This window comes from Carcharodon carcharias, chromosome 12 (assembly GCF_017639515.1).
Source record: "Carcharodon carcharias isolate sCarCar2 chromosome 12, sCarCar2.pri, whole genome shotgun sequence".
Classification (NCBI taxonomy): domain Eukaryota; kingdom Metazoa; phylum Chordata; class Chondrichthyes; order Lamniformes; family Lamnidae; genus Carcharodon; species Carcharodon carcharias.
Genome location: NC_054478.1, coordinates 79,034,357 through 79,611,072, shown reverse-complemented (window position 1 = coordinate 79,611,072; position 576,716 = coordinate 79,034,357). Strand labels below are relative to the sequence as shown.

The 576,716-nt window shown below is 41.7% G+C and overlaps 3 protein-coding genes and 1 long non-coding RNA gene across 5 annotated transcripts in view; 1 reads left to right on the top strand and 3 right to left on the bottom strand.

The window, feature by feature from the left end:
- The window catches only part of metap1d (methionyl aminopeptidase type 1D (mitochondrial)), a 180,581-nt gene extending 19,920 nt beyond the window's left edge, over positions 1-160,661 (bottom strand). For both annotated transcript variants that reach the window (XM_041200717.1, XM_041200718.1), the window contains exons 1-6: positions 160,590-160,661; positions 75,434-75,594; positions 74,167-74,316; positions 72,841-72,989; positions 70,315-70,357; positions 68,801-68,964 (exon numbers count right to left, since the gene is read on the bottom strand). In XM_041200717.1, coding sequence (XP_041056651.1) covers positions 68,801-68,964; positions 70,315-70,357; positions 72,841-72,989; positions 74,167-74,316; positions 75,434-75,594; positions 160,590-160,632 — 710 coding nt within the window. In that variant the 5' untranslated portion in view covers positions 160,633-160,661. The remainder of the gene's footprint in view (positions 1-68,800; positions 68,965-70,314; positions 70,358-72,840; positions 72,990-74,166; positions 74,317-75,433; positions 75,595-160,589) is intronic.
- Positions 160,662-300,351: 139,690 nt separating this feature from the next.
- On the bottom strand, positions 300,352-302,356 carry LOC121284783. Its single transcript, XR_005944542.1, has 3 exons — positions 302,218-302,356; positions 301,879-301,941; positions 300,352-300,480 (listed from the first exon to the last, which is right to left on the bottom strand). It is a non-coding gene; the product is annotated as an uncharacterized LOC121284783 (long non-coding RNA).
- Positions 302,357-302,789: 433 nt separating this feature from the next.
- slc25a12 (solute carrier family 25 member 12) lies at positions 302,790-450,188 on the top strand. Its single transcript, XM_041200800.1, has 18 exons — positions 302,790-302,854; positions 303,584-303,637; positions 316,943-317,085; positions 322,638-322,753; positions 337,682-337,821; positions 342,546-342,692; positions 363,507-363,645; positions 368,491-368,584; positions 378,991-379,075; positions 389,916-390,000; positions 397,535-397,693; positions 401,314-401,366; positions 407,249-407,329; positions 426,035-426,175; positions 429,784-429,922; positions 438,369-438,527; positions 438,637-438,727; positions 447,981-450,188. Exons 1-18 carry the CDS (start codon positions 302,843-302,845, stop codon positions 448,183-448,185), a joined length of 2,043 nt encoding a protein of 680 aa, XP_041056734.1. The 5' UTR covers positions 302,790-302,842; the 3' UTR covers positions 448,186-450,188.
- On the bottom strand, positions 450,131-547,197 carry LOC121284908 (cytoplasmic dynein 1 intermediate chain 2-like). Its single transcript, XM_041200801.1, has 16 exons — positions 547,115-547,197; positions 525,206-525,329; positions 522,226-522,337; positions 515,782-515,869; positions 496,598-496,713; positions 476,398-476,481; positions 470,886-471,048; positions 470,692-470,791; positions 466,946-467,071; positions 465,880-466,026; positions 465,560-465,673; positions 460,807-460,940; positions 455,761-455,905; positions 455,335-455,475; positions 454,991-455,116; positions 450,131-451,094 (listed from the first exon to the last, which is right to left on the bottom strand). The coding sequence occupies exons 2-16, from the start codon at positions 525,317-525,319 to the stop codon at positions 450,993-450,995; spliced, it is 1,812 nt and encodes a 603-aa protein (XP_041056735.1). The 5' UTR covers positions 525,320-525,329; positions 547,115-547,197; the 3' UTR covers positions 450,131-450,992.
- Between the last annotated feature and the right edge of the window lie 29,519 nt (positions 547,198-576,716).

The following is a 576,716-nucleotide window of genomic DNA, read 5'->3' as shown; positions in this document are numbered from 1 at the left end:
GGTCGGTGTGCCGGGTGGGCCCCACTTGCTGACGCATAAAATGACACGCGGTGACATCGGGCATGTGTCCCAAAGTCACCGTGTATCATTCCGATTTTCAGTTCGGCGGGCGTGCACTGGAGTCGACTGTGCGCCCGCCAAACTGTCAAAAGTCTATTAAGGCCATTTAAAAACTAATTAAAATAATTAACGGAGTTGCCATTAAGGTTGGCAGGCAAGTGAAGAGCCCAAGCGGCCTTCGCATTTATCATGAAACCTTATCCACGGGCGCGATGTGGCTTCATGAAGTGTTTATAAATTGAATAAAAATTATTTAAGTTCATTGACATGTCCCAGCTCATGTGACACTGTCACATGAGGGGACATGTCTTAAAATGTTTTTTTCTTTATTTAAATTTTTGATCATCAAACTAATCTCCCTGAAGCAGCTCTGTGCCTCAAGGAGATTTCTGCGCTTTTTCACGCGCATGCATGAAAGAGCACAGGCCCCGACTCAGCCTACTCTCCACACCCGCACAAAGAGCACTCAGCGCTTCCGGGTACACGTCACACTGGGTGGGCCTTAATTGGCCCTCCCACATAAAATGGCGGCGTGCAGCCAATTGCCGCCTACGCGATGGGGAGAAAATTCTCCCTTTATTTTTTTCTTTACCTCTCCTCTCAATTTATTGTAATTGGCCTGGTCTCACTTGAAGAATTCACCTGACATGCATGTGTATGGTCTTTTTTGTTCGATCATGTTATGTCTCCCTTGTCATCCAAGGAGCCCTAGCTTTGGTTCCCATAGCTTTTGCCATTGTTGGAATGTAAATAGTCTATTCTTGAAACAATTCCTCCTTAAAGATCACCCATTGCTCCATTAGTTTTTCCTGTTAGTCTTTGGTTCGATTTTACGCTGGCTAGATGGAAAGGGATCATGCCTGAATAAGGTCAGTGATCAGGAAAGTTAGCTGACACGTCATGAATTGGATGGGGAGAGGATTACAGAACCAACAGACAGTTCCATGGAAGAAATGATCTTTGAAAGGGCAAGGGCTGAAGATGGGGAAAACAGTAGCATGTTGAGGAGGTTCAATGTAAATGGGGAGCTTGGGGTGGTCAGGGTAGGGATGGAAGATGGCAGCTAAAGTCAATGTTCATATAGTGTCAATCTTAAGGAAATGCATTAGCTTTTTGCATTTGCTGTTTGAAGTGACGGTGGGATAGCTGGATGAAGGGGACTGAAGGAGGTAGTCCCTTTAATGCAATTGCCTGAAAATCTCCTCTGGTATTTTCACAGATGCATTCATCTGTTTAAAATTTGTGTATTAATGTTGCCACTAAAATAGTACAGATGAGCATTTCAAACAAATGCATCAAAATTAATGATTTGAAAATTGACAGCAAGATTCTCTTGCAATTTCAGAGCAACATACTGAATGAACTTGTGACTCTGTTTTAAGTATGCTAATAATAACCTGGATCACAAATAGACTTTAAAGTTTTGGGCAGTAATGAAAAGGTAATTAAAACCCAGGAAATTTTCCTAGGGAAATTTGTTAAGATAAGAGTCAGCCAAATTGGATATATATGGAATGAAATAAACATTCTACTATTTGGCAAGCTAATGGCAATTTTTTTTCTTAACTTTTTCATAGGATGTGGGCGCTGCTGGCATTTATTGCCAATCCCTAATTGCCCTTGAAATGAGTGGCTTGCTAGCCTATATCAGAGAGCACTAAAGAGTCAACTGCATTGCTGTGGTTCTAGAGTCACATGTAGGCGAAATGGGATAAGAATGGCAGATTTCCTTCCCTAAACAACATTAGTGAACCAGTTGGGTTTTTACGGCAATTGATGATAGTTGTCACCATTACTGAGACTAATTTTATATTCCAACTTTTTTTTTGATTAATTGGAGTTAAATTCCACCAGCTGCCATGGTGGGATTTGAATCCACACCCCTGGTCATCCTGGATTACCAGTCCAGTGACTTTATCACCACACCACTGTCTTCCTCAGAAATATAGCTAAAAAGCACTTCAGTAAGCCTAAAGTTCTGAGGAAATCTCAATACTTGTCACAGGTGCCAACTTTGGTTTTAGAAAAAAAAGTGAAAATATTACAGCCTCTTTAAAGTTAAATTATGAAAACAGGTTGCATAAACTTGATCTATGTCCCCTTGAGTTTAGATGGTTGAGGGGTGATCTCATAAACGCGTTTAAAATGATAAAGTGACTTGATAGGGCAGATAAAGTTAAACTATTTCCTCTGGGGGGAGGGGAAATCCTGGTCAAGGATGCATAATTTTAAAATTCAGGCCATTCAGGAGTCAAATTATGAAACTTTTTTCCACAAAAGGGTAGCAGAGATCTGGAACTCTCGACCTAAAAGACTGTTCTTCCTGAATCAAATAGCAAAGAAGGCTAAGAAGCTGAGCAGGGCTTGCAGGCCACAGTGAATAACTGAAGATTTTAATCAGGGGATTCTTAATGCTGTGGCATGGTTAGAAACCAATAGTACACTGTCTCATGATGTGATGAATACTTTTGCATATTCATGATATCAAGCGAATAGACCTTCATAAGATTAGAGGAGAACCTTGCACAGAAAATACCTGTTCTTAAGCATGTGGCTTTCTTTCAATAAAGTCTTCTCCTAAAGGCATTGATTCATCCACTGGTACCTTGCCCAAATGGCCTTCATTCAAATCTCATCTTCACAGTGAATGTTAGCAGACTATTCCTCATTGATACTACCAAAGCTCAGCCTAATCCCCATTTGCGATGTAGACAATTGCACATTTACAGTGGGGTACAGTGGGTAACTATCATTACAGAATACCTAGGTCTACTTCTGCTCCTTAATCCAAGTGCACTGAGGTGAGCTGTTAAACCACAACTGGCACCTTGTTCAGATCTACTAACATAGCAAAGTTTGGGAACAGCAGTCTGCAGTTATAAGACATAAAACATGAGAGGGGTAGAAAGAAAGAAGAGAAAAAACAAAAGAAAGTACAGAACTTATATTTACATCGCGCCTTCCATGAACTCAAGACATCCCAAAACACTTTATAACCAATGAAGTACTTTTGAAGTTCAGTCATGGTTGTCATGTGGAAAATGCAGGAACCAATTTGGACAGTTGGCTCCCACAAATGGTAATGAAGTAAATGATCTGATCATTTCTTTTAGTTCTTGGTTGAGGGATAAAGATAGCACCACAGCTATTGTTTGAATGGTGCCAAGGCTCTTTGATGTGCACCTGAGAACACAGAAAGAGCTTCATTTAACGCGTCACCTGAAAGACAGCACCTCTTAAATTGCAGCACACCCTTAGTACTGCACAGGAGTGTTAGCCTAATTTATGCACTCAAGACTCTGGAGTGATATGCATAACCTTCTCACACATAGATGATGCTACCAATGAGCACAAATATGAGCCAGTAAGATAAGGTCTTATCTTTTATAATATTTAGGATAGCATGTCAATCCAGATTAATAATTTAGGTTGTTGCTAGTTTTCACTATTTTGACAAAGGAAGCTTTTATATGTCAAAAACATTTAAGGAAATAGACATTTTTCTATGTGGCAACACTAATATAATTGGCTTGCAATTACTAGATATGTTACTATTTTAAAAATTACCTCAAAGACGTGGAATTATTTTAAATTTTACGTACTGATTACTTATGACTTGCATGATTTATCTACTACTGGGAAGTTATTCTTTATAATAAACAAACAAAGCAATTGAAAAAAAAATCCACACAATACATGTCAAGCAATAGCAAAAACTTTCAGTCAGATATGGCACACAAAATTGGTCTAACTCCAGCTTCAAGTGAGGGTAAAATACTGTACAAATTGATTGGTTTCCTAATCTCAAGCACAATAATAGGTGAAATTATGAATTTCAATTATTAATGCCACATTTTAGGTTTGGTTTTTTTTTACAGACAGACATTAATTAAAATTGGATTGAGGTGGATAATTCAGATCAGAAATATTATCAGCAATCAGGCAGAGCTAGCTTCACAATGTCTGTTCAGGCTGTATTTAAATTTAATTTCTTGATTTTAAAAAACGTTCATCCATCAAAGTTAACCAATTTGTATTTTTCACACTCTTAGCTAAAATGTAGAATGGCTCACAGCAATTAGCTTCTTTCCTTCGTTCATGGGATGTGGGCATCACTGGCACGGCTAGCATTTATTGCCCATCTCCAAATGCCATTGAGAAAGGTGTTGATGAGAACATAAGATTATAAGGAATAGGAAAAGGAGTAGGCTATTCAGCCAAATGAGCCTGCTCCTCCATTCAAAAGATCATGGCTAATCTAATTGTAGCCGTAACACCACTTTCCTGCCTGTCCCCATAACACTTGATTCACTCATAGATCAAAAATCTCTCTAACTTAGCCATGAATGTATTCATTGACCCAGTCTCCACTGATCTCTGGGGAAGAGAATTCCAAAGGCTAACGACCCTTTAAGAGAAAAAATTGCTCTGCAGCTGTCTTAAATAGGAGAGCTCTTATGTTTAAACTGTGCCCCATGGTCTAGACTCCCCCAGAGGAAGGGAAACACCCTTTCAGCATCTAGCCTTTCAAGCCCCCTCAGAATCTTATATGTTTCAATAAGATCATCTCTTATTCTTCTAAACTGCAGTGACTATTGGACCAACCTGTTCAACTTTTCCTTATAAGAAAACGCCTTCATCCCAGGAATCAGCCTAGTGAGCTTTCTCTGAATTGCTTCCAATGCTAGAGAATCTTTCCTTAGGTAAGGAGACCAAAACTGTAAACAGTGCTCTAGGTTAGTCTCACCAGTGCACTATACGGTTGAAGGCCAACATTCCATTTGCCTTCCTAATTACTTGCTGTACCTGCATATTAACTTTTTGTGATTCATACACAAGGTCATCAAGGTCCCTCTGCACTGCAGCATTCTGCAATCTCTCTCCATTTAAATAGTATTCTGCTTTTCCTACCAAAGTGGAAAGCTACATATTTTCCCAGATTATACTCCATTTGCCAAATTTTTGCCCACTCACTTGACCTATCTATATCCCTTTGCAGATTCTTTGCACCTTCCTCAGAACTTGCTTTCCTATCTTCATATCAACAACAAATTTGGCTACAATATAGTCGGTCCCTTCATCCAAGTCATCAATATAGATCATAATTTATACGACCAATAATCAATATAATCATTATTGAGATCGCAGCACTGATCCCTGCGGCACTCCACTAATTATAATTTTCCACTCTGAAAGTGATCTATTTATCCTTGACTCTGTCTCCTGTTAGTTAGCCAATCCTTGATCCATGCTAATATATCACCCCCAACACCATGAGCTCTTATCTTGTGCAGTAATCTTTTATGTGACACCTTATCATATGCCTCATGGAAATCCAAATACACACCTACTGGTACCCCTTTATCCACCCTGCTTATTAAAATTTGTCTAACACCATTTCCCTTTCATAAAACCAAGTTGATTTTGCTTGATTGCATCATGATTTTCTAAATGTTCTGCTACTACCCGCTTAATAACTGATTCTAGCATTTTTCCATTGACAGAATCACAGAATCAGAGAATTGTTACAGCATAGAAAGCGGCCATTCGGTCAGTTGTGTCTGTGCCTGCTCTCTGTAGGAGCAACTTACCTAGTGCCATTCCCCTGCCTTCTCTCCGTAGCCCTGCACATTCTTCCTTTTCAGATAACAATCCAATTCCCTCTTGAATGCTCAATTGAATTTGCCTCCACCAAATTCTCAGCCAGTGTATTCCAGATTCTAATCACTTGCTGCATGAAAAAGCTTTTCCTCTTGTTGCTTTTGCTTCTTTTGCCAATTATCTTAAATCTGTGCCCTCTTGTTTTCAATCCTTCCACCAATGGGAATATTTATTCCCTATCCACTGTGTCCAGACCCCTAATGATTTTGAGTATCTCTATCAAATTTCCGCTCAATCTTCTTTTCTCCAAGAAAAGCAGTCCAAACTTCTCCACTCTACTGACGTAACTGAAGTTCCTCATCCTTGGGGACCATTCTCGTGAATCTTTTCTGCACTCTGTTGAATGTCTTCACATCTTTCCTGAAGTGTCGCACCCAGAACTGGATGCAATACACAGTTGAGGCTGAACCAGTACTCAATACTGGTTTAACATAGCTTCCTTGGATACCATATGCTTTATTAACTGGTCTCATACCTATCCTGCCATTTTCCATGACTTATGCACATATCCACCCAGGTCCCTCTGTTCCTGCACCCCCTTTAGAATTGCACCCTTTGTTTTATATTGTCTCTCTGCATTCTTACTACCAAGATGAATCACTGCACACTTCTCCACATTGAATTTCATCTGCCAATTGTTCACCCATTCCACCAACATGTCTAGTTCTTTTGAAGTTCTACACTATGCTCCCTATAGTTCATAATGTTTCCAAGTTCATATCACCTGCAAATTAAAAAAATTGTGCTATGCACACCAAGGTTTAAGTCATTAATATATATTATGAAGAGCAAGAGTCCCAATACCAACCACTGCAGAACTCCACTACATACCTTCCTCCAGTCTGAAAAAAAATCCATTGATCACTACTCTCTGTTTCCTGTCACTTGGCGAATTTTGTATCCACTGTCCTTTTTATTCATAAGCCATAAATTTACCTACAAATCTGTTGTGCGGCACTATATCAAATCTGGAAGTCCATGTACGCCACATCAGCTGCATTACCTTCATCAACCCTTCCTGTTATCTCATCAAAAACTCCAGCAAGTTAGTTAAACATGATTTGTCCTTAACAATCGGTGCTGACTTTCTTAATTAACCTGCATTTCACAAAGTGACAATTAATTTGGTCCCAAATTATCATTTCTAGAAGCTTCCCCACTACTGGGGAACTGACTGGCCTGTAATTGCTGGACTTATCTTTATATCCTTTTTTGAACAAGGATGTAACATTTGCAATTTTCCAATCTACTGGCACAACCCCGGAGTTTAAGGAAGGTGAGAAAGTTATGGCCAGTACTCTCACTTCCCTCTGTATCCTTGGATGCATCCCAACGGGTCCTGGTGCCTTATCTACTTTAAATAGAGACAACCTATCCGTTGCCTCCTTATCAATTTTAAACCCTTCAAGTGTTTGAATTACCTCTTTTTTCACCATTAGCTGTTCAGGATCTTGTTCCTTGGTAAAGACAGACACAAAGTTTTAATTTAATGCCTCAACCACGCCCCCTGCCTCCATGCATAAATCCATTTTTCGGTCCTAACCAGTCCCACTCCTTTTACCACTCTTCTATTATTTATATGCCTATAGAAGACTTTTGGATTCCCTTTTATAACAGCTACTAGTCTCTTTTTGTACTCTCTCTTTGCTTTTCTTATGTGCTTTTTCACATCCCCTCTGAACCTTCTATATTCAGCCTGGTTCTCAGTTATATTATCTGCCTGACGTCTGTGATCAGCACACTTTTTGTTCTTCATCTTAATCTCTATCGCTTTTATCATCCAGGGAACTTGGGATTTGTTTGCTCTGCCTTTTCACCTCATGGGAATATACCTTGTCTGTGCTTGAGCTCTCTCTTCTCTAAAGGCAACTCATTGTTCAGTTACCATTTTGATGCCAAGCGTTGATTCCAATTGATCTGGGCCCCATCCATTCTCACCTATTGAGGTTCGATTCCTCCTCTCTTAATTATTCTTATGAAAATGATAGGCTAACTGCTCTGTAGTTTCTTATATTTCCCAGCATCTAGGGAATTTTGGAAGATTACAACCAATGCATCCATTATCTCTGTAGCCACTTCTTTTATGACCCTAGAATGCAGGCCATCAGATCCAGAGGACTTCTCAGTCTTTAGTCCCATTAGATTTCCTAGTACTTTTCTCTTGTATCACGTTTTGTTTGAAGTTCCTCCCTCCCTTTAGCCCCCTGCATTTTTACTATTCTTGGGATGCTTTTTGTTTCTTCTGCTGTGTAGACAGATACAAAATACTTGTTCAAAGTCTCTGGCATGCCTTGTTTTCCATTATTAATTCCACAGTCTCAACCTCTAAGAGGCCAATCTCACTTTAGCTATTCTTTTCCATTTTATATATTTGTAGAAGCTTTTACTGTCTGTTTTTATATTTGCTTGTTTTATCTTATGCACCAATTTCTCCCTCTTTTTAATTATTTTAGTCAATCTTTGCTGGTTTCTAAAATTTTCCTAATCTTCTGACCTACCACTAATCTTTGCAGCATTGTACGTGTTTTCTTTCAATGTGATACCGTTCTTAACTTCCTTAGTTAGCCACGGATGATGCATTCTTCTCATAGAGTCTTCCTTATGTTATGATCGTTGTAGGGGCCAATAATGTTCTTGTTTTACTGTCTGGAAATCTGAAAGCCCAGATATTTACCAAACGAATGAAGCCACAAGGTTCAATGTTTAAAACAGAATTTTCATGCACAGAGACTAAAGAACATGAATACTAATAACTACACTCTATTTTACATAGTCAGTTCATTAAAGATATTAAAAGTACTGTTATGGTACAGCCAATGGTAAATGCCGAGCTGCTCAAATCCCAAAGGGAAACTTGAAACAACTGCCACAACTTGGTTTGCAATTTGTAAAAATTTCGACGTGTGTGCCTGGAATTCAATAATAATAAGACCACCAAGTCTTATAGGTTTCTTACCAAACTAAATTAAACTTTTATTAATAGAAGAAATGATTTTAAATACATATATAGATCTACAAATTACTACTATGATAACTTCTAAATCCCCTAATTAATCTAACTTGCAGTTACATGTTCGTTAAGGCAACAGTAAGACACATAGACACAAGCCCGCTGGTGGCGGACGTGATAAATGGTGTGCAAATACAGTGTGACCTGCTTCACAATAGCGTGAAGGCAGGTAGCGATCATCCGCTCAGCCCGCCAACGGCGGGCCGTGTTTCCCACCATCAGTCAGTGGGGAGCTAATTGTAATACATCAGCATATAATTAAAAGGTCATCCCGTCAGGGTCTTGGAATCCTGCCGTATCATCCGTCCATGTCAGCAGGAAAGCACGCCAATGTGTTTCATGACAGCATGCAGGCGACCTGCACTTGGTGGCCTTCATTTTGGGGGAACTGAGGTGAGTGAGCAGCAGTGTTCTCCACAGCTCGCCTGTTGTTTACAGGCCGCGGGGCATCAGGGCAAGTGCTGGCCAGCCTCGCGACTGCTGAGAGGGTTGAATGTCCGGGGGCAAGTGCTGGCCAGCCTTGGAGGCAACTGCTGAGGGGGTGGGGAGTCGGAAGCAAGTGCTGACCAGCCTTGGAGATGACTGCTGAGGTGGGTGGGGTGTCCGGGCAAGTGCTGGCCAGCCTCTGAGGCGACTGTTGTTGGTAGGGGGGGGGGAGGGTCAAGTGCTGCCCTGGCACTGTTTCCTGTGCACAGGCATTCGAGGTGGGGGTCAGGGTAAGCAAGGGAAGTGGCCATACATTAGGGACACCTGTATAAACTGACCGTGCCTCTGCAATTGAGACAGATCAGACGCAGCATCAGTGAAATGACTGGGGTCGGGCTCCTAGCCTGCCCTCCCATGCAAGCAACACGGTGGCACCAAAAGGTCACCAAGCATTTCATATCTTACTCGCCTCCCGCCCCTACCCCTCTGGCACAGACTTCAGGTCCGCCACCACTTTATTGGACTGCAGAGCAGTTGGACTACACATGTTGTGTAATCTCCTCGCCAACGCTGGCCATGTAGCAGTCACTGCTGGAGGCACTCACAGCCCCTTGCAATCTCAGCATCCCGGTTTGGACCAGTGTCCCCCATGTCGCAGGTTGACAAGGCAGCCATGCAGCGAACTCATCTCTGGCCATCCGAAGGGTGACCAACACTTTCCAGCAACTGTTAAGGAGCGGTCACATAGGGCCAGGAAAGGTGCTAAGTACAGGCATGATAACCAGGTCTCCCTCTCTCTCTTTCATGCTGCAGGAGGACCATGTTAGAATCATGGATCCTGGTGACCTAGCTGTATGCCTGATGACCCACAGAGACTGTAGAAGATGAGGAGAGAGCAACTGAGACTCCTCGCTGCACAAAGGCAGCAGCAGCAACCTCATGAAGAAGGGGCAGCAGGGGCTCCAGCACATGCTGTCCAGGAACAACAGCGAGCCGTGGCTGTTCGGTGTCTAACGACACCCAGGGTCTATAGATGCCACTTGCCATTCTGGCAGATGACTGAGAACTAGTGTTGCCGATGACTGTGCATGGCTAGGGACCTGGCGGCTTATTGCTGGACTTGGTGTCAACAGGACATGGAGGGCATCCACTGCCAGTGGTTATGAAAGTGACCGTGGCGCTCAATTTCTATGCCAGGGATTCCTTTCAGGCCTCCACAGTGGACCTCTGTGGGATTTCACAATCTGCCACCCACAAATGAGATCATGGATGCCATCTTTTCCAAGGTACACAACTTTGTGCATTTTACCCGGGACAGCCAGGGTGCAAGGGCCATTGGTGCAGAGTGAGATTGAATCCACTCATGTGGCGCTCAAATTTCTGTCGCTATACTCGGTGGACTTCATCAACTGCAAGGGCACTCACTGAACATGCAGCTAGTATTCGACCACAAGAAATGCATCCTGCAAGTATGCGCATGGTTTCCAGAGTGTGTGTAGGATACCTACATCCTGAGTCACCCACAGATCCCTGCAATCTTCCAGGGTCCACAGAGGCTGCAGGGTTGGCTCCTTGGGGACAAGAGCTACCTGCAGAGGCTGTGGCTGATGACACCCGTGCAGCGGCCTCAGACTGCAGCAGAGCGACGCTATAATGAGGCTCATGCAGCAGCTCGCAGTTTGGCAGAGCAGACCATCGGGATGCTGAAGGTGCGGTTTCGGTGCTTGGACTAGTCTGGTGGAGCCCTGCAATACAGTCTGCAGAGGGTGTCATGCACAGTCGTCGTCTGCTACATCTTTTACAACCTGGCACTCCAACAGGGAGACAATTTGGCTGAGGAGGAGATGGAGGAACTGGAGGTCTCCTCAGATGAGGAGAACGCTGATGAGGATGAGGGCGAGGGGGTCCTCAGTGGTTATGATGACGGGGATGAGGCTCATGCACTGGCCAGATGAGGCAGGCGCGTTCGGGAAGCCCTCATAGCTGCCAGATTTGTGGAGGATGATGACGGCAGTGAGGTGTCCCTACAGATCCTCACATCGCAGTTGTGAACATTTGACTTCAGTCTGGCTTATGGCAATGACAATATCCTCTGTGTGAATGCTCCTGTCATGGAGATGCAGTGGAGGCCCTAATAGTCGCTCAATCACAGGGAGGATGACGACAACATGCAGTGAGGACAGTCCATAGATCTTCACATGACCTCTGAGAATGTCTGACTCTTGTCTGACTGAGGGCAGCCCGCTTACGCTCCATGATCAGGGCCATCTCAGAGATGTAGCCATGAAACTTTAGACACACCTGATGCTGTGTCCACCATCAGCACCTCAGCCCTTCAGGAGCTGGTGCACAGCATCACTGGTCGCAGATGCTGGTGTGATGGTGGCCAGCTGCTTAAAGGTGCTGAGAGCACACAGAGAGAACGAGAAAACTCTGTGCGCCTGCCCACTACATTCTGGCAGCAATAACCAGTACTACCGAGGTGCAGGCATCAGTAATGTTTCTAGGGAGTGTGAGGCTGGACCATCAGTGTCATCTGAAGGCTGCACAGGGAAGAGACCCTAGGTTGAGACAACTGACTTTTATCTTGTGCAGAAAGGTTTCACATCTGAGTGACAAGAACATTGCTCAACAGAACAAGGCAGAGAGACATTCTTAGGAGTTTATTGACAATAGTGAACAGTATATACAAGTGATCGATACCCATGTCAAAGCTTTGCAGCTATTTTTACTTAACTTTGCTCACCCTTCCACCACATCTTGGTACTGCCCAGACATCCACAGCAGAAGTGGAGGCAGCCTGCTGACTGTGACACCCTATCTGTGATGACTTTGGCGGGCGTCCTCTGGAGGGCCGAGACTTGGTGGGCCCCGGCCTGCTTTCAAGGTCCTGCTATGTGGCAGTGACACCCTCCTTGGCCTGTGAAGCTGGAGCTGTGGAGGTCACAGGAACGGGGAATCAGATGGGCCAGTCACTTGTAGAGTCACCTGGGTGAATGGCCCCAGAATATGCACCTGCTGATCCTCCTCCCTATGGGTGCCCGAGGGCCCCTGGTGACTCCGTGAGCAGAAGGGGTAGCTGGAGTGAGATCGAGCTGCACAGCACCCCTCTCACGTACACATTGTTGGAGGCCAACTATAGCATCAGCGATGGGGTTCAGCCCGTGTAGCAGTGCAAGAGTGACGTCCTGGACCAAGGTCTCCATGGTGGCCGCCATGCTGCCAGTGTTGACCTCCATGTGTTGCAATGCTGGCGATATCACCTCAGCCTGAAGGTGGACAGATTCCTCGATCGTGCCTTGCAATCTGAGGAGTGCAGTAGATATCCCTTCCTGATGTTCCCTAGCTTACCTTTGCAGCTCCAGCAACTGTGATATGACCGAGTCCAGAGGTTCGTCATCTGACTCAGACTCAGCAATGTTCTGGCCTGCAGCAGTCCCCCGGGTGCCGGGGACCTGGGAAGTCCCTGCCTCCACCTGCTGTGGATCAGAAAGTGCGATGTGCTCACCAGGTTGTGATCCCGAGGCTACTGTAAAGCTAGGTCCCACCGAGGTGTGTGTCGCTGCGCTGGTGGAGGGTGTGGGTGAGTACTGTGACGGGACTTCAAAGAGGGTGCCTCCAGGCTCCTCTTCAAAGGTTTCTTCAGGGATTGATTGGAGGCCCTGGGCCATGGAGTCTGTCAGCTGTTTGGCAGTTATTCCTGCGAAAGCATGGGGAGATAATTACTGCATGGCAGTGGCCTGTGAAAGAGGACACATCACTCACGGCATGTTTGTCTGATGAATATTGCACTGCCGGATCCTCACTTGTAGAGCAACGCTGATCTCACCGTCAGCCGAGGACTGATGCCGGTCATCGCAGGCCAGTCGAATGGCTCTGTTTTCGAATTCCGTCAGAACTTTGATCTCTGGCATCCCTCCACCTGATGCGACCTTTCCCTCCTGTTTTGTGCCAATTTGTCCTGCATGGATTGGGATGAGGAGAGTGTGTCAGAACGCCTGCCAGGCAGGGTGATAAGTATGCCTGGCCTGTGTGGGTGGTGAGTGGTCCCATGGACCACTTGCACAGTGAGGGGCCTGTGGATGTGTGATGGGTTTGTGAGTGTGAGAGTTGGGAGTAATGAAAAGAATGACTTACCCTGGCGGAACGGAGGAGATCATTCATCCTTTTGTGGCACTGGGTGGCTGTACTCCTCTGCAGGGCATTTGCGCTGACCACTGCCTCCCAAGCTGGATTAGTCACATTGCTGCCCATCCTACAGCGGTGGTGAGCTGGTGGCGATGAGTGCTTTGCTGGCGGCTGCCTTTTAAAGATGGCAGCTAGCGTGATGCAACAGTGGGGTGATGGTGGGTGGGCGATTGGGAGCCCGCCCAGCATGGAAACGGAGCGTTTCGCGGGAGTGAATAAATAATAAGGCAGGCTCAGGATGATACGACGTGAAAACCCGCCATTTTTGTCGGGTGTGTAGGATTCCATTTTATCTGCCCGCTCTGCACTTAGTGCAAATCTGGGAAAATTCCGCCCATAGATTTTAAAATACCCAGGCAAAGAAACATGATACCCTGAACAATCTAATTCAAAGTGAGCTTCCTTAACTTCAGTTCTTTGTAGACAGCAGCTTGAAGCTTAGATGCTGAAGGTGTTTCTCACTTGTTGGATCTTAGAATTCCCACCCTTACATACAACCTTCCGTCCTTTATACATATGTTTCCCTTTGAATGCAAATTCCCATTTTTTCACTATGTCTTTAAGAACATAAGAAATAGGAACAGGAGTAGACCATTCGGCCCCTCGTGCCAGCCCCGCCATTCAATAAGATCATGGCTGATCTTCTTGTGCTTCGATTTCCACATTCCTATCTAACCCCGATAACCTTTGATTCCCTTGCCTAACATGAATCAATCTACCACTGCCTTAAAAATATTCAATGACTCTGCCTCAACCACCTTCAGTGGCAGAGAATTCCAAGGTTGCACAACCCTCAGAAAAATTTTCTCATCTCTGTCCTGAAAGGACGTCTCCTAATTTTAAAACAGTTCTGGACTCACCACAAGAGGAAACATCCTTTTGACACCCACCTTGTCAAGGCCATTCAGGATCTTGTATGCTTCAATCAAATCACCCCTCACTCTTCTAACCTCCAGTGGAAAGAAGCCCAGACTGTCCAACCTTTCCTCATAAGACAACCCACTCATTCTGGATATCAATCTAGAAAACCTTCTTTGAACCGCCTCCAATGTATTTACATCCTTCCTCAAATAAGGAGACCAAAACTGCACACTATTCGAGGTGCGCTCTCACCATTGCCCTGTGTAACTGAAGCACAACATCCTTACTCTTATGTTCAATCCCTCTTGTAATAAAGGATAGCATTCCATTTGCCTTCTTAATTACTTGCTGCATATTAACTTTTTATGACTCATGCACTAGAACACCTAGATCCCTCTGCACCTCAGAATTATGCAGCTGTTCCCCATTTAAGTTATACTCTGCTTTTTTGTTCTTCCTGCCAAAGTGAAAACTTCACATTTTCCCACATTAAGCTCCATTTGCCAGATCTTTGCCCATTCAATCCTATCTATATCCACCTGCAACCTCTTCATGTCCTCTTCACAACATACTTTCTTACTTATGTGTCATCTGCAAATTTAGCTGCCATGTCTTCGCTCCCTGATCTAAGTCATTGATGTAAATCGTAAAAAGTTGAGGTCCCAGTATAGACCCCTGAGAGACTCCACTCATCACATCCTGACAATCAGAAAAAGACCCATTTTTGCAAACTCTCTGCTTTCTGCCAACCAGCAGACTTGCCATCCTGCAGCTCCATTAATTTGCTCAGTACCATTTCCCTAGTGACTTCAATTTCACCAAGTTCCTTTCTCCCGTTCACCTCTTGATTTGCAGCCATTACTGGAATGTTTTTTGTATACTCTATAGTGAACACAGAAGCAAAATATTTGTTCGTTTCTTCCACCATTTCCTTATTATCTACTACTAACTCCCCACTATCACTCTCTAGAGGACCAGCCCTCACTTTACTTACACTTTTCCTTTTTAAATACCTGTAGAAACTCTTGCTATCCATTTTTACATTTCTAGCTAGCTTCCTCGCATGCTCTAATTTCTTTCTCCTGATTAACCTTTTAGTCATTCTCTGCTGTTCTTTATATTCTGTCCAATCGCCAGTCCTGCCACTCATCTTTGCGGAGTTGTATGATCTTTCCTTAAGTTTGATACTTTCCTTAACAACTTTAGTTGGCCATGGATGGCTGGTCCTTCCTTTAGAATTTTTCTTTATTGTAGGAATGTAATTATTCAATATTCTGAAATATCCTGCAAATGTCTGCCACTGCTTCTCTATTCATCTATCCTCTAGCCTAGTTTCTCAGTTCACTTCAGCTAGTTCAGCTTTCATCCTCACATAGTTGCCCTTATTTAAGTTTAAGGTATGAGCCTTAGACCCACTCTTTCAAACTGGATGTAAAATTCAATCATACTGTGGTCACTGTGACCTAGGGGTGCCTTTACTCTGAGGTCATTAATTAATCCTGTCACATTACACAATACCAAGTCTAATATAACCTGCTCTCTGGTTGGTTCCAGAACATGGTGCTCTAAGAAACTATCTCGAAAGCATTCTCAGAACTCCCCATCCAGGCTACTACTGCCAATCTGATTTTTTCTGTTTACGTATAGTTTAATATCACCCATGATTATTGCTGTCCCTTTATCACAAGCACACATTTTCTTTTGAGTACCTTGTCCTACCTTGTGGCTACTGTTAGGGGGCCTGTAGACCACTCCCACTAATGACTTATTTCCTCTACTATTCCTCATCTCCACCCAAACTGATTCTACATCCTGATCTCCTGAACCAAGGTCATCTCTAACTACTGCACCAATGCCCTATTTGCTACCCCTCCACTTTTACCTAGATTCCTATTCTTCTTGAATGGCACGTACCCTTCAATATTAAGGAGCAGTCTTTGTCATCCTACAGCTACAAATCCGTAATTGCAGTCAGGTCATGTTTATTTACTTCAATGTGGGCCATCAATTCATTTACTTAGTTGTGAATGCCACGTGCATTCAGATAGAGAGCCTTCAGTTTTGTCTTTTTGTTACTTTTGTAACGTCTAGTCTTGACTGCTGACGTATTCTTAGGTTTTTTTCTCTCTGTCCCTTCCTGCCATTCTCTGCCCCTTATTTCTCATATTACTATTTTGCTCTCCTGTCTTGACTCTACACCTTGAATTGCTACCTCTACCCAAGCTTGATGCCTCACCCCTCTTGTTTAGTTTGGACTTTACATCTCTGATAATAAAAATCAATCAGTACCAATTTTACCAGTAATCTTTGGGAAACATAAACACACTGTTTCTTAACTTCTGCTGGTTAGGTGTAATATTTCACTCCCTCTTTTGAATTCAAGCTAGTTTAGTTTATTTAACAATGCAAATGTCCTTTTACACCTTACATTCTAAACTTCCCCCATGTTTATCTACTTAACATTTCAAACCTAGCTTATCTTCTAGTATATCAAAGCCTTCAGACCAGCTGCCTTCAATCACACACACGCCCAGGCACATACACCATTATTTTACAATAAATTACAATAACATTATTATATCTTCCTGACAAGTGCAATGAACACAGTTACATATATTCTAAACCAAACTACTTAATTCAGATTTTCTCCTACACACATACATCCCCCAAAAGCTCAAAAAAGCTCAAGTCAGATACTTAGCAGAATTGGAAAATTAAGCATTTGGTCTGAGTACTGTTTCAAAGCTTCAAATAAGGGTTAAGGTTTCTTGGGCCTTCTGCTTATTTCTGGACAGGTTGTCCCTTCAACTCTTCTCCAACAGTCCCACAGCCGTAGACCTGCAGTTCAACACAGGCGTTGCTAGTCTTAAGTCTAGCCACCTCGGATCAGAACTCTCATGGCTCTCATGTTCTTTAACTCTGGAGTCATGCATCTAGTAACTCACACTCCCTTCTCAGCTTGGCTATCCCAGAAGTCCAACTATTAGTGGATGCCTTCAGTTAAAACATGGTTTAAATCCTTTTAGCCAGCACATAGAATTTCAACTCGATTCGGCTTTAAAGAAACGCCCCCTGCAGCCAGCTTACTCAAAACTAAACTGCTTGAAAACAGAACCACCCACAGGAATCTATTGCCCCTTGTAATTAACTTCTTGTTTATTGTTTTTTAACTGTTGTTTATCTCCCTGGCAGCTTGGCCATATGATCAGTTACTGAAAGCAAGTTGCTCTTTAAAAGAACTTGCCTTCCAGAGAAACCTAGTTCTTAAAGTACCATCATCCAGCATTATCAATAGGTTTTGCTCCAAAAGCACATGGGTCAGAACACTTCCTCAAATAATATATCTTTGTTGAGAATTATGAAATATCTGCTTAAACATCTGCCCTGTTTCTCTACTTATAATGCCAAGAGTCTGTTTTCACATGTTTGCATGAGCCCCTTCCTGACTTCTTTTTAAAGTTGAAGAGCAGTCTGCCCTTTCGACCCTGTTCTCATTCTCTTTTGAGCTTGTTTCTCCTTCACTTTCTGCCCTATCACTAATAATCCATTTCCCATTGTTCTCCCACTTTCTGTCCTTTCTGGACCTCTGTACATTATTAGGAAAGGGTTTTCTTTGGTTGCAGATGTGTGTGTAAGCTTACAGGCGTCTGCCACTTTAGCAGTGTTTCTTACCCTTGTAATACTGTTTCTCAATATGGGATCTGATGTTAACTGTGACACTGTTTTTAAATTCTTCTGATAGAATTATCTCCCATAGGTTGTTGTAAGAGGGATCTAGTTTTAGAGATCTTACCCAGAGATCAAAAGCGATATAATTCTTTCTTTCAAATTTACTATAGACCGGTGCAGGACATTTTTCGGAGTTTCTAAATTTCTGATGGTATGCCTTGCTTACGAACTCATATGCGTTTAAAGTGCAAGTTCTCTATTGTTCATGGTCTAGAGAACTTTCTTCTGACAAGATGGAAGAAGCTTTGCAAGCTCTTCAAATTTATTCACTCTTCAAAAGTAGAGTCCAAGACTCTTGGGCCATTTTAACCTCTTAGCAATTTTCTCAAGCAAAATAAAGTAGGATTCAATTTCCTCTTCATTAAATTTCAGCACTAATCCAGAAAATCAAAACTTTGCTCTGAATCTGAATCAATATCCAAATTTTTAGGGGAACCCACATTATGCAATTTAAGTTTTGCCTTTTCCAGTTCAAACGGCCTGATCTATCTTTCCCACTGAATTTGCATTTCTCACTCCTCTTTTTGCATTTCCCTTTCCCATTCTCATTCCCTTACTTCTTTCTGCTTTTCCCCTTCGTATTTCTCTCTGCTGTTATAGCATTTGGAACTCTAATTCCATTTTTCCCATGGAAATTTCCTTATCCATTTGGATTCTAACTAACACTATTCTGTTTTTGCATCAATGCTTATTCCCTTTGTCTTCAATTCTACATCAAAATGATGAGCTAGCTTTTGGATTATTTCAGCCTTTCTTGCTTTAGGTTTTACTTCTACATTTTCCTACTTGACTACAGCTCTTTGGTCCTAAATACGTAATGATTTTAGTGCATACCTCACCCTGTTCTACAAGTTTTTAGCATTGAATGTGGCCATCTTAAATACTTAGCACAGTAGTACAAGAAAGCGAAAGCCTGTTGATTGATTTTTCCTTTTGCTTTTTCAGTTTCAGTCACCAATTTTACCTCCCGCTTCCAATTTAATTATTGTCCAATAATTTCAATCCTGGACCTGAGCCTCCAATGGACAGGAAGAAAGATGTGGCAAAGGAGGTTGGAATTCCCTGGCTTTTTCAGTCAAAATTGCAGTCGAGCTTCAGTAGTGAAGGTTATAATCCTGCAGCTAAAACAAATTAGCCCTTCTTCACAGCCTGAAATGACTTTCTTTTCAAGGTAAGGGTCTTTCTTTTTTTTGGGTGAGATCACTCCCTCTGAGGTGTCGATCCCAGACTAACCACTGGCCTGCCATTATGAATTAATAAGGCATTTCCTATCACAAGCCAGTTTCTGTCATGTGACAACTGAATCAATGTTTTCCATCCACACAATGGGTTGATGGCTAAGCAGTTTGTCACACAAAGGAAGATGTTTGCTATCTCTTCAACATTCCAGCTATGATTGACCTCCAAAATATCTTTGTTTGAAATTCCATCTTTATGGGGCCAGCAAGTCTGGCAGTCCCTGTCATTTTAAATCTCTTCCATTGAAATGATGAGGGGTAGTCAATCAGCTCCTGGCAAGGCCATTAGCATTTTAAGCAACTTTCCACAGATATGTTCAGGCACGTCTGTCACTGTCTGTACATAAACCACAAAAGAAGTCACCTGACTACCCTAGCATCTATTTTGTTAAATTGCCCACTTCATGCTGCTTTTAAAAACATAAACTGTTCATCTTCGTAATAAGTTTTACGGACATGTGACCCAACCGTGACAAGAGCTACTGCTTACATTCAGAAAGGCAACAGTATTTGGTATGCACGAGGCATGGGGGCCATGGCTGCAGTGCCTCTGGGTCTGCGATGTCTTCAGCAACAGAACAAAGGCTGCTGAGAAGGAAGCTTTGCAAAGAGAGGAGGAGGAAGAGGAAAACTCTCCCCAGAAGGCCACAATTATGACAGGATTTTGAAGAACACTTTCCCTACTTCCAACTGACCCAGAAGCAATGCCTAAGTCAACTTGGCTTCGACAAGGGGTTGGTGACAGAAATGTGCCACCGCCTTCATTTCCGGCAATGCACACATCCCATAAATGAATAAAAATAGATTTCTTCCTGAAAATGGGTTTTAATGCATTTGCCCACCTGGAATTCACTTCTCAAACAGAATGCAGAATCTGGTGATAATGTTAAATTTATATACAACCTTGGTTAGACCACAACTGGTGTACTGTTCACAGTTCTGTTCTTTTTACTACAAAAGGATATTAAAGCATTAGAACATGCAGAAAAGATTTACAAGGTTTTTTTTTACCAAAAATGACAGGGTGGAACTACCAGGGTAGTCAGGGTTCTTTTCTCTGGAAGACTTCCTGGAAAGAGGAGGAGGCCAGAATTCTTTAAATAATGAAGGGCTGCGATATATTGTTTCTACTTGTGGGTGAATCCAGTACAATGGGACATAAATATACTAACTGATCAAATAAAGAATTTAGAACTATTTTCTGTACACAGAGTAGAGAGAATGTGGAATTAACTACCAAAGTGGAGTGGTTGAAGCATATAGCGCTGGCATATTTCAAAGAAGATTTAAAGCATACCTAAGGGAATAGAGCGATTTGAGGGAAGGAGGGAGGAGGCAATTAGAATGGGAAGCAGCTCATGGCAAGGATAACAGCAGCATAGACATTTGTGCTGAAAGGCCTATTCTGCAATGTACATTGAATATAATTTAAGGTAATTCTCCTCTGTTGTCCAGTTCCCTGGAATAGTTTTTGTGCTGTTCCACCCCACTCAATAGCTTCCCAACAGTAGTATCTAGGAAGTTCTCCAAGAATCTATCCCCGGCCCCTTCCTCTTTATAACTTAATGTTGTCTCTCAGTAACATCTGCATGGCACAGAGTCAGCTTCTGTACAGATGCTCAGGACACCCAGCTGTATTTGCCCATCACTTCTCTTAACCTCACAAATACTTGTGTGCTGTCAGAAGGCCTGTCCATTGTCAACAGGAAAAAATCACATCTTCCTCCGTCATGGACACCAAAACATTCATTTGGCCAAATAGGAAGGATGCATTGCTGGATCTGGTGCTGGGGAGTGAGGGCCAAGTGGGCCAAATATCTGTGGGGGTACATTTGGGCAAGAGTGATCATCATAGCATAAGAATAGAGAAGGGCTAGAAACAACCTAAGCAGAAATTCTAAATTAAAAAGGGCTAATTTCAATGAAATGAGAGGGAATCTAGCCAGGATAAAATTGAATTAAAGCCTGATTGTAAACACGGCAAAGGAACAATGGGTGATATATTTGGAGGAGATGTTTTATTTAGGTAGAGGCTAGGTACATTCCAACAAGGGTGAGAGGTAGGGGAAGCAAAGCCAGGCTTACTGAATTTGATAAAATAAAGAAGAGGGTGCATGATGTATGTCAGGCTTCGAGCGAGGACTAGGCCAAAAACAATAAATTGGGAAGGGAAGTGAAGAGAGAAATAAGACTGGCAAAGAGAAAGTATTAAAATAGGACGGCTGTTCATATAAAAGGGAACCCAAAAATATTCTATTGGCATTTAAATAGTAAACGGTTAGTAGGAGGAGGGGTGGATCCTATTAGGGACAAAGAGGGTGATATATATTCAGAGACACAGGTCAAGTCTAGAATAAATAATGATTACTTTGTATCAGTGTTCACTAAGAAGAAGGAAGTTGATAAAATTTCTGTAGCAGCAGAGATGGTAGAGGTAATGGATGGGATCAAAATTCATAAAATGGCTGTCTATGCTTAATGTAGATAAGTGACCAGGTCCGAATGGCTTGCATTCCAAGTTGCTAATGGAAGTGGGAATGGAGATAATGGAAGATCTTCCAATCTTCCTTTAATACAGGGCAAGTGCCAGAGGATTGGCAAGTGGCAAATGCACCCTTATTCAAAAAACGGCGTAAGGACATTCCTAATGACAGGACAGTCAGTTTACCATCAGTGGTAGGTTAGATTTTACAAAAAATAATCAGGGAAAAAAATCTACAGAAACTTGGAGAGGTTTGTGTTAATTAAGGAGAGCCAGCACGGAATTGGAAAGGCAGCTCATGCTTGACTAATCTAATTAACGTTTTTGAGAGACAAGAATGTTGATGAAGGGAACGCAATGGAAATTGTCTATATGGATTTAAGAAAGCGTTTGACAAAGTAAGTCATAAAAGGTTGGTTAACAAAATGGGGACTCATGGAATAGGAGTGTCAGTTTAGATAAAGAATTGTCCTAAGGAGAGAAAACAGTGACTCACGATAAATGGTTGTTTTTCAGACTGGAGGATGGTAGACTGTGGGGTTTCCAAGGGTCCACTCCTTTATGAAAGTGACTTGGACATTTGAATACAGGATAAAAATTCAAAATTTGACGATGATACCAAACTTGGAGGTGAGGCTTACAGTGAGGATGATACCAGTTGACTGCACCAGATCATAGATAGGCTAGCAGAATGGGAAGACAAATGACAGATAGAATTTAATGCAGAGAAGTGTGAGGTGATGTATTTTGTCAGAAAGATTAGGGAGAGACAATATTGATTTACTGGCACTGTTTTAAAGAGTGTGCAGGGATAGAGGGTCCTGAGGGTTCGTGTGTGAAGGAGCCATAACATATTGAGAGAGTAATGAGCTAGAGTTTTTTTAATGCGTTCATTGGATGTGGACCCTGCTGGCTAGACCAGCATTTATTGCTCATCCCTAATTGCACTTGAGAAGATGGTGGTGTGCTGCCCACTTGAACTGCTGCAGTCCATGTGGTGTAGGTACACCCAGTGTGCTGTTAGGGAGGAGTTCCAGGATTTTGACCCAGTGACAGTGAAGAAACAATGATATAGTTCCAAGTCAGGATGATGAGTGACTTGGAGAGAAACTTCCAGGTAGTGGTGTTCCCCTGTGCCTGCTGCCCTTGTTCTTCTAGATGCTACTGGTTGTAGGTTTGGAAGGTGCTGTCTAAGAAGGTTTGGTGAGTTCCTGCAGTGCAACTTGTTGATGGCACACACTGCTGCCATTGTGTGTTGGTGGTGAGGAGGGAGTGAATGTTTGTGGATGGAGTGCCAATCAAGCAGGCTGTTTTGTCCTGGATGGTGTCAAGCTTCTTCAGTGTTGTTGGAGCTGCACTCATCCAGATATTGGGCGTAAAAGCTGGGAAGTTATGCTAAGCCTTAATGAAGCTGTTAGCCCACAACTAGAGCTGAATTTTCAGCTTGGCGGGCGGGCCCAGGAGCAGCCGAGAAACAGGCCCCTGACCCCGATCGTCCCACAACTGCGATTTCACGCTGACTGGCCAATTAAGGCCCGCCCAGCTTGAAAAGCGGCTTCCCTATGGTTGAGAAGGACCAGGCAGGGGCCTGTCGGCCACTGGGTCTAATGACAGCCCAGTGATTTGAAAATGGCACAAGTGGCCCCTTGAAGGCTGCTGGTGAAGAAACATACAGTCTGCATTGTGGAAATGGTATTTATGGACTCGTTAGTGGCTGAAGATGCCAGGTGGGAGGGCAGCTTGGGTGGGCACGGCCCCCCGCTTTTCAGACAAGTGCTCACCATGCTCCTGGAAGAGGTGGCTGCCAGGAAGGACACCCTTGTTCCAAGTGATGGAAGGAAGAGGCCACTGCACCTGACAAGGAAAGCCTGGGAGGAGGTGGCAGCCCAGGTCAGCAGCCATGACATTGTGCAGCACACAGGGGTGCAGTGCCGCAAGAGGTTCAATGACCTGCTGCACCCAGGAAGGGTGAGCACCGTGTTGGCATGGATCATTGTGGTGAAATGTTAGGACTGGCCGTACCGGCCCGTGGAGCTCAGGGGTGTTGAGAGTCTGAGTGCCAACTGTCAATGACGTCGGAGCTGGCCAAGAGGCTGAGCCCTGACAGTTTGGACTGATTGCCTTGTGGCTTGAGGACCAGACTTGGATGTGCCCTGCAAGGTGTTCCTCAGGTGGGGTCAGCCAGGCTGCAATGGCGCTGCAGGTAAAGAGTGCACTAATCAATGCTCCTCTGTCTTTTCAGAAGACGACAAGCTATAACCAATTGGAGAGATCACGGACAAGCTACTGCTGCTGACCAGGTTCGAGCAGGACACCCTAGAGCTGGAGAGCCAGCACACTGCCCATGCAACCAGTCGTGGAGAGGTAGGGGTGTCAGACGAAGGTAAGAGCACAGTGCACAGAAGTGAGAGTTTCGGATTGTGCAACCATTCTTGTGTAGTCTCTTATTTGATGGGAGCTTCAGCCCTGGAGTCGCCATTGATCATTGAAAGACAATGGCACCATGATGCAGATCTCAATTGGTATGCACACTGACAGAGTGATGACTTTAACTAATAGCATGTCCTTGTTCTTCCTTAGATTCGCCAGCACACACTCATTCTCAGGACCTAGAAGGGCCACCCCTGACGCCAGAGGACCGCCGGGCTTCAAGTGCACCTGTGTCTTTCCCGCACTCTGAGCCAGGCACCAGCGCAGATACCAGCACATCAATGGGCATTAGATAATTTACTATATTGTTGATGCACATTGGTGAGGGCACTTCACATTTGCTTGAGGTGCAGATGGAGGCAGAGAGTGCCCAGGGTGCCGGCAGTCAGAGAGAGGACTGCTGGAGACTAGGATGATGCTAGGTCGAAGGCAGATGATGAGCCTCTGGAGTCACCCACTAGGCGGCAGATGCTGGACATCCAGCGGGATGTGTGGGAGGATCTTGCGCAGATCCATGAGAGTATGCGTGCCATGGTCTTGGTTGTGGTAGAGTCCATGCGGAGCATGAACGCTGCATTGACCCTCATGGCCAAGCACACTGTCTCTTCCATTGAGACAGTGGTGACTCTCATGGAGAGGCAGCACTAGGGACAAAGTCACGGGTTTCTGGGGCTGCATTTGGACCAGCAAGCCCACACAGGCAATGACCCCACGTAGTCAGTGCCAGTGTGAGAGATGATGAGGCACCAGTATCCCAGTGAGGTGCCCGTCCATCAATGGTGAGCAGGGAGGTCCAGAGTGACCTGACATTTGCGCACGAGTTGCTTCTAATTTCTGTCAGCTCCTCTCAGGGCATGGCAGATGATGGCAGCAGTTCCTCCGCCCCTCTGCCAGTGACCGTGGCATCTGATGAGGTTGTGATGATTGGGGAAATGCCAGCCCTGGCACTGGCCGCTCCCTCCCAGGCGGGGCCAGCACAGGCTCCACTAGCCAGAGGACGACCGCCAAGGTCATCAAGGCCAACAACACACCTGAGTCAGCAGGCTGCCTCCAATGCCGCTGTCAGCAAGGGTGGGGGGGGGGTGGGGGGGGCACCAAGATGCAGCACTTGCAAACGTAAGTTTAAGGCACCATCAGCACAAAAGAGACTGTTCACGGTGATTTTCTGTTCAGTTATGTTTGGTTTATTTGTCTACTGGTGTGGACATCAACATCAGTAATGGTCATGTCAGTGTGATTTGAATGTGACAATAACATTAAATTTGCTTTTGTTGTGACGGCCTGAGTATGCTTTACCTTTTATTTTTGCTGCAGGGTACACCAGTGTGAAATGCCGGATGTGATTGGCACTAAACTTTGTTGCACAGGCACTGAGTGGACTTTGGGTTCACATGATAGGGGCATTTCAGACATCCTGGATAGAGGTGGCAGTCCTGGCATGAGGGGGGAGCAGATCTTTGGCAACCTAGCTGAGGAGCATTGGATCATGGCATCCCTGCCTCCCTGAAGAATACAGAGGTCGGTCTCCACGCCTTCAGTGTTCTCCTCACTGTGCTCATCTTCTAACTCACTACTGGATTCATCCTCTGTGACCTGTGCAGTTGCGTCAAGATCCTCTTTCTCCAAAGGGTTCCCCCTTGCCGGAGCCAGATTGTGAAGAGTGCAGCATGCAACCACTATCAGTGACACCCGCTCTGGGGAGAACTGTAGTACTCCCCCTAAATGGTCCAGGCACCGGAAGCGCATCTTCAGAAGACCTATGGTCCTCTCTATTACTGCCCTTGTGGAGGCATGACTGCTATTATAACGCTGCTCTTGGGTGGCAGAGAAGTGTCATAAACCACATTTTCAACAGAAAGCCCTTGTTACCCAGCAGCCATCCATCCAGCCAAGTTGGAGCACTGAAGAACCTCAGCACCTGGGAGTGTCTGAGGATGTAAGCGTCATGGGAGCTGCCTGGGTACCTTGTACAGACTTGCAGAATCTGTGTTGTGTGGTCACAAACTATCTGCACGTTCATGGAGTGAGATCCCTTCCTGTTGACAAAGGCACCCGGCTTACCCACTGACACCTTGATGGCCCCGTGTGTGCAGTCGATTGTACCCTAGATGTGGGGGAACCCAGCAGTTGCTGCAAACCCTCTGGCTCGTTTAGCCTGGCTGGCCTTGTCTCTACGGAAATGAATAAATGTCACAACCCGTCTGAACAGAGCTTTTGTCACCAGCTTGATGCAACTGTGGACAGCTTATTGGGATACTCGACACAGATACCCCATTGATCCCTGGAAAGAGCTGGATTTGTAGAAGTTGAGGGCCACTGTAGCCTTCAGAGCCACTGGCATGGGGTGTCCACCCACACAGTCGGAGGTGATCTCAGGCCCAATCATCTGAAAAAGGAGGTCACAGTCGCCCTGGAGAGGCGGAGCCTTCTTCGGCATTGCACCTCAGACATGTTGAGGTAGTTGCATCGCCGCCTGTAACCCCTGGCAGCAGGAGAGTGGCGTCTTCTTCGGCCCCTTCTGCCTTGGACTACCTGTGCCTGTGCCTCTCCTCCCAAAGGTCACTCCCCTGGAAGCTGCATAGGGACACCTGGCCTCCTCTCCCTTCTGCCCCTCTCTTCCTCCACAGGGGAGGTGCCACCAGCAGAGACCACAATTCGCAAAACCAGGATAAAAGAGGGCTGTCTGATACCTGGAAGGGTTCACATGGTCAAAACCTTTCGGGGGCCTTGGAGACACCAATGAGTCCTCAATGTAGCCTGGAAATGCTAACAATGAAGCCCTGAACAGAGATGAAACTGCCAAGCACCAATAAGCAACCAGCACCAAATTATCTTCAAAATTCCTCACTCCTCACAATGGCAATTCTGCAGACGATTTTTATCCCGCCCTTGGATGAGGTTTTGAAAAATGTCAGCGGCTGCCCACCTGCCCATTTTGCCCGTGTGATGAGTGCAAAATCGCATGGGCAACGTGAAATCTTGGTCAATTGCCTTTTTAATGGCCTTAAGTGGCCTTTTAATTGATGTCAAACGAAATATCGCATGAGTGCGGGATGATGTTGGGACGCTCGCCTGACGTCATCTCAAGCAACATCGCGCCTGCCTGATCAGCGTAAAATTCAGCCCCTAGAGTATTGTATCCAGTTCTGGTCACCATTCACAAGAACGCAAGAAACAGGAGCAGGAGCCTGCTCTGCCATTTGATAGGGCATGGCTGATCTGATTGTGGCCTCAATTCCACTTTCCTGTCTGTCCCACCATAACCCTTGACTCCCTTGTCAATCAACATATTCAATGATTCAGCCTCCACTGCTCTCTGGGGAGGAGAATTTCACAGACTAACAACCCCTGAGAGACAAAATTTCTCCTCATCTCAGTCCTAAATGAGGGACCCCAAATTTTTAAACTGTGTCTCATCGTTCTAGACTCTCCCACAAGGAGAAGCATCCTCTCAGCATCAACCCGGTCCAGTCCCCTCAGGATTTTATATGTTTCGCTTAGATCATCTCTCATTCTTCTGAACTCCAATGGGCATGGGCCCAACCTTCTCAACCTTTCCTCATAAGCTAACCCCTTCATCCTAGGAATCAGTCAAATGATCCTTCTCTGAACTGCTTCTAATGCAATCATATTATTGCTTAAGTAGGGAGACCAAAACTGTACCCAGTACTCCAGATATGATCTCACTAAGGCCCTGTATGTCTGTAGCCACACTTCCCTACGTATATACTTGATTCTCTTTACATTAAATACCAACATTCCATTTGCTCTCTGAAACGTGCTGAGGCTGTGTACTAACTTTTTGCATTCATCTACCAGGACACCCAGATTCCTTTGTACTGTAAAGTTCTGTAATCTCTCAACATTTAAATAATATACTGCTTTCCCATTCTTCCTGCCAAAGTGGACAAGTTCCCATTTTCCCACATTATACACTATCTGCAAAATTTTTGCCCACTCACTTTGAAGGCTCTATCTCCTCTTGATAATTTATTTTCCTACCTATGTTTGTGTCATCAGCAAATTTAGCTACCATTCATTCGGTCTCTTCATCCAAGTCATTAATATAGATTGTAAATAGCCGATGCCCCAGAACTGATCTCTGTAGCACTGCACTAGTTACAGCTGCCATCTCCTTACTTTCCATTATTAATTCCTCAGGCTCACTTTCTATAGGACCAATGTTCACTTTGTTAACTCTTTTCTTATTTAAATATCTATAGAAACTCTTACTATTGATCTTTATATTTCTAGCTAGCTTTCTCTTGTACTCTAATTTTTCCCTCCTTATTAATATTTTTGTCATTCTTTGGTGCTCTTTATATTCTGTCCAATCTTCTGACCTGCCACCCATCTTTGTGCAATAATATGCTTTTTCTTTAACTTTGATACTGTCTCTAACTTTTTTAGTTAACCACAGATGGTGGGTCCTCCCCTTGGAATTTTTCTTTTTCATTGGACTTAGATGAAGGACTGAAGGAATGGTTGCTAAATTTGCCGATGACACAAAGCTAGGTAAGAAAGTGAGTTGTGAAGAGGGCATAAAGAGGCTACAAAGGGACATAGATAGGTTAAGCGAGTAGGCAAAGATCTGGCAAATGGAGTATAACATAGGTAAATGTGAAATTGTCCATTTGGCAGGAAGAATAAAAAAGAAGCATATTATCTAAATGGAGAGAGATTGCAAAGTTCTGAGATTCAGAGGGATCTAGTGCATGAATCACAAAAGGCTAGCAAGCAAGTACAGCAAGTAATTAGGAAAGTTAACAGAATGTTATTGTTTATTGCAAGGGAACTTGGATACAAAAGTAGGGAGGTTATATTTCAATTGTACAGGGCACTAGTGAGACCACATCTGGAGTACTGTGTACAGTATTGGTTTCCTTGTGCAAGGAAGGATGTAAATGCTTTCGAAGCAGTTCAGAGGTTTACTAGACTAATATCAGGAATAGGGGGGTTGTCTTATGAGGAAAGGTTGGACAGGCTAGGCTTGTATCCAGTGGAGTTTAGAAGAGTAAGGGGCAACTTGATTGAAACCTTTAAGATTTTGAGAGATCATGACAGGGTGGATGTGGAGAGGATGTTTCCACTTGTGGCAGAATCTAGAACTAGGGGTCACTGCTGAAAAATAAGAGGTCACTCATTTAAGACAGAAGTGAGAATTTTTTCTCTCAGAGGGTCATGAGTCTTTGGAACTTTCTTCCTCAAAAGGCTGTGGAAGCGGAATTTTTGAATATTTCTAAGGCAGAGTTAGATAGATTCTTGATAAGCTAAGGAGTGAAAGGTTATTCTTTTAGGTGGAAATGTGAAGTTGAGGTTACAATCAGATCAGCCATGATCTTATTGAATGGTGCAGCAGGCTTGAGGGGCCGAGTGATCCACTCTGGCTCCTAATTTGAATGTTCCTATGTATCTATCTTCCAATACACTGAGAACTTTCCAGAGTCTATGGAACTTTGAAAGATCATATACAGTGCACCTACTATCTCTATAGCCACATCTTTTATGACCTTACAATGCAGGTCATCAGACCAGTGGACTTGCCAGCCTTTAATTCTAACAGTTTTTTCAGTATTTTCTCCCTAGCGATTGCAATTGTGATTGATTTGAGTTCCTCCTCCCCTTTTACCTCTTGATTTTCAAGTATTCTTGCGATTTTTTTTGAGTCTTCTAGTGAAGAGACACAAAACACCCGTTCAACACTTATGTAATTTCCTTCCCATTGTTATTCCCATTATTCATTATCCCATCATTCCCATTATTAATTCTCCAGTCTCACTCTCTGAGGGAACAATAATGAATTTAGTTACTCTTTTCCTTTTTAATTACTTGTAGAAACTCTATCAGTGTTTATGTTTTTAGCTAACTTTCTCTCTGACCCTAATTTCTCACTGCTTATGATTTTTTTAGTCATTCTTTGGCTTGTTTTGAAAATCTGTCCAGCCTTCTGACCCTACCACTTAACTTTTCCAATTTAATACTATCCTTAACTTTGGAAATTAGCTGTGGATGATACATCTTTCTCATAGTCTTTCTTTTTTAATGGAATATATCTTTTATCAGTGTTATGAAATATCTCAAGTGTCTGCTACTGAATCTCTACTGTCTTACCTTTTAACTTTTTTCCCAGTCCACCCGAGTCAACTCTGTTTTCATACTCTTGTAATTGACTTCATTTAAGTTTAAAACACTATTCTTAGACCCATTCTTCTCACCCTGAAACTGATTCTGAAATTCTACCATGTTATGGTCGCTGTTGTCTAGAGGACCCTTTACTACGAAGTAATTAATTAATCCTGTTTCACTGCACATTACCAGATCTAAAATCATCTCTTCCCTGGTTGGCATTAGAATGTATTGCTCTGAGAAATCATCCAGAATACATCCTATGAACTCATGTTCCAGGCTACCTTTGCCAATCTGATATGTCCAATTTATATATAAAATTAAAATCACCCATGATTAATGCAGCATCTTTCTTACAAACTCCCATTGCTTCTGCCTGCATACTGTCCTACAGTGTAGTTGTTAGGGGGCCTCTAAAATACTCCCACAAGTGATTTTTTACCTTTGCTATTTCTTATCTAAATTGATTCTGCTCCTTGATCTGCTGAACTAAGGTCACTATTTTACTAACGTTATCCTTAATTAACAAAGCTACCCCACCATCTTCTCCTAGCCTGCTGTCATTCCAAAATGTCAAATATCCTTGACTATTTAGGTCCCATCTTGGTCACCTTGCCACTCTGAAATGGCTATCAGGACTAATTTATCCTTTTTGTTACAAATGCTGCACACATTCAGATATTGAGCCTTTAATTTTGTCTTTTTACTGTTCTTCCAAACTCTGGTCTTATCTGTTGGTGCACTCTTAAGTTTGTATGCTCTGTCCCTTCCTGCCACGCTTTGGTTATCGTTACCCATATTGTTACCCTGTTCTATTTCCCTGTCCTTTTTCTTTCATGTACCATATATCCCCTCATGTGATTCCTTACCCAACTCTTTAGGAAGCATGTGATGATTCTTGAACAGGTGCAAAGGAGATTTACCAGAACAATTCCAGGGCTGAGGGATTTTAGTTACACGGTTAGAGTGGAGAAGCTGGGGTTGTTCTCCTTGGAGCAAAAGAGATTGGGGGTTGATTTGATAAAGGTGTACAAGATTCTACCATGTTCAGATAACGCAGACAAATAAAAGCTTGTTCAGTTTGAACCAGACCATGTGAAACCTTGGTACCTTGTTTAGTATAAATCTGAGTTTCAAATTCTGAGCCACTCAAGACCACTTATTTTATCACCTCTTGACTAGGCTTCTTCAATGTTCATGTACCTGCACAAAATTCAACTTGTTCAAATTTCCACTTCTTGCATTTTGCCCTGAGCTAAGGCTCATTAACCCATCATGCCTGTGCTTGCTAACCTATATTGACTTCAAGACGCCCAATCCATTAAATCCTCAACTCCATCTTCAACTCCCACCATGGCTCATCCCATCCTATCTCTGCAACCTCCACCAACCTTACATCCCCTCCAATACGCTCTGATTCTGGCTTTTATTGTGTGTCCCCTTTCTTCACTATGCCAATAGTGCCAATGCCTTCATACACCTTGGGCCTACTATTGGAACCCTTGCTAAATTCTTCAAACTCTTCTTTAAAAACATTTTTCAAAACCTATTTTTTAACAAAGATTTTATTTACTTCTTCTAATCTCTTGCACCAAGGCTCAATGTCCAGCTTTCTTCCTCTCACCATAAAGTACCTTCTGACATTTTCTACATTAAAGGTGATATATAATTCAAGTTGCTATTGTTATCAATTTTAAACCGCCCTTCTGAATCCTCAAATCTCACAGCAAACAAAATATTCATAGATCAAAACCAGTGAAAATTTTGAAGGGTTCAGCAGTTGCAACGGATTGCATGGTCTACCCCTACTCCTACCTATTTTGTTCTTGTATTTCAATCAAAAGCTTTAGACGATGGCCCAGATCTTCTGATGAATGGGTGTGCCTGCTGCTGACTGTGATTTAAATTGCTCACTTATGCTAATTTGCTCACTTTGCACCTTCCAGTTCCGGCTGCAGTTTGAATCCAGCGAAGAACTGAGTTGAGAGGCCAAGTGGCGACTGTATTCCCACTGAAGCCATGTTCCCCCTTTTCATCTTGAACTGAAGACACATCCGTTAAGGTCTATCTTCAGTTCATTGACTTACACTGTTTTTAAATATACCCATTAAACTCCGAAACTGCACAGCCTCAAACCCTGACAATGCTCACCCTCATTGCACCCCCTGATGATGTTCACGCCCTCCCTCACTCCCAATAATGTTCACTCCCCATCCCTGGCAATGTTCATCACTGTCATCTCCTGACAATGTTCACCCCCTGACATTGTTCATTCCCTCCCTCAACCCTTGAAAATGCTCACCTCTTCCCTCACCCCTCCCTAAAATGATCACCCCCCTCACCTCCAATATTGTTCGCCTCCTCCCTCAAACACCGACAATGCTCACCTCCTCCCTCAGACCCAGCCTCGACAATTCTCACCCCCTCCCTCACCCCCCTTCTTGACAATGCTGGGGATGGTGAACATGAACATTGTCTGGACCGGGAGTGAACGATGTCAGGATGGGGAGGGTGATCATTCAGGTTTCCTCTTGGCGCAGACATCTTCGTTCAGGAATTAGCCTCATAATCCTTGCCAGACCTCCCTACAATAGTTCTTCACATTCCCTTGAATATGGAGATTAAAATTGAAAACAGCACTCCAGATGTGGTCGCAATAAATATGGAAACAACTTCAATATTACAACTCTTGCTATATATATCCCAAGGGCAGAATTTTACGCCTAATGAGCAGGTGCACGCATGACCCGATTGGGCATAAAATAGCGCGAGAAAACATCGGGCGAGCGATCTGATGTCATTCCGCATCTGTGCAATCTTCAGGTTGGTGGGCACGCACAGTAGTCGGAGCCACTCTTGCGATCAATTAAGAGGCCACTTAAGATCATTAAAAACCCAACTTTATGTTGCTTGTGTGATTTTGTGCTTGTTGCATGGGCAAAATGGGCAGACAGGAACTCATATTTTGCTAAACCTTATCTAAGTCTGGGATAGAAAGGGCATTGCCGTTGCGTGCAATGAGGTGTTTCGGAGACAGCTTGCTGCTGGTTGGTTATTTGAACTTGACAGCTTCATCTCAATTTTGAGCTTCATTCTTAGCATTTCTAGGCTTTATTTCAGGACACTTTGGCGTCTCCAAGGCCCCTGGAGGATTTTGACTGTGTGGATCCTTCCAGGTATCAGACAGCTTTCTGTGACCCTGTTAATGGGGATTGTGGTCTCCACTGGTGGCAGATGGCGAGACAGCCAGGTGTCCCAATGCAGCTTCCAGGGGAGCAACCTGTGGGACGAGAGGCGCAGGCACAAGGGGTGCAGGGCCAGCAGGTAGTCCAAGGCAGAAGGGTCCATAGAAGACAGCACTATCCTGCTGCCAGGGTTTACAGGCGGCGATGCAGCTACCTCAATATGTCAGAGGTGAAGCGCCAAAGGAGGCTCCACCTCTCCAGGGAGACTGTGACCTCCATTTGTCAGATGATTGGGCCTGAGATCAGCTTCAATGTGTGGGTGTAAACCCCATGCCAGTGGCTCTGAAGGTCACAGCAGCCCTCAACAGTTAAGCCTCCGGCTCTTTCCAGAGGTCAGTGGGGAATCTTTGTGGAGAGTCCCAATCAGCTGTCCACAGTTGAGTCAAGCTGGTGACAGAGGCTCTCTTCAGGCAGGTAATATCATTTATTCATTTCCATATGGGCGAGGCCAGCCAGGCTGAGTGTGCCAGGGGGTTTGCAGCAATTGCTGGGTTCCCTGCGTCCAGGGTGCAATCGACTGCACACATGGCCATCAAGGCGCCAGCAGGTCAGCCAGGTGCCTTCGTCAACAGGAAGGGTTTCGTCCACTCAGTGAATGTCCAGATATTGTGTGACCACAGGAATCAGATTCTGCAAGTCTGTGCACGGTACCCTGGCAGCTCCCATAACGCTTATATCCTTAAACACTCCCAGGTACCGAGGATATTCAGTGCTCCAGCCCAACTGGATGGATGGCTGCTGGGTGACAAGGGCTATCCATTGAAAAGGCGGCTCATCACGCCCCTTCACCACCCAAGAACAGGGACAGAGCAGCGTTATAATAGGAGTCATGCCTCCACAAGGGCTGTGATAGAAAGGACCATAGGTCTTCTGAAGATGCACTTTCGATGCCTGGACCGTTCACGGGGAGCACTACAGTGCCCCCTAGAGCAGGTGTCACTGATAGTGGTTGCATGCTGTGCTCTCCACAATCTGGCACTGGCAAGGGGGGACCCACTGGAGGCAGAGGAACTTGACGCAGCACCACAGGCCACAGAGGATGAATCCATTAGTGAGTCAGAAGATGACCACAGTGAGGAGAACGCTGAGGGCGTGGAGGCAGACCTCTGTATCCTTCAGGGAGGCAGGGACACCTTGAGCAAATGCTCCTTCAGCTAGGCTGCCAAAGATCTGCTTTGGCAAGGCTGCCGCCTCCATCCCAGATGTTTGAAAGGGACCTTTCATTTGAACCCAAAGTGCATTCAGCGCCTGTGCAATAATGTTTAGAGCTACTCATGTCCTGCATTACACACTGGGGCACCTGCACTAAAAGAAATTACAAATGTGAAGCATACTCAGGCCATAAGGACAAAACCAAAATTTATCTCATTTTGACAATCCAAAAAAATTAACATCAGCTTTGCTGGTCTTAATTCCCAGACGGGAAACATGAACAAAACATTACACAACAGAAGATCATCCGTGATCAGTCCCTCTTCTGCTCATGGTGCCTTAAACTTATGTTCGCGAATGCTACGTCTTGTTGCCCCTCGCCCTCACTGGCAGTGGCATTGGAGGCAGCCTGCTGGCTCTGGTGTCTTGTTGGCCTTGATGACCTTGGTAGTCGTCCTCTGCCAGTGGAGCCTGTGCTGGCCCCGCCTGGGAGGGAGTGGCCAGTGCCACAGCTGCCATCTCCCCAGTCATCGCAGCCTCATTAGATGCCACGGTCACTGGCAGAGGGGCGGAGGAGTTGCTGCCGTCATCCAGAGTGCCCTGAGGAGCCCACAGAGACAACAAGCAGGTCATGTGCCAACGTGAGGTTACTCTGGACCTTCCTGCTTGCCATTGACGGATGGGCACCAAGATGGGATGCTGGGTGCCTCATCCATCTCCCACACTGGCATTGACTACCTGAGGTCATTGCCTGTAAGAGGGCTTGCGGGTCGCGAGTCCAAGCACAACCCAAGGAACCCCTGATTCTGTTCCTGGAGCTGCCTCTCCATGAGTGGTCACTCTCTCAGTGGAGGAGGCATTGCGCTTGGCCATGAGGGTCAACGCAGTGCTCATGCTCTTCATGGAATCCTACACAACAGAGACCATGGCACATTGACCCTCATGGGTCATCACCAGATCCTCCTGCACATCCCGCTGGACATTCAACAGCTCCTGCCTAATGGATGACTCCAGAGGCTCATCATCTGCCTTCGACCCAGCATCGTCCTGGTCTCCAGCAGTCCTCCGCTGTCCTGCCCTGGCCATTCTCTGCCTCCGCTTGCTCCTCAAGTGAATATGAAGCACCATCACCATACAGCTCCGACATTCTAGCCGAGGATCTAATGCCCACCGAGGTGCTGGTATTTGCGCTGGTGCCTGATTCAGAAAGTGGGTGGGATGCAGGTGCATGTGGAGCCTGGCGGACCTCTGGCATCAGGGGTGGATCTTTGGGATCCTGTGATTGAGCACGTGCTGGCGGTTCTAAGGGAGAACAACAACATGTCATTAGTTTAAGCGATCACACTGTCACTGTGCATGCTAGGCACCTTGGTGAGACAATTGAGATCTGCATCACGATGCCATCGCCTTTCAGTGATCAATGGGGGATCCAGTTTTGAGGCTTTCATCAATGATGAGACTACACACGAATGCTTGCACCATCCGAAACTTTTACCTCTGTGCATTGCACTCTTACCTTCGTCTGACACCACAGCCTCTCCCCGACTGGTTGACGGAGGTGCGTGGTGGCTCTCTAGCTCCAAGGCATCCTGCTCAAATCTGGATAGGATTAGGAGGTTTGGGGGCCGCTGCCCATCCACAGCCTTTCAATGTTGTTATGGATTGTCTTCTCCTGAAAGGACAGAGAAGCATTGATTAGTCCACTCTCTACCTGCAGCGCCATTGCAGCCTGGCCAACTCCATCAGAGGAACATTTTGCAGGGCACACCCAAGTCATGGCCCTCGAGCCACAAGGCATTCAGTCCAAGCAGCCAGGGCTTACCCACTTGGCCAGCTCTGGTGTCATTGACAGTTGGCACTCAGACTCTAACACCTCTGAGCTCCATGGGGAGACAGCCAGATCTTAACAATTCAACACGCTGATCCATGCCAACACGGTACTCACCCTTCCCGATCGTAGCAGGTCGTTTATCCTTTTGCGGCACTGCACCCATGTGTGTGTGTCTCATGGCTACTGACCTGCGCTGCCACCTCCTCCCAAGTTCTTTTTCTTAGGTGTGGTGGCCTCCTCCTTCCATCTCTGGGGACAAGGGTGTTCCACCTGGAAGCCACTTCCTCCAGGACAGCGAGGCACTTGTCCAAAAACCGGGGGGCCTCAGTGCCCACCCGACCTGCCTTTCCGCCTGGTTTTTCCAGCTGCACTTGATGCCATAACTTCAGTGTTCACAACGCAGAAGATACATTCTTCCCTGGCAGCCTTCAAGGAGCAGCCTGTGCCATTTTTAAACCGGCCACCAGGTCACCATTGGATCCGGCGGCCGACAAGCCCCGGCCCCCGCCCAACCCCTTCTGACCATTGGGAGGACATGTTTCACACTGGGTGGGCCTTATTTGGCCAGCCAACATGAAATAGCGGTCGGGGGCCGATCACGGGTGGCAGCCTGTTTCCTGACTGGTCGCAGGCCCGCCGATTGCACCCGTACGCCAAGGGTAAAGTTCAGGCCCAACAATTTATTTGTCTTTATTCAATATGCATGAACATAGAGCCAAAAATATGAACAACTTATCCATCAAAATGCCCACATATCCTCAACCAAAGATGTGAACTGACTGACCTCTGTTTCTCCACCGATGCTGTCTAAGCTGCCAGTATTTCCAGCATTTTCTGCTTTTGCCCAGAAATCTTTTCTGCTCTGCTAAATTTCATGAAAAGTTTTCTTTTACTTGTCTCCCTGACTATTGTGCTTTTATTGGCTTTAACTTTTGCATCATGCTTTGAGGTTAACCCCATCAATGATTGCAAATGTGAAACACAAAAGAAAAGGGAGTTCATAACATGTTCAAATAAACAAAAGTTTGTTACTGAGCCAATTTATACTTGTGTTCATCTTTTTCTTTAGCTCAAACACACTCATCTCTACTACAGAGACTGGAATTGAGATCTGATTGACCTGCCCAAGACCTTTAGCATCAGTACTGAAACGCTAGATTATTCTATACTCTAAGGCTGCTTGACAAAAACACTATTAAACTACCCATCTCCTGCAGACAAGGATGAATGCTCTCTGTAAACATATCTTTCTCTTCCAGTGGCTTGCACTTTTGTAAAGATTAACTCAGCATGCAAAGTCCAATACTGTTGTACGTTGTACCTATGAGGAAAAAGAAAATCACTCTAAACCTCATAGGTTGTCTCACAGGTCAGATTTTTTGACTATCTCCACTGGCAAATGTTCAGAATTTTTCTGTAAATGGCACTACTTGCTATATACTGAGAGCTCAGATGTTTGTGAACTATATTTTCCTGACAATCTCACAAACTTTATTTAGTAATGTCCCAGATTTTATTTGAGTGGTACACTTCCTGGTGTGCCCAGTTAGTTAGCCTTTTTCCTACAATACAAGAATTTTTTACCCTGCAAGTTGGTGAAAGTGCGAGCTGTCAGTAGAATACGGAGGACAATGGGGTATCTAGGACTTTGGTGAATAATGTGACCAACAGTCCATTTCCTTAACCAATGAAATTTAAGGCTTGGGAAAGGAACAGAGGAACAGCGAAGAAGGAAATGTGGTGATCAAAGTCAAATTAGATACAAAAAGAGAAAAGAACCACCAGCGTCATACTATGCTCCATTCACCACCCTTCACTCACCTGCCAGCATTTTCTATCAATCACGACTCATACCTAACATTCATAACCTACCTCATCTTCAAACACCTAACACAACAACAAACTTCATACTTAAATCTCTCAGCTTGCACAACTGTCCGTTATTCAACAATGATAAGCACATCACCATATGGAAATATGATGCAGCTGTAAAAGACACCTGACTCAAAGAAGGGCAGGACTGGGTATTAAATATTATTCAGGAAAGAAAGTAAAAGGTGGTTGGGGGTGGGGGGTGTGCGGTGGTGGTGTTGATTAAGGAGAACATTGCAGTGCTGGAGACAGAGGATGGCCCAGAGGGGTCAAGGACAACATCTATTTGGCTAGAGCTAAGGAGCAGAAAAGGTGCAATTACATCGGTCAGTGTAATCCATAAACCACCAACTAATGGGAAAGATATGGAGGATCAAATTTGCAAGGAAATTACAGAGAGGTGCAAAAATTATATAGTTATAATGGGAAACCTCAATTATCTGAACATAGACTGGGGTACTACTAGTGTACAGGGCAGAGAGGAGCAAGAGCTTCCAGAACGAGTCAGGAAAATTTTCTACAGCAGTATGTTTCCAGTCCAACGAGAAAGGAGACCCTGTTAGACCTTTTTATTGAAAATAGAGTCATAGTCATACAGGTCTACAGCACAGAAAAAGGCCCCTTGGCCCATCAAGTCTCCGCCAGTCAAACAAGTACCTAACTATTCTAATCCCATTTTCTGGCACTAGGCCCATAGGCTTGTATGATAGAGAGGTGGGCCAAGTGGATCAAACGTGAGTAGAAGAACATTTGGCAGGAAAAACTGTAACTGAACATTATGCTACCACTGGCACAGTCACGAAGGGGAAAGGTAGGGCAAACAAATCCAGCGTTCCTTGGATGACAAAAGAATTAGAGATTAAGATGAAGAGAAAGTGCGTTTATGACAGATGTCAGGTGGATCATATATCCAAGAACCAGGCTAAATATTGAGAGTTCAGAGAGTAAATGAAAAAGCAAATAAGAGGAGTTAAGACAGTGTATGAAAAGAGACCAGCAGCTAACATTAAAGGGAATCCCAAAGTTTTCTACAGGCATATAAATAGCAAAAAGGTGGTAAAAGGAGGAGTGGGGCCAATTAATGACAGAAAAGGGATTTATAAAAGGAGGCAAGAGGCATAGCTGAGGTATTAAATTAATACTTTGCAACTATCTTTATCAAGGAAAAAGATGCTGCCCAGGACATGACTTAAGGGGAGATAATTCAGACATTTGAAGGGTTTAAAATTGATAAGGAGGAGGTATTAGATAGGCTCTTTGTACTTAAAATTGACAAGGGCCAGGACCAGATGATATGCATCTAAGGATGAGAGAATTGAGTGTGGAAATTGCAGAGGCACTGGCCATAATTTTCCAGTCTTCCTCAGAATCAGGGGTGGTGCCAGAGGACTGGAGAATTGCAAATGTTACATGCTTGTTCAAATAAGGGTGTAAAGATAAACCCAGCAACTACAGGTCAGTCAATTTAACTTTGGTGGCGGGGAAGCTATTAGACACAATAATTCAGGGCAAAATTAATAGTCACCAGGGAAACAGTGGGTTAATTAAGGAAAGCCAACATGGATTTGTTAAGACCAAATCATGTTTAACTAACTTGCTGGAGTTTTTTGAGGAGATAACAGAAAGGGTTGATAAGGGCAATGCTGCAGATGTGGTTAACGTGGACTTCCAAAAGGAGTCTGATACAGTGCTGCACAACAGACTTGTAGCAAAGTTAGAGCTCATGGAATAAAAGGGGCAGTAGCAACATGGATACAGATTTGGCTGAGTGATGGGAAACAGAATAGTGGTTAATGGATGTTTTCCGACTAGAGAAAGGTTTGTAGTAGAGATCCCCGGGGTTGGTGATGGGACCCTTGCTTTTCCTGATAAATATTAATGACCTTGACCTTGGTGTACAGGGCACAATTTCAAAATATGCAGATGATACCAACGTGGAAGCATTGAACTATGAGGAGAATAGTGTAGACTTCAAAAGGACATAGACAGCTTAGTTGAATGGCAGATGAAATTTAATGCAGGGAAGTGGGAAGTGATTCATTTTGGTAGGAAGAACACAGAGAGAAAATATAAAATAAAGGGTGCAATTCTAAAGGGGGTGCAGGAGCAGAGAGACTTGGTGTATATGTGCATAAGTCACTGAAGGTGACAGGGCAGGTTTAGAAAATGGTTAATAAAGTCTACAGTATCCTAAACTTTATTAATAGAAGCATAGATTATAAGAGCAAGGAAGTTATGTTAAACTTGTAGGAAACACTGGTTTGGCCTCAGCTGGAGTATTGTGTACAGTTCTGGGCACCACACTTTAGGAAAAATATGGAGGCATTAGAGAGAGTGCAGAATAGATGCGTTAGGTTCCAGGCATGAGGAACTTGAGCTACGTGGATAGGTTGGAGAAGTTGGGACTGTCCCTTGGAGAGGAGAAAGTTGACAGGAGGTTTGACAGAGGTATTCAAAATCATGAGGGGACTGGACAGGGTAGATAGGGAGAAACTGTTCTCACTGGTGGGAGGATCAAGAACAAGAAGGCACAGATTTAAGGTAATTGGCAAAAGAAGCAATGGCAGCATGAGGAGAAACTTTGTCATGCAATGAGTGCTTGAGATCTGGAATGTGCTCCCTAACAGTGCTGTGGAGGCAAATCAAATTAGGCATTCAAGAGGTAGTTGGATTATTATCTGAAAAGGAAGAAATGTGCGGGGTTTTGGGGAGAAGGCGGGGAATGGCACTAGTTCATCACTCATTCAGAGAGCTGGTGTAGACATGACAGGCTAAATGATTGGGGGGAGGAGAAGAGGAAGGGGGGGTCGGCAGAAAGGGCATGGGGTAGCTCTCAGTTGGCCCACTCTTCTCTGTTGCTGGATCCCTTGATAAGGCACTGAGTGCCTTTGAACAAGGAAGGACACCTCCTCGCACCCCCCCCCCCCCCCCACCCCCCAACCAAACCCAGGCGACCATTAGCAGCCTGCAAGGGTTTGCTTGTGGTGCTCCCGAGTGGTGACAGGCCTGTCTGCTGCTGGGTTAATATCAGCTGTGGGATGAAGTCCATATGTGATTATTAATTGCCCATTTAAGGGCCTCAATTGGCAGAAGTCTGACCACTGGCCTTCCCACCCTGGACTTAATTTTGATGGGGGCAGAAAGGCAGCGTGGTGCTTGCACACCACCCTCCCATCTGATTAAATGCCCTCAGTGCCTCTAGACACGCCAGATGAGAGGTCATAAAATTCCCCCCAGTGTATTCCCAGGCATGAATGGTCTGCAGCCAGGAGTTGGGGAAAGGTAGCACAGGTGCCAGCACCCTGGAAGATGAAGTCACATACAAGTTCTGCTGCAGGGAACTCAGATGAGGAGTTTGTTTTGGGGGGGCGGGGGAGAGGGGGGAAGAGGAGGAATGGTGGGGGAACTTAAAGAAAAAATTGATGGCCAAGAATAATAAAATGTTTGATACATTTGCAAGCCTGCTAGAAAGCCTGTTGTCTCTGGCAAGAAGAATAAAGAAGTTTGGAACCAACTTGGCACAGAGCTTTATACAGAGCTTGCTGCCCATTCTTTCCAGCGTGGAAGTGGTAGCCAATTTTATGACAGCAACTGGAGACCCAACCATGATGCAGCATCTGATGGCTGATGTCTCAGCTTCCATTGCAGCACAAGCAGAAACCATCCAATCTCGGTGCTGCAGTTGAAGCTCAGGCTGAGGTCATGAAATCTCAGTGCTGCCACGGAGGCTTAGATTGCTGTCATCATGGCTGTAGATACCAATGCTCAAACAGGTGCAGGGTGTGACAGCAGTCTAACAAGCTGTGCTCCAACAGATAATTAGGATTGCTGAGGTGCCACCCCAGCTAAGTGACAGCAGCACTGTACGAGCTGGTGTCGCACAACAGCCACCCTCTGGTTTGACGTGTTGGTTTAAATACTGAGGGACCAGCAGATTCTTGCAGAATTAATGTATTGACTGCTGCCAATATAGCAGGTATTTACCTGCATGATGTGCTGAGCATGGTCTCACACCAACTGCGTGTTCAGTGGTTGTGGTTGCAATACATCTCCACATTTAACTGTGACACCCATGTGTGCAGTTAGCAGCACTGTGGGAAAGCCCAACGTTTTGCCAAAGCCAAGTTGTGCTCAGTCTGCATTTTTCTGGTTAGTAGGAAGACAAAGAACTCCCCTGTCAAAAAAGCATCAGTCGCCTCCCCAAAAGCATGAGTGGACGGAAAACGTAGGAGATGTTACAGTTACTGCCTGCTCCTGCCCCGAAGGTTCCCGACACAAATAAATTCACCTTCACAGCCACTGGCAGTGGTGTCCTTGCCCAGCTCTGAGGTTGTAGATCTGCATGCAAGAGGGGACAAGTGTGCGTGAAAATGTCGTTTGTAAAATGGAGTTGACATGCACACTGTTCCTGGCTTAGGCTAAGGTAAGGAAATTGCTCTTGGAAGGCCCAGGATAAGGTCTCCTGCTGAGAGTCAGCCATCACTTAGTTGGTAGCACTCTCACCTCTGAGTTCCAAGATTCCAGGTTCAAGTCCCAGTCCAGGGCTTGAACACAAAATCAAGGCGGACACACCAATGCTGAGAGGACGCTGTTGGCTTATCTTTCAGATAAGACATTAAATTGAGGCCTCAGCTGCCTTCTTGGATGGATATAAAAGATCCCATGGCACTATTTCAAAGAAGGCCTGACCAATATTTATTCCTTAATCAACATCACAAAATAACAGAATATCTGGTCATTATCACATTGCTGTTTGTGGAAGTTTGCTGTGTGCATACTGGCTGCCATGTTCCCTGCGCTACAACAGTGATTACACTTCAAAAAGTACTTAATTGTCTGTAAAGTGCTTTGAGATGTCCAGGGTTGTGGAAAAAAAAGCGATACAAATGCAAGACTTCCTTTCCTTCCTATGCCCCCACCACCTCCTCTTCCCTCTGAGAGCAGCTCGTCCCCTCCAGCGCAGCCTCTGCACCATTCCCTTCTCATCCTGCAGGCCAAGAGAGTTGGTAAAGTACAACGCCCATGACTTGGAGCAAGTGTTCTGATGTTGAAGTCAAAACCAAGACCTTCTCTACATGCAGTACCATTTCCCATCAACATTACCAACTTCAAAACATAGGAGCAGTAGGCCATTCAGCCAGTTGAGCCTGCTCTGCCATTCAAACAGATCATGATTGTTCATCTACCTCTACCCCATTTTCCCCACAATCCTCAAATCCCTTGAAGTCATTAGTATCCAGCAATCTATCAATTTCAGTATTGAACATGCTCAAAAATTGAGCTTCCACAGCCCTCTAGGGTAGAGAATTCCAAAGATTCGCCACCCTCTGAATGAAGAAATTCCTCCTCATCTCAGTCTTGAATGACCCACCCCTTATTCTGAGACTGTGTCCCTTGGTTCTAGACTCAAAGACCAGGGGAAACATCCTATCCACATCCGCTATGTAAGAATTTTGCAAGTTTCACTGGGCTCTGCAAACTAGCAAACACAGCTACAGACTCAGAGACAGCAAGTAAAGATTAATTAGGATTTAATTTAAGAGTGGTTGATGATATTTTTAAATAGCACTGGTAAGGTTCTTCCTGCTGCTGAACACATGTTCTGCTGCGTATGTTTAGGAGGGGGTATTAGGCTTGAATGACAAGGCTGAAAGTGGGACTGCTGATAGTGGCATACGCTGACTGATGTCATGATTTGCCTAGTTTTCACACAGTCCTAATGCACATGCTGCTGGCCTCCACAAAGTGATGTCTGGCATGTGCCACACTGGAAATGCGCATGCATGGCGCAGATACTACTTTGGAACCATACCCCTCACATCAACCTGACAATACTCATCCCCTCCCTCACCTCTTGACATTGTTCACCTCCTCCCAGCTCACCCTGCCTCAGCCACTCCAAACAATGCTTATTCCCCCGCCTGCACACCCCTGAACAATGTTGATTCTTTCAACATCAGCTAGACAGGAGCCAGGGATTCCAGAATCTGAATCAGGAGAGGGTGCAGATGAGGGGTAAGCATTGTCCAGAGGGGGCGAGGTGGTGTGCATTGTTGAGAGGTTAAACATTGTCGGGTGTGGGGGGGATCAACACTGCTGGGGAGACAGGTGAACACGGTCGGGAGGGAGTGAGCATTGTCAGGATCGAATGAACATTGCTGGAAAAGGGTAAGCATTGCAGGGAGGGGATAAACATTATCAGGAGAGGGTGAACATTGCTGGGAGGGGGTAAACATTGTCGGGGGCATGAGTGTAATTAGGAAGGGGTTGAGTGTTATTGGGAAGGGGTGAATGTTGTTGGAAGTAGGGGGTATGAACATTGTTGGGAGGGTGTGAACATTGTCATGGGCGGTAAGCTGTGTCAGAGGGGTGGTGAACATTATGTTAGGAAATAGAGATAGTTTAAGTAAATTATATTTGTATTTGTGGGTGTTAGGAATGAGTTTTAGCTTTAAAGTTTAAGTTTGATTTGTATTTCTGTATCTGTGTGTTAAGAAAGGTCAAATGGAGTTTTAGTTTCACTTTAAAAGGCTACTTGCATTTCTAACCAGGATTTTACAACTCCTATAAGATAAACACTCAAGAATAGAAAAACAGTGCTGTTACCTAGCAATAGGGGGCCAGGCAGGCAGGTTCCTCCCACAGACACACACACAAGAGAAGAAAGACAGCAGTTTGATTCGGAAGAAATCCAAGCTGTTGGAGTTCAACTTGTTTTGGAGTTGAAACTAGGGCCCAGAGAGACTGGACACTGGGAGAGGGAACAGCAGATTTCCCAAAAGAACAAAAAAGGTCCCAAGCAAAGAAATACCCCAAAAGTCCAGGGGAGTGGAAGAGGGGAAGTCCAAAGGAGACCTTGTAGTCAAAGGAAGGACAGGAACCTGGAAAAAGGTCTTGTCAAGCGAAGCTAAGAGTGAGGGGCAGAAAGGCCCCCAAGCTTCAGATTTAAAGTGAGAACAGCTTGTAAGAAGCAAAAAGGTTCAATGAGACAACTGAAGGTCTGTAACTCTTTGCTATGGGCATGTAAAGCAGTGGGTGTACTGTTGATGGCCGAGTTGGTGAGAAAGAGTGCATGGAAGACAGCTTGAATGCATGTAGAGACCCAGGGAAGAGGAACATCAGAAGGAGAGTTTGAAACCCTGAGAGAAAGTGTTGATTTGGGAGAAGATTCCAAAGCGAGTTCTTGGAGAGTGGAGATTGGAAACGCTCATGTGAAGGACGGAATTTAGTGAGACTGATTGGCTCATTGTGTGACAACCGTTTGGGGGGAGTTGAGATCCATAGCATCTGGTTGAGGTGGCATCTGTCACTGGAGGTCAGAGTGTGGTGTGTCTGACCACAGGGTGCCATAGGTTTACACGGACTGTGTACTTACTGTGTATGTTAAAGTTTAAGATAGCTTTTGTGACTTGCGTTATCCTTACAAATCTATATATATGTAAAGGTTTAGTTGTGTGAGAAGGAGTATTGTAATATAGTTCATCTTTTCTTGTTGAATAAATGTTTTATACTTATGTTAAAAGTTCATCAGCTAACACCTGGGTCTCTGTTCAGTAGCTGCTCTCCATGTATCTACACAAACAAATAAAAGTTAGGATCTATCAGGCTGGGTCCCATTCTGGGATCAGGCTTGTCTAGGGGTAACCTCAGCTGGGATCATAACAATTGCCAAGGCGGAGTGAGCTGTATTGGGGGTGCCGTTGTGTTGAGGCTTTGGCACTCCAGCTGATTTACTGTGAGCTGTGTTCCCCCTAAACACACAAAGCTTAGCAATGCTACAATTCAAAAAATACAACTCTCTACAGCATTGCTCCTCAGCTGTGCTCTGCTCCTCAGCAGGCTTTGCACCTGCTAGGAAAAGCTCTAGGTAAATCTATGTAAAAACCAGGGTAAGTAACGGGCAAGCATGCCGTGACTTCCTCAATGTCCTGGGATGCATCAGCAACTTGGGTTGAATAATTTGCTGATTCCCATATCAAGAGATCCAGGCCAATATTGTCATGTTTTAAGATCAAATTAATACTTCATCTTTTATATTTGGTAATGCAATAATACAATAATAATACAAAATAAGCTTCTGCAGGATAATTGAATGCTGAAGAGAGTTGTATTTTTTGAATTGTAACATTAAGCTTTGTGTGTTCAGGGGGGAACACATGCACAAACACCCAAAAGCAATCACAAATGCCAATGAATCATCATTTTCTCTTCCTGGAAAAAGGAAACGTTGAAATCTTGGAAGTTAAATATTGGTATTTTCTCCGGTTAGATAACTGAGACATCCAAGAGATTAAACATTGCAAGGTTTTACAGTTTACCAGTTCATTTCTGAGTCTCGTTTATTGTAAATGCCAAACTTTCAATATATTGACTTTTGAGCCAAGGTCAACTGAAAACAGACTGAAAGAGAAATAAATACAGAAGACAAGCAAAATTTGCCATTCCAGCCATTGCATTATTTTCCAAAGAATTTCTTGAGAAGATTTATTAATCTATTCCATATTTTTATTGTACTTCTATTGCGACAATGGCATATTTCAATTTCATTAAAAATAAATATTTTTTGGTTGAGCTATCTTATAAATCACTTGACTCTGTTCAGCATTCCACCAATCCAATGGGAGTGATATCAGCTCAATGGTGGTTAATAATTGTTAATCCTAAAGCTCACACAACTGAGCTCAGGTAACAAGCCACATTTATGGAAACTGATGTCAAGTGAGGTAAAGCAGTCGAGAGAAAAATGGTTCTATAAAATACCTCAAATTAAAAGTTTTCTTACCACTTTGTCCTACCATGAGCTTTATCTCAAAATCTCCCAAATACTATCTCACTTAAAGGATATTGGCTTTGTCCCATAATATAACTAACGTTGGTTGTTCTGCTGCAAGAATAATGGTCACTGCAAGTGTAGGAGAAAAATAAGAATTACTATATCGTTTGTTAATCGCTTATATTAGTAATTTTTAATAACTCCCATCCTTTTAAAATTAATAAAAATGAAAGGGTAACGGTTGCAACTAAATTGCCATGTATGCCAAAACTGAGATATCTGTGCACTTTTGATGTTTCTTAGTGGCCCTTTGTTGCTGTCTTATACACTTTAGAACATCTAAGTAAAAGCACCTAAGGAGAAGTTGGTTCACGTTGAGCTTCCCTCACTTGAAGTAACATCATAAATTTTTGTTTCATTGGCAATGTTTCAGGAATGCTGCCCACAGTCTTCTATTCGTACTTTTGATTTTGCTGTATCAGAATTCCATGTTTCCTCCAGTGAGTATTTTATGGAAAATATCTATTCGCTCAGACTGATGAGAGCCAGCAATTTCAAAGCTCAAAACACTAACATTGAGTAACTGAGAGACATTTGTAAGTGTATAGATATCTCCCTTCAAGAAAAATAAACCAGTGACTACTGCCTTATCTATTCCATACCCCCGAATCAAGTTTTTAAGATCAAGATTAGCCAACTAGTTTATTTGTGGAAGATATGCAGCAGAAGTGGTTCATAAAAAGTCACAGAATAGAGTACATGCAGCTTATGTTATGATTGATTGATTGGCACCCCCTTGTTTTGAAAAAATATTTGCTTAGAATTTTATAAAATTAACTGATTCTACAAATCAGCAATTTATTTCGAAGTCTTTGCTGACAGCTACTGTATATCAAAATTGTGCTGCATCCTTTTGCACACTAAGTGTGAGCAGTTACATAAATTACCTCTTATTTTCCCTCTATCATTCCTCTTTCTGTCAGGAACACAGCTCTTAGTTGGATTGTTTTCCCCTTATTAGTGATGTCAAAAGTGGCAAAACAATCTTCTGCTTATTGAATAAAAGGTTAAGCTTGCCCCTTGTGTTACAGGTGTTAAAGATTATAAATAACCAATTTCTGTTCTATAGATTCTGTGCATTTTCTGTAATAAAAGAAAAACTTATACCAAGGGATTTATACCTGTTTTAATTAGAAATATCTTACAGTTATGTTTGCTTATCTGATACTCAACTTTGAAGTATATTTGTATGAAATTATGTAGGGAAATACAAGCTATTATTTTAATTGATTATATTTTGTCACTGATATTCTATGCTATATTACAGCAAAGTCACTTGTTCCTGGACACAATGGCAGTTAGGACACTTGAAATCAATCAGTACAGTGCTAGCTTATGAGTTTGATGGTGAAATTGTTATTCTTTAAATCCTTTTATATTTGGTGGAATCTCTTGCTGTTACTCAGGTAGTTAGCTTTCTTTGATATACAGTCTTTGGAGTTTCCTTTTTCTGACCCTAATCACTTTCATCATCATTTTACTTAATCTATTTTGGGTAGATTTATGTTTACCACCTGCTGTGGAAGTGAAAATTATCTCAAGATATTGTGAGATTTTGCAAGCTACTGAAATAACTTAGTTACCAGTCCAACGTTGTCCAACTAATAGTACGCTCAAGGAAGGCAGTCTACCCTATCTTCAATAAAATAGTGGTACACTCTACCTCTGTAGAAGGATTTCTCTTGCATCTCTGCCATAGTCATGTTGCTGTTTAAGTTATAGCACACAAAATGTTTAAAGTGATTCATAATTTAAATCTTGTCAAGTTGAAAATCATTTGCCCTTATTTTGCTGCCAAAGTTTAACAACGAGTTTAAGACGCAAACTATTATTGTGTAAATCGTCCAGTAACATGTGGCGAAGAAAAAAATGCCGATGAATTGTGAATTGCCAAAAGTTGCTGGATGATTTAGCGCTGCAAAAAGGGCAGCTTTTGTCCATTGTCAATTAAACTTGCTACAGCAAGTTAAGATTACTACTTAATAGCGTAGGTAGCTTTTCAATTATGAGATTAATGTTCTTACTTTCTTTTCTGTCTTTTTAATTCAATCTTTCTTTCCCTCTCTTAATTTTTGAGGATATGGCATTTGATGATGCATTCACTGACCTTGACCACTTGTGTGAGGTCACCAAACTTCTTCCTGCAATGCATCCAGAAGTCTGGAGAGTTTGCTTGTCCCCTGTGGGTATAGGATGTCTCTCCTACAGTCAATCCGCACTAAGGCCTCCAGTGCTACATCAGAGAACACTGGAGCATGTTCTTTGCCCTGTTGCACTTTTTGCATTTTATTTCCTGATCAGAGACCCTTACCCAGTCACTTCCAGCACCTGCTGCAGCCAGAATGCACCTCCCCTTTAAGGAGGCTGTAGGCTGTCTTTAAGTAGTATGAGGCCAACTTTAAGTGGTGCTGGTGTCACATAAACCTGGAACCCCTGCTGAGATCTGTGGTCACTCAGCAGTGCATTTAGTGCTGGGCTGCATGCTACTTTCATTATAATGAGCAGGTAGCACAAAGTTTGTGTGCTGTTTTCATCGCAATAAAATAGTGCTAATTAATTGCGCATAGCGAGCCCTGTGCCTGTTTTTGATTCTTATCCAATTATTCACCCACGATCTATTATGCATTCACATCTTTCTAGGCAGCTCTACGAAAAAAAAAGATTTTATGAAATTTTTTTTGGATCTCAGTTCACCTGCGAAGCTGGTTTGATTTCAGTGATAGTATCTGATGAGCCCCAATTGTTTGCAAAAAACTCTACGCAGAAACTACCATCATGTAAGCTATTCTTCATTACTTACTATTTTGAATTGGTGGCTGTGCACAGTTGATTGGAACCTAAGTAAAGCAGAAATGAATGACCATTTCCCTGCTCTTTTCAATGATAACTGATCAGTCTCTAAGCAAAAATGTAAACAGCATATTTGCAGGTTAAGTGCAAAATGTTTGTTTGTTTACAATAATGATTTAATAATAATAACAGCATACCCTGAAATGTACTTTTTTCTCTGCTTAAAAATCTATGTGTACCACAGATTAATGTGACCATCCATTTGAATTACGTGATGTAAAATTGGATATGATAAATTATGAGGTTGTAGTAGGTGACTTGAAAATAGTGGATATTATCCTAATGCTTAGGGACCTGGAAAATTAAAAGCCTGTTAAATATAATACAGTTGGTGTATCTTTTATCCATAAATCCAAAAGCCAAACACATCCAAAAATCACACATTTTTTAAACCTGACTGACCTTTAGCATGGGAAGTCCCTGACCAGAGCCGACATGACTCGAGCCAACACAAACCTCACCAACCACCTTTAGAACAGGGAAGTCTAGTTGTTTGCCTTACCTTGTGCCTAGCTGCTGTGTTGTTTGCTTTTGACCCAAACCCTATCATGGCAATTAAGTTCAACCAAGAAAATTTTGTCCCTTGGACAAAGAACAAGGTCTGATCCAAATGGAATCAGCAAGTCTTTGGAAGTACAGGCATGAGTGCCAAGTCCAGCCTGCCAGAGGCTGCTTTCCCTTGCTTCACAAACTGTTTAACTTACCACTGAGGGACACAAAACATTTTCTCCAACTCCTTAGCTAGGTTTTAGCCAGGTTTCCACAAGTCATTACTTATTCATCCTAACTATACCCAATACGGTAGGGTACTTCACATCCGAAAATCGAAAGTATCTGAATACCGAAACGCAATCAGCCCCAGGGGTTTCAGATAAAGGATACTTAACCTGTATTGACAGTGACTAAAAAGTGTTCAACAGCATTTTGCAATAGCCTGGAATATACATCTAAAGGACAAAGAGGCCTAAAGTAGCTAATCTTGGTTTTGGAAATAAGAGGCCAACAAATCTTCAGAAATTCTATAAAATAATTAAGTTACCATATGATGAATGAAAAATGAATTACAATTTATTAGGATTTGGAGGCAATGGTAAAGTTTCACATGTGAGACGTTTGTGAACACAATATTATCCATAGAAACAATGATTAGTAAGTTAATTGATATTGAAAAATAGCTTGGCAATAGAAAGCAGAAGATGATGAATGAAAAAGGCTCTGTAAGGGTGAAGGGTGGAGCTCTGTAGCATTCCCTGGAAGTTTAGACTTTTATAATTGACATGGAACAGAGTACTTCCAGTACAATAATACCAAATTTGTTGAGAAACCCTAGCTATACAAACATGTGTTTAGTATTAACAGCATTTAAAGTGATTTGGCTCGATTAATTGGATAGGGCAAAGCAAAGCAGCTAGATTTTAGGAAGTACATATTTTGGAACAAGACATTTTGACAAAATAAATAAGTGCTACATTGGATAAATCTCACAGTAGCTGCTACTTCTTGGAAATCTCCCACCGAAGTATTAATCCAGTGCATTTAGCTTTAAAAATCAGCCATTAAAAAGCTCATTTGTTGTAAGTGGTCTCAGGCAAGAGAAAACTTGAAGCCTTTCTAGCCCACCCATTCACAGTATTCCCTTGGTGCACTTATTATAATCCTGAATGCCATTTGATGACAAGAACCTGTCTAGTTCCTTCTTGAAACCAATTGAAGTTTCTTGTTCCCTGCACCCACGTCAGTAATCTGTATTCCCCATACTTAAAACCCTCTTAGTAAAAAAGTCCCTCCTGCATTTCTTCTTGTTATCCTTAGTATGCAAATATGATCCCTTGTGCTCAAATTCTGTACATAAAAGAACAGCTTACTTGGATTCAATTTGTCCAAACCTTTCATAACTTTACATATTTATATCCCCTCAGTCTTTTCTTTTCAAGAGAGAAAATACTATTTTTCAACCTTTAGAAAAGTAAAATACTGTAGATGCTGGAAATCTGAAATAAAAACAAAATATGCTGGAAATGCTCAGCAGGTCAGGCAGCATCTATGGAGAGAAACACAGCTAACGTTTCAGGGTCAATGACCTAACATCAGAAAGGTCATGAACCTGAAATGTTAACTCTATTGCTCTCCACAGATGCTGTTTGCTGAGTATTTCCATTTTTTAGTTCTTATCTTTCAATCTTTCCTCATTCTTCATTCCCTAAATTTTAGGATCAACTGTGTAGCCCTTCTCTGTACCCCTCTAATATCTGAATATCCTTCTTGAAATAGGGAAACCAAAGCTGTACAGAGTAGTCCAGATGTGGTCTCACCAGGGCCAAATATAGATTCAAAATAACCTCTCTGGATTTATACACTATGGCCCTTGCTGTTCATCCCAATAATCTGTTAGGTTTTTTAAAATTGCCTGGAACATTGTGCTGATGGTTTTGTGGCCTCTCCATTAAAACCTGAAGATCTTGCTCCTGCTCTGATATCTCAGGTACATTTCCATTTAGCATATTATCCACATCAACCTACCTTTGTCAAATCTCATAACATAAGAACATCAGACCATAAGAAATAGGAACAGGAGTAGACCATTCGGCCCCTCGAGCCTGCTCCACCATTCAGTAAGATCATGGCTGATGATCTTATGTTTCGATTTCCACATTCCCATCTAGCCCCGATAAACTTGATTCCCTTGCCTAACAAGAATCTATCCACCTCTGATGAGAACATAAGGAACAGGAACAGGGGAACATAAGAATTAGGAACAGGTTATATGACAACATTACATTTCGGGGGATGGTAGTATATTGATAATATTGCTGGACTAGTAATCCAGATGTCCAGAATAATGTTCTGGAGGCATGAGTTCAAATCCCACTACAGCAGCTGGAGAATTTAAATTCAATAAATCTGGAATAAAAAGCAAGTCCCAATAATGATGATCATGGAACTACTAGATTGTACAAAAACCCATCTGGTTCACCTTCTGTTGTCCTTACCCAATCTGGTTTATTTTTGGCTCCAGGCCCACAGCAATGTGGTTGACTCATATCTGCTCTCTGAAACAGCCTAGCATGCCACTCAGTTGTATCAAACCACTGCAGAAAAATCAAATAAGAATTTAAAAACTGGACAGACCATATGGCTTCTGACAACTACACAATCCTTGTGGAGACAAAGTCCCACCTTCAAGCTGAGGACATTCTCCTTTGTGTTGTGTGGCATTATCATAGTGCTGAAGGTAAAAGATTTAGAATAGATCTAGCAGCTCAAAACAGGGCAACCACAAGGCCATCAGCAGCAGCAGAATTATATTCAATCACAGTCCATCATGCCCATACATCCCCACTCTACCATTGTCATCAAGCCAAGGAACCAACCTTGGTTCAATGACGAATGTAGGTGAGCATGCCATGAACAGCATCAGCCATATCTAAAAATGAGGTGCCAACCTGGTGAAACTACATCACAAGATTGCATGCATGCTAAACAGCATGTTATAAACAGCACTAAGCAATCCCGTACCCAATGGATCAGATCAAAGCTCTGCAGTCTTACCATATCCAGCCATGAATGATGTTGGACAATTAAACAACTAACTGGAGGAGGATGCTCCAATGCATGAGTGCAAAAGTCAAAGCTGAAGCATTTGCAATCACCTTCAGTCAAAAGTGCCAAGTAGATGATCCTTCTCTACCTCCTGCTAGTCTTTAGACAATTTGATTCACTCCATGTGATATCAATGGGCTGAACCCATTGGATTCAGTAATAGACAATATCCTGGCTATGGTACTGAAGACTTGTGCTCCAGAAATAGAAAAAAGAAACATTCCCTAACATGTCCCCTTCATGTGACAATGTCACATGAGATGGGACATGTTCATAATTTACAGATAAACTTTATTAAAATTTTAAAAAACCTGCATGAAACCTCATCCTGCCGGTGGATGAGGTTTCATGTTTTCTCTGTTTGCTGCCGGGGCTCCTGGCCTGCCTGCCAACCTTAAGGTTGGACAAGCAGGTCCTTTAATTGGGTAAATGATCCTGTCAATGACCTCAATTGGCCATTGACAGGTCGGCGGGCCCACAGCTGATTTTGCTGTGCCCCCGCCTTCCTGAAAATTTAAATGGGGCGGGATGATATCAAGGGTTCCGCCCAATGTCATCCCGCGTCATTTTACGCGTCGAGCGGGCCCCGTCCCCTGCTCGCCGACAGAAAAATTCTGCCCATATTCTTATAATCCCATAAATTGTACACTTTGTGAATTTGACCTAGCAAACTGGACCTAACAGCTTCTGTAAAGCATTCGATTTAGAAGCTGAATTTAATAGCTTTTTATTACCATTATATATTTCACATCTTGCACACTTCACTTGTAATCTGTAGAGTATATGGGGATTAAAGAATTGGAAATAATGGGGATCAGAAGATTCAGACCAACCGACACTACCTGCATTCAGAATAAATAATTGTGATATTGGTACACTAAACTGGTTTCAAACTCGAAAAGGAAAGCATGGGATAAAAATATTAAAATGGATATCCTCCCTCCCAGATCAAATGAAGATGAGTATACAGCAGGTGCACTCATTTACTGACCTCAGCTACCCTGGAGGTCTTCCCTCCAGACAAGGCCTTTGGTCATATCTGTTCTTTTCATCTACTTCCGCTCCCTATTGGAACCACAATAGTCCTTACTTACCAACACACCAGCCTCAGTATTCAACAGATCATCCTCCAACATTTCTGCCACTATCAGTATGATTTCACCACCAAACACACCTTCCCTTTTCAGCATTCCAAAGGGTCCATTCCCTCCATGATACCCTGCTCCACTCCTCAGTCATCCCTTTCCTATGGCACCTTTCCATGCAAGCGCAGGAGGTGTAGCATCTGCACTTTCACCTCCTCCCTTCTTACTATCCAAGGCCCCAAACACTCCTTCCTGTTGAAATAGTGATTTACTTGCACTCCTTTCAATTTAGCATACTGTATTTGCTGTTCGCAATGTGATCTCCTCCAGACTGCGGAGACCAAACATAGACTGGGTAAGTGATTTGCAAAATATCTCTGTTCAGCCGTAAGTGTGACCCTGAACTTCCAGTTGTCTGCCTTTTTAATTCACTCCCTCGCTCCCACTCTGTACTTGGCCTGCTGCAATATTCCAATGAAGCTCAAGGCAAGCTCAAGGAGCAGAACCCCATCTTTTGACTAGGCACTTTACAGCCTTTCGGACTCAATATTGAGTTCAACAATTTTAGATTGTAACCTTGGCCCCAATTGCTTTTCTTTGCTGGTTTAGTTTTTCTCTATGTTTCTCTCTCTTTTTTTGTTTCTGAATGGCAGATGTTCAGGGTCCTGTAATTCACACCTCCCTTAAACATATCTTCTGTTTCTTTCTTGTCCCATTTGGCTTGCACCATGAAACCTTTCATCAATTAATCTCTCCTGCCCTCCACTCTATCAAAAACCTCCCTTTTCAATCTTCTTCTCACCCTCCTCCTTTTACTTGCTCAAAACCTATTATGAACTTCTCCCAGTTCTGAATGTCACTGATCTGAAACTTTAACTTGGTTTCTCTCTCCACTGATGCTGTCAGTCCAGCCGAGTATTCCCAACATTTTCTGTTTTTAATGCAATCATTCACTCATGTTCTGTCAGGCAGAATATTGGTGGATTCAGTTTTAGGGCTACATTTCTGATAAGTGAACCAGGTCAGTAGAAGATGGGGGCAGTGTGGGTGAGGCTTGTGATTGTGTGAGAAAACTTAAAGGATTCTCAATTGATTAAGATTCTACTTGAAATAAAAAACAAAACACTGGAAAAACTCAGGAGGCCTGGCAGCATCTGTGGAGACAGAAACAGACTTACCATTTTTGAGTCCAAAATAATTATCTTTCGGAACTGAAGAAAAATAGAAATGTAATGGGTTTTGTGCTGATGAAAATGGAGAGATGGGGAGATGGTCAGGTGGAACAAAATGGAAGGTCAGTGATAGGTTAGAGGCCATTGGAGATTAAATACCAATGATGTCATGGAACAAAAGGCAAATGGAGTGGTAATGGTAGTAGTAAAGAAACAAAGCACTGGCCCAGAGTAGGTGCTAATAGCAGAATAAAGGAGAACTCTGTCTGAAAGCAAACACATGAAAACAAGATACAGACTGGCACCTAGGTGAAACAAAATGTAGGACAGAGTTCATGGTCAGAAGTTGTTGAACTCAATATTGAGTCCACAAGGCCATAAAATACCTAGCAGGAAGATGAGATGCTGTTCCTTCAGCTCACATTGGCCTTCGCTGGAACATTGCAGCAGGCCGGGGACAGAAATGTGAGTATTAGAGCAAGAGGGTGAATTCAAATGGCAGGCAACTGTAAGGATTGGGGTCATGGGTGCTGAAGTTTTCACCTTTTTAGTAGCACTACAATATTCTGCGATAAAATAGTATACTGTGACAGAAGCATAAAATGTATAAATAACAGCTATCATGAGAGTAATCGTTTGTTATATAGTTTATGCCAGTGAATACAAATTGTTAAGTTGACAGACTAGGATGAGTTTTTTTATGTTGTTCAGGTGGACAGATATTTTCCTTATCCAGGGAAAAATATTCACAGGACAGAATTTTTCAAGCATGCACCCGACCAGCTTAAGCATAAAATAGTGTGTGATGTCAGGGAGCTTTCTGTGAGCGCTCACCCACGCTGACTTCAGCGCTCGCCCTCATCCACCCGCATCCTGCAAGCACTAAGCCTTTCAGTGTGTGTTTCATACTGACTGGTCGTTAATTGGCCAGCCAGCATGAAATTGCGGTCAGGGGCTGATCGTAGTCAGCAGTCCGTGGTCCGTTCCCCGGCCACTCCCAGCGTGCCCACCAAACTAAAAATCTTGCCCATAGCAAACTTGGAAGCTGACCTTGAAGACTGCGGTCAGAGTCAGTAAGTCATGTTGGCAGCTTTGGACCAAGGCGCAATTAACAATTAGTCAAGTTCTAGTCATGGGAGACACAGTGGGAAAAGCTTTTTTCGCAAGTGCTACACCAACAACAGCTTCAGCAGCATGACAAATCAGTTGTAGGAAAAAGAGAAAGTTTTTAATCCTGTAAGTAACTAAGAAAAACAGGTCTTGGAAAAGAGAAAAACAAAAAAAAATCAGTAAATAAATACTTGTGTTTTAAGTCAATACCTCAATTTCATCCCGTGGGCTAGATCAAAACAACTAAAATGTAACTAATTGGGAAGAAGAGGTTTTGAGGAGGGAACTTCTAAAACAAGCATTGTAAATATTTTAACTGCGAGGCTTTATCTTTCAATATCATTAGATATATTATATAATACTTTCTCCTTGAGTCAGTGATATATTGCTTCATTAAATTTGCTGTATTATACCAATAGGCAAACCATTGTCTTGTTTAGACACTAGTGTAACTACAGTAAATCCAGAAACTGCATCAGGTACTAACCTATCCTTCAATAATACCATGGAAAATCTACATTGGGTGGAATTTAATGTAACTGACACGGATCCATCCTACCTTGCAGAACTGGCCAATCAGAGGCCAGTGGTTCTCCAGTCCCAGCAGCACCACCGAGAGCGGTGGCTATTGCTGGTAGGGCTCCAGGGATTTCACCAGAAATCATTGTGGGATCCAAGGTGAAGTAAGCGCAGTTGAGTAAGGGCATGATGTGTATCATGGGAGGGAAGGGGAGGGGTTTCGGAGGCAAGGACAAGGGGATGGCTTTCAGCGGTCACCTCCCTTCCAGATGTCGAGTCCCTCAATTGGGCACAAAATGGCTTTGAAAGAAGGACACCCCATCGAAGGCCACCAGCAAACCCAACAGAGTTCATTGGGCGGTCTTCATGGGGCACAGGAAAGCACTGCCACTTGTATGTAATCCCTAAGCCACCACTACATTCTAGTGGGCTCAGGGATCATTGGTATATATTGGCTCAATAATGAGCCTACTTGACATGATGTCATGAGGCGGCAAGCTTCCCCCACGGGCCCCTTCTGACCTCCAACTTAATCATGGTAGGTTTTCCCATTGCCGAGAGACTGATATGCGGCCTCTCCTGCAATTAACATGGCTCCCATGTTTCCCGCTGCAATGAGCTGCATTAAATCCAGCCCAACCTGCCTGCATCGCCAATTACCACCCCATCAGCCTACTCTCGGTCATCAGTAAAGTGATGGAAGGAGTCATCAACAGTACTATCAAGCAACACTTGATTAGCAATAACCTGCTCACTTACGCTCAGTTTGGGTTCTGCCAGGGTCATTCAACTTCAGACCTCATTACAGCCTTGGTTTGAACATGGGAAAAAGAGCTGAACTCCTGAGGTGAGGTGAGAGTGACTGCCCTCGACATCAAGGCAGCATTTGACCGAGTGTGGCACCAAGGAGCCCCAGAAAAATTGGAGTCAATGGGAATTGGGTGGAAATCTCTCCACTGGTTGGAGTTGTACCTAGCACAAAGGAAGATGGTTGTGGTTTTGGAGGTCAATCATCTCGGTTCCAGGAAATCACTGCAGGAGTTCCTCAGGGTAGTGTCCTCGGCCCAACCATCTTCAGCGGCTTCATCAATGATCTTCCTTCCATCATAAGGTCAGGAGTGGGGATGTTCACTGATGATTGCACAATATTCAGCACCATTCGTGGCTCCTCAGATAATGAAGCAGTCCATGTCCAAATGCAGCAAGACCTGGACAATAGCCAGGCTTGGGCTGACAAGTGTCAAGGAACATTCACAGAATCATAAAATCACACAGTGCAGAAGAGGCCCTTTGGTCCATCGAGTCTGCACCGACATGTGAGAAACACCTGACCTACCTCCTAATCCCATTTACCAGCACTTGGCCCATAGCCTTGAATGTTATGACATGCCAAGTGCTCATCCAGGTACTTTTTAAAGGATGTGAGGCAACCCAGCTCCACTGCCCTCACAGGCAGTGCATTCCAGACCGTCACCACCCTCTGGGTAAAAAGGTTTTTCCTCACATCCCCTCTAAACCTCCTGCCCCTCACCTTGAACTTATGTCCCCTTGTGACTGATCCTTCAACTAAGGGGAACAGCTGCTCCCTATCCACCCGTCCATGCCCCTCATAATCTTGTACAGGTCAGGTCACCCCTCAGTCTTCTCTGCTCCAACGAAAATAACCCAAGTCTATCCATTTTCCTACCAGAGTGGATAATTTCACATTTTGTGTCGGAGCATAGCTTTCATTATATGCATGCTGTGCGCATGCCATAGAGGGAGTGCAGTGAAGGTTGACTAGGCAGACACTGAGGATGGCAGGGCTGTCGTATGAGGAGAGATTGGTTCGACTGGGCCTGTATTCACGAGAGTTGAGAAGAATGAGAGGGGGTCTGATTGAAACGTAAACAATTCTAACAGGGATAGGCAGACCAGATGCAGGAAGGATGTTTCCCCTGGTTGGGGAGTCTGGAACCAGGGGCCATAGTCTCAGGATACAGGGCAGGCCATTTAGGACTGACATGAGGAAAAATTTCTTCAGTCAGAGGGTGGTCAACCTGTGGAATTCTCTACCACAGATGGCTGTGGAGGCCGGGTCACTGAGCATATTCAAGAAAGAAATTAAAAAATTTTTGGTTATTAGGTGCATCAAGGGGTATGGAAAGAAAACGGGAATATGTCTTTGAGATAGAGGATCAACCATGAACATACTGAATGGCGGATCAGGCTTGAATGGCCGAATGGCCCAGTCCTGCTCCTAGTTTCTATGTTCTATGTTTCTATGGCTTCCGCTATCCTCCCCATGGACACATCCATGTGCGCACATGTGGGCACCACTTCATCAGAGAGCAGGTGGATGGGCTTCTCAGTCTCACGTGTCACTCTGTTGAGCACCTCCAACACCTTTGCCTGATGTTGCTCAGCCTCTTGATGACTCTCCACCATGGGTTGGAAGGTCAATTCCAGAGGCTCATCATCACCACACTCAGACCCCTCAGAGCCTCTTCCCCAGCAGTTCTCCAAGAGCCAGAGAGCTCGGCTGACGCTTAAGTGTCTGTGCGGTAACCACAAGATTCTGAGAACATTCCAAAGCTAGCACTAATACCTACCGAGGTGTGTGTTTCTGAGCTGTTGGAGGGTACAAATGACTGCTGTGTTACCTCTAAAGGTGTGGAGCTCTCTTCTTCTGTTCTCTCCTGGCTCATCTCAGGGCTAGGACTGCTGGTGAGACCTGACAGGGCAACCTCCTCCTCCTCGGGCTTTGGTCTCTTCCTGGAAACACCTGTATACGAGAGAGGAGAGTGCAAGTGATAGCTTAGCTGCCTTCCGCATGGAGGCACATTTGACCCACAGGTTTGTATAGAATGGATGAATTTTTACTAGGTAGATGCCCAAGTCCAAGCTCCCCATCGCCAATGGAATGGTCCCGCTCGACTCCTGCAAGCTCAGATGCCCTCTCCTTGAATTCTGTCAGAGGCCTCAAAAATGGGCACCCAGCTCCCACATTCTCACACTTCCTGCAATTGTGACAGAGTTTCTCCTGCTCCAAGAAGAGGACATATTTCAGAGGGGTTGCCTGTTGCATGGAATGGACTATTGAAATTTGGCTCATTAATCATACCTCCACTCGAAAGATAGCCCACTTGTGTGTGGCAGGTCATCGCTGGTGTTAATTGTGCAGAAGGGTTGGGGACCACCTCCCTCCATAACATGCAAAGGGAAGGCTCAGACAAGTATGTGATTTGCAGAGGTTGCTGCTTCCCTCTGTGCCTAAGCCCCTCCCCCCAACCTCCTCCTATGCAGTGCTCCATGTCTGCTGAAGGGTGAGGGAGGCACAGTGATCATTCCACCACAGAGTGGATGCACTGCAGTGGGGCTGTGAGGCAGGACATGCCATTGCCACTGGCCCTTGCAACCTGACATATTGGAGCCTTTGTGGTTTTAGCAGCAATTTAACAAGACTTACCCTGGCGGAGCAAATAAGGTCATTCAACCTTTTCCGACACTGTATGGCTGACCTCTTGTGCGTCCCCTGGAGACTGACGGCATTAGCCACCTGAGCCCATGCAGCATTGGCCTCTTCCTCCCATCTGGCCGGTACAGCATCTGCTTTTGCACCTCTATATGGTCCAGAAGGACGCGCAGGGAGGCATCACTGAACTTTGGAGCTGGAACTGCAGATCCCCTTCCAGACATCTCAGTTTGCAAATTGACTGTGTGGATGTCTGGGCACTGTTTAAATATGGTCCCAGATATGACGGCAGAGCAAGCACCATCCAGCCCGTCATGCCACGAAGATGGTGCAAAACCGCCAGATGCATAATTAATGTCGCCGGGAGCAAAAGAAAAGGCAGGAATTCCCATCAACCTCCGCAGCTGAATTCACTCCCCATCCCCGCCACAGGACTTAGTCCCAGATGGGAGAGTTCCGCCCAAAGTGTTTGTTTAGTTTCTCTGCTATTTGCTTATTACCTGTTAGAAATTCTCCATTCTCTAAATGGTTCAACATATGTCTTTACTAAACCTTTTCCTTTTTACATTCCTATGGAAGCTTTTACAGTCCATTTTTATGTTCCTTGCTAGTCTAATTTCATATTCTATTTTCTCTTTCTTTATCAATTTCTTAGATCTCCTTTGTTGAATTCTAAAATGCTCCTATTCCTCAGGGTTACTACTTCTTTTGGCAACTTTATATGCCTCTTCCTTTGATCTATTAGAATCTTTAACTTCTCTTGTTGGCAACTTTTGGCACTTTTCTTGCTGGTTTTTTGTGTCTTAAAGGAATGCAAATTTGTTGCAAACCATGTGTTAATTCTTTAATTGCCAGCCATTGCCTGTCTACCATCATACCTCGTAATGTAGTTCCCCAATCTACCTCAGCCAACTTGCACCACGGCCAGGGGAAACATTTTTCCAACATCTGTACTATCAAGCCCTGTAAGAACTTTGTATATCTCATTATCACCTCTCATTCTTCTAAGCTCTAAAGAATACAAGCCCAATCTCTCCTCATAGGACAATTCCGCCATCCCAGGAATCAGTCTTGAACATTCATTGCACTCCCTCTATGGCAAGTATATCTTTCCTTAGGTGAGGAAACTAAAGCTGCACACAATACTCCAGGTGCAAATGCAGCAACAATTCTTTGCTCCTGTTCTCAAATCCTCTTGCAATAAAAGCCAACATACCATTTGCTCTTCTAATTTCTTGTTGCAACTGTGTGGTAGCTTTTAGAGACTTGTGTACAAGGGCATCCAGGTCCCTTTGGACATCAACATTTCCCAATATCACACCATTTAAGAAATAATCTGCATTTCTGTTTTTCCTACCAAAGTGGATAACTTCACATTTTTCCACATTATATTCCATCTGCCATGTTCTTGCCCACTCACTTAGCCTGTCTAAATCCCCTTGAAGCCTTTCAGCATCCTCCTCACAATTCACATTCCTAAAGTTTTGTGTCAGCAGCAAATTTAGAAATATTACATTTGGTTCCCACATCCAAATCATTGATATAGGCTGCTCTAGAAAACCATCTTGTATACATTCCAGGAATTCTCCCTCCACAGCATTTGTGCTAATTGGGTTTATCCAATATATGTAGATTGAAGTCCCCCATGATTACTGTATTACCCTTGTTACCTGCACTTCTAATTTTCAGATTTATATCATGCCCTACATTACCACCACTGTTTGGTGGCCTATAAACAACTCCTACCAGTGTTTGCTGCCCTTTGCTGTTTCTTAGCTCCACCCAAACTGATTCTACATCTTGATCTTCCGATCTAAGATCCTCTCTCATTAACATACAGATCTCATCCTATATGAACAGTGCTACCCCTCCTCCTTTTCTATTTTGCCTATCCTTCCTAAATGTCGATTACCCTTGAATATCAGTTCCCAATCTTGGTCACCCTGCAGCCATGTCTCTGTAATGGCAATTAGATCGCTTCTATTCGTGCCATCAATTCATCTACTTTATTGCGAATGCTGCATACATTCAGATAGAGTGCCTTTAATTCTCTCTTTCTGTTATTTTCACAACCACTCGCCTTATCTGTTGGCGCACTCTTAAGTTTGTATATTCTGTCCCTTCATGCCACATTCTGATTATCATTTCCCTTAATGTTACCTTGCTCTCTTGCCCTCTCTTCTCCCTTTAATTTATCACATCTTCCCTCACACGATCCCTCACCCTCACTATTTAGTTTAAAGCCCTCTCTACCGTAATATGGTCAGTTTGCTCATCCACCCTGCGGCCCCCAATTTTGTTCATACAGGCTGCAAAAACCTTGAACCTGTTGGACAATTGCAAAGGCTGAGGCTCCTCCACTTCTACCTTCTTGATCCCCTTGCCTGCCTGCCTTGCTCGCTACGTGCCTCACTCGCAGTCAAACCCTCCTGTCTCTGACCGTGGACCAATTCAGACATCCCTTCCGAAGGAGTATGACCGCTGCCTGGAACAGAAAGTGTCCAGGGAACTTTTTCCCTCCCTGATGCATTGCAGTGTCTGCAGCTCAGCCTCCAGCTCAATTACTCTGAGCCGAAGTTCCTCCAGCCACAAGCACTTACTGCAGATGTATTTGCCTTGGAACACACTGGTGTCCATGAACTCCCACATCCTGCAGCCACGCCACACCTGCCCTGCCATCTTTATAATGTTTAATTAATTAATTTTACTGACTAATTTAAATTGATGTCTCTAATCCTGCCTGTGCTTATGTTCTTATTATTTCAATAAATGTTCTACTTATCCAGGTTGAAATTCTCCAGAAAAGGTAAATAGGAAATATTCACTACTATTAGTAAACCTTCTGCTACTAGTAAAACCTTCCAATTATTAAAATACTCAACCAAGTTATGAAAGATAAACAAGAACAATATTCACCAACCAATCAACTATCTGTTTTACTGTGATGTCACGCTTGATTTTTCTCAGAACGTGCTCAGTTCGGTCTGGAGCCACAGATTGGACTGGACTGACTGCCTGTCTTGGGGTCCTGGATCCTCCTATCGCCACTCCTCTAGGTGCTGCTGACTGCCTGTCTCGGGGTCCTGGATCTTCCTCTCGCCACTCCCCTAGGCGCTGCTGACTGCCTGTCTCGGTGTCCTGGATCCTCCTCTCACCACTCCTCTAGGCGCTGCTGACTGCCTGTCTTGGGGTCCTGGATCCTCCTATCGCCACTCCTCTAGGCGCTGCTGACTGCCTGTCGCGGGGTCCTGGATCCTCCTCTCACCATTCCTCTAGGCGCTGCTGACTGCCTGTCTCGGGGTCTTTCTCTAATTGCAGCATGTGGCAAAATTCACTGATCATGTCCCTTGTAAAGTGCAACTTCTGCAAGTACTGCTTCTGGAACAACTGGGGGTAGGAGAACCTCACCATATGTTCTGGTGTCGGAGTACTGGCACCTAGGTGTCATGTACAGTCTGTATGATCTGGCATTGCTTCACTGCTTTTCCTTTATCTTTAAAAAAGGTAGAGAAATTTTTGTGGGAATGCATTCTGCAGTGGGGAGAGTTAGAAGCAGCGGGGATGTTTAGAAGAGAGGAGATAAAAAGCCCTGCCTTATAAAGAACAGAGCTGCAACAGCAATAAAAACACAATATAACAAAAATTACCAACATTAAGTATGGAATGGGTTTTCTGTAAATTCTTACAAAATACCTGCTAGTCTAATTAAATTCATGGCCACTTGGCAACCTTGGATATCTGTTTTACATGAACAAGTAGAAGGAAATAATTTGTATACAGTCACTACCCTGCATTTAAATATGTCCATCCTAAAACGGGCAAGTACTTTTCCTCTCCACTGTAAATACCAACAGAAAATAGTAAGGTGGGATCAGTCCCAAGGTGGAAAATCCAGGATAAAATGTTTGCAGTGTCTTACCTAATCTCTATATGAACTCATTTTAGGCTTATGTAGTCTTAAGAGGGGCACACAATTACAATGTAAAATAACACTATATGACAATTTGGAAACAAATGTAAGTGGCAATACACGGCACTTGCACCAATGTGGGATGAGTTACATCCATTGATGGCTGACTGACCTCTGTGCCCCAGTACATTTGCATAGAGGACACATTAAATTGAGAATATACTGGTGTGCTTAGAAATTGTAATTCAGCATTTAAGAAAATAAATTCTGGTTGAAGATTGCTGATGGAGCAGTAGGTAAGTAGTAAAGTGTTTGACTTACTTAGGTCAGTCAGATAGTTGGACTGGCTGCCTCATGAGTATTATTGCCACTTTTCAAGCGTGTTTCCCAGAAGAGCAGCTAGCAGAAGGGGCATGAGAAACATGCAGAGGCATAAGGATAAAATACACAACTTTAATGAGTTGGACCTGCAAATCCTCCTTGATTAAATAGAGCAGAGGTGGGACAGATTGTTGGGAATCCATGTTAAGGAGCCTACAAAAAATATTATTTGAGCCATTTGGAAAAAAGTGGCACAGGCATTGAATGTCAATTTTCACCCTCCAAGACTCCACCCAGGGCTCCAAGAGATATTAGGAGTTGGAGGGGGAGATGGATGGGGGGATTGGAGGGTGGGGGGGGCAGTGATGTGGCAGTGGTGAGACTAGGAGACAATGGAGAGCTGAGATCACAGTCAGCGGAGATGAGCAGCAGCTGGCAGCCACCAGGTGTCCACATAGTTTGAATATGGAGCGTACTGCCGCTTCTCTTGGTTCCATTTTCAGATACGTATACTTTAAATTCTTTCCTTTTAGTCAGCAGCCCACAGCAGTCCCTTTAAGGACCGCCTGTTACGTCACATGTGGACCTGGTTTCCTTGAACAAAGCCGGCACCAGTGCTGGCTGCCTCAGGGTAATCCAAATCATGCAGAGGGAACCTCAAACAGGCCTAACGCTCCTACTTTGCATATATAAAGAAAGTGTTTTAGGCATGGCCTCTGGACACTTTTTTTTTTGTTTGTACCAATATGGTGGGTGGCACATTTCCGGCTCATAATAGGCTTGTGCTTCCTGGCTGTCATATTCGAGGCTTAAACACAGAAAAACAGGGGCAGTGCCATCAAATGTTTGTTCATATTCATGGCACAAAACAGATAAGTCCTTATTTCTCTTAAGGCCCAGTAGGGTATTTTAAAGTCTGCCTCATTACCTAGCTGACTCCTTCGACCCCTGACTTAGCTACCATTGTGTGCCAATCTTCAGCAAATCTACTTCTACTCTCAATAATATGCTATGTTCCATTTCTCCCCAGGGTTTTACTCCATTTCCTCAGTTGAACAGAGACTGTGCTAAAACTATAAAAAACATTTCTGATGTATTTATAAAACTTCAATTATTTTTAAAAATCTTAGTGGTGACCTGCCATAATGGAGCTCACTGGTTAGGCCAGTCTGGGGGTTGTGGGGTTTGGTGCAAGAAAAGGCTATAGCTTCACAATGGTTTGGAAGAAATTATGCCTTCATAGATGATGTCACAGAGTAACATAGTGGGAAAGCATTAGGTTGCAGTGAAAAATTATGTTTTTGTTAAATATTCAATAATAAGTAATCTAAATATACAATGTCCTCATAAACTTTTTAAATTAATGTATCCTCAATTGTGCAATGGCTTTATAAAATATATTTGGATTCTGAAACAACAATTTTAAAAAGTGCTTACATTTTCCTTGCCCTTGAGATTACTATCTTGGTCAAATTTAGTTAAAAATAAGTGTGATAATAATTTTGTAAAATTTTTACAACAGTATATACCAGAACAAAAACAACTAACTGTGAAGGTATAGATAATAACTAGCTATTCCAATTGTTAGAAATACAGTAGGCAGTATTTTTTTTCATTTTGTTGCCTTTTTTCTTATTGAATAAATCAATACCATAATTTATTGCAAGAAGCCAAAGACAAAAACAAAAACAGCCACCCAGTATAAGCAAAAGCTATCTCATTATTTGTTACTTAAAAAAAACTAGGGCACATTTCACAATCAACTGAGACCAAATGCGTTTTTCTGAATAGAAAATTAACACACTTTCAAAGCAAGCGACTTGAAATAGAGAAGGTGCCAACTGCAGTTTGAGGATATCTGAATGTGGTATATGCTGGTTTATGGTAAAGAGTTAACTTGTAGACAAAAAGGGAAGGGAGGTCGGCACCCAGCAGCCACTTGAATGTGAGTTTTTTTTTTTGTTTCCCTTGATGCATACCGAGCTCTCCATTATTAGTCTTAATGATGGAAAATTGTAGTGTTGATACAAATCTTTTTTTTTAAAGCAATGGGCGGGAGCTCCATTTGTTAGTAAGTTCTTTGTGACTGAAAGCCATGGATTGTACATCTACTGCAGAAAAGGCTGGATGCTCTTTCCATAGCACAGCTAATTACTCCCACTGTGACCTTGCTGATCTGCAATGTCCCCCCCCTACATCTCATCTACACGCCTGCTTCTATGTGTGCATGGTGTCGGAGAATATGAAAAACCATATAATGAAAGCAGTTTCATGATGGATAAAAGGCTACTGGAGTTGCACTTGGTACAAAGGAGGTTCAATTATATGAGTAATTGTGATAATTTAGCCCATTCATAGACCCTTACTTGATCAAGAATGAGACTCACAAAGGAAAATTACTTTAACAGGAAAGTAGGGAGAGGGGGGATGAAGAGGTAAGGAGGGGGAGAGGGGGTGTAGAGAGAAAAACAAGATGGAACAAGAAAATAGATATACAGAGGGAAAGAGAACCAGACACAGTACAACAGAGATGTGATAAAAGCTGACATGCAGCTGTGTTACACAATTAAATTCAATTTTTTTTAAGCAATTGATGAATGCAACTACTGCAAATGTGCCTCAGTTAGCTATCATTTGTTGTTCTGTGACAGGAAAAGGATAATTACCTCTCAAAGTGAATCAAAAGACTGACATGCCCTTTAGACACAGTCATGAATGCAGAGCTCGATAGAATGCTTGAATAAGAATTCTGGAGCTTTCTTTTCCTTTATCACTGAACAAATTTTGTTAGATATAATGTAAGAACACCACCAGCAGATGCATTAAACCCTGGGAGCTCTAAGACACAAGTAGCTTTATCTTTTAACTCTTCCAATCTATAAAATAAAGCTGTATTTGCATTTAATTTCTGTTCTATCAGAGGATAGTTTTATATAGGCTAAATTTCTTTCTCACAGAGTGGTTTGATCTAGCAGATGCTGTGGCAGATTAAATTTTAATAACTGTAATAACATACACCCACTGTATGCTACCAAAACTCATATAAGACATTCATCTGTAACAACATGAAATTCTCAATCATACTGTTATTGGAACAAATGAAAATCAAATTAATGTAACTGATGCTGCTGTAAATTTTCTAGTGTTTTGGGATTAAAGATCAGACTAATGAAACAATTCTAAATGATTTTGTTTTAAATGATTTCCTATTTTGATATTTTTTTTTAAATTTTATGTCTGTAGCTGTAGCTGCTCTTCATTAAGTGGTAAGAATATAATATTCAGAAATTATATATTTTATACGTTTTATTCGACTTTACACAATACCCAGATGATTTTTCAAAGATTTTTTGGTGTAAAGTGGAGAAGCACAAAAATATACACACAAGCACTGAAAACTAAACAGCAGGTAAGTGCAAGGTACCTTATATACCTCCTACTCTTGCTATACAGACTGAGTCACTTTAGGTAATCTTCCTTGCTCAGGGAATAACATTATTGTCTGGCAGTTCAAATACTCCTATCAGACTGAAATGATGACCTCGTGTCATAAAACATGTTATCAACTTTATTCCACACCACCAATAACCTCTGTCCCATTAGATTTCCCCCAGGCCTGTCAGTACAAGACTTACCTGATTGTATTTCCAATTACATTCAGTGGTGCTCCTGGCCTACAAACAGCAATTGCTTCATTTCTGCATCTTCTGGCAACCTCCACCAGCTTTTGCCCAGGTTTATCCACATTTCCAACCAAGAATGTTTCAGAGGTGTCACCATGGTATCCATTGAAATACACCTTTCAACCAAAAATTAATTTTGAGCAAAAATAAGCTTCTATTAGTAATTTATTTTAAATTAACATTTAAGGATTCAGAAACACAATGATGGATTTAAACATGGCTCAAAATAATAACTTTCAAGAAGGAAGAAAGCACCAAAGATTGACATAGTCGGATTTAGTAGAGAGAGAAAATCAGCTATGTTATTCCTCATCTCTACACATTGCCCACTACTCTTTCCTCCCACCAATTCATGGAGGATCCAATTATGCTTTCATGATCAGTTCTCAACGATTTAAAGAAATATACAAAGCTTTTTCTTGTTTCACTGAATGAGAAATGATAAAAGTAGCACAGGTGTCAAATTATTTTCTATACATACATGCCTTATAGAACTATTTATTACACTTTGTATCGCGTCTTGATTTTTTTACATTGTTTTTTACTTCAGATAATTTAACCCAAGATGCTTCTATCCTAGGTGTTTATATCTGTAACAGTAAATGATAAATAATTGTGAAACAAAGGGAATCAATTAATTTTCGGTAGCGTAGATACATTAGCTGGATGCAAAACAACTGGATTCATATTTTCTTGGAATTTTAAAAATTAATTTTACAACATGCTGAAAATGAAAAAGGTAAGATGAAGTTATATAACATTAATACTTTCATCTAAGTGTTTAGTCTAACCTGAAGACAAATGCAACAAGGTCAAGTTAAGAAAATTGGAACTTTTTTGTTTATGTTTGAGTCCAACCTACAAATAATTACAATTGCATTACACTTGGAGCAGGATACCTCAATCAGGTTTTAATAAACGTGAAAGATATTGGTAGCAACAGTATTACTGTCCTAGGAGACTGACACATACAAGCTATGGCTGTCACTGAAGCCTATAATGACAGAGTATGATAATCACAGACCCCACTCAGAATCAGCAGGAACAGGAAGATCAAACTCCGCAGAGTGAAGGGAAAAATGCCAGGCTTCTGCACATTAGCTCATCTCTCACATTCATCCAAAGAAGCCTCCCAACACTGCAGTGCTCTGCATTAACTACACAGTGGATCAATAACAATTGCACCTTCTCAAGGGGACGACATGTAGCAGGATTGAGATGACATATCACTCTGCCTTGCATTGATCTTAGTGTATCTAACTTCATCCCCAAAATTCTAAGCAAACCTGGTTCAAACAGGAATAAACAAAAAGGAAGAGGCAGGGAAGCAGCTGTTCTTTTTTGACCAGAAGTGAATTACACGCCCATCTGTACATTTCGCATTCTCAATCCAGAGTTTTTCCTGTTGCTGCTGGGGATCAAAATGCCCCGATCAAAGTCTCATTAGTTTCAAATGAAATACTCACTGTGACATCAATATTGATAATGTCTCCATTCTGAAGGGGTCGACTAGAAAGATAAATATTAAGAAACTATAAGAGTAAGTTTCTTGAAAATCAGCATAATAGACAGATTAATGGTAGTAGATCAGAATAGCCTAGCAATTTACAACTAATAATTACATTAAATTATAGGAACACCACGTGATACAGAAACACAAACTCTGACTTTATTTTGTTACTTCATTAAAGCAACATTTTTTCCACGGCATGGCTATACATATTATTTGTATTAGGACTTCCAGTTCCGAAAAGTAGCCCGAATACATCATTCGTGCAAATACTGCAAAAACATAGAGATATTTAACAGTAAGCTTTAAGAAAATAATAGCACTGAAGAAAAAAGCACCGAGTTGAAATATTAAACATAAACATCTTTTCTGTGCTTTAGAGCATTGTGTTTTGGGTAAAGAATGAATGAAATGAAAGGAGTTAATAGAAAGTTAAGCAATCCTTCACAAACATTGATCTTCCTGATTATTCAGAGTCCCTTTCAGATTATTACAATACATTTCTGACACAGTAGAAACTATCAATAAGTTTATATTATATTCTATGCTGCTGGTGACAAAACACTGAGAATTGAGTAAAATTATAATTATGTGTTTCCTCCTCTCAAGCTGAACATAGCCCTGATGAATCCACTGAACATCCAATTTACATATATTAAAATCATATAAAGCTTCCAAAACTGAAAAAATTAGAAGCTAAAAATCAGCAACCACTATCAGTCTGTTGCCCTTACAATTGAGGTTCACAGTTCATATCAGCAATGAATAGACAGTGGTAGAGGACAAAATTCACAATTTATTTTATGACCACAGCTATGACATATGCATGAGGAAGATTTAAATTCTGCCAGGAAAGCAAACTTTATTTGAAGAATTACAATTAGAACATTTGGGCAGTAACAAAATATTTTCATGCTAATGTTGTCTTGATATGCTTCAGATCATTATTCCTGCCAGGTTTCTGGAATATTTTACCTAGTCATCAATAAATGTGAACAGATTTAATCAGTTTCAGACAGGCCAATAGAGAAGTCATTTATTTTAGGAAATAACCCTACAGTATAGCTGGGGATTTCTAAGCAATTCTACACTGCTCGCCAATTCATGGAAAACCACAGGAGGTCACAGTGAAATATATGAACAATGATAAACAGGAAAAGATCCTTTGCTCATCCAGTGTCACACAACTGCAATATCTTGTATTCATAATATATACTGTCACCAGACTGAAAGAATGTGATCTCCAGGGAAAGGGAGAGTTGCCAACTCTGGTTGAAAACATTCTTGGAGGTTTCATCACATGATTTCCTGTTACTATCTGCCCCACCCCATGCCACCCCCCACAAACCTGCTACTGGTCACCCAACACATCCATCCTCATGGCACATCACTTTCCCACTAAAGACTATGGTTCACTTACATAAAGTTTGTTTGTTTCATATCTTCACACACTTCTCTCCACTATTCCCAAAAGGGAGAATTGGAAGGATTATCAGGCTAATTATCAACCTGCTGAACTGCATCATTGACGCTCAGTCAATAGCCAACAAGTCCTGGAGCGGGAATTGAACCTGGAGCTTCAGGTTCAGAGACAGGGAGATTGAGTCACACGACCTCCTACTCAGACAAAATGAACTATTATTGAGGTGAGAGAGATGAAGAAAATGTAAATAAGTAAAGAAAAAAAATCCCAGAAGCCACTGAATGCATACAACAGGTGCAGTAGCACCTGAAAAGACAAACGAATGGTTAATGTTTAAGTGGAGAATTTTCACTCAAACATTTGGATGGTAACAAAATACTTTTCATGTTAAAGCTGCCATGTCATAAAGAATAAAAAGTCTCCATACATACTAATAACTTACTTTTTCTCTTTACAGATGCTGGCATATCTGTGATATATTTCCTGCAATTTTTCTTTTTATTTCTGATTTTCACTATTTACATATTTCCCTTTCCAGTAACAAAATGAAATACCATAATTTGCTGTGTATAAGTCAATCTGACATATAAGGAGACCCCACTTTTCCAGCCCCAAAAATCATGCTTTTGTATATACTTGGTGTAAGTTGATCCTCCTTTTCAGTCATGACATTCGCATTCGTTGTCATCCCCAATTTTTCATTCTACAAATACATGTTTTACTTACCAATAACTTATAACTGGGCACAAAGCATCAAACAGGTGCTATTGGCTGTGTTGCAAAGATGTGTGGGAGTTTAAGACACGCCTGCTCTTTGCATCGGATGCCGATGACATCTCAAGATAGCAATCACCCACACCCATGCTGGCGGTTCACTTTTACACTCGCTGTAGAAGCCGATTCCCATTTTTGGAGGGATGTTTTGAGGCTTCAAAGGTCAATTTATATGTCGATGGTTTTAAAGTTAATAAAGATGGGGAATATAATATTTAGATCTTAAGTGCTTTCAGAAATAGAAGTATAAGATTAATCAAATGGACAAATTACCATAAACTATACCTGTCAGGTATGCCATGACATACCACATTGTTCACAGAGGTACAAACAGACTTTGGAAAACCTCCATAACCCAGTGGCGATGGGTATGCATTATTTCTGATTGTTTCGTGATGCACAATGTAATCCAACTGCTCAGTTGTCATGCCAGCCTAAAAAATAAAAATAATGCAATGGAGGCAATGCTACTATCAATGTTCTATATTCTAAATGCGCCTTGAATTAGCTCACAAAGCCAGGAGAAATACTAAAACTGTTTAAGCCACAGCTTCTCTTTGCCCTGTTAAGTAGGTTTTATCATAAGTGGACTACTTTAAAGGAGGATACCACATACAGCAGGCCTTACTTATTACAGTAATAAACTCAATATCTTATCCTTCTCAGTTCTGTAGAAATTTGGACCTGCAAACTAATGTTGGCTTCAGTATGAAATTATGTAGAACCAATCAAAATTAAAGAATCCAAGCTTCATTATTATATGTGGTATAATGACAGTTATTATGACATTATAAAGTATTAAAACACATTAATTATATCACTATGGAATTGATACTAAAACTCAAACTAGACCACAGTATTGTGAAACCAGATATACTTAATCAGAATGCTGAATTTACAATTTTAGCTATGCTGCTTGTATGGTTTGGTGTAAGTATTTTTCCCCCTAAAGTTGTGACTTTCATTCAGTCTACCTGAAAATCTTTAGTTAAACAATCAGGTGAAGATAGTTTTTATATTATTGATATTTGAAAAACCAAATTAATTTCTACTTAAAAGTAGTGATTCGAACACAGTATCTGAACAAAATAATAAGACTGAAGGTGTGTGTTGTATGGTGTAATATGCCATCATTTGATTTTCCACTTAGGTTTGATTTATGCCTAAGTAATTATTGGGGTAGTAAAAGCTTAAAAATGTACATGAGTTCTGATTTGGCAACATCTATTTATCATTTCAAAGAAAAAAATAGGAACAGGCGCCAACGTTCTTTACAAAACTTTTAAAAAATGTATTCTTGCATTTATAATCAAATATCTGTAAGAGAAATGAAGGTGGTTAACATTTGATTTATTATAGTTAACATTTGATGTTCATCTAGAAACTACTGATATACTATTCCATTCTTAGTGAAGTCTGTACTTGTTTTGTAACTTGAAACCTTTCAAAATAATTTAACTGCAAATTAAAAGAAGCGTTAAAACATTAGAACAAGTTTGTTAAATCAAAATATCTAACTGCCATAATTAAAATAGTGATAGAGAAAGAGGCATGAAGACACAGGCAAAATTGTTAAAATGATTCTTTTCAGTTTTCAACAATAAACATTACCTTTAAATTCTTTCCAGCCAAGAGGAGGATCTGGCGAGCCAGCTGACAGGCTTGTCGAAGACCCTGAATCTGATCTTCATCTTTAATTTCGATGTGGTCTCCCCAGTCTGGTATAATGCCTGTCGTCACATAGTCTGGCTTCTTTATGTGCTTGAAAAAAAGATTGAAAATGAAGATGAGAAAACTGGAGCGTGACAATGGGATCATTTTCTCAAAAAGAGACTCCTGCTTCATGGCAGTTTGCCCTGAGTGTTACAGTGTCGACCCTTCCTGAGTCATCAGACAAACCCCAAGGCTGCTGCAATATTTCTTCAAATACCCTTTTGAACTTAACATTGCCAACTTCTAAGTTCTTAGGAACACTGTTAATTCAAAGGGCTAACACAAATAACAGTTTGCTGTTTTGTAGCCCCTGATCGAACAACTCTAATGTTGTAAACTCAGGGCTGAAATTACTGAGCTTTGTTTAAAAGGAACAGCTTATTTACCAACTAAAAAAAAAATGATGCAACCTTTATTAATTTTGATGAAGCACACAGCCTTCTCCAAATTTACATTTCCTTTCAGTGAAATGAATAATTCATCGTCAGTTTAATCTATAGAGTGCAAATACCTAAACATGAAAGCATGCTTTGGCTTTCTGGCACAAAGGCCCAAGTTTTACTGAAGACAGGGCCTTTCCTAAATGTGGATACTGCTTACTGTAAACATAATAAGAACTAAAGAAATATGCAAAATTCATAGAAATACAACTAAATATTTTAAAAAGTAGTTACAACACAGCTTTGATAGAATTATTCTTTTGTAATATGGTTTATATAAAATCTTAGTTTTAAGAGCTTATTGAACCACAAAGGTGTGTATATAATTATGCTCTGTATAATAAACATCGCCAGTAACAGCCTAATGTAGCAAAGATATACTTATTTTTTACCCAATAACTGCTTAAATTGTGTATTTCATTCATCTTAACATTAACATGCATCTGAATGAAATTTAATAATGAGTAAATTTTGATTCACTTTTGTACTCCACCATGTGCTTGTCTTTAAAACCATTAAATTATATAAACTTCACTACTCCTGCCTAATATCTGGGCTCTGTACTCTTTCTTGACCTTATCCACAATTACCTATTGAGTCTTCTTCATTATTTCTGCTTAATTTGTCACAGCTCCCATTTCACCTTAACCTCTCTTACAGGTAATCACAAAAATCAGCAGGGAGTCTTGTTGAAAGAATGATACTGTAAGTCAATGACAGTGTACCTTGGGTACAGGGTAAGATGGTCCAACAGTAGCCGGACGCACAACATGGTAGGAGCTGCATTGCCAAAAGATACATTTTATAAGCTGAACCCCAAATGGTTTGAGCTTGTGAGCAGTGGTGGATTGTGATGAGGAAGTTCTGCAGTAGGCAGTCACACATCCTGTGGAAACAAAGTAAGATTGCTTGTAATTGCCAATGGTTTTTCAATGTTTCTTCATCTAATTAAATCAAAATGGTATCTTTTAAAAAATGCATAACAATGAAAACTTCATAGATACTAAAACATTATACAACTATTTGTTTCTCAAGAGAAGTAACTCATAGCAATGAAAGTACAGAAACAGACCAATTAGTCCACTAGGTCAATGCTGGTGCTTATATTCCACACAAGCCAATCAAAGCTAATTTGTCCTATTAAATCAGATGGTTAACTAATTTAGCATTGTAAAATAATATGGAAGTCCTGCAACCTTTTAACTTATTTCAATGTTCTGGAATGAGCTGGCACTTTATTTACAAGAATAACTGAGTTTTCAATAAATTTGACTTAATATCCCTGTCTGTATTGTCATATTTTCTTGACCATGTACTTGCTAACTGATCTGTATGTGAACACTCCTGGAATCAGTTCCTGTTATTTTGTCTTCCTTTGTGCTTCATATTTTCATTAGACAAAAATGATCATTTAGATTTCTTTTTACTCCGTGAAAAAAGCCAATGTCATACACAATGTTTGTCAGCAAGCTTATTGCTCCAGACAGAATGGAATTCTAAGTGTTCTTTCCAGTTTGCTTTTATTACAAACAGCACAGATTTTTAAGTCTCCTGTTAAATACTGATTTATAAGATATAGGCCTGGAGTTTTCACTAGGCTGTGCTGTTTTGTCCCCCCAGTGCAATATGCTTAAAATTGACCAAACTAGTGAAAAGATGGAGGAAATTCAAGCACAAATTACATCCAGACCAAATCAAGTTTTAACTAGTTTAAAAAATATTGCACCAGAAACAGACTCCACCCAGAAAACTGGCCACATCTTGAGGAAAATGTTTCTCACAGTTCTCAGAAAGAAACGCACTTCTCAAAACTATACGAACTGTGGGTGTAATTTTGGCCCGGATCGCCATCTATACCCAAATCATAAAAACTACCCTAGTATGTTTTATTTGAAATATAGCTCAAAACATTTAGTGTGAAAATTAACATTTAGTTATAAAAACAAAAAACTGCGGATGCTGGAAATCCAAAACAAAAACAGAATTACCTGGAAAAACTCAGCAGGTCTGGCAGCATCGGCGGAGAAGAAAAGAGTTGACGTTTTGCAGCAATTCTGCTGAAGGGTCATGAGGACTCGAAACGTCAACCCGATTAACATTTAGTGCCCACATTTAGTGGCAAAGGACACTAGATTTAAAACACTTAAGCACCTGCCATATGATTCTGTGGCAGCCTTCGTCTTTCATTCAGCACATAGCTCTCCTCAGTGTAGAATAGTAAGAAAATAAACATCCAAAGTAACAGCTCAATATGCATAATGTGGAATAACAAATATGTGGTATTCTAACCATTCAACTGACAATTAACAAACTACTCATATCTAAACCCCTTCCATTGGATTTGTTTTCTAACTGCCTTTTACATACCAATTAATCTGTATAACCAAAACTCTATCATTGACGGCCTGTTGGTGTAAAACAACCAAATTGTATCCTAGCACTGCTGATGGACAAAAAGAGCAGCTGCCTCAAGCTTTTTAAAAAAAAACTTTAAAAATCTTCTTGTCCCCTGTCATTATTTTCACATATTTTCTTCTCTGATGGATCTCCTTATGTCATTAACCCACATCAGACCTAAAGAGCAAGAGCTGACCCACGCCCAGGCCTGAAAACAAAAATCCTTAAAATTGAATTCTAAAATCTGGTATTTTATTTTTAAGGAGCACATTATGCTATATATACCTATAGAATAAAACACCAAATACTTACTTTAATGTGTTATATGCTTTGTGCTATTCCAATTTTTGAAAAATATTTTAGCCCCAAACATCTTTAAATCAGAAACAGCAGGCCATGCTGCTCCATAACCTCTTTCTGTGTGCATACATTAAATGGCCATGGTAAAAGGATTTACTCAAATTTATTTATATTGATCAATGTAAAATGATGCTTCTGAAAGTCTCTGCCATCCATAGAATAAAACTATAATTCTAGAATTATAGAATAAAAGCAAAATACTGCGGATGCTGGAAATCTGAAACAAAAACAAGAAATGCTGGAAAAACTCAGCAGGTCTGGCAGCATCTGTGAAGAGAGAAACAGAGTTAACGTTTCGAGTCCATATGACACACAGACTCAAAATGTTAACTCTGTTTCTCTTTCCACAGATGCTGCTAGACCTGCTGAGTTTTTCCAGCATTTTCTAAAATTCTAGAATGTTGGTTTTTACTCAAGAGAAAGTTTAAACAAAACTTCTCCTGCTGACTGGCTCATTGACACTACACAATGGCTGGGTGCAAGTTATGCCTGTAATCCCATACACTGCAGAATTTCAGGTCTTAATTGTCTTTCTGTGGAAAGTAGTTGAGTACACGACAGACATTTCTTCACAGAGGGAACGCCAGAGGGGATAAAAAGTCACACTTACACGAGTTCTAGCTGGTAATTCAGAATGACATTGACAACGGCCTGGGAGCTGATCACACTTCCGCTTGGCACAGATGAAACACAGCACAGGGAGATTTTTTTTTTTTCCTGCCATAATATTCCAATAATGCCAGCATTCAATGAGTTTTATCACATGACAAGAGTTAGCAATCTAGGATGGAATCTTCTGCTCTCCCTGGTGGCGAACTTAGATGTGGGAAGGGCATTTAATTAGACAGGATGGTGGTATACTGGAACCCGGCTGCCTTCCTATCTCTGCTAGAAAGGTCCCTGGTTAACCTACCTGTCCCGCCGCCTATTGAGGCCTTTAAGTGGCCAATTAACGATCACAGGGCCTCATCCTGCCACCTCTGATATTAACCTATTGATAGGCGGGCCTGTTGACATGCACGACAGGCAAAACTGTGCAGCCAGCTTGTCACCTCCAAGTTGGGGGTGGGGGGGTTGCCTGAATCAAAAGCATTCAAATGCCTGATCGAGGGACTTGAATTGGAAACAAAATGGCTGCTAAGAGTCATTCCCTCTGTCCTTGCTGCTGACCCCTATACACCCTTGTCCCCACGGCATCCATCACACGAAATCCCCAACCACACACAGTACTTAGCTGTGCCCTGGGTCACTCAGCGATTTTGGGATTCCGGTAGTCGTTTTACATCATCAGCCACCACATTCCCTCTGGTGTTGCTGAGCACAAGAGCTGCCGGCCTATAATTGGCCAACAGCTCTTAGAGACTTCCACCTCCAGGGTCTTGATTCCAGGGTAAGGCCTGCTGAATGGCAACCAATCAGACAGTGCTGTGGCCAGTGGTGGGCCTTCTCGAAAAGAGGCAACACAGTTCTCTCCCCAGATCTACCGTCAGCAGATGAAACCCCTGACGCCTCAACAAGATTCAGCCCCGGTTACAATATGCTCTTTACTAGATTTTCCCTATTAGATGGTTGGTGAAGTGGATGCACTGTTGCATGAACTAGATGTGGGGAAGATTTGGCACTTGCACTACAAGATGACAGTGCACCATGCATGTGGCCAGGCTAAATGTTGTGTACAGTAATATGTCTGTAGGTTCCAGGAATTGATGAGGGCCAAAGCAGTATACGTTAAACAACGTGGCAAGGTAAGAGTACCTGTTCGATTTTTGGGTTCTTTTAAGCTTTTTACTGTTGTTATTTTTATCATTAATATTTCAGAATACTGCCCCAAGTGAGCCATCACTCTCTATGTCCTCGAGGTGTTTTAATTTGTTGATATCCAGATAAAATTCATGGCATGCTTGGGATAGCAAACAAAGAATCCTTTTCTAAATTACTTGCTCCATTGGTAATATCTCATGCTTCCCACATGATCCTCCATGATTTCATAAGTGGCAGAATGATATAACAGAGGACCAATTTTAACTTAATTAGACAGGAAACTCCCATGTTGTTGATGAGGTTAGATCCTGAACATTTTAACTCCCAGGCCTCGTTATCATCGAGTGACTGGTTGTCCTCCCGATTGTGTCAGATATTGGACACCCTGCCCATTTAGAGCTCACAATCTTTGACAAAACTCCCAACCCCTATTTAAAAAGCAAGTTTGCAACCCATGGTTGCATTTTTCATTTCTGCACTCTTGAGCACATCCAGATTACTACAATGAGTAGAAGGTCATTTTTGATGCCTCCCTGTGGTGGAGAAACTCAGGACAAGGAGGAAGCATCCATTTCCCAGAAAGCCATTATACAGGAAGTAAACAAAAGGCTCAGTTCCATCTGCATCCTCCCAGGACCTTTGGTATGCTGTGTGGTTTCATAGCAGTTTCTCAATCTGCATTGTCTGTAGGGCATTGATATAGAAATTATCTGAATGGTTTAACACTGGATAAAGGGAGTAATGAAGGAGGTACGAAGGACTATTAATGTAGATGGACTCTGTGTAAGTTCTCAGGGCATGAAAATGAACATATCAGCGGAATTAATTGATCTCTCACATTTCTTGCTGTGAGACGTTCAGGTGTTCTTCTGCAATGACTTGACTTACTAGACACGTTTCTACTTGAAACAGCTAACTTTATTACAGAGCTCTTTTAGAAGCTACATGCTCAAACCAGGTCCACGGCTACAAAGCTCCACTCCCCCTTGGATTACCCACGCTTAGGGCTCATTCGTCAAGAACAACCACGTGATGCCTAATAGGCAGTAGGAAAGGTTATACCTTCATTCATTACATTTTCTCCCCCTTTAGAATTTTAAATTTCCTGTTTACAAAGAACATTTTAATCCACAACATATACATTTATACAGGTCAGGCGATTAAAGAGAGAGGCCGGGATTTTCCATGCCCGCTGGTGTCGGGTATGTTTGGTGGTGTGAGCAGACAATATGGCAAGAAAGCCAAAAATCAGTTTCATGACGTTGTGAAACCAGTTTGCGATCGTCTGCTCCACCTGCTGATGGTGGATCACGTTCCCCAGCATCAGACTTCAGGAACCTCATTGCAATACATCAGTAAATCCTTATAAGGCCAGCCCACCGGACTCATCTCCCACCACTGGATCATCTGCCCACATTAGAGGGAAAACACGCCAACATGTTTCACAACAACATATATAATGCATGCACTTGGCAGGCTGCACTTCACTCAGGACTTCAAGATTTGTTTGCCTACTTTGCTTCGGTCAGCACTCGCAGTCATCAGCTCCAGGCTTCACAGACAGCACCACATCACTTTTAGTGGGGGATCATGGATAGGTCTCTACCTACCACACCAGCCATATGTGGGTGGCTTTTCAATGGCTGCAGGGCAAGGTCTTGCTTGAGGAAGGGGGTGAAGTGGCCTCAGGCAAGGGAAGAGGCTACAAGACAAGAGCTGTACTGGGGAAGCAGGGTATCCCAGGGTGTGTAGGGGGCACATGTTGATCAGTGCAAGTAGCCTCAAGATGCTGAGGGCTGAGGAGGCAGTCTCTAGAAGAGATGAGACCAGATGGACATTTGAGGGTATGCGTTTGAGAATAGGTGATGATGTTCCTTAAGCTGGCAGAGTGAGATGCCAGTGAACGTGTGATGGGCTTGAGTGTGTGAGTTTAGAGTGATGAGATGGTTGCCATACCCTGGTTGCACGAATGAAATCATTCATCCTCTGTCTGCATTAGATGTCCAACCTCTTCTGTGCAACAATGGCACTGATCACCACTGCCATTGCCTAATGTAGCTGTCCCTCCTGTGGCCAAAGCAGGGGTAAAGGACATCACAGCGTGCCTCCATGGCATCCTAAAGGTGCTCAAGGGCTGCAGTCTTCTTGCCTTTTGGAGCCATGTCTTCTTTGCTGCAGCACTGGACTAGAAACACTGAACCACAGTTGTATTTCAAATGTGATGCCTAGCGTGATGAAGCAGCGAGGTGATGGCATGGCGGGTGAATGAGAGGCCACCCGCCATGGAAACGCCGCGTTTTCTGGGAATGCATAAGTAATGCAGCGGGTTTGTGAAAACCCGCCATCGCAGTCAGCAGGTAAAGCATCGTTTTACTCGCCTGCAACCGCACTTAGTGCAAATCTGGGACAAATCCGCCCTAATTCTCTGAGGCAGTTTTCTAATCAGTTAGAGGTTTTCCCATTTGAGGTTCTCCCACTGAGTCAACATGATCAGGAACTGCAGCATCAGGTACATCATTAAAAAGTGGCAGCTCAGGATTAGGCAATTCAACAGAGGCATCAGGTATGCCTTTTCTAGGTCAATCTGTCACCTCAGGGATTAAAGATTTGACATCAGTACAGACAGAATAGCTGGTGGTAGGAATGTTTCTCTACCCCTTAGATGATTCACATGTTTTCAAACAATCTAGTCTCCCACTTCCAATTGGAATGAAAAGAGACCAGTTTCTGAGACATTATATCAAGAATACAACTAAGTCCATTTCTAAAATTCCACACAAAAACTGTATCTCCTACAATAAATCTTCCAGCTTTGCTATGAATAACATGATTCAATTTTTGATTACTCTGATTCTTCTCTACCTTCCTCTCTAAGTTTGGAAACACCAGACTTAACCTTGTACGTAGGCAGAGTTGAACCCATAGCTGCATGAAGACTCATGTGATAATTGAGAATAAAGAGGGGAAAGTAGAGTTTCTAGAGTACCTTCGGGTAACCTCTTCATTCCTTATTTGAAAGTTTGGACCTGCTCTTTCAGCTAACCCATTTGATGAGGGATGATATAGTGCTGTTTTAATTGTTTGACTCCATTTGATTTCCATGAGTCTCTGAAATTCGGAATTAGTAAGGGCTATACCGTTATCCGAAACAATGACTTCCAGTAGGCCATAACGCTAAACATTGGCGCAGCTTTTCAATAGTTGCACTTGATGTCGGTGATTTAACTTCATACACATCCATCCACTTAGAACGCGCATCGACAATTAATAAAAACATAGTGCCTAAAAATGGACCTACATAATCTATGTAGTATAACCCAGGGTCGACCAAGCCACTCCCACGGATGCAGTGGGACTTCCATTGTTGCTGACAGTGAAGACAGTGCTTGACCATGCTTTCAATGTCACTGTATATGCCTGGCCACCAGACATAGCTTCATGCAAGCATCTTCATCTTTGAAATGCCTGGATACGCACTGTGAAGCTCAGTCAAGAGTGGTTCCCTTCCTTGCGAAGGGACGCGACTCTTGATCCCAACAACAAGCTTCCATCTTGATAACTTAACTCTGTTTTACGGGCATGGAATGGTCTTATCTCTTCAGACACTGGTGAATTCGACCACCCTTGCAATACAAGGTCTCGGACTTTTGACAAAATTGGATCTCTGTTGGTCCATTTCCTTATTTGTTTTGCACACATAGGTGAAGAGTTCAAGAAAATCAGCACAAGCACAACTTCTTCTGGCACTGGAGCTTGTACAATGCTATCTGGTAACAGGAGATGACTGAGTGCAATATGCACGCCAGTACAGTGCATAAAGGTGTACTCATACGCAGAAAATATTAATTCCTAATGTTGAATTTTTGCTGAGGCTATTGGTGGAATGGCTTTATTCTCATTGAATAAACCCATTAATGGTTTATGGTCCAAACATTTGGTGAAATGTCGTCCATGCAAATACTGGTGGAATTTCTTCACTCCAAATATTACTGATAAACCTTCCTTTTCTAGTTGCAAATAAACCTTCTCGGCTGCAGAGAGGGTTCTGGAGACGTAGCCGATTGGCCTTTCGGAACCATCTTCCCTCCTGTTCCCTCCAGCTCCCACACATTAAGGAGACACATCACAGGTTAATATTAATTCTTTTGATGGGTAATAATGTACCAGTAGACATGATGAATGTAATAGCTTTATAAGTTTTACAAAGACTTCTTGTTGCGAATTCTATGACTAACGATGATTCTTTTTCAATAACATGTGCAATGGTGCTAACACTGTTGACAAGTCTGGCAAGAAGCGGCTATAATAATTAACTATGCCCAAAAAAAGACTTGCGTTCAGTGACACTGGAAGGAGAGGTCACCTCTTTGATTGCCCTGAATTTCTCCTCTACTGGATGTAACCCCATGTTATCCACCCGATAACCCAGGTAAGTGACTTTTGGTGCTTGGAATATACATTTCTCTCTGATCATACAGCAACTTCCAAAAATCTTCTTAAAACTTCTGTGTTGGCCAAACGTTAGGCTTCCGTTGACCGTGATCGGAACATCATCTATGTACACCACTATTTGGGGATGTCCTTGCAATAGGCTTTCCATGGTCCTTTAGAAGATTGCACATGCAGGTGATACTCCAAAGAGTAGGTGTGTGTTTTGTTACAGGCCCTTGTGCACACTGATGGTTACATACCCTCTAGATGTGCTATCCAATTCTAGCTGTTGGTGTTTATGGCTCATGTCCAGTTTGGCATAGGATTTGGCTCCAGCTAGCTTTGCGTACAAGTTGTCTAGCTTCGGGATAGGATATTAATCTAGTTTAGCTGCCTTGTTCACAGTCAATTTGTAGTCCCTACAAATGTGAATAGTTTGATCAGGTTGCATCGCAGGGACTTTGGGCACTGCTCATTCCGAAAACTGTACTGGCTGGATGATACCTAGCTTTTCAAAGGAGCACAATTCTGCATCTCCTTTAAGGCATAAGGCACAGGTCTGGCCTTAAAGAAAGGGGTGTTGCTTCCGAATCTAAATATATTTTTGCTTGCAAGTCTTTTAGCTTTCCCAATTCTTCACAAAATACACTGTCATATTTCCTTAACAGCTCAGGGATTCCTCCTGTTCTCATTTGAAATACTTCAGATCAGCTGAGCTTAATTGTTTGTAACCAGTCGTGGCCCAGAAGACTAGGTCCTTCACCTGTCACTATGATCACTGGAAGCTGGACTGTCTGTTGCCTATAGGACACAGGTACTGTGGCAATGCCCTTTACCTGTATGGACTCTCCAGTGTATATCTTCAGTTGAGCCCTGATTTGCTCCAGATTCAGTGGCTGGGTACCTTAATTTAGGTATTTAAATGTGTGCTCTCCTGCCTATTGTGGTTGAGGCTCCTGTATCTACCTCCTTGAGAACTATTGGTTCAGTTTTTACTGCTTTGACACTGCACATGGAATAGATATTGATATTGGTATCGGCAGCTTAGGATCTGTTATATTATTCACCTCAGTCATTTTGGCCTGCTGTCTTATGGGCTGAATCGATTTCGCCTTACATTGCTTTATTACGTGACCTTTCTTGTGGCAGTAATGGCATTCTGCCTCCTTGAATCTGCAGGTGTCTGGTACATGGTTACCCCCACATCTGTAATAGATTAACTTTGGAGTCGCTGCTGAAATGTTTCCACTAGCCCTTTTCATTTTTGCAGCAGCAGAAATCGTCTCTCGCTTCTCTGCTCTCTCTCCGGTTTTTGCACCACGCCTGGCAGTAGGTTCCCGCCTCAACTGAAGAATTGCGCCATGTTGCACATTCTGTAAAGTCTGCGAGTCTCTCACAGCACTTTCCATGGCTAGAGCTATTTCCATGGCGCACTTCAACTTGATGTTAACTTCAGCAAGTAAATGGCACGGAATGGCTTCATCGTGAACGCCACAAACTAACTGGTCCCACAACATGTCATTGAGTGTGTCTCCAAAGTCACAGTGTTCAGTGAACTGAACTTTGCTATATAAGTTGTGATGGACTCACCCCGGGGTCATTATTCTTGAGTTAAACTTAAACCTCTGCGTTATTAGTGATGGCTTCGGCTGAAAATGTGTCTTCATGAGGTCTACCAATTCGTTAAGATTTAGAATTGGGAGCGTTCGGGGCCGTCAGACTGCAGATGAGGTTATATGTCTTGCTACCACAGACACTCAAAAGAATTGCTTTCTGCTTTTCCTCCGCTGTTATTACGTTTGCCACGAAATAAAGCCAAGGCTCCAGTTTTCCATGGATGCATCATAAGGGTTGATTCATCCAAAGAATGGCATGATTGATGAGTATACTATTCTTTTTACCCTAAGAACTGATGTACTCACATTTACAAGGCGAGGTGCAGCGGTGGAGCTATTTTACTCTGGTCGCCATGTACTGGGCTGGTTTCTACTTGAAACAGATAACTTTATTACAGAGCTCTTTTAGAAGCTACATGCTTGAACCAGGTCCATGACTAGAAAGCTCTGCTGCTCAGATTACCCGCGCTTAGGACTTATTCGTCAAGAGCAATCACGTGACTCCTAATAGGCAGTAGGAAAGGTTATACCTTCAATCACTACACCTTCCTTCTACTGGTTCCTCATCTTCACTGTGCTTTCTTCATCCAATGAAGACAGCAGCTGCTCTGCCTCCTTCAACTGCAGGCCTCTGTGTATGATGAGACAGTGAAATATAAATTAAAGCACATGGGGCCAGGGGTAATATATTGGCATGGATTGAGAATTGGTTGACAGGCCGGAAACAGAGAGTGAGAATAAATGGGTCTTTTTCCAGATGGCAGGTGGTGACTAGGGGTGTACTTATCACTACAATATGAGACACTTTTCGTGGGACATATTGGAGGGAGTCGCAGGCATGTTGCAACACCTGAACCTCTGCTCAATAATTATTGAGCAGCAATTTGAAGAAAACAGCAATAATTTTAAATCCAGTGCATTAGAATACAAGAAGACAGTGTAGATTAGGGAGGAAGTAGAAATATAGAAACTAGGTGCAGGAGTAGGCCATTCGGCATTTTGAGCCTGCTCCACCATTCAATATGATCATGGCTGATCCTCTATCTCTACGCCATATTCCCGCTTTCTCTCCATATCCCTTGATGCCCTTAATACCCAAAAAATTATCAATTAATTTCTTCAATATACTCAGTGACCTGGCCTCCACAGCCTTCTGTGGTAGAGAATTCCACAGCTTGACCACCTTCTGAGTGAAGAAATTTTTCCTCATCTCAGTCCTAAATGGCCTGCCCCGTATCCTGAGACTGTGGCCCCTGGTTCCAGACTCCCCAACCATGGGAAACATCTTCCCTGCATCTAGTCTGTCTAGTCCTGTTAGAATTTTATATGTTTCAATCAGATCCCCAGTCATTCTTCTAAACTCTAGTGAATACATGCCCAGTCAAACTAATCTCTCCTCATATGACAGCCCTGTCATCCTCAGTATCAGCCTAGTGAACCTTCGCTGCACTCCCTCCATGGAAAGTGTATCCTTTCTTAGGCAGGGAGACCAAAACTGCATGCAATATTCCAGGTGTGGTTTCACCAAGGCCTTGTATAACTGCAGTAAGGCATTCCTGCTTCTGAACTCAAATCCTCTTGCAATGAAGGCAAACATATCATTTCCTAATTGCTTGCTGCACCTGCCTGTTTACTTTCATTGACTGGTGTACAAGGACATCCAGATCCCTTTGTACATCCACATTTCCCAATATATCACCATTTAAATAATACTCTGCCTTTCCGTTTTTCACACCAAAGTGTATAACTTCACATTTATCCACGTTATACTGCATCTGCCATGTGTTTGCCCACATACACAACTTGTCTAAAACACCCTGAAGCCTCCTTGCATCCTCCTCACAAACCCACCCAGTTTGTGTCATCAGCAAACTTGGAAATATTGCATTTGGTTTCCTCATCCAAGCCATTTATATATATCGTGAAAAGCTGGGGCCCAAGCACTGGTCCCTGCAGTAAACCACTAGTCACTGGCTGCCATCTGGAAAAAGACCCATTTATTCCCACTCTCTGCTTCTGGCCTGTCAAACAATTCTCAATCCACACCAGTATATTACCCCTGATCCCATGTATTTCAATTTTGCCCACTGCCCTCTTATGTGGGACCTTATCAAAAGCCTTCTTGAAATCCAAAAACACCACATCCACTGATTCCCCTTATCTATTCTACTAGTGACATCCTCAAAAAACTCCAGTAGATTAGTTAAGCATGATTTCCCTTTCATAAACCCATGCTGACTTTGTCTAATCCCATTAATGCTTTCCAAATGTTCTGTTACCACGTCTTTTTAATAGACTCTAGCGTTTTCCCCACTACTGATGTGAGGCTAACTGGTCTGTAATTTTCTGTTTTTTCTCTCCCTCCTTTTTTAAATAGTGGGCTGACATTTGCCACCTTCCAATCTGTAGGAACTGCTCCAGAACCTATAGAATTATGGAACATCACCACCAATGCAGCCAATATTTCTAGGGCCACTTCCTTTAGTACTCTGGGATGCAGATTAACAGGCCCTGGGGATTTTTCATCCTTTAACCCCATTAATTTCTCTAGCACCATTTTTTTTACTAACACTGATTTTCTTCAATTCCTCCCTCTCACTAGACCTTTGGTTCCCTAATATTTCTGGGAAATTATTTGTGTCCTTTTTTGTGAAGACAGAACCAAAATATGTGTTCAATTCTTCTGCCATTTCTTTAATCCCCATTATAATTTCCCCTATTTCTGACTATAAGGGGCCTACATTTGTCTTTGCTAATCTTTTTGTCTTCACGTATTTATAGAAGCTTTTACCATCAGTTTTTATGTTCCCTGCAAGTTTAATCTCATGCTCCATTTTCCCCTTCTTGATCAATCGTTTTGTCCACTTTTGCTGAATTCTAAACTGCTCCCAGTCTTCAGGCTTGCTGCTTTTTCTAGAAATTGCATATGTCTCCTCTTTGGATCTAATACTATCCCTAATTTCTTCTGCAATCCATGGTTGAGCCACCTTTCCTGTTTTATTTTTGGGCCAGACAGGAATGATTAATTATTGTAATTCATGCATATGTTCCTTAAATATTAGTCATTGCCTATTCACCATCAACGCTTTTGGTAAGGTTCCCCATCATTGCCAAGTCGCACCTCATATCCACTTGGTTCCCTTTTTTAGGTTCTGGGCCCTAGTTTCGGATTCAACCTCTTAATTTCAATTTATTAATAAACAATTCTATTATTTTATGGTCGCTCTTCCCTAAAGGACCCTGCACAATAAGATTGTTAATTAATCTTTTCTCACTACACAATACCCAGTCTAGGATAGCCTGCTCTCCAGTTGGTTTCTCAGCGTATTGGTCTAAAAAACTATCATGTACACACTCCAGGAAATCCTCCTCCACAGTGTTATTGCTATAATGGTTTGTCCAATCTATATGTAGATTAAAGTCACCCATGATTACAGTTGTACCCTTATTGCATGCACCTCTAATTTCCTGTTTAATCCCTTCCCTTACATCTCCGTTACTGTTCGGGGGTCTACAGGCAACCTCCATCAACGTTTTCTGTCCCTTGGTGTTTCTTATCTCCACCCAAACAGATTCCACATCATGATTTTCCGAGCCAATATCCTTCCTCGCTATTGCATTGATTTCCTCTTTGACTAACTGTGCTACCCCACCTCATTTCCCTATTTGCCTGTCCTTCCTAAATATTGAATACCCCTGGATGTTCAATTCCCATTCTTGGTCACCTTGCAGCCATGTCTCCGTAACTGCAACTATATCATAACCATTTATATCTATTTGCGCTATCTTATTGCGAATGCTCCGCACATTAACATACAATGTCTTTAGACTTGTCTTTTTAACCTTTTTAGTCATCTAGCTTTATTTTGCACTATGACCGCATTTGTTTTTATCCTTGTTTTTTCTGCCTTCCACTTTTGCTTCTTACTTTTCTGTCTTGCGTCTCTATCCTTGTTTCTACCTCCTCTGTCTTCCTGCTCAGGTTCCCATCCCCCTGCCATTTCAGTTTAAATCCTCCCCAACAGCACTAGCAAACACTCCCCCGAGGACATTGGTCCCGGTCCTGCCCAGATGCAATCCGTCTTGTCTGTACTGGTTCCACCTTCCCTGGAACTGGTCCCAATGTCCCAGGAATCTGAATCCCTCTCCTCTACATAATTTCTGCAGTCATGTATTCATCCAATATATCCTGTTATTTCTACTCTCGCGAGCACGTGGCACTGATGGTAATCCTAAGATCACTACCTTTGGGATCCTACTTTTTAATTTATGCCCTAATTCCCTATATTCAGCTTGTAGGACCTGATCCCTTTTTTTTCAGTTGGTACCAATATATACCACGACCACTGGTTGTTCGCCTTCCCCTTTTAGAATGCTCTGCAGTCTTTCCGAGACATCTCTGACCCTGGCACTAGGGAGGCAACACACCATCCTGGAGTCTCCTTTGTAGCCACAGAAAGGGTTGTCTGTTCCCTTTCTATTGAATCCCCTATCACTATAGCCCTGCCACTCTTCTTCCTCCCTTCTTGTGCAGCAGAGCCACCCATGGTGCCATGGACTTGACTCCTGCTGCTTTTCCCTGAGAAGTCATCTCCCCCAAAAGTATCCAAAAGGGTATATCTGTTAGAGAGGGGGACAGCCACAGGGTACTCCTCCACTACCTGCCTTAGTTTACTCTGCCTGGCGGTCAACCATCCCTTTTCTGCCTGTTCATTCTTTACCTGCGGTGTGACCACCTCACTGAATATGCTGTCCATGACAATCTCAGCATCGTGGTTCTCCACAGTGAATCCACCCGCAGATCCAGCTCTGAAATGTGGTTAGCCAGTAGCTGCAGCTGGGCACACTTCCTGCACACATGGTCGCCAGGGACACTGGAAGTGTCCATGACTTCCCACATAGCACAGAGGAGCATATCATGGGTGCGAGCTCTGCTACCATGACTTCCCTTTAGATTAAGTGGTAATGGGCAAACGAGACTTGGTATAGGATTGGATATGGTCAGCTGAGTTTTTGATGGAACTGGCCTGATTATCTTGAAAAACTTGAGTATAAGTGACATAAGTGTGGATAATGGTTTTGGCAGCAGTGGGGATAAGGTAGGGGTGGAAATGGTGGTTAGGGTGTGGGGTTTCAAATTCAATTTTGGGTTAAGCAGGACAGCAAAGTTTGACGTCCTTCAGTGAATGAGTAAAAGGTCTGTTCCCTAAAATGGGCAACTTAATGTGGCTACACAGATTTCAGGCTTCTGCTGTAGTATTGGAAGTTGCCTCCATTCTTATGTGCTTGAACTCTCTCCATCATACTTGATCTCTGCATACATTCCATTTGGGCATTTCATCATGGCATATTCGATTGATTTGCAAGCTTCAGCCAGCATAGGTTGTACTGGGGTTAGAAGGTTGGCCTTAATGTTGAGAATTTTCTTCAATCTTGGTACTTGTTCAGATTCTTGTTGATTCTGGAGAACACGGTCAACCATATCTTGCAAAATACGTGAGGCTTTGGATGCACTGTAAGCATTGGGGTCTAAGGCATCCAATAAATGTTTTGCTCCCGAATTCATTCTTAGATCATGCTTGATCAACCTGATGATGCATTTCAGATCATTAGCTGTACAGCAATATTCTGAAGCTTCTTCTGTTGGTCTTCTTCCCTGGTCATCTTGGACAGTTGGGTGAGAGCTGCCTCGACCTCCTGAATGGTCATTACACTTTTATGGGCTGGAGGGAAATTCTGATGCTCTTCAAAAAGTTGATCGGCCAGAAACTGCTCCATTTTGGTGACCATCATCAAAGGGCAGTATTTAAACAGGAAAAGGATAGATCCTTGGAAACTCTGGCAGTGATGGTGCAGGGGCACGAAGGATGGATCCAAGCAATAGTAATCTCAAATATATGGATGAAACAGGAGTGATGTAGGAGAATGGCATGATCGTATTATATGACCATATGATATTAAAAACATGGAGAGGTCAAGGTGGAGTAGAAGCAATAATGCACCCTGATTAGTTACATAGGGTATCAATAGTGACTTTGGTCAGGTTTGTCTTGTTGTTGCAGGCAAAGAACCAACCATACTGTAGAGAAGCATGAAAACCAGAAAAAGTAGCTGAGTGATCAGGTATTGTATAGGGAGAGTTTGAGGAAGCAGGAGGCAAGAGAAAAACTACAAAATGACTAGGGATTGGGGTAGGATAGATGGAGTTGATCAAGAACAGGGATGGGGAGATAGGTGGAAGAAATAGCCTAGGAAGGTTTAGGTGGTCTCAATGTCAGTGACAAAGAAATCCAAAAATTCCTCACATTTGGTTTTAGAAATGAGGCTGGAGGGCAGGAGTTTGTGTGGAAAAGAAACCATGGGTTTTCCTTAGCTTCTAGAATAATCCAGGAGTCTTGGGATGTTAGAAGCAACATGGGGATTTTACAACATTAAAGGTGCTGCGTAAACGTAAGCTGCTGTTGGCATAAGAGATTTTGCTGAGAAAAGAAAACTGGATCTGGTCATTCATAATCTTAAACAGATCAACTATTTTGAAGGGATTATGCAATGTTGGTTGTTCTAAAGTTATTTCACGTATCGATTAAAATGCTATTTTCGTATTGCTGAAAATAGGGACATGCTGTTGAAGACATGTCGTCTTGCACCCATCAGGAGAGAATCGCAAGAATTCCAAATTGCAAAAAGGAATAACAATTTATACACCATGGGAAAAGGGTGTTGATTGGTTGGCAAGTGGACTCTGATTGGTAGAGGCATTGCCATGGAGAATGCCTCCATTCACCATGGAAACAGTTATTTCCCCAAGCTTTTGTTTCTTTGAAAAAGGTGCAATGTCTGGACATATCTTTTCATTTGCAAAGGCAGGATCCTGCGTATGACTACATGTAGCTTCTAGCATGCGTAAGCTAGCCACCTTGTGAGCACGACTTATAATCTAAAATTGGTTGTTAATGTAATTCTTAGCACAATCAGGATTGTTTAGTAAGTGTGGTCCAATCACGGAACTACATCTAATGTTGGACACTATGTTCTGAGTTTTGCAATCATTGGCTGGTTGAGTATGGTCAGTACTCTGGCTATTGCAAACAGCCGAAGGGACATGCTGTTTGTTACAATTTACCAGGCATTGAGATGTATGGCCTGCATACCTGGCATCACACCAGCACTGAAACCTGGTGTCATCTTCCTCTAACATTGGTCATGCCCAGGTCTGCTGTAAATCTTTGCTGGGTTATCTACTTTGGACAGCAAAACACATATGGGTATAATTGTGGCTTTGTCCAGAGTATAATATAGGTGACGTAAGATCACTGCCCGGTTATCCAGTTCTCCTGATTTTTATTTCCTTCATTTGACTTCAATTGAAAGAAAACTGGGAGAGATGAATAACAGGCAGCTGATCATCCATTTTATTTTAATATTATTATTGTAAAAAGTCAAATTGACACCCATAATGCCTACAAAGCATGCCTCTGGCTACTTCTGGGCTCCCTGGCTGCTCTTTGCCAATTGGAAACTCCATGTTTACTTTTTGATGTATTCATCACACTTTTATCTACTTAGAAGTATTTACTCAGCAGATGAGTCCTTCAGAAAGTAATGAAGCAATTTCCAACAGCAAACAGCAGCCTGAGTGTCCAGGGATACTATGACAAAAGCCATGAGCGGAAAGGCTGGGAAGAGGAAGAAATAGGAAGGACTGAAGATGAGAGAAATATTATGGAGGGGTGGGGGTGAGGGACAACAGTGAGTGGAGGAGAAGAAAATAGAAAGGCTGATGGTAAGACAAAGAGCAAGGTTGAAGGAAACAAGAAGGGGACACAGACAAAAAGACGGGAAGAGGTCAGAATTAAAAGTGAACACTAACCCATGCCAACATGATGGTACTCAACCTTCCTGAGTACAGCATGTCATTGAAGCGCTCCTGGGTGCTGTGCCGGAAGCAATTCAATGACCTGCTGCGCTCAAGAGGGGTGAGTACCATGTTGACATGGGTCAGTGTGCAGATGTGTTAAGGTCTGGCCGTCCCCCTCAGGGGTGCTAGAGTCTGAGTGCCAACTGTCAATCACGCCAGAGCTACTGCTTGGACTGAGTGCCTTCCGGCTCAAGGGCCACGACTCGGATGTGCCCCGCCAGGTGCTCCTCAGCTGGGGTTGGCCAGGTTGCAATGGTGCTGCATGTACAGAGTGGACTAATCAATGCTCCTCTGTTGTTTAAGGAAAACAAGGCCTACACCAATAGAGAAACGTCACAAACTGGCGGAGGACCGCTAACCACCTAATCCATTCGAGGTATGAATAAGATGTCCAAGAGTTCGAGACCCAGCACGCCACATGGGCAACCGGGCATGGAGAGGCAGGGATGCCAGGCAGAGGTAAGAGTGCAGTGCACAGAGGTGAGAATTTTGGCTTGTACAACCATTCTAGTGTAGTATTTTCATTGAAGTGAGCTTTGAATCTGGAGTCCCCATTGATCACTGGAAGATGAGGGCACCATGATGCAGATCTCCGTTGCCTCAACAGGGTGCCAGGCATGCGCAGTGACAGTGTGATGATTTTAACTAATGACATTTCCTTCTTCTCCCTTTTAGGTTCACCAGCAGGCGTTCAATCTCCTGACCTCAAAGGGCCATCCCTGACACCGGAGGACCGCTGGGCGTCATTTTCACCTGCATCACATCCACTCTCGGAAGCAGGCACCAGCGCAGATACCAACACCTCGGTGAGCATTACAGCGGTGGCTAGTATCTTGGTGCACATTGGTGAGGGCACTTCACAATCACTTGAGGTGCAGGCGGAGGCAGAGAGTGCCCAGGGTGCCAGCAGAAGGTTGCCAGCTCAGTCGAAAGCTGATGATGAGGCTTATTAGCCAGCAGATGCTGGATGTCCAGCAAGATGTATGGCAGGATCTGGTGGAGATCCATGAGGGTGTGCATGCCATGGTCTCTGTAATGGAGGAGTCCATGTGGAGTGTGAGCACTGCGTTGACCATCATGGCTGAGCACATTGAGAGAGTGGCGACTCTCATGGGGATGCAGCCCCAGGGAAGAATGTGGGGTTGCGATTGGACCTGCAAGCCCTCACACAGGCACTGACCTCAGATGGTCAGTGTCAATGTGGTAGATGGGTGAGGCACCCAGTATCCCAGCTAGGTACCTGTCCATCAATGGTGTGTAGGGAGGTCCACAGTGACCTCAGGTTGGTGCACAAGCTGCCTGTAACTTCTGTGGGCTCCTCTCAGGTGCTCTTGATGACGGCAGCAGCACCTCCGCCCCTCCGCCAGTGACCGAGGCATCTGATGAGGCTGTGACGCCTGGGGAAACGCCAGCCATGGCACGGATCACTACCTCCCAGGTGGGGCCAGCACGGGCTTCACTGGCCAAAGGACGACCGTCAAGGCTATCAAGGCCAACAAGGCAGCAGAGTCAGCATGCTGTGTCCAATGCCGGTGCCAGCGAGGGGGAGCACCTAGACATAGCACTGGTGAATGTAAGTTAAAGGCAGCATGAGCACAAGAGGGACAGGTCACAGGTGATTTTACATTTATTTTTGTTTACTTTATGTCTGATGTTGAATGCTAGAAACGTTTCTGTTAAGATTACTGAACTGTCAGAATGACATAAAATGTGTTTTTGTCGTCATGGCCTGAGTATGCTTCACCTTTTTATTTCATTGGTGTGGGGTATGCCAGTATGTAATGCTGGACACAGGTGTCTCTGAACTTTATTGCACAGGCACTGAGTGTTCTTTGGGTTCAAATGAAAGGGTCCTTTCAGACATCCGGGATGGAGGAGGCAGTCCCGGCATGAGGTGGGAGCGGGTCTTTGGCAGCCTAGCCGAAAGAGCATTGGATCAAGGCGTCCCTGATGTCCCTGCCTCCTTGAAGATTACAGGGGTCTGCCTACACGCCCTTGGCATTCTCCTCACCAGTATCCTCTTCTGACTCACTACTGGATTCATCCTCTGTGGCCTGTGCAGCTGCCTCAAGATCCTCTTTCTCAAATGAGTCCCCTCATGCCAGGACGAGATTGTAGGGAACGCAGCATGCAACCACAATCAGTGATACCCGCTCTTGGGGGGTATTGTCGTGCTCCCCTTGAACAGTCCAGGCATCGGAAGCACATCTTGAAAAGACCTATGGTCCTCTCTACCACTGCCCTTGTGCAGGCATTATTCGTATTGTAATGTTTCTCTGCCTCTGTTCTTGGGTGGCGGAGAGGGGTCAACGGATAGCCCTCGTCACCCAGTAGCCATCCATCCAGTCAGGCTGGAGCACTGAAGAACCTCAGCACCTGGGAGTGTCTCAGGGATGTACGCGTCGAGAGCTGCCAGGGTACCGTTCTGAGTTGTGGACTCTGCATCCTGTGGTCACACACTATCTGCACATTCATGGAATGGAATCCCGTCCTGTTGACGAAGGCACCCGGTTGACCTGCTGGCACCTCGATGGCTACATGTGTGCAGTCAATTGCTCCCTGGATGCGGGGGAACCCAGAAATTGTTGCAAAGCCTCTGGATCACTCAGCCTGGCTGGCCTTGTCCATACAGTAAAGAATAAAGGTCAATACGCGCCTGAACAGAGCTTGTGTCACCAGCTTGATGCAACTGTGGACGGCTGATTGGGAGACTCTATGCAGATCCCCCACTGACCCCTGGAAAGAGCCAAAGTTCAGGGCTGCTGTGACCTTCAGAGCCACTGGCATGAGGTGTCCACCCACACAGTCAGAGCTGATCTCAGGCCCCATCATCTGGCAAATGGAGGTCATGCTCTCCCTTGAGAGGCGGAGCCTCATTCAGCATTGCACCTCAGACATATTGAGGCAGCTGCATTACAACCTGTAAACCCTGGCAGCAGGATAGTGGCATCTTCTACGGCCCCTTCCACTTTGGACCACCTCATGGCCCTGTGCCCCTTGTACCTGCACCTATCCTCCCACAGGTCCCTCCCCTGGAAGCTGCATAGGGACATGTGGCCTCCTCTCCCTTCTGCCCCTCTCTTCCTCCTTAGAGGAGGAGGTGCCTCCACTGGAGGCCATAATCCCCATTACTAGGGTAAGGGAAGGCTGTCTGATACCTGGAAGGTCCACACAGTCTGAATCCTCCAGTGGCCTGGCAGACAGCAATGAGTCCTGAAATGCAGCCTGAAAATGTTAAGAATGAAGCCTCTAACAGAGATGAAGCTGCCAACTGCCAATAAGCAACCAATCTCCAAAACTCCTCGCAACTCACATTGGCAATGCTGCTGACCCTTTTTATCCCGCCTCTGGATGAGGCTGGCTGCCCACCCATTTTTCCCATGCGACAAGCAGAAAATCGCAGGGCCAGGAAAAATCACAGTCAATTGGAATGTTAAATGCCTTAAGTGGCCACTTAATTAATGGCGGGTGCTGCTCTGGCACCTGCATGCGCCAGCGTGAAATGTCATTAAGTGCACAATGATGTCAGGATGCTCACCTGATGTCATTGCTCACTATTTTACTCCCATTCGGGTTGGGTGCCCGCCCGCCCACGGGACGAAAAATTCTGCCCCAAGTGTAGATCCCCTTTTTGGTTCCTAATCAGCCCTACTCCTATTCTTACTACCATTTTACTATTTATATGCCTGTCATAGACTTTTGGATTCCCTTTTAGCTGCCAGTCTCGTCTCATCTTCTTTCTTTGTCTCTCTTATTTCCTTTTTCGCTTTCCACTTTGCCTCTCATTTCCTGATATTATCAACTTGACATTTGTCAAACATACGCTTTTCAACTTCATCTTATTTCCTATATCTTTTATCAGCTAGGGAACTCTGGTTTTGTTTGCACTATCTTTCCCCTTCGTGGGAATGTACCTTGACTGTACACAAACCATATCCTCTTAAAAGGTGGATCATTGTTCTGTTATAATTTTGCCTGCCAATTTTTGAGTCCAATTTACCTGGGACAGATCCAAACTCACTCCACCGAAATAGGCCCTCCTCTAATTAAGCATTTTTACTCCAGATTGCTTCTTGTCTTTTTCCATAGTTAAGCAAAAACTTAGGTGGGAGAACCTAGAACTATGAGTTATTGTTTAAAAATAAGGGGTTGCCCATTTAAGACAGAGATGAGGAGAAATGTTTTCTCTCAGTGGGTAGAGAATCTTTGGAACTCCCTTCCACAAAAGGCAATAGAAACAGAGGGTAGAATTTTCCGTGCCCGCTGGGACACCGGGAACCTCAGTCTAATACATCTGCATGTCATTAGAAGCTCAGTTCACCAGATGATCCCCCTACGCTGGATCATTTGAGCACGTCAGCGTGATTGTACGCTGACGTGTTTCACAACTGTACATAAGCAATGAGCACCTGTACTTTGCTTGGGACTTTGAGGTCTGTTTGCTTACCTTGCCTCGGGCAGTGCCAGGCTTCGCAAACTGGCATCACATTACTTTTAGGGGGGCTCTGGGGCTGGTCTCTACCTACCAAACCATGCAAAGGTGAGGGGTGGCTTCTCAATGGCTGCAGGGCTGGCGCTTGCTTGGGGAAGGGGAAGAAGTGGCCTGGACGTGGTAAAATGTCCTTTTTCCCGCTGCTACTGCACTTAATGCAAATCTAGGACGATTCCACCTAGAGTCTTTGAATACTTTTAAGGCAGAGCTTGATAGATTATTGATAAACAAGGGTGTGAAAGGTTATCGGGAGTAGGTGGGAGGTTACAATTAGATCAGCCATGATCTTATTGAATGGCAGAGCAGGCTTGAGCAGCTGAGTGGCCTACTCCTGCTCGTATTTCGTATGTTTATATGTTATAATCCTATAATCACTGTTCACTAATATTTCACTATTGGTCTAGATCCATCTCTTTCTCAACAACTGGATCCAGTAATTCCTCTTCTTCATTGGGCCAGAAATAAACTGATCAAGAAAATTCTCCTCTGCACTTCCTCACAACTCCTCTCAGCATCCACCGTGCCCACTCACCCTCATCCTTACGCAATGTCAAGCCTCTCCCTCACAATCGACCTTACCAAATGCACTCCATTTATCAGATGAACACATACCATTACACTCATAACAGAATTACTTGGAAAAACTCAGCAGGTCTGGCAGCATCGGCAGAGAAGAAAAGAGTTGACGTGTTGAGTCCTCATGACCCTTCCACAGAACTGAGCGAATATAAGGAGAGGGGTGAAATATAAGCTGATTTAAGGTGGGGGGGGGGGGAGAGGGAAGATAAGTTGGGTGGGGGGGTGGTGTGGTTGTAGGGACAAGCAAGCAGTGATAGGAGCACATAATCAGCACATAATTGTTTAGATAATATCACTACCTTCAACACCTCTGTGTTCTTTTGTTCTTTTGTCTGTGACATCTTTTGATTATGTGCTCCTATCACTGCTTGCTTGGTCCCCCCCCTCACCTTAAACCAGCTTATATTTCACCCCTCTCCTTATATTCGCTCAGTTCTGTGGAAGGGTCATGAGGACTCGAAACGTCAACTCTTTTCTTCTCCGCCGATGCTGCTAGACCTGCTGAGTTTTTCCAGGTAATTCTGTTTTTGTTTTGGATTTCCAGCATCCGCAGTTTTTTGTTTTTATTTACCATTACACTCATGTCTCTTCTTTATCTCTTTACAGGAGAAGAGAGCACTGAACACCAAGGAAGGGGAAAGAACAAGAGGGGACCCTCCAAACATCTTGCAGCTGATAAGCAATAAGGAGATGACAGAGGAGATCAGTGGAGTTTCCGCATCCTTAGCCATTAGAGATGGGCACTCCCTGCTATCTGATGCTACAATTAAATACAATCTAACCACATGTCATATGGTAATCAGTCATTTTGACTTGATTTCAACAGCAAGAGAAATATGATCAGCTTCATAATGATAGCCAGCAACATATTTTTAACTTTCCAGTACTAACTTATGTCTTAACTCCCATAGAGAGTTTATCTCATGCAGCAGCAGTCATTGGGGGCCGCTGACCATTATTCCTCAGAACAGCAGAGCCCTTCTGAGAATACACCATCACAAGGTTCATGCAGGCCATGCATCAGCTCAGATACTCACATTTTGGTGGGAACAGTAAGGCAGATAGTTGGGCTTTCATCTCGTGACTCATCCTTCACAACTGAGCAAGAGCAGATGTTGGAAACAGGGACAAAAGTGGAGATTCCAATTCAGAGAGCACAGCCCTCACCAAGCTCTGTTCAGCTGGACATAGAAGCAGTACCTCGGGGGTGTCGACGAGGAGGAAAATCATTGAGCAGCTAAGCTGACAATACGCAATGCACTGACAGGTCTTTAAAGTGGAAATCACACAAATGCAGAGAGATTGGAGGAGTTCACCTTAAGGCATAAGGAGGTTGACATCACAGGTCAATGAGATGCAGTCTTCTTCCACAGATAGAGTGACCAGTGTCACAGGCCATCTTACACTTCAATCAAATGAGCGCACGCACACCTTCAATATCACCATGAAGACGCTAGATATCAACATGTCCTTCACTTTAAAGAGGTTGACAGATTCCTTAGCTTTGGCCCGACAGAGCTGCACTGATCAGCATACAAGTGTTCCCCAGCCCAGCAGTAGCAGTGAAGTGTAGCTTGGCCATGACACAGATGATGGCACTTGGGTCATGGGAGCGGGAACTCTATTCAAATGTGCTTTGATTTCTCATCCGCACTTCTCAGTTTGTACCTGACATGCTGCCTTCTCTCCTGATATCCGCATCTGCCCCTGCACAGGTGCAAGTAGAGCAGACTTTACAGGGCCCTCAGACTCCAAAATTTAGGGGACAGTGGTGAAGAGCTTTTCAACAGTCAGGGCAGGAATATGAGTAGCCTGCCTCTATCCCTGCTGAAGCTACACAGGTCACGCCATTTAGGAGTAGTACAAAAAGGATGAGTAAGGCTAGTTGTACAAAGATATGCACACGGGTGTTTGATAAAATGTTATTTTGATAACAGTTATGCAATCTGAATAAATAACAAAAAGTTATTTTCTTCCACCACTTTCCCATCATGTCCATTTTTGGATGGTAAATGGCCTTTTAACTTGCTTGATGATGAATGTGAGGACATGAAATTCATGGGGACAATTGGGGAATGTTCAAAGTATGGTTGGTTCATTGCAGGATTGCTTTCTGTCAGTGGCGTAATGGGGGAGGGAGAAGAGTGATCATTGCATTTTCTGGTGACATGGGTGTACTTGTGCATCCTAAGTGAATCGTGCATTTATAAAAGCAACCCTGGCATCCTGAGCAGCAATGTGCACAGCTAGGATTGCATTTTTATCACTCTCATCCTCTTCTCCATTCTGCCCCTCTAAATTGTCTGAGCTCTTTGCGTTGTTCTTCCTGCAGATTCAAACCTCACTGCTGTTGAGCAATATTATGCAGACAACTGCAAACCACGACCATTCTGGAGACCATGGTTGGTACGGACTGAGAAAACCTCCACATCTGTCCAGGCACCTGAAGCACATCATCAGCATAGTGATATTGAAATAATTGAGTGCTGTTGGGCTTCAGTGGTCAAGCTTCTGACAGGCATCATGAGCCAAGTTTGTTGTGGATATCCCTTGTTCCCTAGCAGCCACCCCATAGGTTTGCTTCCAGCTGTGAGGAGATCAGGGAGCTTGGTGAGCCTGAGGACGAAAGCATCATAGAAGCGGCACAGCAATCTTTCACACACCTGCACAAAGATCTTGTTGTGGTTACGCTCCAGTTCCATATTGATGGGAGTGGAAAGCCTTGCAATTGATGAATACTCCTGGTTGTTCTGGGGCGCCTGGATTGACCCATGCATGCAGTCAATGCTGCCTGTAACAGAGTAGCAAAGCCGAGGACCCACGCATTCTGACTGGCATCTACAATAGCAAAGGTGATAGAATTGCCAGCCTAGGCATGCAACCCATCAGTCACCCATCTTTTCCGTTTGTGTGCTGTCAACTAGGAGATCCTGCATCGACAGAGCCCTGGAAGAATCCAGACGCAAAAAAGTTGAGGGCAGTAAGGACTTTGCCAGCCGCAAATAATGCCTGACCAGTCAAGTCCAGCAGGTCTTTCTCTCGGAAGCAGAAAGTATCTATTACTAACTGACGTGACATCTTGAGCCTCCTGAGACACTAGTATTCAGACAGATCAAGAAAACTGAGCCTCTGCTTACACACCTGTTTCGTGGGTATTGCCTCCTGCAAGCTGTACTCCTTTGCTGGTTCCCTTTATGCTGTGCGGCTCCAGGCCTCAGCGCAGTTGGCTGTTGCAGATACTGTTGCTGGTCATCTTGGTCTTCATCTGAGATCCGATCTATGGCAGCATAAGTGGCACCCATCTGCTTGTGATTGAAAAAGACTGCTAAATTGTAAAAAGTAACCTCTCAGCAAAAGTGGAGTGATCAAAGGCTCTTCCACTAGCAGGTAAAAAAGCAGCAGAGAATGCTGAGTATTTATTGGCATCATGTCTGGGATTGCTTCAGCTCTCTCAGTTGTGTGTACCAGCCTTCATTTCAGTGGTCAGTTTCAGGAAGCCCAGGAAACCCATGGACCCATATGACTTACTCCAGTAGATATTTCTTATGCACATAATCGATGGCTCCTTGAACCATAGCGAATCCTGCAATCCTGGCAAAACCACTTGCCCGCTCCTCCTGCTTCTCTGGTTATAGAAGCTGTGAGGTCACCTTCCGAATGCAGCAAAAAACGGTGAATTGTGAGATGTTGGCAATGTTGCCTGTTCTAGCTCGGTAGGGTCCATTTCATAGAAATTGAGGATGATCGTGATCTTCACAGCCATTCTCAATAGACCATTGGTTCCCCATTATTCCCAGCATGTTTTTTGTGGCTTCTACTGTGAAGACAGATATAAAGTATTTATATAATGCTTCTGCCATTTCCTTATTCCCATTGTAATTTCACCTGTTTCTGCCTGTAATGGACCTGTGTTTACTTTTCACTAATCTCTTTCCATTTACATACCTATAGAAAGATTTTCAAAATTCTTTTACATCATCTGGTAGTCTACTCTTATTTTCTTTTATCTTTCCTTATCAATTTCTTAGTTCTCCTTTGCTGAATTCTAAAAACCTCAGGTTTACTACTCTTTTTGACAACATTATAAGCTTCTTCCTTCGATCTAATACTATCATTAGCTCCTTCTGTTAGCCACGGCTGGACCACTTTTCTCGTGGGTTTTTATAGCTTAAGGGAATATATATTTGTTGCAAATTAAGTAATAATTCTTTAAATTTGCTAGCCATTGCTTGCTGACTGTCATGTCCTCTAATGTAGTTTCCCAATATATCTCTGCCAACTTGTCCCTCATACCTACCACTTTGCTTTATTCAGATTTAAGGCCCTAGTTTCAGACTTAACTAAATCACTTTCAAATTCAGTATAAAATTTTACCATTTGATTGTTACTCTTCTCTAGAGGCCCCTTTATTGCAGCCTTACTAATTAATCCTGTCTTAATGCTCAATAGCCTGTTCCCTAGTTGGTTCCTCAACATACTGACCTAGAAAATATCTTGCATACATTTCCATGAACTTGTCCTCCAAATTATTACTGCAAATTTGGTTTTCTCAGTCTATATGAAAATGAAAGTCTTCCATGATTGCTGCTTTACCCTTATTACCTGTGCATCTAATTTCCTGATTTATTCTCTGGCCTACACTACAACGACTGTTACCGGGCCTTTAAACAACGCCCACCGATGTTTTCTGCCCTTTGCTGGGATTTTTTAGCTCCAACCAAACTGATTATACTTCCTAAACAAAAACAGAATTACCTGGAAAAACTCAGCAGGTCTGGCAGCATCAGCGGAGAAGAACAAAGTTGACGTTTCGAGTCCTCATGACCCTTCAACAGAATTGAGTAAAAGTAGGAGAGGGGTGAAATATAAGCTGGTTTAAGGTGGGGGGGGGGGGGGTGGTGGTTGTAGGGACAAGCAAGCAGTGATAGGAGCAGATAATCAAAAAATGTCACAGACAAAAGAACAAAGAGGTGTTGAAGGTGGTGATATTATCTAAAAGAATGTGCTAATTAAGAATGGATGGCAGGTCACGCAAGGTACAGCTCTAGTGGGGGTGGGGTGAAATAAGACTAACAGGGCATAAAAGGTATAGATTTAAAAGTAATGGAAATAGGTGGGAAAAGAAAAATCTATATAAATTATTGGAAAAAACAAAAGGGAGGAGGAAGAAACAGTTTCTTCCCCCTCCCTTTTGTTTTTTCCAATAATTTATATAGATTTTTCTTTTCCCACCTATTTCCATTACTTTTAAATCTATACCTTTTATGCCCTGTTAGTCTTATTTCACCCCACCCCCACTAGAGCTGTTACCTTGCCTGTCCTGCCATCCATTCTTAATTAGCACATTCTTTTAGATAATATCACCACCTTCAACACCTTTGTTCTTTTGTCTGTGACATCTTTTGATTATCTGCTCCTATCACTGCTTGCTTGTCCCTACAACCACAACCCCCCCACCTTAAACCAGCTTATATTTCACCCCTCTCCTATTTTTACTCAGTTCTGTTGAAGGATCATAAGGACTCAAAACGTGAACTTTGTTCTTCTCCGCCGATGCTGCCAGACCTGCTGAGTTTTTCCAGGTAATTCTGTTTTTGTTTTGGATTTCCAGCATCCGCAGTTTTTTGTTTTTATTTATGATTATACTTCCTGATTTTCTGAGTTAACATCCTTTTTCTCTACTGTTTTTACCTCATCTTTCATCATCAGAGCTAGCCCTCCTCCTTTTTTCATTTTACCCATCTCTTCTAAAAGTTCAGTTTCCTGGAATATTTAGTTCCCAACTTTGGTCACACTGCAACCAAGTCTTCGTAATGTTTGTTATAACTATTCATTTCTGTGCTATTAATCTAATTCATCTAATTTGCTGTAAATGCTTCACTCATTCAAATACAGTATCTTTAGATTTGACTTTTTCTAATTTTTCCTGATGTTACATTAGTCATTAAATGCCCTATTACATTAATTACTCTCACTGTCCCTTCCTGATTCACTCTGCTTATTTTTATCCAAAACTTTGCTTATTCCAGAGCCTTGACATTTCCTTTGCTGCTTTCGAATTTACCCTTTCCTGAATCCTATCATTCCCCCCCACCCCCCTTATTAGTATTTATCCCTGTCTATTGCCCCAAATTTGATTTCTCTGGACATGGATTCCTGCCTGGTTTAAATGAAACCCGTCCTAATTGAACAGCTCCCTCTTTCCCGAGTACTGGTGTCACTGGCTCATGAAACAAAATTCCTGTTTCTCACACCACTCCTTCAGCATGTATTTAACCTTCTACCCTCTTTGTCCCTATACCAATTGGCACGGGGCTCAGATAACACCCCAGAGATTATCTTTGAGGTTCTGCTTTCTAATTTAGATTCTAACTCCTCAAACTTTCCCAGCAGAGCATCATTCCTACTTCTATCTATGCAGTTGGTTCTTACAATGACTGTGACAACTGGATCCTCCATCCTTCCACTCCAAGTTCTTCTTCAGCCACGGGGAGATATCTTTAACTCTGGCATTGAACAGGCAACACAACCTGCGGCACTCCCATTTGTGACTGCAGAGAACATGACCTATTCCCATGACCATACTGTCCCCGCTTTCCTTTTCATTCCTCACACATGGTGCCATAGTCAATTTCCCCATCCACCCTGCAGTAATTGTTCTCATCCACACAGGTAGGATGTATATTGTATTTGTTGGTCAAAGTCAAGGGTCAAGGCTTCTCCATCAATATATCCTGGATTCCCATACCTGCCTGGCTCGCAGTCATACCCTCCTGTCCCTGACCAGCGACAATGTGTCTCTGGGGGTGCCACATATTAACAGAGAGATGTACTGGAATCATAAGGAGTACCAATCCCTTAATGTGCAGTTCGTGCCTGACTATACACAATGAATGCTGACACCAGGTGTTAGGTCATCTCAGATGAGGTGTCAGCTAAATGGTGAATAAGTTGGGGGTGATGACACAACCTTGTTTGACCCCTGTTTGACCATCCCCTACATCAGCCATGTAAATTGGGTGGCTCTGGCGTACAAGCAGCATTTCCCTTATCTCGGCAGCCACCTCCGCCAAGGGGCTACAATTGATGCCTTATTCAAGATGCGCCGTGTCTTTGACAACAGGGACCTCTGCGAGTCAACAAAGGTTCTGGTTTATAAGACCGCTATATTGAACAGCCTCCTCGATTGCAACAAAACCTCGACTGTCTACCAATGTCACATTAAGATCCTTAGTGCTTGCATTAAATCCTGGGGATCAAATCGGAGGACCACCAGACTAAAGTGAGCATCCTCCACGAAGCTGCGTCTATCAGCATTGCTCCTGTGGAGCCAACTCCGATTGATGGGCCATTGCGTCTGGATGCCTGAAAACCGCCTCCCTTGGCAGGTCCTCTTCTCACAGCTCTTCGTGGGCCAATGCTGACAGGGCGGCCAAAGGGAAAGGTATATGGATAAGCTCAAGATCGCTCTAAAGCATGGGGGCATTAACACCACTGATTGGGAGGAGAATGCTGCCAATTGCTCGGCATGGCACCACCTGGTCCACCAAGATGCAAGCCACTTTGAGGCTCAGCAACTTGACAGTGAGTTGGAATGGCAGCAGCAGAGGAAGGAAGAAAGACAACCCGGAGCTGTGATTTCCACTCCCCTGCGTAACAGCATGTCGCCACTGCAGAAGAACATGTGGATCCAGAATTGGGCTTCTCAGTCATCTGAAGTCTCACCAAGCCTGACGACATCATCCTCAATTTTGAGGGACTGCCACCGCCACAAACGATACACAATGAATCATTTCAATGAATGCCTGTAATCTTGGCACCAGAAGGATGAAGAGAGGGAGGAGGAGGAAGAGGTGATGGCAGCATCTGTGACCCCATTGTTTTAGACAGGCTATCCATGAGCAGATAGTCAGACTCAGATTTCTCTAAACTCCCATCTCCACATCACTGCTGCTCACAATTCCCCAATTTTACATCCCTCTGCTACAGAACATCAGAGAGCCTCCTGGCCAAAATCATGGATTTTTTTTATTCTTTCATGGGCTGTGAATTTCACTGGTAAGGCCAGCATTTGTTGAACATCCCTAATTTTCCTTGAAAGGTGGTGGTGAGCCACCTTCTTGAACTGTTGCAGTTCATGTGGTGTAAGTACAGCCACAGTGCTGTTCGGAAGGGAGTTCCAGGTTTTTGACTCAGCTGCAGTGAAGAAAAACTGATATAATTCCAAGTCAGGATGGTGTGAGGCTTGGAGGGGTGTTCCCTTGCAGCTCTTAGCCTTCTAGGTAGTTGCAGGTTTGGAAGGTGCTGTTGAAGGGGGCTTTGTGAAATGCCATTACATAACACCTTTATCCAATTACATTGCCAATTATACAAACCATAGAACCATAGAAAAGTTATGGCGCAGAAAGGGCTATTCAGCCCATCGCCTCTGAACCAGCCATAAAAAAAGAAAAAAGAAGCTAGCCTCTCATTTTTAATCCCGTTTTCCAGCACCAGGTGGAAGCTATGCAGGTTACAGCACTTTAGACGCATATCCAGGTGCCTTTTAAATGAGTTAAGGCTTCAGCCTCAATCACCAATTTAGGCAGTGAATTCCAAACGCCCACCACCCTCTGGGTAAAAAAGATTTTCCTCATGTTCCCTCTAATCCTACTACCAATCACTTTAAATTTATGCCCCCTGGTAATTGACCCCTCAGCTAGGGGAAACAGATCTTACCTGTCTACCCTATCTAGGTCCCTCATATTAGGTCACCTTCAGCCACCTCTGTTCTAAGAAAAACAGCTCTAGCCTATCCAATCTTTCTTCATAGCTGCAGTTTTCAAGTCCTGGTAAATCTCCTTGTCTTGTAAATCTCCTCTGTACTCTCTCCAAAGGAATTATGTCCTACCTGCAATATGGCGCCCAAAACTTCCAGCTTTTGCCTAACCAGTATTTTATACAGTTCCAGCATTACATCCCTACTTTTGTATTCAATACCTCATCCAGTAAAGCATTCCATATGCTTTCTTTACCACCTTATCCACCTGTCTCACCACCATCAGAGACCTGTGGACAGGCACTCCAAGGTCTCTCACTTCCTTAACTCCGCTCAATGCCCTCCCATTTATGGGGAAAAGGCAGGTAAGGGTCATCAGATCAGCCATGACCGCATTGAATGGCGGAGTAGGCTCGATGAGCTGAATGGCCTACTTCTGCTCCTATGTCTAATGGTCTTAAATACGACAAACAGCAAGGGCCCCAACACTGAACCCTGTGGAATAACACTGGAAATTGCTTTCCACTCGCAACTCACAAACAAAACTAAATTATTCACCCTTGTGCTTTCCCTTAGTATCTATCAGGTGCCTTTGCCTGGTCTAGTGCTCCTACACAGTATTTTCCCTGTGGCTGGAGCATGACTGTTTTTGGATTACACCATCTTGGCACATGCAGCAGCATTGTTGTCTAGCTGGCTGACAGACAACAGCAAATTCACTGATGGTTGACAGTGCTGGGAGCACTAATGCTGTCCTCCTGAGAGAGAGGACAGCAGGTTCTTACACCACTCACATAGGGCATTATCTCAGTAATCCTAGCAAACCACTGGACACAGGTTGATGGATTGTTGTGAGAGCCTGAAGCCCCTTTGAGCACTGATATCTACAGCCATGATGGTCTGTCGATGCACATAATATCTCAATGGGCATGCCCATCAGCACTCTTTTGTACGCTGTCCATCAAAACTTTCATCTGGGTTCTCTGCACCAGAGCTTGTATGTGACCTCACATTCCGGGGAGCTGTCACATGTGCAATCTTTTCTCTCTGCTCTGGTTGCAGCCCGTCATGCCTGGTGACTCACCACATGCTGAGCCCACCTCTATGCTTCTCTCAAAATTTTTCCCAATGCCAGTATTTGAGCTGGTGGCTGCAAGCATCAGTTTAAGAGGCATTGTTTCTTTTTTTTATTAATTTATGGGATGTGGGCATTGCTGGCTAGACCAGCATTTATTGTCCATCCCTAATAGCCCCTGAGAAGGTGGTCATGAGCTACTATCTTGGGTTGCAGTCCCTGGGGTGTAGGTACATCTACAGTGCTGTGATTTTGACCCAGCGATAGTGAAGGAACGGCGATATATTTCCAAGTCAGATGGTGAGTGGCTTGGAGGGGATCTTCCAGGAGGTGGTGTTCCCCATGCATCTGCTGCCCTTGTCCTTCTAGACAGTGGTGGTCGTGCATTCGGAAAGTACTGCCTAAGGAGCCTTGGTGAGCTTATGCAGTGGAGATGGTACACACTGCTGCCACTGTGGATGGGGTGAATGTTTGTGGGAGGGGTGCCACTCAAGTGAGCTGCTTTGTACTGGATGTTGTCAAGCTTATTGAGTGTTGTTGGAGCTGCACTCATCCAGGCAAGTGGAAAGTATTCCATCACACTCCTGACTTGTGCTTTGTAGATGGTGGACATGCTTTGGGGAGTTAGGACGTGAGTTACTCGCTGCAGGATTCCTAGCCTCTGGCCTGCTCTTGTAGCCACAGTATTTATATGGCTAGTCAGTTTCTGGTCAACGGTATACCCAAGATGTTGATAGTGGAGGAATTCAGTGATGGTAATGCCATCGAATGTCTGACATCTGCTCTTGCTTGGGCCCTTAATGAAGAGGCTGCACTGTCTGATCAGGCACCAGGTCTTGGTTACCTGAAAGCAAAAAATGTAGAAGAGGAGGGTTGGAGTGAGGGAAAGGTGGAGTTGGGTGGAAAGCAAGAAGTCCATGGTTATCAGGGCCTCTCCTCTTTCTGGACCCCTTAGCCCCCCATTCTCCTACACAATCATGCATGATATTTTTTCCCTTTTCATGATTCACCAATCAATACACCATAACAGAAAGGTATTAGTGAAATGATGATGCCCATTGTTGGCCATTTGGCTACAAGTATCGCCCAATATATAAACAGCATCAGTCATTAATATTAAGAGCAGCAACAATATTATGCAGTGTAAGTTTGTGTGCACCCTTTAAGTGATCCCACTACGACTATTAAACAAACCAGAGAGTGCATTCTTCTTTATCAGCAGCATGTAATATTGTCAATTTGACAGGAAAACATCAAATTGGTTATTTATAACACTGTGCAGAAGACAACAATGATCTTGGCGATTGCCTCAGCCCTCATTAACATGTTATGCACATTGCACCACGTGAACACAGTGAGATTAAATTCATGTTTGGGGGAAAGATTCAATACTTGGAACTCAGGTAAAACTGCTCAAGATCTTTTCCATTCTGTAGAATAATTAGAAGACTTCCTTCTGCCTGGGTGCATGATATTATTCAATATAATTATTTCATAAAAGGGGTGTGATTGGATTCTATTATATCAGTAATCTCACAGAGTAGAAAGATCAAATGGCTCCTGAGCAACAAAGTGGAATGAATGAGCAACATAGGTCTTCACTATGTCAATGAGAAGCACTGGAGTTCTCAGGTGTCTCTGTGCAACACAATTTTTAAGAGGCCAGAAGACAAAGACTGAATGGTTCATGATTGAATTTGTGTTTTCTTGAACAGCAAGTCTGACAACTCTGCTGATTGCTGCTTCTCACAACAATATATTCACAATATCTACTATGCAACATAATTTTATCACAATACTTCAATAACTCAAAAATTTCCAAAACACCAAGATAGAGTGGGATAATAGGTACATAGGCAAAAGGACAAAATTAAGTCAATGGAAAAGACTCGAGAATCATGTGCAGGATAAAACTAGTTACTGATTTACTATGAGCCCATTGTGCACTCCTGTGTTGGCAATTTCACCCCACAAAGCCTGTTCACAGTAAACTTCCATTAGCGACAAAATAAACAGAACTCCAGCCATGACTAACCCTCTGTTTGCAAGATAATTATGGATGACAAAGTCCATCTAACTCAGCTCATCTTATCCATCCAGAATGACATACGAACATATGTATTAGGAGCAGGAGTAAGCCATTCAGCCCCTTGAGCCTGTTGTGCCATTTGATAACATTTCCTACATTGTGCCAGCAACTACAACTCAAAAATATTTAATTGGCTGTAAAGTAATTTGATACATCATGAAAGGTGCTGTATAGATATAGGTTTTGTCTTTCTTTCATTACACCTGCATGCAGTAGGCAGGGTGACTGCAACAATGGTGAAAGTGGAAGTCCAATGCTGATTATCTCGGGATAATTAATCACAGAGCAATCAACTGATGTTAGGAAAGTGAATACAAAGAAATCACTGCATTTACAAAACAATTCAACTCTGTAGCTAATACAGCCTTACTATTTTGACTTCTCTGGCACCAACCCCCAATATACCATAAATCGCATCGGCTCCCTTTATGCTAATGGCACTATCCCCAGGACCTCCGATCAGACATCTACCAGCAGCTTAGGAAAAATGTACAGTAGATTGAATTGCTGATTTGAATTTTTCAGGAAAGAATGATTCAAGGTACATAAATTCAGTCCTACCTTAACTCAAGAACTGGATTGTTTCCCTTTCCCCCCAGACACTATCATACAAATTGTGTTGTACATTATAAATTTAATGGAAAAATGTAATTAATAAATAAGAAACTCCAACAGCTCCTAATCTCCCCCCCTCCCCTCCAACAGCCCTTCCGACCCCCGATCCACTCCTCCAACAGCCCCCTGACATCCCCCACCACCCCACCTTCCCCCACCCCTCCAACAACCCCTCGACCTACCACCCCAACCTAACTCCTCCACCTACCAATACCCTACTGACCTACCCATCAAATTACCCCCAACCGCTCCACAATCCCCAGACCTACAACCACCCCTTCAACACCCACCCCTAGCTACTCCTGCCCCTCCAACAACCTCTCTATCTACCTACCACTCATCTAACAGCCCTCAGGCCTCCCCCCACCCCTACAAAAGCCCCCAACCATCTCCCAGCCCCCTCCCCATGCATCCAATTGGCTCTAAAATAGAGATTTGACTTACAATTTTTCAACCAAGGACACTCTCAGTTGCTGCGTTGCTGCTGTTGACCTTTGGCCAGTTTCGTGGTTTTTCTGGCAGGGTTTTCAAAAAAAAAACTCAGAACCATGAAACTGCCTGAAGCTTGGAAACAGCAGTGCAGAAACTACGTGAAATTGATCTGACACTGACAGACCAGCTTTATAAAAGAATCGGAACCCAGCCTGGTGGTTCCGATTTTTTTTTAAAGTTGGTCCTTCAGGTCTGCAGCTCTGCCTCTGGTTGTTCAGGCTGGAGATCAACAAGATACTCGCTTTAGAGTAAGGAGCCTGATCCCCCAGTCCCGGGCCCCAGTGCTTGGCAATGTCTGCATCCCCTTCTCCTGGGCCCTGATAGTTACACCATCTGCACTTGCACTTCATGCCAGATAACGGGATGAGGGTGAAGTGGAACTTGAGAAGATGAACAAAGCAGGAAGACACCATTCACGATTCTTGGCAATACCAGTTGCCAATGGCCTGTCAGCCCAATAATTCTCGGCACTGTCTCCTCCAACAGGTTCAGGAAATACAGGCATGTCTGTTCCATATCAGTTTTCTGTTGCACCCTCCTGTTTTGCGCAACCTTGTCATATCAGAGAGGGAAAATTGTCACTGAGTGTTTTCCAATGCATTTGGCTGATGTGCTTGATATATCTGAATAGCTGGAAGCATATGGAAGCTGCGAGATGTGGGTGTGATGTTTGCAGCACTGCTGCTTTGTGACGGCAAGGTGGACTATCTGAATGTTAGGCGTGAATTTTGACTGCTGATGGATGTGCAATGGGGGTGTGGTATATTGAGAAGAGTTTGGTGGTGCATGGATAGTATCTGGAATCTGAAGTTACATTCACAGACCTCAAACACCAATGACCTATAACTGGCACTCCAGCGAGGTCCTTGCAGCAGATTCCTTGAATTGACCTTGTGGCTACCTGCTCTCATTCATTTTGTACTGTGTGCGGGGAGGGCCTCCAGCACCCCCCCCCAAAAGAATGACTACCTGTCTCCTCCTTTCCACCTCCTAAGACTAAAGGCTTTAGCATGCAGCAGAGAACCTGGGAGCTTTCTCTCTGGCATGTTGCTCCTTTAGTAGTCTTACTCCTTTTTTTAAATAGGCTTTCACAAGCAGTTCCACCAATTGCTGCCACCAGAATGCACCTTTCCTTTAAGAGATGCAGGCTACCTTTAGATAGTGCAGGCTATCTGTCATTGTACTAGCCATCAGCATACCTGGGCCCTTTGCAGGCACACATTGGCGTGTTTAGCACTGGTTGGCATGCCACAATCCTGATGGTGAGCAGGCAACATGAAGTTTGCAAGCTGCCTGTATCACCTCAACCATGCACAACATAATAGCGCATTGTAATCGCTCATTAATTTTTTAATCCTACAATCTCAATGCTCATAGTCACACATCGTATAAGTGTGCATTTTAAGCTTTTTGTGCATTTGTTGATAGAATAGTAAGAAAATAAACAAGTTTGTGAATTTTTTGTGATTGTTATGAGTGTTTTACTTCCTTGGTCAATGAATGGTGGTAGATCTTTATTAAGTAAGTATACATGTGAAGTACATTACCAGCATTGGTCTGAATGTATAGAAGTCCTTTTACTCTAAAATTAGAGTACGTGGCTAAAACAGCATCACCATGCCACACTGGTGCCCTGGCAGCAATTTTTGTTGGACAACAGTAATTTAGGAAAAGTGAAGGGAACAAAAAACAAAATAAATTGAAATATCTTGATTAACATAGATAGCATATTGTTGTCTATTCTATGTTACTTTAAAAGCAAGTGACCAGTACCAGATTTTTCTGAAAGGAATGAGTTCTAAAGGAGGGCCTCGTGGCATGTCCACAATCCACACTGCAAACGCCCATTCCCAGGAAATGTTGTTTTCTGGTGCCTTTCAGCATTTTGAAGGAAAGAACAACTGTATTATCTCATTCACTTCATTCAGCTGTTCACTTCCAATGCCATACCGAGTCTAAAAAAAATGCACTAATATATAAAATAACTTCACATAATTTAAAGTATTGTACTTTCATTAAAAAGGTTAAAAGAGCATAGTGGTTATGGCAAAGTACTAGCAACCTGTAAGCCAGTTCAAATCCCAAAATGACAATTGAGCTGGATCCACAAAAGCTGTTGGATTGCTGTAAAAACCCAATAGGTTCATTAATGCCATCCTAATGATGCTACCCTATTCAATCTGACCTACATATGATTCCTGTGCTGGACTTGCAATATTGTGGTAATCTGAGGTGCAATACACCTTTAAGAGAATGTGAGCAGATTGACCACGTGATTGTGTTACCCAATTGTTGTGTCGCACGGACTACATCACTAATCAGTAGTTTTAGAGTAAGGTTTGGTTTGTGAAGACACGGGTTAGTGTTCCGTTACTTATGTTAATGAACAGCATTGCTTCATCTTACAATGGTCTCTTCGTCTGCATCATCTTGATTACCAACTCACTCATCATGAGTGGCATCATCAGGCATGCAACCGTGTTCACTGAGCAAAGTGACCCAAAAGAAGGAACATAACAACTGGCGATGAGGGTGGGATTAACGAAGACACCATTCAAAAAAGGTTGTTGTCAGAAACTAATTTAGACTTCAGCAAGGCGTTGGGAGTTGGCGCTCACAATGGAAAGTGCAGTCAGGGATTCAGAAAGAATCAAGGGAACACAAAATAGTGTCATCCTTCGCATTTGGAGAGAAGCACCAGTTAGAAATGGCGCAAAAACACTGGATTCCACAGACAGGCAGGAAACACCCACTATTAACAGACCAGCAAAAAGCAATTGTTTAACAGAGAAAACTCACATTAGTTTGATGGCACAAATAGAACCAGACAGCCTGCAAAGGAACGACAATTTAAAAGAATCAGGTGTTTCTACTGCCATTGCAATGGGCACATTATGCAATATTGTAAAGACAGATTGAGACAAAATTTTAAACAAAAAGGTAGAAATCATGAAATCCACATAATAGAGGAACCAGAAAAAACAGAGTCAGGTATTTACTCACCATGCAACTTAAAAATGGGTAAAACAGCCAATCTACGTGACAGTGAAAATCAACGAGAAACCCATCTGAATGGAGGTGGATGCAGGATTATAGAGGAACATATGTTCAAATATCTGAATGGAGGAGACCACTCATTAAATCTGGAAAATTCAGATGCTAAATCAAAGACGTACACTGGTGAAGACATATGAGAAAGGGGTATATGCAAGGTTCCAGTACAGTATGGAAATCAGTCTGTTAATCTACCCCTAATAGTGGTAGCAGGGGAGAGTCCAAGTCTACTTGCTCGGAACTAGCTTAAGGAAATAAAGTTGGAGTGAACCGAGATTTTTCAACTTGGAATGAAAGATCTGCAAGAATTATTACAGAAATATGCCTCCATTTTCAGGGAGAAGCTTGGAAAGATTCAGAGGCTGCAAGCTAAAATCCACGTGGATCTTGAGACAACCCCCCCGTTTCATGAAGGCGAGGCCAGTATCCTATGCACTGTGAGTAAAAGTTGATGTCGAATTAGTCAGGCTGGAAAGGTTGGGCGTCTTACAACCTGTACAATTTTCAGCTCCCATAGCTCCAATACTAAAGCCTGACCAGAGTGTACGAACATGTGGGGACTACAACTTGACTGTTAACAAAGTGGCCAGACTAGACAGGCATACTATACTGAAAATTGATTAATTGTACTTCAAGCTGGCAGGGGGAACCGCATATAGGAAGTTCAATATGAGCCATGCTTACAAGCAAGTCAAACTAGAAAAGGCCTCTCGGGACTTGATAGCTATCAAGTATTGGGGTTATACCAATATACTAGGAGACCTTTCGGAGTCTCAATGGCTTGTGCCATTTTCCAACGGACCATGGAAAACTTACTTCAAGGACTGCCCCATGTTGTGGTTTATCTCAATGATAGTAACAGGACTAACTGATGAAGAACACCTGGCTAACCTGGAAGAGTTATTGGAGCATTTCTCACAAGTTGGAGTGTGTTTGAAAAGAGAAAAATGTATCTTGCAAGCAAAAAAGTGGTTACCTGGGTCATAGGGTCGACTCACAGGGCCTTCACCCAGTAGAAGAAAAGGTGAGAGCTATTCATGAGGCGCCAGCATCGAAAAACGCCACAGAACTCAAGTTTTTCTTGGGAATGATTAACTATAATGGCTCTTTTCTCCCAAATTTGTCAACTGTACTGGCTCCATTATACAGTTTGCTCAAGAAAAACCACAGCTGATCTTGGCAAGCTGCACAAGAGGCTTTTATGATGGTAAAGCAGTTGCTACACTCATTGACCCTGTTGGTACATTTCGACCAAAAAAAAGAATTAATTTTGACCCGCAATACATCCCCATACAAAGTAGGGGCAGTGCTCTCTCATGGGATGGCTTCGAATGGTCCATTGGTTATGTCTCAAAAACATTCAGTGTTGCAGAATGAAGATACTCACAAATAGAGAAAGAAGGCTTATCCATTATACTTGGCACTAAGAAGTTCACCAATACATCCATGGTCGTCACTTTACCATTGTATCCCACCACAAGCCACGACTAGGCTTGTTCGGCGAAGGCAAGGCAATACCCCCAGTTGGCTCTTCACGCATCCAAAGCTGGGCACTGATTCTAGATACTAACGAATATACTTTTATCCATCAGCCAGGAAGCCAGATTGCAAATGACAACGCACTGAGCCAATTACCTCTAAAAGACAGCAATGTTAATGTCCCAATTCCCCAAGAAATTGTCTTGTTATTAAACATTTTGGATTCGTCACCAATACATGCCAAACAAATAAGAGGGTGGAAAAACCTGGATCCAGTTTTGTCTCACATAAAGGAACAATTCTTACAGTAGTGGTCTAATGAGCCAAAGTTTGACAAAATGAAGTCCTATTTTAATAGAAGATATGAGCTCACCTCCCAGGATGGCATCTTGCTGTGAGATCATTGTGCCCCCGAGAGCAAGAAAGCCATTATTAACCAAATTGCATAGTGCTCACCCTGGTATCTCTAGAATGAAAAGGTTGGTACACAGCTACTTATGGTGGCCAGGGATGGATACAGAAATCAAAAACTTAGTCAAGAGCTGCAAAATTGCAAACAGGTACAGAAATTTCCCCCTTTGGCTCCAATGCATCCCTAGGAATGGCCATGATGGTCATGGGTCCGCCTCCATGTTGACTATGTGGGGCCCTTTTCTGGGAACAATGTTCCTCTAAATTATAGATGCTTACCAAGAACTTGTCTTGTTATTAAACATTTTGGATTCGTCGCCAGTACATGCCAAACAAATAAGAGGGTGGACAAACCCGGATCCAGTTTCGTCTCACGTAAGGGAACAATTCTTACAGTAATGGTCCAATGAGCTAATGTCTGATGAAATGAAGCCCTTTTTTAAAATGGATGCATGTATGTGAAGTGGATGCATGTATGTGAAGTAGGATCACCCACATCTGCCACCACCATAGACAGATTGCGTCTGAGTTTGGTGATACACAGGTTACTGAAGATAATAGTGTCTGATAATGTAACGGCATTCACCAGTAGGGAATTGCAAAGATTTGCAAGTCTCAATGGCATAACGCATGTTAAGATCTTGCCATCCCATCCTGCATCCAATGGGTTGGCCGAGCGGGCAGTCCAGACCTTCAAGTCTGGATGAAAAAACTGGATGGAGACTCTCTTGCAACTAAATTATCACGTTTCCTATTCAACTATAGGACTATGCCACATGACCACCGGTATTGCCCCCACAGAGTTATTGATGAAGAGACATGTCAGGACACATTTCAGTCTCATGGGGCCGAATTTGAGAGGGAGTGGGGGATGGTAGATGGGAGCCAGGAGGCCAGGAAAATGGACACGATTACCACAGTTGTGAAAGAAACTTCACTGTTGGAGACATAGTTTTTGAAAATAACTTTGGAGTTGGGCCCAAATGACTATCAGGCAAAGTTAGCACAGTGACAGGACCTCTTTCCTATCACATATTGGTTGAAGGTCAGATAATTAGGAGACACGTAGATCACCTCAGGAAAAAGGAAACAGACCTACAAGAAAGGATGCGCCATTCATTCCTGTTTGGGTCTACACCATATGTAGAAGGAACTCCCCTTGGTTTGTAGGTATCTGAGCCTGACAGAGTCGAAGAAACAAACTTACAGGTTCCTGATGGAGAGCCTAGTGGACAGATGACTCCTGAGAGGGAGGCCTTAGGTAAACCATCCGAAGCGGTAGAACTACAATGTTCTACACATTTGAAGAAGCCTCCAGAGAGGCTGAATTTGTAAATAGTTTATTTATGTAAATAGTTGATATATTGTAAAGATTATAAATTGTACCTTCAAGTAAAGGAGGAGGAATGTGGTAATCTGAGGTGCAATACACCTTTAAAAGAATGTGAGCAAATTGCCCATGTGATTGTGTTACCCGATTTCCGTATAGCACAGGCTACATTGTTGATCAGTGGTTTTAGAGCAGGGTTTGGTTCGAGAAGACACTTGTGTTAGTGCTCCATTACTTATGTTAATAAACAGCATATGCTTCATCTTACAATGGTCTCTTCGTCTGCATCATCTTGATTACCAACTTACTCATCAGTAGATAAGCATGCAACCATGTTCGCTGAGCAAAGTGTCTCGATAGAAGGAACATAAATATCCTCCCAAATTTAAGAACTATTGCTATGGTGACCAAATGCAGAAGAACAAATAAAAAAAAGCCTTGATTTAAAAAATGCATCCTTAACACAAAATTTGAAAGCAGGAAAATCTATTGCAGGTCAGATAAAGTCACAGAAATGAACACCCATTTAATGAATAACAAATGAGAAACTTTCCAAACATTTAATCTATCAAGCTTTTAACTTGCAGCAGTGCTATTTGAATATAAAATAACTATCAGTGAATACATGTATCACGCTTGAGGTTTTATTTTGCACTTTACTATGCTGCTGAATGAGTTATACAAATCAGCACTATTAACATAGTTCAAACACAAAATGCTTTGCTCAATTGCTGTTCAGCCATTTCCTTCCACAATGCACAATCTACAGTTAGATGAACAACTTTTCCACATTTATAATGAAAAGGTTACTTAGCTGCTTCAGAAGTATTAAAATATTGTCATTCTAAATGTGTTATGGGATGATACTGCTAACAAAATCAGTCCATAAATTCAATTTTATACAGCCATATATCCCAATTTTCAAGCAAATAGGAATTTTGATTTTACAAATATACCATCACAAAATTTACATAGGAAAAAATAGCATGTTAAACAGTGAATAAGTTCTTTGTCATTCTCCCTCCTGAAAAAATGAAATAGAGAACTTGGTTTTGGGGAAACAAGTGATGAAATCACAAATCTCATGAGAGTTTGGAAACAATGTGGGAAAATTCTGGTAACTGCCTACACACTTCCTTTCTGGGGAAGAAAAATCTTAATATTTCTGCGACTGTTCTGAAACCACATCTACACAGCCCATTTGATACATCAACATCATCAATCATCAGCGACAGCTGGTCATATACCATAATGCTTCGCAGTGAGCCTCAAATTGGAAAATCTAACATCTGGATGTAACAATTTACTGTTTGCAATATTTTTTCTCAAATGCATTTTTTCCTTAAATTTTGAAAACATGTTGCTGGAGAATGTAGAATCTCAATTTATCTTATTTGCTCGAGATTCATTTGTTCAAACTGTGTAACAAGAAAGATTTAATTACCCCAACCAATGAATAATGGAGTTGCTGAATAATTATAACGTATGTCGCCTTAGGGCAGAAGCAGAAACAGGTTTATCCAAGTAGAAAGCAAAGAGTTCCTGAAAATTTAACAAAAGCAAATGCATGTTGTTAATAAACTATATTGGGTGTAAATATATAGGCTACAGATTTCAGAGACAAATGACAAATGTGAAAAGTTTTTCATTTCATTAAATTATGAAAAAATAAATAGACCAAGTTTTCTATAATACAGCAGATGAATTAACAATTTATCTATACAGTTAACAACAAAGGTTTACATATTTTATGCTTCAACTGGATATCTAGGCATGTGTATTCAGAGTTAGGACTGGAGGCTACCTTAAACAACAGTGCATTGACACTGCAGTGTCTGCATACCCGTGCTGGTCACGCCATCATCAGCGTCTTTTCCAGGGGTTAACTGCTCCAGCAGCCAAATAAAATACAGAGACAAGCATGTAATTATGTAGACAGTCAAAGGGCATGTTCCATTTTGAAACCTATTTGCATGGTAAAATTTGCCCAATTTAGTATACCGGAAACAAGCAAGGAAAGGGTCTCATGTCCAATAACCTACAACCCAGATGCTTTGCACACTTTCTTTTGTGAAAGAAATATATTCACATTCAACCACTTGATGCAGTCTTATACTGATAAAAATTAAGTTATCCTTTTAATGGAGCTATAAAGTAAACCCTGAATTCTGGAAATCAAATATAAAGCAGTATTCCAATTAGAAAATTTGAAGATTGAATGTTAATGTAATTCTGCCAGATTCCCCTGTTTTTAAGTAAGCGTTAGTGAATTAATGTCAGCATTAAAACAGCAAACAGGAATGTAGTACAAGCCTGTTAACCACTCAAAAGTGAAGTCTGATGAGCAAAATTTCTAACCAGTGTGTCAAATACATTTTCTGCATTTTTATTCAATTGTTTACAACTTTAACTACTGAATTTTCTTTGCCCCTATTGAAAAAGATTACATCTATCTTTTCATAGAATCACATATACTCATGTACAATTGCATGATGCTGTTTCAATCTCAAGGTAGGAATGCTGTATGAATTTACAACAAACTAAATCACAACTGAGTTATTGCAGCCTTCTTCAATAGTGGAAAACAGTACGTTTTTTAATATGTATTCTTTCTAAGGGTGTGGGCATCACTGCTGAGGCCAGCATTTATTGCCCATCCCTAATTGCCCTTGAGATGATGGTGAGCCGCCTTCTTGGGCTGCTGCAGTCCATGTGGTTTAAGTGCCCACAATGCTGTTAAGAAGGGAATTTCAGACTTAAAGAATGGCAAGAGTTCCAAATCAGGATAGCGTGTGGATTGGAGGGGTACTAGCAGATGGCGGTGTATCTATGCATCTGCTACACTTGTCTCTCCAGGTGGTTGAGGTCATGGATTTGAAAGGCGCTGTTGAATGACCCTTGGTGAGTTGCTGCAGTGCATCTTGTAGATGGTACACGCTGCTGCCACTCTTCGTCAGTGGTGGAGGGAATGAATGTTTAAGGTGGTAGAGGGTGTGCGAATTAAGCGGGCTGCTTTGTCCTGGATGGTGTCAAGCTTCTTGACTGTTGTTGGAGCTGCACTCATCCAGGCCAGTGGAGAGTATTCCATCACACTCCTGAATTTGAGCCTTGTAGATAGTGAACAGGTTTGGGGAGTCAGAAAATGAGTTACATGCTGCTGGATTTCGAGCCCCTGACCTGCTCTTGTAGTAACAGTATATGGTTGGTCCAGTTCAGTTTCTGGTCAATGGTAACCCTGAGGATGTTGATACTGGGGGAATCAGTGGTGGTAATGCCATTGCATGTCAAGGGGAGATGGTTGGATTCTCTCTTGTTGGAGATAGTCACTGCCTGGCACTTGTGAGATGCAAATGTTACTGGCCATTTATCAGCCCAAGCTTGAATGTTGTCCAGCTCTTGCTGCACATGGACATGGACTGCTTCTGTATTGAGGAGTCGCAAATGGTGAACATTGTGAAACCATCAGCGAACATCCCCATTTCTGACCTTACAATGGAGGGAAGGTCATTGATGAAGCAGCTAAAAGCTGGTTGGGCACAGGACACTACCCTGAGGAACTCCTGCAGTGATATCCTGAGAATGAGACAATTGACCTCTAACAACTACAACCGTCTTCTTTTGTGCTAGGTATGACTCCAACCAGTGGATAGTTTTCCTCCTCGATCACCACTGACTTCAGATTTTCTAGGACTCCTTGATGCCGCACTTGGTCAAATGATGCCTTGATGTCAAGAGCAGTGATTCACTTCACCTCCTGAGTTCAACTCTTTTGCCTGTGTTTGAACCAAGGCTGTAATGACGTCAGGAGCTGAGTGATCCTGGCGGAATCAGCAGGTTACTGCTGAGCAAGTGCCACTTGATGGCACCGTCAACGACCCCTTCTGTCCCTTGATGGGTTGGGTTTGTCCTGCTTTTTGTGGACAGGACATACCTTGGCAATATTCCACATTGTCGGGTAGATGCCAGTGTTGGAACTGTACTGGAACAGCTTGGCTAAAGTTGCAGCTAGTCTGGAGCACAAGTCTTCAAGTCTATTACTGGAATGTTGTCAGAGCCCATAGCCTTTGCAGTATCCAGTGTCTTCAGCCGTTTCTTGATATCCTGCGGAGTGAATTGGATTGGCTGAAGACTGGCATCTGTGATGCTGGTGAGCTCAGGAAGAGGCTGAGATGATCATCTACTCAGTACTTCCGGCTGAGGATGGCTGCAAATTCTTCAGCCTTTCCTTTGTACTGATGTGCTGGGTTCCCCCATCATTCAGGAAAGTATATTTGTGGAGCCTCCTTTTCCAGTTAGTTGTTCAACTGTCCACCACCATTCATGATTGGATGTGGCAGAACTGCAGAGCTTAGATTTGACCTGTTGGTTGTGGGATCCTTTGCTGGTTCTCTTACCACCTGCCGCAGACAAGTCTAGTAGTTATGTCCTTTGTGACTCGACCATCTTGGTCTGTAGTGGTGCTACCAAGCCAATCTTGGTAATGGGCATTGAAATTCCCACCCAGAGTACATTCTGTCCCCATGTCACCCTCAGTGCTTCTTCCAATTGGTGTTCAACATGGAGAAGTACTGATTCATCAGCTAGGAGATAGAGGTAATCAGCAGTAGGTTTTCTAGCCTATGTTTGACCTGACGCCATGAAGTTCCATGGCCCAGAGTCAATGTTGAGGACATTGGATGCCAATATGCTTCCATCTCTGGTGGGTCTGCCCTATAGGTGGGACAGGACATACTCAGGGATGGCGATGGTGGTGTCTGGGACATTATCTGTAAAGCATGATTCCATGAAAATGACTATTTTAAGCTGTTGCTTGACTAGTCTGTGGGACAGCTCTCCCAATTTTGGCACAAGCCTCCAGATGTTAGTAAGGAGGGTATTTCAGGGTCAACAGGGCTGGGTTTCCTGTTGTTGTTTCTGGTGTCTAGGTCGATGCCAGATGGTCCATCCAGTTTCATTCCTTACCGGCTTTTCTATAGCAGTTTGATACAACTGAGTGGCTTTCTAGGACATTTCAGATGGCAGTTAAGAGTCAATAACATTGCTGTGGGTCTGGAGTCACATGTAGGCCAGCTGGACAAGGTAAAGATGACAGATTTCCTTCTGTAAAGTATGCTACTGAACCATTTGGGTTTTACAACAATGATTTCACGGTCTTCATTACTGATACTAGCTTTTAATTCCAGATTTATTAATTGAAATTTAAATTCCACCAGCTGATATGAACCTGTGTCCCAGAGCATTAGCCAGGGCCTCTGGACTACTAGACCAGCATGAAGTTTGAGTAAATTTCCCAGGATTCATGACTATCCTTAGTCATTGATTATTATACTTATAGGATTTGAAATTAATACTGGTTTGTTAAGATTGAGTCTGGTGCTCATTGTATGAATGTAACTGACCCATACACATTTGCTGTACAAACCTCTGAATATGAAACCTGAGTGCTAGTTCCAAATATATTCAAAATCTGGTTGTGGAGAAGGTACAGCAAGTACATATTTATTTATTCTGTTGGTGGATCAATAATTTCTGATCTCATCCTTCTGATTTCTACAGGCTCTATTTTGAGCTTATTTACTGTATGATATAGTATAAATAATTTGTTACAGTTTGAAATAAACTTTTCATTGAATTTTATTGGAAAGAAGTCCTGAAGCTGATTTATTACTGCCCATGTAACGCAAGCTCGGTTCCTTATTTTGTTTCCTTTTCTTTGCATGTTTTAGTTTTTCTCTAATTTTGCTTTCAGACAGTAACACACTTGTTCTAGGCACAACTTATTGTTTCTTTTCTTGTGTCATCATCATTCCCTTTGGCCAGGTAAGACTAACTCTTCTGTCATTCGATCTGTTCCGTCTCCCACCCTATCACAGATTAAATTTTGGAAATCCCATGTTGATTTTACAGAGGCAACAGGGGTCTTGCTGCCATGGACGAAAGTTGGTGGCAACCCCACTTCTGTGGACAGTGGGTCTCAGGGGCATATTTTTCCAGCAACAGCCAATGGCTGCTGCTCCTATTAAATATGGCAGGGGTGGTCACTATTGTGGCTGCATCTGGAGAATGAGGGCACATCAATGGCCCTGCGCCCTCAAAGTCAGATAAATGGGTGGGGAGTCTGGGGGCACTGGGGTCAGTCAGGCAAGGGGGGCGGGGGTTGCTGATTGATGCTAGGGTCTCTCCATGGTCAAAAAAGAGGGTATTTCACAGCCCCGAAGCCCGCTGGGCTCATGTTTCATTGAATGGTCTCCTAACACAGCAGAGGGTCCCCCATGCAGATGGTAAAATGCCAGTGCAAGTGGGAAGAGGCCCTTAATTAGTCACTTAGGTGGCTCAATTTGACCTCCGAGTGTCAGGGGGATGGAGTGTATCTGCTTCCTTTGCTGCCACTGGTAAAATGGCATGGCGGTGTAAAGACCTACCACCTTCCTGCGCTGTTTTGCTAGCCTCCCTGCCTCCCAGCCCGTACCTAAGGGCTGGTAAAATTCAGCCCCATAATTTATTAGTCTTTCAAGCAGTTAGCAAAATACTTTAACTCCACAACTCAAATCAAATATAATACAAATATTGGTCAGAAATTAACTGACAGCATTACTAGTGCAGTAACTATGCTCCCTAGAATTGAAACATGTCCTTTGCACACTGGGAACAGCACAGCAGTTGCCACTGAAAAAACTGGATCACAAATTCAATGTGTTGTATTTTTTAAACTCTGTTTTCAATAAAAGCACTTATGGAAGTCTTATGAGTCGAAATTTCAATGGAAAATGTAAATAAAAGAAAAAAGAAAATTGATTGTTATAGACTACTTGGCAGATTTTCATCACAAGCCTTCAGGTGATGAAGGCATAGGCTAGACCTCTACAGATGAGGGTGGAGGGGGATTTTGGGATCTAGATGCACTGCTCAACCCTAAACCCAGCTCTTCCCTCACATTTACACTATTATCAAGATGACTTCCTTCCATTTCAGAACACGAACTTCCTCCAAGCCTACCTCTCTGATTCTTAATGATTGGCAAGATGCTAAGGTTAATTGCAGCATCCCAGTTGAGATCAACTAATTTGGAATAGACTGGTAATGGAACTTGGGATTTTCTGATGAACTTAATGCCCCTTCTGTTCAAATATGCTTACCCAATGGTAGCCCTCTGACACAACAGTGAAATCTGAACTGTCACTATATTACCTGTCTGACAGAAAGTGCGGGGTGAACTGAAATTTCTTACAGAAAGCAATCAGTAAGACTGCCAAAGTTTTAAAGAAAGTGCAAAGAGGATTTACTAGAATGACATGAGGGACTTCAGTTATCTGGAGACTGGAAAAGCTCAGGTTGTCGTCTGCAGTGCTGAGAAGGTTAAAAGGAGATTTAATGGAGGCGTTTAACATTATGAGGGGTTTTGATAGAATAAAAAAGGAGAAACTGTCACCACTGGCAGGAAGCCTGCCATCAGAGGACCCAAATTTAAAATAATTAGCACAAGACCCAGAGATTGGGGAGAGATGAGGAGAATTTGTTTTACGTAGTGAGTTACGTTGATCTGGAAGGCAATGAACGAGTGGTGGAAACTTTGAAAAGGAAAATGGATATATATATTTGAAAAAGATAAAATTTTAGGGCTATGGGGAAACAGCAGAGGAGCCAGACTAACTGGATAGCTCTTTCAAAGAGCCAGCACAGGCAAGATAGGCTAAACGGCCTCCTGTGCACTATGATGCTATAAACAAGAATGAAGCCATTTCGTCAGTTGTCACCAAAACTCATGAACATCTGGTTCTGACTCCATCAGTCACATTGAATGCTTGCTGACATGGACTTACATAGAAATTACAGGAAATTTGGCCCAACCTGGCCATGCAGTTACTTATCCAGTTTAATCCTGATTAAAATTTTGGCTAAACTTCCGTTAACTCCACCTCACAGGATGCAAGAGTGCATTTAAGGTTGTAAAGAACCCAAGCAGTCCCAAAATACAGGAAGGATGACTGCCTAGGGGCACATCACAGCAATAATAACAACATTCAAGCACAAGCATTTGAGTCATTGCAATCATTTTCCTCCTTGTAGCCTTAACAGGAAGATGGCTCAGTGTCATTTCATTTTAAAGTAAAGGATATTTAATAAATGTGCAAGAGAGATTTTATTCCATAGATGAGAAAATAGAGTAATACAGGGAAAGTACCCTTGTCGCTGAGAATGAACAATCCTTGACAGATTTACAGACAATGCACAGTTCACAAGTTCCTCTTCATTAAACTTCAGCAAAAATAATGCAACCCTACTGCAAAATGTTTTCACAATGTTACTCAACATTTTTTGCCAGAATCAACTGCAATCACAAGCTGCAGACTTCCCCTGTTAATATACATTTTTATAAATCTTTCTTCATTTCCTCAGTTATTCAATTATGAGAGTCAAGTTAATTAGGCTGAAGCACATTCAAATATTCAGACCAATTTATTTTACAACTAAAATACAAGTACTTTACATATTTTTGGATTTTTAAAAAACCTGTCTTTTGTGGTTGTTATCTAATCAACACGGCTAAAATTAGACCAGGGTTGTAGGTAAAAAAGAGATTAGGAAATAAAGAAGAAAAATTTAACAAATAATCTCCAAACCCTATTAAAAAACGGCATCTCCCAGCTAAGCTGTAGATATTCATTCATCAATGATATTTTTGCTCCTTATGTGAATCCATTATTTTGATTCTTAAGACTCCTCCTGAACCACTCTACTGAGATAAGGTTATGGGTGCCTGTTCCCAAAGTGGTTCCATTCCTTTGGACCAACATAGCAGGCAATGCAGAGCCACCTAAACCAGGAAAAAAATCACTACCAGCTAAATATTACGCTAGCCAATAACAACTCTGCATTGCTCTAAATGACAATATTATGTAAGCATACACATCCAAGCTTTTAGATGACATTGTAAACAACATAAGTCATAACATAAACCTCATTAAAATACAAGACATTGCAATTATTAAAATCTGTTCTACTGGAAGAAGACAGTGTTGATTCATTCAAATGCAAATTAAATACATTTCTTTCAGAAAATAATGTTTTGGCATACAGTATTTGAGTAATTTGAAACACAACATGTGGTTAATTGTAGGATCCTTCAGTGGTACAGGTGATTTTAGACATATGGTTTCTAAAGCTCTCCATCAGTAGGAGCATTCCTCACCTCATGTCTGGGTTTCTTATAGATTAATTAACAGAAATTTACTTCTAGGTCAATTATTATGGTATCATGCAACTACCAAGATGGTAGAAGGCAAACTACGTGGACCCTTAGTTTTATTTAATCTAATAATTCCTATGTTCCGTTCAAATCTACTCCACTTGCCAAATTCCTGTAAAGCTTGATAGCTTGAATCAGTATTACTACATTTGTTATAATAAAATGATGACTGACTGTGTGGCTTTCGACTGGGACGGAACTGAATTATATCAGGATCCTTATGATTATTCCTACTCTATAACCCAACTTTATCTGAAAAATATAGATTCTTCATGTGCAATATCAAAGGAGATCAATTAGTAAGATATTAAAAGTCATGTGTATTTAACTATGATGCTGATCTAATCTTTGGCTGTTGATTACAAAATCACAAAATAGTTAATCTATAACAATATGCAATTTTTGTCTGTCCGGACTGTTTCGATTGGTCAGTTTAAGGGGTGCATTTGTTGGTTGAAATTTTAGCTCAGAGGGCAGGTGTGATTGGCAGGCCCGGAATTGGCAGGGAAAGGGACCGCCAACCACGATCAGCCCCCGATCACAATTTCACACTGGCTGACCAATCAACAGCCAGCCAGTGTGAAATGCATACTGAAAAGCTCAGCACTTCTGGGGTGGGGATGGAAAGAGGGTGGGCGATGATGCAACATGGGTGTGGGCGAGCGCTGAGAGAAAGCTCCTTGAAAGCAGAGCTGCCTCAGGCTGCTACAGACCCGAAAACCATTAAATAAAGTTTCAAGAAGCTGGAAAAATTGTCCAAGCATCAGGATCAGGCACCTGAAAATAGAGATAATAAAAATTCTGCCCACAGATTTTTATTTTAATTTTATTTCCTAAAGGAAACCTCATCCCGCCCTTGGATGAGGTTTCATGAAAAATGTAAAGACCACCTGGCCGATTCGCCCATCCACCAACCATAAGGTTGGATGGACCACGAAAAATCAGAGTCAATGGTTCCATTAATCGGCTTAATTGCCCTCTTAATTGTGCGTGTCCGCCAACCAAATATGTTTGAGATGCTCATCCAACGTCATCCCATGCAATTTCACATCTGATCAGGTCGGGCGCCGCCCGCCCAATCAATGTAAAATTCTGCCCTTAATTATTTTGCCTACCTGATTGTGTCCTTCAAACTTTGGTCTCCAAACTTAGTGGCACTGCTTCTTATTTACTTTATCTCTCTTTATTGGTTGCATTTCAAAAGGCACAATAAATACTTGAATACACAACAGCACCTATCCTTGGTTCCTCCAAATTTTTACCTACCAAATCTTCCACTTCCTTTCACTATCCTGAACCCAACTGTTCCACCATTGGCAGCCATTCCTGCCAACATATGTGGTTTCTGGTATTGCAAGAGAGTAAAGGTCAGGTCAGGTAAAGTAGGGTGTCGATGGAGGTAGAAGGGGAATCTGTTAAAGGGGTAATCCTATCAGTGAGGAATCTGTATTATTTAAAATAAACATTTAGTTAATCACTGCAAATCAACAGCCCCAACATTGATATTGTACATTACGTAGTATAAGACACCTCACCATGAGCAATGCCACTAGAATAGAAAAGAAACTGTATCAACATTTATTTCTCAAAATGAAAAATGTTACTTATTTGTGAAGGTTGGTAATATAACATTAATTTTGACCAAAATAGGCTACAATGTTTTTTGGTGAAATACAACATATGGGGTCAGTGTGGTGGTGCAGAGCAATTAGCATGTTGACGCTCAAGGTTACTTAGTGGAAATGGATGCTGAATTGAGCCTGCACTGCTTAGTTCCCATTCCAAGCCTCATTGAGCAAAACTAAACAAGCAACATCAGTGACATTTCCCAGGAGGAAGCAGGGAAGATCAGAGACTAAAGTCACACTGGGTTGGCTTCTAGCACCTCCTAGTGAGCCATTACAGAGGCATTATAAGTGTCTTGGGAGTAGGCTGCGTGCTCAGCATCTCAACGGCCACACATCAAGCTAAGTGGATGGAAAATGGTTAGTTTATAGGGAAAAAGTGGCATTTCTTCTTATAACTGTCAATGTTTCCTACCCTCTGTTATATACAACAAACACCTATGCTGTATCAGTATCTTTGTTTTTCACTCTTACCCTCTCTCCTTATGGCTCATATACTTCCTTATCTCATCTTTGTACCACACTAATTGCCTTACTCTTTGTTTGCACCCACTTGATTGTTAATTTATTTTTTCTATGTTTCTTACTCTTCTCATTGCATTTTACAAATGCTACTTTACTTCAAGTATGTATTTTACATAGAAACAGCAATATGAGGAACAAAATGTATGTGGTCAGAAGTGGGATTCTGGGTAGAGGACCAGAACTGTATAAAAGTTGTCCTGAAGGCTTAACGCATATAGAAAATTGGGGATTTGATCCAGGCTTCGATGTGATGCTGATTTGCACCCTGGGAACAGTGGATGTAACATCTCAATCCCAACTAGTGCTGAAGCACCCGAAATTACTGCAACAAAAACTGTAATAGGAAATGGAGGAAAAGGCCTAGAAATGAGAAGAGGCTAAGTGTAGATCAAGAAAGCAGTAGTGTCCAGAGAGGTGAGGAGGGATCTGTCCAGGACCGGGTTCAAAACTAAGGTAGGAGCAGAGTAAAGCAGTACCTGTGAGGTTTGAACTTGGATCCAATTTGAAGCCTATCAGAGTGTTTCCCTAGAGCATTTTCAAGAGGACACACAGGTTCAAATCAGCACCTGAACCAGGCCAGCTGAATTCTCTCCAAGAGCTGATCCTCCACTTTTAAGTTTTAGAAGCAAAGCTCATCAAATCATTTAACATGCTAATCTTTAAGTTGAGCTAACCTATTCATCTGCTTAAAATATATACATTTGGGTCTTTAGCCATACCTAAAACTTCAGCAGTGTATCTTGAAATGAGATGAGTGTTGGGATGGGGAGCTGACTTCGAGGCAGAGCACTTAAGGAATAAGGCAAATGAGCAAAACAAAGATGAAGCACTCCAGGTGGGCCGTAGAAAGAGCAGAGGCATGGCAATGTATTTAAAGTGCTTGACGTAAATGGTTAACAGAAATGAGTGGAAATGGATACGTACGAAAGTAGCAAAAACCGTTTCTAACATTCTCTGGCTTTTTGCCACATCATCTAGACACTGAAAGTGGAAAATCCATCATTACTCCTTAATTATTTTTTATTCCTTGTTTTCCTATGTCATACACTTATCTTCCCGATTTATACATTGCATTTGCCAGTATTAGATCTCATTTAGACTTGTCTGCCCAGTTGAAAACTGTAGTTCCTTCTACAAATCTAACTCTATCCAGTGCAGGTAATTTAAACTTTTATCACCAGATGAAAAATATGTGAAAATGAATATAGACAGGCTACTCTATATCTTTCCTGATTTTCGGTCAAAAGAAGAGATCACAGAGGTATAAAACAGATTGCCGGTTCACTATCATCATTTTTCATCCAGCAATAAATGCTAACATTGCCCCAATACATTTACTCTTCTTCCTATTTTAATGCTACTAGCAAATTTAGCAAAGTTTATGAAGGAATTTGGCTTCCAGGCTAACAGGCATAGGTCTTTCCCCAAAGTCTGCATATCTATAACTCTCTTTCTCAGACAGGCTAAGTGGCAAGGAAAGGATAGATCTAAAAAGTAATGTCAACCCACCTCACATTGAGTAGCTTGAAAGTGCATAAATAGATTCCTGTGAGTAAATTGTTCCAGCCATTTCCTTACTCACAGAAATGATGAACAGTATGTTCCAAGAGAAGAAAAGGGCTCAGCAAAAAAAGGTGAAAAATAAAAACAAATCAAACAAACTAAATGAGCATATACAAGGAAATGATAATAACTGTTTGCAAAAGACTTTGCAGTTCTTTCTTGTAGGTTTGTCAATAAAAGCTTTCTGAGCTTCATCCATGAGGCATATTGCCTCACTTCCCTCACTGCTGGAAGACCAACCTTTCACTTTCCCCACATACCAGAATTTACTTAATAGCTAGTCTATTCTTTAATCCTCATCAGCCCTACAACCCTCTGAGATCTTTGCTGTGCTCCAATTCTGGCCTCTTGTACACGCTGTGTTTTAATTGCTTCAACATTGGTGGCCATGTCTTCAGCTGCCTAGGCTCTAAGCTCTGGAATTCATTCCTTCAACCTCTTCTGTAAGACAGTCTTTAAAAAGCACCTCTTTGACTAACCTAAGATAAAAACAAAAAAACTGCGGATGCTGGAAATCCAAAACAAGAACAGAATTACCTGGAAAAACTCAGCAGGTCTGGCAGCATCGGCGGAGAAGAAAAGAGTTGACGTTTCGAGTCCTCATGACCCTTCGACAGAACTTGAGTTCGAGTCCAGTGGACTCGAACTCAAGTTCTGTCGAAGGGTCATGAGGACTCGAAACGTCAACTCTTTTCTTCTCTTTGACTAACCTGTTGGTCACCTGTGCCAATATTTCTTTATGTGGCTCTTTGTCTAATTTTGTTTGATAATACTCCCGTGAAGCACTTGGAATGTTCTGCTACAATAAAGTTGTTATATAAATGCAAGTTGTTGTTGTTGCACTCACACAAAAACAATATATACTCTAGGAATTATCATTTCCTAAACTCATTGTTTTACTCCTTTTTTCTTGACCATGTTCAATATTTTATGGAGATTTTCACATTTAATGCTTTTTTATATTGGGGATTTTTCAGCACCATATGTTATAGCTGTTATGATTAAGCGATGATTTTGATTCATAAAGCTACTGTTTCTTAGGGTTACCAATGAATTGCCTCTTAACTTCTGGCAAATAACATCATATTCACTTGTTATTACACCCTGCACCAACCACTGATACCAATAGTTTGTTGTCAGGTGAAATACCCAATTATATCTCACTGGATTCAGATTGGTAAACCAAATGGAAAAAATACATGCTATCTTCAGACTTGATCACACATCCTACAATACTGCTAATAACATATACATTACAGAACGCTCCTAGGCCCAAATGTCTTAGGCACATTCTGGGGATTCTAAATAGAGTAGTTAAAAGAACTTTAGAATAGGGAGACCATCAAACCATTCTCCCCACCCACTATCCACAAAGTGTTGTCAATCTCTTCTTAATTCCTTTGTGATTGGCCTTGTTATTGGTTGGCTAATTTTGTTGCCATGAAATGAAATCAATTTTTTGACCCACTGTCTGAAGAAAAATCTGAACTTTGACAGCCTAATCCTAGCAGTCACTTTTCCTTCATCATCAATGAATATGATTAGTCACTAGTTGTTGCTTCAGCTAGGTATAACTCTCATTTCTGAGCCATAAGGGCTTGAGTACAAAGGCGAGGCTGACATTTTGGTGTAGTACTGATGGAGTGCAGTATCCTCACAGCTGCTTCTTTTGAATGACATATTCAGCTGGAGTCATAATGCCAGTTCCTGTGAATGCATAAGATCTCTTACATTCATATGAAGCGCAGGACTTTCTCCCAGTTTCCTGGCTAGCATTCCCTACTTTATACAGCACCACCAAAAGCAGATTAGCTGATCATTCAACTTATTGATCTGGATTTTGTAGCGGTAATGGTAACGAAGCTGTCGGCAATTGCCATTATTACTCCACTGAAGCTGGAGAACAGCAATTTCGGGAGTTCACATATGTGCAGAGTAACACAGAAATCCAGAAGTTGCTGTCAGTGATTCTGCCAGATGGTGCACTGTTGTATCACCCCCAGACCACAGCCAATGGAAATCAGTTAAACTAATGAAACTTCCATTCTTTTGCTGTTCGTCTCGCTGTAAAATGCTTGAAAAAGTTACACATTGCTGAATGAGGTATAACTGGGTGTTTTAATGGTAAACTAACTTCATAATTGCTGCTAACCATTCTCACTGATCATGAAAAGCTAAATTTGTATTTGTGGAATGCCAAATTTCTTCATAATGATAAAAATCTATGCATTTTTTCACAAAAAAATTTTATTTTTAAAATTTTTTCTCTTAATCCAATCATAATCATTTATTATGCCATCTGAAAGCTTAAGTTAAAAGTGAAGGATGTCAAGAGTTTTTAACTTCATGGTTTGCTATGTGAGAATAATGTGATTGGCTAATTGCTTGCTAAGATCACTGCTGTTGCACACGAAGACAGCCATTTGATTTAACAAGATTTAAACTGTTGTCAGGAAAGGGGGAAACCATGCCACAGAAATTGCTAGATCTTTGTGGGCAACATTCTTTGCGGGAAAAGCTGACCACAAAATCTGAGCCTGCACTGCCATTCATGGGATCTTTTTGTATGCAAATTGGCTGTTCCATTTTTCTAGAAAGCAACAGTGATCACACTTCAAAAGTAATCCAGCGATTCTGAATAACTTTGAGGGATTTGGAGTAAACGATAGGTGCTTTATAAATGCACATTATTTCTTTCATGTCAGACTTCATTTATTTGTTATGCATATTTTTCTTGTAATTATAGTCTTCTGATACCTTTACTGTTACTATAAGTCCTTATCACAATTTTATTCAGGAGATTATGTTTTCTTTTAAAAATGACAAATCTTTATATATTTATCAAACATTTTAATAAGTATGGCTTTTGGCTTGCTTTTTTCCATCTTTCAAAACAATTACTAGCCCTTCCTCAGCGCTCTGTAGTGGTTAAGTGCATAGACTATTCTGAAGTTCAGTTTTCTTTTGAAAATCCTGTATTGTGTCTACCACACTTTATACAAGTATATTAAAAGTATACCACACTTTATTTTCTAGTACACCTGGAAAAAAAAAACAATTTTGAAGAAATTGCCAGTGGAAATCAAATCCAGTGGCAGTGAGTGAAAATCATGTTCAATTCAGAAGCAATACCAGGAAACACTTCCACTGGCTAACAAATTACACCTGGATACTTTCAATACTCAGATCTGTCAAAATAACTACCTCAGTAACATGAGAAACTAACAAATTATCCTTCATCATTGAAAACTTATGGAAGCAGCAGGTCATAAAAATGTATTTCCTACTCATGGTTGTTGAAGAATCCTAAGTACTTGCAATCTTTGAAACTCAAGGGCTTGAATATTTGAATAGGCTTAAGGTTGACCTGCACTTGTGGAATTGGAATGCTTTACATTGAACAATTAAGGGTCAGCTAACCATAACTAACAGGTGACCAAATACTTTAAATATATATATTTATATATTTTATATAATATTTAATATAGGTGATGCCACACAAATGTTAATTTTAAAGTACAAATACAAGTTAATTTTGAAAACATAGATTTCATGAAAAAAACATAAAAGCTATTTGATCTTATTTTATTGGCCTTCACTGAACAAAAAGCTTTTTACTGTCTAACTTCCAAAATTTATCAAATTGTGACACAGGAAGAAGTTATTTACATTTTCAACACTACCAGCATACATCATTGTGACACAAAATAACAAGCACTCCATGAAAAAGGTTCAATCAATGTCAGTCATTTACACAGGAATTAATGCAAGCAGCAGCATGCTGTAGGTTAGTCAGATTTGTTGTGACCTGGAAGAATCACGTGAAAGACTAATCACTGGCCTACATCTTTAAAGAAATAGAAATGGTGCAAAGACAACTTAAAATTCAATAAGCAAAACAATTTTCAGTAACAATCAGTATAGAAGAATCCTATATTTGTAGCTCTCATGGGAACTTTGTCAGACTTTGCTCATTTCACTTTGCTCTCAGCTGTAAAAACTAACATGATAATTTCCAAATATGCAACATCAATGTTAAACCTCAGAAAAATAACTGATACATAACTTTCGATAGAGTACTGTCCCTATAAAAAATATTTAGTTATTTAACCTAATTTGGCAAGGGAAAAGAGCTAGAAGCTGTAAGGGTCATTTTATTCACATTGATACAACATCAGTACACTGGTAACACAGTTTGATATGATTGACGTACAAACAATAAACAATTTGGGAAAACACTTTAATTACAACTTGGCCCTTCAAGTTGGAAAGTTGCTTAATGATTTAAAGGGGATCGTCTAAGGGAACTAAGCTTTCTTCTAAGCTTAATTCCCTCAATTAATAATTTCTTCAAATATCAATGTTCTTACCAGCATTAAATCATGTGCATGGGTCCCCCTCTCTCACTGCCATCACTGCCACTTCCTACCCTGCTCCCCACCTCCACCCCCAGGCCAATCTGTAAGGCCACCATTCATGACTCCATAGTCAACAGTGGGAGATGCAAGTTCAAACTGGTTCAAGAGCCATAGGACTCCAGGTAACCATGCTAAGAGCTAGGAAATCTACCCCGATTGGTTTCCAAGGCTCTGCTGCACAAAAACAGTTTTGTGGCCAACATGAACTCTAGATGCAAGGGGATGCTTAACATTGACAAAATCATTGCAGCAGTCAGACAGCAAAGAAGACACATCTTAAGAGTATCCATATTAGTAAGGAGCTTTAATTTTCTTAAGATAAAAGTCCATTAAAACTCTCCTGGGTTAATTATTTTCTTCTACAAAGCATGGGAGTATTTTTGGGAAAACAATAAACATAAGTCCAGAGAGAATACAAGTTCCCTTACATGTAGCTTGGAATTTTAATCTCCACTGCAAACATTATTATTTCCTTGGTCTATATAACTGCACTACAAAATTCAGTTTCCTAACACTTAAGAAAATATCTAGAAAAGAAATAAAGAGGTAACTGATTACTGCAAAAATAATTCACTGCAAATACATGTGATACAGACTCTGATTTTATATAAAGGGATCAAAATGTGTTAAACATAGTTGAACTGCTCTGACAAAAGTATACTCTCTATTATAGATTTTACATTGTTCACAGTTTAAATATTTCCGTTGTAATTAAGTGTCCATGAAAACAGTCATCCATTAACTATCAATAATATCTTCTCTTTACACTAAATCTTTTTTTATAGTCACAGTCATCATAGAATATCTAGATAATCTTTTAATTATGTCATAAACAAAAGCATTTTCACTTGACTGCTCATGCCTGTCAATTATTTTTAGCAAGGTACAAATGATAAAACAACAAAGCTGGCTGTTTGCAAGCATCCAATTTTTAAACTAACCAATTCACTTTTTCTTAAAATCGATGATACCTCTAACCTCAATTTCTATGAAGCCAAAAGGTTACACTGATGATGTTATCCTTCCATTTATACACTAGCCCATGGGCATAATGCGAAATAGAAGTAGTATAGCATGGAACGTAATAAGCCAAAGACCAAAAACCTGAACATAGCTCTCTTTCAACTCCCCTGGGAATCCTGTTACTAAAGGACTGCTATTCTTGAACATAGGAATCATTTCAATCAGTTACTAGAGTTCAGGCAGGACAAGGTCTAGGCAGTCTGCTCGTCTAATTTTGTTGAAATGCAGGCGCCATTAGGTAACAGTAGTGGCCATAGAATATGCCAGGAAGGTGTAACCTAAAACTTAAAAATGAACATTAAAACATTGTGGAAGCCCAATGGTGCAGTGATGTAAAATACATTACAATAAAATAATTAAAAACGTTCTGCACAAGCAAGAGCACATTGTTGAGGAGAATCTTACTCAGCTGCATCTTTCCACATCCATGACTAGCTAAGTGTTTAAAATAAACGTTTATTAATCATCATTTCTATCTAAATTGTTGCTTTAGGATCAGTGCTGATAAACAAAGATCTTATGCATCTTCATATACAATTTAACATTGTTGATTCTTCCCTTATAAATGCAAGATATACAAAATATATTTTCTGAAAATCAAGCATCAGATACAAAAGTATACTCCTGCAGTTATATGTGATATTGTATCATATTGCATCCTGGACCAAGGTAAACGCTTCTCAGTAATCTTCAAGGCTTCTACTTTGTTCCCGAGGCCAGTGTTAACTTAATTCATTTTTACAGAGAAATGTGCAATCCATGTGGCTATGCAATAATTGCTACCTGTTCCCTTGTAGGAAAGAAAAAAGCTACTCACTTTGAATGTCTCTGGTCACATGTTTAGGCTTTGAAAAGCTAAAACTCCTGCTTACCACATGTAGAGTAAATAATATCAAACTGGTCACTAGTGATGGCACTGGCAACTTGCCAAATCTATCTTTGGATGGGTATCTCAGCCAATTCTATAGCAGTGCTGATGTCATAGCTGTAAAGTAGTCTCTCTATTTCATTTGTCCTCCAAGTTGATTAGAGAAACAAGAAAAAACCCAAGAAAACTGCATGTATCAGGGGAGGAGAAGAACACAAATCTGCTAAGAATTTTAAAATATCCTTGCATTTTATCCCTCTCCTCAAAGCATGTCATATTTCCCAACTAGAAGGCTCAGCTTGTAATTTGTTTCCAAGCATCTGCCAATAACATAAGACAAATACGTAAAAAATAGACAGATCTACTCAAGGTGATTTTCCTTTCCCCCAGTTGGATAGCACTTAAAACACCATTCAGTCCTTTCTCCCACTGACAATCCAAGCTATGATGGGAACGATACAAAGGCTTGTATTTCCTCGAGTATAGAACATTAAAAGGCGATCTAAGTGAGGTGTTTGAGATGATTAAATTATTTGATAAGGTAGAAAAAGAGAAACTATTTCCTCTGGTGGGAGAGACAGAACAGGGGTCATACCCTTAAAATTAGAGCTAGGCCATTCAGGGGTCATGTCAGGAAGCACTCCTTCATAGAAAGGGTAGTGGAAATCTGGTACTATCTCCTCCAAAAATATTTTGAGGTTTAATCAATTGGCAATGAGCTGATAGATTTTTGTTAGGAAATTGTGTTAAGCGATATAGAACCAAGGCAGATACAAAGCTGAGATGCATATCAGCCATGATCTAATTGAATGGCTTGATGATATATTCTTCATGTTCCTATTAGGAATCACTATCAACGAAAATCTGAAACCCAAATCTACATCATTTCTTAAACTTGTTTTTCAGGCTGCTTTAATAAAAGTTTATAAAAGGGTCACCCAAAGGCCATAGTATTAGGAACAGAGATGTGCAACACTTTGATTTTGCCACTTTCTATATTGCAATCTACACACTCTTAAGAAAAACAGAACTGTTGCTTAATGAAACAGTACTACAAAAGTATCACATCATGTACCATAGGGTATTGATTTTGATAATGAAAATAAAGAGACATCACAGAATTAAGCTCCATAAATTTTGGCACAGTGACATAACTGTTTCAAACTTAATGCTCAGTACCTTGGAGTGGTAGGAACCAGGTTACAGCATGGCAGGTCAGCCCAGCCAAGTGGAATGTATATCCTGCGGTATGTGGGAAGTCATGGATACAAGTGAGAGGGACAATGAGGATATGGAAATCAGGCAGAAGGACTCTGATATAATTAAAGAAATTAGCATTGAAAGGGAGGTGGTTCTAAGTAGTCTGCCAGGCTTAAAAGTAGATAAATCTCCAGGCCTGGATGAAATGTATCCCAGGCTGTTGTGTGAGGCAAGGGAGGAGATAGCAGGGGCACTGGCAATAATTTTCAATACCTCTCTGGCCATAGGAGAGGTGCCAGAGGACTGGAGGACAGCCAATGTGGTACTGTTATTCAAGAAGGGAGGAAGGGATAAACCAGGGAACTACAAGCCAGTCAGTCTAACCTCAGTGGTGGGGAAACTATTGGAAGCAATTCTGAGGGACAGAATTAATCTACACTTGGAGAGGCATTGATTAATCAAGGACAGTTAGCAGGTTTTGTTAAGGGGAGGTCATGTCTGACCAATTTGATTAAATTTTTTGAAGAGGTGACCAGGTGTGTAGATGAGGGCAATGCATTTGACGTAGTCTACTTGGACTTCAGCAAGGCTTTTGATAAGGTCCCGCATGGGAGATTGATAACGAAGCTAAGAGCCCATGGGATCCAAGGCAATTTGGCAAATTGGATCCAGAATTGGCTCAGTGGCAGGAAGCAGAGGGTGATGGTCAAGGGGTGTTTTTGTGACTCGATGCCTGTGTCCAGTGGGGTTCCACAGGGATCGGTGTTGGGTCTCTTGCTGTTTGTGGTATATATAAACGATTTAGACTTGAATATAGGAGAGTTGATCAGTAAGTTCGCAGATGACACAAAAATTAGTGGGGTGGTAAATATTGAGGAGGATAGCTTTAGATTACAGGAGGATATAGATGGGCTGGTCAGATGGACTGATCAATGGCAAATGGAATTTAATCCGGATAAGTGTGAGGTGATGCACTTGGGCAGGACAAATAAGGCACGGGAATACACGATGAATGGTAGGGCCCTGGGAAGTACCGAGGTTCAGAGGGACCTTGGTGTACATGTCCACCAGTCTGACCTGCTGAGTTTTTCCAGGTATTTTTGTTTTTGTTCTAGATTTCCAGCATCCGCAGTATTTTGCTTTTATCTTTTGGTTAAGAAGGCATATGGGATACTTGCCTTTATTAGCCGAGGCACAGAATATAAGAGCAGGGAGGTTACGCTGGAACTGTATAAAACGCTGGTTAGGCCACAGCTAGAATATTGCTTGCGGTTTTGGAATCCACATTATCAGAAGGATGTGATTGCACTAGAGAGAGTGCAGAGGAGATTTACCAGGATGTTACCTGGGCTGGAGAGTTTTAGTTATGAGGAGAGATTGGATAGACTAGGGTTATTTTCCCCGGAGCAAAGGAGATTGAGCGGGGATATGATTGAGGTCTATAAAATTATGAGAGGCATAAATAGGGTAGACAGAAAGGAACTTTTCCCTTGGTGGAGGATCAATAACCAGGGGACATAGATTTAAGGTAAGGGACAAGAAGTTTAGAGGGGATGTGAGGAAGCATTTTTTCACCCAGAGGGTGGTGAGAATCTGGAACTCACTGCTTGAAAGGGTTGTAGAGGCAGAAACCCTCATAACATTTAAGAAGCATTTGGATGTGCACTTGCGATGCCATGGCATACAAGGCTATGAGCCTAGTGCTGGAAAATGGGATTAGAATAGTTATGTACTTGTTTGACCTGCACAGACTCGATGAACTGAAGGGCCTTTTTCTGTGCTGTAGACTTCTATGACTCTATGACACCATATATCCAAGGCAAACACATCTGCAGGAAACGTCACTGGCTGCAGAAGCTTGAGCTCTGGGTTTTGGAAGTCGAGCAGCAGCTGGAGTCACTGTTGTGCATCCGCAAGGCAGAGAACTACATGGATAGCATATTTAGTGAGGTGGTCATACCACAAGTTAGAAGCATACAGGTAGAGGGGGAATGGGTGACCACCAGGCAGTCTAAGAGAACCAGACAGGTTGTGTATGAGTCCCCTGAGTCTATTGTGCTTGCTAATTGGTTTTCTATTTTGGGTACTGGTGAGGTCAATGGTTCCTCAGGGGAATGCAGCCAGAGCCAAATCTGTGGCGCCACAAGTGGCTCAGCTGCACAGGAGGAGGAAAAAGAGTGGAAGTGCAACAGTGATAGGAGATTCCATTGTCGGGGATCAGACAGGTGTTTCTCCGGCAGTAAATGTGAATCCAAGATGATGTATTGCCTCCCTGGATCCAGGGTCAAGGATGTCATGGAGCGACTGCAGGACATCCTTCAGTTGGGGGGGTGTGAACAGCCAGAAGTCCACATTGTACCAATGACATAGATAGGAAGAGGGATGATGTCCTGAAAGCAGATTTTAGGGAGTTAGGAAGGAAATTAAAAAACAGACCTCAACAGCAGTAATCTCAAGATTACTCCCAGTGCCATGAGCTAGTCAGCACAGGAATAGGAGGATTGATCAATTTAACACGTGGCTAGAGAATTGGCGTAGGAGAGAGGGCATCAGATTTCCGAGGCATTGGGATTGTTCTGGGGAAGGTGGGACCTGTACAAGATGAACGGATTACATCTTAAGTAAGGGGCGTGTAAGGAGGCAGGCGAATATGTCGGAGTGAGAAGGAGACCGAGTGAGTAGCAATTATGCTCACCTGGGAATTTGGTGCACGGGGGAAAGAGGTGTGGTATACCTAGGTATTATTCTAAGTTGGGAACAGGAGCAGCTGAGCAGAAACAGACTTGAGTGTAAACCTCACCTTCGGAGTGGAGTTTGAAAAAAAATTGAACAGGGGTATCACAGGAAAACTGTAAGTTCATTCGTTGGTAAGAAACTGCTGTTAGGGAGTGTCTTTAAATAGCTGTAAAGTAGAAAAATGTATTATTTTTAAAGAAGTAGCTACTTGGATTTGAGTAAGAAACACTAGGAATAAGGGGAAGTCAGGGCCAGTAACATAAAGTAATATAAATAAACCGAAGTAAAATAAAGTTAACATAAGGGAAGTAAAATTAAGACATGGCAGGGCAGCTTGGTCGAATGAAATGCATGTCCTGTAATGTGTGGGAAGATATGGACAATACTGGTTGCCTAGAGATCCATAGGTGCAGGTACTGCTGCCAGCTGCAGAAACCTGAGCTCCAGGTTTCGGAGCTCAAGCGGCGGCTGAAGTCACTATGGTGCATCCACGAGGCTGAGAGCTATGTGGATAGCACTTTTGAGACGTGGTCACATTGCAGGTTAGGAGCATGGAGACAGAAAGGAAATGGGTGCCCACCAGACAGTACATGGGAACCAGGCAGGTAGTGTAGGAGTCCCCTGGGATCCCACTCACTAATTGATTTTCCATTATGGATACCGGGCATTGGTTCCTCAGAGGAGTGCAGTTACAGCCAAGTTTGTGGCTCTGAACAAGGGTCAGAACTGAGGCCCTTGCGGGGCATTTTGTGAGTACTGTTGGGGGGCTTTAAACTAACTCACAGGGGTGCAGGCGCCAGGAGAGAATATTAGACAGTAATAACAAGTTGCACATGGAGAGACACAAAGCACTAGAATAAAGAATAGTAAGTTAATAGGCAAAGTCAGAGTAAGGGAGAAAGTATTGAAGTCTAAATCAGGTTATATTGCATGTATGTGAATGCATGGAGTACAGGAAATAAGATTGGTGAGTTACAGGTGCAGATTGCCATGTGGAATTATGATGTTGTAGCGATAGCAGAGACCTGGCTTAAGGAAGGGCAGGACTGGATGTTAAATATTCCTCGGTACAAGGTATTCTGGAAAGATAGGGCAGGAAGAAAAGAAGGAGAAGTGGCAGTATTGATTGAGGAGAGCATTCCAGTGATGGAGAAAGAGGATGTCCTGGAGGGTTCAAGGACAGAATCAATTTGGCTAGAGCTAAAGAACAAAAAGGGTGCAACTACATTGCTCGGTGTGGTCTATAAGTCACCAACTAGTGGGAGGGATGTAGAGGAACAAATCTGCAGAGAAATTACAGAGGGGTGCAAACATAGAGTAGCTATAATGGGGAACTTAAATTACCTGAATATAGTTTGGAATGGTAATAGTGTAAAGGACAGAGAGGAGCAAGAGTTCCTACAGTGTGTTCAGGAGAATTTTCTACAGCAGTGCATGTCCAGTCCAACAAGAAAGGTGACACTGCTAGACCTGATTCTTGGAAATGAAGTGGGCCAAATAGATCAAGTATTAATGGGGAAATATTTAGGAGAGAGTGGTCATTGTATCATAAAGTTTAAGATGATGGTAGAAAAGGACAATGGGCAACCCAGAGTAAGAATAATTGACTGGGGGACAGAAGACTTCAATGCGGCAAGAACGAAGCTGAGCCGGATAGACCAACAAAGGTTGGCGGCAAAAATTGTAGCTAAACAATGAGCTACCTTCAAAGAAGAAATGGTTCGGGCACAGTCAAGGTATATTCCCTCAAAAGGGAAAGGTAGGGCAAACAAATCCAGAGCTCCCTGGATGAAAAAGGAAATAGAAATTAAAATAAAGAAGAAAAAGTGAGCTTATGACAGGTGTCAGGTAGAAAATGTGATTGAGAACCAAGCTGAATACAGAAGGATCAGAGGAGAAGTGAAGAAGCAAATAAGAGAAGCAAATATGAGAAAAGACAGGCAGCCGACATAAAGGGGAATCCAAAAGTCTTCTATAGGCACATAAATAGCAAACGGGTGGTAAAAGGAGTAGTAGTACCGATTAGGGACCAAAAAGGGCATTTATATATGGAGGCAGGGGGCATAGCTGAGGTGTTAAATGAATACTTTGCATCTGTCTCTACCAAGAAAGCAGATGCTACCCAGGCTATGATGACAGAGGAGGAAACTCTGTCAGAGAAGAGTTCAAAATTGATAAGGAGGAGTTATTGGATAAACAGTCAGTACTTAAAGCTGACAAGGCCCTTGGACCAGATGAGATGCATCCAAGGATATTGAAGAAAGTGAGAGTGGCAATTGCAGGGGCATCGGCCATAATCTTTCAGTCTTCCCGAGTCTCAGGGGAGGTGCCAGAGGACTGGAGGATTGCAAACATTATGTCCTTTTTCAAAAAAGGTTGGAAGGATAAGCTCAGCAATTATAGACCAATCAGTTTAACTTCGGTGTTGGGGAAGCTTCTAGAAACAATTATTCGGGACAGAATTAATAGTCACATGGAAAAACGTAGGTTGATTAGGAAGAGTCAGCATGGATTTCTTAAGAGAAAATCATGTTTAAATAACTTGCTGGAGTTTTTTTTGAAGAGGTAACAGAGAAGATCGATGAGAGTAATGTTGCTGATGTGGTGAACATGGACTTCCAAAAGGCATTCGATACAGTGCTGCACAACTGACTTGAGAGAAAGGTTATAGCCCATGGCAAAGTTACAGCAATGTGGACACAAAATTGGCTGTGTGATAGGGAACAGCAAGTAATGGTTAATGGATACGTTTTGGGCTGGGGGAAGGTTTGTAGTGGAGTTTCCCAGGATCCTTGCTTTTCTTGATATGTATTAATGATCTAGACCTTGGTATGCAGGGGGCAATTTCAAAGTTTGCAGATGATACAAAACTTGGAAGCATTGTAAACTGTGAGGAGGACAGTTTGAACTTCAAAAGGACATACCCCTCAAAAGGGCAAGTTGATGGAATGGGCAGATAGGTTGCAGATGAAGTTCAATGCAGAGAAGTGTGAGGTGATTAATTTTGGTAGGAAGTACATGGAGAGACAATATAAAATAAGAGGTACAATTCTAAAGGTGGTGCAGAAAGAGGGATTCGAGTGTGTGTGTGTGTGCATAACTCATTAAAGGTGGCAGGACAAGTGAGAGCAGTTAATAAAGCATACAGAATCCTAGGCTTTCTTAATAGGGGCATAGAATACAAGAACAAGGAGGTCATGCTGAACTTGTATAGGACACTAGTTAGACTAGTTAGGGGATGGCATAGTGATATTGTCGCCAGACTAGTAATCCAGAGGAGGCCCAGGGTAATATGCTCTGGGGACTTGGGTTTGAATGCCACCATGGCAGATGGCGGAATTTGAATTCAATATTGGAATTAAAAGTCTAATAATGACCATGAAATCAATGTCGATTGTTGTAAAAACTAATGCCCTTTAGAGAAGAAAATCTGCCGTCCTTACCTGGTCTGGTCTACATGTGACTCCAGACCCACAGCGATGTAGTTGGCCCTTAAAATTAGGGATTGGCAATAAATGAATAATTATTTAAAAAAGACCTCAGCTGCAGTAGTGTGTGCACTTCTGGGCGCCACCATTTAGGAAGGATATGAACACATTGGAGAATGTGCAGATGAGGTTTACAAAAATGATTCCAGGGATGAGAAACTTCAGTTATGAAGATAGATTGGAGAAGTTAGGACTGTTCTTCTTGGCTAGGAGAAGGCTAAGAGGAGCTTTGATAGAGGTGTTCAAAATCATGAGAGGGCAGAGAAGGCGAGAAACTGTCCCCAATTGAGAGGACGCAGATTTAATGTGATTTGCAAAAGAAGCAAATGCAATGTGAGAAAAACTTTTTCCGACAGTGAGTGGTTTAGATCTGGAATGCACTGCGGCGGAGGCAGGTTCAAGTGAGACATTTAAGAGGGCATTAGATGATTATTGAAACAGAAACAATGTGCAGAGTTACGGGGAAAGGCAGCAGAATGGCACTGAGTCATAATGCTCATTCAGAGAGCCGGTGTAGATACGATTGGCCAAATGGCATCCTTTTGCACCATAACAATTCTGTGATTCTGTGATCTTAACAGGACAGGGACTAATATCCTCGCAGCGAGATTTGCTAGTGCTGTTGGGGAGGGTTTAAACTAGCTTGTCAGGGGAATGGGAATGTGAGGCGTAGCTCAAATTGGAAGGAAATAAAGCTGGTAATGGGAAGTAGAAAACTGGCAAGCAAAATTAGAAAGTAGGCGAAATGAAGACAAGCATCAACTAAGCTTAGAATGCAAAATGTCAAAAAGACAAAGTTAAGGGCACTATACCTGAAAGCACACAGCATTCACAACAAAGTAGACAAATAGAGGTAAATGGGTATGATCTAATTGCCATTACGGAAACATGGATGCAGGGTGACCAAGACTGGAAAGAGAATATTCAAGGATATTTGGCATATAAGAAGGACAGGCAAAAAGGAAAATGAGGTGATGTTGCACTGATAACAAGGGATGGGATCAGTACATTAATAAGGGAGAATCTCAGATCGGAAGAACAAAACAGTTAATCTGTCTAAGTGGAGCAAAGAAACAGCAATGGTCAGCAAATATTGGTAGGAGTTGTTTATAGGCCACCGACCTAGGCACCGGAAATGACAACAGCAATCTCAGCTCTGTCGATCCTGCAAAGTCCTCCTTAATAACATCTGGGGGCTAGTGCCAAAACTGGGAGAGCTGTCTCACAGACTCATCAAGCAATAGACTGACATAGTCATCCTCACGGAATCATACCTTACGTATAATGTCCCAGACTCCACCATCACCATCCCTGGATGTGTCCTGTCCCACCGGCAGGACAGACCCAGCAGAGGTGGCGACACAGTGGTATACAGTCGGGAGGGAGTTGCCCTGGGAGTCCTCAGCATCGACTCCAGACCCCATGAAGTCTCATGGCATCAGATCAAACATGGGCAAAGAAACCTCCTGCTGATTAACACTTACTGCACCCCCTCAGCTGATGAATCAGTGCTCCTCCATGTTGAACGTCGCTTGGAGGAAGCACTGAGGGTGGCAAGGGCACAGAATGTACTCTGGGTGAGAGACTTCAACATCCACCACCAAGAGTGGCTCAGTAGCATCACTACTGACTGAGCTGGCAGAGTCCTAAATGACATAGCTGCTAGACCAGGTCTGCGACAGGTGGTGAGGGAACCAACAAGAAGAAAAAACATGCTTGACCTCATCCTCGCCAACCAGCCTGCCGCAGATGCATCTGTCCATGACAGTATTGGTGGGAGTAACCACCACACAGTCAGTCATTGTGGAGACAAAGTCCCACCTTCACATTGAGGATACCCTCCATCGTGTTGTGTGGCACTACCACATGTGCTAAATGGAACAGATTTTGAACAGATCTAGCAACTCAAGACTGGGTATCCATGAGGCGCTATGGGCCATCAGCGGCAGCAGGATTGTACTCGAACACAATCTGTAACCTCATGGCCTGGCATATCCCCCACTCCACCGTTACCATCAAGCCAGGGAATCAACCCTGGTTCAACGAAGAGTGCAGGAGAGCATGCCAGAAGCAGCACCAGACATATCTAAAAATGAGGTGTCAACCTGGTGAAGCTGTAACACAGGACCACTTGATGCCAAACAACATAAGTAGCAAGTGATAGACAGAGCTAAGCGATCCCACAACCAATGGATCAAATCTAAATTCTGCAGTCCTGCCACATCCAGTCACAAATGGTGGACAATTAAACAACTCACTGGAGGAGGCGGCTCCAAAAATATCCCCATCCTCAATGATGGAAGAGCTCAGCACAACAGTGCAAAAGATAAGGGTGAAGCATTTGCTACAATCTTCAGCCAGAAGTGCCGAATGGATGATCCACCTCGGCCTCCTCTACAGGTGCCCAAGATCACAGATGCCAGTCTTCAGCCAATTTAATTCACACCACGTAATATCAAGAAACGGCTGGAGGCACTGGATACTGCAAAGGCTATGGGCCCTGACAATATTCCGGCAATAGTACTGAAGACTTGTGCTCCAGAACTTGCCACACCCCTAGCCAAGCTGTTCCAGTGCAGCTACAACACTGGCATCTACCTGGCTATGTGGAAAATTGCTCAGGTATGTCCTGTACACAAATAGCAGGACAAATCCAACCTGGCCAATTACCACCCCATCAGTCTACTCTCCATTATCAGTAAAATAATGGAAGGGGTCCTCAACAGTGCAATCAAGTGGCACTTGATTAGCAATAACCTGCTCACTGACGCCCAGTTTGGGTTCTGCCAGGGCCACTCAGTTCCTGTCCTCATTACAGCCTTGGTCTAAACATGGACAAAAGAGCCAAACCCCCAACGTGAGGTGAGAGTGACTGCCTTTGACCGAGTGTGGCATCAAGGAGCCCTAGAAAAACTGGAGTCAACGGGAATCAGGGGGAAAATGCTCCACTAGCTGGAGTCATACCTAGCACAAAGCAAGATGGTTGTGGTTGTTGGAGATCAGTCATCTCAGTTCCAAGACATCACTGCAGGAGTTCCTCAGGGTAGTGTCCTAGTCCCAACCATCTTCAGCTGCTTCATCAATGACCTTCTTTCCATCATAGGGTGAGAAGTGGGGACGTTTGCTGATGATTGCACAATATTCAGCACCATTCGTGACTTCTCAGATACTGAAGCAATCCATATCCAAATGCAGCAAGACCTGGACAATATCCAGGCTTGGGCTCACAAGTGGCAAGTAACATTCGTGCCACACAATTATCAGGCAATGACCATCTCCAACAAGAGAGAATCCAACCATTGCCCCTCGATGGTCAATGGCATTACCATCACTGAATCCCCCACTATCAACATCTTGGGAGTTATCATTGAGCAGAAACTGAACTGGACTAGCCATATAAATACTGTGGCTACAAGAGCAGGTCAGAGGCTAGGAATTGTGCAATGAGTAACTCACCTCCTGACTCCCCAAAGCCTGTCCACCAGCTATAAAGCACAAGTCAGGAATGTGATGGAACGTTCTTCACTTGCCTGGATGAGTGCAGCTCAAACAACACTCAAGAAACTGGACACTGTCCAGGACAAAGCAGTCCACTTGATTGGCACCACATCGACAAATATTCACTCCCTCCACCACAGACGCACAATAGCAGCAGTGTGTGCCATCTTCAAGATGCACTGCAGGAATTTACCAAGGCTCCTTCAACAGCACCTTCTAAACCAACAACCACTACCACCTAGAAGGACAAGGGCAGCAGATAGATGGGAATGCCACCACCTGGAAGTTCCCCTCCAAGTCACTCACCATCCTGACTTGGAAATATATCGCCATTCCTTCACTGTCGCTGGGTCAAAATCCTGGAACTCCATTCCTAACAACACTGTGGGTTACCTACACCACAAGGACTGCAGCAGTTCAAGAAGGCAGCTCATCACCACCTTCTCAAGGGCAACTAGGGATGGGCAATAAATGCTGGCCCAGCCAGTGAAGCCCACATCCCGTGAATGAATAAAAAGAGTAGTGGTAGTGTGGGGCATGGAATTAATCAGGAGATTAGAGAAGCATGTAGCATGGTTAATACAGTAATCATGGGTGACTTCAATCTGCATATTGACTGGGTAAACCTAATGAACACTAATGCTGTGGAGGATGAGTTTCTGGAGCGTGTTAGGGATGGCTCTCTAGAGTAGTATGTTGAGGAACCAGCCACAGAACAGGCTATTTTAGATCTAGTATCATGTAATGAAAAAGGGTTAATTCATAATCTTGTTGTAGAAGAACATTTAGAACCAGAGAAAAGTTACATAGTGCAGAAAGAGGCCATTCAGCCCATCGTGTGCACGGACCAAAAAGAGAAAAAAGCAACTAGCCGCTCATTTTAAACCTACTTTCCAGCACCTGGTCCGTAGCCTTGCAGGTTGCAGATCCAGATACCTTTTAAATGAGTTGAACAGTTCAGTCTCAACCACCAAGTTACGCAGTAAATTCCAGACGCCCACCACCCTCTGGGTGAAAACGTTTTTCCTCGTCCTCTCTAATCCCTCTACCAACCACCTTAAATCTATGCCCCCTGGTAACTGACCCTTCAGCTAGGGGAAACAAGTCTTCCTGTCTACCCTTTCTAGGCCCCTCATAATTTTGTACACCTCAATTCGGTCACCCCTGAGCCTCCTCTGTTCCAAGGAAAACAACCCTAGCCTATCCAATATCTCCTCATAGCTGCCATTTTCAAGGTCTGGAAACATTCTTGTAAATCTCCTCTGCACTCTCCCCAGAGCAATTATGTCCTTCCTGTAATGTGGTGACCAGAACTATACACAAAATCCAGCTATGGCCTAACTAGCATTTTATACAGTTCCATCATTACATCCCTGCTTTTGTATTCAATTCTCGCCCAATAAAGGAAAGCATTCCATATGCTTTCTTAACCACCTAGTTCACCTGTCCTGCCACCTTCAAAGACTTATGGAAATTTACGGATGAGTGACCATAATATGTTTGAAAGTGAGGTAGTTCAATCTGAAGCCAGGGTGTTAAATTTGAACAAAGGAAATTATGGAAGTTTGAGAGAAAAATTGACTAAGGTGGATTGTGAGAATACATTAAAAGGTATGACAGTACATGGGCAATGAATAATCTTTAAAAAATTATTCCATAGCTTACAGAAACTATACGTTCCTTCAAGGCACAAAAACCCAAAAAAGTCAATCAACCATTGCTAACAAAGGAAGCTAAGGATCGTATGAGATTAAAAGAGAAGACCTATAAAGTTGCAAGAAATAGTAATAAACCCGAGGATTGGGAAGATTTTAGAATACAGCAAAGGAGGACCAAGAAACTGATAAAGAAAGGGAGAATAGAACATGAATGTAAACTGGCAAAAAACATAAAAAGGGACTGTAAAAGCTTCAATAGATACATAAAAAGGAAACATTTGGCAAAAACAAATGTGGGTCCATGACAGAGCCAGGAGAATTTATAATAGGGAATAGAGAAATGGCAGAGAAGCGAAATGATTATTTTGTGTCTGTCTTCACTGAGGAAGATACAAGAAATCTCCAAGAATTAGAGATCCAAGTGATTAGGGAGAATGAGGAATTGAAGGAGATTAGTTTTAGTAAGAAGGCCGTATTGGAGAAATTAATGGGACTGCAGTTTGGTGAGTCCCCGGGACCTGATATTCTACAATCCAGTGTGTTAAAAGAGATAGCTACCGAGATAGGTGATGCTTTGGTGATCATCTTCCAAAATTCTATCAATTCTGGAATGGTTCCTGAAGATTGGAAGGTAGCAAATGTCAGCCTACTATTTAAGAAAGGAGGGAGAGAGTAAACTGGGGACTACAGGCCTGTTAGCCTTAGATCAGTAGTAGGGAACATACTAGAATCTATTATAAAGGATATGATAAATGGACACTTGGATAATAATGATCTGATTGGGCATTTTCAACACGGATTTATGAATGGGAAATCAGGTCTAATGAACCTGTTGGAAGTTTGAGGATGTTACTAACAGAATTGATAAAGAAGAGTCGGTGGACATAGTACATTTGGTTTTCAGAAGGCTTTTGATAACGACAGGAGGTTGGTTAGCAAAACTAAAGCATATGGGGTAGGAGATAATATACTGGCATGGATTAAGAATTGGCTACAGGCAGAAAACAGAGTAGGAATAAACAAGTCATTCTCAAGTTAGATGGGAAGGTGTGTAGCGAGGAAGATACAAAGTGGCTTCAAGAGGTTTTGGACAGACTTAGTGGGCGGAATTTTATGACAGCAGAATTTTACGGTTCTGTCAAAGTCAATGGGCTTTTGAATGGCTCGCCACATTTTACGGTCTCGCCCCTGCCATCAAGGGCCCATAAAATTCCTCCCAGTGAGTGGTTAGGAACAGTGGACATGGAATATAATGGAAAAACGTGAGGTTATCCATTTTGGTAGGAGGAACAGATGTGCAGAGTATTTCTTAAAAGATAATAAAGGCAAGAGATTAGAAAGTGTAGATGTACAAAGGGACCTGGGTGTCCTCATCACTAAGTCACTGATGGTTAACATAAAGGTGCAACAAGCAATTAGGAAGGCTAACAGTATGTTAGCCTTTATCGCAAGAGGATTTGAGTAGAGGAACAGTGAAGTCTTGCTTAAATTGTATAGAACTTTGGTTATACTGCACCTGGAATACTGTGTGCAGTTTTAGTCCCCTTACCTTAGGACAGTGATCTGCAATCTAGGCTAATGAGTGGGCCACATGACTGGCCCTCCTTCATCTCAGTGGGCTGGAAGATTGAAGTCGGACATGGCTCCATGAATAGGAATTTGCGGGGCGTGCTGATTGAACCATAGCAGTGCTTTGATCGGATGTAGAGGAAATGCATGGTTCTCACAGTCAATGTTGTGTGCAATCATCAGTTCACGTGCCCTTGCACTGTGTACATATCATTATAGTAATACCGATAGGATAAAAGCTATGTGAATGGAAACCAACAGAATCTGGCAACCGTGCAATTGGGTAATGGTCAACAAAATATCTCGCGGACAGCACTCAGAACTCTGATGGGCCTCATGCAGCCTGCGGGCCACAGGTTGCCCACCACTGCCTTAGGAAGAACATTATTGCCAAAGAGGGAGTGCAATGAAGGTTCACCAGGTTTGTTCCTGGGATGGCGGGACTGTCCTATGAAAGAGAGATTGGGGAAACTGGGCCTATATTCTCTAGTTTCGAAGAATGAAAGGTGATCTCACTGAAACCTACAAAATACTTAAAGGGTAGACAGAGTAGGTGCAGGTAAGACATTTCCCTGGTTGAGGAGTCTAGAGCCAGGGGGCACAAATTCAAAATGAGGGGCAAGTCACTTAGGACTGAGATGGGGAGAAACTTTTTTTTTTACTCAGAGGATTATGAATCTTTGGAATGCTCTACCCCAGAAGGCTGTGGAAGATTAGTTATTGAGTATGTTTAAAGTAGAGATTGACAGATGTCTAAATGCCAATGACGTAAAGGGATATGGGGACAGTTTGGGAAAAAAGCATTGAAGTGGATGATCAGCCATGGTCATATTGATTGGTGGAACAGGCTCTAAGGACTGAATGGCCAACTCCTGCTCCTGTGTTCCTATGTAATTCGGTGAAATAATTTTACTCTGAATTAATGTTTACAACCTTTAGTGTTACACACCATTTTGAATGCTGTTATTTCAGTAAGACTTGAAAGAATCAAATGAAGATGATTCTGTACATCAGTGTAACAGTGCAGAATAACTTTTCAAACAATTTGCTTAAAAACTAATTTATTATAAAAAACACAAAATAAAAGCCTAATAATTATTATACCAATTATTTGATTCAAAAGCCTTTTTTTAAAAAAGTAACATTTGAATTTTATGTAAAACAGTTCCATAATAAGTGGATGAAATAGCACCCCATACTAAGATTTAATGTGCACTTTTTTTATTTATTAGTTTGTGGAATGTGGGCATCACTGGCTAGGCAAGCATTTATTACCCACCCCTAATGTCCCTGAGAAAGTGGCGGTGCATGCTGCAGTCCTTGTGGTGTAGGTACACCCACAGTGCTGTTAGCATGTGCCAGTATATTTGCTGTGGCCTCATAAGACAGGTTGCTTTCAGCAATGTTGAAGTCAGATGCACAAAAATCTGGAAACATAACCAATTAATAATGCAGAATTACTGAGAAAGAAACATGAGGCTAAGGATAGAAAAACAGTATGAAATGCACAGACATCTGAAGAGAATGGAGAACTGAAGTCACAGAGAATTACTGAGAAAAAGAAAATACAAGCATGATAAGTGCACAGAAATTAAAAAGCAGCAGACATACAAAAAAACAATAAATGAAAGACAATAGTGAGAAAAGGAATGTGTTTTGAAACAAATATATAGTTTTACACGAGGAAGGCAAGCACACAGATGAAAAACTGCACAAAGATCAGAAAAAATGAGTTCTGATGAAAGATCAATCTGAAACGTTAACTCTGTTTCATTCTATATACCGCCAGACCTGCTGAGCATTTCCTGTTTTTATTATAGAAAAAGTGAGGTTGGGAATTGCACCCAAGGGGATGGAATTTTCCAGGGCCTTTGAGGAGGGGGCTGAAGGTGGAGGGGAGCTGGACTATTATGAAGGAGGATGTTGGAAAGGAAGTCAGATATCCTTATGTCAGATTTGGATTTTCCAAGGGGTGGCCAGCATGTCAGGAGTACACCTCAACGCTTCAAACAGGTAATTGAGGTAATTAACTCGCCAATTGAAAGTAATTTCAAAGGGTTTTTTGAATTTTGCCAAAAGTCCTAGATCAGCACTCTCAATTGGCAACTAGGCATATAATGACAGTTGGGCAATCATCGTTCTGCTGGGCAGGCTTCCTCCCAACCTTTCAGTCTGGACTGCATATCCTGTAAAATCCAGCCCATTAACTCTATTTTTCTCTTCACAGGTGCTGCCTTGCATGAGTATTTCCAGCAATTTCTGCTTATATTTCCATATCTCAGCATCCCAGTTACATGGTTTTTTTTAAACCAACTGAGCTATTGGGAGGATTTTCTGCACCTTATTAATTATTATTACAGATTAACATTAGTTGCTCCCATACAGGTACAACACTGGCATCCACCAGACAAAGTGGAAAATTGCCTAGGTATGTCCTTGTCCACAAAAAGCAGGACAAATCCAATCAGACTAATTTACCACCCCATCAGCCTGCACTCAATCATCGAAGTTAGAAAAGGTGTTGTCAACATGCTATCATGCATCACTTACGCACCAATATCCTGCTCACTGATGTTCAGTTCAAGTTTGCCAAGGCCACTCGGTTCCAGGCTTCATTACAGCCTTGGTCCAAACATGGACAAAAGAACAATATTCTAGAGGTGAGGTGGGACTTGCCAGTAAGGCAGCATTTTACCAGGTGTGGCATTAAAGAACCCTAGTAAAATTAAAGTCAATGGGAATCAAGGAAAAAAAACTCTACTGGCTGAAGTAATAGCTAGCACAAAGGAAGACGGTTGTGGTTGTTGGAGGCCAACCATCTCAGCCCCAGGATATCACAGCAGGAGTTCCTCAGGGCAGTGTCCTAAACCCAACCATCAATGCCTGGTTCATCAATGATCTTCCCTCAATCATAAGGCCAGAAACGGGAATGTTTGCAGTGTTTAGTTTCATTTGCAACTTAACAGATAATGAAGCAGTCCATGCCCACATGCAACAAGATCCGGACCTTTAGACTTGGGTCAATAAGTGGCAAATAACATTCACACTGCACAAGAGCCAGGCAATAACCATCTCCAAAAAGGGAGAACCTAACTATCTTTGGCATTTATTGGCTTTATCATCATCGAATTCCCCCATCATCACTATTCTGAGAGTCACCAATGACCAAAAACTTAATAGGACTAGCCATGTAAATACAGTGGCTGGGAACTCTGTGACCAGTGATTCACCAGAAATACTCTCTACTGGTCCGGATGAATGCTGCTCCAACAACATTCAAAAGTTTAATGTAAGAGGTAAGTTTTAAAGAGTGTCTTATTGGAGGAGAGGTTTAGGGAGGGAATTTCATAGCATAGACAGCTGATGACATGACCACCAATGGTTGGTAAAAGAAATGGGGAATGCACATGAGACCAGAGTTGGAAGTATGTAGAGGTGTTTCTCCTGACTGTTGCTCACAGGAGTTGGTTTATGGTGGTTGTTGGGGGTGTGGGTAGGAGCAATGCTTCAGTGGAATAATCTAGATTTCAGGGTTTGAACCTATCATTCTCTTGTCTCGCCATTCAACCATTGCTCAGCTCCGCAACCACAATCGGCGCACATGTCAACAGTCTTCTAAAAGCCTGAAAATGCTTTCAGCATCTCTTCATCACCCATATTGGACATTCTCTCAAATTCGGAATTATCACATTGCTCTATGATTTATGGTGCATTTCCTTGGCTGCTTCCTGGAAGATCAGAAAAAGGAACCAAAGTTGAAATGAATATCCTGGTATTATTGTGAGTACAGTTTGGGGCTGCCATGTAACATTAAGTGCTGCCCTACTGTCATCAATTAGTCGCTAAGGTTATATTAGAAGAGTTGGAGAAGGTTAGCAAGATAGCAAAAAAATTTTTGTTTTTTTAAATCGAGGAATTGGAAATGTACTTCAGCAAGTACATGGTTGCTTGGTGAACAGGGTATACTCAGAGACTGCAGTGGTTGCCTCCAAAAACTAATACCTTGCCTCTTCTCAGTAAAACAATCCAAGCCTTTCTTTGATCTATAACAACCAAACCACCCAGGCTTCCAGTCAGGCAGACTGCAGAATAGGTCACAGGACCCTTTCATTTACCCCCAACCTTAAAGACACAGTCCCAAAATATAAGAATCTGATAAACCTCATAATTGTAACAATATTCTCACTTTTATATTACCATCAAGCCAGAATGCCAACCCAGATTCAATGTGATCCCTAGATGGGTATGCCAGAAAGTGTCACCTTAAACCTGGTTGCCAATCTAGTGATGCTACACCACCAGACTACTACATGCTAAACACTCAAAAACAGTAGTCTTGAAAGACAACCAAGCACTCCCACAACTAATTGATCAGAACAAAGCTCTGTGGCTTTGCAAGGTTCAGTTGAACACAGGAGTGAACAATTCAGCAATTAAAAGATGGAGGAGGTTCTATGAGTGTACTGTTCCTTCTGTCGGGTCACTTTGTTCATGAACATGGTTGCACGCCTATCTACCCGTGGGTGAGTTGGCAAACAATATCCTGCAGACGCAGATACCAATATAAGATGAAGCACACGCTGTTTATTTACACAAGCAACGGAAGCTTGGCCTAAATAGCCAAGTGGTTATGGTACTGGGCTTGTAACCCCAAGATCAAGAGTTCAAATCTCACACTGGCAAACTATGAAACAATGTAACTTCATCTGAATAGGAACAGATAGAAACGTATTTGTACTCGAAAGAGTTACACAAGCAATGGAGCACTAACACAATGTGTGCTTCTCCAACCAGAGTCTATTCTAAACTATTGATTAACATTGTAGCCCACCCTACACAGCCATTGGGTAATATAGTCACGTGGCCAATCTGCTCACATTCTCTTAAAGGAGTATTACCCCTCAGATTACCACATTCCTCCCTCTTTACTTAAAAGTACAACTTACAATCTTTACAATATATCAACTGTTTACATAAATAAACAATTTACAAATTCAGTCTCCCTGGAGGCTTCTTCAAATGTAGCTCTACGATTTCGGAAGGTTTATCTGAGGCCTCCTTCTCAGGAGTCATCTGTCCGGTAGGCTCTCCGGTAGGAACCTGTAAGCTTGTCTCTTCGATTCTTTCAGGCTCAACAGATCCTATAGCTACTTCCAAACCAAGTGGAGTTCCTTCCACATGTGGTGTAGACTCCAATGGAAATGCTTGCACCCTCTTTCGGGCCCAGTCACATGCATTCCCCCCCACAGCTCAACAACATGAAGATCAACTGTCAGGAAGGTTCTCAAAATCAGGATGTTGGGCAAGGCTAAAATCAGCTTCGGTATGATCAGCTTCCTGTCGTGTAAAAATGTTTTTAAATTTCAGGGCCTGGTTAGTAATTCCACTTTTTCTTCCTATGTTTCTTCTTTTGATGGGTTTTCCTCTTAGCAGCGCTGACTTTAATCTCGGTCTTCTTTTCAATTTCCAAATTGGCCAGGCTAGGCTCAGGTATGAGCTCAACTTGAGTGAACTCGATGGTTGAGTCTTCCAGCATTTCTTCGACTGTCAGCTCCTTTGAAAACTAAGGGGTCTCTATTGTTAAAACTTCTTGGCTTCCACTTGGCTGATTCTTCAGCTCTTCCATTCTTTTTTTATATTTGTTGGTATTTCCTGGAGGGTTAAGTATTGCTGTGTTTCCTATGCTAATTTATTCTTCACCTCGGCCAGAAATATGCTGAATTCTTTATGTTCTTCCTCATATCTTCTAATGGTACAAATTGGGGTCTGAGGGACTCTTGCAATATGTGAAAGTCCTTCAGCAGGTTTTCTTTTTCTTTTTGGAGGCATCTGGCTTCAACTCAAACTCTGTCCTGAAGCGTCACCTCTAAAAGTTCCTTTTGTTGAGTTCTTTTTCCAAACAGTAACAATTCCTGCTTCAGACTGAGATCTCAGTAGTCTCTCAAGATTAATCTCTCAACCAGGTTCTTCTAAAGAGACTCAGTCCTCTGCCTGCTATTCCTATTAGGAGTAGATTAATAGACTGATTTTCATAATGTACTGGAACCTTGCATATACTTGTTACTCGTATGTCTTCGCCAGTATGTCTTTAATTTAGCATCTGAATTTTCCAGATTTAGTGAGTGGCCTTCTCTATTCAGATATTTAAGCATATATTCCCCTACAACTGTCGTGGTTACCCCCGTATCCGCCTCCAATCAGATGAGTTTTCTGTTGATTTCCACTGTCATGTAGATTGGCTCTGTTTTACCCAATTTTAAGTTGTGTAGTGGATAAATATCTGGCTCGGTTTCTTCTGGTTCCTCTATTATGTGGATTTCACGATTTTTACCTTTTTGTTTAAAATTTGTCCCAATCTGTCTTTACAATATCACATAATGTGCCCATTACGATGGCAGTAGAAACACTTGATTCTTTTAAGTTGTCATTTGTTTGCAAACTGTCTGGTTCCATTTCTGCCATTACTAACGTAGGTTTTCTCTGTTAAACAATTGCTTTTTGCTGGTCTGTTAATAGTGGGTGCTTCCTGCCTTTCCGCAGAGTCCGTTTCCACGCCAGTGCTTCCCTCCCAATGCGAAGGATGATGCCATTTTGTGCTCCTTGATTGCTTCTGAATCCCTGACTGCACTTTCCATTGTGAGCGCCAACATTGTGAACGGCGTCTTTGTTAATCCCACATACTAATCGGTCTCTTAACATGTCGTTAATCGACGTACCGAACTCACAGTGCTCTGTCAGTTGCTACCTAGCAAGTGACTGTCTCTCCAGAGGCACAACACCTCAAATTAAATTTAAGACGCTGCATTGTTACCAAGGATTTTGGGTGAAAGTGGCTTTTCACAAGGTTTACCAACTCATCAAAGCTCGTGGTATTTGGTGACATTAGACTCTGAATTAGGCCGTATGTTTTACTGCCACGTGTCGAAAAGAGGATCGCCCGCCTCTTCTCCTCCCCCGTTGACCAACAAGAACACGAGACATTCAATATAATGTGACCAATCATCGGTGGTCTGATCAAACGGTTCAATATGGCCAAACTGTGGCATACAGGAGGGAGATAATTTCAATGGCTATGGTGAGGGCTGTGCTTACAATTGGCCTGCAAGGCACGGCTGATTCACTTCAGTGGATTTTTCGTGGCTTTCCTTGATGTCATCAGCTGGTCAAGTTTTGCCTTGTCACCAGTTGTAATGTTCCTTCTGTGGGGTCACTTTGCTCACGAACAGGGTTGTACGCCTATCTACCTGTGAGCGAGTTGGCAAACAATATACTGCAGACGCAGAGATCAATATAAGATTATGCACATGCTGTTTATTTACACAAGTAACAGAGCACTAACACAATGTGTGCTTCTCCAACCAGACCCTACTCTAAACGACTGATCAACAATGTAGCCTGCACAGCAATTGGGTAATACAGTCGCTTGCTCAATCTGATCACATTGTCTTAAAGGTGTATTGCACCTCAGATTACCACAATGAGCAATCCCCATCTTAAATAGATTCAACACACGCATAAGAAACGCATTCACAGGCATTTTCAGCCAAAAGTGCCAAGTAGCACACTCCATTCAGCCTCTTCCCAAGCTCCGCAACATCGGAGATGCCAGTGTCAAGCTATGGCATTAAGGAGCAGCTGAATGCATTGCACACAACAGAGGATATGAACCTCAACAATATCCTGGCTGTAGTGCTAGAGCCAAGCTATTCCTATACAATTTTAACACAAATATCATCCCAGCAGTGTGGAAAATTGTCTAGGTTGTGTACAGCCCACAAAAAAAGAAAGATATATTTGAGTCAATCACCGCATTGTCAGACTCTTTCCAGTCATTAGCAAAATACTCAGTGCCATCAAGTGACATCCAATCACCTAAAGCACAATTTCCAAATCTCAGTTTAATTTCCACAAGAACCACTCGGCTCCAAACCTCACCAGAGTGCGGATTCAGTCATGGACACAAGTCCTGAATGCCAGATGAGACCAACTGTTTTGGCATGAAATCATCACATATCAAGTTAGGCATCAAGACAAAACTGAGGTCAAGGTAAAAACCATCCAATGGCAGGAATCATATCTGGCATAAAGGAAGATGGTTGTATTTGTTAGAGGTCAATCATCACAGCCCCAAAATGGTTGCAAAATTCCTCAGAACAAGATCCTTGGGCCCAACCATCATCAGCTACTTCATCAATAACTCCCCCTCCAAAAAAAATGAGAAGTTAACTGATTGGTCTGCAGCTCCTTTCACCAGTCCTCCAATGATGAAACAACCAATGTCAACATATTGCAGGATCTTTCTGGGCAAACTTAGGCTAGCAAGTTGCAGTAACACAGACCGCATGATTGGAATTCAATTGCATCAGTATATCTGCAACACTCAGCCATTCAGGACCAAACAAATGAACTCATTAACTCCTCCAAGATAAGTGTATTGTGATTGCAATATGCGCTGTTAACAGAATGCACTGCAACAACTCATCAAGCTTGGACCCGAGGGCACAGCCTCAGAGTAAAGGGAAGACCTTTTAGAACAGAGATGAGGAGAAACTTCTTTAGCCAGAGAGTGGTGAATCTATGGAATTCATAGCCACAGAAGGCTGTACAGGCCAGATCATTGAGTGTATTTAAGACTGAGATAGATAGGTTCTTGATTGGTATGGGGATCAAAGGTTACGGGAGAAGGCGGGAGAATGGGGTTGAGAAACTTATCAGCCATGATTCAATGGTGGAGTAGACTCGATGGGCCGAATGGCCTAATTCTTGCTCCTATGTCTTATGGTCTTTGAAAGTGCTTCTCAATCTGTGACCTCTACCACCAAGGAAAGGTTGCGAGATCAGAGGAAGACAGTTACCTGCAAGTAACGCGTTATTCACAATTCTAACCACGATTACTTCATCCAAACTGGGTTAGAATTCTCAGGGCGGGGAGGAATGGTCAATAAATATAACATTGCCAGCTTCAGCCACAGTACATTAATTAATTTAGTACAATCCTCTTGATAAATGTAATGTCAAATTACATTGCAATGTTCCTTTTATTTTATACTTCTTATGTTTCAGAAACTCCCAACATCCGATTAAGAAAGGAACTGCATGTGATGCATTCTCTGCGCATGTACAGAGATGGATCCATGAGGAACCCATCGGGTGCTTTAGGCTGAGGACAGTTCCCTGCCCCCTGGCCTCTCGCTGTCCGGGGGCTTTAGGCTGAGGACAGTTCCCTGCCCCCTGGCCTCTCGCTGTCCGGGGGCTTTAGGCTGAGGACAGTTCCCTGCCCCCTGGCCTCTCGCTGTCCGGGGGCTTTAGGCTGAGGACAGTTCCCTGCCCCCTGGCCTCTCGCTGTCCGGGGGCTTTAGGCTGAGGACAGTTCCCTGCCCCCTGGCCTCTCGCTGTCCGGGGGCTTTAGGCTGAGGACAGTTCGCTGCCCCCTGGCCTCTCGCTGTCTAATCCAGCGCCAGTTAAAGTGTTTCAACAGCGGGTGAAGCCGTCCACCCCGCTCACCTGCCCTGGATGACTTGTCGAGTTTGTTGCGCTATGAGCCCCTAATTTCTTCAGGCACCATAAAATGGCAGAGAAGCCGAGCGACTACATTCCCCTTCTTACCTGGACTGAAGATGCGAAACCTGAGCAGAGGAGCGGAGGCCATCTTGTGGTGATTGGCAGATGTCCCAGCATTCCTGCTGACCCCGTGCAGTAGGGAGGAGGGTATCGGGAGGAGGAGGGGGGGGGGGAGGGTATCGGGAGGAGGAGGAGGGGGGGGGGGGAGGGTATCGGGAGGAGGAGGAGGGGGGGGGAGGGTATCGGGAGGAGGAGGGGGGGGGAGGGTATCGGGAGGAGGAGGAGGGGGGGAGGGTATCGGGAGGAGGAGGAGGGGGGGAGGGTATCGGGAGGAGGAGGAGGGGGGGAGGGTATCGGGAGGAGGGGGGGGAGGGTATCGGGAGGAGGGTATCGGGGGGGAAGGGTATCGGGAGGAGGTGGCGGGGAAGGGTATTGGGAGGAGGGGGAAGGGTATGGGGGTAGGGTATCGGGGAGGAGCGGGTGGAGGGGGGAGGGTATCGGGAGGAGGAGGAGGGGAGGGTATCGGGAGGAGGGGAGGGTATCGGGAGGAGGAGAGGGGGGAGGGTATCGGGAGGAGGAGGGGGCGGAGGGTATCGGGGAGGAGCGGATGGAGGGTATAGGGAGGAGGAGTGGGGTGTATCTGGAGGAGGAGAGGGTATCGGGAGGAGGGGAAGTGGGGGGTTTCGGAAGGAGGAGTGGGGAGTGGGAGGGTATTGGGAGAAGGAGGGGGGCATCGCGAGGAGAGGGTTGGAGGAGGGGGGTATCGGGTGGAGGGGGTGTGTATCGAGGAGGTGGGGAGCGTATTGGGAGGAGGGGGATGGGTGCAGGGCGGAGGGTGTGTTGGGTGAGGTGAAGGGAGGGGCGGTCTGGTGAGGGGAGGCAATGGGGGGGTGGGTGATGGGGGGGTTAGGAGAGAGGAGGAGTTGGGGGTCGGGGCGGATGAGGGAAGGTGGGGGAGGGGGGATCGGGTGAGGTGGGGTAGGTGAAGGGGGGAGGGGGGTCTGGTGAGGTGGGGGCGGGTAAGGGGAGGAAGAGGGGTGGGGGCAGGTGAGGGGAGGGGGGGACGGGGGGGGTGGGGGTGTGACAAGGGGGGGGGTGGTGTGACAAAGGGGGGGTGCTGATGAGGGAGGGGGGGTCGGGGAGGTGGAGGTCGGCAGGGAGGGGGGGGGTCAGGGGTTGTGACGCGGGGAGGGGGGTTCGTGGGGCTTACAATAGGGAGCGGGGATCCTGGGCGTTTATGGTGGGGATGGGGGTTTGTGGGGTTATGGTGAGGGGGGTTATAGCAGGTCAAGGGGCTATGGTGGGGGGGTGTCGGTGGGGTTATGGTGTGATCAGGCATGTCATTGTGGGGAGTGTGGGTCGGAGGTATGAGGAGGGAGGTGGGGTGGGTTATGGTGGGGAGGGTTATCATGGGGAAGGGGATATCGTGTGGATGGGTGTGTTGGGGGGGGTATCGTGGGGAGAGGATGTCGGTGGGTTATTGTGGGGAGGGGGTTCCGGCAGGTTTTGGTGGGAAGTGGGGGCCGACGGGCATTATGGTGGGGAGGGGTGGTCATGGGGAGGGTTGGTGGGGTTATGGAAGGGGTGGTTGTGGAGGGTTATGGAGCTATGGAGTGGAGGGGGGTTATGGTGGGGATGGGTGGTCGTGGGGGGTTATGGAGGGGAGGGGGTCTGGGAGGGTTATTGTATGGAGCGGGGTTTAGGGGGGTTGTGGTGGGGAGGTGGGATCCTGGGGATTCATGGTGGGGATGGGGCTTCGGGGCGTTATGGTGGGGAGGGGGCGTTGTGGTGGAGAGGGGGGCCTGGGGGGCTTATGATGGGGAGGGTTATGGTGGGGAGGGGATCAGGGGTTTATGATGGGGACGGTGGATCAGGGGATTTATAGTGGGGGGGCATCAGGGGGTTATGGTGGGGAGGGGGCTCAAGGAGTTATGGTGGGGAGGGTAGTTGGGAAAGTTTTGTGGGAAGGGGTGTCAGGGGTTATAGTGGGGGGGGCATCGGGGGTTATGGTGGGGAGGGGGGTTGGGAAGGTTTGTGGGAAGGGAGTGTCAAGGGGGTTATGGTGGGGAGTGGTGGTCGGTGGGCTAATGGAGGGGAGGCGGTCCGGGGTTGTTACGGTTGGTAGGAGGGGACGGGTGTGGTTATGGTAGGGAGGAGGGTTCAGGGGGGTTATGGTGGGTGGGGGGGTGGGGGGTGTGGGGGCGGGATATCTTGGGAAGGAGCAGTCGGGGGGCTTATGATGAGGATGGGGTGTCCGGGGGTTTGTGTTGGGGAGGGGGGGTTCAGTGGGGATTATGGTGGGGAGGCCGGATCAGTGGGGTTAAGGTGGGGTTGGGTGGGTCATGGTGGGTAGGGGGGTTCGGAGGGGTCATGAGGAGGGGGGATCAGGTGGGTTATGGTAAGGAGGGGAGGTTTATGGTGGGGATCGGTATTTGGAGGGCGTTATGGTGGGGAGGGGGCATTGTGGGGAGTGTTATGGTGGGTTAGGGGGTTATGGGGGGATCGGGGGGATAATGCTGGGTAGTGGGTTCGGAGGGTTATGGTGGGGATGGGATTTCAGGTGGGTTATGATGGGGAGGAGGTGTCAGGGGAGACTTATGGTGGGGTGGGCAGGTTGGGGGCATTATGATGGGGAGGGCATGTCGGGGTGGTTATCGTGGGGAGGGGGATATTGTGGGGAGGTGGGTGTTGGGCGGCTATTGTGGGGATGGGTGGTCGATGGGTTATGATGGGAAGGCTGGGTCAGGGGGTTTATGGTGGCTAGGAAGTTCAGGGGGGTGTTATGGTGGGTGAGGGGATATCGTGGGAAGGAGGTGTCGGGGAGCTTACGATGAGGATGGGGTGTCCAGTGGTTTATGGTGGGAATGGGGGGTTGGGGGAGGTTTGTGCTGGGGAGTGGCAGTCGGGGTATTATGGTGGGGAGGCTGGATCGGTGGGGTTAAGGTGGGGAGGAGGGGTGGGGGGGGGTCAGAGGGTCATGTGGAGGGGAGTAGAATGGGTTATGGTGAGGAGGGTTATCATGTGGATGGGTGTGTTGGGGGCTCTATCATGGGGAGGGAGTGTCGGGTTATGGTGGGAATGGGGCTTCGGCGGGGAGCTAAGTTGGGGAGGGGAGTCTGGGGGTATTATAGTGAGGAGGAGGTGTCAGGAGAGGGATTATGATGGGGTCGGGAGGGGGATTATGGTGGGGAGCGGGGGTCATGGTGGGGACAGTGGGGAGGGGGGCTTGGGGGGGGGGATCATGGTGGGGAGGGTTATCGAGAGGAAGGGGCTATTGCGGGGAGGAGTTGGTCTGGGAGTATCGCGGGGAGGGGGGGTCGTGGGGTATTGCGGTGGGGGGCAACGCAGTAAGGGGGGCAGGGTTCAATGTAGGGAGGGGGTTTCGGTGGGGGTATCCCGGGTTGGAGGGTCGAGGGGTGCATCGTGGGGAGGGGTTTCAGGGTGGTGGGTTTGAAGGGGGTTCGGGTCAGGTATCTCAGGGAAGGGGGTGTCGGGATGTATCTCGGGGAGTGGGGGTGGGGGTGTATCGTGGGGTTGGGGGTTATCGTGGGGTGCGGGGTTGGGGGGTATCGTGGTTCAGGGAAGTTGGATATTGTGGTTTGGTGGGGTATCGGCGGAGGCAGTGTATTGTTGGGTGAGGGCTCAGGCAGCGTATCATGGGGCAGGCGGTGGAGGGTTGGTGTGGTATTGTGGGTTAGGGAGGGGTCAGGGGCTATCGTGGAGGCCGCAGGGCATCGTGGGTTGGGGGGAGGGTCGCAGGGTGTCGGGGGTGGTGTCGGGATGTGGGGGTTTGTGGGGTGGTGTAGGGTCGTGGGGTAAACCAGCTTATATTTCAACTCTTTCTTGGACTCGAACTCAAGTTCTGTCGAAGGGTCATGAGGACTCGAAACGTCAACTCTTTTCTTCTCCGCCGATGCTGCCAGACCTGCTGAGTTTTTCCAGGTAATTCTGTTTTTGTTTTTGTTTAGGGTCGTGGGGGTTGGATGGGGCGGGGGCTCGTGGTGGTGAGGTGAAATGGGGGTCTCGTGGGGGTGGGATGTTGTGGGGTGGGGGGTTTTGGGAATGTTGTGGGGCAGGAAGTCGTCTTGGGGAAGGGGGTCGTCGTGGAGTTGGGATGGGTGGTGTTATGGGGTGGATGATGTTGTGCAGTTCAGGGGGGGTGTCATGGGGTGGGGGGAATATCATTGTTTGAGGGGCTGTGGTAGGGAGTGAGGTATCGTGAGGTGAGTGGTCGGGGAGGGAGTATCGTGGGGTCGGGGGACTATCATGGGGTGAGGGATTGGGGAGGCGGTGTCGTTTTTTCGGGGTGGTATTGTGGGGTGGGAGCACATTGTGGGCTGAGGATTATCGTGGGGTGAGGGGTTGGGGAGGTGAAATGACTCTCTAAATATGGACTTTTTGTTGTAATATGTTAAAACTATGCATATATATGGCTGCACAGTTACCAGTCATATGGAGTTCATACATAAATTTGTGCAGATATAACAATAATTCATCTCAAAATTTTATGAAAATCCATTGAAACATATTGAAGCCAGACAAAATGAAAGATCTTGTTCAGCTACCCCTGCTGCTAGCCACAATTATTGTCTCTGGCCGGGATTTCCCAATCTTGTGTGCGGCGGGACCTGAAATTCCTGCCCAAAGTCAGTGGGCTTTTGGCTGCCGCTGCATGGAAAGGCTGCTTCATCTATAGCTGATAGTTATGGTTCAACTACTGATGCTCTTAATCATCTTCATACTGATGACACTGAAAAGTTGATACAAGGAGAGAAGCTGGCGTTCTGCAGGAGAAAATGGAGGAATTAGAGTTTATATTTGTGTTAGAGCTTTAGTATTGTGTGTTTGATCAGTTCTACAAAAACCAACAATGCCTTACAAGATGCACAGATAGCCCTTAGTATTTGTGCAAATCTTTACACTACACTGTCACTTCTTGAAAGAAACCTGAGAGTTTTGACAAAATTGAACTCCAGGCCTGATGTAAACTGCAAGTGTGTAAATAAATGGAAAATGATTAGAAAAAAAAGCCAATGATCATGAAGTAACCTCATGCTGATAAATACTTTCTCCAAGAGACAAATTTCAGGTGGTATCTTTTATCCCTGTGATGGGTGCACTTGAAACCAAGTTGAAGAAAAGAACAATCACGTGAAAATGTTGCGAACAATTTTTCGCTTTAGGTTCATTTAGATGCCTTGGAAAAAATGGCGATGTGAAAGTAAAACTTCTGATGAAAACTATCCTGAAGATATTGATGCTAACCTCCTTGGGGAAATAAAACACTTCCATGCTTATAATAAGGAAAATTATGCAGATAAAGGACATTTAAGCCATCAGGACCTGTATCAAGTCGTCATCAAAAATAAGATTCAGTTGGCATTCCCTAATGTGGAAACAGCATTGCAGCAATTTTTGAGTCTAATGGTAACAAACTGCTCAACGGAAAGGTAATTTTCATGACTGAAAACCATCAAGATTGAACTGCGGGCAACAATGCTGCAAAGAAAGCGATCTACCCTATGCATTATGTGTCTTGAAAGCGATAAGCATCATAATTTATCATTTGAGGATGACATCGATGACTTTGCTGTCTCAAAATCATAGAAGAAAATGTTTTAAATTTTTAAGTTCATGTGATGTGCAACAGATGCACTGCAGGTTGTATTACTGCTTCCATTCAAGCAGCTGATTTGTGTAATAATTTCTCTGTTGGTGTTGATAAATTTTCATATATAATAATTAAGAAATCATGATCATGTTTTAATTTGGAAGTATATAATGCAAAGAGATATTTTGTAAGATGAATTTTAGTTGTTATATTTTTTCTTTGTGCCTTTGTATATATAAAGCTTTCATATTTATTCTCAGAAGAGACACTGAAAATAGAATAAAGCATTATTTTTATTGTATAGAGCCCCTTAAATTTGACATAGCTTAGGACCTCAGCATGTCATAAGCCAGCCCTGGCTGAACTCTGTGCTCTCTTTAACCACAACTACAACAATTCATAGCATCTTGAACAATTCAGTTCAAGGCTTCCAATGCAAGTAGTCTTCACAATCCTAATCCAAATCACACTCGAAGTCTAATAAAATCTCATCCTCAGCCTAGATGTACTCTAGATGCCCGTTTTGTTTGTCGTATCTTTTGTTCTTCCTCGCACGCTAATTCCAACTACTTCTTGGATCTGTTACTCATATTTTCTGCTATTGGGATACTATTGTGCAGGACTAGCAAGACAAGTATCAATTATATAATGAAAAACAGTCCAGTTAAACAAAAAAGTTTGTGCATAGAAAGCAGAGAATAGTTATGTTTAAAAACAGGTATCACTTAAAGGAGAATTGGAATGTCTTTGGGTCAGTGGTAGTAACTAAAAATATTACACTTCCAGGAATAGATAGCATACAGAACAAATGGGTTGTTTCAAGTTATTTGAAGATGATGATGGAGAGGACTGTGGAACTATTTTGGTGACTTGATTTTAAAGCCTTGGAGGATAGGAAGTTAAAGGGAACTGCTGGAAAATAAAGCTGTAGTGGTTGCATGTAGAACTCTCAAAAATCATTCTTGCATATTACATAGGTAGATAAATGCATTGAAAATGAGACTCAGAATTCTTTTAAATAGATACACTAGATCTTAAAACAGAAGGATTTTGGGCTGAAGCTTGCTTAATTAGAGGAGCTGACTACAATGTCTTCTATCTCAAAAGTGCAGCTCAGCAGGATTGGAACTGCTGCCCCCAAGGCTTACTGCTATTTTCATCTGGTCATTCTTGGGGTTGGTGATGGCATAGGTAGCAGGCAAGAACATTATGTGTGTTTTCAGGCTCTTCCTCAATGCCATTATTTATATGAGATCCATGGTGAAGGGATAGTTGGCGACCCTCCCTGCTGGAGGGGAGAAGGAAAATTTAGCAGAAAGGACTTTGTTTAACTTCTCATGAGAAAAAATAATATTCAAACAATGCAGCGTTGCTTCAGTACTGCAATGAAGTGTGAGCCTGGATCATGTGCTCAAGTCCTGGAGTGAGGCTTGGACAAAGGGATGTTTATGAATAGCGAAAGAAGCCAGAATTTTGTGGTTTACACTGTGTATGCTAGCAGTTAGATCTCTGACTTCCTTGATGAGGAATTGCTGAACAGGATCAGCCTCAGGTTGTTATTCTGATTGTGTCGTTCATTAGTTTGAAATGTTAGCTACTTCAGCATGGTTCAACCAAGCATGGTTGGTGATGCATCATGTACTCTGCTTTAACTGTTTATGTTCCTTCTGAATAGTCTCAAGTATTTTATCATCCGTATCATAAAAAAAGCCATTCTTGCAGTCTTCAGATTGTGGAATCTCCATCCAGCAGTTGTGCCCGTTGTAGGAAATTGTTGTGTGAGTGCTTTTAATTTGATATCCATCTGTCATACGGCTGGACTATTTCTAACGTTTACTGATCATTACTGTGTCTTAATTTCACCAGGCACCATAGAAACTACATCCTTCAAGATGATTTCTTTCATGTTTTTCGAGGTTTTAAAGGTGCCCTTGGTTTTTTAGCTGGGTGAATAATAAAATGGTTCTACTGGATGACTTTTCTTATCTCTGGATACAATTTCCCACTATCCTATGGAACACTTATCAAATCTGTTTAAGCTTCTGGAGGATTGTGAATTTAGCAAGTGTCCTCTAGTCCAGTGATTCTCAAACTGGGGTCTGTGACCTCTGGGAGATCCTTAGAGACCTTTCTGGTGTGGCAGTGGACATGAAAAATCTAGGTGGCTGAGCTTTTGCTGAACACAAACATACAACTGGTAGTGAGACATATTACAATAACAATAGCATGCTACACTTTTCAAATACAACCAATTGTATAATGATTTATAATGGTTAATAGGGAAGAAGCCTCAGCTGCTTTTTCATCTTGAGAAGTCAATAATTTGCAATTCTGGTGCAGCATATGATTGAGATAAGAGTAAGTGAATGAGGCTTTAGTGTGAGCTGGGAACAGAGTGGGCTGGCTATCTCATCTGAGAGTGGATCACCCAATCGTGGGTGCCAAAAGTTGATTGTTAGTACGTGAATGCCTATTTATCTTCTGCTATTCTGTAGTTAGGGGAAAGATGGAGGATTGTGAAATTCTCGAGCTTGCAGCAAAAAGAAAATTAGGCCAATATTATTGCAGAATTTACTGATGCTGAGAATTGAAATCACATCCGGCATTTTCATATTATGGGTAGCGTATAATATAATTTTGATGATGGCATCTGTGTTCATTAATCCATTTGAAAAGAAATCATGCAGCAAAGGTGCCAACCTTTTCGCAAGAGGCCACGTTTCAATTTTTTCCTCGCTCGAGGGGCCGCTGAAACAACTTTGGAAAGATAAGGCATTGGAGAATAGAAACGTCCATCAGCCATCAGGATCAGTGCTGGGACTCAGCTATTTACAATCTATATTAATGACTTGGGTGAAGAGACAGAGAGTAACGTATCAAAATGTTCTGACGATACCAAGCTAGACAGGAAGATAAGCTGTGGAAAGGACACAGGAAAGCTGCAAAGAGATATAGACAGTTTAGGTAAGTGGGCAACAAGATGGCAATGGAGTATAATGTAGGGACATATGAAGTTAATCACTTTGGTCATAAGAATCGCTGAATATTTTTTAAAAGGTATAAAACTTGTAAGAGTTAATGTTCAAAGAGACAGGTGTGCTTGCACAAGGAATACAGAAAGTTAGCATGTAGATGCAGCAAGCATTTAGGATGGCAAATAACATGCTGGCCTTTATTTCAAGGGGACTGGAGTACAAGAATAAAGAAGTCTTGCCAAAGTTGAACAGGGTTTTGGTGAGACCACATCTGGAATACTGTGTACAGTTTTGGTCTCCACATTTAAGAAAGGATATAATTGCATTGGAGGCCAGACAGCGAAGGTTCACTAGATTGGTCCCTGGGATGAGGGGTTGTCTAATGATGAAAGGTTAAGTAAATTGGGCCCATATTTCTGCAGTTTAGAAGAATGAGAGGCAATGTCACTGAAACGTACAAAATTCGGAGGGAGATGGATAGGATTGATGCTAAGAGATTGTTTCCTCTGGTTGGTAAGTTTAAAACATGGGGGCACAGTCTCAGGATAAGGAGCCAATCATTTAGGACTGAGATGAGGAGAAATTACTTCACTGAAAGGGTTGTGAATCTTTGGAATTCTGTACCCCAGAGGGTTGTAAATGCTCCATCTTTGAATACATTTAAGACTGGGATGGAAAGATTTTTGGTCTCATAGGAACTTAAAGGATATGGGAGTGGGCGGGAAGATGGAGTTGAAGCCCAAGATCAGCCATGATTGTATTGAATTGCAGAGAGGCTCAACAAGCCATATGGTTCCTTGTGCTGTTGTATTCAGCCTTAGCTTCTATGTACCACAACTTCCTTTATCTGCCTTTCAGTCATTTCCCATGATGTCCTTCAATAATTAAATAAAATGACAATCTCAGTCTTGAAGGCTCTAACTGCCCCCCACTATCCACAGACTTTTGGTGAGTGAGTTCCAGATTACATAGAATGATGTGTTTCCTTTTTTTCCCTCCTGTGATCTCCTCCAACTGCATACCTGACGTTTACCTTCCACTTATCTGACACCAGTTTAATCATTGTGCTCCATAGCCACTCTTTCAGATTTCTTTCTATCAAAGAGCCTGAGCAAAATTGAAGTCAGTGGGAATCAGGTGCAAACTCTCACGAGTTGGACTCATACCCAGCACAAAGGAAGATGGTTGTGGTTGTTGGAGGTCAATCATCTCAGCTGTAGGACATCACTGCAGGAGTTCCTCAGGGTAATGTCATCTTAGTTACTTTTCCCTAAATCTTAAATGCAGTACTTCAGAATTAGCCTCACAATTGATTTGTGCAATCTTACTATAATTTGACATGCCTTGTAGTCCAATACTATCGAGGGACTCCATACTTATTTGCTTTATTAATATCTGATTAGATGCTTTCAGAGTATGATCAACAAATGTTTTTCTTTTGAGGTTTCTGTGAATAGAGACATTTTTATGTTAAACCCTGGGTGACAAACCTACAGTGATTCTTTTATTCATTCGTGGAATTTTGGTGTCACTGGCAAGACCGACATTTATTGCCCATCCCCAGTTGCCCTTCTTGAACCATTCCAGTCCATGTGGTGAAGGTAGAAGCACAGTGCAGTTAGGAAGCGAGCTGCAGAATTTTGTTCTAGCAACAGTGAAGGAACGGTGAAATTTTGCCAAGTCAGGGTGGTGTGCGACTTGGAGGGAAACTTGCAGGTGGTGGTAGTTTCATCTTCGTCCATCTAGACAGTTGAGGTTGTGGGGTTTTTGGGAGGTGCTAACGAAGAAACCTTGGTGAGGTGCTGCAGTGCATCCTGTAGATGGTACACACTGCAACTACAGTGCCTCGTTGGTGGAAGACAGACACTTTGCCTACATCTGCACAAATCTTTTGTAAGTTACTTCAGTGTTTACTTATCTAGGTGTAAAACCATGAGACATAGGAGCAGAGGTAGGCCATACAGCCCATCGAGTCTGCTCTGCCATTCAATGAGATCATGGCTGATTTGATAATCCTCAACTTCCTTTTCTCCATAACCCTTGATTCCCTTACTGATTAAAAATTATCTCAGCCCTGAATATACTTAACGACCCAGCCTCTATAGCCCTCTGTGGTAAAGAATCCCCCAAATTCACTATCCTCTGAGAGAAGAAATTCCTCCTTATCTGTCTTAAATGGGTGACCGCTAACTGAGATTATGCCCTCTGGTCCTAGACTCTCCCACAAGGGGAAACAACCTCTCAGCATCTATCCTCTCAAGCCCCCTGAGAATCTTATATGTTTCAATAAGGTCATCTCTCATTCTTCTGAACTCCAATGGGTACAGGCCCAACCTACTCAACCTCTCCTCATAAGAAAATTCCTCCATACCCTGGATCAACCTAGTGAACCTTCTCTGGACTGCCTCCAATGCCAGTATATCTTTCCATAGATAGGGGGACCAAAACTGTTCACAATATTTGAGGTGTGGTCTAACTAGTGCCTTGTATAGTTTTAGTAAAACTTCTCTTTTTATACTCCATTCCCTTTGAAATAAAGGCCAACATTGCATTTGCCTTCCCTATTAGCTGCTGAACTTGTATGTTAACTTTTTGGGATTCATGCATGAGGACTGCCAAATCCCTCTGTGCTGCAGCTTTCTGCAGTCTTTCCCCATTTAAATAATATTCAGCTCCTTTATTCTTCCTGCCAACATGCATAACCTCACATTTTCCCACATTATATTCCATCTGCCAAGTTTTTGCTCACTCATTTAACCTGTCTATATCCCTCTGCAGACTCTTTGTGTCATCTTCACCACTTGCCTTCCCACCTATTTTTATGCCATCTGCAAACTTGGCGAGAGAACATTCAATTCCCCCATCTAAGTCATCAATATATATGTTGTAAATAATTGAGGCCCAGCACTGATTCCTGTGGCACAGGTTTCCATCCTGAAAATGCCCCCCTTATCCCAACTCTCTGCCTTCTATTAGTTAGGCAATCCTCTTCCATACTAATATACAACCCCAACACTATGGGCTCTTATCTTATTAAGCGGTCTTATGTGCAGTACCTTATCAAGCATCTTTTGGAAATCCAAATATATTACGTGCACTGGTTCCCCTTTATCTATCCTGCTTCAAAGAATTCTAATAAATTTGTCAGGCATTATTTCCCCTTCATGAAGCCATACTGACTCTGCTTGATGATATTATGCATTTCTAAATGTTCTGCTATTACATCCATTATAATAGACTCTAACATTTTCCCAGTGATGGATATTAAGCTAACTGGTCTATAGTTACCTGTTTATTGTCTCACTCCTTTTTGAATAAGGGCATTACATTGGCAGTTTTCCAATCTTCTGGGACTTTTCCAGAATCTAAGGATTCTTGGAAGATTACTTACTACCAGTGTATCCACTATTTGTGTAGCAACTTCCTTTAATGTCCTAGGATGCAATCCATCAGGTCGAGGGGATTTATCGGCCTTTAGCCCCATTAGTTCCCCTCGTACTTTTTCTCTCATGATAGTTATTGAATTTATTTCCTCCCCCCTTTTTAGCCCCTTGATTATTTAGCATTTTTGGAATGCTATTCGTGTCTTCTACTGTGAAGACTGATGCAAAGTCTTTATTCAACTCCTCTGCCATTTCCTGGATCCCCATTATTATTTCCCAAGCCTCATTCTCTAAGGGGCCTACAGTCACTCTCTTCCTTATATATTTAAAGAAGCTTTTACTGACCATTTTTATATTACTTGCTAGTTTACCCTCAAAGTTTATTTTCTCCCTCTTTATTATTTTTTGGTCACCAAAGAAAAGGACTTAGCAGTCGATTTGTCTAGGGAAGAGTGTGTAGATAGCCTGGATCATGTTGAGCTCAAAAAAGAGGAGGTGTTAGGCATCTTGAAGAATATTAAGGTGGATAAGTCCCCAGGGCCAGGTGGGATCTACCCCAGAGTACTGAGGGAGGCAAGGGAGGAGATTGCTGGGGCCTTGACAGAAATCTTTGTATCCTCACTGGCTACGGGTGAGGTCCCAGAGGACTGGAGAATGGCCAATGTTGTTCCATTGTTTAAGAAGGGTAGCAGGGATAATACAGGAAATTACAAGCTGGTGAGCCTTATGTCAGTGGTAGGGAAATTATTGGAGAAGATTCTTCATGACAGGATTTATTACCATTTGGAAGCAAACGGGCGTATTAGTGAGAGGCAGCATGGTTTTGTGAAGGGGAGGTCGTGTCTCACTAACTTGATAGAGTTTTTCAAGGAAGTGACAAAGATTATCGACAATGGAAGGGCAGTGGATGTTATATACATGGATTTCAGTAAGGCCTTTGACAAGGTCCCTCATGGCAGACTGGTACAGAAGGTAAAGTTGCATGGGATCAGAGGTGAGCTGAATTGGCTTGGTCATAGAAGACAGAGGGTAGCAGTGGAAGGGTGATTTTCTGAATGGAGAGCTGTGACTAGTGGAGTTCCACAGGGATCTGTGCTGTTTGTGGTATACATAAATGATTTGGAGGAAAATGTAACTGGGCTAATTAGTAAGTTTGCAGACGATACCATGGTTGGAGGAGTTGCAGATAGTGAAGAGGATTGTCAAAGGATGCAACAGGATATAGATCGGTTGGAGACTCGGGCGGAGAAATGGCAGATGAAGTTTAATCCAGACAAATGCGAGGTAATGCATTTTGGGAGGTCATTACAGGCAGGAATTACACAGTAAATGGCAGAACCCTTAAGAGGGATCTGGGTGTACCAGTCCACAGGTCACTGAAAATGGCAATGCAGGTGGATAAGGTAGTCAGGAAGGCATATGGCATGCTTGCCTTCATTGGCAGGGGTATTGAGTATAAAAGCTGGGAAGTCACACCACAGCTGAATAGAACCTTGGAATATTGCATGCAATTCTGGTCACCACATTACCAGAAGGATATGGAGGCATTGGAGAGGGTGCAGAGGAGGTTTACCAGGATTCTGCCTGGTCTGGAGGTTATTAGCTCTGAGAAGAGGTTGGAGAAACTCGGATTGTTCTCACTAGAGCAATGGAGATTAAGGGGCGACTTGATAGAAGTTTACAAAATTATAAGTGGCATGGGAAGAGTAGATAGTCAGAAGCTTTTTCCGAGGGTGGAAGAACCAATTACTAGGGGACACAGATTTAAGGTGAGAGGAGAAAACTATAGAGGAGATGTGTGGGGCAAGTTTTTTATGCAGAGGGTAGTGAGTGTCTGGAATTCGCTGCCAGAGGAGGTGGTGGAAGCAGGTACGATAGTGGTGTTTAAGAGGCAGCTTGACAAATACATGAATAGGATGGGAATAGAGGGATACGGAACCCGGAAGTGCAAAATGTTTTAGTTGATGGGCAATATGATCGGCGCAGGCTTGGAGCGCCGAAGGGCCTGTTCCTGTGCTGTACTTTTCTTTGTTGGTTTTTCAAACTTTTCCAATCCTCTGGTTTACAATGTGGCAAAAATTAGTGGTATGTTTTTCTTTCAATTTGATATTATCCTTAACTTGCTTGGTTAACCATGGTTGGCTTATCCTCTTCCTAGAATCCTTCTTCCTCACTGGGCTATATCTTTGTTGTGAGTCATGAACTATCTTCTTAAACATCTGCCATTGTTCATCAACTAGCTTTTCTGATAAACTACTTTCCCAGTCCACTCCTGTGAACTCTGCCTTCATTCCTTTGTAATTACCCTTATTTAAGTTTAGCACAGTTGTTTCTGATCCAAATTTCTAACTCTCAAACTAAATTCTACCATGTTATGGTCACTGTTTCCTAGGGGATCTCTGAGATCATTTATTAAACGTGCCTCATTATACATTACCAGGTGCAAAACAGCTTGATCCCTGGTTGGATCCACAACATATTGTTCTAAGAAACTGTCCCGAATACACTTTATGAATTTTTGCCTGTGGCTATCTCTGCAAATTTGATTTTCCCAATCTACATGAAGGTTAAAGTCACCCATGATTAATGTACTGCCTTTTTTACATGCCCTCATTATCTTCTGATTTATTCTCTGTCCTACAGTATAGCTACTGTTAGGGGGCCTATAGGCTACTCCCACCAGTGTCTTGTTCCCCTTGTTATTTCTTACCTCCACCATATGGATTCTACATCTTCTGATCCAAGATCATTTCTCACTATCGTATTTATTCCATCACATACTAACAAAGCTACCCCACCCCCTTTCCTTCCTGCTTGTCCTTTTGAAAAGTCAGATACCACTGAATATTTAGTTCCCAGCTTTGATCTCCTTGTAACCATGTCTCTGTAATGGCCATAAGATCATATCCATTAGCCTCTATTTGTGCCACTCATTCATTTATTTTGTTCTGAATACTACATGCATTCAAGTAAAGAGCCATTAATTTTGCCTTTTTTACCATCTTATTCCCCTTTTGACACTATTTTTTAAATGTTTGTACACTCTATTCCTTCCTGTCACACTCTGGGTATCATTAACTAAATAGCTGCCCTGCAATGTTGCCATTTTGCTGCCTTTTGCTTTGTAAGCCTATGTATCCCCTCTCCAGAACCCTCCCCCCACTTTAATTTAAAGCCCTGCCTACAGCCCTAGTTATTCGAATCACCAGGACACCAGCTTGTAAGATTCTTTTTCTCTGTTAAATTGTTCAGTGGACACATCAGAAAATACACAAATCACAACATTCCATATAAAGAAATGTTATTTTTAGCCTGACAACTTATTCTCCAATTCTTAATTTTGAGTCATGGGATGCCTTTTTCAACAGATGGCTGCATGTAGCATTGTAGTAACAGTGTTGCTAATTACACCATTTGATTTACTATTTTATTTTAAAAGTCAATCTGATGGAACAACCACCCAAAAATGTGATGTCACATCTTCAGTCAACATTCAAACATTCTCCATCAGACCCAACTTAGCAGACTCTGCTTAGGAGTCTGCTTGGAATGGGAATGAAATGTAGAGTTGCTGACAGCCTCAAAGTCTTGAAATTTTACACTTCAGTCTGTGCAATTGCACAGGTTTCCTGTATGTTGAGCTTTAAATCCATCCTCGCATCATAGGAATACTGTATTCAGGGTTGAACTGGCATCAGCATTGAAATGAATCAGATAGCAGAAAATACATTGGATGATATGTTTCCATTACTTGAATGATTGCAATATGCTATGCATATATGTATGTGTACCACATGTATACAGGAAGGTGAAAAGCGGCTATATTTATCAAGGAAATTCATTTAAATATATAGATAAGTAGTACATAGATGGGCAAAGAATGAATATACTTTCATTTCTGTTAGCTTTGAAATATTTTTAGGAACCTAATTTGTTGTTGAGCACTTAATTTGGGTTTTATAATACTATTCATAACAGCTTTTAAAAATAATAAAAATATTAAATGACCATCTTTGTACCAGATTATTACTAAGTGTACAACATTAAACAATTAGGCCAAAGAACAAATGCTGCAGCTTGAAGTTCATGGTTGGGATATTATATTGGAGATAGATGCATCTCAAGCACAAATCATTATCCACATTTTATAAAGCACGCTAAAAGCTTCACAATACACTTCTTTGTGATGTAAGCTTGTCTGTCTTTTACTTGGAATCTTTGGACAGTAATATGGCTGCCATCTCTGTAACCATGTAATTCAGAACAAATCCTGAGCAATTATTACAGATTATAATTACAATATCCTGTTGCCATGTTTACTGGAGGAACAGATGCACTTTGCCAAATGTTGTAATCTTTTAAGGTACAATTGATGACCTGACATGATTCCTATGAACCATAACGAATCCCAGAATAGCAGTAATACTGTCCTACAAAACTGCAGACACTCTGCCTGCATCTGCACAAATCTTTTGTAAGTTAATTCAGAGCTTACTTCTCTAAACTTAGCTTATAAGATTCTTCTTCTCCGTTAAATTGTTCAGTGGATACATGAGAAAATACATATACACATATCACAATCCATATAAACCCTACAAGTTATTTTTTGATTCTTAATTTTGATTTACATTAGCAAAAAATAGATCCTTGTTTTGTAACAATACTAATATTGCAATAAACCAAGATGACCACATTACAGTTTAAACATGAAGACATCAAATCATATCTTTTTATAGGCTTCAGTTTAACTACACTGGTCAAACTATCACTTTGTTCCATATTGATCAAATGCAGTTATTGGTGTAGAATATTTAAAATAGAATAAATGATGAGTTTGGAGGTGGAAGGATATTTTCATGGCTTTGCAGAGCTTTTCTCATTCCCAATAATAGATCCAGGGCCCAAAGTTAAGACAAAAAAACACAGACTTATTTCAAACTGCACCTTTTGTCGTCTTCAGAGAAAATAATTGGTACAGGGCCCACAACACAAAATATAAAGGTATATCATAAAAGGTCCTTACAAAAAGAATTAATTTGCATTTATATAGCATGACCTGAGGACATCCCAAAATGCTTCACAGCCAACAAATTACTTTTGAAATGTAGTTACTGTTGTAATGTAGGAAATGTGGCAGCCAATTTGTGCACAGCAAGGTTCCACAAACAATAATGAGGTAATGAGCTGATCATCTGTCTCTATGATGTTGGTTGGGGGATAAGGAGAAAGGGGAAACTCCCTTGTTCTTCTTTGAATAGTTCTGTGGAATCTTTGCTCCCCATTTGAGAGGGAAGGAGGGGATTTTGTTTAATATCTCATTCAAAAGACAACATCTCTGAAAGTGCACCTCCCTGGAGTACTACACTGGAGTACTGACCATACCAGTTATTTCCCAAATTTACTGGTTTTTCATGGGTACATGTAAACCTAGATTTTGTGCCCAAGTGGACAACCATCTTACTCAGAGGGGAAAAGTGCTAGAACTTAGCCATGGCTAACCCCACAGATAAATGAAAGAGTAATAGTTCCATCCGGTAATTCTGAGATGGATTCAAACCCAGGTGGACTATTTTATTGTAACCAAAAATCACCTACTGAGTGTAAGGCCAAGAATTTCTTTCATGAGATTTTTATCCCCTTTGACATTTTAAGAAAACTTGCATTCGCTAGTGGCCTACAGAGGTAGTTTGTTGGGTTTGTTCATCTGCACACCCATTGGTATAGAGATTGATATAAAATCCTTGTAAGGTAATGTAAGCAACTGAACCACTATGCAACCTTTAAAAGTAAAAACAAAAAATGCTGGAAATACTCAGCAGGTCAGGCAACATCTGTGGAGAGGAAAACAAAGTTAACGTTTGTGACTTTTTATCAGAATGAAAGGATGAAAGGTCACAGCGTTGAAATATTAACATCATTTTGATTTTTTCTAACTCCTTAATCTTATTAGATCAATCCATTGTTACCTTCTGCCATCTTTTCTTGCAGATGCACCAAATGAAAGGGAGAAAGCTGGAAGATGGTGATTGTGATGAGGATTTAGGCAGTTTTTATTCTGCTTCATCATGTTTGGAGAAGTGTTGCCAGTGTTAGAAAATCTCACTACTCAGTAGCCATACTTAACCACCTTCTGGGTAAAGGATAAGTCTAGTCGAGCAGAAACCTATAATTTCAGACAGAGGGTCAAATTCTGAGTGAAAGTAACCAAGTCTGAGCAAAAGATGAATGGAATAGGACAACAAGAAGCTTCAATACCTTAATCATATGTTACACAAATACCAAGTTGTTCTGTAAGAATAAACAGACATTCTCTTTATATTCTCAAACCAACAGAATAAGACAAGAAATTGTGAGTGCTGGAAATATAAAATAAAGAGAAAAATTGTTGGAAATACAGAACAATTTTTGCTGTATCTGTAAGGAGAAAAGACAGGTTATTATTTCAGTTCAAGAATGGAATTTGTAACAAAAGTGTTAACCTGTCAGAAAAAGTAGATGTCCAGAAAACCAGAAAAATTTGAACTGCATGAATACATGGATAACTGAAGCAAAAATGTCTCCAGGATTTATCAGAGACTCCTTTGTAATCCTGAAAAGCAGGAAAATTGAATTATGAAAACAATGGGCATGATTAATCCACAGACATTGGGATTGCAGCATTGGGACCAAATGGGTGTCCGAGTCCATACTTGGCTGGGGTCAGACTGGGTGAACTATCTACCTCGAGAGAGAGCCTCCTAATTGGTTGCCTTCGTGTTCACTATCCTTATGGGCTCTTGGCTGCAAACCAGCTGCCTAATCCTTTTACCACTGCTTCACATTGTTTGTGCAGCTGCCTTGAAGAATCTGTTTATTTAGTCAGGAATTTTATGAGCTATTCAACAGCTTCCAACTGTTATAATAGGGCTTGTGAGTTCTACTCATAAAATAAGTAATGGATAAGGTGGGCTGAGGGTCTTTGAGGTTTAAAGTGGTCAAAAGTTTCAACTGGATATGGTTGAGCTGCTGATTGCTTCCGAAGCACTGGGATGAGGCTTTTTTGGGAATGGCGCTGGGCCTTTTAACCTGCCTGCTTTGAACTTTGAACTGCCTTCAGGCCATTTAAGACCTGGATCCCAGAAGACCCCCCCCCACCCCGATCGGCAGTCTCAATTCGGAGCAGGATTGTGACGCCCCAATTAGTTCCGCATCCCCATTCCTACCTGCAATATGAAAATCCAGCTCCTCTTGTTTCCATTTGCAAAAAAAACCGTAATACATCGTTAAGGGATCCTACACAAAAACATTAGAAATAGGAGCAGGAGTGGGCTATGTGGACCCTCAACACTTGTGCCATTCACTGGTATCATGGCTGATCTTTGATCTCAGCTCCACTTTCCCCACCTGATTCCATTATTCCTTGATTCCCTTAGGGACCACAGATACATTGATCTCAGCCTGAATTTTTTTTTTATTCATTCGCGGGATGTGGGCTTCACTGGCTGGACCAGCATTTATTGCCCATCCCTAGTTGCCCTTGAGAAGGTGGTGGTGAGCTGCCTTCTTGAACTGCTGCAATCCATGTGGTGTAGGTACACCCACAGTGCTGTTAGGAAGGAAGTCCCAGGATTTTGACCCAGCAACAGTGAAGGAATGGCGATATATTTCCAAGTCAAAATGGTGAGTGACTTAGAGGGGAACTTCTAGGTGGTGTTGTTCCCATGTATCTGCTGCCCTTGTCCTTCTACATGGTAGTGAACGTGGGTATGAAAGGTGCTGTCAAAGGAACTTTGGTGGATTCCTGCTACTGTGCATTAGTGGTGGAGGCAGTGAATGTTTGTGGATGTGGTGTCAATCAAGTGGGCTGCTTTGTCCTGGATGGTGTCAATTTCTTGACTGTTGTTGGAGCTGCACTCATCCAGGCTAGTGGAGAGTATTCCATCACACTCCTGAATTTGAGCCTTGTAGATGGTGGACAGGCTTTGGGGAGTCAGAAGGTGAGTTACTCATCACACGATTCCTAGCCTCTGACCTGCTCTTGCAGCCATAGTATTTACATGTCTAGTCCAGTTCAGTTTCTGATCAATGGTAACCCCCAGGATGTTGATGGTTGGGGATTCAGTGGTGGTAATACCATTGAACATCCTGTCATATCAATTCACCTAGTAACATTCCCCTCACTTTTCTCTTAACCCTGCAATTCTTCCTCTTCAGATAGCTGTCTGATTGCCTTTTGATTGCCTCCATTGAATCTACCTCCTCCATATTCTCAAGCAGCATACTCCAGAACCTAACACACGCTACATGTAAAAGTTTTTCCTCATGTCACCATTGTTTCTTTTGCCAATTACCTTAAATCTTTGCCCTCTTGTTATTGAACCTTCCATCAATGGGAACATTTTCTCCCTATCTCTCCTGTCCCAAACCCTCATGATTTTGAACACCTCTATGAAATCTTGGTTCACAGATGATGTGAAGAATGGCTACTTGGGTGAGATGGCAGAATGCAGCTGGCACCTACAAAAAACCCAAGGAATTGAGAGGCGAGACTCAAAGGATGAGTATCCATAGCCCTCTGGGTTGGAGAATTCTGAAGATTCACAGCCCTCTATGTAAAGAAATGTTTCCTCAGCTCAGTCTGAAGTGGTTGACCCCTTATGCTGAGATCACACCCCCAGTTCTAAACTCTCCAGCAAGGGAGAACAACTTCTTAGCAACAAGTACTCTCAGAATCTTATATGTTTCAATGAGATCACCTCTCATACTTCTAAACTGCAGAGAGTATATGCCCATTCTACTCAATTTCCCCTTATGGGACAACCATCTTATTTCCAGAATAAAGCTAGTAAACCTTCATTGGACTCCTTCGAAGACAAGTATATTTTTCCTTAGTTACAGAGACCAAGACTATACTCCAAGTGTTGATTCACCAAAGCCTTGTACAACAACACTTCCTTACTCTTGTACTCCAACCTCCATAGGTCAGCATTGCTTTTGTCAAACCAATCCTGCTTGAACCCAATGATCTGGGCACAGGGGCCTAGTGGAGCTGACTTTATTTGATCCCACTGTTCCATAATTGAATTGAACATGTAAAGATTTTTCAAATTGACCATGAGCTGCACTTGGAAGTTTTCTCTTTGGTCAGGCTACTTTAGGCTGATATATTTATCTTCTTCCTTCTGGCTCTTTGGGCTTTGTGATATCTTGGTGTTAGGTGAATGTTCATTACCAATTGAACAAGTTGACGATTTGTCCAGCAGATGACAGTCGCCCACATGGATCGAGTGATACAGACATCACATAGATCTTTGACCTGAACAGTGACATAATCTAGGAGGTGCCAATGCTTTGATCAAGGATGCCTCCACGTGGTTTTGTATTTGTCCTTTTGGCAGAAGAGGGTGTTTGTTATAATGAGGCCATGTTGAGCACATTTTGTCAGCAGGAGGATGCCATTTGCATTGACTTTTCCCACCCCATTTTTTCCAATGGTTCTACTCTTGACACGAGAGTCACGGTTAACCCTGACATGAAAATCCCCCAAAAGGATGCTTTTTCCTTCTTTTGGGATGGCCATAAAGACATCATCAAAGTCAGAATAGAATTTTCCTTGACATTTTCATCAAGGACTGGGCATAAACACTAATGATGGTGGTGCATTGGTTACAGCTAAGCTGTAGGTGAAGTGTCATGAGTCTTTCATCTATACAATTGGGGAATTTTTGCTGTGCATCCAAGATCCTATTCTGGAATGGTAAAATCAATTTTGATTGAGGATCACCATCGGCCTTTCCTTTCCAGTAGAAGTTGTATCTCCTTGCTTATTCCTAGGAAGTGAAGCTTCAGTTGCCCCACCCCAGGAAGGTGGGTCTCACTGAAAGCAGTGAAGTCAATTTGGAGTCTTGATAACTTGTGATACAATTGCAGTTCTTTTCTCCTGTATGGTCACTTGGAGGTTATCCATGAGTGTGCTAACATTCTAATTTGCAAAATTTAAAGCTTTCTTTCTTTGGGTGTGGTTCCCCAGCCAGGAGAAAATGGGACAGTCTATTTTTAGGGCAACTTTTCCATTCCACTCACCATTTGGTGTGAGCAGAGGATACACTGTAAAGGACTGCTCAGTCACAGATGCTGATGCCCAAAGACACCTTTGTCCCAACATAGGTGTCCAATGACCTTCATGCATCTGTCTCCTGTGTGTAGATTCTGTGTGTAGGGACTCCCTGGTTCACAGACCTGTCCCCATAGCCAATTCTCCATTTCCACAGGACTTGGCAAATAGACCCTGGTAGAAGCCTGTGCATGACTTTGTTTAACATGGGGACATTGGGGTGCCATCATTGCCCAGATGATCTTGACAGATAGATAATCAGATTTCAGTGACATCTTGAACCATGATAACCGGGACCACTTTGCTGATGCAGCCTTCTTCTGCCTTCGCAGATTGTGAGGTACATAATCTTCCTTTGCTTGCTGTTGAGGACTGTAAAGGAAAGATAATTTTTTTCTCAATATTACTGTGGGATACTTTAAAGCAAACGTGTGTGTGTGTGGTTTAATTAAACAGCAAACAGTCAGACTGCAAGGTTTAAGTCATCAAAGGGATTAAGTGTGAAAAAACAGGCATTTGAAATGGAAACGGATGAGCTAAGCAGGTACAGAGTGAATGGAATTTGCATTTTTAGATAAGTTGAATGGTTGTTTGATTTTCAAAGGGACATGATAAGATGTTTACAATGGAAAAGATAAATAAGACAAAGTTATTAAGTTTATTTTTCCTGAAAGTGCTGGCCGTAATGACAATTTTTATATTTTGGGAAAAGTAACTTCCAAAGAAAGATTGAAACAATGGGATTTACAGATCAAAGGGGAGGAAATATATTTAAAGAAAGATGGAAAGCTGTGTGGGAAGTGGCCATGTGAGATCTTGAAAAGTGCACTTTGTGAAACAGACTTGTGGGAAAAGCTTCTAGCCACCCTGGGGAAGTTTGCTGTTCCAGTAACCAAGGTTTTGTTAAAAGCCTTTGGCGTTCCATTATCAAATGAGAGGGAGAAAGAAGCTGTGAAATGCCTCCATTATAGCAACAGTGGATGCTTGTGGTAATATTCCTGGATGTTTAATAGATTAAAAATCTATTTAGAGTGTTGCCTGAAAGGTGTGTGTAGTTGGAAGTTTAGTTAAGTAGAAACCTTGTGAGAACTGTAATAAAACTAAATGTAACTATGTAACTATGGTCTTGTGTGTTTATGTTTTCTTTTCTTCTGTTAATAACTGTTTTAATTGAATCTTTAAAATCTCCAAAGGTGGTAGTGAACTCTATTTCTGACTTCAGTGCACAAACCTTCTCATAATAAATACAAATTGCAAAATTGTTGTGATAGCATGGCCAAGTTTCCCTTTGGGGTTTGGTCAGCCCGGCAAATACCACCTGCCAAATCATAACAGGACTTTTTGGGCCTCACATTGTCTGGCATCTTCCCCTGATCTTGCCACCATGGGGTCCCTCTACCAGGAGCAAGGAGCTCCCAATGGCATCACTCAAAGGATCATTGGATTGCACAAACTTCTCCACCACATCCAGGTTGTGATCTATGGAGAAGCTGCATCATGTTTTGAGTCACAATGCCTTAATAATGAGACAGAATGGCAGCAGAGAAGGAATGACAAGGAAGCAAATCTTGCACTTCAGATCCCACTACCTTGTAGGAGGTTCTGCTCTATTTGATCAAAGTTTGGGTGTTGAGAATCAGCTTGATCAATCACACAAAGAACCATGGCAGAAACTCATGATCCTGAATCATCCTCGAATCAAGGGACAGCTGATGACAACAACTCCAAACCCACTTGCAATATAGGCAAACATATCATTTGCTTTCCGAAGGGCTTGCTGTATCTGTATGTTAACTTTATGTGTTTGTTTACAAGGATACCCAAATCCCTTTGTTTTGAGTTCAAAGGTGGCAGTGCATTTTTAGTGTAAGTCTTTATTGAAATATTTGTATAATGTCTGCTTCCAGAGAGAGTGCCTCATGGCAGAGGTCAGATGAGTATGGCAAGCCAGATAGGACATGTAGTACTGTTGCATTTCAAAACCCAACCATTCCCCTTTTCATAATGAACAAAAGACACAACATCCCCTTGTGCTAATGAATAAAAGACAAATTTTCAGGCATGATCATGCGTAAATGTGAGTTACCCAAGTTACCCATTATACACCCACTGTTCTCCTGCACTAATAATTGTTTGTTCTACTAGTCAGCCTCTGCACCTGCATTGCACACATAGTCTTTAAGACATGCATGTCTCTTAATGGTATGTATGCACATTGACATTGGCTGTTCATCCGGGTGATGTTCCTTGTCCGGAGATTGTTGTTCCCAAGGCACCTGTTACCATGGTAATTGTTGTTCCATTGCAGTTGTTGGGGACACTTGGACCTCTGGGATTGATGGTAGTTCTGTACTCAGTGAAGTTGGTGAGATCCCATTTTCCTGACTAGCCAACAGCGGTGAAGGAACAGATTTGCTAGTTGTTTGTATATGCCTGCGTTTGTACCAGTACATTTGGTTATTCACTTCCACTGCTTACTTTTGAAGTGACAACTTCTGTATGCACATCCCAAGTTGCCACGTGGGTTGACTCCTGTTGAGAGCGTTGAAGGTTTGCGCCCTGATTGGGTCTCCAATGTTCAGTTCTGGCAAAGGTTTGGCAGTGAAAATGGAATTTGGCTTTCTGCCATTTCACCTTAAGTTTTTCACTCACACCTGTTACTACTTTTGGTTTCAGTAGCTTTATTGCTATGGGAAGAGTAGTTTGTGTGCAGCGTGACATTAATCTTTGGACTATTTTCCATGCCTTCAGTTGGTGTGTTTCTCCACTCAAAGATTGCCTTGTATACATCTGTGCTAGATTTGCTCAATTTCTTGATGATTCCTTTGGTGATTTTCACTGCTGACTCAGCCTTTCCATTCAACTGGGATAGTGCAGAGATGATGTGTAGTGTTGAATTTCCCAACCCTTTGTGAAGTGGCTGAATTCTTCACTTATGAACTGAGGGCCATTGTCACTCATCACAATGTCTGGAATGCCGTAACGACTGAAGTGTGCTTTAAGGCCTTCTACTATTTCTCCTGTCACCGTTGAAGTCAGCTCATCTAACTCCCAGTAGTCAGCATAGTAGTCTATAGTGACAAGATAATCAGTTCCTGCTAGAGTGATGAGGTCTAATCCCAGCTGTATCCATGGTCTGTCTGGGATGTCATGTGTCATCAATGGCTCTCTAGCTTGTTTAGCTTGGTACTCATTACAAGCAGCACACTGAATGATGTGGTCTTTAATTTCAGTGCTCATGTTTGGCCAGGAGAGCAATTATCTTGCCTCTCTTAGGGTCGATTCAATTCCTTGATGGTTGGCACAGATGTGCTTTAGCATCTCTCCTGAGGGATGATAACTTTATTTCCTTAGTACAAGATGCCATCTTGGACTGTCAATTCATCTTGGTATGCCAAATATGCTCTTGTGACCACAGGTGTGTCCTTGATGCTCTTTGGCCATCCTTTCATCGCTACCTCTTGTAACACTTGGAGAGTTGCATCTTGTTGGGTAGTTCAGTTGATTTGAGCAAGTCACTTGTCTCAATTAGATTCAATGTCTCTCCTGGGTTGATGACTTTCAGATCATGTTGAGCTGCTGTTTCGCGTTGAATTCGGAAGATTTCACATTCGGTTGTAGCATCGTCAACTTTCTTCATGTGGAGCGCCACTCTCGACAGCATGTCAGCAATGTGTTAAAAACAAAAAAACTGCGGATGCTGGAAATCCAAAACAAAAACAGAATTACCTGGAAAAACTCAGCAGGTCTGGCAGCATCGGCGGAGAAGAAAAGAGTTGACGTTTCGAGTCCTCATGACCCTTCGACAGAACTTGAGTTCGAGTCCAAGAAAGAGTTGAAATATAAGCTGGTTTTAGGTGTGTGTGTGGGGGGCGGAGAGATAGAGAGACAGAGAGGTGGAGGGGGGGGCGGGGTGTGGTTGTAGGGACAAACAAGCAGTGATAGAAGCAGATCATCAAAAGATGTCAACGACAATAGTACAATAGAACACATAGGTGTTAAAGTTAAAGTTGGTGATATTATCTAAACGAATGTGCTAATTAAGAATGGATGGTAGGGCACTCAAAGTATAGCTCTAGTGGGGTTTTTTTTTATTTTTTTTAATCTTTTTTTTAAATAATGGAAATAGGTGGGAAAAGGAAAATCTTTATAATTTATTGGAAAAAAAAAGGAAGGGGGAAACAGAAAGGGGGTGGGGATGGGGGAGGGAGCTCACGACCTAAAGTTGTTGAATTCAATATTCAGTCCGGAAGGCTGTAAAGTCCCTAGTCGGAAGATGAGGTGTTGTTCCTCCAGTTTGCGTTGGGCTTCACTGGAACAATGCAGCAAGCCAAGGACATACATGTGGGCAAGAGAGCAGGGTGGAGTGTTAAAATGGCAAGCGACAGGGAGGTTTGGGTCATTCTTGCGGACAGACCGCAGGTGTTCTGCAAGTGGTCGCCCAGTTTACGTTTGGTCTCTCCAATGTAGAGGAGACCACATTGGGAGCAACGAATGCAGTAGACTAAGTTGGGAGAAATGCAAGTGAAATGCTGCTTCACTTGAAAGGAGTGTTTGGGTCCTTGGACGGTGAGGAGAGAGGAAGTGAAGGGGCAGGTGTTGCATCTTTTGCGTGGGCATGGGGTGGTGCCATAGGAGGGGGTTGAGGAGTAGGGGGTGATGGAGGAGTGGACCAGGGTGTCACAGAGGGAGCGATCCCTACGGAATGCCGATAAGGGGGGTGAAGGGAAGATGTGTTTGGTGGTGGCATCATGCTGGAGTTGGCGGAAATGGCGGAGGATGATCCTTTGAATGTGGAGGCTGGTGGGGTGATAAGTGAGGACAAGGGGGACCCTATCATGTTTCTGGGAGGGAGGAGAAGGCGTGAGGGCGGATGCGCGGGAGATGGGCCGGACACGGTTGAGGGCCCTGTCAACGACCATGGGTGGAAAACCTCGGTTAAGGAAGAAGGAGGACATGTCAGAGGAACTGTTTTTGAATGTAGCATCATCGGAACAGATGCGACGGAGGCGAAGGAACTGAGAGAATGGGATGGAGTCCTTACAGGAAGCGGGGTGTGAGGAGCTGTAGTCGAGATAGCTGTGGGAGTCGGTGGGTTTGTAATGGATATTGGTGGACAGTCTATCACCAGAGATTGAGACAGAGAGGTCAAGGAAGGGAAGGGAAGTGTCAGAGATGGACCACGTGAAAATGATGGAGGGGTGGAGATTGGAAGCAAAATTAATAAATTTTTCCAAGTCGTGACGAGAGCATGAAGCGGCACCGAAGTAATCATCGATGTACCGGAGAAAGAGTTGTGGAAGGGGGCCGGAGTAGGACTGCAACAAGGAATGTTCCACATACCCCATAAAGAGACAGGCATAGCTGGGGCCCATGCGGGTACCCATAGCCACACCTTTTATTTGGAGGAAGTGAGAGGAGTTGAAGGAGAAATTGTTCAGCGTGAGAACAAGTTCAGCCAGACGGAGGAGAGTAGTGGTGGATGGGGATTGTTCGGGCCTCTATTCGAGGAAGAAGCTAAGGGCCCTCAGACCATCCTGGTGGGGGATGGAGGTGTAGAGGGATTGGACGTCCATGGTGAAGAGGAAGCGGTAGGGGCCAGGGAACTGGAAATTGTTGATGTGACGTAAGGTGTCAGAGGAATCACGGATGTAGGTGGGAAGGGACTGGACAAGGGGAGAGAGAAGGGAGTCAAGATAACGAGAAATGAGTTCTGTGGGGCAGGAGCAAGCTGAGACGATCGGTCTACCGGGGCAGTTCTGTTTGTGGATTTTGGGTAGGAGATAGAAGCAGGCCGTCCGAGGTTGGGCGACTATCAGGTTGGAAGCTGTGGGAGGGAGATCCCCAGAGGCGATGAGGTCAGTGACAGTCCTGGAAACAGTGGCTTGATGTTCAGTGGTGGGGTCATGGTCCAGGGAAAGGTAGGAGGAAGTGTCTGCGAGTTGACGCTCAGCCTCCGCGAGGTAGAGGTCAGTGCGTCAGACAACAACAGCACCACCCTTGTCAGCGGGTTTGATGACAATGTCAGGGTTGGACCTGAGAGAATGGAGTGCAGTAAGTTCAGAGAGAGACAGGTTAGAATGGGTGAGAGGAGCAGAGAAATTGAGACGACTAATGTCGCGCCGACAGTTCTCAATGAAAAGATCGAGAGAAGGTAAGAATCCAGAGGGAGGGGTCCAGGTGGAGGGAGAATATTGGAGATGGGTAAAATGATCCGTTGAACTGGGAGAGGACTCTTGCCCAAAGAAGTGAGCCCGGAGATGAAGACGGCGGAAGAAGAGTTCAGTATCATGCCGAGCCCGAAATTCATTGAGGTGAGGGTGTAAGGGTATGAAACTAAGTCCTTTGCTGAGCACTGAACGTTCAGCATCGGAGAGGGGAAGGTCAGGGGGTATAGTGAATACACGGCTGGGGTTGGGACTGGAAGAAAGGGTGGGGACGGAGGGACAGGCAGGGGTGGAGGGTCCTAGATGGATGTTGGTGTCGATGAGTTGTTGGAGCTTGCGTTCCTTAGCACTTGAGAGAAAGAGAAAAAGTTTCTTGTTGAGGCGTCGGATGAGCCGAAGGATAAAATGAAACTGGGGGCACGCGCAGCTTTGAAAAAGGGTACGGCGGTGCTGCTGGAGGGAGAGGTCGAGTGTGTTCATATGGCGGCGCATGGCACTGAGAGTGGATTTCAGAATGTGATGGGAACAGCAGTCCGAGAAACGTTTTATGTCCCGGAGATACCTGTAATCCTGGGTGGGTTCGAAACATGGGTGGAATTTCAGTTGAAATCCACGTGGGATAAGTCGGAGACGGAGACAGTCACTGAGAAAGGAGATATGGCTGTGAAAGCGGGTTTTAGTAAACACCTTGTCAAACACTAGGAGGGAAATGGAAAGCAATGAAGGTGAACAAGGCAACAGAGAGATACGGAAATCTTGTCGCAGAGAGGAACAGAACTTCTTCAAGGAGGTAGGCATTTCTTGAAGAGCAGTGGCAGTCAATTAAACACAGAGATAAAAACAAAAAAACTGTGGATGCTGGAAATCCAAAACAAAAACAGAATTACCTGGAAAAACTCAGCAGGTCTGGCAGCATCGGCGGAGAAGAAAAGAGTTGACGTTTCGAGTCCTCATGACCCTTCGACAGAACTTGAGTTCGAGTCCAAGAAAGAGCTGAAATATAAGCTTGTTTAAGGTGTGTGTGTGGGGGGCGGAGAGATAGAGAGACAGAGAGGTGGAGGGGGGGTGGTGGTGGTGTGTGTGTGGTTGTAGGGACAAACAAGCAGTGATAGAAGCAGATCATCAAAAGATGTCAACGACAATAGTACAATAGAACACATAGGTGTTAAAGTTAAAGTTGGTGATATTATCTAAACAAATGTGCTAATTAAGAATGGATGGTAGGGCACTCAAGGTATAGCTCTAGTGGGGTTTTTTTTTTATAATGGAAATAGGTGGGAAAAGGAAAATCTTTATAATTTATTAGAAAAAAAAAGGAAGGGGGAAACAGAAAGGGGGTGGGGATGGGGGAGGGAGCTCACGACCTAAAGTTGTTGAATTCAATATTCAGTCCGGAAGGCTGTAAAGTCCCTAGTTGGAAGATGAGGTGTTGTTCCTCCAGTTTGCGTTAGGCTTCACTGGAACAATGCAGCAAGCCAAGGACAGACATGTGGGCAAGAGAGCAGGGTGGAGTGTTAAAATGGCAAGCGACAGGGAGGTTTGGGTCATTCTTGCGGACAGACCGCAGGTGTTCTGCAAGCGGTTGCCCAGTTTACGTTTGGTCTCTCCAAGAATATTGAATTCAACAACTTTAGGTCGTGAGCTCCCTCCCCCATCCCCACCCCCTTTCTGTTTCCCCCTTCCTTTTTTTTTCCAATAAATTATAAAGACTTTCCTTTTCCCACCTATTTCCATTATTAAAAAAAAAACCCCACTAGAGCTATACCTTGAGTGCCCTACCATCCATTCTTAATTAGCACATTCGTTTAGATAATATCACCAACTTTAACTTTAACACCTATGTGTTCTATTGTACTATTGTCGTTGACATCTTTTGATGATCTGCTTCTATCACTGCTTGTTTGCCCCTACAACCACACACACCCCACCCCCCCCCCCGCCCCCCTCCACCTCTCTGTCTCTCTATCTCTCCGCCCCCCACACACGCACCTTAAACCAGCTTATATTTCAGCTCTTTCCTGGACTCGAACTCAAGTTCTGTCGAAGGGTCATGAGGACTCGAAACGTCAACTCTTTTCTTCTCCGCCGATGCTGCCAGACCTGCTGAGTTATTCCAGGTAATTCTGTTTTTGTCAGCAATGTGTATCTGTTTCCTTTGCTTGTATGTCCCGTCCAGATGATATCTCTGTAAACAAAGTAACATCCTTTGCAGAAGCTTTGGAGCATGTTGTTTGGCATTTCCATTGTTTGGCAGTTTCAGAAAAATGCTTTGAAGTGGCTTGTGGTTTGACTCCACTGTTACTTTGTCTCTCCCAAGTAGGTATTGATGAAAATGCTCACAAGCAAAAACAGTAGTCAGGCACTCTTTCTCAATGTAGCCTCGTTCTGTTTGCTTTAGTGTCCTGGATGCAAATGAGACTGGTTGTCCTTGCTGCAGTAGGGTTTCTCCAAGACCTGTCTCAAGTGTCATACTGCAAGGTGACTTCCCCATTGACATCATAGTACTTCAGCACTTGCATTCTTGTCATTAGTTGTTTGATTTTAGTGAATGCTGTTTCTTGTCCTGTGCCCAACACCACTGCACATCCTTGACAGTGAACTTGTGTAATGGTTCACACTCTGGTGACAAATTAGGCAAAAATTTTGCTAAATAGTTCATGAATCCAACAAATTGTTGCACTACTTTCACATCTATTGGTTGCCTCATTGCCGCTACAGCTCTCACTTTGTCAGGATCCGGGCAAAGACCTTTGGCTGAATTTTCCCCCCAATAGGGGGGAGGTTGAAGGGCGGGTGCGTACAGACACGCTTTCAATTAGCGCCCCCGAGCGGAGGCATGCTGCCATTTTATGTGGGTGGGCCAATTAAGGCATGCACAGCATGACGTCCGCACAGAAGCGCTATGCGCTCCCTGTGCGGGTGAGGGGGAAATTCCAAAATCAAGAGTGCGCTCTTTTGCACATACGCACGAAAGAGTGCATTCATCTCCCTGAGGCTAAGTGCAGCCCCAGGGAGATCGGCTGTAAATGTAAAAAAGATAAAAATATAAAAATAAAATTTCTCTAACATGTCACATGAGTTGGGGCATGTCCATAATTTCTACAAAACCTTTATTACATTTTTTTTAAAGCCTACATGAAATCTCATCCCGCCAATGGATGAGGTTTCATGTTTTTTCTAGTTCCCACAGGGGCTCCTGGCCTGCCCAACAACCTTAAGGTTGGACGGGCAGGTCCTTTAATTACTTAATTGACCCTGTCAACGGCCTCAATTTTGCTGTGCTCCCAACTTCCTGAAAATTTAATTGGGGCGCAGTGATGTTGGGGGTTCCGCCTGACATCACCGTGCATCATTTTAGGCGTCGGCGAGCGGGCCCCAGCCCCTGCTTGCCAAAGCGTAAAATCCTGCCCCTTATGTTATCAATACATGACCTATGTACTTGGCTTCAGACATCTTCAATTGCAATTTTTTCTTGTTCAACTTCAGATTCCTCTGGCGAGCTCCCCCTAATAGTCGTATTAAATTCTGATTATGGTCAGCTATGACTTCTTCCATTGTGTCTCCACATCCATAGACTAGTAGATCATACACTATGGCTTCCACTCCAGGAAGATCACTGACTTTCTCATGCTATCTGCGTTGATATTCTTTAGAGCCGTGGCAAATGCCAAATAGCCTGCACAACCATTTGTAAGTCCTCAACTGCACCCTGAATGTCATTAGAAAGCTGCTGATTTTATCAAGCTTTACTTGCCAATAACCATCCTTTGCATCTAGAGTATTAAAGGTCTTTCCTTGGTAAATTTCAGCAAAATTCCTTTGATGGTTGGCATGGGTAGTGTGATCTCTTCAGCATTTTATTTAGTCTTTTGGGTGTAAGCATACTCGCAGTTTTCCAGGTTGTTTCACTGCTCCCACGCTGCTAATCCAGTCTAAAGGAGTTGTCATTTTCTTGATTACTCCCTTCTATTCCAACTCTTCTATCTTGTCTTTTAGGCTTGACTTGAGGACTCTTCTTGGCAGATGCTCAATTGGTCTTGCACTCTTATCTACTTCTAGATGATATTCTCCTGATAGACATCCCAACCCTGAAAACACATCTTTCTACTCATCTAGGATCTATTTGGCAGTCAACGGTTTTATGTGCTGCAACACATTCTGAATCTCTGTTAGCATGTTTAGGATTACAAGCCCAAGCTTTAGACATGATCCAGCTGAGATGAGTGACTATTGTGTCCCATCTATGATCTGAAATTCTAGACCTCCCATCTTGCCATTGCATAGGGCTCTCTCGGTATGGGTATTGTGCCATTATATAGGCTCAATCTTACTTTTGAGGGCTTTATTTTTGGACTGCCATGTTAAGCCACTTTGCACAGGTCTGTGAAGGTCATAATGTTATGATGCACCAGTGTCTATCTGACATTTCTAGTTTGCTTGATACTCTACTTCTGCGGTCATCATTGTAACAGTCACAAAACAGTTATCACCTATAGACTTGAAGGAAACTACCTGTTGTATCGCATATGATGCTTCATCAGACTCTTCTGTGGATATCTCTCCAGTGGTCATCATTATAGGCGTTTTGATTCTTTCTAGCCAAACACTTTTGTGTGAAATAATTCTGCTTCTTGCAGTTAAAACACTGCTTCCCCGATACTGGGCAATTCTTCTTTTCCTTTGTATGATGTCATCCACAGTATTTGCATCCTGCCCTTTGTCCATGATTGTTCTGCTCTTTTGGCCTGGAATGTCTCTCAGCATAACGTATCTCCTGGTTTATTCTGCCATATGCGTACTCTAGCTGACATTTTACAACCTCCACATTTCTACACATGTCTATCACTTTCTTGAGTGTCTCCTCTTTCAGTAGACTTGCTGTCACTGAGAAGTCTCATGTGCCTAAAACTAATATAACTTTAATTAGGTCTTCTGTTAGTTGTCCTAATTTATGTGGTTTTGCAAGCTGTGTTACTGCAGTCACATACTGATCAATTGGTTTATTTTCACTTTGAATAACATAGTGTTCATAAATAACATTCACTCAGGGTTCAAAGTGTGCTTTCAAGTTTTTCAAAATCTCTGCTGTCTGTTTTCTTTGTTCATTGGCTAGATTTGGGGTAGAATACAATTTTTAGCAGACCCTCACCAGCACCGTTAGAAGTGTGGCTACTCATATCAACTCTGGCTTGTTAATTAACTTGATTGCAAGCTCGTAGTTTGCCATTGCAAGTGGAAAAACTGCCTGTTCTGTCACGTATCGCCTTTAATTTCTATTGGAGGAGGGAGGGGAAAGTTTACAGCCATATTAACTCACCCTGTATTTTACTTGCAGCTTTTGTTTTGTGTTTGCTTTTCCTACTTCTTTTTCAGCAGTTTTTAACAGGTTTAAACCTTTCAGCTTGCCTTTCTGATCTGTGGCTTCGCTGCAGAATTTCCAGGGTTTCAGGAGTGTATTTCACCTCCACTTCTGACATCATATTTCAGGCTTAACAGCCTTCTCAGTGTAAGTCTTTATTGAACTGTATAATGTCTGCCTCCAGAAAGATGCCTCATGGCACAGGTTACATAACTACCAAAAGCCACAACGACATGTAGTACTGTTGTTTTTCAAAACCCAAACATCCCCCTTTTCATAATGAACAAAAGACACAAACACCCTCTGTCTCTATTCTTTCTAACAAAGTGGTAACCTCACATTTCCCCTCAATAAGCTTAATCTACTGTCTTCTTTTGCACTTACTTCACCTATTGGTATACCTCAGTAGACTCTTTGAGGGAAATTTTAGCCTAAAAAATTGTCCATCAGACTTCCAAAGAATTGATGGATTTCAATGTTCAGTATCTTCAATTATCAGGCTATAAGTGTCATGTAAATATAATAATTTTCATATTGTTATTGTGATTTTTTTGTAAAGTTAGGTTAATAGTAGGGTTTGGATTAGTTTATCTGTGTGGGGGGATTTAATTGAATTGGGAGCAGCTAGTCTGGAGCTTTTGAGTGATCACAAGGGAAGCTAGGTTTAAAATGCTAACTACGTAAACATAGCTGAAGTTTTAGAATGTGAGGTGTGAGGAACATTTGTATTTTTAGATAAATTAGGTTAGTTTGAATTTCAAAGAGATGGTAAGATGTTACACAAAAGAAGTTAAGCCAAACAGTGCATCTATTTTCCCCAAAGGTTCTGATAATATGAGTACTATGAAAGATTTATATTATGAGAAAAGTAAAGTTGCAAAGATACATTGGACCAATGGAATTTACATTAAAAAGGGAGAAGTGTGTATAAAGGAGATGAGGTCATGTGTAAGGAAGGCATTGTAAGATCTAACACAAGTGTGAAAAGCCTTCAGCCTCAATGCATCAAGTTGCTGTCTACAGGAACCAAAGGTAAGAAAATTCACTGTGACTATCACTGTCCAGGACATTGTGTCCTTTGCCTGGGTCCGTTGAAATGTATTTGTTTTTACTATTGCCTTAATGGAGGTGTAACTTGGAGTCAGATTAATTAAGGGAGTTAGAAGTTATTATAGTAGTAACTTGTAAACCAATGCATGTGCTTAAACTCTTTTCTTTTATTAATAAATGTTTAAACTTAGTCTTGTTAAAAATCTCTAAGGCTTGGTGGGCTTGTCACTACTGAATTCAAGGCACATATCTCGAAGCAACATACGAATTGCAAACATGTTGTGGCTGCAGTTTCAAGTTTCTCTCTGGGATTTGAGCAGCTCGGTATTTACCATCCACTGTGCCATAACAAAACTGGGGGCTCATCCAGGATATATTTGAAATTCCTTGATTGGTTTGGGATTGGTGAATCTTAAGGTTATGTGTACAAGAAGCACTTTGAATTCAGGAATTGGTGTGAGGTTTTTTTAAAGTGGTGAGACTGCAATACGGCTTTGGCAGTTGCTAAGACCTGCCTGGGAGTTCAAGGTATAACTTTGGTTGGTTTACAAGAGGCAAATAAAGCTAAGTTTAATGGAATTGGCAGATAAGTTACCATTATGATTATCTACAAGGGTAAGGAAATCAGACATAATTGAAGGTATAGTACAGCTTTTGAAATTGGAAAGTATACCTGAGAGACAGAGTCCTCCAAGGGGTGAGTTGTTGGAAAGGACTCAAATTCAGTTGCAAATGAAAAAAATTGGAACTAGAGGCAGCCAAAAAGAAATGACAGAAAAAGAAAAGGAAAGAAAAAGGGCATTCCAAAGGGAACAGGCAGAAAAGCAAGAGAGAGAAAGACAACAGGAAAGGGAATTAGAAGTGCTGAAGTTAGAAAGGGAGGGAAGAGAAAAAGAGACAAGGAATTTCAGTTTAAAAGCTGGCAGTTAAAAAAGGGACACCAGAAGATGAGGAAGTACTTATTTCCAGATCAGAACCCAGTGAAGAGATGTTTAAATTTGTGCAAGCTCTTATAAAGTTTGAAGAAAGAGATGTTGAAGCATTCTTCATTTCATTTGAAAAGATAGCTAAACAGATGAAATGGCCACAGAAAAACTGGACATTGTTGTTACAATCTAGGTTGGTGGGTAGAGCACATGATGTTTATGCTTCACTGTCAGAAGAAATGTCAGTGAACTATGATGTGTTTAAAAAAAAAAGACTATTTTGATTGCATACAAGTTGGTTCCTGAGGCATGCAGGCAGAAATTTAGGAATATGAGAAAACAGGCTGGGCAAACTTAAACAAAAGTTGAAAGAGTAAAACAAAGTAATTTTGACCAGTGGATATGGGCATTAAAGATAGAGATGACCTATGCAGCTCTTAAGGAAGTAATTCTTTTGGAAGAATTTAAAGATACAATTTCTTCGGTAGTGAGAATTCATATGGAGGTACAGAGGGTTGAAATGGTAAGACAAGCAGCAGAGATAGCCGATGTTTATGAGTTAGTTCAAAGATCTAAACATTTTTTCATCACTCTTTTAAATCAGAGAAGGATAGAAAGTGGGAAGGTGAAAGGAAGGCAGGTAGTCAGGGAAGAGAAGGAATAGGTGGAAATTCCCAGGAAGTTTTTCTCAGGCTAAAAAGGAAGGTGCTGAGGATAGAAGTGACGCTCAAAAATTGAGATGTTCTCATTGTAATAAAGTTGGACACCTGAAGTCAGTGTGTTGGAAATTACAGGGAAAATCTGTTAGGATTATTGGGGTGCAGAAAAATTGTGGAAGCAAAAGTACTATGGGTTCTGAGGTTCAGGCACAGGAAGAACCAATGGTTTGCACACAGGTAAAACAGGAAGAATCAGTGATGGTAAAGAAGTGGGGTGTGTGCACAATTTACTCAAGAGAGTTCGAAGGAGCAGGTTGCAGAAATGTTTAAAGATTTTATGCGAAGAGAAAGTCTTTCCATGTGTACAGGGTGGAGTAGGTAAAGATGTTAAAATTTTAAGAGACACGGGCTAGTCAATCCTTAGGCCAGAATTTTTAGCTCGTTGGGCAGGCATAAAATGATGCACAATGACGTCAGGTGAGCGTTCCAATGTCATCATGCACTTGTGCAATATTTCAATCAGTGGGTGTGCACCAGACCCTGTAGCCTGCCTGCCAACAATTTACGGATCTTTAATTTAGGACCATTAAAGTTATAATTGAAAGAAACTTTTTGCTGCCTGTCCAGCCATACAGCCAGTGGGCAGGTGAAAAGGCCAAGCAGCTTTGGTATTTTTTAGGAAATCTCATCCATGGGCGGGATGAGGTTTCCAACAGCAAATAAAAATAAAATAAAAACTGTAACATTTCATTTTTAGCATGTCCCTGCTCATGTGACAGTACTCTGCGCCTTAGGAAGCTTTTCCAGCGCATATGAGTGAAGTTCGCTTTTGACCTCCTCCTCCTAGCACCCCCCCACCCCCCCTCCCCCAACACACATACACACACACAGGCAGCATTTCATGCTGGGTGGCCTTAATTGGCCCACCAGCGTGAAATTGTGATCCGGTCCAAATCGCAATCATCTTTCCAACTGTCCCCGCCCGCCCCCGCCAAGTCTGCCTGACAAGGGAAAATTCCTTCCCTTAATGTTGTGGGATAGTGATACTTGTTCAGAGGGAGTATTGCTGAAACAGGTGATAATAAGTGGAGATGCTAAACCTATTCCATTGTGGAAGGTAAATTTAAAGAGTAAGCGGAAAACAAGTGAGGTGATTTTTGGAACAGTGGAAAAATTGCCCATTGCATGGGTTCAATTTATTTTAGGTAATGATATGGCTGGATGCCAAATGTGAGTGATGCCTATGGTAGTTAAGCAGCCTGGATTGTTTCCAGATTGTATGATAAGAAGATCACAGGTTCACAGATTAAACTAAGAAGAACAGGAAGTTAAAAGGCAGGGAGAAGGTGTGGAAATACAATTAGCTGACACTTTTTTTGATAAGATTGTTCAGGAATGGAGGATAATGCAGCGGAGGCATTTAGCTCAAGGCAGTTGGTGGAGTTGCAGAAAAAAGATAAGCAAATAAGACAGTTATATCAAACAGCTTACTCAGAAACAGAGGCAGAATGTATTCCAGAATGTTATTACCTTAAGGATAATGTTTTAATGAGAAAATGGCAGCCTTATCATGTTTCAGCAAATGAAAGCTGGAGGGAAGTGCATCAGATTGTTATACCAATTGGATATATAAATGAGATTCTGTGAATAGCTCATGAAATTCCAATGGGTGGACATTTAGGAATTAGAAAGACACAGGAAAAAATACAAAAAACATTTTTATTGGCTTGCGTTGCATAGAGATGTAGTTAAATTCTGTAGAACACGTCAGATATGTCAGGTGATAGGGAAACCATAAGTAGTGCTTAAACTGGTACCTTTTAATTCCAATTCCAGCATTTGAAGGACCTTTTATTAGGGTCATGATTGATTGTGTAGGACCCCTCCCTAAGACTAAAACTGGAAATCAGTACTTACTGACAATAATGGATGTGTTTACATCCATTACATGTGATACCTTTGAGAAATATTACAACAAAAAGAATTGCAGAAGAATTGACTAAATTTTTAAAAAGATATGGTTTACCAAAAGAAATACAATCAGATCAACATTCAAATTTCATGTCACAGCTGTTTAAGAAAGTGATGAACAGTTTGGGGATAAAACAGTTTAAGTCAACAGCTTACCATCCAGAGTCACAAAGGGCTTTGGAAAGATGACATCAAACTTTAAAAACTATGATGAGGGTGTATCGTCAGGACTATCCACAGGATTGGGATGAGGAATTCCATTCTTGTACCCAATTTTGCCAAACAATTTAGGTTGGCCGTTGACGCAAGCGATATAGGCATTGGGTCCATACTGTTACAAGAAGATGACACCGGAAACTGAAAGGGTATTTTTCATGGAAGTTGAATGTACAACAGAAAAAATATTCAACGATCGAAAAGAAGACTCTGAGTCTGGTGTTAGCATTGCAGTATTTTGAGATTTAGGTTGCAAACAATTCGTCAGAAACAATTGCTTATACAGACCACAATTCTTTAAAGTTTCTGGATGAATTTCAAGACATAAGTGCAAGGCTATTCAGATGGCATTTATTACTGCAACCATTTAATCTACAGATTATACATGAGGCTGGACAAGAGAATCTAATTGCAGATGCATTGTCAAGAGTTTGAAGCTGAGAGAGAAAATTGGACATTTTAAAACCTAGACACTGGACTAGAATGATTTCTGTTGATATGAAGGATTTGTATATATATTGTTATGTTAATGCATACATTCGGTAATGTAATTGTATGAGTAATTAGATAAGTATAGGAGGGAATGTAAGATGGGTTAAGAAAATAAAGCTGTCTTTTTAAATTATGATTGTTCATTTTCTGGTAAGGAGGTGGGTGTCATGAAAATATGATAGTTTTCATAATATTATTGTGACTTATTGTAAACATAGGTTAATAGTGGGTTTAGATTAGTTTGTTTGTGTGGATGTGTGTGTGTGTGTATGTGTGTGTTTGTGTGTGTGGGAGGGATTTAATTGAATTGGAGGCTGCCAGTCTGGAGCTCTTGAGTTATCAAAAGGGAAGCCAGGTTTGAAATGCTAAATGCTAAATAATACTAAAATGGCTTAAGTTTTAGAATGTGAGATATAAGAACATTTTCATTTTTACATAAACTAAATTAGTTTGAATTTCAAAGAGATGGTATGATGTTACACATAGCCATAAGAAGTTAAGCCAAACAATGTGTTTATTTTTCCCAAAGGTTACTGATAATATGAATACTTTGAATGATTTATATTATGAGAAAAGTAAAGTTACAAAGATATACTGGAACAATTAAGTCTACATTAAAAAGGGAGAAATGTGTATAAAAGGAGATGAGGTTATGTGTCAGAAGGAAAGCATTGTAAGATCTAACACAAGTGTGAAAAGCCTTCAGCCTCAATGCGTCAAGTTGCTGTCTACAGGAACCCAAGATAAGAAACCTCACTGTGAATATCACTGTCCAGAGTATTGCGTACTTTATCTGGGTCTGTTGAAATGTATTTGTTTTTACTATTGCCTTAATGGAGATGTAACTTGGAGTCAGATTAATTCAGGGAGCTAGGAATTATTATAGTAGTAACTTGTAGACTTATGTATGTGCTTAAAATGTTTTCTTCCATTAATAAATATTTAATTTAGTTTTGTAAAAACCTCTAAGACTTGGTGGACTTATTACTACTGAATTCAAGGCACACAACTCAAAATAACATACAAATTGCAAACCTGTTGTGGCAGCTGTTTCAAGTTTCCCTCTGGGATTTGAGCAGCTCAGCATTTACCATCTGCTGTGCCATAACAATAGGTCAATTACTAAAATAACCATGACCATTTTCAGCTCAGCTAAAAAATTACACATTTCAGCTACTTCCATCATTTCTTGATATATATCAGCTTGTGAATATTCAGTGGTAATCTAGGAAGTATTTTATTTTATGAATCTCCAGTTAAAACCTTTACAGCAAGCACTTTGATGAAATACTAAATTTGGCTACAATATCAACAAAAGGTTAAAATCAATTAAATAGGAAAAATAATTATATTTCTTTGGGCTGGACTTCTCCCACATGTAGCAAACAGATTTTAACAAGAAATGAGAAGACTTCAGTGTGGTGTAAATTCAATGATACAAACAAATTTCCTCAGCCCCAAAAATTGCAAAAGAATTCTAAGTACATATTAAATGAATGTAGAAAATTCTGAATTACATAGAATCCTAGAATGATTACAGCACAGAAGGAGGCCTTTCAGCATGTCATGTCTGTACAGGCTCTCTGTAGGAGCAATTTGCCCAGTGCCACTGCCCCACCTTCTCCCCATAGCCCTGCATATTTTTTCCTTTTCAGATGATATCCAATTGCCTCTTGAATGCCTCTATTGAACCTGCCTTCACCACACTGTCAGCCAGTGCATTCAAGATCCTATCCACTTGCTGCTTGAAAAGGCATTTCCTGATGTCGCCATTGCTTCTTTTTCCAATTCTCTTAAATCTGTGCCATTTTGTTCCCGATCCTTCTACCAATGAGAACAGTTTCTCCCTATCTACTCAGTCCAGACCCCTCATGATTTTGAATAGCTCTAACAAATCTCCTTCCAACATTCTCTTCTCCAAGGAGAACAGTCCCAGCTTTTCCAATCTATCTTCCTCATCCCTGGAATAATCCCCGTGAATCTTTTCTGCACCCTCTCTAATGCCTTCGCATCCTTTTTAAAGTGCCTCTGGTTGTGCGCCACCTTCTCCTGTGAGAGGGAAGTGTGTCAATGAGTGTGGTGCAACCTGTTTGGGTGATATGGCTATCATGGTTGAATATCTGGTAGTGTGTGCAATTTATGAGATGTGTGAGGTTTGCAGCAGTGCTAAATGTGTGAGGGTGTAGTGTAAAATATGAATGTTAGATATGAGGGTGATATGTCTGCACGTGATGAGTCACTGGTCACGAGTAGAGATTGTTGGTAGGTGAGTGATGGGGGTCCTGATGAATTAGCAATGTCGATGACTAATCATACAGTTGGCAGGATATGGCATTTGAAGATGCATTCACTAACCTTGACCATTTCAGGACTACATTCAGGTCCTTGGAGCTAAACTGCTGGTATTCTCCTGCATGGCTATCTGCACCCATTACCTTCTCAGAGGCTGCATAGAATACATCACTGATGTTGAGAAATAGAGCAAAAAATAAGGCAAAGCCTGTACTATTTTTCATGTAATTGACATAATTTTATTTTAGGCATTCATATTTTCAGATCTTGCAATTCACTTTCTAATTAGAATCTTGGGGGCACAGAAGCAGAGGGACTTGGGTGTATATCTGCATAAGTCATTGAAGATGGCAGAACAGGTTGAGAGCACAGTTAATAAAACATACAGTATCCTTTATTAATAGGGGCATAGAATACAAGAGCAAGGAGGTTATGTTGAACTTGTATAAGACACTAGTTCAGCCTCAGCTGGAGCATTGTATCCAGTTCTGGGTGCTGCACATTAGGAAAGATGTGAAGGTATTGAAAAGACAGCAGAAAAGATTTGCGAGAATGGCCCCAGGAATGAGGAACTTCAGCTTTGAAGATAGATTGGAGCAGTTAGTTAGCAGAGAAAAGAAGGCTGAAAGGAGATTTGATGGAGGTATTCAAAATCATAAAGCGTCTGGACAGAGTAGATACGAAGAAACTGTTCCCACTGGTGGAATGGTCGAGAATGAGAGGGCACAGATTTAAAGTAATTGGTAAAAGAAGGGAAGGCGACATGAGGAAAAACCTTTTCATGCAGCTAGTGGTTAAGGTCTGGAATGCACTGCCTGATGGTGTGGTGGAGGCAGATTCAACTGAAGCATTCAAAAGGGAATTAGACTGTTATCTGAAGAGGAAGAATGTGTAGAGTTACGGGAAGAAAGCGGGGGAATGGCATCAGGTGAATTGCTCGTTTAGAAAGTCGGTGCAGACATGATGGGCCAAAAGGCCTCCTTATGTGCTGTGACATTCCTGTGATTCTGTGATCTTGTTCATTCAGTGCACACACTTATACACATGCACATACAATTTAATATCAGATTGTAGATCATTTTTAGAAGGAAAACAATCTTATCCACAATTTCAAATCCATATCTTGTTTGGATCAACATAAACATTTTATCTGTCAAAAACGTGTGGATGTTTGTTTTGATCTGATAAGTGATTATTACTCAATTGATGAAAACTACATTGCAAAAATAATTAATTTTGCCTTCACATTAATCTTCCACATTTAAAAAAATCTCCCTTTTGGCTAAATATACAGAATATGTTTCAAGTAAAAAAATTATAAGGTACTCTTATAGCACAAAAAACACTAATCCACTGCACCAAGATGTAGGATGCAGGTATAATTCCCTTGTTCCTGAATTTGTGATTCCAGCTGTGTTACTAAATGCTTTTCCACGAAGAGAAACTGAAAGAAGTGAAGTTAGTGCCTTTAACAGTATATCACAAATCTTCCCTATTGCCTCAGCAGATAAATGCCCCACACGGCTTAGTACTGAGCAGTTAAGATTGGATTCCCTGCTCTGTGCTGATTTAGCCACATTAACCTGAGGTACATTCAGCATCCAGTGGCTAGGGAAGATAGGGTAAATAAATGTCATTTTTGGAAAAAAACATACTTATTTGGTATTTTTCTGCCTCGTGAGAGGATGGTTTGCACCATGGCGGTCAAATCTGTGTTAAACATCGCCTGATGTGGCTCAGGAGCCCACTTTGGCATGTTAGTGTCTGCCACATTTGATACAGAGGGAGACAGTGGGCTGAGAAGGTGCATGATTTGCTGGCTTCTGTTTTCTCTGGGCCCTCTTCTTTGCCAGCTGAGCCTTCTATTTCTACTCATCTCTTCCAATGTCCCGCCAAACAGACAGAGGTTACGGCCATCAGCAGATATCTCCCAGTTGGTGCTATCAATGTCCGTCATCCTCATATCTCACTTGCAGGTGACCTAAGTGGCCAGTTCACCATGCAGAAAGTCATTAGGTATACAGCTGTCATCCATCAGATGAATGTAGCTGAGCCAGCACATACGTTGTTGGCTTAACAATGACTGTATGCTAATGGAATTAGCACATTCCAGGGCCTCTGAGTTGGTGGCCTTGTCCTGCCAAGAGTTCCTGAGAATACATCTGAAACAGCGAAGATGGGAACTGTTCAGCTTTTTCTCCTGCCTAATATATGTTGTCAAGGTCTCACCACTGTAGAGTAGTGTGCTGAGGATAAAGGCTTGATAGATTCACAGTTTGTACTGAGCGATAAAGAGAAGAAAACACTTGAGGGGAGAGGAAATGCTTGAAATTTGACACAAGTTGCAAATGTTTTTTGGATGATTTAAATGACTGGCGACTAGAAAAAATTGTGGGCGGGGAATAACGGAAAGGAGAGAGAAGAGAGGGTGACAGAAAGAATGATGAAGAGGCAACAAAGAAGGGCAAAGGGAAGGAGAGTGGTAATGGGAGAATGTGATAAAGGAAACACAAAGGGGATAGCAGAGAGTTGAGGACAGGAACAGAGAGGGATGTGGAGAGGAAGAGTGGGAAAAGGGAGGAAGAAGTAAGGAAGAATGAGTGGAAGGAAGGGTAAAAGGAAGAAAGGGTAAAGGGGAGGACTTAGATAGGGAGAGGGAAAAAATTGTCAATGGGAAGAGAGGAGAGAGGGAGAAGAAGAAAGAGACAAACAGAGACAACTGGCAAATTATGTATAAGTACCACATAACATATCCTTTGTTAGGAAATAGAGATAGTTTAAGTAAGTTATATTTGTATTTGTAGGTGTTAAGAATGAGTTTTAGCTTTAAAGTTTAAGTTTGATTTGTATTTCTGTATTTGTGGGTTAAGAAAAGGTCAAGTTGTGATTTAGTTTCACTTTAAAAGGTGCCTGCATTTCTAATGAAAGGTTTATGACTCTAAACTATGTAAAGGAAACAAGAGTAGAGAAACTGGGCTGTTGCCTAGTAACAGGGGTCCAGAGAGGTAGGTCCCTCCCATAGACACACACAAGAAATTAGAAACAGCAGTTTAATTCGGATAAAGGTCGTCTCAATTTCTCTGCTCCTCTCACCCATTCTAACCTATCTCTCTCTGAACTTGCTGCACTCCATCCCCTCAGGTCCAACCCTGACATTGTCATCAAACCCGCTGACAAGGGTGGTGCTGTTGTTGTCTGGTGCACTGACTTCTAACTCGCAGATGCTGAGTGTCAACTCACAGACACTTCCTCCTACCTCTCCCTGGAGCATGACCCCACCACTGAACATCAAGCCATTGTTTCCAGGACTGTCACTGACCTCATCTCCTCTGGAGATCTTCCTTCCACAGTTTCCAACCTGATAGTCTCCCAACCTCAGACGGCCCGCTTCTACCTCCCACCCAAAATCCACAAACAGGACTGTCCTGGTAGACCGATCGTGTCAGCCTGTTCCTGCCCCACAGAACTCATTTCTCGTTATCTTGACTCCCTTCTCTCTCCCCTTGTCCAGTCCCTTCACACCTACATCTGTGATTCCTCTGACACCCTACATCATACCAACAATTTGCAGTTCCCTGGCTCCAACCGCCTCCTCTTCACCATGGACGTCCAATCCCTCTACACCTCCATCCCCCACTGGGATGGTCTGATGGCACTCTGCTTCTTCCTCGAGCAGAGGCCCGAACAATCCCCATCCACCACTACTCTTCTCCATCTGGCTGAACTTGTTCTCACACTGAACAATTTCTCCTTAAACTCCTCTCACTTCCTCCAAATAAAAGATGTGGCTATGGGTACCCACATGGGCCCCAGCTATGCCTGTCTCTTTATGGGGTATGTGGAACATTCCTTGTTCCAGTCCTACTCTGGCCCCCGCCCACAACTCTTTCTCCGGTACATCGATGATTACCTCGGTGCTGTTTCATGTTCTCGTCTGGACCTGGAAAAATTTATTAATTTTGCTTCCAATTTCCACCCCTCCATCATTTTCATAGTCCACCTCTGACACTTCCCTTCCCTTCCTTGACCTCTCTGTCTCAATTTCTGGTGATAGGCTGTCCACCAATATCCATTACAAGCCTCCCGACTCCCACAGCTACCTCGACTACAGCTCCTCACACCCCGCTTCCTGTAAGGACTCCATCCCATTCTCTCAGCTCCTTCGCCTCCGTCGCATCTGTTCTAATGATGCCACTTTCAAAAACAGTTCCTCTGACATGTCCTCCTTCTTCCTTAACCGAGGTTTTCCACCCACGGTGGTTGACAGGGCCTTCAACCATGTGCGGCCCATCTCCCGTGCATCTGCCCTCACACCTTCTCCCTCCCAGAAACGTGATAGTGTCCCCCTTGTCCTCACTTATCACCCCACCAGCCTCCACATTCAAAGGATCATCCTCCGCCATTTCCGCCAACTCCAGCATGATGCCACCACCAAACACATCTTCCCATCACCCCCCCGGCAGCATTCCATAGGGATCGTTCCCTCTGTGACACCCTGGTCCACTCCTCCATCACCCCCTACACCTCAACCCCCTCCCACGGCACCTTCCCATGCAATCGCAGAAGATGCAACAAGGGGAACCTGCCCCTTTACTTCCCTTCTCCTCACCAACCAAGGGCCCAAACACTCATTTCAAGTGAAGCAGCATTTCACTTGCACTTCCCTCAACTTAGTCTACTGCATTCGTTGCTCCCAATGTGGTTTCCTCTACATTGGAGAAACCAAACGCAGACTGGGTGACTGCTTTGCAGAACATCTTCGGTCTGTCCGCAAGCATTACCCAGTCCTCCCTGTCGCTTGCCATTTCAACACTCCACCCTGGTCTCATGCCCACATGTCTGTCCTTGGCTTGCTGCATTGTTCCAGTGAAGCTCAACACAAACTGAAGGAGAAGCATCTCATCTTCTGACTAGGCATTTTACAGCCTTCGGACTGAATATTGAGTTCAACAATTTTAGATCATAAACTCTCTCCTCCATCCCCACCCCCTTTCCAATTTTCCCCCTCCTTTTTGTTTTTCCAATAATTTATATAGATTTTTCTTTTCTCACCTATTTCCATTATTTTTAAATGTATTTCCATCCATTGTTTTATTTCTCCCTTTTAGCCTTTTTCGATTCCTTCACCCCACCTCACCCCCACTAGGGCTATCTGTACTTTGCTCGTCCTGCTTTCTACCCTTAATTAGCACTTCCTTTAGATAATATCACCACTTTCAACAACTCTTTGTCCTTTTGTCTGTGACATCTTTTGGTTATCACCACCTATCACTGGCTCTCTATCCAGCTTTTCTTGTCCCAATCCCCACCCCCTTAAACTAGCTTATATTTCACCCCTTTTCTATTTTTCCTTAGTTCTGTTGAAGAGTCATGCAGACTCAAAACATTAACTGTGCTCCTCTCCACAGATGCTGGCAGATCTGCTGAGTTTTTTCAGGTATTTTTATTTTTGGTTTGAGTTTGATTCAGAAGCTGTTTGAGTTTAATTGGTTTTGAAAGTAGCTGCCAGGAAAGACTGGAGCAAAGGGGGTAGGTAGCTTGTTTCAAGCTAAAGAAAAGACCCCAAAATCCAGGGGAGTGGAACAGGACAAAGTCCCAAGCAGACCTTCTAGTCAAAGAAAGTACAGTAACTGGAAAAGGCCCTGTTAAGTGAAGTTAAGAGTGAGGGGCAGAGAAAAAAGTCTTCAAGCTTCAGATTTAAATAGACAGAAGGTGCAGAAAGCAAATTTAAAGCGAGTACAGCTTGCAAGAAGCCAGAAGGTCCAAACAGACATTAGAAGGTCTGTAACTGCTTGCTATGGATGTGTGAAGTAGTGATGCACTGTTTACAGCTGAATCCGTGAGCGAGAGTGTGTGGAAGAAAGTTTGAATGCATGTGGTGACCCGGGGAGAGGAACATTGGAAAGGGAGTTCAAAGCCCTGGAGGTGAACCCTTGCAGGGGGCATCAGAGAAAGCACTGGTTTTGGAGAAGATTCCAAAGTGAGTCCTTCGAGAGTGGAGATTGGAAACCCTTGTGTGAAAGATAGAATTCAGTGAGACTGGTTGGCTTATGGTGTGACAAATATCTGAGGGGGTAGTTGAGGAGAGATCCATAGCATCTGTCTGGCGTGGCATCTATCACTTGGTTTCAGAGTATGGGGTGCCTGACTACAGGTTGCCAATTGGTTTACATGGACTGTGTACTTACTGTTGAAATACAAGATAGCTTTTGTAACTTGTGTTATCCTTACTAATCTGTATATATCTGTAATGGTAAACTGTGGGTGAAGGAGCATTGTAATTTTGTTCATCTTTTCTTGTTTAATAAATGTCTTATGGTTTTGTTAAAAGTTCATTAGCTGACTCCAGTGACTCTGTTCAGTAGCCCCTCTCCACGTATTTAAACAAACAAATAAAAGTTAGGATCTATCAGCTGGGTTCCACTTTGGGGTCAGGCTTGTCCAGTGGTAACCTCAGCTTGGATCATAACACTTTCATTCACCCCAATTTATTTTCTGATTGTTCTGAATGCCGAATGCTAAAGTGCACTAAGTGACCTGTCCTATGCCGCTTCCTAACAGAAAGATATTGCTCACTTGCATAAGAGCATGCCCAGGGTGACTTACACAATGATTTTCCCTGCCAGGCAATGGGGAGCAGTCTAATTTTTTCATGTCTTACTCCTGAATGTGGTCAAGACTATAACGCACATGGGAAAATCCTGGGCCAATATTTTGTTCTGAAGTTAACATGTTTAATAACAAGTTGTTGGGTTCCTTTGACACTTGTTTTGTGTTTTCTCAAGACTAAAACATTCTTAGAGAGAAGTTGGAAACTGTAACTTTGTTGCTCCAATCCTTAAAATGTTCTGTAATATGAAACTGTGCATAGCATGTTGCGTAAATAACTTAATTGTCTACTCTTAATCTTGTTTATATGGTTAGCTACCTGTCAGCTATCTGTCAAAGAGGCACTTAAACCTTCCACATTTATTTCCTCAATAAATATAATATAGCACAGGAGACATATTATTTTATCATCTACTTTCCACTTATAGAAAAGGGTATACATGCTTTTACTACCTATTGCCTTCCATGTGGCCTTGTCTGGGTATACATGTTAATTATACACAGTTATGCAGCCCTACAATTGCAAAGAGCAATAATCCAGCTCATACATCTCAAATCTGTAGATAAAACACAAGCAAGCAGGTCAATTACAGTCATAGTTACATGCTGTGTCCATTTTCATTTTGTAACTGAATTTTGGTGTCAGCAAGCTACTCCATACAGACCAAATGCGTACACCTGCTATATTCTGAATGTACGTTACAGTTAATTGGTGTGCAGCAACTTAGAAAAATCAGGCCTCTTTAAATCACTTCAGTGCACTTGCTCATTGTTGGCATGAATGGGTGCCAAGTAAAAGAAAGCACCAGTAGAGCTCATTTTACTGTTTAAGCCTACATTCTATGCTTCAAAAGACAACAGCACTCAATACAGCTCTATCTTGAAAGTCTTCCAGTACATAAAGAAAGCAAATTCTGCCTAACATACAATGTAGCAGTTCCTGGGAAAAATATCATTAAACTGGCTCCATTAATTGGTACAGCAATTGTTGCCACAATTAAAACAGATGCTTTGTTGCAGCAATAAGGTCCACAATTACTTAAGGACTATACTTACACAAGAAAGTGGTGCTATCTTTCATCATCAATGAAACAAACAAATTCAATGAACCAAACTAAGGAGCTCGGAGGCCTCTCGTGGTACTGTCTAAAGCCTCGATGTGTCATGCTAGTCTAGGGAAAATGCTGCGTAAAATCAGCTGAGACTCAGAAATAAAATTAGGTCTGAGTAAGTTAAAAGAAACAATGACACTCCTTTGAGCAAATGTACAGTATGAGTGTACTCAAATTAATGTATACATCCTAATAACTGTGCTGTTGAAACCAGTAACCTTGAATTCGTATATGTTTAGTGCCTAATTAGACAATGCACCAAACTACACTGTTAGACATTGTGATAAATTTAACAAAAGCCATCTTAAGTGTGCCTGGATGACAAAGGATTTTACATCTGTTTTTTTTTGCCTTTCCCTTCTTCCTAGTATATTTATTTTCAACAAGTGAAAGCCATTTACCTTATCAATATGGTAGGTAATGTTCTCATCTGCTTCATTATTTTGCAGGGTATATGTATGAATGAAGGTTCAAAACTGTTTTTAAATGTATTCCTGATCCAGCAGTGTGACAAAAATCTTCTGGGTGCAAAGTTTTGACTGAATTGGCCTCCTTACTTTACCTTCAGCGTCATTTGACTAAAAAAAATGTACAAAAGATAAAAATTGCAGTATAACTGTTTTCACATAATTGACAAATGTATTTTAATCTGCAGATGGTATTTTGAAAGGATTAGTCAAACAGAGCTTTATACTTCGATCCCAAATCACACATTTAATTGAATACATTAACTACTTACTTTTAACCATGAATATTTGGTGAAGTTTTCACAATAAAGTATATCTGCTTCTCACTGGGCAATAAAATTTAATGAATTGATTTTAGTTGACAAAACCCTGCACAGCCACACTAGTCTGCTGTATGCTTGACAGCATACTCAATGAAATGAACTTGTCTATTATTCATAGATTCTGAACAATACCCCCCTGGTTTTACTCAGCAGAATTTGCACTGAGTTCAGCTGTAATGTTTGTATTGTATCCATTTCCACAAGGGCTAACATAAGAACACTTTTTATTAACTTGCTAAACAGCTCTTTCACAGCATTTACATGCATGATGGTCATTAGTTCTAAACCAAGACCCTGGCTGCTTGGCATTCAAAACAGGGAAATTAAGAGGCCTGGAACAAAATGCACTACAAAAGGCTAATACAACATGCTACTAATTCCTTTCCTTTCAAACATCATCCCATTTCTAAGTGGAAGTAATGCACCTGCAGATGAATAGCACTTTATTATTCCTCCTCAGCCAATTCTAGAGTAGAGGACTGTACAGGGAGTCAAAGGACAAAAAAGTTTTTTTGTTAATGTTTCATCCTTTGGACCACTTCTTTTAATTTTCTCTCTGCATTAAAAAACGAACTATTTAGCAGTTGAAATACAAGACTAGACAATGTTTCTCCACAGCTAGCTTTTATTTTTGTTTATAGTAGCTGCTATTTTGCACCATGATTATGAAGATATCTTATAACACAATCTATGAAAAATTGTTTGTGAAAACATATTTTTTAAAAATTAGATGAATAGGCCTCAGGTTTGATTTTGCACCATTTTACATTCAACAAAAACTAAATTTTAATTCATTCTGACATCCAAGAACAAAAGGTAGTAGTAAACAGAAATGTTTCACTTTAATGGTCTTTTCAAAATCATAGCTACTGATTATACAAAATGTTGTTCAGACACTGGTGCATTAGTTAAATTACTGTTGGAAACAATCAATCTCCCAAATGGAGTTGATTAGGTGCCTCTTCTGTGGGAAGTCTTAGGAATGGAAAGGAACTCTTATGTTCCCTGACCAATGACTATTCTTCTGGGGATTTCTTTGGGGTCAAGGTGGCTCCAAAATGATAATATCTGACAATGGATGTTTGGAACCAAGTCAATCATCAGTGACAGAACAAGGAACCCAATATCTAAACTGGGCAGGCCTACATTACTCCAGAGAATGGTTGATAGTGACTCACTAATAGAACCAGAAGAATAAACCTACTGCTAGGAGCTGGAAACTTTTCCATTTGGCTCAAGATAAGCCAATTGCCTAACAGGTACAGTGGTCTTAACTGGTCAAGTGTGGGAAGCAACTCTGGTAAAGTGCTTAGTTTTAGCTAGTCAAGCTCCATTCTGGACAAACAGGAATCCTACAGGTTAGTGTAGATTTCTCTGTAAATTTGTTTGAAGACTCTTAAACTCAATGCTGAGTTTCATTGCATGGCAGGTATTCAGTTGAGCAATCAAGATGCTATCTGACTATATCCAAGATAATTCGATAATTTAACGCAATGTATTTCTGTCATTTCACATTGCAAAATATTTTGACACCATGGTTAATACAGAAACTTTCCAATTTTGGTGAGCTCCCTGGCTTATCAAGGAGAGGGAACAGTATGCATTGAGAAGCCTTTCAAAAGGGAAGAAGATGAAAAAGGAAACAAACACATTTACTTCAATGTTTTAAATTGAGATATGATAGTTACATCTTCGCATATTCATTCTTATTCTATAACATGCTTAAAATATAAGTTTATGATATAAATAAATTGGGAACATCGATGGTTTCCCTAATATCTGTGTTTTCAAGATTATGGAAATAATTTTCCACAAGTTAGCTTTGTAGAGAATTTAGTAGTTACATATAAATCTGGCAGCAATGTGCTTAACTTCAGTGGGAAAAACCCTACAAAAACACTCTTAAACGCTCTGCTTGAACCTATATCGGCTATAATCACTTAATTCTTATATTAGTTTTGATAAAAGGTCATTGACCTAAAATGTTGGACTGCACTTTATGTTCCCCCGCCGGGTGTGTTTTTGGTGGGGGTAAAATAGGGCGGGTTACCCCAATGCCTTCCTGCCCACAATCGAGTTTACTGTCTTTTGGGGTTGCCCTTTGTGGATCGAGGGGCTGCCCCCCCCACCAAGATAGAACCTCCCCTTTCTTCCTATCCACCTGCTGCATTAAATCCACCACCCCCAAGCTGCCCAAACCCACCGTGCCCAAGAGCCTGGACTTATCTGTCTCTAGAATCCATTCGGCCTTCTTCTTCCTTGTTGCAGTCCCAGCAGCGCCCACTAATGTGGCCTTGGCGCTGCCAGGACTGATGGAGCTGCAGCCAGTTGGACTGGCCAGCAGCTCCCAAGGGCGGGACTTCCTCCCCACTGAGAGGTGGAAACCTCACACTGCCCCTATAGAGCCCACCAGCAACGCGGAATGGCTGCAGGATAGGCTGCTGTGAAGCAGGTTAGCTCCACTCCGACTTTGCTTCCGGGGGTCCGTGCCATCCGCCCCCATATCCCCCAATAATATTTTACCTGTTAGCTCTGTTCCTCTCTCCATGGATGCTGCCAGATCTGCTGAGTACTTTCTGTTTTTATTTCAGATTTCAGATTTCCACAGTGTTTTGGTTTTGACATAATTATTTGTTTTTATGCACCTTGAGCCTTTCTTTACAGATGAATGTAAGCATTACTTGTCTTTGAGGAATAAAGACAGAGGGCTGGAAATTGGTTTGCACCATTTTTAGGCTTGGGGGTCATGATTTGTAACATGTTTTACGAATTGAGGGTGGAGTTAGGCAGCAGACACATTTATTTCTGCAATCTCATTTACCCATAGGATAGGGTTGAGCATTTCCTGTGCTGCATAGTGTCTCTTGTGCTCAGCAGGGAGCTGAGCTGTGTTTGCGGTTAGCACATGGTACCCCCCAGCCTCCTGTCCACCTTAAAGGGAAGCAGCTCTAAGAGTCTGCTGCTGAATACTATTGCAGCAATTGTAAACAAGAAAAACAGCATATCAGGGCAGACAGAGGGCTCCAGGGTTATGGATGCAGCCCTGGGGACCTTTGAGGTGGAGGTGCACAGGAGGAGTACTTAAATATATGAGTATGCAACTGGAATACTGTGTCCAATTCTGGGTGCCACACTTTTGGAAGGATGTGAAGCCTTTAGAGAGGGAGCAGAAAAGGTTCACAAAATGTTTCTAGGGATGACTAACTTTGATAGAGGAGATTTAATAGAGATTTTCAAAATCATGAGAGTCTGGACAGAGCAGATAGAGAGAAACTGTTCCCGTTGGTGGAAGGGTTGAGACCAGAGGACATTGATTTAAGCAATTGACAAAAGAAGCAATGGCGACATGAGGAAAAACATGTTTAGGGAGCATATGATAAAGATTTGGAATGCTCTTCCTGAGAGTATGCTGGAAGTAGGTTCATTTGTGGCTTTCAAAATAAATTGGATAATTATCTGGTGAAATATTTACAGGATCACAGGGAAAAGGTGGGAAGTGGGACTTGGTGAGTTGCTCTTTCAAAGAGAGCTGGAACAGACATGATAAGCTGAATAGCTTCCTTCTATGCTGTAACCATTCTGTGGTTCCAGGAGAGAAACCATGACATCACAGGATGGGCAAGGAGAGTTGCCAGGAAGACCGCAAGGACAACCCTCAGAAAGGATTGAAAGCAGGTGTCAAGGATGTCAATTCTCGGTGCCTGGACTTGAGGATCTGGTTGCAGTGCCACATGAAGTCTAAAGACCACACGTGGGTGGTCAAGGTCAGTGAATGCATCTTCACATGACATCTATCTAATGCTCCTGCAACTTCTCACACTGCTCAATGCATCACACCCCCATCACTCACCTATCAGCGGTCCCTGGCACACGGGACATATGCCTAAAATCCAGATGCTCCAACTCACCCTCACAAAGATGCCAGCTTCATGCTCAGCTCACACTGGTCCACATAGCTCCAGCTCAACAGCAGGTACATCACCCAAACACAGTGCAACACAATACTGATATTTTTCCGTTCTCTTGTAGGACAAGGTGACACACAATAGATGGGAACAGAGCAGAACTGATGGGGAACAAGGGCACCTGTATCTGCAGAGCCCTACGGCTCAAGAAGATACGCCTCCTTGGTGTGCGGGTTGCACCAAAAGCTGGCAGCATGACAGAAATCAAATTCACATTTCCACATCAGCATCTGAGAAGTTAAATACTGATTTTTCACTTCTATAGCAGCAGAAAGTTGCATATTGCTGAAAACATTTTATATTTCTTAGGGCTCTGGCCCCATAATTGGGACCCATATAGCCGCTGATGACAGTGTTAAGGAAACCCTTCTGCTGGTGCACGCTGCGCCAGAAGCCACTTCCAACATGGCCCTTGCAACAGCAGGTGTTGAGAAGGGTACTCACACGGACTTCTCCTATATGTGTCAGAAGAAGCTGAATTGGAGAGCCCTCCAGGCTCAGGCGATGTTTTATTTCCAAATTTGGACTATTCAACTAATTCAGTGCCTCTGGATCTCAAGCACAAAAAGGAGATGGTACAGAGGCTGTGGAGAGGGGCAAGGTCTGCATCAAGCCCTCTGCCAAGTTGGAGATAGATTCCTCACACTCATTGACTGTTACAATGGCTGTCTGACAGGTCTGTCAATGCACCAAGCATCTTGGTGTGCATATCCTTCAATGTACTATATGCCACTCCACTGATGTCCTCAACTGAGTCTTTTGCAGCAGAACTCATCTGTGACCTCGTTGTTCAGTGGACTGGAACTAGAACCTTTCTCTGAACATCCCAATGGCTTGTTTAGCTCTGATCCTTGTCTTCACATGTGTTTCATTATAGAGTTTCTCTGCAGTACTGGTTCAATGAGCCATGGGAGCAGCAGATCTCCCTGGTCACCCAGCAATCATCCTGCCCCTTGATCCTGCTGTAGAGTCGAAGCACTAGGTTGATGAAGTATAAAAGCACAATGACAGCTCCCAGCATGTCGTGAACATATGCAAGAAGCTGTGCCAGTCATCAGAAATGCACTGTATGTTTAGGCAAGTTTGAAATATGAGATTTATATTAAGGCCAATCAAGAGCTCCTGGGGAATCTGAGCAGTGTCTCTTTAATCAAATATTTTTGTTTTGATGAATAGGTTTTGGAAAACAGTGCCCTTTAAACAGTGATGCACACCCTCAACAGCAGATGGGAATTCAGCAGTCATTTAAGACAGATGAAGTGATCCCTCTGTCATGTGCATGCAGCTACCATTGGGAGGATAGCCACTTCAGTGCATACTGGAACTCTACAGAATTTATGCCAGGACTTTTCTGCATAAGAACCACTGCATAAAGTTGGCATCGTTAGAAATTCCTGTCGCCGCAAAGGCAGTTATTTGCTGACTGATGCCCTTCCCCAACCCAAGAATTTCAGAGTCATAGTCTCACTATTATATATTCATTGCTTGATGGTGCAGAAATCAGTAACAGAAAGCATAAGGTCCGAATTTTGTAGGCCTTCTAAAACAAAACTCCCAAAAATAGGCCAGGACCCAGATATACTGATGGCAGGAAATTTCAGCACTTCCCCAGCTTCCAAGGGATCTAACATGTGTGAAGGCCATTAAACCTAATCAGATGAGGCGCTTTGGCCTTCTAAAGAGGCACAAGCCAAGGAAGCAGTCTGGAACCCTGAAGACAAAGTAATTTTTAAAAGTATTTAATGGGTTCCCTTTGAAATGTAGCCAAAGAAATCAACAAGTTTTCTCTTGGGACAGGGGTAAAAAACAGCTATTCTCATCCCTAGACAGGAGCTTTGAACTGGATTTTCCAGCCTGTGTGGGCTGATTGGCACTTGAGATGTGTCTTTATTGACACAGGCACCCACTGGGCTCTCACAAATTAGGTGCCCTCTCTCCAACCCTGCATACTCTGGAGGGCACCAGTAGGTGCGATTGCATCATTACTGCCAGGATCGTGTTCATGTGAAAACTCAGGGCCATATAATGTCATCTTTCCTCCTATATAAAATATCTCAAGAAACAATCTTTACACATTACTGAGCTAGAGGGGCAGCTTTTCACATTGTACAGCAGACATCAATGTGTCTCTTTAAACAGGTTTCATTAGATTTGTGATGCTGCACTGAATAGAAGGGAATTGATTACTACTTGACATAACAATGGAAAGGAAGATTTTCCTTGAAAAGTACTTAAATTTTTCAAAATCTCATCACAGGAACGATTTTAAAAATCAGCTGGTTTACCCGACATTTTCCACAATGAAGTTTCCTGCTGTAAATTAGGGTGTATTTTGCCACAAGCATTCTGATGCCTCACTCCCATCCTCAGTACACAAAAATGTTAAATGGCTGTTTCAGTCTCTGAATTTAATGTGACTTTTTTTATGAAAACAGTTGACAGATTTTGTGTGCATATTATAAAGGAAGTAATCAAATACAGTTAGTTTCTTCCAATAAGTGTATTTGTTTAAAGATCAAGAGAAGCCTTGGCTTGGTCATATGGTACAGCTTGTACATATGCCAACCATGCTTTTTCCATGAACATTAGTATTTTGAGCCCTTTTCATGTCAATTAATGGTCACATTTAGTGGCTCATTCTGCTGCCACCACTATTTTACCCACAGCAGGAAGAGGTCCATGCCAAGTGGGTAGCCTGGCAGTTTTTAATGGACAAGTAAAACCTTTGGGGGTCCACTGTACCCATTGGAGGCACCCCACCTAATAAGGTCATACCCCTCCTTTAACCCTCCCCCATCCCCCAGCCTCTCAAACCCAGTCCCCTGCTCCCTTCATTCCTCTCGCTGTGCCTGCCAGCCAAGCCCCAGAAACGGCTTACCTGAAATCTGACCTGCATTAACTCCTCTTATTCAGGTATTGCTTGTAGTCCCAGCAGAGGCCAGAGCTTAAAACTGGCCTTGCTGGGTGGGACTTCCTCACCAGATGAGGGTGCAAGTCTCACCCTTAGTCAATTAACATCCCACTGAGTATAAAATGGCTGTGGGGAAGCGGGGATGCGGGCCCCATCAAATTATGTGCTGTGATCTATGGTATGCAATTATTTTCTGCACCCCCATTACAAGTTTCCTTTTTGTGTCTTATAATTGAATGGCTGGTACACGTAGCCAGCATCACAAATAATCAATTTTCTTTCTCTTATAGCTGATCATTTGTGTATGCACACTTATGTAAGTATGCAAGAGGAGGGCCTCCCAATCTCTGAAGTCAGAGAGTGAGGGAAAGGCAGGATAAGATATGTGTTTTTGTTCCATGGTGATACCATGTGAATATACAGTACCTGGCAATATCGTGTGAATGATTTCAATCCAGCTGCTTTTCAGCAGTCGAGGGGATTTTTTTACCAGTTTGCATTCATTGTTATCAATAATCGATCATAAATATCTGAGCCTAGAATTTCATTTTAATTTAGAACTCGTTCCACCAAAACACGCTCCTTTTTATTACAGACATTAGGAATTGATGGATAATGATAGCACCCATCCAAAATCCCGTAATTTCCATTAGGATTAACTCATGCCTGTAGCAAGCAGGCATAAGTGGATGCAGCTGTTGACAGGAGTAACTTTTATTTTTACAGATTACATTGTTTCCTACAATGACTGATAATAAATTGATTATTTCTATAGCATCATGAACTTATTGTCTGAAGCTATAAGGGAGGTCTTCTTCTTGCCTCGATCTAGTATTTGTGGCAACTTGTTTTAAAAAGAAGAGTCCTTAAACCTCACAGAAGCTTTAGTTTTCCCAACAGAGATTCCTCCCTACACTATCTTGATTGAGGTAGAATTAGGGCAGGAAGGGGAAGGTTACATGTACTTCAGATTAAGGCTAAAATATTAAATTAGATATCACAGGAGGTGGATGAGACCTACTTGCCTCTAGCTGCTAGCAAGACTGTACAGATCATGATGCAGCCCCCAGAATGTTACTCAAGAAATATATTCAAGTCTTTTTTACAACGAGGAAGGTTTGGATGAGCAATGTCCCTTCCTGCAGCTAGAACTGCAACCCATCTTCATCACAACAGGATTTAATGTCCCTGTCAAGGTGACAACAATACTTCACTTTGTTTTGCCACAAGTTCTTTGGCAGGATACCGCAGGGGATTTTACTAAATAAATGTCTTGAAGCTGTCAATTCCTGCATGCATCAGGTGGCTGATACCTTGTTTAGTAGGGCTGCAGAGTTCATCAACCTTATTTTGTCGCCCCAATAATAACATAAGGAGGGAAGTAAATTTTTGTAGCTAGCTTCCTCAGAGCTAGCTTCCTCAGAGCGCAATGGGAACCTATTTGAGACCCATATCTTCATTCTTCAAATTATCTGAATCAAAATGATACTTTTCCTTGAACGTTCAGTTGGTAATGCGACCAACATCATTGTGTCATACCAATTTTCAAGTAGCTGCCATGATTCTTTTGTGTTATGGTACTCCCATATTCCAGATATCTTCCACCCAGATAGTAAAGTGTCTGGTTGACTTCTGAGGGACAAGGGTTATCCTCTTCTTCCATAGCTCATGTCCAGTTGCCTACAATAGTTGCAGAGGAAAGTTATATTGAGGCTCATTCCACGATCCACATCATGATAGAATATAACACTGGCATGTTAAAGGGAAAATTCCAGTCTGCATTATTCTGGAGGAGCTTTGCAATGCACTCCTCAGAGTCTTCTTAATAGTGGTTACTTGCTGTGTTCTTCAGAATTATGCTCTGCTGAAAAGTCTTGTGATAAATGTCCCTAAGGAGGAAGCTGAGGCAAGAGGAAGACCATGCCTTGCAGAAAAATAGCAACAGATGTAGAAGGAAGAAGAAGCATAAGAACAGCTGGGACCAGCAGCAATGGAGATTTAACATCAGTTTATTAGAAACAACAGGCAAAATGTTCCATTCTGGAGACTAAGGCCAGGATTTTCTGGTCCTATTGTGGCAGGACCCACTGTGGGAGATTCTGCGGCCCAGCCAAAAGTCCATTGACTTTCAGCAGGATCGATAATCCCAGTGGCAGGCAGGGCTAGAAAATTGCGCCCAAACTCTGGTGGTGGGCGAGAAAGTTGGTGTGATTCCCATTGGGCAGTGGGGCTGGTGAACACACGCAATCTTTCACTTTTGAGCTTATTAATTATGCATCGAAGAACTTGACAAATCTCGTGGAGGGCGGGCAAGTAGACCTTGCCATTACCTCATGGGGTCAAAGGTCCAGGTGCCATTTTCAAAGGGCAGCCAGACAGACAATCACTCACTGCCAGCCAATTACTCCTCCAGAGCCCTTGCAGCCACAGCTCATACTGAAGAAGCTGGCAGATGTGAGCAACCACATCCCAGGGCATACCTGGGTGCCTCCGGCATTGCCTTTTACTCATCTGTAGGTAAGAGTTCTGCCAGCAATACACCCATGGTCGGGCCAATGCTCGCCATTGCAGTGGTCCACGTTCACTAGCCTCTTGACTTTATACTGGCCTTGCTGCCTCTTGTTGCTTAGGCCCTTGCTCCTCCTGGCTCTTTGCCAACAGGCAACAGGCCCTCTTCCTTATGTGGATGAGAGGCATTACCAAGGCAGGGTTGCCTGCAGCTTGCATCATTGATGCCTCAGTGGATATGTGAACAAACTTAAGTGATACATTAAGTGAGCATGTCCCTTACAGGTTTCACACCATCTCAGAAACACTAGACAAGTGCTAAGACCTTCACCTTGTCTCTATTTAGACATGGCATCCCCACCCCACCCCTTCCAGTTAAAGGACATCCTGGAGGACCAGAGATGGATGCTTCTCCTGTTCATACAATAATGCATATGGAGACATTGCTCCTTGACCAGGGTGATGAGAGCCATGCGCAAGAAGCTTCTAGCGGACACTTTTCCGTTTGTCTCCACTACCCTCGAGACTCTATTGAGACCATTGCCTTGGCAGCATAGAAAGACTAACCACATGATCCTTTGTCAGCAACAATCATTCCCCCAGGAGGATGGAGGTTTGGAGTTGTGAGTTGGCTGTCCTCCATCAGACTCCCCTTGCAGGCATTCCACCTCCCTCCCTCCCTGCCTCTGAGTGCAACCAATGGCAAATGACACAGATTGAATGGCAGCTTCAGACCATTCTAGGATCTCGATATTTCCGCACGGCCATTTTACATGGGTGGGCCATGCGGGAGGGCGCTCTTTCGTGCATGTGCTCAAAAGAGCGCAGAAATCTCCCCGAGGCACTTCTGTGCCTCAGAGATAAGTTTTAAGTTTTAAAAATTTTAATAAGAAAAAAAACATTTAAGACGTCCCGTCATGTGACAGTGCCACATGAGCTGGGACATGTCAATGAACTTTAATGAAAAAATTTAATTAATTTATAAGCCCTTCATGAATCCTCATCCCGCCAGTGGATGAGATTCCATGAATAATGCAAAGGCAGCCTGGATTCTTCACCTGCCCGCCAACCTTAAGGTTGGATGAGCAGCTTTCTCAATAGGCTTAATTAGCTAATTAATGGCCTTAACATGCCTTTGACAGTTTGGCGGGTGCGCAGCAGAGTGCCCGCCAAACTGAAAATCTAAATGACGCGCGGTGACACCGGGATGACTGCCCGACGTCACCTCACATCATTTTATGCCTTGGCAAACTCCTTGGCAAACGGGCCCCGCCCCCACTCGCTGAGCCGAAGATTCAGCCCATAGAGAGAAGAACACAAGTGAGCATCTTTGACGTCCAGTTGCTTCATTATTATTAGGGTGTCCCTTTAGTTGGCCACTTGTGCTGATCTTGAACTCCACCCATCCAAAAAGTCCCTGCTCCCACCTTGAGGGATATCACTGACTGACTAACTGCGTGGTCAAGATCAGTTTGGAAAAATGGTTAGCGTCACCTTTCAAACTCGCTCCACCACCTTCTACCCACCTGCTGTCACCTGCCAAATTCCCCCAATCACCATAGACCCACCAAATATCACCATTCCTCTCCCTCTGTCAGCCTTGAGCCTCCCCCTGTTATCCAGGACCCTATCATGATCCTCCACGTGCCTTTCCGCCCCTCAGAGCCAACACCCATGCCCACCCCTGCCTCTGCCCCCTACTTGACCCCCTTCGTGACCCACCTGATAAGACCTTCACCCTACTGAATCCCACTTTCCCCTCTCACTTGAGTGTTTCCTGCTATCATCAGTACCCTGAGATCTCTTCCCCAGGAAAGTACTGTTGACACAACTAACCTCAAACTCTAAGACACTCCAAGACACTCTCCCTACTTCCCCAGACATTCCTCCCCCCACCCTTCCCAGACACTCTCTCGACCTTTCCTCCATAAGCCTGCCTCCCTTGGCCAGCCTTCGCTCCAACCCTCCACCCTACCCATCCCACCAGCCTTCACCTGCCTCCTTTGTGCAATCTTGGCACAACGTTTACTAATGGCACTTGAGTGAAGTTATGCAAGGACCCCAAGAAGGAGAAAGCAACATCTACAGAACTCAAAGTCATGGAAGAGGTGAATCTCGCCAGGTGCACACCACTCATATACAGTCATAAAACTGAACATTCTAAATTCTCGCTGGCAGGGAGCTTAATTTGGAGGGAGAGCTTAAGTCCAGTGAGGCAGCCTTCTAATGAGCATGCATGGGATTCTAATACAAACAAATGGGATTCCTGACATTGTTCAGCAGGAAACTTGATCCACCTATAACTCGCCTTGGATGTTGGAGAAACAAAATTTCAACAGTTTATCCCGCTGTCAGGAAACACATTTTCTGCCTGCTGCCAAATTAAGTGCCCCCGCCCTCCATGATTCCCACTGCTGGCAGGAGAGGAAAATTTTGCCCAACTTCAAGAATGTTGTCGCTTCTTAGTCCACCTAATATCTTGCCTCTCCTAGATGCCCTAGAATAGCTGCCTCACAAAAGGATTCCAGCTCCAGAAAACTTATCATAATTCATAACTTATTGACAGTTACCATTATCATAACACTAGCATTCATTCCCAGTTTTTCTTTCTTCTGAATATTGTGCTTTCTCAGGTGCCCCTTAATACTATTCTGGTACTATCTAGGTGTTACCTGAGGTTCAGTGATGCCACAGTGATTGGATGTGAACCATAACTATGAGCTTTTTGGGACTGAGGGCCAATTGTGTCCTGAGAGGACTTTGCTTCAGGCTGCATTTTCATGACTACTGCCTAGATACTGCAAATTATGAAAGATAGTGCCCCAAAGCTCTCCGAAACATTTTTCGCAAATTATCTCTCAAGGCCCTAAGTCAATGTCTGCACATAGAAGACACAGACTATTCTGGAAGCCTTCCTCATGGAGAGATGGATACAAATGTTGCTGGGAGTGTAGATTCACTCCACAAAGCAATTCCTGAAACCTCCAAACATCCAAATTGCAAAACAAAAGTGGCATACAAACCCATCATGATCCAACTGCCTTGAATCCTCTGCAATGTTCTTCAATGTCTGCACATAGTTGTAATGCTGATCCATTATTGTCTCCCTTTGTCAGTTAATAAATCTCATCCGCTGCTCTACTGAAGTAATAAGCATACCCCTTTTTTACTGACATAGCTGAAAGAATTAAAAAGCATCTTTCATGTACCTTTAATTACAAATACAAGTTAAATACTGGTCCGAGCCCAATTTATAGGAAAATATTTACATTGTTTGTTCTCCTCTCTTCATCCCCTACAATTAATGACCAAAAGTCTCAATTCCATCCATTAGCATGAAAGATTTACAGCAATGCAACATCGCTGTAGGAATTTATCATTACCGTACAAAGTGGCCTCAGCACCAGACTGCCATTGAACATAAGGCAGCAAGCCAGCATCAAGTTATCAGAGACAGGGATAGTCTCTGCACAATGCCAGTGACCTTTGTTGCATGATACTGTAAAAGCCTTTCTTCAATCCTTTTTTAAAAATTGCTATTGACAATGTGAGCTTATGGAATAGTTTAAAAAGCTTTAACAATTTTCATGCTGTTTTTAGGCAGCTGGATAATTGTTCCAGTGTGCAATTATAGTAAAAAGATAGCTTCTCAAGGAAGGTTTTCAGGAATCTGCAGATTGCATATTTGAACCAACTGAAGTTGTTGCTGTTTCCATGTATCAGTTTAGTATTTACGAACAGAAGTACTGCAGCAACAACAAATGTGTATGGACTTGCAGAATGGTCAAACCTCATGGCAGACAGCCAAAAAACTTAAATTGCTTGACATCCAAATAAGAACTTAAATTAGGAATATAGGAGCAGGAGTAGGCCATTCAGCCCATCAAACCTGCTCCACCATTGAATAACAAGTTACCCACCTGTTATGATAGATACACAGCTGGGGAAACTGATGGTCATGAAGTCATAGGGCTGGATTTTTGCTACCAAAGAGAGTAGCTCGAGTCAGGAAATTTCCTGAACTGCCAGATTCGTCTTGGTAAAGGTTCCCCAATACACACAATTTCACTCCGGGAAGGCAGGAGGTGGGATAGGCTTGGCCCCACTCACCCTGGAACTACAGCATAGGTGGCCATGGGGTTGGGCAAGTGCCCAAGTGAGCTGGGTAGATGACCCGCCTTGATTCTCTAGAATTTTGTCCACTTGTTTTGCAAGCTATTAGACCCTCTAGCCCTCACCCCTCACATCCCCCTCATTCCCCACCCAGCCCCATGCTCCCCATGTCAATTCAATTTCAACTCATGCACCCACCAGCCCCATGCCCGGTCATAGTCTCTATGTCACCTCCTTAGCCATTCACCCAGCATCCACCATGGGCAGACCTCAGGAGCAATGTGGAGATTAAACTGCTAACAATCTAATACAGCTCTCATTTATACACCTTAATGGTGAAAAAACTCCTATTCATGAAATCCATTAAAAGCTTTTAAATCTCCTCAAGTCATCAATCTCTTGTACTACAAACAAATTTCTGTTCAGACATCTAATCCTTAATGGCTTCTTTAAACTGTCAATAAAACTGTGAACTCAGACTCTCCTGCTGAGATAATTTCTGCTTTTAAAACTCAATCAAGCATTCATAATGACATAAGAGAAGTCCTTGGGGAAAATGTCAACAAAGAATACTATTGAAACTGCACAAATTGATGCTAATTTGTTTCCAACCTGCAACATATGGCCTGTTAATCAAAGCACTCCAGCAGAGGGTTTTTTTTTTAACTCTCACTGACAGCTGCAGCATTTTCATTTAACTTGAGTATTGCTGAAAACAGAGACATGTCTAAGCTTTTTGTCTTGCACTCATCAGAACACTTTGCAAGAGTGCCAATATAAGGGGAAAACAACAATTTATGCTAAATGTGAAGCGAGTGCTGATTGGTTGGCAAGTGGTGTTGCCATGGAGAATGCACCAATGATGGTGACTGGCAATTAACTGCCAAGCATTGTTTTTAAAACAGGCAGCTTGACCCTGATTGGTCAAGGCATTGCCCTGAGGAATGAGTCAGCAAATGGCAGTCACTTATTTTGTTTAACTGAAACAGGGGCAATGTGTATACATGTTCTTTCTGCCTGCAAAGAACAGAGCCCTGTGTATTAATATATGTAGCTTTCACAACATACAAATGTGCCACACCGCGAGCTTAAATTGGTTGTCAGTGTAATTTTTAACACACTGAGGATAATTTAGCAAATGTTGCCCAATCGCAGAACCACATCCAATGTTGGACACCATATTTTGAGTTTTGCAAGCACAGGCTGGTTGGGAACAGTCTGTACCCTCCCTGTTGCGAACAGCAGCAGGGACAAGCCATTTGATACGATCCGCCAGTCTTTGGGGCTTACGGTATACATACCCAGCATCACACTGGCTTTGAAATTCATATACCACATTATTTACTTGTGTGATAGGCAGATCGTCCTTTTGGCTTTTAATGTTTAACGGTGGGACATTTAAAATATTTAAGACCGTGACATTTAAAAAGACCTTATCTGCCCTTCAAGAGTGTTTACTTCTACTCCATCAATTCATGACTCCCACACACTTGCAACAGCCAAAATGGGGTCTGTTTGAACTCAGTACTAAGTTCAAATTGCCCTGATGTGTTCAAGTTTCCCTCCAGTGTGATTCATGCCCACTCCCTTCCCCCTCCCAGCAAAAGTTGGATCTGTTGGAAATGGAGGCGGGACTTTCACATCTGGGTCCCATCTGCCATGTTTAAATATCCATGGAGTCTTCCTGACTCCATGAAAATCCAGCCCATAGAGTTACTTATGGCACAGAAGGAAGCCAGTCGGCCCATCAAGTCCATGCCGGTTCTGCACGAAGCCAACCAGTCAGTCCCATTCCCCCACTCAATCCCCATAGCCGTGCAGGTTCATTTTCTTCAATTTCATTTTGTAATCGTTGATTGTTTCTGCTTCCATTATCCTCATGGGAACCGAGTTCCAGGTCATTGTCACTCATTGCATAAAATAGTGCCTACTCACATTCCTGCTGCATCTTTTGGCCAAAGCCTTATACCTTTGTCCCCTGGTCCATTACTATCAGCTAATGGGAACAGCTTTTCCTTGCTTACCTTATCCAAACCTTCTATAATCTTGTACACTTAAATCTCCACCCAATCTCCTTTGCTTAAAGGAAAACAACTCTAGCTTTTCCAAATTAATCTTGTAACTAAAATCCCCCATCCCTGGAACCATTCTGATAAATCCCTTCTGCACCCTCTCAAGGATGCTCACATCCTTCCTAAAGTGTGGTGACCAGAACTAGACAGAATATTCTGGTTGTGGCCTAACCAAAGTTTTATAAATGTTCAGCATCTGCTTTTGTACTCAATGCCTCTATTTATGAAACCCAAGATCCCATGCACTTTGCTAATCACTGTCTCGGTATGTCCTACCACTTTCAGAGATCAATGCACATGTACCCTAAGGTCCTCTGTTCTTGCACATTCTTTAAAACTGCACCATTAAGTCTATATTGCTTCTCCCTATCCCTTCTACCAAATTAAATTACACTTCTCCACATTAAGTTCCATCTGCTGCTTGTCTGCCCATTCTGTTAGCCTATCTATGCTGCAGGTGATTTGTATCATCCTCACTGTTTACCATCGTCTAAGCAGGTGGGCTAAGCTGTTTAAACCATTTGGCCACTTCATTTGAAGCAAACACTTTCATAAAGCCGAACTTCTATTTAGGGAAATTATATTAAAATAACCAAATTTTCATCTTGGTGAGCAAAGATATTTGAAGGGTAAGACAGCAAGAAGGAAATAGAGATACATGTAGCTCAAGGTGTTGTATAATCGCAATTTCAGAAATGTGTATACTATTCATCATGTACAATATTTTAATTTTTGACATTTTTCTGTACTGAAGCAGACTTTTTATATACAAATTTTCCTGATATGAATACTATTTCATTTGACAACCAAATAGGCAGCAGCTTCAAAGTAATATATTTTCTTTTTGACTAGTATAAAATTGGAACATCTAGGCCAGATTGGAGAAGCTAGGGTAGTTCTCCTTGGAGTAAAGTAGATTGAGGGGACATTTGATAGATGTGTACAAGATTATGATAAGTTTAGGTAAGGTAGGCAAAGAAAAACTGTTCCCATTAACTGATGGTACAAGGACTAGGGGACACAGAAAAGAGGTTTTGGCCAAAAGATGTAAGGAGGATGTGATAAAGAACTTTTTTTTAATGCAGTCAGTAGTAATGATTTAGAACTCACTGCCTATGAGGGTGGTAGAAGCGGAGACAATTGATGATTTCAACAGAAAATTGGATAAGCACTTGAGGGAAATAAACTTTCATGGTTACAGGTATAGATGGGAATGTGACTGACTAGATTGCTCTACAGAGAACCAGCATGAACTTGATAGGCCAAATAGCCTCCTCCTGTGCCATTATGGCTGTTCATTTCATTGGTTTTCTGCCCAGAAATTGATTCCCTAGTTGTGAGGTGTGATCTTCCCCTTTCCACGATCTGCGCATTAAATTCCAGCCAGCTCAGTTAACAGTGAGGGCCAGCAGCAGTCTGAATTTTGGGTTTTACATCTGTAATACACTAGTGTTACATTGGAATGAGAGAGATAAGACTCAGCTGCTGTCACGATCACTGAGACCAGTGGAATGTCAATTTCTGATGCTGAACAGTGTGGAGAATTTGATCAGTGTTTACAGAAGTTGGAATGACTTTTTGGAGTGATTTTAATTTTTGGCATTGTGCCTTCTGATTTGATTGCTTTCAGCAGTTGGAAACCATCAAGGTATTTTAATCCCAGCCCCCACTGCAGACATTACAGGAGTACAACATTCCAAATGGGTTTATAATCAAGGAGGAGTCAGGGCAGGAGCTGCAAATATTAGCGAAGAGGAGAGTCAGGCAGCATTTAAGTAGGATGAACAACATCAGATATTATGCCATTCTCCTCGGAATAGGCAACATTAGACATAAGAAGACTTTAATGAGATGATATGTATTAGAAGAATGTGCTTTGTCAATGAGGCAGTAGGTGAACTTTGCAATCAACTGCATGAGGACATTCAACTATTGTCATCTGCTCATGCAACTCTTTCTGTGGCAATAATAGTTATGACCGCACACAACTTTTAATGTGCTGGCTGATTTCAGGAGGCTACAGAGGATCTTTGTGATGTCAGCAGGCTGCAGTAAGAGTGTGCTTTCGTCAGGTGACTGGAATACTTTAAAAGCGAGCTGGGGAATTCATTGAATTTTGTCATCACTGTTTTACGGTGTTGTTGGCTTTCCCAAGGTCCTGGGTACAATAGATGGCTCTGATATTACTTTCTGAGTTCCCACAGACACCCTCTAAACTTCATTAACGGGAAGGCTTTTCTCTCTGTGAATATATGAATTGTCTGTAACAACATGCAAAAGATCTGTAAGTTCATGCAATATATGTTGGAAGTCAACGTGATGCATTGGTACATCAAAATTCAGCCCTCCCTGAACTTGACAAGAAAGAAAAACTGAGTCAACAGGTGACTTATCTCCTGTTCCCGCGGATATTGAGCTTTACTTAGAACTTCTTGAAAAGCAGCAAGAAGTGCTACATTGAGGAGTATCGATCCACCAGAGTGTTTATCAAGAGGATCATTTGGGTCGTAAGAGGTGCTTTCATTGTCTTGACAGATTTTGAGGGTTTCTCTGGTATGTCCCAACTTGTGTGTACCACATAGTCATGACCTGCTGTTGTAATGAAAATATAATTTTTCCAATATTACTGTGGAATACTGTGAAGCAGGCTTGTGGCAGGTGTGTGTGTGTGTGTATGTGTCTAATTTAATTAAACTGAAGACAATCAGGGTTTAAATTATCAAAGGGTTAGTTGTAAAAGCAGTCATTTTGAAGTGGAGATGGACAAGCTAAGATGGGATACACGTAAGCACAACATGAATAGGAATTTGCATTAGGAGATAAATGAGGAGCTGAATTTTTAGCTGTTGAATTTCAAAGGGAAAGAAAGGCAGCTTTACAACTGGCAAAGATCGTAAATGAATAAAGCAAAGTTATTAAGTTTACTTTTCCTGAAAGGTGTGGCCATGTGAGATCTTGAAGAGTGTGCTGTGCAAAGACAAATCTGTGAAGTAAGCAACTACTAGCCACCCTAGAGAAGTGTCTAGTTGTTCCAGAAAGCAAGGTTTTGCTACAAGCCTTGGATTGCCACTGTCAAGTGAGAGGGAGATAGAAGTCTGTGAAATACCTCACCTATAGCAACCTTGGGTGCATTGCGGCAATATTACTGGATTTTTTGTAGATTAAGAATCTATATAGATTGTTGCCTGGAAAAGGATGTTTATTTGTGAGTCTAGCTAAGTAGAAATCTTTTGGTAAATGTTATAAGACTAAATTTAACTGTGTTACTGTGTAATCTTGTGTGTTTAAGATTTATTTTCTTTTGTTAATAAACGTTTTAATTTAATTTTTAAAATCTCTAAAAGTGGGAGTGGAATATTTCCTTCTGACTTCAGCACACATACCTTCTTGTAATAAATACAAATTTCAAATTGCTGTGATAGCTTGACCAAGTTTCCGTTAGGAATTTGTTCAGGGCGGCTATTATCACCTGCCATATAATAACACTGTGCCCTCTAACATGTGACTTTGGGCAAGCTGGAGTGAAACTCCATCACAGGCAGGTGCAAGCTTCATTTAAATAGGATATTTATTTAAATCTGAACTCATGAGTAATGGAAAAAAGTTCCAGATATTTATAAAACCAACATCATTTAATTTAACCCAACTAGTTTGTTCATTCATCCCTTTAATTTTATTCATGAATTTATATCTTTGTTAATAGAAAGACAGTTATGCGAAAAACGCCATCCTTATCCTTCAATTTTCAGGCATTTGGATCTTTATAAAATGCTGGTTAGGCTTCAGCTGGAGTATTATCTTCAATCTTGGCTTCACACTTTAGGAAATATGTCAAGGCCTTGAAGAAGGTGCAGAAAGGATTTACTAGAATGGTACCAGGGAGAAGTGACTTCAGTTATGTGGAGAGATTGGGAAAGCTGGGGTTGTTCTCCTTAGAGCAGAGAAAGTTGAGAGAAGAGATGTTCAAAATCATGAATGGTTTTGATGTAGTAAATAAAGAGATACTGTTTCCAGTATCAGCAGGTTAAGTAACTAGACATCAGGCAGATTTCAGGTGATTGGCAAAAGAAGCAGCGGTGGCCTGAGGGAACACTTATTTACACAGTGAATTGTTGTGATCCGGTATGATTCCCCGAAAAGCGCTGAAAGTAGATTCAGTAGTAATATTCAAAAAAAGAAATGGTCAAATACTTAAAAGGGAAAACATAATACAGGACTAAGGGGAAAGAGCAGGGGAGTGGGATTGATTGTATAGCTCTGCCACAGGCATGACAGACCAAATGGTCTCCTTGTCCACTGGATCATTCTATGGTTTTAATAACTGTAAATATGGTACACAAAACCTATTGTTTTCAATTCCTTCTTTCTTCACTAGACTCGACAATAAAGCCTGACAATAGTTTTCGGTAATCCTTACACTATTTTCTGTTAAAATTTGAAAAAAAAGGATCAATGTTTGCAACTGAAGAGACAGTGAAAAAAGTGTTTTTTTTAGCAACTTGAGATGTCTTTTGTCTCACAACATACATTAAAGTCAGCTCTCTAAAACAGCTTTTGAGCAATTCAATTGACTTGAATTACCTTAAACTAGTTTTAAGCAACTTAATTTATACAGTTAGAATGTCCAATAATTCCAATTGATCTATAAATTCTGTAATGATAGATATTTTATCAACAAAATAAAAGCAACTTATAGTGTCCTGTAAAAAAAGTTAAATTATCCTAAAACATTTAGAGCTTTGTTAGGTGAAAGGAGAGGTTTTTTGAAGTGGTGCTTGAAGCTTCTTAGAAACAATTGAGAGTTCCTGTGAGGATAGATTATAATGTAGAGCATTATGAGGTTAAGAGGATCATTAAGGAAATTTAGCAGAGTTATTGAGCTATCTTCATTTAAAAGAGCTTGCAATTAAACATGAAGTATCTTAAATATTTTCTCTCTTGGCTAAAATCTGTTCCCAATTATAGTTGAAAATGTTCCTCTGGCCTAGTACTCACTACTGACAAATCCAGTATTCCTCAACATCTGGAGATAGCATTACACAGAATCAGTATCTGACCCACTGGGCTTTGGTTAGGGGCTATTTACATAGATGGAGTAGACTTTCTGAATATCCAGCACATCTAAAGATCTCACAGAACTATTTCACGGGGAAGAAGTGGAGTTTGCCCTGTGCTGGTTAACTAACAGTAGTGCAGCACACACAGACAGCATTAATGCTGAATTCCCAAAAGCTGCCCCAGTCTCTCACCACTCAAAAAATATTCTGCTTTTTTATTTTTTCTACTGAAGTGGATAACTTCACACTTCACCAAATTGTATTCCTATCTGCTATGTTCTTGCCCACTCACCCAACTTTTCTATATTCCCCTGCAGCTGATTTGTGTCCTCCTCACTGCTTCTCTACATATGGAATTTTATGATCAAGAGCAGAGAAAACTTTCATCTCATTATCTGTGCTGGACTCAAAATCAGGTCTCTTAGATAAAATGCCAGTGTATTATTCCTATCTGCTCATTTATAATGCAACTACTTGTAAGAGAAGCCTAAGAGGTTTTGTTCTGCTTAGTTTGAATACATTCTCAAGTGGCATTTAAGTGTTTTTAGCCACACAGAGGTGTTCATTGCATACCATGAGCTATTTTGCAAAAAAAAGGGAAAACGATGCAGAAAATAAAAAGCTAGGAAACTATAGGATAAAGTTTGGTGACAAGCCAATAAATAGCTTGCATTTTTAAGGTGATATGCTACAGGTGATTTACTACAGAAGCCCATTCAAAGTTCAGATCTCAGCAAACCAGGTTAGAAAGGAACTAATCATGTGCCCATAGGAATTCTTGTAGGAAGATTTTTAAAACTATAATAATGGGGCTTTTAAATTTATTGTTGTGACAAGTTCAAGTGTTCACAGATTGGTATAGACAGTGATATAACAAATTCCTCCTACTAGCAAGAGTGAGAAATGGGAAGCATAGAAGTAATGCTTAAAGAAGGGAGAAAACTGCAATATAGCTTTCTCAGAGTTGTCACCTTTCGTAGGTTGAACACTGTATTTAATGCTAGTGCTGTTTATTTTCCTGTGCATGTAAACGTTGATCAATACTGTCAAACCATAAAAGATACCCAAGTGCAAATGTATTCTCAATCATATACTATTTTGAGAGTCACCACATTAATTTCCATGTCTGAGTTGTCAGATTTAGGAAAATACAAGAAGCTTTTTCCTGATGTGTAAAATGGCAGACTTAAGTGTTTAACTAAATGGATAACAATGCATTTAATCTGACTTCCAACATCTGATGTGCAGAATGGTTGGCTTAGAGTTTAAATAACTAAATGCCTCCAAATGATCCGTTCCATAACTTTATTTGTACTATTAATAGTTGAAGTTTGGTCCTGCATTTTGGAATATTGAAGTGCAAAGAAATTAGGTATTATTAGCTGAATGAAAAACACAGGAACAGCAAATATCTTAGTACAATAGTTGCTAATAAAGTATTTTCCAACTACATTGAAGCAACAATGTTGATTTAAATGCGTTTCATTAAAAGCCAACACCTCAGGTGGAAAGAAAGCTGCCAACTCCTTACCACTAACTTCTCGGTGGCCATGCCTCCCCCATCTACCCACTCTTCACCACCCATTGTTTATGCCCAGTAAATGATATATCCCATTTTCACTTATTCCACTGGTCAGGCTATGGCCACCACCAAAGTTTCATACCTTTCCTATCCTTGTATAATTCTTCCCATCTGCTGTTGCATACTTATCTGTAAAAGTCTTATTCCTAAATGACAAAAATGCCTTTGTTTTCCAATCATAATGCTGATGGGAATTAAGTTAAAATAGATGATATTCTAATCATTGGCTTGAGTTTATCCAATCCAATATGTATGAGTGCAATTTTCCAATTGGTTTGCCCACTTGTGTAATGTGGGCATAAATGATCAAAAGAATTGGTGGGATCCATTACATCCAATTTCTACACTTTTAGCATCCCATTCAATTTTCAGGTTGAATTTTGTATGGCCAATACAAATACACATCTGTCTGTCATTATTTATATTAAATATTACCCGGTGATTCCCTTTAGTTATTCATGCAATTTCCTAGTGTTAACAATTTTTACTAACAGAAATGAATTTAAAGAGTTCTATCCTAAGACTTGTAGCAGCATTGCAGCTCAATTTCTGAACATTTTTTTTGGGTTTTTTTTTCATTTTTATTTCTATTTTCACTAAGTTGGTTATGAGGCTTTGTGCCAAGTGCTGGAATAGCCTTTTAAAGTGTGCTCATAATTTTGGGATAATGGGCTTGTTTTTGGAGTTTCCAATTTATTTGGAGGAAGAGGTATAAAAGATAGATGCCAGGTAGATCAAGATGCACATGACGTAGACTTCACACAGCTGTCTGCACCTTCCCATCATTTATGGGCAGTCACGTATCTGCTTCATTGTGATTGTGCAGAACTGATTACACAAGCTCTGTATTAGCAGACGCCTAGATACAGAGCTGCTCTACCTGTCTAAAGACACATCAGCTAACATAAACACAGGACTAGCACTATGAGGGCTGTTATAGTCAGCTGTGCCCACAAGCCTTTTTCCTGTACCACCTTCAAGGTGGCTGCATTTTCTGAGCAAATGTATCAATAATATAATTAAAATCTATAGATCTCATTCAATTCCTGTCAACAGCGAGAGTTTTGCTTTATTTTTTCATGGGATGCGGACATCATTGGCAAGGCCAGCATCCCTAATTGCCCTCGAGAAAGTGGTAGTGGACTTCTTGAACAGCTGCAATCTTTTTGTAGTGGGTAGTATAACTTGAGTGGGCCACTAGGCCAGTTAAGAGGGCACTTAAGAGTTAACCACATTACTGTGGGTCTGGAGTCACCTGGAAACCAGGTCAGGGCAGCAGATTTCCTTTCCTAAAGGACATTAGTGATGGGTTTTACAACAATCAGTGATAGTTTCATGATCACAAATACTAAGACTAGCTTTCAATTTCAGATTTTATTAAGTAATTGAAATCAAATTCCATCAGGTGCCATGGTGGAATTTGAATCTGTGTCCCCTGAGCAAACGAACCTACAAATTAGGAGCAGGAGTAGGCCATTTGGCTCTTCTAGTCTCCTCCGCCATTCACTAAAATCATGGCTGATCTGATTGTGGCCTCAACTCCATATTCTGCCTACCCCGATAACCTTTGACTCCCTTGTTAGCCAAGAATCTATCTATCTCTACCTTAAAAATATTCATTGACCCTGCTTCTACCATTCTCAAGGGAACCATAAGAATATAAGAAATAGGGGCAGGAGTAGGCTATTCGGCCCCTCAAGCCTACCCTGCCATTGAATAAGATCATGGCTGATCTTCCTCAGGCCTCAGCTCCTCTTTTGTGCCAGCTACTCATAGCCCTCAACTCCCCGATATTTCAAAAATCTATCTACCTCCTGTTTAAATACTTTCAGTGATCTAGCCTCCATAACTCTCTGGGGTAGAGAATTCCAGATATTCACTACACTTTGAGAAAAGAAGTTCCTTCGCATCTCAGTTTTAAATGAGTGTCCCCTTATTCTGTAACTATGTCCCCTAGTTCGAGATTCCCCCACTAGTGGAAATATCTTCTCAACATCTACCCTGCCAAGCCCCCTCAGAATCTTGTACGTTTCAATACGATCATCCCTTGTTCATCTAAACTCTAATGAGTAAAGGCCTACCTGTTTAGCCATTCTAGGAATCAGCCTAGTGAATCTCATTTGAACTGCCTCCAATGCCATCTTTCTTAGCTATGGGGACTAAAACTGTACACAGTACTCCAGGTGCAGCCTCACTAACACCCTGTACAGTTGTAACAAGACTTTGCTATTTTTAAATTCCAACCCCCTAGCAATATAGGCCAAAATTCCAATTGTCTTCTTAATTACTTGCTGCACCTGCATGCAAACTTTTTGTGTTTCATGCACAAGAACACCCAGATCCCTCAGTGCTGCACTTTCTGGGAATTTCTCTCAATTTAAATAATAGTCTGCCTATTGATTTGTCCTACCAAAGTACATGACCTCACACTTTCCTACATTAAACTTCATCTGCCAAATTTTTGCCCACTCACTCAACCTGTCTATATCCCCTTGCAATTCCTTACCTCCTCATCACAACATGCCCACCTACCTATTTTTGTATCATCAGCAAATTTGCATACATTATACTCTGCCCCTTCCTCCAAGTCATTAATATAGATGATAAATAATTGAGGCCCTAGGATTAATTATTATGGCACTCCACTAGTTACGTCTTTCCAACCTGAAAAAGACCCATGATTCCCAACTCTCTGTCTTCTGTATGTTAACCAATCCTCAATCCATGCTAACATTACCCTCAAGACCATGAGCTCCTATCTTGTGCAATAATCTTTTATGTAGCACCACATTGACTGCCTTCTGGAAATCCAAATGCACTACATCTACTGGTTCCCCTTTATCAATTCTGCTTGTTATATCCTCAAAAAACTCTAGAAAATTTGTCAAACATGATTTCCCTTTCACAAAACCATGATGACTCTGTTTGATTGCATTAAGCTTTTCTAAATGTCCTATTTCTTCCATAATAATGGACTCTAGCATTTTCCCAATGACAGATGTTAGGCTGACTGGCTTATAATTTCCTGCTTTTTGTTTCCCTCCCTTCTTGAACAGGGGCATCACATTAGCAGTTTTCCAATCCGCTGGGACCCTCCCGGAATCCAGAGAATTCTGGAATATTTCAACCAATGCCTCCACTTCCTTTAAAACCCTTGGATGTAGGCCATCAGGTCCTGGCGACTTTTCTGCCTTTAGTCCCATTAGTTTGTCAAATACTTTGTCTCTCGTGATAGAGACTGTTACAAGATCCTTCCTCCCATTAGCTCCTTGCTTATCTGTTACCTTTGGAATGTTTATAGTGTCCTCCACCATGAAGACTGATGAAAAATAGTGGTTTAAATTATCTGCCATTTCCCTGTTCTCCGTTATCAATTCTCCAGTAACATCCTCCAAGGGTCCCATGCTCACTTTAGCCACTCTCTTTCTTTTTATATATTTGTAGAAGCTCTTGCAGTTTGTTTTTATATATCTTGCCAGTTTACTTTCATAATCGATTTTCTCCCGCTTTATTAGCTTTTTAGTCACCCGCTGTTGATTCCTAAAAATTCCCAGTCCTCTGGCCTACCACTAGCTTTTGCACTTTGTATGCCTTAGTTTTTGATTGGATACTCTCCTTGACCACCTTTGTTAACCACAGGTGGTTCATCCTTCTCATCGAGTCCTTCTTTTTGACTGGGATAAATTTTTGCTGAGTGTTATGAAATATCTGCTTAAATGTCTGCCACTGCTCATCCACTGACCTTCCGCTTACTCTATTTTCCCAGCCCACTTTAGATAACTGTCTTCATACCTCTGTAATAGCCCTTATTTAAGTTGAGAGCACGGGATTGAGACCCAAGTTGCTCACGCTCAAACTGAATTTGAAATTCTACCATGTTGTGATTGCTACCCCCTAGAGGATCCTTAACTACGATATCTCTTATTAATTCCAACTCCAAAGATTCATGAGGTCAACACTGGTAGGATGGCAACTGCCATGGAGACCTTGGTCCAGGACTTTGGACCTGCACTCTATCACTATAGGCAAAGGTGGGGCCCATCAAATGCTTTCATTGGCCTCCATGTAATGTCCGTCAGCCTTGAGTATTCTTTACATATGCACAAAACTTGGTGCACTTACGCGCTCATGGCAGCCTACAGTGTTATCTCATGTCTGCATACACATCTAAACACCTTTGCCCCTCCATGATGCAGAGCTATGGACCTCGCTGACACACATTGAGCCTTACGATTCCTGCTAGATGGTGAAAGCTATGTGAGATAGGAGTTGTGTGTAAAGGCCCCAGATGCCGGAATTTGACATGGGAGGAAGCTGAACTGGGCTAGAATGGCTGGCTACCATCTCTTGACATTAACCGTCTGCCAGCTCTCAGATGATCAGTCGACATGGTTATGTGCTAATTATAATGTCATCAGTGTGACTGGTTTCCATTTGAATATGTCAGACTAGTGGAATGAAAATGTGGAGGCCTGAAATGGGATCAGAGCGAAGCTGCAATACATCTGTCGCTTGCTCTTTATTATCAAAGATGAGAGAATTTAATGCCTAGATGGAATGTCAGCAATTTCGGGCCCATAAATGCCAAGGCTAGGCTTTAGGAGTACTAGGGAGACTTCAAACAGAGGCATGGTCATGAGCGCTTGACAAATATCACACTATGCTGGCGCTGAAGCATTGACGGTCCACTGAAAGGTGAGCTGAGGTACAGGCTCGGATTCATTGCTGAGAGTTACAGGTGACTGTGTCCTGAAGATAGATCTCATGCTGGAGACTCAGCGTGACAATAAGGCCTGAACATGGTCTTGCATGAATGATTGCCTCAGAAGAGCTAAAATCTGAGTGGACTCAGATTAGATCTCAGACATGAATGCGAGACCCACTGAGTGATGATTGCCCACCTTGAAGCACTTTACTACACTGCAGGCACACTGCCACGAGTGCACTGAGGAGTGCTGCTTCTGCCTCTTGAAGACTGTGGGATCTTGGCGAGAAACTTGAAGATGCTGCACCATCCCTACTCTGCCCACCAAATGCGCTGTTGCAATTGTTATCCCATAACAGAAAGGCCACATGCTCCAGGGGCTGCCTTATATTCCAAGGATGAGGACATCATGAAGCAAGAGTGTAACTAATCATTCAGAGATTGATGTACTTCTTTGAGATGATGAGGATCACAACAAAAGGGTTAAGGTGAACCCGCATGGAGGGCACTGGTGAAAGAGGCTTGTATGAGCTAGTCATCATCATGCTCCTGGAACCTGGTGGCTATTAGCATCTCAGATGTACGCCTGCCTTGTCTGGCCCATGCTATGGCCTCTTCCTCTGTAGCCTCAGCTTCCTCACCCTCATCGAGCTCAGCCCTCTGAAGTCCTCATCATCGGAGGAGACATGCAGCTCCTCCATCTCTCTTCTGCCAGATCATACCCCTTTTGCAGCGTCAGATTGTGTAGAGTACAGCAAGCTATGATGATGCAGGAGACCCTCTGGGGAGAGAACTGGAGAGTGCCACCTAACTTGTCCAGACATCGAAAATGCATCTTCAAGACACCAATGGTCTTCTCAATCAATGAACGTGTTGCAGAATGAGCAGTGTTGTACCTCACCTCTGAGGCATTTTGTGGCCGCCAAATGAGTGTCATCAGCCAGGTCTTTTGAGGTTGTCTTTGTCGCCGAGGGCCAAAGGCCCTCAAAGATCTGTGGTACCTGCGAATGACTCAACATGTACGAGTCGTGGGAATTTCCAGATCTCGCACATACCTGCTTCTGGTGGTTGCTGATCAGCTGCTCTTAGAGAGTGGAAGCCTTTCCTGTTGATGAAATGTTATGGCTGCTGCCTGGGAGCTCTTAAAGCCACATGAATGCAGTCGATAGCACCCTGCACCTGTGGGAATCCAGAGATCGCTGCAAATCCTAATGCTCTGACAGCCTGGCTAGCTTCAACTAAGGAGAACTGGACATAATTGTGATTCCTGCTAAATAGGGTGCCGATAACCTCTTGAATGCACTTGTAAGCAGATGCATGAGAAATCCCACAGAGGATCTCAGTGGAACCCTGGAATAAGCCACTCATGAAAAATTTCACAGCAATGGTCACTTTGAGAGACACTGGCAATGGATGGCATCAATTCCTCCAGGAGAATGTGGCAGATGTGAGCCATCACATCCCTAGACATGCGATGTGATGTCCCCCCACCCCCACCGTCACCCCCCTCCTCAACAAATACCACACGCATGACAGGGCTTTGATTCAGGGGCTTGGATTTGATTGAGTTCTGCCAGACAATAGAAGCCTCAGTCAGGGCACTGTTAGACTGTATCCTTTAGATTACACAGCAGCCCCAACTTGCTCTAATGTAACAACAGTATTGGGTGGGTGGGTGGGTGGGTGGGCGGGGGGGGGGTGGTGTCCTTCAAATCCTGAATCTGCCAGCTGCAAGGTTTAGAGGTCTTTGAGCTATTAGGCATATAATTTTGGCCCGTTGCCTCTATCCACTTGGATCCTTCTAAAACTCACAATTTCCTACGAGAGGGACAAAGGTTGTTTGGAAGCCAAACCAAAAATGGCCCCAGTCGGGAATAGGCTCTCACAAGTTTGTGCAACATGAGTTAAGGTGCCTCAGACCCTAAATTTGACTGTTCCTAACATGTCTCAGTTGTGCCTTCCTCTCCATTTGGCAAAGCATAAATTAGTAGAGTACCTCTTCAATCAGCCCACAAGTGCAGTGGTTAACTCCTCCCACGAGCCCTGAGAGCCCTCACCTGGCAATTCTTTTCATAGCAAAAACAAAAACAGAATTACCTGGAAAAACACAGCAGGTCTGGCAGCATCGGCGGAGAAGAAAAGAGTTGACGTTTCGAGTCCTCATGACCCTTCGACAGAACTTGAGTTCGAGTCCAAGAAAGAGTTGAAATATAAGCTGGTTTAAGGTGTGTGTGTGGGGGGTGGAGAAAGAGAGAGAGAGAGAGAGGTGGAGTGGGGGTGTGGTTGTAGGGACAAACAAGCAGTGATAGAAGCAAATCATCAAAAGATGTCAACAACAATAGTACAAAAGAACACATAGGTGTTAAAGTTAAAGTTGGTGATATTATCTAAACGAATGTGCTAATTAAGAATGGATGGTAGGGCACCCAAGGTATAGCTCTAGTGGGGGTGGGGAGAGCATAAAAGATGTAAAAAAAATAAATTATTTTTTTTTCTTTATAATGGAAATAGGTGGGAAAAGGAAAATCTATATAATTTATAGGAAAAAAAAAAAGAAAAGGAAGGGGGAAACAGAAAGGGGGTGGGGATGGGGGAGGGAGCTCATGACCTAAAGTTGTTGAATTCAATATTCAGTCCGGAAGGCTGTAAAGTCCCTAGTTGGAAGATGAGGTGTTGTTCCTCCAGTTTGCGTTGGGCTTCACTGGAACAATGCAGCAAGCCAAGGACAGACATGTGGGCAAGAGAGCAGGGTGGAGTGTTAAAATGGCAAGCGACAGGGAGGTTTGGGTCATTCTTGCGGACAGACCGCAGGTGTTCTGCAAAGCGGTCGCCCAGTTTACGTTTGGTCTCTCCAATGTAGAGGAGACCACATTGGGAGCAACGAATGCAGTAGACTAAGTTGGGGGAAATGCAAGTGAAATGCTGCTTCACTTGAAAGGAGTGTTTGGGTCCTTGGACGGTGAGGAGAGAGGAAGTGAAGGGTCAGGTATTGCATCTTTTGAGTGGGCATGGGGTGGTGCCATAGGAGGGGGTTGAGGAGTAGGGGGTGATGGAGGAGTGGACCAGGGTGTCCCAGAGGGAGCGATCCCTACGGAATGCCGATAGGGGGGGTGAAGGGAAGATGTGTTTGGTGGTGGCATCATGCTGGAGTTGGCGGAAATGGCGGAGGATGATCCTTTGAATGCGGAGGCTGGTGGGGTGATAAGTGAGGACAAGGGGGACCCTATCATGTTTTTGGGAGGGAGGAGAAGGCGTGAGGGCGGATGCGGATTCTTTTCATAGCTTGTTTTTCAACCGCACCATTGAATCAGCTTGAAAAATGGAGGTGCCGAGGTTTTACTATGAGACAAGCTTCCAGCCCCTGCCCTGGGACTGTCAAGGACCCTCTCATTATGCAGGAAGAGCATCATTTGCAGGTTTCCCTCCCTCCAATCGCTCTCCTTCCTCCCCCTCTAATCCTTGATCTTATCGTTATAGTTGTTGATATCCCGGTCCTTCCCCCTGTACCGTTTGATGTTGATGTCCTGATGCTCCATGTAGATGTGACCCCTCTCCATCTTGAGGCCCATTGTACTGTGACTTACTGAGAGCACCTCACCATGAGACCATCGAGTGACACCCCCTACATTATCTGTTCCCCATCCACAAGCTGCAGATGCCTCCCCTGACTGTGACTGTGCCGTCTGCAGGCCCATATCAAGCCATCAACCTCCAGGACCAATGTGTGTGAGGGACTGACCATGTCCTATGCACCATGCTGGGCATGACTGACAAAGGACAGACAGGCCCTCTCCCTCCTTGGACTGGGATCTTGGTGTGGCTTAATGGATGTTAAATGCCGAGCTGCTCAAATCCCAGAGGGAAGCTTGAAACAGCTGCCACAATTGTTTTTACAATTTGTATTTTATTTTGAGATGTGTGCCTTGAATTCAGTAATAATAAGTCCACCAAGGCTTAGATTTTTTTTTACAAAACTAAATTAAACATTTATTAATAGAAGAAAAGATTTTAAGCACATACATAGGTCTACAAATTACTACTAAAGTAACTCCTAACTCTCCTAATTAATCTGACTCCCAGTTACACCTCCATCAAGGCAATAGTAAAACAAAATAGATTTCAACAGACCCAGGCAAAGCACACAATACCCTGGACAGTGATATTTACAGTGAATTTTCTTAGCTTCGGTTCCTGTAGACAGCAGCTTGATGCATAGAGGCTGGAGGCTTTTGACACTTGTGCTAGATCTTAGAAGTCCTTCCCCTTACACATAACCTCATCTCCTTTATACATGTTTCTCCCTTTTTAATGTAAATTCTATTGTTCCAATATGTCTTTGTAACTTTACTTTTTTCATAGTATAAATCTTTCATAGTACTCATATTATCAGTAACTTTGGGAAAAATAAACACACTGTTTGACTTAGTTTCATGTGGCTAGGTGTAACATCTCATCATCCCTTTGAAATTCAAACTACTCTGGTTTTTCTAAAAATGCAAATGTTCCTCACGTTCAAAAACTTCAGCCATGTTTACGTATTTAGCATTTCAAACCTAGCTTCCCTTTTGATCACTCAAAAGCTCTAGACTAGCTGTCTTTAATTGAATTAAATCCCCCCTCACTCACACATCCACACAGAGGAACTAATCCAAACCCCAAAATTAACCCACCTTTACAATAAATCACAATAATATTATGAAAATGATTATATTTTCATGACAACCAGGACAGGTGTGCCAGCATAGCCCTCTAAATTGTGGAGCAGATCCACAGGACTAACTTTGCTTTCTGGCCCTAACTACCTGTTGTGTTATTGCCCAGGACTTCCTGCACCACCCCTCCCCACCAGTCATGTGTGTCCATCATCTCTTCCCCAGTCATCCCCCTCCCACCACTGCCAGTCCTGTGTCTCCGTGCACCCTTTCCCCTGGGCCCTATTGCCACACCCCTAAACCCCATCCCGTCAAACCTTTGCCTTCCAGCCCCTTCCTTGCCTCAGTCTTGTCTCAACCCCTTCCCCCGTCAATCCTTTGCCTTCCAGCCCCTTCCTTGCCTCAGTCTTGTCTCAACCCCTTCCCCCGTCAAGCCTTTGCCTTCCAGCCCCTTCCCTTGCCTCTGGCTTGTCTCACCTGGTACCCCCCTATGAAGCCTTTGCCCTCCAATCCCTTTCCCAACCACCAGCCTTCGGATGAGAAGCCTTGGCTCTGACCCACCCTTGCCTTCCTGCTGGTCTTGACTGTGCAGCCTTGGCACAAGTTGGAGCAGCCGCAAGCATGGCAAACTGAAAGGTAGGAAAACGTCGTGCACACGCACCTTGAGGCCACAAGTGAAGTGGTGCTTGCCAGGTGCATGTCATGTTTATCCGGTTGTGAATCATGCTGGTTTGAATGGCCGCCGGTGTAACCATTTGATCTGAAGTGGTTGCATGATTCTGGTGAGCTGCCTTTTTAATGAATTTTCATAATACATGCAAATGTGGGTCCTGACTTGGCGTGGCAGGCTACCCGACCCACCATGAAAGTCAGGAGCGGAAAATTTGAATCTATTTTTAATGCCAGCAGGAAACGGACTTTTGGCCATTCACCAAATTTTCTCATACAGCCCGCCACAATGCCCACCACTGGCAGGACTGGGAAATCCCACACAATGACTCTGTACAGCTGAAGCATAACTTACTCCCCCCTTTCTATTTCAGCCCCCTTGAGATAAAGGCCAACATTCCATGCAATTTTCTGATTAGTTTTTGTACCTGTGCACCAGCGTTTAGTTATCTGTGTACCTGAACACACAACTTCCTTTCTTTCTCCATAGTTCCTAGTCTCTAACCATTAAGAAAGTATTTTGATTTTTCGTTCTTGAATAAGAATATAAAAAAATAAAAAATAAGAGTAGGAGAAGACCATGTGGCTCATGGAGACTGCTCCATCATTTAATACGAACATGGCTGATCTTTGGCTTCAACTCCACTTTCCTGCCCATTCCCCATATCTTTTGATTCCCTGAGAGATCAAAAATCCATCTATCTTAGCCTTAAATACATTCAATGATGAAGCATCCACAACTCTCTGGGGTAGAGGATTCCAAAGATTCACAAACCTTTGAGTGAAGAAATTTCTCTTCATCTCAGTCCTAAATGATCATCCCTTTATCTCAAGACTGTGCTCCCCTTTTCTAGATTCCCCAGACTCAGTGTCTAACCCTCTCAAAATCTTGGATGTTTTCAATGAGATCACCTCTCTGCATTCTTCCAAACACCAGAGAATATAGACGCAATTTACTCAGCCTCTCATCATAAGGCAACCTTCTCATCCCAGGGGCTATAATGAACTTTCGCTGTACTGCCTCCAGTGCAAGTATATCCTTCCTTAAATATGGAAACCAAAACTGCACACAGTATTCGAGGTGTGATCTCACTAAAGCCCTGTACAATTGCAGCAAGACTTCTTTATTCTTGTATTCCAATCCCCTTTCAATAAAGACCAACGTGCAAATTGCCTTAATTGCTTGCTATACTTGCATACCTGTACCTGGATCCAAAGTAAATGACCTCACACTTCCCCACAATGAACTCCATCTGCCACAGTTTTTGCCCAATCACTGAATTTCTCCACGTCCTTTTGCCACTTCCTGCTCCTATCTATACAATTAACTGTACCTAACAGTGTCATCTGTAAACTTGGATATACAACTATTTATTTCTTCATTCAAGTCATTGATACTTATAGTGAAAAGCCCTGTACGGATCTCTGAGAAAATACCATTTGTCGCATCCTGCCAAACAGTGTACATTCCTTTTATCCCTACCCTGTTTCTTAGCTACCAAGGATTTACTTCCAAGTCCATATACTTTTAGTTTCTTAACAACCTCTTGTGGAGACCTTATCATTTGCCCTGTGGATATCCACAGAGAACATCCACAAACCACCATGACCTCCCTTGGCCACCATGTTAATTACTTCCTCAAAAAATTTAACAAGCTACGGCAGAAATGAGTTACAACTCCATGCTAACACTCATTGATCAGCTCATATTTATTCAAGTACTCAATCACTCTGTCCCTGATGATAGATTTCAGTAACTACAAACAAACAAATTAGGTGCAGAAGTAGGTCATTCGGCCCCTTGAGCCTGTTCTGCCATTCAATAAGATCTTGGTTGATCTGATTGTGGCCTCAGTGCCATTTTCTTGCCTATCCCAGATAACCTTTCACTATCTTGTTAGTCAAGAATCTATCTACCTCTGCTTTAAAAATATTCAATGACCCCCAAGTCTTTGCCCAAATGTATTTACAATAATACTTACATGTTACCCCTGCTACCCGCTGCCCCCCGCACCCCCCCCCCCCACCCCCCCATGTCTCTAACTTTACAGATTCAGACTGTCTGAAGGTTTTACGACTCTTCCAGATCTCGTACTTTTCAAGTTTGTAGGAGTGATGGTCTCAGTTGCTTTGGACTGACTTGTTGGTCCAGAGTTGAAGTTGTAGTACTTGCTGTTGCAACTACTCGGGTTGTCGAAATCTGGTTCACTTCTTGTGCTCCTTAGTGTTGTACTTTTCTTTGTCAACAATGCTGGCCCAGCCAGCGAAGCCTACATCCTGTTAATGAATTTTTTAAAAATTGTCTTCCTTGGCCAGATACCTCTCCTTCATGGACCTGGTTTTTCCCTTTTCAGTGGTGTCTGCTATGTTCTTCCTGGAAGTTGAAGATTTACTTCCGTTATGTTTGTATGTTCCTCATTGTTGAGCTCAAACTACAGTTTGGCTTCTAATGTTGCACTCTGTTTCTTCATGTGCACTTGTGCCTCCCTGAGTTTTGTCTTGGTGGGTTGGAGGTCTTTTATGTCTTGCTCCAGGATCAACTTATTCAGCATTTAAGCTTGAAGCTCCAGCTGTAGCTTTTCTTGTTTCTATAACAGCAGCTAATTGGCTTTTTAAAAATTCATTCATGTGGGTGTCAATGGCTGGGCCAGCATTTATTTGCCCATCCTTTATTGTCCTTATTCAGGGGGCATTTGAGAGTCAACCACATTGCTGTGGGTCTGGAGTCACATGTAGGCCAGACCAGGTAAAGATGGCAGATTTACTTCCCTAAAGGTCATTAGTGGGTTTTTAATGACAATCAGCAATGGTATCATGGTCATCATTAGACTTTTAAATTCAAATTCCACCACCTGCCATGCTGGAATTTGAACCCAGGTCCCCAGAGAATTACCCTGTGTCTCCTGATTACCAGTCCAATGACAATACCATTATGCCACCACCTCCCCCTGATTCTGAACTATGGGATCAACCTTCTGCTACTGCCCCTTCTCCTCTGTATGTTCTGTTTTAAGTATGTTGGTGTTCTTCTGGAGGTTTTTCTGGCCTGACCAAAGAAGAGTATTTTCTGCCATCTACAGATGGTTGGAATAACTGCCTCTGCAAAGAGTGAGGACAATTCCGAACTGAAATCCCAGTCGAAATCATCAGCACTGGTGGACCTCTCAGGCATCTCCAATTCAGTGTAAGTGACTACAATTGTTGTTTTGGTATATTATACCATTTTGAAGAGGTTGAAGGCAACACAGGCATTTCTGCTCAGGAGAGAAAAGGGATGATTGTGGATGACATGCAGAATTTTGTTTATTTGCATGTTGCCATACCGGGATGGTTCTTGAGTCATACCTATGGCTGGTAGTTGGATTTCTTTGGGACCATACAGCAATGTGTCTGTCATCTGTAGCCAGAGATCTTTTAGCCACAGTTCCAACAGGACCGTCACACTGGCTCCTGTGTCTAACTTGAAATTCATAAAGTGACTATTTACAGATATGTCAGCATTCCAAAACGTGAATCTGGGATCTTTGATTCCTCCCAAGAAGTATCATTGTATTTCTTCTTGGTGTGACTCATCTATCTCATGGACTTGTTTGGAATCCTCCACGCATCTCAAGGTTTTGGACTTATACACCTTTCCAAAGTGTCCCAGGTAGTTGTAGGTAGTTGTAGTGAAAGCACTGCACAGTGATTGCTGGACGTTGCTTGGGCCTGTGAAGTCTTTTGGCACCATAGAGCTGACATGGTTTGCCACCATCTTTTGTTTTGCTTGGGTGTTGCTTTCCTTGTTCTGGAACCACCTTGCCCTTTTGCTGCTTTCTGAGCTGGACTTTTGGGTTTGCTCTGTACCATGGTTTAACTGTACCATGCAAGATGGATTGGTTTTGCTGGCAGACTTCCAGTTGGCTGATAATTTGGATGGCTTTTTCCAAAGTCAGATCTTCTTTAGACTGGAGTACATCCGAAAAAGTATCATTGGCAATTCTCAATACTATTCGGTTTCATATGAGTTCCGACTTAAGGTCACCATAGTCACAGCCTTCGGCCAATCTGCATAACTCATTTATGGAAGAGTCTGTGAGTTCCCCAGGCTTTTGGACTCTCTTGTTAAATTTTGCTCACTCCAAAATGATATTGCTTCTTTGGTTAAAGTAGGTGTCAAAGGACGTCATGACCTCTTCAAAGTTATTGGAAAATCCATTTATCCCTTGACTGACAATTATGTCATCAGCTCTCAGACCTACTGAACATAATAGTGTATTCATTTGTTCAGCACCTGTCTTCTTATTCAAGCCTGATGCCATAATACATTATAAAAATCTTCTTCTCCACAAAGCCCAATTTTGCTCCTGGGTCCTGCCTTTTCTTCTGTCTTAATTGGTCTGGCAGTGTTGATTTACCATCCACAGCAGTTTTCAGCACAGTGAAGTACAACTTTAATTTTTTTTTTCTTTCTTCCTGCACCTGTTGGGATTTGGCGGGCTCCCGTCGGGGTTGCGGAGCTAATGTAAACTTCAGCGTTTTGGCCAGCGAGTTGCTTTCCTGAGGTTGGAGTATCGAAATGGAGCCAGATTTTTGCTCTGACTTCTCTTTAATTTTTTTTTGTTCATGCGCAGTCACCATGTGTTATGGCGCTGACTCTGGATCCGGGCTGCAGCATTCTTCAAGCCACGGTCATTAAACACTCAGTCTGCCAGTGCTGCCTGATTATTGCGCCGAATTTAAAAGCTTATTTCAGCCTTTTTTTGGAGTTTGCTCACCTTTTTGCGATCTGGCATGGTTCTTTGACTCTGCTTTCAATTGGGTCTCACAATGTACCTCCACATGTCCATGTGGAGTCCTTTTACGCTGCACAATGGATCTTTCTTCTGACCTTCAGCTTCCATGGTTGTAATGGTGCTTAATGGGCAATCTCCAGCTGTGTATTCGAGGGCTTCAAGTTAGACATACTTCTCTCAGGTCAGACTGCAGTTTCTTTACTTCTTTAATCTTAGGGATTTTGGTATCCTTCACCTGCTGCTATCATGTTGTAAGGTTGTATGTTGTCTCATTAAGAGGTCTAGAAGTTTGTATGGTTGAACAATAACTGTTTATTAATAACGTGTTAGGAAATAGAGATAGGTTAAGTAAATTATATTTGTATTTGTGGGTGTTAAGAATGAGTTTTAGTTTTAAACTTTAAGTTTGGTTTGTATCTCTCTATCTCCGTGTAAAGAAAGGTCAAATTGAGTTTTGGTTTAACTTGAAAAAGGTGCCTGCGTTTCTAATGAGGTTTTTTATGACTGTAAGATAAGTTATGCAAAGAAGAGTGGAAAAATTGGGCTGTTGCCTAGCAACAGAGGCCCAGAGAGACAGGTCCCTCCCACAGGCACACACACAGAGAAAAGTTAGAAACAGCAGTTTGATTTTGGAACCTGTTTGAGTTCAGCTCATTTTGAAAGTAGCTGCCAGGAGAGTCTGGAGCCAAGGGGACAGATTGCTAGCCCCAAGTTAAAGAAAAGACCCCAAAATCCAAAGGAACGGAACAGGAGGAAGTCCCAATCAGATTTTCTAATCCAAGGAAGGACAAAAACCTGGGAAAGGTCCTGTTAAGTGTAGCTAAGAGTGAGAGGCAGAGACCAAGACCCCATGCTTCAGATTTATAGAGACAAAAGCTGCAGAAAGCAGATTTAAAATGAGAACAGCTTGCAAGAGGCAAGAAGATCTAAAGCAGCAGCTGAAGGTCTGTAACTCTTTGCTATGGGCATGCAAAGCAGTGGTATACTGTTGACGACTGAGTCAGTGAGAAAGAAGGCGTGGAAGACAGCTTGAATGCATGTGGTTACTCAGGGAAGAAGAACACCAGGAGAGTTTGAAAACCTGGAGGTGAACCCTTGCAGAAGGTGCCTAAGAGAAAGCATCGGTTTGGGGGAAGATTCCAAGGCAAGGTCTTGGAGAGTGGAGATTGGAAAGCCTTGTGCGAAAGATGGAGGATAGTGAGGCTCATGGGCTCATGATGTAACAAGCGTCTGGAGGGAGATGAGAAGAGATCCATAGCATCTGGTTGAGATGGCATCTGTCACTTGAAATCAGAGTGTGGTGTGTCTGACCACAGGGTGCCTATTGGTTTACATGGACTGTATACTTACTGTGATCATGATAATATAAGATAGCTTTTGTAACATGTATTATCCTTACAAATGTGTATATATCTCTAAAGGTATAGTTATGGGTGAAGGAGTATTGTAATATAGTCATCTTTTCTTGTTTAATACATGTTTCATTCTTTTGTTAAAAGTTCATTAGCTAACTCTTGTGACTATTTAGTAGCCACTCTCCACATATCTAAACAAACAAATTAAAAGTTAGGATTTATCAAGCTGGGTTCCACTCTGGGATCAGGCTTGTCCAGGGGTAACAGGGATTGTAACACATGTAACTATTTACATATATACAGGATACAGTTCTGATTAGATGCTATCTTCATGCTGACTTCTACCAGACTCACTTCCACGCTATACTGCTTCCATGTGACTCTCTACATCATAACATGGTTGGTAGTGTTTGCCCAGTCCTACATTAATGCTGATAGTTCCGAACATCCTGATATTACAAAATGTTAAGCTAACTAGCTTATAGTTTCCTGTGTGCTGTCTCCCTCCTTTCTTGAATAGAGGAGTTACATTCGCTATTTTCCAATCTGACGGGACCTTTCCAGAGAATTTTGGAAAATTCAAACCAATGTATCTACTATCTTAGCAGCCACTTCTTTCTAGACCCTAGGAAGAAGTCCATCAGGACCTGGGGACTTGTCAGCTTTTAGTTCTAATAATTTTCACAGCACCCTTTCCCTGGTGATTGTAATTGTTTTAAGTTACTCCCTCCTTTTCATCTCTTGAATCACAATTATTTCTAAGATGTTATTTATATCCTCTACAGTTAAGGCAGATGCAAAATGTTTTTTTTTGATACATTGGATGTGGGCATTATTGGCTAGGCCAGCATTTATTGCCCCTGTTTAGAGGGCATTTAAGAGTCAACCACATTGCTATGGGTCTGGAGTCCCAAATAGGCCAGATCCGGTAAAGACAGCAAATCTTCTTCCCTAAAGGACATTAGTGTTTACAACACTGGTTTCATGGTCATCATTAGACTTTTGATTCCAGATTTTTATTGAATTCAAATACCACCATCCACTGTGGCAGGATTTGAACCCAGGTCCTCAGAATGTTACCCTAGATTACTAGGCCATTGATAATACTACACCATTGCCTCTCCACATTATATCTGTTCAATTCATCTGCCATTTTCTGATCGGCCATTATTAATTCCCTGTCTCATGCTTTAGAGGACCAAAGGCAGGACATTGAGGTCGACGAAGGTGAGGGGAGGGGCCTTGCCAACGCGTAAAATGACGCTGGATGACATCGGGCTGAACTCCCAATGTCACCCCGCGTCATTTCAATTTTCAGGTTGGTGGGCTTCAGAAAAAGCATGAAACCTCATCCACGGGTAGGATAAGGTTTTCATGAGTGTCACATGAGGGGACATGTCAGGGAAATTTTGTTTTTGCACCTTTACCATTTTTAAGTTTGGTGCCGATCTCCCTGAGGCAGCACTTAGCCTCAGGGAGATGAATGCACTTTCGCGCGCATGCCTGAAAGAGTGCACTCTCAGCTGAGGGAATCCCCCCACCCACACAGGGAGTGCATAGCGCTTCCTGGCAGACATCACACTGGGAGGGCCTTAATTGTCCCACCCACATAAAATGGCGGCGCGCTCCTGATTGGGGGCACTGATCGGAGGCATGCCTACCTGCGCCCGTTCCTGCACTTCCCACCATCGGGGGGAAAATTCTTCCCCAAGAGTCACTTTAGTTAATCTTTTCCTTTTTAAATACCTGTAGAAAGTCTAACTATCTGTTTTTATATTTCTAGCTAGCTTTCTCTCTCACTTTAATTTTGCTCTCATTATTCTTTTTGTCATTCTTTGTTGCTTCTTATATTCTGTCCAATCTTCTGACCTGTCATTAATCTTCGTGGCATTGTATGCTTTTTCTTTCAATTTGACACTATCTTTAACTTTCTTAGATAGCCATGGCTGGCACGTCCTTCCCCTACAGTATTTCTTTCACACTGGAATGTATCTTTGCTGAGTGTTATGAAATATCTCCTTAAATGTCTGTTATTGCACCTCTATTGACCCATCCCATAACCTAATTCCCCAGTTCACTTTAGCCAGCTGTCTTCATACCCTCAGAATGGCCCTTATTTAAGTTGAAAACACTATTCTTAGGCCTACCCTTGTCCCTTGAACTGAATGCGAAATTCAATCATGTTATAATCACCGCTTTCTAGGGACTCCTTTACTATGAGGTCATTAATTAACCCTATCTCATTGCACATTACCATATCTAAAATAGCCTGCTCCCTGGTTGGCTCCAGAATGTGCTGCTCCAAGAAACAGTCCTGAAAACACTCCAACTACTCAATACTGACAAGTCTCTAGTTTCTTGGTTTCTCCCTGCCTTCTTTCTTAAATAACAGAGTGATATTTGTGATTTTGTAATCAAAAGGCATTTTTCCCCAAATCCTGAGGCTTTGGAAAATTATGAGTAATGCACCTGCAATTTTCATGCCTGTTTGTTTTAATACTCTAGGGTGAAAATTGGCTTTAAGTAATTGAAATGGTCTGTACTAGTTCAGGAGCAACATTCAAAGGTATTGCAGTTTGACAGTATGAGGTATGTGCATCTAGAGCCTAGATTCCGCTCCTCACTGTGACCACAAAGTGCATAGAACCAATGTAGAAGAGATACTAGATTTAACTTTATGAATTGAAACGCTGTTCAGGATGACACCTGCCCATCTTAATCACTGTCACAGCCATTGAGAAGAAAGAGTGGAACACAAACAAGAAGACATACAGAGAACCAAGCAGCAGAGAGACAGTTTCTAGAAGGGAGGCTTTTGAAAAAAATGTTTTGTATATGAGAAACTCCAAAAGAAAGCAATTACTTTAATGTGCCCTGAAAAGCCACTTTTCTCTCAGGTGAGCTAATGTTATTCTTCCAGGCTAGGCTGAGTTATAGCAACTTTCTTTATTAACAAAACCCAATTATGGATTAACACTACAACTTCTATGAGTCTTCAAAGTCTCAAAGAATCTTGTAGATTGGCTCAGACCTCAGATAAAAGGCACAATGACAATTGCATGTGACAAATAAATGAATACAAAAGGAACCGTGAAGCTAATGTCTGTGATTGTTACAAGTTTAAGTCTCACATAGATAACTTCTCAGACTCCATTGCTCCCATAAATAATCTGAGCATCTTACTTTTATGGAAATTGATTCACACTGCCCTAAATCTACTTGCACGATAGCATAACTCAGTGGTGAGACAACAGTACCCCCTTGTGACCTAAACTGGATGTTTATAGCTTTTGCACGTGCTCTTACGTGTCTCTGTAGTCTTTGCAAAAGTGGATTGAGAAATCACTGAATAAGATGAAGCCTGATAAAAATGATAAACATCTTTATTTCACAGTAAGGTGAACATAGAAAAGAGAAGTTATGATCAAACTCACTTAATTCAATCAGTACTACTTAGCTTCACATAATAAAACAAAATGAAGAAAAAGCCACGCTTCCCCATTTCACTGGGCCATCTTACTTTACTTAAATAAGATGATCTCTAATTGTCTTCCAGCATTTCTAAACTCTTGGGACAGGATTTTCCCTGCAGCTTCAGGACACTGCCATCAGGTTCAAATGGGGGTCAGAAGCCCACACTATGGCCTGAATCTTTCCTGCATCAGGAAGGCTCGGCAGGAGAAGGTGGGGCGGCCGCGGAGCCGACCACGATCGGCTCTGCACTGCCATTTTACATGGGCAGGCCAATTAAGGCCCATCCAGCGTAATGTGTAAGTGGTAGCGCTGAGTGCGACCTGTGCGAGCAGGGAGAGGAGGGAGAGTCAGGTCCAGTGCTCTTTCGTGCATGCGCGCAAAAGAGGGCATCAATCTCCTTGGGGCACAGAACTGGCTCAGGGAGATTGAGGCGCTTTTGAAAAAAAAATGCAATAAAAATTTAATGAATATGTCCCCTCACGTGACTGTGTCACATGAGATGGGACATATTTTTATTTTTCAAAAAGAGTTTTTATCCAATTTGTAAAATCTTTAGGAAAGCTCATTCTGCTCGTGGATGAGGTTTCCTAAAAACTGTAAAGGTCGCTCAGCTCTTATGCCTGCCTGCCAACCGTTAGGCTGGACGGGCAGTGAAAATTTGAAATGAATTAGTTCCTTAACGACCTTAATAGGCCTCTTAATTATCGGTGGGTATGCAGCCGATTCCAGTGTGCGTCAGCTGAACAAAACATCGCGAGTCAGCTCGATGACGTCGGGCATGCATCCCAATGTCATCTTGCGTCATTTTACGTTCCGGCATGTTGGGCCCTCCCCCACATGCTGAATGTAAAATCCTGACCTAAATGAGGAACAGTCATTCATCTGATTTTTCCTGAATTGATCAATTAATAGCCAGAGGGCAGGCTTCCCATACAATTTAGGAAGAAGGGAGGGCCAATTCAGCTTGGAAGCAGCAGCAGGATGCCTTTGCAGGTAGGTGAAAGAGAGTTCAACTCAAGGTGGATGCACCCTTTTCCAACTTTATTAAATTTAAAATAAAAAACCCTCAGCAACCAGGTCACCATTGTTGGGGGAAATCTTCTCTACAGGGCAGCCTGCAGCTGAAGCCAGGCAGGCACTCGATAGGTCTCCCCAGTCTGCCGCTGCGAGGTTGCCTCCAAGCAGCTACATTGTTCCTTGATTCCTTTAGGGACCTGAAGACTGACAGAAAAATTCCAGTTGGCCTTTGGCAATAGGTGTTAATTGGCTTTTAATTAGTGGAATCCCCTACCTGCTGCCCAACCCACCTCCAGGAACCAGCAAACCAGCTGGCAGGGCAAAATTCTGCACTTGCTTCCATTGGGATCTAAAAATTCAGTCTTTAGTCCCAGTAAAACCATTTAAAGCCCTCTCTTTAAAAATCGGAGTGATTGCATATCTTTTGACAGTCCTGCCTGTTTGTATTCTATTTTCATGTAATCACGATCTGTTCACAGCCACATAAGATGAGCCTCCTGCTGAGTGTCCAGAACTAGAAAATTCACAGCACAATAGATATGAAGTGTTATTCAATTATTGAAATGCGTGAAAAAAATTGCTTACCATTTACAGGAGAATCACGGAATCTTGCAGCACAGGAGGCTATTTGTCCTTTCATGCCAGCACTTTGAAAGAATTGCCCAATTTGGTCCCACACCCCAGTTTACTCTCCATATGCAAATTAGCCTTTTTAAAGTACATGTACAATTGTCTTTTGAAAGTTCCTACGGAATCTGATTTCACCATCCTTCCAGATCATAAGAACCTTTGTGTGTAATCATTTCTCCTCATTTCCTCTCTAATTCTTTTGCCACTAATTTTAAACCTTTAACCTAGTGACCCACTTGCAGGGGAGACAGTTCATTCCTACTTGCAAAACAGCTTATAATTTTGAATATCTTTATTAGGTCTCCCTTCAATCTTCTCTGCTCTAAGAAGAATGATCCCAGTCTTTCCAGTCTCTTCATGTAACTGAAATCCCTCATCCACGGTATCATCCTGGTAAGCCTCTTCTGCACCCTCTCCAAGACCTTGACATACTTCCTAAAATGTGGTGCCCAGAATTGTACACAATAATCCAGCTGAAGCCTAACCAGTGATTTGTAAAGGTTTAGTACGATGTCCTTGTTTTTGTATTCAATATCCCTATTTACAAAATCAAGTAACCCATACATTTTCTTAACTATCTTATCAACACCAGGGCCCTATGCTCATGCAACTTCCTTAAAATAATATCATTTAGATTATACTGCTGCTCCATGTTGTTTCTCTAAAGTGCATCACGTTATGTCCTCCTGAAGTCTGCTACTAACTTGCTCATTATTTACTACATTGCCAAGTTTTGTATTATCTGCAAGCTTCAATATTTTACTCCATATATCCAAGCTCAGATCAATTATATATAACAAAAAAATCAATTGACCAACACCAACCCCTGGGACCCCACTGCATACTCCTCTCTCATCAAAAAAACATAAATTCACCACTTATGTCTGTCTCTAATCCCTAAAGCAATTATATATCTAAATAACCATCACCTCTTTAATACCAGGCGGTTCTATTTTCTGAATAAGTCTGTTATGTGGTACTTTGAATGCCTTTGAAAGTTTATATATACATCTATATACACATCTACTGCTCTACCTCCATCAACCCTCTTTGCTAATTCATCAAAGAAATCAATCAGGTTAGTGAGATATGATTTGCCTCTAACAAATCCATGCTGCCTGCCCATTATTAATCCATGCTTTTCCAACTGAGAATTAATTTTATCCTTGGCACTCATCTTTAGTAATTTATCCACCATGGACTTTAAACTGATTGACCAGTAGTTACTAGTTTTATCCCTCTTCCTTTTTTCAAACTAGAGTCTAACATTTGCAATTCTCCAGTCCTTTGGCACTACACCCATATACAAAGTGGATTGAAAGGTTGTGGTCAGAGCTTCTTTTATCTCCACCCTAACTTCCCTCAACAGCTCAACTTGCCCTCCATCTGGTTTGGGTGGCTTGTTTACTTTGAGTGACACCAACGTAAATCGCACCTACTTATATTTTTATTCTATCCACTAGCTCTACTCCCCTCCCTTTCTCCAACACTAATTTTGTCCTCTTCTCTTAAGACAGATACAAAGTATTCATTAGTACCTAAGCTGGGACCTCTACCTCCATTGTCATTGAAGAGAACAACTTCTGTTAAAATATTAACCATGAATGCTTCTGCTTTTTAAAATAAGTTTGTGAATACTATGCTTTGAAACACATTTAAGAAGTAACTCATATTTTTCCAAATCCTCTGTGGAAAAATGGTCAAAAATCTAAAAAAATTACAATGATGTTTGTTTTAAAAGCTTGAATATTCTTATATTACTTTAATTTTGCTGCAGATTATTATGAGAATGCTTGCCTGTTAACGGTTAAATATTTATCTGGAGTACAGATTAAGACAGTCTTGAATATGATGTTAAGATTTGCTGGATTTATAAAATGAAAAATCAACCAGTGAGCAGTTGCAATAGTGAAAATGGCAGCATGGGCTCCTATGACATTCTATTTTTAAATTTATAGATATTAAACAAGAAAAAAATATGGCATTAAATTTCCTCGAGGCATAAAACAGTTTTATTCTAGTTTACGCTGATTCAAGATTCGCCAAAAACATGAGTGCTCATCACACTTGATTTTTGTATCTAATCCTAATTGCATAATATTTTGCAAGTCTAGCTGCTTCTAGTGATGTCCCCACTGATAGGAGGCAAAAAATTGTGTGGATGTCAAATTTAAATGGATGGAATAATTAAAGGGGAGTGTTACAAGGTTTGGGAGATTTTTTTTAAAACTTTTGAAGCATACCGAAAGGTAATTCAAGAGGCATGGGATTAAAAAATTGCAGGCCTGGAAGAAGAGGAAGAAAAACTATCGTGCCTTTCATGACCTGCTGACATCCCAAAGCACTTTACAGCCATTTATGTATTTCTGAAATGTAGTAACTGTTCTAAGGAAGCATGGTGGTCAATTTGCAAACAGCAAGCTCCCACAAACAGAATTGAAGTATATAGTTTATAGCTAAAATGTTTTAGGTACTGGTTGAAAGAAAAATCTGGCCAGGATACCAGGGGCAGAATTTTTTGTCCCACGGGCAGGTGTGCGTCCGACCCAGGCTGGAGTGAAATGCGCAATGATGTCGGGCAAGTGTCCCAGCGTCATCCTGCACTCTTGCAATATTTCATTTGGCATGCACATGCGAGAGTTGGCAGCACAACCTCTGACAATTAAGAGGCTTATTAAGGCCCTTAACCAATTAATTAAATTGAATTTTTCATTGCCCATCCAACCATTCGGTTGGTGGGTGGGTGAATAGGCCAGGCGGCCTTTGCATTTTTAACAAAACCTCATCCACAGGTGGGATGAGGTTTTGGACAGTGACTAAAAAACCAATAAACATTTTTAAAACTCATTTTCCACATGTCCCTGTTCATATGAGAGTCACATGTGGGGACACGATTTCCTTATTTTTGAAAACTTTATTTTTCTGATTAAAAAATCTTCTGCTCCCTGAGGCAGTTCTGTGCCTTCACTGAGCACACCATCATGCATGCGCACACTTCAGCGCTCGCCCTCCTATTGTCCCCCCCCCACACCCCAGCAGTGCTGTTATCAGCGCACGTTTCACGCTGGCTGGCCGTTAATTGGACAGCCAGTGTGAGATCGCGGTTGGTGCCCAATCGAGGGTGGCAGACTATTGCATGGCTGCTCCCTGGCCCGCCTGCCCGATGAGGGGAAAAATCCTCCCCCAGAAGAACTCCTCTACTCCTCTTTGAATAGTATTTTGTGATCTTTTATGTTCACCTGAGAGAGGGCATTGGAAGCTCAATTTAGTGCCTGATCCAAAACAGTATCACTAACAATGTAGAACTCCCTCAGTACGGCACTATGTGCTCAAGTTTCTGCAGTGGGACGACCCACTGAGCCAAATCTGACAGTCGACTTGTAGGTACAGGCATGAGTTTGCAGACAAGTGACAGTACAGCCCAACATTTGGCATTCTCTTTGATAGCTACTGAAGTTGCGGTGGTGCTGTATCAGATGCTTGGGAGGAGAGTTTTCTGTTTGCCATTCTACAGCGTTGTCTAATATTTCATCATTGCAACATGCCTGCAAGATGGTGTATTTGGGTGCAATGCATTACTTAACTGATGCATAGTGCCACAGAGTAAAAGCAATTTTAATTGCTGCCTCTCTGACTTCCCAATCATTAGGGAAAACAGGAGAGGTAAAATAGGACAGACGATCATTATCATTTATGGTTGCTCACTCCTACTATTTGGCGAAAGAGTATCCAGGTTAAATTTAGTAGAGACCTGGAAATAGACCCAGTGGATCTGTGTAGAGAGAAGGAAGATGAAAATTTTTTTTCCTTGTAAATTATGCTATTTAAAATATATTAATGGCAAAGCGTGGTCTATGCTATTACATTATTCGCGACATAATTGAAATCATGTTGACATATTGCAATACCATATAGATTACCTTTGTAATTTAAAGCGTGGTCTACCTTAACAAAAATAGAGAGAAATCTCTATGGGATACATTTGCAGTAAATGTGGTTTCCCATTATCAATTCTTGTTAGGTTTTTGTTTCTGGTAACTGCTTGTAATTTTCATAGGGATCCAAAGTACAGTCTGTCTTCAGAAACCTATTATCAATAATAGAAAATATATGGTACATTATGTGCCCCATATTTTTCAGTATGTCAAAAGCATGCTTGTAGTGATTTTGAAATAAAGGGCATTTCATTTTAGAGCAAATTTATTTTAAAATGTGCTTTTATCAGCCCTTTGCTTATTTTTTCCACTGTTTCCAGTTGTCATTAAGTGTAAATTGTATCGTGCCTTTATATTCTAACTGATTTAACATAATTTACATTTGATTTCAAAACTATCTTAAATAATTTTTAATAAAGTGTCAATCCACTTAACAAAGGCCAATTGGAAAGCAAACAGTCTCTTCAGAGGTAATCTTAACCCGATTTGCTGTGCAGGAAATGAATTCTGCTGAGTTGGCTGCCGTTTTACACCCTGCCTGACTTTATTCGCCATGCAGAGTGTTATCTATCAGGATATAAAACCAGCATCCGAATTAAACCCATCTAGCAGATTTGGCTAAAATGACCTATTTTGTTATACATTTGGATGATTATTAACTATCAGTCAAACAGCCCTTTTCTCTATGATCTTTTTTACATCTCTATGATTTGTTTTTTCTCCCACGTTGCTTTCAACAGTGTTTAGGCGATGAATATTTATTTACTGGTTACTCCAGGACAATCCAGGAGCGTTGGCAAATTTAATCCACTGTAAGTGATGAAGGAGCCAGGGTGTGATAGCACAATAGAAAGTTCCACTTTTGGAAGTTTCTACTTGTATGTATGGTTTCCCATTCCTGGAATATACAGGTGAATCTATTCTGCATACTCTTTATATCCTTTCTATAATAGGGTTCCCACACTATACTCTATGGCCTAACCAGCATGTTAAGCAAATTCATAGGGCAGAATTTTATGGCTGACGTGCGGGTGGCGGAGCCGCGGCACACGGGGCCAACGGGCAGGAGGGTAAGTGATTTTTTAACAAACCTCGTCCACGGGTGGGATATGTGGGCTCAGAGGGGTTGTTAATGTTTTTTCTGAAGTATTTAATGCAGAAAGTGTTTTAATCTTGCCTGTGTGATTGTTAGCAGTTCAGATTGATTTCCAATAGCTTCCTCTGTATTTTGAAGCTTCAGCTCAGCAGTGTGCAGACAGTAATCTTTATCGAGCCTGCATCTTTCCGGAGGCCTCCATTTAGCCTGGGTATGGGTTCTGACATCTCCACTGGAGGCAGCTCCTCTGAGGAGGAAGGGAGGGACAGAATAAGGAGGAGGCCAGGAGTGGACAATCAGCCTCCAGGGGAGCCATCTTTGGGAGGCCAGACGCAGGCACAAGGGGCGCAGGGCCAAGAGGTTGTCCAAGGTGGAAGGGGCCGCAGAAGACACCACTATCCTGCTGCCAGGGTATAGAGGCGGCGAAGCAGCTACCTCAATATGACTGAGGTGCAGTGCTGAAGGAGGCTTCGACTGTCAAGGGAGACAGTCAACTATATCTGCCAGATGAGTGGCCCTGAGATCTCCCCTAACTGTGTGGGTGGACACCCCATGCCAGCGGCTCTGAAGGTCACAGTTGCCCTCCATTTCTATGCATCTGGTTCCTTCCATGGCTCGGTGGGTGTTCTTTGCAATGTCTCCCAGTCAACTTTCTACACTTGTGTCAAGCAGGTTACGGATGCTCTGCTCAGACGGGCATTGACCTTCATCCACTTCCGCTGCGACCAGGCAAGTCAGGCACAGTGAGCCAGAGGCTTCGTGGCCATTGCTGGCTTCCCCCGCATCCAGGGCGCAATAGACTGTACACATGTGGCCCTCAAGGCGCCAGCAGGTGAGCCCGATGCCTTCGTCAACAGGAAGGGCTTCCACTCTATGAACGTGCAGATAGTGTGTGATCACAGGATGCTGATTCTGCAAGTTTATGCAAGGTACCCAGGCAGCTCCCACAACGCCTACATCCTCAGACACTCCCAGGTGCCGGCACTCTTCAGTGCTCTGGCTCGGCTGGATGGTTGCCTGGTGGGTGATAAGGGCTATCCCCTCAGAAGGTGGCTCATGATGCCTCTCCGCCATCCAAGAACAGAAGCTGAGGAGTGCTACAATAGGAGCCACGGCACCACAAGCGTTGTGGTGGATAGAGCCATTGGTCTTCTCAAGATGCGCTTCCGTTGCCTGGACCATTCAGGGGGTGCACTCCAGTACCCCCTAGGCACGTCTCTGTGATAGTGGTAGCACGCTGTGCTCTGCACAATCTTGCGCTGGAAAGGGGGGATGCAGTTGACGATGAAGACCTTGACACAGTGGATGAGGCTGCACACGATGAATCCAGCAGTGGCTCAGAGGATGAGGAAGCACAGGGCAATGATGAGGGGCAGCACGCCAACCCGCTACTACACCAAGGAGGCAGGGACATCCGGGACATTTTAATTCAGTGAACCATTGGCTAGCTCCAAACACATGGATCAGCAAGACCAGCATTGCCTGGCGCTTCCACACGTGGCACTTAGGTGCTATATCTTCCACCTCATCAGCTGCAACTAAGGGCTTAGTACAGAAACATCAATGTCCACTCAAACATTCATGATATGTCTGAAACATACAACTGCAGCACAAAGGAAACACCCTCAGCCATGGTCAGAAAAGTGGACTTTATTGCCATCAAAATAAAGCACAAATGTTGCTCTGACGTACATAATGATATATTCCCTAATCTAGGGCCAACAAAAAATCACCAGTGACAAACCCGTGGAGTGCCTAACATGCCTTAAGCTTACGTTTGCGGGTGCTACGCCCAGGTGCCACCCCATCGCTCGGAGTGGCCTTTGAGACAGCCTGCTGACTCCAATGTTCTGTTGGCCTCATTAACCTTGGTGGCCATCGTCTGGCCTGTGGAGCCTGTGCTGGCCCCACCTGGGAGGGAGTGGCCAGTTCCAGAACTGGAACCTCCCCAGTTGTCGCAGCCTTAACCAATGCAACGGTCACTGGCAGAGGGGCGGAGGAGCTGCTGCCCTAATTTGGAGTGCCCTGAGAGGAGCTTGCAGCGAAGACAGGCAGCTGCTGCGCCAACATGAGGTCACACTGGACCTCCCTGCTCACTGCAGATGGATGGACACCGAGTGGCAAAACTTGGTGCCCAGAACATCTCCCACATTGAGAATGACCACCTGTTGCCATCACCGCTGTGAGGGCTTGCAGGTCAGAGCATAACCCAATCAGGAGATTCTCAATCCGCTGGAAGCCCCTCTCCATGAGAGTCGCCAATCTCTCAATGGAGGAAGCCTGAAGCTCTGTCCTGAGGTTCATGCCATCACTGACACTCTGCCTGGATTCCTCCACCACAGAGACCAAGTGAAGCACGCCCTCATGCAACCCTGCTAGATGCTCCCACGCACCCTGCTGCATGTCCTGAAGCTGCTGCATGGCTGACTTCTCCAGAGGCACATCATCACTGCCGGACTCAGCATGTGCCTGGTCCCCTGCAGTCCTCCGGCTGCTGGCGCCATTGGCACTCTCTGTGCCATCTCCTCCAGCGATTGTGAAGTGCCCTCTCCACTGTGCTCCGGGGCACTAGCCGACGTCATAATCCTCACCGATGTGTTTGTCGCTGCACTGGTGCCTGGCTCGCTGAAAGGATGTGACGCAAGTTGCAAGTGTTCGCCCTCAAGTGTGGAGGGGGGGCTCTGGACTTGGTGACGGCCATGCGGTGGTGATGCTGAAATTAACAACAAGGACGGTGCATCAGTTAGTGTTCAGTCAGTAACACCTTTCATCCCTTTCCCCCCCAGCCTCATAAGTCGCTCACCCTTCAAGAACCTAAGGAGATGAGCATTGGTGGGATGGTAAATAGTCAAGAGGAGGCCCAAACATTACACGCGCATACAGACAGGCTGGTCAGATGGCCTAAGGAATGCCACATGGAATATTATGTGGATAAGTGTGTGGGCAAGACAAGCAAGGTACGGGAATACATGAGTAATGGTAGGACCGTGGGAAGTCACGACGATTACAGGGACTTTGCTGGGCTGATCCATTAAAGTAGCAGAACAGGAACATAAGGCGTTTAACACGGTCGAAGCCAGATTTGCCTTTTTTAGCTAAGGAATAGAACGTAGAAAAAGGGAGGACATGTTGCAAGTTCAGAAAACACTGTCAAGGCCACATCTACACTTCTGCATTCACTTGTGACCTGCGCTTCATGGGAGGGATTGGATTGGGGAGAGTGCAGAGGTTCCTGATATGGATGCATGCTGGCCTGCAGAGTTGCAGTGATGAGGAAACATTGCATACACTTGCGACATTTGCCATGGAGCACAGGAGATTGAAAGGTCACATTATTAACCGTCATACCGTTATGAGGGGCATAGAACGGGTGGACAGAAGGTATCATCTCCCCTTGGCGCAGGGATGACTAACGTGGTGGCATTTATTTAAGTTGAGTGCCATGAGGTTGACAGCTGAGGTGCTGAGGACCTTTTGGACAGAGTAATGTGGGACGCACTGGCTGAAAGGGTGGTGGAGGTACAAACCTCCTAAGATGCAATAAGTCTTTGGATGTGCAGCAGCAATGCCATGGCATGTTAGGCCAAGGGGAAAGTGGTCGCAAATGGGATAAGACGACTTTGGAAGGTGCTAGAGACGCGCATCCTCAAGGGGCCGAGGAACCCTTGTGTATAACCCACGTGTCTGACTGTAATAGTCTGTGAATGAGCAGTGTTGCTGCATTAACGATTGCAGCAATCATCAGTGCTTTGGATGGTGGGGGGACAGAGTGGATGGGACTGTGGCCCTCAAATACCTGGCCACTGTACCCCAGCCTCGCCGATACCTGCTGACCTGGCCGCCTGCTTCCGCCCCCGCTCCGTGGCCTGCTCCTCATAAGTGGTGAGGTGCTGCAGCACGGCGTGCCCACCACCAGTCCACTGACGCTCCCGGATATTGCTCTCAGTTTTTGCCTGCAGAACAGAGAAGAGCATTTATTGGGGCTGATCGCTCATGTACTCTGCATGCGCACACCGCACCCCAATCACAGTGGCCCATCTGAGGCCTCCAGCAGCTCCTGTCCACACTACTGGTGATCAGTCCCCAGAAGATAGCATGGCTGCTCCCAACCTCCTCCCCCAACGGCCACCTTGGACACATTCGGCATCCATCACTTTGAATAACACACGGGTCTTAGCACCCATGGCAAGGAGGCACAACTAGGAGCGGCGCTGAGGCCAGCAGATGGCTCTTGGCCACGGCATCTTGAGGCTCCCCTTCCACCATCTCATCACCATCAATAAGACGTGTTGGAGTTCTGAGTATGTGTCTAGCTGCCTCCACTGCAGGTTGCCCCCAGACTACTCAAATGCGACAAACAACAACATATGCTATGGGGAGAACCCATCTTCTCCTCAACCAGTAAGGCTGATGTAAGCATGGTCACTATCTGTTTGTCACCCAGCGTGCGCCAAATGCCCAATGCAGTAACGACACTAAGTCGTGTGGGATGGGGGTTCCTCAAAGGCTAAGGCTGCCTGCTGGGTAAAATGGCCCAGCTGACATGGTACTCACCCTTCCAGAGCACCACAAATCATTGAGGCTCTTGCGGCACTGTGTTCCTGTGCACTGCACAGCAGCTTGAGAGCTAACAGCCTCCGCCACCTCCTGCCAGGTCACGTGGGGGGGCCCTCCTCCTCTCATCCTCCAGAAACAACACCTCCCGATGGTTTGACACCTCTTCCAGGAGGACATCAAGGTAGGCATCGGAGAACCGAGGGGCACAGTGGCCCCCTGCTGGCCTACCCTGCAGCCTGCCCCCCTCCTCCTCCTCTGCCCTCACTTCTTGTGGTGCCTGGTGGCTGGCCATGGTCAACAGCCTAAAGGAGGCTGTCTGGCTGTTCTTTATACAGACTGCCGGTTCCCCATTGGAACCAGCGGTCTGAACACGCCTGCCGCCGATTTAATTTTCCCGCTGAACACGGGAGTCTGAACATGCTGGGTGGGCCTTAATTGGCCCGCCCAGCGCAAAATGGCGGCGTGGTCCGTTTTGGCGACAGGGATCAGCTCCCCGCCCGCCGCCGATTCGGTCGGGCCTGCCCACCCGACAAACGCAAAATTCAGTGCATAATTACTTCTTCAATCTTGTACTCTATGCCTCTATTTATAAAAACAGAAAATAGTGCTGACCTTTTCCAAGCTTTATCTACAACTACCTCACTTTCAGAAAATCATGTATTGGAATCCCTACGTTCCTCTTTTTATCCATACTCTTGAACACTTATCCACTAAGTGCATACTGCCATTACTTGTTTTGCTTCCAAAATGTATTCTAACAGAATCACTTTCACAGATATATCTACCAACCATCTGCCCATTTTTTTCATTCATCCATGGGATGTGGGCATTGGTGGCAAAGCCCGTATGTATTGTCCATCCCTAATTGCCATTGAGAAGGTGGCAATGAGCCCCCTTATTCATCTGCTTCAGTCAATGTGATGTGGATACACCCACAGTGATGCTAAATAGGGCATTCCAGAATTTTGACTCAGCAATGAAGGAACAGCAATATATTTCCAAGTCAGGATCATGTGTGACTTGGAGGGGAAGTTGCAGGTGGTGGTAGTCTCATTAATGTGCTGCTACTATTCCTCTAGTTGGTAGAAATGTCAAGTTTCAAAGGTGGGTTGAAGCCTTGGCAAGTTGCTGCAATGCATCAAATGTACGAACATACAAATTAGGAGGAGGAGTAGGCCACTTGGCCCTTTGAGCCTACTCCGCCATTCAATAAGATTATGGCTGATCTGATTGTAACCTCAATCACACATCCCTGTCTACCCCAATAATCTTTCACCCCCTTGTTAATTAAGAATCTATCTAGCTCTGCCTTAAAAATATTCACAGATTATGCTTCCACTGTCTTTTGAGGAAGAGAGTTCCAAAGATCATGACCCTCTGAGAGAAAAGTATTTCTCCTCATCTCTCTCTTAAGTGAGCCACCCCTTATTTTTAAACAGTGATCCCCTAGTTCCAGATTCTCTCACAAGGGGAAACATCCTCTTCACATCCACCCTATCAAGACCCCGCAGGATCTTAAATATTTCAATCAAGTCGCTTTTCACTCTTCTAAACTCCAGTGGATACAAGCCTAACCTGTCCAACATTTCTTCATAGGACAACCTGCCCATTCCTAGTATTAGTCTAGTAAAACTTCTCTGAACTGTTTCAAACACATTTGTATTCTTCCTTAAATAAGGAGACCAATACTGTACACAATACTCCAGATGTGTTCTCACCAGTGCCCTGAAGTATACCCTCCCTACTTTTGTAATCAATTGTCATCACAATAAATGATAACATTTTATTAGCTTTCCTAATTACTTGCTGCACCTGCATGCTAGCCTTTTGTTACTCATGTACTAGGGTACCCAGATCCCACTGAATCTCTGCAATCTCTCACCATATAGATAGTATGCTTCTGTAAAGAACATATCCTTTTACTTTTCTCTATTTCTCTTGGACTGTGGATTTAAAACTACAATGGCTGCAGTTTGAAAGATATGTCTACGTGAACAGGATGAGATACATACAATGTTGCAGTCCTGGAACAAAGTGTGCCATGAAAGACAGGATGGTACCAGAAAGGAGTCCTAGATCAAGGGAACTACCTGAGAACAGCATTTTAATTGGCTCCTGACCAGGTTTTGTGTGAGAGCAGTGCACCAGAACAGCTCTTACCCTGAAAGGACGAAGACCTAAAACATCTTGCTCCTGTGTGTGTAAGATACCAGTAACTCCACAATAATAGCTAGCTGGCTTTTTCTGCTCATATCTCTATAATCTGCTCTCTGAAAACCTCTGTCAAGAGAAAAAAGGGAAAATCACAGTTAGGGACATTGAACTGCTTTATCCCACCTTTAAAATCCATGTTTTTGTGATTCTTATGTGTGATATGTGTGTGTTTGTGTATCAGGATTTAAGAAGGGGGTAGAGTTTAAGTTAGAGTGTTAGAAGGTAGCAGTTCATATTTCTTTCTTTTGCCACTAGTTAAAGACAATTTGTTCAATAAACAGTTATTTACTTATTAACTTTACAAACCTGGTGCTTGTATTCTGTTAACCTAAATTAACCAGTTAGGTAGAATTGGGGCAATCTGGTGGTTTGGGCAAACCTTTCACTTTTGTCATGGCTGGGGAACAGTGAGGCTTGATATTACAGCACACTATCCCCACTGAGTCATGGCACTTTTTTATTCTCCCTGCCAAAATGGCCAATTTCACATTTGCCCACATGATACTCCATTTGACAGATCTTTGCCAACTCATTTAACTTACCTATGTCACTTTGGAGCCTCCTATGTCCTCTTTACAACCTACTTTCCTGCCTATCTTTATGTCACCAGCAAATTTAGCAAACATACCTTTGGTCCCTTCATCCAAATCATTTATATAAATTGTAAAAAGTTGAGGCCTCAGCACTGATCCCTGTGGCACACCACTTGTTACATCCTGCAAACCAGAAAATGACATTCCTGCCAACTGTCTGCTTGCTGTTAGTTAGCCAATCTTCTATCCATGCCAATATATTACTCCCCACACCATGAGCTTTTATTTTTTGCAATAACCTTTGATGTGGCACCTTATCAAAAGCCTTCTGGAAATCTAAGTACGGTGCATCCACCAGTTCCCCTTTATCCACTGCACATGTGACTCCTTCAAAGAGCTCCAATAAATTGGTTAAACATGATTTCCCTTCCACAAAACCATGCTGACTCTGCCTGATTGCCTTGAATTTTTTTCTAGTGCGCTGCTATCATTAATAATAGCTTCTAACCTTTTCCCTATACAGATATTAAGCTAACTGCCCTGTAGTTTCCTGCTTTCTGTCTCCTTCCCTTTTTGAAGTTACATTTGCTATTTTCCAATCTAATGAAACCTTCCCTGAATCTAGGGAATTTTGGAAAATTAAAACCAATGCATCAACTATCTCACTAGCCACTTCTTTTAAGACCCTATGATGAAATCCATCAGGACCCAGGGACTTGACAGCCTGAAGCTCCAATGATTTGCTCAATACCAGGTGATTGCAATTTTCCTGAGTTTCTCCCTGCCTTCCATTCCCTGGCTTACAGCTATTCCTGGGATATTAGTTGTATCCTCTATAGTGAAGACCGATGCAAAATACCTGTTCAATTCATCTGCCATCTCCTTATTTTCCATTATTTCCGCAGACTCACTTTCTATAGGACGAAGGCTCACTTTGTTAATTATTTTATTTAAATACCTATAGAAACTAATACTATCTGTCTTTGTGTTTCTAATTAGCTTTCTTTCATTTTTCCCTCATTAATCTTTTTGATATTCATTGCTGTTCTTTATATTCTGTCCTATCTTCTGTCCTGTCACCTGCCTTTGCACAATAAAATGCTCTTTATCTAAGCTTGAAAGTTTTTAACTTCCTTAGTTAACCACGGCCCTCCCGTTGGAATTTTTCTTTCTCATTGGAAAGTACCAATTCTGTGTATTCTGAAATATACCTTTAAATGTCTGCCACTGTATCTGTATTGATCCATCCCTTAACCTCATTTGCCAGTTTACTTTAACTAACTCCACTTTCATGTCCTCATAATTGCCTTATTTAAGTATAAAATACTAGTCTTGGACCCACTCTTCTCCCCCTCAAACTGAATGTAAATTTCAATCATGTTAAGATTGCTACTACCTAAGGTTGCCTTCACTAGAAGGTTATCAATTAATCCTATCTCGCTGCACAATACTAGAATAGCCTGCTCTCTGGTTGGCTCCAGAATGTGCTGTTCCAAGTACTTATCCCGAAAACATTCCATGAACTCCTCAAGTACGCTACCCTTGTCCATCCAATTTTTCCAGTCTATGGCCAGAATCTTTGGGTCAGCGTGCGGGGTGACATTGGGCGTGCATCCCGACATCACCCCATGACATTCCAATTTTCAGTTTGACGGGTTCTCACCAGAGTCGATTGCGTGCCCGCCGAACAGTCAAAGGCCTAATAAGTGCATTCAAATATCAATTAAAATACTTAACAGAGCTGCCCATCCAACCTTAAGGTTGGTTGGCGGGCAGAGCCCAGGTAGCCTTCGCATTTATCATGAAACCTCATCCACAGGTGAGATGAGGTTTCATGAAGTGTTTATAAATTGAATAAAATTTTTTATTAAAACTCACTGACATGTCCCAGCTCATGTGACACTGAGCTCCTGCTCAGCCCCCTGCTGTACCTTTCTGACAAGCTCCCATTATCTCTTCTTTTCTACTCTGTCCTACTGTGTAGTTACAGTCAGTGGGCCTGTACACCACTGCCGCAAGTGATTTCTTACCTTTATTATTTCTCATCTCTACCCAAATTGCTTCTACATTCTAGTTTCCTAAACTCAGGTCACCCTTCTCTAATGTGCTAATATCATCAATTAACAGAGCCAACCCTCCACCTTTTCCTAGCTTCCTCTCCTTCCTAAATACTATGCACCCTTCAATATTAGGTCCCAATCTATGCCATCCTGTAGCCATGTCTCTGTAATGGCTATTAGATCATACTTATTTATTTCTATTTGCATTATCAGCTCATCTCTTTTGTTTTGAATGCTACGTGTGTTTAGATAAAGAGCCTTTAGCTTTGTCCTTTTATTATTTTTGCAGCATCTAACCTCATCTGTTGATTCACTCTTAGATTTGTACTCTTTGTCCCTTCTTGGCATTGTCTATCATTTTCCATATTAGTACCTTTCCCTCTTGCCTTGTCTCTACTCTTGTGTTTACCACCTTTCCAAATTTGATCCCTCGTCCCCACTATTCAGTTTAAAACCCTCTTCACTTCCCTACTTATGCAGCTTGGTAGAACAACAGCCCCAGCATGGTTCAGGTGTAGACCATCCCAACAGTATAGCTTCCACATTCCCCAGTGCTGGTGCCAATGCCCCATGAACCAGAACCCACTTCTCTCACACCAGTCTTTGAGCCAGGCATTAATTTCTCTAATTTTATTTGGCCTATACCAATTTGCATGTGGGAGGAGAGGTGGTGGAGTAGTGGTATTATTAATGGACTAGTACTCCAGAGGCCTGGGCTTGAATTCTATCATGGCAGATGGTGAAAATTGAATTCAATAAAAAAAAACCTGGAATTAGAAGTCTAATAATGACCATGAAACCATTGATGATTGTCTTAAAAACCCATCTGGTTCACTGAAGTCCTGTAGAACAGAAAATCTGCCATCCTTACATGGTCTGACCTATGTGTGACTCCAGACCCACAGCAATATGGTTGACTCACAAGTGGCCTAGCAAGCCACTCAGTTCTCAAAGGCAATTAGGAATGGGCAATAAATGTTGGCCCAGGCAGTGACACCCATATCCCATGAATGAATTAAAAAAAAATCCAGAAATTATCTTTGTGATTCTGCTTCTTAATTTGTTGCCTAGCTCCTCATACTGACTATACAGAGCCTCCTTCCTTGTCCTGCCTATGTCATTGGTACCTACATGGACCAAGACAAATGGATCCTCCCCCTGTAAGCTCCTCTCTAGCACTGAGCAAAAGTCCCAAAGCTTGGCATTGGGCAAGCAACATAGATGTCTGGACTCTCGATCTTTGCTACAGAGAACAGTGTCAATCCCCCTTTCTATACCGTCCTCTACTGCCACTACATTACTTTTTGCTCCCCCCACTTGAATGGCTTCCTGTACTACAGTGCCACAATCAGTCAGCTCATCCACCCTGCAGCTCCCACTCTCATCCAAACAAGATGGTTGCTACTGTCTGCTGGAAGTGGAGGAAGTGAATGTTTAAACTAGTGGTTTGGCTGCCAATCAAGTGGGCTGCTTGGATGTTGTCTAGCTTTTTGATTGTTGTTGGATCTGCACTCATCCAGGAAAGTGGAGAGTATTCCATTACATACTGGGCTTGTGCCTTGTAGATGGTGGAGAGGCTTTGGAGAGTCCTGACATTCTGTTGGAACCACAGTATTTATGTGGTTGGTCCAGTTAAGTTTCTGGTCAATACTGACCTCCAGGATGTTGATGCTGAGGGAATACAACAATGATAATGGTGTCAAAAGTCAAAGGGAGGGGATTGGACTCTTTCTTGTTGGAGATGGTCATTACCTTTTGCTTGTCTAATGTGAATGTTATTTGCCACTTATCACCAAGGCTTGAATGTTGTCCAAATCTTGCTACATGTGGGTATGAACTACTTAATTACCTGAGCAGTTGTAACAGAACTGAACACTGTGTAATCATCCACAAATATCCTCACTTCTGACGTTATATGGAATGAGATTGATGAAACTGGCTAAAGATAGTTGCTAGGACACCATCCTGATACATTTCTGTAGCGATAGCTTAGGGCTCAGGTGATTGGCTTCCATCAACCTGAGCCATCATCCTTTGTGCTAGGTATGACCTTATTTATTCATTCATGGGAAGGCCAGCATTTGTTGCCCATTCCTAATAGCCATTGTGCAGGTAATGGTGAGCAGCCTTCTTGAACTGCTACAGTCTACACGGTGTAGATAATCCCACAATGAAGTTAGGAAGGGAACTCCAGGCTGTTGACCTAGTGACAGTGAGGGAATGGCAATATGGTTCCAAGTCAAGGCTTGGAGAGGAAGTTGCAGATGATGGTGTTCCCATTCATCTGTTGCCCTTGTGCGTCCAGGTGGTGGAGATTGTGGTTTGGAAGATGCTGTCAAGGAGGCTTGATGAAAAGCTGCAATGTATCTCTAGACTTTAACTGGAGGGGAGTTTTCCCTCAATTCCCATTGGCTATGGGGCTCCTTGATGCCACAGTCAAATGCTGCTTTGATGTTAAGGGAATAAAGGGGAACCTGTACCTGTGGTGTATTCAGATTTCCAAAAGGCGTTTGACAACATGCCACATCAAAGGTTACTACACAAAATAAGAGCTCACGGTGTAGTAGGTAACATATTAATGTGGTTAGAGGATTGGTTAGCCAACAGGAAACAGGGAGTAGGGATAAATGGGTCATTTCCAGGTTGGCAAGATGGAACTGGTGGAGTGCCACAGTGCCCTGATATGGGCTGGGGCCTCAACTACTTACAATCTATATCAATGACTTGAATGAAAGAACTGAATGTAAGATTGCTATATTTGCTATAAAGATATGTAGGAGATTAAGTTATGATGACATATGAAGTCTGCAGAGGGCTATAGACAGGTTAAGCAAATGGGCAAAAATTTGGCAGATAGACGACTGTGCTAAAATCTGAACTTGTTCACTTTGAAATAGAAAAGTTACATCTTATTTGAATGGAAAGAGATTACAGAACTGGGTGTTCTGGTACATGAGTCTGTTTGTTTTATTTGTTCATGGGGTGTTGCTAGTTAGGCCAACAGTTATTGCCCGTCCCTAATTGCTTCAGAACTGAGTGGCTTGGCTGATGTGAAAGTTACTTGCCACTTATCACCAAAGCTTGAATGTTGTCCAAATGGTTTAAAACCATTTCAGAGAGCATTTAAGATGGGCTGTGGTCAGAAGCCAGGCCCAGTTTAGGCACAGCAGATTTCCTTCCCTAAAGAACATTAGCAAACCAGATGGGTTTTTATGACAATTAACAATGATTTCACGGTCATCATTAGACTTTGTTTAATCAAGACTTTTTATTGGATTCAAACTTCACCATCTGCCATGGTGGGATTTGAACGTGGGTCCCCAAAACATTACCCTGGGTCTTTGGATTATTAGTTCAGTGACAATAGCACTATGCTACTGCCTCCCCACAAATCACTAAAAGTTAGTATGCAGGTACAGCAAGTGATTAGGAAAGCAAATGGGATATTGTCCTTTATTGCAAGGGGAGTGGAATATAAAAGTCAGGAAGTATTGCTACAGTTGTACAGGGTTTTGGTGAGACCACATCTGGTGTACTGTTTTGATCTCTTTATTTGAAAAAAAAAGGATATAATTGCATTAGGAGTGCAGAGGTTTGCTTGACTGATTCCTGGGATGAAGAGGTTGGGCGGAATGTTCCCAGAATTGCACTAAGTCTGATAGCGGGTGGGTAAAAGGCAGTCCTACCTGCCAACGAAAATGGCAGGTTTTCACGCTGTATCGTTCTGTATCATTATTTATTCACTCCCATGAAACACGCTGTTTCCATGCCAAGCAGGCTCTCATTCACCCGGTTGCCATCACCCCGCTGTTGCATCACGCCGGCCACCATCTTTAAAAGGCAGCCGCCAGCAAAGCACTCATCGCCACCAGCTCACTACCCCTGCCCTGGAGACATGCCCAGTAAAGGAAAAAAGACTGCAGCTCCCACTTCAACAATGGGTCCCTTGATGGGACATCACCATTCACTGTTTCATACACACCGTCATTGTCCTCATCCCATCCAAGGGACCACCCACCACCCACACAGGCCAGGCATACTTATCATCTGGCCCGGCAGGCATCCTTATCATCTGGCCCGGCAGGCATCCTTATCATCTGGCCCGGCAGGCATCCTTATCATCTGGCCCGGCAGGCATCCTTATCATCTGGCCCGGCAGGCATCCTTATCATCTGGCCCGGCAGGCATCCTGATACACTCTTCCCAACACTATCCATGCAAGACAAACTGGAACAGAACAGGAGAGAAAGGTTGCAGGCAGATGGAGGAATGCCAGAGATTAAAGTTCTGACAGAATTCGAAAACAGAGCCAGCGATCACCGGGATCAAAATCTGGTGAGCACATGGCACTGTCCTGTGCTGACAGTGAGGTTGGCACTGTTCTACCAAGTAAGGATCCAGCAGGGCAACATCCATCAGACAACCGTGCCGTGAATGATGTGTCCTCTTTCACAGGCCACTGTCATGCACTAATTATCTCCGCTTGCTTTCGCCGGCACAGTTGCCAAACAGCCGACAGAGTTCATGACCCAAGGCCTCCAATCAAGCCCCGAAGGAACCTCTGAACAGGAATCTGAAGGCACCCTCCCTGAAGACCCGTCACAGCGCTCACCCACACCATCCACCAGCGCAGAGACACACACCTCGGTAGGACCAAGCTTTAAAGTAGCCTCGGGATCACAATCTGTTGAGCACATCACACTTTTTGATCTACAGCAGGCAGAGGCAGGGACTTCCGATGTCCCCGGCACTTGGAGGACTGCTGGAGGCCAGAGCGTTGCTGAGTCGGAGTCAGATGACGAGCCTCTGGACTTGGTCATGTCACAGTTGCTGGAGCTGCAAAGGCAAGCTAGGGAACATCAGGAAGGGAGGTCTGCTGCACTCCTCAGATTGCAAGGTGCGATGGAGGAGTCCATCCATCTTCAGGCTGAGGTGATAGTGCCGGTATTGCAACGCACCGAGGTCAACACTGGCAGGATAGCGGCCGCCATGGAGACCTTGGTCCAGGACGTCACTCCTGCGTGGGCTTAACTCCATCGCTGATGTCACAGTTGGCTTCCAACAGTGTGTACATGAGACGGGTGCTGGTTAGCTCGATCTCACTCCAGCTACCTCTTCCGCTCACTGAGTCAGCCAGGGACCCTCAGGTACCCATAGGGAGGAGGATCAGCAGGTGCACACTCAGAGGCCATCCACCCAGGTGACTCTGCGAATGATTGGCCCATCCGAATCCCCTTTTCCTATGACCTTTGTAGCTCCAGCTTCACAGGCCAAGGATGGTGCCACTGCCAAACATCAGGGCCCTGAAAGCAGGCTGGGCCTTCCAAGTCTCAGCCCTCCAGAGGACGCCCACCAAAGTCAACGCACAAAGGGCGTCACAGTCAGCAGAATGCCTCCACCTCTGCTGTAGGTGTCCGGGGAGCACCAAGACGTAGCAGCAGGGTTAGGAAAGTTAGGTAAAAGTAACTCTTTTTGGAGTTAAACAATTAAACTAAATTAACAAAATGTCTTTCAGGTTAAACCAAATCAACAAAATGCGGACAAATCAAGCACAGCCCCTAATTCAGGTCAGCTGTAAAACTAAAGACAAAATTTAAAGGAAACTTACAATTTCAAACCGAAATGTGATTAAAGGGGTCAACAAAACACCCCAGTCCCCGCGGTGCCCATCGGGCACGGAAGGCCTCGAGAGTGCCAGCAGACACGTGCTCCCTCTCCAGGGACATCCGGCCGCGAACGTAGCCGCGGAAGAGGGACAAACAATCGGGCGGGACTCCCCCGTCGATCGCCCGCTGCCTGGACCTGTTAATGGCCAACTTGGCCAGGCCCAGGAGCAGGTTCACGAGGAGGTCCACCTCCTTCCCGACCACCTTCCGCACCGGGTGTCCATGGATCAGGAGCGTGGGGCTGAAGTGCATCAGTAAAAGGTTTTTCAAGTAACTAAAAAGGGAGTGCAGCCTACAACACTCCATATATGCATGGTCCACGGACTCCACAAGACCACAAAAAGGGCATGTGTCTTGGGACTCCGTGAACCTATGCATCCTACTATTATAGGGGACTGCTGCATGCAACACCCTCCAACCCAGGTCCCCGATAAAAAGGGGGAGGACACCTCCGTAGAGGGCCTCCCATCGGGGGCCTCCGCCGCCGGACGGCAACAAGGCACGCCAGGGCGTGTCCGGGCAGCGGACAAGGGCGAGAAAATGAAAAGTGTGCAGCAGCAGTCCGTACAGAAAGCTCCTCTGCGACGTGCCAAATGGTACAGAGGGCATGTCCCCGAGGCGGCTCATATTGCAGGGCGCCAGCACCTGAGGGAGGGTTCTGGGCTGGGGGCCAATGTGGAATTCCATCCGAACAGGGGAACGTTCAGCAGGGATACCACCGCGCACCTGGGCCACCTCGAGACCTAAAATTACTTCGGGTTCGAGCACGACCGTCCTTAGGTCTTGGATGGCATTGGCTGCGACCTGGACACTCACAGACGCGCCACGCGCCAACTCCTGCGGGAGCATCCAGCCCAATCCTCCACCAACCAGCACGTCCCCGATCCTGGTCACCCCTGCAGCGACAGCCCTCCTCTCCGCCAACCATTGAAAAGGACGGAGGGGCGGATTCGTGAGCAGTGGCTCTCTGACGATAGCTGCTACTCCTGACGGGGGAGAGCTGCGTCGTGAGGCAACCATGTTCCAGACTTTGATCAGGTCCTGGTAAAAGATGGGCACGCCTGCAAGGAGCCACCGAGGCCCCTCTGCTCTATAAACAGGAGCTGCACGTCATAATTCAGGCCGTGCACCTGACGGAAAAAATACGTTGTCAGGGCACACCTTCTTGGAGGAGGCTCGACGTAAAGGTATCGCTGCAGGGTCTGAAGGCGGAAAGTCGCCACCTGTGTGCGTAGGCACACTAGCGCCAGACCACCCTCCCTAAGCGGGAGACTCAGAACCTCAGCAGCGACCCAGTGCAATCTTTTGTCCCAGAAGAAGTCGACTAACAATTTCTGGATTTTTTTGACAAAGTCCGGGGGAGGGGTCAAAGTGACCAGTCGATACCACAACATGGTGGCGATCAGCTGGTTTATGACCAGGACTCGACCCCGGTAAGACAGCACTCGGAGTAGTCCTGTCCAGCGCCGCAGGCGAGTGGTGACTTTCGTCTCCAGTTCCTGCCAGTTCGCCAGCCAGGACTCCTCAGCAGGGCAGAGATGGACCCCCAGGTAGAGAAGGCTGGTCCTGCTCCAGGTGAAAGGCCTGAGCTCCTCGGGTAGGGGATCCATCTGCCACAGGCCAACCAGGATCCAGAACATTTATCCCAGTTGATCCTGGCAGAAAAAGCGGCAGAGTAGACCTCCTGGCACTCGCGCATCCTCCGCAGGTCAGCCAGGTCACTAAACATAATGAGTACGTCATCGGCGTAAGCCGAAAGGACCACCCCGATGCACTGCCCGCGCAGAACCAAACCCGACAACCTCCTCTGCAAGAGGCGCAGGAAAGGCTCCACGCAAATGGGATACAACTGGCCAGACAGGGGGTAGCCCTGATGTACCCCTCTCCCAAAGCGAATGGGCGCCATCAGGGACAAATTAACTTTCACTAGACACTCCACAGCGGTGTACAGAAGTCGGATCCGGGCGACAAAATGCGTCCCAAACCTGAACGCTCGCAGAGTTCCGAGTAAATATTCGTGATCCACCCTGTCAAACGCCTTCTCCTGATCAAGAGACAGGAAGGCGCTCGACAGACCAGCCCTCTGGGAATGATGGATGATGTCACGGACCAGATGGATGTTATTGTAAATTGTCTGGGACGGTGTAGGACTGGTCAGGGTGCATCATGTGGTCCAGCACGGTGCCGAGCCGAGAAGACATGACTCTGGCAAAGATTTTGTAGTCCGTGGTAAGGAGGGAAACCTGGCGCCAGTTTTTAAGGTGGTGGAGATCCCCCTTCTTCGGCAGCAGGGCAATCACGGCCCTGCGCCACGAAAGGGGCATCTCCCCGGTAGCAATAGTCTCCCCCAGGACCCCCGCTAAGTCACTCCCCAAGACGTCCCAGAACGCCCTGAAGAACTCCATGATCAGCCCATCTAGTCCCGGGGATTTGCCCCTGGAGAGACCGTCGAGGGCGCCGGTCAGCTCCCCCAGATTTATAGGGGAGTCGAGCATTCCGGCGCCCTACAGTTAGGTAAAAGTAACTCTTATTGAGTTAAAACAATTAAACTAAATCAACAAAATTAGGGATAAATCAAGCACAGCCCCTAATTCAGGTCAGCTGTAAAACCAAGAACAAAGTTTAAAGGAAACTTACAAACTTTAAACCATAATGTGATTAAAGGGATCAACAAAACACCTCAGTACCCGCGGTGCACACCGAGCACGGAAGGCCTCGAGAGTGCCAGCAGACATCGCGTGCTCCATCTCCAAGGACATCCGGCAGCGAACGTAGCCGCGGAAGAGGGACAAACAATCAGGCGGGACTCCCCCGTCGATCGCCCGCTGCCTGGACCTGTTAATGGTGAACTTGGCCAGGCCCAGGAGCAGGTTCACGAGGAGGTCCTCCTCCTTCCCGACCCTCTTCCGCACCGGGTGTCCATAGATCAGGAGCGTGGGGCTGAAGTGCAAACAAAACATTAATAACAGGTTCTTTAAATAACTAAAAAGGGAGTGCAGCCTACAACACCCTATATAAGCATGGTCCACGGACTCCACAAGACCACAAAAAGGGCAGTGTCCTGGGAGGCCGTGAACCTACGCATCCTACAATTATAAGGGACTGCTGCGTGCAACACGCTCCAACCCAGGTCCCCGAGAGAAAGGGGGAGGATACCTCCGTAGAGGGCCTCCCATCGGGGGCCTCCGCCGCCGGATGGCAACAAGGCACGCCAGGGCGTGTCCGGGTGGCGGACAAGGGTGAGAAAATGGAAGGTGTGCAGCAGCAGTCCGTACAAAAAGCTCCTCTTTGCCGTGCCAAAAGGCACAGAGGGCATGTCCCTGAGGTGGCTCATATTGCGGGGCACCAGCATCCGAGGGAGGGTTCGGGGCCAATGTGGAATTCCGTCCGAACAGGGGAACGCTCAGACGGAAGACCACCGCGCACCTGGGCCACCTCAAGACCTAAAATTACATCGGGTCGGAGCACGACCGTTCTCAGGTCTTGGATCGCATCGGCTGCAACCTGGACACTCACAGACGCGCCATGCGCCAACTCCTGTGGGAGCATCCAGCCCAGTCCTCTGCCACCCAGCATGTCCCAGATCCTGGTCACCCCTGCGGCCACAGCCCTCCTCTCCGCCAACCACTGAAAAGGACAGAGGGGCGGATTCCTGAGCAGCGGCTCTCTGACGATAGCCGCTACTCCTGACGGGGGAGAGCTGCGTCGCGAGGTGACCACATTCCAGACTTTGATCAGGTCCTGGTAAAAGACGGGCAACGCCTGCAAAGAGGCACTGAGGCCCCTCTGTTCTATAAATAGGAGCTGCACGTCATAATTCAGGCCGTGCACCTGACGGAAGAAATGCGTCATCAGGGCACACCATCTTGGAGGAGGCTCGATGTAAAGGTATCGCTGCAGGGTCTGAAGGCGGAAAGTCGCCACCTGTGTGCGTAGGCACACTAGCGCCAGACCACCCTCCCTAAGCGGGAGACTCAGAACCTCAGCAGCGACCCAGTGCAATCTTTTGTCCCAGAAGAAGTCGACTAACAATTTCTGGATTTTTTTGACAAAGTCCGGGGGAGGGGTCAAAGTGACCAGTCGATACCACAACATGGTGGCGATCAGCTGGTTTATGACCAGGACTCGACCCCGGTAAGATAGCACTCGGAGTAGTCCTGTCCAGCACTGCAGGCGAGTGGTGACTTTCGTCTCCAGTTCCTGCCAGTTCGCCAGCCAGGACTCCTCAGCAGGGCAGAGATGGACCCCCAGGTAGAGGAGGCTGGTCCTGCTCCAGGTGAAAGGCCTGAGCTCCTCGGGTAGGGGATCCATCTGCCACAGGCCAACCAGGATCCAGAACATTTATCCCAGTTGATCCTGGCAGAAAAAGCGGCAGAGTAGACCTCCTGGCACTCGCGCATCCTCCGCAGGTCAGCCAGGTCACTAAACATAATGAGTACGTCATCGGCGTAAGCCGAAAGGACCACCCCGATGCACTGCCCGCGCAGAACCAAACCCGACAACCTCCTCTGCAAGAGGCGCAGGAAAGGCTCCACGCAAATGGGATACAACTGGCCAGACAGGGGGCAGCCCTGATGTACCCCTCTCCCAAAGCGAATGGGCGCCATCAGGGACCCGTTAACTTTCACTAGACACTCCAGGCGGTGTACAGAAGTCGGATCCGGGCGACAAAATGCGTCCCAAACCTGAACGCTCGCAGAGTTCCGAGTAAATATTCGTGATCCACCCTGTCAAACGCCTTCTCCTGATCAAGAGACAGGAAGGCGCTCGACAGACCAGCCCTCTGGGAATGGTGGATGATGTCACGGACCAGATGGATGTTATTGTAAATTGTCTGGGACGGTGTAGGACTGGTCAGGGTGCATCATGTGGTCCAGCACGGTGCCGAGCCGAGAAGACATGACTCTGGCAAAGATTTTGTAGTCCGTGGTGAGGAGGGAAACCTGGCGCCAGTTTTTAAGGCGGCGGAGATCCCCCTTCTTCAGCAGCAGGGCAATCACGGCCCTGCGCCACGAAAGAGGCATCTCCCCGGTAGCAATAGTCTCCCCCAGGACCCCCGCTAAGTCACTACCCAGGACGTCCCAGAACGCCCTGAAGAACTCCATGATCAGCCCATCTAGTCCCGGGGATTTGCCCCTGGAGAGACCGTCAAGGGCGCCGGTCAGCTCCCCCAGATTTATAGGGGAGTCGAGCATTCCGGCGCCCTTCAGTTAGGTAAAAGTAACTCTTATTGAGTTAAAACAATTAAACTAAATCAACAAAATTAGGGATAAATCAAGCACAGCCCCTAATTCAGGTCAGCTGTAAAACCAAGAACAAAGTTTAAAGGAAACTTACAAACTTTAAACCATAATGTGATTAAAGGGGTCAACAAAACACCTCAGTACCCGCGGTGCCCACCAGGCACGGAAGGCCTCGAGAGTGCCAGCAGACACCACGTGCTCCATCTCCAAGGACATCCGGCAGCGAACGTAGCCGCGGAAGAGGGACAATCAGGCGGGACTCCCCCGTCGATCGCCCGCTGCCTGGACCTGTTAATGGTGAACTTGGCCAGGCCCAAGAGCAGGTTCACGAGGAGGTCCTCCTCCTTCCCGACCCTCTTCCGCACCGGGTGTCCATAGATCAGGAGCGTGGGGCTGAAGTGCAAACAAAACATTAATAACAGGTTCTTTAAATAACTAAAAAGGGAGTGCAGCCTACAACACCCTATATAAGCATGGTCCACGGACTCCACAAGACCACAAAAAGGGCAGTGTCCTGGGAGGCCGTGAACCTACGCATCCTACAATTATAAGGGACTGCTGCATGCAACACGCTCCAACCCAGGTCCCCGATAGAAAGGGGGAGGACACCTCCGTAGAGGGCCTCCCATCGGAGGCCTCCGCCGCCGGACGGCAAAAAGGCACGCCAGGGCGTGTCCGGGTGGCGGACAAGGGTGAGAAAATGGAAGGTGTGCAGCAGCAGTCCGTACAAAAAGCTCCTCTTTGCCGTGCCAAAAGGCACAGAGGGCATGTCCCTGAGGCGGCTCATATTGCGGGGCACCAGCACCCGAGGGAGGGTTCGGGGCTTGGGGCCAATGTGGAATTCCGTCCGAACAGGGGAACGCTCAGACGGAAGACCACCGCGCACCTGGGCCACCTCAAGACCTAAAATTACATCGGGTCGGAGCACGACCGTTCTCAGGTCTTGGATCGCATCGGCTGCAACCTGGACACTCACAGACGCGCCATGCGCCAACTCCTGTGGGAGCATCCAGCCCAGTCCTCTGCCACCCAGCATGTCCCCGATCCTGGTCACCCCTGCGGCCACAGCCCTCCTCTCCGCCAACCACTGAAAAGGACAGAGGGGCGGATTCCTGAGCAGCGGCTCTCTGACGATAGCCGCTACTCCTGATGGGGGAGAGCTGCGTCGCGAGGTGACCACATTCCAGACTTTGATCAGGTCCTGGTAAAAGACGGGCAACGCCTGCAAAGAGGCACCGTGGCCCCTCTGTTCTATAAACAGGAGCTGCACGTCATAATTCAGGCCGTGCACCTGACGGAAGAAATACGTCATCAGGGCACACCATCTAGGAGGAGGCTCGATGTAAAGGTATCGCTGCAGGATCTGAAGGCGGAAAGTCGCCACCTGTGTGTGTAGGCACACTAGCGCCTGACCACCCTCCCTAAGAGGGAGACTCAGAAACTCAGCAGCTACCCAGTGCAATCTGTTGTCTTAGAAGAAGTCGACTAACAATTTCTGGATTCTTGTGACAAAATCCGGGGGAGGGGTCAAAGTGACCAGTCGATACCACAACATGGCGCCGATCAGCTGGTTTATGACCAGAACTCGACCCCGGTAAGATAGCAATCGGAGCAGTCCTATCCAGCGCCGCAGGTGAGCGGTGACTTTCGTCTCCAGTTCCTGCCAGTTTGCCGGCCAGGATTCCTCAGCAGGGCAGAGATGGACCCCCAGGTAGAGGAGGCTGGTCCTGCTCCAGGTGAAAGGCCTGAGCTCCTCGGGTAGGGGATCCATTTGCCACTGACCGACCAGGAGTCTAGAACATTTATCCCAGTTGATCCTGGCAGAAGAAGTGGCAGAGTAGGCACTCGCGCATCCTCCGCAGGTCACTAAACATAAGGAGCACGTCATCGGCGTAAGCCGAAAGGACCACCCCGATGCCTGGCCCGCGCAGAACCAATCCCGAAAACCTCCTCCGCAAGAGGTGCAGGAAAGGCTCCACGCAAATAGAATACAACTGGCCAGACAGGGGGCAGCCTTGGTGTACCCCTCTCCCAAAGCGAAGGGGCGCCATCAGGGACCCGTTAACCTTCACTAGACACTCCGCGGTGGTGTACAGAAGTCGGATCCGGGCCAGAAAATGCGTCCTGAACCTGAATGCTCGCAGAGTTCCGAGTAAATATTCGTGATTCACCCTGTCGAACGCCTTCTCCTGATCAAGAGACAGGAAGGCGCTCGACAGACCAGCCCTCTGGGAATGGTGGATGATGTCCCGGACCAGATGGATGTTATCGTAAATTGTCTGGGACAGTGTAGGACTGGTCAGGGTGCATCGTGTGGTCCAGCACGGTGCCGAGCCGAGAAGACATGGCTTGGGCGAAGATTTTGTAGTCCGTGCTGAGGAGGGAGACCGGGCGCCAGTTTTTAAGGCGGCGGAGATCCCCCTTCTTCGGCAGCAGGACAATCAGATGCGCCACAAAAGGGGCATCTCCCCGGTAGCAATACTCTCCCCCAGGACCCCCGCGAAGTCGCTCCCCAGGATGTCCCAGAATGCTCCGAAGAACTCCACGGTCAGCCCGTCTAGTCCCGGGGATTTGCCCCTGGAGAGACCGTCGAGTGCGCCGGTCAGCTGCCCCAGACTTATAGGGGAGTTGAGCTTTCCGGCGCCCTACAGTTAGGTAAAAGTATCTCTTTAGAGTTAAAACCAATAAAACCAAATTAAGTTAGGTAAAATTAACTCTTTTGAGTTAAAACCAATAAAACCAAATTAACAAAATTGGGATAAATCAGGCACAGCCCCTAATTCAGGTCAGCTGCAAAACCAAGAACAAAGTTTAAAGGAAACTTACAAACTTTAAATCAAAATGTGATTAAAGGGGTCAACAAAACACCCCAATCCCCGCGGTGCCCACCGGGCACAGAAGGCCTCGAGAGTGCCAGCAGACATCGCGTGCTCCCTCTCCAGGAACATCCGGCCGCGAACGTAGCCGCGGAAGAGGGATAAACAATTGGGCGGGACTCCCCCGTCGATCGCCCGCTGCCTGGACCTGTTAATGGCCAACTTGGCCAGGCCCAGGAGCAGGTTCACGAGGAGGTCCTCCTCCTTCCCGACCCCCTTCCACACCGGGTGCCCATAGATCAGGAGCGTGGGGCTGAAGTGCAAACAAAACATCAATAAAAGGTTTTTCAAATAACTAAAAAGGGAGTGCAGCCTACAACACCCTATATATGCATGGTCCACGGACTCCACAAGACCGCAAAAACAGCATGTGTCCTGAGAGTCCGTGAACCTATGCATTCTCCTATTATAGGGGACTGCTGCATGCAACACCCTCCAACCCAGGTCCCCGATAGAAAGGGGGAGGATACCTCCGTAGAAGGCCTCCCTCCGCCGCCGGATGGCAACAAGGCACGCCAGGGCGTGTCCGGGTGGCGGACAAGGGTGAGAAAATGGAAGATGTGCAGCAGCAGTCCGTACAAAAAGCTCCTCTTTGCCGTGCCAGAAGGCACAAAGGGCATGTCCCCGTGGCGGCTCATATTGCGGGGCACCAGCACCCGAGGGAGGGTTCGGGGCTTGGGGCCAATGTAGAATTCCGTCCGAACAGGGGAACGCTCAGACGGAAGACCACCGTGCACCTGGGCCACCTCACGACCTAAAATTACATTGGGTCGGAGCATGACCGTTCTCAGGTCTTGGATGGCATCGGCTGCGACCTGGACACTCACAGACGCTCGATGTGCCAACTCCTGTGGGAGCATCCAGCCCAGTCCTCCGCCACCCAGCACGTCCCCGATCCTGGTCACCCCTGCGGCCACAGCCCTCCTCTCCGCCAACCACTGAAAAGGACGGAGGAGCGGATTCCTGAGCAGCGGCTCTCTGGTGATAGCCGCTACTCTTGACGGGGGAGAGCTGTGTCACGAGGCGACCACATTCCAGACTTTGATCAGGTCCTGGTAAAAGACGGGCAACGCCTGCAAAGAGCCACCGAGGGGCCTCTGTTCTATAAATAGGAGCTGCACGTCATAATTCAGGCCGTGCACCTGACAGAAGAAATACATCATCAGGGCACACCATCTAGGAGGCGGCTCGCCGTAAAGGTATCGCTGCAGGGTCTGAAGGCGGAAAGTCGCCACCTGTGTGCGTAGGCACACTAGCGCCTGACCACCCTCCATAAGCGGGAGACTCAGAACCTCAGCAGCTACCCAGTGCAATCTTTTGTCCCAGAAGAAGTCGACTAACAATTTCCGGATTCTTGTGACAAAGTCCGGGGGAGGGGTCAAAGTGACCAGTCGATACCACAACATGGCGCCGATCAGCTGGTTTATGACCAGAACTCGACCCCGGTAAGATAGCAATCGGAGCAGTCCTGTCCAGCGCTGCAGGCAAGCGGTGACTTTCGTCTCCAGTTCCTGCCAGTTTGCCGGCCAGGATTCCTCAGCAGGGCAGAGATGGACCCCCAGGTAGAGGAGGCTGGTCCTGCTGCAGGTGAAAGGCCTGAGCTCCTCAGGTAGGGGATCCATTTGCCACTGACCGACCAGGAGTCCAGAACATTTATCCCAGTTGATCCTGGCAGAAGAAGCAGCAGAGTAGACCTCCTGGCACTCGCGCATCCTCCGCAGATCAGCCGGGTCACTAAACATAAGGAGCACGTCATCGGCGTAAGCCGAAGGGACCACCCTGATGCCCGGCCCGCGCAGAACCAATCCTGACAACCTCCTCCGCAAGAGGCGCAGGAAAGGCTCTACGCAAATAGAATACAACTGACCAGACAGGGCTGTTATTGTAAATTGTCTGGGACAGTGTAGGACTGGTCAGAGTGGATTATGTGGTCCAGCACGGTGCCGAGCCGAGAAGACATGGCTCGGGCGAAGATTTTGTAGTTCGTGCTGAGGAGGGAGACCGGGCGCCAGTTTTTAAGGCGGCGGAGATCGCCCTTCTTCGGCAGCAGAACAATCATGGCCCTGCGCCACGAAAGGGTCATCTCCCCGGTAGCAATACTCTCCCCCAGGACCCCCGCGAAGTCGCTCCCCAGGACGTCCCAGAACGCCCCGAAGATCTCCATGGTCAGACCGTCTAGTCCCGGGGATTTGCCCCTGGAGAGACCGTCGAGGGCGCCGGTCAGCTGCCCCAGACTTATAAGGGAGTCGAGCTTTCCGGCGCCCTACAGTTAGGTAAAAGTAACTCTTTCGAGTTAAAACCAATAAAACCAAATTAAGTTAGGTAAAAGTAGTTGCACAGCCTGGCCATGGGTGTTGATCACTTGTAGATACTGTTCACTATTGTCAATAAACTCCTAAGAATGTCTCCTTTCCTGTGGCTCTTTGTTCTGATGAGCAGTGTTCTTGTCACTCAGATGTGAAACCCTTCTGAACAAAGTAAAAGGCAGGTGTCTCAATCCAGGGCCTCTTCCCTGTGCTCTGTGCAGCCTTTGGACCACAGTGATGGTCCAGCCTCACACTCCCTGGAAACATTGCTGATGTCTGTACCTTGGAGGTGCTGGTCATTGCTGCCAGAATGTAGTGGGCAGGACCACAGAGTTCTCTCATTCTCTGTGTGTGCTTTCAGGACCTTTAAGGTGGGGCTGGCCCCCATCACAGCAGCATCTGTGACCAGTGATGCTGTGCACCAGCACCTGAAGGGCTGAGATGCTGAAGGCAGACACAGCATCAGATGCGTCTAAAGTTTCATGGCTGCATCTCTGAGATGGCCCTGACCATGGAGCACAAGCGAGCCACCCTTGGCCAGACAGGAGTCAGACATTATGAGACTATGTGAATATCTATGGAGTGTCCTCACTGCATGTTGTCATCATCCTCCTGAGAGTGAGCGAATATTACTGCATCTCTATTACAGGAGCATTCTCAGAGGATAATGGCACTTCCATAAGCCAGACTAGAGCCAAACATTCACAACTGCGATGTGAGGATCTATGGGGACATTTCACTGCGTCTTCATCACCCTCAACAAATCTGGCAGGTATGAGGGCCTCCCGAGTGTGCCTGCCTCGTCTAGCCAGTGCGAGAGCTTCATCTCCATCGTCGTCATCACCGAGAACCCCCTCACCCTCATCCCCATTGGTGTCCTCCTCATCCGAGGAGACGTCCAGCTCCTCCATCTCCTCCTCAGCCAGCTTGTCTCCCCATTGCAGTGCTAGGTTGTAAAGGGCGCAGCAGGCGACATCAATGCGTGACGCCCTCAGTGGACTGTATTGCAGGGATCCACCAGACTGGTCCAGGCAATGGAACCGCATCCTCAGCATCCTCATCGTCTGCTCCACCAAGTTACAAGCTGCTGCATGATCCTCATTATAGTGTCGTTCTGCTGCAGTCTGAGGCCGCCGCACGGGTGTCATCAGCCACGACCTCTACAGATATCCCTTGCCCCCAAGGAGCAAACACTGCAGCCTTTGTGGACCCTGGAAGAATGCAGGGATCTCTGAGTGACTCAGGATGTAGGCATTGTGCACACTCGCTGGAAGCCATGCGAACACATGCAGGATGCATTTATGGTGGTCACATACCAGCTGCACATTCAGTGAGTGGAAGCCCTTGCGGTTGAGGAATTCCGCCAAGTGTAGCAACAGAGACCTGAGCACCACAATGATTGCAGTCAATCGCACCCTGCACCTGTGGGAATCCTGAGTCAAGCATCCTGGCTGTCCCGGTCCTGGGTGAAATGCACAAAGTTATGTGCCATGGAGAAAATGGCATCCACGACCTCATGGACGCATTTGTGGATGGCGGATTGTGAAATCCCACAGAGGTCACCCGTGGAGTCCTGAAAGGAGCCACTGGCTTAGAAAATGAGTGCCACAGTCACTTTCACAGCCACCGGCAGTGGATGCCCTCCATGTCCCCTTGGCGCCAAGCGGCAGATGTAAGCCACCAGGTTCCCAGACATGTGCAGTCGTTGGTGACACTGGTTCTCAGTCATCTGCAGGAATGGCAGGTGATGTCTATAGACCCTGGGTGTTGCTAGGCGCTGAACAACCACGGCTTGCTGTTGTTCCTGTTGCCCCTTCTTCATGGCGTTGCTTCTCCTCCCTTTGCACAGCCAGGAACCTCAGTTGCTCTCTCCTCAGTCTTCTATGGTCTCTGTAGGCCACCAAGCATACAGCTAGATATGGTCCTCCTGTATCGTGAAAGAGAGAGAGAGATGTGGTCATCATGGCTGTACTTAGCACCTTCCCTGGCCCTGTGTGACCATCCCGTAATGCTTCCTGGAGAGTGCTAATCACCCCTCAGATGGTCAGAGATGAGTGCGCTGCATGGCTGCCTTGTCAACCTGCAAAAGGGAGATACTGGTCCAAACTGGAAGGCTGAGGTCGAAAGGGACTGTGAGTGCCTCCAGCAGTGACTGCTACATGGCCAGCATTGGCGAGGAGATTGTACAATGTGTGCAGTCCAACTGGTCCAGGGACATATAAAGTGGGGCGGACTCAAAGTCTGCCAGGTGGGGGTGGGGGCCTGAGGGGTACTGTATGGAGCACTTGGTGGCCCTTTGGTGCCACCATGTTGCTTGCATGGGCAGGCAGGCTAGGACCCTAACCCCGATCATATCACTGTGGCTGCACCTGATCTGTCTCAGTTGCAGGGGTATGGTCAGTTTATACAACTGTCCCTAATGCTTGGCCAATTTCCTCACTTAACCTGACCCCCACCTCGATTGCCTATGCGCGAGATGCAGCACTTGACCCCCCCCCCCCCCCACCACTGACAATGATCGCCTCTGAGGCTGGCCAACACTTGCCACCGGACATCCCCCCACTTCAGCAGTCGCCTTTGAGACTGGCCAGCACTTGCCCCTGGACACCCCTGACCCTCAGCAGTCACCTCCGAGGCTGGCCAGCACTTGCCCCTGCCCCCTGGTGCCCCTGAAGGCTGTAAACAACATGTAAGCTGTGGAGAACACTGCTGCTCACTCAGTTCCCCCCAAAGAGAAGGCTGCCAAGTACACGTTGCCTGCGTGTTGTTGTGAAACAGGTCGGCGTGCTTTCCTGCTGACATGGACGGATGATATGGCGGGATGTCCTTTTAATTATATGCTAATGTATCACAATTAGCTCACCGCCTACCAATGGCGGGAAACGCAGCCCACTGTTGGCGGGCTGAGTGGATGATTGCAACCTGCCTTCACACTGTTGTAAAGCAGGTTGCACCATATTTTCTGCGCATGCCACCTATCATGCTCACCACCAGCGGGCTCAGAATATTCCACCCGTTGTCTTATGAAGGGGTTGTCTTATAAGGAAAGGTGGGACCTGTATGCATTGGAGTTTAGGAGAATGAGAGGTGATCTTATTGAAACATGTAAGATCCTGAACGGACTTGGCAGGGTGGATGCTGAAAGGGTGCTTTCCCTTATGGAAAAGACTAGAACTAGGGGACCAGGTTAAAAATAAGAGGTCTCTCATTTAAGATGGAGATGAGGACTTTTTTCTCTCAGAAGGTCGTTAGAGTGCAGAATTCTCTTTCCCAGAAACCAGTGAAGGCTCAATATTCACTAACTTGGCTAATGGTTACAGTCTTTTACAGTCCTCATTACTTTACAGATCCTTGTCATAAAGAAGATTCATGATTCTGTTTTCCAAACTGAAGTCCAAATATATTACGCACACGTGTATATAATATATACACTGCACTGAACAGCACTGATCTTTGAGATATAGCACTTCCAACACACTAATTTGAGTAACATCCAATTTACTTTTAACTTTGTTCCTGCCTGTCAGCAGACATTTTACCTACACTGTTACATTTCCTTTTAGAATATACCTCTCTTTTTCTCACAAATCCTGTCATGGACACTTTATTCACAGGAAATGGTTCATCTTCAAGGACTAAGGACATTCTGGAAGAATGTGTTTTAAAAGACACTGTCTCTTAAAGGATTAATGCAGGACTCTGCTATTCCTGGAAAAAATATCCTTTTTACTAGTGAACATTATACTAAAGGAGTCACATGGGTTTTTGGCTTTGAAAAATACCATGCCTGGAACTGTGTTTTTAAAAAGTGGGTTTTGGTTTTGCTTTGAGAAGAGAAGGAGCAACTGCTTGGGAAGGAAGACAGCAGTGTTTTTCTCGTCTGGAGCCAGTCCATAGGCAGAAGTGAACATAAGCTGCTCCTGTGATGTTCCACATGTTGGAATAGAGTACCCTTGAGTATTCCACGAGTCTGCCTGGAAAGCAGTGTTAAAGTCATTGATTGTTTCATGGATCAGTGCTAAGAGTCCAAGCATATAATCTGTATGCATTTTTGAGGACTCCACCATTTATCCTTTGCCTTTGAATCATTAACTTTTAACCTTTGGCAGAATTCCTCCAATTATATTTTTATGTCAAAGTTGTGTGTGTGTGTATGAGAGAGAGACAGACAGAGACATTTATGGTATGTCGAAAGAGTAATTAGTACAATTTCACATTCCATGCTGGATGTTGAAAAGCTTTGCCTTTCTATTTGACAAGACTGGTTTTATAATAAACTATTAAGTTTGTTGTTTATTGAAAGAAGCCTGGTTAAAGTCGCTTTTATTCTGGGTACCAGTAGTGAAGGTAAACAACTTGCCATTTTGGTGAGAAAATTACTTTTAAACTAATGGTATGGCCTGTGGGGTAGTGCAGCTAGATTAACTGCGCACTCCTTCAATCCAGGTCATTAAGAACCCCTTGTGATACACCTTGGGCAGAATTTGGAAATGGACATGCTGACAACTTTTTGCCACAGGCCAGTATGCCAGCACGTTCCCAACTTCTGAGGGGATAACGGCTACCCACCTGCCAGTGTTCAATTGAAGTGCCTATTGATGACATTCTTCACACACCATCTTGGTTTTCCAGGCATTGAAAGGTCCCTCTGCTGTAGCTGGAGCCCATAGATGTACTGGCAGTGACCTCCCAGTACAGTCCAGGCAGCCAGAGGTGCATCTTGCAAAGCAGCCCATGGACTCTCTGGGGTGTGAGGGCCACACCCATGGCCACAGGCCATTTTCCCTTTGATCTGATGGCCTAGAATCTGATGCCACACGATATTTTGCTCCATTTAAAAATCTTCAGAGGGTGTCACCATCTTGAGGCTCCGTTATGGTATCCTCCTGAAAGCAGCAGTTCCCACCTCTCCCAGTGAGGCTGCTGACCACCCAGAGCCTCGGGCATTCCCAACTGCACCCCCGCCCGGCCCCCCCAGAGCTGCAGACCTGCCTGCCGAAAAACTACTCCATTTGGCAACTTTGGAGATTTTGTACATTAAATTTGTTAAGGAAGTACAATTTATTGCTGGAGTTTAAGGAACTTCCTGTAGAAAATGGAAAAGCATTTCATTGCCTGCGCTTACATTCCTCACCTTGATCAACTCAAAAATATAAATGGTAAAGTGGAAAATCTGATTAAATATTGTAAAGGAAATATCACTGTTTTCCTAATAATACTGTGGGATACTGAAGTAGGCTTATGGGGACTGTGTGTGTGTGTGCGCGCAGTTAATTAAAGTAGAGATGGTCAGACTATAAGGTTTGAATCATCAAAAGGGGTTAGGTGTAAAACAAGCATTTGAAATGGAGATGGTAAGCTAGGATGAGGTCTCAGCAGATACAGTGTGAATGGAATTGACATTTTTAGATAAGTTGAGAGGTTGTTTGATTTTCAAAGGGACATGAAACAACTGGCAAGATAAATAAGGCAAGTTATTAAGTACTGGCTATAATGACAACATGAAATATTTTTATATTCTAGGAAAAGTAACTTCTAAAGGAAGGTTGAAACAATGGGATTTACAGATCAAAAGGGAGAACATATATTTAAAGATGGAAAGCTGTTTGAATGTGGCCGTGTGAGATCTTGAAAGGTGCAGTGTGTAAAACAAACTTGTGCGAAGAAGCCCATAGTCACCCTTGAGGAGTTTGCTGTTCCAGTAACCAAGATTGTGTTAAAAGCCTTTGGGGAGAGGGAGAGGGAGAGAGGAGCTGTGAAATACCTTCCTAACAGCAACAGTGGGTGCTTGTGGTAATATTGCTGCATGTTTTATAGATTAAGAATCTATTTGGAGTGTTACCTGAAAGCATTGTGCAGTTGGGAATCTAGTTAAGCAGAAATATTTTAGAAGCTGTTATAAGGCTAAATAACTGTGTAACTGTAATCTCGCATGTGTTTAATTTTTTGTGTAGGAGCTGAGCAATTAATTAGGTAACTGGTTGAATCTGGTTACTGTAGTTCCAATTCAGTTTACTATAAATTCAGGGCTCTTTAGTGCAGCTGACTGAGTGAAGACTTGGAGTTTGGTGAGTGGGGGAGAGGAGTTGTTTGTTTCCTCTTTCTGTCTTTCTCACCCCATAGAAATTGGTTCTTGCTCTATAACAGGGAAAAAAGCTAGCTATTTTATAAGTACATGGGAGGTGGGTAAGTCCTATTCTATCCCTAAGGTTTAAAATAGTGCACAATTTGGTGGTAAAGTTAATAAAATATATAAGAAAGCAACATAAAAAAGTGATGTATATAATTAAGTAATTATTTAAAGCACATTAAGGATGGCAGGACAGGTGATGTGTCAAGGCTGCAGCATGTTGGAGCTCCTGGGGCAAGATCTTACCTGTGTAGGGTGGGCTGGGCAGCAGCGGAGCTGATCGCTGCACGTGATTGGCTGCACGCTGCAATTTTACGTGACGCACAGCCAATAGCGCTGTGTGGGCAGGGGGAGCAAGAGTAGGGGCCTGTGCTCTTTCATTGAAGTGAGCGAAAGAGCGCAGGAATCTCCCTGAGGCACGGTGCTGCCTCAGGGAGATTAAGTTGATAGTATAAATTTTTAATAAAGGTGGAAAAAAATGATTTAAACATGTCCTATCACATGACAGTGTCACATGAGCTGGGACATGTTTGTGAATTGTGCAAATTTTAATTAATTATTTTATAAAACCTTCAGGAAACCTCATCCCACCCGTGGATGATGTTTCCTGAAAAACATGAAGGCCACTTGGGCTCTTTGCCTGCCCACCAACCTTAAGGTCAGATGGGCAGTGTTGCTAACAACTTTAATTGGTTTTTAATGGCCTTAATAGACCATTGACAGTTGGGCGGGCATACAGCTGCCTCTGGTGCATGCCCGCCGAACAAAATATCTAAATGACATGAGATTACGTCATCGCACATCATTTTGCGCATCGGCGTGTTGGGCCTGCCCCCGCACGCCGGAAGCAATATTCTGGCCCTGGATAACATTGTGATCCAGGACAAACATGTCTGCAGTAAATGTTTGCGGATTGAGGAACTTTGGCTCAGAGTCATTGAGCTGGAGGCTGAACTGCAGACCCTGTGAAAATTAGGGGAGGGGGAAAATTATCTGGATGCTTTATACCAGAAGGCAGTCACACCACTTAGGTTAGGGTCTTCTGATTTGGTCAGTGGCCAGGGACAGGAGAGTGTGACTGCGAGTGAGGCAGGTAAGAGGATCCAGAGGGCAGGAGTGCAGGAGTGTGAGCCTCCACAATTGTCCAACAGGTTTGAGGTTCTCTCAGCTTTTTTGGATGAGAGTGGGGGCTTCTTAACAATTCATTCATGGGATGTGGGCGTCGCTGGCTAGGCCAGCATTTACTGCCCATCCCTAATTACCCTTGTTCAGAGGGCATTTAAGAGTCAACCACATTGCTGTGGGTCTGGAGTCACATGTAGGCCATGCCAGGATAGCAGATTTCCTTCCCTAACGGACATTAGTGAACCAGATGAGGTTTTACAATAATTGACAATGGTCATCATTAGACTTTTAATTCCAGGTTTTTTATTGAATTCAAATTCCACCATCTGCCGTGGTGGGATTTGAACCCAGGTCCTCAGAGCATTACACTGGGTTTCTGGATTACTAAATGGATAAGCAAACTAACCATAGCACTGTGGAAACCATCCAAGTGGGGGGAGCAAGAAGGAATGTAGTGGTAGAAAGGGACAATATAGTAAGGGGGATTGATGCTATTCTCTGAGGCAAAGGGAGAGAATCCAGACAGCTCTGTTGCCTGCCCGGTGCCAGGGCTCAGGACATTTTAAAAATTCATTCACATGATGTGGGCTTCGCTGGCTGGGCCAGCATTTATTGCCCTTCTCTAGTTTCCCTTGAGAAGGTGTTGGTAAGCTGCCTCCTTGAACCGCTGCAGTCCATGTGGTGTAGGTACACCCACAGTGCAGTTAGGAAGGGAGTTCCAGGATTATGACCCAGCGACAGTGAAGGAACGGCGATATATTTCCAAATCAGGATGCTCAATGACTTGGAGGGGAAATTCCAGGTGGTGGTGTTCCCATTTATCAGCTGCTTTTGTCCTTCTAGATGGCAGTGGTCATAGGTTTGGAAGGTGCTGTATAAGGAGCCTTGGGAATTCCTGCAGTGCATCTTATAGATGGCACACACTGCTGCTACTGTGCATTGGTGGTGGAGGGAGTGAATGTTTGTGGATGTGGTGCCAATCAAACGGGCTGTTTTGTCCTTGTCTCTGACCTGCTCTTGTAGCTATAGTGTTTATATTTTTAGTCCAGTTCAGTTTTGGGTCAATGATAACCCCCAGGATGTTGATGGTGGGGAATTCAGCGATGGTAATGCCATTGAATGTCAAGGGGTGATGGTTAGATTCTCTCTTGATGGAGATGGTCATTGCTTGGCACTTGTGTGGCACGAATGTTACTTGCCAATTGTCAGCCCAAGGTCTTGTTGCATTTGGACATAGACTGCTTCAGTATCTGAGGAGTCACGAATACACAATGTTCAGCACCAATAATTAGCTAACATCCCAACTTCTGACCTGATGATGGAAGGTCATTGATGAAGCCGCTGAAGATGGGTGTGGACACTACCCTGAGTAACTCCTGCAGTGATGGCCTGGAGCTGAGATGACTGACCTCCAACAACCACAACCATCTTCCTTTGTGCTAGGTATGAATCCAGCCAGTGGAGAGTTTTGCCCGATTTCCAATTTTGCTAGGGCTCCTTGATGCCACACTCCGATTCCCAATTTTGCTAGGGTTCCTTGATGCCACACTCCATCAAATGTGGCCTTGATGTCAAGGGCAATTACTCTCACATCACCTCAGGAGTACAGCTCTTTTGTCCATGTTTGAACCAAGACTGTAATGAGGTCAGGGGCTGGTGGAACCCAAACTGGGCATCAGTGAGCAGGTTATTGCTGAGCAAGTGCTGCTTGATAGCACTGTTGACAACCCTTTCCATTACTTTACTAATGATCGAGTGTAGACTGATTGGGCGGTAATTGGCTGGGTTAGATTTGTCCTGCTTTTTGTGTACAGGACATACTGGGGCAATTTTCCACATAGCCAGAGAGATGCCAGTGCGTATCTGTACCAGAACAGCTTGGCTAGGGGCGTGGCAAGTTCTGGAGCACCAGGAATTAAGTCTTCATTACTACAGCTGGAATATTGTCAGGGACCATAGCCTTTGCATGATCCAGTGCCCTCAGCTGTTTCTTGATATCATGTGCAGTGAATCGAATTGGCTAAAGACTGACATTAGTGATGCTCTGGAGACCTCTGGAGGAGGCCAAGATGAATCAATCACTCGGCACTTCTGGCTGAAGGTTGTAGCAAATGCTTCAGCCTTATCTTTTGCACTGATGTGCTGGACTCCCCCATCATTAAGGATGGGGATATTTGTGGATCTTCCTCCTCCAGTGAGTTGTTTAATTGCCCACCACCATTCACAACTGGATGTGGCAGGACTGCAGAGCTTCGATCTGATCCATTGGTTGTGGGATCGCATAACTCTGTCTATCATTTGCCGCTTATAATGTTTGCCATGCAAGTAGTCCTGCGTTGAAATTCACAACTCTGGTTTATCTAAAAATGCAAATGTTCCTCACATCTCATATTCTAAAACTTCAGCCATGTTTATGTATTTAGCATTTCAAACCTAGTTTCCCTTTTGCTACATCAAAACACTCAGATCAGCTTTCTGTAATTTGATTAAAACCCACAAACACATCCTTACACACAGAGAAACTAATCCATACCCCACTATTAACGTACCTTTACAATAAATTACAATAATATTATGAAAATTATTATATTTTTATGACAATGGTCAGTATGATGAGCTAGATACCAAATTAAGAAGCAGAACCTCAAAGGTTAATAGTTTCTGGATTGTAACCTGATCCATGTGCAAATTGGTATAGGACAAATAAGATTAAAGAAATGAATGCATGGCTCAAAGAGTGATGTGGGAGAAGTGGGTTCTGGTTTGTGGGGCACTGGCACAAGTATTGGGGAAAGAGGGATCTGTACTATTGGGATGGTCTACACCTGAACCATGCTGGCACTGGTATCCTCACAAGCCACCTAACTAGGGAAGTAGAGAGGGTTTTAAACTGAATAGTGGGAGCAAGGGATCAAATTTAGGAAGATGTGGTAAACCAAAATGTAGAGACAAGGCAAGAGAGAAAGGTATGAATATGGGAAATGAAAACAGACTGTGACAGGAAGGGACAGAGAGTACAAATTTAAGAGTAAATCAGCAGATAAGGCTAGACGCTACAAAAATGATAGAAGGACAAAACTAAAGGCTCTGTATCTAAATGCATGTAGCATTTGAAACAAAACAGATGACCTGATAGCGCAAATAGAAATAAATAAGTATGATCCGATAGCCATTGCAGAGACGCGGCTATAGAATGACATAGATTGGGACCTGAATATTGAAGGGTATGTGACATTTAGGAAAGACAGGAACCTAGGAAAAGGTGGAGGGGTGGCTCTGTTAATTAATGATGGTATTAACACATTAGAGAGGGGTGACCTAAGTTCAGGAAACCAGGATGTAAAAGCGGTTTGGGTTGAGATGAGGAATGATAAAAGCAAGAAGTCACTTGAGGGAGTGGTGTACTGGCCCCCTAAATGTAACTACACAGGAGGACAGAGTATAAAAGAAGAGATAATGCGAACTTGCCATAAAGCTTCAGCAATAATCATGGGGGGTTTTAATCTACATATAGACTGGAAAAATCAGATGGACAAGGGTAGCATAGATGTGGAGTTCAAGAATGTTTTTGGGATAGTTTCTTAAAAAAGCACGTCCTGGACCCAACCAAAGAGCAGGCTATACAGATCTGGTATTGAGCAACAAGATAGGATTAATTGATAATCTCCAGTGAAAGCACCCCTAAGTAGCAGTGATCATAATATGACTGAATTTTACATTCATTTTAAGAGAGAAATAAATGCATCCGGGATTAACATTTTAACCTTAAATAAGGGCAATTATGAGGGCATGAAAGCAGAGCTAGCTAAAGTGAACTGGCAAGTGAGGTTAAGAAATAGGTCAACAGAGGTTCAGTAGCAGGCATTTAAAGGGATATTTCAGAATACACAAGATACATACATTCCAACGAGATAGAAAAATTCTAAGGGGAGGGCCCAGCATTCGTAGTTAACTAAAAATGTTAAAAGACAGTATCAAACTTCATGGAAAAGCATATATTTGACTAAAGTCAGGTGGCAGGTCAGAAGATTGGAAAGAAAATAAAGAACAGCAAAGAATACCAAAAAGATTAATAAGGAGGGAAAAATTGGAGTATGAGAGAAAGCTAGCCATTTATACAAAGATGGATAGTAAGAGTTTCTATAGATATTTAAATAAGAAAAGAGTTAACAATGTGAGCATTGATCCTATAGAGAGTGCATCCGGGGAATTGATAATGGAAAGTAGGAAGATGGCAGATGAATTAATGCTCAGAGAGCCAGTGCAGACACGATGGGCCGAATGGCCTCCTACTGCACTGTAACAATTCTGTGAATTAAACAGGTATTGTGCTTCAGTCTTCACTACAGAGGACACAAATAACATCCTGGAAATAGCTGTAAACAAGGAAATGGAAGGGAAGGAGGAACTCTGGAGAAATACAATCACCAGGGAAGTGACATTGAGCAAATTGTTAGGGCTGCGGGCTGACAAATCCCCAGATCTGGATGGACTTCACCCTAAAATCTTGAAAGAAGTGGCTGGTGTAATAGTTGATGCACTGGTTTTAAATTTCCAAAATTCCCTAGATTCAGGGAAGGTTCCATTAGTTTGGAAAATAGTAAATATAACTCCTTTATTTAAAAACAAGGGAGATAGAAAGTAGGAAACAACAGGCCAGTTAACCTAACATCAGTCATAGGGAAAATGTTATAAGCTTTTATTAAAGATGTTATAGCAGGGCATTTAGAAAAATTCAAGGCAATCAGGCAAAGTCAACATGGTTTTGAGAGAGGGAAATCATGTATAACCAATTTATTGGAGTTCCTTGAATGAGTCACATGTGCTGTGGATAAAGGGGAACTGGTGGATGTACTATACTTAGATTTCCAGAATGCATTTGATAAAGTGCCCCATCAAAGGTTATTGCAGAAAATAAAAGCTCATGGTGTAGCATAGATAGAAGATTGGCTAGCTAACAGGAAGTAGAGAGTTGGCATATATGGGTCTTTTTCTGGTTGGTAGGATGTGGTGAGTGGTGTGCTACAGGGATCAGTGATGGGGTCTCAACTTTCTACAATTTATATAAATGACTTGGATGAAGGGACCGAAGGAATGGATGCCAAATTTGCTGATGACACAAAGAAAGCAAATTGTGAAGAGGATGTAAAGAGGCTACAAAGGGACACAGATAGGTTGTGAGTGGGCAAAGATCTGACAAATGGAGTATAATGTGGGCAAATTTGAAATCGTTCACTTTAGCAAGAAGAATTAAAATGAAGCTTATAATCTAAATGGTGAAAGATTGCAGAACTCTGAGATTCAAAGGGATCTGGATTCCTAGTGCATCAATCACAAAAGGTTAGTTTGCAGGTACAGCAGGTAATTAGGAAAGCTAATAGAATGTTATCATTTATCATGAGGGGAGTTGATTATGGAAGTAGGGAGGCTATACTTCAATTGAGACCAGAGCTGGAGTATTGTGTACAGTAATGGTCTCCTTATATAAAGGAAGATGTAAATACATTAGCAGTTCAGGGAAGGTTTACTAGACTAATACCAGGAATGGCCGGGTTGTCTTATGAGGAAAGGCTGGGCTGGTTAGGCTTGTATCCACTGGAATTTAAAAGAGTAAGAGGTGACTTAATTGAAACCTTTAAGATCCTGAGGGGGTCTTGATAGGGTGGATATGGAGAGGATGTTTCCTCTTGTGGGAGAATCTAGAACTAGGGTTCACTATTTAAAAATAAAGGGTCGCTCATTTAAGACAAAGATGAGGGGAAATTTTTTTCTCCCAGAGGGTTGTGAAGCTTTGGAACTCTCTTCCTCAATGGCAGTGGAAACAGAGTCTTTGAATATCTTTAAAATAGAGCTAGATAGATTCTTTATTAACAAATGGGTGAAAGATTATCAGGGGTAGGCAAGGATGTGGGGTTGAGGTTACATTTAAATCACCCAAGATCTTATTGAATGGTGGAGCGGGCCAAGTGGCCTACTCCTGCTCCTAATTCGTATGTTTGTATGTATGCCGGACATCCTACAGAAACTAATTTTAATCGGGTAGGGACACACCAAAAGTAATGTAAGCAAACTAACAGCAATGAAGAAAATAATGCCACTAAAGAATGACAGAAATCCAGGGAAAGACAAAATCATTGCAGTTGCTCTAACTAAAATCCTCCAAAGTTTTCTCAATTTAAGAACTGTTCCTTTAGCTTTGAAAATTATCTCATCACTCTGCTATTTAAGAAAGGTGAGAGAAGGAAACATGGGAATTATAAACCAGTTAGCCTAACATTTGTTGTCAGGAAATTAGTAATCTAAAATTAAGGAAAAATTCACAGAACATCTTGAAAATTTTCAGCTGATCAGCTAGACCCGCCATGGATTTGTAAAGATAGTTCATGCTTGACAAACTTGAATTTCTTGGAAGGTTGACTAAAGTAGTGCACAGGGGAATGTCTATGGATATTATTTATATGAAATTCAGAAGGCATTGGATAAAATTCCTCATAAGGGACTATCAGCTTAATGTTGATGTTTATGGATTAAAGGCAAATTATTGACCTGGATAGAATACTGGCATGAGTGGCAGGAGACAGAGTAGAGATAATGGGTAGGTGTTCAAACTGACAGGAAGTGATTAAGCAAATGGGTGAAACTGTGGCAAATGGATTTCAAGCCGGGCAAATGTGAGGTCATCCTCTTTGGACCTAAAAAGGAGTAAATGGTACTTACTAAATGGTGAAAACCTTGACACAATGGAGGTCAAAAGAGACCGGAGGATCCAAGTGCACAGATCACTAAATATCACGAACCACAGAAAATAAAAAGAGAAATGGAATGCTCGCTTTTATATCTAGAGGACTAGAATACAAGGAGGTAGAAGTTCTGCTACAGATGTACAAAACCCTAGTTAGAACACACCTAGAGTAGTGAGTAGCTCTGAGCACCATACTTTAGAAAGGACATCTTGGCTTTTGAGAGTGCATCATAGGTTTACCAGAATACCTGGCCTCTAATAGGTAAGCTATGTGGAGAGGTTATACAAATTAGGGTTTTATTATCTTGTATTTAAAAGGTTGAGGGGTGATTTGATTGAAGCGTTCAAGATATTATGGAGAACAGATAAGGTAAATAGTGAAAAACTATTTTGGTCTAAAAATTAGAGCAAGTATTATCAGGAGTGAAATAAGGAAAAACCTCCACACACAAAGGGTGATAGAGGTTTGGAACTCTCTTTTCCAAATAGCATTAACACTAGACCAATTGTAAATTTAAAATCTGAGATTGGTATCCAAAGGTATTAAGGGATATGTGTCAAAGTCAGGGTTAGTTTGTAGATCAGTGATAATATATCGAATGGTGGTGGTGGTGGGGCAGGTGGAAGAGACAGAAAGAGTTGCGAACAAGTCTATTCATACTCCTATTTTGCTTCTTGCAGTCTCAAGGAGACCAAGCCCTTTGAAGTCTGATGATAAAGTCAGAAATAATATTACTTTTTGCCAAATAATACTACTGAAGTGTGGTATTTTTATACAGGGCATTGGTGAGACCGCATCCTGAATACTGTGTGCAGTTTTGTTCTCCTTATCTAAGGAGGGATGTAAATGCCTTGGTGGTGATTCAGAGGAGGTTTACTAGATTGATAACTGGAATGAGCAGGTTGTCTTATGAGGAAAGGTTGGACAGACTGGGCTTGTTTCCACTGGAGTTTAGAAGAATGAGGGGGGATTTGATTGAAGTATATAAGATCCTGAATGGTCTTGACAAGGTGGATGAGGAAAGGATGTTTCATCTTTTGGGTGAGTCCAGAACAAGGGGGCCCTGTTTTAAAATTAGAGGTCACCCTTTTAGGACAGAGATGAGGAGAAATTTTTCTCTCAGAGGGTGACTTTGGAACTCTCTGCCTCAGAAGGTGGTGGAGGAGGCGCTATTGAATATTTTTAAGGCACGGGTAGTAAGATTCTTGTTAGGCAAGGGAATCAAATGTTATCAGGGGTAGATGGGAATGTGGAATTAGAAACACAAGCAGATCAGTTATGATCTTATTGAGTGGTGGAGCAGGCTCAAGGGGTCGAATGGCCTACTCCTGTTCCTATTTCTTATGTTTTTATTTTTGCCACATTTTATTTAATCTAAAAATGGATCAGTAGCTATTTTGTATACAAACTTTGAAAAGATGTTTGACAAAGTGTCACATATTGAGCTTGTTAACAAAAATTGAAGCCCATGGGATGACACAAAACTTGGAAATGTAGTAAACGATGGTTGCAGAAGAATCTCGACACTGGTGAATAGACAAGCATATGGCAGATGAGATTTAATACCAAAAAGCAATTCACTTTGACTCAGAGGCAATATAAAACAAATTGTACAATTCTAAAAGTGGCGCAGGAACAGAGATAACTGGGGGTTCACATACACAGATCTTTGAAAGTAACAGAGAAAATTACTAAGGTTGTTTGAAAAAAGTACAGGATCCTGGGCTTTATAAATGAAGGCAGAGCACAAAAGCAAAGAAGTTATGTGAAACTTTCAAAATCATTGTTTAGTGAATCAGCTGGAGTACTGTGTCACTTTTTGGGCACTGGACTATAGGAAGGATGCAATGTTACTGGAGATGGCGCAGAGTAAATTTACCATAATAGCACTAGAGGGAAGTTATGTGGAGTGGCTAGCGAAACTGAATTTGTTTTCTTTGGAGCAGAGATCCTACCCACAGACTGTAAAAAAAAAAAGAAGCTTTTTCTCATATTGCCACTGGTTCAATGGCTGATCACCTTAAATCATCTGTGGTTCTTGACTCCTCTGCCAAAAGAACAGCTTATCTCAATGTACTCAATACAGACCTTCTCTTCTCTAAGGGCAACAGCTCCAGCTTCACCAATCCACTCTCGTAACTGAAGTCTCTCATCCCTAGAACCATTCTTGTAAATCTTTTCAGTACCCTCGCCAATAACTTCACATCCTTTCCTGATGTGTGGTGTCCTGAATTGGTCAATATATCTAAGTTAAGGCTGAACCTGTGTTTTATAAAGGTAGAAACAATGTTAAATGATTTAACTACTTAATCAAAGCTCCTGAACACTTCAAAATGATTGAAACATCTTACTTATAAGATACTCGTTAATATTCTGACTGTATTTTAACATGATGCCATGATGGAATTAGTACACACACGTTAATTTATAAACACTTAGATACTACAACAAGAAACAGACATTTCAAACCAGTATCCTTGGGAGTTTACAAGAGCAGTTCTAATCACATTTATCCACTTTATTATCATATCTCTTCAAACCTTTTTTCATTATCCATTAATTTGTAATGTATTGAATCACTGTCAATTAATATGCCATTAATACACGGCATTGCCAGATGCCTGCCCAGTGCAAGGCTATGAACAAGGCTTAAGCTGCAGCCACTTTCTGCAAGAGGAACATGAGCTGCTCCCCCTGCCCAAGACACTGCTCTCCCACAACACACCCCGCCACCTTCCCAACCCTGTCAATGCTCTTCCTCTACTTCCATGTTTCACCCCCACCCACTGCTCTTTCCCCTCCAATTTCATCCACCCCATGCTGCTCTTCTCACCCACCACTCCACTCTCCCCAACTCCACCCCTGCTCCAACACCCACGCTCTCTGATCTTCACCACCCCCAAACCCCCTGCTCTTCAGCCCCCAGCTCAGCCCACCCCACCCCTATTCATTGTGGTCCCCTCCCCCGCTTTGCTCTTCTTCCTCCTATCTTCACACCCCTGCCCACCACCCTTCAACCCTTTCCGCTGCTCTTGACCCCTCGACCCCCAAGTTCTTATCATAATCCCTTGCTCTCCCATCCTCCTTACTCTTAACCCACCTGCTCTTCACTCCCCACTATTCACCCCTTGCCCTCCCTTCCGCCATTCACCCTATCCCCCTCACTCTTCATCCCTGCTCTTCATTCCCCTTGCCCTCCACTCCCACTTGTCAACCCTTCCCTGCCCTTCACCCCCCACCACTCTTAGAATCATAGAATGGCTGCAGCACAGGAGGCCATTTGGCCCATAATGTCTGCACTGGCTCTCTGCACAAGCAGTTCACCTGGTGCCACTCCCCTTGCCTTTTCCCAGTAGCCCCATGTATTTGTTGTTTTCAGATAATGATCGAATTCCCTTTTGAATGTCTCAGCTGCACCAGCAACATCCACACTCTCAGGCAGTGCATTCCAGATCCTAACCAAATCTGTGCCTAATTGTTCTTGATCCTTCCACCAGTGGGAAGTTTCTCCCTGTCTACTCTGTCCAGGCCCCTCATGATTTTGAATACCTCACGCAAATCTCCTTTCAATCTTCTCTTCTCCAAGAATGGTCCTAGCTTCTCCAATCTATCTATGTAATTGAAATTCCTCATCTCTCGAACCATCCTCGTGAAACTCACCTGCACCCTCTCTAATGCCTTCACATCCTTTGTAAAGTGCTTCCAGTTGCTTTCCACCTTTTCCTGCAAAAGGGAAGCATATCAGTTAGTGCGGTGCAAATTTGCTTGGGTCATGTGATTATCTTGGTTGCATATCTGGCAGTGTGTTCAATCAATGAAAAGTGAGTGTGAGGCTTGCAACAGTGCTAATTATGTGAGGGTGAAGTGTAAAATATGAATGTTAGATATAAAGGCCTGATATGAAGATCTGCACTTGATGAGTCACTGGTCACGAGTAGAGATTGATAGTAGGTGAGTGAAGGAGTTCTGGTGAATTAGCAGTGTCAGTGACTGTCATACCTTTGACAGGATATGGCATTTGAAGATGCATCCGCTAACCTTGACCATTTGTGTAACGTCATTGAACTTCTAGCACTTCATTCACAACTACCACCGCTCTTCACTCACCCTTCTCTTGCCTCACTCTGTTCTACTCTGCTTTGCGCTCCTGTCCTCCACATACCTGGCTGTCACTTCCCACTCCCACCCTTGCCAAAGCCCCTCTCCACGCTCCAGCTCCACTCCACCCCCGCCCCCCCGCCGCAACTATTCACCCCTTGGCCCCCACCCTTCACTCCCGTCCTCCTCACCACTCTTCAGCAAACGCATTCTTAACCCGCCATGCACATCAACAATCCCACCCTTAAACCCATCGCTCCTCAACCCCTTCCCTCCTCACCAATTCCTTCCACCCCTCAGCACATTCCCATCCTCTCCTCTCCACTCCACTCTCTCCTTCCCCCTCATCCTGTCGTCTACACCACACCTCTCTCTCTCTCTCCACCACCCAGTCTCTGTCTCTCCACCATCCCTCCTCCTCGTGTCCAGTAACTCGCTCGTGCTGTTTCCCGGGTGATTTTGTAACCTTTGACCTCCGACGTTCGCGCGCTTTCATCACGGCGTCTCGTGACATCACAACTGCAGCATGGCGGTCAAGGTGACACAACTCCGAATAACTCTGTATCATTGTCGCTGTTTGAGTGGTTTAAATTGAGTAATGGGCCGGTGTATTCTGTAAATTAGTGTAGCTGGCTTTATTATAAATCTGTATGAAAGATGTTTTACATGAACGGTAGTTGTGTATGTTTTTTTCCTTGTTGGCGATTGATGTTTGGAGGCCTACCGCTTGGCCTTGAGTTACCTTTAAACACTTAAAAAAAAGAAGTCTCTTGTCATTTAACAGCTTTACGCGTTATTGTCGGAATATCAACATATGGGTGTTAGATAGTAGAATATATATTCTTCAGGCAGCGAGCTGTTCCATTAAAGCATTATAATTCATGGATCACAGTCGAAAGAACAAAACGTTGTTTCATCTAATGGAAAAAGCTACCCTTAAATTGTGAAATGTAAAGTCTAGAACTCTGTGGGTTATTTTTAAACTGGAATATATCGGAAATTATTTCGAAATCTTTTTCTAGGAAGAACGTCAGTGTCAAGCTTGTATAACTAGTTAGAATTAATGAACATCGGACAATTAGTTTTATGGTAATCTATTCACAGTAATTGAAATGACACACAATATTGCAATTTATGAAGCTTTTCAGTGAAAGTTTAAATACTGTTCAAAATTGCGAAATGAAGCATACTGTTATCACTTACCCTTACGTATATTTGTTCAAGATAATTCATTTGTGTACTGACGTAACAGATATTTTTATTTCAGGTGCAGTCAACAAAAAGGGCCGACCCCAGCGAATTGAAAGCAGTATTCTTGAAGGTAATTGGAATAATTTATATAAGTTGGGTAAAATTTACAGTTTTTATTTTAACTGTTCATATTTACTGCAGATTTAACAGGTTTTTGGAGATAATGTGGGAAGCAGATCTATACAATTATTTTTATTAGTTAAGATATTAACAAAAATCTGAAATATTTTGTAGTGGAAATCAGAAGCCAGGATTCATTTAGCCTGTCTTTGTTCAACCAGAGAAATTGAATTCAATTTATGACAGAATTTCGGCCTCTAGCAAAGGGATTATTGTATTTGAAGTAAACACCACAGCCTTTTACGTAAAAGCAAAATACTGTGGATGCTGGAAGTTTGAAATGAAAACAAAGTGCTGGAAATGCTCAGCATGTCTGGCAGCATCTGTGCAGAGTGAAGTATAGTTGATGTTTCAGGATGATGGCCTTTGGCCATGTACTTGCATAGGCTAAACAAGATACTAAACCACAAACTTTCAATGATTTCTATAAACAATGTGTGTAAATTCCCCCATGGTCCGTGCTCACAATTAATAGCACAATTTTCATCCCTCATAACAAAATACAGCCTGTGCCTTTCTGATTTACTGTACTGGTCTCGACCAGTGTACATTTGTGTCATGACAACCCAAAAAAAATCATGTTAAGAGCCACTGATTCACAATGATACAATGGGAATGAGTGGATCTATTTCTAATGACTTGAAAAACTCGTGCTGTATGTATTTGAAGAGAGCTGAAGGGAAGACCTAGTACAAGTGTTTGGGATGCCAAATTAGAATATGGAATGCATTATTATGAAACGCCCATGAAGCTGAGTTAATCATAATATTTGAGAGTTGTTGAAATGTTTACCTGAAGGAGAATATTAAAAGGTACCAGGATAGAACAGGGAAATGAAAATAAGAATAGATAGTCACATACCTCTTCTTTTCCTTTTAGAACACTACAAGTATTTTGGCATGATACTCAGTGCCTCCTCCTGCCATAATAATTTGATGCTAGGGATTAGCCGTTTGGATGTTCTCTGCAGTTCTCCCTTGCCTCAGTGTTCGCCTTTTGTTTTGGTGACCAAACCTTAACACAGCTTCAGTGTCATTCATCCTTGTGCTTCTGCATTGCAGGAAGGAATTCCTTCATTCCTGAATGACACATCTGTGATCATTAAAAAAATACAGAAGACTTAAATTAACAACATGCACGTGTTAGTTGCCAACTTTCTTTTCTGTATTTTTAAAAAATATGTCCCCTGCCTTACTTTGAGCATTCAGTTAGCCGCCTTATTTTGGACAAAAATCATTGGTTCAACAAAAGAATTCTTAAGAATAAAAAAAAAGTACTTTCATTTATATGATACCTTTCAAGGCATCAAGGTGTCTCAAAGCATTTTATGGCCAATTAAGTAATTTTGGAAGTGTAGTCACTATTGTAGGAAACATTATTACAAAAGAATGGTTAAACAGTGTTTTTCGGGGTCTGCAGTATGATCGGTGAGCTTTGTAAAACTTTAATATCTAGAAATAATTGACCTGTTTGAAGAATATGAAGGTAAAACAACTTCGCCAATTTGAGTGAGATGAACATATTCTTTTGTTCTTGTACTAGAAAACATGTTGTGACATTTGATTCAGATTTAAATTGTGGCTTTAGGCAGGATTTATAAGTACAGCTGCATTGGAGTATGCTAATATTGTGGAGTATTAGCTACATCCTAATAATTTTGTGACTCCAGCATGCTCCTGTACTTTACACTAGGGAGTGTAAGACTAAACCTGTTGCTCATTAATTGGGCATGCATGCCTGGACTAAATTTGGCATCACTCAAAAGTAGCTTATGTCAATTCAGCATAGAGTTAAAAATTGCTTCTTGATATTTACTGTTCTGGTATAGGCTGTCATTTGAGTCTTTATTTTCTCCGGTACAGGTGGTCTTTTTAATCTATTTTTGTAAGCAACCTGGTAGCTCAGTCAGTTGACTGCTGTAATTGGAGTGTGTGCAATGCCAGTTAACCTGCTGCAGCTGGATGAATGTCATTGGCACTTGACTAGGCTACTGTAATGAATGCAATATGAAAGTAAGATGGTTGATTTTGGTGAAGCAGGAAACATGGACCAGGTTCTCCTTTAGCTTTCTAGACTTAAAATTGTATTCACCTGACAAGGGTACCACATTATTGGCATCTACAGCCAGGACTTTCCAACCTGGGGTGGGGGAGGGAGGTGGGAAGAAAAGAGGTTCTGAAGCAGTTAATGGTTTTAGAGTATATTTTTATGGAATTAGTATACTGTAAGACAACTCATAAGAGAGTGGCAAACATGGATCTTGTTTTTCTCATTGATGAAACGATTGTGTAATGGCTAAGTAGAGATGATGTGAGGGAGTTATTGCTCAATATGCCTGTTTCCTACTCCTGGTGACTTAATTTGTACTTAAAAGGTTATAAAAACTAGTAAAAGTTAGGATTTGAAGAATTTGGCACATGTTTATGTTATGCAAATTATTTGAATCTGTCATATTCACTTAAGAATACTGACAGTTGGTTCAAAAGTAACAGAAATTTATTCATCATTTGGCCCACCTTGCCAGTGCCAGCTCTTTGAAAGAGTTATCCGATTAGTCCAGTTCCTCAGCTCTTTTCCCATACTCCTGCAAATTTAATATCACTTTTCAGCTATGCAGCGTATGAATACTTATTGCTAAATGTAATTTTTGAATAATTTTAAGGGGCCATAATTTTCTGTAGCACCAGATCTAACATTGTTTGTTGTTAGGCTTGCCCTCCCATGTTTAGGTTTTAATTTCTTTAGTGTGGAAAAGTGCTGAAAGTGCGAATTGATAATATTGCAGAAAGGGAAATGAGCCATCTGGCACCTGAATGAGCAGGGCACATAACTGTGTCTCCCTAAAACAATCAAATTAAAAGTTTGTGACATTAACAAGGACAGGACTGAGAAGGGTGAATGCAATGCCAAACCAGTTTCAGGAAGAAATGGAGCAGAAAATAAAAATTGGATTAAGAGAAATGGAAACAGGAGACAGAAAACAAATGTAAAACTTAAAAATTTTTTAAAATCTCTGAATTAAAACCTGAAGGAATGATACCCTTATGTTTTTAATAGTTAATTTTCAGAGGTTGTTTGTCATGATTAAACTTACCAAATTGTAAAAGTGCACTTAAGTTGAAGTGGGCAAGACTTCAATTTCTGTGGCGAGTTTAGTTTATCTATCATGCTGATAAAGCAATGTCATTGAATGCATTTTAATTCAAAAAGCGAGGCAGGGAGCGAAAGACTGTTCTCAGTAAGCTGACAATGGGGTGAAATGGCCAACATCTTTTGTATTTCCATGTTAAACTATGTGCCTGCCCTTGCCTGAAGATGCTGTAGCATTTGTGTATAAATAATAACGTTTACTGAAGTATAGTAAAAGCATTGACTTAATTGAATTGTTTTGTGGAATATTTCACCATGGAGAAAAAACAAGCTTCTTAAATTAATTCACTGTGATTAGAACCATAAGATGCTCCTGAGGAATATTTTCTTGCTCAAATGTTTCTTTTCCCATCATTGTTGATGTGCAGAAACAACCTCATTATAGCATCTCTTAATTAGAGAATAATGAGAGACCACAGACAGGATAGAGAAGACATAAAAACAGAGTGCAGGGAGGGGTAAAATGACTAATCTCTGGGGACCTTTGAAAACTAGGGAAACTTTTGTAGTAATGTTAAAATTGCATTTAAAACTTATGAGATGAGATTAATGCCTTAAATGTTATGTAAGATCAGAAGAAAAGGCTAAATAAAAAAGCGATAGTTGTACATACCTAGGCTAGTAAAAAGCCAGTTTCTGCCTCCAGTTCTTGTAAGTTGCTACCAAGCAGGCAGCAAGATTTTCTTTGCTTTTGAATTAAGGGTTAAACATGACACGGAACAATTACAATTAAGTGCAATGGGAACATTGTTATTACTTTGCTCATATTAACTCTTAATTCAGCTTGTTAAATAAACACTTGCATTTGTTGCTTCAAATGTTTCATTCTCTGTTCCTGTCACCTCGAAGGCACTAGAAAATTAATTCGGTGTAATGTTTAATTTCTCTTTGTTAATGATGTGTGTGTCATTGCTATGCAGATTCAATAATAATTTTCAAAAGTGAATTGGATAAATAGTTGAAGGGGGAAAATTTGCAGAGCTACGGAGAAAGAGTATAGGATTAGAACTCATTGGATAGCTTTTTGAAAGAGTTTACATTAGCAAGATAGACCACCTCCTGTGCTGTTTCATTCTTTGCACTGCATGGCTGAGCAGGATAGGCTTAGCTCGCCTGAAAATACTATGGTTGCAAGCTGCAGCCGACTATCCGGCTATTAACATTGATAAAACCCTCTATTGGTGTGTCCTAGTTTGGCTTGCTGGTGGCAAAAGTTTCTGATAGTCAAAACAATAACAACAACAGCTTGTATTTTATATAAGAACATAAGAAATTGGAGCAGGAGTAGACCATTCTGTCCCTCAAGTCCGCATCAGCATTTGATAGACAGTGGGTGAACTTCTACCTCAACCCCACATTCCTGCCTGCTTCCCATATCCCTTGGTTGCCAGAGAGATCAAAAATCTATCGATTTCAGTTTTGAACAAACTTTTGAATGTCCTCAAGTTTACAGAGGTAAACTATAAAATGTGGAAGGCTGGCTGGGAGGTTTTTTTTATTCATTCACGGGATGTGGGCTTCGCTGGCTGGGCCAGAATTTATTGCCCATCCCTAGTTTCCCTTGAGAAGGTGGTGATGAGCTGCCTTCTTGAACTGCTGTAGTCCATGTGATGTAGGTACAGCCACAGTGCTATTAGGAAGGGAGTTCGAGGATTTTGACAATGAAGGAATGGCGATATATTTTCAAGTTAGGATGGTGAGTGACTTTGAGGGGAACTTCCAAATGGTGGTGTTCCCATCTATCTGCTGCCCTTGTCCTTCTAGATGGTAGTGGTTGTAGGTTTGGAAGGTGCTGTCTAAGGAGCCTTGGTGAATTCCTGTAGTGCATCGTGTAGGTGGTACACACAGCTGCAACTGTGTGTTGGTGGTGGAGGAGGTGAATGTTTGTGGATGTGATACCAATCAAGCGGGCTGCTTTGTCCTGGACGGCGTCAAGTTTCTTGAGTGTTGTGGGAGCTCATCCAGGCAAGTGGGGAGTATTCCATCACACTCCTGATTTGTACCTTGTAGATAGTGGACAGGTTTTGTGGAGTCAGGAGATGAGTTTCTTGTTGCAGGATTCCTAGCCTCTGACCTGCTCTTGTAGTCATATTATTTATATGGCTGGTCCAGTTCAGTTTCTGGTCAATGGAAACCCCCAGGATATTGATAGTGGGGGATTTAGTGATTGTAGTGCCATTGAATGTAATGGGGTGATGGTTAGGTTCTCTCTTGTTGGAGATGGTCATTCCTGCACTTGTGTGGCATGAATGTCACTTGCCACTTGTCAGCCCAAGCCTGGATATTGTCCAGGTCTTGCTGCATTTGGACACTGACTGTTTCCGTATCAGAGGAGTCATGAATAGTGCTGAACATTGTGCAATCGTCAGCGAACATCCCCACTTCTGACCTTATGGAAGGAAGGTCATTGATGAAGCAGCTGAAGATGGTTAGCCCTAGGACACTACTCTGAGGAACTCCTGCAGTGATGTCCTGGAGCTGAGATGACTGATCTCCAACAACCACAACCATCTTTCTGTGTTGGAGTATTCAAATCAAGAAGCAACAAGGGCATGGATTAGGGTTTCCGTAGCAGATAAGCTAAGGCAAGGCTGGAGTGGGACAATGTTACAGGGGTGGAAATAGGAGGCCTTACTGAAGGTGCAGATACGTACTTGGAATCTCATCTCTGGGTTGCAAAGAAAATTGCAAACAGTCTAAGTCAGCTCAGATAGTTTCCTGGGAGAGGAATGGAGGCAGTGGTTAGGGAACTGAGTTTTCCTCTGGCACTGAAGGCAATGGCTTTCGTCTTCCCATTATTTAATCAGAAAAAGTTTCTGTTCATTCAGTTTTGGATGTCAGCCAAACAGTCGGATAATTTAGCTACAATGAGAAAGTCAACAGAGGTGGTGATGAGGTAGAGTTGGGTGTCATCAGCATGAATGTGAAAACTGACACTGTCATTGGATGGTGCCACCGATGGGTAGCATGTTGATGAGAAATAGGAGAGGACCAAGGATAGATCCTTGGGTGAAATGAGTGATAATGGTATGGGAGTGGGAAAAAGTGTCAGCTTTGGCTCAGTTGATAGCACCTTTTGCCGTTGAATCAGGAGCTTGTCTCTTCATCCCATTCCACAACTTCAGTACAAAAATCAAGGCTGACAGCACTGAGGGTGCACTATCAGAGGTGCAATCTTTTTTATTAAGTGAGTTAGTAGCATAGTGGTAATGTTACCCCACTAGTAATAAAGAGGCGTGAATTAATCCTCCGAAGACATGAGTTCAAACCCCAGCACAGAAGTTGGAGGAATTTAAACCCCATGAATAAAACTGGAATTAAGATGCTAGTCTCTTTAATAGTGACCATGAACCTACTGGATTGTCGTTAAAACCCATCTGGTTCACCGGCATTCTTCAGGGAGGAAATATGCCACCTTACCCAGTCGTCCATGTGACTCCAGACTGCCACTATTGGGTCAGGTGGGAGTTTAAAATATTTTTAAAAAGCCCCTGGTAATGGGTAAAAGATGCATAAAGGGCTGGATCCAGTAAATCCCTATCGCCTCACCCTCAGTCTCCATTCCACCCCTCTACAATCACAGACCCTCTGCCCCACCCACTCCCCCATGATCACAAAGCCCCCATCTTCACCTGCCCTTGATACCTTAGTCCCCAACCATTGTGATTGCTATCCCCAACACCCAAAAACTTATCTGATTTTGGACTTCGGCCTTTTCGATGTATTCCTGTCCTGACGGGCAGCCATGTCAGTCACGCCTTTCAATCGGGATGGCTTCTGGACAGGAAATCTGTTTTTGTTTTTAAAAAAAGCATCATTCGGTGAAACCACACTTCCGTGTTTCCTGACCTGAGCTCTGAAACCCTGCCCCAGTAAATATCGTGGCTATTGTTTTCTGCAGATATGTATTAGTTGATAATTTAAGTGTACTTAGCCTATCTCCAATTGCAATATTCCTTTCCTGAATTGAAGTGTGTTGTTACAAAGTATAATTTGTGAAATGTTGAGAATATTTCATGTGGCATTCAGATATATTAATGTAACCTTATTTCTTGTATTGAAAAGATAATTACTTTATATATTGTAGTAAACCATTAAGTCAGGCCCAAAAATCAAATTCTATTTGTGTGAAGTAAGCTAATTCTCTTGGTCCAGCCAATTTATTTTACTTATTCTCTTGGTTACATTTCTTTATCAAACATGTTCCCCTCCAAGCCACACAGCATCCTGATTTGCAACTGTATCATCGTTCTTTCATTGCTGATGGATCAAAATGCTGGAACTCCATTCCTAACAGCACTATGGGTGTATCTGCATCAGATTCAAGAAAGCAGCTCACCACCACCTTCTCGAGAGCACTTAAGAATGGGCAACAAATACTGGCCTTGCCAGTGATGCCCACATCCTGTAAAAGAATAAAAGAGAATCAATATCTTTTGCCTTCCTGCTTTCCAACTGTTTTTCAATCTCTAGAAATTTAATGGATTGAACAGCAGAAGTTTTCATATTCATTATTTGAGAGGAATTAGTGTGTGTATGAAAGAATAATTGGGAAGGGTATGCTGGAGAAATATTGTTTATAAGTTTGTGTTTTGGAGGTGATCGTTGCTGTGAAGTAGTTTTTATAACAACCAGTTACGGTTTGACTTGCAAAATATAGAGTTAAGATTTTAATGAATGTGCTGTGTAGGGCATTCCACATTTAAAACAGTAACGCATTTATACTCTTTTAAATTAAATCTTTTTTACAGAATTGATTTACAGCTGTCTTATGATTTTACTTTGGCTTAACATAGCTGTGGTTAATGATCTTCAATGTGATTTTTACTTTGAGCACTGCGTTTTAGAATACTATTTCTTTTAATATATGTTTGGTATTGCAGAAGGCATGGAGTACATTAAAAGTTAACATTAAAATAACAACAGTTGATTTCTTAAATCACCAAATCTTGCAAACTAGCATTATTTAATAACCAGAGGCAGTCAAATTATTTAGGATCTGTCCTTGCAATTATGACCGTGGCGATGTATATTGAAGTTTATTTATTTAAAACATAAATAACTTGAAATTCTCAGGGTTTAGGCTTTCAGATATATGGGCAGATGTGTCTATTCTCCTCCAACAAAAAATACTTAAAATAGGTATTTAATATTGCAGAAGAGGGCAAATACTACAAATGCATTACTTATGATGGAAATCTGGTTTTCTAGGCATATGGGAATTCTTACAGTTGAATACTGTATATAATATATTCATTCATCTTACTCTCAAAATGTTTTGCTGAACAATTTTCAGGAATGTTTGATTCTTGGCACATTCTTAAGGTAACTACCTTAAGCAATTTTGTAGTGAATTTGCAAGTGATTCAGTTAAAACTCAATCACCAAAGTGATTTGGAGTATAGTGAAGGAGTCTTGATGTCATTGTGTGGGGCCTTGGTGAGACCACACCTGGAGTACTTGGTGTGGTTTTGGTCTCCTTGTCATAGGAAGGGCGGGCTTGCCTTGAAGGGAATGCGGCGAAAGTTCACTAAGCTGATTCCTGAGATAAAGGGATTCTCCTATGAGGAGAATTGGGTTTACTAGGCCTATATTACCTAGAATTGAGAAGAATGAAAGGCGATCTCATTTCAAATTCTTAAAGGGCCTGATGAAGTAGATCTGGGAAGATTCTCTTCAGCTGTGGAGTCCAGAACTATTGGGGCGGGGTAGGGGTGCGTGGGTCACAGTTCAAAATAAGTGGCAGGCAATTTAGGACTGAAATGAGGATAAAACTCTTTATTCAAAAGGGTTCTGAGTCTTTAGCATTCTCTATACCAGAGGGCTATGGATATTTAGTTGTTGGGCATATTCAAGGCAGAGGTTTTTGGATGCTAAGGGAATTAGTGAACTAGGGAATTGGCGATAATGTGGGAAGATGGAGTTGAGGTAAAAGATCAACCATGTATCGAATGGTGTAAGGCTAACTGGTCTATTCCTGCCCTACTACTTATGTTTTTAAGCAGTTATCACAATCCCTGTAGAGATGGGTTAACTTGTAAAAAAAAAATTGAATTTCCATTGACTGAAAGGATCACAGGACAGGATTTCAAGCTTTAAGACTTTTATTGTAACACACAAGCTAAAAACAACAATGTCTAAACATTCTGGAGGCAACATATCCTCTAAACCACAGAAATATTTCCTCCCATTCAACTTTTTAAAATGACTGAAACTCCCCCGCCACAGTTATAATTCACTATGTCACTTAAGAGGATGCTTTATCTTCCAGGAATTGGTGCAAAGCTATTCTCTACTCCCTTTTTCCCTTTCCCAGCCTCAGGGTCGTGTCCTAGGCCCAACCATTTTCAACTGCTTCATCAGTGACCTTTGTTCCATCATAAGTTTAGAAGTGGGGATGTTCACTGATGATTGTACAATATTCACCGTTCACGACTCAGATACTGAAGCAGTCCATGTCCAAATGCAGCAAGACCTGGCCAATATCCAGGCTTGGGCTGACAAGTAGCAAGTAACATTCGCTCCACACAAGTGCAGTCAATGATCATCTCCAATAAGAGAGAATCTAACCATCGCCCCATGACATTCAATGGCATTACCATCACTAAATCCCTTGCTGTCAACATTCTGGGAGTTACCATTGATCAGAAACTGAACTGGACGAGCCACATAAGTACTGTGGCTATAGGTCAGAGGCTAGGAATCCTGTGGTGAGTAACTCTCCTCCTGACTTCCCACCGTCCACAAGGCACAGTCAGGAGTGTGATGGAATACTCTCCACTTGCTTGGATGAGTGCAGCTCCAACAACATTCAAGAAGCTTGACTCCATCCAGAACAAAGCAGCTTGCTTGATTGGCATCCCATCCACAACATTCACTCCCTCCACCACTGACAAACAGTGGCAGCAGTGTGTACCATCTACAAGATGCACTGCTGGAACTCACCAAGGCTCCTCAGACAGCACCTTTGAAACCCATGAGCACCAGTATCTAGAAGAACAAGGGCAGCAGAGACATGGGAACACCACCACCTGGAAGTTCCCCTCCAAGCCACTCACCATCATGACTTGGAAATATATCGCATTCCTTCACTGTCATCAGGTCAAAATCCTGGAACTCCCTCCCTAACAGTCCTGTGGGTGTACCTAGACCACAAAGACTGCAGTGGTTGAAGAAGGCAGCTCACCGCCACCTTCTCAAAGGCACTTAAGGATGGGCAATAAATGCTGGCCTAGCCAGTGATGCCCACATCCCATAAATGAATGAAAACAAACTTCTAACCCCCAAACTGACCTATATGGTGAGGGTTACCCTAGAGATTCTACCCCTCTAGTCAAAACTAGACTAATCTTGCAGCCTTGTTTAAATCCTCACAAACTTGGTCTCTTCAATCTGAGAGCAGACTCTCACTCATCTTCTGCATGGTCAATAATAAAGACAGCATTTTCTCTGCTTCCGGTGGCAGCACTGACTGTGTCTCTCTTTCTCTCTCTCGCTGTCTCTCTCTCTCTCTCGCTGTCTCTCTCTCTCTCTCTCTCGCTGTCTCTCTCTCTCTCTCTCACTGTCTCTCTCTCTCTCTCTCTCTCGCTGTCTCTCTCTCTCTCTCTCTCTCGCTGTCTCTCTCTCTCTCTCTCTCTCTCTCTCTCGCTGTCTCTCTCTCTCTCTCTCGCTGTCTCTCTCTCTCTCGCTGTCTCTCTCTCTCTCTCGCTGTCTCTCTCTCTCTCTCGCTGTCTCTCTCTCTCGCTGTCTCTCTCTCTCGCTGTCTCTCTCTCTCGCTGTCTCTCTCTCTCGCTGTCTCTCTCTCTCGCTGTCTCTCTCTCTCTCGCTGTCTCTCTCTCTCTCTCGCTGTCTCTCTCTCTCTCGCTGTCTCTCTCTGTCTCTCTCTCTCGCTGTCTCTCTCTCTCTCGCTGTCTCTCTCTCTCTCGCTGTCTCTCTCTCTCTCGCTGTCTCTCTCTCTCTCGCTGTCTCTCTCTCTCTCGCTGTCTCTCTCTCTCTCTCGCTGTCTCTCTCTCTCTCTCTCTTGCTGTCTCTCTCTCTCTCGCTGTCTCTCTCTCTCTCGCTGTCTCTCTCTCTCTCGCTGTCTCTCTCTCTCTCTCGCCGTCTCTCTCTCTCGCCGTCTCTCTCTCTCGCCGTCTCTCTCTCTCGCCGTCTCTCTCTCTCGCCGTCTCTCTCTCTCGCCGTCTCTCTCTCTCGCCGTCTCTCTCTCTCGCCGTCTCTCTCTCTCGCTCTCTCTCTTCTCTCGCGCGCTCTGTCTCTCGCGCGCTCTGTCTCTCGCGCGCTCTGTCTCTCGCGCGCTCTGTCTCTCGCGCGCTCTGTCTCTCGCGCGCTCTGTCTCTCGCGCGCTCTGTCTCTCGCGCGCTCTGTCTCTCGCGCGCTCTGTCTCTCGCGCGCTCTGTCTCTCGCGCGCTCTTGCTCTCTCTCTCACTCGCTCTTGCTCTCGCTCTCTCTCGCTCGCTCTTGCTCTCGCTCTCGCTCGCTCTTGCTCTCGCTCTCGCTCTCTCTCGCTCGCTCTCGCTCTCGCTCTCTCTCGCTCGCTCTTGCTCTCGCTCGCTCTTGCTCTCGCTCGCTCTTGCTCTCGCTCTCTCTTGCTCTCGCTCTCTCTCGCTCGCTCTTGCTCTCGCTCTCTCTCGCTCGCTCTTGCTCTCGCTCTCTCTCGCTCGCTCTTGCTCTCGCTCTCTCTTGCTCGCTCTTGCTCTCGCTCTCTCTCGCTCGCTCTTGCTCTCGCTCTCTCTCGCTCGCTCTTGTTCTCGCTCTCTCTCGCTCGCTCTCGCTCTCGCTCGCTCTCGCTCGCTCTTGCTCTCGCTCGCTCTTGTTCTCGCTCGCTCTTGCTCTCGCTCGCTCTTGCTCTTGCTCGCTCTTGCTCTCGCTCGCTCTTGCTCTCGCTCGCTCTTGCTCTCGCTCTTGCTCTCGCTCTCTCGCTCGCTCTTGCTCTCGCTCTCTCTCGCTCGCTCTTGCTCTCGCTCTCTCGCTCTCTCTCGCTCGCTCTTGCTCTCGCTCTCTCTCGCTCTTGCTCTCGCTCTCTCGCTCTCTCTCGCTCGCTCTTGCTCTCGCTCTCTCTCGCTCGCTCTTGCTCTCGCTCTCTCTCGCTCGCTCTTGCTCTCGCTCTCGCTCTCTCTCGCTCGCTCTTGCTCTCGCTCTCTCTCGCTCGCTCTTGCTCTCGCTCTCTCTCGCTCGCTCTTGCTCTCGCTCTCTCTCGCTCGCTCTTGCTCGCTCTTGCTCGCTCTCGCTCTCTCTCGCTCTCTCTCGCTCTCTCTCGCTCTCTCTCGCTCTCTCTCGCTCTCTCTCGCTCTCTCTCGCTCTCTCTCGCTCTCGCTCTCGCTCTCGCTCTCGCTCTCGCTCTCGCTCTCGCTCTCGCTCTCGCTCTCTCTCTCGCTCTCTCTCGCTCTCTCTCGCTCTCTCTCGCTCTCTCTCGCTCTCTCTCGCTCTCTCTCGCTCTCTCTCGCTCTCTCTCGCTCTCTCTCGCTCTCTCTCGCTCTCTCTCGCTCTCTCTCGCTCTCTCTCGCTCTCTCTCGCTCTCTCTCGCTCTCTCTCGCTCTCTCTCGCTCTCGCTCTCGCTCTCGCTCTCGCTCTCTCTCGCTCTCTCTCGCTCTCGCTCTCTCTCGCTCTCGCTCTCGCTCTCGCTCTCGCTCTCGCTGTCTCTTGTTCTCGCTCTCGTTCTCTCCGATTCATGCAGACGCTCTAGCCCCTGAGCATTTCAGGGATATCTAGAAAATCCGTGTAACCCAATTAATACTGTGGCTTGCTATGGTCTCTTCCCCTCTCAAGGCCCATCTCCATTGTCTACAGGTGTGAATATCTTGCAGCTCCTTCCATTAAGTCAGTGCGGGTCCCCCCCACTCTTTAACAACCAAGGCACCCAAGCTTCTTGGGCAGAATTTAGAGCAGGTCATGCCATCATTTTACCTTAAATTAAAGAGACAGTCCCAAGCATCATAATCTAATGAACTTCATATTTTTAACACTGCATTTTGGTAAGAGCTGGGCTGTCCTTCAAAGCCTACCTTTCTTGTGGTAAATATGCATTAAAGGTTGTTCCACTGCAATCCTAGATTTCTTCCATCAAAACAAGTATTATATGCACCTCAACTTTACTATTTTTCCTTAGTTTTGTAGTGTGACCAAGGATGGGGAGCATTTCATGACTCCAACAGATTTTGTGCAGAAATATCTGGGATTACACACAGAACCACACTTCAACCCAAAGATTGTACAGCTTCTGGCTGGCGTCGCTGACCAAACTAAAGATGGGTAAGATGATAAATTAAATGTTGATTTATGAAATGCATTAAAATGTCTTTTTTCACTCATTCTCTGTGCATTTTGAAAGTTGTTTGTTATAGTTGTGATGCAACATTAAGTTATGCAAGATTTTCCAGGTGTAAGAAAGCACCTAACCATTTAAATTTTGAGATCTTACCGTTTTAGCGTGAAATCCAACAGTAAAATGGCAAGCACGGAGCATTTGGAAAACCAGTCACGTTGAAGGAAAAGCTGTTGAACTTGTAGAAAGAAGTGTAGAACTTGACATACATGCTATAATGTTTTTCCATTGTGGCCTATGTGGCTTCATTTATTCTGTTTTAAATAAATAGGTATAATTGAAAAATCAGATTATAGAGAAATGATTGTCTTTTGCAGAAAGTTTTTTGATTTGATTCAGAAAAAATTGCGTGTCATTCACTCTGGCACCTGGGTTCAGTGAGTGTAAGTTTATATTCTACAAGGAAGGCCAATTGCTATCTTATTGGAAACCTTATCATTATCTTTGTTTCCACGATCTCAGTGCAGTATGTTATTAGCAGCCTGATTAAGAATTAACAACATTTGTTAAGCTACCTCATCTATAATATTCCTGTTAATTTGGATGAAAAGCCAACTTTAAAATAGAGCTCTGGTTCAAATACTATGGCAGAACTATAGTTCTATTATTGTTGACAATATAAAGTAGCAATCTTTGGTTGTAGATTTGGTGAAGGAATACCAGTTACTCAGAAGAGTTCCCCTTCCATTCATAGAAATTGAAAAGCTGCATCAGCTTAAACTGAATTTACGAAACCCATTAGAGATTTAGTTCATTTTTACATTTATTCAGTTTACAGTGTTTGTAGTTGCCAACGAGCATATAAATTAGTTTAAGAAATGTTTATAGATATTGTACCATATGCAAATGATCAGTTTATTATTCTTGTCAGTGAAGGCTGTAGCTTCCTAATTCTAAACTTTTTGCTTCTGATTGAGACAAGTTCTCTGTTATGTCTGCTCCTTCAGCATGATCTTTCTGGACAAGTTTAAGTCTCCACTGCATTGTAATGTAAATATAGTAGTATCACATCACATCACATCATTGTAATTAGTGCAGATATTGCCTGAGGAGGACTGTGCAGTGTTTGAATATTTGTCAGATACCTGACAAACTTTCTCCTTAAAATGAGAAATGGAAAATTCAAAAGTTTGGAGTTTGGAATTGTGACTTAACAAAAATATTGAATTATGCATTGTACTTTTTTCTTTCAAATATCTGCTTTAAAAGGAGCTGCTTTGTGTTCAGTTACATGAGCAGGTGTAATTCTATGTGTAATTGTCTCAAAAAATTAGCTCCAGACCGAGGTATTTTTCTTTTTCCCTTGCTCGTTTGTAAGAAAACAGTTAAAACTGAGGGAATAAAAGTTGGCACTATAAACAGTTGGACATGAAATGACAACAGATGGATAACTAAAACATTTCTGCAGAAGTTCTGAACATGAAATTGAAGATAGTTATTTTGGATAATGAAATACAACCTTATCCTAAGTTTCATTTTTCAGTTCACTCAACATCAAACCAGTTGAGCCGAAGATGAGACGATATGAAATGTACGGCCTTTCTGTCAAATTTCAAAGCATTAATTTGTTTGCTTTTTTAAAAACATTAGAACATACTTGAGAAGGTGGCTGTTGGGGAAATTAGTGAGAAACTTGAAAGTATTCAAAATAAAAATCAGCCAAAGCAACATAATTTTAATATTTTTAAATTTAATGATTGAGGTATTTGTCATGCTAGAACTAGGCACTGGAGTAGGTCATATGGTCCTGTGAGTCTGCTCCACCATTCATTAAGATCTACATCAGCTTCACTTTTCTGCTTTATTCCCACATCCCTTTATTTCATTCGTGTTCAAAAATCTATCAGTCTCATTCTGGGATACGTTCATTGACTGGATATCTTATGAGTGAAGAAATATCTCCTCAACTCGGTCCTAAATGGCCAACTCTCAAACTGTTACACCTAGTTCTCTAGTGAGAGGAAACAGCCTCTCAGTATCTAGTTTGTCAATCCATCTAAGAATTTTAAAAAGCGTTTCAATGAAACCACCTCTCATTCTTCTAAACTCCAGAGAATATAGGCCTATTTTACTTGATTGATTCCTGGGATGAGTACAGTTCAAGTGTGCCTTTGTCGCACCAGCTCTAAGACGAGTTAATTCTTGGATCAGGAGACCAAAACAATGCATAGTACTCCAGGTGTGATTTGATTCAATTCAAAGGGCCAAAGGAATTGATAGTCATGTAAAAATTTCAATCAATTCCTAGATTGATGGATGACATTTGAAGCAAACAAAATATAAAAAAAACTCTTGAGCGTACAGAATAAAGACAAGCCAGATAGTCATTAATTGATAATTTCATTGAATCTAAAGATAAAAATACAGCTTAATGCAATAGTACCAAGAAGTATGCAATTTTTTTGAACTTTGTCTAATTCTCAGATCTTAATTGAGAGCTAATACTTGGTGTCAGTAAAGCAGTAACTAAGTAATTGTACCTGGACAAAATTGTGTGTAAAGATCAATTACAAACAACAGATTTTTAATCCATTATAACTAGATACAACTCAGAATTCTGTTTCGTTAATTCATAAGGTTGGCTATCTGCATTCTGCTGTTAGCAGTTTGCTTTAAGTGGAAAATGGACATGTTCCTTCATTATTACACTTTCGTTGGTTTATTTTCTCTCTCCAGCTGATAAAGCCATAGGCTGTTTGATTAGATACAATTCTGTTGATGCTGGCATGGTCTCTGGTGCAATTTTATTGTTTGAGAGAGATTCTGTTAGCGCTTGTATACATGCACACTCGTACTCTTCCATTAGAACAAAGAACAAAGAAAAGTACAGGACAGGAACAGGCCCTTTGGCCCTCCAAGCCTGCGCTGATCATATTGCCCATCAACTAAAACATTTGTCACTTCCGGGGTCCGTATCCCTCTATTCCCATCCTATTCCTGTATTTGTCAAGCTGCCTCTTAAACACCACTATCGTACCTGCTTCCACCACCTCCTCTGGCAGCGAATTCCAGACACTCACTACCCTCTGCATAAAAAACTTGCCCCACACATCTCCTCTATAGTTTTCTCCTCTCACCTTAAATTTGTGTCCCCTAGTAATTGACTCTTCTACCCTAGGAAAAAGCTTCTGACTATCTACTCTGTCCATGCCACTCATAATTTTGTAAACTTCTATCAAGTATTTTATATTCTATTTATATTCTATCAGTAGTTTAATGTTAACTGACAGTTGGCTATATGATGATGTGAAAATGCTAACAGCGAGGATTTAGTCCCCTTACTGGCTGAGGTAGTTTTTGGGGCCTACCTCACTGCCCCACCCTATGGTGATATCATGGCATATCAGCAACCCTTGGACGATGAGGATGCTACATGAAGAGAGGGAGAGAGAGTAGCAGAGTTTGCACTTCCTAACCAAGTTGGTTTATTGCAGGTAGGTTAAAATGGGTCTGAGAGGATCAAGGAATCTCTGCCCTCTTTTTATTTATTGTTTGACTTGAATGGATTTAATGCATGATATGAAGGTGTGTGAGGGCACCCCCTACAGGAAATGCTTTAAGCACTTTTATCAGGATTTATGTTGTTACTTTTTATGAAGCAGAAACCTCTTCACAAGAACACTGAAGTTGTAAAATTATACTGTAAATGCATTCAAATATGTTCAGTTACAGTGAACCACACTTATTCCTTGTGGTTTAAATATTGTTGAATACTGAATTGATGACAAAAATGTAGTATTCAATTGACTACCTCTACCATTTTCAACATGTGTTGCAAAAGAAATGGTGTAGGGCACTGATTTTCTTTGAGCAATGCATGTTCTTTATAATGGGCTGTTGTATGGTTAAACATGAATGGAAAGGGATTAATATGTTCTTGCACAAAACCTGGCTATTATTTCATTTGGCTTGTTTGGCACTAGGAAGTTGTTGAAGTTTTTGTAATGTTCAGTTCTGCTAAGTTTTTAAATTCAGAATAATGCTAGATATTTTTGCCATCAATTTACCATTTGCTCAATTGACTACCTCAATATTTGTTATAGATAATTCAAAATTGAAGAACTACACCATACATAGCATAATTACAAAATCACAACAATAATTAGAAAATTGTTGGGCAATATACCATATGGGTTATGTTTACATTGCATAATTCAATACCACTGTAATATTTTAGCCATCACATATCAATGATATGTGGCCACCTCGTCCTTGAGTTATTGTCCAAGTGCAGTTTAGTTTTGATGTTTTGAAGTGAAGAATTCTGACATATGCTTTATATCAGTGCAACAGGGCATCGAAAATCAGCATGTGTTGAGTGAAAGGAAGACCAAGGTTTGTGAAGGCTGCCATTACTGAGAGTTAGGATTCAGCAGCAGTTTGTCGTAAGCAGGCAGCCCAGCTTTGACTGCCAGGTGACTATTTAAGAGGGTTTGTTCCATGTTGCAGGATAGATTCTTATGTAGTTTATTGAAATGAAAATTAGTTTTTGCTTTATCTAGAAACTATGTGGTGAAAAGTATTCTCAATTTAGAAGGTTTGAAATAATTACTGAAAAAATGCAGATGAAAATAGAGGTCTGAAGAAGAGTAGCTTTATAACTAAATGCCTTGTCATGGCCAAATAAATTCTGTGAATAACTTGTGATGGAACTGCTTTGATAATTCATAAGTAATGATATGGAGTGAGCTATGGTCAGTACTAGGAGTGGTATATGAATCCTAAAAAGCATTTGCTGTATTTCATCCCCCATCCCCAATCCACCCATTGCTGCTCCTTGATATCCTGGATAGAATGAGAAACTTAATTTAGCTTCAGATTTTGTTTTTTAAAAAAACACTTGCATAGCTTTGTTTCTCGTCAGCAATGGCAGGCTCTTTATCAAGTGCTGTAGGCTGTTCAAAAGTGAATTGAGAGACAATTAAAATGTCTTTGAGAATCTGACTACATTCACGGCGCTGCTGCCACTGCAATTTATATTGGACATTTACTGTAAATTTGACACACATCTAAGAAAAATTCAGCTATCCACGTTTTAACATTTTGAATGCATCCATGAAATGTACTTTAAAAAAAATTCTGGAATTTGTAATCCAGCAATTCCTATCTCTTTTTTTCTATGTTTTCTGGCAGAAACAATGGGTCTAGTTGACTCACTACATCATGTACTGGTGGTCAGGCTGCAGATGAGTAGAAATTCTGCTGTAATCTGCTCAACTCACTCACTACCCAAATCTTAATAGGAAGCATGAGCACAACTTGTAGTTGACATTTCTTGTAATTGTGTACTTGGTAGAATTGCTAATGTTGTAATTCTAATGTCAAATTAATATGCACACCTTTATATTGAATAAAGCTTGTACAGTTAAATGAAAGGCATATTCTTTATTTTTAATTTTAAAAAAATGAACAACGTTTGCTTGAAACACCATCATTTTTGGTGAGCCTTCTTTGATAGCTTTTCACTTTGTAATTATAGGTTGATCTCCTTTCAAGAATTTCTGGCATTTGAATCTGTTCTGTGTGCTCCTGATGCCATGTTTATTGTGGCTTTTCAGCTGTTTGACAAGAATGGCAATGGAGAGGTGACATTTGGTAAGCACTGTATGATGCAGTATAAATAGAATACTAAACTCAAATACTGTAAATTACAAATTGAGTTTTTTTCTCCCACAGCAACTGTTAATCTGCAGCATCCTGTTATCAGTACTTTAGAATGTTTTAATAACTAATCACTTGGATGTGCTTGTAGATAGTGGAAACTGTGTAAATAATTAAACATAATGTAATTGAACAAAAGACTCTAATAACATATTTGGAGAATTCCTTGGAGCAAAGCATCAATGTTCATAAAAGGAGCACCAACTTGAGCAGATGTTTCAAAACTCTAAAGAAGGAGCCATGAGCTGTAGTTATAAATCTGACTTTAACCATCATCTTTCATAACATAGGAAATAGGAACAGGAGTAGACCATTCCACCTCCTCAAGCCTGCTCCACCATTCAGTAAGATCACGGCTCATGATCTTGTGTTTCGATTTCCACGTTCCCATCCAACCCCGATAACCTTTGATTCCCTTGCTTACCAAGAATCTATCTACTCTGCCTTAAAAATATTCAATGACCCTGCCTCCACCACCTTCTGAGACAGAATTCCAAAGTTGCACCACCCTCTGAGAGAAAAAATTTCTCCTCATCTCTGTCCAAAAATTTTAAAACAGTGCCCCCTAGTTCTGGACTCATCCACAAGAGGAAACATCCTTTCCATGTCCAGCTTGTCAAGGCCGTTCAGGACCTTGTGTACTTCAATCAAATCACCCCTCACCTCTAAACTCCAGTGGAAACAGGCCCAGTCTGTCCAACTTTCCTCAACCTTTCCTTGTTACCAAGGTCTGCTTTACCCTATCAAACAATTAACTATTTTTGTTGACGCAACTGCAGGCTGGTATTTGCCAATGATATACATGGCGACTTATCTGCAACCGAGAGTTGAGTAGCAGGATAGCCAGTTTATTCCATGTTGGTTAAACACCTCCCTAATGACAACTGCTGAAGTAATGGGCTGAATTTTACCACAGGCTTTGGGATCCAAGGACTAGCCCGGTGATTTTACTGCAGGCGGCTTTGCTGTCCAATTAAGGGCAGCAGGTAGGCTTTTGATTTTGCTGGCCCAATCAGAGAGGTGAGAGACCTTGAGGGTGCTTCAAAATGGAAGTGCCCTCAGACAGGTATTTAAAATTTAGGGACCAAGGATGATAAGCTCTATGGGATGGAAGGGTGGATTGTTGGGGCCACTGGGAATGCCTTTTGTGTCCATGGCCCCCATTTTGCGCAGTGGAGTCTCTGGCCCTGATGGCTACTGCAGGGAATTCACCTCCACAAGGCTGGCGTCTCCACATCAGCAAAATGCCAATGGCCCCATAAAATGGCCCTTAATAGTGTCTTTAATTATGCAAGTCAGCTGTCTTGATGAAATACTTATGAAGTGTAGTTATTGTCTAGGGAATTAGAAATTGAACACTTAAGAGAATGTGATAGATTTAATGAGTCTGAAGGTGAAGTCTGGTGAGTGGTGTTACAGCATTTTGCAGGTACTGGGGAAGCGTGTATAGGTTCAGTCAAAGCAAGGTAATACATACACCAAAGACAAAAGATAGTATGTACTATATGTTGATTCAGGAGGCTGACATGTCCTGTTTCAAATGGTAAAGAAAAAGAGGGTGCCTTCGTTCAGTGGTAATTTGTTACTGTTTTGTGAATGACACTTGTGTAATTGAGTCTATATGTGGTGTAGATTTTAGGCCTGATGCACAGAAATAGTGGCTGTAGGATTGTTACTTTGACCTCCTGTTGAATTGAGTGTTTTGTGATAAGCTCTTGGAAAATATTTAAATACTGTTTTACTTTGATAAATAAGTATACATTCCCAGACCAACTACATCTCTCTGGAATGGCAAACCCATGGCTGTTTTAATTGCATTTATTTTTACTTTGAAATCATTTAGCATTGGGGTGGTGTTCAGGATTAGATGTACTGTAGAATTGAAAATTTGATAGCACTGGAAGTGGCATTTGACTTCCTGGGTGATGCCCGGATCCAGCAGCAGTCGGGTGTTGTCCCAGATATTTTTCAGTTGGGAGTTATAGGATCTGGGAGAATTAGTAGGGAAGATACTGTCATCAGCACTCAGTAGGAAGTGGCAAGATTGTGAAGGATTTTGGATTCTGGAGCGCAGAAGTTATGTTCAATTTGAATAGTAGGGGCATGGCAACAAAGAGAGGGGAGCTCCCAGATTATGGTAGCACTGTGGCAGAGGTTACAAAGGAGTGACAATGGGGTGAGGAGATAGCAATGTCTGAAGCAGCGGTAGGAGACCTTGTGCCAGAACTGTTTTGGAAGGAAGTATCAATATTTGATATTATTGAGCCCAGGAGATCCTGAGGCTTTACAGGACAGGGCAAGCTATGAGAGACTTTGGCTGGGCAGTTGGGGGGGATTCTTGGTATTTGTATTTGTGGCTCCTAATTACAAGTCAATCAAAAAGTATATGGAATATACTTATGTGTATCAGGAAAAGAGCAAAAATTCTGCTTTTTAAATAGACAATGTTGCAAGCCCATTTTACTTTCATGCAGGCACTTGAAGGAATTCTGACCAATTGTGTGTGCTGATTGATTTATTTTTTTCTGGAAGTATCTTAACTTTATTTTTTGTGTACATTATAAATGTTATTTTTAAGCATGTACACCTGACCTGAGTAAAGGAAATTGGTAGCTGAACACAGCAAAGTAAATATTTGCCTTTAGGTACAGTAAGTCCCCGTTTTAAGTCACCCCATTTTAATTTGTTCTGCTTTAGTGTTGCAGATATAATGGGGCCGATGTGTGCACCTAACTCAGGATTTCCATTTTAGCATAGATTTACACTGGGGCTGGTGTGGTGTCTTGTGACTCAATCAATGCTGTGAGGCAGGCTTTCCCGCTTGCCAACCTTGCTGCTTCCTTCCCACTAGCAGCTTCTCTTGCTTGCTTCTTCCCTCTCGCCGCCCCTCTCCCTAACATTCCTTGTAATTCGATAAAATAGCGATTTAAAAAAAAAAGTTGTTTTTATTCTTTTATGGGATGTGGGCATCGCTGGCTAAGCCAGCATTTATTTGCCCATCCCTAATTGCACTTGAGAAGGTGGTGGTGAGCAGCTGCCTTGAACTGTTGCAGTCCATGTGGTGTAGGTACACCCACAGTGCTGTTAGGCAGGGAGTTCCAGGATTTTGACTCAGCGAGCGTGAAGGAACAGTGATATAGTTCCAAGTCAGGATGGTGTGTGCCTTGGAAGGGCACTTGCAGATGGCAGTATTGCTCTGCACCTGCTGCCCTTGTCTGTCTAGGTGGTAGAGAGCGCGGGTTTGGAAGGTGCTGTCGAAGGAGCCTTGGTGAGTTGCTGCAATGCATCTTGAAGATGCTATACACCACTGCCACTGTCTGTCTGTGGTGGAGGGAGTGAATGTTGAAGGTGGTGGACGGAGTGCCAATCAAACAGGATGCTTTGAAGTGGATGGTGATGAGCTTCTTGAGTGTTGTTGGAGCTACACTCAGTCAGGCAAGTAGAGAGTATTCCATCACACTCTTGAATTATGCCTTATAGATGGTGAATAAGCTTTGGGGAGTCAGAACGTGAGTTACTCTCCACAGAACTCCCAAACTCTGACCTGATCTTGTAGCCACAGTATTTAATATGACTGCTCCAGTTCAGCTCCTGGTCAAGGGTAACCCCCAGGATGTTGATAGTGGGAGATTCAGTGATGGCACTGCCATTGAATGTCAATGCGAGATGGTTGGATTCTCTTGCACCACATAAGTGCTAGGCAATGTCATTTCCAACAAGAATATTACTTGCCATTTATCAGCCCAAGCCTAAATGTTGTCCAGGTCTTTGCTGCACATAGGCACAGACTGTTTCAGCATCTGAGGAGTCGTGAATGGTGCTGAACACTGTGCAATCATAAGCAAACACCCCCATGTCTGACATTATGTTAGAGGAAAGGTTGTTGATGGAGCAGCTGAAGATCTTTGAGCCTAGGACATTACCCTGAGCAACTCCTGCAGTGATGTCCTGGGACTGAGATGATTGACCTCCAACAACTACAACCATTTTCCTTTGTGCTAGGTATGACTCTAACCATTGGAGACTGACTTCAGTTTTGCTAGGGCTCCTTGATGCCACATTCGGTCAAATGCAGCCTTTCTGTCAAGGGCCGTCACTCTCATCTCTCCTCTGGAGTTCAACTCTTTTGTCCATGTTTGGATCATGGTTGTAATGATGTCAGGAGTCGAGTGACCCTGCTGGAACCCAAACTGAGCGTTGGTGAGCAAGTTATTGCTGCATAAGTGCTGCTTGAAAGCACTGTTGACGGCCCCTTCCATCAGTTTGCTGATGATTGAGGGTAGACTGCTGGGGCAGTAATTGGGTGGGTTGGATTTGTCCTGTTTTTTGTGTACAGCATATACTTAGGCAATTTTCTACATTGCCAGTGTTGTAGCTGTACTTGAACAGCTTGGCTTGGAACACAGCTTTGAGGATGGGGATATTTGTGGAGCCTCCTCCTCTTGTTAGGTTTAATTGTTCCCCATCATTCATGACTAGATGTAGCAGGACTACAGAGCTTAGAACTGAACCATTGATAGTGTGATCGCTTAGCTCTGTCTGTTGCATGCTGCTTTCGCTGTTTGGCACGCAAGTAGTTCTGTGTTGTAGCTTCATCAAGTTTATTCCTCATTATTATGTATGCCTGGTGCTGCTGCTGCTATGCTCTCCGGCAATCTGTATTGAACCAGGGTTGATCCCCCAGTTGATGGTGATCTAGAGTGGGGGTTATGCCGGGCTATAAGGTTACAGATTGTGGTTGTATACAATTCTGCTGCTGTTGATGGCCAACAGCGCCTCATGGATGCCCAGTTTTGAGTTGCTAGTTCTGTTTGCAATCTATCCCATTGAGCACGATGGAGGGTATCCTCAATATGAAGATGGGACTTTGTCTCTATAAGGACTGTACGGTGGTCACTCCTACCAGTGCTCTCATGAACTGATGTATTTGTGACGGGTAGATTGGTGAGGATGAGGTCAAATAGGTGTTTCTGTCTTGGTTCCCTCACCATCTGCTGCAGACCCAGTCTAGCAACCAAGACCTTTAGGACTCAGTCTGTAGTGGTACTACCGAGCCACTTTTGGTGATGGACATTGAGTACATTTTGTGCCCTTGCCACCCTCAGTGCTTCCAAGTGGTGTTCAACATGGAGGAGCACTGATTCATCAGCTGTTGGAGGGTAGGGGGGTGGGGGGATGCTGTAGGTGGCAACCAACAGGAGGTTTCCTTGCCCATGTTTGACCTGATGCCATGAGACGTCATGGGGTCCAGAGTTGATGTTGAAAAGTTCCAGGGCAACTCCCCCCTGATTGTGTACCACTGTGCTGCCACCTCTAGTAGGGACAGGAAATACTCAGGGATGATGATGATGTCTGGGGCATTGCCTTTAAGGTATGACTCCATGAGTATGACTGTCAGGATGTTGCTTGATTTGCCTGCGGGACAGCTTTCCCAATTTTGGCACAAGCCCCCAGATGTTAGCAAGGAGGACTTTGCAGGTCGACAGGGTGTTGTCGTTTGCTGCAAAGCTATATAAAAAAGATCCCCCAACTTCTAAAACTAATGATGTTCTCACCTTCCTTGCAATCTGCAAGGCCAACTGTTGCTCCATATAATTTAGAAAGGACCCCTTGCAGCTCGAGTATAGTGCTTGTGGCGAGCGGGAGGGTCGGCGACTAGGAGTTAAGTAGAAAGAGTTGGCACATTTCTTTTATATTTTTAAATTTCTGGTATTTTATAAGTTATTTCATTTACGAATATGGGAATTTAGAAAAGTACAGTATTTCAACTTACAGGGTATATTGAATAGAAAAGTGCTACAGAAACTTACTGCAGTTTTCACATTGGTAATGGGAAAATCTGATTCACTTAATGTGGTTTCATTTAAAGTTGCACATTTAAGGAATGTAACTACAAAGTTAAGCAAGGAATTATTGTACTTGGTTCATGGATGGTTGCCTTTTGTATCAATTATGTGGTCTGATTGCTTGATTTACTAATAGTTACTTATTCATAGATGCTTTTTGTTACCTTTTATTCATTCTTTGGTATTGGCGCACTAGGATAACATTGGGAGCATTGCTGATTATAGGATTGCTGGAATGGAATCCCATGATTGGGAACAATAAGAAAATAGAAGATTGTAGGAAGAAAGTGCTGTAAAGACCAAAATTAATTCCCTGTTTATGGTCAGGGATGTGATGATGAGAGAATATGTCAGATTATGGTCACTTGGCCCTGTAATTGGTTAAGGGCTAGGAGATGAAGAGTATTGGTGAATGTTTTTTTTTGTCTGAAATGATGAGGTGGGGTCCCCTAGGTATCAATATTAGGACCATTGATTGTTTTGATTGATTTATTTAGCTATCTGGATTTGGATGTCGGGAGTACAATTTTGAAGTTCACATGATTAAAAACTTGGCAATTAATAAAGAATGAGTAGGATAGTAGCAGACTTGAGGAGGGCATGGACAGACTGATGAAATGAGGTGACGCATGCAAACGCAATTTAATGTGGATAAGTGTGATATGATGTACTTTGGGAGGAACAACATAAAGTGACAGTATAAGCTAAATGATACTGGTTTGAAGGGAATGATAGAGCAGAGAAACCTGGAGGTGCCAATTCACAAATTTTTGAATGTGTTTAGGCAAGTTGATAAGATTATTAAAAAAGTGTGGGGAAACTTGGCTTTGTAAATAGGGAAATTGAATACAAACAAGCAAGTTATGCTAAACCTTTACAGATCACTGGTTAGGACTCAGTTGGAGTATTGTGAAAATTACTGGATACCATTGTTTAGGAAAGATGTTAAGGCCTTGGAGAGGCTACAGAGATGAATCAGGATGATACAGCAACCATCTTTCGTGCTAGCTATGACTCCAACCGATGGAGAATTTTCAATATAACTCCCAATGATTTCAGTTTTGCTAGGGCTCCTTGATGCCTTATTCAGTCAAATGCTATCTTGATGTCAAGGGCAGTCACTCTTGCTTCATCTCTTGAATTCAGCCCAATTGTCTATGTTTGGACTAAGGCTATAATGAGGTCGGGAGTTGAGTGACCTTGATGGAAACAAACTGAGCAATGGTGAGCAGGTTATTGCTGTTAAGTGTCACTTGATGGTATTATCAACAGCACCTTCCATCACTTTGCTGATGATCAAGAGTAGGCTGATAGGCAGGCATTAGGCCAGGTTGGATTTGTCCTGCTTTTTGTGGACAGGACATATCTGGGCAATTTTCCATATTGTTGGGTGGATGCCAGTGTTGTATCTGTACTGGAACAGGGCTAGGGACTAGAGGTGTGGCCTGTTCTGGAGCACAAGGTTTCTGTAATATTGCCAAGGTTGCTTGGCTCCATAGCCTTTGCTGTGACTAGTGTCTTCAGCCATTTCTTGATGATATGTGGAATTGAATTGGCTGAAGATGGACATTTGTGATGTTGGGGACTTCGGGAGGAGGCCGAAATGATTCACCTGCTCGGCACTTCTGGCTGAAGATGATGGCGAATGCTTCAGCTTTGTTTTCTGCATTGATGTGTGGGGCGCCTCCATCATTGAGGTTGAGGAAACTTGTGGAGCTGCCTCCACTGGTTAGTTGTTTAATTGTCCACCACCATTCCTGACTGGATGTGGCAGAATAGCAAAGCTTTGACCCTGATCCATTGGTTGTGGGATCACTCAGCCCTCTCTATGGGATGCCGTTTTTGCTGTTTAGCATGCAAATAGTTCTGTGTTGTAGCTTTACCTCATTTCTAGGTATGTCTTATGCCCTTCTTGCACTCCTCATTTATCTAGGGTTGGTCCCCTGGCTTGATGATAATGACAGAATGGGGGATGTGCCAGGCAATGAGGTTACAAATCATGGCTGAATGCAATTCTGCAGCTCCTGAGGCCTACAGTGCTTCATGGATGTCCAGTCTTGTGCTATTAGATCTGTTCTGAATTCATTCCTTTTAGCACCATGGTAGTACCACACAACATGATGGAGGATGGCCTCAGTGCGAAGACAGGACTTCGTCTCCACAAGGACTGTGCAGTGGTCTCTCCAACCAATACTGTCGTGGACAGATGCACCTGCACAGACGTTTCCCTCTTGTGAGGAGAAACTGCTTCCTCTGTCAAGTAGTTGGTAACTAGAAGCCACAGATATAAGATAATTTGTAAAAGATCAAGAGGTGAAATAAGAGTTATTTTTCACACACAGGGTGGGTTAAGATATGGAATGCACTACCTAAAACATTGGTGAAATCAGATTTCTTAGGAACTTTCAAAAGGCAATTGGACATGTAGTGGAAGAGGACTAACTTGCAGCATTATAGGGTAAAAGCTGGGACTTGGGACCATATTGGGCAATTCTTTCAAAGAGCTGGCACAGGCATGATGAGCCTAATGCTGCCACCTGTGCTGTAGAGCTCTATGAGTAGCAATTGGAAAGACATGGGTGGTCATAATAAAAGGTGGTGAGATGGAGGGATGAGAGTGAAAAGGCATGAAAATTGGGGTGAGAATGTAAGTCTATTAATTTCCTACCTTCCTTGAGAAGATTTAAAACATTAAAAGAAGTTCCTCAGTATCTTTTGGGGTTGGAGGGAAGGCCTAAAGGATATCTTGGCGTGGTGGCTCAGAGCAACGGATTAAGTTTGTGTGGATAACAAGAGGCAGCCATCATTCAACAAGCTTGATTTTAGAAGGTTGAGGTGGATTGTGCTGTTGAGAGCAATGCCTCAGAGATGGAGCTAGACAGACACATTGGAAGCTAAATATAATACTGTCAGTTTTTAAGTGGGACTTGCAGGCATGATAGAAAAGCTAGCAACGAGTAATTGTGATTTGCTGAGCAGTGTCAATGGGCTGTAAGCTCTATGTAAGTAGACAGTGTTTTTTTTCTGCACAAAATGAGGAAGCACAGAGTAATCCAGGAACAGACCACTTAATGAACCAAGTGTTAAATTGAGAGTTTGACACAGGTGGGAATTTGATGCAGAAGGGTAAGGAGATGCTAATTTTTATTTTTGTTTAACTTTCAGTAGCTGGTGACTGTTCTTCTTTTGTCTCCAAGCTAGGAGCCTGTAACTTGTTATACTGTAATATACTACTTTGGTAATTAGAAATAATATTAGACAAACATGATAAGGAAGGCAGTGTGTCCCAGGTAACCATATCTGTGGGTTAGTAACTGCAGCTTGAGCAACTTTGGCTCAGTTGCTGAGCTGGAGTTTGAGACGCAATGTTGTGGGGTATCAGGAGGGTGGAGAGCTACCTGAACATTTTGTTCCGCTCAGCAGTCACACATCTTGGGTTAAGTAGAACTTTAGATTTGGCCAATGATCAATGGATAGAAGGGTGTGACTGCACAACTTCAGGCAGTTGTGGGGATCCAGCATATAGCGTCATGAAGAGATATTAATGTCTATAATGTTATTGGAAATTATTGTTAAATTGGACTTGTAGTAGGGTCTGTGTCTATGTGTGTGTCTTAATTGGATTAAAGCCAACTAGTCTGGGTGTTTTAGTGTATAGTAGTTTGAGATGTTAATTAGATAAATGTAACTTAAAAGGTAAAGTGCAATTTGCATTTGTTGAATAAACCATTCAAAAGAATGGTTAAAATCTTGCGTCTAGCTGGGGGGCACCAAACAATGTGTTTATATTACTAATAAAATTGGTGGAATGAAAAGATTATTGTTAGGAGAGGTAAAATTTAAAAACCTTGTAATACGATGGAAAACTTACATTCAAAGGGGAAGCCAGGTATAAACCGAAAGGAGCTTGTGTGTGAGAATTAGTGGCATTAAGATCTAACCAGCTAACAACCGTCTGAAAAGGAACCAAATTGCAAGGGACCTCATTTTGAATTCGTACGGTCAAATAATCTTTGCCTGGTGTCTGTTTAAAGTCAATGGGTTATTGTTGCCTTGGTGGAGATTTACCTGAGAGTGATTAATTTGGGGATTTGTTTAAAAGTTATTATGGTAGTAATTTGTAGACATTTGTATGTGTTTAAATTTGTTATTAAATTAATAAATGTTTAATTTGGTTTTATATAAAAAGCCTCTTGAGGCTTGGTGATTTTACTCCTGAATTCAGAGTTGCATTTCAAACATACCAATTGAAAATATAGGTTATGACAGTTGTTCAAGTTTCCCTCTGGGATTTAAACAACTCAGCCTTTACCAACTGCTGTGTCACAACAATAGTAATGGACAAGCCTCAGCCTTGACTTTGATCAACAGGTACAAAATACTTGCTACCTCTGTGTATGAGAACAAGGACTGCCAGGTGGGTGAGCAAACTGACCATGGTATCATGGTGCAGGATGCCATTCAAATGCGGGGGAACGAGAAGGAATGTGGTAGTATGCAGGACAGAATAGTCAGGGGGGATAGATATTGTTCTCTGTAGATGTGTCTAGCGAGTTCTGAAGGTTGTGTTGCTGCCTGGTACTAGGGTTTAGGCATCTCCCTGCGGCTGGAGACAACTGCTGAGTGGGAGGTGAAGGATTCAGTTGTCATGGTCCAAGTGGAAACTAACAACATATGTAGAACTAGGAATGATGTTCCATTGAGAGAGTTGGAGGAATTGGAGACCAAATTAAAATGCAGAATTTAGAAGGTAATAATCTGAATTGTTACCTCAACCATGCACCAATTGGCAGAGTGACAGCAGATTAAAGAATTAAACATGGCTCAGAGAGTGGTATGGGAAAAAGGAGCTTGATTCATGGCCTACTGGCACCAGTTCTGGGGAAAGAGGGAGTTGTTCCTTTGAGATGGGCTCCACTTAAACTGAGCTGGGATCAGAGTCCTGGAGAATCATATAACTAGGGCTGTGGATTGGGCTTTAAACCAAGAGAAGGGTGGAAGAGTTCATCTGAAGGGTGATTTAGAAGTCTAATGAGAAAAGTCAAGACAATACAGCATTCTAACAATTTGGGTAAAGACAGGCAGAGTGGGATAGAAAGGGACAGAGAGTTTAATGGTAATAGGGCATCAGTGAATAAGGTCCATGCAAATAATGGTAGTAAAAAAGAAATTTAAAGGCTCTTTATCTGAATATCTGAAGCATTCACAAGGACATTGATAAACTAGTGGCACAAATAAAGATAAATGGTTTAAATCTAATTGTCATGACTGATACAAACAGAATGGAAGAGGAGGAGAATTAGTTCTAATAGTAAAGAATGACATAAGGACAGTAGTGAGAAAGGATCTTGGCTCAGAATATCAGGAAGTGGAATCAGTATGGCTGGAAATTAGGGATAACAAGGGCCAGAAAATACTGGTGAGAATAGTTTATCGGCCCTGTAACAGTAGTTACATTGTTGGGCAGAGCATTCAGCAAGAAATAATTGGAGCTTGTAATAAAGGCATTGTAAAATTGCAGGAACTTTAATCTTCATATAGACTGATCAATCAAATTGGCAAAGGTGATGTGGAAGAAGAGTTTGTAGAATGTTTTCGTGACAGTTTCCTGGAGCAATACATTGTGGAACCAACTAGGGATAAAGCTATTTTAGATCTGATATTGTTCAAAGAGACAAGGTTAATTAATAATCTCATAATAAAAGTTCTGCTGGGAAAAAGTGAACATAATACAACTGATTTCCTTAAGTTTGAGAGTGATATACACCAGTCCGAAACTTAGGTATAAGGGGCTAGCTGGCTCAGTTTGATTGGATAAATAAACTAAAAATAAGTAATCGTTGGGAAATACTTGAAGAAACAATTCAAAATGTTGAACAAAAGTGCATTCCATTAAAAAAATAAAAACTTAGCCAGAAAGATCCATCTGCTGCTTACAAAGGCAGTTAAGGATACTATTAGATTAAAAGAAGAGGCTTATAATGCTGCAAAAAAGTAGAAAGTCTGAGGCCACCAAAAGGTTGATTTTAAAAAGGAGAAAACAATGAACACTTTGCATCTGTTTTTATGAAGGATGAAGATGCTACCCAGGCCGTGGTAAAAGGTGAAGTAAACCAGACAATGGATGGGTTTAAAATTTAAAACGATTAGTATTAGATAGGTTATCTACTTAAAGTTGATAAGACACCAGGACTGGATGAGATGCATCCAGGGATACTGAAGGAAGTGAGAGTGGAAATTGCAGAGGCACTGACCGCAATTTTTTAGTCTTCCTTAGACTTGGGGGTGGTCCTGGAGGACTGGAGAATTGCAAACCTTACACCCTTGTTTGAAAAAGGATGCAAAGGTAAGCCCAGCAACTACAAGCTAATCAGTTTAACTTGGGTGGTGGGGAAACTTCTAGAAACAATAATGCAGGACAAAATTCATAATCACATGGATAAATGAAAGTTAATTAAGGAAAAACCAGTATGGATTTCTTAAGGGAAAGTCATGTTTAACTAACTTGCTGGAGCTTTTTGAAGAGGCAACAGAGAGGGTTGATGAGAGCAGTGCTGTTAATGTTGTGTACACAGACTTCCAAAAGACATTCGATCCAGTGTTGTACAACGTATTTGTGAGCAAAGCTGCGCTCGTGGAATAAAAGGGACAGCCGCAATGTGGATACAGATTTTTGCTGAGCGACACGAAATAGACTAGCGGTTAATGGATGTTTTTCGTGCTAGAGGAAGGTTTGTCGTGGAGTTCCCCAGGGGTCAGTGTTGGGACCCTTGCTTTTCCTGATATATATTAATGACCTAGATGTTGGTGTACAGGACACAATTTCAAAGTTTGTGGATGATACAAAATTTGGAAGCATTGTAAACTGTGAGGAGGACAGTGTAAAACTTCAAAAGGACATAGACAAGTTGGTGGAATAGGCGGACAGGTGGCAGATGAAGTTCAGTGCAGAGAAAAATTAAGTGATTTATTTTGTTACTAAGAACATGGAGAGACAGTATAAAACAAAGGATACGACTCTAAACGGGGTGCAAGAGCAGAAGGACTGGGATGTATATGTGCATAAATCATTTAAGGTGGCAGGATGGGTTGAGAGAGCAGCTAATAAAGCACATAGTATCCTAGGCTTTATTAAGAGGGGTATGGAGTACAAGAGCAAGAGGGTCGTGTTGAATTTGTATAAGTCACTAGTTCGGTCTCAGCTGGAGTATTGGGCCCAGTTCTGGGAGCCGCAATTTAGGAAGGATGTGAAGGCATTAGAAAGGCTGTAGCAAAGACGCATGAGAATAGTTCCAGGGATGAGGAAGAAAGCAAAATACTGCAGATGCTGGAAATCTGAAATAAAAACAAAAAAGACTGGAAAAACTCAGGTTGGGCAGCATCTGTGGAGAGAGAAACAGAGTTAACGTTTGAAGAAGAGTCATACGAACTCAATGTTAACTGTTTCTCTCTCCACAGATGCTGCCAGAACTGCTGAGTTTTTCCAGCATTTTTTGTTTTTATTCCATGGATGAGGAATTTCAGGTATGAAGATCGATTGGAGAAGTTAGGACTGTTGTAGAGAAAGGAAGGTTGAGAGGAGATTTGATACAGGTATTCAAAATCATGAGGGGTCTGGATGGAGTAGATGGGAGAGATTGTTCTCCCCGTGGAAGGATCAAGAACGAGAGGGTACAGATTTAAAGTAATTAGTCAAAGGAGCAAAAGTGATATGAGAAACTTGTTTATGCAGCAAGCGGTTAGGGTTTGGAATGCACTACCTGAAAGTGTGGTAGAAGCAGGTTCAATTGAAGCATTCAAAAGGGAATTAGATTTTTATCAGAAAAGAAATAATGTGTAGGGTTACAGGGAGAAGGCGGGGGAATGGTACTCGGTGAGTTGCTGATTCGGAGAGCTGGCGCAGACACAGGGGCCAAATGGTTGATGAAGATCAGACATGATTGTGTAGAATGGCAGAGCAGGCTTGAGCTCCATATGGGTCTACTTCTTCTGTTATGTTTTAGTGTATATTAGTTTTTCCTGTGTATGCATGAAACAATACTTTTAGTATATAAATGGATGACATTGTACAAGAAAAATATTATTCCCATAGAATCACTGAAGTTACCAATACAGTTGCATGCATAAAAGTCCAATTTTGTTCTGTACTGTTTTGTTTCAGTGGGCTGCCTGTAACTTGGAGTTCAGCTTGTCGATTTGCTTAGAGCTTCAGTTCTTCACCTGCTATTGTTGCCTGTTTAATTCCTCATTCCATACAATAAGATTCAGTCATGCTTGGTTGGAGACTTTTACAGTGCCTTCCCTTTTATATTGTCAGTTTGCCATAGTGTTTGAGCTTTGTAATTTTTAAACAATTTTTCCTGCCTTTCATTAGTCATGCCTGATCTGGCTTTCGGCACCTAAGGATATATGCTCGTGCATTGTTTCATAACATTTAGCTTTCAATTGTGACATTAGCCTCCTGAAGGTGCGTGCACATCTTTGTGCTATTCATTTGCGATGCACTAGGATTGCAAAACTGGCACTTGTATATTCATTTTTTTTTATAATTGTTAGAGTTAGACTTTACAATTAATGTTCTGTTGATAAACAAATGTTCAGGTAACAGCCTGTGATTTGTGACTGTTCTCGCAGCATTTTGAAACTCTGGTGTAGTGACTCAAAGTATTAATTTTGTTCTTGTAGGAATGCAATTCTAATTTTTGCTTTCAAATTAAACTTGTTTTTAAAAAATGCCAATTAAAGAATAATATTGATGTAATTTTCTAACCTAGTGGCAATAAATATAATGTGGCAAAATGTATGCTGTTTTGGGAATTTTAACCATTCAATTATTTGCTTTGGAGCTTGGCTTTTGTTTTGGGAACTACTGTCATTGGGGTAATGCCCTTGACAGATTTATCTGCATCATTAAATATTGCCTAAGCATATTGTAACTTTATAACTAACTAATGCATGTAATTATTATTCAGTATTATTAAATTTAGTTATGACATTTTTTAAAAATTATTCTTAGAAAACATCAAAGAGATCTTCAGCCAGACAATTATTCACCAGCATATCCCTTTCAACTGGGATTGTGAGTTTATTCGGCTGCACTTTGGCTTTGACAGGAAAAAGAATCTCTCCTATTCTGAATTTACACAGTTTTTGCAGGCAAGTAATAATTTCGACTAATTATCTTGTGCTACAGCCATGTGGAGAGAGTCATTCCATCTGATCCACAGATCTGTAACCATTCATCCCACTTATCTTCACAGAATTATATTGTCCTCTGTCTGCTTGTCTTAATCGCATTACATAAATATTATGCTTTTTTTAATCACGAAATAAAATCACTGCACGCTTGTTTTGTTGCTTTCTTGTTGAACATGTTGTCTATGGATGCATCTTTTGCTTGTGCTGTGTATTTTATCATTTTTAAATTCTATTTTAAGTGGGGTATTTTCAAATTTTATTTCTCCCTTTAGCACAAACTGAAAAATAGAAAATGTTACTTTGATGGTGACTTGAGGTGAGGGGATTTGGTTCAGGTGAGAGGTTAAAAGCTAAAAATCGGAAACTAACCTGCCCATTCTGGCTTTAATGAATGCCAGACAAGGAATGGGAAAGCAATTGGCTCACATGAGGTGGTTGTCGGTCATCTTAATGAGGCTGCATGCCTTTATTTTAAGTGACTTCTATTTTTAACCATGGTCAGCCCAGTCCCAGGCCTTGGAAAATTTGCAGGTGAAAGGTGATAAGAAGGATTCCATCCATAAGGTCTTTACAGCACTGCTGTGGGCCAGGAGGACTCAGACTCAGACTCAGAATCGGACTCAGCAAACTACCCAATAATCCCCAACCCACCCCACCTCCCCCATACCCCGGTGCGATTGGATTCCCCCTGTGTGGGGGGGGTAGGATTAGTAAGTTTGCAGATGATACCAAGATTGGCTGGGTGTTTAACAGTGAGGTTGAGTGCTTTGGACTACAGGAAGATATAGATGGGATAGTCAAATGGGCAGATAAGTGGCAAATGGAATATAACCCTGAAAAGTGTGAGGTGGTACACTTTGGAAGGAGTAATTTGACAAGAAAGTATTCAATGAATGGCATGACACTAGGAAGTTCTGAGGAACAAAGGGACCTTGGCACGTGTGTCCATAGATCTCTGAAGGCAGAGGTTCATGTTAGTGGGGTGGTGAAAAAGGCATATGGGACATCTGCCTTTATCAATCGAGGCATAGATTACAAAAGTAGGGATGTCCTGTTGGAGTTGTCTCGAACCTTGGTAGGGCACAGCTGGAGTACTGTGTGCAGTTTTGGTTGCCACATTTTAGGAAGGATGTGATTGCACTGGAGGGGGTGCAGAGGAGATTCACCAGGATGTTGCCTGGGATGAAAGATTTAAGTTATGAAGAGAGGTTGGATAGACATTGGTTGTTTTTGTTGGAGCAGAGAAGACTGAGTGGTGACCTGATCAAGGTGTACAAGATTATGAGGGGCATGGACAGGGTGGATAGGGAGCAGCTGTTCCCCTTAGTTGAAGGGTCAGTCACGAGGAGACATAACTTCAAAGTGAGGGGCAGGAGGTTTAGGGGGGAGGTGAGGAAAAACTTTTTTACCCAGAGGGTGGTGATGGCCTGGGAGGGTGGCGGAGGCGAGTTTTCTCACATCCTTTAAAAAGTACCTGGATGAGCACTTGGCAGGTCATAACATTCAAGGCTATGGGCCAAGTGCTGGTAAATGGGATTAGGTAGGTAGGTCAGGTGTTTCTCACTTGTCGGTGCAGACTCGATGGGCCGAAGGGCCTCTCCTGAACTGTGAGATTCTGTGACTGTGCTTCCCCGCCCCAGCCCACTGACCCATTGTTGTGTCTTGCTTTTCTTTGAGCATGCTGCCTGCTTTGGGTCACATCCCTGTCTTCTGCCTCTCGCCTTTCAAGTGTTCTGTCCCTTTCTTTCTCTCTCCCCTATTGCATTCACTTATTTCACACCCACCATTGTCCTCCTTGTTTTGTTTGGAAAACAGGTGACTCATAGCTGACCTAGTTGAGCTTTTTCAAGATTATAAAGGGAATTGACCAACAACAACTTATATAGCAGAGGCTTGTCCAAACTTTTCAGGTGGTCGGGGGGGGGGGGGCACGTTTCAAAATTTTTCTCACCCAAGGGACCAATGAGCAATTTCAGACAGATAAAGTTTGGCACAACATTAAACACGAAATTCAAAAAAAAAAAATTTTTGTGGTATGAAAACAGTGCGCAATAAATAAAAATGAGCATTAGTGTAATCAGGTGAGAGGGCATGTGACCAGCTCACTCCCAGACTCAGGTGAGAGTGGATGAGAGTACTTGTTGGTGTCTGGAGGTGAGGGTGAATGAGAATGCTTATACCAGGAGCGAACCAGACTTATGGAAACACTGCGCCCCCATGCACATGTTCCCCTCACACTCTTCCTCTGCGCACGCACGCTCCTCATGTTCCGCCCGTGCGCATACGCTCCCTGCCCCCCACACACACGCTCTGTCCCTCAATGTGCACAAGCCATCTGACTGCCTGCATGACCTCCCTCAGACCTCCCCATGCGCCCTCCCTCTGAACTCCCTCCCCCCGCCCTGTGCACACTGTCTCCCCCCCCGCCACCCAGCGCCACTGGTGTTTGCTGCTCCTCCAATCATAGATTGTGTTTCTCCAAAATTTGCTCCTATGAGCCTATCAGCAGCAAATGCATGAGAGAACGGTGATTGGAGGATTTGGCCGCATAGGTTGGCTTCCCTGGCCACATAGGGTGGCTTTGCAGGCCACATATTGGACAAACCTAATATAACAGTTCTAACGTAACAGAATGTGCTGAGGCATTTCATTGGAGCATTATGAAACAAAGTATTACACTGAGCCACATGAGGATGTATTGGGTCAGATTTCCAAAAGCTTTGTCAAAGACATAAGTTGTAAGGAATGTCTTAAAGGAGGAAAGCGAGTTAGTGGCAGAGCGATGTAGGAAGGAAATTCCAGTACTTAGGACCTAGACAGTTGAAGGCATAGCCACCAATGGTGGAGTGATTAAAACTGAGGATGCTCAAGAAGCCAGAATTAGTTGAACACAGACATCTTGTTGGGTTGTGAAGTTGAAGGAGATTACCGAGATAGGGAGGGGTGAGGCAAAGGAGGTATTTGAAAGCAAGTTGTCTGACTGAGAGCCAATGTAAGTTAGCAAGAACAGAGGTAATAAGTGAACAAGATTTGGGTGTGATTTAAGACATGGCCAGCAAAATTTTTGACCCTCAAGTTTACAGACGGTAGAATGTAGGAGACCAGCCAGGATTGCATTGGAATAGTCAAGTCCAAAGTTAGCGAAGGCATGAATGGAGGTTTCAGCAGCAGATGAGCTGAGGCAGGGGCTGAATAAGATAGTGTTACAAAGGGGGATTTAAGTGGTCTTGATGCAAATATGTGGCCAGAATCTCATCTCGAGGTCAAATATGACACCAAGGTTGCAAACAGACTGGCTTAGTCTCAGACTGTTGCCAGGGAGAGGGATGGAGCCAGTAGCTAGGAAACAGAATTTGGAGCGCAGATTGAAAACAATGGTTTCAGTCTTTGCAATATTTACTTGGAAATTTTTGCTCATTCAGTACTGGATGTTGAGTTTGCAGTTTGATAATCTGGTCATTGTGGAGGAGTTGAGAGAGGTGTTGGTGGAGTAGACCGAGTTAATCTAGGTAAATTATTCATCATGGTGAATGGCTCAAAGACCAGTAACTGCGTGTTACAATTTAGGAGTAAGAAGCAAAGCTAAGAGGAGCTTTTTAAATGCAATGGATTTGTGAAATCAGTTATTGTGAAACTCATAAAATGAAACCGTATAAGAACATAAGAACTAGGAGCAGGAGTAGGCAACTCAGCCCCTCGAGCCTGCCATGCCATTCATTACGATCATGGCTGATCTCATTTCGGCCTCAACTCCAATTTCCCGCCCTCTCCCCATAACCTTTCAACCCATTACTTATTAAAAATCTGTCTATCTCCCCCTTAAATTTATTCAGCGTCCCGGCATCCACTGCATTCTGAGATAGTGAATTCCACAGATTCACGACCCTTTAAGAAAAGTAATTCCTCCTCATCTCTGATCTAAATCTACCACCCCTTAGCCTAAAACTATGGCCTTATATAAGATGGGGTTTGAGAGCATTGGATGCATTTCTAGTGATAGGATAAGATAACATGGTTACCATTCATTCACACATGTTGACTCCTTTTGTTGAAGAGACCTAGTCTCAGTTCATGAGATTGACAAAAACCTCCTAATTAAAGTGAAACTATTCTTGAAGTGAAACCTTGTTATTGTGCAAATGCAGTATTATCAGGATGATTAAGCCTATATTGACATTTTATAGTGGTAACTAAATTATCTTAGTTTCAAACAGCCAATCTCAATTTGAAATTGGAAGTTGATTTTTGTAATTTTAAAATGTCACTTTTTTTAAAAAATGTAGTAATATCCAGTTATGCCAGGCTGTTGCCCATTAAAAAGGAATGAACTTGTTAGACCAATTGGCCTTTTCTTGTTATTAAAAAAAAATTGTCATCCTGGCTACTGTTCTCTATCTATTTGTAAAACAACAGTGGGGGGAAAGGAGCAGGAGATATTTCTGATTATCTTTTAATAGTGTTTGTTTTAGTGACAGCTGATTTATAATTAGTAAGTTGTATATAGATGATGAAGTAAAAAGGGATGAATACTTGTCATCATTTTATTATCTTCGGTTTATTACTGGTGTTATTGTCCTTTGGAGATTGTTGAGTTTTGATACCAAAAAATGGAACTGGCTCTGGTTCTTATAGGACAGCAATTCCTTCCTTAAAATTGTGTCTTTTTTAATTCTGTTTTCCAGGAACTACAGCTAGAGCATGCAAGGCAAGCATTTGCACAAAAGGACAAAAACAGAAGTGGCACAATCGTGGCATTAGACTTCAGCGATATCATGGTTACCATTCGTTCACACATGCTCACTCCGTTTGTTGAAGAGAATCTAGTCTCAGTAAGTGAAATTAACAGTTTTTTTAAAAAGAACCTCCTAATTAAAGTGGAACTATTCTCGGAATGAAACCTCTTTGGCAAATACATATTATCAGGATGATTAAACCTACATTGATAGTTTACAGTAGGTAACTTCGTTTCAAACAGTCTCCCTCAACTTGAAATTGAACACTAATCTTTATAATTTTAAAATGTCATATTCGAAAAAGTTGGGTGCACTATAAAGCTGAATTCTCCGTTGCTTTAATTTAGTATTGTGCTATCAAAGAGTTTGCATGCTTGCTTGTATGAATCAGAGAACACACGTGGGCCAAAGAAAGATTCTTACTTTGTGCTTTGAGTTAATCATTAAAACTAGTTTCTTGAGATGTTTCAGTTTGAGTGCAGCTGAAATCAACACTTAAACTATTGAACATAACACATAGCCCGGAGAATTAACTGCAGCTGAAAGGCAGTTAATGCTTTTAATAAAAATGTAGGTGAGTAAAATGATTGATGCATTCCATTCAATGTGTAAGGGAGTAAGCACATTTATTAGGATATAATTAAGCCAGTTTCATATACAAGGTTCTTAATTAAAAATGTGCAAAGCAAATGGTGAGAGTCACATGCAGATTTCTTTAAATAACTGAACAAGATTTACTCTCAACAATCACAATATGATCTCTTATTTAGCAGACCATACTTTAGTGCAGCTACGGACAAGAATATAACTCATCTTTTATAATTGAGGTGTGCGGAAGTTTCTTCAGTCTCTGTCAGCAGGAGTATTTAATTGTTTCCAACTAACACAGCAGGCACATTGTTCTGCCTAAAAACCTTTGACGGATTTGTATTCTTTCTGCCTCACCTTTACCAGGGATCTGTTCAATTATGACTGGACCCAGTAGATCTCTCCCCACTATTCCCACAGTCTGAGCAATGAAATCCTGAACCTGGAGTTGGTTGCACCTGGAACACCTTTACCAGTAGCATGTCCCTTCCTATGCATAATATACAGACTTCTTTCAAAAGCAACCTAACACATTTGAGAACACATTGGCTTCCGAGCTCCTCAGCGTCAGATTTGAGAGGGGGGTGGGGGGAGGGGGGAGGTGTACCTCAAAGATGCGCTGGGGATTCCCTGTGGGAGGTTTCCAGGTAAGGGTTTGCATGGCAATTGCCTAGAAATGTTCACTTCCTCTGGATAATTGTGCTGTGCTGGGAACCATCTGGAAATGCGGCTTAAATCACTAACTTCGCTTGGTTGTATGGGGTTATACCAGTAGTCACTCAGAAAAGGTCAGAGGAATTAAAACCTCTTCTAACTTCTGAGAAACTATTGTAAAAACCCAGACCGACCCCAAGGGACGCCCCCGCCCCCCAACCACCAGAAATCCCCCCCCCACCCCAAAACTTCTGGCACCCATAAGACATAGGAGCAGAAGTAGGCCTTTTGGCCCATCGAGTCTACTCCACCATTCAGTGAGATCATGGCTGATCTGATAATCCTCATCTCCACTTTCCTGCCTTTTCCCCATAACCCTTAACTCCCTTACTGATTAAAAATCTCTCTATCTCAGCCTTGAATATACTTAACGATTCAGCCTCTAAAGCCCTTTGCGGTAAAGAATTCCACAGATTCACTACCCTCTGAGAGAAGAAATTCCTCCTCATCTCTGTTTTAAATGGGCGCCCCCTTACTCTGAGATTATGCCCTCTGGTCCTAGACTCTCCCACAAGGGGAAGCAACCTCTCAGCATTCACCTTGTCAAGCCACCTAAGAATCTTGAATGTTTCAATAAGATCACCTCTCATCCTTCTAAACTCCAATGAGTACAGGCCCAACCTACTCAACCTCTCCTCATAAGAAAATTCCTCCATTCCCAGGATCAACCTAGTGAACCTTCTCTGGACTACCTCCAATGCCAGTATATCTTTCCTTAGATAAGGGGACTAAAGTTGTTCACAGTATTCTAGGTGTGGTCTAACTAGCGCCTTGTATAGTTTTTTGCAAGACTTCCCCATTTTTATACGCCATTCCCTTTGTAATAAAGGCCAACATTCCGTTTGCCTTCCCTATTGCCTATTGAACTTGTATGTTAGCTTTTTGGGATTCATGCTCAAGGACACCCAAATCCCTCTCTGCTGCAGTCTTCTTCAGTCTTCATTTAAATAATATTCAACTTCTCTCTTCCTGCCAAAGTGCATAACCTCACATTTTACCAAATTATATTCTATCTTCCAAGTTTTTGCCCACTCACTTAACCTGTCTGTATCCCTCTGTAGGCTCCTTGTGTCATCCTCACCACCTGCCTTCCCACCTATTTTTGTCATCTGCAAAGTTGGCGATAGTACATTCATTTCCCTCATCTAAGTCACTAATATACATTGTAAATAATTGAGGCCCCAGCAGTGACCCCTGTGGCACTCCACTAGTTACAGGTTGCCATCCTAAAAATGCCCTCCTTATCCCAACTCTGTGCCTTCTATTAGTTAGCCAATCCTTTATCCATGCTAATATACTGGCCCCAACACCATGGGCTCTTATTAAGTAGCCTTATGTGTGGTACCTTATCGAATGCCTTTTGGAAATCCAAATATATTACATCTACTGGTTCCCTTTGTCTATCCTGCTTGTTACCTCCTCAAAGAATTCCAATAAATTTGTTAGGCATGATTTCCCGTTCATGAAGCCATGCTGACTCTGCTTGATTAGATTATGTATTTCTAAATGCTCTGCTATTACATCATTTATTATAGACTCCAACATTTTCCCAATGACAGATGTTAAGCAAACTGGCCTATAGTTACCTGTTTTTTGTCTCCCTCCATTTTTAAATAAGGATATTACATTGGCAGTTTACCAATCCTCTGGGACTTTTCTAGAATCTATGGATTCTTGGAAGATTATTGCCAGTGCATCCACTATTTTTGTAGCTCCTTCCTTTAATATCCTGGGATGCAACTCATCAGTCGAGGGGACTTATTGGCCTTTAGCCCCATTAGTTTCCGTAGTACTTTTTCTGTAGTGATTGTTATTGTAATTATTTCATCTCCCCACTTTTGTCCCTTGATTATTTAATATTTTTGGAATGCCATTAGTATCTTCTACCATGAAGACTGGAGCACAGTATTTATTCGTGTCCTCTGCCATTTCCTGGTTCCCCATTATTATTTCCCCAACCTCATTCTCTAAGGTGCCTATGTTCACTTTTGTGTCTCTCTTCCTTTTTATATATTTAAAGAAGCTCTTACTGTCCATTTTTATATTATTTACTAGTTTATCTTCAAAGTTTATTTTCTCCCTCTTTATTTTTTTTGATAACCTTTTGTCAGTTTTTTAAAATTTTCCTAATTCCTTCCTTGAATCCTTCTTCCTCACTGGGATATATCATTGTTGAGAGTCATGAACTATTTTCTTAAACATCTGCCATTGTTCATCAGTTGTCTTTTCTGCTGAACTGCTTTCCCAGTCCACTCCAGCCAACTCTGCCCTCATTCATTTGTAATTACTCTTATTTAAGTTTAGTACTGTTGTTTCGACCCAAGTTTCTCACTCTCAAACTGAATACTAAATTCTGCCATGTTATGGTCACTGTTTCCTAGGGGATCCTTTACTCTGAGATCATTTATTAAACCTGCCTCATTACATATTACCAGATCCAAAATAGCCTGATCCCTGATTGGATTCACAACATATTGTTCTAAGGAACTGTTCTGAATACACTCTATGAATTCTTGTTCATGTCTACCTCTAACAATTTGATTTCCACAGTCTACATGAAGATTAAAGTCACCCCTGATTAATATACTGCCTTTTTTACATGCCCTCATTATCTCCTGATTTATTCTCTGTCTTACAGTATAGCTACTGTCAGGGGGCCTATAGACTACTCCCATCAGTATCGGTGCAGACTGGATGGACTGAAGGGCCTCTTCTGCACTCTGTGATTCTGTGATTCTTCCCCTTGGTATTTCTGGCCTCCATCCATATGGATTCTACATCTTCTGATCTAAGATTCTTTCTTGCTATTGTACTTATTCCATCTCATACTAACAAAGCTACCTCGCCACCCTTTCCTTCCTGCCTGACCTTTTGAAAAGTCACATACCCCTGACTATTTAGTTCCTAGCTTTGATCTCCTTGTAACCACGTCTCTCTAATAGCTATAAGATCATACCTATTAACCTCTGTTTGTGCCATTAATTCATTTATTTTGTTCCAAATAATATGTGCATTTAAGTGAAGGGTCATTAATTTTGCCTTTTTACCATTTTTTTCCCCCTCTGACTCTCTTTGATGCTGTTTTTTCATGTTTGTATACTTTGTCCCTTCTTGTCACACCCTGGGTATCATTGCCTAAGTAGCTGCCCTGCGAGGCTGCCATATCCTTTTGCTTTGTAAGCCTACATTTTCCCTTTCCAGCACCCTCCCCAACCCTCTTATCAGTTTACAGCCCTAGTTATTCAGTTTGCCAGGACACTGGTCCCAGCACAGTTCAAGTGAAGCCCATCCCACTAGAACAGCTCCCTTCTACCCCAGTACTGGTGCCAGTGCCCCATGAACTGAAACCCATTCCTCCCACACCAATCTCTGAGCCACGCATTTAACTCCTTGACTTTATTTACCCTATGCCAATTCATCCGTGACTCAAGTAGCAATCCTGAGATTATTACCTTGGAGGTTTTGCTTTTTAATTTAGCCCCTAACTATTCAAATTCTTTCAGCAGAACCTCCTTTCTAGTCCTATCAATGTTGTTGGTACCAACATGGACGACAACAACTGGATCCCTCCCCTCCAGTTCCAAGTTCCTCTCCAACCCTGAGGAGATGCCCTTAACCCCGGCACCAGACAAGCAACACAACCTTCGGGACTCGTGCTAACGGCTGCAGAGAACAGTATCTATCCCTCTAATTATACTGTCCCCTACCACTACTAAGATCCCATTTCCTCCCCCCACTTGAATGGCTCCATATACCACAGTGCCGTGGTCAGTTCGTTCATCCTCCCTGCAGTCCCTGCACTCATCCGCACAGCTTGCAAGAACCTTGGAACTGTTGGACAGTTGCAGGGGCCGAGGCTCCTTGAATGCTACTTCCTGGGTCCCCACACCTGCTTCACCTTCAGTCACAACTTCCTATCCCTGATCACAGACCAAATTTGACTTACCTAAGCTGAGAGGTGTGATTGCCTCCTGGAGCAAAGCGTCCATGTAACTTTCCCCCTCCCTGATGCGGTGCCATGTCTGTACACACACACACACACACACACACACACCCCCCCCCCCCCCACCACCCCACCCCAACTCCCCCCGATCTCCGACACCCAGTCCCCCCAATCTCCAACATCCCTGACCTCCGACACTCCTGTCACCCCCCACCCCCCCCCCCCCCCCCCCCCCCCAACCCCCCCACCCACCCCCCTCGGACGTCCGACCAATCTTTCCACGCCCCCCCCCACAAACCCAAATGCACTTAACCTTAGACACTTACCTTCTCCCTGGCCCGTCAATTTCCCTGATCCTTTAAACTTACCTACCTGATGGCAACAAATGCTGTAAAAAAAAAAAAGGGGGGGCATGGCTTCCTTCAATACGGTGGAGCCTTGCTGCAGGCCCCAAGCAGCTCCGGTGAAAGGAAGTGGCAACGTATTTTTCAAGACCAGTTAAGTAGATATTTGTTTCTTCTAATTTCTTTGGGCCAGCACTTTGATGCTAGTCGGAGATTGCGGCCCATTGTTTTAACTGTAAACAGCTCTATCTTCTCAACATTGAATGGAGGTAATAAGATTGCTATAGGTCATCATGCCCGTACATTCCTCAGAGAAATACTATCTCCATGAGAAAAGTGATTCACCTGTGGCTGACTAAATACTAAGGATAGTATTAGTTTAAAGGAAAAGGCTAATAATGCTGCAAAGAATAGTAAGCTCGAGGATTGGGGGAGTTTTAGAAACCAGCAAAAGGCAACCAAATAAATTGATAAGGGAAAAAGATGAGAGTGAACTAACAAATATGAAAAGAAATTTCAAAAGCTTTTACAAATATGTGAAAAGGAAGAGAGTAGCAAAAGTAAATGTTGGTCCCTTGGAGGCTGAAATTGGAGGCTTGGAGGGAGAAATTATAATAGGAATCAGGAAATGAAAGATGTTATGCAAATATTTTGTATCTATCTTAACAGAAGGAGACACAAAAAGCATACCAAAAATAGCGGGGAACCAAGGTGCTAAATCTATTAGAGTATAGGGTACATAAAGGAGAAAACAGTGGATGTAGTATATTATATTTCCAATTGGCATTTGATAAGATGCCACATAAAAGATTATTACACAAAATAAGGCCTCATGGGATTTTGGTTTAATGTATTAGCATGGATAGAGGATTGGTTCATGGACAGAAAGCAAAAAGTAGGGATAAACAGGAAATGTGCAAGTTGGCAGTCTATAACCAGTGGGGTTTTGCAAGGATCACTGATGGGTTTTTAATAATCTATATTAATGACTTAGGTTATGGGTCCAATTAAGTTTCTGGTCATTGGTGAACCCCCCCACCCCGCCCAGGATGTTGATGAGGAATTGGGCTGAGATGATTGGCTCAACAACCACAGCCGCCTTCCTTTGTGCTAGGCATGAACATACAAACATACGAATTAGAAGCAGGAATAGGCCCCTCGGCCCCGTGAGTCCGCTCTGCCATTTAATAAGATCATGGCTGATCTGATTTTAACTTCATATTCCTGCCTACCCCCAATAACCTTTCATCCCCTTGCTTATGAAGAATCTACCTACCCCTGCCTTAAAGGTATTCAAGGACTCTGCCTCAACCACCTTTTGAGGAAGAGAATTCCAAAGTCTCACAACCCTCAGAAAGAGAGAATTTTTCTTCATTTTTGTCCTAAATGGTCAATCCCTTATTTTGAACATTTTGAGTTTTGAGTTCTAGATTCTCCCATGAGGAAATATCCTTTCCACATTACCCCTGTCAAATCCCTTCAGCATATTGTATGTTTCAATCAAGTTTCCTATTACTCTACTAAATTCCAACCATTGAAGGATTTTCCTCCTGATTCCCTTTGACTTCAAGTTTGCTAGGGCTCCTTGATGACACACTCAATCAAATATTGTCTTGATGCCAGTCGTAGTCAGTCTCACCTCTTGAATTCAGCTCTTTTGTCCATGCTTGGACCTGGGCTGTAATGAGTTCAGGAGCCAAGTGGTCCTGGCGGAACCCAAACTGAACATTGCTGTGTGGGTTATCGGTGAATAGCTGCTGCTTGATAGCACTGTCAATGACACCTTCCATTCACATTGCTGATGAATGACAGCAGCCTGATTGGATTTGTCCTGCTTCTTGTGGATGGGACAGAACAGGACAGTTTTTGTCTTTGTTGGGAAGCAAGCACTGTAACTGTATTGGAATCGCTTGGCTAGGGGAACAACTACTAACTCTGGAGCGCAAGTCTTCGGCAGTCCAAATGGGATGTTATCAGGACTGATGGCCTTTGCAGTATCAAGTGCATTCAGCCGTTTCTTGATAGCACAAGGAGTGAACCTAATTGAAGTCTGGCATCTGTGATGGTAGGGACCTCCAGTAGGAGACTATGATGAATGTCCACTCACCACTTCTGGCTGAAGATGGTTGCAAACGCTCCAATCTTGTTTTTTGTACTCACAGGCTGGGCTCTTCCATTCCTCCATCATTTGAGGATGGGGACATTTATGGAGTTTAATAAGAACATAATATAAGAAATAGGAGCTGAAGTAGACCCTTTGGCTCTTTGAGCATTTTCTGCCATTCAACAGGATCATGACTGATTTTTCTACTTCAACTCCACCTTCTCTCACTTCCCATATTCCTTAATTCTCATAGTACCCAAAAGCCTATCAACCTTGAATATACTCAACAACTGAGCAACCGTAACCTTCTGGGATAGAAAATTACAGATTCACAATCCTCTGAAGAAACTTCTTCTCATCCCAGACCTAAATGACCAATCCCTTATTCTGAAACTGACCCTGTGTTCTAGATCACCCAACCGAGGAAACATTTTCTCAGCATCTACCTTGTCAAGCCTATTAGGAATTTTATATATTTCAATTAAATAACCTCTCATTCTTCTAAACCCCAAGGAATATAAGCCGAGTTTATTCAGTCTCTTCACCCCAGGAACCACTCTATTGAACCCTTTGCTTTACCCTCTCTTGGGCAAGTATGCCCTTCCTTGGATAGGAAGTCCAGAACAGCTCTCAGTACAACATGTGTGGCCTCAAATACCCTTTATGATTGTACTAAGATTTCTTTACTCTTATACTCTAACCCAGCTGTAACAAAAGCTAACATATCATTGGCCTTTTGAATTGCTTGTTGTACCTGTATTTTAATTTTTTGTGATTCATTTACAAGGACACCCAGGTTCTTCTGAATGAAAACATATTCCATTCTTTCATCATTCCAAAAATATTCTGCTGTTTTATTTTTCCTATCAAAGTGAATAATGTCACACTTCACATTGGGTAGGAACATGGCAGGTGGAATACATTCACCCAACCTGTCTATGTCAATCTGCAACCTCTTTGAATCCTCACTGCTTACCTTTCCAGCAAACCTGGATATTTAATTGTCCACCAACATTCATGACTGGATTGGTAGGACATCAGAGACTTGAACTGATTTTGATAGCTTTGGGGCTACTTAGCTCTTTCTGTAGCATGCTACTTCTGGTATTTAGCATGCATACAGTCCTGTGTTGTAGCTTCTCCAGGTTGGTAATCATTTTTAGCTTTTGCTCATGGTATTCTCTCCTACGTTCCTCATTAGACCACGTTCTCTAGCTTTCTGGTAACGGTAGAGTGAAGTTTTGAATCTATTCCATTTCGCAAGGTGCTACGATCTCAGTAGAGGTCAGTAACAATTATTTAGAAAAAGAAGTAGGAAATCCTGGCTATTTACTAATAGCATGAGGACACAGACTTCTTTGGTTTAAAATATAATTTTTACTATACAAGAGACAACAAAGCAAACACTAAATACTATCTATCCTATAATCTAACATGCAGAATTAATAGAAATTAAATGTGAATTAACAGGCAAATTATGGTTGAATATAAACTATAAATTACACATTAAGTGGCAGATACAACTAAGACAAATCTTAGGAATTGTCTCAGCAGTCCACTCAGGTTTTAGTGATCACACTCAGTCACAAAGTCCTTCAGTCTCTGTCTTCCTCACAAGAAATTTCAGCTTCTCTCCTTCTACGAGCTAGTTTTATCCCTAGCCAACAGCGACATGCAACCAACCTGAGTTCCACAGGCACGACCTTCGCTACAAATGGCACACGTCTGCAGGGCCTGCTCAACTGTGTCCAGATGGGGTAGACCCATCAATGTTATCTTCAAGTAAAAGAAACACCTGCTGCAACAATATCGTTGCTTATTCTCAGCTTCTGGATCTAGCCTTTATCTTCTTCAGCTTGCTTGCACTTCACCAGTGGACTCATTAACTGCTACTGTTTCATCATCCATTTCCTTTACTGGTACAGTCTTTTCCAAAGACTCCTTAGGCTATCCCTAAAACCAACAATTTTTGGTTTTACATGTCCCATCTTAAGGCAATGAAAGCATTCTTGTTTATTTACATCACTTTTATCCTCTATACTTCGATTTTTATTGACCAAAATAGCTTCTGCCTTCTCCCTAAAGCCAGAATCTTTTCTATTCTTCGTGGGTTTACAAATGGAGATCTACTGATTCCTAGCTGCCTTTGTGATATATCATAACCATCTGCCAGAACTGCCACTTACCTTATTTTGAAAATCGTGCGGTCTTCCAGGTGTGACCTGATGGTTTTTGGGATGCTGTTTTGAAGTTCTCACATTATTATTACTTTACTCGCATTCTCAGAAGTATCCTCTGACTTAATTGATTGAAGCCACCAACCAAGTAACATTTCTTTCTCCCTGGCAAGTTCTACAAATGTTTGATTTTGTCTTTTCAAAATCTGAAAATTTAATTGATGTGCTTCGGAGACAAGCTCATTAAGTACTGCAGTTTTAACTCTCATAATTTGAGCATTGTTCTTCAAAAAGGCTAGAATAAACATCCATTGCTTTTCCCACCAAAACACTCTTCAAAATAAGAGTCTGTGTGTCCTTTGGTCACCCTAACTTTATAGCCACCTTTTCAAAAGAGGTAAACTATCTCAACTCTGTCCTCAGTGAATTCAGGCACCAGATGAAAATTCTTTGTGAAATCAAAGCTTGGAGTGGGATTTGACTCACCATCTGAACTGTTAGCTTCTCTTTCACCATGCAACTAAAACTTTTCTTTAGTCAAATTATACTGTCTGGTTTCTTTTCTCTTTGGAACTCTGTCCCTTTCCTTATCTCTTTATTCCCTTGCTAACTTCTCTCTCTGGAGTTCAAGTTCAAGCCTTCGCATTTCTCTTTCCTTTTCCTCCTTTTCAAGTTCAAGTTTTTTCATCTCCCTTTTCCCATTTTAAGCTGCTTTATTTGTAACTGAATTCTAGTTAACTTGAGCTGTGTGCTACCTGCTTCAGGTTTTTCTTCCATTCCAAGTGCTGTGCTATTGCCTCAATTATGCCTGCTTTTTTAGCACTTGTCTTTAACTCTTAACTTCAACTTTTCTGCTAATGCTATTAACCTAACCTTGATTAATTGTTGTAAATCACTGAGGGAAAAATCTTCCCTCTCCAGAAAAGTTGTGGGAATTGACAAAGTCATTCTGATCTTCAGTAAGTATAGTAAAATTCACCATTAGTCAGTCTCAACATCTGCATCTGTTTTTGGATTCAAACTCCTGCAAAGAGCACTGGATTTCATTAGGATTTTGGTAGAGACCAGTTTCAAAAAATAGATGAAATTCGAAATCCCAGTTATTTGCTGAAAGAATAAAGCCACAAGCTTTCACGGTTTAAAACAAAAAAAATTGATATACAGGAGTCAACAAAGCAAATACAAAATGCTATCTATCCTATACACCCAGAATTAACATGAATTAAACATGAATCAACAGGCAAATGGTTGAATATAAACTATAAATTGCATGCGAAATGGCAGATACAACTAAGATCTTACAAATCGTCCCAGCAGTCCATTCAGATTTTAGTGATTACACTCGATCACAAAGTCTTTCAATCTCTGTCTTCCTCAAAAGGAAGTTCAGCTCTCCTCCTCCTAGGAGCTAGTCTGATCCCCACAGCAGCGTGCAACCAATCTGAGTTCCACAGGCACAGTCTTCACCACATACAGCACACCTCTTCAGAACCTTCTCAACTCTGTCTTGATGAGGTAGACCCACCAATGTTATTTTCCAATTGCAGAAACAGCTACAGCAACTTATTTTCAGTTTCTGGACCTGGACTCTGCCTCCTTCAACTTTTCTGTTGACTCTTAACTGCTAATGCTCAGCTTGGACTGATCAGTGTCCTTTTATACCTTTTAAACAGGATTGGTTTGCCCAGAGGTTTTGGTTGCCAAATCTCAGTTTGTTTTTTCTTACTTTGAAACCAGAAGTGTCAGTTTCCTTTCTATGTTTACCTGTTGTTTTTCTCTTTCTGTTCCCTTTTCAGTTCAATTTATGTTTTGTTTAGGGTCTGCTTCAAAGACATACAAATTAAATTTAAAGGCACAGATTCCCTCAGTGGCAGTGTGGAGCGTATCTTCACTGTGAAGACTAAGACTTTGTCTCCCCAGGGACCGTATGATGGTCACTCCTACTAGTGATGCCATGGACAGATGCATCTGCAACAGGTAGATTGGTGAGGACAAGGTCAAGTAGGTTTCTTCGCCCATGTTGGTGTTCTCACCACCTGATGCAGTCCCAATATGGCAGATAAGTCTTTTAAGACTCGGCCAGTATGTACAGTAGAAGTACGAACAAGCCACTCTTAGGGACATTGAAGAGGGCTGTGATACTCAGTCATTTGGTAAATTCAAGGCTGAGATAGACAGATTTTGGACTCCAGTGGAAATGATGGATATGAGGTGGGTCATAGATCAGCCATGATCTTATTGAATGATGGAACAGGCTCAAGGGGGCTCTATGGTCTATTTACATTTCTTATATTCTTTTTGCTCTTCTAGGTCTCCAGGCTGGGTTTATTTATGTTCAGTGTACTAAGGAGAGCTTGAGGGGAAAGGTATTAGCTGTTGAGATGTCTTTATGATGATTTATTACGTACTTTCTGAGATTTTCACATTTATTCACAGGAACAGATGCAGTGCCTGTTTGTGACTAAAATGTATTCAGTTCTGTGTAGAAGGGAGTTGGGTCCTTCCCACTTAACTCCTTGCAACAGTTCATGCTGCAAAGGGATATGAACAGTTTTGTAACTTTGCTGTTGCCTTTTTTTTTACTGATTTTAGAATGTACCTGGTGGATTGGTTGTTTAGATTCAGTCCCAAGTCCTTTCAACTATCACCTCTGTGCTCGCTGACCTATATTGGCTCCTGCTCAAGCAATGCCTCAATCTCAAGAAACTCATCCTTGTATTGAAATTCCTCCATTGCCTCTCCTCTCCTTATCTGTGCATTTTTAAAAATACTTTTTAAGTGTGATGGGGGTTTCTGCCTCTACCACCCTCCTCCACAACCCTCTGAGATATCAGTGCTCATCTAATTCTGGTCACTTGAGCACGCTTTATTTTAATTGCATCACCATTGATGACCGTGCCTTCAGCTGCCTAGGCTCTAAGCTCTGGAATTCTCTCCCTAAACCTCTTCACCTCTCTTTCATTCTTTAAGATGCCCCCTCAAAACGTACCTCTTTGACCAAGCTTTTGGTCAACTGCCTGATATTTGCCTTATGTGACTTGGTATCTAATATATATCTCAGTATCTCAATAATGCCCCTGTGAAGCACCTTGGGGTGCTTTATTACTTTAAAGGCATGATAAGATTATGACTTTGTGCACTTGAAAAATGGACAAGGTTGCTTGCTGTTAATTGATCCTTGCTTTTATTTGAGGTGATATAATCTTGTATATGCTTTGTTTATCAATTTTTCTTTCACTTTTCTGTCCTCCATTCCTGATGATGCCCCATGTTGGAGCATAGAGCAGTGAGCATATTGAACCAACATTCGACTGATCCAATTCCCATGTCTGATCCTGCACTGTGTGTGTTGGCAAGCCATTTCCTCACAGGAAACATCACAACTCAGACTCATCCTTTTGGCAAGAGCCTTTGGATAGCAATGGGGCCAAAAACCCAGTTGATTTTTCAGCTCTTTCTCACCACCAGCCCAGTCATTTATGTGTCCCCACTGCTGCCTTTGGTGAAGTGATGTAACCCTAATTCAATATAGACCGGAATTTTCCAGCCCCATTGGCGTCAGGCATCATGGTGGGTGGGGAAGACACAATGTAACAAGAAGGCCAAAAATTGGTTTCACGCCGTCATGAAACCAATTTGCAATCATCTACTCCACCTGTCAGTGGCAGGCTATGTTTCGTGTCGCTACACGTTGGGAGCCTAATTTCAATACTTTAGCATCTCATTATAAGCCCTGCTCACTAGAATCATACCCCATCTCCATGCTGGATCATCCGGGCACTATGCTGACGTGTTTCACAACTGTGTATAAGCAATGTGCTCTTGGTGAGCTGCACTTTGCTTGCAACTTTGAGGTTTGTTTGCCTACCATGCTTCGCACAGCACTCGCAATCATCAGCGCCAGGCTTTGCAGGCAGCACCACATCACTTTTAGGGGGGTGCTCATGGGCAGGTCTCTACCTACCGGACCGGCCATAAGCGGGGTGGCTTTTCAATGGCTGCAGGGCCTTCTTGCATGGGGAAGGGGGAAGAAATGGCCTCAGGCAAGGAAAGAGGCTGCAGGGGAAAGGTTGTACTGGGGAAGTTGGGTATCCCAGGGTGTGTGGCGGCACATGTTGATCTGTGCAAGTGGCCTCAAGATGGTGAGGGCTGAGGAGGCAGTCACCAGAGGAGTTGAGGCCAAATGGACGTAAGAGAGTGAGAAGTGATGTCCCTTGAGACGGCAGTGAGTGAGATGCCAGTAAATGTGTGATGGCCTTATGGGTGTGTGAGTTTAGAGTGATAAAATGGTCGCCTTACCCTGGCGGCACAGATCAGATCATTCATTCGTCACTGACCACCTCTGATACCGCCTCCCAAGCCGGAGTGGTGAGACTGATGGGCCTCCTGCGGCTCAAGCGGGGCTAGAGGGCATCGCAGAGGGATTCCATGGTGCCCAGAAGGCATCTGAGGGATGCATCACTGAATTGGGGGGCTGCACTTCTGTGTTTTGGGGCTATATCATCACTGGAGCAGCCCTGGGCTGGAAGCATTGAGAAGTGTGTGTGCGGCTGCAGTTTAAATATGGTGCCCTGTGTGAGGAAATGGCGAGGTAACGTCATAGCAGGCAAATCGGAGGCTGCCCACCAGCGAGATGGTGTGTTTCCTGTGGCTGCATGATTAATGAGGCGGGAATGGGACGATAAGACATGAAAACCTGCCATTGTGGCTTGCGGGTGAAATGACTTATTTCCCGCCTGCCACAGAGCCTTGTGTAAACCTTGGACGATTTCACCCATAGACTGTTACATTGACTTCTTGGTAAAGGATGTATAGCAGGTTTTTGGAAATTTCCAGCTCCAAGTCAAAGAATCAGCATGAAGTTACAACAATTTTTTTCTACTATATTTTCGGCACTTTGTAGTGTAACATTTGAACCATGATGAACTCTTTAAAAACTGACCTAATTAAAGCACTCAGTAATTTTTTCAATTTTATTTTGTGCTTGGGCCAAATATGTACAATTACAGTAAAAAAAAAAATCACAAAAATATGATTAAACTTACTGAAATAGTTCCAATGGAAAGGTCATCATTCTGAAACATCAACTCTGTTGTTTCTCTCTCCATTCTGAAGCTGCCTGACCTGCTGAGTGTTGCCAGCATTTTCTGTTTTTATTTCAGTTTTTCAATATTGGAAGTATTTTACTTCTGTGTTAATAGTCCCTCGTTGTCTGAGTAGCTTATTTCTTTTCCTTTTTACATAGGCAATGATATGCCCCTGGCAGCTGATTCTGCAGATGTATGATATATTTTGCCAGTGGTCCATTTTTACTTAGTCTCTTTTTTGAAAAAAATCATTTATTCCTTTCACTTTTATCTAATCCATTGATCTTACTTTTGGCTTCCCAGGAACACATCTGTATATTCCCATCATCACCACATATGTAATTTATCTGTTTTTTTTGCTCTTTCTTAGTTGAATTATTCTAAACAACATTATTGAATTTATTAATGGTATTTACTTTTTCCCCAACTGTATCAAATTGATATTTATTTCATTAATTTATTTTTGTTATTAATTATGTCTGCTAAGTTACAAATCAAATATTCAATAATATTTCTTTGTTAATTTACATTTATTACAAATGGTTGGAGTCATACTTAGCATAAATGAAGATGGTTGTGGTTGTTGGAGGTCAATCATTTCAGTTCCAGGAGATCACAGCAGGAATTCCTCAGGGTACTGTCCTAGGCTCAACTATCTTCAGCTGCTTCATCATTGACCTTCCTTCCATCATAAGGTCTGGAGTGGGGATGTTTGCTGATGATTGAACAATGTTCCGCACCATTCGCAACCCCTCAGATAGATACTGAAGTAGTCCATGTCCAAATGCAGCAAGACCTGGACAATATCCATGCTTGGGCTGATAAGTTACAAGTAACATTCACACCACACAAATACCAGGCAATGACTATCTCCAACAAGAGAGAATCTAACCATTTCCCCATGACATTCAATGGCATTACCATCGCTGAACCCCCTACTCCCCATTATCAACATCCTGGTGGTTACCATTGACCAGAAACTGAACTGGACTAGCAATATAAATACTGTGGCTATAAGGGCAGGTCAGAGGCTAGGAATCCTGTAGCAAGTAACTCACCTCCTGACTCCCCAAAGCCTATCCACGATTTACAAGACATAAGTCAGGAGTATGATGGGATACTCTCTGCTTGCTTGGATAAGTGCAGCTGCAACAACACTCAAGAAGTTTGATACCATCCAGGACAAAGCAGCCTGTTAGATTGGCATCCCATCCACAAACATTCGCTCCCTCCACCCAAAGCACAGTAGCAGTAGTGTGTACCATCTACAAGATGCATTGCAGGAACTCACCAAGGCTCCTTAGACAGCACCCTCCAAACCCACGACTGCTGCCGTCTAGAAGGACAAGGGCAGCATACACATGGGAACATCACCACTTGGTTGTTCCCCTCCAAGCCACTCGCCATCCTGATTTGAAAATATATCGCCGTTCCTTCACTCTCGCTGGGTCAAAATCCTGGAACTCCCTCTCTAACAGCACTGTGGGTGTACCTACACCACATAGACTGCAGCAGTTCAAGAAGGCAGCTCATCACCACCTTCTCAAGGGCAATTAACGATGGGCAATAAATGCTGGCCTAGCCAGCGACACCCACAGCCTGTGAATGGAAAAAATATCAAAAGATTTTACACTTTTGTAATTATACATAATATTGCATTTATATAGAATTAATTGTTATATTTACACTTATCTCTGCAGGTAACCCAATCACAACAACTTTGCAAAGCATCATATTTTCTGGCTTATCGTGAACAATACCATAGAAAATCAATTAACATTAGAATAGCGTGTCAGCACACACAGGTGTTTGATATAATCCCAATCAGTCCTAATAGAGGTAATAGCCGTTATGGAGATATGGTTACAAGGAAATCAAAGCTGGGAACTAAATATTCAGGGGTATATGACTTTTCAAAAGGACAGGCAGGAAGGAAAGGGTGGTGGGGTAGCTTTGTTAGTATGAGATGGAATAAGTACGATAGCAAGAAATGATCTTGGCTCAGAAGATGTAGAATCCATGTGGGTGGAGGTAAGAAATAACAAAGGGAAGAAGGCACTGGTGGGAATAGCCTATAGGCACCCTGACAGTAGCTATATTGTAGGACAGAGAATAAATCAGGAGATACTGAGAGCATGTAAAAAAGACCGTACATTAATCAGGGGTGACTTTAATCTTCATGTAGATTGTGAAAATCAAAATGGCAGAGGTAGCCACAAGCAATAATTCATTGAGTGTATTCGGGACAGTTTCCAAGAACTGTATGTTGTGGATCCAGCCAGGGATCAGGCTATTTTGGATCTGGTAATGTGTAATGAGGCAGGTTTAATAAATGATTTCAGAGTAAAGAGGAAACAGTGATCATAACATGGTAGAATTTAGCATTCAGTTTGAAAGTGAGAAACTTTGGTCGGAAACAACTGTGCTAAATTTAATAAAGGGTAATTACAAAGGAATGAGGGCAGGGTTGGCCGGAGTGTACTGGGAAAGCAGTTTATCAGAAAATACGGTTGATGAACAATGGTAGATGTTTAAAAAATTAGTTCAAGACTCACAACAAAGATATATCCCATTGAGGAAGAAGGGTTCAAGGAAGGGGATAAACCAACCATGGTTAACCAAGGAAGTTAAAGATAATATCAAATTGAAAGAAAAAACTTACAATGTGGCAAAAATTAATAGTAAGCCAGATGTTTGGGAAAGTTTTAAAAACCAACCAAAGATGACCAAAAAATAAGAGAGAAAATAAACTTTGAGGGTAAACTGGCAAGTAATATGAAAATGGACAGTAAGAACTTCTTTAAATATACAAAAAGGAAGAGAGAGACCAAAGTGAACACCAGCCTCCTTAGAGAATGAGGCTGGGGAAATAATAATGGGGAACCAGGAAATGGCAGAGGAGTTGAATAAATACTTTGCATCAGTATTCATGATAGAAGACACTGATAGCATTCCAAAAACATTAAATAATCAAGGGACAAAAGTGGGTGGGAATAAATATCACTAGTGAAAAATTACTAGGGAAATTAATGGGGCTAGAGGCCGATAAATCTCCTTGACCTGATGGGTTGCTTCCGAGGATATTAAAGGAAGTAGCTACAAAGATAGTGGATGCACTGGTAGTAATCTTGCAAGAATCCTTAGATTCTGGAAAAGCCCCAGAGGATTGGTAAACTGCCAATGTAACACCCTTATGTAAAAAGGGAGGGAGACAAAAAAAAACTATAGCCAGTTAGCTTAACATCTGTCATTGGGAAAATGTTGGAGTCTATTATAAATGATGTAACAGTGGAGCATTTAGAAATGCATAATCTAATCAAGCAGTGTCAGCATGGCTTCATGAAGGGGAAATCATGCCTAACAAATTTATTAGAATTCTTTGAGGAGCTAACAAGCAGGATAGATAAAGGGAACCAGTAGATGTAATATATTTGGATTTCCAAAAGGCATTTCAGTAAGGTAACGCACATAAGGCTACTTAGTAAGATAAGAGCCCATGGTGTTGGGGGTAGTATATTAGCATGGATAGAGGATTGGCTAACTAATAGAAGGCAGAGAGTTGGGATAAGGGGGGCATTTTCAACCTGTAACTAGTGGAGTGCCACAGGGATCAGTGCTGGGGCCACAATTATTTACAATATATATTAATGACTTGGATGAGGGAAGTGAATATACTATTGCCAAGTTTGTGGAGGACACAGAAATAGGTGGGAAGGCAAGTGGTGAGGATGGCACATTTTACAGAGGAATATAGGTAGGTTAAGTGAGTAGGCAAAAACTTGGCAGATGGAATATAATGTGGGCAAATGTGAGGTTATGCACTTTGGCAGGAAGATTAGAAGAGCTGAATGTTATTTAAATAGAGAAAGACTGCAGAAAGCTGCAGCACAGAGGGATTTGGGGGCCCTCGTGCATGAATCACAAAAAGCCAGCATAGAAGTTCAGCAGGGAATAGGAAAGGCAAATGGAATGTTGGCCTTTATTTCAAAGGGAATGGAGTATAAAAATAGGGAAGTCTTGCTAAAGCTATACAAGGCACTAGTTAGGCCAGACCTCAAACGTGAATAGTTTTGGTCCCCTTATCTAAGGAAAGATATACTGGCTGGAGGCAGTCCAGAGAAGGTTCACTAGGTTGTTCTTGGATATGGAGGGATTTTCTTATGAGGCGAGGTCGAGTAGATTGGGCCTGTATTCATTGGAGTTTAGAAGAATGAGAGAGCTGACCTTATTGAAACATATAAAATTCTTAGGGGGCTTGTCAGGGTAGATGCTGAGCGGTTGTTTCCCCTTGTAGGAGAGCCTAGGACCAGAGGGCATAATCTCAGTAAGCGGTCACCCATTTAAGACAGAAGAGGTGGAATTTCTTCTCAGAGGGTAGTGAATCTGTGGAATTCTTTACCACAGAGGGCTGTAGCAGCTGGGTCGTTCAGTATATTCAAGGCTGAGATAGACATATTTTTAATCAGTAAGGGAATCAAGGATTATGGGGAAGAGGCAGGAAAGTGGAGTTGAGGGTTATCAGATCAGCCATGATCTCATTGAATAGCAGAGCAGACTCGATGGGCCAAATGGCCTACTTCTGCTCCTATGTCTTATGGTTTAAAGGATTTTATGCTTTTCAACTGAAGCCTGACACTGACAAATGGACTCCAAATTGTAAACTGGTACACTGTTGCTAAGACTTACCCTATCAACCCAATGACCCCACCAGTGTGTCCTAAAACCCCTGTTACTGGTTATTGCATGAAACTCGCTGAGTTCTTCAATACTGATTTTAAATCAGTGGCTCGTAATGTGACTTTCAACACCCTGGGGAGGGAAGCTCATGGTCCCGTGGTTGTGTTGTTGAAATGATTTCTTCACGATTGTGAAGGAAAGCGAAAAAGCCGGATTGACATGGGATGGACTAATTACATTTGGGAGGTGGATCTCTTAAAAGGTTTTACCTGGGTCTGGAAGCTATTATTTTAAATACTCGGCAGCATTTATTTTGAAACCTTTTCCAGTCGATGTTGGGAAAACCCTTGACACCATCAGACCTAAACTCTTGACAGCTGCTCTTTAGACTGTGTCATAGAGAACTTGACCCATTGTGATGTAATTCATTTTCTTCTGACATCAATTTTTCCTTCCATACACTGCACCCCTTCCCCGACATATGCTCCCAAATGCCAGCATCGCCCCTGAATACCACCAAACCACACAAACATCCTCCACAACAACTACTACATACAGGTCATACAAACTACTTCCTAGATGTCAACAATCCCTTGCCTTCCTTGTTTTACTGGCCTTTTAAAACAAAAAAATAGAATAAATACATGCTTAAAACGAACTTTTAATCAAAATTGAGATTCCTGACTTAGCTTTCATGCAAATATGCACATAATTATACAATTTAAATCTGAAATCCTAGTAGCTATCCTATAATGCTCTGTATTAAAGAACTTGATTTATTTAATCACTGTAAATCAGTGGCCCTGCTATATTGTACATTACATGAAATGAAGCAAAGCATAACCCCTGGCCATCAACAATCATTGATATGCTGATAATATATTGAAAATCATCATATAAATTATAAAACATTTCATCTGGATGCCACACTTTTATATTTACAGTCTCTTGCAGTTTGCACTTTTAATCTTCATGTTGAATTTGAGCAGATTCTAATCTCCAATGTTTCTCCAATGACCAAACAACAAGTTAATCTGAACGGCTTGAGTTATTGAAATATTTGTGTTTGTGCTTTTTAAAGGGAATCATTTACCAAAAAATGCATTGTGCTCTACATGGTCTAATACTCCTTTCTTTATAAAGCAAATTTTAATCACATTTACAATGAGCAACACAGAGGGAGACCCAAAGTGTGTATATAGAATTTTTTCTGTTTTCAATTTTTAGCTCTTCTAAAAGGAATTAACAGTAGCAACATTTTGTTTTTATTAAACAGGCAGCAGGTGGAACTACCTCTCATCTGGTCAGCTTTTCTTACTTCAATGCATTTAACTCCTTGCTGAACAACATGGAGCTTATAAGGAAGATATACAGCACTTTAGCAGGCACAAGAAAAGATGTACAGATCACCAAAGGTAAAAATTTCAATTTTTGTCCCCTACCCCGCCCAAACAAATTGAAAATTTTTTCCAATATTTGTTGCTTTATTTAATAATCCCTAATTAATCTTATCAGAAAATCAGTGCTCGACTTTTCACAGGTTTGATCTATTAATCAACCTGTAATTGTGCAATGAGTATGAATTTTCTGATTGCAAAACAGTATGTAAGGCTAAATACATTTTAGTCTAGTTTAGTAACAAAACAGTTAAAGCAACACTTTGAATCACTTTCATCTTGGAAAATTTGACCCGAGCAGTTTTCTGCAGCATATCACATAATCTCTCAGTGCAGAAGAGGCCCTTCTGCCCATCGACTCTGCACTGACACGTGAGAAACACCTGACCTACCTACCTAATCCCATTTACCAGCACTTGACCCATACCCTTGAATGTTATGACCTGCCAAGTGCTCATCCAGGTACTTTTTAAAGGATGTGAGGCAACCTGCCTCCACCACTCTCCCAAGCAGCGCATTCCAGACCATCACCACCCTCTGGGTAAAAAGGTTTTTAATCACATCCCCCTAAACCTCCTGCCCCTCACCTTGAACTTGTGTCCCCTTGTGACTGACCCTTCAACTAAGGGGAACAGCTGTTCCCTATCCACCCTGTCTATGCTCCTCATAATCTTGTACACTTCGATCAGGTCAGCCCTCAGTATTCTCTGCTCTAAAGAAAACGACCCAAGTCTATCCAACCTCTCTTCTTTACTTAAATGTCTCATCCCAGGCAACATCCTGGTGAATCTCCTCTATGCCCCCTCCAGTGCAATCACATCCTTCCTATAATGTGGCGACCAGAACTGCACACAGTATTCCAGCTGTGGCCTCACCAAGGTTCTATACAACTCCAACATGACCTCCCTACTGTTGTAATCGATGCCTCGATTGATAAAGGCAAGTGTCCCAAACGCCTTTTTCACCACCCCACCAACATGCCCCTCTGCCTTCAGAGATCTATGGACACACACGCCAAGGTCCCTTCGGTCCTGAGAACTTCCTAGTGTTGTGCCGTTCATTGAATACTTCCTTGTCAAATTACTCCTTCCAAAATGTATCACCTCACACTTTTCAGGGTTAAATTCCATCTGCCACTTATCTACCCATTTGACCATCCCGTCTATATCTTCCTGTAGCCCAGGACACTCAACCTCACTATTAACCACCCGGCCAATCTTTGTGTCATCCGCAAACTTACTAATCCTACCCCCCAAATAGTCATCTATGTCGTTTATATAAATGACGAATAATAGGGGATCCAGCACAGATCCCTGTGGTACCCCACTGGACACTGGCTTCCAGTCACTAAAGCATCCTTCTGTCATCACCCTCTGTCTCCTATAACTAAGCCAATTTTGAATCCACTTATCAAATTACCCTGTACCCCATGTGCATTTGCCTTCTTTATAAGTCTCCCATGTGGGACCTTGTCAAAGGCTTTGCTGAAATCCATATAAACTACATCAACTGCATTACCCTGCTCACCACCTCAAAAAATTAAATCAAATTTGTTCGGCATGACCTCCCTCTGACAAAGCGATGCTGACTATCCCTATCAAACCTTGCCTCTCCAAGTGGAGATAGATTCTCTCCTTCAGAATTTTCTCCAATAGTTTCCCTACCACTGACGTGAGACTCACTGGTCTGTAGTTCCCTGGCTTATCTCTACAACCCTTCTTAAATAGCGGAACCACATTAACTGTTCTCCAGTCCTCTGGCACCTCCCCCGTGGCCAGAGAAGAATTGAAAATTTGGGTCAGAGCCCCTGCGATCTCCTCCCTGGCCTCCCCGAGATCGATACCTTCATCCTCGTTCTCTTGGGTGAAGATGGATGTGAAGTATTCGTTCAACACTCTACCGATGTCCTCCGGCTCCACCCATAGATTGCCCCATTGGTCCCTAATGGGCCCTACTTTTTCCCTGGCCATCTTCTTCCCATTGATATACTTATAGAATATCTTGAGATTTTCCCTACTTTTACCAGCCAGAGCTTTCTCATGTCCCCTCTTTGCTCTCCTGATTGCTTCCTTAAGCTCCACCCTGCACTTTCTGTACTCCACTAATGCCTCTGCTTTTTTGCTCCCCTTGTACCTGCTCAAAGCCTCTCTTTTCTTTCTCATCGTATCCTGAATACCTCTGGCCATCCATGGTTCTCTGGGCTTGTTACTCCTTCCTATCACCCTAGAGGGAACATGTTGAGCCTGTACCCTCCCCATTTCCTTTTTGGACGCCCCCCACTGCTCTTCTGTAGATTTCCCCACAAGTAGTTGTTCCCAGCCTATCTTGGCCAGATCCTGTCTTGTTTTACTAAAATCCGCTCTCCTCAACCCAAAACATTTTTTAGCAACTTGTCTATTTCTCTGTCCTTGTATACCATGTTGTGGTCGCTATCACTAAAGTGCTGCCCCACCACCACCTCAGCCACCTGTCCAGCATCATTCCCCAGAATTAGGTCCAGCACTGTGCCGTCCCTTGTTGGACCCTCTACATATTGACCTAAAAAGTTCTCCTGTACACGTTTCAAGAAATCCACTCCATCCAAGCCCTTAACACTATGTCTATCCCAATTAATGTTGGGAAAGTTAAAACACCTAATATAATTACCTAATTGTTAATGTTTTTACACACCACCACAAATTGTGCACATATTTGCTCCTCAATTTCCTGCTGACTATCTGGGGGTCTATAATAAACATCTAACAATGTGGCTGCCCCTTTTTTATTCCTAAGCTCTACCCACAAAGCTTCATTCGATGCCCCCTCCAAGATATCATCTCTCCTTACTGGCTCCTTAACTAATAATGCAGTGCCGCCTCCTCTTTTACCCCCTCCGCTGCCTGAAGATTCTATATCCCGGAATGTTGAGCTGCCAATCCTGCCCCTCCCTCAACCACATCTCTGTGATGGCTACTATGTCACAATTCCACATGTTAATCCTCACCCTTAACTCATCCGTTTTACCTGTAATACTCCTGGCATTAAAGTAGATGCCATTGAGCCTTGCTTTACTCCCCTGAAGCTTGATGCAGCTGTACTCCCTCTGACTTGATTGTTTTACTGTATTATGATGTGTCCCTATTCTGCTAACATTCTGTGTCCCCTCCCCCTGCCGAGTTAGTTTAAACTCCTCCCAACAGCACTAGCAAACCTGCCCGCAAGGATGTTAGTCCCGCTCTGGTTCAGATATAGACTGTCCCGCTTGCGCAGGTCCTACCTTCCCCAGAAATGGTCCCAGTGATCCAGGAATCTAAAACCCTCCCTCCTGCACCAACTCTTAAGCCATGTATTCATCTGCGCTATTCTCCTATTTCTATGCTTGCTAGGACTTGGCACTGGCAGTAATCCAGAAATTACAACCCAAGAGGTCCTGCTTTTCTGTCTACTGCCTGACTCCTTGAATTCTTGATGCAAGACCTCATCCCTCTTTCTATCTATGTCATATGTTGCAAGATTGCTGGTCTTATGGTAGTAATATTAGATTAGACTTCTTGTGACAATGCTGGACTAATAATAATTCAGAGGAAGTGAGTTTAGATCCCGCCCTGACAGTTTGAAAATTTGAAAGGTGGTAACAAAAAAGTGAAAATAATATGTTGGACTGTCCAGGCTGGTTCACTGATGTCCTTTAGGCAAGAAAACCTGACATTCTTACTTGTCTGGCCTGCTTGTTACACATCTGAACTTACGAACCAGGAACAAGAGTAGGCCATTTGGTCCATTGAGCCTGCTCTGCCATTTAATAAGATAATGGCTGATCTGATAATAACCTCAATTCTGCATCCCCCTACCCCCGATAACCTATCACCCCTTTGCTTACCCAGAAACTACCCACCTTTGCCTTAAAAATATTCAAAGACTCTGCTTCCACCGTCTTTTGAGGAAGAGAGTTCCAAAGACTCTCATGAGCTTTTGAAAGAAAAAAATTCGCCTCATCTCTGTTTTACCCCTTACCTTTAAACAGTGACCCCTAGTTCTAGATTTTCCCACAAGAGGAGATAATCTCTCCACATCCACCCTGTCAAGACCTCTCAGGATCTTGTATGTTTCCATCAAGACACCTCTTGCTCTTCTAAACTCCAGCAGATACAAGCCTGTTCAACCTTTCCTCATAAGACATTCCGCCCATTCCAGGTATTCGTCTGGTAAAACTTCTCTGAACTGCTTCCAATGTATTTATATCCTTCCTTGAATAAGGTGACCAATACTGTACACAGTATTCCAGATGTGGGCTCACCAGTGCTCCGTATAACTGAATCATGATCTCCCTACTTTTGTATTCAATTCCCTGTGCAAAATTTTTGTTTCTTAACTGCCCTCTAAAGTGCCAATCCACTCGAGGACAACTGAGGATGGGAAATTAATGTTATTCTTGCTAATCAAACCCACATCAAAAAATGAAACAAAATAGGAACTTTTGGAGTTCCCCATGGTTCAGCCATGTAACATAAAAAGCGGCAGAGTCATATTAACCAGGAAAGTCTCTGTGCAGTATGTAGCAATACAGAGGAATTACACAATAGAATCAGGCTATTTGGCTCAATTAGACCATTACCCTCCATGCTGATTTCAGTTTGGTCCATTGATGGACTAGTAGGAAGAAACCACATGTTTGTACTGTCTTTAGTGGAGCCTTTGAAGCTTTGGAAAGAATTGGAACCTATATGCACTTGGAAAATTTGAGCTCCAAGTTGCTACCCTCTGTATTGGAAGTGTGATACCCCTGCCACTGAGTATGCTGTCGGCATAATTTCAGCATAAAACAGCTTAGGACATTGCAAATAGGCATGCAGCTCTTATCTTTGTTTTTCTTTTGATATATAGAAGAGTTTGCTCATGCTGCCAATAAATTTGGACAGATTACACCTTTGGAGGTTGATATCCTTTTCCAGCTTGTGGCTCTCTACAGTCCAACAGGGTAATTACTTTTCAATTCACTGATTTGTCTTTTGGTATAGATATTCAAAGTTGTCTATTGGTTTGACGTATAAAACTCCAAGGTAGGATGTATTAGAAACCAAAAGTACCATGAATTAAGTTAATTGTCTAATAGATCTTTACATTTGGTACGTTTTAAAAATGGTACATTGAAATAGGCTTGAGTCTAGTTTTATTTAAATTAACCTCCCGATAAAATAGTGATGCTAGCACAAGGGAAGCAGTTGATTGCCGAGTAGCTGGTGATTATTTATTTGTCTTTAGTTTATATCTGTTAATTCGGTTAGCCTGATAAATAGATCCATGGGAGGGCACCACAGTCCTATTCAACACATCCTGTTCCATGTGGGAGCTCCAGGGAACTTCTCATGTTCTGGACAACCACGTGCAGGAAGTGCCATCAGCTGGAGAGCTGGAGCTCCAGGTTTCAGAACTTGAGCAACAGAATCACAGAAATGGCACAGAAGGAGGCCATTTGGCTCATTATGTCTGCACCTGCTCTCCAAATGAACATTATGACCTAGTGCCATTGCCTTGCCTTTTCCCCGTACCCCTGCACATTGCTTCTATTCAAATGCCCTCTTGAATGCCTTGATTGAACCTGCCTCCACCGCACTTCCAGGCAGTGCATTCCAGACCCGAACCGCTCGTTGTGTGAAATAGTTTTTTCTCGCATAACACTTGCTTCTTTTGCAAATCACTAAGTCTGTGCCCTTTCGTTCTTGATCCTTTTACAATCAGGAACAGCTTCTCCCTATCTATTCTGTTCAGCTCCCTCATGATACTGAACATCTCTATCAAATCTCCTCTTAGCCTTCTTCTTTCCAAGGAGAACAGTCCCAACCTCTCCAATCTACCCTCATAGCTGACGTTTCTCATCCCTGGAACTATTCTTGGAAACCTCTTCTGCACTGTCTCCAATGTGTTCACATCCTTCCTATTATGTGGCACCCAGAACTGTACACAATACTGCAGCTGAGGTCTAACAAGTGTCTTAAAAATTTAGCATTACCTCCCTGCTCTTATACTCTATGCTCCTATTAATAAAACCCAGGATACTACATCCTTTATTAACTGCTCTCTCCACCTGTCCTGACACCCTCAATGATCTATGCATATATAAACCCAGGTCTTTCTGCTCCTGCACCCCTTCAAAATTTCATCCCTTATTTTATATTGTTTGTCCATGGTCTTCCTACCAAAATGCATCACCTTACACTTCTCCGCATTGAACATCATCTGCCACCTATCTGCCCACTCCACCAACTTGTTTTTGTCTTCTTGAAGTTCCACACCATCCTCCTTGCAGTTCACACACTTCTAAGCTTCGTATCATCCGCATACTTTGAAATTGCCCCCTGCACACCAAGATCTAAATCATTAATATATATCAGGAAGTGCAAAGATCCTGATACCAACCTCAGGGGAACTCCACTACAGATCTTCCTCTAGCCCAAAAAATATCCATTACCCATTGCTCCCTGCTTCCTATTTTTCAGCCAATTTTGTATCCACGGTACTACTGTCCCTTTTATTTCCTGAGCAATAACTTTTCTCACAAGTCTGTTGTGTGGCACTGTATCAAATGCCTTTTGAAAGTCCATGTATGCCACATCAACAGCATCGCCCTCATCAAGCTTTTCTGTTACCTCTTCAAAAAACTCCAGCAAGTTAGTTAAACAGCTGGTGTTATTTCAGTGCATCTGCAAGGCTGAGAGCTAGGTGGATAGCACATTACTAAATGTGATTAGTCCACAGCTTAAGAATGTGCAGGCAAAGAGGGAATGGGTGATCGCCAGGCAAATAGTGCAGGAGTTCCCTGAGTGCATTTTCTCTCCAACTGGTATTCAATTCTGACTACTGGTGAGCGTGATGGCTTTGGCTGCATTCCCCAGAGGAACCATGTGCACGGCACCACAGCTGGCTGAGCTGTACCAGAGGAAGATTGGGAAAGTAATAGTGATAAGAGATTCTATAGTTAAGGAAACAGACAGGCATTTCTGTGCTGCAGATGTGAATCCAGGATGGTATGTTGCCTTCCTGTTGCTAGGGTCAAGGATGTCACTGAGCAACTGCAGAGCATTCTGAGGGGGGAGGGTGAACAACCAGCGATTGTGGACGATATCAGTACCAACAACATGGGTAAAAAGAGGGATCAGTCAGCAGACAGATTTTAGGGAGATTGGTAAGAAACTAGCAAGCAGAGCCTCAGTGTAATCTCTAGATTACTCCTAGTACCATGCGTTAGTGAGTATAGAAGTAGGAAGATAGAGAAGATGAATGCTTGGCTGGAAAGATGATGCAGGAGGGAGGGTTTTCTGTTCCTGGACAGCAGTTCTAGAGAGGTTGGACCTATGTAGGCTGGATGAGCTGCACCTATACAGAGCCAGGGCCAATGTCTTTGTGGGGCGATTGGCTAGTGCTATTGAGGAGGATGTAAACTAAGTTGGCAAAGGATAGGGTCAGGAGGTAACAGAGAGAAAAAGCAAGGTGCACAAAGAATTGGGAGAGACAGATAGCACTTGAGTAAGAAACAGTAATGTATTTTGTGGGATCAGAGTAAAAGGGCACGCAATAATGTCTACATTAGGTTTATAGTGGATGCATGTGAATGCACAGAATGTGTTAATTGAGGTTGGTGAGCTGTAAGCGCAAATAACCAATGGGAATAAGGTGTTATGGCAATAACGGAGACCTGGCTCAAAAAAAGGGCAGGACTAGGTACTAAATATTCCTGGATACAAAGTGTTCAGGAAAGACGGAAAAAAAGAAACAAAGAGGGGTGACAGAATTGATTAAGGAGAATATTATAGCGTTGGAGAGAGGATGTCATGTAGTACTCGAGGACTGAATATATTTGGTTAGAACTAAGAAACAGTAGAGGTATCATTAAAATACTGAGTGTATTCTATAAGCCACCAAATAGTGGGAAGGATGCAGCAAGTCCCCGCTTTAAGTCACCCCACTTAACACCGTTTCATTTTAAAGTCATTTTTTTTCAGGGCCCATTTCTCCAAACTAATTGCGATTTTCATTTTTATTTAATTTTGCATCATAGCCATTGGGGTCGTCATAGCGTGTGTTGTGCATCATTGCCATTGGCTTCCTCATTGCACGTGTCACGGTCTTCATTGCGCGTGTTGTGCGTCATCGCATGTCAGCTCATTTAATGTTCACCTAATATTGGGTCCTATGCCCAATCAGTGCCATTGTGAGTCAGTGCCTTGAGAGAAGCGGAATGTTTTAAAAAAAAAAGCCACCGAGGCAAAGTTCTGAAGAAAGAATGTCCAGAGCAAGAGATTTTTTTTTGCAAGTCATGTGGAAGTCTGGGCAGCTCATCTCTGTGAAAAAAGACCCATTTCTTGACTCAAGCTGATTTCAATTTTGGAGCTTCAGGAATGCCTGCTGTGCGTGAGGCAAAGAAACCATTGAAGTCAGTGAGAGAGAGCTAGGTACAGTATTTGCTGCTGTACACAGGTACAATAAAATTGCTTTCCTTGCCTCGGGGCTTGTTCGAGTGAAAAATACAGGATGTACCCTTCAGGAGGCTGACTTCCTTGTTGAAGCCTGCAGCAGTCAAGGCACAGGAGCCATTTTAAAATCAGTGAGAAGCCATTTGCAGCAGGTCAAGCAGAGGAGCCATTTTAAAACCAGTGAGAAAGTCATTTGCAGCAGGCGAGGCAGATGAGCCATATATAGCAGGTGAAGCAGAGGAGCCATTTTAAAGTTTCTTCTTTCAGGCTTATGATTTGGTGCTGCAGTCCCTTGGAATCACTTTAAAATAAAACAAGCAAGCCAAGCAAGTGGTAGTGAGCCCGCTACTGCAAAGGATGCATGAAAAATTATAAGCATAGCAGTAAAATTGGACGTTTTAAATTGTCGTGAGGCTGGAAAACGAGCAGTCGACATTGCCAGAGTGCATGGGCTACCCCCCACGACAGTGAGAACAATCCATTGTAGCACTGACAAAATCAAACAAAGTGTGCAAAGTGTTACACCTTTGTGCTGGCAGGGTTAGTCAGGTTAGAAGCAGCATAATGAAGAACATGGAAAAACTGTTGGCAGTCTGAATCAAAGACCCAAACCAGTGCCAGGTGTCTGGTCATCTAAGAAAAAGCCAAAAGCCTGTATAAAGACTTACAGAATGAGCAGAGTGAGAGGAAGTTGTGGATAGTTCAACCGTTCCAAGAAGATTTCCTATCTGCACAACAATAAAATGCCTGGTGAAGCAGCTAGTGCTGTTACAGAAGCGGCAGATCTATTTGAAGAGAGTTATTGAAGAAGGTGGCTACTCACCAAAACTATTTTTTAATGTTGATGAGGCAGGGTTTTTTGGAAACGTATGCCACAGAGGACGTACATGTCAAAAGAGAAGACCGCACCAGGATTTAAAGCTGCCAAAAGTTGCTTGACTGTTCTGCTCAGTGGAGATGCTGCAGGCATTTTTAAGTTTAAGCCCTTAGTGGTGTACCAGTCTGAGACACCATGGGTATTGAGGGTTTATTCCAAGGAACATCTGCGCGGCATTTGGCATTGAAATAAAGCCTGGATGATGGGAGTACTCTTCAAGAATGGTTCTCTCTGAATACCATCCCTGCCTGGAGGGCATATTGCACCAGAGAAAATCTCACCTTCAAGATTTTGCTCTTCTTGGATAGTTATCCTGGTCATCCTATCAGCCATGATGAATTGTCTGAAAATGTGACGTTGATATTCCTGCTACCCAACATGACTTCATTGATACAGCCCATAGCAACATTCAAGGCTTATTACCTACACTGTACCTTCTCCCAGCTCATTGAGGCAACAGATGGTGAGAATGTGCCATCGGTCAGGGAATTTTGGTGTGGCTACAACATCCTCAAGGGCGTTGATAGTATCGCTGATTCATGGGATGAAGTCACGTCATCGTGCCTGAATGGTATGTGGCAGAAATTCTGGCCTGAATGTGTCAGTGGCAGCGAGAATCTCACAGCGCTGCACCTGTTAGCGTGAAATCATCATTTCGGTGAGGGAGGCTGGATTTTATGATGTGGATGAGGTTGACGTAGTGGAATTGCTTGTATCACACAGAGAGATATTTCCAGTTAAGACTTAATGCAGCTAGAGAGTCAGTGAACTGAAGAGGAAGATCGAGCTGACACATCATCCCTCAAGTTTTGTCATCAAAATGGCTGTCAAAAGCTTTCCAACAAGAGGAATATATTCACGGAGGATGACCAAAACAGAGAATGCAGTGCCAAAGTGAACAGAGTGATCAGTGATGTCATCAAGCGTTACAGAGAGATCTACCGGGAGAAACAGAGGAAAACCATCTGACAGAGCTTGGATGAATATTTCTAGGTTGTTGACGATGCTGGCCCTTCATCCCACTAATTTCACAAGGACCTGGCTATTGCACACTGTCTTCAATTCAAAATCAAAATCACTCCAACTTCTATCGTTTAGCTTCTCTAAAGAAGAATCTCAAACCCTAAGGTCATGGCACCATGCAGGGATTTCAAAGACCATCAGCAATGTCTTCAAAAGATCCTCCAAATCCAGTGGCAAGAAAGATGGTGCAACAGCCAGCCTTTTCCCAAGCCAACATGCCCAGCATCATGGCTCTAAATCACTCAAAGCTATCTCCACTGAAACAGTTTATGAATGTCCTCAAAGCATCTCTGAAGAGGTCAAACATCTTCCCAACTTGTGATGATCGGCCAAAATGAGAGAAGGTTCATTTGGGAAGATACCGAACACACAGACTTGGTCAAGAACGCACAGAGGATAAGTCAAGGCGGTGGAGAGAATGCAAAAGCCTCCAAGCAACTCCTCTGATTGATCTTCCAAGCAATACCTGTCCATATGTGGCAGAGTCTAAAGAGTGCACATTGGACTTATCAACCCATCTCAGAACCTGTTGAGCCAGAGTGGAAGCAAGTCAATCCCACTTACTTTACGTGCACCCCTGATGAAAATAGACCCAGTAGGGAAGCCATAAAATCTAGCCCATCCGATCCTGTGGGGCCTTGACAGAGTGGATGCTTCCCATTTTGGGGAGTCTAGAACTAGGAGAGACAATTTAAAAATTAGGGACCTCCAATTTAAGACTGAGATGAAAATAATTTTTTTGTCTTGGAGGATCGGTGGTCTGTAGAATTCTCTTGTCCAGTGAGCAGTGGAGGGTGGGTCATTGAGTAATAAATTAGATAGATTTTTGATTGACAAGTGAGTCGAGAGTTATGGGGGGTAAGCAGGAAAGTGGAGTTGACGCCACACAATCTGATCAGCCATGATTTTATCAAATGGCGGAGCAGGCTTGGGAGGCTGAATGGCCTACTCCTCCTAATTCTTGTATTCTTGTCTGGCTCTGGACAGGCTAAAAATTGATAAAGGGAAGGTGTTATTAGAAAGGCTGACTACAAAAGTTAATAAATCACCGGGACTCAACCAGAGGATACTGAGAAAAGTAAGGTTGGAAATTGCAAAAGCACTGGCCATAGTCTTCCAATTGTCCTTAGTCGTAGAGCTTGAGAATTGCAAATGTCACACCCTTGTTCAAAATAGGGTGTAAGGATAAGCCCAGCAACTACAGGCCAGTCAGTTTAACCTCAGTGGTCGGAAAGCTTTTAGAAACAAAATATGGGACAAAATTAACAGTCACTTGGACACACATGGATTAATTAAAGAAAGCCAGCATGGATTGTTCAAGGCAAATTGTGTTTAAATAACTTGATTGCATTTTTCGATGAGGTAACAGGGAGGATTGATGAGGGTAATGTAGTTGATGTGATGTACATAGACTTCTGAAAGATGTTTGATAAAGTGCCACATAACAGGGTTGTCAGCAAAATTTATGGAGTAAAAGGGACACCTGGCATCATGGATACGAAGTTGGCTGAGTGATAGGAAACTGAGTGTAGTGGTGAATGGTTGTTTTCCAGACTGGAGAGACATCTATCGTGGGTTCCCCAGCAGTTAGTATTAGGACGCTGCCTCGATCTCTATTAATGACCTTGACTTGGGTGTGCAGGGCCCAGTTTCAAAATTTACAGGTAGCACAAAACTTGGAACTATTGTGAACTAAGGAAAGATAATGATGGACTTCAAGAAGACATAGACAGGCTAGTGCAATGGGTGCACACATGACATGAAATTTAATGCAGAGAATTGTGAAATGATACATTTTAGTACGAAGAACAAGGAGAGGCAGTATGGAATAAAGCATACAATTTTAAAGAAGGTGTAGGAGCAGAGGGATCTGGGGGTTGTTGAGGGTGTCAGGGCACATTGAAGAACTGTTTTTTTATTCTTTTATGGGATGTTGGCTTCACTGGCTGGGCCAGCATTTTTTGCCCATCCCTAGTTGCCCTTGAGAAGGTGGTGGTGAGCTGTCTTCTTGAACCGCTGCCATTCATGTGGTGTAGCTACACCCACAGTGCTGTTAGGGAGGAAGTTCCAGGATTTTGACCCAACGACAGTGAAGGAACAGCGATATACTTCCAAGTCAGGATGGCGAGTGGCTTGGAGGGGAACTTCCAGGTGGTGGTGTTCCCATGTATCAGCTGCTTGTGTCCTTCTAGATGGTAGTGGTCGTGGGTTTGGAAGGTGCTGCCTCAGGAGCCTTGGTGAATTCCTGTAATGCGTCCTGTAGACGGTACACATTGCTGCTACTGTGCGTTGGTGGTGGAGGGAGTGAATGTTTATAGATGGGGTGCCAATCAAGTGGGCTGCTTTGTCCTGGATGGTGTCAAACTTCTTAAGTGTTGCCCTCATTTTGGAAAGTGGGGAGTATTCCATCACACTCCTGACTTGTGCCTCGTAGATGGTGGGTCCTTGGGAAGTCAGGAAGTGGGTTACTCGTCACACGATTCCTAGCCTCTGACCTGCTCTTGCAGCCACAGTATTTCTATAGCTAGTCCAGTTCAGTTTCTGGACAGTGGTAACCCCCAGGATGTTGAGAGTGGGGATTCAGTGAAGATAATGCCATTTAACATCAAGAGGTGATGGTTAGATTCTCTCTTGTTGGAGATGATCATTGCCTGACACTTGTGCAGCGTGAATGTTACTTGCCACTTGTCAGCTCAAGGCTGGATTTTGTTCAGGTCTTGCTGCATTTGGGCATGGACTTATCTGAGTATCCTCAGTATCTGAGGAGTCACGAATGTGTTGAACATTGTGCAATCATCAGCAAACATCCCCGCTTCTGACCTTATGATGGAAGGAAGGTTATTGATTAAGTAGCTGAAGGTAGTTGGGCTGAGGACACTACGCTGAGGAACTCCTGCAGTGATGTCCTGGAACCTCCAACAACCACAACCATCTTCCTTTGTGCTAGGTATGACTCCAACCAGTGGAGACTTTTCCCCCTGATTCCCATTGACTCCAATTTTGTGAGGGCTCCTTGATGCCACACTCCATCAAATGCAGCCTTGATGTCAAGGGTGGTCACCCCTACCTCACCTTGGGAGCTCAGCTCTTTTGTCTATGTTTGAACCAAGGCTGTAATGAGGCCAGGAGCTGAGTAGCCCTGGCAGAACCCAAACTGGGCATCATTGAGCAGATTATTGCTAAGCAAGTGCCACTTGATAGCACTGCTGATAACCCTTTCATTATTTTACTGATGACTCAGAGTAGACTGATGGGGTGATACTTAGCCAGATTGGATTTGTCTTGCTTTTTGTGTACAGGATGTACCTGGGCAATTTTCCACATAGCCAAAGTGATGTCATTGTTGTAGCTGTACTGGAACAGCTTGGCTAGGGTCACAGCGAGTTCTGGAGCACAAGTCTTCAGTACTTTTGCCGGAATATTGTCGGGCCCCATAACCTTTGCAGTATTCCGTGCGTTTGGCCATTTCTTGATGTCACGTACAGTGAATCGAATTGGATCTGTGATGCTGGGGATCTCCAGAGGAGGCCAAGATGGATCATCCACTTGGCACTTCTGGCTGAAGATTGTAGCAAATGCTTCACCCTTATCTTTTGCACTGATGTGCTGGGCTCCTCCATCATTGAGGTTGGGGGTATTTGTGGAGCCTCCTCCTCCAGTGAGTTGTTTATTTGTCCACCACCATTCCTAACTGGATGTGGCAGGACTGCAGCGCTTAGATCTGATCTGTTGGTTGTGGGATCACTTAGCTCTGTCTATTACTTGCTGCTTATGCTGTTTGGCACGCAAGTAGTCCTATGTTGTAGTTTCACCAGGTTGACACCTCATTTTTAGGTATCCATGCCCTGCACCTTTATTGCTGATTCCCTGGCTTGATGGGACTGGTAGAGTGGAGGATATGCCTGGCCATGAGGTTACAGATTGATTACAGTTTAACAAAGCATACAGGATCCTGAGATTTATAAATCGAGGTATAGAGTACAAAAGCAAGGAAGATATTGTGAACCATTATAAAACCAGTTTGGTGTCAACTGGAATATTGTGTTCAATTCTGGGAGGAACTTCAGAAAGGATATGAAGGCATTAGAGAGAGTGCAGAAAAGATTTATGAGATTAATTCCAGGGATGAGGCGTTTCAGTTATGTGGATAGGTTGAAGAAGCTGATGCTGTTCTCCTTGGAAAAGTAGATGTTGAGAGGAGATTTGATTGGTGTTCCAAATCATGAAGGATCTGGACAGAGTAGCTAGAGCGAAACTGTTTTCATTGGCGGAAGGGTTGAGAACCAGAAGATGCTGAATAAAGTGTTTGGCAAAAGAACCAAAGGTGATATGATGACAAGCTTTCTTACCGTGCAAATGGTTATGGTATGGAATTTTGTTTTTATTCATTCTTGGGATGCTAGCATTACCAGCAAGGACAGCATTTTTTTGTCATGAATTCCATGCCTGAGAGTGTGCTGGAGTCAGATTCAGTTGTGACTTTCAAAAGGGAATGGGATAATTATCTGAATAAGAAAAAAAATCAGGGCTATGTGGAAAAGTGGAGGAGCTGGCATGAACACACCAAACCGAATAGCCTCCCTCTGTGCTGTAACTATTCTATGAAGTGAAAAAGGTTATGACAATGGTGCACAGGTCAAGCACATATTTATAAACAATGGTTTCCTGTAGACTGCAACTTAATTTAATGGTTTTCCACAGATTGCATATTTTTAAATATGCTACTGTTAATTGTTTTATAGCACTGTTGAAGTTTTGTCAGTTAGGTTTGATTTTGCTTGACAACTTAACACAATTTATTGATTTCCCGCACCCAAATGGATACCTTCTTGAAATATCAACAATCTTGTGTTAAGATTTTGACTGGAAGTAACTGCATTTTTTCAGCATAATCTGAACAAGATTGTTTAGCAATACAGATTATTGCAACAAAACATATGGCAAGACAGGTTGAACTTTGTATGTGTTATACTTTTAATGAGCTGTTTCTCTGCTTGTTTATTCCCCCTTCAGGCGAGTCACACTGGCAGATATTGAAAGAATAGCACCATTGGAAGAAGGAGCCCTACCATACAACCTGGCTGAAGTCCAGAGGCAGGTAGGAGGCAAATGTAGCTTTCCAATGCAGATGTCTAGTAATGTTAAAGTTACATTAGTATGATTATATCATGATGCTTATAATTGTGTCAAAACCAAAAACTTGCATTTACTGAAAGCCTGCTCAAAACAATTGCTGTGTACAGTTTGAAATAAGAGCGTACAATTTAGTTTAGCAGCTTGGACAGTCCCCTTATGTGGAAGTGGGAAGTGGCCCTTAATTGGGCTGTGGGCTGGTGACTTCTCTGCCATCTTTCCTGTTGTCAAATGGCATGGTGACTAAGACATCAGACTGAAGAGGGTATTCCCTCTAATCCTGCAACTACCACATAGGCCAGTTGAGGAGGAGAAATTACAATCCCCGATCACATAGCGACCACAGAGACTCAGGCTTCATTTAACCGGTTTTATTCAAGCATATGCAAGGGAGCCACAATCATTCCTAAGAATGAAGACTCAGTTCCCAGATTGATTACATTTCATTACTTTTGTACTTTTTCTTATAATACATTTGAGTACTTTTGAATATATCTAATCGGCAACCGACACACCGGTCCCATGTTAAAACTATCCTATTGAGCACATAAACGTGATTTTGCTAACCAATTATTCTAAAGGGGATATACATAATTATATTATCCAATCAAAATTAAAACATGTACGCAAAGACCTTGGTTCTCACAACTCAAGACCGCTTGTGTTTCATCCAAGACCCCTCTTTGTCCATTGTATGTCTTCCCATATCTAAGCTAAAACCATCTGCCCCTTCCCTATGTGGGAGGGGAGTACACGTAATCTATTTTATGTCCTCCTTGTGTCTTCAGTCTAACTCTCAAGGCTGTGCAGTATTCATCTGGTAATCGTCAACTCTTAATATGCTTAGTAGCCATGTCTGCCTGGAGATTTTAATGTTCTTCAGTAAATTCTTAGTGTTCTTTTTTAGCATTTTTAATTTTTCCCTAACAAGACAAACCACCTGACACTTTCCCATACCATTTTGCCAGCTTTCTCCCCTCCCTCTCCATATCCATAGGGCTGGTAAAATTCAGCCTTATAGTATTATTCCGATTAGGTAGTGAGGAAGGAGAGAAGGCTAGAGGGCAGGGGAGAAAGAAAGCGTCAGGAAGAAATGAGGAGGTCAGGAGAGGTTGGTGTGTCATTATGGAGGAAGCGAGGGAACTGGGTAGGGGGAAAAGGGAAATTAGTAAGAGGATAAGTTTTGGTGGTGTTGGGGAGGATTGAGGAAGGGTGTGATGAGGCCAAGAACTAACAGGCAGGTAAAATCATGGACACACAAATGCAGTTGAGAGTGGAGAGTGAACTGGGAGAAGAGAGAGCAAAAAATGGTCAGTGGGAAGGGTCAAAATGCTATTTGGAATGTTTTTCTACAAACGTGACATTTAAATGCAAGTTGTTGTTTGTGGGGTGGTTTAAAAGGACAAATTGTTACTTTGTAGTGAGGGTTTATGTAGCTGTCAGGGAATCAAGATCAAAAACAAAAACAGAATTACCTGGAAAAACTCAGTAGGTCTGGCAGCATCGGCGGAGAAGAAAAGAGTTGACGTTTCGAGTCCTCATGACCCTTCGACAGAACTTGAGTTCGAATCAAGATTATTGGTATAGTGCTACCATGTACAGGAGATTGACCAGAGAGTACAACCTCTTTTAGGGAAGAGGAAGGTAGACCATATTGATAGTCAGCAGGGCTTTGTGTTTGTCCCACTGAACAGTTGCAACCCAGTTGACTGCAAATATAGAGATAGTTACTCGGTGCTGTGGCTCTGCCTGTGTCAGGCAGAGCCACAGTAGTTACTCGACACCATCTAACAAGTAATGACAGTACCACTAGGTAAGGTTGTGTGAAAAGGTGGGATGTTTCATTGAACTGTGCCACAATGTTTTCAGCTTATGTAAGTGACCTGAAATGCAGCAAGTTGAGAACTTCATTGTTGTGTTCCTCCTGTTTTGCCATGACTCAGAATCTTATTGCCTTCCTTGTAGATGGTTATATGTCACAATTGTAGAATCTATTGAAATGAAGTTTGGAAACAAATTGACTGTTGACCATCTTGCATGTATTGGTGTTAGCTCTTAAAGAGACTGAATGCTTCTGTTCCTGGCCTGGCATGTTGTTTTTCAATTTGCAGGCGATTTGAATTTTTTTTAAGATCAGTGAATGCATTAACCACTTGCATAGAAGTGCACATTTTCTTTAGGGCTAGTAAGTACCTGGCTTCTGCAACAGCTCTGGCTGATCGCCTGCTTTCAGAAATCTGGAGTGGTACAGTTTGGCCAGCTGTCTGGAAGCATGTTCTCAGTACAAATGATGATGTAGAAATTAGATAAAAAAGGGAAAAAATTAAGAATAGAAACAAATTTTAAAGTTCATTGTTGTCACTATGGTAAACTACCTGAGAGAGAACTTAATTTATATATATGTATTTTATATATGTAATATAATGCTTTGGACAACTTGGAGGAAGATACTTCTATCTTTTCAGACTGGGTTATAGGGATTAGTCATTTGGAGAATTTCTTAAAACAATTTAGCAGGGTCTATGTGCAGTAATCTCATTGGCATTCCCTTCAGTACCATGCTAGAGTCTGGATACAGACTAGAACAATGAGAATCGCAAGATACAAAATGCTCTTTTTTTAAAGAAGATTTGGTAAACAGAGTTGCTTGTGTCTATGATATCTGTATGAAAAATATCTGGGAGGAGCTTATAACACGTCTTTACTCCCCATGCAAGGTGTATTCCGATTGCAATAGAAGGATCAGCACATTTGCCCTTGTCAGTCTGAGCTATTGGGGCTGCTCTGTATGCTGGAGCTGACTTCACCCCCAAAGTCCTCTTAGATTGGGTAAAGGAAGTGACATCAGCTTGTGCTGCTAAATTTTCTTCAAAGTGCTTTTTCTGGGATGTGTTGAAATATCATTCAACTCACCTTAACTAAAATAATTTGCAGTTTATAATAGTATTGGTCAGATAGGGTCTGGAGGGACAAGTGGTTGCAAGAGGATTTGTGAGCCAGTTGGTACTATGTGCTCAAAGTTGGCCTCCCAGATACAGTGGTTGACTCTTACACACCTGCCTTCTGAAATGGCCTAGCTTGCCACTCAGTTTAGTGATGGGCAGTAGAATGATAGAATAGTGTAGCACAGGAAGCTATTTAGTCCGCACCAGCCCTTTAGAATGGCTATCCAGTTACTCCCACTCTTTCCCCATATCCCTGCAATTTTTCTCTTTTAAGTAGGTATCAAACTGTCATTTGAAGACAACTATCGAATCTGACTACTACCAAATTCTGTGAATAAATAAAAACAGTAACAACAACTTACATTTATATAGTGCTTTTAATGTAGTAAACATCCCAAGGCATTTCATAGGAGAGTTATCAAACAAAGTTTGTCATTGAATCACAAAATGTTATATTAGGACAGGTGGTCACAGAGATTTTAAAGAACAAGTGAGAGAGAGAGGTAGAGAGGCTTCAGCTGAAGGCTTGTGGATTGACTAAAATTTCAGATGAGAAAAAGCTCCGAACATGAGCAAGTAGTTGGAAAGAGCACTCCCAATGATCCTATACATCCAGCACTTATACTAGAAACTCAGGAAAGAAAGATCTGCTAGCAATGAGTAGTTATGTTTCTATATAGTTTTAAGACATCCAGGGAACACAATATTTCAGCCTGTGTTTTCAACATTAGTACCATGTCCAGTTGTATTATAAGAATGTTTTAAACACAGTGAGATAAACTAAATACACATTAATAAAGGGGTATTAACCATGCTTTGTACTCACCACTCTTTTTTTGTCCCATTCATTAGTATACTTTTCTCTTGCACAAGGTGTTATGATCTCTGTAGAGATCATTAACTTTGAAAAGAAATTTCAGTTCCCAGTGGCCAACTTAGAGGAATTGCAAGGCAAGGTTTCATGTTTTAAGACTTTTATTGCAACAAACTAAAAGCAACATTGACTGAATACTATTTCATAAGCAATTTATACTCTAAACTACAGAAAGTTCCCAGATACAGTGGCTGATTCTTACACACCTGCCTTCTGAAATGGCCTAGCTTGCCACTCAGTTTAGTGATGGGCAGTAGAATGACAGAATAGTGTAGCACTAGAAGCTATACTATGTTAATGCTTTAATGCAACCAAAAATCTCCCTCCGCCGTTATACTTTATTCTGTCCTTTAAGTGGACATACTGTTCTGGAACCGGTCCAAAGTGATTCTTGTTTTGGAGGGCTTGCTTCCTTTCTTTTCCTTTTCCAGCCAGGTAGCTTCTAATCCACAAACTGGCTTTTATGGTGAGGGCTACCCTGGAGATTCTTCCCTTTAGCCAGCACTAAGCAAATCTTCCAGTCTTGTTTAAATCCTCAGAAACTCAGTCTTTTCATCTGAATGCAAGCTTCAATCTGCATTCTTAGGAGTATACGAATCATGAGCAAGAGTAAGCTGCTGGGCCCTTTGAACCTGCTCAGCCATTCAGTAAGATCATGGCTGATTTGATTATAACCTCAACTCCACATTTCTGCCTACCCCCAATAACCTTTCACCCCTTGCTCATCAAGGGGGTGAAAATGATTCAAAGACTCTGCTTCCACCACCTTTTGAGGAAGAGCGTTCAAAAGACTGACAACCTTCTGAGAGAAAAAAATTCTCCTAATCTCTGTCCTAAATGGGCGACCCCTTAACTTATAGACAATGGCCCCTAGTACTCGATTCTCCCATGAGGAAACATCCTTCCAAATCCACCCTGTCAAGACCCCTCAGGATCTTAAAGGTTTCAATCAGTTCGTCTCTTACTCTTCTAAATTCCAGTGGATACAAGCCTAGCCTGTCCAACCTTTCCTCATAAAACAACCCACCCAATCCAGGTATTAGTTTAGTAAATCTTCTCTGACTTGCTCCCTGTGCATTTACATCCTTCCTTAAATGAGAGGACCAATACTGTACACAGTACTCCAGATATGGTCTCACCAATACCCTGTATAACTGAAGCATAACCTACCTACTTTTGTATTCACTTCCCCTTGCAATAAATTATAACATTCTGTTAGCTTTCCTAATTACTTGCTGTACCTGCATACTAGACTTTGGTGATTCATGCACTAGGATACCCAGATCCCTTTGCATCTCCAAACTCTGCAATCTCATCATTTAGATAAAATGCTTTTTATTTTTCCTACCAAAATGGACAATTTCACACATGATACTCCATTTGTCAGATCTTTGCCCACTCCTTTAACCTTTCTATGTCCCTTTGTAGCCTCCTTGTGTCATCTTCACATCTTACTATCCTACCTATCTTTCTGTCATCAAGAAATTTGGAAACCATGCCTTCGATCCCTTCATCCAAGTCATTTAAATAAATTGTTAAAAGGCTGAGACCCCAGCACTGATCCCTGTGGCACACCACTCATTACCTCTCACTAACCAGAAAAAGACCCATTTATGCCTAGCTTCTGTTTTCTATGAGCTAGCCAATCTTCCATACATGCCTACATCATGAGCTTGTATTTTTTGCAATTCTTTCTCACATTCTTACTTGGTGAACCATAGAGGCTTGCTGCCTCTATCTTTTGGTGCACTCTCTCAAATTCTGGCAGACTGAGACTGTATGTAGGGTTCAGTGATATCACAATCACAGAACTGTTACGGTACAGAAGGAGGCCATTTGGCCCATACCAGCTTTCCAAATGAGCATTATGACTCAGTGCCATTCTCCTGACTTTTTCTCGTAAGCCTGCACATTGTTTCTATTTAAATAATCATCTAATGCCCTCTTGAATGCCTTGATTGAACTTGCCTCCACCAGACTTCCAGGCAGTGCATTCCAGATGTGAACCACTCGCTGAAATTTTTTTTCTCACATCACATTTGCTTCTTTTGCAAATCACTTTAAATCTGTGCCCTCTCATTCTTAATCCTTTTATGAGCAGGAACAGTTGCTCCCTATCTACACTGTCCAGCCCCCTCATGATTTTCAACACCTTTATCAAATCTCCTCTAAGTCATCTTCTCTCCAAGTAGAACAGTCCCAACTCCTCCAATCTATCTTCATAACTGAAGTTTCTCATCCGGGAGCTGTTTTTGTAAACCTCTTTTGCACTCTCTGCAATGCGTTCACATCCTTCCTAAAATGTGGCACTCAGAACTGTACACAATATTCCAGCTGAGGCCTAACTAGTTCCCTATACAAGTTCAGCATGACATCCTTGCTCTTGTCCTCTTTGTCCCTATTAATAAAGCATAGGATACTGTATGCTTTGTTAACTGCCATTGTCCTGCCACCTTTAATGACTTATGCACACATACACCCAGGTCTCTGCTCCTGCATATCCTTTAGAGTTGTTCCCCTTATTTTATATTGTCTCCGTATTCTTCCTAGCAAAATTAATCACCTCACATTTCTCTGCATTGAACGTCATCTGTCACTTCTCTGGCCAATCCACTAACTTATCTTTGTCCTTTTTAAGTTCTACGCTCTCCTCCTCACAGTTTACACTGCTTCTAAGTTTTGTATCATCCACAAAGTTTGAAATTGTCCCCTGCACATGAAGATCTAGATCATTAATATACATCAGGAAAAGCAAGGATCCCAATACCGCCCCCTGGGGAACTCCACTACAAACTTGCTCCAACCTAAAAAATATCCATTAACCATTACTCACTGTTTCCTATTACTCAGCCAATTTTGTATCCACGTTGCTACTGTACCTTTCATTTCATGAGCTATAACTTTTTTCCCAAGTCTGTTGTGCGGCACTGTATTGAATGCCTTTTGGAAGTCCATGTACCCAAGATCAACAGCATTATCCTCATCAACCCTCTCTGTTACTTCTTCAAAAAACTCCAACAAGTTAATTAAACACGATTTTCCCTTAAGAAATCCATACTGGCTCTTCCTAATCAATCCTCATTTTCCATGTGACTATTAATTCTATTCAGAATAATTGTTTCTAGAAGCTTCTCACCACTAAAGTTAAACTGACTGGTCTGAAATTGCTGGGCTTCTCCTTACAACCTTTTTTGAACAAGGGTGCAATATTTGCAATTTGCAGTCCTTTGGCACCTCCCCTAAGTCTAGGGAAGAATGAAAGATGATGGCCAGTGCCCCTGCAATTTCCACTGTCCCTTCCTTCAATATTCTTGGATGCATCTCATCCGGTGCCTTGTCAACTTTAAGTACCGACAGTTTATAAAATACCACCTCCTTATCAATTATGAACCCTTCCAGTGACAGAGCTTCCTCCTCTGCTACCATGGCCTTTAAAAGCATCTGCTTCCTTGCACACCAAGATCTAGTTCTGTGCAAAATGTTAACTATTTATAAGGTATTGACAAAATATTGGACTTGCCATGTAGTTAAAAGTTTTAATGTCTCGCTTACCACCTGAGCACTGTATGCAGTTGGCCTTCATCAATCCTCATATGTAGGATGCTTCTAATACACTTCCCTTGGCATCTCAAATGCCTTCCAACTCAGCCTACGCACTCATGGAAAGTTCCTATCATGTGAAGTGCTGTTGTATCAGGAGACGATGGTGGTATCTGGTATGGACTCCTCGTAGCTTCTATGGCGCCATCACCTCCCTCGTCCCTGGGGTCCTTCTTCTTGGCCATCATCCTCCTTCTTCCCCTCTGCATGGAATACTTTCTCCTCCTCCTGCTGTTCCTCATTTGAGGAGGGGCTCCCTTCCTTGGTCTCCTCCAGATTCAGTGCCAAACCCCTTCTCCACCAAGTTGTGGTGCGTGCAGCAGACTACAATGAGTTTGGATATTCTGTGAGATGCATACATTATTGCCTCCCCATGAGTGTTGATGCACCTCATCTTTAGTAGGCAATGACCTGTTCCATTAGTGTCCTTGTGTGAAGGTGCCTCACGTTGTACCTTCTCTGCAGTTGGGTCTATGGTTGGCCGAGGAGTGTGAGAAGCCACATTTTCAGGGGATATCCTTATCTCCGAGTATCCTTCCAGTCACCTGGGGGATCGGTCAGAACGTTTGTGGCAGCCCAGCTTCGCTTAGGATGAACAAATCGTGGCAACTAGCAGAGTAGCGGGTAACACATGCAGAAACCGCTTGGTAGTCACAGAGGAGTTAGACATTTATAAGTTGTATCCCTTTCAATTAATGCACCTCTCCAAATTTTGCATGTGTGCCCTTATCACCATGTTCTTGAAGTCGACCACATCCTGCACCTGTGAGAGGCCTGCAACTGATGAAAGTCCTGTCATCTTCTATGTCTGTGATGCAAAGTCTGTCTCGAATGAGATAAACCGCCCTAACCTAGTAAAAAGGGCATCAGAGACTTGATGGATGCAACTGTGTGCTGCTGACTCTGAAATTCCACAAAGGTCGGCTGTGGAGCCTTGGAATGACCCATTAGTGAGAAAATTGAGGGTCATGGTCACTTTCAAAGCCATTAAGAGTGTATGCCTCTCAGGGCCAGTGTAAAAGCATTAGGTGACCAAGGTGAACCATTGGCCTTGAGGCCCCCTGTACCCCCACTAACTTTCAAAAATGAATATTGTGCATTAGTATGAATAAAAAATTCTGAATTTATAGTTACTGATTTACTTCACATAAAAAAGGAGGATGGGATTATACATTCTCATTGTGCTTCATTTTTCACAGAATATGTACCGGAAGAAATGCACATTATAATATATAATATGTTTCACATGATGTAATACTATACATTCCTGCAGCAGTTACCAGATGATTTTATGTGCAATTTACACAATTAATAATCATTACAATAGAGTGGGCTGGATTCAGCTGCATTTGTTCATATTATTTACAGGTTTGTAGTTTTGGAATAGTCATGTAAACGTACAAACTTGTAAAACTGTTGCATAAACAGAATGAGGAATGTAAAATGAAACTTTGGGAAAGACTGCAATATAAATACATGGAAATCTATACATATGTCAGTATGTGTGGATGGATATCAGTTGATTTAGACCTTCTCACTGCTGAAACCTGTTTGTTTACTTATTTAGTTTCAAGAATAATTCATTCAATAGTTTTTTGTTGCCCATCAAATTTTGCCACTCTAGGCGACTGCCTAGTTTCCCTAATGGTTATACCAGTCCTGATGACTCTGGCGGCCCCTTGGCTGCAGGTCATCTTGCAGAATGATGCAAATTTCAGCCACCACCTTGCAGGACAGATGCAGCTTCCTTCGACATTGCCTCTCAGTCATATTCAGAAAAGTTACCCTATTTTCTTATTTATTTTCGAGATGTGGGCATTGCTGGCCAAACCAGCATCCTTTGCCCATCCCCAATTGTCCCCAAGAAGGAGGTGGTGAGCATCCCCCAACCACCGCAGTCCATGCAGTGCAGGCACACCCACAACGCTGCCAGGGAGGGAGCCCCACGGTCCCGACCCAGCGACAGTGAAGGAATGGCAACAAATTTCCAAGTCAGGATGGTGAGTGGCCCTTTTTATAAAATTATATAGAAAACATCCTGTAAGGCTGCCTGTGGACTCTTTACCTCTCTCAAAGCCCATCTCCATGGCACTGTGAATCACATGAGCCTTGATTCCAGCTAGAAATGTTAATTAGTTATTCTTTAGACCCAGAACTTCATTCTCTCTTGAAACTAAGTATCCAGTCTAAAGGATAACTGTTTACCAGACCTGACATTCCTAACACCTTGCTGGGATTTCGGCAACTAACAATCTGTCCGCCATCTGCACAGATGCTTTTGCCAAGGTGTGAACTCCTTCTGTCTTCCCAGTAAAACAGCCTGTGCCTCCTCTGTAATCTTTAACAACCAAGCCACCCCAGCTTGCTGCTAGCAGAATTAAGAACAGGTCATATGACCCCCTTCATTCCTCCATTTTGCCCTAATTTAAAGACACGGTCCCAAAACACAACAATTTTATAAAACCTTGCATTTGTAATTTATTTGTAATTTTTTTTTCTCTGCACTGTCAAGTGTTCTAAAACATCTTTTCTGATGTGTGAAATGCTACATAAATAAAAAAGTTAAATAGATTACTTATCTTCCCTACTTAACTTCCATCATTGCAGCGCATAATTTAGAGAGATGGGGTTGATTACTTTTGGTTAACTTCAAATCAGAACAATTGGTACAGGTTTCAAGAAATATGAAGCAAGAGAGCACTACGTATTTGCACTGCCATCGTGTCTTCAAAACCATATACTTTATTTTTATGATCAAACTGATGATAGCTTCATAAGCTCCTCAGCTTTGTGTGGGATGAATATGTGGGAAAAGTAACAGGTTTTAGAATGGAGTCAGTTTAAGTACTTGATGTGAATGAATGTGTTCCACAAATTGCCAGAGTGAACAACTAGCCATATCAGGATGAACTGCAATGGCTGTATTTATAATCCATAATGACAAAAGCCACTGAAAGCATGGTGTTTATTGTCAAAACAGCTGTGCTGTAGATTCCAAAACTACATGTTGGTTTGTGCATTTATTTTTTGAAAGAAATTTAGATATGAAAATATTTTGTGTTAATTCTACAAATTGCAGAGCAATTAGAACTGAAGGTTTTTATAATTGTGTGTAATAAAATACTAACAGTCTTAAACCATATGAAGGAAGCTGTTTAAAATAATTGGTGCTGTTTTGAGCAAGTTAATTTAATACCAAAATTATAGTCATTACTTGAATTTAAGCTAATTCCAATTTTTCATGTTTGCTGGGTTATAATTTGTAGTAGCTAATGTAACTACTCCCAATAGTGTTTGAACTGGTATTTCTTACTAAATTTTACAAAAGCTAACTGAGTAATATTCCTTTCCTACATTCATCCTTTTTGTTTTTTGTCCCCCACTAGCAATCTTACAGTGATACTAGCAGGCCTATATGGCTCCAAGTTGTTGAGTCTGCTTACAGGTTCACTTTGGGCTCAATTGCTGGAGGTAAGTGACATGTCTCAGTGCTGTTCTCAGACCCAGGCTAGTGTAATAGGATCCCATCAGACCAGTATGGATCAGCTAAGGTGCTAGCTATTATAATAAAGGGCCGACATTGGAAGGCTCTGTAAAGTTTCCTTTATATTTACTTGTGATCAGAGGACCTGACATAGTATTACAGTGCCACTTCTGGCTCCAGACTATCTTCAGGGCAAAAGCTCAATACATGTAATTACACAGGTCTTCTGGACCAAACAGTGAAACATGTTAAATGTATTTGATGGTAAAGAGAGAACAAATGTTTCAGGAATATGTGGAGATTAAGCTAAAGTGTAATCATGTGTACTGTTTTAAAACTTATCTGCATTAAGGCATGGAAGAGAAGTTGTTTATCGAACACTAAATACTCCTGGTTGGTTTTATATTCTGCCTCCAACTTTGCAAGTGTTTTTACTGCATTACACTGACAAATGTCTTATATTTGCAGCAAAATTTCCATAAGTAAGTACTAATTTTGACAAACTGTCTCATTTTATGTACTAAGACATGTTGGTAAAACCAGTTAAATTCAGGAGGCGCCTTCATGTAGATTTGTTAGGCTGCTGGAAGAGATAAAACTTGAAACTTACTTAATTCTTGTTTGAGGTAGCAATCTGAAATAACCATAAATCTAAAAATGGCTTAATAATTGTCAACATATTTAATGTCAAAACCATAGAATGTTATGCTTGCAAAATAATACTATGATATTTTACTTGTTCAAAGGAAATTTGGAAAAAAGGTATACGACTTGAATTAAAATTCTGTTTTTAATCTACTTGTAAATTTCCAGTTCAGCAGGCTAATAGTTATCACAGTATACCATCTACATAGTCATTTAGTATGTGCATTTCATATGTTGCAGCCGTTTTAATCCCTTAGCCATGCTGAGATGAAAATTATTAAAAGTAACACTGATATTAATAGGATGGGTTGCCTTTATATATAAAAATAACAAGATTATTTTCTAGTTTTTCCTAACTAAGAACGGGCAGCAGGCTGTCAAACCTTGGCTGTTGTGTTACGTAAGAGGTAGCACCACATTTCTTCCTCTTTCTGCCTGCTTAGGCTTTACTTGACCCTGAGCTGACTTTCTTACTAGCATCTGACTCATCACTTAAGTTGTTATTTTCCATTGTCATTCCTTTGCCACAAGAATCCTAATTTTGCTTTCATTCTCTGTAGATTCAGCTGTGCCACTCATCTTATTAACAACTGTGCATGAGTGGGATTAAAATCATCCAAGCCCACTTGCAGGTCTGGGACCACACAGTTCATCTTGGTTACATTTTATCTTCACCAAGTTGAAGTTGACTGGGTTTCTTGCTGCTGGCATGCAGGAGCCTACAATGAATGTAAAGGCTGTGGGCCCAATGACATCACTGAAGTTGCAATGGCATGTTAACATCGACATTCAGGAGGCCCTCATGGGACCAAACCAACAACCACCTTAAAGCAGCAGTCACAAAGTGGCCAGAGGAGGCTACAGTAAGATCAGCCAGGCTTCACTTCGTGACTTCTGGGTGCGCTGTTATTCCCATTCTGAGATAAAATGGAACCAGTATCTAAACTATAAAAAGTAACAGTACAAATATTTTACCTGCACATGACCTAAGAATAGAGTCATGATGGGATATTTTTTATTTGTCCCTTGGGAAGTGAGTGCTTTTGACAAGGCCAATATTCACTGCCAATCCCTAACTGCACTTGAGAAGATGGTGGTGAGCTTGTTCTGGACCTGCTGCAATCCATGTGGTGTAGTACACCCACAGTACTATTAGGGAGGGAGTTTCAGGATGTTAACAGAGAAAGAAACGGCAATGTATTTCCAAATCAAGATAGCGAGTGACTTGAAGGAAAGCTTGCAGGTGGTGGTGTTCTTTTGATCTGCCCTTATCCTTCTAGGTTTGGAAGGAGCTATTGAAAGAACTGTGGCAAGTTGCTGTGGTACATCTTGTAGATGTTACATATGGCTACTACTGTGTGTTGGTGGTGGAGGGAGTGAATGTGCAAGATAACATCACAGGAGATGACACTGACAAGGATACTGAACAGAAGGGTTTCCTCAGTTTTTACTGGAGGTCAACAAAGAAGAAAAGACAATAGTAAAAAAAGTCAAAGGGATATTGTAACTTTTGGGACAAAAAGGCTATACAAGTCAAACTTAAGGAGAACAAACCCAGCATCCGGGATCTGCATTCACCCTTTCTGAAAAAAAGGTGGAGGAAATAGAAACTAGGGAGACGATGGAAGAGTCACCAGGATCCATGTAAAAAATGCTCAAATGGAAAAGGAATTATGCTACATGACTAGTGGATATCAAATATAATTCCTTTTCTATCCAGGGAACTATAATTAGTTTAATGTTAGTGATTAGCAAGCTTCTAGAATTTTTGCTGAAAGATGACATACCAAAAACACTCTGACATAGAGAATATAACAAAATATAACAGAGTTTCTCAAGGAAGGACAATTGGTTTTTACTAACTTTATTAAGGAAGTAACGGAGTAGGCAAGGGCAATGCAGTGGATGTGGTATATAGAAGATACTCATAACAGAGGTCAATGTATATGGAGTTAGGGGCCAGATAAGAATGGATTGAACAATGGCTAAAAAAGCACAAAATATGACATTCAACTGCAATACATAGGATGTACAGCATGGAAACAGGCCATGTGGCTCAGCAGTCCGTGCATTGTTTATGCTCCATTCGAGCCTCCTCCTGTCTTTCCTCATCCAACGCTATCCACATAATCCTCAATTTCCTTCTCTCATATGCTTATCCAGCTTACCCTTAAATTCGCTTCAACCACTCCCCGTGGTAGTGAAGACCACATTCTCACCACCCTCTGAGTAAAGAAGTTTTGTTCTGAATTCATTATTTGATTTTTGGTGACTATCTTATATTGATGACCTTGGTTTTGGAAACCCAGAGAGTTATCGCACAGAAGGATGCCATTTGACCCTTCATGTTCGTATTGGCTGAAAAAGAGCTATCTAGCTTAATCCTGCCTTCAAACTGTTGGCCCATAGCCTTGTAGGTTACAGCACATCAAATGCTTAATCCAAATGTTTTTTTTAAATACGGCGAGGAGTTTTGCCTCTACCACCCTTTTCAGCAGAGAGTTACAGATCCTCACCAGCTATGGTTGAAAAAAACCTACTCCTTAACTCGCCCCTAATCCTTCTGATTATTTTAATCTATGCTCCCTGGTTCTTGATCTCTCTGCTAATGGAAAGAGTTCATTCTAATCCACACTATCTAGGTCCCTCATAATTTTATACATCTCAATTAAATCTCCCTACAGCTTTCTCTGTTTTAAAGAAAACAATCCCAAGCATATCCAGTCTTTCCTCATAGCTAAAATTCTCTGTTCCTGCTGACATCCTCATGAATCTTCTCTGTACTCTTGTACAATAACACCTTTCCTGTAACGTGGTGACCAGAACTGTACACAGTACTCTAGCTGAGGTCTAACTAGTGTTTTGTACAGTTCTAGCATAACCTCAAGCAATAATGCAAAAGCAAAAAGCAAAATACTGTGAATGCTGGAAATCTAAAATAAAACAGAAAAGGCTGGAAACACTCAGCAAGTCTGGTAGCATCCGTGGAGAGAGAAACAGAGTTTCAGATATGTGACCTTTTATCAGAATTGAGAAAGATTAGAAATGTAATAGGTTTTGAGCAAGCAAAAGAGAGAATGATGGAAAGAAGGAAAAAAAAGGGCAGATCTGTGTTAAGGTAGAAGGCAGGATAGATTAAATGACAAAAGGTTTCCTGTTACAAATCCAAAGGGAGAGTTAATGGGAAAAGTAAAGAAGCAAAAAGGTATGACTAAAGAAGGTGTGAATGACAGGATAGCAGCTGTCCGAGTGCAAAGTAAATGGATAAAGAAACAAAAGCAAAAACTGATCCAGAAAAAAAAAGAAACATTGGGAGTAGAGGTTATGATGTAAAATTGTTGAACTCACTCATTGTTGAGTCCACATGGCTGTAAAGTCATAGTCAAAAGATGAATGCTATTCTTCATTGGAATATTGTAGCGGGCCAAGGACAGAATGGCCAGAGTGGAGCAAGATAGAGAATTGAAATGTCAAGCAATGGGAGGACTGAATGGAGACATTCCATAAAGTAGTCACCCAGTCTGTCTTTAGTCTCCCCAGTGTAGAAGAGATTACTTTGTGAGTGACGAATATAGTATGCTAAATTTAAAGAAGTACAAGTAAATCTTTGTTCCACTAGGAAGGAGTGTTTGGGGCCTTGGACGGTGAGAAACAAAGAGGTAGGGGACAGCTGCTGCATCTTCTGCGCTTGCATGGAAAGATGCTGTAGGAGGGGTGGGAGGGGGCCTTGGAGATGACTGAGGAGTTTACTAGGTATCCTGGAGGGAATGATCCCTTTGGAATCCTGAAAGGGGAGGAAAGGCATAGATCGTGGATATGTTGAATATGGTGGATATTGGGTTGGGAGGTGAGGATGAGGAGAGACCTATCATGGTTCTAGGGGGGACAGGAAGGAATGATGGCAAAAGTCAATGAAATAGAATTTGTCCTGCCCAACAGCAACTGCCCTTTTACCTCAACCCTTCTCACCGGCCTAGGCCCCAAACATCGCTTTCAATCAAATTAGTCAGATACAACCTTCCCTTAACAAATTCATGCTGACTGTCCTTGATTAATCCTTTCTACTTGAAATTCCCTAATATTCCCTTTTGTTTCTGCACTTCTCAGCAATTTGTCTGCCTATTTGTTTTTATATCTTCCTCTGACTCTTCCCCACAAGTGGAAATGTTCCATCTGTGTCAACATTATCAAAAGTTCTCATAATTTTGATGAACCTCTACGAGGTCACCCCTCAGTCTTCTCTTTTCAAGAGAAAAGAGACCCAGTGTGTTTATCCTCTTCCTGCATTTCTGATAGCATTCTTGTAAATATTTTTGCACCATGTCTAATTCCTCCAGATCTTTTTTATTTCGTGGTGACCAGAAGTGTACTCCATGCTCGAGGTGTGGTCTAAGGTTTGATATTTGTTTAGAAGAGCTTTACTTTTCAATTCTGTCCCTCAGAAATAAAGCCTCATGTTGGGGTTGCCATTTTTATGACCCTGTTAACCTGTATTGCTACTTCTGATGATTTTTGTATTTGTACTCACATCCCTTTGCTCCTCTGCCCCATTTAAATTCTTATTTTCTAAATAATATGCAACATTTTTTTACCAAAATATGATGCCTCACATTTATCTATGTTGCAGGTTTTTCAAAACAAAGGGTAGGAAGTAAGGAAAGATTCTCAGAATGGCGGAAAGAAGGAAGTGCTGTCCTTCAGGGATCCGTGCTGTTGTTTATCATATATATGTTTGAGCTGGGAAATTGGAGATATGATAAGTTTTGTGGATGGTACTAAATTAGTGATGTAGCTAATAATGTAGACGATTGTAACAAAACGTAGGAAAATATAAATTTATACAGCGGATGGATAAATGGCAAATTAAGTTTTAATACAGCAAAGAGTGCAGTAGTTCATTTTATTAGCAGAAGTAAGGTGGCCATTTATTCCTTGGAGGAGAGAAACTAAAAGGGGCAAAGGATTTAAGTGATCTGGAAATACAAACACACAAATTGCTAAAAGCAATAGACATTGATTAGGCATTTAAAAGTGCAAATAAAGTACTGGGTTCATTCCTAGGGGAACAGAATACAAATCTGGGAAATAATGTTAAATTTATGTAAAACCTTGGTTAGACCAATGTTGGAGTACTGTGCAAAGTACAAAAATACTACAAAAATAATATTGAAGCACTGGAGAAAATATTTACGAAGACATTTTCAGAATTGAGATCATGGAACTCTTGGGAAAGATTGAATGAGTTGGCTCTTCTCCAGGAAAAAAAATAAAATAAGAGGAGGCCAGATAGGGCTCTTCAAAATCCTGAAGGGTAGACATGTGGCACTAATTTCTCTTGTGGGTGAGTCCAGAATCAAAGGGACATAAATATAAAATAACCATTAACAGAGCAAATAAAGAATTTATAAATAATTTATTCACACTGGGTGGTGAGAATGTGGACCTCACTGCTTCATTAAATGAACACTGATACATTTAATGGCAGGCTTATTGTTTAAGTGATGGAGAAGGAACAGAAGGATATGGGGGCAAGGTGGAATGAGGTAATTCATGTGGGAAATGGCTCATGAGGAGTAACACTGTCATTGATCCATTAATTCAGTTGACCTGTTTCTGTGCAGTAAATTCTATGCATGTTCTCCTCACTGGCCTTCCTTCCTCCACACTTCACAAATTCCAGTCAATCCAGAGCATTACAACTCATGCTTCTCTTTTGCAAAGTTCTATAGTCCTAGTTCTCTAGCATTTTTCAAGCTTCCTGCTCCCATTTCCCTACACACAGCTCCATGGGCCCCTCTGCTCTGATTTTTAGTTTGACAAATGATTTCTGAATAAAATTAATGTGTTTTATGTCCTCAATGTACAATTTAAAAAAGGTTTAGATAATCGTGGTATTAAAATTAGTTATTGGAAGGAAAGTATTTATTGTGCATGCTAGGATTTTTAAAAGAAAATATGTTCCTCGAGGCCCATGGAAGTATTACACCTGTTTAGAGATGTCATTTCTAATTTTGGCGACATTGCTGGTGATCCTCCCTAATGTTTTAGTGGTGTAGTTTCATTAATTCCAGTAAAGTACTCAGTCATTATTGTTAACTATTTTCTTTCAATTTACTGAGGTTCTTTTTTCATGAACAGATATAGTCTGCACCATTTACAGTGGCGAGTTGATGTTAACACAATTTGTTCACTGTAAGCATTGGACAGTTAAACTATCATTGCCCCAGATGTCCTCCAGGGAATTCGGAGTGTAACATTAAAATTTACAAGTAAATCCAAGTGTGTTAAAGATAGCAGCATATGACAGAATCAGATAAACTACCCAAAATATTTGCCTCACCACCTTATTAAGTAGTAATCAAAAGTGTTGTGTTTCAAAGGCGATGGCAGCAATTCAGGAACTTTGAAATCAGCCAGCCCACAGTTCATTTAATGCAAATGGCACTGCTGTTCGCCTTGCAGCACTGATGGCATCAGCCTCTTATCATGATTTGGGAATGAGTAACTTTCAAATGACAAGGAAATAAGTAAATTTGAAATGGCAAGGCAGCCTTTCTTGACAGTTATTTTATTCCTTTAAACAGTAGTACAGAACAGTTAGTAATTAAAGTAATCACAGTTTAGTGAGGTGTGATAAGCTTATTGAATTGCTTGGAATAGCCAGTGTGCTAAATGCATTGTAAGAAGCACTTGTAATTGATTTCTCTGGTGTTGAAAATGGTAATGGAAAGTGCCTCGTATAGACAGTTGCTAGCCTTAAGCATGGGCTTTGTAACTGGTGGAGACTATATTTAAATATTAGCAACTAATGTGATTATTCCAAAAGGTTTCAACAATGTTACTTTAACTTAATTTGACCATTGTCTTTTTATGCAGCGGTGGGAGCTACTGCAGTTTATCCTATTGATTTGGTGAAAACAAGGATGCAGAACCAGCGGTCTACGGGGTCCTTCATTGGAGAACTGATGTACAAAAATAGTTTTGACTGTTTCCAGAAAGTTGTACGGTACGAAGGCATTTTTGGCCTTTATAGAGGTAGGTTTTTAGTATAATTATGCAATCATTAGATTTATTAAGGGACTGTGGTGATAGTGTTTTATTCCTTAGCTGCGATGGGAAGATTATCTGATTCCAAACTCCGACTAATGACAATCATGTGCCACGTGGTTTTAGTTCTGTGACTGTACTTCCAGTAAAATATGCACAGGTACAATAACAAGACTGGCACTTGTTCTAATGGTGTAGATGAGATCGTGAATTCAGTGATATATGGTATTCTGCATTTGAGCAGGTTAGGGTGGCAAAATCTATATTTTATTTGAGAATAAATGTTCTTTTGTTCCATTATAGGTGCTGCCAATATATCACTTTTGTCAGTGCACGGAGCTATTGGGAAAATACCTTTCTTTCCTTCTTCCTCTTCTTCGTCTCCCCACCTCCCCTTTTACACCCCTCCCCCACTTCTGAAGTAAAATTTAAAAGGTATCCTGTTCATGCCTTCCCTCACTACTTTTCTAACTAGAGTTTTCAGATCTAGTGGTTCAAATTGTTTTTTGCTGGGCAAAGTAAGTTTATGAAACCCAGGTGAAAGTATGCAGCTTCTACTCCTAGCAATACATATTAAATGTTGCACCTGTACTCTGTGCTTTTGACAGCATGTTTCCAAACATTGTAAATGTTTAATGTTTGAGTTTGAAAAAATCAGCAAAAGTAGTTACTTGGTACTTTTCATTCTGACTATAAAAAAAATTCTAGCTTATGCTGGTGAGAAAGTGTAACAAAAGATAAATGCCAACATTTGTCAGCAGTAGCAATACCATTTTTGTTTAAACGAAAAGAAAAATATGGGCTTTCAATCAGGATTTCCCCAAAATTTAGTTGGCCAGCAGATATATTATCAAGTTGCATAATCTACTCATTAGGAGAAAAACAGATCAAGAGAATTGAAAATTAGGAAGAATGTCCACCCTTAGTGCTAAGCAATATTCTGTTTTTGTGAAAAGTACTTCTTTGTTCCAAAAAAAATGAAAACCAGGTTCCTAATTAAGATAAGGGAGGGAGAGGCTGCCATCTGCTGATGAATTATGCCAGAAAATGTACTATTGTTAGTGTTGCTGTTCTCTAAGCATGCTCCACTTAATGAGAACTTTTGACTGGCAGTACCAGGTATGCATGACTGCTTTGGCTGAGTACCAGCAAAAGTCACTCAACAGTCTTTTCAGAAGCAGATCAGGTTCACTGGCAGACATTAAAACATTTGAAAAGGATTCGAACCTTTGAAAAAGAAAGAGACTTGATGCATATAGAGGAAAAGAAGCAATTCAAGAAGTCCGACTAAGAAGTTAAAATTCCTTGATTTAATACAATTAGTTTGTGTATGTGCCCAGGTTAAGGTCAGTTGTAGAGTAGTTCTCTGTTTTGAGTAAAGTTAATTTATTCAGCACTATTTTTGCATCTTGCTTAGATCTTCCTTGTCCTTTTCTTAACCTCTTAATATACACATCTGTCGTGCAGCTTGATACATTTTTCTGCATTTGGGATACTGTATAATTGCAAGTTATTGTTGAACTGTGAAATAGTTTTGGAATATTAAACAAACTACCATATGGATGGAGGGAGGCACTGGTAGCCCATCACATAATCGCCAAGCCATTTGTCAATATTTATTGTCTTGTATTTTTGTTTTTGTGTAGCTAAGATTTTACTGAAAGGAAAGTCTACATGGAGTACATTTTACCCAAATTATAGTCCCATTTTATTGAAGAAAATGATAAATTTACTTGGTGTCTATGCTTTGGTTTCATATAGATGTAGTTTAATAAAGTAATATAACTAGCCATACTTTGAACCTGTTACATGCCAAGGGACCTATGGTTAGTGCTTAAGTTGGTGCTTCATGAAGGTAGGTACCCATCCTGCAGAACGATTGTCAGTCACCTGGAGATTAGTGCATGAGCTTACAGTTACATGTCCTTCATTTTTTTTGTAGCCATCATTTAAGGCGATAGCTACGTTGTCTTCACATTGAGAGACAAAGTAGAGTGTCTTAGGAGAGAGACTGCCTTGTCAGTGAGAGGGTTTGGTTGTACATATGCTATTAAGAGGCAACCAATATGAACATCGCAAATTTAACTGCTTCATTCAATCCCAGGAACTGCATGTACATGAATCATTCTGCATTCTGAACAGGGTGGGGGCTGCACTGGGCTTGGGCTAAAATAGTCTTTAAAGTGGATGGCCACTCAAATTGTGTTCACAGTCATCCATAACTGATTGCTCATGAATAAAAAGATGCAAGCATAGGAGACAATTTTCATTTATAGCATATATCAGCAGCTAGACAGAGCAATCACATTGCCTATCAAGCAAGGCCTGATCGAATTTGGTTATTGGCGCTTATTTTAAATAAAATGAACTGTCAGTACTAAATATTGACAGGCAGCTCACTGATGACAGGTGTGGAATGGAACAAGTAGAGGATCCTCCACAGCACTAAATCGGAGCACTCATAGGCCAACAAAAATAGTCTTTAAAAAAAAGTAAAGTGGCCCTCCAGTGTTACCCTGATGGACTGCTGGTTTGATTGCAGGGAGTTCTGCCTGTATTCTAATTGAAATCCCTCCCAGTTACGCCACCAAATCAGATTAACTGGTTATTTATCATTTGCAGTTTGTGGGACTTGCTGTATGCAGATTGGCTGACACATTTGTCTATCTTTCAAAAGTAATTTGTTGGTTACAAAACACCTTGGGACATGCTGCAAGGCACAATTAAAAAGCAAGTGCATTTGTTTGTTTTTGCTTCATTTCATTCATTCTTTGATATAAATTAATGAAATAATTTTCGCTGATTATGTTAGATTTGGATAACTTTCATGGTGTTTTCCGCGGTTTGGTTTGACGTATTTAACTAATGAAATTCTCATCTGAAAAGGCCCTTGATCGTACATACCTCAAATGGGCAGTCTTCATGTCTCAACATTGAGTGTCAGCAGACTATTCAACTGCAGCAGGGCACCACAGCCAAATTTAATCCTCAGCTTTTGCACACTCTAGGGCATGTACTGGTTAGTAGCGAAAAACAGGAACATAAAGAGGAGGGATCTTGGGCATCTCGCGCCTGTTCCACTATTTAATCATGACTGAACTTTCATCTCAACTCCTCTTTCCCACCCTTTCCTTTACCCCTGTGTGCATATGTATGCAAAAACTTAAGGCAACTTAATTGCAGGTTATCCAGTTAGAAAAATGTCTGGCTGAAATGGGTGTCAGACCAGCAGGTATGAGAAGTGAAATTTTACTGTCTGGCAGGCTCAGTACAGTTAATTGAATTAATTCAAATGCATATTAGGTCAGATTTTCAATAATAGAACCTTATATATATACAACTTACCTAATAGCAAGAAAAAAATTGCCGAGAATTTTTGTCTTGTAATTACATGAGCTATATAATGATAACCGTTATTAACCTAGATTAAGTCCTTTGTGAATACTGAAATGAGTTAATTGAATTTCATTAACAAGCACCAATTAAGTTTCTTCACAAATCTGATGATTTTGTTGTCACATTTTCATGTAGATAATATTGCAGTGACAAATTTATATTCATATTTCATTATTGCTAATGGTATTGATATTACCCTTCCAAACACTTAGGTCTTTTGCCACAATTGTTGGGCGTTGCTCCGGAAAAGGCCATTAAACTTACTGTAAGTCTTCATTCTATTCTTAATTCTTTGTTCTGATTTTGTTTATTTACTGTTTGAATCTAAATACAACAACTCAGAAGTTTTCAATTTTATTTTTAGATTCTCAAAGTCATAACTGCAGTTTAATGGAATTATTATGTGTGTACTAGATGTATATAGATGTACTCTGTACTTGATTCACTGTTAATAGTATTTACATTTGACTCCTAGAAAGCCAAGATACAGTTAATTAATGTTTACTTTGTGCTATAGGTCTGATATTGGTCCTTTTTTTGCCCTTAAGTTCTGAAAATTACTATTCAAGTGTACCACATAAGACACCCAGTGAATAAAATAGTTAATTGTGCATATCCAAGGCAGTAACGCCAAACTAAACATCTTCCCTTCCTCCTCCACTTGGATGCATCTATTTTATTTATATTGATCTTGCAAGGAGATGACCTGTGACTTGAATTTTTGTAGCATTTCTTAACTTGTAGGATAAGTTTGCCCCTGTTCTATAGATGAGTATTGATTCCATATTTTTAAATGCTCATTTATTTTCCTGGTTTTCGCATTTCTCTCAACTGCAGAAAATACTTCCCTGACACAATATTGCAATCCTTGAATTTTTTTGAGGATCTAGGGATGTTATAAAAAAAGAGGTTTCCTTCTCCAAGAATTAGAGATTAATTTGGTTGGTTTCAGATAGGCTGCCTCTTATGTTACCATTTGCATGACCTTTGTCCTTTTCCCTAGATCTTCCTGACATTGATTGCATTTTTACCTTCCCATTCCTCCCCTTTCCTTCCTCCCCTCCACTATCTGTTCAGATTCTTAACTTCCTGTCCTGCTTGCAGCTTAACTACAGCTGCAACAATAGCACAGCTGTCGATTTATAACAGTTCACTTACCAGGCCATTATTTTGAGGAGCACAGCCCACTGAATTCTAACTATTTTTCAATGTTTTTGATTGCTCATTAGCTCAAATGCAAATATATCTACTGAAGCCAAAGCAAGATCTAGCACACTCACCATTACCAGCTTTTGAATAACTTTAGAAATAGTTTCCTGCTAAGAGGTTGGTTTACTTTACTGAACAGCACAACGTTCAGAGGCCAATAATTTATCTACAAAGCTACCTACAAATCTTCCAAAATTGCAATGTGCAATCTTCAGTCCTCTCTTCACCACAACATTTCTGTAGCTACAAATCTGCTCACCACATACTCAGCTCTATCTTTGATACCCTTGTTCACATTAATACTGTTAACCTCTTTCGTCATGACCATTCCCCTGATACAGCCCTCATCTCCCCTCCCTTAAGTCCAAGGGACGCAGACTTGAATGCATATGGCAGCCTGGTCATTCACTGCCAGATCTAGCTGGACCACATAAAGCACTATTAGGTCCTGCTCTTGTCTGCAAAAACTGTTTACAATTCCAGGATGATCCTGGAATGCAAAGGTATCCTCAGCTTTTCTCTATTGCAAATCTTTGTTTAAACCCCCATCCCCTGCCTGTTCCACCCTCATCTCCAAGAATGAGTGCAAGGAGCTCATGCATTTTGTTGTGGATAAGATTGAGATCATCCGATCTTCCACTAGCCTGCCAAGCCAAACTTCCTCTAAGGGTCCTTCCTGCCCTAACCTTGAACTGGTACTTTTCTCTAGTATTTTTCCTATCTCCCCATATGCCCTCTGTGAGCTCCTATTGTCTGTGACAACCATTTACTCATTCCTACTAAACTACCCAGTTTCCCTTCCTGGCTTCCATATTCGTTGATATAGTTAATGGTTCTCTTCAAGTATTGACCCTTCTCCTTCAAACCTGCCGTCATCATCCCTCTCGTCAAAACAACAACACGGATCCACTGGCTGGAAACTACTACACCATCTCCAACTTTCTTGCCTCTCCAAAGTCCTAAAATGTTACCACCTCCCAAATTCATACCCATCCTTCTCAGAATCTATCCATTCAGGTTTCTGCCCCTGCCACAGTACTGAAGAAAATCTACGTGATTGTGACAAAGGCAAACTATCCCCACTCATCCTTCTAGACACGACTGAAACCTTTGACACAGTTTATCCTCCTCCAACACCTCATCACTGTCATCTAGCTGGGTAGGGCTGTACTCACATTCTTATCTGTCTAATTGTAGCCAGAGAGTCACTTGTAATAGATTCTCTTCCCACTTCTGCACTGTTAATCCCTGATGTCTCCCAAGAATCTATCTTTAGCCCCCTCCTTTTTCTCATCTACATGCTGTCCTTGGTGACATTATCCAGATTCCACATGTACACTGACTACACCACAACTCTCTCAACCCCACCATTGTCTGCTTGTCCAGTATCCAGTGCTGGATAAGCATAATTTCCTCCAGTTAAATCTTGGGAAGACTGATTCCATTGCCTTCAGTCCCTGCCACATACTGTACTTCCTAGCCACCATTTCCATTATTTTCCCGAGAACCACTGTGCCTGAACCAGATTGTTTGTAACCTTTGTGTCATATTTTGCCCCAACCTGAGCTTCCAACTACATTACCAGGACATTGATGGAAGAGGCTGTCAATAGTACTATCATGCGGCACTTACCAGAAACAACCTGCTCACAGACTCTCTGGGTTCCACCATGGCCACTCAGCGCCTGACCTCATTACAGCCTTAGTTCAAACAAGAGGTGCGGTGAGTGTGACTGTCCTTGACATCAAGGCCACATTTGATGGAGTGTGGCATCAAGGACCCCCCAGCAAAACTGGAGTCAATGGGAATCGGGGAAAAACTCCACTGGTTAGAGTCATATCTAGCTCAAAAGAAGATGGTAGTGGTTATTGGAGGTCAATCATCTCAGTCCCAAGACATCACTGCAGGAGTTCCTCAGGGTAGCGTCCTAGGACCAACCATCTTCAGCTGCTTCGTCAATGACCTTCCTTCCATCATAAGGTCAGAAGTGGGGATGTTCGTTGATGATTGCACAATGTTCAGCATCATTCGCGACTCCTCAAATACTGAAGCAATTCGTGCCCATATGCATCAAGATCTGGACAGCATTCAGGCTTAGGCTGATAAGGTACAAGTAACTTGCGTGCCACACAAGTGCCAGTCAATGACCATCTCCAACAAGAGGGAATTCAATCATTTCTTGTCATTCAATGACATTACCACCGCTGAATCACCCTCTATCAACCTTTGGAGGGGGGCGGGGGGGTTACCATTGACCAGGAACTGAACTGGAACAGAAATCAACAACCACCAGAGTGCAGCTACTCTAAAAGATATACAAGCTTACAAAATACTAGTTACATTTTATGATGGAGGTGGAAAGATATCTCCCAATTTTTTTTCTTGGAAATGAGATATTGGTGCTGGTATCTTAAACAGAACCTTTCAGCAAAGAAAGAGGAGGTCGTGGCATAGTGGTATAATCTGTGACTGCAGGAACTGTTCAGAGATTGGGAATTTTGCAGAGAGTAACTCACCTAACGACTCCTCAAAGCCTGTCCACCAAATACAAGGCACAAGTCAGGAGTGTGGTGGAGTATTCTCCACTTGCCTGGATGAGTGCAGCTCCATCAACACTCAAGAAACTCGACACCATCCAGGACAAAGCAGCCTGTTTGATTGGCACGCTATCCACCACCTCCAACATCCACTCCCTCCACCACTGACGTACAGTGGCAGCAGTGTGTACTATCTAGAAGATACATCGCAGCAACTTACCAAGACTCCTTTGACAGCACCTTCCAACTGGTGATCTCTACCAACTAGAAAGACAAGGGTAGCAGATGCTTGGGAACACCACCACCTATAAGTTCCTCCCCAAGCCACACACTATGCTGACTTGGAACCATATCACCGTTCCTTCATTGTGGCTGGGTCAAATTACTGGAACTCCATCCCTAACAACACCTACACCACGTGGACTGCAGCGGTTCAAGAAGTAGGCTCACCACCACCACCTCTAGGGAAATTAGCGATGGGCAGTAAAAATGCTGGCTTAGCCAGCAACACCCATGTACCATGAAAGAATAAAGAATTAAAAAAATTATAACTATGCAATTTTTCCTTTTTTTAAATTCATTCATGGGATGTGGGAGTCACTGGCTAGGCCAGCATTTATTGCCCATCCCTAACTGCCCTTGTTCAGAGCACTTGCTGTGGGTCTTGAGTCACATGTAGGAACTGGATATGTGTTATTTTCCTTGTTAACAAGTTTTAGTACCTCCTACGTCTGTATGGCAGATGTTTCATTTAGAAAAAATTGGATTCGGTGTCCTTCATCTCCACGTAAACCCCCCAACCTACATTCATCACCACTTTTGAACTTGCCATCTCATGTTCTCACTGTTCCCATCATATTATTCACAGATGAGGCCACCTCTGATCACTTTTTTTGTATCACTCTGCACTAACAATCCACTTCCATTACCACCTTCTGTATCTGCCCCTGGAATAAAAGCTACTGTAAATTGTGGCAAATTAAGTCAGATTGGCGTTTAAGCCAAACCCATTTCTCGCACCCCAAAAATCAAGTTTATGCTTATACTCGGCGTATAAGTTGACCCCTGTTTTTGGAGCAATTTTCTAGGCTTCAGAAGTCAACTTATACGCCAACAAATATGGTATCCTGCAATTTGCTTACAATTGAATTTTCAAAACTAAAACTCTAGTCTTTGGCCCTTGTTTGCCATAACATTTCTGCAAATACTCATTTTATACAATCGCTTCCTCACCTCCACCTTTGATGCCCTAGTCCTGATAAAACCATTACTTTCCAGGATCAGCTGTGGCTTTGTTGGTAACAGCTAGCAACCTCTGAATCAGAAGACTTTGCATTCAAGTCCTACTCTAGGAGCACAAAAATCAAGCTTGATACTCCAATGCATTACTCAAGGAGTGTTGTTTTATTGGAGATGCTGTCTTTCAGATGAAATACTAAATTGAGGACTCGTCTGCCCTGTCACTATTTTGAAGAGCCACGAAGTTACCCCTGGTGTCTTGGACAATGTTTATCCCTCAATCAACATCGCAAGAAACAGGATATCTGGTCATTACCACATTGTTGTTCATGGGAACTTGCTGTGCACAAATTGGTTGCCACGTTTCCTCCATTGTGATTGTGGCTAAACATCAAAAGTACTTCTGTGGAAAGAGAGTTAATGTTTCAGTTCGATGACTTTTAGAACAGTTCTGATGAAAGGTCATCAACCTGAAATGTTAACACTGTTTTTCTCCATAAATGCTGCCTGACCTGTTGAGTTTCTCCAGCATTTTTTGTTCTTAATTAAGATTTCCAGCATCCACAGTATTTTGCTTTTGTATCAGAAGAACTTCATTGATCACATAGTGTTTTGGCATCCTGTGATTACAAAAGGCACTATATAAATGCAATTGTTTTAAATAATTTTATCCTTGCTATTATCAGCTTTTTTTTTGCTGTTTGGAAAGAGAGCGCTCAAACTATTAATCTGTGAAAATAAACACTAGGGAAACAGGAACAACCTCATAGCTCCAGATTGGAATATACATTACATGAAGTAATGTGCCCTTCCTTTTGAGTTAATGGATGTAGTTAATCAATTAAAAAATTAGTTTTTTCCACCCCATTGCAGCAAGGCTGAATCAGCTGGTGAAGTAGATAGCAGACACCGCTACCTGGAGGGAAGGGAGGCCTATGGAAGATTTACTTTTGGCTATTTATGGTACCATCCAGTAACTGGTTTCAGGTCAGCCTGCCCAAAGAACTACCAATAACTTGCCTGTACACCTACCCATTTATAATGGTTTTGGAAGCCTGACAAAAAGTGTAGAAGGGAAAGAAATCTCTTCAACCAAAAATACACCATGTCTTAAAAGAGATATCAGTGATGTTTCATATCTTGTCTATTTTCTCTTTAACAGGTAAATGATTTTGTGAGAGACAAGTTCACTCAAAGGGATGGCTCAATTCCTGTTATTGCAGAAATCCTTGCTGGTGGTTGTGTAAGTATTGCATTTAATTGTTTTATATCTCTTCAGCTTGTATCATGACACTTTGCAAATTAATACCTTGCACTGTTCAGTTCAATATTATTTATAGTGGGTTATAACTTTAAACCTGATAGATATACTTCAGTAATGTTTCTGGCTAAGGTGTTATTTTTAAAAGCCCCGGTGATATATCACTATATAAAAGCTGGCCAGAGTGTTGAGATGGTTACAGAAAATGTTTTGAGTCTGTCTTTCTGAGTTTATATTCTGCTAAATAAAATTCACCAGTTATATGGTACTGGTGGCAAGGATAAAAACTGCCTAAGCTCGTGAATAAACTTAAGAGTAATTAGAGTTGTAACTTGTACAGATTTTACTTTTCAACAAACTAATTAAACTTGACTGATCCTGACATACCTAAATTTTTACCTATTTGTACAAATCTGACATTCTTCCTTGTTTATTTATTTCTGCGGCTTGGAAATACTATCCCTTTTAAAAAATGTGCATTGGGAACTGTTAGCTAATCTTCTTGTTCTGCTGCCTATCAGTTCTTGATCTGGACCATAGCCTGATTTTGTTTTCTTCTATTTTGGTAAGCAGATAGTTCTCCTGTCTCGTAAATGAGAAAAGTTTGCAACCTCTATTAGCTCTCTTAATAAAACTATTTCACCTTATCCCAAAAACTTTGGACAAGTATGTGGTTTGTTATATAACCATTTCGGAAGATGGGGGAGGGGGTTGGTAGGGGAATGAATGGTGCATTTCAAGCCTGGGGTCTACAAATACTGCTTGAAACATGTTTTTTCGTTGAAGTATTTCTTTTCCAGTCTATGCAGGGGATAGTAACTGGAGACCCATGCAAATAAGTTTTAGCTTTATTTGGCACACATGGAATAGTTCTCAAACTATCCACTTCTTTGTTTAATCAGTATACTACTTCTCTCAGGCAATCACACTGAAGTTATGCCCAACTTTACATTTCTTCTGTTGTTAAAGGAAATTCTGTTGAAATACACAAGACATTAACCTTTAATGTGGATGTGATGAAAGGTTTTCATTAGTGTCTTGTTTAAGATCAATTCTTAAAGAATTACTAAAAAGAGACTGGGTAGTGGAATGTTTTCTTGCTCTCAAGAGAGTTAAATCTAACGAGAAAGGTCACGGCTCTCTACTTGAGTGCACTGACCACTACTTGGACTGATAAGTGGCAGATTCTTTCTGAGGCCATCTGCAAGGCTGCAGACTGGAGCATTAAGCATTATTGTCCTAACTTGAGAGCTAGTGACAGGCGCTTTGGCATGCTGTGGACTTTGGCGTAACTGTATCTAACATGGCCTGAAGAAGCCCTCTGGATTCCACTGATAGCTTTCCATTCTGTTTCTGTTTACTTCTATTTGGATCTCCTATTTGTATGCCTAGATTAGTGCTTGAGGAAGAATTTAAGATTACTTACTTTCGGATATAGTCTTCATAGTTCTTTGAAAGTTCGATCTCCATTGCAAAGCTTCCTCAAAACCTGTGTTTTTCTTATATGGTTTCAAATGACATGGAGCAAATTTGCTGTTTTCTTGTATTACATTTCAGGGCTTTTGCTGCTACTTTTAGGCTCAATGCTATCTGCTCCAGGCAAATAATTAAGAATGTATTGTAGAATCAGATCTTATACAGAGTAGAATGAGAAATGATCATGCTGACTGCACAGCATATAGATTTCCTAAAGGAACAGTGTACACATGCATTCTTTTCTTCCCTGTGAAATGATATGCCTGTGTTTATGGGGGAAAGATATCAAAAAAAGGTCAGACTATTCATAACCTGGATAATCAAAAAACTTGAAGCAAAAGCTTCTTTATGAATCCACACTGTGTTAAATTAAGTGAGAGTGATGTGGTACGCACTATCTGCCCACAAACCTTATATCAATATTTACAATCTAAAATGGTTGGTAAATATTTATAATGGAATTTGTATATTAAACACTTACAATGCAAATTCCTGAGTTAGCAGTTGTCATAATTGAGGTGCCGGCTTTTGTCTTCTAAATAGAATTGTGGCACATATTACCCAGTGCTACCTGTCATTTTCTGGCAGCTAACCTCTCTCCATCCTGGGCCTCCAGGTAAGTTTTGTAGTTACCTATTTATTTGTTTCTCTGATCTGCCTCAAATTTATTAAAAAACATAAGATCTTTTAAGCTCTTTACCTGGAAATCTGAGCCAACATTGCAACTTCTCCCTTCTGTGTCTGAAATGTTGTTTCTCTGAATTCCACATGCCTCTACTTTATCTTAATGCACTCCTCTCTGCAAAAAAGTTAACCTCCTTTTAAAAATCAAAACATTGAAAAACATCTTGAAATGAAGCCCTCTGCCAATGTGCTTTGATTGTTTTAATTCCCATTGTCTCTATTAAATCTTTCTAAAACTCACACCACCAAACCTCCTTAAACTCACTCAACCTTCAAATGCTCTCACCACAATGCATCCTACTCTCCCTTATTTATCAGAAACATCATCACTCCTCATTTCTCCTAGTGTCTTGCATTTAAGAATTCCAGCACTGCCTGTTAGGTTTTGTTGACTCCAACATCACTGTGATAGCCTATTATTCCTTGTTTCACTAATAATTTACAATATGGTCTTGGAAGGTTTATTTTTGTCCAGAGCACTTCTGTTGCCTCTCTTTCTTCCACTTTGTTTGCTCTTTAGATGTTCACTGTTGCTCTTTCCCACTGCTTTCTACCAATACCCCATGTCAATAAACATTTTCTCATTGCCAACCTTTTCCCATCACAGAATCCATGTTCCATCTCAGTATTTCCGACTTGATACATTTTCCCCAACTATTGTAAAATAGATGTTTTGCTATGCTAATTCCCAATCCTTTCCCCTCCACTGCCTCTGTTTCTTCTGCTCTGCTATTTCAAAATTCGCTTTCCCGGGGGGCTGCTTAGTTACCCCCAACTCCTTAGGTGTTCAGAATCACTCTTCCCCAGTGTGCCCACTGACTGCATATATTTATTTCAATTTGATTGAAAGGGAAGCACGTTCTGTCCTTGGTTTGTTATACTTGCTGTCTATTAAACCCTACCAGTTACACTTTATTAATAACATCCCCGTTGTTGTAAAACAGTGTGCTCTCTGCCTTTGTCAGCACTTGACCTGCTAATATGTTTTACAGGTACAGCAAAATTCTTGTTATATTTCCTGTAACTTTTATCTGTTGTGCTTTTCTGTTATACTTGGCAATATTCCTAGTATTATTTCTTTTCATCTCAGCTCAGTTGCCCCACCAAATTTATCATTAATGCTTAATGCTCCAAGTTGTTGCTTTGCCGTTGGCCAAGTAGTGGTGCATGCACAAGTAGAGTGAACTATAGCTTTTTTTCCTGGTGCATTTAACTATACCTAGGATTGCAGAAATACATTCCACCAGGCGATCTGCTAACCTCTGCTGAGTAATAGTCTTTCCTTAAGACGTGATCTCAAAGGAAACAGTAAAGAAAAATTTTCATCACACCTCCTTGAAAAGGTAATGTCATATGCATTTCAACAACTTCCTTACAATATAAGAAATGTAAAGTTGGGGATAAATTCGCACTCTGCTTGAGAGAAGTACTCTGATTAATCAAAAAACCGGATAGCTTGATATTTTATTTGGTGCACACAAATCATTAAATCGTTTTTGAATCTCAAAATGCAACTCCTTGCATAGATTGGAAGAGAAATAACAAGAAAAATGTGCTAAGCAGTATTTGTAACCTCCAAGCTTGGTATACTCCATCTGGTACCCCTTTGAAACTGCCACTTGGTGTATATATCCTTTCCACTTTATCCCTCTTCCCAGAATGTAACACCATACATTTCTCTACAATACTGTAAATTTAATTTGACATCCATTTGTCCAATCTTCAAACTTCTCAAAGTCACTTGCAGTTTTTTTTCATGGTTAACTATATTCTCTATTTTAGTATTGCCTGCAAATGTTCATAATGTGCCACCAAATCCAGATGTTTTTGAGAAGAAAAGTGATTCCTTTGGGGGTGCCTCCAGTCCGTAAAACATTCATTGTCCACTACTGTTATCCGTCCTTCACTTTCCCTTCAACACATTACACCTTAATTATATCAACAGGCCTTCTATGTAGTACCATATGTATTGCTCTTTGGAAATCCATATATGCAATATTCATGGCATTAATTATTAATACATCTATAATACAACCCAGTTATTTCTGCAAACTTATTTTTTCAGAGATCACTTGCTTGTTACAAATATATTATCTCTTGTTAATCTGTGTTTTTCTAAGTGAGCATTAATTTTATCCTGTATTATGGACTCTAGAAGCTTTACAGTCAACACTAAGTTCAGTGGTGTGTAGTTACCTGGGTTCTTGCTTCCTCACATTTTGAACAGAGACGTTGCACTGGCAACTCACCAGTCCTGTGACACAACTTGCAAAAGCAAGTATGATTGAAAAATTGTAGTCAACACTTCTGCTATTTTCTGTCTGAGTTCCTTGAGAATTGTAGGATTACTTAGAATTGCAGCACATAAATAGTCCATTCAACACAACTGGTCCATGCCAGTGTTAATGCTGCACATAAACCACCTACCCTACTTCATCTAACCAGAGCAAAGTATTCTTCTACTTCTTTCTCCCTTATGCAGTTTTCTCCTAAGTACATCTGTGCTATTTGTTTCAATCACTCATGTGGCAGCAAGTTCTATTTTTTAATAAAATCAGAAAATGTAAAAATACTCAGGTCTGGCAGCATCTGTGGAGAGATAAAAGGTTACTGCTTCAGGTGGTGACATTTCATCTGATGAAGCCCTTATTCACCATCATAGATGCCAGTGCCAAGCCTATGCAGTTTATTTCATATTATGTTAAGCTGAGTACGTTGGACATGTCAGTGAACCCTGACAACATAAGGGCAGGATTTTTCAGTCGGCGTGTGGGGGTGGGCCCGACATGTCGACACGTAAAATGACTTACGATGGCATGCATCCTGATGTCATCGCGCAGTCCCACGATATTTCATTTGGCGGACACACACCGGAGTCAGTTGCACACCCGCCGAAATATAAATGGCTAATTAAGGCCATTAACAAAGTAATTATTGTAATTATTAACGCTGCCCTTCCAACCTTAGGGTTGGTGGGCAAGCAAAAGAGCCAAGTGGCTTTCACGTTTTTTAGGAAACCTCATCCACGAGGTTTCCTAAATTTTCCTAAATATAAAAACATGTCCCATCTCATGTGACACAGTCGCATGAGGGGGCATTTTAAATCAATTTTTAATCCCTTTATTTAATTATTTCAATATTGATTCAATCTCCCTGAGGCAGCTCCGTGCCTCAGCTGCGTGCGAAAGAGCACTTGCCCTGACTCTCCCCCCCCGCCCACACAGGTGACGCTGAGCGCAACGGCTCACGTATTATGCTGGGCAGGCCTTAATTGGCCTGCCCACGTAAAATGGCACCCCTGCCAAGCCTGCCCGCTGCCTGAAAAAGTCATGCCATAGAGTCTGTGGTGCTGAAGATCTCATACGAACATATGAATTAAGAATAAGAGTAGGCCACTTGACCCCTCGAGCCTGCTCCATCATTCAGTAAGATCATGGCTGATCTGATTGTAACCCGAACTCAACATTCCCACCTACTCCCGATTACCTTTCACTGCCTTGCTTATCAAGAATCTATCTAGCTCTGCCTTAAAAATATTCAAAGACTCTGCTTCCACTGCCTTTTGAGGAACAGAGTTCCAAAAACACTTATCCCTGTGAGAGAAAAATATTCTCCTCATTTCTGTCCTAATGGGTGACCCCTTATTTTTAAACAGTGACCCCTTGTTCTAGCTTCTCCCACAAGAGGAAACATATTTTCCACATCCACCCTGTCAAGACCCCTCGGGATCTTATATGTTTCAATCAAGTCACTTCTTACTGTTCTAAATTCCAGTAGATGCAAGCCTAGCCTGTCCAACCTTTCCTTTTTTCTCCCCCACTTGAATGGCTTCCTGTACCATGTTGCCATGGTCAATCAGTTCATCACCCTCCAGCTCCCACTCTCATCCAAACAAGCTGAAAGAACCTCAAATCTGTTGGATAATTGAAAGAACCTCAAACCTGTTGGATAATTGAAAGAGCTGAGGCTCCTGCATTCCTGCCCTCTGGGTCCCCTTACCTCCTCACTCGCGGTCACACCCTCCTGTCTCTGACCACTGACCAAATCAGAAAATTCTATCCTAAAGGGTGTTACTACCTCCTGGTACAAAGTGTCCAGGTAACTCCCCCTCCCACCACCCCGGCTCCCTGATGTGTTGGAGTATTTGCAGCTCGGCCTCCAGCTCAATGACTCTTGATCTGAAGCTCCTTAAGCTGCAAGCACTTACTGCATGTTTGCCCTGGATCACACTGGCATCCAGGAGCCCCCACATGCTGCAGCCATGACGCACCACCTGCCGTGCCAGCCTTAATGTGTTTTAATTAACTACTTAATTATTTTATTCAATTATCAGTTTTCCTTTTTATATATTTTATTAACCTTATCATCAGTTCCTGTACTGTTTTAAACCTTAGGAATGGAATAGACATTAACCACCTACCAGATACTCACCAAAACCAGCTTCTTCCCCTGTAGTAGAGTAAGAACCAATTTCTATGGGGTAAATTAGTTAGAAAAAAGTAAGGAGCACCTCCTTCCCCTCTTCACCTAACTCCTGCACTCACCTAAGTCCTAACATTGTTCAAATTTGCACTGAGACTTTTATCTGGTCCTGCTCTGAACTCTCACTGTTTTAACTCATCCCACTCCGACCTCTCACTGCTTTACCTGGACCTGCTCTGAACTCTTGCTATTTTAACTCATCCCTCCAGAATGCTCACTGTTTTACCTGGTTCCCCTCCGAACTCTCGCTGTTTTACCTGGTGCCCCTCTGAACTCTTGCTGTTTTACCTGGTTCCCCTCTGAACTCTTGCTGTTTTACCTGTTCCCCTCTGAACTCTTGCTGTTTTACCTGGTTCCCCTCTGAACTCTCGCTGTTTTACATGGTTCCCCTCTGAACTCTCACTGTTTTACCTGGTCTCCCTCTGAACTCTCGCTGTTTTACCTGGTCCCCCTCTGAACTCTCGTTGTTTTACCTGGTCCCCCTCTGAACTCTCGCTGTTTTACCTGGTTCCCCTCTGAACTCTTGCTGTTTTACCTGGTTCCCCTCTGAACTCTTGCTGTTTTACCTGGTCCCCCTCTGAACTCTCGCTGTTTTACCTGGTCTCCTTCTGAACGCTCGCTGTTTTACCTGGTCTCCTTCTGAACGCTCGCTGTTTTACCTGGTCCCCCTCTGAACTCTCGCTGTTTTACCTGGTCTCCCTCTGAACTCTCGCTGTTTTACCTGGTCCCCCTCTGAACTCTCGCTGTTTTATTTCGTCCCGCTCTGAACTCTCGCTGGTTTACCTGGACCTGCTCTGAACTCTCACCTGTGTTATTTCATCCTGCTCTGAACTCACTGTTTTATTTCATCCTGCTCTGAATTCCCGCTGTTTTACCTGGCCCCTGTTTGAACTCTTGCTGTTTTACCTGGTCCCATTATGAACTCTCACTGTTTTATTTCATCCTGCTCTGAATTCCTGCTGTTTTGCCTGGCCCCGCTCTGAACTGTCACTGTTTAAATTCATCCTGCTCTGAATTCCCGCTGTTTTACCTGGTCCCTGTTTGAACTCTCGCTGTTTTACTTGGTCCCATTCTGAACTCTCACTGTTTGAATTCTGCACCAAAGCTGGCCATTTTCCTAGTCAAACTGTTCCAGTGCAACTGACACCTACCCACTAATGTGAAAGATTGCTTAAATATGCCCTATCCACAAAAAAAACTGGGTAAATCTTACCTAACCTGTCATCACATATCCGCTTCTCAATCATTAATATTGCTCATTTCATCAGTAGTGCTATCAATCTGTACCTACTCACCAATAATTTGCTTATTAATGGTCAGTGCACCGGAGGTCTTGTGGCGCATTGGGTAGCATCCCTACCTCTGGGCCAAAAGATCATTGTTCAGGTCCCAATCCGGCACTTAATGGCCACAGAAGGTGTGTTCATAATGTGGCCAAAATCCTTCCATAAATACACCTGCTGGCAGGTGGCAAAAGTGGAAGAGATTCCTGGTCAACCATACTGTAGAAGGCAACAGCAAACCACTGTAGTACATTGCCAAACATAATCATGGACTAATTCAGTGGAGGCCCATGGTTGCCAACACCCTCTTAGGAGGAGTTGGAATGGTCAGTGCAGATTTTGCTGGAACTGATCAGCTTTACACCTCGTTAGATAATTTATCAGACATGGATGCAAGAACTGAATGCTAGAAGAGAGGTGATTTAAAACTAAGGCCCCCTTCCAACCAGCTACCACAGCACAACACCTGCCATCACCCCCACCCACTGTCGATCAAGACCAGTGGCAAGATCCTGGAAAATGTGTATCATTTTCCAAACCCTTGGGAGCCTCCTCTCGATAAAAGCAGACATAGACAAAAAAATTAATCGTTAACCCCAGTGTGCCAATCTCAGACCTGGGATTAAGGTCATATTTACTTGGCAGCACTGATCCCCGCACTCCTATATGCTTCAGAAACTTGGGCAACCTGCAGCAGGCACCTCCAAGGCACTGGAGAAGTACCACCAGTCGTGCCTTCACAAGATCCCCTAAATCTGTTGGCAAGTAAGGCTGTCCAACAGCAGCATCTCTCCCAAGGCAACATGCCCAGCATCAAGGCACTGATCACTCAAAACCAGTTCCGCTAAGCAGGGCATGTTGCTCGTATGCCTGACACCAGCATCCCGAAGCAACTGCTCTACTCGGAACTCTGTCGCGACAGGAGACTCCCAGGAGAGCAGCGGAAATACTTCAAAGCATCCCTGAAATGATCAAACATTGCCACTAATTCATGGGAGTCCATGTCCTGTGATTGACCAAAATGGAAGGCACTGAACACATCAAGAGACTGGGAATACAGAGGCAAAGTTGGGGCATTGGAGAAAGCACATAAACCACCAAAATACTCTTCTATCCAATTCTTCAAGCACCACCTGCCCCACATGTGATAGAGTCTGCAGATCGCATATTCAGAACCCATCAAACTGGAATAGAAGCAAGTCATCCCTGATCCCAAGACGGTCTAAGAAGTAGCTCCCCTCAACATCAATGTAGTATTTGACTCAATATGGTATCAAGAAATCCTGGTAAAGCTGAGGTCCTTGGAGGGATCAAAGGGAAAGTTCTCGAATGATTGGTGTTGTAGCAACACACAGGCCAATCATTGCATCCCTGGAATATCTGCACCCTCTGCCATAAACAGTGGAATGATTTGCTAATGACTCTGTCTCCGCAGCTTCGTTCACAACTCTAATATTGAAATACTAAAATCAAATAGCTAAGCTTCTGTTACTCGTGCACTATTGCTGAAGTACGTAAAATTTATAGGATGCTTTTCAGAAATGCAGCAGTGTTACTTGACAACACTTCCTTCCTTTGCAACTTTTACTACTTAAGATAGCTGCAAGCAACAACGTCATGAGACTATCATGAGCTGCTAGTTCCCCTCCCATATCGCACATCATTCTGACTTGGGTATAAGTTGATGTTTTTTGTTGTTGAATTAGTATCTTGGAATTCTCTGCCAAACACTATTTGGAGTGCCATCATCACAAGAACTGCTGTGGTTCCAGGAGGAAACGTATCACCACCATGACCTTAGGCTAACCGTCGGTAGACAATAAATACAGCCTTACCAGCATCACCCAAATCATAAGAAAAAACTCATAGAACCTTACAACACAAGAGGAAGCCATTTGGCTGTCATGCTTTTGCCAGTTCTTTAAAAGAGCTGTCCAATTTAGTCCCACACCCAAGTTCTTCCTCACCTCCTCCCCCCAAACCCTGAAAATTAGTTCTCTTGCAATTGCTTTTTGAAAGTTACTATGGAAATTGCTTCTACCACCCATTTTGGTAGTGCAATCCAGATCTTAACAACCCCCTGAAAAAATTTATGTTCACTTCCTGTCCAATTATTTAAAATCTGTGACTCCTGATTGCTAACCCACTTGTCATCAGAAAGAATTTTTCCCTACTTGCTCTATCAAACCTGCCATAGTTTTGATTACCTCTACAGGTCTCCTCCTCTCCTCTTAGGATAAATACCCCAGCTTATCCAATCTTTCTAAGTCCCTTACACCTAATAACATCCTGATAAACCTCCTCTGTATCCTCTCCAGGACCTTGACATCCTTCCTAAAATGTTGCATACAACACTGAGTCTTAACCGATGATTTGGAAAGATTTAGCATGACTTTCCTTGTTTTTGTGTTCAGTGCCTCTAGTTACAAAGCCAGATATCCTATATGCTTTCTTAATCATCTTAGCAACTTGTCCTGTCACCTTGATTTGTGAATATGCATACCCAAGTCCCTCTGCTCTTGCAAGCCCACAAACTAAAACTATTTACACTACCTTCCCCTGTTGTTTCTCCCAAAGTGCATTACCACATGTCAATCCACATTAAATTGTATCTGTCATGTGTCTTCCCATTTCATTATAGTTGTTCATTTTAGCATACATGTTTGAGAAGAACAGTAATCACCAATCAGCTTTGCAAAACATCCATATCAAAATTTTAGATTCTGTGGATAGAGAAGATAGGTTAGAAAAAAACTGATGCAGGAGAGCTATGGAACAACTGTTTGTTTTAAAAAGGTAGCAGTACACTTTAATTCCCCTAAGCAAATATGTCAAAGACTGCTAGTTAGTTGTATGTTGACAAATGTTAATGCCTCATGTCAGCAACTCTAGTTAAAAAAAACTTGTTACCAGATCTGACGCAAACTCAAGTGCTCTTTCTGCACCAGACACCGGGTTCCTTTCAAAAACATCACTCGGTCATGTGTCTGGAAAAGTCATGTCAGTTTAAATTTAAAAACATTTATCAAATCTTAAAACAATTTTCCAGTTGTCTCCATCAGGTCCGTTTCTTTCAAATTCCTAATTTGTACATTAGAGAAGGGTGGTCACTCCATTCATGTAAAGTTGCAGCTTCCCCTGATCCCTTACCTTGCCAACCGCTGAAAGGTCAATATGCCAAAAACCATGAAATTTTATTTGGGATTTTTTTTCCAGTTTTACTAAATTTAATGAGAAGACCTGTAATAAGAAACTTGTCATTTTTTTTGTACTAAGTTATTGCTGCTGAGTTATTGTCTTTTATAAACTTAATAAATTAGACTTTGACCAAACTTGTGAATCCAAAAATAAAAACAGGAAATGCTGGAAATACTCAGCAGTTCTGTCAGCAGCTGTGGAGAGAGAAGCAGAGTTAACGTTTCAGGTCTGCGATCTTTCATTAGAACTGGGAAAAGTTAGAAATATAATAGGTTTTGAACAAGTGTAAGAGGGGAGGGTTGGGAAACAGAAAAAAAGTGATGGTTTTTGATAGGGTGGAGGGCAGGAGAGATTAAATGGCTCTTGTTTTATTCTTTCATGGGATTTGAGCATCACTGGCAAAGCCATTCCTAATTGAGAAGGTGTTGGTGAGCTGCCTTCTTCAACTGCTGCAGTCCATGTGGTGTAGGTACACCCACAGCACTTTAGAAAGGAAGTTTCAGGATTTTGACCCAGTGACTTTGAAGGAACGGTGATATAGTTCCAAGTCAGAATGGTGTGTGGCTTGGAGGGGAACTTGCAGGTCTAAGTGTCTTCATGCTGCCCTTGACCTTTTAGCGGAATGGGCTACAGTTTTGGAAGGTGCTGTCGAAGGAGCCTTGGTAAATAGCTGCAGTGCATCTTGTACATAGTGCATACTGCTGCCACTGTGCACCGACGGTAGAGGGAGTGAATGTTTAAGATGGTGGATGGGGTGCCAATCAAAAGGGCTGCCAATTAAGTGGGTTGCTTTGTCCTAGATGGTGTCAAGCTCCTTCAGTATTGTTGGAGCTGCACCCAACCAGGCAACTGAAGAGTATTCCATCATACTCTTGACTTTTGCTTTGCATATGGTGCACATGCTTTGGGGATTCGTAAGATGAGTTACCCATCACAGAATTCCCAGCCTCTGTGCTGCTTTTGTAGTCTGTGTTTATGATTGGTCCAGTTAAGTTTCATGGTGCAAGGCCAAAGGAATGGTGTTGGGACAAGTAATGTGTCTACAGAAAGTGTGAAAGGCAGAATCATGGAATAGATACCATCTAAAAGTAAAGGAAAAGGGGAGAAATGAGAGAACAAAACGAAAACTGCAAAGAAAAATGAAACAAAATGGCAGCATTATGATCTAAGATTGTTGAACTCTGTTTAGTCTAGAAGATTGTGAAGTGCCAGGCGAAAGGTGCGCTGCTGTTCTATAAGCTTGCATTGAGCTTCATTGGAACCCTGCAGCAGCCCAGGACAGAGAGCATCAAATACTGTTTGCAGAAGAGTGATCCAAACTTCTATCACCTCTTGAACCCCCGGTTTGAATTTTTAGATTATGCTACCTAGCCAGGCTTATCAGCAGCAAACATGGGAGAGAAACAGCATGTGATTGGAGGAGCAACTTCTTACAGAATCAGCCGCTTCCACTTATGGGGGTGACTTTTCTCTGATTGACCACTGCCATCATTGAATTTTCTAGGGCTTTCAGGTGTGAATTTGCCAGCCACTCTGTTTATTTTGAATGCCGATGGGATGGAAGGTAAGGACAAGGGGGACCCTATTGTGATTCTGTGAGGGAAGGGAAGGTGAGAGCAGAAGTGTGTGAAATAGAGCAGGCATGGTCAGTGGCCCCATTAGCCATGTGGAAGGTTGCATTGTCTGAAAATGTGACAAAGATGGGGAAACTGGAGAATAGAATCCTTGCAGGAAGCAGGGTGTGATGAAGTGTAGCAAAGGTAGCTGTGGGCTTAATGTGAATATTAGTTGATAGCCTATCTCTAGAAATGTAGACAAAGAAGTCAAGGAAGGGAACGAACGAGTCAGTGATAGACCATGTGAATGCAAGAGAAGTGTGAAAATTGGAAGCAAAATCAATGAATTTTTCCAGTTCAGGACAAGAGCTGGAAATTTTGTGAATTCAGATCCTAGATTCGTTTTAAAAAGCATCACTGTGAAACCTGATACTTTTTAATGTGATAACTAACATAGGCATAGCATTGCTTAAATAGTTAACAGTTGATTAAGTTGGTTCAAATACAAAATTGCATTTAAAAAGTTGCACTAAGGTTAATATTACGGTGTTTGTGTTGGTTTCAACTAAGAAACCTAAGTTAAATTTGTACTCTTGACAGAGATTTGCATCCCACTATCCTTCAAACTGAACTTGCCTTTATTGGTGAGGAACAAAAAGTGATTAATTGAGAAAGATCCATTCTCGCACTGTGTTAGATCAGTGCCTCTTTTGCTAGTTGAGCATGTGTTATTGATTGTATCTCTGAAGATATCTGGAGGCCGGGTTGAACAAGGGATATGGCAAACTAAAACAAAAGCAAAAATAAAAATACCTGGAAAAACTCAGCAGATCTGACAGCATCTGCGGAGAGGAATACCAATAACTTCAACAGAACTAAGGAAAAGTAGAAGAGAGGTGAAATATAAGCTGGTTTAAGGGAGGGGTGGGACAGATGGATAGAGGGCCAGTGATAGGTGGAGTTAGCCAAAAGATGTCATAGACAAAAGGACAAAGAGGTGTTGACAGTGGTGATATTAGCTAAGAAATGTGCTAATAGATGACATTAAGGGTGGAAGGCAGGACAAGCAAGGTACAGATAGCCCTAGTGGGGTGGGGTAGGGGGATGGGATCGAAATAGGCTAAAAGGTAGAGATAAAACAATGGATGGAAATACATTTAAAAATAATGGAAATAGGTGAGAAAAGAAAAATATATATAAATTATTGGAATAAAGGGGGGAGTATGGCAAACTAGTTGATCTGTCATAATAAAAGCAAAATACTGTGGATGCTGGAAATCTGAAATAAAAACAGAAAATGCTGGAAAACTTGAGATCTGACAGCATCTGAGGAGAAAGAAACAGAGTTAACATTTCAAAATGTTAACTCTGCTCTCTCCACAGATGCTGCCAGATCTGAGTTTTTCCAGCATTTTCTGCATTTATTATAGTTGATCTGTCATACTGGTACTCGGGGACAACTTTTTATGTTACAAATAAAAACAGAGAATGCTGGAAATACTCAGCAGGTAAGGCAGCATCTGTGGAAAGAAACAGTTAATGGTTCAGGTCAATGACCTTTCACCAGAACCTTTGTTCTTCTATATAATTGTCTTCTTTAACTGTCTCTGCTTGTGTTACACTTCAGTCTTCCTTCTGTGCCATTCTGTTTGTCTGCCCATTTCTTTTCCATCCATTCTTCCTGTGTGCACTTTCACTTTGATTGTTTGTGAATCTCGCTCTTTGTTTCTGACTCTTCTTGTTATTCCCTTTCCTTTTTGTAAGGAAATGATATTCTCTTTAAGCATATCTTTTTGGCCTTGCTATGATCCTGTAAAGATGCCACCACAATGGCTGAGTAATATTGCTAAAGAATTTTCCTGCCAACATATGCAATAGTTTACTGTCATGAAGTGAATGTATCTAGTAATGTATACTGTATAGGCCAGAATATCTCCCCAGACTAAGATGACTGACTACCCATGTGTTCTTTGTCCCTTTTTTCTGAGTGTATTCACGTGAAATCAAAGAGCAATCCATGTTCAGTTTACTTGTAGGCCTATCAATAAAGCTTTTTTTCCTCCCACTGGAGGTCTGGGTATAAAGAAAAGGTCTCCTGCATTTTCCCCAAAGTGAATCAGGCACATCCTGATTTAATGGGTGTGAATGAGACAATTGAACGTTATTGGGTCCAGAGCAACTATCGATATCGATGGGATATTCTTTAGTAGTTTTAATCTGCTTTGTGAGAAATGACAAGATTTCCCTGTCCCTTTATTGCTTGCTTGCAGCCTTTAGCAAATGAGGCAATTGTGATATTTTTAGAATCCAGATGGTAGTCAGAATCTTATGATTACTACTGTGACACATTATATATGATCTCTTTGTTTCTTATGTTATAATCAGTGATTGTACTAGCCTGTTGGGGTGTAAGAATAGAAGTTCAACTGTTCCCAGCTAATATTGAAGACTCTTTCTCGTAGACTTGACAACTTTTAATGTTGGAGAATGGCACTTAACGCAACTTCTGTAGGAGTCAAACTTTCGTGCTGCTTTCCATGGGGATTCATATAGATGGTCCATATTCACTGTTTCTCTGATAGGTGAGGTCATTGTCCTTAATATGAAAATTGCAATACATTTGCTGATATTTATCAAATGATCCTGGTATAGATTCTTAAGCAATTTTAAAAGTTTAGATCACCTCAATTCCCATTTTGTCTAGAATGACATTATACTCAAATAAGGAATTACAGGCAGATTTACACAAATAAATGACACATAAATCACGATTACAAAATTGCTTGTGGCAAAAAGGTATAACACAGGAGGCTATTTGGTTTACTACCTGCACTCCTACCTTTAAAGATCTAGGTATTAGGCATGTCTGTGTCAGCTCCGGCTCAGTTGGCAGCACACTTGCCTCTAAATCACAAGGTTCCAGGTTCAAGTCCCACTTCAGGGCTTGAGCACAAAAATCAAGGTTGATATCAGTACAATGAAATACAAAGTGATACATTCCAGCAAAAGGAACTCTTAACAGAGTGGAGGCTCAGAGACATCCAAGAGTGCAGGAACATAAAGAAGAAGAAGACTTGTATATAGTGCCTTCCATGACCACTGAAATTCTCAAAGCTCTGTGCAGCTAATGAAATACTTTTGAAGCATTATCAGTGTTGTAGTATAAGAAGCCAACTGTGCACAGCAAGCTCTCACAAACAGCAGTGTGGTAATGACCAGATAATCTGGTTTTTTTGTGTGTGATGTTGATTGAGGGATAAATATTGGCCAGGACACCAGAGATAACTCTTCTTTGAAATAGGGCCCTGGGATCTTTTATAATCACCTAGCCTTGATTTTTGTGCTCACGCTCTGAAGTGGGACTTGAACTTGGAACCTTGTGATTTAGAGGCAAGTGTGCTACCCGCTCATCCACAGCTGATACAGACATGGCTAATACCTAGATCTTTAAAGGTAGGAGTGCAGGTGGTAAACCAAATAGCCTCCTGAGTGATACTTTTTCACCCCAAGCAGTTTTGCAATCGCGCTTTAAGTAGCCACAGGAAGTTCCTTCAGGTTTGTGGGCAATGAAAGTCAAAATGATATTGTCGACACAGTTGCTCGTATTTCCAGTTGTTTGACCCTCTTAGCTATGCACTTCCCACCCACCCCCAACAGCACCAATTTACATGCAGAGACATATGTACATTATTTTGTCAGATGTATAATGCCTGCTGAAAGTTACATATCATGGTAATACTAACTGCTCCAAGCAGTAAATCACTTTGCTGTTTGTGGGAACTGGCTGCTGTGTTTCCTACATTACAATAGTGACTACACTTAAGAAGTACTTCACTGTCTATAAAGCACTTTGGAATGTCTGGTTTTGTGAAAGGTGCTATATGAATGCAAGTATTTATTTTCTTCCTATCTCAACTCAGCTGTTATTGTTAGACCCATTCTTCCCTTTACTACCTGCTGACCGATTTGTCTGCCATGTTCCACTCTCAGTAAACTTTAGTTCATCCAAAACCCTGATGCCCGTATCCTATCTTGGGTCAAGTCCCATTTGCTCATTATTCCTGGTCTTACTGACCTGCATTGCCTGCCACTTTCCCAAGCCCTTATTTTAAAATGCTCATCTTTTTTAAACCCCTTTGTCCCTGCCTATCTCTGTAATTTCCCCCTTCCTAGAGCACCTCCCAAGTGTTTAGTTCTTCTGATTCTGGTCTAGAGTGTGCTATACACCATTGTTGGCCTTGCTTTCAAACACCTCAGCTCCAAGCTGCTTCCCTAAAACCCCCCTTTCAAAGTAACGCTTTTCAGATCCTCTTAAAACCTATTTCCTTGACCAAGCCTTTGGTCACTACTCCCAATATCTTTTTGGCTCAGGTTTTTTTTTTTGCTATGCCTTTGTTAAGTTCTTTGGGTTAATTTTCTACACTATTCTGCACACTACTATGTAAAAGCAGGTTTTGTGGCCACTGAGGTCATAACCAGCCTTCAGTTTTATGCATCCAGATCATTTCAGCCTGCCATTGGAGACATCAGCAACATTAGCCAATCAAATACAAAAACAAAAACAGAATTACCTGGAAAAACTCAGCAGGTCTGGCAGCATCGGCGGAGAAGAAAAGAGTTGACGTTTCGAGTCCTCATGACCCTTCGAGGAGTTCTGTCGAAGGGTCATGAGGACTCGAAACGTCAACTCTTCTCCGCCGATGCTGCCAGACCTGCTGAGTTTTTCCAGGTAAGTCTGTTTTTGTTTTTGTTTTGGATTTCCAGCATCCGCAGTTTTTTTTTATTATTCGCCAATCAAATGTTCATAATGTATAAAGCAAAAGCCTTGTTTGCTCAAGCAAGCACTTTCACCTTCCCCTTGAACAAATGGCGGCAGCAGCAGAAGTGAGTTATGCAACTCTATAAAGTGGCAGAATTACCAAACATCCAGGGGATTGCAGCTTATTTTCTTGTATGTTGATGTCAGTGTGACTCAATGGTCTCTAAATTGGAAGGTCAAGCCCCACTCCAAAGACTTCAGCATAATATTTAGTCTGACACTCCATTGCACTGCTGAGGAACTGGTGCACTATTGGAGGTGCCATCTTTTAAATGAGACGTTAAACCTGCCCTCCCAGGTGGATGTGAAAGATCCCATATTAGCATTTCCAATAGTTATCTCTTAATCAATATCAGTAAAACATTATCTTGTTATTTGTGGAACCTAGGTGTGCACAAGTTAGCTGTCATGTTTCCTACATTACAAAAGTGACTACAATTCAGAAATACTTTATTAGCTCTAAACACTTTGGCATGTCCTGAAGTCATGAAAGGCACCAGATCAATGCAATTCTTTCCTCCCTTTCTCTCTCTCTCTGCACAAAAGGGTAACTAGTATATCTGTTGTCCATTACTGGAATAATACAAGAATACTTTTACCTCTCCTAGAAGCATCCTGTTTTATTGCAATATTTATAACTTCCATGCAAAACCTGCTCAGTATCATCTGGAATATTTTCCAGCCAAGTGAGTTGTGGATTCTTTTAGACCAGACCAGGAGATTTCCTTAACAAAGGATTAGTGTCCAAGACGAGTCCTGGATGTAACATTGGATGTCATTCACTGCTGAGCTTGCCGGCAGTTGTCTTCTCTGTAGTGATAGATTATATGTTTAGCTATGTGTCTTGATGTATTTGATATGATGTATATGATTCACTTTGGAAGGCTGGTTTTAAAGGTTTTCTTCTTCTGTTACCCCTTGTCCCTATTTTATTGGAGCATATACTCAATGCGAAAATTAATGATTGTGTCTGCTGTTGAGGCAACTCTACATTTTTATCCCCCTGTATTTGTGTTGGTAGGTATTTTGTTCAGTGGAATGTCATTAAAAATCAGAAAGTAGAAAAAAATACATATATATGTCAGTAGGAGACTCTTCAGAACATAAAAGAGAAACTGGGATGTGCCAGCATTTGCATGGAGCCTTATATCAGAAAGTTTAACGTTATTATTTTTGGTAAATCTTTCAGGCTGGAGGTTCGCAAGTAATTTTTACAAATCCTCTGGAAATAGTGAAAATTCGACTCCAAGTTGCAGGCGAGATCACCACAGGTCCCAGAGTCAGTGCACTTTCTGTGATGCGTGATCTTGGATTTTTGGGTTTGTACAAGGTAGGTAGTTCCATATGATAGCTTAAAACTTCGCTCCTGTAAATAACCTATTACAAAGCCAAATTTGAATTTGTTATTGATACAAAATTTGGACACAGACTTTTTTTTAAGGTCAGTTCTGAGATTATTTGGTTTTAATGTTTCTATTTATGTGCGCTTATAGCGTGATGTGTCAGGAACACATCAAGCAGGCTAATCAGCTCACGTTCCTCAGGAACCAATAAAAAAAAATTTAAAACTTAATTCACTGTCTCAGAATCCACCTGTGAATTTTTTAAACGTTACCATTCAATTTACATTCTTTAACTTTTTACTGATTCCTTCCACTTTCATTTGCTCCTGTTTATTTATTTCATGCAAAATTGTACTTGATCATTTATTTTCATTTGTCAGTAGAGCTGTTTGCATTCCTTTCTCTATGTACTTCAGTAAGAATCTGTTCTGTTAATTAATTTATGTTTTTTGTAACTTCCTACCATTTTAATCATGTACATATTTCTCCCTGTGCCCTTGGTCTCCTTGTTTCTTTCATATAATTATTTTCCAGCTTCATGATTTTAATTCTTCTTGAATCTTTCACGTTTACCATCAGCAAGAATTTAATTAATGCGACTTTATGTGTAATGCTACTGTTATGGCAGGTGGATATTAAATGCTAAGCTGCTCAAATCCCAGAGGGAAACTATTTGCAATTTGTATATTTATTTTGAGATGTATGCCTTGAATTCAGCAGTAATAAGTCCACTGAGTCTTAGAGGGTTTTTACAAAACTAAGTTAAACATTTATTAATAAAAAAATGTTTAAGTACATACAAAGGTCTACAAATTACTAAAACAAAAACAGAATTACCTGGAAAAACTCAGCAGGTCTGGCAGCATCGGCGGAGAAGAAAAGAGTTGACGTTTCGAGTCCTCATGACCCTTTGACCGAACTGCTACAAATTACTACTATGATAACTCCTAGCTCCCCTAATTAGTCTAACTCCCAGTTACACCACAGTTAAGGCAACAATAAAAACACAGAGATTTTTAAAAACCCAGGCACAGTAACACAATACCCTGAACAGTCGAATTCAAAGTGAGTTTTCTTAACTGCAGTTCTTGCAGACAGCAGTTTGGGCACAGAGGCTGGAAGCTTTTTCACACTTGTTAGACCTTAGAATTCCTTCCCTTGCACACAGTCTTCTCTCCTTTATACATATTTCCCCCTTTGAATACAAACTCCCATTGTTGGTCACTTTCTCTAATAATAAAAATCTATCATAGTACTAATTTTACCAGTAACCTTTGGGAAAAATAAACGCACTGTTTCTTAACTTCTCCTGGCTAGGTGAAACATTTCACCCGCTCTTTTGAATTCAAGCTACTCTGATTTATTTAAAAATGCAAATATTCCCTTTACACCTCAGACTCTAAAACTTCACCCATGTTTACCTATTTACCATTTCATACCGAGCTTCTCTTTTTACATCAAAGCCTTCAAACCAGCTGCCTCTAATTCAGTTAAGTCACAGACACACACACATACATAGACCCCACTATTACTCTACAATAAATTCCAAATAACATTAGGAAAATTATTATATCTTCCTGACACTACAGCGAGCCACTATTCCATTATATTTAATATATTGATCATGCCGCATTACCAATCTGCATTATATCATATAAGATCCTGCCTTTATAAAACAGCATATCTTCTGACTTTGCTCGAGCAATCCTATGCCATGCTACAGCGAGCCACTATTCTATTGTATTTAATATATTGTATCATGCCACATTACCAATTTGTATTACATCATATATGCTCCTGTCTTTGTAAAACAGTGAATCTTCTGACTTTGAGCAATCTTGTAGGAGATTGTCTGAAAGTGATATGCATCATATTTGGTGTCTGCTTTAGATGAATAAATGTTAGATAATAATCTTTCAGTGCCTTTTAGCACACACTTTACCCTTTAATTAAAAAATATAGTTACAATCCTATTTTTTGTGAAACGGTGAAGTAATCCTGTACCATTTCAAGCAGAAGTTCATGAAAATCTTTTGATGAGGAATGTTCAAAACTTTTCTATCCTTTTAAAAAAAATTCATGATATAAATGAAGGAAAGGAATATTAAATACACCAGTCATTACATAAAATGAAAAAAAGTGAGCCTTATGTAAGCATTGCATTGCTTACCCAGTGACCTAAAGCCAGAAACACAACAACTGCAGTGGTTGGTAACACCTTGGAAAAGAGCTTTAAAAATAGAGGAAACAAATTTGATACAGCAATTATCAATGTTTTACTGCCTGCATTGATTAACGCATTATAGAAAATAAGCATGACCTCCTTCAACTTTAGACACATTTAAAATTTTATGTCCTTTTATGACTTCTTCAGAAAAACTGATATGGAAAAGGGCAATTAAAATAATCCCTAATGCTTTGAAAGTCAGAGATTTTGGTTGGGTGTGGTAGACAGAGCAGAAATCGCACCAGTTGGTGTTTTTTACATCTCATTATGTGTATGATATATGGTGAATCACTAATGGGAATGAAAATTATATCTCGCAGGTCTTGAAGAAATATTCTATTTCTATACAGTGTTTTAGCTTGATGTTCAAATTCATCATATTCTGTGAAGTTAAAACTCTAAAATTTAATTAAAATAAATTAGAACTACTGTCACTTTCAGAATTTAGCCCAGAGTTTTAACAATCTTGGCAATTCTGAATGTATTCAAAATTCTTCATTTAGCAGCATGGAAGGAATTTATGATAATATGAAATTTAGTGTATTACGTGGCAATTCATTTTTATCCTGAGCATTCACCAATGCGATTACTTTTTCCCACTTCCCAACCTCTGTCCTTGGAACGGTTGCAGCATGGAAGGAGGCCATTTGGGCTGTCATACCCATGCTAGCTTTCTATAAGAGCTAGTCCCACTCCCTGTAACCCTGAAGTTGTTTTTGTTCTTATCCCTGCCGTAGTCTCCCCAACAACATTATAACTACTGCATAATTGGGAGCAAAGAAATTGTTGCAATAAAAAAAAGACAGAAAAAGGAGAAATTGAATTGAAATAAAAGAAAAATAAAATTGCAGAGAGGAAGAGTAAACTAAAAGCAGAAGATCAAAACAATTGATAAATGCATGTGCTGGATTCTGTCTCCAGAGAACTCACTGCCAAATATATTTCAGCAGGGCTATGGATTCTGGAACAGGAAGCAATAAGAAAGACAGCAATAAACATCCAATTCAGAAGTGAGGGGAAGAAGAGGGCCTCAGACCTTCAATGGTACCTAGTTGATGAGAGAATGGAGAGGAGGAGAAACCCTGTGGGGAGGAGTTCATCAATATTCTAGATATGCAAGATTTAGCACAGAGAAAGTTTGTAACGATAAAACAAATTAGAAATTTTTTTTAATTGTACTGGTTTATAATGTTTTTCTTTTTACATTGAATGAAATTTATGGTTTTCATTTGTTTATTTTGAGTCAGCAACATGTCTTTTTAAGTATAATTAACTGAATTTGCAGTTTGTGTGATGCCTGGAAGAACAAACTTTAACCTTTAAAGTGGCACTGCTTGTGTCTAAAACTGCGCTTTTGTTTACTTATAGGGTGCAAAAGCTTGTTTTCTCCGTGATATCCCTTTCTCTGCCATTTATTTCCCAGTGTATGCTCATACTAAGCTAGCCCTTGCGGATGAGCATGGTAGGTTGGGTGCTTTGCAACTTCTTACAGCTGGTGCTATTGCAGGTAAGAATGACAGAGAAAACTTGAAGTTAGTAACTAACTTTTGTTTTTATTGCAGTGATTTAATTTCATTTTTTGTATCTAGTAAGTTGCAGTTTAGTATTTGGTAGTTTTCGAGTATTAGGTATTTAAATATTGCATTGCACAACTTTAATCTTGATACAGTTAGAACAGTTAGCACATAACATAAGGAGCAGGCACGGCCATTTGGCCCTTCAAGTTTGCTCCTCCATTCTGTAAGATTATAGCTGACCTTCTACCTCAACTTCACCTTCCCGTGTTATCCCTGTATCCTTTGGGTCCCTTCATATCGAAAAATCTACTCTCCTCTGTCTTGAATACACTCAGCAACTGAGCATCCACAGCCCTCTAGAGTAGGGAATTTCAAAGATTCACAACCCTTTAGTGAGGAAATTTCTCTGCTTATTACTAAATGGCTAACCCTGTATTCTGAAACTGTGACTATTCTGTTCCAGCATCTTGGCTGTCAAGCTCCTTAAGAATTTTATATGTGTCATTGAGATCATCCCTCAATATATTCCCTTGGTTAAGAGTAGATCTAGTCTACTCTGTTTTTGATATTCATTCATGGGATGTGGGCATCATTGACACCTCCTTGGAAGTTGGTAGCTGCCTTCTGACATGTGCCTTGTAGCTGGTGGACAGGCTTTGGGCAGTCAGGATATGAGTTACTCATCACACAATTCCCAGTTCCTGGCCTGCTCTTGTAGTCACAACATTTATGTGACTGGCCCAGGGTAGCACCGCCGTGATAATGGGGCATTTGACGATGATAATGCTGTTGCATGTCATGGAGAGATGGTTCTTTCCTGTTGGAGATGATTTTGCCTGGCACTTGTGTGACGTGAATGTTAGCAGCTATTTTTCAGCCCATGCCTGAATGCTTCCAGGTCTTGCTGTATGTGGGTGCGGACTGCTTCAATATCTGAGGAGTTGTGAATGGTACTGAACACTGTGCAGTGATCAGCAAACATTGCCACTTTTGATCTTATGTTGGAGGAAAGGTATTAATGAAGCAGCTGAAAATGATTGGGCTTAGGACTCTACCCTGAGGAGCTTCTGCAGCAATGTCCCAGGGCTAAAATAATTGGCCTCCAACAACCACACCTTGTTTCTTTGTACCATGACTGTAGCCATTAGAGAGTTTTCTCCCTGATTCCCATCGACTTCAGTTTTGCTAGGGCTCCTTGATGCTACACTTGGTCAAATGATTGAGAGTTTTCCATGGGGTGGCCGTATTGGATACGTCCTGCTTTTTGTGGACAGGACACGCCTGAGCAATTTTACACATTATCAGATAGATACTAGTATTATAGCTGTACTAGAACTGCTTGACTAGGGGTGCGGCTGGTCTGGAGCACAGGACTTCATTACTATAGCCCGGGATATTGTCAGCCTTTGCTGTATCCAGCGTTTTCAGCTGATTCTTGATATTGCATGGAGTGAATGGAATTGGCTAAAGACTGGCACCTGTGAAGCTGGGAACCTTGGGAGGAGGCCGAGATGAATCATCCACCCGGCACGTGTGGTTGAAGATGGTTGCGTGTGCTTCAGCCTTCTCTTTTGCACTGACATGCTGGGCTCCATAATCATTGAGGTTGGGGTGTTTGAGGAGTCTGCTCCTTCAGTTAGTTGTTTAATTGTCCACTGCCATGTTTTTGGGTAAGGGGGTGCCACTCAGCCCATTGTGGTTTTGCCAGATCTTTGCGAGAGATATCTAATTAGTTCCACTCCTAGTTCTTTGCCCTGCAATTTTTTTCTTCCCTTCACATGGTGGTCCTAATGCTGACCTGTGGGGAACAACCACTGTATACTTTCCTTCAGTCAGCAAAACAACTGTTCACCACTACTCTCTGTGTTGTGTTCCATAGCTAATTTTGTATCCACACTACCGCTATCTCAATCACATGGGCATTCATTTTGATAACAAGTCTATCATGTTGCACACTGATGTTAGACTTATTGGCTGCAATAGCCGGATTTACCCCATTCCGTTTTTATGAACAAGCATATAATATTTGCAGTGCTCCAATCCCCTAGCAATGTTCCCATATCTAAGGAAGATTAGAAGACTGCAGCCAGATCCTCCACACATTCCACTCTTCCGACCCTCAAAATGCAAATGACCTGGACGGGATGACTTTTCCAATTTGGATGAATGGAAATATGATGATAAGTATTCTCTACATACCCCATTTACCCACTTCATTCTGCAGAACTAGATTTAGCAGTGCTTCCTCCCTCTTTTGCCTGGAAACACAACAATCAAGAAAATCGTTTTGTACACATTTCAGGAATTCCTCCCTTGTCCCTTTAAATTGTTATCATCCCAGTCAATATTGGGATAACTGAAAATCTCTCCCCACCTTATATTGCTGTATATTTCTTGCATCTTTCTATAATTGCTGAAAGTTTACTTCTTTACCTCCTTTCCACTATTTAGAGGTGTATAGTTTTTAATTCTTCCACAGATGTGGGTGTCGCTGGCCAGGCCAGTACTTATTGCCTATCCCTAATTGTCCTTGAGAAGGTGCTGGTGAGCTGCCTTCTTGAACCGCAGCAGTGTACATCCATCAGAATAATAGCTCCTCTGCTGTTCCTTTATTCTAACCAAATGAATTCTGTCTTTGACTCCTCAACAACATTATCCCTTTATAGAGCTATACCACCTTGTTATCCACATTTTCCTCCTATCACCATAGCTGCTTATTTTAGCTTTGTAATGTCACCCGACCCTACCCCTGCCCCAGTTGATTTCTTGCAGAAATCTTCATCCATGCCTTTGTTACCTCTAGACTTGACTATTCCAGTGAGTTCCAGGCTGGCCTCCTACTGTCCATAAACTTGAGGGCATCCAAAATTCTGTCACCTGTGTCTTTACTCACACCAAGTCCTGTTCCCTCATCACTTCTGCTTGCTGGCAAGCATTGGCTATTGGTTAAGCAACACCTCAACTTTAAAATTCTCATACTTGTTTTCAATTCCTCCATGGCCTCACCCCTCACTATCTCTATAATTGCCTCCTGACCCACAACCCTCCGAGATATTTACAATCATCTAATTCTAGTCTCTTGACCATCTCCAATTTTAATTGCTCTATAATTGGTGGTCCTGCCTTCAGCTGCCAGGGCTCTGGAATTCCATCCGTAAACCTTTCCACCTCTCTACCTCTTATCCTCTTTAAAATCTAACTCTTTGACCAAGCTTTTAGTCATCTGTCCTAATATTTCCATATGCTACTCGATATCAAATTTTACTTTATAAGCTTTTGTGAAGCTCTTCAGGTATCTGATCATCTTAAAGATGGTGTATAAATAGAAGTTTAAATTGTTTATTTGATCAATATTGCTATCCTCCCTTCTCCCCCACCCTCTTTCCCATTCCCCCCTTCTTTCCCCCACCTTTTTCTTTCCCTATATGTTATAACCAGGATTATTAAGTTCCCGGTCCTCCCCTTTGAGCCAAGTCTCCCTTACTGCCATTATATTTTGTCCCATGTGTCAACCTCCGCCTGCAGCTCGCTCACTTTATTTATCACCTGCATTTATGTGCATGCACTCTAAGCTAACCTAAGACTGACTTGCATTTCCCCCTACACAATCTATTTGATCCTCCCTATTTCTGAACTATTATTTACTGTAGTGCTATTTACCTAAGTAAATTATTAAATTATGCTGTCACAATTCTGCAGAAATCCATTTTTTAAAAATGTGCAATATATGAATTTAAAGTTTAAAAAATTTACATGTTTTGGGTGTAGACTTGCCATGGTTGCCTTGGCAGGACAAGGTCACCAACTCCGAGGTCCTGGAGCATGCTAATTACATCAGCATACACTCACTGCTAAGCCAACGACATCTGCTCTGGTTCTGCCACGTTCATCAGGTGGATGACGACTGTGTAGCCCAAGACCTTCTGTACAATGAACTGGCTTCTAAGTCACAACCTCATGGGCATCCACACCTCCGCTACCTGGACACCTTCAAGTGAGATATGAAGATGGCGGACATTGACACTGATGACTGGGAGATGGTGGCTGATGGCAATGACCTTTGGAGGCTGTCGTTGGAGGGACATTGGAAGAGGTGAGGAGAAACGGAAAGCTCAGCTGGCCAGGAAGAGGGCCCAGAGAAAACAGAAGCCAGAAAATCTGCATCTTCTCAGCCAACTGTCTTCCTCTGTTACAAATGCGGCAGAGACTGCCATGGCAGAATGGAACTCCTGAGCCACATCAGGCGATGCTTAACACAGAGTTGACCGCCACAGTGCAAACCATCATCTTAGAAGATGGAAGGCTGCCTCAGCTGGAAGATGGACAAAGCGGTAGCAATTGAGCAATCAATCAAGCAACCTTGAGGTAGCAGTAAATAGTGCAATTGTGGAATCTAGAACTAGTTAACTAACTGCAGGAAGATCATTAAGACGTAAGATGAGTTTAAAGAAATTGAATTTTCTTTTTTATTTTTTGAAAGAGATGGCTGAATTGAAATTAACAATCTGGGTTATTGATGGAAATAACTAAGACAAATCATTTAGTATGGTGAAGGGTTAAGGACCTTGGGACATTTTAGTACATTAAAGGCTCTATATAATTGCAATTGTTGTTGAATACAAGTTTAAATGAGAGTAACTTGGTGGTCTACTAGCGATAACAAAAAGAAAAATACTGTAGATGCTGGAAACCTGAAATAAATGCAGGAATCACCACAGACAGCATCTGTAAGAGAGGAAAGGGGTTGGGTTAAAGTTCCAGGTCCGTGATTTTTCATCAGGTGAACATCTTATAAGGAGGAACAGAGGCGGAAAGCACAAGAAAAAAATGATCACATACACACGATTGGTTGGAAAACAGCAGATTGTTAAATGACTGAAGTGAAAATAGACACAAAAGATAATTAAATCCACCAGTATCTGCTCAGAGGTTATTAAAGGAGGTATTTGGCTTTTGATGGATTCTGAAGTTTCTTCTAGTATAATGTATTTGGTACCAAGCTGCATCAGGGCTAATATGGAAGACTGTGTTATGAATAGATTCTCCTTGTGCGTAAAATATCAACTGATCCTTTTATTAAGCTGCTTAATGTTGGAGGCATTCTTTACATTATGTGGGAAACTTCAATGTCCATCACCAAGAGTGGTTCAGTAGCAATACTACAGAGCAAGCTGGCCAAGTCCTAAATGACATAGCTGCCAAACTGGGTCTGCAGCAGTGGTGAGGGAACCAACAACAGGGAAAAACATACTTGACCTCATCCTCACCAGCTGCCTGCGCCAGATGCATCTGTCCATGACAGTATTGGTAGGAGTGACCACCACACAATCCTTGTGGTGATGAAGTCCCAGCTTCACATTGAGGAAACCCCTCATTGTGCTATATGGGATAGATTTCAAACCAATCTAGCAACTCGAAATTCGGCAACCATGAGGCGCTGTGGGCCATCAGCAGCAGCAGAATTGTACTCATCGCAACCTGTAAGCTCATGGCCTGGCATATCCTCCACTCTACCATTACCACCAACCCAGGGATCAACCCTGTTTCAATGAAGAATGCAGGAGGGCATGCCAGGAGCAGTACCAGGCCTACCTAAAAATGAGGTGCTAACCTGGTAAAGCCACAACACAGGACTACTTGCATGCCAACAGCATAAGCAGCAAGTGATAGACACAACAAAGTTATCCCACAATCAACGGGATCAGACTTAAGCTCTGCAGTCCTTCCACATTCAAGTCATGAATGGTGGTGGACAATTAAACAACTCACCAGAGGAAGGAGGCTCCACAGATATCCCCATCTCAATGATGTCAGTGTTGCAAACACTTTAGTCTTAATCTTTTGCAATCTTCAGCCAGAAGTGCTGAGTGGATGAGCCATCTCGGCCTCTTCTAGAGGTCCCCATATCACAGATGCCAGTCTTCAGCCAATTTGATTCACTCCGTGTGATATCAAGAAATGGCTGAAGGCACTGGATATTGCAGCGGCTGTGGGCCCTGACAATATTTCTGCAATAGTACTGAAGAATTGAACTCCAGAATGTGCCACGTCACTAAGCCAAGTTGTTTCGGTACAGCTACAACACTGGTATTTACCCGGCAATATGGAAAATTGCCCAGCTATGTCCTATACACAAAAAGCAGGACAAATCCAACCCAGCCAATTACTGCCCCATCAGTGTACTTACTCTCAATCATCAGTAAAGTGATGGAAGGGGTCATCAACAGTGCTATAAAGCAACATATGCTTAGCAATAACCTGCTCACTGATGCTCAGTTTGTGTTCCTCCAGGGCTACTCAGTTCCCGACCTCATTACGGCCTTGGTTCAAACTTGGACAAAAGCGCTGAACGACAGAGGTGAAGTGAGAGTGACTGCCCTTGACATCAAGGCAGCATTTGACTGAATGTAGCGTCAAGGAGCCCTAGCAAAACTGGAGTCAATGGGAATCAGGGAGAAAACTCTCCACTGGTTGAAGTAATACTGAGCACAAAGGAAGATGGTTGTGGTTGTTGAAGGTCAATCAACTCAGTTCTAGGACATCACTGCAAGAGTTCCTCAGGGTAGTGTCCTAAGCCCAACCATCTTCAGCTGCTTCATCAATAACCTTCCTTCCATCATAAGGTCAGAAGTGGGGATGTTCGCTGATGATTGCGCAATGTTCAGCACAATTTACGACTTCTCAGATACTGAAGCAGTCCATGTCCAAATGCAGCAAGACTTGGACAATATCCAGGCTTGGACTGATAAATGGCAAGTAACGTTCACACCACACAAGTGCCAGACAATGACCATCTCCAACAAGAGAGAGTCTGACCACTGCCCCTTTACATTCAATGCCATTATCATCACTGAAACCCTCTATCAGCATTCTGGGGGTTACCATTGACCAGAAACTGAACTGGACTAGCCAGATAAATAATGTGGCTACGAAAGTAGGTCAGAGGCAAGGAATCCTGTGGCGAGGAACTCACTTCCTGACTCCCAAAAGCCTGTCCACCATCTACAGGGGACAAGTCAGGAGTGTGACGGAATACTCCCCACTTGCCTGCATGAATGCAGCTCCCACAACACTCAAGAAGCTTGATACCATCCAGGACAAAGCAGCCCTCTTGACTGGCACCCCACCCAAAACATTCACTCCCTCCACCGCCAATGCACAGTGACAGCAGTGTGTACTATCTCCAAGATGCACTTCAGGAACTCACCAAGGTTCCTTAGACAGCACCTCCCAAACCCATGATCAGTATCATCTAGAAGGACAAGGGCAGCAGATAGATGGGTACGTCACCACCTGGAAGTTCTCCTCCAAGCTACTCACCATCCTGACTTGGAAATATATCACCGTTCCTTCACTGTCGCTGGGTCAAAATCCTGGAACTCCCTCCCTAACAGTGCTGTGGATGTACCTACACCACAGGGACTGCAGTGGTTCAAGAAGACAGCTCACCATCACCACCTCAAGGGCAATTAGGGATGGGCAATAAGTGCTAGCCTAGCCAGCGATGCCCACATTCCTTAAATGAATTTTTTTTTAAAAATGCTTTTCTTTATGAAAAAAAACCTGCATGTCTTGAGATCTGTCCTTTTTTGTCTCCATATTGAAGCTAAATGGCTTATTTGCCCTGGTATTTTCTTTTGCCTTAGTTTCAGGTTGCTGCGGTTTTGTTCCTTGAAAATGTTATCGAAATCACTGACTGCAAGATAGCTGTCCAATGGAAAATGCTAAATATGTGTCAACCTTGGCTCAAGCATAGAGTGTTGCCTCTGAATTAGAAGTTTTGTGTTTAAGCCCCATTCATTACTGAGGGAATGCTGCATTTTTCGGATGCGATATTAAACCCTGTCTGCTCTCTTAGGTGGATGTAAAAGATTGAACATCACCATTCAAAGAAGCCCAAGAAGTCCTCCCAGTTGTCTGGCCGACATTTTCTCTCAGCTAGCATTATTAAACAGGTTGTCTGGCTATTTATCCTGTGACACCTTGCTGTGTACAAATTTGTTGCCACGCTCCTGGCATTGCAACAGTATCTAAACTTTATTTCAAATTGCTCTTTGGCTTGAAAGATACTATATAAATGCAAGTGTTTTCTTTGGTAGTTGGGAAAATTTTAGTAATGAGAAAAGGCCTTTAGCTGAATAGGCCTGTCGACTCTTCATGGATCAACCAGACCACCTCTGCATATGAATTCAGTGCCTTTTCTCACTTTGTCTACATGTCTTTAAAAAGCATATAAACTAGTATAAAACATTTAAGAAGTCCACAGATTGAGAAACAGGTTAGATTAATTCTGAATTTGAGAAGTACTCTCTCCCAGTTGCATGTCTTGACTTACCTGTGGTTTATGGAGTATATTGGAATGAGATCATTGCAGATTGAATTTTTTTTGTATTTACTATATAACATGATTATTCAAAATAAATGTGTTTTTTTAAGGTGTTCCTGCAGCTTCCTTAGTAACTCCTGCAGATGTCATCAAAACAAGACTTCAAGTTGCAGCTCGTGCTGGTCAGACTACCTATAGTGGTGTTATTGACTGTTTTTGGAAGATCTTGAGAGAGGAAGGTCCTAGAGCTTTATGGAAAGGAGCAGGAGGTATGGAGATCCTAAAGCAATACTTGATTGAGATTTGAATAGTAAAGGATAATCTATACACAAAAAAATAGCCAACTATCATGAAGAAATTTGTTTAATTTTCCCCTAGCTCGAGTCTGCCGGTCCTCTCCGCAGTTTGGTGTAACTCTGGTGAGTTACGAACTTTTGCAAAGATGGCTCAATGTTGACTTTGGGGGAATGTAAGTACATTTTTAAACCTGTTCACAAATTATTTCTTGTCTACTGCCCAATCTGGTGAATTCAAAAGTGCCTAAACAAAATTTATTTTCAATGCCGTGTAACACAAGCAACAATTTTAACATTTTTCTTGCTATTTATGGAATGATCAATAGCAAATGACTGAATGTGTAGGGAGTTAAAATCAGCTGGTCATTCAGTCCTTTGTGTTTCAGCGGTATTGCCAAATTGTTGCAGTTTGAACAAGTTGATGCATACATGTTAAAAAAGGGCCGGAAAAGATTAGGTTTATCAAGTCTGTCATGTCCCATTCTAAATGGCACAGCCTATCCACTCCATTATATTGATACCTCCCTAATGCAAGTACACAGGTCGTGAAAGATAGCAAGCAAATAGACAGGGTCATAAAAAGGCAAACTGAATTCTTGTATAAAAATTAAAAGCAAGTGGAGGATAGTAATTGGAGTATTGTGTACAGGCAACCCTTACAGGAAGGATATTAAAACAACAGAAAAGGTGCAGTATAAATCCACTAGTTTATTACAAAGGACTACAGTTATGAAGAGAACTTTAAATTAAGTGCTTTTCCATGAGAGCTGAGAAGGTTAAGGGGTGTTCAAGATTATGGAGGGTTGTGATAGGATAAGTAGTGAAAAGACCACTTTTACTTTTCTGTGAGATGGTAACAAGAGAAGATAAGTCTAAGATGATTGCAAAAAGAATTAATGCACAGTTAAAAAGAGTGGTTAGAATGTGGAATTCTCTGCCACAAACTGTTGTTGAACCAGAGTCCATAAAGAGGCATTATTAAAGGCTTTGGAGTATGAGCTGTTTAGACTAGGTAGCTCTTTTGGAGGAAAACCTTGGTGCAGATTTCATGAGTCAATGCCCTGTTTCTGCACTGCAACAATCTACAATTCTTCAAAATAATAAGGAGGGATAGAAAGTATGGCTGTGGCCATCAAATATTGCATTATAATGCTGTAACATCAGGATGAGGTGGTGCAAAAATGAATATTTGATTACAGCAAAGGAATAAGAAAGGAACCATTACGAAGATGTATTTCCTGATAGTGGAGGGAAGATGGATTGTAGACAAATCAGAGAAAAATGCAGGATAAACAGGGCTATAATAAGGCGTGACTTTAATCATCCAAAAATAGACTGGAGTAAGAGTAATGCATTCAGCAGGCCTGGCAGCATTAGTGGAGAGAAAAATTGAGTTAACATTTCGAGTCCAATATGATTCTTCTTCTCCGAACATTAACTCTTTTTCTCTCTCCACAGATGTTGACAGACTGCTGAGTTTTTCCATTATTTTCTGTTTTATTTCAGATTTCCAACATCTGCAGTATTTTGCTTTTATAAAAGGGAGCAAGTCTAATTAAACTTGTTAGAATAACTGGCAAATAAGACTGCACAAACCATGGAAAATATTCAATTAGCTAATTGGGGTACAAACTAGGCATATTCTCACAAGACATACAAATAGCCAACATGAAAATGCTGCAGTTTCCAGGATGTACAAAGGTTAAAATTCAAATGAGAATCAAATAGAGATGTATGACAAATTTTATGGTTAATCATAAGAAAATCAAGCTACTTTTAGTGGAGGGTGATTGTGGGAATGAAAGAGTACAAAAGGAGTAATGTATAGGATACTTTTTATAAGGTAGTATAATTGAAAATGTTGGCAGGGTGACCATTTAAATATTATGAGACTGGGAGGCCATTTCAATGTTATAATAATACTGGGAGTGTATTTAAGCTGTCTAACTGGTTTAACTTAAGGGTGACAAGGGCAGTTTTGGGAAAAGGTAAGTGTAGAGCACTGCTTGTGAACTGGGGCTGCAAGAATGCTTCTTCCCACTCCTGCATGCTTACCATTTTCCATATCACCTGACACCCTGACCCAAAGACCCCTCACTACCCCCAGTATCAACGATTGCACTCCCACCTTGGTAGGGAATCTGACCAGTGTTGCAGCAGGTTCCTTTCCTGATGCTGGCCCTTTCCTTCAGCGTGCTTCCCAGCAGACAGGAAGCTAAGAACAGGTTACCTTCTGAGTGGAAATCCTATGGAAATAAAAGGTGTTAAAACTCCACAGCAGGTGGTGAAACTAAATGAAGACTCCCCCCTGCCCCACTGCAAAAACCTGGGCCTTGGATTGAATAAAAACAGGCAGCATGGATTTGTTTGCAAGTTGTTAGGAAAAGAATTTACATGAAATTCTGAGGAAATAATGGATTCTATTGATAAAGGAAATGCTATGGATTTTGTGTACATGGATATTCAAAATACTTTGACATCATGCAGAGGAAGCTTGTTGATAAAATTAATTAGTGTGGTATCTTGGATATGAAATTGGTTAAAGGACAGAAAACAGGTAATTTCTGTTCTTTGGACTAGAGGAATGTAAATAGTGTTTGCTATTTATACGGCTGGGGAAGCAGATATAGTTTGATGTTGAGGTTAACAATCCATTCAATGGCTTCAGCTGATGCAGTGCGAATGGTTGCTATGCTACCAAGAATAGATTTCTCAGGGCAGGAAGTTCAGTATTTGGTCAATAGTCTGACATGGATGGTCACAATCACAATTTGAGTTGTTCCTCATTTTCACTTGTGGAACAAGTGGCCATATCTTCCCTGACCTGTCCTCAAGTGGTTGAGGTTTATCCAGATTTTCCACAGAAGGCTGAAACCTGGGACTTCACCCCTCTGGTCAGTTACCAAGTTGTGGTTGGTGATGTTTGCAGTCAACCAGGCAGTGTGCCATCGAGAGATGGGGATGTCATCAGTAGGTAGTGACTGTGTACTTGTAGGGACTATGGGATTTCAGATGAGTACGTGGGTTTTAGGTACTTTGTCAATGAGAGTGCTTTTTTAGGTGTTAGCTGGTGGTGTTCTTTGAGAAGGATGTTTTCTTTGCAGTCATAGGAGGCTCACCATGTGCTTGCACAGGAAGCCACTCAAACCGTGGTGTCTCAGTGTCCCAGAAATAATCTTCATGGCTTCCTGGAATTGGATATCCACCACGTTTGTGTGGTGGTTCCTGAGCCAAGTTGAGCAGCTGCTGGGCAGACCAGGGTGAGTAAAACGATGCATATTGTGTTGGCTCTGCTGCTCTGGGTGGTACCTGCTAGTTTGCTTATGAGATTAACCCTTGTCTTGACCTTGCCTCCAGTGTTCTGGAGGTGTTGCCGGTAGGTCAATGTATGGTCAAGAGTGATGTGAAGATATTTTGACACGGGGTCATGGGTGGCTGACCACTGAACCGGACATGAAGTTGTTTCTTGGCTATTTGGTTATTCAATTATTATATGTGAAGAGCTGTGATTTTGTGGGAGGTCATTGGTATATACGATGGAGAGTTGGTGCGAGAAGTGATTCCCGTGGGAGACCATTGTTGGTGGGCGGATGATTTGATCTGCAAGTTGCATATGAAACTGTCATTTGCTGAATGTAGAGCTGATTAGTTGGATTTTCATACACACATGATTTTGGAGAGTTTCAGCAGAATGCCTGTGTGCTACACTGTGTCAGAAGCATAGGATAAATCAGCAAAGGCAGTTCCTTGTTTCGGGTCTTCTGGAAAGCAGCCTCAAGACGTGGGATCAATGTCAGGATTTGCTTGCAGAAACTGCGACCTGTATGAAAACCTGCCTGATGTTGACGGGCCGTGAAGGGGGCATGCGAATTGCTGCTTCTGGGGGAGCGGGGGTGTGAATTGCTGTTTCCAGGGGGAGCAGGGGTGTGAATTCCTGTTTCCAGGGGGAACGGGGGTGTGAATTCCTGCTTCTGGGGGAGCGGGGGTGTGAATTGTTGTTTCCTGGGTGAGCAGGGGTGTGAATTGTTGTTTCCTGGGTGAGCAGGGGTGTGAATTGTTGTTTCCTGGGTGAGCGGGGGTGTGAATTGTTGTTTCCAGGGGGAGCGGGGGTGTGAATTGTTGTTTCCAGGGGGAGTGGGGGTGTGAATTGTTGTTTCCTGGGGGAGCGGGGGTGTGAATTGTTGTTTCCTGAGTGAGCAGGGGTGTGAATTGTTGTTTCCTGGGTGAGCAGGGGTGTGAATTGTTGTTTCCTGGGGGAGCGGGGGTGTGAATTGTTGTTTCCTGGGTGAGCGGGGGTGTGAATTGTTGTTTCCTGGGTGAGCGGGGGTGTGAATTGTTGTTTCCAGAGTGAGCAGGGGTGTGAATTGGTGTTTCCTGGGTGAGCGGGGGTGTGAATTGTTGTTTCCTGGGTGAGCGGGTATGTGAATTGCTGCTTCTGGGGGAGCGGGGATGTGAATTGCTGTTTCCAGAGGGAGCAGGGGTGTGAATGCTGCTTCTGGGGGAGTTGGGGTGTGAATTGTTGTTTCCTGGGTGAGCGGGGGTGTGAATTGCTGTTTCCAGAGGGAGCAGGGGAGTGAATTGTTGCTTCTGGGGGAGTTGGGGTGTGAATTGTTGTTTCCTGGGGGAGCAGGGGTGTGAATTGCTGCTTCTGGGGTGAGCGGGGGTGTGAATTGCGGCTTCTGGGATGAGTGGGGATGTGAATTGCTGCTTCCGGAGTGTTTGGGGGTATGAGTTGCTGCTTCTAGGGTGAGTGGGAGTGTGAATTGCTGCTTCCGGGGTGAGTGGTGGTGTGAATTGCTGATTCTGGGGGAGCGGGGGTGTGAATTACTGCTTCGAAGGTGGGACTCAGTCTGTTTAGCAGGAAAGCACAGGGATGTGGTAGTTGCTTTCTTGGTTTGGCATCTTGGTATGGGACAAGATTTTTGGAATGGCACCTGTGCTGTGGATGGTGGTAAACAGCTTGGCTAGCTGTGTCCTTTCCTGTGATCTGATGTCCTTCACGAATTCTGGGTTTATCCCATCATCTCCTGCTGCCTTATCTGATTTAACTGCCATCAGGGCGCTGTCCACTTCCTTTTGTGCATAAGGCCTTGAGAAGTCCTTTTGCTGTAGGGCAGCCTTGAGACAGTGCATCAGAACTGCTTTTGCCCTCTGCTTTCTTCCCTGCTGGCCTATACCCTTGAGTTTGTTCGGAGCTTTGAAGTGATGGCATCAGCATTGATTCTGTGCTGCTGGTGTGGTTGTTGCTTGGCTGCTCCCAAGCAGCGTTAGCATTTCCACAGCTTTTCGATTTGACTGCGTAATGTCAATCTTTCCCACTGTTGCTCTAATGAGGTGTCCTTCACCAAGAGACTAGGAGTGCTGTTGCCACATCAGCGCCTTCATTTTCCCTGTATTCTTCCAGGAACCGTTCACTTTTCAAGGTCCAGCAGGCGATGAAAGTTTTCCTGAAGCTGAGGGAACAAATTTAGTAGCTGCCCGTTTGAGAAGTCGAATAAAGTTGTAGTTTTCGGGGAGGGGTGGGTTAAAGGCGGTTTTAAGTGATTTTTGTAGGCATCCCAGTTGCCCTTCTGCAGATTCTAGCATGTTTTTGGCTTTGAATTTATAGATGGCAATTTGCAGATTTAAATATTGCTCTCTCTATATGATCTGGATTCAGATTTGCAACCAACTCCGAGGACACAGGGTTAACGTTGAGGGTCGTAAGTGACCTCAGGAGGACATATGAAGTTACTAGATTGGGCAGGTATAGGTCAGATGAAATCTAATACAAAGTGTTATAGGAAGAAGATTAATGGGATCACATATACATTTACTGCTTTCAAGTGAAGCAGTATTTCACTTGCATTTCCCCCAACTTAGTCTACTGCATTCATTGCTCCCAATGCGGTCTCCTCTACATTGGAGAGACCAAACGTAAACTGGGCGACCGCTTTGCAGAACACCTGCGGTCTGTCCGCAAGAATGACCCAAACCTCCCTGTCGCTTGCCATTTTAACACTCCACCCTGCTCTCTTGCCCACATGTCTGTCCTTGGCTTGCTGCATTGTTCCAGTGAAGCTCAACACAAACTGGAGGAACAGCACCTCATCTTCCGACTAGGCACTTTACAGCCTTCCGGACTGAATATTGAATTCAACAACTTTAGGTCTTGAACTCCCTCCCCCATCCCCTTTCTGTTTCTTCCCCCTTCCTTTTTGTTTTTTCCAATAATTTATATAGATTTTTCTTTTCCCACCTATTTCCATTATTTTTAAATCTTTTATGCCCTGCTAGCCTTTCCACCCCACCCCCACTAGAGCTGTACCTTGAGTGTCCTGCCATCCATTCTTAATTAGCACATTCGTTTAGATATCACCACCTTCAACGCAAGTGTTCTTTTGTTCTTTTGTCTGTGACATCTTTTGATTATCTGCTCCTATCACTGCTTGCTTGTCCCTACAACCAGACCTCCCTCCCCAACCACCACCTTAAACCAGCTTATATTTCACCCCTTTCCTAAGATTCACTCAGTTCTGTTGAAGGGTCATGAGGACTCGAAACGTCAACTCTTTTCTTCTCCGCCGATGCTGCCAGACCTGCTGAGTTTTTCCAGGTAGTTCTGTTTTTGTTTTGGATTTCCAGCATCCGCAGTTTTTTGTTTTTATCACATATACATTAAATTGTAAAACTTTAAAAGGAGCACAAAATTAGGTCAGATAAGAAATCTTTAAAATTTGGGAGAACAAATTTAAAAAAATCAAATATACCTATGTAAAATATAAGAAATTGAGGTGGTAGAATAAGCAAAGAGGTAAAGTTGTTGCTGTACAATGACTGACTAATTATGTAAGTTAAAATATTGTGCCCAATTTAGGCGCCTTGTTTTAGAAAGGATGTTAAAATGACATCGGGGAGGAGAGTCTTTAGCTATGGGGGACTTTAAAGCAAGCCACAACTTTAAACTTTGCATCCTCATCTTCAAAACCCTCCATGGCATTGTGTCCTGCCTCCCCCACCTTATCTCAATAATCTCCTCCAGCCTTACAAAACTCCTAAAATATCTACATCCCTTTATTCAGGTTTTTTGAGCATCACTGATTTTAATCGCTCCACCATTGGCAGCCATGCTTTCAGCTGCCAAGCCCCTAAGCTCTGGAATTCACTCCACCTTTCTTTCCTCCTCTAAGACACTCCTTAAAACTTACCCCTCTTCATCAAGTGGCCATATATCTCCTTATGTGGCTCAGTGTTAAATTTTCTTGGTACTTCTGTGGAACGTCATGGGGCGTTTCGCTACTTTAAAGGTGCTAAATAAATACGAGATGTTTTTGAAACTTGGAGTCTATTCATTAGCACAAAAGATTAAAAACTCAGGTAGAATTATTCAAAATTATGAGGGTTCATCCAAAGATTTATTTGGACAAACTATTCTGCTGGTTGGTCAGCTGTTAATTAGTGCCTCAGAATTTAAGGTTATATCACAGGGTTATCAGGACATGGAATGCCCTATAAGAAACAGGTTAAAGCCCAATCCGTAAATTGATTTAATAGACATTTGAAAAAGAAAAATTAGGCTATGAGGAAACAGCAGGGGACGCAAGCATAGGTGTTGATGGAATTTTATAGCATAGACGGAGGGCACTGATTTGTAGCTTTGGAAAAGAAGATTCACCAAAGTTTCAAGCTTAGCAAGCAATCAGAAATGGCTGCAGGAGGCTCAGGAAGATGGTGGTTGATTTTTTTTAATTATAAAAGCTGGCTCTGATAATGGGTTTACAGTCGGAAAAGAAATAAAGTTGCTTTGGAATGCATCAGGGTGATCAAGGCAGCAGAAACAAAATGGAGTTTTAAGAAGGCAGCAAAACCAGCATGTTGTATCAGATCAGACAGAAGGATGTGTAGAGATAAAAAAGCTTCTGTAACACACTATTTCTTTGGCGCACACTGAAAAATAAGTTTTTTGACATCACATCAGATGTTAATACGCTGAGTTTGAACAAATTTGATAAGATTCAAATCCCTCTTTTTTAAGAACACTAGTTTTAGATTATAATTTGAATTGTTAAAAAATATTAATTCTGTATTTAAGGTAATTGGCAAAAGAAACATAGGTGAACTGAGGGTAAATGTTTTACTGCTGGTGGTTAGGATCTGGAACGTGGTGGAGGCAGATTCAATTGTAGCTTTCAAAAGGGAATTGGATAACTAACTGAATTTGAAAAATGTGGGGGAGTGGGACTAGCTGAGTTTGCTCTTGCAGAGTCTGGCGTGGACATGACAGGCTGAATGACCTTCTGTGCTGTAATCATTTTATGATCCTATTTACCACAGTTTCAAATCAAAGCATAATGGAGAATGGAACTCTTTATTACTGAACCAAAAATCCATTTTTTAAATTGATGGGCCTAAATTTTGTTCATCAATTAATCTGGGATTGATTCAAAACCTAGGTCCAAGAGTTGCTAATCCAGTCCCATTTTTTAAAGAAATCAAATGCTGCAATTGACATCTGTTATACCTTCTAACTGTCTTGACGGTCACCTCTAAAAACTTTTTTTTTTATAACATCCATGTTTTGTAACCGTCGTGAATAGAAGTTAGTGATAAATTTATTTTGTAAAACAGTCTCCTGTAGGTCATATATATTAAACCCAAAACATTGGAGTTAGGTCTTGGAGAATAGAATTGAGATGGGACCAGAACAATCATACTTCTCTGCATAATCACAAGAGTTGAGATTCTTAATGAGTTTTCATTGATGCAGTTATGGTATCAAACTAAGCAAGCATATTCAAGTCTACTCACTTATTCTAATGTCAGGAACTGCCACTGAGTTCTCACCAATGCCCATGTTCTACAGAACATCATGCTATTCCACTCCCATTGTTTTTAATGTTGCACATCATGTCAGTTAATACATTTTAACTGTTTGATTGAGCTGAATTTTACTTTCCTATTCTGGCAAATTGACCTGAAGAGCAGTTCTGCTTTGCAGAAAGAATGCAGTCTGGTTAATGGGTGTTTGACAGGTAATGCCAGAGGTGCAATTTTGAATATCGGTTTGACTCTCACCCAGTAAGAGATCACCTTTCCAATTGCTCACCTTGTTCTCAGTTGGGCACTTGCATGAAGCATTCTGTATCACTAATATAATCTCTATTTTGTTTTGGGGAGCAGGTAGTAAGGGGAAATAGATAACCAAGTTGAGATTGATTCTGAAAGAATGTATATGGGGAAGAGAATGCATTCTGTTTCTCTCCCCTTTTTAGATGTTAATATTTGAAATCCTGATACCATTTTTATTAAATGAATACAGTACTGGTACGCTATTTTACTCCTTTTATTCATTCACAAAACATGGGTGTCACTGGCTAGGCCAGCATTTTTATTGCAGTCTTGTCAGTAAATCTTCATGCTAAAATCTATTCTGTGTTTACTCAACAGCAAACCTGTTGGTTCTGAGCCCACACCTAAATCTAGGATCTTGGACCTTCCTCCAGTCTCTCCATATCACATTGGAGGATACAAACTAGCTACTGCTACTTTTGCTGGTGTTGAAAACAAGTTTGGCCTCTATCTGCCTAAATTTAGATCTTCAGGTGTGGCTGCAATCCATCCACAAGTATCAGCTGGTTCTCCAGATTCTTAAGAGATCTCCAAGGTCCACTTTAAGGTGCAATCTCAAATAACATGGAGCAATGTTGAAAGTAATAGCTGCATGTAGGTGGAGGTCAGTTGAAATTTGATTGAAATCATGTATTTCTTAATTAAATTTTTGTAACAATACTAAATGTCTGAATTGTTTGCATTGCAGAAAGTTGTTGCCACAGACTTTATTTGTATAATTTTAAAGATCATATGTAAAAGATGAAAACAAAATTCTACCTACAGCTAGAAATAAATACTTAAAACCACTTAAATTACATGATTGTTTCAAAAAGCAATGTATTTGATCATTGATTTCAGACTTGGATACTGTTAATATTTCTGTTGTGTAACTGCTATGGACACTTTAAAAAAAATTGTTTTATTCTGTACTTTTTCTTGATTTTTTTCTCTTCTGTTTCTTATGAAGCACCAGAAAAAGTTCAAAATAACGTTTAGCACGGTAATGCATATTATTCATAAAGTATCTAATGTTACAAAGTTTAACACGTTTTATTTTGTTCATTCATTAAAGTACAGAAAAGTCATTTTAACTTGTACTACTTTGGGTTTCAAAAATAGTTTCACAATAATGCAATTATTGAAAGATATGAAATTGAAATCAAACGTGGCTGTATTGAACTGTAGATATGGGCAAGTTGGTTTGCTTTAAGATTCAAGCTCAGTTGTGGAACAGAGCTAGTGGGCTCTCCGCATTGATTGTCAATTAGTGAAATATGCCCCCCTCTACCATCTGTTTTGTTTATCATTGAAGAATTCTCCTTTAAGCTTGCATTCTGCAGCTATTCTTTTTATAAACCAGCCTGAAGTAGTTATATTAAAGTAGTCAAGTAGCAGCCAGTTCTAAGGATATTTGTGCTTTTTGGCATTCATGAAGAGCATCAGCTGAAATGTGCCCTCTGCATTGCAGAAAAGCCTTTCAAAATCAATAATTGCAAGACACAAATTGGGTCATCTTTAAAATCAGTATCTATGTATGATCCTTAATTTTAAAAAAACTTTTGTTTTACACAACTTGCACTTGATATACCTGTACATAGTGTACATCTGTACAGAGACATCAGAGAGGGACAGAGTAAATAACATGATGCTGTGGTGCAATATGCTGGAGTTATAGGTCAGTGAAAGACATTGTACAGATTGTTAGTTTTGTTAAATCATGTTATTTAAAATGAAATTTTAGGATATTACTGTTTGAAAGAATTATCATGGTATTGATTTCTTTAATGAAAATAAGTCTGTTAGATTTGGTGTCTGAATTGCTAGGAAAACTGGATCATTTTAGGCCATCAGTAAATCAACCTTAGCCCAAAAATATGCTTTTTATGATGTATGTTTCAGCAAATGCGCTGAAAGTGTTTGATTTTGTAACGGTGTTTTGGCATTTCTCAGTGAAATGAAGCTACATCTGAATTGTGTACAGACTAAGTTTCTCCTTATGCACTATTCAAGTGTGCACATTAACCTACCACCAGCAGTTTATCTGTGAGACAAGGAATACCCTAATGTGACATTTCTATAATTAAACTGTATATATGGCAGATAAACCTGTTGCATTTTAGTATGTTTGTGGGGAATCTAAAGTTAATTAATAGTAAAAATTTGATAACTTGTGGCAAACAGATGGTTCCTGTAACACCTCTACAATGAGCCTGAAGTACAGTCTCAAGAGAACCACAATTTTTTTCCCAATAGGGCTATTTTGCTTTTGTCAGGAGCTATGCAGTCCTGTGCCAACAAAGCACAGAACTCCTGGGGCTGGAGAGAGGAGGGAGAAACTCAAATCTTCCATATATTGATTTGTACCTTATTTTTAAAGTAAAAATGAAAAGGACTCTTCAATCAAATGGCCAATTGTTTGCCAAGTCAACACCTGTGTATATCTTTTCCTTCATGTAAAACAACACATCTAATAGACATCCACAAACTTTATTTTCCTGTATGTTTTATTATTTATGTAAAACTTGCATTAAAGTTGTTACATAACTTTGTAAAGACTATCCATTTAACCATTCAGTTGGTTTAATAAGCACGATGTTTTTCTCTTCATTGAATAGTGAACAAAATGCTGTAATGTCAGGTACACCATAGTTGTAAGATTACAAAAACAAGACCAGTGAATTTCAGTACAGTAGTTGCTTTCTGGATATGATTCTCAATTGTACAGTGCACAACTGTCAAATTTACCTGAAAAGGGCAGAGATACCATATAATAAATGGTCAAGCCAGTCTACCAATAATTTGGCTACAGAAGTACTAAAAACTGTGAACTTTGGGAGGTCACTTCTAAAGGGGCTCTCTATACTGTACCCATTTTGTTAGACCCTTTTGAGTGAAGTTATGTTTAAAAAAAGTAAATTTTCATTTGTGTTCAGTATTTTTGAAGAAAATGGCTCATTTGTATATGAGAGCAATAAGTTGTAAACACTGGCTAAATTGGAAAAACAATGAAGCATTTTTGGGAACACTCCAATTTAAAATATAGTTAAAATCTTTGCTGATACTTCATCCTGATAACAGTAAACAAATGCAACTTTCATTCCCTGCATCTTGGCCGGCTGATCTTATTGGTCCTATTCTGAAAAAGCTAAGAAAGGGGTGGGAGGGTGTGAAATAACTACCATTGCATGCTACGTAGTCTTCTGTGGCAGAGGTTTGGGAGTTGGTTCATAGAGCCAGGGAAAGTTATATTCAGAAAAAAATTACAAACCTGATTTTGAAAAACATACAAAATTAATTATTGAACTGCTCTGCAGACAGGTCATTATGCCTTTAACTCTCATCTGCTATTCATGCTGCAATTTCCTCTTCTGCATCGGCTCTGTTTGCATTTATTTCTGCCAGTGTACGAGCGAATCGTGTCCATTCATCATTTCGAGGAACTGCTATTTGCTGTTAAAAGAATTGAGCATTTTAAAAACATTTTTAAATGCTCGTCACTTACAATAGAAGGGTAGAGACAATTGGAAGAAGAACCCTAAACACAAAGTACACAATCAGAAATTGCACTGCATTAACAGAATACATATTTGTTGTGAGCTAGTGGTATTCCACCCAAATACTTGACTGAACTCCCATTTTGTCATATCAAAAACTTTTGACAGTGATATCCCAACCAAATTGAGGAAGATTAACTGAGAAGCAAAAAAAAAAGGTCAGAGTATATCATGCTCATGCGAAAATACCTTTCAGTGGTGACAACACATTTAAGAGGGTTCTCCAGGAGTTTCAGCCAAACAAGTGTTTGTACATTAGTATTCCTGGTGTAAGTGCAAGATCACAGTATTTCAGAACTGCAAACAATGACCCTCCACCTTAATTGTATGGTGCTAGCATATAATAGGATAATTTTTTTTACTTAAAACCAAAATTTGAAGTGACTTTTAGTAGCAATTCTTGGAAATTGCCTGGACAAAATTATTTTGTACAGCTGAAACAATAAGGACATGCAAGGCACTGTCTATGTAAGCTAGAACTAATCCAATAGAGAAACAAATACTTTTTTTTTTTGCAGAGGTTAAATGGTAAATACAATAATTCTTTACTTTTAAAATGCCAAGTAGGTTGCACTAAATACCAATGACTGAAGATGATACTAACTGACAGAAACAGGACATGAACTAGCAGAATGGGCAGACCGGTGGTAGAAGGAACTTAGAGAAAAGTGTGCAGTGATTGCTCACCTGCTGCTGAAACCATTCATGCCTTTCTTACCTCTAGACTAACTATTCCAATGCACCCTTGTTGGTCTTGCACATTCTGGCCATCTAAAACTCTCCTACTCTGCATTAACTCTCACCAAGTCCCATTCTCTTATCCTCTATGTTTACTGACCTACATTGGCTCCCAGTCAAGTAATCACTATTTTAAAATTCTAATTCTTATTCTCAAATTCCTTCATAGCATCGCCCCTTCCTATTCCTGCAATCTCCTCCAGAACTACAACCCTCAGATCTGCATTCCCATAATTCTGACTGCTTGGAAATCTCTTATTTTAATCCTTCCGAAGTTGGCACCATGCCTACAGTTGCCTGGGTTCCAAACTCTGAAATGTCCTCCCTACGCCCCTTTATGACATTCCTCAAAATCTATCTCTGACTAAACTTTTGGTCATTTGACATATTTCTATGCGGCTTGATGTCATATTTTGTTTTATAATGCTCCTGTGAAGATATTTCATTATATTTATATAGCACCAACAATGTAAGTTCTTGTCATGGATTTTGGCAGAAGGAATGGGGAGAGGCATTATTAACTTAATGACACAGTTCTGAAAATTGTGCATGGACAGAGGGACTTTGGGGTCTGTCTACAAAGACCCCTGAAGGCAGAACATAGAGTAGTTACCAAACTATCTGGGATCTTGGGGTTTTATAAATAGAGACTGAGTAAAAACGCAGGGAAGTTATGTTGAACCTTCATAAAGCTCTGATTAGGCCACATTTGGAGTATTGTGTCCAGTTTTGGATGACACAAATTTAGGAAGGAAGTTAGGGGTCTTTGACAGGTTTCAAAGAGGATTTACCAGAATATTTCTAGGGATGAGGAATTTTAGCTACAAGCTTAGGTTGGAGAAGATGGGATAGTTCTCCTTGAAGAAAGGAGATTTGATAGAGATGTGCAAGATAAGGTAGACAAAGAAAAGCTGCTCCCATTAACTGATGGTACAAGGACTGGGGGATGCAGACGTTCGTTTTGGACAAGAGATGCAGCTGCCTACAAAGGTGGTGGAAGTGGAGACATTAATGATTTCAAAAAGAAATTGGATGGGCATTTCTTGTTCTTCAGTCATAGGATGTGGGGGTCACTGGCTAGGACAGCATTTATTGCCCATCCCCAACTGCCCTTGTGGTGGTGGTGAGCTGCTGCCTTCAACCACTGCAGTCCATGTGATGTAAATACACCCAGAGGGAAATAAGCTTGCAGGGCTATGGAGATTGACTGGGGGAATGGGATTGACCAGATTGGTCCTCAGAGATCCAGCACATGGGTCGAATGACAGCCTCCTGTGGTATAATGGCTATGACTGCATCGCTAATGAAAGGAACAAAACAGTTCATGAAAAGAAGTGGCTGCAATATGATCTTGATTTTAAACCATCTTCACAGATACAAGATACTCCACACTGAGGAATATATGGACTGTTTTAGGTCTATAATTAAGCCCATTCACTTGGCCATCTCATCCTCCTCCACCACCTCTCACTCGCCCTTGAAAATCAACCCCAGTCCCATCACTTTGCAATTTCTTTCCAATACACCAAATTATTCGCATGAAACCTACATTCTCAACACCCCTTCTGATTCCTCAACTTCCCCTCTTGCTTCTTGCCCAACAAAATTATCAACCATTCCCCATCCTTTGGTACTATTCCTTCTCCTTTTGAAACCCTTTTCATGGCTGCCTATCTTAAAAGGATTATCATACTATCTCCAGTCCACTTTCTCACCAAGGTGTTCGAAAGCATTCTCATGACCAGTTTCAACATCTTGTATTTATGAAGCACATTAAGGCAAATAGTGTTCCCAAAATGAATTACAGAGGGAAAAAAAACAAATGATTAGTGAGACTTTTTGGGACAGTTAGGAAAGCTTGGTCAAACAAATGTATGGAGAAGGATTTTAAAAGTGAGCATGAAGGAAGGTAGGATAGGTGGAGGCAAGTCCAAAGGAGACAGCTGACAATGAAAATGGAATGGAGGGATGAGGATGACACACAGCAGGTTATAAATCACGACCAGAGGATGTAGGAAGGGATATAATGCTGTAAAAGGTTCTAGGGGTAGAGTGGCCATGAAAGAATTGGTAGGTGAGGGTTTTAAATTTGGTGTGTTGAGGGAGGGAGTACCATTGTAGGTCAGCAAGATTAGAGATCATAGCCAAGTGGGGTTTAGCATGGGACAAGATACAGGAGGTGGAGTTTTGAATGATTTGCAATTTATGGAAGGTAGAGGTGTAAAACTAAATCTAGTGGTAACAAAGAAGAAAGCAGCATTTTGGCAGCAATGGGGCAAAATCGTGGAGGCGAGCTTTTCTGTCAATTTAGAAGTGCAAAAGGAACGAAATGCAGATGCTGGAAGTTTGAAATAAAGACAGGAAGTGCTAGTGATGGCAAGATTTGTAGAGCAAGAAACAGTTTACTTCTAACGAAGGGTCACCAACCTGAAAAGTTAACAACTTTGGTAGTGGATAAGATATGAGTTTGAAACAGAAAACAAACAGAACTTTTGTGCACTCTGATTCAATCTGAACAAACACAGAGCAATTGTTGGGAGCCAAAACAATACTCCACTAGGAAACTCTGACTTATTCACAATTTCAGAGAAGCAGTGAGATGATGATAGAGAAAAAGGGAAATACTGAGCCAGGTATGATCAGCACAGATAATCATGTATCTACAGAATGTCACTGAGCAGCAGCAAGGAGAGGACCAGTGATGGGCCCCTATAGAACTCCCAAGGTCTCCATTTGGGAGCTGGAGAAAAAGCTATTGATGGAGATGTCTTGGAACAGATCAGAATGAAAGGGAAATCCAATTGAAACTAATCACAAAGGAGAGATAGTGAAGGAGAATGGCATACTTAATCACATTGAACACTTGAGAGGGTAAAATGCCAATTACTGAGGGTATTGTTGGTGCTGTTGACCAGGGTGATCTTGTGTTGTGAAGGGCAGAACCTCAGATCTGTAGCGCCAGAAAAGTCCTGTATTTTTATCCTTTCATGCCAAAATCCAATCTACTCAAGGTTGTTGTCCTATATGTACAAAGTAACAGGATGAATTACTTACCTCTCCTACATCATAAATCAATATCTGCCCTTCTGAGTCACCTACAGCTATTTCTCTTCCAGTATGAGTCCATTTCACACGATTCAGTGCAGGATTACTGTCAACAGTAATGCTTGCAGTCGGTACCTAAGTAGATAGTTTAGAAAAACAAGTTTGAAATATTTGTCAAAGATTTTGGTGATCTCACAAGGAAGTTACATGTGAAAAATTACTTTAATTTCAGAGTACCTATTTTCTCTAAAGTTTGCAATACTGGAACTGAAACTACTTTTATATCATTGCCCCAACAACAGTACTGCTGGTACAAACTACTAGGTATTACATTTCCACCTAATTCTGCTTACTTCAGTGTCATTGTTGAGATTCCACAAATCAAGTCTTCCCATTCCATCAACACAAGCAAACAGGGCAGGATGGGTTGGAGACCACATGACATCATAAACATAATCAGCATTATCTTCAAAGGAGTACAGTGGCTTGTTATTCTGAAAGAAAATAATGTTTATACAACTTAAGGATTGTTTCTTTAATATAAAACAGACCTATAAATCAAACTATATACAATTCTATTCAATGTTTTGTCATACACACAATTAGAATAGCATATCTAAAAAGTTATTTTGCCTGTTAATATGAAATTTATATTCTGTTCCAATTTTAATTTGTATATTTTGCCCCTAGCACCACCATGTGCCAATGTAAAGTACTGCAAGTTGAATAGTTATGAACATATAATGATGCAATACAGTAAATATCATTAGCCAATCTACCTTAGTTGTCCATAGTTTGACTGTCCAATCAAAGGAGGAGGTGACAAAAAGATGAGAGAAGTCAGCTGGTCCAGCTGCAGTGTGATAATGGATACCTGTGATTGGTCCTTGATGACCATCAAAAATCTCACTTATTCCAGCTTTGCTGCAACAAATAGAATTTATGTAAATTAGTTAACAAAAATGCACAATTTTACTTTTAAAAAATGAATTTAAGAGAAAATTCCCTTTGTTCAGACAAATGAGCACCCTCAACCTTTCTGATCTAGTCTTAAGGGGAGATGAAAATGTCTGCTCAGCAAACCTTTCAAGAAGGATTGTTTTTAAAGTATTTTTAAAGGAAAACAATTATTTAAAATTGATGCAAAATTAATCTTCAACCAGTACTACAAAAAGGAAAGTGGTAGAACATGAAGATGTTGGCCTGGAGCCTGAGCAAAATAGAAACCCCTGCCTTCATTTGTTTTGAACTTCTATTGAGCTTTCAACAATAACAAAAACTTGCATTTATATAGTGCCTTTAAGGCAGAAAAAAATTATGAAGCACATCACAGATATTATATGGGGAATGTCAATTAGGCATTCTGTTTTAGACAGCTCACCAATTGGGTCATTTGGAATTCTGACTAGCTCCAACACTGAGCCAGTCACACAGGTAGGTCCTGGGGTCACTGAGGAATACAGGTTGACAGTGGTTTTAGTATTTTGTAGCACCATCAGCAGCACATTTTTTGGACTACTGATTAGGCCATTAGAACTCAGAATAACTGCACAGAGCATGCATGGCACAAGTGCTGTCTATCTGTTGGCCAATTTCAATTAGGGCCGTACAACAGGCATTAGGACCCGAATGTGCATATGCCAGGCATCTGCCTGAAAGAGTATTAGGTGCTCTACAAACTTGGAGTCTCAGAAGTCACCAGCGTTCAAACTGACAACTGTCACACTTTGGGATGATTGGGCACAGAAAGTTACAGCCCGAAATTCATTCTCCCAAAGGTGACACAATGGAAAAGCAGAATGTTGTTCAATTTCGTAAGCCAGATAACAACAGATGCAGTACCAACTGAAAGCAAAGGGGTATCAATTGGGGCTTGAACATACCTTCAGGAAATAAATTTTAAGTCACTGGAGGTCATTGAAAGATTCATCCTACATTCTGCAGTGTACTGGAACCTTATGAAATAAGGTGTATAATATGAAAAAGAAGAAAAACTATTTGAGTAATCATTGGGCTGAGACCTGCTTACCTTTACTGGAGCTCACTTAATGCTTATGCTAAATTTTGAAAACTACACATCTTTTTCAAGGTTTAAAACAGCTCACAAATCTCGAGCTCCACTATGAAGAAAAAGGGCTGTGGGTGCATGAAAATACCATCACCTCCAAGTACCTGCTTCAAGTCACATACCATCCTGCCTTGGACATGTATTGTTCCTTGATGCAGGATCATTTTCCTGGAATTCCTTATCTAACAGCATTGTAGGAGCACCTCCACTGCAGCAATTCAATAAGGTGGCTAGCAATAATCTTCTCTAATCCTGTGATTATAACTTGGCAACTTTATTATCCTTACAATTGTAGAACCTTTACAGTGCAGGAAGTAGCCATTTGGCCCAGCAAGTCTGCTTTCTACCTAGTCCCACTCCCCTGCTTTATGCCTTGCACACTCTCTTTTCAGACAGAAATCCAATTCCCTTTTGAATACATGAACCAAACTTGCCACTCTCTCAGGATGTTCGTTCCAGACTCCAACCACCCTTTGGGTGAAAACATTTTTCCTCATATCACTATTACTCCTTTTGCCAATTTTTTTTTAAAGATGTACGTCAGTATAAAGAAAGATTGTTCAACAATCTCAAGTATAATTCAAAATTATATGGAATATCTTTGCCACTGGGCCAGCACGGTAAGATTGAAACTAAAGAAAAAGAAAATTATACTAAGTATTTAGACAATAAAGATGATAAAATAAATATGAACTGCTAAGAAATGTGGCAAAAACAATTGGGAAAGCAAAAAGTAAATACAAAACTAAACTGAGGAATGTGGAAGAAAAAAGTATTCTACAAATGCATAAAATACAAAGAAAATGGGAAACAAAATGATGCCTAAGATAAACTCACGTGTAATGACAGTGAATTCATAGCAATATTGAATGCTACTTTGCCTCAGTATTTACCAGGCAACTAACAGAGTGGACATGACATTAGAAGAGGAGCTCAAAAAAGAGAGAAATATTTAAGATAGGGGAAATAATTGATAAGCTAATCAAACTTACAGGAAATAAAATTACTGTCTGCTTCAAATGGATTACACCCATCCATATTAAAAGAATTTGTAGATGATATAGCAGAGACACTATACATATAGGTGAAAAATCTTTAGAAAAGGGGGAAAAAGTGACAAGGACTAGCAAACAGATAACGTCATTGGCAATTGCATCTTCAACTGCCTAGGATCTAACCAGTGCTTCCCAAATATTGTCCCATTGTGGCCCAATTTTAATGCTTGAAACTTGGCACGGTCCCAGAGTGTGACAAGGATGGGGTTAAGAATTGTGCGAGCAGAGAGTTGAGGGTCTAGTTTGTTAATGTTGGAATCATGCTGCAATGGGATGCATGCTTTAAGTTTGTAATTGAAAGCAGCTGCCACCAACTGGGGAAAGGTAAGGAGTTATTGCAAGTGTATAAAAACTAGTTCACGCTGGGTGTAGGGGGAAAACAAGGGGAATCTGTGCCTTTACTCTAGTCTCGGGAATAAACCTGGATTAAGGAAAAGACTGGCTTCAGATTTATCCTTTCCTTAAAGTACGAACAGTGACGTAACATAATTGCGAGGGACTGTGAAGAGAGTTGTTAAGAGTCCGGGTAGGAAGCTTTTTCACCAACCTTTTTGAATACTCTGATGGAGCCTCAGACCTCATTCACATGAACCATCGGCGAGCAAAAAAAAAATTGAGCATGCATGCCTTGGCACCTCAAACCTGAACACAGGACTATCCAACCTGAATCTCCACTCCTCAGCTGCCATTGTCATTGCCTCCGAGCTTGCAACCCCAATTGCTCAGCCTACGAACCCACCTGGGGGTTGCAACTCACAGTTTGGGAACCCTCTGGAATTCCTTCCCTAAACCTGCCTCTCTACTTCTCTCTCTCCTTTTAGGCAATCTTTAAAACCTACCTGTGTCCTAATATCTTGTGGTGTATCTTAGTGTCAAATAATACTCCTGTGAAGAGCCAACGGCCATTTTACTATGTTAGAGGCTCTATATAAATACACAATGTTGTTTATGCTTGTGATGAGTCCAAAACCAGAGGCTATATTTATAAGATAAGTCACTAACAAATCCAATAGGAAATTCAGAAGAAACTTCTTTACCCAGACTGATAAGAATGTGAAACACAGTAAAACAAGCAGTAGTTGGGACAAAGAACATACATGCAATTAACTGGGTGATTTATAAGCACGAGAGAGAGGAATGAAAAGAATACGCTTATATGGTTAGATGTATAGGGTGGGAGGCATCTCACATGGATTATAACAATGCCAGAGACCAGTTAAACTGAGTCTGTCTCTATGCCACGCACTTGGTGTAATTTGATGAGGCACACTTCATGGGTAACTTGGATAAGATGGAGTTCCCATGCATCTGTTTCCCTCGAGTTTCCGGTTGGCAGAGGTCACAGGTTTAGGAGCTACAGTCAAAGAAGCCTTGGTGAGTTGCTGCAATGCATCCTGTAGATGGTACGTGTTGTAGCGACAGTGAGCTGGTGGTGGAAGGACTGGATTGGTTAAGGTGGTTGATGGACTGATGATCAAGCAGATACTTTGTCCAAGATGGAGGAGTAGAGCTTCTTGAGTGTTGTTACAGCTGCACACAGACAGGCAAATGTAAGCAAGTCCATGACACTCCTGTTTTGGACCTTTAGGTCGTGGTGAAGTTTTGGGGAGTCAGGTGGTGAGCTACTCGTCTCAGAATGCTAGACTCTGACCTGCTCTCATGACCGTGGCATTTCTGTAGCTGGTCCAATTGAGCTTCTGGTCAATGTTGCAGGATGTTGATGTTTGGGGATTTAGGAATGGTAATACCACTGAATGCGGAAGTGATTAGGCTCTTTTTTTTGCTTGGCATAAATGTTACTTGCCACAGCAGCCCAAGGCTGGATGTTTGCCTGCGCCTTTCTGCAAAGGGGTGTGAAATCCTTAATTCTGAGGAATTGGGAATGGAACTGAACAAGGTGCATTCATCAATGAACAGCTCCATTTTGGATCTTATGATGGACGGGAGATTATTGACGAAGCAGCCGAAGATGGTTGGGCCCAAGACGCTGCCCTCCAGTTCTTCCACAGTGATGTCTTAAGGCTGAGACGGTCGATTAACTCTCTTTATTCAAACACAATCATCTTCCTTTATTCCATATACAAACTCAGCCACTGGAAAGCTTCCTCCTTGGTGCCCATTGATTGTGTTTTATGAGGGTGTAATGGGCACCTTGGATAAAAGGACCCAACTCAAATTTCATTTTCAGAAAACGTCGAAAAAAACATTTCAAGATGCAGATAAATAAAATAACTTCAAACATAAAATAAAGACAGAGGTGCAGAAACTCCACACGTTGTTTGCTGGTCTTGGATTTAAAAAAATGAAAACAGGAATTAAGACTAACAGTATTGCTACGTGGAGATTCTTACTTTCTAATTACATAATCTGCCCCAAACTTTGAGTGTAGATCTTATTCCCTTTACCAATAGCAAATAGAGTCTCATTAGATGGGGAGAGGGGGCAAAAATGCAAAATTGGACAGTAAGATGAACAACTTTCCTACAAAGGTTTTGATGTACAATTATACTGTTCAAATCCAAAAATTATTAAATCCTGGTAGAATATCTGGCATTTCCTATTGTATTCAAAAATTCCTATTAGCAGTGTCTTTACAAACAACCAGCACTGATCTGTATCCCATTGTATTAGCAGAATGTACAGTGAAATTGAAAGGGAAATAATTAAACACAACGAGACGCTTGAACTATTTTGTGCCTTACCTTCCGTGACGGCATGCTGTGTATATAGAACCTTCCTCACTACCAACCACAAAATTGTTGACATCACCCAATGGGAAGGACATGCAAGTAACAGCTACTGCTTTAGACTGCTTGTGCATCAACTCCATGCTATCCTGTATGAAACAACATTTCCAGAGTGAACATTCTTGTTTGCTGAATTAATATACGTGAATCAAGCTGACAAAGCAAAATACCTGTATTCTTTTGTATCCATGGGGCTATAAGGACAAAATGCAAAATAAGAGGGTGGGGAAGAGGGATACGGAATATCAGGAGCCCAGCCAGAGTACTAATGCTGTGGATGGGAGCCACATCCAGTAGCCAGAGTAAGGAACTTTACATAAAGCCTGCTTTCAAATTTTAAAATGTAATTTCTCAGAGCTAAACAAAATGGATTAATTTCAGGTCCTGCTTATAAACGTAATCAGAGCTAGAAGAGGCACAAGATTCCTTTATGCCCTGCCCAGAGCAGAATGAGTTCAGTGCCCACATACAGACTCAATCTGATTTGAAAAGGATGAGAATTTTAAAATCGAGGTGATGTTGATACAGGAGTTAATGTTGGTCAGGGAACTCTTAGGTGCTGAGTGATTAGGGTTTGATGCAAATTAGGATACAGGCAGCAGGATATCCTCCATCATATTGTGTGGCACTACCACCACTGTGCTAAATGGGATAGATTTCAAACACATCTAGCAACTCAAGACTGGCATTCATGAGGCACTGTGGGCCATCAGCAACAGCAGAATTATACTCAACCACAATCTGTAACCTCATTGCCTGACATATCCCCCACTCTACCATTATCTACAAGCCAGGGGATCAAGCCTGGTTCAATGAAGAGTGCAGGAGGACATGCCAGGAGCAGCACCAGGCAAACCTAAAAATTAGGTGTTAACCTGGTGAAGCTACAACACAGGACTACTTGCAAGTCAAACAGCAGAAACAGCAAGTGATAGACAGAGCTAAGCAATTCCACAGCCATAGAATCAGATCTAAGCTCTGCAGACCTGCCACATCCAGTTGTGAACGGTAGCGGACAATTAAACAACTCAATGGGGGAGTCGGCTCCAAAAATATCCTCATCCTCAACGATGAGAGAGTCAAGCACAAAAGATAAGGCTAAAGTATTTGCAACAATCTTCAGCCAGAATTGCCAAGTGGATGATCCATCTCGGCCTCTTCTGGAGGTCCCCAGCATCACAGATGCCAGTCTTCGGCCAATTTGATTCACTCCATGTTATATCAAGAAACAGCTGAAGGCACTGGACACTGCAAAGGCTATGGGCCCTGACAATATTCCAGCAATAGTACTGAAGACTTGTGCTCCAGAACTTGTTGCACCCCTAGCCAAACTGTTCCAGTACAGCTACAACACTGGCATCTCCCCAGCTATGTGAAAAATTGCCCAGGTAAGTACTGTACACAAAAAGCAGGGCAAATCCAGCCCAGCAAATTACCGCCCCATCAGTCTACTCTTGATCATCAGTAAAGTGACGGAAGGGGTCTTTCAACAGTGCTATCAAGCAACACTTGCTTTGCAATAACCTGCTCACTTACAGTAAGTTTGGGTTCCACCAGGGTCACTCAGCCTCTGACCTCATCACAGCTTTGGTTCAAACATGGACCAAAGGGCTGAACTCCAAAGGTGAGGTGAGAGTGACTGCCCTTGACATCAAGGCAGCATTTGACTAAGTGTGGCATCAAAGAGCCCTAGTAAAACTGTTGTCAGTGGGAATCAGGGGGAAACTCTCTGCTGTTTGAAGTCATACCTAGCACAAAGGAAGATGGTTGTGGTAGTTGGGAGGTCAATCATCTCAGTTCCAGGACATCACTGCAGGAGTTCCTCAGCGTAGTGTCCCAGGCATCTTTAGCTGCTCCACCAGTGACCTTCCTTCCATAAGGTCAGAAATGGGGGTGTCCGCTGATGACTGAACAACGTTCTGCACCATTCGCGACTCCTCAGATACTGAAGCAGTTTATGTCCAAATGCAGCAAGACCTGGACAATATTCAGGCTTGGGCTGACAAGTGGCAAGTAATATTTGCATCACACAAATGCCAGGCAATGACCATCTCCAACAAGAGAGAATCTAACCACCCCCCCATGACATCCAATAACATTACCATCGCTGAATCCCCCACTAACAACATCCTGGGGTTACCATTGACAAGAAACTGAAGTGGACTAGCCATATAAATAATGTGGCTACAAGGGCAGGTCAGGGGCTAGAAATACTGCAGCGAGTAACTCACCTCCTGACTCCCCAAAGCCTGTCCAATACTCTCCGCTTGCCTAGATGAGTGCAGCTCCAACAATACTCAAGAAGCTTGACACCATCCAGGACAAAGCAGCCCACTTGATTGGCATCCTTTCCCTACATTCCCTTCCTCCACCACCGACAAACAGTGGCAGTAGTGTGTACCATCTACAAGGTGCACTGCAAAAATTCACCAAGGCTCCTTTCAAACCCACAACCACTACTTTCTATACAGACAAAGGCACCAGATACATGGGAACACCACCGCCTGGAAATTCTCCTCCAAACCACTCTCAGTCCTGACTTGGAAATATATCTTCATCCCCTCACTGTCACTGGGTCAAAATCCTGGAACTCCCTCCCTAACAGCACTGTGGGTGTACTTACACCACAGAGACTGTAGCAGTTGAAGAAAGCAGCTCACCACCACCTTTTCAAGGGCAATTAGGGATGGGCATTAAATGCTAGCCTCACCAGCAAAGCCCACATGCTGTAAATGAATTTAAAACTATGCAGCTTTGCTGTAGCCGTAAACTTTGAATAGTTGTGCAATAGATACTGAATTTAAAGTGAACTTTGTACTAAAAAAACAAACATACAAATGTAGTAGTTAAAATGCACCTCTATCAAAAGTCCCCTTCCGACTAGGGTACCCTCCCTTAAGGCATGACCACCTTTGGACCTCCACCCCCCCATAACCCCCTCATCCGCCCTCAGGACCCCAGCCACTTACCTCTCCTCCGGTTCCTGGCACTTAGTTCCAGGCAGCTCCCTGCAAAATCTCTTCCAGCCAATCTGATTGGCCGGCAGCTCTCCAAGGCAGGACTTCTTCTGGGTGATGGGCAGAAGTCCCGCCTTGGCATCAGGCCTGCTGGAGTCGGCGGGGAAGCATTCCCCACCGACTCTTCAGATGGCGGGGGCTCCTGAAAATTCAGGCCAAACTTTATTGTATACAAAATTAAACATGGTTAGGTTAATATTCTAGGTTATAACTATGTATGTTATGCATCTCAATTTTATTTCTTACTTCCCCCAAGAATTCTCTTGCACTTGATGATATCTTTGCGTTATTTACTTCTGTTGGGACCACCCAAAGTATGCCACAGTCTTCCAGAACTTCTGAGAACAACTGGGACAGAGGAAAATTCAAGTGATGTAAGGCTTTCATTTTACTACCTCTTGACTGTGGATGCCTCAGTCCCTTATTCTGATTGCCCTTCGCAGTACTTCCAAGCTAATCTGCTGATTGCTATCTTTTGCCCCAAAGCTCTGAGGACCACTGTAGATTCTTCCACTGGCTTCAAAGTAGGCAATCTTCCAGTTTCTGGTCCCTCAAAATTTAAATTGAGATTAAGTCCTATCCCCGCAGTCCATGAGGTGAATGAAGAAGTTAGCTTTTTCTCAGCATACAGTGCAGGCCTAACCAACTATCATTTACTTTGGCTATCTTCTCTCAGCAAGCTGCACACACTAGGCCGAAGCTGCAACTAATTCTCTCAGCAAACACTCAGATAAATTGAAACCAGAGAGGCTCCTTAAGCAGCACCCATCTCCATGACGACATTGCGTACTCTGGGATATCCTCAAATAGACCTTTAGGCTGAGTATCACTCATTTAAAATTCCTTTGTTATCTAAAGAAATGGATTTTATAACCCTTCAGGGATAAAAATCTGGAATAAATCTAAAGATGACCATGAAACCATTGTTGATTGTCATAAAAAACCATCTGGTTCACGGATGTCCTTTAGGGAAGGAAATCTGCCGCCCTTACCTGGTCTGGCCAACACATGACTCCAGATCCACAGCAATGTAGTTTACCATTACATGTCCTCTGAAATGGCCTTGCAAGCCACTCAGTTCTCAGGGGCAATTAGGGATGGGCAATAAATGCTGGCCTAGCCAGCGACACCCCAATCCTATGAATGGACAAGGGTTTACTCAATGTTTTTAATTTAGCTCTAACTCTCATAATAAATACGTCCCTCTGAACTGCCTTTACTAAAATGATTGCAAATGCAATGTCTCCACCAGATGGCCCACATATAAGTTTATGCATTGTTTAAGTTTCTCCACCTGCTGTTTTATGATCTTACCTTTCAAGCTGTTAACCTCTTAAGTCAACATGGTCCTAACTTTTTAAGTGTAATAGACTCCAAGCTTGTTTCGATTGCATTCACTTCAGAGCTGGATTTTCTACATTTAAAATTTTAATTCCTAAAACTAAAAGTTATATTCTAAAACACAAACCATGAACCAGATATTCACAGCAATATACAAAACGAAAAAGTTCTGAACTAAATTTGTTTGCTATTAAAATAACAACAGTTTTAGTACCCAAAATCATTAAAAACTGCTTTACTTAATTTTAAAAATGGCTCAAGAAATCAATGCACATACAATGAAAGATAATGCACAGAAAATAAAATAAGCTGTAACCCCATCTACATTTCTTTAATTAGTTTTCCTTTACCTGTGGTTGAGAAAGCATATCCAGACTCCACGAGCAGATCTTCCCATCAGTAGAAATACTGATCAGGTTATGAGCATTTTGAGAACCAACTACATTCACACAGTAGACTGGATGCTGTAGGGAGATTATTTTCTGCTTAGTACTTTTACCAATCTGATTATTACAAATGTTTTATCATTTTACCGTTATATGGAATGTTAGGAAAAAATATTTTTAAAATGTCAACATTTACAATTTTTCCAAAAATGAATTTTAATCTCTGCTCTTTTAAGTTTGTACTTCAAGATTTTAGTTTAGGCAGTTGTATTTTTAAACTATACCGTGTGAGCAGCAGCAGAGAGTGGCGTTCTTTGGACTGGTGTCCTTTTGTTACTGCGATTATCCCAGAGCACAATCTGGCCAGAATATGTTCCCCCAACTACCAGATTTGGATGAAATCGCGCAAAGGAAGCTGACATCACAGATGACTGTTGAAAAACATAATAAAGCCAGTCTGGTATGAAGAAAAAGTAACATGGCAGCAATTTTCAATAGTATTCACTAGAAGTAGGGCCATTTAGGATTACAATCAGAACGTTTTGCTCATTCAATTGCTTTTTTTTAAAAAAAACTCCCATCCATTGTTTATCATTTTTTTTAAAAAACCTCCCCATTTATTTCTATACAACTAGTCATACAAAATGTATGAAAAGTGTATAATTTTGTAACCCATGCATACATTCATACTGAGAACACAGAAAAAATCTGAATAATCATCTTTATAAATGCAGCTCTGGTAATTCATTCTTTAAATCTTCAAAATCAATTCTTATATAAAGTATAAGTACTTTTATTTTACTGTCTGCTTATATGCATACTTAATTCTATGTGGTGATAATGATATTTTGGTCAATGTGGCTTTATGATGTATTATAAAGTAATATGATTAGCTTTCCTGGATAGAAAGCACCTAAACTCACACAGAGCTATTTAGGGAGGGAGGTAAAATAGAAAGAAAAACTGACTTGCATTGTTCAATTTCAATCCCTGCCAGCTGAATATTGAGTGATCTTGAAGGGATTTGAAAATGGCTTCTTAATTGAAGCTGAGTTTTTCAGTAATGCAAGTAACACTGAGATATCTGAATCTAATTGTGGATGCATCAATCTAATGCACTTCTATTGTTACAAAACTTGTACAATATCTTATATAGCTATCACGTACTATAGATTCCTCAAACAAGGAAAGTTTTTACAGCACACACCAACATAAGTGTTGAAAATGAATGTGCATGCTGGACTAATGAAATCATTAAGTGAACAGGCATGGGAAAGTCTTTGGCAATGGTCCACTTTTCTTTCTTTGAATTAAATCACGGCTTTGGCTGGACAAGATCTCATACTATACCTGGCAGTGGAAGACATACTCTGGGGTAGTTTTCTTAAATTTCATATTCCATACAAGAGCCACACCATCTGGTTCATGAGGAACATCCTCATTGTTGTTATATGAGGCAACAAGAAGTTCTGGATACTGTTGACAGCAAAATCAAAAAAGAAATATTAACAGGAAGTGTAAACTACCTCAGGCTCAGCATACTTTGCTGTATAGTAGTTAGCATTTTAGCTATATGTCAGTCACTGTTGCAAACAGATGGGATTGCAAACCACTGCAAAGCTGAAAGTGTACATAATGTTTTAGACATCTAGAGAATCCATAATGAAATGGACATGGTGAAATACAATACTTCATTATTAAGGATAGTTATGAAACTAGTAAGCATTTTAGGTTCATGCAAGTTAGGTACGTGATATTTAACTGATGAACTAAAACTACTGTTTATACTGATTTAGTTTTTGTGAATTCTTTCATCGATAAAGAAATAACATAGCACTTAAGAAAAAGGTTTGAGGAATGGCAAGGATTGGAATAACAGCGCTCACCATTATCGAGGAATAAATTGTACATCAACCTCCAGTGTTCCCAAATGCACAGTTAAATATGGAAATCATGAAATGCTCTCAAAGTTGCCCTACCCCTCCCACAAGCTGCGCTAACCAGTACCTCTCCAAGAGAGACAGCATTCAAACACAGAGGATGTGAAGTTGAAGTACTTATCCATTAGAGACCCACTAAACACACCAGAAAAAAAATCAGGGCATCCATTCCAGTGTAAGTGAATTTTTAAGGACATAAGAAGTCTTAATTGCTACCAAACCAGCTTTCTGGCACTGAAAATTTACAAGTGTACAGTTTAAATCCTTCAGATTTAAAATTATTGTTGGAGATTTAAAATTAATTTTTAAAAACTTTGTTTCTTTTATCTCTCTCTCCTAATCCCATATTTCTTTACCTCTTTTTATTTTGTTCTCTGTACATGACTTTACATCGAGTTAAATACTTCCTGCATGCAGCCTCAGGAAAGATTCTTCAATCTGATCGAGGTGGCACACCATTGCTTACCCTATTCGCACAGATCCCCTTGTAGAGGGCACAGCGCTGTTTCAGGGCTCTATTTCAAACTTGAAATGTTCATGCTGTTTCTCTCTCCAAGAATGCTACAGGAACTGAGTATTTTCAGCATTTTCTGTTTTTTTTATTTCAGATTTCCAGTATCCAGAATATTGTGCTTTTGAATTAAGGTAGAAGCCAACACATCATAAACTTTAAAAAAGTATTATTTTCAAGTGAATTTATCATGATGGAGAAACTGATGTTACACCAATATACAATTAGTTTTTCAGGACCAAAGAAGTTACTCTGCAGTAATTGTGAACTTAGAACACTGTAAATACTCAGTCACACTTCATTCCACAAGGCATACCTTTTTCAAGGGTTTCCGTACTGAAACAGGAGTGCAAAAATGAAACTTCAACAGCGCATCCTATGGAAGAGTACGGAATCTGTTTAACTGCATATGTGTGAACATAATTGCAATTATGGAAACACTGACAGTTTCACTGCCATTATTACTGCAAAATTCATTTGCTATACTCAATTATGGATCATATATGAATAAAATACAACACTAACCCTGTGAACACTACTTTTTACATGTGTAATAAAACTATCTTTATAACTTGACAGTCCCATTGGTGATCTAACTCCAGCCCACATCAAAAGCAATAGATTTGAGACCACCTCCACAATATTGTTTTGGTTGTTTCACACTGCTTAGACAATCCACTGTGAAACCAAATTTAAACTGTTGAAAATTAATTTTCTATATGTTTAATAATACAAGAGTCCGTGACGCTGTATGGTCCCTTATCACTTCGAATTAACTGATGCTGGGAGCTCTGTTGTTGCTGGACTAGAGCAACATATGAGCCAGCAATGTAACAGTGATCATCTGGCCCAATGTAGCATTGTTTAAGCATTGCTTCAAGATTAGTAGACAAGTTGCCTTCAAAGAACTCCCACATTTATTTTTGTTTCTGTTGCCTTATGTAAAGCGCAGGTGGTGAATAAATAAAAACTAGCTTAATTTTTACTATAATAATTAGAATGATTGAACTTGATGATAAACCCAGTTAATCGGTAAAAAAAAATTGAAATAAAAACAAAATGCTGGAAATGCTCAGCAGGGATGGTAGCATCTCTGGAGAAAAAGTTAACATTTCAAGTCAATGACCTTTCATCAGAACATTACAATATATTGTGCATCACCAGTTAGACTACAGGTAAAAAAGGATTTTCTGAATGAATTCATTTTTATTGGTTAACGCCAAATAAACAAAAGGAAGTTAGAAAGGCTGAAGGGAGGCGTGTGAAGACTGACATACAGCATAAAAGTAAATAATAATTGATTTGTCAGACACAAAAATAAATAGTTGAAAAGGGTATTGTGATTAGAGGTGACAAAGGAAATCTCAAAAGTGTTAAATGTACTACATGAACACATCAGCTTTCAAAAAAGTGTTTAATAGGTAGGAATCAAAGGATACAAGAGGTTGGATGGAGCATTTAGGTAGGATAATAATAGCTAAGGAAGTCATGCTGAAATAGTTGATTGGAAAAACGCTGGGCCTTAAAACCATGTATCTTGGAATATTTATGGAAGTTAGGGTGGAAATAGCAAAGGTTCTGAACACAATATTTCAAAAATCATCTGATGTAGAAGTTATGCCAGAAGACCGGAAGATTGCCAATGTAACACATTTGTTCAAGAGAGGAAGAGATAAACTAGCCTAACATTGAAATGTTTTAGCATGGAATAAAATTAAAGGCAGGAAAGAGATGGGTTAATTAAGTACATAGTTTCAAAGGCAAGATATGTCTAAATAGGCAATTGAGGGAATAATAGAATATATCGATAAGGGAAAAGCAGAGAAGCTGTGTATATGGATTTTCAACAAGGGAACAGATAACATGCTACAAACAAGACATTTAAGGCATACAGTATTAAAAGGAATGTGGCAGTATAGATAATAAACTTGTAAGAAGACAAAAGTGGTTAATGGATATCTTTTAGATTGGCTGGGGATGGGGCGGGGGGAGTGAGGGGAGGACATTGTGCTGGAAATGTAAAAAGTAGTGTTCTCGGGGTTAGTGTTGAGTCCTTTGCTGTTTTTTATTTACATATATGATCAGAAAGTAGGTTTAGCAAACATATTTTGCATTAATAATGGAGGTGAAACTGTTAGTGTTTGCCATCATTGCTCCTCAGGCAGTAACTACTAGAGTTTACATGTATGCAGTTAAACGCGGATTCCATACTCTTCCATTAGGTGCGCTGTTGAAGTTCCATTTTGGCACAAGTCTTAGTATGGAAATCCTTGAAAAAGATATGCCTTGTTGAATGAAGTGTAACTGAGTTTTTACAGTGTTCTAAGCTCATAATTACTGCTGGGTAACTCATTTGATCCTGAAAAACTAATTTTATATTGGCGCTATTATACATTCAGAACACCTCAGTGTCAATGCAAAGGAGCTGTCACTGTCCTTCGTCACCTCTAATCACAATACCCCTTTCATTGACCCATAACACAGCCCATTAACATCTTACCTACAGGAAGAATATAAATTCAAATTTCTGCTCAGAAATCCTTGTCTTCTTATGTTTATCAAAAAACGGCACACTTTCATTAAACATCCTACATAATTTGAAAGAGTGAGGGGAAAAAGCACTCTAACAGAGAAACAAACTCTACCTGAGAGGACCAGTCCATGCACGTAACAACACGGTGTTTTGACCAACGCTCATCAGAAAACTGTCTATTTAGAGAAAGTTTAGCTCCACCTTGAAGTTCTCTGTTAAGAAGCAAAATGCAAGTCATAAATGTTGTTCAGGTGTTCAGAAACAGTTCTGCTGCAATGAACACAATAATAGTTAAGTAAATAATACCCTTCTTTTTCTTCTAAATCCTTGCCACTGTAGTCAAAAAAGAGATCTTTATGTTCTGCAAGAGCCCTTTCAATTATTCTGGTGCTATGATCAAAGAATGTGCGGAATTCATCAGAGTGAATAATCTGCTGTTTTTCCTCTTCTGTAAGTTCACGTGGTGCACCTGTAAAACAAAGTAAGCAAATCTTTCTGACTTTAGATTTTGTTTTTTTAAACATTATTTAACTCAGAAACTTTAACTTTACCACCAATTCAATCTTATTTCCTTTTAAGATGCATCAAATTGCCTATTAGTGTAGCAATTAAGCCACAGGATCTAGTGCAATTTCTTGCTGACATTTGAAACTCAACGATTGAACTGAAAAGAAAGGCCGGTATCACTTTTTTAAAAAAAAACTAGATTTTCCGCATTCAGAAAAAACTATAGACATACAAAATTAATTTTATTCTATTTTATTTGATAAATGAATTAGTTTACCCATGATCTAAAATATTTTTCTCTACATAAAATAGGGCAAAGCAAGGATTAATCCTTGAAAATCTTCATGGCAGAAAACATACACACATGGTGTGGTACTGACCTATACTGTCTGAGGTAGTCTCAGGCTTAACCCCTCATTTTGATGTTAGTTCATCTTGAATAAGGCAACAGTAGAGCCAAACCAAACAGCGCCAGTCCCTGAGTTGGAGAAGGAGGAAGAGAAAGAAGAAAAAAACTTGTACGGTGCTTTTCACAGCCTCAGGGGTGTCTCAAAGAGGTCAACAATCAATTAGTGTAGTCATTTGATATGCGGGTAAGCAATGAAATAAATGGTAAATAGCAATGAGATAAATGACCAGTTACTTTGCTTTACCATATTGGTAGACAGAAAACCCTTCTTTTCTGAATAGTGTCAAGGATCTTTACATCCAGCTGAACCATGGGCCTTGGTCTAATGTTTCCTCCAAAATAAAGCACCCCTAATCCTATCTTTCAAAGAGGAGTTCTCCATCAACCAACATCACAAACAGGTTATCTGGTCATTATCTCACTGTGCACAAATTCCCACTTTTTCCTACTACAGTGATTGCACTTCAAAAGTATTGTTATCTTGTGACGCGCTTTGGGACATCCTGAGGTTGTGAAAGGCACTAAATAAATTATTTCTTCTTTTCTACAGCGTCAGCACTGAAAAAAGCCAAGTATCCTGGGGTCATTTAAACCCACAACCTTCTGACAAGTTGCAAGAATAATACCACTGAGCCAACTGACACTGAGTTAAAAGGCCAGCATAAGGATGTCCACTCCTGTTTGCTATCCCATCGCTTTTGCTGTAAAAGTGCATGTGTAGATCTTAGGAGGAAGACAGATCAGATTTAATTGTTAATCCCAGCCAAATCCAAAAATCTATCAACATGCATTGTTCAAGTTTACACATGTAGAATGTGGACTTGATCCCAAGGGTCTGTTGGTGACCATGGAAGCACACCCAAGCATAAATCACTGCCTACAGGATGGAGAGAGAAAAACATAAGGAACTTGGGAAGGAGATCTTAGGGCAGAAGAAAAACGTTCTTCCTCAAACACTGTTCAAATTAGAAAGCAAGCACAACAGCCACTGTTTATTATAACTTGCGTTAATGTAGTGCCACACTAGATTGAAAGTCTACGAAAGTTATGCCAAGGCTTTACATTCAGAGTCAGGATACTGTAGAATACAGTATTCAGTCACCAAATCCCAAAAACGTATATATCCACATCAGAAATGGTACAGGAAAGAGCAACTAGAATAATCTCAACAAGAAAAGGGTTAAGCTATGAGTAGTCTATAGTTATTACTTCAAAACATACCAAGAAAGTATGAAGAGAGAATGAAAATTAGTAAGTAAATTTATAACGGGTATTAGAGGAAAAATATGCTCTCTCAAATAACGTTAAGCTTTTGGAATAATTTGCCTAGCAAGGAAAAAGAACTAATAACATAAGGACACTTAAAAATACAATTAGACATCATATTGGGAGAGTTAATGAATTAGTTTTCACATGTCAATTGGACTTTTCATATGCCAGACTTTATTTTGGTTCAATCGCAAAATCTGCTTTACACAGATTGAATCTAGAAACTCCAAGTCATGCAACTGAACATCCACAACTGTATAATTTCTGCTTGCTCAATATTGAAACAGAAAAGTTTTAGCAGAGGAAGGCCACTTGACCCACTGTCTCTCACTCCAGAGACTTAGTACAAAAATCAAGTCTAACACTCCAGCATAGTTCTGATGGAGTGCTGCACTGCCGGACGTGCAGTTTTAATTACCTAGACTTAGGTGTACAAGGCACAATTTCAAAGTTTGCAGATGACACAAAACTTGGAAGTATTGTCAATGGCAAGAAGGATAATGATAGATTTTCAGCGGACATAGGCAGACTGGTGAAATGGACAGACACATGGCAGATGTAATTTAACGCAGAGAAGTGTGAAGTGATGCATTTTGGTAAGGAGGACCCCCCAAGGCAATGTAATTCAAAGAGTATAATATAAATAGGAGGACAGGAACAAAGAAGCCTGGACGTATAGGTGCACATATCATTAGGTGGCAGGGCAGGTTCAGAAATGGTCGAAGAGAAATATGGGATCTTGGGTTTTATACGGGTATAAAGTACAAAAGCAAGGAGGTTATGATGAAACTTTATGAAAAACTGGCTCGGCCACAGTCGGAACAGTGTGGTCAATTCTGGGAATCATGTTTTAGGAAGGGCGTGAATGTTTTAGAGAGGGTGCAGAAAAGGTTTGTAAAAATGGTTCCAGGAATGAGAGACTTCAAGCATATCGACAGATTGGAGAAGATAGGTTTGCTCTCCTTAGAAAAGAGAAGGTTGAGTAGAGATTTGACAGAGGTGTTTAGAATCCAATGGGTCTAGATGGAATAGAAGGAGATACTGTTCCTGTTCACAGAGGTTGATAACTAATGGATACCAATTTAAGGTGATTGGCAAAAGAAGCAATGCTAACTCGAAGATCATCTTTATATCCAGCAAGTGTTTAGGATCTGAAATGTAGTGCCTGAGAGTGCGGTGGAAGCAGATTCATTTGTGGCTTTCAAAAAGAAATTGGACAAACATCTGAAGAGAAAACATTTATAGGGTTATAGGGACAGGGCGGGGAATGGGGCTTGTAGAGCACCAACACAGAGTTGACGGGCCAGTAGCCTCCTTGTGTGTTGTAATCAATCTATGATCCTATTTCTCTGCTGGCCAAGAAACATTTATCCAGCCTGATCCTACTTTCAAGCTCCTGGTCCAAAGCTTTGAAGTTACATCTAACATTAGATGTTAGAAAAACTTCTAATTCTTTTCTAAAGTGTTGTCCAATCGCAGAAGCGCGGCCTGGTTGGATACGGTCAGTACTTTGCCTGTTGTGAACAACCGAAAGTACTTGCAATTTGATATGATCCACCAGTCACTGGGACATGCAGCCTACGTAGTTGGAATCACATCAGCACTGAAATTCATATGCCACGTTTCTCATTTGTGTGATAGGTAAAATGTCTTATTGGCTTGACAGCAGCATCCTGTTGCTGGAGGATTCCATTTGTGTTGCTACTACATAGTAAAAGCGTAAAACAGCTAGCTTCACCTTTGTTCAAATTTCTGAGGTACCTTTCTCTTTCAGGGTAATATGAGGTAGACTGGGCACTTTTCAGGACCACAAGTGGCTACCTTTGGCCCATTCATAAGTTTGCGTGGTATACAATGCGCAATGATCTCATCAGGGTAGCCATTATCCTGTAGGATAGCTTTGATGCGGCCTATTTCAGCATCGAGCTTGCACATTAAGCAAATGGTTCAGGCCCAATTTACGAGGTTGCCGATAAGGTCAATCTTATAGCATGTGGGAATCCCAATGAGTAGCTTAGACAGCATGTCTCTTCTTATAGCTATATTCCCCAAATGACTATTTGCATACCTGACTTAATTAAATCCAGAGCTTCGAGTCAGGCAGGGAACAGGCAAGCTAGATCCACCCTCTCCATTACTACAATGGCTTTCAAGGTACACTGGAGCTAGGCTGGAAGATTTGGATCTCTGCTCCCCATCATAATGCCCTTTTGAGCATTGCGCCTTTTTCTGGCACAGAACTACCATATCAGTCATAGTGAATTGACGGTTCCAAATTTCCAATGTTAGGCAATTAATCTTGAAGTCAGTTCGACCTCAAGGAGATGAAGACATTGAAAATGAACGTAAACAATTCTACAATTTTGTACAACTCAAAAAATATACTTAAAGAATATAATGGTAATATAAGACACTTAAATATATATGGCCTGGACTTCAAATTAAACTTCTCCCCAAGAATTTATCCTTGGCCCCTCCTATTTCTCATATACATGCTACCTCTCTGACTGCATCTGAAGGCACAGCATTAATTTTCACATGTATGCTGACAATACCCAGCTTTCCTTATTACCTCTCTTGACTCTTCCATAGGTGCTGAATTATCAGACTGCTTATCAGACATCCAGTGCTTTCTTCCAATTAAATACTGGAAGACTGAAGCTATTGTTTTCAGCCTCTGCTCCAATCTCCATTCCCTAGCTACTTACTGCATCCTTCTCCATTCAAACAGTCAGAGATTAAGCCAATTTTTTTCACAATCTTGGTGTCCTACTTGATCCAGAGATGAGCTTCCGATCTCATATTCATGCAATCACTAAGACTGCCTATTTCCACCTCCATAACATTGCACGACTTCAGCCCTGTATTGACTCATCAGCTGCTGAAACCCACATTCATGCCTTTGTTATCTCTAGACTTGTCTATTCCAACAGACTTCTGGCTGGTGCTCCACATTCCATTCACTCTAAATTTGAGGTCATCCAAAACTCTCCTGTCCATTTCTGAACTCACATCAAGTCCCATTCCCCTATCACTGACTCATCTAGTGCTCACTGGTCTGGCTCTCAGTTAAGCAGCATCTTGACTTTAAAATTATCACCCTTGTTTTCAAATTCCTCCACGGCCTTGTCCCTCCCTATCTCTGTAATCTCCTCCAATCCCACAATCCTCAGATATCTGCACCCCTCTAATTCTGGCCTCTTATGCGTTCTGAACTATTATTGCTCCACCAATGGTGGCGTTCAGTTGCCTAGGCCCCACTCTGGAATTCCCTCTCTACACCTCTCCGCCTCATTTTCCTCTTTAAGACAGACCTTAAAACCTTCCTCTTTAGCCAAGCTTTTGCTTATCTGACCTAATGTCTCCTATTGTGGCTCGGTGTCATACTTTGTTTTTTTATAATGCTCTTGTGAAGTGATGTGGGATGTTCCCTATGTTAAAAGCCACGTATAAGTATAAATTACTGTTGTTGAAACAAAGTATTATGACAAAGTTGATAGTCAAATGGTTATCCTAGTGTTAAATGTTTACTGTTGACACAGGATCGCAGATATGAATAAATGAATACACAAAGTATGTCACTGAAAACAGATGATTTTATTCTCTTCAAAATGGATTTTCACCCCAAAATACCTTCTTTAATTTCTTCTTTCTGTATTTGCTCTGGTTCTGGTTCAATTGTTTGCTTAGGTACAATATCTTCCTCTTCGTCTTCAGCTGCAACATAACAGTTTATAAAAATAAATGTTGTATCCTTACAGACATCTTGAAATACCTTACATCTAATTACAATATTTTCACATTATTCTAAAGTCTTCAAAATAAATGTCCCCTTTCAGAAGCTATTAACATGTTGACTTTAATTATCTAAATAAATGTTACTCGTTACTAAAGATGAAGAAAAAAGTAAATTATTTCACAGCTGTCTGAATTGCTGCTTGCAATCTTCAGGCCATCAATGTCAGGGCAATGAAGAACTAACTAATGGCTTCTATCTTGAAAATGGCATGACAATCATTTCTTGACGTTACTATTGTCAGAGGTACTGACATATAACTGCTTTTTACTTTGCTCAGTGCTTACAAGCTGTAACACCATAGGATTATTACAAATATATATGAATTCTAGGAAAAGTAAGTTTTACAATACACTTGAAGATTCCACTTAAAATACACCAAAAACCCTGCATATTCCAACTCATACAATTTTTTAAAAATATGGTACAGAAAAACATTCAAAATTTCAAATACAGTAACTTCCAAACTTTCATAGGCCAAATCTTGAAATTATGAGCACTGACAACATGAATAACTAAAGCTGTATCATCAACTAAGACTAATACCAAAGTAGTGGGGAAGCAATGTAGATCGTTTTATTTGGAAATTGTGCAGAGAACGAAGATAATTAACACAAAGCTAGTTAACTTAAAGATACAATACACATTTCAATGTAAACCTAAAATAAAGCTCCAAAAAATCCTTGTATTTCCAGTCAGTTTAATACCAGAAAAGCAGCACTTATTGCCACATCATGCTTTCTTCAACAATAGTTCAACATACAAACAGATAAAAGGAGCTCTTTAAAAATGCTGGGCATCACTCTTCCAAAGTTAAAAAGTAAGAAAGCACTTGATAGTGCTGTAGTTCCAGTTATGTGTTCAGTAGTACACTTGAATGTCACACGTCAATAAGCCCATTGAGTTAAACAATTCAACTATTTAAAATATCCAAATAGAAAAAATGTTATTCTGTATTTCAATTATAAATCAATTAGAGCTTTGCTGAAAAAAGATTTGTCGAAGCTTTTCATCTTGTACTCAAGATAATTCACAAGAAAATACTAACATCAGGGGAAACAACATATTTATACTGTATGAAAACAGTGTGCTGATTGGTTGAACTGATTGGTAGACATGTTGTCATGGTGAATGCACCAGTGGATGGTGAATGACAGTTAACTGCCAAACATTGTTTCAAATTTAATCCAGGCAGTTTGATGCTAATTGGTCGATGCAGCAGTGGATGGTGAATGACAGTTAACTGCCGAACATTGTTTCAAATTTAATCCAGGCAGTTTGATGCTAATTGGTCAAAACATTGCCCTGGGGATTGAACCAGCGAATGACTGACTGTCACTTATTTTGTTTAGCTGAAACAGGCGCAATGTCTGTAAATGTTTTTTCTGTCTGCAAAGAATAGAGCCCTGTGTATTACTACATGTAGCTTTCAGTACACGCAAGTGCACCACACTGCAAGCCCGACTAACATCCTTAAATTGATTGTCAACATAATTTTTAGCATGCCGAGGATTATTTAGCAACATTCGCTAATGTTGGATACTGTGTTCTGCATTTTGCAAGCATGGGCTGGTTGGGTACAGTCTGTATCTCAACAAATTGAGCAATAGGAGAAGCTAGCTGTTTCACGCTGCTACTATGCAGTAGCAATACGAATGGTATTCGCCACTAACCGGGACTGGTGGATCGTATCAAACAGCATTTCCCTTCAACACAAAAACAGAATTACCTGGAAAAACTCAGCAGGTCTGGCAGCGTCGGCAGAGAAGAACAGAGTTGACGTTTCGAGTCCTCATGACCTTTCAACAGAACTCATCAGTTTTCGCCGATGCTGCCAGACCTGCTGAGTTTTTCCAGGTAATTCTGTTTTTGTTTTGGATTTCCAGCATCTGCAGTTTTTTGTTTTTATCATAGCATTTCCCTTCCACTGATTGCAATGGGCAAGGTACAGACCGTACCCAACCAGCCTGTGCTTGCAAAACTCAAAACAGTGTCCAACATTAGATGTGATTCCACAATTGGACAACATTCGCTAAATAATCCTCAGTTTGCTAAGAATTACACTGACAACCAATTTAAGATTGTCAGACTCTGTGTGGTGCATGTGTGTGTACTGGAAGCTACATATATTAATACACAGGGCCCTATTCTTTGCAGACAGAAAGAACATGTACACACATTGCGCCTGTTTCAACTGAACAAATTAAGTGTCAGCCACTCACTGGTTTATTCCCCAGGGCAATGTCTTGACCAATGAGGGTGAAGCTGCCTGGTTTAAATTTCAAACAATGCTTGCCAGTTAACTGTCAGTCACCATCCACTGATGCATTCTCCATGGCAACACATCTACTAGAGTTCACTTGCCAACCAATCTGCACTCTCTTCTTATAGTCTAAATACGTTGTTTCCCCTGACATTGGTATTTTCTTGCAAATTGTCCTGATGAGTACAAGATGAAAAGCTTCCACCAAAAATTTCTTTTTTTCAGCAATATTCAAATTCTGTATTACCAAACGACCAAATCAATTAGAAAAAATACTGAAGATATTAACCATGTAATAATCTGATTTCTCACTGAACTTCATTGGAAATAAATAGTTCAGCCTAATACTGCTCTTCAAAGGGCATTGTGAAAAATGATAATGATAAATATACAAAAAAGTCACTTCTATTTACAGCTAATGGAAAACAACATCTGGAACCGCTAACTTCCATTTTTCAGGAATATATAAAGTTATATCCAATTTCTGTACAAATTAAAATGTTGGGCCACAAACTAATCAAAAGGTGTACAATCAAAACAAGGAAGCCACTTGGTAAGAATACCCTGTACAACTAAAGACCATACTTCCATTACAAATTCATAATCATAATATCCAAAAGAATAAAGTTTGAATTCATAGCTGTTCGTAATTATGAAGTTCTAATTAACTGACACATAGGATTTACAATCTGGAGCTGCGTTAGCATAAGTATATTTTGAGCACCACTGACTAACAGAAGAAAGAAATTTCCAATTATGTAGCACCTTTCGGGTTCTCAAGACTCCCAAAATGTTTCTTTCAATAGTGGCTTGCAATCTTTTACACCTCAATGGACAGGCAGATCGGACCTTATTATTTTATCTGATAGACATATAGCATTTCCTTAATATTGCACTAAGATATTAAACTAGATTACATGTTCAAGTCCTGCAATGAAATTTGAATCCAAAACCTTCTGACTCAGAGGCAAGACTACTGCCATTGAGCCAAGCTGACACTTATGGTTATTTGCCATCGTCATATGATTAGATTATATGACCCAGTTCTGAAACTGTGACTGGTCTGAGAGCAGGTCATATAATTCTGGGTACTGTAGAACACAAAGGGGAGAAAAGGCTAAGGAGAGCTCTTAACCCTTTGTAAAGAAGAAAACAAGAGTGTTCCAAGGGTTTCAAGAGTGTTCCATGTGTTCAGCTGTTGTTTCAAAAAATTTTATCATTAGCATTGAAGTCTTCAAGTAGGGTCTCCCTCCCTGTTAGGCCAGTTCAGAGATTATGACTATAGCTGTGCCCAAGTGCTGTTGTACTGAAAACAATTAGGCTGTCCAATCACAACAGAGAATGGCACAGGGTGGTAATACAAATTCCAATTTTGTTAGAAGACGAAACAAGGTTGAGAAATAAATTATTTTTAATTTACGACATTATTATGGGTTATAAAAATAAACAGTAAAATAAAACAAAACAAAATTTATGCCAACTACCCATAATTGAAAATTATTTTCCTTTCCTTCTCAAATTTGCATGGCTCACTTCTGCAAAACAAAGCAAACTGCACACAACGAACTAAAGTAAAACATCCAATCATCCAAAAGGGGGTGAAATTTGTCCTACTGGTGCTGCTTCCTGGGGCCGCCATGTAAAGCATGGCAGTCAGTCTGGGTTGGTTGAGGGGTTAGCAATAGTAAATTGAAGCAAGGAAGCAAAGAAAGGATTCCTTCAGAAATCAATTTTTTTTATCTGCCCTTTCAAAGTGGGTGACAATAAAGCCTTGTTCAGTGCCCGCCCCTAACTGCGCTAAAAAGGTGGCAGTGCTTCTTTTCCTCAAACTGCTGCAGTTCTTGCGTTGATGGTGCTTTCACAATTGTATTTGAAAGGGAATTTCAGGAATTTGATCCAGACAAAATGAAGCAGTTATATATTCAACTGTGACGGTGTGCAATTGAGCAAAAAGTGCTCCCATAATCTTGCTTTTGTCCTTCTTGGTGGCAGAGATTATGGGATTGGCCAGTACAGTGAAGTACACACGTGGGGTTGTAGTGCATCTTTGAAGAGCACTTAATAGTGGACTGACCAAGAAAAAGTAGCTTATACCCATGGGGTCAGAATATATCTGGGGCAGCAACAACATTAGTTTCAGATGTTTTACTTTCCCTTCCTCATTCCATATATGTGCTTAAATTTGAAAATCTGCATATTCTAGACATATGTATTAAAAATCTAGTTAATTCTGCTTTGCTCTTTCATTCTAATCCTGAGGCTATGCTGTAAAAGGTTACAGCTTTTGTCAGGTCATCTGTCTAAAGAAACAGGACAGCAGGAAACTTCCCTTTACTTCAAGAAACCCAAGTACAAGTTTAGTTGTGTCAGCTGTTCTACCACATGAGATAGGCTGGTCTGAGGATGGGAACCAGCTGCCTAGATCAGGTCTCAGCAGCCAGGCCAGATGACTAGACAACAAAGAACAGATGGTACTGCTGGGATTGTGTTCTCCACTACAAGGTGGCACTGGGATGGCACAAAGTTTTCTGCCTGACTGCTCCCAATCACATCTCTGACAGCAAGACTGTGTAATTACTGGCCCACCAGGGGAGTTAAAGGCAAGCATTCAGGCTGAAAACTGAATAAAATACATCTTGTAGGCCATAACAGCTGCCAAGCCACACTAATCGCCACATTTTCATATCCTTCACAACAAATACATTTAGGCAGACAATAAAATATAATTAAGCCTGCAGTAATAGAGCTTAGAAAAATAACAGTGAAATGCACACTATGATGTTAACTTGTGCTTTATCGAAATGATAATCATATGTGCAAATTTAACGGTAGATGGAAATTGAATCTGCCTACCACTCTGACAAGTTTACAGAAATAGGTTAATAACATGAACAATTTCAATATCCTGCAGATATGCTCATACTTTCAACAAAATGGGGGAAGTTAAAATCTTTCCTTTCAAGGGCTTCAATCAGCTGCAAAGGAAAACAGTAATCACTGTCTTTTGAGCAAGCTCTGCTGCATTTGTCAGCCCTTTCTCTAAGAATGCAGCCAGAGCAATCAACCTGCCATCCATTCAGAATGGAAAAACAATCTGAAAACACAGGGTATAATGCACCTGCCAGAGAAAATGGCCATTTCAGGAGAAGCTAGTGATCTGCATGACCCCACTGTGGAGGCGGTGGTGCAGAGGGGAAGAAATGCTTAAAAAGAATTCACAGTGATTCCGATCTCTCACACACTGACACTTCCTTACAAAGCATGCCAATTATAGCTTTTGTGCTACTTAAAAAAAAATGAAAGCTTTTTTTCAAAAATAATCACACAGAGACACAGAAGATGCACATCCTTTCACAGAAATCACTTATACACTGGACAATCTATTAATCTGAAAGCAGTCTGACATAGTAGGGGTCCAACGTTGTTCAAGCACAAAACCAAAAACGCGACACCCAAAATTGAAATAATCTCTGCAGGTGTGCTTGCCCCCCATGTCACTTTGTTGACAGTTTTACATACAATCATCAAATCTAAAACCTTTACACTAAACAAATTTGAAATGAACATTTTCTCAAGACCAAAGCTCGATACTGTAATGACTGCATTTTAAGTAACAAGAAGTAAGTCATGTTAAACCAAATAATGGAATACAACTGCATTTGCTTATTGAAAAATACCACAAGTACGCAGAAACTGATTGACTAGTTTAAGTCTTTCTTGCTCCTACAATTTAATGACAATATACTTATACCTTTGTAGAATTGAACAACATTTCAAAAGTTCTGTATACATCAGTGGAAGATGTATCTTTTGTTTCCAATAATATGGTAATATATTTGAGATTAAGGGAAACAAAACTGATCTTTCCAGGAAATGAATGTCAGATAAAGCTACAGAATTTGAATAAGAGACTTAAAAGGATGACACAGCAGTGAAATAGAAGAATGCTCAACTTTCCCACAGACAATTGTTGCTTGAATATCAACCCAAGCTGCCAATAAACCACAATATAAATAAAGCACTTAAGCCTATTTTGTGGATCAGATGACTACCAGGATCTTTATAATTGATGATTTTTGATTAATGATTGACATCTTAATTGTCATTCAAATTTGGATATTAAGTTTTAATGGAAACTTAATTCAGAATACAAAATTGACTGCTCAGTGGATAATCTCAACTTGCTTTTGAAGAAGATTCTCTCTTTTGCAATGAATTAAGTTAATGATAAAATAGCTTATGCTCCATAACTTAAAATACCCACAGACATATGACTGTAAATAACTGGTTATGTTTAGATAATCAAAACATGGGACATAGTTGACAGAGTGAATTTATACACTGCTTTTTTGGTTCTAAAATCTGTATTCAAATCATCACGTCACAGAGGGATATTGCTGTAACGGTCAGATATGAAATAAGTTTGGTACACTCAACCCAGCTCACAGTGGCTCAAAAATATAGGTTACCATAATAAAACCGAAATCAACAATAAATTAGCAACACCTCTTAGACAAGAAGCTGACTGATATGAGAAACAGAAATACTAATAGTGCAGCATAGCATACACTTCAACACATTAGATTTAATTTTAACCCACAGCAGGAATCAAGCAGGTGGGGACCAAGGAAAGCAACAAGTATGACTGACGTCAGTAGTAACAGGCTCAGGCAATTTCATCTCCCTAGCCTCACCTACATGACCCTCATCCCAAATCAGCTCTATGCCTGAAACTCAGGTAATTAACAAGGACAGGGTGGTTACAATGTTTTGGAAGGGGAGTGGAAAGAGCTGGAAATGGGAGGCCTAAACCTTTCTTGTGGGTCTCCTCCTGGTTTTACAAGGAAAGTAACAAACATTTTTACAAAGAATATGTTTAGGCCTCTTCTGTCCTTGTTCCTCTTCCTACTATGTTCATCTGGCAGTAAAGAACCACCACTATAATATGAGGACAATAACCAAGCTACATTTAAAAAAACACAAACTAGACAGTCTAACCCTAAAGAAAACAGCAATGTAATCTTCAGGATACTAATGGCTGTTGGCATAGGTGGTGGTGGGATGTGGGTAAAAACACCTCTTGAAACTTCTATAATTTTTTAAAAATCTGACCACTCCTCCTTTCAAAAGGACAAAATTTAGATCACTTGTTGGAACACAAACACAAGCTGCTCTTCCTAAGCTAATTAGCTCTGTAATTCACCCAGAGAAAACCCATTAGCTGGTCTTGCATTTCTAAATGTTCACCAGGATATTGCCATGAATTTTAGCAAAGTCATTAACAAGCCAGTGACACATACCGAATGCTTGGTTTTTGTGCCTTAGTGTGTTTTTTTTTCCTGACAAGGCTATTTTCATTTAATTTGCTTTATTTGAGTTGGTAAATTAATGGAAGCAATATTTATATTTGAATCTTATTGTGAAACTCCCATTTGCAAATAGACCTAATGAAGTATTTTTGTTTGGTCTGGCAAGCTTGTATGCTATCAACCACCCACCCCACCCAGCCCCCCAGACATTGTTTTTTCACTACAGCTACCAATTTGATCCTAGTGCCTTTTACAGCACAATTAAGTTGTACTGCTCCACTCTGCACTCAAAGTGGAGCTTGAACATGGACACTTAAACAGTTTAACATTGGAATGTTTGTCCACTTTTTGGAGATAATAAGAACCAATCTCGTCAGCTCTTTAACATTATCAGCATTATTCATTTTTAAAATGGCTTCCCACTAGTGGTTTATATTATTTTTGTAACCACAAGTAATAATTCAAAATATTAAATGTTTATTTTATACTTTATATTGAAATAATTCTATTTCACTTTATAAAATACAGTTCACTTTAAAAATAAAATTCACTTTATAAAAAACCCTTTTGGTTCAATACCTATAAAAAGAATGACAGAGCAGTCCTTCCATTGCCCTAACAAATTCCATTTGCTAGTTTCTAATCTCAAGCAATCATGCAGCCAACTTTCGACTATTTGGGATATTAGGGTTCAACTTGAAACATTCATCATTGCAGAGAAACAAACACTCAAAATATGGTTATACTGAGCTTTCAATAACAATAGTTCTACCTTATCAGTTCAACAATTCCAAAATTTTGTGAGGGATACACATGGGACTGTTATTTTGTATCAGTTAAGGAAAATTATTTCCCTTTCATCAAATAATAACATGTCTAACAAATTTAGATACAAGAGAGTAGACATCAAAGCAGCTGTGTACCATATTGTCATTTTTTTTAAAATAAGATGCTATGTGCTTCATGCTCACTGCAGTCTGGCTTTCATCAATAGATTTCACTCCAGCAGACTATACAATAAGGACTCTGCACTAAAGTAGCAGTTACTGCAAAAGTGACCAACTATTGTCAATGAACACTGAACACAAGGTTAATGAACCACTGAGTTTTTACTCCGACTTAACATCAAAATTGTGATGTATTTCGTTGAGGTGGAAAGAAAAGTGTTGCTGCAAATTAGGTTGCACCTAGCAATAACGATATGAGTGAAGTTACAGTTGTCTAGATGATGTGTTTCTATGGAGCAGGTTAATCAAAGTTAAATCATCTGTGAAATAGCTGTGTTTTGTTAACTTGGGTGTATTTGTATCCTTCCAGGCATACAAGGAATTTGACTCATGTTTTATTTCCTACCTACAAAGGCACAATCAAACATACATATTTTGAAGCATTAAATGATTTGAACCAAGAAATACATTACAATTTAATTGTGCCTTTTAAGCTATATGAAAATACATAATGTGAAAAAACTTTTCCTTCGGAACATATCCCTTTCTCTCCTAGAGTCCAGCATAGCTCAGTTTGTAGTACTATAACCTCAGCTAAAAGGTTGTAGGTTTAAGCCCCTCTCCAAGGCTGCAGCTCAAAATTGAGGCTGACACTTCAGCATAATACTAAAGGAATGTTTCATTATCTCAGGCATCACCCTGAGGGGTCTAGGACAAGGGGGCATTAAATTAGACGTTGAATTGGGGGTGCATCTGCCTGTTTATGTGGTTCAATTGAACAATAAAGGTCCCACTGAGCTATTTGTCAAAGTGTCCTGCGCAACGCATCTCTTTCAACCAACATTACCAAAAAGTAAATCAATTGGCTGTTAATCTCACTGTTATTGACCATGCTGTAAACTGGTTTTAAGGTTATGTCCCCTAGACTCCTCCCGTCAGCAGAAAAAAGTTTATCTCCATCTACCTGACTGATTCCTTTCAAAATCCTAACAAACCTCAATCAAATAATTCCCTTGACCTTCTGCAAACCAGGGAATACAATCCTAGATTATGTTACCTCTCACCACAATCTATTCCTTGTAGCCCTGGTAGCATTCTGGTGAATCTTCACTACACTCCATAAAAGTTTATCCTTGTTAGGATGCAGTGTCAAGAACTGCATACAGTGCTGCAAATGTGGTCTGCCAAGTTTCTTATAGCAAAACTTCCTCCTCCCTGCCCTTATATTCTAACACTTTTTTTAAAAAAAGCTACCATTCCATTAATCTCTTTGATCTGATGATGGGGGGATGGGAAGAGGTAGGAAACAGGGAAGATAACTTGAAGGGATGCAAGAACAGAGGCCTGGGGTTGTTTGTGCACAAATCTTTAAGGTGCGAGGATACAATACCAAAGTTAATAAAGCATCAGGACTTTTTAAATAGAGGCACAGAAAAAAAAAGCCAGGAAGTTATGCTAAATGCTCATAAAACACTAATTCAACCCCAGCTGGTGTACTGTGTCCAAATCTGGGCATTATGCTTAAGGAAGAACATGAAGGGTTTGGAGAGGGTACAAGGAGTTTTATCACAATGATACCAGGGAAGTGGATCTTCATTAATGTGCAGGAACTGGAGAAACTGGGATTGTTCTCCTTCGATTAGAGAAGACTAAGAGATGTACTAGTGGTATTTAAAGTCATGAAGGGTTTACCTAGAGTGAATGAAAGAGAAACAGTTTCCAATGGCTGAAGGGTCATCACCAGAGATCACAGATACAAGTGCTTAGCAGAAGAACCAGGGCAGCATGCGGAAAACAGTTTTTCGAAACAAGTACTGAGGATCTGAAACGGACTGTCGATAGGACGATGGAAACTTGTTCATTAGTAGCTCCCAAAAGGGGAATTTGATAAATAGGAGGAGAAAAAAACGAAGGGGTGTGGGCAAAGAGGAGTGGGACTAACTGGATTACTTTCCAATGGGCCAAAAGGCCTCCTTTTTGTACTGGACCATTCTATGAAACAGTTTCTACATTTAAGTGCAATCATTATTATGTAAATTAAAGTAATATACTGCATGTGAAGTCCTTTGCAGTATTAAGGCCCTATATATATGCAAGCCCTTTGTTAAAGTATTGATTCCTGCTGGGTGCAGTTTCACAGGTTCCAGTAAAGTGCAATTTCAATTACCTTGCATTCCTGTTATCTACCTTCTCAGGTATCTACAAAGGAGAGAGACACTTACTAACTTGCAAAAGCATGGTGAAATATTTCTGTAGCATGTGCTGGTAAGAAGCGTCTTGAAGCAGGCAGGACTTTCAATAAGTCACCAGGATGGAATCAGATGCACAGAAAATACTGAAGGAATTAAGGATGGGAATTGGGGATGCAATGGCATATTCTTGAAATCCTCATTCAATACAGGGGTGGTGCCAGAGCGTGGAGGGCTGCAAATGTTACACCATTGTTCAAAAAAAGGGTGTAAGGATAAATCCAGCAACTACAGGCTAATCAGTTTAACCTCAGTGATTGGAAAGTTTTTTAGAAATGATAATTCAGGACATAATTAACAGGCATTTGGACAAATGTGGGTTAATTAAAAGCAGATTTGTTAAATGCAAATCGTGCTGAACTAATTTCATTCCATTTTTTTAATGAGGTAACAGAGTGTTGGTGGGGGAAGGCAGTTGATGCGGTAACAGTGACTTCCAAAAGGCATTTGATAAAGTGTCATATATCAGGAGTATCACAAAGTGGCAGCATGGATACAAAGTTGGCTGAGTGACGAGAAACAGAGCAGAGTTGTTTTTTTGGACTGGAGGAGGTGCATAGCAGGGTTCCCCAAGGGTTGGTAGTAGGACCACTATTTTTCTTAATTCATGTTAATAACCTAGACTTGAGTGTACAGGGCACAATTTCAAAATTTGCAGATGACAGAAAACTTGCAAACAGTGAAAATGATCGTGATAGACATCAAGATGACATGACAGGTGGAATGGGTGGACACGTGGCAGGTGAAATTTAATGTAGAGAAGTGTGAAATAATACATTTTGATATCAAGAACGAAGAAAGGCAATATAAAATAATGGATACAATTCTAAACGGGGTGCAAGAGCAGAGGGGCCTGAGGGAATATGTGCACGAATTATTGAAGGTGGCAAACCAGGTTGAGAGCACAGTTAAAGCAGCATATGGGGTTATGGGCTTCATAAATAGGGCATAGAGTACAAAAGCAAGAAAGTTATGATATATCTGTATAAAACACTAGTTTGGTTTCAATTGGAGTTTTGTGTCCATTTCTGGGCACCACATTTTAGGAAGGATGTGAAGGCTTTACAGAAGCATTGCAGTGCATAAAAGGTTTGAGAGAATAGTTCTCTGGGGTGAGAGACTTCAGTTATGTGGTTAAATTGCTGGGACTGTTCTCTTTAAAAAGAAGGTTGAGAGGTTTTAAAAATCATGGGGAGTTTGCATACAGTAGATAGGGAATATTGTTCCAAATGGCAAGATTAGAGATCTTGTAATAAAAAAGAAAATAGCTAAACGAAAGGAAGACAATTGGACAGTAATTGACATCCAAGGATCCTGTGGGAATTGGGATAAAAAAAGTGAAGGCCCTAGAAATTATATCACACAGCAGGTAAAGAAATTGTGGAACGCATTACCAGATTTAGTGATCGAAGCAGAGGCCATGACAACATTTAAAAATTGGTTATTGAAGGAAAGGAGAAAATAAAGAGATATGGGAACAGGGTGGTCATCTGAGATTAGGACAGTATTGTTCAATGTTAGCCACTAGCCACATGTAGCTAAGTTGGAATCCAGATGTTGTTAATTGAATTTATGATCAGCAAATAGAAGTGAGGAAAATACATTGATCTGAAACTCATTCACATGGTGTATGCATGTGTACCTAACTTTGTGCATTTAGACCTAAAATGGCAACAGTAAAATGCACAGGTGTTTCATGATCATTGAATATGCTTTATTTCCTCAGTTACTGCTCATTAGTTATCTGCTATAACAGGTTGCAGCACAATTGAAAATGCCAGACTTCAGGACCATGAAAACACCAGCAACATAGTATGGAGAATAGAAGCTTTCATCGTGGTCAGCTCAATTAATCCAGATCAGAAGGAAACATGTCCAACAAATGACAAGCAGCAACAACAGGGCAATCAAGACAATGGATATGCAATATTTAACTGCATCCTGCATGGAGAACAGGGGCATGTCTAGCATATTCCATGCTTGTGCGCCAACATTCTTAATGATCAGTCCAATGAAGTAAGAAGTACTACTCACAACTGCTGGACAAAAACCTAGGGCAGTATTTTCCTCCTGTTGGGAGCGAAGCTGAAGGGCGGGCGCATACAGGCGCGCTTCCGATTGGCACCCCAATTGAGGGCACGACGCCATTTTACATGGGCGGGCCAAATAAATCCCATCCAGCATGATGCCCGTACACGGGCTATGTGCTCCCTGTGCGGGCGGGGACGGGGTGGATTCCCAAAATCGAGAGTGCGCTCTTTCGCGCATGCACACGAAACAGCGCACTCATCTCCCTGAGGCTAAGTGCAGCCTCAGGGAGATCTTCTCTAAATGTAAAAAAGCTAAAAATAGAAAAATAGAATTTTCCTAACATGTTCCTTCATGTGACACATGAGTTGGGACATGTTCATAATTTTTACAAAAACTTTATTAAAATTTTTAAAACCTACGTGAAACCTCATCCCACCCGTGGATGAGGTTTCATGCTTTTTCTAATTCCCACCGGGGCTCCTGGCCTTCCCACCAACCTTAAGGTTGGACAGGCAGGTCCACTAATTAGTTAAATGGCTCTGTTAACGGCCTCAATTGGCCACTGACAGGTCGGCGGGTGCACAGCTGATTTTGCTGCGCCCTCGCCTACCGGAAAATTTAAATGGGGCAGGGTGACGTCAGGAGTGCCACCCAACGTCACCGCATGTCATTTTACGCGTCGGTGAGCGAGCCCTGCACCCCCCCCGCTCGCTAACGGGAAAATCCTGCCCTTAGAGACTTCACTATGATGTGGTGTGTAATTTATGCCAGAATTCCAATTTTTGATAGAGAAAAATTACAAAGTTTCACACAAAACGACAGTATATGTTTGTTAAATAAACAGACATTACTTACATTTACCTGTACCTATATTGCATGCAATGCATTTTCTAAAGTTTATGCATGACCTTAAACATAGTCACCTTGGCCACACCTGTTTTTACTCAGCAAATTCTGTTGGGCAACATTGGGTTAGGACTACTGCTCATGTGGAGGATAAATTTCAACACAGGTTGTTCTGGCCAAAAAGTCTGTTTCCATATTGTAATTTCTATTCAAATCCATGTAATAAGGATGAGGGGAAAAGAAACAAAATTCAATTGCAAATGCTTCCATGCGAGAAAAAAATTAGAACAGTTTACAATTGAATAGAGTTAATCAGAATTTAAACCCAATTTCCCTATGTTTCGGCTGAAAATATCCAACTCAGGTAACTCCCAATTAGCACTCAGAATCAGAAAGAAAACTGATCCATACAGATCAAACTCCTGCTCAATAATGAGACCCAAATAGAAAATTTCTACAAAGTAGGGGAAAATCAAACTAACACTTGAAATCCTTTTTTCAACATTGTTAACATTTTTTAACTTTTTCTTTCCAAGCCAGGTCAAAAACTTCACATTCAAAGTAACCTGACTAGCATTTATCCTCTCCTTTAAAATATCTTACATTTTCTAAGCTACTCTTCACTTTAATAATAACTTTATTCACCACTAAAATCCTAAAAGTGCTTAGGTCTTTTTCTAGTTTTATTTTACTTCATTATTAAAAAGGCATTTCAATGCGAAAAGCTGAATTTTGGGCATCCACTTTTCAGCTTAGTGTTGTTCTCCAAATTATTGCAGTACTGCACGAAGTTTCAAACATGAGGACAAACTGCCTCAGTTAAGCAGCTAAAAAGCAACACAATTGTTCTTAATCATTCCAGCCTAGTTTCTATGGATAGCACATCCTTTGGATTTGGGGGTGTAGGAAGAAGTTGGAGCAAAACCGTTAGACAGCATTAGTGTTTTCAGGTTCTTACAAAGACTTCATTAAGATACTGATACTGAAAGCTAGGTCAGGTTAGGGTCAATAAACAAGTGCTAAATGAAGTTAAAAGAAAAAGTTATTGGCCTTGGAAACAGTTCCTAATTGATAAGCACCTAAAATGGTTTGGTTCCTGAGAAAGCCTTTTGACAACAGGAGCTAAAATAAGTGTTTTCCCTTCACCTAGTTTACAACTTGACTAAATGCTCAGTCTTTACAGGAGCCCTTCCTGTGAAAGCAAAAAGGATGGCCTCTGTGCGTAGTGGGGGTCAACCCTTGACCCAGACTATCAGCACTGACAGTCAACTACATTCAAAACTATGGGAGTTGAAGGCTTTTTGAAATGTTTCATTGGAAAGGAAGCGTTCAAATTATGGGGAAGAAGTGACTGACATATCAAATTGGCCAAGCATTTTTGTTTTTGATCTTGGGATATAAGCAAGGGGCAGTTCTTGATTAGATAATCATTAAGAACAGGCTGCTTTAAGGATACAAAAATGTATGCTTGGCAAAGACAAAAAATTCAGTTTAGTGCAGAAAATAGTTATTATAACAGCAGTTATTAAAATTAATCAACACAGTTGAAGTTTTCAAGTTGTAGGACATGGTATACATTTGGGTGTATGTAGTCTAAGCAGAGAGAGAGTAAAAGAAGAATAAAGAACAGGACATTATAATGAAAGTATGTCCCCTCCTTTAATCAGTGCATCATAATAGCCAAGAACCATGCTAAGTTATTTAAGTCCCAAAATATAAAATATGGGAGACACTGCAAAACTGCTTTTAAGAGACAGTATGCATATTTGCAAACATTCATAAAGACTACGGTAACACACCAAATAGCCTCACAATCCTGCTGGTGTTCTAGTGCTGGTGTTTTTTTAATACATTCACAGGGTTTGGCATCAGTAGCAAGGCCAGCATTTATTTCCCATCCCTAATTACGAAGGTGGAGGTGAACTGCCTACTTGAACTGCTGTACTTCATGTGATGAAAGTGCTCCCACAGAGTTGTCAGGCAGGGAGTTTTAGGATTTTAACCCTGCAATGATGACAGAATGGCAATATATTTCCAAGTTAGGATGGTATGTGACTTGGAAGGAAATCGGGAGGTGATGGTGTTTCAATGCACCTGCTGCCTTTGTCATGCTTGGTGGTAGAGGTCACAGGTTTAGAAGGTGCTGTCAAAGGAGCCTTGGTGAGTTGTTGCAATGCATCTTGTGGATGGCATGTACTGCAGCTGTTTTGCGCCAGTAGTCAAGGGATGGGGTGTTGATCAAGTGGACTGTTTTCTTCTAGATAGTGTCAATCTTCTTGAGTGTTGTTGGAGTTGCATTCATCCTGGCAACTGGGCAGTATTCCATCACAGTACTGAATGGTGCCTTGTAAGTGGTAGGATGTAGCGGGGAGTTAAGAGTTACGCCTCTGAAGTGCACAGTAGGCACAACATTTGGTGGCTGGATACGTTTCTGTTCAATGGTGACCCACAGGATGCTGATGGCTGGGGATTCAGTGATGGTAATGCCATTGAATATCAAAGGAAGGTGGCTGGGCTCTCTCCCTTGGGAGATGGCTGTTGCCTAGCACTTGTGTGATGCAAATGTTACTGTCACTCATCAGCCCAAGCCTTGTTGCATGCGGGCACAGGCTGCTTAGTTATCAGGAATTGAAATAGAAACTGAACACGGTGCAATTATCAGTTAACATCCCTACTTCTGGCCTTATGTTGAAAGGAAGGTCATTGATGAAGCAGCTGAAGGCAGCTAGACCAAGGACACAACCCTGAGAAATTCCAGCAACGATATCCTGGGCTGAGATAAATGGCTTCATAACAATCCAGTCATCTTCATTTGTGCTAGGTATAACTCCAGCCAGTGGTGAGCTTTCTCCTGGCATAACCAGGGCCATATTGCATTATTGATGATGGAAAAATGAGGGTACACTAGGTGCTAGCTTTGTAAAATAGCAGATGGTGCATGAAGCCTGCATGTGTCTGACTATTCATGTCAAAGCATTCTATTTGCCACTACATAATGGAAAAATAGACAAATTTGGGATCACCATCTTGATCAAATATCACAGGCACTTCATAAAAACTGAAGATGCTGGAAATACTCAGCAGATCAGGCAGCATCTGTGGACAGAGAAACAAAGTTTGTATTTCAAGACAACAGCCTTTCATCAGAATTGGGAAAAGTTACAAATGTAATAGGTTTTAAGCAGTTAAAGAGGATGGGTGGAAGCATAACCAAAAGGAAGCTCTGTGATAGGGTGGAAGATACAAGAACGCAAGAAATAAGAATAGAAGTAAACCATATGGCCCATTAAGCCTACTCCACCATTCAATACGATCATGGCTGATCTTAGGCTTCAACTCCATTTTGCTGGCCACTCTCCATATTCCTTAATTCCCTGTGGCACCAAAAATCTGTCCATCCCAGCCTTAAACATATTCAATGATGGAGCATCCACAACTCTCTGGGCTAGAGAATTCCAAAGATTCACAACCCTTCAAGTGAAGCGATTTCTCCTCATCTCAGTCCTAAAAAATTAACCCCTTACCCAGAGACTGTGACTCCATGATTTACACTCTCCAATTAGCAGAAACAATCTCTCAGCATCTACCCTATCAAGCCCCCTCAGAATTTTGTAGATTTCAATGAGATCACCTCTCATTCTTCTAAACACCAGGCAGGAAAGATTGAGACAGAAAAGAGTGGGTGGTTCAGGGTCAAAGGGAGAGGTTATGTGACCAGTCAAGAAAAAGATGAGTCTGGAGGAGGTATGACCAGCAGAATGATGAACAGCTGCCATCCATAAGCAAAAGCAGTGGAAAATAAGAATGAGGACAAAATGTGCAAGGAATAGGAAACAAAATGGGGGCAGTGATAACAATCTGACATTGTTGAACTCAACGTTGAGTAGAGATGGCTGTAAAGCGCCCAGTAGCAAGAGGAGGTCCTGTTCCTCTCGTTTGCGTTGAACATCACTGAAACACTGTGTGGACTGAGGACAGAGGGGCCGGGGTGAGACTAAGGTGCAGAATTAAAATGACAGGCAACTGGAATTTCAGGGTCATGCTTGCGGACTGAACAGAGGTGTTCCGCAAAGTGGTCACCAACTCTGCATTTGGTATTCCATGTAGAGTAAACCACATTGTGAGTGTCAAATACAGGAATGCTGAATTGAAAGCAGTACATATAAAACTCATTTGTTTTACCTGGAAGGTCAATAATCTTTCATCAGGATTGGGAAAATTTAGAGCATAATGGATTTTAGGCAATTGAAACAGAGGAAGGCACTACATTGATGACTGTACCAGTGCCATTTCTTCTTCTCGCCCTGACTTAGAAAACTTTGCTTCTGATTTCCACTCTTCTCTCACCTCACATGGTCCATCTCCGACTCTTCTCTTCCTCAGCTTTTGTCTCCATTTTTGGATATAGTCTATTAACAAATGTTCATTGGAAGCTCTCTGGCTCACACAACTACCTCATCCATACTTCCTTCGGAGGTTGAGGAGAGAGGAAGTAAAAAGGCAGGTGCTGCACCTCCTGTGCTTGCATGGAAAGGAGTTATGGGAAGGGGATGGGATGTTGGGAGTGATTAAGGAGTGGACCAGGGTTGAAGCAGAGGGAACAGTCTCTTTGGAATATTGAAAGGGGCAATGTTTGGTATCCCATGTAGAGCATGATGGTGACATCATGCTGCAGATGGTGGAAGCAGTGTAGGATGATCCATTGAGTACAGAGGCTGGTGGGTTGGGAGATAAGGACAAAGGGAACCCTATTGTGGCTCTGCGAGGGAAGGGAAGGAAAGGGACAAGAGAAGTGTGGGAAATGGCACTGATACAAGCCAACAATGTAGCACCCTCCCTCCATTTCACCTCTATTACACTTCTAAATTTTCCTAGTTCTGATGTAAGATTACTCACATGAAATGTTAACTGTTTCTTTCACCACAGATGCTGCCTGAACAGCTGAGTATTTTTAGAATTTTCTGTTTTAATTTCAGATTTCCAACATCCACAGTATTTTGCTTTTTTGCCTGTCCCAGAAGTGGAAAGCAAAACATCTGGTAATGCTAAATTCCTGATGTCTACTAAGCAATGAATAAAATGACCACCAATTCTCTGTACTATATGACCTAAGACGTGTCCTTGAATGTGGATGGTAATGTCCAGAGGCAAACTGATTACTCACGCATGTGGACCATAAGTTGGCTTTTAAAAAAAAACATTTTCGGCCCTTAAGCCAAATCACAAGATCTTATTAGCATTGCAACTTCTAACAATCTAGAAGTACTAGATATCTGCTGAATTAAAAATCTGATGACCACTAAGCCATTGCCGATTGTCATAGAAACCCACCTGGTTCACTAATGTCCTATAGGAAGGAAGATCTGCTGCCCTTACCTGGTCTGGCCAACAGGAGACCCACAGCAATGTGGTTGATGCTTAAAATGTCCTTTGACCAGGGCAATTAGGAATGGGCAATAAATGCTGGCCTAGCCAGCAATGCCCACATCCCACAAACGAATAAAAAAAAAATCTCAGTGAATGAGTCAATGTCATTCCTAGCTTTAGCTCTACTGATTGGGCTCCACAAATGGTGGCAATCCATGACTTAAAAAAAAGTTATCGATGACCCACAGCAAGACCTCAAAGCTGGCATCTTTGTATTCACTTAGATAGAAGTATTTCGAGGATAACGGAAAAATAACATCCTTTAATTTAAATTTAAAAATGAAACATTTAAATGCAAAAAAACTTTAGAAAGTCGAGCTGTGTGACGTGAATTTCTTTTAGATGGGCTATGAACAAATGTTAATTTTCAACGCACTTGATATGTGACTTTTCCCGTAATATGTTGAAACAATCCCCAATGCTTAATTTCTAATCACATGGTATAATTACAGGAGAATTTTCTATGATTTCATGCCATTACAACTGCCACCAACAAAAAAAAACTGGATGAATATAAAGTTAAAGAGCTACCATAAGCTCCACATTTGTATACATACGATTAATAGCAAATGCTCCAATTCATTTCAAGGGTGTAAACACAAGATTCCAATTAATGCTGATGAAATACGATCTCCTCCTGTAATGTTATTTTCATATCGCACATGTATTTCAGGCTTCATGCTATACTACATTAAGGCACAACAACTTCTTCAAGTGTATTTGCTATGTATAACGTTTTAGAACATAAATTCTGCATTCTTAAATGGTTTACTTTTAATATCTGTTCATACAGTAAACACCATCCATTAAACAGTGAGAGAATTTGCTAATTGAAAAATATTACTTTGGAAGTTCCCTATATCTGTCAAAACATTATTGATCAATGGTATTTTAGTAGAGAAAAAAGATGCTTAATTATTTTCCATACTTTTCCAGTAACGTGTGTGTTTTTTAAGTCATCTTACCTTCAGTTTTCTGTGCAATCACTGGGGTTTGTGTTTCCTTTGTATATGTAACAATCTCTCGTGGAGGGAAGTCTACCTGTGTGATTTTTGCCATCTCGAGTTTCATTGCTCCTCGTCTGTCAATAAATGATTGGAAGCGGAAGAATCATTCAAAATTATTACTGATGTCATAAAATAGTTAAGTATATACAAAGCAAGAGGAAATGCATATGAAAAATATCAAGGGATAAATATTTAAAGCAACTTTTATCCTCAAGTTCTGCATAAATTAATATAAGTCAGAATTATTATATTAATGACTGATAAAAAGTACAAGTAGAAGGAATGAGGAGGCAATACCCAAGATCAGCTTGAAGCTGCAGAACTGAAGGATCAGTATCCCAATGAAAGGTCCTAATTGATTGACAAGTCAACCATGCAGCATTATTAAAAAAAGTTTAAATCAGTGATGTTAGTATTAATGCACATTTATTCCAGACATTTCTTTTTCGATAAATGAACTTAACCAATTGAGCACTATTATATGTACTATTTTACATGATGTGCACAGACAAATAATAATTAAAATTGTATTACTTAATGCTTACACAGGAAAGAATGCTAAGCTAAAATAAACTAAAACCACAAGGAAAATACATCAGGCAAATACATGTAGTACATAAGATAACTGTAATGGCAATAATTCAAGCTTACTATAATTAGCAAAAATATATTGAGAAAAAATAATTAGCAGGTAGTAGCACTTACCTCTAAAGAAAGAACATAAGCAGACTAGTATGAAAAATGACATACAGCTAAAGAAACAATTAATGAGAAAGGATAGAAAGAAAAGGTATCACAAAGTCCAAAGACAGACCAAACTAAGAATAGGTAAGAGGCAAATGTGATAGTGACCAGTTGAATGAAAGGGGAGAAGAAGAGGCTCATGTGTCCAGACAGCTAAGTTTGTGTTTTAATTTTAAAGAAAAGATCTGTTCTCTGACATATGAAAAGAATGACACACACTACATATACTTTATTACCAGGTCTCAAAAGAAATTTTATTTCAGAACTGGAAAATGAATTATCAGCTTACCAAGTAACCTAAGTCCTATTAAAATTAGAGGAGAAGTTGTATGGGTTGGGGTGCCTGGCAAAGGAATCTAAGGAAGACAAGTGTTAAACACAGTGGAAGATATATTATAGAAAGACAAACATTGACTACACCCAAAAAAGAACAAGGTGCCAAATAACTTCTCTAAATTCCAACATGTTTTCTAATTACAGAATTACTCTATCCCAATCTATTTCCAATTTAGTACAATGATTTGAAGAAAGCTTAATGTTCCTCCAATTACCAAACAAAATATGTAACTTGAAGTTATGTAGCCAGACAGCCCTTAAACTCACCCATCCCATATTTCAATGTGTCAGAATGGTGCAGAGGTATAACATCAAATAAAAGCTGCTTTAATCTTAAAATAAATAAGGCACCTTTGCAGGAGGATGTTTAAGAGTTCCAGTAGTTAAGGGGAGAAAGTTCCATCAGGAGGCTACAACTTTTACAAGCCACACAACAAAATATATATACACTTGCATTTAAAGTACAAGTCACTTTCCAGCCAAAAGATTGGGGAAACAATAACACCCCTACCCCCAAGAGTCTCTGGTTCCCCAGGATTTGGTAAATTTGATCTTAAACTGTCACCTCTGCATACAGTTAAGAGGTAGAAGGCCAACTCAGAGAGGAAGGAAGTGACCAGGAGTTAGAAATCTGAACACTGAAGAGCTCAGAACAGGCAAATACAACAGGGTCTGGCTAAGCAAAGGTACTGTATATGCAACACAATGACTCCTATAAGATAAGTCCACTGTTTTCAACCCATGATTGGATTACATTTTCTAGTCTTCTGTACAAGTATACGCCACAGGTTCCAGAACAAATTCAGGCCTTTTCTAATTAATCCTCAAAATACTTCCAACCAATGCAGAATTGTCTCTCAACACAGAATATACATGAACAAGTATTGATTCTTGGTTGATGCTGAATCCTGCACTTGCACGACTTCCTTTCAACACAAGATCAGCATTGCCAAAGGCTGTTCCCACCAAAAACACTGCACTACAGCTCCTAGCTCCATCCTACAGTTTTATCATGTTGAGCACAATTATGCAAATTCCCTGATTAATTAAATTAAGTTTCAAGCCACACATCTAGGCAACCACCTCTTCCCATCGCAACATCGCTTGTGTCTTCTCCTACCTCACCCACTTTGTCGCTGAAACTGCCTTTGCAAGCTCCAATGCAAATTACTCCAGTGTGGCAGTCTGAAGTGTTGCCCAGCTGTTGCTTCCGTCTTGGAGCTTTGAGCCTCCACAGCAGCATACACCAACGTTCTCCCTAAACACTTACATCCTATTTCAAACCTTCTTCAATATGGTCCTCAAAACCATTCCATTCATTCCTCCAGTTACCATCTGCAATCCATCATCCATTATTTCTCAAGTTTCTGGATATTTCCTTCTTTGACACATTTTGACTACATTTTATTATATGAATTGTACTATAGAACAGTGGTAGTGGCAATGTACTAGCATGGATTAAAAAGCAGTAACACTGAAATATTAAAATTGATGCAATGGATGAGATTTCCTACAATAGTTTGTTCAGCGTCTGACAAAGTGACTAGCAGAAGCAAGACAACAACTATCTGCTCCCACAATAAACTATTCAGCATTCACATGGACCTTCCTCTAGTTTTCATAATACAGTAAGAGCTGTTTACAAGCTGCAAATAAGTTCATCTTTGCGTCAACTTGAGTCTCAAAATAAATAGTTGAATGCATTGAACCAGCTATCTGGAATTAGGTCACTACAGGGCCCTATCCTGCAGTGACCCTTTAAGTTTGCTCAGAAACTATTTAGCTCACAGTTAGACATTTAATGGTTGTTAAAGCATCATTGTGTTTTAATTTCAAATCTATAAATGAATTATGGAATTCAATGGCAATAATTAGAAATTGTGCATGTAATTCAATGGCTTTTATTTTGCCATGCCAGTGAGCAAAAGCTGGTTTAACCCCTCCCATATGCATCGTCAAGTCAATACAGTTTAAAGAATCCTATCATTAAATATTATGTTACTCTCATGATGAATAACAAGACACAAAACATATGTCTTATTCACATCAATAGCATTAGATGGCATTAACATTACTTTGGGAGTAAAAACAAAAAAACTGCGGATGCTGGAAATCCAAAACAAAAACAGAATTACCTGGAAAAACTCAGCAGGTCTGGCAGCATCGGCGGAGAAGAAAAGAGTTGACGTTTCGAGTCCTCATGACCCTTCGACAGAACTTGAGTTCGAGTCCAAGAAAGAGTTGAAATATAAGCTGGTTTAAGGTGTGTGGGGGGGCGGAGAGAGAGAGAGCTCTCTCTCTGCACCCCCCCCCACACACCTTAAACCAGCTTATATTTCAACTCTTTCTTGGACTCGAACTCAAGTTCTGTCGAAGGGTCATGAGGACTCGAAACGTCAACTCTTTTCTTCTCCGCCGATGCTGCCAGACCTGCTGAGTTTTTCCAGGTAATTCTGTTTTTGTTTTTTTTTTATTACTTTGGGAGTTGTTGTCAAATCCTCCAGTGTCAGCTGTGGCTCAGTTGCTGGCACTCTCACCCGAGTCAGTTGCAGGTTCAAGTCCCACTCTAAGACTTGATCATCAAAATCAAAAAGTTGACACACCAGTGCAGTAGAGGGAGTCCTGCACCTTCAGAGGTGCTGTTAAATCATGTGGATGGGATCTCATCAGGTCAATTCGCAAGAATAAAACGCAAGGGAAAACAAGTTTGTACTGTATGAGAAGAGAGTGCTGATTAGTTCGCAATTGGACTCTGATTGGTAGAGGCATTTGCCATGGAGAATGCACCAGTTGATGGTGACTGACAGTTAACTGTGAAGCATTGTTTTAAATTTAAACCATACAGCTTGACTCTGATTAGTCATGGTATTGCCCTGAGGAATGAACCAGCAGTTGGCTATCACTTATTTTGCCTAGCTGAAAAATGCCCTGTCTACCTCAGATTATCCTGGAACAGCAAGGTATCTGAAAAATTTGAGCAACTGCTGCTTCACTCTGCTATTATGCAGAAGCAACACAAGCAGTATTCGATACTAAAAGAATGCTGCCGTCAAGCCAAAAAGATATTCTGCCTATCACACAAATGAGTAATGTGGTATATGAATTTCAGTGCTCGTGTGATGCTCGGTATGTAGGCCATATGTCCCAAAGACTTGTGGATCATATCAAGCAGCACATCCCTTCCATTGTTCGCAATGGACAAGGTACAGACTGTACCCAACCAGCCTGCGCTTGCAGAACTCAAAACAGTGTCTAGCATGAGATGTGATTCCGCGATTGGACAACATTTGCTAAATAATCCTCAGTGTGCTAAGAATTTCGCTGGCAATTTAAGATTATCAGTCAGGTTCACAGTGTGGTGTATTTGCATGTACTGGAAGCTACATATATTAATACACATGGTGCTCTGCTTTGAAGACAGAAAGAATACGTATACACAATACACCTGTTTCAGCTAAGCAAAAAAGTGACAGTCATTCACTGGTTGATTCCTCAGGGCAATGACTTGACCAGAGACAAGCTGCCTGGTTTAAATTTCAAACAATGCTCGGCAGTTAACGGTCAGTCACCATCAACTGATGTATTCTCCATGCTATCCAAGTACACTTGCCAACCAATCAGCACTCTCCTCATACTATATAAATTTGTTTTCCCTTACATTATATTCATGCAAATTGTCCTGCTGAGTGCAGATGAAATGCTTTGACAAAATTTCTCTTTTTCAGCAATACTTAAAGGTTAATCACATTAATAAACAATGTAGATGCTGCTGGTGAGCACTTGAATGAAAGCCATTTGAAAGGCACATTGGACTGTCTGAATACAGTGAATATCAGAAGATTAGGTGGTTCAAAACACACATTACTGGGGGAATAAAATTGACAGGTTCTTTTACAGGCATTGCTCCAACCGTTCTGTTTTTCCAATATTCGTTATGCTCATATGACCCAGCACATCTGGGTGCAGACCCACAAATATCTCCTCTATTAAAATCTATGTATATAGTCAGCTAATGCATAATTTTCAATCAAATGCTTTTATTCTGCCTGGATGTAATATGGGTTCCGAATTCCTAGTTTGTTAAATATATTTAATTTTATATATTTGCACTCTTTAATTCATTGATTTGAATAAATACGTGGCTTTGTTTCAGAGACTTAATCTCATTTTTTTGTAGTTCTTCATTAACAATTGCTGAAACTACTGATCCATACCTGTACTCTTGTTTTTGCATGCTTTATACTTGAGCTAAAAAATTGTCCTTTAACATGTACAACTAAATTAATGTATGTTCAGTTCCAGCTCAAATGTGTAATCTTGTCTTGTAGGGCACTAACAGATTGCTTCCATTTGAAAAACATGTAACAAGTATACAGGAAATTGTAACATTTGTTCAGGAACTGAGTTAACACAAAACCCCACAGGTAAGGAGTATCTCTACTGGGATTTAAAAAAAACAGTTGCAAAGATGTGACACTGGTATAATTATAGGTTAACTACAGCCTCAGGCTTTAACAAAAATGTCTCTGTTTTTGCACCCTTGTCATGGTTCACTCCTCCATTTTTAAAGTTAAAGTATGTACTAGACCTGAGGAACAAGGTTTTTCCATTAAAGTAAACTGAATAATTGCACAATACTTACTGGCTGAAACAGTGAGTACCACTCCCAATGGTTTTAGCACAGCTTGGCTACTTAAAATATTTATGGATTGACTCCTATTGGGCATTTTATTTTTCTCTTCTGTTGACCAGAATCTGAAAAATCTATTCTTGGCATGAAAATAATAACCCTTAACCTGTACCCTAGGCTTCTTTTTCTGAACTCTAGATACTTTTTTATCACCATTAAGGAGAGCAGGAGTTGGAAGTTTTAAAGGAAGTGAACATTCCATGTCGAGACCCCAAAAACACGAATATTTCTTGAATTTGAGATATATCTTTTACTTTCTAGGGTGACTCATGAGACAACTGAGATAATCTGCATTATATTGTCACCCCATCCAAATGTTAAATTCTCTCTGCTCAAGTCCCACTGGATTAGTTAAATCTGATAAAGGGAGTATAAGCTCTCTTCAATTAACATAGTGGAGTGCTGTAGCATTTAAAGTCCACAGGCAGGCATTCAGCCTGTACTAAGTTCTGAAAAATCTCAAGAAAACTTACTACCTATGTTCCAAATAGTTGATGTAAATTGTTGACTGTTATGTCTGCACTATACCCTGAAGTTGGAACCCCATTTTCACAGGTTCATATCAACTACTATTATCAAGTATGAAAGCAGCCATGTAATTTTGAGGGGGCAAAATAATGGAAGCCACGCACCTCAGCCCTCTGTCAAAAACATGAACTGCTACATGGTGCTATACTGCAACAGCCTGCATCTGATATAAATGCAGGAAATGCTGGAAATACTCAATCAGGCATCATCTATGGAGAGAAACAGTTCACATTTCAGTTCAATGGCCCTTTATCAGCATCCTTTTTATTAGCCTACATCTGATCTTCAGTGAGGGAAGTGATCAGTTATGGAAAGAACTATGGTCTGATATAATAATAACTGTGATTGTATTCCCACCTGGTTGGTTTTCCCTGCTAAGAAAGAACATGGAGAATGACTGCCAAATCTGTGTCTAGAATTCATAGAATCATAGAACGGTTATAGCACAGACGGCCATTTGGCTCAATGTTCCTGTGCTGGTGCTCTGAAGGAGCAATTTATCTACTTCAAATTGTCTTGCCTTTTTCCCGTAGCCCCGCAATTTTTTCCTTTTCAGACAAGATCCAATTCCCTTTTGAAAGCCTCAAAAAACCCTACCTTCTACACCCTCAGGCAGTGCTTCCCAAATCCTAACCACTTGCTGCACGAAAAAGTTTTACCTCATGCTGCCATCGTTTCTTTTGCCAATTACTTTAAATCTGAGCCTTCCACCAATGGAAACAGTTTATCTCTATCTATTCTGTCCAGACCCCTCCTGATTTTGACGACTTCAAGGAGAACAGTCCCAACTTCTCCAATCTTTCTATCATAATGACTACAGCAGATGTTAAATGCTGCACAAACCAAATCTTAGAGGGAAACTTGGCTTATGGGCCATACCCTTTTTTGTATTCTGAAAACCAGAAGAAAATGTACTGATCTCGGCAGCAAGAAGCCCAGGAACACTTTTAGGATTTAAAAAAATTAAAAGTAAAAGTTTTATTAACAAGAATAAAAGAAAACTTAAGCACACAAGATTACAGTTGCAATTAATCTTACAAAATATTCCCCCAAAAAGACACTCTGCTTGGTCAGACCCACAAGTAAACACCGTCCAGGCAACATTCCCTTATAGATGTTTAGCTATAAAAGTCCAGTAACATTACCCAAAGCAAACTGCTGCAGCTTTAATAGTGGCATTCCACATGACCTCTTAAAATCTCTCCCACTCTGTTGTGGAAATCCAAAACTTCAGAACAAGGCTGCTTTTTGTAGCCAAAGGCTTTTCTGGCTTTACTGGATGGCTGATTCAAATTGCATCTCCTCCCAGACCAGAGCTGTTTACAGGAGATCTTCCTCACATAGCTAATAGCCCGCAACTAAAGCTAACAGCCCTCTCAAGCTTTCCATAGCAACTCTAAAATATCTTTCTCCCTCTTTTCATTTCAAGTTCCATTGGGCTCACACCTTTTGAAACTCAAATCCTTCCGAATATAAAATCTTTCATGTTTCTATTTTGTCTCTGCTTTTGGGTCAATAAAATGTAATATACCCTCTTCTATTTACCCATGGAAGTCCTGCAAGATGCAAACATTTCTCTTGACACTTCTGACTTCTCTTTGATATTCAAACGAGCTCACAACTTACCTAAAAATGCAAATGTTAGATCAACCTATTCACTTGTACCTCAACTCCTCCTATCTTATTACAAATGTGCAAATCTAATGCCTCTATCCTTTCATGTTTTAAATCCCCCAGGCAATCTGTCTTCTAGTAACCTTCCTCAGCTTAATTAAATCTCACACACACAGATACAGCCTTCTTCATAGAGTAACACAATATTCCCAAAAATATTTTTAAAATTCCATTCATGTAAATGTAATTTGTAAAACGTAATGTAAAGTAAATTCCTCATCCCTGGAACCATTCTCATGAACATTTTTCTAAACCCTCTCTAAAACCTTCTTGACCCTCTTAATGTGTGGTGCCCAGGGCTGGGCACAATACTCCATTTGAGGCCAAACCAGTTTTTACAGGTTTAACATAACTTGCTTGCTTTCATCCTCTATGCCTTTATTGATAAAACTGAGGATGCTGTAAGCTTTATTAACCACTATCTCAATGTGTTCTGCCACTTTCAATGATTTAGGCGCATATACACCCAGGTCCCTCTGCTCCAGTATTCTCTTTAGAGTTGTGTCCTTTATTTTGTGTCTCTGCATTTTTCTTACAAAAATGGATCACTTCTCTGCATTAAATTTCATCTGTCACTCGTCTGCTATAATTAACTCCATTATTATCTCCACTATAAACCTTTCTCCAGTCCGTAAAACAACCATTCACCACTGTCACTCAACTAACTTTGTATCCATGTTGCTATTTTGCCTTTTATTACATGAGCCATAACGTTGCTCACAAGTTTGTTGTGCAGCACATTATAGAATAACTTATATCATAAATTAAAATACCTTTTGGAAGTCAATGTACACTACATCAACAGCATCACCCTAATCAACCCCTCTGTTACCTCATTTAAAAAAAAGTTGGTTAAACACGGTTTGCTTTAACATATTCATGCTGGCTTTCCTTAATTAATCCACATTTGCCCAAGTGGTAATTAATTTTGTCCCGAATTATTGTTTCTAGAAGCTTCCCCACCACCAAGGTTAAATGACTGGCCAGTAGTTGCTAGGTTTAACTCCCTTTTTTGAACATGGGTGTAACATTTGTAATTCTCCAGTCCTCTGGTATTACCCCGGAGTCTAAGAAAGATTGGAAAGTTATGGTCAGTGCCTCTGCGATTCCCACACTCAATTCCCTCAGCATCCTTGGATGCACAGCATCCAATAGTGTTGCCTTCCCAACTTTTAAGTAGGCAGCCTATCCAATACCTCCTCCTTATCAATTTTAAACTCTTCACATGTCTGAACTACCTCCTCTTTCTGGGAAACATCATCTTTCTTTGCAAAGACAGATGCAAAGTATTCATTTACTAGCCATGCCCCCTGCCTTCATGCATAAATTCCTTTTCTGGTGCCTGACCCTAACCCTCCAATTCCCACCCTTTTATTATTTATAAGCCTAAAGAAGTTTTATATTAGCTGCTATTCTCTGCTCACTCTCTTTGCTTCTCTTATTTGCTTTTTCAATTCCCCTCTGAACCTGCTATATTCAGCCTGGTTCTCAATTGCATTATTCACCCAGCGTCTGTCGTACGCACATTTTTTCTGCTTCATCTTAATCTCTATTTCTTTTGCCATCAAGAGTGCTCAAGATTTGTTTGCTCTATGTTTCCCCTTCATGGGAACTTACCCTGACTATTCTTGAACTCTCTCTTCTTTAAAGGCAGCCCATTGTTCAGTTATCATTTTGCTCGCTAAGCTTTGCTTCCAATTTATCTGGGCCAAATCCATTCTTACCCCATTAAAGTTACCATACTCTATGTATTCACATACATGCATTGTAACCTTAACTTACTTTTTATTACTTTCCCTCTTACAATGAACCCACCTAATGCATTAAAATCCCAATGAGCCAAATTCCAAGGGATCTGCCCACAAATTCAAGTTAAGCGGAGCTTCGTGTTAGCCGATGAGGCCCCAAACCCGCACGAATACATCTCTGGGTAACCTGATATGCCTACCAAGGAAGTCGGTCAAAAATAATAGACTCAAATGCCAAACAGAAACACAGTAAAGCAGTAAATGTATGAAAAAGTCTTTGTTCAATTTGTTTTAACCTTACAATGATCTGAACTTGTAAAAGGAGCTTTGTATTGGAAAATATCAGGGTTGGCAATTTTTTTCTTAGTGCACGTGTGGAGCTTTATCAAATACTCGTACACCACATCATTACCCTAATCAACCCTCTTTGTTACCTCATCAAAAAATTCAAGTTAAACGCCTCATGCTCCTCAATTGAAGAACGTACTTCTATGATGGCATCATCTGTCAATTCCCTTGTACTGCTTATGGCATCATTCACCTGCTCGCAAGTTTCCACGGTGAATTTCTTTGCTGAATTTCTATGCCAACCTCCCGCAGGCAAGCAAAAAGTGTCTGGCCATCAGGTTGGTTGGCCTCACCATGCTCCTCCTCATTCTTGACGTCTTGTGCAGTCGTAACTTGTTTGAATCCAGCACGGTGGGAGCAGTTGGCAATTCTAGCTTCTTTCACTATCTTCCACACCTCCATCATAAGCATGGCATGTAGAACAGTTGGATTATACTCCTGCTCCTTATCGATGGCCTCAATAACCTGAGAGATCAGCTGCCAGTTATGAGTTTTCCAGTTCCTAATCACCCCTTGATCCAGTGCTGGAGCTTGGCCATGGTGCTAGGAGACAAGAACATCAGCTTAACGCTCTTGAGGCCAACGATGTCAGGGTGCTAGTCTGCAATGATGACAATATTCCTTTTCTTTCACTGATACATTTTGTCCACTTTCCTGATCCATGCATCAAAAAATGCTGCAGGCGGTTTTCTTCGCCTCATACTGCATAGGTAGCCTCTTGACGTTCATGAAGCAACATGGCTTCTTGGACTTTCCCACCACAAGCAGCAGACTTTTGGTGCCTTCCATGTTGGCACAGACCATAGCAGTGACACATTCCTTGCTCCACGTTTCCAACATTACATGCATCACCTTTGAACATCAAAGAGCGCTCTGGCAAAAGACGGTAAAAGTCTAGTTTCATCCTCGTTAAAATGTCTTACGGAACATACTCATTCAAGATGTGGGCGAGACCATTTTGGAGCCAATCATCTGCCATAACCATCGCACCCTCACTGCTTACTGTACAGAAGATGATGCCACTTGCTGTATCAACTTCACCTTCTCCCCAGTCGACAACACTTTTAACTTCCTCACAGGTCTGGCCATATTCGCAGGCTTTGCACATCCTTTCACAGGGAGAGCTCGATGTCAAATGGCAGCCAGCGTTCCATGATTTTGCGCTTAAGTGATCTAACTCTGCTGTGGTTTGCTGGCGCAGTCATATGACAAGCTAAGACAAGTTTGGCTAATCTGGAGTTACCAGTGCAGAATTTTGGCTAATCACAGGCATCATTCTATGGGATTTGCTATTCTGCTGGTGGGATTAGTCGATGATTTCACCAAACCTGGAATTTCAGTCATCCAAATTGAACTCATCATGATTATTTTTGTACCTTACTATTTCCTACTATAGTACCATCCGTCTCTCCTTTTCACCTTGGTATCCCTCTCTGGTATTACCTAATGACTCTCATACCCCTGCCAAGTTACTTTAAACCCTCCCCAACAACACTAGCAAATCACCCCACAAGGAAATTGATCCTGCCTCTCTTTAGGTGCAATCCATCCAGGCAGTACAGGTGCCACCTCCCTCAGAACTGATCCCAATGTCCCAAGAATCTAAAACCCACTCTCCTGCACCATCTTTCCACTGGAACATTGGAACAGGAGAAAGCCATTCAGCCTGTCGAGCCTGCTCCGCCATTCAAGCAGATATTGGCTGATCATCTACCTCTACGCCATTTTTCCCCACTATCCCCATACTCCTTGATGTCATTAGTATCCAGAAATCTATCAATTTCTGTCTTGAAATGCTTTGTAATTGAACTTCCACAGCCCTCTGGAATTCCAAAAATTCACCCCCTCAATGAAGAAATTCCCCCTCATCTCAGTCTTAAATGGCCTGCCCCTTATTGTGAAACTGTGTTCCCTGGTTCTAGGCTCACTAGCCAGGGGAAACATCCTATTCTCATCTATCTTGTCATGTCCTATAAGAATTTTTTAAGTTTCAATGAGATCACCTCTCATTCTTTCTTTCTGGGGAAGATAATTCCACGGACTAATGATTCTCTGAAAGAAAATATTTCTCATTTCTATCTTAAAAGGGAGACCTCTTATTTTTAAGTTGTGTCCCTTAATTCTAATCTCTCCCACAAGAGGAAGCATCCGCCAGGTATCTACTCTATCAAGTCCCCTCAGGATGTTGAACGTTTCAATAAGATCAACTCTCATTCTTCTAAACTTCAAGGAATATAGGCCCAGCCTGTTCAACATTTCTTCATAAGCCCTTCATCCCAGGAATGAGTCAACTAAACCTTCTCCAAACTGCAATCTAACATAATTATGCCCCTTTTCAAATAAGGAGTCCAAAACTGTACACAGTGCTCCAGGTGTGATCTCACCAAGCCCCGTACAATTGCAGTAAAACTTCTCTTTTATATTCCATCTACCTGCAATAAATGCCAACATTTCATTCGCCTTCTTAATCACTTGCAATACCACTTTTTGTGATTCTTGTACCAGGACACCCAGATCTCTCCCTAACACCAAGTTCTGCAATCTCTCTCCATTTAAATAGTGTATAGCTGCAAAGCGGACAATTTCACATTTTCTCACATTATACTCCATCTGCAAACTTTTTGCCCACTCAAGTAAACTATCTATATCCCTTTGTAGGCTCTCAAGTTCATCTTGATAACTTACAGTCCTAACTATCTTGGTGTAAGCAGCAAATTTAGTTAGCATAGATTTGATCCTTTCCTCCAAGTCAGTGATATAGATTATATATAGTTAAGGCTCCAACACCAAACCCTGTGGCAATCCACTAGCTACAGCTTGCCGATCTGAAAAAGACCCATTTATCCCTACACTCTGCTTTCTGTTAGCTAACCAATCCGTCATCCATGCTAATACATCATCTACACCATGAGCTCTTATTTTGTGTTGTAACCTTTGGCACCTTAACAAATGCCTTTTTGGAAGTCCAAGTACATCTTATCTGCAGGTTCCCCTTTAGCCACCTTGCCTGTTCCTGTCTCAAAGAACTCAAATAAATTAGGTAAACACAATTTCCATTTCATGTTCTAGTTGACTCTGCCTGGTCCCGTTATGATTTTCTAAGTATTTTGCTATCACCTCCTTAAGAAGATATAAACAAGAAGTAGGTCATTCGACCCATCAAGCCTGCTCCACCACTTAACAAGATCATGGCTGATCTGATAGTAACCTCAAATCTGCATCTTGCCTACCCGATAACTTATCACTTCTTTGCTTACAAAGAATCTATCCACCTCCGATTTAAAAATATTCAAAGGTTCTGCTTCCATCGCTTTTTCAGAAGAGGGTTCCAAAGGCTCACGACCCTCAGAAAAAATTTTGCCTCATCTCTGTTTTAAATGGGCAACCCCTTATTTTCAAACAGTGACCCCTAGTTTTAAAATCTCCCACAAGAGGAAACATCCTCTCCACATCCACCCTGACAAGACCCTTCAGGGTCTTATATGTTTCAATCAAGTTGCCTCTTACTCTTCTAAACTCCAGCGGATACAAGCCTAGCCCGTCCAACCTATCCTCATAAGAAAATCCATCCATTCCAGGTACTACAAAACAAAAAAAAAATTACCTGGAAAAATTCAGCAGGTCCGGCAGCATCGGCGGAGAAGAAAAGAGTTGACGTTTCGAGTTCTCATGACCCTTCGACCGAACTGAGTGAATCCAAGAAAGGGGTGAACTTTAAGCTGGTGTTTAAGGTGGGGGGGGTTGGTGTGGTTGTAGGGACAAACAAGCAGTGACAGAAGCAGATCATCAAAAGATGTCACAGACAACAGAACAAAAGAACACATAGGTGTTAAAGTTGGTGATATTATCTAAACGAATGTGCTAATTAAGAATGGATGGTAGGGCACTCAAGGTATAGCTCTAGTGGGGGTGGGGGAGCGTAAAAGATTTAAAAATATTTAAAAATAATGGAAATAGGTGGGAAAAGAAAAATCTATATAATTTATTGGAAAAAACAAAAGGAAGGGGGAAGAAATAGAAAGGGGGTGGGGATGGAGGAGGGAGCTCAAAACCTAAAGTTGTTGAATTCAATATTCACTCCGGATGGCTGTAAAGTGCCTAGTCGGAAGATGAGGTGCTGTTCCTCCAGTTTGCGTTGGGCTTCACTGGAACAATGCAGCAAGCCAAGGACAGACATGTGGGCAAGAGAGCAGGGTGGAGTGTTAAAATGACAAGCGACAGGGAGGTTTGAGTCATTCTTGCAGACAGACCGCAGGTGTTCTGCAAAGCGGTCGCCCAGTTTACATTTGGTCTCTCCAATGTAGAGGAGACCACATTGGGAGCAACGAATGCAGTAGACTAAGTTGGGGGAAATGCAAGTGAAATGCTGCTTCACTTGAAAGGAGTGTTTGGGCCCTTGGACGGTGAGGAGAGAGGAAGTGAAGGGGCAGGTGTTACATCTTTTGCGTGGGCATGGGGTGGTGCCATAGGAGGGGGTTGAGGAGTAGGGGGTGATGGAGGAGTGGATCAGGGTGTCCCGGAGGGAACGATCCCTAAGGAATGTCGATAGGGGGGGTGAAGGGAAGATGTGTTTGGTGGTGGCATCATGCTGGAGTTGGCGGAAATGGCGGAGGATGATCCTTTGAATGCGGAGGCTGGTGGGGTGATAAGTGAGGACAAGGGGGACCCTATCATGTTTCTGGGAGGGAGGAGAAGGCGTGAGGGCAGATGTGCGGGAGATGGGCCAGACACGGTTGAGGGCCCTGTCAACGATCGTGTCAACGGTGTCCAGCCCATCTCCCGCACATCCGCCCTCACGCCTTCTCCTCCCTCCCAGAAACATGATAGGGTCCCCCTCTCTCCTCACCGTCCAAGGGCCCAAACACTCCTTTCAAGTGAAGCAGCATTTCACTTGCATTTCCCCAACTTAGTCTACTGCATTCGTTGCTCCCAATGTGGTCTCCTCTACATTGGAGAGACCAAATGTAAACTGGGCGACCGCTTTGCAGAACACCTGCAGTCTGTCCGCAAGAATGACTCAAACCTCCCTGTCGCTTGTCATTTTAACACTCCACCCTGCTCTCTTGCCCACATGTCTGTCCTTGGCTTGCTGCATTGTTCCAGTGAAGCCCAACGCAAACTGGAGGAACAACACCTCATCTTCCGACTAGGCACTTTACAGCCTTCCGGAGTGAATATTGAATTCAACAACCTTAGGTCTTGAGCTCCCTCCTCCATCCCCACCCCCTTTCTGTTTCTTCCCCCTTCCTTTTGTTTTTTCCAATAAATTATATAGATTTTCCTTTCCCACCTATTTCCATTATTTTTAAATATTTTTAAATCTTTTAGGCTCCCCCCACCCCAACTAGAGCTATACCTTGAGTGCCCTACCATCCATTCTTAATTAGCACATTCGTTTAGATAATATCACCAACTTTAACACCTATGTGTTCTTTTGTTCTGTTGTCTGTGACATCTTTTGATGATCTGCTTCTATCACTGCTTGTTTGTCCCTACAACCACACCAACCCCTTCCACTCACCCCCCCCACCCCCAACCCACAAACACCTTAAACCAGCTTATATTTCACCCCTTTCTTGGATTCACTCAGTTCGGTCAAAGGGTCATGAGGACTCGAAACATCAATTCTTTTCTTCTCCGACGATGCTGCCAGACCTGCTGAGTTTTTCCAGGTAATTCTGTTTTTGTTTTGGATTTCCAGCATCTGCAGTTTTTTTGTTTTTATCTTTGTTTTCATTCCAGGTATTAGTCTGGTAAACCTTTTCTGAACTGCTTCCAATGTAATTACATCCTTCCTTAACTAAGGTAACCAATACTGTACACAATACTCCAGATGTGGTCTCACTAGTGCTCTGTATAACTGAGGCATAACCTCTCTACTTATGTATTCAATTCCTCTACAATAAATGAGAACATTCTATTAGCTTTCCTAATTACTTGCTGTACCTGCATACTAGCCTTTTACGATTCATGCACGAAGACACTCAGATCCCTCCGCATCTCAGAGCTCTGCAATCTCTTACCATTTAGATAATATGCTTGCCTTTTATTCTTCCTGCCAAAATGAACAATTTCACATTTTCCCACATTGTACTTCATTTGCCAGATTTTTGCCCACTCACTTAACCTATCTATGTCCCTTTGTAGCTTCCTTATGTCCTCTTCACAACTTACTTTCCTACCTTTGCATCATCCGCAAATTTGGCAACCATCCCATTAATCCCGTCATCCAAATCATTTATGTAAATTGTAAGCAGTTGAGGTCCCAGTACTGATCCTTGTAGCACACCACTCGTTACATCTTGCCAACCTGAAAAAGCTCCATTTATGCCTACTCTCTGCTTCCTGTTAGCTAGCCATTCTTCTACCCATACAAATATGTTACCCTCTACACCATGAGCTTTTATTTTCCAGAATAACCTTTGATGTGGCACTTTATCAAATGCCTTCTGGAAATCTAAGGACAATACATCTACCAGTTCCCCTTTACCCACAGTACATATTACTTCCTCAAAGAACTCCAATAAGTTGGTTAAACATGATTTCCCTTTCACAAAACCATGTTGATTCTGTCTGATTACCTTGAGCTTATCCAAGTACCCTGCTATACCTTCTTTAATAATAGCTTCTCTAACTGGCCTGTGGTTTCCTTCTTTCTGTCTCCCTCCCTTTTTGAATAATGGTTACATTTGCTATCTTCCAATCTAACGGGACCTTCCCTGAAACTAGGGAGTTTCAGAAAATTAAAACCAATGCATCAACTATCTCACTTGCAACTTCCTTTAAGACTCGAGGATGAAGTCAATCAGGGCCCAGGCACTTGTCAGCCTGCAGCTCCAAAAATTTACTCAGTACCGCTTCTCTGGTGATTATAATTTTCCTGGGTTCCTCCCTCCCTTCTATTTCCTGATTTATAGCTGCTTCTGGGATGTTACTTGTATCCTCTATAATGAAGACTAATGCAAAATACCTGTTAACAATAGATTCTACCAATTTCCCTATGACAGAGGTTAGGTTAACAGGCCTATAGTTTCCTGCTTTCTGTCTCCCTCCTTCATTGAATAAAGGTGTCACATTTGCTGAAACCTTTTTAGAATCCAAGGAATTGTGAAAGATTATAACCAATGTCTCTACTATCTCTACAGCCACTTCTTTAAAGGCCCTGAGATGCAGGCCAACAGGTCATTGGGACTTGCCAGCCTTCAGATCTAATAGTTTTCCCAGTACCTTTTCCCTGGTAATCTTGATTGTTTTAAGCTCCTCCCCCCTTTCAAGTATGTTTGGGAAATTTCCTGAGTCTTCTACAGTGAAGGCAGACACAAAATACCTGTTCAACGCTTCTGCCATTTTCTTGTTTTCCTCCCACCTGCTGTGCGGTGATCCCGCCCTGCTGCACACTCCTCCCGGTCTAATTCACAGTGATCTTGACCTGCTACAAACTCCTCCCAGTCTGCTTCAGTGATCCTTAACTACAGCAACTGCTTATAGATCCTATAATCTCAGACTCAGTTCACAGTGAAATTAGCATGAGCAATGCTCTAAAAGTTGATGACTCTATGCAAGATCTGAAGGAAGAATTCCACTTCTTCCCTTAGCAGCGTGTTCATAAGGCTAAGTGACCAACATGTTGAATGCTTCTAAACTGAACCAAATTTCTCACCATCTTCCTCCATTCTAGTTGTCTACCAACTCAAGCAATGGTGAAGTTCCTGAGCAGGTTCTTGTGGTTCTGCAATTTGAGAGGTGTTGTCTACAACCCACTTCCCCTCCCCCCAAAACCAACAAACAGAATTTGTATTGAATCAGAGCATAAATAAATTTGCTCAACATTCAGATCCTTCATGCAAAGCATTCTGTCAATCATTATGATTGATCTACACCAGTAATGTAACTGGTATGGAGTGGGCCACTTCTGCTTGGATTCTACTGAGGAGTTGAAGTAAGTGCAATGGACTTAGGAAGGATGGTCACAATCCTACTGCATGACTTAATAAGTATTACAACATTAGTGCTAATGAACGCTCCAGAGGTTTGGCATACAGTATCTATCTAATTCATAGCATTAAAAACAGATTAACCAGTTTAGGAGCATAATATCACCTGCACACTATGAAGAATATAAGGACAATCTAATCTAACTACTTGTGTGGAAAAGTTGAAAAATGCACTTGTTATTGAATAGGATGAAAAGTGAAGAACTGAAAGCACAATCTTTTAAGCAGGGAAAAAATAACTAGTAAAAGGGCACCATTTCCATGGCTTTAGGGTGCAGAGACTTGAGATGACATATCTACATTATAGCAACATTTTGTGTGCATGTAAAGCATGCAAAGCACACAAGCCATAAACTACCCATTTAGTGCATTGAGTATTCTTAAGTGAAAAAGAATGCACACTTCATAGAAAAGTTCCCTTTACCTACAAAGCAACATACCAATGAACACCATGTAACAGTCGTATTCTTCATTCCAACTCGAGCAATTTAGAAATAGTGATCTAAAACTATCAGGGGAAGGAAGGACGTCGAAGGCAATATGCAAATGACAATGTGGAATATTTTATTCTGGTAACAAAAGGCTCATCCTATTGTGCTCGATTATACAAACTGAATATTAATGGCCATATGCAATTAAAATTTATTTTATATGCAAAATATAAAATAATAGAAATTATCTAGATGGCACCATGGAATAAAGTAGAATTAGTTCCAACTTCAAGATCCCAATTAGCCTCATCATTGCAAGATGATGTCAAGCAAATCCAGGGCACTTAACCATATATGGAGTAGGAAAACAAATATTAAAATGAAAGTAGGCACCAGGCTAAGCATCATACTGCAGATGGCTTGGTTGAAGAATGCCATTTACAACCACCTGCAAATCATACAGATAGCCTCTGAAAATTGAAAAAAGGATGAAAAGTATACGCATTTGATGAGAAAGAGTCAAGCAGCAACACTTACATGATGCTTTTGAGACAGTAAAATTATAAAATTCATGCATACAGCTGAAATTACACTGTACAGGCACTATAGAAAATACAAAGTAAAACATAAACATAATAAGTGGTCATACCTTGCCCCAAGAGTGCAATCAGCAGAATCCTGGCTTCCAGCCTCGCTTGGTGTACTCACCGATTTTGAGGGAGGAGATGTAGGAGGGACTAAATAGTGAAACAGACAGGTATCCGCTGTTACTACCCGTAGTGGATGCACTGGTAGTGATGTTTCAAAATTAATTTAACATGAAATATTGAATAAAACAAACGTGATGGCATGAAAGAAAAATACATGAATGAAATGAAATTTAAAAGAGAAAAAGGAAAAGCCAAAGTTAAATTCCATGCAGTGTTTTCATGCACTTTACAGTGTATGCAGTCAGTCTGTGGATGATGTAGATTTGGGTATCATCTGTATACTTTAGTCATGCTTTCCCTGAACGCAAAACAGATTCCTGCTGGTTTTCAATGGGCCCACAACATGCACTATCCCTTTTGCTGACTTATACAGATCGTCATAGACCAAAAACTATTACACACCATTTCCACTGATTTGAAAAGATTTTGTTCTACTTAACATAAGGAAAAATAATATCCAGACCCGATAACATATCCATCTGTCAATTTATGAAAATAAATACTATTCATATATTACATGCACCTGTTTATGAAGTGTATAAAGATTTTTTTCAAGAATCTTATACAGGTCAGAGAAAAGGGATAATGTCTATTTTATTCAATTAATGTGCCTTCAGCAATTGGGGGAATTGAAACACAACAGGTACTACAAATGTGATGCTTTGTTTACAAATTGCTGAATAATAGAAGTAAAATGTGATTCATTAAAACAACTCAGAAAATTGTATCGCCAACACCAAGAACAATTTGCATATTAATACAGAAACTGTGATGGCACATGCAAAAATAATTCATAAAATTACATCAGGAAATACGGGTGACAGGTTTCCAAATGTCAAAAATAGTTTTTTAAAACCTATTTCACCACATGGGATATACAGCACAAAAACAGGCTTTCGACACAACCAGTCCATTCTTACATTTAGGTATAGATATATTTAAATATATATATTTATATATCTAGGTATATGTTGCCACACTAATTGTAAGCAAGGTTACACTGATAAAACTCCTGACATTGTGTGACATCATGTGTGTTATTTCCAGGCCAGAAAAATAACCTAAGCACTTAACAGGCTGCACTTTGTGGGACAGAGTATGAATACCTTATATGTAAATTTCGATCAAAAACCTAATTTTATGAATTTCATCTATATTTTGCTTAACTTTTAAAATTTAACTAGCATAACGTAACAGAACAAAAAAGTAAAAGAAATTAAAGTCAGCTCATTACGTATTGTAACTTCTGATTAGTAACACTGGTGGTAAAGGCCTGGGAACATTTTTACTGCCAATTCCTGAATGGATATGAACCTCCAATAAGGATTTTATAACCAAGCAAGATTGAACCATACTGTCTTACTTCAAATAAAAACTAGATTGTTTTCCTTTAAATTGGCCACCTGGAGATTGAAATCATTAATTTTTGCATAATCTTGGATATATCTGTAATGATTTTGCTCATGCTAGCTCTGTGCAATTGAAAGCTAAGTCCACTGTCTAGCAACATAAAAGCATTCATTTTCCAAAGAGGGGGGTCATGCTAAGTATTACTCCTACAAATCAGGTTGCCACAGCACTGAAACAATCCTAACCAAAGTTACATCCTCTGCGACACTGCATATTATGCACTATCCCTCATTCATTAATTCTTCTTGACCACTCTGCAGCCTTTGATTACACCACATCCTCCAATACTTCTACTCTGCTGCCTAGCTGGTTTGATTCCATTCTTACTTATCTGGTCATACTTATGAATCTATCCTTGGGTCCTTTCTAATTCTTATCTACATGCTGCTATGTGGCCACATCATTGCAGACACAAAGTCAGATTGCAAATGTACAATGACAACACTCAGCTTTCCCTCACCGCTACTTCCCTTAAGCCAGAATTTCCCACAATTAAACATGGGGAAAATCAAAGGCACTCTCTTTGGTCCCAGCCACAATCTCCTTTCACCCACCACCAATTCCATTTTCCTCCATGGCCACTGCTTTAGACTCTGCAATCTTGGCATCCTACATGATCTGAGCTCCATAGCCTCTTAATTTTTAAGACCACCTACCTCCATCTCCGTAATATTACCTATCTCCGCAATACCTCATCTTATCTATTGCTGAAACCCTCATCCATGTTTTTGTTAACTCCAGATTCAAATATCCCAATACTACACTGACTGGCATCCTATCTTCCAATCTCCTAGCGGATGAGATCATCCAAAACTCTGCTGCCCATGTCCAAGCTTGCACCCATGTTACTCACTAGCCTATGTTGGTTCCCAAGTCCACCAACACCTTCAAAATTCTGTTAGAATTTCTCCAGGGCCTTCCCCTTCCCTATTTCAGTAGTGTATTCCAGCCTTACAACCTTCCAAGAATTCTGCATTCCTATAACACTGGCCTCGTATGCATTCACCATTCCCTTTGCCCAACCATTGGTATTTCAGTTATTTGGACTCTATGTTCTGGAATTCCCTTCATAAACCTTACGCCTCGCTCTCCTTCTTAAAATATTTCTTAAAGCTTACCTCTTTGCTCATTAAGCTTACCTCTTTGCTTGGTATTAACTTTTGTCCAATTATGTTCCTGTAACATGCCCTGGGGCACTTTCTTATGCTAAAGGTGCTGCATAATGGAAGTTATTGTTTTACCAGCCTCAGCATTCCAGTCTCTGACACTGTGCTCACCCTGTTCCCTCATTGGTCCCTCTATCATTCATCTTGGCTCTCCTGCCTGGCTTGTGCTAACTCTGGCCCAGTCCTGCTCACTGCCTTTGCTCCCTTACCTGATTTCAGTTCAGCCCATTCAACTCCCCGAATGAACCTTAACACCTATTGTTCTCTTTCTTCACAAATTCCTGGACTAAGCTAAGAATAGGCAATTTGTTTTAAAAGTTTAAAGAGTTATATTTGTAGCACCATGAACATTTTAAAAAAATTACGGGTTACCAGCTCAGCCTGGCTTTGCTCACAGTACTATGGAAGAATAGTATGAGTTGGGAAGAATAGTGGGAAAGGGGGAATGTGATAGGAGACATAGGACTGTACATACGGAGGAGACAGAGGAGGCCATCAGTGGGGATAACCAGTGTAAAGTAAGCTGAAAGTGAAACGAGAATGGGTTACATAATGTGGAGAGAAAAAAAAGGGAATAAAAGGCTGTGCAGCAACAGAGCATACAGGGGATGAGAGGAGAGAACTATGTAAATGAAACAGCAGAGTAAAGATATGAGAATAGAGAAGGATTCTGGTGAGATTAATGAAGTAGGGCAGTGAAGAGAGTAAACAGAGATAGAAGATAAAGGAACACAAGGAGGAGGAATTAAGTAGAAAGATTGGGATCTTGAGTTTGGGGACAACTATAAGCATGATTCAAGGCCTGTCCACAAGGAGAGAAAATTAGAATAGGTAAGGAGCAAAGTTAAGTGGAAATGGAAGCATGTGGAAGTGAGGAAAAGATGGGGCGGGTACATGAATTGAGCAAGTAGTCTAAAGAGAAAGAGGTATGGGGGCTAGGAGTGACAGGAAGATGAGGCATGAATTGATCATTATGGAGGATATAGCTGGGCACTTGGAGAAACTTAAGGTAATTGGGAAGAGTCAGCATGGTTTTGTAAAAGGGAAATCATGTTTAATCAATTTATTGGAGTTCTTTGAAGGAGTAACATGCACTGTGGATAAAGGGGAGCCTGTAGAGGTGCTGTACTTGGATTTCCAGAAGACATTTGATAAGGTATCTCATCAAAGATTACTGCAGAAAATAAAAGCTCATGGTGTAGGGGGTAACATATCAGCAGAGATAGAGATTGGCTGGCTGGCAGAAAACAGAATATGCATAAATGGGTCTTTTTCTAATTGATAGGATGTGATCAGTGCAGTCCCACAGGGGTCTGTGCTGGGGCCTCAACTTTTTGCAATTTATATCAATGACTTAAATGAGGGGAGTGAAGTCATGGTAGCTAAATTTGCAGATGATACAAAGATAGGTAGGAAAGTTTGTTATGAAGAGGACGTAAGGCAGTTGCAAATGGATATAGACAGGTTGAGTGGGCAAAAATCTGGCAGATGGAGTATAATGTGAAAAAATATGAAGTTGTTCACTTTGGCAGGAAGAATAAAAAAGCAGAGTATTACTTAAACAGAGAATGGCTACAGAGTACTGAGGTGCAAAGAGATCTAGGTGTTTTAGTGCATGAGTCACAAAAAGTTAATATGCAAGTATAGCACATAATCAGCAAGGCTAATGGAATGTTATCCTTTATTACGAGAGGAATTGATCATAAAAGTAAGGATGTTATGCTTCAGTTATACAGGGTATTGGTGAGACCACATCTTGAATAGTGTGCGCTGTTTTGGGCTCCTTATTTAAGGAAGGAAGTAAATGTGTTGGAGGTGGCTCAGAGGAGGCTTACTGGATTGATACCTGGAATGAGTGGGCTAGCTTATCAGGAAAGGTTAGACAGACCGGGCTTGTTTCCACAAAGTTGAGAAGAGTGAGGGGTAACTTCTTTGAAGTATATAAGATCCTGAATGGTATTGACAAGGTGGGAGTGGAAAGGATGTTTCCCCTTGTGGGTGAGTCCATAACTAGGGGGCACTGTTTTAAAATTAGGGGTTGCCCTTTTAGCACAAAGACAAGAAGAATTTTTTTTCTCTGAGGATTGTGCGACTTTGGAACTGTCTACCTCAGAAGGCGGTGGAGGCGGGGGTCATTGAATACTTTTAAGATAGAGGTAGATAAATTGTTGTTAGGCAAAGGAATCAAAGGTTATCAGGGTAGACAGGAATGTAGAATTCCAAACATAAACAGATCAGCCATGAACTTATTGAATGCAGAGCAGGCTCAAGGGACTAAATGGCCTACTCTGTTCCTATTTCATATGTTCATATGCATGAGACAGTAATGGGAAGATCAATGAATAGTAGACTGAATTACAGCAAGGGTGAAAACAAGAGTGGGAAGGCAGCCAGTTAGCTTGGCCTGTATTTTCTCCACCAAAAAGTGTAGCATCTTGCTGTCTCCATTCTTGTCCCTACTACACTACCTCAACCCACCACCTCATTCATTTTTTTCCTCTTTGCTTCTGGGAAAGTAGAAAAGGACAGACAAGTCAAAAGAGTTAAATAGAAGGGAAAGAAAAAGTACAACAATAACTTGCTATTTATATAGCGCCTTTAATGTAGTAAAATATTTCACATTTAAACAGGAGCAACTATCGAACAAAATTTGACAGAGCCATGTAAGGAGACTTATGTGACTCCAGACCCACAGCTATGCGGTTGACTCTTAAATGTCCTCTGAACAAGAGCAATTAGGGATGGGCAATAAATGCTGACCTAGGCAGTGACACCCACATCCCATGAATGAGTAAAAAACACAGGTAAGCAAAAGCTCAGCAAAAACTTAGTTTTAAGGAACATCTTATAAGCAGGAAGTAAAGAGTTAAAGAAACAGCAACATCAAGACACCAGCGATGATTAAAAGAAAAACCACACCTTCTGACAGTGAGCAGCATCAAGGAGGTCCACTTGTTAGTATATTACAGACCTTCATATAGCCTGTATTTCCTGCCAATGTACTAGTTTACTGTCACAATTGGTAATCCAAGTGTTATAAAAAAGCATATTTTCAATTCATCATGAGCAACACTAGAGGAGATTTGTTATACATCGTTCTAGACCTTTGTAACAATGAGTTTAGAATGGAAATAGTACCATTGTCAGGCCCAATTAACATCTCCAGATAGAACAAGTGTTCTATTTGTGGTTTAACTCATAGCAAATCACTACCGCGGAAGTTAAATTACATGTGACACAGGTTTGTTTTAACATTGTGTTTTATTTTAACATATGTTTCAGTTGAACTTATTTAATTAAAATACATTTTTATTCATAATTACATCCTTTGTCCAGAGTGACAGAATGATGCTCTACTGCCATCTGCTGATAGCCCACTATCTGATAAGAATAGCATTTTGTAATGTTAACATTTGCTAATTTATTTGACTGATGTTAAGAAATGGATGAAAAAAATGGTTAGAAACAAACTTTAGTTTTCAATATTTCAGTAAGCCAAAAATAATTAGAATCTGTTAAACCTTCACTCTGATTAAGTTTGACATGTTTAGACAGTTGTGTCAAACAAATCTGACATCAGGTAAAAACATATATCAAATGCTACTCCCATTGCACATTATTAGTAAGCAGCAATTTTTTGGCTTCATTTTCATGTTTCAATTGCAAATCTCATTTTGAATTGACATCCATGAAACAAAATAAAACAAAACTGCACAGGGCTTAGTGGAATAGTCACAAAGAGAAAGACATGTTCCTTCCTGAACACAAAAATAAAACATACCTTATCAACTAAATCCACATACATACCAACAGAGGGCTCCGATGTAATGCCCATGCTCTGTAGCAAGGCCTCAGCTTCTCTTCGTTTCTTTTCAATATCAGATTCTTCATTCTGTACTAATTCTTTTCTTTGATCAGCCTAAAATAGAAATAATAATGAACACAATACCTCTACAAAATATGACCATGATTTATGATTATAAAATATAATTCTAAATTTGGTGTGCTATTTACTTCAAACCAATTTGTGATCTTTCTTTTAACCAATTTTCTCCCCATTTCTCCTGAAGCTGTTGATGTGCAGTTTTTCAGGTGCCATCAGCTTTCTGATACATCACCAAAGTATTCATTGTTCATGTGTTAGCCTAGATAGCAAGAGTTGATAAATTCTTTAATTGTGGAGAACATTACAACCAACTCCAAACCATTCTTTACATACACAAAGCACTCTCTAGCAGGGATCAAATAATCTTTAGAAAGCAGAAACTTACCTGATTTTCTCTTACGTTGTCCAGAAGAGATTAATTGTAATATTAAAAAGTACTAGAGGGGCATTAGGGAATTACATTGAGGAATGCATCTCCAGTTTCACAGCTGAAATTTGAACCTGCAAGTTTAAGCCATCACCACATTCAACTGAATTGCTCTTTATAATCTTCTCTCAATTGTATTATTTTGAAGTGATTTAAATATTTATTTACTGAAATTTACATCAGCGCAGAAGCTAAAATACTTTAGGTATTCTCTATGACTATTGACACAATTGCTTTATGATCAGCTAATAAAAAATATAGATATTTGATTCAGAAATCCAAATATTATTCATCTTATAAACTGCAGATCAGTAAAATACTAGCTTATGCAGGTGCTTAACTTGCACACGCTGGTGTTCACAGGCTACAAAGGTGTAACTTATGAATCAAACATTCTGGGAGGAAGATAAAAGCCATATTCTTTAAAGTGCTGAGGAAGACAAGGGTCTGCACCCAAAGCAAGTGGGTAAATATAATCAATCTTATTTGCAGTGTAGACTTTATTAGAAGTATATACGAATATAAACAGGTGAAGTACTTCAAATTACTTCAAACTTCTGTAATTTGTTCTAACCCCATTCAATAGAGGAGAAAAGTTCAGTGGATGATTTCAATGTGCACCAACAAGTGTAGCTTAGTAGCATCAAGATGGTTCAGCTAAAGGACCCAACTGCCAGCCTGGACCTGCATCAGTTAGGGACAGAACCAATATAAGGAGATAACTTACTTGCCCTCATCCACATCAACTTACCATGTGCCAGGAGTAGCACCAGGAATACCTCAGAATGAGGCACAGATCTAGTAAAGTTATTACATAAGATTACTTACATATAAAATGCCAAAAGCAGCAGGCTATTTAAAGTGCTGAAATGGTGCTCTAATCAGCAAATCACAAGGAAGCTCTGCAGCTCCTACCATAATCCAGTCAATAAACATGGCGGCCAAGCAGCCAGCTAACAGGAGCTGGAGATTTCATAAACATCCTCATCTTTAACATAAAGGCATAAGTAGTTTAGAACCATGTCTACTCTGGAATATTGGATTAATATTTTCCACCTGAAGAAACCAATCTTTGTGGATAGAACATATTCTCAGCATACTTTCAATCTGCATTTATTACATAAACTAGCTGGTACTTGCACTGGTACTCAATCCAAACGTGTCCTATTGACTTCCAAATGAATTACTTCTTGCGTTATGTGACGTTTGTTTAGCTGGTTCATTCTAGTGTTAAAAAATAAATATTAATCTGACAATCCAGCTGCATCATAGCATCATTATGTACCTCATCACCTGAAGTCTATCAATTTCTCAATAATCAATCTTTTCAAATGTAGAATTTGATCCACTTCTGTTTACATTGTGAAGAATCTGCATTTTAAAATTTTATTTTATTTTTTGAGGTAGGCCCTAACTAAAACAAAAACTGAATTGAAAAGAGAAACAGGAAGGGTAAATAGAAAGGAAACTGACCCTCCCAGTTTCTAAGAAAACAAAAACAAACTGAGGTTTGGAAACCAAAATTTCCAGCAAATTTAACCCATTCAAAGATACAAGTGGACACAGGTCAGTCTAAGCTGAGCAGAAGCAGTTGATAAGTCCAATGGTGCAGCACAAGCAACCTGAAGGTGGCTGAAGACGAGAGGCCAGATCCAGAAGCTGAGAATAAGAAAAGGTATAGTTGCTGCAACTGTTTCTATAACTTAGAGATAACATTGGTGGATCTATGCCATCCAAACAGAGTTGAGCAGGTTCTGCAAACATGTGCCATTTATGATGAAGACCATGCCCATGAAATTCAGGTTGGTTGCGCACTGCTATTGGCTGGGGATCATCAGACTATCTCCTAGGAGGGGAAGAGCTGAAATTCTTTGTAAGGAAGGCAAAGTTTTGAAGGATTTTGTGACAGAGTGTGATCACCAAAATCTGAGTAGACTGCTGAGCCAATTCATAAGATATGTCTTAGTTATATCTGCCATTTAATGTGCAATTTTAAGTTTATGTTCAACCACAATTTGCCTGATAATTTATCTTAAAACTCATGTTAATTTTGGTGCTAGAGTATAGGATAGATAGTATTTAGTGCTTGCTTTGTTGACTCTATAGTTAAAATTGCTCTGTTTTGAACCATGGAATCATGAGGCTTTATTCATTTAGCAACTAACTGGGATTTAGAATTTTCTCTACTTTAAGTAACTGGCCTCTACCAAGATCGTAACAACATTATTTCTTAAACAAAAACCTGTTTCAAATTCACTAGATATTCTTATAGACAGGAAACAACTATGTATTGTCCACTTTAAAAACCTCCCTAAAAGCAACATTTAATTTGGTTACAGCACAGTTTTTTTCTTTATCATCAGGATTAAGGTAGTTATAAATACCATAAAAGTAAAAAAAATGCACGTTGAACATGTACAGGGAGAATATGTCCATGGAGGATGCAAATGTACAGCTTACAGTTTATGACTTACTTCCTTTTTCTTTCTCTCCTCTTCTTTCCTTTTTTTCTCCTCTCTGATTTGGGCCAAGCGCTGCTTTTTGCGCTCCAATTCTGCTTTAAGCTCACTTTTATCTTTGTCCGACATAATTGCAGCCCTGTTTACAAACAATCAGGAGAGATCAGCATAATAATTTCATAAATTAAACCCTTTTTGGTCTTCAACATTCAAAAGATATGGCTTTGTGAGCAGATTGCATTATTTAAATCTTGGAAAACCATTGAAGCAACAGTCTATATTTCTTCAGGAATTCACAGTCAGGTGTATATTACAATGGAAAATCTTGCAAACGTAAATGTTTCATATGAACATCAATTAATTTAAAGCATTATTTCTACAGTTCTCAGAGTACAGACATGACAGATTTAAACACAAAATAAGGAAGCTAAAAAAAGAGCAAGCACAGAAATTTCCTAAAGTTACCAATTAGGAGGAAAGGTACGTACAGCAGCCTTGAAAATGGCTATCGATTGAACAGAAATATTCACTTACCAGCCACATTATTCACAAGCAGATTTGGCAATAAGAACAATTTGTAACAAATTTTTGGGCAAAGAGCAATAGCATTTACTGGCAAAACAGTTGTGACATTTAAAACTGCAAGACCATGAGACTTGTAAAGGTGTTCCGACTTAATACTTAAACTTCTCCAACACTTTTTTAAGGCACTAAATGTAATGTTACAAGGGTCTTTAATTAATAAACCATCCATTTTCAAACCCTTCTACAACTCTTACAATAACTAAAGGAATGAATTTTCATAATATATCTTTAAATGTTATACTTATCAGAAACTTCCATAGCTTTCATTTAACCCTATCTTATTTGTTGAGAATTTGATTCTCAGCAGTACATAGATGTGTCAATTTTTAGATAAGTTTTCATCAGGTGAAAATGAAATTATAATATTTCCAAACTTTTCATCATCAAATTCCATATAAATGCTCTGAACAGCTGAAATGCAAATTACCTTAAAAATAATCTTAAAAATATACAGTAGCTTACAAAAAGTGGTTTTTCAAGGTGAATTTAGTGCCATTAATAGAATGGTGTTCTTGCTTATGTTTTACCTTTCTATTAGTTGGAGGTTATAACATTTAAGATCACTTCAATGAAACTTACTATTAAATAGAAACTCCCTCTTTTCATATTCATATTCACAAGTTCATAAAATGAATACTGATGAGGAAAGCCATTCAGCCCACCTTCGTTCATCCATTCAGAAAAATCTAGTCACCACTCACCATCCAACTGTTTCTTAAATGATTGAATTTTTTGTCTCTACTATAGCACCTAGAAGTTCATTTCAAATGTCTATCACTCTGCATGTAGAATTCTCACCAGCAGTTGTTAATTTGTCTTGTCAATTTGAATCAGCACCATGTTGTCTCACAGTGACCACTTAACTTGACATAGAATGTTGAAAAAAATCCGATATGCTATGTACCTCTGTGCGGTCCCTTCTAGGTAGTCTTTTTAAACTTAAGAGCCAAAGTTTCACTATTGTTTCCTCATAATTTAGTCCTCCAAAACCAAGGATCTTAGAAGTGTATGAGGGTAGAAACGTTATTTTATCAGCAGCTTCAATTGAACAGAATTACATAGAATGTACAGCACGGATATATCCCATTCAGTCGATGCTGGCATTTAGGCTTCACTCAAGCCTCCTTCTATCATTCCTCATCAAACTCTATCTGTATAACCCTCTTTGATTCCATTCTCCCCCAGAAGCATTCTAAGCCTCCCCTTAAATACACCTATATTATTTGCCTCAACTAGTCCCTGCGTTAGCAAGCTTCACATTCTCATCGTTCACTGGGTAAAGAAGTCTCTTCTGAATTTGATTTGTTTGTGCCTATCTTATATTGATGTTCTCTTGTTTTGCTCCTCCCCGCAAGTGGAAAGACACTCTGTATCTACTCCATCAAAATCTTTCATAATTTTAAAGACCTCCATGAATTCATCCCTAATACATCTCTTTCTCAAGAGAGAAGAGACTCAGCCTTGTTTTACTCATTCCTGTTAGTTATAGCCTTACCTTTTTGATATTATCATTGTAAATTTGTTTTTGCAGACTGGTGGACAAAACTTTGAACCAAGGTTCAATACAAGTTTATCATAACTTCTCTATTTTCAATTCTATCCCTCCGGAAATAAATCCTCGTACTTGAGTTTATTATTTTTTTAAAATGGCCTTATTAACCTGTGACGCTATCTGTAGTAATCTATGCATTCGAACACTCAGATCCCTCTAAATTTTTCATTTCTAAATAATATACTCTAAACCAAAACTTATCACAAATATAAAATAGGCAAAAATGAAATAGTTCAGAGTTCGTAGGTATAATGTATGGTTTCTAATGACCTAGTCTATTAGGGAACCTACAAGCAGTAATGTTCATTTTGACTTGCAGTTATAAATGACAAAGACAACATACAGAAGTCATATCAGTCTTCTGGTCTAACATGATTAGTAAAGACCATGAGCAATTAGCTTTAAGTTTTTTTTTTCAAAGAAATGTTGGAACTTAAAAATTTTGATTGTGGTTTTGGCAAGGGAAGGATTGCTATCCTCTGGTAAAATCTTGTTGAAGTAGAATATTTAGATTATACAGCTCAAGTCAGCAGATATCCTTGGAGCCCCAATACTTCTAGGCAAACTGAATATTTTGGTATCCTTAAATGTGCTCAGCATGAATGATCAACCAATCAGACTGAAGAATTCTCACAGATAACAATGCAAGAAGCAAAACGTAAAAAATATAAATTACTTAAATAATTGTACAGAAAGTAAAATAAAGATTGGGATAAATTTGGAACAAAAAGTAGAAATTTAAATTGAATTTCTTTTAAAAATGTGCAATATTTAAATTTTCTCCTGAAGGAAGGCGATTCCATGCTCGTAAAAATAATTTTTCAGGGCCAAAGAGATAGTTCACCAGTAATTCTGACTTAGTACATCAGTTACTCTTGACTGAGCAAGATTTTTTTTTAAATGGTCTTTATAGCAAGAATAGTTGGCAATTAAATTAATTTCATGCCAAATCAGTGATTCTATGTTGACTCCATCGGCAAATACTGCAAATACATACCCTGTGGAGGAGCAGGGTATCACTGTATCACTGACAGCAACTTAGAGATTTCTGCATTTAATCGTGCATGTGCAGATGCCAGAAGCTTGTGTCCGTTTTACTGCAAGTGCCGACAGCCTCACCATTGTTACTACAGCAAATGCTGGGCCATAATGGTTTTTTTTTCAGATTTTTGTTTCTGTATGCTGTTTTATAAATGCCATTCCTAAAGTTCAGCTGCCAGGTAATTTTCTGGTCATCTACTCAGATGGGCAGGGATAAAATTTAAGACAGGACCAAGTTAGGCTGGATCATATCCCAATTTTTTTGATCTTTCAATTCCTGCCAGAAACATGGACAAGGTGTTTCTTGTGTCCACCATTACGACACATTTCACAGAAAGAGGTATGAGTAGCAGGATTATCTTCCACCAAAATTCTTAGCAGTCATTAAGTTTAGTTATCAAATCTCTTTTTATGTGTCACCTCTACAGAAGACTTTCAGGAAGTAATCATTTAGTATTTTAGTTTTAAAACTGCTTACATACTTAAAGGAACAATGCTGCTTTAATAATTCCAGAGCTTGCACACTAGGCAGCTGAATGTGTGACCGCCAATGGTGGAGCAGTTAAAATCGTGATCATGAACATACAAAAGAGGAGAAGTAAGCTATTCAGCTCCTCGAGCCTGCTCCACCATAAGATCAGAGCTGATGTGTTCTGATCTACATTCCCCAATAACCTTTGATTCCCTTGCCTAACAAGAATCTATCTACCTCTGCCTTAAAAATATTCAGTGACCTCGCTTCCATTGCTTTCTGAAGCAGAGTTTCAAACCCTCAGAAAAAATTTCCCTCATCTGTCCTAAAACGGCAACCCATTATTTTAAAGGAGTGCCTCCCTTGTTATGGATTCACCCACAAGAAGAAACATCCTCTCCAAATCCACCTTATCAAGACCATTCAGGATCTTATATAATTCAATCAAGTGAACCCTCACTCTTCCAACTCAGTCAGTCCAACCTATCCTCATAAGACAACCTGCTCATTCCAGGTATCAATCTAGTAAGCCTCCACTGAACCACCTCCAACGCATTTACATCCTTCCTTAAATAAGGAGACCAAAACTGCACAGTATTCGAGATACTGTCTCACCAATGTCCTGTATAATTGAAGCATATCTTTTTATATTTGATTCATCTTGCAATAAAGGATAGCATTCCATTAGCCTTCCTGATTACATGCTGAACCTGCAAAATAACTTCTTGTGACTCATGCATGAAAACACCTAGACGCTCTGCACCTCTGAATTCTACAGTTGTTCTCCATTTAAGTAATACTCTGTTCTTATTCTTCCTATCAAAGTGAACAACTTCGCATTTTCCCACATCATATTCCATCTGCCAGATTTTTGCCTACTCACTCAACTTATCTATATCCATCGACAAACTCCTTATCGTCTTCACAACATACTTTCTTACCTATCTTTGTGTTGTCTGCAAATTTGGCTACCATGCCTTCACTCCCTTCATTGATGTAAATTGTAAAAAGTTGAGGCCTCAACACACACCCCTGTGGGACCTCACTAGTCACACACTGCCAATCAGACAAAGACACACTTATACATACTCTGTTTCCTGCCAGCCAGTCAATCCTCTATCCAGGCAAATATGTTACCCCCTACACCATGAGCTTTTATTTTTCACAATAACTTTAGATATGGCACCTTATCAAATGCCTTCTGGAAATCCACAGGTTCCCCTTTGCCACAGCACATGTTACTCCTTCAAAGAGCTCTAATAAATTGTTTAAACATGATTTCCCTTTCACAAAATCTTGTGACTCTCCCCAATTACCTTGTATTTTTCTAAGTGCTAGCAAATGCCACTTTAATGATCAACTGTAACAGCTTCCCCACGACAGACATCAAGCTAATTGGCCTACTGTTTCCTGTTTTCTGCCTCTCTCCCTTCTTGAATAGAGGGGTTATATCTGCTAATTTCCAGTCTAATGGAACCTTTCCAGAATCTAGGGAATTTTGTAAAATTAACTACCTCGTTAGCCACCTCTTTTCAGACCGTAGGATGAAGTCCATCTGGGCCCGGAGACTTATCAGCCTACAACTCCATCAGTTTGCTCAGTACCGCTTCCCTAGTGATTGCAATTTTACCAAGTTCCTCTCTCCCCTCCACCTCCTGATATAGCTATTACTGGAATTTTTTTTATATCCTCTATAATGAAGACAGAAGCAAAATATTTGTTCATTTCATCCACCATTCCCTTATTATCTATTAACTCCCCATTCTTACTCAGGAGAGGACCAACACTCACTTTACCTACTCTTTTCCTGTTTAAATACCTGTAGAAACTCTTGCTATCCATTTTTACATTTCTAGCTAGCTTTCTCTCATATTCTAATTTCTTTCTCCTGATTAACCTTGTCATTTTCTGTTCTTTACATTCTGAACAATCTGCTGACTTGCCACTCATCTTTGCACAGTTAAATGCTTTTTCCTTAAGTTTGATGCTCTCCCTAACTTCTTTAGTTAACCACAGATGATGAGTCCTCCCGTTAGAATTTTTCTTTATAGTAGATTTATTCTGAAAAATCCCCTTAAATGTCTGCCACTGCTTCTTTATTGATGTATTCTCTCACCTAGTATCCCAGTTAACTTCAGCTAGCTCAGCTTTCATGCCCATATAGTTGCCCTTATTTAAGTTTAAAATACTAGTCTTAGACCCACTCTTCTCCTTTTCAAACTGGATATAAAATTCAATCATATTGTGGTTGCTGCCACCTAGGAGTGCCTTTACTCTGAGGTCATTAATTAATCCTGTCACATTACACAATACCAAGTTTAATATAACCTGCTCTCTGGTTGGTTCTAGAACATGCTACTCTAAGAAACTATCTCAAAAGCATTCTATAAGCTCCTCATCTAGGCTACTTCTACCAACCAAGTTTTTCCAGTTTATATGTAGATTAAAGTCACCCATGATTATTGCTGTCCTTTTATCACAAGCACCCAATATTTCTTCTTGTATGCTTTGTCCTACATTGTGGTTGTTGTTAGGGGACTGTAGACCACTCTCACTAGTGACCTCTTTCCCCGACTATTCCTCATCTCCACACAAACTGATTCTTCATCCTGATCTCCTGAACCAAGGTAATCTCTAATTATTGCACAAATGTCATTCTTGATTGACAATGCTACCCCTCTACCATTACCTAGCTTCCTATTCTTCTTGAAGGTCATATGCCCCTCAATATTCAGGACCCAATCCTTGTCATCCTGGAGCCACATCTCTGTAATGGCTATCAGGTCATATTTATTTACTTCATGTGCGCCATCAATTCATTTACTTTAATATGAATGCTACACACATTCAGATACAGAGCCTTTAATTTTGTCACATTTGTGACATCTAGTCTCGATTCTTGGTGCATTCTTAGTTTTTTTTTTCTCTCTGTCCCTTCCTGGGATGCTCAAGAGGCCAGAAGTAAATGAGCACATGTATCTCAGTCTGAGCTGGAGGAGATTACATAGCCAATGGGGAGATTTGAAAACATGGATGAGAATTTTAAAATCAAGATTGTGTTTGACCAAGAGCCAATGTGGTTCAGCAAGCATTGGTGTGCTAGGTAAATGGGACTTGGTACAAGAAATTACACAGGCAGCAGAGATTTGGTTGACTTCAAGTTTACAGATGGTAATGGGAGGCCAGCCAGGGATGCGTTGGAATAGTCAAGTTTAGAGGTAACAAAAGCATGAATGAGGGTTTCAGCAGCAGATAAGCTGAGAGGAGCAGTTAAGCAATGTTACAGAGATTGAAATAGATCTTAGTGATACTGACATGTCATCAGATAATAACCTTTCCCTTGTCATAATTTTGGGAGCAAAACTGTACTTTTCAACAGTGGCTTTCAAATATATGGACTGTTATGAGAGGATAAATGATTAAAGACTGTTTACACTAGTTGAATAAATATTGTAGTATTACTAATAGCATCTTGAAGGACAGTTTGCTTTATGACATGAATGTTATACTATGCAATGCACAATGCATTGTATGGAACAGAAATATAACAGGATGGTTCTCATTTTTCTCTGTAAAACATCTCAAATGCATTTCTGCATTAAAGGCACTACAATATTTAAATGAGTGATTTTTTGATAACCCTTTCCTAATTTTTCAGGACAGCTTGCAGGAGAACTGTGTTTAGTATAGCTCATTCCTTTTAGGTCACAAAAGTCTAATGCTGATTAGAAATTTGTTCCTGTTAGAGGGAAGTTCATCTTTGGAGTTGCCAGCTACTGGTAAACCCCTGCAGCTCAAGCCCAACAAAAAAACTTTTCCGTTAAAGATGGCACTTATTTGTACCTACCATCTTTTTAGCTATGATTTGTTACTTTTGTTATAAATACATTTGAGCAGCATGACACATTCCTTGCATGCCATACTTTGCAGTTGCTAGGCACCCTAAAACCAAAACTCACAGGACCAAATTTTCTTGCAACGGGATGTTGTGTTAGTTACATTGCTCTTCATGTTTAAGTTTTAAAATCTCTTGCTCACTAAGTTGTTGGAAATGTGAGCTGACTGCAAGGTGGCGAGGGTTAAAGAGCATTGGGGGAACAATGGGTTGAAGTGTGCTTCCATAACCAATTGAGAAAAAACAGGTGAAAGACAGACAGGGAGGATGAACTCGAGTGGGTGAATTTCATGTCAAATCAGGCAGAGAGAAGGGAGAAATTGAGGAGTAAGAGTAATAAGAAAAAGTAAAATATGAAGTTTGACAGTATAATCTTGAACAATTCAAAATTTGAACAAATGAGACTCCACACTTTTAATTGTTCACTTTCCAGGCAAGAGAGGTTGATTGGCAGTCTTTAGTAATTATCACATTATTAAAAAGGATACTTAAACTCTTAATTACCAGAGTTAACTTTCTGTGGCGAGATTAATGGGCAATAATGTGAAAATGCAGCAACTTCATGAAAATCGTAAGGAGATTAATGGCAAACTGCTGCTTTCATGAAGCTATCAGTGGAGTGGTACAAACTGGCAGCAACCTGCAGCAATGTACAATTCTGGGGTTTCTATTCCTTGTCACACATTGCTAGACATTCATAATGGCATACATCATTCACACATTTTGTCAGCTAATTATGAATTGCAAATAAAAAGCCAGGTTTTCTTGTAATTTTAGCCGAGAAAGGTCTGATACAATGACTGTCTTTAATTTTAAATAATTTAATTATTTATTTTAACCCATTCTTCACTATATAATGTTCTTCCACTACTGAGTTTAAATGCAGCCCCTATGGGTAGATTTCATTATAAATCTAGTTAAGAAATGTTATGTAGGAATTTGCTGAAAAGAATTATGCATGTGAAAAACAGAGTCCTTAACGTCTAATCATCCAGCAATCTGTGGCTAGAAAAAAAAATCCCATGAATTGCAAATTGCCACAAAATGATGGACAATTTGCACTGCTTATCCATGAGCTTTGTGAAAATGGCAGTTGTCCTCAATCTTTCCATTAGTTTCATGAAGTTATTGTATTTACATATTAACTGCCCATTACACTCGTCATAGGGAGTTAAGTCTAGTACACTGTACAGGGGGTCTATATCAAGACATTGTTATGGGTGAGGTGGCCCTATAATGGGGCCCCAGTGTACTTGGTGGGAAACACATCTGGTTGGGTATAAAGAAAAGGTTAAGTGTATGTTTTTGTTTCCCAAATCAGTCAGCATTTTCTCATAGGCTAGGGAAGATGTGTGTTCATTAGGCCCACCCATAACTGTATCTTCTGCTGGTGCTTAGCACTTAGGCTTACACATATATAACTATCCAGGAATTACTGGGCAACCAGTAGCAGCAGTAGTAGGTTCCCCTTTTTCCAAATGGGGGAAGCTGAAATGCCTTTACTGTTGCATAAGCAGAGCTTTACTGAGCTGGAAGCCTTTCTGACTTGAGGTTTAATACCACAATGGACAAATCCAACTTAAGTGAAAATTCTGGGGCCCCAAGACAGACCTGTGTAATACCAAGTTCTGCAGAGTCCCTGTGTAATAGTACAAGTTCCTTCTTAATGCCATGATAATTGTTAATGACTATCAATCAACATTTATGGTTCAGAAAGTGAATAGTTAAAAAGTGTAGGCTCCCATTCCTTCAGGTAGTGAATTGTTGGAGATTTTAAAAACGTCAAACCGCCTACGTACAAACAAAAAATAGGGGGTACACTGTAATTCCCCCTCCTCAGTCATGCTTGTTCATTTCTTGAATCTTAAGCCTCATTGCTTAAGGAGACACTGCTTGTCCCATGGTTCACGAATTTCCAGGTACCTTGGAGTCTCATTATCAGTCCGCACTGACATTGTGAAAAAATTGTGAGCAGAGTGGCACAGAAAAAGTAACCAATTGGGCAAGATCCAAATTCCTTACTTATGCTTTTGGAAACATTTGTCATTATTAATATATTTTGTAATTCAGAAATGGACAATACAGAACAATACAGTGCAGATGGTGGCCATTTGGCCCAATGTGATTGTGCTCTCTCTTTGAAAGAGCTATTCAATTAGTCCCACACTCCTGCTCTTTGCCCACAGCCCTGCAATTTGTTACCTCTTCAAATACTTATCTAATTCCCTTTTGAAAGTTATTGAGTCTATTTAACAGCAGGCAGTGTATTCAAGATCATGACCTGCTGTATAAAAGTCTTTTCCTCATATAGCCTCTAGTTACTTCGATAATGACCTTAAATCCGTATCCTCGAGTTACCATATTTTCTGCCATTGGAAACCGCTCAAGATTTTGAAATCAACTATCAAATCACCTCTTAACTTTCTCTCCTCTAAAGAGAACAACCCAGTTTCTCTCGTCTCGACATAACTGGGATATTTCATCCTTGGTACCTTCTAATACATCTCCTAAGGTCTTGACATTCTTCCTAAAACATGATGCCCAGAATACTCCATCTAGGGCCCAAACACTAAGGTTTAACACAACTTTCTTGCTTTTGTACTCTTATGCCTTGATTTATAAAGTCAAAGAGCCCATAGCCTTTTTAACAACCTTCATGACTTGCTCTCCCACCTTCAACTTGTTAACATACACCCATACCCCTAGGTTACTTTATTCCTGCACGCCTTTTAAAACTGTCATTTAATTTATATTCCTGCTCATTCTTTCTACCAAAATGAATCACTTCACACTTATCGGCGTTAAATTTCAACAACCATTTGCCTACTCATTTCACTACTCCTGAATTCTGTTACTATGCACCTCATTGTTTACTACATTTCCAACTACTGTTGAAACAGTAAAGTTAATGATTATTAGGTTTTAACACTGTATCTTTGATTTTTAAGAGGGTTATAGTTTGAGAATGTATCTTTAAATTTAGGATAAATGAGAGGGATGATGTGATCTGTGCTGGAGTCAACCTGACTGTAAAAGGTGGGTGGTAAATAGTAAGTATCAAGGGGAAAACTCAAATTGTGTTACAGAAGGGAAGATGACGGATCTTTACTTTTGAGGACAATCACAGCTTTTGCTTTGCCCACAATCAAAAGGGCTGTGTCTCTTGAAACCCAAAAAGATGTTACCTGTATCAAGATTGTAAATCTTGAGTTTTGCTTTTATCTTAAGATTGTAAATAGTTGTGCTGAAATCTGCCTCTTTATTTCTAAGATGAACGGCTGGTGTGGTCAGGGATAGTTGAGTAACATTTCTACATGGAAACTTAGCTAAGGTGCTTTCTGTTGCCATGGAGAAGGGGATAGGTGGAAGCCATTTTTGGGATCAAATGACAGGCTTTCCTATAAAGCTGGGGATATCAGCTTTGATCTTGTATAGCTTGCAGCTCAGAGAGTCCAGCAAACAGAATGATAAATGTTGGCCAGGCCTGCCCCTTAAGCAAAGAAAATACTAACTTTATCGTTCATTGTGCAGAATGCAGATTCGAGCTCACGGTTAGTTGGAGTTAGAGTTCACGAGGGGAAAAGAGGCTTGAGTATTTGACCAACTTGGAGCCAATGAAAGAAATCTACCCTCAGTGAAAGGCAGTTGGCCTGGGTCCAGACTGTGAGAAAACAGAGTGTGTCTGTCCAAAGTCAGCACAAGGAGCAGAGGGCTATTAGAAACCCAGGGGGTTTTCTGATTTTTTAAAATCACTAAACAAGGAAGCAGCAAGGCCACAGCTTGAGCTGAGATGTCCACAATCATGAGGTTTTGAAGGAAAATTGGAGGCTGAGTAGCCAAAAGCTAATAGAAGGATCCCCATGAAATCTCATACTTCATGGGATTAGCTGGAACACTGAGGAGAAATCAAAGTGATTTCCAGAGAGCTGTAGCACACTTGGTTTGGTTCTAAAAGGAGAAGTGAATGAACACTCAAGATCTTGTAATGTATAAGAGAGCTCTCGGGTGGAATTGGGAAGAAATGGGAAACTGGGTTTATACTCTCTTGACAAACTAGTGTTAAATTAATAGGGCTTGCTTTGTTTATATTATATACAGTAAAGCTTGTTTTTGTTTAGAGATGTCAAGTTTTGTGGCATAATTTCTTTTAGATGCTAACTAGGTATTCGAATTTCTCTAAATGTTTACGATCTCCACGGAGATGGTAACAGTATTTTTAACAGATAGCTTGAAGTCAAACATTTTGAAAAGTTTTACATGTTGTAGGATTCATAAATTTTTTTATCCATCAGTCTATAAAAGAAAAACATAGTTGACCCAGAAGCAATGCCAATATGGTTAATCAACTACAATCAGGTACAAATCATATTTCTTGAACTTCAACTAATCAATCCTTTCAATTTTTTTGTTCAAAACATACAACAGTGAATACCTAACATACAATTTTACTTTAGCATCAGGCTAACAATCAAATGCAGTGTCCTTAACTTAACCTTTGTTGTATTTCATTTTCATGTTCAAAGTTTAAGAATAAGCTGCCACCCACTACTTGCAATTGCCTAAATTCAAATCACTACTGAAAAATAAACCTCATGAAGATCTTGCTTCTGTTCTGTGGCTTGATTTTACTCAGTGTTAGCCACCGCTCATTGTCAACATTTCTGCAGGTTGTATGAATAAACCCATGCTAATAGTACAGAAGAACTTGTACATAATGATAAAATCCCAGATGGGATCCTTTATGTTTAACAACGATAGTTAAGAAACCCAATTCATTTTCTAAGAAAGGAAGTAACTGAATATTTTCCACCCAATGGAAAATGTTTCAACTGTCAATATAATTTACATATCTTTTATAAATGCAAGCCAAATAGCTACATAGGAACAGCTAGACAATAACAGACCAAGATCCACCTATTGACCAGACTGGTAACTCTTTCGAGTACAAACACATTTCCAACTGTTTCAGATGAAGTTACATTGTTTCATAGTTTACCATTGTGAGATTTGAACTCTTGATCTCTTGATAATCTTTTAAATGAAAACCAAATCAACAAAATTGGGATAAATCAGGCACAGCCCCTAATTCAGGTCAGCTGTAAAACCAAGAACAAAGTTTAAAGGAAACTTACAAACTTTAAATCAAAATGTGATTAAAGGGGTCAACAAAACACCCCAGTCCCCGCGGTGCCCACCGAGCACGGAAGGCCTCGAGAGTGCCAGCAGACACCGCGTGCTCCTTCTCCAGGGACATCCGGCAGCGAACGTAGCCGCGGAAGAGGGACAAACAATCGGGCGGGACTCCCCCGTCGATCGCCCGCTGCCTGGACCTGTTAATGGCCAACTTGGCCAGGCCCAGGAGCAGGTTCACGAGGAGGTCCTCCTCCTTCCCGACCCCCTTCCGCACCGGGTGCCCATAGATCAGGAGCGTGGGGCTGAAGTGCAAACAAAACATCAATAAAAGGTTTTTCAAATAACTAAAAAGGGAGTGCAGCCTACAACACCCTATGTATACATGGTCCACGGACTCCACAAGACCGCAAAAAGGGCATGTGTCCTGAGAGTCCGTGAACCTATGCATCCTCTTATTATAAGGGACTGCTGCATGCAACACCCTCCAACCCAGGTCCCCGATAGAAAGGGGGAGGACACCTCCGTAGAGGGCCTCCCATCGAGGGCCTCCGCCGCCGGACGGCAACAAGGCACGCCAGGGCGTGTCCGGTCGACGGACAAGGGCGAGAAAATGGAAGGTGTGCAGCAGCAGTCCATACAAAAAGCCCCTCTTTGCTGTGCCAAAAGGCACAGAGGGCATGTCCCCGAGGCGGCTCATATTGCGGGGCACCAGCACCCGAGGGAGGGTTCGGGGCTTGGGGCCAATGTGGAATTCCGTCCGAACAGGGGAACGCTCAGACGGAAGACCACCGCGCACCTGGGCCACCTCAAGACCCAAAATAACGTCGGGTCCGAGCACGACCGTTCTCAGGTCTTGGATGGCATCGGCCGCGACCTGGACACTCACAGACGCGCGTCGCGCCAACTCCTGCGGGAGCATCCAGCCCAGTCCTCCGCCACCCAGCACGTCCCCGATCCTGGTCACCCCTGCGGCCACAGCCCTCCTCTCCGCCAACCACTGAAAAGGACGGAGGGGCGGATTCCTGAGCAGCGGCTCTCTGACGATAGCCGCTACTCCTGACGGGGGAGAGCTGCGTCGCGAGGCGACCACTTTCCAGACTTTGATCAGGTCCTGGTAAAAGACGGGCAACGCCTGCAAGGAGCCACCGAGGCCCAGCTGTTCTATAAACAGGAGCTGCACGTCATAATTCAGGCCGTGCACCTGACGGAAGAAATACGTCATCAGGGCACACCATCTAGGAGGAGGCTCAATGTAGAGGTATCGCTGCAGGGTCTGAAGGCGGAAAGTCGCCACCTGTGTGCGTAGGCACACTAGCGCCTGACCACCCTCCCTAAGCGGGAGACTCAGAACCTCGGCAGCGACCCAGTGCAATCTTTTGTCCCAGAAGAAGTCGACTAACAATCTCTGGATTCTTGTGACAAAGTCCGGGGGAGGGGTCAAAGTGACCAGCCGATACCACAACATGGCGGCGATCAGCTGGTTTATGACCAGAACTCGACCCCGGTAAGATAGCACTCGGAGCAGTCCTGTCCAGCGCCACAGGCGAGCGGTGACTTTCGTCTCCAGTTCCTGCCAGTTTGCCGGCCAGGATTCCTCAGCGGGGCAGAGATGGACACCCAGGTAGAGGAGGCTGGTCCTGCTCCAGGTGAAAGGCCTGAGCTCCTCGGGTAGGGGATCCATCTGCCACTGACCGACCAGGAGTCCAGAACACTTACCCCAGTTGATCCTGGCAGAAGAAGCAGCAGAGTAGACCTCCTGGCACTCGCGCATCCTCCGCAGGTCAGCCGGGTCACTAAACATAAGGAGCACGTCATCGGCGTAAGCCGAATTGTGAGATTTGAACTCTTGATACTCTTTTGAGTAAACCTGTTTCCATCTGTTTCAGATGAAGTTACATTGTTTCATAGTTTACCATTGTGAGATTTGAACTCTTGATCTGGGGGTTACAAACCCAGTACCATAACCACTTGGCTAGTTAGGCCAAGCTTGACCAGACTGGTAGTTGCAAGTTGCCTGTTACAAGACGATGATGTTGACAAATTGTAGTAATTAATCTTTATCAATAAGTTTAAAACATACCCAAAGATGATGCAAGGAAAATTCCAGTGATGGAAAGCTTTGGGAACCATAGGTCCAAATCCACCTGCTCCTCTCGATCATGCGACCTTTATGTCACATCTCAAATTATTCATATCCTAAAATGTTATTTTCTGAAAACAATCTAACTTGCATTTTAAGTAATCTAAATGGTAACTAAATGCTTTCACCATCTTCCCAGAGAGTCTATTCTATGGTTTAACCCCTTAGTCACAAACATTGTTTCTACATCTGAGTTTTGAATTTACCCTGGCCACGTCCTCCAGTTCTACTATGCTGGACTAAGTTAAATAGTTTGTCATGGTCGATAATATAGTCCCTTTCGAGTCCCTAAAAATAACATTCATATTAACTTTCAGTCCTCTATTTTACAACAAGAACATGTCCTATTTATATAACTGCTGTTCATAATCCAACCATTCCACCCCCTTAATTATTCTAGTTGGTCTCTTGTGTATCAGTTCAATATCTTTTTGCACTATGGCCAGAACTGTATACAGTATTCCAAATGCAGTTGGACTAATAATTTATAAAGGGACAGGATTGCTTCACTATTTCAGCTCAATACTGACCTTTCCATATTTGACTTCTTTACACACTGAGCATTGTAGTGTTAACTTCAATTTATCAAATCAAGATTATTTCCCATGCACATAATTTTCTTTCTATTTAAGTAATAGTCCTTTCCTGGATGATTTTTGCTTCTGTACGATGCACTTTACATTTCTGTACACTGAATTTCTTCTGCTAATTCCCAAGAATATATATGATAGCAAAATTGAGAGGTTACACCAAGAAAGAATAAACAGGCTGGGGCTCTTATCTTTAGGAAAGAGAAGACTGAGGGATAACCTGATAGAGGTCTTTAAGATTCTGAAAAGGTAGAGATGGAGATGTTTCTCCTTGCAGGCAAGACCAGATCTAAGGGCCATAAATTTAAGATAGTCACTGATTCAATAGGGAGTTTAAGAGAAACTTCTTTACCCAGAGTGTGATTAAAATGCAGAATTTGCTACCGCAAGGAGTAGTTGAGCAAAGATGTACTCAAGAGGAAAATAGATAAACAAGAGAAAGATGTAGGGAGATGTATATACAGGGGGAGGCAATGGAATAGTGGTATTGCCGCTGGACTAGTGGGGACCCAGGCTTGAATCCTGCCACAACAGGTGGTGGAATTTGAATTCAATAAATATTTGTAATTAGAAGTCTAACGATGACCATTAAGCCATTGCCAATTGTTGTAAAAACCAATCTGGTTCACTAATGTCCTTTAGGAAAGGAAATCTGTCGTCCTTACCTGGTCTGGCCTACATGTGACTTCAGACCCACAGCAATATAGTTGGCTCTTAAATGCCCTTTGATGCCCAGCAATACATTCAGTTGTAATAAACCACTACAAAGTCACATAAAAGGAATGAAACTGGACAAACCACCCAGCATCAACCTAGGCAACAGAAATGATAACAGCAATCTGTCGGCTCTGCAAAGTCCTCCTTACTAACATCTGGAGCCTAGTGCCAAAATTGGGAGAGCTGTCTCACAGGCTAGTCAAGCAACAGCCTGACATAGTCATCCACATAATCATATCATACTTTACAGGTAATGTCCCAGACACCACCAACACCATCCCTGGCTATGTCCTGTCCCACCAGCAGGGCAGACCCAGCAGAGGTGGCAGCACATATATAGTCGGGAGGGAGTTGTCCCAGGAGTCCTCAACATCGATTCCGGATCCCATGAAGTCTCATGGCATCAGGTCAAACATGGGCAAGGAAACCCCCTGCTGATTACCATGCTCCGCCTTCCCTCAGATGATGAATCAGTGCTCCTCCATGTTGAGCACCACTTAGAGGAAGCACTGAGGATGGCAAGGCCACAGAACATGCTCTGGGTGGGGGGGCTTCAATGTCCATCCCCAAGAGCGGCTTGGACCAAGCTGGTCGAGTCCTAAATGACATAGCTGCTAGACTGGGTGTGTGGCAGATGGTAAGGGAACCAACAAGAGGGAAAAACATACTTGACCTCATCCTCACCAACCTGCCTGCCGCTGATGCATCTGTCCATGACAGTATTGGCAGGAATGACCACCGCACAGTCATTGTGGAGACAAAGTGCCACCTTCACATTGAGGATACCCGCCATCGTGTTGTGTGGCACTACCAACATGCTGAATGGGATAGATTTTGAACAGATCTAGCAACTCAAGACTGGGCATCGAGGCGCTGTGGGCCATCAGCAGCAGCAGCATTGTACTCAAACACAATCTGTAGCCTCACTCTACCAATACCAACAAGCCTGGTTCAATGAAGGGTACAGGAGGGCATGCCAGGAGCAGAACCAGACATACCTAAAAATGAGGTATCAACCTTGTAAAGCTATAACATAGGACTACTTGCGTGCTAAACAGCATAAGCAGCAAGTGATAGAGCAAAGCAATCCCACAACCAATGGATCAGTTCTAAGCTCTACAGTCCGGCCACATCCAGTCATGAATGGTGGTGGACAATTAAACAGCTCACTGGAGGATGAGGTACACACAAATACCCCACTCTCAATGATGGGGGAGCACAGCACATCAAAAGACAAGGCTAAAGCATTTGCAACAATCTTCAGCCAGAAGTGCCGAGTGGATGATCCATCTCAGCCTCCTCCAGAGACGCACAGCGTCATAGATGCCAGTCTTCAGCAAATTCGATCACTCTGCGCACTATCAAGGAATGGCTGAAGGCCCTGGATACTGCTAAGGCTATGGGCCCTGACAATATTCCGGCAAGAGTACTGAAGACTTGTGCTCCAGAACTTGCCGCGCCCGTAGCCAAGCTGTTCCAGTACAGCTACTGGCATCTATCCAGCTATGTGGAAAATTGCCCAGATATGTTCTGTACACAAAAAGCAGGGCAAATCCAACCCAGCCAATTACCGCGCCATCAGTCTACTCTCCATCATCAGTAAAGTAATGAAGAGGTCATCAACAGTACTATCAAGCGACACTTGATTAGCAATTACCTGCTCACTGACGCCCAGTTTGGGTTCCGCCAGTGCCACTCAGCTCCTGACCTCATCACATCATTGGTTCAAACAAAATCCCGAGGTGAGGTGAGAGTGAGTGCCCTTAATGTCAACGCTGCATTTGACTGGGTGTGGCATCAAGGAGCCCTAGCATAACTGGAGTCAATGGGAATCAGGGGAAAAACTCTTGGCTGGTTGGAGTCATACCTAGCCCAAAGGAAGATGGTAATGGTTGTTGGACATCAGTCATCTCAGCTCCAGGACATCCCTGCAGGAGCTCCTCCTGATAATGACCTCAGCCCAACCATCTCAGCTGCTTCATCAATGACCTTCCTTCCATCATAAGGTCAGACGTGGGGTTGTTCACTGATGATTGCTCAATGTTCAGCACCATTCGTGGCTCCTCAGATACTGAAGCAGTTCATGTCCAAATGCAGCAAGACCTGGACAATATCCAGGCTTAGGCTGACAAGTGGCAAGTAACATTCATACCACACAAGAGGGTCAGGCCATGACCATCTCCAACAAGAGAGAATCCAGCCATTGCTCCTTAGTGTTCAATGGCATTACCATCACTGAATCCCCCACTATCAACATCTGGGGGGGTTACCATTGACCAGAAACTGAACTTGACTAAAAATATAAATACTGTGGTGACAAGGGCAGGTCGAACACTCAGAATTGTGCAACGAGTAACTCACCTCATGACTCCCCAAAGCCTGTCCACCATCTACAAGGCAGAACTCAAGAGTGTGATGGAATGTTCCCCACCTGCCTGGATGAGTGCAACTCCCACAACACTCAAGAAGTTTGACACCGTCCAGGATAAAGCAACCCGCTTGATTGGCACCACATCCACAGACATTCACTTCCTCCACCACCGATGCACAGTGGCAAGTGTGTACTGTCTACAAGATGCACTGCAGGAATTCACCAAGGCTCCTTTGACAGCAGCTTCCAAACCCATGACCACTATCATCTAGAAGGACAAGGGCAGCAGATAGATGGGAACACCACCACCTGAACATTCTCCTCCAAGTCACTCACTATCCTGACTTGGAAATATATCGCTGTTCCTTCAATGTCACTGGGTCAAAATCCTGGAACTTGCTTCCTAACAGCACTGTGGATGTACCTACACCACATGGGCTGCAGCGATTCACGAAGGCAGCTCACCACCACCACCTTCTCAAGAGCAACTTGGGATGGACAATAAATGCTGACTCAGCCAGCGAAGCCCACATTCCATGAATGAATAAAAAATAATAAAGAGCTGTGGGAATGTAAAGTTTTAATATCAGGAGCACCCGATACTGATATAATTGTAGCTTATGTAATTATGATACAATCTCATGATTATCTAACTGCGATCTGGAGGGAAGAAGTTCAACCTCATGTAGAGTTACTGAGATGTATATGGATCTGTAAATAAATAGGAATGGCCTTACGAATTACAAACTAGAGTTGCTTTCTTAGGGAAACAGATAAATTCTAAAGAAACCCCATCTGGACCCCAAACTCAAGATGAAACAGAAGAAATAAATAGAAGGGTATGTTGATGGGATTAGAAGGGTGGGAGGAGGCTTGTGTAGAGCATAAACACTGGCAATGGGCTTCTTGGTTGAATGGCCCTTTTCTGTGCTGTACATATACTATATATTCAAATCCTCCTGTAGCTTATCTTGTTTAGCTTTGGAGTTTGCCACACTCATTAGCTTTGTATCATCTTCAAATTTAGCCAGTGCTTGTGACTCCGAGCTCCAAATCAATTATAAAGATATTGAACCAAAGCAGACCCAAAACTGACCACTTATGTGAAATCCCCTGACTAACATTCTGCCAGGCAGTTAACGCATGTGCTACTAGTCCTTGGGCTCTGTTAACCAACTACATGTTGAAAGTAGAATATTTCTAACAGTTTGCACTCTATTTTGAGTGAAAGCGTTTCAAGACAAATTGTATCAGCAACCTTACTGAAATCCAAATACACCATGTCCACTGCTTTACCCTATCAATGTTCTCTGTCACACCCTCAAAGGAAACTAGATTGGCAATTCCCCTTCATGAACCCATATTGTCTTTTATTTTACTTCTACCCAATGTTTCTTTAATAAAGGCTCCTATAATATTAAACACAATGAACATCAAACTCATTGGTCAGCAGTTTCCTGTCACTTTTGCTTTTTAAAAAAAAAACATTGGGCTAACATCTGTCTTTTGTCAGTCCCCAGTAACCTTTCCAATATTCAGTGATTTCTGAAAGATTAATGCCATAACTCCTGCAATTTTCTCCCTTATTTCTTAAAGAATGCTCAGATGCACCTTTTTGGGCTTCTGAGATTTAGTCAACTTAAGTTTGCACAGATACCCAGCAGCCAGACTGGTAGTAACAAGGATAGTGTCACAATTTACCTTATAGCTCCTTTCCAAATCAAATAGGTTAACTACTTATCTTCTGCTCAGTAAAAATGAGGAGAAAAAAGTAATTATTTAGCACTCTCGCAAAACATGTAACACCAGTTACCATGCCCTCAGCCGATCCCAATTTAAGTAGCTTGACTCCATCTGTTGTTTTCTTTTTCTGTTAACATAACTAAAAACAACTTGTAAATTCAAAAACGGTGATTGTCACTTTGATGCTCTTTTTATACTCTGGGTATGCCTTCTGATGTTGAATCTGTCTTAATTTTATGCTTCATGGCTTAGATGCTATTTTTCTCCCTTGTGCCTGCAGCCCTTGCAATGCAAGATGTGGTCATGGAAAAAAAATGATTAGTTTTATCTGTGCATTGAAGGAACATGTGGTGACATAGAGATATCACTCACCAGTAGTGAGCATATTTTTGTGTTCCTACTATTAAAAGAGAGAAGTACAACAAGGTCTTATTTCCCCTCCCCTAGAGACCTGAATTCAAATTCAGCCCAGATCAATTGGCGAGCCACCAACTGCAAGGACCTAACATAAAATCAGCATGAACAGTCTCATTCTAGTTCCCAGTGGATATAATCCCACAAATCAAACTGTTATAATTTGAGATAGAGTGATGTAAAATTGGCAACCACACCCCAAGAGGCGACAAGGACAACTGTTGAAGAAAACAGAAAAGTCAATGACTGTAGTTAGGATATATTGTTGAGTTAAGTTCAAGAATGTTAATGTGCAGCTGGCAGTGCTATATTTGACTGGGAACTGTAAATGGAAACAAATTTGACAACATTCCATTTTATTCCATTTGAAAATTTTAGCTGCATTGATGAGAACAAAAATTCAACAGTTTATCCTTTGCAAGTCTGTTAGCCATTTCCTAAAACAGGAGATGCACTAAATGCAAGGAGATGCTAGGTCAGCTCATTCTCAAAATATCCAGCGAGGAAGTATCTAATCCTTTTTCATATCCCATAAACTTACTACATTGGTGGAATTTGAAACTGAATTTATGGCGAACTATATTAATATGATAAGCACAAGACAATCTAATTTTAAAGAAAAATTCTCTAATCAGACAATGGAGTGTTATTGTTCTTCGGACTAGACAGAGCACTTATGTTGCATGCTGTCAGATTAATCCTAAACAAGTTGCCAGGAATGAGAAATGGAAAAAGGGACAAAAAAGGATTGCTTCAACCTCTTCAATGTTAACTGGAGAACAAAGTAGCCCATCCATAATCTGTCAGATTGTGTGGTAATGATCATGGTCTTGAAGGCAGTGGCAACAACAACTTATATTTATACACCGTTTTTAAAGTAATAAAACATCCCAAGGCACTTCACAGATGCATTATAAAACAAATTATGACAGAGCCACATAAGGAAATATTAGGTCAGATGACCAAAAGTTTGGTCAAAGAAGCGTTTTAAAAGAGAGTGTCTTAAAAAGTGGCAAAGAAACAAAGCTGGGCACTGAGATATTTTTTTAAAAAACCAGCGGAGAGAGAGCCGGCGCCTCACCCTCCCATACTCCGGAGGATTTGACCCTTGGACGGCTGCGGCCTGTGTCAACGCCGACACCCCGACCTAAAAGACAGCCCCGCTCCCTAAATGAAAGGTGAGGCCAGCGGGCCTACTGCCAGAATCACAATGCCTGACATGGCACAGCCGAGAGCTCTCCTGAATCAATCCCTTAACCACTATCACTGACCTGAACAATCCACACGTCCCCTGTCACCGCTTCAACCGTAACAACTAAACAAGATGGAGCCGGAACCGGAACTGAAGCCATCACTTCCGGCCAGCTGCATAAAGTGGGGAGACGCAATGAGAGAGACCGAGAAGGAGGCCCCAGGGAAAAAAGAGTTACAGAGATAGAAAACCAGCACAGAGAGTCACATAGATATAAAACGAATACAAAGAATCATATACATATAAATGCATCACGGAGAGTCACAGATATAAAACCAGCACAGAGGACCACACAGAGCTAAAAGCAGCAGAGGAATCACGTAAATATAAAACACCACAGCGGGACACACAGATATAAATCGAGTACAGAGAGTCACGTATGTATAAAAGCAACAGAGTCACATAAATATAAAACCAGGACAGAGAGTCACATAGATATAAAGCCAGTATAGAGAGTTAAATAGATATAAAACCAACACAGACAGTCAAAAAAACATAAACCAGCACAGAGTCATGTAGAAGTAAAACCAGCACAGAGTCACACAGATATAAACCCAGTACAGACAGTCATATAGATGTAAAACCAGTACAGAGTGTCAGAATGATATAAGATCAGCACAGAGAGTCACATAGATATAAAATCAGTAAAGTCATATAGATATAAAACCAGTACAGGGTGTCGTAAAGATATAGAATCAGCACAGAGAGTCACATACATATAAACCTAGTACAGAGTCACATAGATATAAAATCAGAAAAGTCATATAGATATAAAACCAACACAGTCACAGATATGAAACAAGCGCAGTCACATAGATATAAACCCAGTACAGAGAGTCATATAGATATAAAAAGAGCACAGCGAGTCACATAGACATAAAACCAGCACAGAGAGTCACATAGACATAAAACCAGCACAGTGTCATAAAGATATAAAATCAGGAGAGTCACATAGATATAAACCCAGTACAGAGGGTCACGTAGATATAAAATAAGGAGAGTCACATAATAATAAAACCAGTACAGAGTCATATACATATAAAACCGGCAGTCATATAGATATAAACCCAGTACAGAGAGTCATATAAATATAAAACCAGCACAGAGAGTCACATGGACATACAACCAGCACAGAGAGTCACATAGACATAAAACCTGCACAGTATCATAAAGATATAAAATCAGCAGAGTCACATAGAGATAAACCCAGTACAGAGGGTCACATAGATATAAAACAAGCAGAGTCACATAAATATAAAACCAGTACACAGAGTCACATAGATGTAAAACCAGCACAGAGAGCAGAATAGCTATAATTCCAGCAAAGTCATATAGATATAAAACCAGTAGAGAGTCACATAGATATAAAGCCAGTATAGAGAGTTAAATAGATATAAAACCAACACAGTCATATAGGCATAAAGCCAGCAGTGTCACATAGACATAAAACCAGTACAGAGAATCATATAGATATAAAACCAGTACAGAGAGCCATATAGATATAAAACCAGCACAGAGAGTCACATGGACATATAACCATCCCAGAGTCACATAGATGTAAAACCAGCAGAGAGATCCATATAGATATAGAACCAGCACAGAGTCACATAGATATAAAACCATCCCAGAGTCACATAGATGTAAAACCAGCACAGAGAAACCTATAGATATAAACCCAGCAAAGTCATAGAAATGTAAAACGAGCACAGTCACATAGATATAAAACCAGCACAGTCACATAGATATAAAACCAGCACAGTCACATAGATATAAAACCAGCACAGTCACATAGATATAAAACCAGCACAGAGTTCAGAATGATATAAAATCAGCAGAGAGTCACATAGATATAAAACCAGCAGTCACATAGATATAAAACCAGCACAGTCACATAGATATAAAAACAGCACAGTCACATAAATATAAAACCAGTACAGAGTTCAAAAAGATATAAAATCAGCTCAGAGAGTCACATAGATATAAAACCAGCACAGAGGGTCATATGGTTATAAAACCAGCACAGAGTCATATAGATATAAAACCAGCACAGTCACATAGTTATAAAACCAGTACAGAAAGTCATATAGATATAAAAACAGCACAGAAAGTCACAAAGATATAAAACCAGTACAGAGAGTCACATAGATATAAAACCATTGCAGAGCCTCATAGATATAAACCAGCAAAATCACAGAGATAAAAATTGCACAGAGTCATATAGATATAAAACCACCACATTCACATAGATATAAAACCATACAGATTCACATGAGTATATAACCAGCAAAGTCATAGATATAAAACCAGCACAGAGAATCACATAGATATAAAACCAGTAGACATAAAACCAGTACAGAGTAATCTACATATAAAACCAGCAAAGGCATATAGATATAAAACCAGCACAGAGAGTCACATGGATATAAAACCAGCACAGAGGGTTATATGGATATAAAACCAGCACACTCACATAGATATAAACCAGTACAGAGAATCACATAGATATAAAACCAGCACAGAGCCTTACAGATGTAAAACCAGCAAAGTCACATAGATATAAAAGTAGCACAGAGTCATATAGATATAAAATCAGCAAAGTCATATAGATATAAAACCAGCACATAGTTCAGAAAGATATAAAATCAGCACAGAGAGTCACATAGATATAAAACCAGCATAGACTCACATAGATATAAAACCAGCACAGAGAGTCAGATGGATATAAAACCAGCACAGAGGGTTATATAGATATAAAACCAGCACAGAGAGTCATATGGATATAAAACCAGCACAGAGAGTCATATGGATATAAAACCAGCATAGAGAGTCACATAGATATAAAACCAGCACAGAGAGTCATATGGATATAAAACCAGCACAGAGAGTCATATATATATAAAACCAGTACAGTCACATAGATATAAAACCAGTACAGAGAGTCACATAGATATAAAACCAGCACAGAGCCTCATAGATATAAACCAGCAAAATCACAGAGATAAAACTAGCACAGAGTCATATAGATATAGAACCACCACATTCACATAGATAAAAAACCAGTACAGATTCACATGGGTATAAAACCAGCAAAGTCATATAGAAATAAAACCAGCACAGAGAATCACATAGATATAAAACCAGTAGACATAAAACCAGTACAGAGAGTAACCTACATATAAAACCAGCAAAGGCATATAGATATAAAACCAGTACGGAGAGTCACATCGATGTGAAGCCTGCACAGAAAGTCATATAGACATAAAACCAGCGCAGAGTCACATAGATATAAAACCAGTACAGTGAGTCACATAGATGTAAAACCAGCACAGAGAGTCATATAGATATAAAACCAGCACAGTCAAACAGATTTAAAATCAGCACAGAGAGTCACATAGTTATAAAACCAGCACAGAGTCACATAGATATAAAACCAGTAGACATAAAACCAGTACAGAGAGTAATTTACATATAAAACCAGCAAAGGCATATAAATATAAAACCAGCACAGTCACATAGATGGAAAACCAGTACCGAGTGTCAGAATGATATAAAACCAGCACAGTAACACAGACATAAAAATAGCACAGTCACATAGATATAAAACCAGCACAGAGTGTCATAAAGGTATAAAATCAGTACACAGAGTCACATAGATATAAAACCAGCACAGAGAGTCGTATGGATATAAAACCAGCACAGACAGTCACATAGATATTAAACCAGCACAGAGAGTCACATAGATATAAAACCAGTACAGAGAATCACAACAATATAAAACCAGCGCAGAGCCTCACAGATGTAAAACCAGCAAAGTCACATAGATATAAAACTAGCAAAGAGTCGTATAGATATAAAATCAGCAAATTCATATACATATAAAACCAGCACAGAGTTCAGAAAGATATAAAATCAGCACAGAGAGTCACATAGATATAAAACCAGCACAGAGAGTCATATGGTTATAAAACCAACACAGAGAGTCATATAGATATAAAACCAGCACAGTCACATAGTTATAAAACCAGTACAGAAAGTCATATAGATATAAAAACAGCACAGAAAGCCATATAGATATAAAACCAGTACAGAGAGTCACATAGATATAAAACCATCGCAGAGCCTCATAGATATAAGCCAGCAAAATCACATAGAGATAAAAATTGCACAGAGTCATATAGATATAAAACCACCACATTCACATAGATATAAAACCAGTACAGATTCACATGGGTATATAACCAGCAAAGTCATATAGATATAAAACCAGCACAGAGAATCACATAGATATAAAACCAGTAGACATAAAACCAGTACAGTGAGTAATCTACATATAAAACCAGCAAAGGCATATAGATATAAAACCAGCACAGAGAGTCACATGGATATAAAACCAGCACAGAGGGTTATATGGATATAAAACCAGCACACTAACATAGATATAAAACCAGTACAGAGAATCACATAGATATAAAACCAGCGCAGAGCCTTACAGATGTAAAACCAGCAAAGTCACATAGATATAAAATTAGCACAGAGTCATACAGATATAAAATCAGAAAAGTCATATAGATATAAAACCAGCACATAGTTCAGAAAGATATAAAATCAGCACAGAGAGTCACATGGATATAAAACCAGCATAGACTCACACAGATATAAAACCAGCACAGAGAGTCATATGGATATAAAACCAGCACAGAGAGTCATATGGATATAAAACCAGCACAGAGGGTTATTTAGATATAAAACCAGAACAGCCACATAGATATAAAACCAGCACAGAGAGTCATATGGATATAAAACCAACACAGAGAGTCATATGGATATAAAACCAGCACAGAGAGTCACATAGATATAAAACCTGCACAGAGAGTCATATGGATGTAAAACCAGCACAGAGTCATATAGATATAAAACCAGTACAGTCACATAGATATAAAACCAGTACAGAGTGTCACATAGATATAAAACCAGCACAGAGTCACATAGATAGAAAACCAGCACAGTCACATAGATATAAACCCAGTACCGAGAATCATATAGATATCAAATCAGCAAAGTCATATAGACATAAAACAAGCACAGAGTTCAGAAAGATATAAAATCAGCACAGAGAGTCACATAGATATAAAACCAGCATAAAGAGTCACATAGATATAAAAGCAGCACAGAGAGTCCTATGGATTTAAAACCAGCACCGACAGTCACACAGATATAAAACCAGTACAGTCATATCGATATAAAACCAGCACAGAGTGTCAGAAAGATATAAAATCAGCACAGGCAGTCACATAGATATAAAACCAGCACAGAGAGTCACATAGATATAAAATCAGCACAGGGTGTCATAAAGATATAGAATCAGCACAGTCACATAGAAATAAAATCAGCGCAGAGAGTCATATAGGTATAAAACTAGTACAGAGAATCATATAGATATAAACCCAGCAAAGTCATATAGATGTAAAACCAGCACAGTCACATAGATATAAAACTAGCACAGAGTCATATAGATATAAAACCACCACATTCACATAGATAAAAAACCAGTACAGATTCACTTGTATATAAAATGAGCAAAGTCACATAGATATGAACCCAGTACAGAAAGTCATATAGATTTAAAATCAGCAAAGTCATATAGATATAAAACCAGCACAGAGTTCAGAAAGATATAAAAACAGCACAGAGAGTCACATAGATATAAAACCAGCATAGAGAGTCACATACATATTAAATCAGCACAGAGAGTCGTATGGATATGAAACCAGCACAGAGAGTCATATGGTTATAAAACCAGCACACAGAGTCACATAGGTATAAAAGCAGCATAGTAACACAGTAACACAGTCACATAGATATAAACCCAGTACAGAGAATCATATAGATATAAAATCAGCAAAATCATATAGATATAAAACCAGCACAAAGTTCACAAAGATATAAAATCAGCACAGAGAGTCACATAGATATAAAACCAGCATCGAGAGTCACATAGATATAAAACCAGCACAGAGAGTCATATGGATATAAAACCAGCACAGAGAGTCATATGGATATAAAGCCAGCACAGAGAGTCACATGGATATAAAACCAGCACAGTCACATAGATTTAACACCAGTACAGAGAGTCACATAGATAAAAAACCAATGCAGAGCCTCACAGTTGTAGAACCAGCAAAGTCACATAGATATAAAACTAGCACAGAGTCATTTTGATATCAAACCACCACATTCACCTAGATATAAAACCAGTACAGAAAGTCACATAGATATAAAATGAGCAAAGTCACATAGATATAAACCCAGAATACAGAGTCATATAGATATAAAATCAGCAAAGTCATATAGATATAAAACCAGCACAGAGTTCAGAAAGATATAAAATCAGCACAGAGAGTCACATAGATATAAAACCAGCACAGTCACATAGATATAAAACCAGTACAGAGAGTCACATAGATATAAAACCAGCGCTGAGCTCACAGATGTAAAACCAGCAAAGTCACATAGATATAAAACTAGCACAGAGTCATATAGATATAAACCCACCTCTTTCACATAGCTATAAAAACAGTACAGATTCACATGGATATAAAACAAAGTCATATAGATATAAAACCAGCACAGAGAATCACATAGATATAAATCCAGTAGATGTAAAACCTGCACAGAGAGTCATATAGACACAAAACCAGCACAGAGTCACATAAATATAAAACCAGTACAGAGAGTCACATAGGTATAAAACCAGCACAGACACATAGATATAAAACCAGTACAGGGAGTCCTATAGATGTAAAACCAGTACAAAGATTCATATACATATAAAACGAGCTGAGGCATATAGACATAAAACCAGCACAGATTCACATAGATATAAAACCAGTACAGAAAGTCATATAAATATAAAACCAGCAAAGTCATATAGATATAAAACCAGCAAAGTCAAATAGATATAAAACCAGTACAGGGTGTCATAAAGATATAAAATCAGCACCGGCAGTCACATAGATATAAAACCAGCACAGAGACACCTATAGATATAAAACCAGCACAGAGAGTCACATAGAAACAAAACCAGCACAGAGAGTCATATAGGTATAAAACTAGTACAGAAACCCATATAGATATAAGCCCAGCAAAGTCATATAAATATAACACCAGCACAGAGTGTCACATAGATATAAAACCAGCACAGTCACATAGATATGAAACCAGTACAGAGAGTCACGTAGATATAAAACCAGCACTGATCCTCATAGATATAAAACCAGCAAAGTCACATAGATATAAAACCAGCACAGATTCATATACATATAAAACCAGTAAAGGCATATAGATATAAACCAGTACAGAGATTCACATAGATATAAACCCAGTACAGAGAATCATATAGATATAAACGAGCACAGTCACATAGATATAAAACCAGCACAGTCACATAGATATAAAATCAGCACAGTCACATAGATATAAAACCAGCACAGAGAATCATATAGATATAAAACCAGCACAGAGTGTCAGAAAGATATAAAATCAGCACAGGCAGTCACATAGATATAAAACCAGCACAGAGAGTCACATAGATATAAAACCAGCACAGAGAGTCACATAGATATAAAACCAGCATAAAGAGTAACATAGATATAAAACCAGCATGGTGTGACATAAAGATATAAAGTCAGCACACAGAGTCACACAGATATAAAACCAGTACAGTCATATAGATATAAAACCAGCACAGAGTGTCAGAAAGATATAAAATCAGCACAGGCAGTCACATAGATATAAAACCAGCACAGAGAGTCACATAGATATAAAACCAGCACAGGGTGTCATAAAGATATAGAATCAGCACAGAGAGTCACATAGAAACAAAACCAGCGCAGAGAGTCACATAGATATAAAACCAGTACAGAGCCTCATAGGTATAAAACCAGCAAAGTCATATAGATATAAACCCAGTACTTAGAGTCACATAGATAAAAAACCAGCATAGAGAATCACATAGATATAAAACAAGCACAGAGAGTCACATGGATATAAAACCAGCACAGTCACATAGATATAAAACCAGTACAGAGAGTCACATAGATATAAAACCAGCGCAAAGCCTCACAGATGTAAAACCAGCAAAGTCACATAGATATAAAACCAGCACAGTGTCACATAGATATAAACCCAGCAAAGTCTTAGAGATATAAAGCCAGCACAGAGAGTCGTATAGTGTATAAAACCAGTAAAGTCACATAGATATAAACCCAGTACAGAGAGTCACATAGATATAAAACCAGCAAAGTCACATAGATATAAAAGCAGCACAGAGAGTCACATAGATATAAAACCAGCACAGGGTGTCATAAAGATATAGAATCAGCACAGAGAGTCACATAGAAATAAAACCAGCGCAGAGAGTCATATAGGTATAAAACTAGTACAGAGAATCATATAGATATAAACCCAGCAAAGTCATATAGATGTAAAACCAGCACAGTCACATAGATATAAAACTAGCACAGAGTCATATAGATATAAAACCACCACATTCACATTGATAAAAAACCAGTACAGATTCACTTGGAAATAAAACGAGCAAAGTCACATAGATATGAACCCAGTACAGAAAGTCATATAGATTTAAAATCAGCAAAGTCATATAGATATAAAACCAGCACAGAGTTCAGAAAGATATAAAAACAGCAGAGAGAGTCACATAGATATAAAACCAGCATCGAGAGTCACATACATATTAAATCAGCACAGAGAGTCGTATGGATATGAAACCAGCACAGAGAGTCATATGGTTATAAAACCAGCACAGAGAGTCACATAGGTATAAAAGCAGCATAGTAACACAGTAACACAGTCACATAGATATAAACCCAGTACAGAGAATCATATAGATATAAAATCAGCAAAATCATATAGATATAAAACCAGCACAAAGTTCACAAAGATATAAAATCAGCACAGAGAGTCACATAGATATAAAACCAGCATCGAGAGTCACATAGATATAAAACCAGCACAGAGAGTCATATGGATATAAAACCAGCACAGAGAGTCATATGGATATAAAACCAGCACAGAGAGTCATATGGATATAAAGCCAGCACAGAGAGTCACATGGATATAAAACCAGCACAGTGAGTCATATAGATATAAAACTAGCACAGTCACATAGATATAAAACTAGCACATTCACATAGATATAAAACCAGTACAGAGAGTCACATAGATATAAAACCAGCGCTGAGCTCACAGATGTTAAACCAGCAAAGTGACATAGATATAAAACTAGCACAGAGTCATATAGATATAAACCCATCACATTCACATAGCTATAAAACCAGTACAGATTCACATGGATATAAAACAAACAAAGTCATATAGATATAAAACCAGCACAGAGAATCACATAGATATAAAACCAGTACAGAAAGTCATATAGAGATAAAACCAGCACAGTCACACAGATATAAAACCAGCACAGAGTCACATAGATATAAATCCAGCAAAGTCATATAGATATAAAACCGGCACAGAGAGTCCTATAGATATAAACCCAGCAAAGTCTTAGAGATATAAAGCCAGCACAGAGAGTCGTATAGGGTATAAAACCAATACAGTCACATAGATTTCAACCCAGTACAGAGAGTCACATAGATATAAAACCAGCAAAGTCACATAGGTATAAAACCAGCACAGAGAGCCGTATAGATATAAAACCAGCAAAGTCATATAGATCTAAAACCAGATTGGAGAGTCACATAGATATAAACCAGTACAGAGAGTCACATAGATGTAAAACCAGCACAGAATCACATAGATATAAAACAAGCAAATTCATATAGGTATAAAACCAGCACAGAGTGTCATAAAGATATAAAATCAGCACAGGCAGTCACATAGATATAAAACCAGCACAGAGAGTCGCATAGACATAAAATCAGCACAGAGAGTCACATAGACATAAAATCAGCACAGAGTCACATAGATATAAAACCAGTACAGAAAGTCATATAGAGATAAAACCAGCACAGTCACACAGATATAAAACCAGCACAGAGTCACATAGATATAAAACCAGCAAAGTCGTATAGATATAAAACCGGCACAGAGAGTCCTATAGATATAAACCCAGCAAAGTCTTAGAGATATAAAGCCAGCACAGAGAGTCATATAGTGTATAAAACCAGTAAAGTCACATAGATATAAACCCAGTACAGAGAGTCACATAGATATAAAACCAGCAAAGTCACATAGATATAGAATCAGCACAGAGAGTCACATAGAAATAAAACCAGCACAGAGAGTCATATAGGTATAAAACTAGTACTGAGAATCATATAAATATAAACCCAGCAAAGTCATATAGATATAAAACCAGCACAGTCACATAGATATAAAACCAGTACAGAGCTTCATAGATATAAAACCAGCAAAGTCACAGATATAAACCCAGTACTTAAAGTCATATAGATAAAAAACCAGCATAGAGAATCACATAGATATAAAACCAGCACAGAGAGTCACATGGATATAAAACCAGCACAGTCACATAGATATAAATCCAGTACAGAGAGTCACATAGATATAAAACCAGCGCAAAGCCTCACAGATGTAAAACTAGCAAAGTCACATATATATATAACTAGCACAGAGTCATATAGATATAAAACCACCACATTCACATAGATATAAAACCAGTACAGATTCACATGGATATAAAACAAGCAAAGTCATATAGATATAAAACCATCACATTCACATAGATATAAAACCAGTACAGATTCACTTGTATATAAAACGAGCAAAGTCACATAGATATGAACCCAGTACAGAGAGTCATATAGATATAAAATCAGCAAAGTCATATAGATATAAAACCAGCACAGAGTTCAGAAAGATATAAAAACAGCACAGAGTCACATACATATAAAACCAGCACAGAGAGTCGAATGGATATAAAACCAGCACAGAGAGTCATATGGATATTAAACCAGCACAGAGAGTTATAGAAATAAAATCAGCAAAATATCGATATAAAACCAGCACAAAGTTCACAAAGATATAAAATCAGCACAGAGAGTCATATGGATATAAAACCAGCACAGAGAGTTATATGGATATAAAACCAGCACAGTCACATAGATATAACATCAGTACAGAGAGTCACATAGATATAAAACCAGTGCAGAGCCTCACAGTTGTAGAACCAGCAAAGTCACATAGATATAAAACTAGCACAGTCATTTTGATATAAAACCACCACATTCACATAGATATAAAACCAGTACAGAGAGTCACATAGATATAAAACGAGCAAAGTCACATAGATATAAACCCAGTACAGAGAGTCATATAGATATAAAATCAGCAAAGTCATATAGATATAAAACCAGCACAGAGTTCAGAAAGATATAAAATCAGCACAGAGAGTCACATAGAGATAAAGCCAGCACAGTGAGTCATATAGATATAAAACCAGCACAGTCACATAGATATAAAACCAGTACAGAGAGTCACATAGATATAAAACCAGCGCTGAGCTCACAAATGTAAAACCAGCAAAGTCACATAGATATAAAACTAGCACAGAGTCATATAGATATAAACCCACCACATTCACATAGCTATAAAACCAGTACAGATTCACATGGATATAAAACAAACAAAGTCATATAGATATAAAACCAGCACAGAGAATCACATAGATATAAAACCAGTAGATGTAAAACCTGCACAGAGATTCATATAGACACAAAACCAGCACAGTCACATAAATATAAAACCAGTACAGAGTCATATAGATATAAAACCAGCAAAGTCATATAGATATAAAACCAGCACAGAGTTCAGAAAGATATAAAAACAGCAGAGTCACATAGATATAAAACCAGCATAGTGAGTCACATATATATAAAACCAGCACAGAGAGTCGTATGGATATAAAACCAGCACAGAGAGTCATATGGATATAAAACCAGCACAGAGAGTCACATAGATATAAAACCAGCACAGTAACACAGTAACACAGTCACGTAGATATAAACCCAGTACAGAGAATCATATAGATATAAAATCAGCAAAATCATATAGATATAAAACCAGCACAAAGTTCACAAAGAGAAAAATCAGCACAGAGAGTCACATAGATATAAAACCAGCATCGAGATTCACATAGATATAAAACCAGCACAGAGAGTCACATAGATATAAAACCAGCACAGTAACACAGTAACACAGTCACATAGATATAAAACCAGTACAGAGAATCATATAGATATAAAACCAGCACAAGGTTCAAAAAGATATAAAATCAGCACAGAGAGTCACATAGATATAAAACCAGCATTGAGATTCACATAGATATAAAATCAGCACAGAGAGTCACATAGAGATAAAGCCAGCACAGAGAATCATGTGGATATAAAACCAGCACAGAGAGTCATATAGATATAAAACCAGCACAGTCACATAGATATAAATTAGCACAGAGTCATATAGATATAAACCCAACACATTCACATAGCTATAAAACCAGTACAGATTCACATGGATATAAAACAAACAAAGTCATATAGATATAAAACCAGCACAGAGAATCACATAGATATAAAACCAGTAGATATAAAATCTGCACAGAGTCATATAGACACAAAACCAGCACAGAGTCACATAGATATAAAACCAGCATAGAGAGTCATATGGATATAAAACCAGCACAGAGAGTCACATAGATATAAAACCAGCATAGTAACACAGTAACACAGTCACATAGATATAAACCCAGTACAGAGAATCATATAGATATAAAATCAGCAAAATCATATAGATATAAAACCAGCACAAAGTTCAGAAAGATATAAAATCAGCACAGAGAGTCACATAGATATAAAACCAGCATCGAGAGTCACATAGATATAAAACCAGCACAGAGAGTCATATGGATATAAAACCAGCGCAGAGAGTCATATGGATATAAAACCAGCACAGTCACATAGATATAACACCAGTACAGAGAGTCACATAGATATAAAACCAGTGCAGAGCCTCACAGTTGGAGAACCAGCAAAGTCACATAGATATAAAACTAGCACATAGTCATTTGATATAAAACCACCACATTCACATAGATATAAAACCATTACAGAAAGTCACATAGATATAAAACGAGCACAGTCACATAGATATAAATCCAGTACAGAGAGGCACATAGATATAAAACCAGCGCAAAGCCTCACAGATGTAAAACCAGCAAAGTCACATATATATATAACTAGCACAGAGTCATATAGATATAAAACCACCACATTCACATAGATATAAAACCAGTACAGATTCATTTGTATATAAAACGAGCAAAGTCACATAGATATGAACCCAGTACAGAGAGTCATATAGATATAAAATCAGCAAAGTCATATAGATATAAAACCAGCACAGAGTTCAGAAAGATATAAAAACAGCACAGAGAGTCACATAGATATAAAACCAGCATAGAGAGTCACATACATATAAAACCAGCACAGAGAGTTGTATGGATATAAAACAGCACAGAGAGTCATATGGATATAAAACCAGCACAGAGAGTTATAGATATAAAATCAGCAAAATCATATCGATATAAAACCAGCACAAAGTTCACAAAGATATAAAATCAGCACAGAGTCATATGGATATAAAACCAGCACAGAGAGTCACATAGATATAAAACCAGCACAGTAACACAGAAACACAGTCACATAGATATAAACCCAGTACAGAGAATCATATAGATATAAAATCAGCAAAATAATATAGATATAAAACCAGCACAAAGTTCACAAAGATATAAAATCAGCACAGAGAGTCACATAGATATAAAACCAGCATCGAGATTCACATAGATATAAAACCAGCACAGAGAGTCACATAGATATAAAACCAGCACAGAGAGTCATATGGATATAAAACCAGCGCAGAGAGTCATATGGATATAAAACCAGCGCAGAGAGTTATATGGATATAAAACCAGCACAGTCACATAGATATAACACCAGTACAGAGAGTCACATAGATATAAAACCAGTGCAGAGCCTCACAGTTGTAGAACCAGCAAAGTCACATAGATATAAAACTAGCACATAGTCATTTTGATATAAAACCACCACATTCACATAGATATAAAACCATTACAGAAAGTCACATAGATATAAAACGAGCAAAGTCACATAGATATAAACCCAGTACAGAGAGTCATATAGATATAAAACCAGCAAAGTCATATAGATATAAAACCAGCACAGAGTGTCAGAAAGATATAAAACCAGTACAGAGAGTCACATAGGTATAAAACCAGCAAAGTCACATAGATATAAAAGCAGTACAGAGAGTCACGTAGATATAAAACCAGCACAGAGCCTCATAGATATAAAACCAGCAAAGTCACATAGATATAAAACTAGCGCAGAGAGTCCTATAGATATAAAACCAATACAAAGAGTCATATACATATAAAACCAGCAGAGGCATATAGACATAAAACCAGCAGAGAGTCACATCGATATAAAACCAGCACAGAGAGTCATATAGATATAAAACCAGCAAAGTCATATAGATATAAAACCAGTACAGAGTGCCATAAAGATATAAAATTAGCACAGGCAGTCACATAGATATAAAACTAGCACAGAGTCATATAGATATAAAACCAACACAGAGAATCACAGATATAAAACCAGTAGATATAAAACAAGTACAGAGAGTCATATAAATATAAAACCAGCAAAGTCATATAGATATAAACCTAGTACAGAGTCATGTTGATATAAAACCAGCACGGAATGTCATAAAGATATAAAATCAGCACACGGAGTCACATAGAGATAAAACCAGCATAGAGTCACATAGATATAAACCCAGTACAGAGAGTCACATAGATATAAAACAAGCAAAGGCATATAGATATAAAACCAGTACAGAGAGTCACATAGATGTAAAACCAGCACAAAGTCACATAGATATAAAACCAGTACAGAGAGTCCTATAGATATAAACCCAGCAAAGTCATATAAATATAAAACCAGCACAGTGTCAGAAAGATATAAAACCAGTACAGAAAGTCACATAGATATAAAACCAGCACAGTCACATACATATAAAACCAGTACCGAGAGTCACGTAGATAAAAAATCAGCACAGAGCCTCATAGATATAAAACCAGCAAAGTCATATAGATATAAAACCAGCACTGAGAATCACATAGATATAAAACCAGTAGATATAAAACCAGTACAGAGAGTCATATACATATAAAACCAGTAAAGGCATATAGATATAAACCAGTACAGAGATTCACATAGATATAAACCCAGTACAGAGAAACCTATAGATATAAAACCAGCACAGTCACATAGATATAAAACCAGCACAGTCACATAGATATAAAACCAGCACAGTCATATAGACATAAAACCAGCACAGAGTTCAGAAAGATATAAAATCAGCATTTAGAGCCACATAGATATAAAACCAGTACAGAGAATCATATAGATATAAAACAAGCACAGGGTGTCATAAGGATATAGAATCAGCACAGAGAGTCACATACATATAAAACCAGCACAGAGTCACATAGATATAAAACCAGTACAGTCACACAGACATAAAACCAGCATTGTTACATAGATATAAACCCAGTACAGAGAGTCATATAGATATAAAATCAGCAAAGTCATATAGATATAAAACGAGCACAGAGTGTAAGAAAGCTAGAAAATCAGCACAGAGAGTGATATAGATATAAAACCAGCACAGTCACATAGATATAAAACCAGTACACAGAGTCACATAGATATAATACCAGCGCTGAGCCTCACAGATGTAAAACCAGCAAAGTCACATAGATATAAAACTAGCACAGTCATATAGATATAAAACCAACACAGAGAATCACAGATATAAAACCAGTAGATATGAAACAAGTACAGAGAGTCATATAAATATAAAACCAGCAAAGTCATATAGATATAAACCCAGTACAGAGTCATGTTGATATAAAACCAGCACGGAATGTCATAAAGATATAAAATCAGCACACGGAGTCACATAGAGATAAAACCAGCATAGAGTCACATAGATATAAACCCAGTACAGAGAGTCACATAGATATAAAACAGGCAAAGGCATATAGATATAAAACCAGTACAGAGAGTCACATAGATGTAAAACCAGCACAAAGTCACATAGATATAAAACCAGTACAGAGAGTCCTATAGATATAAACCCAGCAAAGTCATATAGATATAAAACCAGCACAGAACGTCATAAAGATATAAAATCAGCACAGGCAGTCACATAGATATAAAACCAGCACAGAGAGTCACATAGATATAAAACCAGGACAGAGAGTCACATAGATATAAAACCAGGACAGAGTGTCATAAAGATATAAAATCAGCACAGATAGTCACATAGATATAAAATCAGCACAGAGAGTCCTTTAGATGTAAAGCAGCAAAGTCATACAGATACAAAGCCAGCACAGAGTGTCATAAAGATATAAAATCAGCACAAAAAGTTGTATAGATATAAAACAGTACAGAGAGTCATATACATATAAAACCAGTAAAGGCATATAGATATAAACCAGTACAGAGATTCACATAGATATAAACCCAGTACAGAGAAACATATAGATATAAAACCAGCACAGTCATATAGACATAAAACCAGCACAGAGTTCAGAAAGATATAAAATCAGCACAGAGAGTCACATAGATATAAAACCAGCACAGAGAATCATATAGATATAAAACAAGCACAGGGTGTCATAAAGATATAGAATCAGCACAGAGAGTCACATACATATAAAACCAGCACAGAGTCACATAGATAAAAAACCAGTACAGTCACACAGACATAAAACCAGCATTGTTACATAGATATAAACCCAGTACAGAGAGTCATATAGATATAAAATCAGCAAAGTCATGTAGATATAAAACGAGCACAGAGTGTCAGAAAGCTAGAAAATCAACACAGAGAGTCATATAGATATAATACCAGCACAGTCACATAGATATAAAACCAGTACACAGAGTCACATAAATATAATACCAGCGCTGAGCCTCACAGATGTAAAACCAACAAAGTCACATAGATATAAAACTAGTACAGAGTCATATAGATATAAAACCAACACAGAGAATCACAGATATAAAACCAGTAGATATAAAACAAGTACAGAGAGTCATATAAATATAAAACCAGCAAAGTCATATAGATATAAACCCAGTACAGAGTCATGTTGATATAAAACCAGCACGGAATGTCATAAAGATATAAAATCAGCACACGGAGTCACATAGAGATAAAACCAGCATAGAGTCACATAGATATAAACCCAGTACAGAGAGTCACATAGATATAAAACAGGCAAAGGCATATAGATATAAAACCAGTACAGAGAGTCACATAGATGTAAAACCAGCACAAAGTCACATAGATATAAAACCAGTACAGAGAGTCATATAGATATAAACCCAACAAAGTCATATAGATATAAAACCAGCACAGAACGTCATAAAGATATAAAATCAGCACAGAACGTCACATAGATATAAAACCAGCACAGAGAGTGACATAGACATAAAACCAGCACAGAGAGTCACATAGACATAAAATCAGCACAGAGAGTCACATAGACATAAAATCAGCACAGAGAGTCACATAGACATAAAATCAGCACAGAGTCACATAGATATAAAACCAGTACAGAAAGTCATATAGAGATAAAACCAGCACAGTCACACAGATATAAACCCAATACAGAGAGTCACATAGATATAAAACCAGCAAAGTCACATAGGTATAAAACCAGCACAGAGAGCCGTATAGATATAAAACCAGCAAAGTCATATAGATCTAAAACCAGAACAGAGTCACATAGACATAAAACTAGCACAGTCACTTAGATATAAAACCAGTACAGAGTCACATAGATGTAAAACCAGCACAGAATCACAGATATAAAACAAGCAAATTCACATAGGTATAAATCCAGCACAGAGTGTCATAAAGATATAAAATCAGCACAGGCAGTCACATAGATATAAAATCAGCACAGAGAGTCCTATAGATGTAAACCAGCAAAGTCATATAGATATAAAACCAGCACAGAGTGTCATAAAGATATAAAATCAGCACAGATAGTCACATAGATATAAAATCAGCACAGAGAGTCCTTTAGATGTAAACCAGCAAAGTCATACAGATACAAAACCAGCACAGAGTGTCATAAAGATATAAAATCAGCACAAAAAGTTGTATAGATATAAAACAGTACAGAGAGTCACATAAATTTAAAACCAGCACAGAGAGTCACAAAGATGTAAAATCAGCACAGTCGCACAGAAACAGAAACTTAGAAAATAGGAGCAGGAGTAGGCCATTCAGCCCTTCAAACCTATTCTGCCATTCATTATGATCATGGCTGATCATCCAACTCAATAGCCTGCTACCGGCTTCTCCTCATATCCTTTGATCCCTTTCATCCCAAGAGCTATATCTAACTCCTTCTTGAAAACCTACTTTCAGGCTCACCACTCTCTGGGTGAAGAAATTTCTCTTCATCTCAATCCTAAGTGGTTTACCCCGTATCCTCAGACTGTGACCCCTGGTTCTGGACTCCCCCACCATTGGGAATATCTTTCCTGCATCTACCCTGTCTAGTCCTGTTAGAATTTTATAGGTTTCTATGAGATCCCCCCTCATTCTCCTGAACTCCAGCAAATATAAGCCTAAACGACTCAATATATCCTCATATGTCAGTCCTGCCATCCCAGAAATCAGTCTGGTAAACCTTCGCTGCACTCCCTCTATAGCAAGAACATCTTTCCTCAGATAATGAGACCAAAACTGCACATAATATTCCAAGTGTGGTCTCACCAAGGCCCTGTATAATTGCAGCAAGACATCCCTGTCCCTGTATTCGAATCCTCTGGCTATGAAGATAAAAACAAAAAAACTGCGGATGCTGGAAATCCAAAACAAAAACAGAATTACCTGGAAAAACTCAGCAGGTCTGGCAGCATCGGCGGAGAAGAAAAGAGTTGATGTTTCGAGTCCTCATGACCCTTCGACAGAACTTGAGTTCGAGTCCAAGAAAGAGTTGAAATATAAGCTGGTTTAAGGTATGTGTGTGGGGGGGGGCGGAGAGATAGAGAGACAGAGAGGTGGCGGGGGGGGGTGTGGTTGTAGGGACAAACAAGCAGTGATAGAAGCAGATCATCAAAAGATGTCAACGACAATAGTACAATAGAACACATAGGTGTTAAAGTTAAAGTTGGTGATATTATCTAAACGAATGTGCTAATTAAGAATGGATGGTAGGGCACTCAAGGTATAGCTCTAGTGGGGTTTTTTTTTTATATATATATAATGGAAATAGGTGGGAAAAGGAAAATCTTTATAATTTATTGGAAGAAAAAAAAATGGAAAGGGGAAACAGAAAGGGGGTGGGGATGGGGGAGGGAGCTCACGACCTAAAGTTGTTGAATTCAATATTCAGTCCGGAAGGCTGTAAAGTCCCTAGTTGGAAAATGAGGTGTTGTTCCTCCAGTTTGCGTTGGGCTTCACTGGAACAACGCAGCAAGCCAAGGACAGACATGTGGGCAAGAGAGCAGGGTGGAGTGTTAAAATGGCAAGCGACAGGGAGGTTTGGGTCATTCTTGCGGACAGACCGCAGGTGTTCTGCAAAGCGGTCGCCCAGTTTACGTTTGGTCTCTCCAATGCTCTAGGTCGCTTGGTCTTGATTTTCAGCCCGTTAAAATTTGGCAAGCGTGGATGTTTGTCACTTAGGTAGCGATGAAACTAGGAAGCCGGTCACAAGGTTAGTGGTCCGAAGACCTACCCTGAATTACATCATCTGATGTGTGTTACTTTATTAATTACTTACTTACATTAACAAAGGAAAAAGCCATAATTTAGTTAATATAATTGTAACCAACATTAAGTAACACTACCAAATAGTTAAACAGAGTAAAATAACTAATCAAAATGCCAGACAACTTAGGTTCACTTAACCCTTATTTACAAATACTCCACCTTACCCGCCCACCGGGGATCAGGCATTAGGCCTCCCACCCTGGAGATATACAATACCCATCTCGTGCGGCCTCTCCGTCCTCCGTCTTGGGTCTTGTGACATCTCTACGGGTGGTCTCTGTGAGACAATTCTCTGACTAGTGGTCTCCGAAGATCTGTAAAAGTTCCAATGTCAGAGATATTGTAAGTCTTGAAGCAAGCTGGGCGAAGGATTTGTACTTATTGATCTTCAGGAAACGCATGCTGATTTAATACGCACAATTTTTGTAGCGCCCAATCCGAGTTTTTAAGTGGCTCGTCCACGTTGTGGCTTAACTCCAGGAAACCACAGCCAAGGGCGGTAAAAAAGTCGCCGCCGAGGGCCGCGAATCAGGTGGAAACGGAGCTCTAGGTCGCTTGGTCTTGATTTTCAGCCCGTTAAAATTTGGCAAGCGTGGATGTTTGTCACTTAGGTAGCGATGAAACCAGGAAGCCAGTCACAAGATTAGTGGTCCGAAGACCTACCCTGAATTACATCATCTGATGTGTGTTACTTTATTAATTACTTATTTACATTAACAAAGGAAAAAGCCATAATTTAGTTAATATAATTGTAACTTACATTAAGTAACACTACCAAATAGTTAAACAAGGTAAAATAACTAATCAAAATGCCAGACAACTTGGGTTCACTTAACCCATATTTACAAATAGTCCACCTTACCCGCCCACCGGGGATCAGGCGTTAGGCCTCCCACCCTGGAGATATACAATACCCATCTCGTGCGGCCTCTCCGTCCTCCGTCTTGGGTCTTGTGACATCTCTACGGGTGGTCTCTGAGACAATTCTCTGACTACTGGTCTCTGAAGATCTGTAAAAGTTCCAATGTCAGAGATATTGTAAGTCTTGAAGCAAGCTGGGTGAAGGATTTGTATTTATAGATCTTCAGGAAACGCATGAGGCTGTTGTTCAGGTCGAGCCACTTGCCACGAGCTCCCATAATGAATCCGAAGTATCGTACTGACTTGCCGCCAGTCAGTTTCAGTATCTCCTCCTCAAGGTGTTGGTATTTGCGTTCTTTTTCAGCCCATGCTTTCTCCAGAGACTTGTTGTTGTCTTCGAAACGTACTGTTACATCCACCACTGCAACTACTCCGTCCTTGACGAGAACAAGATCGGGCTTCCACAGGGTCCCGTCCTTTCCGAAGAGCCTTGGTTCTAGGTGTGATGTCCAGCCGTATTTTGCGACAAAATGCTGTAAACGGTCCAGTATTTTGTTGTGTCTTTTGATCCTCGCATTTTTCACAAACGGGCAGTTGCCGGAGATGTGAGCCAGTGACTCGAAGGGGGCCTCACATCTCCTGCAGGATTTGTTGTGGTGAACTCTGCCTCTGTTTAAGGTACATCTCGTAGGGTAGAGATTGCACCGTAGTAGTAAACTGTTTATTAGCCTGGATTGTTTAATATTGAAACAGGTCCTTGTCCAGGAATTAGAGGCATAGTCATTACCGTAATACTCGATGCCGATTCCTTGGCATTGGAGTTTGGTCCACTTCCGGTATTCCACCTCCCTCCAAGCCGCGTATCTGTTGGTGGGTTTGGGCCTGGACGTTTGGGTGATATCCGTCCATCCCATCGCGATACCAATCTCATCCGCGTCAATTCCTACATCAGCACCTCTTGGACCTCCACTATCCTTGAGGGCTTCTTCGATCTCTCTGAGTAATTTGAAGTTCCTCAGGGATTCGATTGTTCTCTGGCTATGAAGGCCATCATACCATTTTCCTTCTTTACCGCCTGCTGCACCCACATGCTTAACTTCAGTGACTGGTGTACGAGGATACCCGGTCTCGTTGCACATTCCCCCCTCTCAATTTATAGCCATTCAGATAATAATCTGCCTTCCTGGTTTTGTTTCCAAAGTGGATAACCTCACATTTAACCACTTTATATTGCATCTGCCATGCACTTGCCCACTCACTTAGGTTGTCCAAATCACCCTGAAGCATCCCTGCATCCTCCTCACAGCTCATCCTCCCACCCAGCTTTGTGTCTTCTGCAAATTTGCAGCTATTACATTTAGTTCCCTCATCTAAATCATTAATATATATTGTGAATAACTGGGGACCCAGCATCGATCCCTGTGGTACCCCACTAGTCACTGCCTGCCATTCGGAAAAGACCCATTTATTCCTAGTCTTTGTTTCCTGTCTGGCAACCAGTTTTCTATCCATCTCAACACCTATCCCCAGTCACATGCGCTTTAATTTTACACACTAATCTCTTGTGTGGGACTTTGTTGAAAGCCTTCTGAAAGTCCAAATAAACCACATCCACTGGCTCCCTCTCATCAACTCTACTTGTTACATCCTCGAAAAGTTCCTGTAGATTTGTCAAGCATGATTTCCCTTTCATAAAATCCATGCTGACTCTATCCGATTCTGCCAGTGTTTTCCATGTGCTCAGCTATTAAATCTTTTATAATGGACCCCAGAATTTTCCCCACTACTGATGTCAGGCTAACTGGTCTACAATTCCCTGTTTTCTCTCTACCTCCCTTTTTAAATAGTGGGGTTACATTAGCTACCCTCCAATCTGTAGGAACTGTTCCAGAGTCTATAGAATCTCAAAAGATGACCACCAATGTATCCACTATTTCTAGTGCCCCTTCCTTAAGTACTCTGGGGTGTAGATTATCGGGCCCTGGGGATTTATCGGCCTTCAATCCCATCAATTTCTCTAACACCATTTCCCTACTAATACTGATTTCTTTCAGTTCCTCCCTCTCATTAAACCCTGTGTTCCCTAACATTTCTGGTACGTTATTTGTGTCCACCTTTGTGAAGACAGAACCAAAGTATGTATTTAGTTACAAAAATAAAAATAACTAGAAAAACTCAGCAGATCTGACAGCATCTATCGAGAGGAATACAGTTAACATTTCGAGTCTGTATGACTCTTCATCAGAATGTATTTAGTTGGTCAGCCAATTCCTTGTTCCCCATTATAAATTCCCTTGTTTCAGACTGTAAGGGACCTACATTTGTCTTCACCAATCTTTTTCTCTTCATATACCTATAGAAACTTTTACACAGTCAGTTTTTATGTTCCCTGCAAGCTTACTCTCGTACTCTATTTTCCCCTTCTTAATCAATCCCTTGGTCCTCCTTTGCTGAATTCTAATCTGCTCCCAATCCTCAGTTCTGTTGCTTTTTCTGGCCAATTTGTATGCCTCTTCCTTGGATCTAATACTATCTCTAATTTCCCTTGTAAGCCATGGTTTGGCCACCTTTCCTATTTTACTTTTGCGCCAGACAGCAATAAACAATTGTTGCAATTCACCCATGCGCTCTTTGAATGTTTGCCATTGCCTATCCACCGTCATCCCTTTAAGTAATGTTTCCCAATCCATCACAGCCAACATGCGCCTCATACCATCGTAGTTTCCTTTATTAAGATTCAGGACCCTAGTCTCAGAATCAACTATGTCAGTCTCCATCTTGATGAAGAATTCTATCATATTATGGTCGCTCATCCCCAAGGGGCCTCGCACAACTAGATTGCCAATTATTTCTTTCTCATTACACAATCCCAGTCTAGGATGGCCTGTTCTCTAGTTGGTTCCTCAACGTATTGGTCAAGATAAACATCCCGTATACACTCCAGGAATTCCTCCTCTAAGGTATTGTTATTAATTTGATTTGTCCAACCTATATGTATATTAAAGTTACCCATAATTACAGATGTTCCTTTATTGCATGAGTCTCTAATTTCCTGTTTAATGCCATTCCCAACATCACTACTACAGTTTGGGGGTCTATATACAACTCTCATTAACATGTTTTGCCCCTTAGTGTTTCTCAGCTCTACCCATACAGATTCCACATCATCGGAGCTAATATTTTTCCTCACTACTGAGTTAATTTCCTCTTTAATCAGCAATGCAACTCCACCACCTTTTCCTTTTTATCTGTCCTTCCTAAATACTGAATACCCCTGGGTGTTCAGTTCCTACCCCTGGTCACCCTGCAGCCATGTCTCTGTAATCCTGACTATATCATTCATGCCTGTTTATGTCACGTCAGTATAAAACCAGCACAGGGAGTTACGTAAGTATAAGAGCAACACAGAAAGTCATCTAAGGATAAAAGCAACACAGAGAGTCACAGAGATGTAAAAGCAGCACAGAGTGTCACTTAAATATAAAACCAGCACCAAGAGTCACATAAGTATAAAAGCAATAGAGAGAGTCACGTAAATATAAAACCAGCACAGAGAGTCACACAGGTATAAAACCAACTCAGAGAGTCACATAGGTATCAAACCAGTATGGAGTCACTTAGATATAAAAGCAGCACAGTGTCACATAGATATAAAGACAGCACAGATTCACGAAAGTATAAAAGCAGCAGAGAGAATCATGTAAATATAAAAGCAGCACAGACAGCCACAGAGATATAAAACCAACACATTCAGTCATATAGATATAAAACCAGCACAGAGGCCCATACATAAAGGAAACTAGCACAGGGTTATATATATATATACTTATACACAGGGAGTTATATACTCTATAAATAATAGCACAATCATATACATATTGAAAAAACCTCCTAAAATCTGGAATTGAAAGCCAGTCTCAGTAATGGTGACCATGAAACTATCATTGATTGTTGTAAAAACCCATCTGGTTCATTCATGTCCTTTAGGGAGGGAAATCTGCTCCAAAATCACAACAATGTAGTTGACTTGTAACTGCCTCTGAAAGGGCCAGCAAGTCACTCAGTTCACAGGCAATTAGAAATGAGCAATAAATCCTGACCTTGCCCGCAACGCCCACATTTCAAAAGAGAATTTTAAAAAAGTATATATAAAATAGCACAGTCATATAAATATAAAACCACCATGCAAGTCTGTATATAAAGCCAATGCATAGAATCACAGATTTTTAAATAATTCATTCATGGGATGTGGGCTTCGCTGGCTGGGCCAGCATTTATTGCCCATCCCTAGATGCCCCTTGAGAAGGTGGTGCTGAGCTGCCTTCTTGAGTTGCTGTAGTCCCTGTGGTGTAGGTACACCCACAGTGCTGTTAGGAAGTGAGTTCCAGGATTTTGACCCAGTGACAGTGAAGGAACGATGATATATTTCCAAGTCAGGATGGTGAGTGACTTGGAGGGGAACTTCCAGGTGGTGGCGTTCCCATGTACCTGCTGCCCTTGTCCTTCTAGATAGTAGTGCTCATGGGTTTGGAAGGTGTTGTCGAAAATGTTGGTGGCATTGCCAGGTCTCCCTGCCCAAAAGTCAGCCTAATTGATGAACTGTGACCCTGGGGAGGTAGGTTCGCTCCACAACCCTGCGGGGTGGGTGCTGGTTGGTAGACCAGATTGCTGTCCAATCTCAGGATCTTTGTATGTGGCGGGGGGGTGGGCAGGAAACCACTCCTGCCTCTCTTGGCCCAAAAGCTGTGCTATGAAGGCAATTAGCTCCATCCCGGAGCTGTTCTCACCTCCTTTCAGCTGCTGGGTTTCCTGAGGCCTGGGAAAACCAGCAGCCCACTATAAAACCTGAAAAGTAGGTTAAATCAGAGATTTCTAGCCTCTAAAATATTGAAATAGACAACCCACCTCCTTGGAGCAGATTGGCTTCCCTCTTTCTTTCCGCCTCCTTTAAACTCAGCAGTGGACAGGTGCAATTGAGTTTTAGATTTGATGTAACTATTCACAGCCTTAGATTTTTAAAGCTTACACTTCTCTTCTGGCCCCATCACACTCCTTTGCCTGCTAAAATTTAGCCCAACACCATATCGCATATAGCAATCCATATGCCTTTTCTATGCCTCTGAATTGCACCTCTTACTCAAAAGACAGCAGATCCATCCTGATTACTGAACTGAAGTGTCAGTGCAGATAATCTGCTGATTCTCCATTGAGGTTCAAATTCATGAGAAAACACAATGTGGAAATTTCACATCTTAATGACTGAAGAGAGCTCAATATCTTGTCAGCTGTTTTCAGTCATTAAAATCTCACAGGAGGTTATTAAATAACATCTTATGCACGCTGTTCATTATGTATGTATGTAAGGAGCTCTCTGCCTTTTTTTAGTATACAGCAATATGAGAAAGCAATGAAAGGACAACTTCCATTTACAATGCTGTAAAAGTAGACCCAATTTTCTTTTATTCATTAATGGGATGTGGGTGTTGTGTCATCGGCAAGGCCAGCATTTATTGCCCATCCTTAACTGCCTATGAGAGGGTAAGATGAATTGCCTCCTTAAATTTTTGAAGTCTATGCTTTTTTTTTAATTCATTCATGGGATGTGGGATTTGCTGACTAGGTCAGCATTTATTGCCCAACCACAATTGGCAACATTTATATTTTACGCTTTTATAATTCTTCAGAGGATGCCTCCACCTTGAGCCTAGGATTGTCAGCTATGACCAAATGTAGTCCTGGGGCGCACGCCTGACCCAATCGGGTGTAAAATCGCTCGCGATGGCATCAGTCAACCTCATCGCACACTCGCACAATATTTCACTCGGCAGGCACATGTAAAAGTAGGAAGTATGCCTGCCAATAATTAAGCCCATTAATGGCACAATTCAATGCAAATTTTCATGGCCCATCCAACCTTATGGTTGGTGGACAGGCGAATCAGCCAGGCGGCCTCTACATTTTTCATGAAACCTCATCCAAGGGTGGGATGAAATCTCTTTAGGAAGTAAGATTAAAAAGAGATATCTGGGGACAGCATTTTTGAGATATGCTTTCTGGTGCTTGATTGTGATGTGTGGATTTTTATTTTTGCAGCTTTTTAGAGCTTTATTTCATTATTTGCAGATCTGCAGCACCCTGAGGCAGCTGTCTACCTTCAGGGAGCTTTCTGGCCTACACACTTCTCTCCTGGTGACATTGTCACCCGCCCTCTTCCTGCCCCCACCCCGGTAGCCCTGAGCTTTTCAGCGCACATTTCACACTGGCTAGCTGATAATTGGCCAGCCAGCATGAAATCATGGTCAGGGGGGCCAATTGCAGTTGGGGGCCCTTTTCCCGACCGGTCCTGGACCCGCCGATCAAGCGTGCCTGACAACTGAAAAATTCAGACCCTGGAGGTTTCATCACATGATTTTCCCCCATGCTCCTGCCATTCGTTGGCCAATACATCCATCCCTGTGACACAATGCCTTCCTACTGCAATTGAAAAGCAAAAATACTCAATTGGATGATGCTTGACTGTCAGCCAAACACTTTTTTCCCCCCCATTTTCAATATTTTTATATCTGGTAAAGAGAAATGTTCAAAGGAAATGAAAAAAATCTTTTTTAATGTCCAAATGATTTTTCTCTAGAGTTGCCCGCAGCAGTGTCCTGGAAAGCGACCTGCTAATCCTGGAGGGTTAGCAACGCTACTTGAGGCACCCTTCCGTTTCCTACCATTAGCAGCATCCACCTCACCCAGCAGGACTGGACATGGCTGCGAGTCCTCCTATTGGGCCTGCTGGTTCCCTGGGCAACCCACCATCCTTAATTGGACGGGACTCCCAGAGGCAGCTTCTTAATTGGCTGTCTTCAGAGAGGTTGCAACCAACATGCTGCCACAGCCCGTGCTAGATCCCCAATGTCACGGTCCCGATGATACCAGTAAAATCCAGCCCAGTAAGTGAAAAAGTGATTAAATAACAATGTACAACAAGTGTGGTAACATAGTGTGGAACTAGTTGTCTGGAGACCTGGACTAATGATCCAGAGACACGAGTTTAAATTTCATGATGGCAGCCGGGGAATTTAAATTCAGTTAATCGAACACATTTGTAATAAAAAGCTGTATCAGTACCGGTGTCTACGTAACTAGTGGATTCTGTTTTAGGAAAGAAAACCTGCGCTCCTCACTCAGCCTGGCCAATATCTGACTCCAGGCGCAAAGGAATTGTATCTCTTAACTACCCTCTGAAATTGCCTAGCAAGCTGCTCAGTTGTACCAAACTGCTAAAAAAACAATTAGGATAAAACTAAATGGACTACCAGGCCTCAGCAGGGAGAGACTCCTCTACTATCAGAAAGGTCTTGGCAGTGTCACTAATCTGACCCCAAGTAGGGACTTAATTGAGCCCAATTAACTACCTATCGCTGCTGGGTAGGTAGCCAGTGCCAATCAGACCTCGCCTTCAGCAAGATTGTTCTGAGGCAGGATCGCATAGGGGAGCTGCCTTGAGACGAGATCCTCTTTGCTCTGGTCATGTCTCCAAAACTATCTCAGTGGAACTGGGAAAAAATAAGCCCATTGTCTCTTTTCACGTGATTGTGATTTACCTGTTTTTCTTACTTTCTTTCCCTGAATTTACATAGTACAATGGAGATGGGGCTATCCTAGTATCCAAAGCAATCATAAAGCACTCTATTTAAACCCATATTTTTGAGCTGGAACGTCCAACATTTTGGAGTAAGGGTCCAGATACTCACAAAATAGCTGGTGAGTGGAACATAGGAACAGGAATTGGCAATTCAACCCTTTAAGCTTGTTCTGCCATTCAGTTCACAATTTTTGAATCCTGTCTAAGCTAACCTCTACCTTAACTTTGTTTACCACCTTTGTTCCATATACCTTAATAATGTTGCCTAACAAAATCTATTAATCTAATTTCTGATATTTTCAACAGCATTTTGATGGAGGGAGTTCCAGATTTCCACTACCCTTTGTGTGATGAATTGATTCCTGAAATCACTCTTGAACAACCTAGCTCCAAAATTGCACCCCTTTGTTCTAGACTCCCTCACCAGAGGAAATTGTTTTTTCACTATCTACTCTCTCTTATAATCATCTTAATACACTTCAATTAGATTACCACTTAACTATCTAAAATCAAATGATGCAATCAAATAAAAAGGCAAACCATCCTCATAATTTAACCCTCTAAGCTAAGGTATCTTTCCGATGAATCTGCTTTGCACCCTCACAAGGGCTAATATATCCTTCCTAAGGTGCAATGTCTGTAACTGAATGAGGTACTCCAGATGTTGTCTAACCAGAGCTCTATACAATGGGAGCATGCTCCTGGGCCTGGCCAAGTTGGCCATTAACAGGTCCAGGCAGCGGGCGATCGACGGGGGAGTCCTGCCCGATTGTTTATCCCTCTTCCGCGGCTACGTTCGCGGCCGGATGTCCCTGGAGAGGGAGCACGCGGTGTCTGCTGGCACTCTCGAGGCCTTCCATGCCCGGTGGGCACTGCGGGGACTGGGGGGTTTTGTTGACCCCTTTAATCACATTTTGATTTAAAGTTTGTAAGTTTCCTTTAAACTTTGTTCTTGGTTTTACAGCTGACCTGAATTAGGGGCTGTGCCTGATTTATCCCAATTTTGTTAATTTGGTTTTATTGGTTTTAACTCGAAAGAGTTACAATGGGAGCATAACTTCCACCCCTTTGTATTGTAACCACATTCAGATGAAGGCTGACATTCGATGAATCTTTTAAATTATTTTTTGTACCAGTCCACTAGCTTTAGTGATTTTTGTACATGGAACCAATAATTTCCCTGTTCTTACAC

Excerpts from the sequence above, each read along its gene's own strand:
- slc25a12 (XM_041200800.1), top strand. Across the intron at positions 407,330-426,034 it reads AAATCCTTGCTGGTGGTTGT|GCTGGAGGTTCGCAAGTAAT; the intron begins GTAAGTATTGCA and ends TAAATCTTTCAG. Across the intron at positions 426,176-429,783 it reads GATTTTTGGGTTTGTACAAG|GGTGCAAAAGCTTGTTTTCT; the intron begins GTAGGTAGTTCC and ends GTTTACTTATAG.
- LOC121284908 (XM_041200801.1), bottom strand. The coding sequence starts at position 525,319 with ATGTCGGACAAAGATAAAAGTGAGCTTAAAGCAGAATTGGAGCGCAAA. Across the intron at positions 522,338-525,205 it reads AGGAGAGAAAGAAAAAGGAA|GCTGATCAAAGAAAAGAATT; the intron begins GTAAGTCATAAA and ends TTTCTATTTTAG. Across the intron at positions 455,906-460,806 it reads ACAGCATGCCGTCACGGAAG|CAAAGCTGGAATAAGTGAGA; the intron begins GTAAGGCACAAA and ends TATTTGTTGCAG.